The sequence below is a fragment of the Notamacropus eugenii genome, chromosome 3 (assembly GCF_028372415.1).
Source record: "Notamacropus eugenii isolate mMacEug1 chromosome 3, mMacEug1.pri_v2, whole genome shotgun sequence".
In the NCBI taxonomy this organism is placed as follows: domain Eukaryota; kingdom Metazoa; phylum Chordata; class Mammalia; order Diprotodontia; family Macropodidae; genus Notamacropus; species Notamacropus eugenii.
In genome coordinates this window covers 302395991-302954502 of record NC_092874.1, presented here as the reverse complement: position 1 = coordinate 302954502, position 558512 = coordinate 302395991, and the positions used below count along the sequence as shown (strand labels likewise).

Below are 558512 nucleotides of genomic sequence, written 5' to 3'. Positions count from 1 at the left end.
CAGGTCTGACATTCCCTGTTCTGATGGCCCTTCAGTTCAGTTCTTTACTATTCTAAGGATCCTCCCAGTTTCTGACCTTTACTGCTCTAAAGACCTTCCCAGCTGTGACATCCCCTATTCTAAGGCTCTCTAAACTAAGACATCCCCTATTCTAAGGACACTTCCATCCCTGACATTCCATGTCCAGGCACTCAGAGAACTGAAGGGAAGACCCAGAAACTAAGATAAGTATCAGGAAGTATCATCTGATTGAGATAGCCTGGACCATGGAGCTGGGGGTGGCAGGGGCAGCTAGGTGACACAGTAGTTAGGACCCTAGACTTGGACTTAGCAAGACCTAAGTTCAAATCCTCACTCAGACACGTATCAGCTATGTGACCTTGGACAAGTCACTTAACCTCTGTTGCAGCTTCCTCATCTGTAAAATGGGGATTATAATAGCACTTACCTCCCAGGGTTGTTGTGAGAATCAAATGAGGCACCATGTGTAAAACCTTCTGCCAAACTTCAAGCATCATGTAAACAGTACCCATTATTATTTCGTATCTGGTAAAATTTGAACGCTGATCTTCCTTTCTCCAAGCCCAGTGAGCTACACCATGCTGTCTCTCCTATTCTCCACCCTATGCCTGGGGTAAGCTGTTCTCTGATGGTGGCTTCTAGGAAAGGGGGTTCCTTCAGGAAGAGGCTAGACCTTGCTATCCTGGGAATGTCATGGCAAGACTCCAGGGGGAGCCTAGCTATCCACAGGGTGGCAGATGCCTCCCCTGGAACTTCAGTGAAGACTCTCAATACTGTATTCTGTTACCTCCCACTCCCCCAGCCAAGCCTCCTCCACTGCAGCCTCTTCCTTCGACCAATACCTAGACGACCATCGACAAAGCACCTTACTCACATCACTTATCAGGAGACTGGGAGGTCCCTGAGGGCAGGTGCTGTCTAACTCTCATCTTGGTACCCCCAGTACCCAGTACAGTGCCTGGCCTACTGAAGGCTCTTAGCAAATGCCTCTGGATTGATTGCTCAAAGAGATGGGGATCAGAGCATTCAGTGACCACCACCACCATCATAGATCAGTTAATCAATAAGCATTTATTAAGCACTATCCATGAGCCAGGAACCAAAGTGAGGCTAAAAATGCAAAGAATAAAACAGCCCCTGCTTTGGAGAAGTTTACATTCTAACGGGAGAAGTATACGCCTATGCAGAAATGGACAGAAATACCAATCGGTCCAAGATTGTCAATTGCTTTAGGGAGCACTAGCAGCTGGGGGAAGGATCCAGGTAGAAGGGGCTGCTTGAAATGCATCATGAAGACAGAGAAGGTGGAGGAATTCAGGACAACCAGGCACAGAGGAGAGAGATGGAGGGAAGAATGGAGGAAGCCAGTCTGCCTGGATCCCAGAGTATGGGAGGGGGGAAGGTGTGCATTCCAAGCTTCTTGCCACTTTCTGGTCCTCTACCCCAGCCACCCCAAGAAGGCTGGGAAGTTTCTCCCAAGAGATAAGACAAAGGCAAGGGAAGGAAATCTGAACCTATGGATGGAGTTGTGCTACGCTGAGTGGCCAAGCAGAGAGGGGGTGGAAATGGGAGCAAACCCATGTGTGGAACACTTTCTGACACACATACCCACTGGAGAAGTAATGGATAAACAAGGCAGCTTTCTGGAATGTTGAGATTTTCACATCCAAGGATACAGATTGGGAGGGAAATGTACTAAAAAGTTGTTTGAAAAAGTAAGAAAATGAAAACATTAAGATAGAGAAATGTATGTTTGTGTCCTTCTTTACTTCCCTCTCTGCTGATTCAATCCAGAGTATTTATTAAGCAACTACTGTATTCAGGGCCCTGTGCCACGGATTGGGGATGCCAGGAAGCAAGGGAAGCCACCCCTGACCATTCTTACATTCTACTAGGTGAGACATTTTGCATGAAGGTAAGGACATAGAAGGTACTTGGAAGAAAGAATGGATGCTAACAATGGAAGGTGGGAGGAATCAGAGAAGGCTTCATGGTGGAGGATGCTTCCCATAAAGATTCAAAGTGAAGGTGAGGAGGGAACAGCTTCTCAGCAAGGGGACAGCTTGTGTAAATGCATGGAGTCAGGGGTGCCATGTTGAATTTGGGGAATAGCTAGTAGGCCAGTGTAAGAGGACATAGTGTTTGAGTTATTGAAAAGAGGTATCCAGAAAGCAGTAGGCCAATTCAGGGCTGGAGATTTGGAGGAGGATCAGGAATGAACCTATGCATTTGGGAATCACCTAGGAATAGAAAACAGCTGAACCTACAGGAGCCAATGAAAACACAAAGGGAGAGAGTGTAGAGGGAGGAGAGGAGAGGGCCCAAGGTAGGATTCTTGAGGGGCACCCATGGGTAGCAGCCCATAGATGCTTTCTTAGAATTATGCTTTTAAATGCATACAATGCACAGGAGAACAAAGGAAAGCAATAAGACAGAAATAATGATCCAAAAAAAATTTTTAATTTTTCCTTGTTCCTTGAAGTTGGGATTCCAGCTCTTGCCCCCCTGCCATTTGCTAGGCTGTCCCCCATGTCTGGGACTCCCTCCCTCCTCACCTCCCTCCCTCCTCACCTCCCTTTCTTAGAATCTGTAGTTCTCTCCAGGTTCAGCTCAAGAACCATCTCCTGTAGAAGCCTTGACTAGGCTCAGCCTCCTCAAACCTTGTATTTACTCTTCTGTTTAGCTGCTAGAACATAAGCTCCATGAGGGGAGGGCAGGGACTATTCTTTTTTGACCTTGTATCACAAGCATCTAACAAGTGCCTGGTAAACAGTGGACACTTAATAAATGCTTATTGTATTGGACTAGGAGTAGAGGGTAAAGATGTGGAAGGCATTCTAGACCTAGGGAACAATGTAAACAAAGGGAAGGGGTCCTTTTGGCTGGAGTCCATCAGTGTACTAAGGCTAACAGCCAGGTGGATACCAGCTTGTCCAAGACTTTGAAAACAAAGCTTGTTTGATCTTGACTTTGTGTGCTTAAGGGCACACTGTAGAATACCCATCCTCAAAGAGATTATATCGAGAACCCCAGGATCTCCGTGTGGAAGGGACCTTAAACAGTGTCCGGTCTGAAAAAGCCATCTAGACCATCATTCAGTTTTGCATTAAGAAGTCCAGTGAGGGGGAGGCTGAGGTGGCCCCCAACACTTTGGGACAGCTCCGATGACAAGGAAGTTTGCCCTTACACCAAGACTGCCACTTCTGTCCCTCATTCCCAAGTGTGGTCCCTGAGGCTAGGCAGCACAGTCTGATTTCCATTAACCAGACAGCACTTTGGATCTTCACTCCCCCATGTCTGCTCTCCTCCAGTCCTTAAATATTGGAAAACAGGCATAGAAGGGACAAAGCTCTCCTGGGCACAAAGCTCATCAATAAAGGACACACCGTATGAGGGCACCACAGAAGGAAAGGATGAGCTTGAGAAGAGGCGGGGTTAAAGATGAGAAGCTTTCAACAGGGCTTGAAGAGAAGGAAATAAGACTCTAGTGTTTGCTCTGACAGCGACAGGGCATTTGCTTTGCTCCCCAACAGTGATAATCCCAGATGGTTTAGAAGAGAGAGCTTGTGATATATGTGAGTGAGCAGATCTTAGGAAACATAGAAAACATCTGCTGGGGATGAATGACAATCAATGCCTGCAAGGGGGCTGATCTCGGGAGAGCCAAGCACCCTCCTGGCCACCCCAAGACAAGCAGGGCATTTTGCAATGAGCACCCTGGGGTTACCACAAACCCTGCAAGGAAGAGATGCTATCACATCCCCAGGGATAAAGGAGGGAGTGGGCTATCCAATTTTATTCACTTATTCAGCTCCTGGTCTGCCATATTTCTTCTCATTCCCTCCTAATTTCATGTCAGTCCAAGAGGCCCAGGATCATGCCTCTCTTCTTTTTATTTCTCATGCAGATTCAAGTTCATTCATTCCACAGCCAAAGGAAAGAAAGAGAAAGAAAGGAGCAATCAGCCTTGGGCGGTGACTTAATAGTGGTCATTGGGCCTTTATTAGAATAAATAACATGTTGTAACACTTCATGCTATTAATATTTCCACCAAGCACTTCCTGGAGACTCAGAGCTTGGAAAGTCCATTCTTTGACAGGGCAGCCTTGCCAGTATCTGCTGTTAGGCCTTCCTTGGCCAGCCCTGCCCAATGGCTGACAAATATATCCAGTGTTTTGTCTGCCATTCTTTAGTATCTGGAAAAGGAGGCAGTTAGATGGTGCAGTGGATACAGCACTGAGCTTAGAATGAGAAAGACTCTTCTTCCTGAGTTTAAATCCAGGCTCAGCCACTGGAGAAGGAAAGGGCAAACCACTGTAATATTTTCTGCCAAGAAAACCCTGAGTAGGTCAGGAAGAGTAGGACATAACTAAACAACACTGTCCACAGTAAACTTGATGTTTCTAAAGGAAAGTAGAAAAAATTAAAATACTTTTGGCACCCCAAACACTAAATTTCTTTATAGAAGGAACAGAAAAGAATCTCAAAGAGCTTGTTTTTGTCACATCACAAGCATCCAGGACATCAGGGCATGGAGAGGTCTAGTATAGAGCTCCTTGCAGTACTGTTGGTTATCAGGAGTCAGAAGCTGTTGGCAGACTCCATCCATCCAGCAGGAGTCAGACAAGTCTGACATAGAAGGTTGCTATGAACAAGTCTTTTTCAGATTATCAGGCATCTAGCAAAAGAAAAAAGTATATTCTCTAGCTTTGCTAGTCTGAGGAAACCCAGCATGCCCACACCCAGGCACAAACAGAAGAGTACAACTTTCCCAGAGGAAATTGGGATGGGGTGGGGAGGGGGGAGAGAGAGGCATTTTGTGTTTTGATTTTGGTTTAATAATAGTCCAAGGTGGGGTGTGGTCAAACCTGTATCTAGGTCAAGACAGCTTTTCCGGAGTCACTAAATGCATATTATGAACTGAAAGGTGAGGGGGCAGAGCTGAGAGCCACATTGGGGGTCAAGAAGGTCTTGGTTTAAATGTCACCTCACTTTTTAGTGATCTAGGCAGAAGGAAGGAGGGAAGGAAGAATGGATGGAGGGGAGGAAGGAAAACAGGAAGGGAGGGAGAGGAGAGAAAAAGGGAGGGAGAGAGGAAGGGAGGGAGGGAAGGAGGAAGTGTTTTTCAAGTAACCTCTTTACATCCTTCCCTTTCCTGAATGGATTAACAAAAAATCATTTATTAAGTGCTTATGAGGTGCTTAAGAACATCTTGCCTCAGAGCAATAGAGAATAGTTCACTCAGATCCCACCTCAAACACCCCTAACCTTCTTCTCCATATGATGATGGGATGCTAGGTGACAAACTCCCTGTTTTATTCAGCAGCTATAAAAGGGGACTCTCCTTTGCTTCAGAGTAAGCAGGACACCAAAAAGCCCATATCTCACCTTAATAGTGGTGTTCCCAGATTTCTACATAGTCACCAAAGGCTAGTTACAAGAGAAGGGCAGGACGAATTATATTCAAAGTTTAAAAAAAAGTTTTAACCGGAGTTCTTCATTTTATCTGCTACAGCTGTGACTGAATGCCAGAATCTCAGAACTAGAAAGAACCTGCCTGGGTAAGGAGGGAAGCTCAACATTATTCAGGTAGGAGAGTCCCCCACCCTCCCTGGAAACTTTTGCAATGCTGGACAGCTCCAACCTTTCTGAAGGTGGTCCTTCATGGAGGCTACATGGACTTCCCCAGTAATTTGCTCCTCTCAGTCCTTCCTCTTCCTACAGCAACCAGCTAGAACATAGCCAAGTGCCATGTTTATAATTAATTTTCTTTTGGCCATCAAAGGACCCATCTGATGATTCAACATGACACAGAGGCTCCCAAAGTTTATGGCGATAGATGAATGTTCTGGTGGGTCATGCTCCAAGCTACAGACCCTTCAGATGTGGGCTGGGCAATGTACTGAATGTCTTTGGTCTGAGGATCAGCTTCCCTGGGCACAAGATGTCTCATCATCAGAGCTAGCCACCACTGAGGACTAGCCACCACTGAGGACTTTTCAGGTCATGCTTAGTCATGAAATAGTGAACCCACAGGGACTGGCATCTCACTAGTGGAGGAAGGACAAGCACAATGGAAATCACTGGTCCCTGAAGTCAAAGGGATAACATCACAGTATTATTGGGAAGGAAACTCTCCATTAGTCTTAAACTGCTGGATAAGTACGAGCTACTTTCAGAATAATAAATTGTAAATTTAATAGCTTCATTGAGCTGGAACCTTACACTGGAAACAGAAGATTAAAATTGAGAGCAGAACACTGGAGGATGAGAGACATGTGAGGTTTTCATCATTCTTTACAAGGAAAGGTTGGGACTACAGAAGAGAAGGCAAGTGATGGGTGGTGAACAGAATAAGAAATGGAAAGGATATTAGAGAAATTCTAATCACAGGATCATTGACATAGACTAGATGGGGCCTCAAAAGCCATTCCTCTGCCCATTTTGCAGAAAAGGAAAATGAGGCCCAGGTAAATGGAGTGCAGGAATTTGAACTCAGGTCCTCTGCCTCTGCTTCTAGATCCAATGATCTTCCCACCAGATCTCTTTTCAAGTTAACTCCTTTCATATTAAAGATGAAGAAACTAAGGTTCTGAGAGATGATGGGATTTTTACGAGGTCATCCTGCTAGCAAATGACAGGGCTGAGACTCCAAGACAGCTAAGCCAGTTGTCTTGACTCTAAGTCCAGTGGCCTGAAGGTTAGAGATTGCTGAAGAGGATGAAGATTTTTTGGTTTGGTTGGCTTGCTAGTTTCCTCTTCTGGAAAGGGCAAGGGGTTGGACAAGATGACTTCTGACCTCCTTCCCAGCTCCAGATCTAAGCCCACGATCAAGGAACAGTGGACTCATGTGGTCAGGGACCGACACCTACCCAAAACCAGTTGTTTGTCTTCCTAGCTTCAGTGAGAAGGCTTTGAACAAAAAAGGGAGGTCAAGGGGCAGGGACCCTCTAGAGTCTAGAAAGAGCTCTGGATCAGGGGTTGGACAATCAGGGCTTTCAGTCTGGCTCAATTACCTATTACTTATGAGGCCCTGGTTCCAATTCCTAGTCCACCAAAGGAGCTGGTTTGGGGTCCTTTTCAGCTCATAAATCCCAGGATGTGCTAAGGAGCCCAGAGGAAACTGTAGGTCTAGTTACTAAGGCAACACTCATGCCTGAGAGAAGAAAGAATGGCAGCAGAGAAGCCTCCAGGGGATTCCAAGGAAGAAACTTCAGGGTGCAGTGCTAGGCAAACTGAAGGGCATGAGAAGGTATAGAGCAGGGTGGGAAGCATCTCCAAGAAGCAGATGAAGGCTACCTTGGGAGCAGCATTTGGAACTCATCAAGCAACACTCCCCTATGCGTTAGATATTTAATCAGAACTTGAGGAGGGGTAAAACATGAACTCTACTACCCTGGGGAGGGGGACTCCACCATCTGGAGGGGTGGGGCACCACCAGCTCGGAGCAAAGCCCAGCCTTTCTGAGAGTGCCAAGCACACGATCAGAGCTGCTGGCTCCGCCGGGGACATGCTTCTCCACCGAGTGCTAGACATACTGCCTCGCAATTGTTTTCATGCCTTTAATTTTAAAAGCAAAGACAAAGAGCAGGGTCTTTAGGTAAGTGAATTTGTTTTTGCTGGTTATTTAGTCACCTTTTTGGTTGTCATTCACAGGTCAGTACTAACATGGGAGAGGATCCAAAGTTCTTGATGGTGATCTAAGGTTACTTAGACTAGGTATATTGAGACCTGTGACTTGCCAGATTACAGGGCCCTTCCCAGCCCTGCCATTCCCTGTTCAAAGGCCTCTCCCAGCCCTGCCATCCCCTGTTCTAAACTCCCTCCCAGTTCTGGCATCCCATGTTCTCAGGTCCTCTGAGCAGGCCCCAGCAGTCTCTACACTCAGTAAAATGTAGAGCCCTGGGTTTAGTCCCATCCCCTCTCTGACCTCTTTCCCCCCAAGTAAAAGGGCTGGGTTCAGAGAATTGCTCAGGTTCCTTCCGGCTCTGACATTCCACAGGTCCTGTTTCTCAGCTGTCTCGGACTCTCTGGGTACAAATGAAGGACAGATGCCAGCACCAGAGGAGGATTTGGGTCCCTTTCACCCAAGTCCTCACTAGAGGCCAGTGTGAACTGCACCCCCCCCCCCCAGGTCGAGAGAGATTTCAGAGGCTCTGGGGGAGCACTGCAGAGGGCTCAGAATGCTCTGACCTGACGATTCCATCACTGTGGTCTGAGTGTCACAGTGTCCCCCAAGAGAAGCCATTGTGCCAGGCTTAATGATTTCTTAGCTCTGCTGGAACACTGCCTTCCTCACCAGTTGTTCTGACCCAGATGATGAGACAAGGGCAAGGGCAAGTATTTCTGACAACGCCAGCCCTGGCACCCCATGTCCTACAGAAAGCTGATGGAAAGAACCACTGGGCACAGAGGGAGGCAGGAAAAGTCACCTTCTCTCCCTGGGGGCCGAGTGAGGGCATAAAAGGAATTCACATTTGGGCAGAAGGGCCAGGGACCTGGGGCCCTCTGCCACTAATCCCCTAATCTTACAGAGGAGGCAACTGAGGCCTAGAAAAGAGGCAAGGACTGGCCCAAGCTCACACAGGGAGCAAGAGGCTTTAGAACCGGGCTTGCTACCTCCAAAGTCAGGGCTCTATCCATTGGGCTAGCTATCTCCGGTACATTCTTATCATAGCTTTATAACCTTGAGGAAGGGGGCAGAGGGGAGGAGGTCAGAAAGGACATAAAAAGACATGAAGTGTTTCCCATTTGTCTTTGTATCCGCCCCTAGCCGGGTGCCTGGCATGGAGTGGGGGCACAGTTCAGTAAATGCTTGCTGGGAGCAATGTGAATTACAGTAGAACGTAAGCTCCTTGAGACGCAGTGCCTGGCACAGCGGATGACTAAGAAATCTTAGTTAAACTGAATGGGCCTTGAGTGCAGAGACAGTTTCCCTCAGGTCTTTGGGCCCTGCTCAGCACCGCACTCCACACATAGTAGGTGATTACTAAATGTCCGTTGGTGATTCACTGATGTCGCTGACAAAGAAACAGCCTCCGCAGCATGGTAAACTTACCCAGGGTGCCACCCTAAAGGGTACCAGTGGGGCCAAAACTCCCAAGGTCATGCCTGACAGGCAACCCTGCAGCTTGGCTGGAGCAGCCGCCAGATGGCTGGGCCACTCTGACTTTCCATTAATGGGATTCAAGGGTCTAGCCCTATTCCAGCCTACTGGCAGGTCTAGGAAAGGAAATGGACAACTGACATCCCCTCCCCCAATGAGGCTCAGGGAAACAAAGTCATTTTAAAAAATAAAGCCACAGACTCAAGATCGGCCAGAGTGGGACCTGGATTCAAATTCCACCTCTGATTTTCATTATAAATGGATGTTAAGTCACTAAACGTTGCCCAGGCTCCCCATCTGTAAAATGAAGGGGCTCAGGGTGGGGGTCTCTTCCAGCTCTATATCTACTATCAGATCATCCTAAATCTCTTTGACTTTCTGAGTCTGTTTTTTGATTTCCAAAATGAGAGAGCTAGACTAGATGACCCAAGGTCTACTTGCACCCACTTTCATTTGACAGTTGGGGAAACTGAGACCCAGTGGTGGGGAAATGACTTGCCCAAGGTGATGTGGCTGGGAGCAGTCCCTTGCTCTCCTCACTCCCAGGCTGGACAGATCTGTAGCCCATCTGTCACATGCCCCTTTGGCCCCAGGTTATCAGATAATTAGCCAAGAGTAAATAAGCTGGCTTCTCATTATGGGTCTCCTGCAGAAACTCAGCACTCTGGGGTTGTGGTTGATGTCATGTAAAATGGGCAGCCAAACATTCGGATGAGAGAGGAAACATCAAGAGTTTCTTATAAATAGCTTCAGACTTTCTTTGAAAGGAAGGGGAGCCTAGAAAGAAAGAAAATACAAAGCCCATTTTTACTGGAAAGCATAGATTTTAAAGGAACTTCCAGCCTGAAACAGTTGGAAAGTCAGGAGAGCCCATGAGGGCATCTGGACAGACCTCAGGTCACCAGCAACTCCATCCTAGACCAGTCCAGGTGGTCTCTGCTGGGGGTGGGGTTTGAGCTCGGTCTGTCCAAAGAGCAAAGCAGGAGTGGGGATCCTGCGTCCGAGGTGGGGAGCCCCCACCCCCTGGCCCCGGACCCATCATTTCCAGAGGGCTTTGCTCCCTAGCACCAAGGATTCAGAGGAGACAGGCAAACTAGACTAAGGCACAAAGGAGAGACCAAGACCTGGTCTCCCTTCAGGAAGACATCGGGATGAAGGTTTCATCAGGATCACTCGATGTTTTTGTACTTGGTGAACAAGTTGTACAAAACCCGCAGGGTAGACTTGAGATCCAGGTTGACGACATCTGCAGGGGAGGAAAGGCAGCAGCAGTTTAGGGGGTTTGGGGAGAGGAAGAAAGCCCCCCCCATCTCCACCCCAACCCCGTGTGAATAAGACATAGAAATCTCTCATAGCACATGCCCAGACTAATAGACTCAAGGGCAATCATCAATTTAAAAAGCACCTATTAAGTGCACAAAGCACTGAGGAGAAAGGCCTCCATCTCCAGGAGCCTAGTCGGCTCCCTGTCAGGAGCTGGGGGTAGCACACAACCCCTCCCCCTTGGAGCCTCCAGTCTACAGAGGGAAACAACAGCTGATGACTATTTACAAAGCCAGCATGGGGCTCTAGCAACTTCAGAAACAGGGGCTTCTTTTTACCAGGTCCTCCAATGGGAGCGAGAGAAACCAACTGACTGTTCATTGAAAAAAATAAAATGGAGCAGCTCGGGATTCTAAGGGGTAGTGGATGAGGAGGTGCACATTCCAGGCACAAGGGTTACTGGGTGAAGGGCGCAGGGAGTAAATAGCCTACAAGGGTAGGTAGGAGCCCGTGGGCCTTCCTGAACAGATCTGGACTCTAGGATACCTGCCTGGTCAACTGGGCAGGGCAAGGTGGTAGCAGGGGCTTCAGGTGACTGGGAGAATAGCTTATGTGCATTTTCTCGTTTCGTCCCCCAAACCATTTTATAGGGAGAGCGGGGCCAGGGGCTGGCTAGCTCAGCTGCTTCCCCAGATTGGGGAATAACACAGTGCCAGTCCTTCACAAGTCCCTGGCTGCTGGGCCTTCACTGCACTTGGCTATTTTTACTTTCTGGAAATCAATCTCCCTGCTCTGAAATCTCTGCCATATCCATGGGATAACATTTCTATTTAAAGACCATCTGACACCTTCCCAAACCCAGCCGGTCCCATCTAGAATCAGGCTGCCTGACCCTGATCCTTCGCTTTTTAACGGGAATACAGAAAACAAGCACCAGGAGAAAGGGGTGGGAGCAGGAGAGGGAAGGTTTGGGCTTCCTGGCTCTCTAGACCAGCCCTTGCCCCACTTGGAGGATGTCAGCCCTGGATGATGACTAGGAGCTCTCAACTACCCTGACCATAGCAACCACCAAACAGCCTGACCTCAGCCACAACAGATGGTGAGGCTGAGTCAGCCCTGAGGAGCTGCCTCATCTCAGGAGGCAGGAGATACTGAGGCACCTGGCATACAGTAGGTGCTTCAAAGAGGCTTAGTGGAGGGCTCCCATGGAATATGTTCTGCCTGGCCCAAGCGAGTAAAACCAGAAGTAACTGGGAGTGGAAGGGTGGGGGAAAGAACTTCAGAGAAGCAGACATTCACGAAAGGGAAAAAAATCCTGAACAGAGTGTCCAAAGGGATAAGTGGAACAGGCTGCCTCAGGAGGTGGTGAGTTCTCCATCAAGCTAAGGCCAGATGACCACTGTCAGAGTTGGGGAGGTGGGAGAGGGATTCCTAGGCCACAGCTGCACCAGATGCAGTCCCTCTGAAGATCTTTCCAGTTCTGTGATCAGTAATTCATCAGCATCCCAAATTTCCCCTCACTTCTGACTTGACAGGAAAAAACACAGTAACCATAACATTGGTGAGTAAACAGTTACATACAGGCTAATTCTATGACTGGCTGACCTAGACATGCTGAGCTTTAGTCCTTATAAATGCTGAGAAGGGAAAATTGGCATTGATCAGATCACTGACCCAGGGAAGAAATCCAGTTAACTGGGGCTAAGCATATAATCTCTCTCTGTCTCTTTCTGTCAGCAGAATAGCCTTTAAAGGGGTCCTGGTCTGATAGGACCCTCAGAGGCCAAGCCCAAACTCCCTAAGTCCCACATAAGGACATTGTGGCCCAGAGAAGTGGACTGTCACACTGTGTCACCACCAGAAAGTGGGAATTCCATCTGGGCCAGTTTGCAGTTTTCCTGGAGGCCTTGACATCTACTGATCAGCAGTTAAGGAGCAAGGAACAGAGCTGAACTCACAGTCTCTCCATCCAAAACATCTTGGGAGAGGGGAGGGCAGGCTCTGGTCTAAAAGAATGCTGGGATCATCCTTCCTTCAGCCCCTACAGTAAGCATCTTTCTGGGAGAATTCGCCATGTCATGTAAACTTCTGGCAAATCAAAAAGAATTCCATGAGGAAATATTAGAGGTTGTCTGTGGATGACTTCCTTGACACCAGACCATGGTGGAGATGCTGCTGCCTCTAGAAGACTCTGCCAGGGAAGCCCAAGTCCTGGCAGGTCTGACCAGGTTGGAAAGGCCTCCAACATAAGGGACAGACAAGTCAGGTGTCCAAGGAACAGACTGCCAGAAGTGAGAAAAGCTCAGCACCAGACAGCAGCGACCACCTGGAGCTGGGGCCACAGAAATTCACAAAACCAGCTTCTGAGGCATCAGAGGAAACTCACGCTGTGAAGTGTCTCTGGAACCAAATTCTTTTTCATTATTATATATATTATCAATGAGAAATCCCTGTGTCCTTGGGGAAAATCACTTCCCTTCTGTGCCCCTATATCAAGTGAAAAGATGGTTAAACTCAATCTGAAAGTGCCCACTCCTCTAGCCCTGTTCTGAGGCCCCTCCTAGCCCTGACAGTTTCTGCTTCAGGAACCAAACAGCTTTCCCTTAGACTTTTTGTCCACTGGGCTAATTCTTCCTCTGTCTCTTGTCTAATCTCCAGGCCCACCCTCTCACTACCTTCCTTCCCTTTGAATATCATGAAAGACATCTCAAACCAATGTTTCTGCATCCAAGGAAGGGAGAACCTTGCTCTAAGTCGAGAAAGGAGGTAAAGGAAAAATGGCCAAATCTAACACATTTCCCAGTAATCACTCCCAGTACACCTCCCCAACCCCAGAGGGGTGGTCAAACAAGCAAGAAGCCCACGTGTTCGACCCCTATAGATGCCAACTCCAACACCTCAGACGCTTCAGGGTAAAAGTTTTCTGACTCCAGCCTGCAGAGTGAAATCATTCATAGGACACCCCACCCCCGACCCCCATTCCAAGAGGCACTCCCTGCTGGGAATCCAATCAAATCAGCATTTATTAAGTGCCTTCAGAGGGCTAAGCACTGGGGATACAATTATTGTTGTTGTTTTCAAGGAGCTTACAATCCCAAGGTGGGGATGCCAGGGGATACCTGCTGCCTGGGATCATCTCCAGGAGCAGGAAGCAAGCGAGGGGGCAGATGCAGGAGGTGTAGATCAGGGATGTCACGGGGAGGGGCAGGGCCAGGGGGAGGGAGTGGAGGAAGCAAAGTCCCCTCCCCCACCCCAGCCCCCAAACGACTGGGTAGACGTGCTGGAAGCAGGCTACGATGGCCCTTCACATCCGATGGCTCCAGGCTTCAAAAAAAAAAACCCTACCCCCCAACCGTGCCCCAAGACCCCTGCGTTGGGAGTCCGAGGGGGGCAGGGCCTACCCTGACCACTCACTAGCTGTGTGACCTCAGAGAAGTCACTTCACCGGGCAAATAACACCTGCCACCTGTTGTCCTTGAGTTACCAATCAACAAGCATTTATGAAGCATCCTCTGTATACTCGGCATGGGTGAGAAGGGTCAGGGATACAAAGATGAACAGGAAACAGCCCCTCCTCTCAAGAAGTTCCCACTCTCTTAGGGGACACGAAATATACACACACAGAACTCAAGCACAGAATTACTTAAACATCTACCAAGTGCTGGGTAGCAGAAAAAGGGCAACAAGTCCCTGCCAAGAAGCTTATACCCTAGTGGTGGGGCAGGGGAGAGGATGATGCACACACACCACCAGACTATATAAATGCGTTATTATTAATTCTCCACTACTTAATAACTTAGTGTTTTCCTCATTCCGACCCTGTGAAGTCAAACCAAACGACGCTAGAGGAAATGGAGTCAGAGAGCTAGAATGTAGTTGAGCTACAGACTCCAGACTCCCCCCCATTAGAGCTTTGACCCTCTGAAGCATAAAAGTAAGTAAGGCCCTAAGAACTGTCACAGATCTCAAGTTACAAGCGATCTGGGATGCTGTCCGGTTCATCTAGTCTAAACCTCTCATGTTACAGGGGAGAAAAACGTAGCTTAGGAGAATAAGCAAGGGATCTGCCGGAGGACACGGAGGAAGAATTTGCACCCAGAACCTTTGACTCCAGAACTAATGCCTCCGGCACTGTACCACACTGTTCCCTTAGGACTCTTGCAACTCCAAGCTGGGAGTCAGAGGGGACCCAGCAAGTTTGGACTTGTGATCTGGCTGTGATTCTTAGGAGGGTAGGTACCACAAAATCAAAAAGCATACAGGTCTGACTGAGGGAGGACTCCAGGGGCCTCACACAAAGTGGGCTCCTTCTGGAGGTCAGAATAAGAACTGGGTCCCCCCCAAGGCATTTCCTGCCCCCCATATGTCTTGCCCCGCCCTGTAACTAAATTAAACTCTCTCAATAGGAAATAAAGAATGAAGCCTTCTATTCATCACAGCTGCCTTCAGCTGGAGGGACAGACACAGGTGGCTGTCCAAATGAAGTCTCCTGAGTGGTATCACCAAGGCCCAGAAATGCCCAATGTAACAAAAACCGAGTAACCAGAGAGTGGCCAAGCTTCCCCATGGCTATTTCTGAGCACCAGCTGCCAGTTAACCTGGGGCATATTGCTCCCCACGCCCAGCCTAGCCTGGCCCAACTCGTGCACTCACCCAGGAGGGGACCCTGTGCAAGGCTCTGGGGGGAGCCAAAGGACTGTAAAGTCTTCGGCCCTCTCCTCAAGTGACTTAGAATCTAACTCAAGCGCCAAGGGAAACAAGCATTGGAGCTCCGCCCCTTGCTTTAAGTCAGTGTGAGCTTGGACAAGTCCTATGATTTCTCTGGGTCTCAGCTTCCTCAACTATAAGATGATGGGGGTGTGGGTGGGGAACCCACCATTGGAGATTGCTGAGGTTGGAGACGGTCTGAGGGAAGATGCTTTGAGATCATAATCCTGCCTCTGACCCCTTCACTCTGCCCTGCTCCTGGGGTTCCTGGATTCTCTTTCACACCCCTGAAGTCTTCCCACAAAGGAAGGTTTCTGCTGCCCCCTCCCCCTACCAGGGAGCTCCACCATTTTGAGGAAGGGCCCAGGCCAGCCTCACTTTCCCCTTCCAACCCCTCCCCCTACTTTTCCATGCCCCTGAGGCTTCCCCACACACTCCCTTTTCTGGGCGTCTTCCTCCATTAGAATATGAGCTCCTCGAGGGCAGGGGCTTTATTTTTTGCCATTATCTATATTCTCCACAGTTTAGCACAGTGCAGCACTTCATAAGTGTTTAGTGACTCAACTCTCCTCATACATAAAATGGGAGATGAGTGGTCAGTGGCCTCTAAACTACCTTCAGTTCTAAGAACCTACAGTTCTACACACATAATTCTTTTATCTTAAGGTCCTGGCTTTTATGCTTACATGTGATATGTGACGATGGCCAAGTCACTAGGCTGAGTTTCCTGAACTCGATGATCTCTAAGACACTTCCCAGCTCTAAAATCTATGATCCAATGACCCTAGGGTCACCTCACCACTTTGAGCCTCAGTTTCCTGATCTATAAAATGGACTCAGTGACCTCACAGATCCCTTTCAGAACTAGGTCTACAGCCCAGTCCAGAGGTGAATAAGAATCTCCTCCCCTCCCAGTTCCTCAACAGCTTCTCAATAACTGCCCTTTGAAAACAAGTTCATTTACCAAGCCAACTGTGGTACACTCCAAGGCAGCAACAGTCACCACCATTTCATGCTATCAAGGGGAAAAAGCATGGGTTTTTGCTTCCTACCTATCCTAGGTGATGCTAGGTGAGTCACTTCACCTCTCCATGGACTAGGCAGCTCTCCCAGGTGCTCCCCAGAATTGTGGAATTATCTGGACTATCTTGGACTGGGTCCCAAGGAAAAGACTTCCCTCCCATCTTTGCAGAGGTGAGGGGTTATGGGTACAGAATGCTCTATATACTCTCAGACTTGGTGACTGCGTAGAGTAACTTTGCTGACATGTATTTTGTTCCTTTTTTATTACAAGATATGGCTTGCTGAGAGGGAGGAATATTACTCAGAAATGGGAAGGGATGAAAACAAGAGGAATCAATCTTTTGTTTTTTAAGTCTCCTGTAAAAGGAATCTCATACCTTCTGGGCGAGCCTTTGGTTTCTTGAGTCCCCCATCTTGCATGAGTTCAAAAGCGAATGAGACGTTGTGGACCTGCCCCCCACCCCCCCAAAAAAGAGTTAGTTATCATCATTAAAGAGCAGCAATTACCTCTGGAGGACATGGGCCAGAAATAGAATGTAAGCTTCCTTTGGGACAGACCAGTTTAGTTTTTTTTGTCACATTCCTAGCACCTATCAAACAAGCAATCAGCATTTATTAAGCACCAACTAAGCACTAGGAGCTATGTGAAGAGCACACAGTAAGCATTTTATAAAAACTAGGCAGACTGAATCAAATTCCACCCCTTCTCTTTCTTCCCCTCAAGAGAGAATCATGTTGAATATCTGAGGACAAACTGCCGCCATCTTCATCTTCCTCTTCAGAGCCCCAGTCCTCCCTGCCATGTGTCCCATGTCTGCCCTCCAGGACCTTGTTTCTATTTTCAGGAAATTCATCCCCAAGTGGAGCCCAATGGTTGCCTTGCCTTGGGGAGGGGGGGGGGGGGGGGGGGGGGAGGAAGGATCCAATGACTGAGGTAAGCTGGGACAGGACAATGGCTGTCAAGAGGCCTGAGTCCAGTCCCAGCAGAGCCTAAATCTCTGAGTGGAAGGGAGGCACTCTCCCTCCTGGGACATTGTCAGCTGAATTGGCCTAGAAGGGTGTGATGCAGAATGAACAGCAGGGACCCTGCCTCAGACTACTTCATTGCTGAGTGACCTTGGGCAAGTCACTTAATAATTCTAGCTAGCGTTTACAGCACTCTCTGAGGTCTGCAAAGCTCTTTATCTTGCTTGGACATCTCATGCAGAGACCCCCCTTCTGGGGCAGACCCTCCTGCCCTCCCCTCCTCCTCTTCATCCTCTCTGACTTCCCCAAAGACTCGGCTTTTCCTGGCCCCCTCCTATGGCTTGTACTTCCCCACCCCTCACCCCCAGATCCCTCCTTTCCCTCTTTATATCTCCTATGTATTCAGTTGTTTGTGGGGCCTCTTCCTCATTAGACTGTGAGCCCCCGAGGCACGGTCCTGGTTTACACTCTTCTTTGTATGCTGGTGCTTAGTATACAGTGTCTGCCACACAGTAGGTACTAGATAAATGTAACAAAATAGAAGTAAAGATACTTGCAACCCAGAAAGCATACCTCCCTCCTCAATAGGCTTTTTATTCTGGTGAGTCTGGGATTTCTAAAAGTGGGAAACACAAAAGGATTTTAGGGGAGACTTTCCAAGTCCTCTCTTTCAGATAGTTAACATCATCAGGTCCTAAATGTTCTGGTGGACTGTTATTCTGGGGGTATTTACTAAAGCCATGGAGTTGTGACCTGAGGACCTGGGTGCGAATCCAGACTATGCTCCCTATGTGGGTGGGTGACAATCTGTGGACCTCAGTTTCCTCATCTATAAAATGAGGATAATAATAGCACCTACCTCTCAAAGAGAGAGAAATATTAGATGGCTATGCGGTCTGAAGCCTCCAATTACCTAACATTTGGGGCAGAAGTGCTTAAACCTCCCAAATGACCCTTGAGGATTCAAAGAGACCTGACCCAAGACTCAACGGGCTGCCTCTTGGTCAGACAGAAACCAGGGGGGAAACAAACTGGAGAAAAGCCATCAGAGAATTCTGCAGTTGGAAGAGATCTCAACGCTCAGCTATCAAAAACCCTTTGAACCATAATATTTTGCTGAGTTAAATATAAAATGAATCAGAAACTTATGGATAAAAATTTATTCTCAATGCAAAATAATGACAGAAAAGCATTTGAAAAAAAAATCAGTGGTTAGTCAAACCTACAACTTGAGATGTTAGAAAGTCTATGATGGCTGAACTGAACAGAAGGCCACAATTACATGCAGAGGTCAAACTTTCCCATGAGACTTCAGGAAACACAACATGACAAAAGAATCACTGAAAAAGGGGGATTCTCACAGACTGAGTCTGTGCACTGAGGTAGGGGGAGACCTTGCGATTAATTTTGGAGAGGGAGAGGAGGGAAGGAGAAAGAGAAAGAGGGGGAGAGGGAGAAGTAAATGGAGCCAGCCTCAAAGCCAGGAAGACATGGCTTCAAGCTCTGCCTCTTGACACATTTTGGCTGTGTGACCTTAACTCTCAAGTGATCACTTAACTCTAAGCCCCAGACAACTCTCTAAGAGAGGAAATTTGTTGCCACTGGACTACTCAATTTTTATCTCCATGTTCAAAAATACTTATCCATCCCTGACTACTCTAGGAAGTTCAATCCCAAAGAGAACTCATTCTCATTCCCCTTCAACATTCCCCACCCATTTCCTATTACTGTAGAGGTCATCATCATCCTCCCATCTCTCAGGCTCCCAACCTTGGAACCATCCTGGACTCTCTCACACCCCATGTCTAAACTGTTGCCAAAATCTGTCAATTTCACCTCTGCAACATCCCCTGTTGATTTCACCACTGGAGCATGTAGTATTGATTTCACCTTTGCAACATTCATCGCTTTCACCTCTGTAGCATCTTTCCTATATGCCCCCTTCTCCCCTCTGAGGCTGCCCCCACCCTGGTGCAGGTTCTCACCCCCTCATGCCTAGACAATTGCAACAGCCTGTATGTGGGTCTTCCTGCCTCAGGTCACTCCCTACCCTAGTCCACTTTCCATTCAGCCACTAAAGTAATGTTCCTAAAGCTCAGGTCTGACCATGTCACCCCCTATGCAATAAATTCTAGAGGCTTCCTCTTGTCTCCAGGAGCAAATACAAATGCTGTTTGGCATCCAAAGCCCTACGTAACCTGGTCCCTCCTCCCTTTACAGTCTTCTTGCACCTTATTCCTTGTGATACTTAATCTTCAACCCAGTGACGCCGGACTCCTGGGTGGTCCAGGAACAAGACTCTCCATGTCTCTGATTATCCCTCATGCCTGGAATGCTCTTCCTTCTTCTGACTACAGCCCTCCCTAGCTTTCTTTTATAATTCTAATGCCTTCCCTCTGTTAATTATTTCCTACTTATCCTGCATATATCTTACACCATATATATTTGTTTGCATGTTGTTTCTCCCACTGGATTGTAAGCTCCTGAGGGCAGGAACTGTGTTTTCTCTTTGTATCCTCAGGGCTCAGCAAAGTGCCTGGCATAGAATAGGTGCTTAACAAATGTTTGTTGCTTGAGAATAAGTGTCAACCTGCATTGATTAAGGGACTTTCCTCACCTGGAAGCTCCCTACACCAATGAAATCACTAAGAAATCAGATAAGTTCTCTAAGGAAGTTTCATAATTCATATCTTCTGCCTGTCAGACTTTCACCTTCCCTGACTTGCCTCCCTCCCACCTACCCCCTACTGTAAAAGCTCAAATATTCCTAGAACACCCTGTTGGGTCTCCCCCAACACATTCTACCTGTTGTATTATCCTACTTAAATTTATTATACTTAGAGGTGCTTCAGCTATGCAGTGGAGAAAGTGCCAGAGACCCAAATTCAAACTTTGCCTCAGGACACTTATTAGCTGTGAGACCCTGGGCAAGTCACTGAACACTTCTCAGTCTCAGTTTCCTCATCTATAAAACGGAGATAATAATAGTACCTCCCCTCCCGGGGCTATGGCAAGGCGACGTTTGTAACGTCCTTTGTAAACCTTAAAATGCTATTATTATTCTCAAGTAAATTTTGCAGGAGGCAGTTTAGCAAAGTGGGTTGAGACAGCAGGTCTCTAGAACTCTTGATGAAACCCCTGAGCGAGAATGGATGGACTCTGGCTGTGAAGGCCAGTGGACACTGCCACTGCAGGAATTTGTTTTGTTTGATTATACAGGTTTGTAATGGGTTCTGTTTTTCTTGCTTTCTCAGTTGGGGGAAGGGGAAGGGAGAGGGAAAGAAATTGAACCTGAAAATAAAATTAAATTGGCTTTTTTTAAAAAGATGTTTCTGGTACATACTGCCTCTGTGATCCTGGACAATCACTTAAATTTCTCAGGCAATATTCTAAGACTGTAGGTCTAATGAAAGCCTGATTCTAGTCCTTATTCCTACCTAGTTCACTGGCTGCCACTTGACTCTAAGCTCCCTGAGGGCAGGGACCAGGTGACCAGTTCTGTACCCAAGTACCTAACACAGCGTCTTGCAGACAGCAGATGCTCATCAGATGTTTGTCGAGTTAAATTTAGAGCTCTGTTTACTGGCTAGCATCTCAGTCCCTCTCCATGTATATTTTCTTAACAGTTTTACTTAAAACAATCTTCTCTCCAAAACAATGCCTCTGGCACTTGCCCCATGGAAGCGAAGACATGGCAAGAACTCCAAACAACCAAACACATTTTCTTTCTACTTAGAGGAGACATGGGAAGTACAGTTGACAAGACCTGCCAACCTTTCCTGAGGCTGGCAGGGGGCCCCTCCCTGGACTGTGCTGGTTCCCCAGCACCCCGGCTGGGCTAGACCTGCTGCAGACACCCTCAGTTAGCCTCAGCAGACCAGAAGCTGGCCTCAGCAGCCAGTCAGGCATCAGACTGAGACCCATGTGCCAGTTATCACTTGTGTTTGGCTACTAAGACCAACTCCCTGACTCACATCCTCCATCCCCCAATCATCACAGAGATGGATGCCTTTCAGATGACCTTTTGAAGGGCCAAGAATAAAGTATTCAGTGTCCAAAGTCTAAAGGTTAACTCCTGGAAGCACTAGGGACACAATCATAAGATGATGACATGCTCCTGCCATGATCCTTTCCCAAGCCATCACCAAAGCCCACAGCCCTGATGCCCAAACATGCAAGCAGGTACGCATTCTTACCTTCTGTTCGAAATTCTCCGGAGTTAAGTGAAAATTATGTAGAGGAACAAAGTACCCTTCCAGCAGGCCCATGAGCAAAACCAGGTACACGCCATCTGCAAACTGAAGAAAACCAGCATCAGTGATGTTCCTGGATAGGTCCTGCCTCCTGCCCACTCAAGCAGAGAAAAGCCATGTTCACATCTGTAATTCCTATCTCTGGAATCACTCTCTTTCTGCCATGGCCAGAGAGATACCACCTGACCCCAGGGAGGGAGAAGACACCCTTGGCCTCTCATTTTTGAAGCTATAAGAATAATTCCGGGAAAAAAAAAAAGAATAATTCCAGGTGGATGAAGCCTTGTGTCCTCAAGACATGGTCACATACCACACCCAATCCTTAACCCCTGTTTACTGAGCTCTGGGAGGGATCACTCGCCCTTTCTGTAGAGGAAGAAAACAAGGCAAATGAAGGCCAGGGAAACACATAAAACCACAGGATATTGGAAACACTATGGCTCACAGAGGACTGAGTTCAAATCCCATGTCTGATCCTTACTACCTAGGTGACCTGTGTCAACTTAAATCCCTGGCTTCACCCAGCTCCAGGAGAGCCATGATGACTCTCTGAGGTCATCCTGATTCTACCACCTTCTAGCCATGATTTTAGACACATTGCTGGACCTCTGTGTCCTTGTTTGTAAAACTGAAGGAGGCAGGACAAGGGTCCCTTCAAGGTCCAGGCCTGTGATCTTATGATGCTCTTTCACTTCTATCTGTGTGACCTTAGTAAAATCACTTAGCCTCCATGGACCTCAGTTTCCTCTTCTGTAAAATGAGAGGAATAGATAAAATGATCTCTAAGGTCCCTTCCAGTACCCTGTCTCTGTCACTTACCCGTGACTTTAGGAAAGGCCCTTCCCTTCTCTGTGCCTCAGTTTCCTCCTCTGTCAAGGGAGGACACCAACCAGATGGCCTCTAAGGTCCCTTGCATAGGAAATGCCCAACTTCCTCATTTTACAATTCAAATACGTCAGGCCCAGAAAAGGGAAGAGCCTTAGGGCAGGTCCCACAGTCAATGGGCAGGAAAGGCAGGAAAGAGACTTCATGTTTTCTAGACTTTCTAGGTGCCATTTTGAAAGTATAAAGTACAGACCAAGGAAAGAACAATGGAGGTTCTGAGGGTCTAGAAAATAACAGAACAAAGGAGGAAATGAGGATAAGCAGAGACACTCGGAAAGAAGATGCCAGAGACCCCAGAAGTTTGGAAGGAGGGAGCAGCCATGGCTGACTTACAAACAGGCAAGCAGATGGAGCCCTTGGAGAGGAGGGGATGAATTGGCCCATTCCTAGAATGCCAACTCAGAAGGAGGAAGAAGTAGGGAGAAACTGAAAACATATTTGTTTCCCAAAGCAGCTCCACAGAACAGGAGCACCCAATGTCTTACACATGCATCTTTTCTGTTCTTTTTATAATTAATGTTCAGAGAACACCAGACACTCAGTGTCACAGTGGACAGAGCACAGGGCCTGGAGTCAAGAAGACCCAACTGCAAATCCTATCCCAGGCATTTACTAGTGACCCTGGGCAAGTCACTTAACCTATGTCTGTCTCAGTTTCTTGATCTGTAAAAGGGGGATAATACACCTAACTCCCAGGTTGCTGGAAAGATCAAACAAAGTAACATATACAAATAATATACATTGGTGCTTTCCAAACCTCAGTCAGTCAAAGAACACTGACTGAACGCCCAAGAAAGGAAAGACCCTCAACCAAGGAAACTTAATCAGTCAATGACTATTTACCGAGTGCCTGCTATGTGTCAGGCACCGTGTTGCGAAGAGCAACACGCAATCCCTGTCCTCAAGGAGCTTATAATATGATGGGAGAGACAACATATAAACATATATGCAAAGTAGCTCTGCACAGAATAAATAGGAAATCACTAGGCTCTGGAAGTAAGAGAGGTCAGGGAACGCTTCCTGTAAGAGGTGGGATTCAAGGTGGGATTGTAGGTGGGACTTAGAGGAAGTCAGAGTGGAGGAGGGAGGGCATTCCAGGCAGGGGAGATGACCAGAGAAAGGGTCCTGGGTAAGAGATGGGCCAAGTCTAAAGGAGGCCCTGGGATCACTAGATCGAAGGTTATGTGTTAGGGAGGGAGGAGTCAGAAAACTGGAAAGGTAGGAGGGGGGCAGGTTATGAAAGGCTCTGAATGCCAAGTAGATTCTGTATTTGTTACCAGAGACAACAGGGAGATACTGGAATGTACTGAGTAAGGATGACACAGTGGGATGGAGGTTTAAGTCCATTTTTATGTGGTGGGTGTAGTGGGTAAGAGCTCCAAGGACATCCATTAAAACTGCGGTTCTCCACTCACCAGCAATGTAACTTTGAGCCAGTCCCATCACTTGCCTCAGTTTCCTCATCTGTACAAAGAAGAGGCTGGACTCAATGACCTCTAATGTCTGGCTCCAGGCCTCTGAGTCTGTGAATTCTTTTGCTCTCATTGTTGCTAAACTCATTCCCTAAGTCCCTAGAATGACCCTGGGGAAGCAGCTTCTCTTGGAGCCTCATCTGCACCATGAGAGGCCAGCACTTGGTTCTGTCTCCAGAGATGCTTTCCAGCATCTCTCACAAGCCCCAATATTGGCACATTCCATGCCTCCAGACCAACTCCACACTTCAGTTTATCAAGGATGACATGGCACCTCAGCGGAAAGCTTTTTAATAAGCATCAGATTTACTTTTATGAAAAGAGAGAAACAAGAGCCTAGGCATTCATGAATCTGAGGGTGGCTTCCCCAGCTGGGACTCCTCAGCACTTAATTAAGTTCTGGCATATGCAGGCCATAACAGTGGGGGGATCTGTGACCACAGGCTGTTCCAATTAAAAACAGTTCCAATTTCAAAGGATCTCAAAGGTTTCTCCCTCCTTCCAAACAACTCCAAGAGGGCATTATCATTCCCATTTTGCAGATGAGAAAACTGAGGCTCTAAAGCTTATAAAAAGCCTTTAGAAAGGCTTTAGGTAGATCAGATCCCAACCACCACCACTGGGTGAGGCTTGGGACCAGAATGACCTGGATCTGGGCCCTACTTCTGATAGACACTCCAGAGGAGGGACAATGTGGTGCCTGGGGGACGCAGAGTCTAGTCCCTTCATTTTACAGACATTGAGGTCACTGAGGCTCAGAGCTGAGTGAGACTCACCCACCATACCTGCCAGTCTATCCTGTCCCTCAGGATGCCCCAACTCTGGCCCAAATCATGCCTTCTGCTGCACCAAGCAGCCTCCCCACAAGGCCTCAGGTGGCATGCCCAAAGAGTCAGTCTCACCTGGGTCTCCAGCTCTGTCACCTCCAAGTTCAGCTTATTAAGGTGTTTGTTCACGAATGTGATAAGAGACTACAGGGAGAAGAGCACAGAGAGCAAGGGGTTAACGCCCAACAGGGGGAGTTCTGGACACCGAAAAGAAATAAACTCCAAAAATGAAAAGCTAACAGAACAAGCTGATACTTCAATGGGATGGATGCATCCAGCACTAGAGGGTGGGAACTACACGAACATACATTGGCATCCCTTCTGTGATGGGGAGCTCACGGCCACTCAAGATGGCCTGGTCCTTTTTTTTTTTTTTTAAACTATTCTAATCATGATTGTCCTTCTAATGGAGAGAAAACCCACCCCATTCTATGCTGCCTCTGCCCCTTTCATGGTACAGAGAATACATTTGCTGTCTTTTCCATGGCACGGTCCTTTGAATAGGGGAAGACACAGAATGACAAGATTCTGGAGTGAGGCCTGGAAGGGCCACCCAGTCCAGCCACCTCATTTTACAGATGTGCAAACCGAGGCCTAACACAGTCCCCCATTAATAATACGATAAGCACCCGTGAAGGGCAAACCCACACGGTAAAACCCAGGACCCAATAATTAAAACTCTCTGACTCATTAGGAGCCTTCTGGCATCCTGGGGATTTTAGGAGATCCAAGACTCTGCCCCCATGCACTTTAAGGTCCCTGTCTTCCTGCAGACAAGTGTGAATGGATGAAGGCTCTCAGACGAGGGAGAAGCTCCAGCACAGGCCAGAATCACCAGCTGTGCATTTCTCAGAAATGCCTGGCAGTGGATGCCGGGCCCTCCATTCATCCTGTTTCACCTGAATAAAGACATACAGATTAAATGTATTTCTTTGCCCCACCAGGGATGGGTTTCAGTGTCTTTAACAATAAAAGAAGTTTTTTAAAAATTCAGGCCAGTTGCTCCTGGAGGCTGATCAGCTCCTGACACTGCTGACTTCAAGACAAGGAAATTCACAGAGTTTTGGTTTGTTTTTCCCATTTGGGGCCCTGACATCTGCATGAGCTGGTGAGATCCTTCAAGGCCCTTTCTCCTTTGTACGCCTGTCTGGAGGAAAAATGGGCTCAATTTCCTCTCCATCCCCACTGACAGGCAAGCTTGGAGAAAGGGTTTCAGATAGGACTTCAAATGCTCACCAGAAACGGCAAGATCCAACAGGCCTGAGTGCTTTAAAAAAACAAGGGGGATGGGGAAGAGGCTGGAATCTGAATTAGCTTCCCCAGAACAAGGCTGGCTGGGAGGTGCCTGCCAGACTGCAAGGCGTGCAGGCCAGGAAGGTCCCCAGGGAGCAGATAAAGCCGGTTTCCTACGTCACGGCTCCCTTCCTGACTCTACATCTCTGTGTGCGAGGCAGAGACACTCTAGATTTCAAGCACCTGCTGCCTCCTTGGAGACAGGGACATCTTCCTGCCATCAGATCCCAGAGTCAGAGTAGACCCCAACTTACCTTCTTCACCACACTGAGCTTATCAGGGGCATGGTCAAAGAGTGTGTCGAAGGCGTCTCGTTCTGTGGAGCACATGGAAGGGGAGGCGAGTTAGACAATGGAGGGAACTGGCATCTGGACCGAGCTGTAGACAGTCCAGAGAATAGCCTCAATGGGAGGCTGGAAGGGATGTATTCCAGGGCATGTAGGCCCTCTGAAGACAGGAACTTTCATTTCTGTCTTTGTATCCCCACACCAAGCACCGGTCCTGGCATGAGGCTAGGAAAGAGGCTAGACTTGTGCTTTCGTTGGTATAAGGAAATAGGGGGCCATTCCTCAAAGAAGGATATGGAGGAGGAACCTAAGAATCACCAAACCTAGAACTTCTGACCTCCTCCCAGCTGGGGTGTGGGAGGGGAGTGGTGTGAGGGAGTGGAGAAATGCCATCTTTCTGCCCCCGTCTTGTGCTCCCAGTTGGCCACAGAAGGGGTGCGGTGCCCACCCACCAGGCAGACAGCCCAGTTTCCAGGGGTAGCCTAGGGCAGTGGAGGAGGAAGTAACAGGCAACTGTTGCCATGGTGACCCCACATCATGATTCCTCACTCCCCTAAAATGCTCTTCCCTATTCAGAGAAGAGGCCCGTTGCCAGAGGAGTCTCCTGAGACCCCAACCTGGTAACCCAATGGGTTGACCAGGAAGTGGCCAAGAGGGTTCTTAGCCTCTCTCCAGCTCAGTCAGGGACACTGTGGAACCCCAAAAAGAGAAAATTTAGTCCACCATTACAGGAGTGCTCCTGACACCCAACAAGTAGATGCCAGGACCTCAGATCAAGAGGTGGATTTTTATTTTACAAAGGGGAAAACTGAGGGCCAATGATTTGCCCATGGTCACATAAATGGTAAGCACCTGAGACAAGATTTGAACTCAGCTCCTCTGATTCCAGATCTCCCAGTATGTCTGAAAAAGGGTTGCAATTGGCACAGATGGATGGCAGACCCAGCCCAGCCTACAGAACTACTCCCTTCCCCCAGACACAAGGCAGCTGAGGCTTTCACCATTCCCAGAGAGAGTGGAGGGAGACTGGAGACTCTATGGTCCTTGGCACCCAGAGCGCCCCTCCCTGCAACCTAGCGCCACCTCTTCTAATGTTTCTGTGTGTACCTAATTATTGGCACATTGTCCCCTCCATCCCAATGGAAGCCCCTTCAGGCCAGGACCTAATTTCTCCTTTTCTTTGTATTGACAGGACTTAGCCCAGGGTCTGGCACAAAGCAGATATTTAATAAGTGCTGGTTGCTTAAGTGGTCAACACATCTGCGGTTTAAACATTTCTCAGGCATGGTAGGCAACATCAGCGCAGACTGACCCTAAGAGGAGAGTGACTGCCAGAATCTCATTTTTGTGGCTTGTTTAAATCCTTTTTTCTTTTGGGCAATTCTCTGTCTCCACTGTTCCTCCCCCACCCCCCAGCACCTGAGATGTTCTGGAAAGCCCACACCCACCAGACTCCAGCCTCAATCCCCTCTGACTCTGGGGACCCCAGCTCTGATGCCTGCCACTGGACCTGGGGCAAGACTTTCAAGCCCTGGCACCCTGGCCCAAACTGCTAGGGTGACCCAGGCAAAATGGCTGGTCAGGTAAAAACCAACTCTTACTGACAAGTGAGGAAAAGAAGGGAAAAAACATCCCCAGCAGCTGCAAACACCTTCCCTTCCCTTCCTGGAATAACCCATTGCAACCACAGCCCCACCCCTGCCCCTCAATTCCTCATTTCTCTATTGCAGAGAATGGAGGACGACTTCTAAAAATCAGGACCAAACCCAAGAACCCTGGTTTCTAACCAGTTCTATTATACAAAGGAGAAAATCAGTCTCATATTCTAGGGCAGCTCTCTGGCCGATCAGATCACTCAGGGTTTTTTCTGGGTGGCATTCAGGGCCTTTGACCTCTCTAACTGACCCCCCTCTCCTGTACATAGCTTAATTCATCCTCTCCTCTTCTCTAGGCTGCAGTGGAAACCCCAATGAAAGCTGAGATGTCTGCCCCATTTCCCCCTGTCCACTGGGGTTCATTCTCAAGGGCTAAAAATGGCCGTGACATCCCTTTTCCCAGCTCATTGCCAACATTTCACATCGTGAGAGAAAGATAACCCTGAGGACAAGACCACCAGGCTGCCCTCCAGTGGAAGTAAGGCAGGTCCAACGTCCATCAGCTTGGCCAAAGAATGTAATAGTTAGGGGGCACCACAGGGTACAGAGTGCGAAACCTAGAGGCAGGAAGACCTGAATTCAAATCCAGCTTTAGACACTGACTAGGTGGGTCGCCCTAGGCAAGTCGCTTCACCTCTGCCTTGGTTTCCTCATCTGTAAAATGAGGCTTATAACAGCACCTACTTCCCAGGGTTGTTGGGAGAATCAAATGAGAGATCTGTAACGTGTTGACTTAGCACAGTATCTAGGCACTTAGTTGGTACTATATAAATGCTAGTCAATGTCATCAACCTTATCGCTGTGTCATATGTCACGTGCCACTTTCCAGATTTACTTACCAAATCTTCCCATCATCATCCTGCAAATGAAAACAGAAAAGGGGCCTCCATTAGAGCAGGTTCATTTAAGGAGGTAAAGGATTCTTAAAGAGAGAAAAAGCAGAAGCATAAAGGCACATTGATAGATACGGATTGTTTTGTTTAAAGAATAATTCATATAATTAATTGTTCATCACAGTCTTTTATCCCCATCCTGTCCTTCTTACAAAAAGCAGACATTCTTCACCTGTGGCAGAGGATTTTTGATTTTTACATTTTGATAGCTGTATTTCTTATTTTGCTTAATTTATTTAGTATTTTATATTTCCCCAGTTACATGAAAAAAAATTCTTAACATTCATTTGTAAAAGCTTTGAGTTCCAAATTCTCTCCCTTCCTCCCTCCCTAGCCCTCTATTGAGAACCACGCAAGTCAACATAGGTCATATATGTGTAGTTATATAAAACATTTCCGTAATAGTTATTCTGTGAAAGAAAACGGAGACCAAAAAAAAAGTGAAAACACAAGCACCTCAAGAAAAACAAAGGAAGTAAAAAAAGTCTGCTTCAGTCTGCATTCAGATATCATCGGTTCTTTCTCTAGGGATAGATAGCATTTTTTATCATAAATCCTTGAGAGTTGTTTTGGTTTGATAACTGTATTTCAATATAATTGGCTTCCATTGCAGTCCTATGCATTCTATTTTATGCATTTAAAAACCTTGTTTTTGTGGGGGTTTTTTTGGTCTGTTTTCTTTCACAATAAGACTGACAAGGAAATACATTCTGTATAATTGATTGCACAAGTATAACTTATGTCCGATTGCTTACCATCTTGGGGAATGAGAGAGAGAATTTGGAACTCTAAATTAAAAAGAATGAATGTCAAAAATTGTTTTCACATGTAATTGGGGAAAAATATTATTTAAAAACCCTTATTCTGAGAGGGAGTCCCTCAGCTCAGTGCCTGAGGGGCCCAACACGTATAAAGGGTGAAGAAAGCCCTTACAATACAATGTCCTGGTACTTTTTCCTATTCGAACATAAGTTCTCTCAGGGCCTGTTTTATTTTTATCTTGGTATCTCCATCACCTAACAGCACAAAGCCTGGCACCTCATAAGTATTCAGTAAATACTTGCTGATTGAATGACTGATTGGTCTTGTTAACCAATCTTGGTGGACTCTGTTGACTCTGGGAAAGTCACTTCTCCCTGAGTTCATTTCTTAATCTGTGAAATGAGGAGACTGGACCTCAGACTTAGAACCAGAAGGGCCCCAGGCCGCTGGGCTTCCTCCTTCCTCAGAGCCCCATGTGCTCCACACATATTGTATCTCCCCAATACCTAGCACAGGACTCTGCACACAGTTGGGGTTTAATAAATGTTTGCTGGACTAAATAAACAGAAAAGGCACTAATTAAGTACTTACTATATGCCAATAGAGTATGGTATAGTACAGTGTAGGGTTTTGGAGACTTCAAAACTGTCCAGTTTTTCCCAACTGCATTCAAAGGTGTCTGTGTCAACAAAGAAGTTTCCATGTGCCTCCCTCTGACCAAACTATCATGTGTGATTGTTGGGGGTGTAAGCTCAGTTCCATGTGGACAGTCTCGGGCAGGTAAAGGTGAGGACTTCTAAACCTTAGAGTTCTCATGAGGCCCCCCAGGGAACAGCTGGGAATTGAGGTGTGAGACCCGGGCTATCTCGTGAGTCTCTGCCTGCCTGGGATACGTGCTGGGAGAGAGCATCCCCGCCCTTGAGATTGGCCCGGGGTCTGAGCACACCTATTGTTCTCTAACAGGCACGGTATTCAGGTGCAAACTATGCGGCGGGAGAGCTTAAGTAGGGTCAGGAAAGCCTGAAGGCGCTCTTAGCGCTGAGGGGCCCTTAGAGGACAGAAGGCCCTCTCCTTTCTTCTCTCTTCCCTCTCCCCTCTCTCCCTCTTCCACTTCCGCTTCCATTCTTTTACTGTAAGATCTTTGCCTCCTGGGGAGATTCCTCTCTCCTCAGGAAGAATTCCCCCTGCACATGTAACCAAGACCCTGAATAAAGCCTAACCCTTGTTCGACTCTAGAAAGTCTCTTCTCTCATACGTTTATCCGGTTTGGCCAGCCTATGACCTGCGATAGGTAAGGTAAGACTCGGGTAGCCCTTAAGCCTCTAGGCCTGGCATGTGATAATTAAAGGAAGCCAGGTTGGATGATTGCAACACAACCAAAGAATAAGACAAATTAAAGCTTGGTACACAGTAGGCACCTTATAAGTGAAAGATCACTTGATTAAAACTTGTGTCTCCAAAAGCAGGGATCAAAGGCACAAAGCCTTTGGCAATTAAGGCAGTTCTACCATAAACAAATACTGGAGAAAGAAATGTGACTGAAGGAGGCTGAGATCTCAACTGCCTTCCAACAGATTCCACTATTAATGGGAAATGGTCCCACCCTCTTCAGGGGAAGGGTGATGCTGGGGATGCAACGGTCATGAGGACAGGATGAAAAGAGCAAGGACACTCCATCGATATCCTAGAGAGAACAGGGTCAGCACTTACTCAGTGGTGCTGGTCAGCTCCTCCACCACGTGGGCTGAGTGCAACAGGCCTTCCCGCTTCTGAAAGAGCCCAAAGACAGGATGCCAGGAAGTTCAGCGGTGGCTGCCCTGCAGAAGGCCCACCTGGCCACCCCAACAGGCCCCCACCTCCAGTCCAGCACCCTCACATTCCACCCTTCCTCACATCTCATCTCCAGAAGGCCCTGCTTATAGAATTTGGAAGGGGTCCATTTCCCAGTCTCTTATTAAGCAGCCTGAGGTGGGGGTTGGAAAAGGGGGCTGGAAAGGGGATTTGAGAGAGGGGCTCAAGACCCTCCAGGAGGCCCAGTTGTCCTTGTTCACTGACCTCTCCTGGGTCTGTTTATAGGTCAGCCAGGCCCCAGGGTCAGACCCTGAGGGAACAGGACAGGGTATAATTAGACTTTGCAGGGTGGGCCAGATCAGACAGGCAAAGAGGACCAGGAGACTGGGGAGTGGCTGTGCCCAAGTGGGGTGGGATGCTGGGAATCTCAGAGAATCAACACTCACTGAAACCCCAGAGATCCTCTCTGGCTCAGTGACTGGAGATGACAAACAGGCCCAGAGTGGAAGGGACAAGCCCAGGGCCACTCAGTCAGGGCCATAGCCTGGGCTGGAAGGTTCGGGCCCAGTGACTTCCACCACTTCTAGTAAAGCTGCTTGGGGCAGGTCCTGGATGGACTATCTGGGGATACCAGCCCAGAGACAAAAGCATGGCAGGTTCATTTCACAAAGGGGTAAAACTTGGAGCTTTCTTTCTGGCAAGGGCTGATTCAACTTCACCCTAGTGGGTGCCAGGAAGCCCCTTCTAAACCCCAAGAACAAAGAGAGAGAGAGAGAAGGAAAAGCAGCTGAGTAAGACTACCCAGCAGATCAACTCCGTCTAGATTATATGCTGTGCTCCACATACACAGCCCCTCACCTCTACAAAAAAGGGAAGGTGGAGCCTTTGCATCAGTTCTCACTTCCCATGTTCTAACCTCAATGGTTCATGAACTGGCCTCCTCAGTCCTGAGCAGAAGGCAGCCGACTAAATGGGGTCCCACAACCTCTTATATACAGTAGGTGCTCAATAGATGCCTCTTGGCTAAAGTGGAGAAAAACATACCCACACCAAAATACTCACGCTCACATGCAGACACATTTGCACACACACAGATACACTCTCACACCTATACACTCTTACATGCACACATACACTCACACTCACATTTGCATACACTGTCACATGCATACATACACTCAATCATACATACTTTCACATGCACACACATGTGCACATTCACACATGTGTGCACACGCACACACACACACACAACCCTCTATCCTGAGGCCAGGGTTCCCCATTACCTATTTGCTGCTTCATCCAAAGAAGACTCAGCCTGAACCAAAGGGAGTCAAGAAAATCGAGTTTTATTTTGATGTCTCTTCCCCCTGCCTTCAAACTTCTCCACTGAGTGATAAGCACATTTAGGAGCTGAATATTGAATTTTGACGCATTGGCTTTAGAGGGAGATGAATGTGCCTTTTGAAAAAAATCTTGGAAATTAAACCTGAAAGCTCCAGGAGCCTCTGGGCTCGCCTTCCCTCTGAACACACCACTGTTTCTCATTTCCATCACTTACCTCAGCTATAAATTCCACTGAAAAGGAAAAGAGAACAGCATCTCTCAGGAGAAAAAAAGAAAATAAAAAATTGCAGAGCGCCCCACAAGCCCTGAGTCGGGGGGCCTGTCCAAGCTGGGCCCCGTGGGAACACAAAGGAGGGCGAAGGGTGTTACTTACTCTGACAACCACCACTTGAACGGAGACGTGCTCAGGGAGCCGGATAGGGGCTCGGAAGTGCATGGCCAGGGCAACCAGGAGATGGAGGATGGCTATCAGGTTCTTTCCATGGATCGCTACAGAGGGGAGAGGAAAGCAAGGTGCCTTTTGAACGATGTTACATGTGAAGTAAAAACCTAAGCCCTAGAACAAAGACGCAGTTTGGAGGAGAGTGGGAAGCAAGCTACACTAAAAAGAACACTGGGCTTGGATTTGGATCCTGACTCATCTGGGTGAGTCTGAGTAAGACATCTCAACTCTAGACCCCGGGCTCCTCATCTGTGAAATGAAGACATCTGACTGAGAACCCTTCAGATTCTAAATCCATGGCCCTCTGAGCATGAGTCAAGAGAGCTGGGTTCAAGTCCCACCACTACTAACTACCTCCCATGGGGTGATGGGTAAGTTACTGAACCTCTCTGTTCATCAGTTTCTCATTTGTAAACTAGATGAGGCTAGATTTCAATGCTACTCCAAAGGGGAAGGAGGGAAAAGATATGTATACAGGCTGTCCAGATTTCCCAAGCCCAGTGGTTCGAACTCTCGGGCCACTTCCCCCTACTTTGCCTCAGGGAGCCCTAGGCTATGACAGGCAAGCTTGTGCCTTCTCCTGGCTGGAACCAGACCTCCAAGCCACCTCCCACACCTAGCCTCCTTAGATTAGAAACTTCTCCAGGGCAGTGATAGCTTGCTTACTTGCATCTGTGTGCCCAGCCCTTCGTAAGGTGCCCTCCCTTTTCATGATCTTTAAGGGCCTCCCAGATCTAAATTCTATGTCTGCCCAAGAGAGGAGAACTGGGGTCCAGGACATCCCCTCCTCTGCTGCTCATGAATCCAAGCTCCCCACAGCCCAGGAGATGGGTGCCCCCAGACCAGAGAGGGCCAGGCTACGGTCTTCCCCTCACTTCACCAGCCAGGCCAGCCATGGCTCAGATGTCAGGTGGGTTGTTTAGTGAGAAAACATCTGTATTAAGATGAATTATCTCTGCCATCAAAAGACAGACCTACATTATCATTCCCCCACCACAGGTGTTAGCGCATGCTGTGAAGGCAGCCGTAGGACAGGAGGAGGTGAGAGGTGAATTCTGCTTTCAGGTTCGTGCTGACAGGTAATACCTGCTCTGGTTAATTAAGCTTCTATTCCATCTTACTTAGCAGGGAGGCTTGCTGCTGTCAAAAAAGCCCTCCAGATAACACCTAATGGTAATTACTTCCCACTCCCAAGAAGATTCTTGTTGGGAAGGGGGAGAAAGGAGGGGGAGGTCCCCAGGAGGGCCCTGGAATGGAGGGCAGAGCCAGGGCAGGTACAGAGAAGACCAGGAAGTATAGAGGGGAGGGGCAGGTGGGAAGGAAAACTTAGAGCTTCCGCAACTCAGTGATACCAAAGTGCAAGGGGACAGATGAGGGTCAGGGGAGAGGACATGAGCTCCAGAGTGAAAAGACCATCTCTGATGTTTAGTGCCTGGTCTCTGAGCCCTCTGGACCTCCATTCCCTCATACAGGAAACAACAGGCTGATTCTCGGATGCTCGTTGTCTGCATGACCTTGGACATGTCCCTTCCTCTCCCTCAGCATTACAATCCCCCTCTGTAAAATGAGGGAGTTGGACCTCTGAGGTTTCTCCCAACTCCAGAGCCAGAAGCCTAGGGCTGTGATCCCATGGAACTATTCTGTTCTGAATCTTAGAGCTGGAAGGGACTTGTGAGGTCACCTGGCCCACTCCCTAGCATCCCCCAATCTAACCTCTTCCTGTTGATTTAAATCCTGACATTACTCTGTTTAATAGCATAAATACACAAGCTGCTAAAGCCCTACGTGAAAAGCTTTCCAATGGTTGGCTTTGGGGCTTATCCGGACCACTGGTGCTCCTCCAGTTGGGCAGATAATCCACTGTTGACTATCCTGTCTTTGGGGAAGTCAGATTATGTCTAAGGAAAAAGAAATCCCCTCCCTAAAGCATCTTATCTGTCCCCACCCCCAGCCGCCATCTTGACCCACCCCTTCTAAGGGCACAAACAACTCACAGTCCACATTCCATTTGATGGCCCAGCCATGAGGCCGCAGGACTTCGTAAACCGCCTCCAGGATGGTCTGCAGCTTTTGTTTCTGGCCTATTTCTGATTGCGTCACCTCGGCCACGTTCAGTTTGCGGTCTGCTAACTTTTCTGTAGGGAGGACAAAGGATAAGAAGTATTCACAAGCGGGGTGTGGCTGGCTGTATCTGAGAGCCCAGCCATAGCAGGGTGGGGGGGTCTCCCCACAGCTCCCCAGGGCAGAGGAGAGATCTGGAGCCACAGGGAGCTTTCACAGAGTGGCCCACGGCCAGTGACTGATAAATACTTTCTGGTATATTCATCCACCCATTCATTCACTCATTATTCATTTAGACCATCAATGAAGTGAAGCCAATAACCTCTGACTTAAACTTTCCCATCACAAAATGTCAGAGCTGGAAGAGGCTTTAGAGACCATCTGATCCAAGCCCTTCATTTTACAGAGAAAGAAACTGAGGCCAAGGGGGGCAAGCAGCTTGCCAAAATCACAGTCCGAGCTTATGAGAATGTAAGCTTCCTGCTTTGGGTCTTGTATCTGCAGCACTCAATGCCACATGTGGCACACAGTTGGTACTTAATAAGTGTCATTTCATTCATGCATTCAACATTCCTCCTACCATACACTTCCTACCCACCCTCCTTGGAAAACTGCCCCAGTATAGAGGAAGAGGCAGGGAAAAGATTCCAAGAAGGAATAATAAGAATTTGAAATCCAGCATCAGATAAAGGCCATTTAAATAGGAAAGGCTGGAGAGCGTCTGCCAAGGGGTCTCAGAAGGATGAGGATTCTGATAAAGAAAATCAAAATCGGCTTAAAAGCATTTTTTCCCTCTCCCACCCTCCTTCTTCCTCCCACAGCCAGGCAGGAAGAGTGATTAGATCTTCCTGGATACTCCGTGGCTGCTTAATTACCAGGAGTGAGCTATGGGTTGAACAAACACTGTCACATTTGCTTGGTGTTCAATTACCAAAGGCGAGACCCCCGAAGCTGGCTTCGGCTCATTCAATCTCACCGCTTTGTTGAGCAAGCAGAGAGGACAGGACTCAGGCAGAATTACCTGGGAGCCTGTGCACCTGGGACCAGGGGCCCCAAGTCTGTGCCCAGGGCCAGGGGGCAAGAAGAGAAGGGAGGCAGAGGCAGCTTATCGTCATCTCTGTGCATCCCCCCCACCCCCCCAGCCTTGGACTCTTCTGCCTTCAGCTTGGGAAACAGAATAAAAGCTATTTGGAAAAAATTGTTTTCAAAAATGACTGAAATAATAACTTATGGATTATTAATGGCCAATTAAAAACAAAAAAACTGTGTCTGGAATCTCTGTCACTCAACATGCTTCTGGGATGCTTCCCAGAAAGGGAGGGCCACTTAATCTTGCAAAGTGAAACCTGGCTGGTGGGGAAGGGGAGGAGGAGAGAAAGGGATGGAAGATAGCCCCAGAGGATGCACTTCAAAGAAGAACAGAAACACCTTTCTTTTTTCTTTTTGGTTCACACCTGTGATTACTTTGGGGCAGGGAATTCCCAGTAGGAAAACTCCCTCTATCAATGGGGCCACAAGGTGTAGACCCTGAAGGGACCTTAGGTCACTGAGTCCAACCCCCTCATTTTACAGAGGAGACTGAGGCCCTAGGCTCCCCCATGTTGTCACCTCTCCACCTACACAAGTCCTACCTAACCAGAGACGCCCCCCTCCCCCAGTCTTACTTCTCCTAGGAAGCCCATCAGGTCTGCCTCAGAGCACAATGACCAGTCTTGCCCGCCTTGACCACTCATCACTTCTACTGCCTATCACAGACACCAGGCACTGACTGCAAACTGCCTTGGACTCCTAAGTGCCTCTCTGTGTCTACACCTAATCTCCCTGAACAGGTTAGCCTCTTTAGAGAAAGGACTGACATAAAATGGAATGTGTATAGACCATTTATCATTTAACAAGATGGAAGTTTAATTACTATTAGTCAGTCAGTTCACAACCATCTATCCAGGTACCTACTGTGCGCCGGGCATTACACTAAGGGCTGAGAATAACAAATGAAAAAAGAAGAAGAGTCCTCTGCTCTCAAAGAGCTCACAATCCATAGGGAACAACAAGCCAAAACCTATTTACAAATAAGCTAAACACAGGATAAAGTGGTAGAATTAAGGTGGGGCAGGAAAAGCTTCCTGCAAAAGATGGGATTTTCCATGATAGAAATCAGGGAGACCCGGAGGTGAAGACCAGGAGGAAATTCTAGGTATGGGAGAGAGCCAGAGAAGAGGGTCCAGCGTTGGGAGATGGAGGTCTGTGGGGACCGGTCAGAAGGCCGGGATCGCTAGATCACATGCTGGTGTATGAACTGGAGAGTGAGATGCAAGAAACAGAAAAAGCAGGGCTCTGAATGACAAATGGCATTTTGGATTTGCTCCTAGAGGTGGTTGACTGAGGAGCGGGGTGACATGATCAGATCTGCCTTTTAGGAAAATTACGTTAGTGGCTGAATGGAGGATGGGCTGGGGTGGGGCGAGATCTGAGGCAGGCAGACCCACAACAGACAATGGTCCAGGATTGATGGGAGTGGGGGAGTGTCGGAGGAGAGAAACGGGAGTATCTGAGAGAGGCTGCAGAGGTGAAGTCAACAGGCCTTGGTGCCATACTAGATCTGGGGGAACAGACAGAGAAAGTTCAGAGTCCAGGATGACCCCTAGCTGGGACCCTGAAGAACTGGAAGGAGGGTGGAGTCCTCAACAGCCATGTGTGGAAAAGGCAAGAATTTGGGGGGAAAGATAACAAGTTTGGACATGTTGAGGTTAAGATGTCTATGTGATGTCCAATACAAGAGATAGCTGGAGATGCAAGACTGGAGGTCAGGAGAGAGGCTAAGACTGGATAAGTGGATTTGAGGTTCAGAAGCACTGAGAGGATAAAGGGAGCTGATAAGATCACCAAGGGAGAAAGGGAGACCCAGGACTGCGCCTGGAGGGATGCCCAATGTGGCATTACCAGGTGTGAGCTGGAATAAAGATCCAGGGTGAGACTATGGTGTGTTCAGACCAAAAGAGAAGCCAAGAGGGAGCGGGTCACAGAAACGCAGGACAATAGAGCTCCCAGGACCAGCCCTAATAGCCAGGACTCCTGGGGCAAATCAAGAAGCCCCCAAGGGGAAGGTCTGTCACCTGGAGACTGTGGCACGCGCAAGTGCTATGCTGAGCCCCCAGATGGGGCCCTGTTTAGGATGGAGGCGGGTTATTAGGAGCCCAGGGAGGATGCAGGCAACTTAGCTGTTGGCACATACAGACCTGAAGGGACCTGCAATGATTTCAGAGCTCACAAGCCTGGAATGGAAACGAGAAAGTCGCCCAAGTATCCCCAAACCGCCTCTTCTCTCATTGCAATTCCATCAAAGCGAGCAACTAAGTGTGGAACAGGGACAAGGGACACAAAAATTAAAAGAATCAAGTAATGAATAAATGGGGAAAAAAGCATGGACCAAGCAACAAGGGCAGGGATTTCTGGCAATACCCAAAGACAAGCAAATACAAAGGCAGAAGGACTCCCAGTCGAACAGGGAAGGTCTGCAGAGATGGTGAAGGAGAACATATCTGCTCTCAGGAAGCTTCTCATTCAGTGGGGCAGGGGTGGGGTGTAGGGGGAGAAAATCTACAAATAGCCAAGATATGAGCTGAGAGTCCAAGGAAGAGGTCCAGGCCCAACCTAAGGGGGCCTTATCAGGGAAGGCTTCAGGGAGGAGGCAGTGTCTGAGCTGTCTGAAGGAACTGAGAGACAGAGATGGAGGGCAAAGGATGGGAAGTCCTTTTCCAGCCACAAGGGACATTTAGAGGAGATGTGGAAGTGAGGAAAGACAAAATGACCATGGGGACAGTGGGGAGTCCATTTGGGCTGAAATGTGGAGAAGAAGAGACTATAGTTAAGCCTTCTTCCCTCTCTCCCTCCCTTCCTTCTCTCCCTTCCTTTCTCCTTCCTTTTCTTCTCTCCCTTCCTCCTTCCCTTCCTTTTTCCCTTCCCATCTTTCCTTCCACCTTCCCTCCTTTCCCTCTCTTCTTCCTTCCTCTTCCTCTCTTTTTTTGTCTGGGGTGAGTTACTATTGTGCTACTGTTCTCTTATAGTCAAAGATCTATGTACTTTTTATATATGATATCATATCATCTCTTATTATCATAATTTATGGAAACAATGCCATAATCTTCTCTGTGCCTCAGTTTATCCATCTGGAAAATGGGGTGAACTCCCTCTGGAGATACCTGAAGGCAGAAGGCCCTGAGAGGAGGAGGGCCTACTGCTTAGCATACTGCTTTGCTCCTCCCTCTCCATGAGCTGTTCACAAGGAGAGGACTAAGGGCCGAGCATGTGATGCCCAACACACGTGCTGAGATGTGTGAGTGAGAGACAGAAAGAAAGACAGAGACCAAGAGATTTGCTGAGAACCACCCTGTCCAAGGAGAGGGACCATGTCAGAGTGGTCCTGGACTCACTTCCCCTTTCTATGCCTCAGTTTCCTGTTCTGTAAAATGTGAGGTTGGCTTTGACACCTCCAAGTCCCCTCCTAGCTCCATCTGCCTTTTGCCTGGACAGGGCAGGAAGAAGCCCTCAAGGCCAGAATCCACTCTCTCCCACGGGACTTTTCCACCTCTTCTGGCACGCCTTACTCACCCAAAAGCTTCTGCAGCACCTGCCCATCATACAGGTCCTCCTCCAGCTGCTTGATGATGATTCTCTCCTCCACCAGCACATCATTGATCCAGTCAATTAAAACCTAAAAAAGAAAATCAGAAGTTAACAACTCGTCAAGCAAGGTGTGACCTGAACCGGAACCAGCCATTCACTGGATCATGTATCAAGGATGGAGAGACCTTCAGAAACCACACAGCCCCTCTCCCAATTTGAAAAGCCCCCCAAACTAAGAGAGAAAAGCAGAGCTTTTCCTAGCCTGCGTACTCTAGCCTAAGCCCTGGTGCTCCTCAGCAACATGTCCCATGAGACTCTGGTGATGGTCAGCCGCCACCGCCAAAGTGCCCACCTGTCACCACCAAAGTGCCCACCTGCCACCACCAAAGTGCCCACCTGCCACATCGCTGTATGGAGGAGGTGTGAGCAGGCCGGACTCCCCACTAGGAGATACGGCAGAGTATGGAGAAACAGAGGGAGAAGCCCATACTGTTGCAGCATAGGGACCTCTCCAAGGACCCATTAGGAGCCCTCACAGTCCCAGCACACCTGACTCTGCCTCCCCCTGGTGAGATCAGTTGGTGATTTGCCCTCACATGCATTCATCACCATGATCACCATGATCACCATGATCACCATCACCACCATCACCACCAACACCATCACCACCATCACCATGATCACTATCACCACCATCATCACCATCACCACCATCACCACCATCACCACCATCACCACCATCACCATCACTACCATCATCACTATCATCACCATCACCACCATCATCATCACGGCTGGCATTTGTATAACACCTACTATGTGCCAGGCACTGTGCCAAACACTTTACAAATATTATTTCATTTGATCTTCACAGCAACCCGGGAAGGGAGGAGCAATTATTTCCTCTTTTACAGAGGAGGCAACTGAGGCAGAGAGAGGTTGAGTGACGCACAAAGAGGCACACAGTAAGTAAGGACTTGAAGTAGGATCTGAACTCAGGTCTTCCTGACTCCACACCCAGCACAATATCCACAATATCCACTGCGCCCTCAGCTGCTGATGTTTATAAAGCACTTTTCAAACTGCTTTACACAGAATCTCTCCCTAGACATCATCTTTCACTCCCTCCTCCCTTCTCCTTGATCCCATCCCCCCAGACTTCTCCCACAGATCCCTCAGTCATCTCCCTTCTCTCCTGGACCTTCAACCTCTCCCTACTTGTTTTTCTCTACTGCCATCAAATAGATCCAAGGCTCCCTGCCTTAAAAAACCTCCAGTGGCCCTCCAGCTAGTGTCTGATCACCTCCTCCTTCCTCAGCCAAACTCCTAAAAAGAGAGGATACCACCTGCACTTCTACTATTTCCTCTCTCCTCTCCTTAACAAAATTACATTTGTAAAGCAAACAGTAGGCACTTATTAAATGCTTATTTCTTTTCTTCCCTCACAATCTGCCTTCTAACTCATCACTCAACTGAAGCGTCTCCCTCCAAAGTTACCGATGATCTCAACGGCCAAACGCAACGGTCTTGTCTTGGTCTTCATCTTTCCTGACTCTTCTGCTGCTGCCTCTGATGACTGACCACTCCCCTTGGTTCTTCCTGTCCAACCACTCCTCTATCTCCTTGTGCTAGGTCACCAACCATACGACACCCCCTAACTTGAGGTGTGGCCCCAAGGTTCTGTCCTAGGCCCTGTTCTCCTCTCCCCTACAATGCCACGCATCTAATTATCATCTCTAGGCAGATGATGTGTGTGTGTGTGTGTGTGTGTGTGTGTGTGTGTGTGTGTATCCAGTCCCAATCTCTACCCTGAGTTTCAGTCCTAGGTCATCAGCCACCCACTGAACATCTCAAACTGGACGTTCCTAGAGACATCTGACTCACCATGTCCAAAACTGAGATCTTTCTCTTTCCCTCTAGCTCTCCCCCTCTCCAAATTTCCCCAGTTTCTGAGGGTACCACCATCCTCCCACTCACCCAGATTCATAAGCCTGGCATCATCCTCCACCCCTTCCCCTTTCATCTTCACATCTTGTCAGTGGCCAAGTCTTCCACTTCTAGGTCACAAAGACCTCTGGCATCAGACCCTAATCCTCATTGTCCCTCATTAACGCTCATTCAGACCTCTCACCCATTAGCCTCTAAGGGGTCTCCCTATTTCCCATTGTTTTTCACCCTCCTCCATTCTCTGCACAGCTGCTTTTCGTAAAGTATCCATCTAACCACGTCTCCCTCCCCTCCCCAATAAACTCTAGTCCCTACCTATTAACTCAAGAATCTAGAATTGACTCATCTGTTTGGCATTTTTAAAACCTTCCCAACCTGGCCTCTTCCCTCTCCAGTCTCATCATACATTACTGCCTCCCCAGAAACAGAGAAGATGGCAAGATGTCCTAGTTTCCAGATGACTGATTGGGTGGGATGGGATGGAGAAAGGTTATCACCAACTTAGAAGCTCAGAAAAGGCTCTGGAGAAGATGGAGTCTAAAGCCCTGGGCCTGGAAACAAGAAGACATAGGTTCAGCTCTGCTTCAGATACTTTCTAGCTAGGTGAGCTTGGATAAATCATTTCAATTCGCTGTGGCTCACTTTCCTCAGCTGCAGGATAATAGAGCTTGAGACTTAGAAAGTCTCTTCCAGGCCTGCATCTGTGATCCTATTATCCTATAAAATTCTGGAAACTTGGAACATAAAATTGCAGATTCATGGCATAAGGGAAGTTCAAGGAATTATATGCCCCAGTGAATAGAATGCTGCACTTGAAGTCAGGAAGACTTAAGTTCAAATTCTGCCTTAGACACTTACTGTGGGACTCTGGGGTCAGGGAAGTCACTGCACTGCAATCTGCCTCAGTTTTCTCATCTATAAAATGGAGATAATTTATGTAAACTCTATACAAATGCCAGCTCTTTGTTATTACTTGCATTATTATCCTTATAGGCCAAGGTAAGGAAGATAAACAGCAGAGGAAAATTGTGGTAGTTAAGGAAAGGCATTCCCAGATTAATGTCAAGTTGTCACAGAGCCACAATGTGTGACCAGCAGGCCTTGCAATGCTAGGGTATGACACCATTTGAGGGACTAAAGATTTGGGAGAGGCCTGAGAGACCCAGCACTTCACAGAGGAAAAAATTGGGGCCCAGAGAAAAGTGATTTGTCCAAGGTCAGGTGGGAGTAGGCAACGGACCAAGATTCAGATTCAGATCCTGGGACTCAAGTTTCAGCATCCTCAAAACATACCTTTTTGCCCAGAAACTTTTCAAGCAGTTTATTAAGGCCCCAGGCAGAAGCTTTTTTGTTTCTGTCTCCTTACAGCCTGAGGGCGGGCACCTCTCTAGTCCAGGATGTGCTTTGCAAAACAAAAGGTGCCTAATAAATGTTTTCAGGAACTGAATAAGATCATCACCAGCCTATTAATAGAGTCCATGAGAAAAGAGCATTAGCTTCTTATAGAAATCTGTTACATAGAAATCAGACAGTGCTAGATCTCGTGCTTCCCCTATAAAACATCAGCAATGCCTGGATGGGGATGGGCTGTCCCAATTATGTGAGCTACAACCATCCCATTTGGGGCAGGACAGGGGAAGGAGATGGGGAGGACTGGGGATCAGGAGCCCTGGGTTCAAGGACCAAGTGACAATGTCATTGGATTCCTCAAGATCTGTTTCCTCCTATGTACAGTGGAGGGAGAGTGAACTAAGTGGCTGTTAGTATCCCTTCCAGATTCGAAAGAAAAATAAATAAAACCCTAGGATTCGAGGAAATTTTCAAGCAGCAGAGATGTAGACAGAGACATAGAAAAAAAAGGACAGAAAAAGGGAGGGAGAGAGGAAGAGAGGCTGAGCCAGGGCGAGCTAGAGTATGCATGCCTTTAGAAGGAAAGCAGACTCATTCTCACAAAATCAACCACAAGGTAAATCACAGAGACCTCCCAAGTACACAGGAGAGCAGACTAGAGTAAAGACGAAGAAAGCCCGTGGCCAGCTCAGCTCAGGGACAGCGAAGGGCAGGGAGGGACAAACAACACACCTTGTGCTGTCAGGGAGGGAATGTCGCTCCAGCTGGCCACCTGACCTGCAGTGCCCCCCTCAGCACACCCACACACATACGTGTGCACGTACCTGTAAGCGCACACACATACACACATGCTGAATTTAAAATCTGACCTTTCTCTGTGGATATTTTCTAAGTAATAAAAAGTAGATGTCTCTGCCAAGCCTCCTTACAGGGCTTGTCTAGCTGTCTGGGCTCTCAGGTTAATGAGAGAAAAGGGATAGAAAGGGCTGGAGGAAAGAAGGCGAGCCTTGTGGGAAGGGTGGGCCAAGAGAAGAGGAGGAATGAGGCCAAACTGCAGGAGCCACAGGTCACTCCCCCTTCTCCCAATCACAGTAGCCTAGGATTATTAGTTATATGTGCTTAGTAGGTGCTTAATAAATGTTTCAGACTGAATTAGAAGAAGGGCTACAAGCAGAGATTATTAGTCCAAATCTGCCAGGTATCCTGGCTGGATCAGAACAATTTTATTCTTTCAGATAACTCAATGGAACTAGCCTTCATTACAGAGAAAGAAGGCCTCAGTTTCCTCATCTGTAAAATGAGAAGGTTGGACTAGATGGCCCCTAATGTCCCTTCCAGGGTCTATACCTATATCCTAAATCCCCTCCCCTCCCTGGGCCTCAGTTTCCTCCTCTGTAAAATGGAGGGTGTGGCCAGAGGCCCTCCACAGTCCCTTGTAGCTCTGGGTCTCATCCATTCTTCCAATAACCATTTTACATATTACTTTTTGAAAAGAGGACACCAATTATTATTTCGAGACAACTTATTGCTCTCCAGGCAGGCCTCTTCTCTACCTGAAGGATGAAGGAGAATGCCTTATACCTCTATTTCTCACGTCTTTGGCAAAGGCTTCATGTGCTACACATTAAGTGGCTCCTGGGGCCACTTGAACCAGAATAAAACATGATTTTTCCATTAGTCCTTTCTGAATTACAATGGGGTTCCACAGTCTGCCTCCCCCCAGAGCCAGGAGAGTCGTGTTTTAATCATTTTCAAATGCACGCTAAGCATCCCACTTTAGATCCACTAAGGAAGGATACAAGCTTTATCACAATAAATGAGAGACATCTCAATGATTCTTTCTGAAACTCGGGTGGGTGTTGCATCCCTGGTGCCCCCAGGTACAAGAGGCCATGGTTCCTTCCAGAGGCTGCTTCTTTTCCATGCCTTACCGCGCCCAAAATGGAGGAATAGAGAATTATGAAGCCTGTTGGTGGCGGCACTAATTACAGTTCTGGCTGTCCAAGTGCTTATTAAATAGGAAGGCATTTTTCCCATAGATTTTATCTGATCTGAAGAGTGAGAGATGCCCTGCCCCCTCGAAAACAAAAGATATGTCCAATCTATTTTCATTTTAGCCAAACTGCCCCCGGGGATCTTCTACAGAATGCAGATGACTCTCAGAGATACAGGCAGACCTGGGGAAGGGGTAATGTCATCAAAGGGGATCTAACAACTTTTGCTGTCCTTTACTCCACGGAATTCTGAACCCAATATTTCCAAATGCCAGAGTGGCTCTGTCCCTTTGCTGCAGGAAGCAAGAAGACAGCCTTCTCTGGGCCAGAGGATACAGGGGTAGAGAAAAGGGGCAGAGGGAGAGAATTAAATCAGCACAGGTTGGGCCTAAATAGACCACATGAACATTTGGAGGGGAGATGTCTCCAACTTTACACAGCTCACAATACTCACACATGCACAGAGAAACTTTCATATAAATACTATGTGGTTGTGCTGCAGTCGATGCAACATTCCTGCCGGTACCCCTGGGGGGCAGTCACCGCGCTCTATCACACTGGACACTGTGAGGCAGGAGCCGGATCTTCAGGAAGTTTCCTATCTCCCTGGATGGATATTTAAGAGGTGTGCGTGGAAAGGGCCTGAAGGGCTTTGTGGCTGCCTTGTCCCCACACTCTCACTCACGCCCCTTGCACACCCATACACACACACACCCATGAGCACCCATGGAGCACCCACGTGCTGACAGCCTCGGCCTGCCTGTTCTTGAGGATAAACAACCATCAAATGTGACGACACTCTTCAAAGCCAGGGAATCAAACCAGCTCCTTAAAGACTGTGCAAAGCAGCTACAGATGCTTCACAAATAAAAATAAACAGCACATAACAACAAAGTAGGAACGAATCAGGCCTCCCACTCACTTGTCTTTTTAAAGGTCATTGTTCCCCAAAGCAGGGCTGTTGGGGAAAAAAAAACTGGGATTCAAAGTCCAAGGTCCTGAGTTCAAATCCCAGGTCAACCACTTCTTACCTATTCAACTATTTGGCCTCAGTTAAATGTAAAATGAGGGGGTTGGACCAGATGGCTTCGAAAGGCCCTTCAGATCTGACAATTAGACTCTCTAATGCAACAACATTAATTAATTAATTAATATTCTACAGTCTGTAGAGCCAACAGCAGCCCCAGCAGGGAGGCAGGGCAGACATCACTAGCCCCATTTTACAGAAGAAAAAACAAAAATAAGAAGGGAAAGTTTCCAGTGACTTGCCCAGGGTCACACAGCTAAGTGTTTGTGGTGTAAATAACTAAACAATGGAAAACCCTGGACTGGGAATAAGGGAGATTTGAGTTCAAATCCAGTCTCAGACACTTACTAGCTGTGTGACCCTGGGCAAGTCACTTCATCTAGACTGCCTCAGTTTCCCCATCTATAAAATGATGATAAAGGATGATGATAGCACCAACCGCCCAAAGTCACTTCACCTCTAAGTTTACCTCAGTTCTTTTCATCTATAAAATGAGGATTAGGGATGATGATAGCACCCAAGGAGGGTTGTTGTGAGGCTAGAGCAATCTTTGTAAACTGCTTTGCACTACAGAAGTGCTAACAACTGTTATCAATATTATAAATAAGAAGATCCTACAGTCAAAATGCACATGGGCAGCCCCTTCATGCTCCAAGGTCCTGGCCAGCTGAAACTGGATGCTCCAAAGCTGGCAGAACTGCTCTTCCTCCTCCTCTCCCAGGGAGCCTGTGGAGCTGCTGAGGATGAAGTCCAAGATGGCCCAGGTCCTGCCTCCAGGAGCTTATACTCCATCAGAGGAGACACTGATTTCCATGGGCCTCAGTTTCCTTATCTGTAAAATGAGGTGGCTGGGCTAGTCAGCTTCTACCATCCCTTCCAGTGTGCAGGGTGGGATTCCATGTCCCCGTACCTCTCCCTAGCCTCACACTTTTCCTCACCCCTCCAAGAAGCTACTAGGGGCAGAGATCCTCTCATGTTTTCACCTCTCATATCCTGGCACCTATCCCAGAGCTTTGCCAAAGGATCATAGATGCAAAGCTGGAAGGTATCTGTAAAGGCCTTCACAGAGGAGGAGGGAAACTGAGGCCAGGAATTTAAAAGACTAACCAAGACCACCCAGATAAGAAGGGATAGCCCCTTGAGGGGATGGTCAATGCTGTGGGTCATCCAACAATGCAAGTCTCCACCTACCTTGTTCAGTTCTTTGAACTTAGGGTCTTCCCTGGAGGTGGGATCAATCATCGTCCGCTCCTCATTCTCTTCTGCCAGGTTACAAAAGGAACCCACAGTTAGAACCAGCCCCCTTTTCTCCCCACCTGCACCTCCTGCCCCCCAAAAAATGAACAGGAAGCTGAGAAGGCAAGGGAGGCCATGAGGCATGGTCTCAGTGGGGGCATGCGCATAGGCCAGGCATGTGACCACCTGGCTCCAGGCCAATCTGACCCCATCTGCAAAGCGCTCACTTTTCCAAAAAGAGCTAGGCAGTATTTAGCCCTGATGATGATAACAGTAATAGCCTTAAGGTCTACAAAGTGCTTTTACAAACATTATCTTAGTGGATTCTCATAGCAACCCGGAGAGTTAAGTTCTATTATTATACCCCCTTTACAGATGGGGAACCTGAGGCTGAGGGAAATTATGTGAGCATCTGAGACAAAATTTGAACTCAAGATCTTCCTGGAGTCATCCTGGGCCAGCTCTCTGTGCACAGCACCACTCAGTCTTTCAGTGGACAGAGCACTAGGAAAACCTGTGTTCAAGTCTAGCCTCAGACACTTACATGACCATGGGCAAGTCACCTCACCTCTGCTTGCCTCATTTTCCTTGTCTGTAAAATGGGGATAATAACCTCACAGGATTGGTATGTGGATCAAATGAGATAATAATGTAGAGCACCCAGCACATAGTAGGTGCTATATAAATGTTAGCTATGACTCCCCTTTTGTCACCTCTCTGGGCCTCATTTTCTGTAAAATGAAGGGGTTGGACTAAGTGGCTTCTCAGGGTCCTCCCAGAGAGAGAGAGAGGGAAGAGGAGAAATGAGAGAGAGAAACAATGGGGTAGCTGAGAGGCTAATTTTATTTATTAGCTGTAATAAATGAATAAACTTATTTCTAAGAATAAGTGCTCAACTTTGCATAAGGAAGCCCTGAGTTTACAATCTACTTCAGATAGTAAAGTGTAATCACTAGTGTAATCTTGGACAAGTCCCTTATAAGCCTCTCAGATTCAGTTTCCTCAACCATAAAATGGGAGTGATTTGGCTTCTACCTCCTGTTTCCCCCCAAAGGCAGAAAGGTGAGGAACTACTTAGGAAATAGACTCCTATAAAAGGATTTGGGATGAATGCTGGGTCCCAACCCATGCCTCTGTGGACCTCCAGTGGGAAGGGCTCTGCAGGGTCATTTGGGGACCCAGCGCCCACAGGGGTACAGAGACTAAAACCCAAACCATGCTTTCTGGAGAGGCATAGGGCTGTCCCCTCAATCCCAGGCAGCAGCAGGGCCCATGTTGGCACCCATCCAGGGGCCAAGAAGCCGCCTGCATTCCCAGGCTCATTTCCATCCACACAGCTGTGGCTGGACTTGGGGTCATCACAAGACACTGTAGCAGGAGAAAAGTGGGATTTACTCTGAGGACGGTGTTTGGAAACTCATAGGCCACTCCACGAGCTTAAGGTCTCTAGTTCAAGAAACCACAAAAACCTTATTCGTTTTGGGTGAGGGAGAGTAAGAGCCTCTGCCTCAATAGGGTTGAGGGGCTTGGAGTCAGGAAGACCTGAGCACTAACTCTGCCTCAGACACTGGCAAGTCACTGTGACCCTGGACAAGTTACATGCCCTGAGTCTCAGCTTCCACTTTTGTAAAATGGGTTAAGATCCCCCTGGGTTGGGGGGGATGCTCTCTAAACCTGAAGGGCTGTTGCTGTTTGTGCTGATGACAACTGGCTACAAAAAGGCAGTCACCTCCTACAGGAGATGTCCAGGGCCACGAGGAAGCCTGGGAGCACCCTCCCTGACCCAGCGAGGTATCTGGCTAAACAGCATTGGAAAAGGAAGGAGAGAAGAACCAGTAGCAGCCAACCCAAGCAAAGTCTGAGAACAAGGAAGGAAGATTCAGAGCTGTGGCACTGGTCACTCCCTCTCTCTGGGCCTCAGTTTCCCCATCTGTAAAATGAGAGAGATGAACCAGCTGGCTCATGAGGTGGCTCCCAGCTCCAGATCTGGCTGCATGATGATACGCAGCATGAGATATCACAGGATCATTGACTGAGAGTTAGACGGGGCCCCAGAGGCTGCCTGGCCCAATGCCCTCCTCTTCCCCCAAGGAAACTAAAGCTCATGGTCACACAGGGAGGAAGTGTCTGAGGCAGAATCTGAACTCAGGTCTTCCTAACCCTAAAGAAATTCTTTTATTACTCCTCACCTTCTCGAATTTCCACTGTTGTCCCAACCCCACTGCCCTTTGCTTTCTAACTCCCCTTTCTCTGCGGCTCCTCCCATTAAAAGGTAAGCTCCTGAGGGCAGGCAGGTCTGTCTTGTTTGCATTTCTGTCCCCAGCACTCAGCACAGTGACCGTCACAGCCTTAAATCAGTTCTTTCTCTGGTCCCAGTCTCGCCTGTCCCCCACCCTCCAGCCCCTTCCCAGGCACAGAAACATTCCTGGCCAATAAAGAGGCGACAGAAGCGCAGACCGTACCCAGGAGGGTGTCCTCGGGGTGGATGTCCACTGTGGCAGGTGTCATGGGAGAGTTGATGGCATTCTTGCCCTCTTCTTGGAGGTCACTCACTGTCAGGAGAGAAAGACCAGAGAAAAGAGCTGTGAGCCCAAGGACAACATGGCAGACACTCCTGAATGAAATGTGGCTAAAGGAACAAGGGGGAGGGGGGCGGGGAGGCACAGGGAATAGGTCACCCAGGCAGTGGGTGAAGGAAGTGAGAGCAGGACCTCTGGAGGCTGGCCACATCAGATTCCATGGCAGCCACAGCTGCTGGCTTCAAAAGGATGAACTGCGTGGCACTCAAAAATAAATAACATTGGCTGACAATAATTTATAGAGAGCTGCAGATGTGGCGTGGGGACTGGATAGCCAGCCTCATAACCAGGAAGCCCTCTGAGACCTGCCTCTGAGATCCCAAGGAAGCCACTGAGCACTCAGGCCCCTGGTAGCCCTCTGAGTGTAACTGAGGCATGGCTAGAGGGAAAGAGTTTCCTCACTGGCAGATTCCTGTGCTAATGAAGGTCCCAGCCCTGGTTCCATCCCTAACTTACGGATATAAAACTAGTTACAAAGGACACTGCAAACTGTAAACATCTAGCCCCCTTGCCAGTCCTCTCTCTGAGGCAAAAGGCTCTTCTGAGGACAAACGGACAGACCCATCCTAGGTGAGCCAAGGGGAGACGCTGGATTCTTCTTTCTTCAGGGTCCAGCTTGCAGCCCATAGATGCTGGCAGGCCTGAGGCTGAGTCAGGGCTGCAAAGAAACATGGGGAGAGATGCCAAAAGAGGAAGAAACAAGGGCAAGGAAGGAGAGAAGAAGGGAGGTGGGGAGAGGAGGGAACAGAGGGAAGAAGAGGAGAGAGATGGGGAAGGGAAAAGGGGGGGAAAGAGGAGAAAGAGGAGATGGGGGACAGAGAGAGGGAGAGGAAGAAAGAGAGAGGAGGAGGAGGAGGAAGAGAAGGAGAAAGGATCAGGGGAAAAAAGTCATGCCCCTGTTGCCTTACCTCCCTGGGTAGAATGTAGGTGCCTTGTGGGCAGGATAGTTTTCTGTTTTAGCTCTGTATCTCTCAAACTTGATGCCTTACACACCGTAAGCACTTAATAAATGCTTGATAGGTTGAAATCCCAAGCTAGGAGCCAATGACTACCCAAGGTCTTCCCTGTTTTCCCCAGACGCTGGGGCTTCCCCTTCCCTCACAAAGTCTTTTCTCTCTACACGTCTGTGTAAGTGCTGTATCCTCACTGCAAGCCCCTTGACCACAGGGACTTTCACTTTTGTCTTTGTATCTCTAGGAACTAGCAAAGTACTTGGTATACAGTAGGTATTTAATATATACTTATTTAGTTGAATTGTTGAATTTCTTGCCTCATTTTAAATTCCAAATCAAGGTAGAGATTGCAGTTTTTAAAAAAGAATAAGTGGGCCACAGGCTGGATCAGATCCCACCATTGAAAAAAGGCCCTCAGAGGCGAGCGGAGGTCATTCCACGGCAGTGAGAAGGTTTCCTGGAACACAGAACATCAAAGATGACACTGGAATGGCCTGAGAGTTCATCCCTCTAAAAAGAGAAGAGTTCTAGGATGGAAAACTAGATCAGGCTCCTGCCTATCTCCGACTCAGTTTCCTCATCTGTGAAATGAGAATAATATCCACATCTACCTCCTAGGCTGTTGAGCATCAATGAGACAGCCGATGGAAAGCACTTTCCCAACCTCAAGGGCTATATAAACATTAACTATTGATGACTGAGGAGGAGAATGCACGATTACTGCCCATTCAAAGAGCCCAGGCCTTGTCCATGATTATAAATTGGATGTTCTCCCTTCAAAGGATCAGCTTGGCTTTGGAAAAAGAATTCTTTGGACCCTGCATTTCTCTTCCCCAAGAGTTTACGGCCTGCCAGGCCTGTGGGTTTCCACTCAAATCTCAGGAATATTTTGGTTTAAAGGCCCTGGTCCATTTGCCAAAGAGCCTGAGAGTACAGAGCCAGGAAACAGCCATATTCTTGGAGTCACGTCTAACAGTTCTCCAGTCTCAGCAGCTGACAACCTTTCACAGAACCATGCTTGGTCTACACCAGGGGTTACACAAGTTCAAAGACAGATTCTTGGCCCTTCTTTCTTGGGCTACGTGATTCGTGGGGAACACTCGCTTGTTTTGTTTTCCTCGGTTTGGACCATCATTCTTGGGAGGATGCCCATCCACAGCTTATTAAACACGAGCGCCACGTGTGATTGAGCACAACCACCATGTCTACTGATGCCACTTCTGTGGTGTCAAACATTTTGCAGCAGCCTTCAAAGTCTCTGGGACAAGGGAATTGTGGGCTTTAGTCCACAGGTGGGAATTGAGCCCCTAGGTGCTCCTGACCTCTAGGCCTTTTAAGCTGCCACCGTGGCCAGATGACTGAGAATGCAATCCTATATTTATAAAAAGGGACCCCCCCCAAAGAAGGCCCTCATTGAACCTCCTCTCTACAAGCTGGACCCTTGGACAGTGAGTGGTTGTTGCCTTGCACAAGCCCTCAGGCCACAGTCTGCTCTTTATGGGTAGTATCTTAAAACATCTCATTTTAAATGTAGAAGTGAATTGATTTGGGTCTGGTCACACAATGGAGATTGGGATGCCCCACATGGCCTCAGGGCTATCCCCTTACATGCTGCCCTGTCCAATCTTGGCCTTCCTTATGTGCATCGTCACTTAGCTACATCCCCCCAATCCTGGATGACCGGTGCATAATCTGGTCCACAATGCAAGACTTCACCCACACAGTGCCCATGGCCTCTGATTCTACCTCATTAAATTCAGTCTACTGCTCCAGCCTGGGAAGCTACTGCTCCAGCCTGGGGGGGTCTTTCAGAGTTCTGATTCTGTCATTTGGTGAATCAGCCACCGATTCCCACCCCCACCCCCCCCAGATTTGTAGCATCTGCAAATCCCCAAGCTCCTGTCCATCCGCAACCTGGCCAACAGGTTCTTCTGTAGAGAAGAAGGTTGAACCTGGGTGTGTCTCCAAGTTCAAAGTCAAGAATCAAGTGGCCAAACCCCAGGCCACCGAGGAACTCTGAAACTGGTCACAGCCCATCATTCCTGCCTCTCCTCTGGTCATCAGTGAAAATCTGAGGAGTAAGGGAGATCAAGGAAGGTCTAACAGAAGAGGCAGCATCTGAGCTAGGCCCTGAAGGGTATGAAGACTTCCAGTAGGTATCCCTGTGGGAGGCAGAGCTTCAGAGCTGATATCTAGCCATGCCAGGGCTTTTACAGGGGACAAACTAGCAAAAAGAAACCTAGCTGACCCCGGGGGGAACCTTTTGTGCTTTCTGTAAGTAATCCTGTAACAGTTATTCACCACGCATTGTCCAAGCATCAGCTGTGAGCACTGAAGAGAGAGGTCATGGGGCCCAGCTCAGTGAGGGTGGCAAGAGGCAGATCAGGGACTTGAGGCCCAGACAAAAAGAGTCACTTGCTTATGGTCATACCAACAGTAACCATGAGCCCACAACTCCAAATCCAGGGCTCTCCCCACCAAGCCACACTGCCTCTTCCCTCACTCTCCCATACCCTGAGTCTACACATTCTTAAGGATAACAAAGCCCTTAACATATACCTCATTTGACCCCCGCAACAACCCTGGGAGGTAGGCGCCATTATTATCCCCATTTACAGATGAGGAAACTGAGGCAAACAGGGTTGAAGTGAATTGCCCAGGGTCACACAACTAAAGTCTGAAGCAGAATTTGAACTCAGGTCTTCCTGACCCCAGGTCCAGAGCTCTGTCCACTTCACCACCTATCTACCACCAACGTGGCACTTGCTTGAATACCTCCCAATGCCTGGCAACTCACTACCCCACAAAGTCACCGCTTTCTGCTTTCAGAGAGTTTTAATCATTAGAAAGTTCTTCTCTTAATCTGAAATCCCCCTTCAGATGGAGTCTAGAATGTCATCTCCCTGAGAGTAGGGGCCATTTCATCATCTAGCATGGTGCCTGGCATCTAGAAGCTTCTCGACAGATTGCTTTCTCTTCCCAGATGGGTGAAATTCCTTCAGGTCCCACCCTTGACACGTGTACAGGTAACTTGTGTCACCCCAACATCTCCTGCCAAGACTTTCCCTTTCAAGGTCTCATCCCCCCTCTCCTTGATGATGGCTGGCTATCCCAAGAAACAACAGACCCCAGGATGGACTGCAGCCCACTTATACTGGATGTGTTCACAACGTGCCAAGAACACCTACAAAGTGAGACTAGGTTGTGGCAATGTGCACATCTGAGAACAGCCTGTTCCTTCACAGTGCCCCAGGCTACATGGGCTGGCCTGGACCAGGAGGAGACAAGTGGAGAAAGCACATCTCCAGGATGGCTCCAGAATGACAAGTAGGCCATCAGTACAGATGCAGCCACGTGTGGAGAGAGGCCACACTATAGGGGCTGGGTGTGCAGCCAGCCCCAGACTTCTCCAGAAAGGACTGGCTCCTGCCTGGTACAATCACCCAGCTGTCAGCTCCCGGTGCCTGGGGATGGGTCCATCTGATCCCTTATCCCAGGGGGACCTGGGTGTGGTGAACGCCAGCAGCTCTATCCCCCTAAATCAGAGAATGGCCAAGAAAAGCAATTGGTGTCCGTCAGAGAGCTAACAAATCACTCCTGCAAACACAAGACACTGGTTTTTCCCCTTGTCTCTGTGGTAAACAGACAAATGTTAAAAACAGAGAAAAAAATGAGTGCGTAGGACGGATCAAAGAAGAGGTTTCCGTGCTTGCACTGACCACCAGCCAGGCCCCATCAACCCCCCTTCAAAGGCCCAGCCCCAGGGAGGTCCAAGGCAGCCACTGGGAGTCATCTGTTCACTTTTTTTAGACTGTGAGCCAACTAGGTCAGCTTGTCCAATTTGTTTCCTCCCTGGCCTAAATGGGATGGTAAATAAATCTCTGAAAAGTTAGCAATTTATTCTTAGAGGCAAAATAAAGCTCCACATGCCAGCTCCCCCTTTCCTATAGCATTTTAAGGATTACAAAGCACTGTCCTCATAAGAACCCTTTGGGCCCTTTTGGATAAATGGTGGGAGGAGGAAAACCCGAGCTCAGACGGTAAGTGTTTCGTCAAGGTCATCTCCTAGGGCCTGATAAAGAAATGGCGAGGTCGCCTCATCCGACATTCTGCTGAGAAACTCAGGCCCTTCATTTCCAGTCACTGATGGACCCCCTCTCTCTTCTGGCCCTTCCCTGATGTTTATCATCAGTAGAGGACAGGTGCGGACAGGGATGGGGAAGACATTGAGTCAGGTTCAGTTCTGTTCTGGTAGCCTGCACGATTGTGGCATACAGATGGGAGACCTTAGGTGGCACAGTGGATAGAAGACTTGAGTTCAAATTCTGCCTCAGATCCTTGCTGTATGACCAGCCTCAGTTCCCTCGGGTGTAGAATGGAGATAACAACAGGGTTGCTGTGAGTATCAGATGTTAGCAAAGGTCTTTTTAAAGCCCTCTATCATGACTGGTTAAAATTGCTGTCAAAAAGCCTGTGAGGGACACTTTGTCCTATGGAGTCAGACTCTTTCTTCATAATCAATAAATCAAGACAACAACTGAGGGGTGTGTGTGTGTGTGTGTGTGTGTGTGTGTGTGTGTGTGTGTGTGTGTGTGTGTGTGTGTGTGCGTGTGTGTGTGTGTACACAAACGTACGCATAATTACATTTATGCTTATGTTCGTACACACACAAACACATTTTGGACATAGCCAACGTAGACATTTATTTTGCCTGACAAATTTGTCTGTAACGGGGGTTTTGTTTTTCTTGATTTCTCAAGGTGGGGGAGTGAAGGAGGAGGTGCAGGAAAGAGGCAGAAGGGAGAGAATACAGAATTGAAAACAAAACAAAATTTAATTCTTTAGAAAGAATCTACCGGAGCTGCCGTACAACAGAGTTGCCCTAGGAGAAAGAAGAACATGGCCCAGAGGAGAGGCATGGGGTCAGGGTGACCATGCAGAACCAGATGGTGAATGGAGGACTCTGGAGGAGAGTCAAAGTGGCCATCAGCGAAATGCGTAACGGGAAGAAAAGACAGTAAGGGACAACAGGGTGTGAGATGAGATGGAGAATGGGGAGATTTGGGTCAGGGACATCAGCTAGAAGGAAAGAGGTGATGAGGGCCAAAGCTAAGGTCATGTGTGTGAACAGAGAGAAAGCGTAAAGGGACCCAGGGGTCAGCTGGAGAAACCGATTTGCAAGGTCTGAGGCACACTGAGTGGATACCTTGCAGCAGGGCCTGGGAGGGACAGAGATGGGCTGTGATCTGCACAGGAGGACAGGAGGGAACTCTGGGATGGCTGAGATCACAGACCAGATGAACATGGAGAAGAAAATGTACTTAACATGTGTTGGCTATCTATTCTCTGGTCATTCAGAAGCACTTCTGAATGTGGATGAGCCATCATCCTCAGTACACCCAATCATGAGGTTGAAGGACCTGGAGATATTTGAGCCCCGGGAGGAGGAGTAGGAGAGGATATGACATCATTACCACCTGGAAGCCTCATCTGTTGGGCCACAGAGCTCAAGGCCCATGGAACAGTGGGGAGAAGGCCAGTAACAGCAAAGACACTGAAAGGCTAGAGTTCTCCCTAGCCCCACAATCCCTTGCCTTTCTTGTCACTATAGCATCCCTCATATCTGACTCCTCGCCACTCAAGCATCTCCTACCTCACTTCAGGACCTCCTTCTCTCTCCCTATTTTTATCACAACAGCCTCCTTCTAGCTCCCCCAGCCCCACATCCTACCATCCTCTGATCCATCTTACAGATGTCTGTCAAAGTGATTCCCATCAGCCCAACACTCAACCATGGTACCCCTCCTACTCAATCACCTTGGAGTTCCCTGTTGCCTCCAGGATAAAATGTAAATGCCTCTGCTTAGCTTTGAAAGTCCTATATAATCTGATTCCAAATCATCTTTTGACCCTTACTAAACACTGCTCCCCAACCTTCACACCAAGATCCAACTAAACTGACCTCTTCACTAGGACTCACATACCACTCCTCCTCTCTTGCCTCCATACCTCTGCATACTTTGGCCATCCCTCATGCCTGGAATGCCCTCCCTCCTCTTTCTGCCTGATGCCTTTCCCTGCCATTCCCCTTCCAAGCTGCTAATTTCTTCCCTGTCAAGAAACCTTCTTTTTCATTGTCTAATCTATCTTTATATTTATTCACCTTGTATGTGTTTCATACAGACTCCTAAGTATTTGCTGTCTTCCTCACTAAAATATAAACTTCTGGTGGGTTGAGATTGTTCCATTCCCTGTCTCTGTATCCCCAACACGTAGTTCAGGACCTGGGGCAGGATAAATACTTAATGATGCATTGAATACTTATTAACTATTTATTACTATTGTATTGAATACTATTGACTAATTATCGAATACTTGTTGACTATTGACTGACAAGTGACCTGACAAGTGATCAAAGGCTGAGATTTGAACTCAGTTCCTATGACTCCAAGTTAAATACCATTACAAAGTGGTCCCCCACTACCTGGCACAGATCTCGCTGAGGTCTGCAAGCATCTATCAAGGGCATGGATCCAGGGCCCCCAAAGTGCCCATGGGTATCACTGGGGCCAACAGCCCAGGGATGTGCCCTCAGAGAGGTCCTGGATTATCATCACCTGCCTCCCAGCCTCTGCCATCACCTCAGATCAAAGTCTTTCCACACACTCAGTCCATTTACCTGTCAGTGAGAAGCTCCCCATGGCTCCCAGACCCAAGAAATGACACAGGAATGTAGGTAATTTCATTTAAACTGTTCTTCCTGACCCAACAGCTCCCCCCTGGCCCTTTGGACAAGCAGCTGTCGCCCTCCTTCTGAGTACCCATTAATCAATGCATTGCATCTGCCTCTATCATAACAAATTGGCAATTATGTTTAACTTGCTCGGAAGGCAGCACACTTCACCTGGCCCTAATTACTTTCTCTGAAAAAGCAACTTTGGGAGAAAAGACAGGAGAATCAGCAGCAAGCCTCCCGGGGCTGCTGGGTCATCTGAATCCCAGGCAACCACCAAAACAACATGGCGGCAGAAGCCCAGGGGCCAGTTGCTCCAACCCACTCCATCTGCAGATGAGGAAACAGAGGCTCCATGATCTGCAATCCAGTGATTCTGACCAAGAATATGAAGTCTAGAACTGGAAGAGACCTCTGATGGTATCCTGTCCAACAGCCTGATTTTCTTCGGCTGTTGTTGTTTCAGTCATGGCCACCTCTCCATAACCTCATTTGGGGTTTTCTTTGCAGAGATGCTCCAGCTCATTTTACAGATGAAGAAACTGAGGCAAACAGAGTGAAATGACTTGCCCAGGATCACACAGCTAGTGTCCTGACCCCTGACTCTATCTACTGCACTGTCTCTCTTGGGAAACTGAGGCCCAAGGAATAAGGTCACAAAGATAAACCACTAGCCTCATCTGACTAAGAAAACCATTGATTACAAGCTGAGAGGGCCCTTCCAGGTGACATAGGGCCACTGCTTCATTCTGCAAATGGATATACCCCAGAGGTCATCTCCAGGCCCAACTCCCTTATTTTATAGATGGGAAAACTGAGGCCTAGACAGATGAAGGACACATAATCACAAAGTAGTTTAATAAAGAAGCTTCATGGGAGAGGGTGCATCAATACTCCTAATAATTAAAAGCAGGGACGACTCAGTATTACATCCCACATAAGTGGAGCCACAGGGCAGCAGCAAGCTGGGATGAGGACCCTTGCGGTCCTGCAGTAACTGAATCAGCTGCTCATTTCAAGCAAAAGACGCATTTTAATGAAGCCACCGAAGGCAGAGAACATCGGGGAGCAGCGTTAATAGAGACCACACAGAAGAAAGCGGTGCCCAAAGCCAAGGGGGCCGTGCTCCTGCTCCTGGGAGGCAGGACCAATTCGAGGCTGGCTAACGCATCTACAGAAGGGCTGTGTTCCTCTGGCAGAGGAGAAAATCAAAAGATGAAACATTAAATGTTAAAGAATGAAACTGACTTGAGGAGAAGGAGCTGCAGCTGAAATACACAAATCGGATGAGATCATTTCAAGACCTGGGTGTGCACGAAGCCAGGACCGCAGCGCCCCCTGGAGGCTGCTCTCTGCCAAGGGCGTCCCAGGAATCTATACAGCCCAAGCAGCGCAGCAGCCAGGCTTTGAAGGCATTCCCCTGGGGAGACTGGCCCTGCTGGCCAAATACGTATTTGTTATCAGTCTGTCTGTCTGTTTATTGCAGAGCATGTCTGCTCTGATCTAAAAACCACTCCAAAGACCCAGATGATAGCTCTACCTTCTGTTGGAGCAGGGTGGTTATATGAGTTATGGAGAATCGTAATCACAATCCATACCAGCCTGGTGCACATGAACCAGGGGAGGGGAGAGGAGCCAGGGGATCAGGAGGAGGAGACAGAAATCCTGCCTTTGCTGTATCACCTTGGACAAGTCACTCAACCTTTACGAGAGTCAGCTTCCTCAACTATAAAATGAAAGTTGGGTTGTTTGGTCAACAAGGTCCCTTCTAGCTCTAAAGCCATGGTCTTATGGTCCTAAGAAACTGAATGTGGAGAGAAAGCTAAGACAAAGGCCTGCCTCCTAGTGGATCCTCCGTTTCCTCATCTGTAAAATACAAAGAAAAAAAATCTATGGTCTTCAATGGACTTTAAGGTTCCTTCCAAGTCTCAGATCAAGGATCTTAAGTCACTTCTTTATGACCTCAATTTCCTCTTCAGTAAAATGGACTTGTAGGCTAAGTAAGTGTACGGTCCCAGGATCCTGTCACTTCTTTATGGGTTTCAGTTTCCTTCGCCGTAAAATGGACTAGGCAGTCCCTTGAAGGTCTAACTATGACCCCAAACACTTCCTCTTGCTGGGGACCAGAGGTAAGGGAACATCTCCCAGCTGCCCTCCCCTTTGGCTTCCTTTCATCAGAAGAACATGAGGGGCCTGGTTGGGTCTGGTCCCCTGGCTCTGTCCACTACACAGCCATGTCCTTGCTCTGGATTGCTACTCTGCAGCAGCACTCCCTGGGGTCTGGCCCTCTGGCCTCCTACCTCTCTGTTACCCTGGTAACACCAGGGAGCTTTCCAGTTGAAATCCCCAAGGGATTGCTAGCCACTGGCAGCCGTGACAGCCCCCCATCACTATTTCCTTGCCCCACTCCCTTCCGGCCTGCCTCTCCCTTGCTGCAGGAGATTCAGGGACAGAAAGGAAGGAAAGGAAAAGGGCCTGCTCCGAGGCTGGCACAGGAGGGCAGATGGATCGCATGCCTGGTGAAAGCAGCTTAGTGGGAATTATCCTGACCAGGGTTTAACTTCCAAGTGACCATGACACTATTTGCTTTTTCATATTTAATTCTCTGCTTTGCTTTGTCCATTTTCAGAGAGGGGGAAAATCCCTCTTTCTGGTACAGTGGCTCCATCTCCTGTCACTCCATTCCCAATAACTTGGTCAGAAGATCTGGGTTCAAATCCTGCCTCTATCTGTGTGACTTTGGGCAATTCACTTGAATTCCCTGAGCCTCAGTTTCCCACTCCATAAAATGAGGAGGCCAGGCTAGATGGCCTCTGATGGCCCCTTCCAGCCCTAGGCCTAGGATCTTACCTAGATGACCTTAGGCAAGCCATTCTATAGGCCTCAGTTTCTCCCCCTGTAAAATGAGGGGGCTGGGCTAGTCAGCCTCTGAGGCCCTTTTCAGGTCTACATTTATGAGCCTAGACTTTTATTTTGCCTTACATACCACTAACAGTTCTTTTTTTTCTTCATCAGACCTTCCTTGAGATCAAGGGCCAGTTTTGTCTTTCTTTGTAGCTCCAATATTTAGTATGGTGCCTGGCACATAGTAGGTATCTAATAAATACTTGTTAATCAGCTGATCAACAGTGAGAACTATGGGTCCTTATGATGTTGTTTCATTCTCCTACTAAACTGTCCTCCATGACTAGAGGGACTAATTCTTCATTGTCTCAGAACAGGGTTCTGCATACAGAAGGTGCTTACTCTCTAGCTCCTGGCCTTTGAGCTCCCCAAGGACAAGGCTTCTGTCTTATTTAAACTCTTCTATTTCCCCCAGCACACTGTACACACTGTATACCACAGGCAATTAATTAATAAAACCCCTAACTCATTTTTCTCCCCAAATAAAACAGAGTCCAGGGAGATTCTCTGCCATCTTGTTGAGTTTTGGCAGGCATAGCTTTATAATCTGGGCCCCTGGGATTCTTTCCCAACTCCTACATGACCAACAGTTTACTGCTTTGGCTCCCAGGGAGGGAACTTTTCAGTGGGAATAAGTGGTTTCCTTTTGGACAGGTCCTCAGAGAACAGGAAAGACCTAAGCCATCCTGGAAAGAGGAGACTTCAGGCCTGGCTCCATCACACTCTGGCCTAATGGCTCATTTTTCTATTTGTGTTGGTTTTTTGATAGTTTTCTGGCCCTTGAGCTCACTCCTTCCCACAAAGGAATTCCCCAAAACTAAAATTCCAGATCTGTCTGTCCATCAGTCAGTCAATCAACAAGGCCCTGATGGCTGGGTAGAAATACCCCAGAACCACAAATAGTAGAGCCGGGAGGAGCCCCAGAGGTCAGCCAATCCAAACCCTTAACTTTACAGAGGGAGAAACTGAAGCACAGAAGGGTTAAGGGATTTACCCAAGATGACCCAGGTTCTAAGAGTCAGAAGTGATATTTGAACTCAGGGCATCTGACTCCAGAACTAGGGCTCTTTTAAGAGACAAGAGGATGACTGTCATGCTCTCCCAGGAGAAAGGTCTACAAAGCACTTTACGGTTTCTCCCCTTCAGAGCTGGAACAATCTTCTTTCTGTACCCCAGCATTCAGCCCAGGGCTCTGTATACAGTAAGAGCTTAGTGAATGCTTCCTCACTTACTTACTCAAGTGCCCTGGCCATGCTATTCATTCTAATCCAAGGAGGACATGCCTCTGGAGAAAGCCTTTGGCCTCTCTGGGCCTCAGTTTCCTCTTCTGTAAAATGAAGTAACTGTGGTGTCTAGCACTGAACGGTCTTTGTTCTCAAGGGGTCAATGCAGGCCTTGTCCTTATGGTTTTAATGACCCAGTCTAGGGACGTGAGAGCCCCTGTCCTGGGGTAGCACAAACTGGGCCAGGATTGTTTGTCAGAAGGCCAAAGTTAAGAGTCCAGCTCTATACCTCGGTAGCCTTGAGCAACCTTCCTCATCTGAAAAATGAGGCAGCTGGACTCAGTGGTCTCAGAAGTCCTTTCCCCTTCCAAACTGAGAATCCAAGGTCATGCCAATGCCCTATGCCTCAGTTTCCCCATCCATGTAATGGAGGGAAGACAGAGATGGCCTCCAAGGTCCAGCTCCAAGCCTGCGACCCAAGACCCCTTCCAGAAGCCAGCCTGAACCTGCAGATCCCCACAAAGTTTTAGGGAGGCAGAGCCTGCAGGGTGTCAGCTCCAAGCAGACTCTACAAATAGAAGGATAAACAAAAGAACTCACTGGTGATGAGGGAGGCCCCCCGAAGGCCCGGTGCTTGGCGCAGAGAATGAGAGAGGAGTCTGAGTCGGGCTCAGAACCCACAGTGATGCCCAGATGCACAGGGAAGCAGAGCCCCTGCCTCTACCATGACTTGCGATTTTCAAGACACCTTCTTTGGGAACCCTTGAGGAAGGAAGGTCACACAAAACCCAAGCCTGGGAGGACGAGGCTGTTGTATTATGATACAAAATGCCACCCTTATCTTGGCTCCCAGCAACCATCCCCTAGGCCACACACATCCTCCTTTCCCTGCTCACCCCTAAAAGAAGGAAGCCCACAACACAGAAGGAAATGAGGAAGGAAGGGTGGAACCACTCCCTTGGCATGTCTTCAAAACCCCCAGGCCCTGGGCAAAGCCAAGCAGGTGCTGGGGGCCTGGGGCAACCCTTCACCCTCCATTTGGCATGCTCAAAGCCAGGCTCCAGGTAAGCCGAGAGCCTGTAGGATTGAGAATAAATGGGGCACCCTGTGCCCTACGTGGAAGGCGTCTAATAATAATCCTCCTCTACATCTGCTGTGTACAGTACTTCCTCATTTCACAAGTGCCCAAATTCTTCCCTACTCTGTTTCCATGACTTCAGAAATCAAACATTCGAAAAGAGAAAACCTAAAAGAAAGTGGAGAGACTAAGGAGGTTTAAAGATAGATAGTGCATAGTCTTGCCTTTACAGACAGGCAGCCCTCCCAGAAAGAGGGTCTATGATGGTCTGGGAGGCATAGAACAACATCCACAGACCCATTCTAGAAAACAGCATAAATGAAGAAAGGGAGGAAGGGAAAAATAAAGGGAGAGAGGAGAAGGAGGAGGGGAGGAGAGGGAGAAGGAGAGGAAGAGGGATAGGCAGGGGAAAGAGAGAGAGAAGGCCGGAAGACAATGGGAGGGTTGACTTGACTTCTGTGCCTGAAATCATGGGGAGAGACGGAGGGGCTTAGGGTGGTCTGGTGGCAGAGCAGAAGGCCAGATGGTTTGGGCAGAGGATTAGATGGGATAGGAAACTTGGCCGTGTCTGGAGACGCCTAGAGAAAGTCCACATTCACTCGCTTACTAATCAGAAGACTAGTTCCAAAACTGGGTGAATTAATTTACCCAGTAACATCTGTGTAGGATTTCTGGAGGTCCAGTCATAAGATATGGAAATGGAAGGAACCTGAGAAATCACTTTATCTGATGCCTTCAATTTAACAAATGGGGAAACTGAAGACCTATCAGGAATCTAAGCTAAGGGACCATAGAAGTTATCTAGTCTAAGCCCTTATTTTAGAGATGAGAAGTTTGAGGTTCAGAGAAGGGAAGGGACTTCCCCAGAGAGGAAGAAACCAAGCCAGGTAGTATTTGAACAAGGCCCTCTGATTCTTTCCTGAGAGAGAGAAGCAATGTTACCTTCTCTCAGGAGAGAGATTTGCAAATCTCAAGGTGGGTGTTTATTATTATCCCCTTTTACAAATGAAGAAATTGAGGCAGGCAGAGGTAACATGCTACAGTCACACAACTAGTTAATGTCTGATCTAGGATTTGAACAGATATCTTCCTTCCCTACCCAGCTGCCTCTGGAGACCCTAAAAGTCACAGAGGAGCAGCAAAGCTGGGGGAAGGGGAGTGAGGTGGGCTCCAAGTCCCCCCTAATCCAATCTCTTTTCATTGCTTCCCATAGATTGGGGCTTGTCCATTATTTGTTACAGGACTTCTTGGTGGGAGGGCAAAGGAGGGCAAGGAAGTCAAGGTGGGACGGTCAAGTGACAGGGACAGAGGAGTAGCAAGGGTCTGGCCAACACTGGCACAAACACACCCATGTACCCCCTTGGCCTCACCCTGTGACCTCATTCTGGTCACTTGGGAAGATGTAGTTTTAAGCCATTAATTGACAAAAAGGGCTAAGGGCTCCTCTCTCCCCCCTCCCAAAGAGACCAATCAATCAATAAGCATTTACTGAGCACCCACAGTGTGCGGGGCACTGTACTGAGCTCTGAGGATACAAAAAGAGGTAAAAGACAGTCCCTGCACCCAAGGAGCCCACAACCTAATAGGGGAGGCAAAAGGCAAACAATTATGTTCAAAGCAAACCATCTACAGGATAGAGACCATGACCAGAGGGAAGACCCTGGAGTTAAAAGGGGTTCAGAAGGCTTCCTGCAGAAGGGGAGATTTGAGTTGGGACTCAGAGGAAGACAGGGAGGGCAGTAGGAAGAGTGGAGGGGGAAGAACATTCCAGGTCTGGGGGGACTGAGAGAATGCCCAGAGCCAAGAGGTGGAGGCGCTCATTCATGGCACAGTCGAGAGGCTGGGATCCCAAGACTGAAAAGTAACTGGTGGGACACAAGGTATGAGAAGACCAGAGAAGTGGGAGGGGGCCAGTTTCTGGAGGGCTTTTTTGCCAAACATAACATTTTTTATTTGATCCTGGAGGATCTAGAGAGCCACTGAGATAGGGGGTGCCACGGTCAGACCAGGGCTTTAGAAAAATCTCTTTAGTAGCTGAATGGAGGATGTAATGGAAAGGGAGATGTGAGGTAGGAAGACCTCCCAGCGGATACTGTAATAGTTCAGGCATGAGGTGACCAGGGTCTGTACCATGGTTAGAGGAGTGCCAGAGAAGGGGAATATTCTGTGAAGGCAGAAGCACCAGGACGTAGGAATGCCTTTGATATGGAGAATGAAAAAGAGTGAGGAGTCCAGGATGGCACCTATAGTTGGAACCTAGGGGACTAAGAGGATGATAGGAAAGGGGGGGAGGAATTAAAGGGAAAGCTAACGGGTTTAGTTTTAGACACATTGAGCTGAAGATGTCTGCTGGACATCCAGTTTAAAAGGTCTCAAAGGCAGTTGGAGACACAAGATTGGAGATCAGCAGACAGTCTGGGGCAGGCTAAGCATATCAGAAAATAGTTCTCAAAAGAAGAACTATAAATAATTAATAACCACATAAAATGCTCCAAATCATGAATAATAAGAGAAATATACATCAAAACAACCCTGAAGTTTCTCCTCACACTGATGTTTTACCTTAAATTGGCAAAGCTGTCAAAAACCAGTGTTGGTGGGGCTGTGGAAAGATGTGCACATTAGTACACTTCTGGTAGAACTATGTGTTCATACAGCCATTCTGGAAATCTTAAATTATGCAAATAAAGTGACTAAAATGGCTATATGCTTTGATTTGAGGCAGCTAGCTGGCGCCACAACGTATAGAGTTCCTGGCCTAGAATAAGGGAGATATGAGTTCAAATCTAGTCTCAGACGCTTAACAGCTGTATGACCCTGGGCAAGTCATCCAACCACTATCTGCTTCAGTTTCCTCACGTGTAAAATGGCGATCATAACGGCACCTACCCCACAGGGTGGAGGTGAGGTTTAAATGAGATGATGTCTGTAAAAGGTGCCTAGCCCGGTGCTACGTAAATGACTGTTCTCCTCCCACCCTCCCCCATTTAATATATACCAGACACTGTTCTAGGCCCTGAGGACACAAAGACAGAAGTGAAACAGGCCTCGCACCCCTTGGGGAGATGACGTGTACATGTGATACAGAAGAGGCACTGTGGAGGCAGGGAGAGTGAGAAGGGCAGTGTGGAGTTTGGCAGGGACTGTGCCCTTTCAAGTCTCCCTCACCTTTGTTTCCCCTTCATGATACCCATAGCACACACTCAACAAACAGTCTAAGGAACTGGCCATTTCAACAGTAATTCCCTTTCCTAAAGCAGTTTTAGGTTTCTAAATTCCTCACCAGCCCCTTGGAAGCATTTTCTGCTGGTTTTCCAGAGGAGGAGAGACTGAAGACCAAGAAAGCAGAGGGGTGGGCTGGGTTCCATCACTGGACTCTGCCAACTCCCGCTCCAGGCCCTGGGCCTTTCCTGGATCTGGGTCCGGGGAACCTCCATCCTCTTCTAGTCAGGAGGGTCTCCTGTGTGTCCAGCCCTCCCAAAGTTTGTCCTTTTCATCTGTCTTCTCTGCTTGGTTCAGCAAGCTGAGTACAGATCCCAAAGTCCCTCTTTGACTGGACAGCCAAACTCATTTGATCTTTTTTGAATTAAATACAGAAGTTGAGGTCTGCACACTCTGAGAGAGTGCCAAGGCCTTTTGCACTTCTCTAAAAGGGAAATGCTCCCTTACCGTTTCTATGCCAGGAACTTTGGTGCTGACCTTGACCAAGTTTAACATACTTAGCCAAGAGGATGTCCAAGAGGATTCTAGGCCTGGAGCTAGAAGATGCCTCAGAGGCTCAGAACTCTGAGCCCCCTGTTTAACAGCAGAGGAAACTGAGTTACACACACACTAAGTGTCAGTAGTCAGCATTGGGATCCGGTTTCTTCCCACTGCATCAAATCTCCATCAATTTAGTAATTCAGTAACCTCCAACTGTGTGTAATATCCTCTGCCTGGGCTGAGGGAGATACAGTCCAACAGGGAAATGAAACATAGAAACTAGAAACTGGGATGTCCAGTGTGACCTGATAAACAGCAGGAGAGAAGTGGCCAGAGGTGACACTGGCAGACTTCCCAGGGGGACGTTCCTTAGAGCAGGCGTTCCTACAGACCCCTAAGGGTTCCCAGGAGAGATTTCAGGGGTTCTGTCAATTTGGATGGGAAAAAAGGATACATCTTTATTTTTACTAACCTCTCAATGAGACTGAGCATTTCCTTTGATTATTTAAAAACATGGGTCAAAAGAGAGATCCACAGGCTTCACTGGGCTGCCAAAAGGTCTGTGACCCACAAAAAATATCTAGATCAAGAAGAGACCCTCAGAGGCCACTGAGGCTCCAATTCCTTTCTTTTACAAGGAACAAACTGAGGCTGAAAGGTACAACGTGAGTTAGAGTTATGGTCTAGTTAATGACAAAGCCAGGATTTGAACCCAGCTTCTCTGACTCCAGAACTGGAGTTCTTTCTTTTGAATTACATTTTGATTTCTCCAGCACACAAAGCACTGGCCCTGCCATCAGGAAGACACGAGTTCAAACACTCACTCAGACACTCACTATCGGCAGTGGTGGCAAGTCATTTAACCCTTGTCTGCCTCAGTTTCCTTAACTGTAAAATGGGGGTAATAATAGCACTCACCTCCCAGGGTTATTGTAAAGATCAGTGAGGCACAACCTGGCACACAGTAGGAATTTAATAAAAATGAATTTTATTATTTTAATAATCTATTTTTTATTAATGATAATACGATTATCTTAAAATTAATAATAAATTTAATGAAAATTGATAGTGATAATTAATTTTAAAATTCTTTCCTTCCATCCTGCTTCCCTTCCTTCTTACCCTAGATGCATTAATTCTGTTTGTACTTTTCAACTCATATAATCAAAATTACCTATTTCCTCTTTTGTAACTGCTTCTATCTCTATTTGGTTTGGAATTTGTTCCCTATCCTTAGCTGCAAAAGACCTTTATGTAATCTGCTTTTCATTTTTTATTCTGTGATCTTTGAAATTCAGGTCATTTGAATTTATTGTGGAATATGGTAGAAGATATTGGTGTCAGGCTAATTTGTGCCAGAGACTGTTTTCCAATTTTCCCCATAGTTCTTATCAAATAACAAGTTTTTTTCCCAAAGGAATTTATGTTTTCAGCTTTATAGAACATTGGGTTACAGAGTTCAATTCATTCTGATGCTTTTCATCTAGTCTGTTCCATCAACCAAAGGAAAGGCACCCTAGACACCAAATAGTGTTTTTGTGGTAGCAGAGAATCGGGAACAAAATAGAAACCCATCAACTGGGGAATGGAGTAAAGTAACAAACTGTAGCACAAGACCGCGACGGCAGATCTCTGTGCCCTAAGAAACAAAAATACTATGAGTATAGAGAAGCATGAGAAAATGTACTGAACTGATGCAGGCAGGGAAGCAGAGCCCAGAGCTCAAGTGACTGCAACAGTGTAAATGGGCAGGACAACCACAACAAGATGTTCCAACATCAGAAATGGATAAGATTTCATCAATGGAAATAACCTTCAAGGAGCATGATCATCTGCTTTGCTGCTACAACCAAAGAGCACTTGATTTGCAGCCACAATCTCCCCCATGGGGGGACTCCTCCGTTAGAATGGGACCTCCTTGAAGGCAGGCACCATCCAACTTTCCCATTTGTATCCTCCATGCTTAGCACTGAGCTCTGTACACAGTAAGAGTTTAATAAATGCTTATTAATAACAATTAAAACTAAAGGAAGAAAAACTATAATGACCAAACTTGTCCCCAAAGAAGAAGGAGGGAGGGGTGCTAATAATGTCAGTTGTTTCTCATGTGTTCACCAGTTTTGCTGAATTTTTTTCTCTTTTCATTTTAAAAAATGTCTTCGTTATCAGAGTATCTTTCTGGGAAGGGGGACATAAAAGGATACAAGGGAAAACCTAGGCAATGTGAAAACAAAAGATGCTCACAAAAGTCTATGACATAAAAGATAGAAAGTTAATTTATATTTAATGTACTCTGTTTTAAAGATGAAACATGGCGCAGTGGCTAGAAAAGGCAGGAAGGTCAGGGTGAAAATCCTGCCCCTAACATACATTAGCTCTCAGCATTCTAGATGACTCCCTAAGGTGGTTCCATTCAGAAATGGAGCTGACTTGGCATTGATCATGAGTATTTCCTCATCTAGGATTTCCCTCTATTAACAAAATCACAAGCCCAGTTCCCAGCCCAATAGTCTGGGTAAAAATGGGGGAGAGTGTGCTAGAAAGGTTTCCAGAAGCACAGACTCCCAGAACTGGAAGAGACCTCAGAATGGAGCTTCATTGTTGTTTTCAGTTTTGTCTAACTCTCCATGATCCCATTTGGGGTTTTCTTGGCAAAGATACTGGAAAAGTTTGCCATTTTGTTCTCCAGCCCATTTCATAGATAAGGAAAGTAAGGCAAACAGGGTGAAGTGACTTACCCAGGGTCACATAGCTAACAAGTATCTGAGGCTAGATTAGAACTTAGGTTCTCCTAACTCCAGGTTAACTCTCCATCATGCTCCCTCTCCATGGCAGGGGGGATCCCTCACTACTACCACTCTCAAGTGTTACAGAATCACAAACTCTCAGGGCTAAGAGAGACCTCAGAGGTCATATGGCTTAAATTCCTCATCCTACAGTTGAGGAAACTGAGGACTAGAGTTAAGTAACTTGGTAACTTAAGTAATTCTTCCTCCAAATCCAGCTTCTTTTTTGCTGCTCTCTAACTGGAGCCCCAGGTTCCATCCAGCTAAGGCTACGTAAAACAAGAAACTGCTGGTTTTCATATTGAAGGCATTTAATCATCAGAAAAGGTCAAACTGAGAAAGAAATGACCTGCTTGTGATAGGCCATGCATTGTACAAAGGTCTGAGTATACAAATAGAAATTATGGTTGGCATTCTGGTCAGGAGAGTCTATTTAAGAAAGCTAACCAGTACATTTTAGGAAAATTTATTTTGAAATGATTTATATTAAAAAAAGTCAACTCAATTAAAGGAATGACTTGAGCGACTCGGAAAATCCCCTTGGAGAGAGCACCACATTCTCTGCCAATGCCTGACAACCTGAGCCTTCCTGACTCAGGTTCACTTACCCAGCTTCAAGGCTGAGTATCTAGATCTTTTTCAAGAAAAGAAACATTAACAATAACTTCTAAAATATTTCAGGAAAATCCCTTTAGATATAATTTAAAGGAAGAAATAACTCACTCTCTTCTATTTTGGAGAAACATTTTAAGAGAAACAAAACATTTCTATGCTTTTCCACTTTTTTTTCTTTTTTTTTTTAAAGGAAGAGCCCTTACATGAAAGAGTTTTGAACCAAAGAATCCCACACATACAGCATTCAAATGCAAGGCCAGTAGCAGGTGAGAGTTCACAAAGTGAACTGATGTATTAACAGTGCCTCTTAAATGCTACCATTTACGGAACAAGGCCAGATGAAGCACAGAGTAGGTCTACAAGAGACCGCAGAGGCCATGTGCCCATCCTCCTCACTCTGCAGATGAGGAAATAGGCACAAAGAGTTTAAGTGACTCACCCAATCTCACACAGGCAATAAGTAACCAAGGTGGAATTTGGACCCAGACCCTGTAAAACTCCAAAGCCACATATCTTTGATGAAAGGTTCTCTCAAACACTAAAATTAATCAATGAGCAGCTTGGAGAATGTTCTCCTAGCCCCTCCCCGTGAGGAAGTGCTCAGGGCTTGTTAGACCTCAGCGATTATTCACTGCATTTCCCAGTCAGCCCAGGCCTAGACTCCTAAACAATATCTGCAAGCATTGCGCCTTGTCTAGTTCCTCAGCCCATAAATAAATAATATATGTTTATTGATTGACTGACTGTCTCCAAAACTAGGGAAATTAACCCTATGTGTCTATTTTTGGAGCTACAGATTAGGGACTGTTGGCCTGGAGAACACTGGGGGGAATGGAATCACTGTCTTTTAATGTTTGAAGGATTGTTGTCATGGGATCCCTCCCCCTCCTCAAATCAATCCATCAACAAGCATTTAGTAGCACCAGTACTTTGCTAAGTGCTAGGGATACAAAGAAAGGCTAAAACAATCCCTACCCTGCAGGTGCTCATGTTCCACTGGGAAGGAGAAAGGAAAAAGAAGGAAAAAGAGGAGTGACAGAATGAGAAAGAAAGAGAAAAAGAGAAAAAAATTTGCTATATGACTCTGGGAAGGGAAAGAGGGAGGGACACAGAAGGAAACTCAGCAATTAAAAATAAGAAATACCAACAAAAATGTTTTTAAAAAGAGAAAGTGAAAAAGAAGGAGAGAAGGAAAGAAAGGGAAGGAAACATGACTCTGGAAGTGGAACTTATTTGCAGAGGAGAAAAGCAAAGTAATTTCACAAGGGCAGGTCAAGCCTGTGACTCAAGGTAGAACTGTATACAAAGGGCTATAATATAGGGCATACCATTGGACTCAGCACTAGGTCTGTATTCCAAAGAAATTATAAAAAGGAGGAAAGGACCTACATGTACAAATGCCTTTAGAGTGGCTGTTTTTTTGTGGAGGGAAAGAATTGGATTGAGGGGATGCCCATTGACTGAGGAATGGCTCAGTAAGCTGTGGTATAGGATTGTGAGGGAATCTTATTGTGCTATAAGAAATGATGAGCAGGATGCTCTCAGAAAAACCTGGGAAGATTTACCTGAACTGATGCAAAGTGAAGGGAGCAGAACCCAGAAATCATTGTAACAGTATCTGCAATGTTGTACAGTGTTCAGCTGTGAATAACTTAGCTATTCTGAGTGATACAATGATCCAAGACAACTCTGAAGGGCTTCTGATGAAAATGCTCTCTATCCCCAGAGAAAGAACTGGTGAATGCCATTATCGCAGGATTTTTTAACTTTATGTTTCTTGCTTTTCATTGTCTATTGGGTTTTTGTTGGGGGGAGGGTGGCAACATGGTTAATATGGAACTATGTTTTGCATAACTTCGCATGTATAACAATATCATTTAGCTTGCCTTTTAAATAGATGGGGGAGGGGCAGCAAAGAGAAAATGCAGAACTCAATTTTTTTTAATGAATGTTAAAAATAAATTTTAAAAAATTTTAAGTGGTCTGTACTGCAGGTACAAAGCCAAAATCAAAATAGTCATAAAATCAGAGGATTCCTAGATCTAAATCTGCAAGAGACCTCAGAGGAAGTTATCACCCCTTGTTTCAGTTGAAGAAAATGAGATTTAGGGAGACAGGACTTGCTATCATATGGTATCAATTATACTGTCAAAGGGTCAAAACTCTTGAATGAGGAAGGACCTCCAAGGCCACTGAGTTTATTTTACAGATAAGGAAACTGGGAGGAGGGAGGACCAGGGATGATGTGACCTGCCCTAGGTCACACAAGTAATCACACTATCACAGAAGCCCAGACTCAGAGCTGGATAGGACCTTGGAGACTAGCTAGTCCAAGCCCCCCATTTGTATCTATATTATACCCTACACTAAGTTTTACAAAGCGCATTTCTCCCTTTTAGGTCAGGGCCTAAAGCATAATTACGTGTACTTTATAGATCAGGATGTTGAAATTCCAAGATTAAATGACGTGACCAAGGTCACGGAGCTGGAATTCCAACTCCAGCAACTGATTCCAAGCCCAGATCCCAGCTGAGGGAGCCTCTAGGATGCTAAGGCATACAGAGCACCATAAGCTGGTAAATGTGTTATTAGCCCCATTTAAGAGATGAGAAGGTAGAGGTTGAGCAATATATGTTGACATGCCTGAGGTCACACAACCAGTATGTCTTAGCAATGGAAACTGAACCCAGGGTTCTTGTGATGCCAAGTCCAAACACTTAGCTGCTAGTGTCCCCACAATTCCCTCCTTTTATTTGGTGTATAATGCCTTTATATTTATTTATAATATACATTTACTGATGATTTATATAATACACATTTATTTCTATTTATATACATGTTGCATTGCTCGATTGAATATAAGCCCCTTGAGAAAGGGGATTTTTTGATTTTTGTCTCTGTATTATCCCAGGGGCCTATTACAGTTCCTGGCACATAGTAAGTACTTCATGATTTGTTAGGAGATGGACACATCCAAGATGGGACTCAACCTAGTTCTTGGAACTTCAAATTCAGTATGAAAGGAGGCCACCCGCAAATGGGGCACAGACTCCCAAAATGGCATCCGTTGGTACGGAACATCCTGCTCTGCCAGTGGTCTCCCATATGAAGGTCCTCATCCCCTCCCCAAAAAGGAAAGGAAAGCATGTCTCCCTCTCACACGCCCATAATCCATCCTTGTATAGACATGGAAACATACCAGAGTGTACAGCCCACCCGCCCTCCACTCTGCACAGCAGGCATGCCAGCCAAGAGAATGGCACGGCCTATTTAAAATCCGATGACAGCAAGCTCGGCATCTGTTTAATAACAGTTCTTCATGTGCCTGTCAAACATGCTAAGTGAGACGATTTTTTTCTGTTTAAGAAAAGAGGCTGAGATAGAAGCGTCCCCAACCACCCAGACAGGAATCATAATAGCACTCATTTACATCCAACACCCACGTTCTGCGACACCGGACACCACCTATTCTCCCCACTTGCCCAATATAAATGGGAGATCAGGCAGGCTAATTAAATTTCCCAGGCTGACATAAATTAATGACAATTTTTAAAGGTAATAGAAGTTACATTTTTTGTTACGTATTATTATCTAACATGGTGCTATACATTATTATAGAAATATAAGGTGGTATTCACATTATAACCAAATAATCGATCAGAAGCCAGGGCAAGCAGAGGGACCTATCGTGTTCACAGTCAGAGTCAATCACAGGCACGGTGGTTTATAACTTTTTAAAGGAAAAGCACTAACATTCTTCCACTTCTCTCTACCTTCAAACAGTCCAAAAGACAAGGACAGAAGCCAGTTCTGGTCCCTCTTCGGACTTAAAGGCAGATCGAGAGCACAACCTTCATGTCGGACGGCCCCAGCACTTTGTCTCAGGACCCAGGGGGGAAGTTCACTATCTCACCGACAGAGGGGAAGTTTCATTGTCCCCATTTTACTGGCAGTGAGGCAGCATGTGAGTATGAATTCAGGTCTTCCCTAACTCCAAGGCCAGGACTCCTCCCATAGCACAGTTGTGAAGAACCGTTAAGATGCCTCTCAGGCCAACACTGCATTTCTGAGAGCAATCACAATAATTTATGAAGGGCCTACTACGTGCTAGACATTTGGGTACAAAGACAATAAAAGAAACTCCTGCCTTCATGGCATTTACAGACTGCTGGGGGAGACATACATAAATATCTACATAAGAAATCATCGAAGTGGCTCACCTTACTCCTCCACCCTCCTGTCCCTAACTCTTCTACTCTCCACCCTCCCCAAGCTCTTCCATCACCCCATCCCTCATCATTCCACCCCCAGGCAAATGTCAGCCCACCAAGGGCCAGCTCCCCTTTCGATTCCATGAGGGAAAATTTCCTTCATGTCTTTAGCCTTCATCTTAACACAGTGATGCATCACCTCTCTGTTACCTGCCTCCTTCTGTTACTTCACCAACTGGGTTAAGTGAAGTCACTTGGCATGGCACCAACCTCCTCCCTATACCAGCAATGGAGGTGGGGAACCTGCAGCTTCAAAGTCACATGTGGCCCTCTAGATCCTCAAGTACATCCCTTTGACTGAATTCAGACTTTACAGAACAGATCCCCTTCATAAAAGGATCTGTTCTGTAAAACTTGGACTCAGGCAAAAGGCTGTACCCAAAGACCTAGAAAGTCACACGTGGCCTCAAGGTTACAGGTTCTCCACCCCTCTAGAGAAGAAGTGATGAGGGTCTTAAACAGGGCAGCACTATGAACAGAGGAAACAGGATGGAGGGAAGATATGTGGAGGGAGAAACAGCATGATCCAGCAAGTGACCAGGCACATGGGGTGAAGCACAGGGAGGAGTCAAAGATGACTGAGGTTGTCAATTTGAGTAAGTGGAAAGATGGCGGTCCTCTCAACAGAAATAGGAAAATTAAGAAGAGGAGAATTCTGGGGGGAAAGGGGTTCTGTTTTGGACATTTTGAATTTGAAATGTCTCTGGGACATCCACTAGGCAGCTGGAGTTGTAGAAATGAAGCTTGGGAGCTCCTGGGACAGGATCAGAGATCTGAGCACCATCACCATGGAGGTGGTCTTAAAGATGGGTGCTGTTGGGGCCACCAAGTGACCATGTGGAGAGAGAACAGCCCAGGAAGGCATATGAGGAAGCAAACGTCATTAAGCAGGTCAAAGGCACTGCGCTAGGACAGGGGAGGGCTGAAGATGATAATAGCAATCCCCGATCTCACAGAACTTACATTACAATGAGGCTGAAGAGGACAAGAAGTACCCAAGATAACTTTTAAACAAGAGAGAGTGAGAAGAGCAAAAGTAGAGAGATTCAGGTCAAATACTAGGAAAAATACAAAGGGAGAAAGTCACCATCACACGTACATGGAATAGTCCACGAATTCTAAATCACTGCATGCTTCTTGACTTAGAGATGCCCAAGAGAAAAATGGGTTGTTTCAGAAAGCAGTGAGATCCCTTCATTGAGCAGGTTTGAACCCAGGCTGGATGACTCTTTCTTGAGTAGCTATACTGCAGGTAGAGTTGGATAAAATCCAGATGGCCCCAGAGATAGTTTCCAATTCACCAATTTTATGGGTGACCTAGAGATCCCAGGAGTTGTCTTGGTCTCTTCACTCCAAAATGGTAACAACAGCCTAGAAAAATTCCCTAACCTCTCCTAAGTAGACGTAAAAGTCCCAGAAAATCAGGCTCCCTATGGAGGGAGAGAAAACAAACTCCCTTCCCCCTGCATGTAAGTCTTTTTGAAAGCACCATTTACAATCTAAAATCACTTTGTTCACTTGGGAACATAAATATGTGTTATGTATAACCTGAAGGGCTCATAAAATTACCATGTTTGCTAAGTCAAAAATATAGCCTATTCAGATAACTACAAATTTGCTCATTAAATTTACTTATGAGTGTTTTTAATTTCTGTTACAATGCGTTCGGAATCCAGCCTCTCTTACTTTTTGCCTATTTATAAATGGGTGAAAATCTGAAAAACCATCAAAGTGACTGAGAAACAAAAGAGAATGAACATTAGTCCCCCAAACACTTTCTGTAGCAACCTCCAGGATGTGGGTTCATAGCCTGGGCCCATAGAGAGATTTCAATAGGAGACAATTTGGATAGATTATATGTTTCAATATAATATATATAATATATATATACATATATATAGTGTATATGTCAATATAATTGGTTTTCTTTGTTATCCTACATGTTTTATTTTATGAATTTCAAAGCCTGATTCTGAGAAGGGGGCCCGAGGCTACACCAAAGAGCCCAAGTTTAAGATCCCAGCTTAGGATCTATGCTTCTCTTTTCATCAAGAATACTTGAAAGTGGGGGCGGAGCCAAGATGGCGGAGTAGAAAGACGCACATACACATAGCTCCGAACCCACAACCCACAGAACGGCTAGAGGGGACCAACTCACGGTGAATTCTGCACCCAGAGGCCACGGAATATTGGAGCGAGGGAGATTTCTGTTCCGGAGAGACCTGCAACCTCTCGCAGGGGGTCCTTCGCGCTGCAGACTGGGCGCCGGGACTGGGAGCAGAGGGCAGCCCTTCAGCGGCCGCGACACCGTGAGGAAAAGATCCGAGCGGGCTACGGGGATGGGATCTCCAGTGGCCACATGGGTCCCTCCACCCACAGAGGGACCTGCAAACCTCTAGCAAAAGATCCGTCGCACTGCAGACGCGGAGCCCAGCCCAGACCTGCGGCTCCGAGACGTACAGATCCGAGCAGGCTTCAGGGACGGGATCTCCAGCGGCGGCACAAGCCCCTCCACCCACAGGTGACGGGGGTCGGTGAGAGAGTCTCTTTGGCGGGTCGAGAGGGGAGTGGGGTGCCCCCATGGCTTGGGCCCCCCCGGGAGATAGAAGTTGAGAGGCGGCTGCAGACAGGGGCTCCCCAAGCGGGCGGGAGCCTGGATCCATTGTGGAAGGTCTGTACATAAACCCCCTGAGGGAACTGAGCCTGAGAGGTGGCCCTGCCCCGACCTGACCATCTGAACTTAATTCTCACACTGAATAGCAGCCCTGCCCCCACCAAAAGCCCTAAGGCGGGAAGCAGCATTTGAATCTCAGTCCCCAAAAGCTGGCTGGGAGGACCAGGAGGTGAGGTGGGTGTGAGGAGAATATTCAGAGGTCAAGTCACTGGCTGGGGAGAATGCCCAGAAAAGGGAAAAGAAATAAAACTATTGAAGGCTACTTTCTTGGAGAACAGACATTTCCTCCCTTCCTTTCTGATGAGGAAGAACAATGCTTACCATCAGGCAAAGACACAGAAATCAAGGATTCTGTGTCCCAGCCCACCCAATGGGCTCAGGCCATGGAAGAGCTCAAAAAGAATTTTGAAAATCAAGTTAGAGAGGTGGAGGAAAAACTGGGAAGAGAAATGAGAGGGATGAAAGAGAAGCATGAAAAGCAGATCAGCTCCCTGCTAAAGGAGAACCAAAAAAATGTTGAAGAAGAATACTTGAAAGTCCTCTATTTCATTGAAAGACCATTTTTTCCCTTGAAGTATTATACTCAGGTTTGCTAGGTAGGTGATTCTTGGTTTTAATCCCAGTTCTTTTGACTTCTGGAATATCATATTCCAAGCCCTTCAATCCCTTAATGTAGAAGCTGCCAGATCCTGTGTTATCCTGATTGTATTTCCACAATACTCAAATTGTTTCTTTCTAGCCACTTGCAATATTTTCTCCTTGACCTGGGAACTCTGAAATTTGGCCACAATATTCCTAGGAGTTTCTGTTTTTGGGTCTCTTTCAGGAGGTGATCAGTGGATTCTTTCAATATTTATTTTGCTCTCTGGTTCTAGAATATCAGGGCAATTTTCCTTGATAATTTCATGAAAGATGATGTCTAGGCTCTCTTTTTAATCATGGCTTTCAGGTAGTCCTATAATTTTCAAATTGTCTCTCCTGGATCTATTTTCCTGGCCAGTTGTTTTTCCAATGATATATTTCACATTATCTGCTATTTTTTCATTCTTTTGGTTTTGTTTTGTAATTTCTTGGTTTATCAAATAGTCATTAGCTTCCCTCAGCTTCACTCTCATTTTTAAAGAACTATTTTCTTCAGTGAGTTTTTGAACTTCACTTTCCATTTGGCTAGTTCTGCTTTTTAAAGCCTTCTTCTCCTCATTGGCTTTTTGGACCTCTTTTTCCAATTGAATTAGCCTATTTTTAAAGGTGCTATTTTCTTCAGCATTTTTTTAAGGCTCCTCTAGCAAGCTGTTGACTCACTTTTCAAGCTTCTCCATGGCCTGAACCCACTGCATATTCATTTTGCAGGTACTAGATGCAGAAGCCTTGACTTCCTCTGACAGTATGCACTGTTCTTCCTCATCCAAAAGGATGGAAGGAAATACCTGTTCACCAAGAAAGTAACCTTCTATGGGTTTATTTTTTTCCCTTTTTTGGGCATTTTCCTAGTCAGTTACTTGACTTCTGAATCCTTTGTCAAGAGGAGGGTCCTAGCGCTCCTCTTTACTACAGGACCATGCTCAGGGCTGAGATTCAGATCAGTTGCTCAATTTCACTTTAGGCAGGGGCAGGGCCACCTCTCAGGGCTGAGGTTCAGATCAGCTGCTTAATTTCCCCCAGGGGCTTTAGGGGCAGTGCTTCACAGATGGATGCAGCTTCCCCTGCTGCCACCTGGGGCCTATGCTCGGGGAGACTCTGCTCCCCTCTGGCCCGGCTGGGAAAGCCCTCTCACTGACCTTTGAAGCTTTCTTTGGCACTTGTGGGTTGAGGGATCTGAGACCCTCCCTCCTGGGGATTCTGCCCTGGAAGCCTGTTCCAGTCCTGTTCCTACCAGTGCTCGGGCCAGGGCTGGGCTCACTCCATTCAGTATCCCGTGGAATAGACCTTTCCTGTCAGCCTTCCAGGCTACCTTGGGCTGGGAATCTCTTTCACTCTGTCATTCTGTGGCTTCTGCTGCTCTAGAATTTGTTGAGAGTCACTTTTTTACAGGTATTTTATGGGCTGTGGGGGAAGAGCTAGAGAATGTGCGTCTTTCTACTCTGCCACCTTGGCTCCACCCCAGGATCTGTGCTTCTCAACTACCCAACCAACATTTCCTAAGTGCCTCAGGCAGTTAAATAATCATTTATTAAGCACCTGCTGTGTGTCAAGCACTGTGGTTGGCCCCAGGGGTACAAACACAGTGAATGAAATCATCCCTTCTCTCAAGAAGCTCACATTCCATCTGAACCATAGGATTTTAGAAACTCAAAAGTCAAAGCAGACTTCAGGACCTAATCACTAGGTACCAGGCCATGGTGCCCAGGTTCTGGGCAGCCCATGAAGACCTGGGTTCTGTCATGTGCTCCCTGGGTAAGCACAGACAGGTTGTTTTCAGGTATTTCTGGTGAGAAAGTTTGCCACAGAAACACTAGATGTGACAAACCTAGGAAGCTAAATACATTTGAGCCACTTAACAAGGCTAAAAAATGTGTCTGCATTCTAATTTGGGAGAAAAGACAAGTGCTCCTGGGGCTGGGGGAACAGTTATCCCATGAAACTCACTCTTATTTGGAAAGGGCAAAGGAAGGGTAGACACAAGCACACGCAAAGAGTTATTGTAGAAATGAAATTGTCAACAGGGAAATGGGTGAGGAGAGAGGGAGGAATTTCAGGAGAAGAAAATAGGGAGAGATGGTCAATAGCAACTTCAATTACAGAGAGATGATCATAAAGGGGAGAGGGAGGAAGGGAAAAATAGGAAGGAGGAAAGGAAGGAAGGAAGGAAGGAAGGAAGGAAGGAAGGAAGGAAGGAAGGAAGGAAGGACGGACTCCTGAGTCTGGTCTGGATGAAGAGAGATGCAGAGGAGAAATATTAGATCATACCAATTATAATTTACTAGTATTTTATCACATTCCATTTTTTTCCTCTAAGTTATTTTCTCTGCAAAGGAGGTGGGAAAGGGGATGGGTGGGGAGACAGTATGGAGGTGTGGTATGCCAAATGAGAAAACAGTATAATAGGATATGACTCAGGGAAATAACACCTAACAAATCCAACTGTGAATGTGAAAGAAATTAACTAACCCATAAAATGTAGGAAAGCTGCAGGACAGATCAGAAAGCAGAGGACAATGATTTGGTGTTCACAAGAAATATATATGGAAAAGAAAAATTCACAGAATTAAAATAAGGAGCTAAAGTAGAATCTGTTATGCCTTAGTTAAATTTAAAAAACACACAAAGCAGAAGTGACCATGAAGATCTCTGATTTAGGGTTGGAAGGAGCCTTAGAAACCATGGGACCCGATTCCCTTACTTTACAGTTAAAAAACTAAAACAGTGAGAGGTGAAATATCTTACCCAGGGTCAGTTTCTGAAGCAGAATTTGAACTCAGGTCTTTGATTCCAGGTCCAGTGCCATGTCCACTGCACCATGACACCTCCCTTGGTACTTCATAAACCATTCAAATTTATGGTGGAGGCGCTCTTTCTGACTCTCATATGCAATATTCCATTCAATTAAACAAACATTTATTAAGTGACTACTATATGCAGGGTACTGTGCTCAGCTAACACTTTTTGAGTATCTTCAATGACAGGAAACCCAAACCTCACAATTCAATTTAATTCAATAAACATTTATTAAGTGTCTACTATGTGCCAGGATTTCCTTGCCCAGATTAAGGCTAATCTCTCTTCTCTCCTAATCTCTCCCAACATGCCAGGTCTGGTCATACACCATGGTCTGGCTCCAGACCTCTCACCATGCTGGGCACTCTCCTCTTAATGAGTTCCACATGGGCAAGGTCTCTTTTAAAACCCAGTGTCCAGAAATGAATGCAACACCCCAACTCTGTCCAGAGAACCACAGGACTCTCTCACCCTCCTTTCTCTGGATGTCCCTTCCTGAAAAATGCCCATGCACCCAGCCTGGGTATTTTCATCATGAATGTGGTGACTTCACAGAAGTAGGGGCTCTTCAGACCATCATAGAAGCTGTAAGGATGATCAGAAGCCACCAACCCAACCCCCTCATTTTAAAGGATGAGATGTAACTTCCCCAAGGTCACATAGGTACTCAGCGTGTGTGTGGGGAGGGGAAGAGATGTGAAGGGTCAGCAGAGGATAAGGTCCTTGGGGGCAAGGACTGTTTTACACCTCTTTTTGTATCCCCAGAGTTCAGCATGGTGCCTGGTACACTGTAGGTGCTGAATAAATGTTTACTGACTGACTGAGAAGCTTGGGGAAGGGAAGGGACTTGTCCACACCAGGACCCACAAACAGATCTAAAGTCAGGTCTCTCTGCCTTTCAGTCCAACTCACTACCCACTAAGGTGCATGGCCTCACTCATTCTAACTGTACCAGCAATAGTATCTTGCACACATGACCCGGGCAAGTGGGCTCACTGACTAGGCAGCCAAACAGGGACTTTGAGTTCATTTCTATTCCTGGTCTGTTCCTTCATTTTCTTGGCTGACTGGCAAATGGGACACATTCTCCTCACCAAGCAAAAGGCCAGACCTCGGTTCCTTGGCTACAAGGACAACCATATAGCACATGCTTGCACTCCAAAATGGAAAATCAAATGTCTTCTTGTTTTTCCTCTCCCTGAAGTTTAGCGCCAGCTATTAACAGGGCACTGAATGCACTTTAAGACTCCCATCTGCTTGTCTCTCCTCCCTTCTAACAGACCCACTCCCCAAGATCCTCTCCCAGTAGATCTCTGCCAGGTTTTGTTACAAACCAGAAATACTAGAAGGGCAGGCTCCTCCACCTATATAAGGCTGAAGAACGCCTGTTCCCACTCAGTGATTAATTTTCCCCCAGCGCCTATAAACAGGCCATAACTATGGGGCAGGCAGCCTCCCTGGCTAAGATGAGGTCATGGGGCAAGGTAGGGCCTTGCTTTCCTCTCTGCACAGGAGCTAAAAATAAATGCGAGTGTGTGTGTGTGTGTGTGTGTGTGTGTGTGTGTGTGTATGTATGTGTGTCTGTGTGTCTGTGTGTATACACACATAGTTATATTTTTATTTCACAACTGGGACTCTGCAGACAAAAGGTTCATGGCTTTGTGATTCTATGACACCTGCCAGAGGAGACCTTTTTCACCAACTGACAACGGGATTTTTTTCAAGAGCAGAATAGCGACGCTGTCACCAGACACAGATGAGATCCTTCTTGGCTCTTATTGACCACAGAAGGATTTCCAACATGGCAGCCAGGGGAGGCCAAAGCTCCAGCTCGGAGACACCAATGACAGGCTTCCCACTGCCTGGAGCATTCTCAGTCTCAGCTAAAATACCACTTTCTCCCCCTACATCTCCAAGGTCACTGCCAAGTAAACCTGTCTCCATCCTGTTCAGAACTGCGGTCTCCCCCATTACACTGGGAGTTCCCCAAGGGCAAGGACTGACTTTTGCTCTTCTTTCTTTCCCAATATGCTAAGTAGGGTTTAGGACAGTGCCTTGAATTGAGAGGATGATTAATAAATGCTTTTTGACATCCTCCCAATCAGGGTGAAGACTGGGCAGACATTCATTATTAATCACCTCCTATGTAAGAGGAAAGAAAACTGAGCCTCAGAATGGGTAATTGGATTGTCTGGGGTCTCACTTCTCAGCCAGAGACAAAAAGCCAGAACTGGTTTCTTCCTCAGTGAAATAAAGGGATGCTGGATGTTCATCTAAGGCAGCTCCAGATCTCGGAGTCTGAGATCCTTTGACCAGAGAGAGAATCATTTAACTAGAACCGAAGAGAACCTCGGAGGTGAGAACCCTTCATTTTACAGATGAGGAAACTGAAGCCCAGGAAGAGGAAGAAATTTTGCCCAAGGTCATACATAATGACCTAATGATAATGAATGACAATGGGGTGAATTTATATAGCACTTTAAGATTTACAAAGCACTTGACAAATATCTCGTTTGATCCCCTACAACACCCCTGGGAGGGAACTGCCTTATTATTATTTTTTACACTTTACAAGAGAAATTGAGGCAAAGAAAAGCTGTACGTGGGGATCAGGCAGGATTCACACTCCAAGACTAGGACACCCAATCCAACCTCTTTCCACAAATCCATGTCAAGCAGAGAAGCCATGCTCAGGCTGGAATGTGCTCTCAGATACAAGCAGACACAAACTCCAGGGGTTTCTGGAGCAAGAGGGCGGGCACTCCGATCTGCCATTAGGAAGATGATTGGATCACACAGAGACAGTCTCAGAGGCAAAGCAGGAAAGGACTTGGGAGATCATTTAGTCTTATTCTGTCACTTTACAGATAAGGAAACAGAGGCTCAAGGTCAAGTGATTTGCCGGAAGTCATAGTTGAACCTCGGTCCTTTGATTTTAGTGATTATTTTGGCAATAAGAGAACCGGTGGGAGACCTAGACGAAGAAATGGCAGTGACCTGTCCAAAGTCACAAGGCCAGGTAGTGGCACTGTTAGGACTAGAACCCAGGTCTCCAGACACCACCACACCACCTCCCTGCTCTGTTTAAATGTGGTTCATGCTGTACTCAAGCCGGAGAGATTAAACAATGATAAAAAGAAGTGCCGTTTATGGAGGGATGGGGAATCACCCTTCAGAGGGACATTCATCTCCTTCATTACTGTTCTAATTTTGTATTACTTGTAAACAGGCCCATTTATAAATATTTACGCACAGCTGTGTTAATAAAGGCTTCTACTTCCATTATATAAAAAAAGAAAAAGTCTGGGCTAGCAATGGTAGGGGGAGTAAGGCAGAGACCAGTGTGGACCTGAAGTCCTAATGGTCAGTAATTCAATGGTCAAGCTAAGGAGCAATGAAAAGGGATGGAGTGGAAGGGGAGAGTCATGAGAGGCTATGGGCGTCATGTACAGGACAGCAAGTTGACCCCGAGCGACGACAGCCCTCTAGCACAAGCACACTCCTGTACTATCGTTCAGTCCATGGACAACTGAGGGGGGCAGGCAGCCTCTGGGTCTTCTTCAATTTGGAAGCAAATTCAGCTTCAAGCTGCCCTCTGCAGCCCTGGGGAGCTTAATTAGGAGGAGTCTGGAAAACCACTGGCCAGCTGTTTGGCTTCCCTGAACCCTCAAATGACTTCCAAGGCCAGAGAGGGCACCTCTTCAGAGCAGTAAAGTAGCCACTGGAGTTTCATTTCCAGGTCAGGCCTTGCAATTTTCAAGGCCTCCAGAGTCCCAGCAAGCCTCCTCTGAAAAGAACTCTCAAAATTTTCCCACCTGGGCAACACCAAAGAGAAAATAAAACTAATAAATGGTGGATGGAGAAACACATGGAAGAAAATTGTTCTCAGGGCTTTTTGTCTCTGGACAAAGATGACTGACTTCTGAATGAGTTATGGACTATACACCATTGCTTTGCTGACCAAGTCTGCCTCAGAGGATTCCCCACTTCCTGACTTCCTTCAAGCTTCAGCTCAGACAGGCCCCTCCTCCAGGAGTTATTACAGAACTCTCTCCCCTTTCTTCCTTCACATTATCTCACGTGTGTTCTGACAGAATGGAAGCATCATGAGGGCAGCCCCAAATCTTTGCTTACCCATTGAGCACAGTGTTCAGCACATAGTAGGCATTTAATAAATACTTGCTTATTATCTATTTGCACTTGTATCCAATCAATAGAACATAAGTTCCCACCACCTGGCATAGCATCTGACACATTTATTATTGAGAATGAATGTACTATTTCACTGGGGTATGAAACTCTCTGCACTCTGATCAAGGAGATGGCCCACCGCTACACAAGGCTGAGGGCAGGGCCTATCTCAACTGCCTCTCATTGTACTTGGCACACACTGAGAGCTTTTCTAAGTAAATGCTTTTTTGTTCATTCACCTGTCTTAACAGAAGGCATGAATGACTGAACATTTATTAAGCACTCACTATGTGCCAAATACTGGAGAAAGACACAGGAAAACCAAGACATTCCCTGCTCTGGGGGCACTCACATCTAGTTAGGGAAGACCATGTTCAGGGAAGTTGGCTGCAGGGTGGATGGCAAGTGCCCAAAGTCCTGACGGTGAGGCAGCAGTCAGACGGCAGGGCCAGCACTCTGGGGGCACACAATAAGACAAGATGGTCCTCCTCTCACCACTGGCCGGCCCAATTGGGGTCAAAGAGGTTCTCTTGGGGTCTTGCCACTACAAATGGAGTAGCTAAAAAGGTGGCCTTGGAGTAGTCCTGAGTTCAAGATCGCCCTGACACAGACTGTAGATGACTCAAAGGTAAGTTCCCTGGCGTTAACAGCGGCGTTAACACAAGAGAAATCAGGGAGCTGGAAGGGGTTTGGGTATGCGAGAGGGTGCAACCAGCCCTGTTGGGTCATACAGATTATGGATACTTCAAGAAAGTAGACTGTCCTTGGACTGGGAATAAAGAGCTAGAAATTCCAGGAAGAGGTCTGGGAATCATCTGCAGCCAAGGGGCGCCACAGTGCACAGAGCACCCGGTCTGGAGTCAAGCAGACTCCAATCTCAAATCTCAAATCCAATCTCAGACATTTACTAGGGGAGTGCCCCTGGAGTGATTAAAAACAGTCCCTCCCTCCAAGGGTTGTTTTGAGGATAAACTGGGATATTTGTAAAGCACTTTGCAAACCCTCAAGTGCTACGTAAATGTTAGCTATTTTTCTGCAGTGACATACACTAAGATCACTCAGGGTCAAGAATATGGAGAAAGTACAGTGTCTAAGCCACAACTTTGGAGTTCCACCACATTTAAGGGGTGGGAGAATGAGGAAGAGGCAGAAAGAACTGGGAACAGAGAGGAGAGTTCAGACAAGGAGGAGAGTGACGAGGACACATGCATCTGAGAAGTGGGCCCTCAATGTAACCTGCCAGGCTTAGACGAGAAGGAAAACGGAGATAGAATCGAATAGTGATGGGGTCAAATGGCAATGAGATTGGCTAGCTTCACTGTCTCAGGCTTATTTTGTCTTCTCAGGCCACTGTATGTCATGCACAGACCCCTCTGGCAGGCTGGTAAAACCTACTAGGATGCCCTTAGCAGAATCATGTTCTCGTTTTAAAATCCTAATGGACAGAAATGCTCCATTTCAATGAGAGGTTGGTGAAAATCAAGAGGTCATTTTTTTCCCATCCAAGTTCACAGATGCCCCTCCACTGGAATGTATCCAAAGACTCATGGGAGGTCTGTGGACCCAGGTTAAGAACCCACGGTGTGACGCTGGAATTTGGCAACACAAGAAACATTCTACCTCTCTGATTCCCCTCCTCTGTGCTTATGGAGAGGGGCAGGAGCTGGTCTGGTATCACTATAGGGAACTCCCAGGTAAGGAAACTGCCTCCACCAATGCCCACATTCTCTGTAACTTAACGTCTTAGAGAATGCCTGGAGCCCAGAGAAGGGTCAGGTGACTTGCCCAACGTCACACAGCCAGCCCTCAGTGGGATTTGGGCCTTGGCACTCTTACAGCCTGCCTCTCTGTGACCTTCCTGCCAGAAGGATCACAGACTCAGAGCTCAAAGGGGCCTCAGACACCATTTCATTTTACAGAAGGGGAAACTGAGGCCCAGGGACATGAAGTGACCTGCTCAGGGTCACAAAAACCCTCAGCCTGTTGACTCTGAAGCCAGGTCTCTTTCTAGTACACTGTCCTGTCTCTCCATCCATCCAATGGATAAATATCCTTTCTCCCACGATCCCTATTAAAGGAGGTGATTGGAAGTTTCATTTGGAGAAAGCTAGTGACCAATGGGTCAAGTATCCAGCAATGCTCTCAGGCTGGCCACAGTTTGACCATGGGATCAAAGGAAATCATCTCATTTCTGTCTCATTTTTCACAATATCTAAAGTTTAAAATAAAAAAAGGAAAGGGAAAAAAAAGGCTGGGGGTGGGGGTGGAATGAGGTTCTCTTGCCCCCTCTGGTGGTCACCCTCTTCAAACAGGCTCCTGAGAGGGGTGGCAATAGAAGGCAGGGCATTTAAACTCTAGGGAACACACCACGAATTCCCCTTGATGCTCCCATCACACTCACCTCTGCTGTCCCAGCAAACCCAAATGTTAAAGGCAGCAACCATGGTCATCTTGCATGACCCTTTCAGTGTGCAGCCTCCAAGTAAGGGTCCCCCTCTGGGCCTCAGGAGAGGGCTGAGCTGGAGCTGCCCAGAAGGGCCCTTCTGGTTCTAAACTCATGATCCTGAACCAGGACTGACTTTTCTGGTATAACTGGCCCTAGGAAACTCTCTGTGAACCAATTTAAATGGACAGAAACTAAAACCACAGCCATTATCATACACGTACATGTCCGTGACATCACAGACTGAGCCCTTCCCTGACAGCTGCCCCATAAGGAGAGGGGCATCTCTCCATTTACACACCAGGAAACTAAGGCACAGGAAGGGATACGAGTCCCCACTGGGATCCCAAGCAGGGTTTCTGATCCCAGGTCTTCCCATCATCCTAAGTAAGCTCAGTCTTCACACAGACACACAATGGAATGCTGTGTACAGGGCACAAAAAGTAGACCAGCTATGAGGAGTGACATATATCCTCACCGGGGAGAGACAAGTTACAGAGAGACCATAAGGGCTTGAAACTAGAACAGCCAACAAGCCGGCCATTTTGGCTGGAGCATGGTGTGCTGGGTCATTAGCCTGGGAGGACAGGCTCCTCTTTGCTAAGCACTTTAAATGCCAAAAAAAAGGCACATCTCCTATTGGTCATGGGGAGCCGCTGAGCTCCCTGTGTGGGGCATGACCTGATCAGTCAGACCTGTGCTTCAGAACTATAGGTGTAGAGGCAGAGAGGCCGATCAGGAGGCTTCGGCCAGAGGCCAGGCAAGAAGTGCTTTTCAGAGACCTAGATAATAGTCCAATGATTCCTATTTTTAATGAAAAATTAGGGTAAGCAGATACCACTTAATTACAGCACAAACGGCCATGTTTCGTGAGTCTGGCCAAGTTAAGTCTGCCTCAGAAGGGACAATAAAGCTTTATTTTATGCCGATTCTCAAGGCTCATGAATGGACTTGCCTGGCCAAATCTAAAAGAGGCTTTCTTTCCCAGCCTGCCCTGGGGGCTGCCGCACAGCTGCAGAGAGAGACACACAGGCCTCCTCTATCTATCACTGAGCTCCCCAGGAAGGAAGCGACTTCCCTTCAATTATCGGCATCATCAGCCCAAGAGAGCAATGGGGCCCCAGCTCTGGCTCCCCAGTCTGGCCTAAGATCAGGGTCCTGTACCACCCCAGGCCTAGGCTTGGAAAACAGAACTGAGGCAACGGAAGAGAATCTCAAAGGGAAACCCTTCATCCATCAGCAATCATCTATCACACACAGTCTGTGCTAAGTACCCCCAAACACAAAGACAGACTCTGACCTCGAGGGGCTCATGCTCTATCAGCAGAAAGAATCCTGGGTTTGAAGTCAAATGGAGCTGGGGGAAAATTCCACCTTTTGTCATAACCTGGGTGACTTCCAACTCTCTGGGCCTCATTTTCCTCATCTGTTAAAATGAGGTAATGGGATGGGGCAGAAAATGGAAAATACCAAATTCTCCAGAATGACTAGGTAGGACATTGTCAGTGCTCAAATAAAAATAGATAAATGACAGACAGATGGACAGATGAATGGATGGACCGGGGCGGGGGGGAGAGGGAGAGGGAGAGGGAGAGGGAGAGGGAGAGAGAGAGAGAGAGAGAGAGAGAGAGAGAGAGAGAGAGAGAGAGAGAGAGAGAGAGAGAGAGAGAGAAAGGTGAATGGAATGAATGATTAAATAAGGGAGGGTTTATGAAACTTGAGAGGTCCAAGTTTCCAGACCACTGCCCAAAGGAAAGCCACTATCATCCATCCATCCCCAAGGCTCATTACATACCTGCTCAGCCAAGAGAAGGTGATAGAAGGACAAGTGCAAAACAACCCCTGCCCTGAAGGACCTTACATCCTGATGGGAAACACAGACCCCTACAACATATGCGAACTATAATCATGGTAAATCCAAGGTAACGGGGAGTGTGGGTGAAGGGGAGGGCAGCTGGCAAGGACAGGAGAAGGTGGGAGGGAGTGAGGGATTCTCAGTGGCTGGGGGAGGAAGGACAGTGCATCAGGCCTGATCCTACAACCCCAAATCACTTCAGCATTCTTTCCTCCATAAAAAGAGAAGGTTGGCCTTGTAGGGGCCTGCGATGGCCCTTTGAGGAAACTGAGGGGACTTCATCTTTCACCACCCACGTTCCTACTATCAGCAGTTGGGGAGGTGGGGGTGGGGAAGGATGAATCAGAAACACCCAATAATAATAAGCCTGGAAAATCTATTATGACGAAGACCAGAGACAACACTGTACTTTGGTCTTGATTAAACCCATCAGACTTCTCAAAAAGAGTGGAGATTCTGGGGACCTTTCACCAGAAGAATTTGAGGCAATCAGCAGTAGGGAAGGGTGATGAAAACACTGGGGAGACAGGAGCCTGCAAGGAAATGAAGCCTAACCCAAAACAAACCAGCTGGGTACAATGGTGCGAGAACCGCCTTGCGCACGGCTCCAAGGAAATATTAAATCATTAAACTCTCATTACCCTAATAAGATGTTTTCTAGGCAAATTGAACACAGACCACTTTTCCCTTAAGAAAGCACAAAGAATCATGAAGGGGAAATGCAAATAGCAGCGGGGAGAGAAGTGTAACTGACAAATATCCGTGGGTATCTCCTCCCATGGCTCTGGTGGTTTTTTAGCCAAATCGCTTAATACAAATTGTAAGAGTCAGCAGGTTTTACTGGCAAGAGTCAGGAAGGAGAGACCCAGGTCCAAATCTGGTATTTACTTAGCTGTGTGACCATGGAACAGGTCACTTCCTTCTCTGAGTCTCAGTTTTTCCATATGTAAAATGGGGAGATTAATATCTATTGTACCTCTCCTCACCACCCTGAATAAAGTAAAAGGGATATGATCCTAGATTTAGAGATGGGAGGGTCCTCAGGGGTGTCACCTAGTCCCAACCTCTCATTCTACAAAGGAGGAAAACTGAGGCCAGGGAAGTGAAGTGACTTACCCAGAGTCACACTACTTTACCACACCCAGAAGCACAGTCTCCTCCCCAAAGCTATGGACAAAAATTGGTCATCAAATCCTAATTTTCTGGGAAAATGAATCTTTGATTTCTTCTGGATTGCCATGGCCAAAGGATTCTTTAGCGACCAGCAAAGGAGTGACAAGTTCATCTCCCACATGACTTGGAGGGACCTTGGACAGCAGGCACAGTTTCAGCAGAACTCACTCTGCTCCACCAGTACCCTTTGTCCAGTCAACTGGCATTTATTAAGCACCTACTGTGTGCCAACCACTGCTCTTCACACATGACGTTCCATCTCCCACCTCCGGGACTTTGCCCAGGCTGTGCCCTGTGCCTAGAATGCTTTCCTTCTTCATTCTACCTTTTAGAATCCCAAGTTTCCTACAAGTCTCTGCTCACTTTCTTCAGGAGGTCTATCTTGACTCCCTCCAACTGCTGGCACCTCCCCCTAAAATTCATCTTCTATTTTGGGTGTGCAATTATTCATGCAACTATAGCTGCCTCAATTCAAATGCAAGTTCCTTGAGGATGGGGACTATTTTGCTTTGACTTAGCATCCCCAGCACCTCAGCACAGTGCTGGGCACCAAACACATGCTTCTTGATCCCCTTAACTAGTTTCACCTTACATCCAAACTAAAAAATATACCACCATTTCCTGGGATACTTGAGTCACTCCTGGGACAAAGGAAGAAGCAGCAGAAACATCCAATAGCCAGAATGATGTAAGGAAAAAATTTACAACTCGGACTAATGTGATGATGAACAGGCAGACTAACCAGTACCTCAAAGGCCCCTGTGCAGGAGGGCAAATGAGCAGAGGTGTATTAGAACCAGCTCTTACCAGCCTGAGCTAACTGTTCAATTTTCAGTGGCAGCATTGACATCTTGGAAATTGCAAACCCCACAAATCAGGGTTTGATTTATTGTTTTGATTGTCTAGACTTTGGAAAGTGATAGAAAACATTAATGATGCAAATTAAAGTCAAATAGAATAAAACAGAATTTTTTACCTGGAGAGCCAGTTGTTAAACATTTATCAGCACACGGCTGAAAGGAGATGTGCTTTTCTGGACACAGCCAGAGAAGGAGTTTGTTTGCTTAATAACATATATTTATTACAATATGTTTGTTTGTCTTTTCAATAATGAAGAGGGAGATGGAGAGAGAATGGTCTATAGTTGATGCTGAGGTTTCAACCCAGGGACACTAAAAACTGTTGGGGTTTTACGATGTGTTGTGGTGGAACCGTCTCAAGGAATTCGGTCAGAATATCTCTAATCCATGCATAGGCATTTAGACACCTCTCATGAAGTGGGCTACGTTCCAAGAGGAACCACCAACTTCAGAGGAAGCAAGATGGATTTTTATAGGGTAAAGATGGGATTACATAACAGAAATTTACATCGAACGGAGGAATATGATTAATACTAAAAAGGCAGGAGGAGTTTATTACAGGATTAGGTAATGGAGGAGGGGTTCCATCTATGGTTCAGTGGTTAATTATTCTGGCAATGCTGCCCTCCAATGGGCTAGCTATTGTGGTCCTGTCTGATCAAGACAGTTAGGTACTGTGGTCCTGTCTTGGGCTAGATGAATGATTTGATTGTGACTGAATACAAGAACACACCTATTCAAATATGTGGGAATGGGCCTGGGGGCAGTAGCTAGGAAGAGGCAGTGTCTGGGTTCCCATCATGTGGACACACCTGCTGTTTCTGTGGGAACTAAGAGTTCAGGGACATACCTGCTGTTGTGGTGAGCCGAGGAGAGGCAGGGAGGTAGGCACAGTAATGAAGTTATAATGTTAGGGCTGGGGGCAACTCCATTAGGATCCCATCAGTCAACTCAAATGTCTCCCACCTAACTATCACAAACACTTTCTTTTTTAATTTAATTTCTCCCAATTAGCAAAAATCACCATCTTTCTCTCTCACTAAATAAAAGAAAAAAAATCCCATTATAAACTCATGGAGTCAAGCAAACCCGTGCATTGGCCGCATTCAGAAAATGGCACTCTAGTAGGCGTGGGAATATGAGAAGTACATTTCACCACAAGCCCCTGGAATCCTGGTTGACATTGTGTTGACCTGAATTCCTAAGTCTTTCAGAGTTATCTGTCTTTGCAACATTGTTGTCTTTGTATCTTCCACTGGACCAGAAGAATCGGGCTCTACTCACTCTCCTACACATCAGTTCAGACAAGTCTTCCCAGGTTTCTCCATCTCCTTCATCACTTCTCATAACAATTCCATCACATACGTGAACATACTTTGTTCAATCATGTCCTGATTGAAGGGCACCCCCTTCGTTTCCAATGTTTTCATACCATAAAAAGAACTGTTACTAATATTTCCATACGTATGACTCCCTTTCTTCTTTCTTGGATCTCTTTGCGGCCCAGATCTATACAGCTAAGGGGAACAGCTGACAGATTGTGGACATCAGAGTCGGGAAGATCTGAGTTCAGATGCTCAAATACTTACTAGCAGGGTAACCCTGGGCAAGTCACAACTTCTGCGTGCCTCAATTTCCTCACCTGTAAAATGGGGATGATAAGGGTGCTGTGACTATACAATGAGTGAATACACATAAAGGCCTTTGTAGACCTTAAAGTGTTGCTGTATGAATAGCCACTATTAGTGGTATTACTGGGTCAAAGGGTCGGCACAGTTTTACAGTCAGAAAGCACCAGACAGGGCGAGCACCAAACATTCAACAACCCATCAGAAATGTGACTGCATTTTAACGGACGTAAAATATCTCAACACCAGCGTCCGTTGGTGCCATCTCCAAACCATCTCTCTGTGAGCAGCTAGACCATCAATGTATAAGAGCAAAGGTCAAAATCAACACCAAGCTGGAAGGAAAAGACAAAGAGGAGATGAGATGACACCAACTGCAGCGATAACGCACCATCCTGAGCTGTCCACATTAAAAAATGAAGAATGGACAAACGAGCCCGTCAGATCAGCCACCCTTTCACCCAAGCCTTCACCACAAAGAAGCCAAAGAGCCCTCAGGCAGCAACAGCCACCCTCGGGCCATACCGCAAGGCCACACGGCCAAGGGAGATACCAATTTAGATTGTAAATTCATTATGGGGGAAGAAAAAAACTAGGTGAAAGCACCATATCCTGACAAAGTTGGTACCTGAAGAACAGAGAGGAAAATAAACCCCCCTCCTTTCTTTGTCAAGGCATAAGACTGTGGGTATGGAACACAAAATGTACTCTCAGACTTGGCCAATGCACTGCTTAATTTTCTTAAGCTCCCCTTTTCTTCTTTGTTAGAAGGGATAATTCACTGGGGAAAGGAAAGGGAGAGGGAATGTATTTGGAAAAATGATGGTGTAACAATATGATATTTTTTTCATTTGTTTAAACATTACAGAAAAAGATGTTGGAATATCACATTCGCACCTCCCAAAACAGTGAGGAGTCATGGAAAGGAAAGGACATTTGTAGGAAGTTCAGGGCAAGACCCCACTAGGCCATATCTTCCCATAAACAAAACATAACCTATTTTTCTCCTCACTGACAGTGGAATGCTCACTTTTAGACTGTACCCTGCGGTCGCTTCTGAGTTACATGAGGAAACAGAAATGGCTCACCAAGACAAAGGCAGGAAGGGCAGCTGGGACGGGGCTGGGATGGGCCAAGGACACAGCAAAGAGGCTGCCAAGCTAGAAGGGACAACTTTGCAAGCACCAAAGGATCAATTTTCAAGAATCTGATGGAAATAAAAACACCAAACAACTAGGGAGTGGGGGGACAGGGGGAAGGGTTGGGGTACAAAACTCGGATGGTTTTATTATCCCAAAGTAGCAGGCAAAGGATATTACGAACTGAGGATCCACAGGCCTGCTTTCTTATCTGCAAAAAATCTTAATGAAAATTATGTAATCAAAAGAGATAATCAGGGAAATTGTGTTATGCAAGGGGCAGTAGGTGATTCAGTGGATAGAGCACAGGGTCAGGAGTCAGGAAGACCCAGGTTCAAATCCAGCCTCAGACACTTCCTGGCTGTGTGACCCTGGGCAAGTCACTTCACCCTGTTTGCCTCAGTTTCCTCATCTACAAAAGGAGCTGGAGAAGGACATGGCAAACCACGCTGGTACCCCTGCCAAGAGAAAACAGGGTCATAAAGTCAGACACAACTGTACAGCAACATGTGTCCAGCGCATCTTTGATGAAAATGAGAAGGGAGCAGACAGGCTTTTTCACATATTTTCTGGCAGAAACAGGAAAAACATTTGACCCAACAACCAAATAGAAGCTTAAAGTCTTTCCTCCAACAAAGTGTGCCCATGCATGTGCTAAGATCATATAAATGCCGCAGAGAGATGCCAAGATTTCAATAAATGGCTATTCCATTATCCCTCAATTATCCATGCTCATCGATCAAAAGGCATGGATTAAACATCTGATATGGGAAGCCAAGACAGAAATCAAAGTCCCTGCCTTCATGAGGCTTCTTCTATTGGGGAAAGCCTACAACATCAGACAAAGTCTCACTCCAAGAGAGGGGTCCTTGGCTGACCGTGACCCCTGTTGGGAGCCTCCTGAGCAGAGCCAAGCGGAAGAGGGCCTCCATAGAACAGATGAGGTGTCTGAGTCCTGCTGGAGAGCTGGCAGGAACTGCAGAGGCCACTGGACCCAACCACTTCAGCCCAAAAGGGTAAAGGACTTGCCCAAAGTCACCCAGAGTGTAAAGCGCAGAGGCCAGTCATGGACTTTAAAGGTATCAGTACTGAAAGCACTGAAAACTCTGGAACTGTACTTCTTTAATGACTCACAACTTAAAATCTGTACAGGATCTCAAAAAAAAAATTTAGTTCATTAGGAACACAGAACCACAAGAATCACGGACCTGGAGCAAGGAGGGACCTCAGAGGTCCAACCCTCTTATTTTACAGAGAAGGAAACTGAGGCCCAAGGAAATAAAGTAATTTGCTGAAGGTCACAACAGTAATGTCAAAGACACTAGAGTTGAACTCAGAACCTCTAACTTCTGAGCACGTTCTTTCCATTGTACTAGGTGAATATTTTCTTGCTGGAAGAGAGAAAAACTATAAAAATTTTTTAAATGTAAAACAAGACCCAAGGAAAACTGTGGAGACTACAGAGCCCCAGGGGTTGATGGGAGAGGCCTGGGTCTCACTCAGGTCCCAGCGAGGCTGCTAGAGCCTGGGGCCAGAGATAAAGGAGTCACAAGCTTCTCCCAGCCCCAGGCACAGAGCACTAGGCTGCTCCAAAAGATAAGACGGCAACCACAGAAGCTGCAGCAATTTTCCAGTCTTCCTTTGGAGGCATCAGAAAACCCGAGTTCAAATCTAGCTTCAGGAACTTATCAGCTGAATAACCCTGGTCAAGTTACTTCACTGCTGCTTGCCTCAATTTCCCCAATTGTAAAATAGGGATAATAAAAGCATCTACCTCCCAGAGCTGTTGTGAGGATCAAAAAAGATATTCCCCAAGTGCTTAGCACGGTTCCTGACCCATAGCAGCTATGTTTCCTTCATAGTAGTAAAAATCCCTTTAGTTAAGGCCCACTCAGCACTGCAGCAATGTCCTGCACATTCAAATCTGTGTGGAAGCACGTGTACACGCGTGCATGCACACGCATGCACGCACACACACACACACACACTCTCCTCTCCCTCATTCTAGACCAGAGTAGTATGGTATGGGACTTTACATTTGCCCTTCTTAAATCCAATCTTATTAAATTAGCCTTTCATGCCAGGACGCTGAAATTTGATTCTGTTGTCCAGCATTTTTGAAGCCATCCCTCAAAACTCTGTTTCACAGGCAAAGATTATCAGCATGCCTTCACTGGGGTCACTACTGGGATCTCAGTGTTGGACAGAGCCAGGAAATACTCCACACCAAGGAAACGAGGGGAAGGGAATGACACCAGTTCTGAATCTTCCCAACCACAAGTCATCCAGCCTTCATCACTTCATATGGTCCATAAAGGAGAGACTGAAAACAGAACTGAAGATTTGGATGGGACCTCAGAGAGCCAACAGACCAACTAGCTCCCAGACCCAACTAGATCCCCCAGGGCATACCCTCTCTCCATGAAGGGCCATCTGGCCTTTGAGGCCTACTTGAATAAAAGGGAAGACTGTACTTCCACAGGCAGCGAATCGTCCATGTAAACAGCTCTCCTTGTTAGGGAGTTTTGGGGCTCTCCCAGCCAAGGAAAACAGGCCTAAGCCCTCCACCACCTGCCTGTCAAATGCCTTTCTTTTTTAAGCATTAATGAAGCCTTTTGTTTTTACCCATGACATTCATCTCTAAATAGAGCCCTGCCCAACCCAACAAGTCTTCTCTTGTACCAAGACTTTAAAAAAAGAGGGGGGAAAACCACAAACACAAAGAAGCTGAAGCTGAATAACTACAATGGCCAAGACTGGCCCCTAAGAATAGCCTAGAAAACATGCCTCCCTCCCTTCTTGGCAGAGATGGGGGATTACAGGTGTGGAACGGCCCAAACATTGCCAGATTTCGTTGGTGAATTGGATGGTTTTGCACCTTGGCTTGTCTGTTGTTTTTTTTCAATTCTCTTTTTTATTCTATGTTAGGAAGCAAGGTTCCCAGATCGAAGGGGGTGGGGGGAAGGGAGGGAGTAAATAACAACATCTGATTCAACACACATAGCCTAGAGCCAGGAAGACCCAAATTCAAATGTGACTTCAAACACTTATGAACTGTGTGACCCTGGGCAAATCTGCCTTGGTTTCCTCCATTATCAAGTGGCAATGATAACAGCACCAACCTCACAAAGTTGTTGTGAAGATCAAACAAGATATTATTTGTAAAAAACACTCAATATAGTGCCTGGCACATAGTACGTGACATTATAAATGACTATTCCCTTGCCCTAAACAGTTTTGCAGTGTATAACCTAAATTAAAATGGCTTCCAGTCATTATGGGAAAAGTTAAGAATCTGCAAAGTGTTACTTCTGAAAATCTAAGGATTTCTAGGATTTATGAACAACTAATACAGCCATGTGATTGAACAATGATTTCCAAGGATAAAATAGCCAGGTTAACTGAAAAGTGTCCTGGCTTGGGAATTAAGAGAAATAGGCCCTAATCCATGCTCTTTGACTAAGTAAATCACTAAGGCAAATCAATCTTTGCTCAAATGGGGATTATAATTTCTTTGGTGCCTACCTCACAGGTTGTAGTGAGGAGCACAGAATATAGAAGATATATACCACACTAAAAAGAAACCCCCTTAGAAGTCCAGTGATAGGGCGGAGTAGAAAGACGCACATACACATAGCTCCGAACCCACAACCCATAGAATGGCTACAGGGAAGTAACTCACGGCGAATTCCGCACCCAGAGGCCACGGAACATTGGAGCGAGGGAGATTTCTGTTCCAGAGAGACCTGCAAACCTCTCGCGGGGGGGTCCTTCGCGCTGCGGACTGGGCGCCGGGACTGGGAGCTGAGTGCAGCCCTGCCGCGGCCGCGGCACCAAGAGGAAAAGATCCGAGCAGGCTTCACAGACAGGATCTCCAGCGGCCACGCGGGTCCCTCCACCCACAGAGGGATCTGCAAACCTCTCGCAAAAGGTCCTTCGCGCTGTAGACACAAAGCCCAGCCCAGACCTGCTGCGGCCACGGCTGCGGCACCGAGAGAAACAGATCCGAGCAGGCTTCAGGGACGGGATCTCCAGCGGCCGCACAAGTCCCTCCACCCACAGGTGACAGGGGTGGGTGAGAGAGTCTCTTTGGCGGGTCGAGAGGGGAGTGGGGTGCCCCCATAATACAGGCCCCCCCCCGGGAGGTAGAAGCTGAGAGGCGGCTGCAGACAGGGGCTCCCCAAGCGGGCGGGAGCCTGAATCCATTGCGGAAGGTCTGTGCATAAACCCCCTGAGGGAACTGAGCCTGAGAGGTGGCCCTGCCCCGATCTCAGCACCAGATCATAATCTCATACTGAATAGCAGCCCTGCCCCCGCCAAAAGCCCTGAGGCTGGAAGCAGCATTTGAATCTCAGACCACAAACACGGGCTGGGAGGATCAGGAGGTGAGGTGGGTGTGAGGAAAATATTCAGAGGTCAAGTCACTGGCTGGGAAAATGCCCAGAAAAGGGAAAAGAAATAAGACTATAGAAGGTTACTTTCTTGGCGAACAGGCATTTCCTCCCTTCCTTTCTGATGAGGAAGAACAATGCTTACCATCAGGCAAAGACACAGAAATCAAGGCTTCTGTGTCCCAGCCCACCCAATGGGCTCAGGCCATGGAAGAGCTCAAAAAGAATTTTGAAAATCAAGTTAGAGAGGTGGAGGAAAAGCTGGGAAGAGAAATGAGAGACATGAAGTCAAAGCATGAACAGCAGATCAGATCCCTGCTAAGGGAGACCCAAAAAAATGTTGAAGAAATTAACACCTTGAAAACTAGCCTAACTCAATTGGCAAAACAGGTTCAAAAAGCCAATGAGGAGAAGAATGCTTTCAAAAGCAGAATTAGCCAAATGGAAAAGGAGATTCAAAAGCTCACTGAAGAAAATAGTTCTTTCAAAATTAGAATGGCACAGATGGAGGCTAATGACTTTATGCAAAACCAAGAAATCACAGAACAAAGAGAGAAGAATGGAAAAATGGAAGATAATGTGAAATATCTCATTGGAAAAACAACAGACCTGGAAAATAGATCCAGGAGAGACAATTTAAAAATTATGGGACTACCTGAAAGCCATGATCAAAAGAAGAGCCTAGACATCATCTTTCATGAAATTATCAAGGAAAACTGCCCTGAGATTCTAGAACCAGAGGGCAAAATAAATATTCAAGGAATCCACAGAACACCGCCTGAAAGAGATCCAAAAAGAGAAACTCCTAGGAACATTGTGGCCAAATTCCAGAGTTCCCAGGTCAAGGAGAAAATACTGCAGGCAGCTAGAAAGAAACAATTCAAGTATTGTGGAAATACAATCAGGATAACACAAGATCTAGCAGCCTCTACATTAAGGGATCGAAGGGCATGGAACAGTATATTCCAGAAGTCAAAGGAACTAGGACTAAAACCAAGAATCACCTACCCAGCAAAACTGACTATAATACTTCAGGGGAAAAAATGGTCTTTCAATGAAATAGAGGATTTTCAAGTATTCTTGATGAAAAGACCAGAGCTGAAAAGAAAATTTGACTTTCAAACACAAGAATGAAGAGAACCATGAAAAGGTGAACAGCAAAGTGAAGTCATAAGGGACTTACTAAAGCTGAACTGTTTACATTCCTACATGGAAAGACAATATTTGTAACTCTTGAAACATTTCAGTATCTGGGTACTGGGTGGGATTACACATGCACACACGCTCACATACATAGAGACAGAGTGCACAGAGTGAATTGAATAGGATGGGATCATATCTTTAAAACAAAATGAAATCAAGCAGTGAGAGAGAAATATATTGGGAGGAGAAAGGGAGAAATTGAATGGGGCAGGTTATCTCTCATGAAAGAGGCAATCAAAAGACTCATTAGTGGAGGGATAAAGAGGGGAGGTGAGAGAAAAACATGAAGTCTACTCTCATCACATTCCACTAAAGAAAAGAATAAAGTGCACACTCATTTTGGTAGGAAAACCTATCTCACAATACAGGAAAGTGGGGGATAAGGGGACAAGCAGGGAGGGGGGGATGATAGAAGGGAGGGCATGAGGAGGAGAGTGCAATTCGAGGTCGACACTCATGGGGAGGGATAGGATCAAAAGAGAATAGAAGTAATGGGGGACAGGATAGGATGGAGGGAAATATAGTTAGTCCTATACAACACAACTATTATGGAAGTCATTTGCAAAACTACACAGATATGGCCTATATTGAATTGCTTGCCTTCCAAAGGGAAGGGGTGGGGAGGGAGGGAGGAAGAGAAGTTGGAACTCAAAGTGTTAGGATCAACTGTCGAGTAATGTTCTTGCCACTAGGAAATAAGAAAAACAGGTAAAGGGGTATAGAAAGCTATCTGCCCCTACAGGACAAAAGAGAAGATGGAGACAAGGGCAGAGAGGGATGATAGAAGAGAGAGCAGATTGGTCATAGGGGCAATTAGAATGCTTGGTGTTTGGGGGGGGAGGGGATAAAAGGGGAGAAAATTTGTAACCCAAAATTTTGTGAAAATGAATGTTAAAAGTTAAATAAATAAATTTAATAATAATAAAAAAAAAAATAAAAAATAAAAAAAAAAAAAAAAGAAGTCCAGTGATACCAGCAAGGTGGAACTGGGGCTGTTTGTATCTAAAACTCAATGCTAACAATATAAGCAAAGGTGAAACGCTAAAAGCTTCCCCAGTAAATAACAGGAGTAAAGGAAAGATGCTCCCTTTCCCTGGTATACTTTGACATAACTCTAGGAATGTTAGAAATAGCACTGAGATTATGGGCATAAAAATGGGCAAAGAAGAAACAAAAGTATTTCTATTTGCTGATGACATGGTATCCCTAGAAAACCATATGGAATCAGCAAAGAAGCAAATTGAGAAAATAGATACCCTCTAAAGTAACAGTACAGCCCATAAACAAAAATCAACAGTATTTCTCGGTAACCATCACAAAATCCAAGAGGAAAGAACAGGAATAACTAGACAAGGCATAACATAAAAGCACTGGGTGTCTTCCTTTGCCCCTCTGCTCATCTCTCTGTACAAGCTTTCCCTCAGCGAAGCCCATGTGATTCAGCCATGGCAGACAATGGAACTCCTCCAAATAATGGGGAAAAGGGCATCTGAGGATATAACAAAGGTACCAGTGCTGTGTGAGGTCTGAGACAGCAACGATTATTTCTGATGAGGATCACAGCAATAGAATCAGAATTAAGCAATTAACAAGTATTTAGTAAGAGACTCCTATATGCCAGGAGAAGAAACAAAACTATGCAGAAAATATCCCACACTAATAATCATACCAAATCCCTGTGTAGACAAAGGCTACTACTACTAAAACAAGCCTCGATTCATTAATGAGTATTACTCATTTTGTCGGGGGCTTTGAAGGCCTGTCTTCTTGAAAGGCACATTTTTCAGGGAGGCTTATGTGGATCGGTGGAACAAATTAGGAGAAACGCTGGCTAGAAAGAAAATAATGGGAAAAATAATGAAAGGAAGTTAGACTAAGCCACACCAAGCAAGGCTTGAAATCAAAGTCACTTCCTCTTAACCAGAGAAGGAAAAAGAGAAGTGATTTCCAAGCCCACCTCCCCCAGGGCTGCATGGGGAAGAGCATAGGATTCAGTCTGCAATGAAACACAATTTTGCCTTTTTTAAAAACTGTCCATTGAAAGAGAAACAGTCAAACAAATTGCTATCTTTGTGTTTATTCAAAAATGACTCTAAACAATGAGAAAAAGTCAAACAGCACCAAGGCTCCTAGTTAAGAAGTAAAATAAATTCCAAGAAACTGAAGAGGTTTATTTTCAGTGAAGGGTATGTACAGGATCCTAGATTTAGGGCAGGAAGGGATCTTACAGGCCATCCAGTTTAAACATTTCAATTTTACAGGCTAAGAAACTGAGAGAGAAACGAGTAACAGAGAGAGGAGGAGGGAGACAGAAAGAAACAGACAGACGGGAGAGGAAGAGAGAGAGAGAGAGAGGAGAGAGGGAGAGAGAGACAGAGAGACAGAGAGAGAGAAACAGAGAGAAAGAGAGAGAGGAGAGGGAGAGGGAGAGGGAGAGAGAGGTAATCTATCCAAGCAGACTGCCCCTGGACATGGACCATGAGCTGGTTCAGACAAGCAGAGTGTCTTGTTACAACCCTGGAAGGCCTAATAGCCATGGCTTACTCCCACTGGGTACTATATGAGTTCATACAGATACTGTAGGCTCCTGTTGATGGTGTACATGCTTGCAGAAGGGTGCAGCTCAGCTCAGGTTTATGGGATATGCTACTTTTCCTATGGTACTTTCATTAAATAATTTTGCTGGATGCAGGGGGTAGAGAAACACCCTTGCAGCACTTCAGAAATTCCAGCTGTGATCATTATTCTTTGATAATACATTCCCAACAAAAAGTCATCATTTAGCTACCTGTGGAACAGGAAAGTAAAGAAAAACATATCCCTCCACCCAAAAAACCACCTTTGATTTTTACTTAAAATGTTCAATCCAACTTCTGAAATCAAGGTCCCTATCCCACCCCACCCCCCAATGGCTGTCCTTGGGATCTGCACCACATTGGTGGGAGGGAGCTGGAAGGACCCCAGAATTCTACCCAAGGCACTGACCAATCCTAACCTCAGGTAACAGAGAAGTGACAGACCAGAGGCCCAGAAGAATCCACGCAAAATATTTGACTCCATGTTTGTTAAAAGGGGATGATGCCTACTGGGGAGGGGGGAGGAGACGCTAGTGAATAGTGACAGACATGGAAAAAAGCATTAATAAAACATTTTTTAATGTAAAAAAGAAAAAATGTATGTAGAAGGAGATAGAAATAGAGCAACTCCATTTTCTGAGTCATTTTCAGTCATCTCATGGCCCCATTTGGGGTTTTGCATGGCAGAGATACTGGAGTGGTTTGCCATGTTCTTCTCCAGCTCCTTTTATAGATGAGGAAACTGAGGCAAAACAGGGTGAAATCACTTGCCCAAGGTCACACAGCTAGGAAGTGTTTGGATTTGAACTTAGCAAGATGATTCTTTCTGACTCCAGGCTCGGAGCTCTATGCACTATAATGCCTCCCAGATGCCCACAATGGCGGGCAGTTCTGTTACTGTTTGGTTAAACCCAATATAAATGTCATTTTTAAAGTATACATAAAAAAAGAGGTTCAGTTTCTCCCCCAATCTTCATCCCAGTTATTTTACATCCTGAATATGAGCTAGATAATTTCATTTAATCATGGTTTTTAAAAGCAGGCAGGTCCAGGAGACCTGCGGCCCAGAAGCTCCAGGCTCCATCACTAACTCATGACTCTCCCTTCCCCAGGGCCATAGCTCATTTCCTCCCCAGAAGTGAGCCATACCACCCCTAACTGTGAACAATAGTGGGGACAGGGAAGGGGGAAGGGGCTTGTTAAGAGAAGCAGAGTTTTAATCTCCAACTAAATCTTCAATTAGAGATTAAGAGGACTCCAAAGAAGAAAGTCAACACCTGGAGTCCCAGCCCCTTTCAAAGGCAGGCTGGTGGTTTCCTGTCTTCTGGCCAAGCAGCCCTTCTCTAGCTAGTCTCAAGCTGTGGGAGCACTTCACATGTCCCTGATATATCCCACCCAGGGACCCGGATATTTGAGGTCGTCACTCTTCAATGATGGAGTGAAAAAGTATTCATTAAGTGCTTACTGTGTGCCCAGTAGTGACCAAAGCTGTGAGAATGAATGAATGAATGAATTGGATGCGTTAAGTGCTTACTTTGTGCCAATCATTTTGCTGCAAGCTGGGGATCACATACAAAAATGAGTCAGATAAACTCATTCTAAGACAAGGAGAGGCACAGAGAGGAGCTGGAGCCAGAGAAGATCTTTGGTTTGGGAAGTCACAGAGCCTGCCTCCTCCCCATCCCCTGGTAACTTCAGGGCCTTCTCTTGGTTAATCATCTCCTGTTTAGCCAGTATAGAGTTTGCTTTGGACAGATTTGTTTGTAGGGGGTCATCTCCAGTCTTCCTGATCTATATCTAGCCACCACACCCAGATGGCTCTAGAGGAATGAGTGAGTGCAACTGCCCTCCCTCACTTAAATCCAATTCACTTGCAAGTCATGGCATCACTTTCCTGATGTCACAGTCCTCTTCCTTGACTCTCACCAGTCAATCAGTCTACATTGATTAAGCACCTACTGTGTTCCAGGCACTGTGCTAAGGGCTGGGGATACAAAAGGAGACAAAAGAAAGAAGGACAAACAACAATTTCTTTGTAGTCTCCTCATTAGCTTGGAAGCCCCTTGAGGGCAAGTTCTTTGTTTGCCTCTTTTCGTATCCCCAGTCCTTAGCACAGTGCCTGGAACACAGTAGCTGCTTAATCAATGTAGACTGATTGACTGACTGGTGAGAGTCAAGGATGAGCCCTTTCTAGAAGCAACAGTGGTGGAGATTTGAACACAGATTCTAGAGAAACAAGCAGAAGGAAGGCTCTCACTTGTACAGCGGCCCAAAATGTTTTCCCCTATGAGCCAGTCTATCTGGTTTAGTGAAGAGAGAACACTCACTTGCTCACTAGCCCCACAGGTGGAACCCGATTCAACCTGTGCCTTTGACATTGACTTTATGTGACCCTGGGAAAGTCATTTCATCTCTTGGAGTCTCAGTTTTCCCATCTGTGAAATGGGGATAACAGTACATACACTACCCACCTCCTAATACAGCAGAAAGCTGTATACCTGAAAGTGCTACAGAAAGGAGAGTTATGATGAAGGAGGCCAGAGGACAGGTAGAGTGCTGGACTAGGACACAAGAGGATGTGGGATGGACTTTCACCTCCAAGGAAGTTTCTTAATCTCTTAGAGACTCAGTTTCCCCATCTGTAACAGGGGGATAAGGGCAACTAGGTGGTCCAGTAAATAGAATACACTAGGCCTGGAGTCAGGAAAACCTGAGTTCAAATCCAGCCTCAGACATTTATTAGCTGTGTGACCCTGGGTAAGTCACTTCACCTTGTTGGCCTCAGTTTGCTCATCTGTAAAATGAGCTGGAGAAAGAAATGGCAAACCACTCATATCTTTGCCAGGAAAACCCCAAATGGGGTCACAAAGAATCAGACATGACAGAAATGACTGAACAAAATGGGGATAATAATATCTTACAGGATTGCTATGTAAAGCACTTTGCAAACCTTACTGTGCTATCTCTATCTATGTGTGCACATATATAATACGTAATATAATGCGATAATAAATACACATACATAGATCAAGTTAAATTATAGCTGTGATTTCACTGACAAGTAGAGTTCCTGGGGAGGAAGATTCCCACTGATGAAGATCAGCACGACTTATAATTTTAGGAAGTGGCCTCAGATACTGGGGGATTAAATGGTCCCACCGACAGTCCTAACTGGATTTGAACCCACCTCTCAAAACGCAGTACAGCACAGTGGGAAAATCACTGGCTTTGGAGTCAGAGTGACCTCTGAGGTTTGCTGCCTGTGTGACTGTGGGCTAGTCACATCATTCTCAGCTTCAGCTTCCCTAGCTGTACAACAAAGGCGTTGGATTAGATGGCCCCCTGAGGACCTTTCCACCTCTAGGTCAACAAATCTCAGTCTTCTTGACTCTAAAACCATTCTCTACCCAGTCCGAAGCAAGGTCTCTGACTATGTAAATAAATATCAGATACAAATAGGCACACAAAAGTGTGTGTGGGTAATTTGATCTGTGGCACACATTATCCCTGGGCTTTCAGTACAGAAGAGAACAGAGGAGATTCCACAGGAGACACAGACAGGCAGGACAGCTTTGAAATTAACACGCTGACTATGTCCTAGTCTGTAAAAAGAAACACAAACCATCTTTACTGGATACAAGGCTTCATGTATCTTCCTCCTCTTTGACAACAAAGGACGAACACGCAGTGTGTGTGTGTGTGTAAGTAAAATTTAATGTTCAATATTTGCAAAATACAGAAGAAAAATAATATGCGTATATATATCTATATATGTGTATACACACATACATACACAAATAAATGTGTACAGATAGATGATAATCATGTACCTGAGTTTGTTTAGTCATTTTCTGGCCAATAGGTCCTGACTGTTTATCGGAGATTTTTCACATACACACATTTATATGTATGTGAATATATATGTACACAATATTTATAAAATAATTTATCAAACAATCAATACAAACATGTTTATAAAACAATAATACGTAACATGTTTATAAAATCTATGATATGCATGTTATATGTTTATATACATTTTTGTGAAAAGTCTCTGAGAAACAGAATCAGGGTCCATTGACTAGAAAATGGCTAAACAAACTCAGGTACATGATTATAATGAGATATTTCTGGGCTGTAAGAAATTACTAATATAAAGAATTTAGAGAAGCCTGGGAAGATTTCCATGAACTAACACAAAGTCAAGTCAGTAGACTCAGGACAATACTATCCACAAGGACTACACCATTATCAATGGAAAGAACCAACCACAATAAAACAACTTAAACCAAATGCTATGAAATTATAATAACCAACCTCAGCCTCAGAGAAGAAGTCCACTAGGAACCTCCCTCCTTGCTTTGTCAAAATGCCAGACTATGGGTGAAGGACACTGTAGATACCAGTTTTTTCAATATTTTGGTTAGCTTTGCTGAAAACTTCTTTTCCCCTTTTTAAAAATTCTTTATTATAAGGGATGGCTCTACTGAGAGAGGCAGGTGATGCAAAAATAAAAAAAATACAATTTTATTAAAAAGAAAATGTTTCAGAGCTTCAAAGAACTATGTTACATGTACTTTAAATATTCCTTTCCATTTTTCCCAATGGTCACATTTTGTCACAGTTCCCTTTTCTAAAACAAGGATGCCACATGATGGAAAAATATTTCAGTTAGTCATGATGTGATTCACAATTATACAGCCCTTCCTGTTCACTATTCGGCACCAAAGCTTTTTAATCTCCTTTCTTGCAGCTTCTAAAATTCCTGCTCAAGGAAACCAGAATCAGCCTTGGCTAAATCTTTCCTCAACATCCTATTTCAGTGAAAGATCTGTTTCTAAGATTTACAGACTGACACTAGCTTGTTAATTACTTCTGGATAACTGCAGTCTGCTGTTCGGTATCTCATTTTGGCCACCCTCCACTCCCATCCCCTGCCCCCTCTTCTAAGTATCTTATCCACATGTGGTGCTTCCAAAGATAACCGCTCTCTCCTAGAGTTCCTACTGACTCCCTACTGAGAGCAGGGCTGAGTAACTGGCACTGACGGAAAGTCTTCTCTCAATCACTTTTCCCCTAGATAAAAACATTTTCTTGCCTCCAGTGACAAAGAAATGCTACTTCTAACACATGTGGAGGTCAGGACAGGGGTGTCCTCTGATGGGTGCCAAGGTGAGGGACTGTCACACCCAACTGGGCCAACGCTGTAACCTGGAAACACCAATTAACTAGGCAGGCACCCCAAGAAAGTCTAATACAGAAGGAGAAACCCACATGTGTGCAAACATAGAGTAGGTTTTTGCTTTGCGGCAAAGGGGGTGACCATCAATTGGGACTGACTGAAAAACATAATATGTATGTAACAGAATATGCTACTCCACAGAAATAATGGAGGGTATAGCTTCAGAGAATAATGACGACAATGATGATGATAGATACGTAGTACTTGTGCAATGCTTTGAGGTTTGCCAAGTACTGCACATACATTACTTCACTTGGTCCTTATAACAACCCTTGGAGGTCAAATACTAATTTTATCCCTGTTTAACAAATGATGAAAGTGAGACTCAGTGACAGGTCCAGTATCTTGCCAAGGTCACACTGTTGGAAAGCTCTGAGGTAGAATCTGAATTCAGGTCTTCCTGACCTAGGTCCTAAATTCCATCTACTGCCCCACAGAGCAGCCTAAATTCTGGAAGACTTGTACGAACACAGCAATGGGAAGGAAAACGCTCTGAAATGAAACGCTAATCGACACCAGGAGATCATAATTTTAGACATGAAGTCGCGCAAAATCTTACTCCTCTGTGATCCAGCAGCAATGGTCCATGTGCGGGTCCTCCAACACGACATTCCAAATCCATCTCCCACCTCCATGTCTTTGCTCTGGCAGTGTCCCATGCCCGGAATGCTCTCCCTCCTCCCTCAGTCTTCTGGCTTTCTTCAAGACAGTTCAAATCCCACCTCTGGCCCTTAGCAGATAATGTCTCTCTTTTCTGATCATCTCCCACTTACTCTGTATAGATTTTTGTATGTACCTAATTACTTACATGCTATCTCCCCATTGGAAGGTATGCACCTTGAGGGCAGAGACTTGTTTGTAGTGGGTTTGAGTTTTTTTTCTCTCTCTTTTTTTTTTTGGCCTTTTTGTATACTCAGCACTTAGCACAGGGCCTGGCACACAGGAATTGAACCAGTGTTTATTGCCAGACTCTTTTAGTGCCTGATTATTTAGAGCAGGTAAAGTGGGTTTTCCTATGATTTTTCTGCCTCTGTATGCTAACAAAGGGTGGCCCTAAGGAATTACTGAGAGGCAAAATCCAGAATGGAAGGACGCAATGTCTGGCTGGACCAAAAGGACGGCTTGGATCAGTGCTGCCCCCTCCCCAGAGAGGGTAGCCAGGGTAGACAAAACCAAGGTCAAGGCCCTCGGGTAACAGGGTTAGTAGTAAGAGTTACTGGGGGTCATTTATTTGTTCAGTATAAGGTACTGAATAGTCAGGAACCCATAAAGACCCCTTGGCTTCCAGGAGATTCCAAAGGAAGCTTATCCAGGAGAGACACACAAACAGCCAACTGACCAACAAGCCTGAATTTCTGGCTGGACGCCCCACTGCTTTCACCCCTCACACTGGACTCAGACTCCCAAGGCCACGAACCATCTGGGCCCTGGCAGGTATAGACGGCAGGTCAGGAGAGAGAGGAACAGGACTTGAGGCTCTCACCCTTCCCCGGCCTCTAACTCCAGGCCTTGGACAAATGGCCTCACCTGAAATGGTTCATTGTCCTCATCTGAAAAATGGGTATAGACAGTAATCCAGGCCACAGGAAACTGTCACCACCAGTGAAAGGATGAGGTAAGTCAGGGTCTAGCTAAGCTGACTGTAAGCCTCCCCAGGTCATGTCCCATCTCTGCATCCTCAGGTAAGTGAACAGGGATTTTCCACACAGTAGGTACTTAATAATTGCTTCTTGCAGCAGTATTGAAAGGCAGCGCCTCGCCTCAGGGCCAGGACTTGGGCTGCCCCAAGGTGGCTCATTATCTACTCCGTGGGTGTCCCGCAACGTGGAGGGGGGCCCCAAGAAGCGTGTGCAAGGAGATAAGGGGAGCGCCCCAGGCCCTCCCCCCTCTCCCCACTAGTTTGTGAAATGCTTTTCTCAAGGAGCGGGGTGTGGAACTGGCTGGGAAAGGGGAGAAGGGGGAGGGGAGCAAAGGAGGGGTGGGGGCGGGGTTGGGGGAAGCAGGAGGGAAGGAAAGAAGGGGAGAGGAAGGCAGGAATGACAGATGGAGGGGGAGGGGAGCTGGGGGAGGGCAATAAGGTGGGAAGGACGGGGGGAAGGGCGCCTCACCCCCGGCCAGGGCCAGGGGCCTGGGACCCTCCCTCGCTCACTCACCCTCCTTGGCTCTCTTCTTCCGGCCCAGCGTGCCTCCGAGCTTGCCCAGGAAGGACTCGTCCTTCTTGGCCCGGGGCGGCCGCAGCGGCGGCCCCGGGGAGCGGAGCGGGGCGGCGGGCAGCGTGGACATGGGGGCGGCGGGGGCACCGGCGGGGGGACGTGCGCGCGGCTGCCCGGGAACGGGGAGCGCGTGTGCTAGCGGCCCGGAGCGGAGTGGGGGGCGGTGGGGAAGCGTGAGCCCTGTCCGGTGGCGCCCCGCCCCTGCCTCCGGGCCCCGCCCCGGCCCCGCCCCCGCCCCGCCCCGCCCCCGGCCAGCCCGCTAACCCTGGCTGACCTTGACCTCGGGGCGCGAGGCGCCCACCCCGCCCTGACGAGGCCAGCAGCTGGTATGGGCGTGGCCCCCAAGCACGCGCTCGCGGCTGGACTGTAGGATCCCACGTGCACTCGCCCTCACTCTACAGAGGCCCAGCTCAAGCGAGTGAGCATTTATTGAGCTCCTACTGTGTCCCGCGCCGTGGACCTGAGCGGGGAGATGCGCAAGGAGTCCAGAAACAGCCCCTGCCATCCCAGAATCTAGTCTGTCCTCCGGGGAAGGGCTGGTGCGTGGACGAGTCAGCGCAAACCGTGTACAAAGCGGGGCCGAAGCCCAAGGCCACCGAGATCACTGGCCCCACAATCGATGCCCAGAGGGAACCTTTCAGAGGCTGCTTCCAGTCTTCCGCAGCCGGGCTGGTGGGGGCCGGACGAGGGGACTGTCTGACCTGCACCGTCCAGGCTGGCTTCAGCGCCCAGAGGGCAGTTGGAACGGACAACGGCTCACAGTGACCACCCGTCCCGGATCAGAAGAGACTGCCCAAAAGGGCCCGAGCGCCCGGAAACTGCCAACCTACCCCTGTGCCCCTCTGGTGGCCAGCCCTAAGATTCAACCAAGTGGCTTCACTTCCACTTCTGCCTGCAGCAGAGACCCAGTGTGGCCGCCCCTCACCAACGCCTGCCTCCATATTCTGGCTGAAAACGAATTACAACCATCCAGGGGTCTCCCAGGAAGATCTGTTCCCATCTGTCCTCCAGGTTTGACCCAAGCATCCCAGGAGTTCTCCCCAGGGCAAGGTCCTGACGGAGCAAGAGAAGTGGGTGCAGGGTCAGCTCAGCTCCGATATGACCAACACGCTCACACGAGCGTCCAGATCAAAGGAAATGCCTGCGCACCCACGCGGGTGACCCAGAAATCAGAGTCCGGCCATGTTCTGGAGCACCGTTCTGGGTCCTGGAGTGGCCCTGTGGGCTGCAGGATTTCCCCAAACACTTGAAGTCTAGGTAACCACAAGTGTGAACCGCAAGAGGAAGGTAAAATCTGAAAGTCAGTGAGGTTAAACCACCAGCGACCCGAACAGCTACCCCCAGACAGGGTCAAATTGGTCTTTTTTCTAAAATGGGTTAGTCCTTTAATTTTTTTTATTCCAAAAATTTAATAAATGCACAAAATTTTTTTTTTAAAGATCATACATAAAATCCCTAAGGGATGGGGGACCTGCGGTTTTATCTGACTAGGGAGTTCCCAAAATAAGAAATTCCCTTCACCAGTACAAACGATTAGCTGTTGCTAAATTTATGGTCTTATAATAGGGTGGGGAACCTTAGGCTTTGAGGACACATGTGGCTTTCTAGGTCCTCGGGTGCAGCCTTTTGACTGAGTCCAAATTTTACAAAACAAATCCTTTTATGAAGGGGATTTGTTCTGTGAAGTTTGGATTCGGTCAAAGCGCTGCACTTGAGGACCTACAAGGCCACACGTGGCCTCCAGGCCACATCTTCCCCACCCCTGTCTTAGAAATTGCCTGGACCTCTAAGAGGTTCAATGTGTTGGGCTCATGGGTCACACTGCTAAAGCAGCAAGGGTCATGGGCAGAATTTGAATACAAGTCCTTGAGTCTTAAATTGCCTAGACTATTGCTGAGAGGCAGAGGGACTTTCTAAGCCCACAGAGCCAGCATCTGTCAGGGGTGGTCCTGACCAAGGATACCTCTCTTTCCACTGCCTCCTATCTTTCTCACAAAACCATAGACTCCATTCTGTACAGTCTGTGTTAAAAATGCATGTATAGCAAAGGCTGTCCTCACATGTAGCCTGGAGTAGGGGGACTTGAAAGGGTAGAACACATCTCTAGCCAATTCTCCTCCAAAAGAGATTTTCTTTGTGCCAATGGGAAAGCAGGAGGTTGGGGGGGCTAGAATTTTGGCCCCTCTGCTCTCCTTAGACAGAGATGCTAGTGGGCTACCATTATATCTATCTGCCAGTGAGGCTGAGGAAATGGAACACAGTCTCAAAAGATCCAAGATCTAGACCTCTTTTTACAGACGAGGAAACTGCCTCTGCTGAGATTCTGCAAATATGCTTGTTGCGAGACAACAAGCATTTATTAAGCTTTTACTGTATGCCAGGCACTGGGCTGAGTGCTGGGAATACACAAAAAGCCAAAAACATGGTCCCTGCCTTCACTGTAATAGGAGGAATGACATCCAAATAACTATGTACAACCAGACTGTGAGGGGCGTCAGTTGTCTCATCTGTAAAATCGGGATGGTAACAGCAACCAACTCTTAGGGTTGTCGTAAGCATCAAATAAGAACATTTGTAGAATTATTTAGTACAATGTCTGGCACATACATATGTGTATCTATCTATATATGTGTATGTATGTATCTGTCTATATAAATATATATGTGTGTGTATTATCTGTGTGCATGTATATCCTAAAAAACTGGGCTAATAACAGCCCACACCTCCCAGGATTGCAATGAGATGCTCATTGTAAGGAGTTCAGCTTAGTTCTTGGCACACAGTAGGTGCTATATAAAGATTGGTTCTCATTATTATTATTGAATGCACTGGGGTGGGGCAGTGGGGGGTGGGCAGGAAGGACACGCATAACTTTAATACAAAATGGGTCTCACAAGAGGGCTATGGGCAAATATACAAGGTAATGACCACACTGGGAGAAGAGGGTGGTTTATGCGCTTCTCCCTGAAAGTCTCCTCTTCATGTGAGCAAATCACAGGCTGTTTTAATATTATTAATATTATTTCTAAGTCACTTTACAATTCACAAAATACCTTCCTCACAACTAACAGCCCTAAGTAAGAGGTAATGCATTGATCATTATGTCCTTTGTGCAGATGGAGAAACTAAGGCTCAGAGAGATCTGCCCCAGGGTCACCCAGCCAGTCAGTGGCAGAATTCGGCTCCATGCCTTGCACCTGGACTCTCTAACTGACATGATTCAGCAAATGTCGAAACCAGGCATGTAGGGTGATACCCAGCCTTCTTCTGGGTTTTGCTTTTGCATGGTGGGGAAATGAAACTATCTCTTTATTTTGGGACTTCTAGGTATTTTGTAGATGAGGATGGCTATTTTCAGAAGTGGAGGGCCAAGTGCTTTGATTGGGAGGAGCTGGGAGGGTCAAATTTAGGGGTTTGGGAGGAAAAAGCAAACAGGAGAGCCCACGGGGAGCCAGAAGGGCACAGGGTCTTTGGATCACTTATCTAGAAGCAACCTCACACATCACCAAGTCCAACATCCTCATTTTCCTGAGGAGGAAACTGAGGCTCAGGGAGGATGTGTGACTCACCGAGCTGCTTAGAGAGATGCAGGATTCCTGGCTCAGTAAGAAGGCAGATGAAATTCAGTTTTATGCTGATAGTAACAATCCAAAATGCTTTTATGATTCCCTGAAAGCTATTTATGGACCAAAAGCCTATGGTGCATCACAACTACTCAGTGCTGATGGAGCCACATTGATTAGTGATAAGGAAATGATCCTAGAGAGATGGGCTGAACACTTCCATAGTGTTCTCAATAGACCATCATCAATCGATGCTGAGGCCATTGACCATTTACCCCAGGTTGAAGTCAGTTCCTCCTTAGCTGAACTTCCAACTGAAGAAGAGGTTTTGAGGGCCATTAGGCTCCTTTCATGTGGCAAAGCACCTGGTGCTCATTCCGTTGCAGCTGAGATTTCCAAGGTAGGGGGACCATTGTTCATACAAAAGCTGACTGAAATTTTCCAAGTTATATGACAAGAGGTAGTTATCCCCCAGGAGTTCAAGGATGCCTCCATTTTCCATCTCTGTGAAGGTAAAGGGAATACATTGTCCTGCAATGATCACAGGGGGTCTCTCTCTTAGTCATTGCTGGCAAAATTCTTGCTAGAATCCTCCTTAATAGGCTGATCCTTCATCTGGAAGATGGTTATATACCTGAGAGCCAGTGTGGCTTCAGAAGGGGTCAAGGAACAGTCAATATGGTGTTTGCTGCCCAACAACTCCAGCAGAAATGCCAGGGGCAGAGCAGAGGCCTGTACACAATGTTTGTAGATCTGACCAAGGCCTTTGACACTGTTAGACGTAAGGGCTTATGGAAAAGTATGTCAACATTAGACTGCTCGCAGAAGTTCATCAATATTGTACGTCAATTTCATGATGGCATGTTTGCCCAGGTTCTAGATAATGAACAATGCTCTCATGCCTTCCCAGTCACCAATAAAGTGAAACAGGACTGTGAGCTTACTGCCGTGCTTTTTAGCATGATGTTTTCAGCCATGTTGTCAAATACTTTCAACGAGGATGAACATGGCATCAAGGTCAACTACCCTACTGATGGCAAGGTCTTCAATTTGAAAAAGCTACAAGCCAAGAGGAGGTAGTGTTGGTGCATGATTTTCTGTTTGCAGATGATTGTGCACTCAGTGTAACCTCTGAAGCTGAGACACAACAAAATATGGATCAAATTCTCTGCTGCCTGTGCTAATTTTGACCTAACAACACCAAGAAAACACAGGTGCTCCATCAGTCACCACCACACCATCCATACACGGAACCATTGATTACTACAAATGGAGAAGTTTTGAATGCTGTGGATAAGTTCACTTACCTTGGTAATGTACTTTCCAGGGATGTACACATTGACAATAAGGTTGATGCACACATTGCCAGAGCTAGTTCAATGTTTGGGAGGCTCCAAAGAAGAGTTTGGGAGAGAAGAGGTATTAGACTGACTACCAAACTGAAGGTCTACAGACCCATTGTGTTGACCTCATTGTTGTATGCCTGTGAAACATGGACAGTCCACCAGCACCATGCCAGGAAACTGAATCACTTCCATTTGAACTGTCTTAGGAAGATTCTGAGAGTCACCTGGCAGGATAAGGTACCAGACACTGAAGTCCTTGCTTGAGCTGAACTGCCAAGTATTTAAACTATGCTTCAGAGAGCACAACTTGGATGGCTTGGCCACATTGTTCAAATGCTAAATATATGCTTGCCAAAAAGACTATTTTATGGAGAACTCACATGGGGTAGGCAGTCACATAGTGGTCAGAACAAGTGATACAAGGACACTCTCAAGGTCTCTCTCAAGAACTTTGGATTTGACTGTGCAACATGGAAGACACTGGCACAGGACTACTCAGCATGGCATGCCCACGTTATAAAGGGTGCTGTGCTCTATGAGCAAAGCAGAATTGAGGCAGCACAAAGGAAACATAGGATGCTCAAATTTGGAGTAACCCTTCCAAATATTCACATGGCCTCTCTGTGCCCAACCTGTAGTAGAATGTTCCAAGCTTGTATTGGTCTGATCAACCACAGTTGAACACACTGAAATTTCACTTTATCACGGTGAAATCATTTTGGTCCTCTTTGAAAATGAAGGACAACAACCAATCAACCAACCAACCAACAGTGACCACCAAAGCCAACATTCTTCCCACCATTCCCTGCTTTCCTGGGACACCTGGGAATGAGAAACAGGATAGTGGTAAGGGAGGAGTATCCATTCATCCTCCTCTGAATTCTGCTAAGGGAATCCATGATAATCCAGCCAGTCAGCCTGCCAAGGCCTTTTACCAAATCAGCTGCCGTGTCCCAGTGAGATGAGTGCCAAGGGACCATGCAAATGGGGCAGGAGAACAGAGGGTCAAAAGGAGAAGTTAGAGGTCAGGGTGGACTTGGTCTGCCACTGAACAGTGGCCTGACCTGGAGCAAAGCACTTCTCTCTGGATCTCAGTTTCTTCATCTGCAAAATGAGGGATGTGACAAAGCAGAGATCAGGTAGCCCCAGAGAGGGAAACAGAAGCAGGGCCCCAGGAAAGGATAATCAATCAATCAAACCTTCATTAAGCACCTCCTATGGGCCAGGTGCTGTGCTAAGAGAGTGGCTGTGTCAGGAAGGCCACCAAGCTCTAAAGAAGGCCCAGGCCCAGCAGAGACTCAGGGATTCACTTCTGCCCAAGAAACACCCAAATTTGCAAGCCATGGGCTGCCCTGAGAAATGCAAAATCACAGGCAGCTTCCATGCCCAGGCTCTGGGAGTCCAGATAACGGAGCTCCGTGTCCCACCATCAGGGCTACCATCAGAACTTCGGCTGCTGAGGGCTCAGAGAGCTCTGCTATCCATTAGGGAGGCAGGTGGGCCACCTTCAGAGTCAAGAAGGCCTGAATTCAAAACTACTTCTGGCAGGTAGCACCTGTATGATCCTGAGTAAGTCACTTCCCCTCTGTATCAGTTTCCTCATCTGTAAAATAAGGATAACAGAGCCTAGTCACCAGGGTGGTTGTGAGGATGAAATGAGATAACATGTGTAAAGTACTTTGAGAACCTCAAAGCCTCTATAAAGGCTGTCATTATTATGTATTTTCATAGTTCATCCCCTGGAGTTGGAGATTCTCAGATACTTTAAAGTCTTCAAGTGAAATGTCTGTTGTCAGAGCTCTGCCTTTTATTTGTGAGGTCCTAAGTCACTCTGGAATCTCCACCCAGATCCAGGAGGCAGACTGGGGAGAGACTGCACTATTATTATCAGCCTTCTGTGTGGTGGGTTTTTTTTTCCTCCAAAAGAATTAAGAATTCAATTAAATTAAGAATTAAATAATTCCTCCCTCAGAATCAAGGAAGACTAAATCAAATTTCCAATTCCTCAGAGGAAATAAAATAGGGATGACAACATACTTTTCCAAAATGATTTTATACTTGTTGTAGAAGGGGGTTTCTGCTCCAAGGTGGTTTAGTACAGCACATAGCAAGCACTCAATATGTGCTTTTGCATTCACTCATTGCCATGGATTGAATTTAATATTCTCTAAGAATGACATCTGAGGTTCTGTGATTCTGGAGGAAAGTCTTCCTCACTCCCTTCCCTAAAGACTGCCCCGGAAACAGTTCAAGAACCTAATGTAGCCTTTTCTTGATAACTCAGGATGGGCGAATCTTCCCCTCCTCTGACCATTTTCATGCCTTTGTATTACATATGTGACTATCTCTTCTGCTAGATGGTAATCTCCTCAGGTAAGGGACCTTTCTTGTCTTTGTGTCTCCTTCAGCATCCATACAGCAAGTGCTTAAGAAATGCCTGAATGAGTCAGTCATTCCAATAATCGCTCACATAAACATAGCAGCTCAAGGTTTCCAAAATTCTACTCACAACCATTCTACGAGCTCTTTAGATACATGTGTGATTATTCAAAATATAGGCTCCTAGAGGGCAGACTGTTAGATCTTTGTCTTTTTATCCATAGAATTTGTCACTGTGTCTGACACATAGTAGGCACTTAATAAATGCTTATTGATTGATCCTTATGTTATAGAGGATGAAACTGATGCATAGAGAGGTTAAGAAGCTTCTCTCTGGTCCCACAGCCTCTAAGCATTGGACCTAGAACTCAGTAGAGGTCTGGTCTTCTCGTTCCAAGGTCACCATCCTTTCTACCCCACCAGTATCATTTCTAGACTAATTCAAAATACATTTTAATTAGAAAGAGAGAGGCAATTGGACAAGCTAATCCATCAGCGATGCAAGATGGCATGCATAGATCAAATTTTCTTTTGTTGAGGTCTGCAATATGTACATTAGAATGTAACAAGCTCACTGACAATACACTCCTCATACTACTCATCTGGAACATAGGAGGGTGTAAGTAAACAATGCTACAGCATCAGTGAAGAACTGAAACATGGAGTCAGTCAGTGATTTGCCTCATCTAAGTAGACGACTTTTTTAATGAACAAATTTTAAATCTGTAACGATATAAATAAGGTAAAAACATGGTACTCAAAAAGTCAAACTAGGAAAAAAATTAAGTAGTACAACCCTTGTGTGGAAGGAAGTGCAGAGTATTGCTATCCCCATTTTACAGATAAGGAAACTGAGTCCCAGTGCCATAAAATGTCGTGCTCAAGGTGACAAAGGCAAGGGCTTCTGGTGCCAAGTTCAATGGATTGATTCTGTGGTTCTGCAATGTCGACGCTATTTTAGGACAGAACTTATCAGCTTCAGCGTTGCAGTGGTGTTTTTTTTTTTTTCTCAAATACATTTGGAGGGCATCACCCCATCCTTACCCACATCCAGGTAGCAGGAAGCTATTACCGAATCTTTCAAGCCTCCTCAGAAATGAGGCCAGACTCACTGGCGTCTTACCGCTCCTACAACAATCTAATTCTTATCAATTATAGCAGATAATAAACATGACTAATTAAGGAAAGAAACAAAACATTTGAAAAAATTAATGTTGTTGTGTATTGTGTTTGGAAATCCTAGCTTCAGATACTTAGAGAGGATTTTTTTTAAAACTGAAATTTCAGTGCATAGATTTTGGTCTTTGCTCTTCAAATTTGTCCCATGCTCCAAATATTTCTTTAAACCAGCAGCTGGTGTCTGCAGCCAGGCGCCAGCCCTTGACGTTGGCATTTTTCTCAGTCCTCAGTGTTCTGCCCACTTCTGCTCTATGGATCAGAGGATCAGAGAGGCCTTATTAAAACCACCAACTTAAGGCTGATGGTGTCAAGGGTTACTATTCCCTTACAAGTCCGGCATCAGCCAGTCACCTACAGCGAACCAGCAGCCCTATTGTTGAGACTTCCAGGCAGCAAGAAGAATTCTCTTTATACTTTAGCACCTGCCGATCATTTTGAGCTCTATGGGCATTTCAAATAGAGACTTTCCAACTTTTCTAATGACATTTCATTTCACTTTTAAAATGAAAGAACCAACATTATGGGATAATCCAAGAGAGGAAAAAAAAGATTGTAACTATTCACTTCCCCCTCACAGGATAAACTCATCATGCTCTGGTGGAAAGAGTCAGAGGATCTGGGTTCAAATGCTGACTCTGCCCCTTTCAGCCTGTGGGACTTTAGGAAAGTCATTTTAACTTTCCTCTGCCTCAGTTTCCTCATCTGTAAAATGAGGGAGTTGGATAAGATGCCCTCTGAGGTCCCTTCTAGCTCCAGATCTGTGGCCTTAAGAATGTAGGGGTGGACAAGAGAAACAGGGTGACCTGGATTAGCTTCAGCCTCCTCTGACCAGTGGTGGACTTCCCATAAAGGTCAGTGAAGAAAGGTTCGAGTCCACCAAAGCCAAGTGATGAAAATGATGCTTATGGATGCTGATTCCCCTTGAAGGTCCAAGAATGGAAGCTGGTAATGTGCCTGATGTTTTCTGCTGTTCTCAGGTGCAAGCATGTTTTCTACAAAAGGTCAGGATGGTAGGTGTGTGTGTGTGTGTGTGTGTGTGTGTGTGTGTGTGTGTGTGTGTGTGTGTGTGTGTGTGTGTGTGTGTGTGTGTGTGTGTGTGTTTGAATGGTGCAAAGAGGTTGGAGGAGGTTCCTTATAAGGAAGGCAGGATGATTGAGTTAAATTTAATTCAATCAACATTGATTAAGCACTCACTAGAAGCCAAGCACTGCCTAAGTGCTGGGGATACACAAAGAAGCAAAAGACAGCAAATGCCTTCAGAGAGCTCATGGCCCCACTGGGCAGGTGACATGCAAACACCTACGTACAAACAAAATACCCACAGGATCACCTAGAAAGAATCGGCCGAAGGCAAAGGAGAAGCCTCAAACGTCACTCCTCCCTCCTGAGGGAGGGTCAGGAGACCTGAGCAGTCAGAGATCAGGGAATCATCAGTCACAGAACAAGGATTGACTATGGACTCTGAGGTTCGCTGGCCAAATTCCACAGGACTTTTGTGGCGAATAGAGAGGCCAGACCCAGCCGGATTCATGAGGCGGCTGGTAAATCAGTCAGGAACAGAAATGGCAGACCACATCTGACAGGCTGATCCTATCTGCCCCCCATCCAGTGGATCCAAGTGAAAGGGAACAAAGAGGGACAGATGTGGCAGGCCAATGACAATATCAATGAATTGAGAACAAACACCTCCAAACAGAAAAGATCCTCCAATATTTTTAAAATATAGAAAAGCATCAAGTAGATTGCTGGGCTTGGATTTGGGAAGGCCTGGGTTCAAATACTGCCTCTAACACTTAGAGAGTTATGTGACCCCAGACCAGGTACATCTTCTCTGTGTCTCTGGCAGCTCCCAAGGAACTATCTATTTATTAAGTTGTAAGTGGGTTTGATTCCATTTAACAGAACAAACATTTACTAAGCACCAGCACTAGGCAAGAGGCCAAGGATAGACAAACGAAAATGAAAGCCTCCCTTCCCTCAGGGTGCTTACATTCGATGTTCTAGGGACCTTTCTCTCTAACAGTCAGAGACACTAGGGAATTAGGGTGTTTCTCTTCCTTCCTGTTCTGGATGCCCTGGTTCTTACTGTACAAAAGCTTTGGATCTTTATTTTTTCTCTCCTAATTTCTTCAAGTTATAGCTTTTTGAGAACTCTTCACGGTGAGGATGGCATATAAGATGACATTTCCTTATTCTCTAGTTTTCACATGGTGTGATTTTTTAAAAATGTTTAAATCACTGAAACATTTGGAATTTACTTTGGCCTGGGGAATAATATGCTTGTCTCTTACCATTTCTTTTTTTTTTTTTAACAAAACTGCTATCTATCTTTTCAACAAGTTCTCTTGATAATAAAGATTTTCTCCTGTGTCTTATGATCCTAGTTTTATTGAGAAATATATCTGTTGATATATTTTTTTCCGTTTTTTATCCAGTGTGAAACAATTTGACAATTATCAATTCATATTATGAACAGAGATCTAGGAATACATGTTTCCTTTACTTTTTATTTCTTCCCACAATTGCCCTAACCTTAATTCTATCCTTGAGCTTTTCTTCTTCCTTATGAATTATATAATTACTTTGTCTAATTCTATAAAGTATGCTGTTGCCATTTTGACCTGTAGTTTTCAATGCTCCCTTTTATGTATTAGCTCAACCTAGCCATGAACACTACCTGCCTAATTATTTTTTATTTGATTTCTGTAAATGTTGTTTTATAGTTGAATTTAAATGTCCTGTGTGTGGTGTGCTAATTAGCTAATGCACTTCATTATTTTTTAAATAGTATTTCTCTTTTTATCTCTTTTTCTGATTTTGATTGATGAGCTAGATCATTTTATGAGCTTATCTTTTATCCTGCCCTTTTTCTGAAATTGTTCGTTAGCTCAATATTTTTGTTGATCTCCATTTTTCTAAATAACTCATCTCAATCTTCAAACAAAGACATTTTGACCTCTTCCTTACCGGTCTTTATTTCTTATATCTCTTTTTCTTGTCTTACTGTAACAGCTAATACTTCTAGCACCAGATGAATAACAATGATAGATTCTTAGGATCATAGATTTAGAAATGAAAGAAAGAGACGGGAAAAGTCCATCAGGTCCCATCCCTTTATTTTACAGGTGAGGACTCGTAGCCCAAAGAGGTTGAGTAACTTGTCCAGAGTCACCTTGGTCACAACTAACAGAACTGAAGTTCAAACCAAGTTTCTCCATTTTTCCACTGTAGAATATGCTTCTCTTTTCCCAAGAGTGAACAGCCTTACTTAATGCCCTGATCTATGCACACAAAGTCCCAAAGTTTCCCTATTATTTGTGTCAAAGTTCTAAGGGCTGAGATGCAGGGTAAGTGCTTGGTGACACTTGTCCATGCCTCCTTGGCATTTTCCCAGGGTCTGGACACATCCTCCCCAAACCTCAAAAGATTCAACAATTCCCTTTTAATGACCATGTGATTTTTTACACACTCAAAAACAGCACAAGAAAGTCAAATAAACAATGAAAACAATGTTTCAAACAGCAGGATACACGCATGATACAATAATATTGTGGCCTGAGTTGATCTTGCCTCCCCACCCACTCACCCACCCCTTCAACCAACATTGGGTACAAAAGACAAAAGGAGACAAAAGGAAGAGAGATTGAATATATGTTTAAAGTTAGCGGAAGTTTCCCCAGCCCAGTTCTCTAAGGGAAGAAGGAAGGAAGGAAGAAAGAAGATGGGGGTGGCGGGTGAGGAGGCAGGGAGATGGAATTCTGCTGAATCTCTCTTAAAATTATTTTTAAATTTTTGAATTTACACACCCAAAAACGAGCATTTCTGAATACACAAATAGTATCCTATGTGAAACCATGAATCTCCATTTCAAGTTTCTTTGCTTTTTTTTTTTTAAAGGCTTATGTAGTCAGTTCTACATGTTACTTTCAAAGCTCTCCTGCTTGTCTGTTCTTCCTTCTCATTGCCTTCTTCTGTTCATTTTTAGAAAGGTTTTGATACAATTCTGCTCAGTCTCCTTAATGTTGTCATTAGCTTAGCCCTGAGTTACTTACTAGTCCACATTCTCTGTCCCCTCCTGCTGTCCCCAATCTCATATAGTCTGTTCCTCTGCCATCTCTGTAAACAGCTCAGTTCCCATGGTCATCCATCCCATGTTGCAGTCACAGAGAGTGGGCAAAAGAAAGTGAAGATCTCAAACTCTGGGAAATATCCACAGTGGTTCTTCCCAGATGTCAGTCTCTAGGACCCCTTTCCCTCATTCTTCCAGGTTATATTTGTTAGGCTCAATGTTTCCCAGAGACTGGGAAACAAAAACCAGGGGTCACCTCCTCACCCCAAGGAGGGATGGTGCATCAGAATGGCATAAGTGTTGGTATGCTGGCCCCAACAGAAGAATCATGGGGAAGGATCAAAGCAATGTCATCTTTGCCTCAGTTAGCAAATGCTGCCCGTCTCTTAAGCCTCAGGTAACGTTGCATGGAATCTCTGTCCCAAATCTTATCCTGCTCCTCCCCTCCTTGGGACCCTCTCAAATCCCTGTGAGAGTTTTTCTTGCCTTGAGTAACATTTCAATAAATACCTTTTCCAGTTTTATTCCTTACCCCTTGAATCAATTTCCTCTCTCCCCCAACACCATATAATTCCAGGTCACAACATCCCTTCAGCCAACTGTTGATTTGCATATCAAATGTTCCCTGCTAGCCTCTCCTCTCCTGTACCAGAAGACAGACTTCCTTGACAAGAAAAGGTCTTCAGCCAATTTCTTTTCCATATCTTCCTGCATAAGGGTGTGGAAACATGAAAAAAATCAAAGACAGATCTTTCATCTTCAAATATTATCCCTCATTTCCCTGGCCAAAAGATTCTAGAATGTGGCTTGATATCCTTTCATTTTATATAAATTAAGTTCCATTTTTCTCTCTTTTTTTTTTTCACGATGGGTGAATAATCCCACATGATTTGAAGTGGGATCCTTGATAAATCAGTGATATTCTTCCTCAGAGCTGCTTATAAAAATCTTCCCTTTATCCAAATCTACAGGGGAGCTGAAGCTGATGTTTCTCATTAAAGAGTCCTGGTAAATTTTGTTGATCTCAATGCCATCCCTCAATCTTAACAGTCTTGGGAAATTTTTTTGAGTTCCTAAATGCATTGCTTAGAAGATATCCTATTTTACCTTTTGGGGGAAATCTGGAGACTTGTAAATTGTCCTTCTGAACTGTCCTGTAAAATGTCAGACCTTTTACCAGTGAAGTTGTCTTTTGATCTTATCTTGTGGCATGTTCCCACATTTCTATCTTTTTGTCCTCTATCCTGGGAATCGAGTTTCGCCTTCACTGGGTGCTATTATGCAAACTTTCTAGGGCTTTCTCCATGTTATTATTTTCTTGTGAGCCATTAGCATTGTTCCATTTACTGATGGGCTCTTACAGACAGCAGACATTTCTCTACTTAGGCCAAATCCTCCTTTATTTCTTTTAAAGGGTTTTACCCCAAGTTCATGGGTCTTGTACGAGAGCCTGATTCATCTTTAGATCCATTGTTGAAGGAAGCATACTATTTTCTCTTTCTGGGACTTGTCTTTAGGGTCTTTTCATCTATGTTCTTTTATTGAACCGGAGTTTTTCTCTGCTTATTCATTCCTTTGTCCTTTCTTTTTCTTCTTTTTTTTAATCCTAGAGTTATCCAGTTAGGTGGTGCAGTAGACAGAGCATCAGGCCTGAATTCAAATGCAGCCTCAGACCCTTACTGTGTGACCCTGGGCAAATCACTTAAACCCATTTGCCTCAGTTTCCTCATCTATAAAGTGAGCTGGAGAAGGAAATGGCAAACCACTTCAGTATCTCTGCAGAGAAAAAGCCATTGGGGTCAAGGAGAGTTGGACATGACAACAGAGATGATTTTGCTTTGAGAAACAGTTCTCAAACTCTTTGGTTTCATAACCTCATGCCTTACTGAGGTTCTCAAAAAACTTTGTTCTATCAATAGCTATGTTAAAAATTAAAATGTCTTTGTACTGTTAAGAAAGTAAATTTGACCTTAGGGACTCCTTGAAAGATTTTCCAGGACCCTGAAGAATCCCTATACCCCACCCTGAGGTGTGGCTTTGGGGTCCCTAAACAACTCTCCCTTCTTTGCTTTCTTTCCAGTATTTATTTATTTGGATTTAGGAATACTTTCTTTTTATTAATGTGTCTGTTGAGAAGTTGACCTTGTTTGTCACCTCTCACTCCATCATCTTGTCAGAACTCCCATTTCTCTTTGTCTTTCTGTCCATTTGCATAGAGCACAACCTTGCATGCCATAGAGGTGTGATAAATCTCTTGTTCTGGGACTGAATGTTCCTCAGGCACCCATAATGCAAGCTAGCTTTCTTAAAAACCTCAGTCTCAGGAGCATTTTATCTCTCTTGAGTCCAAGAGAGAAACAACATGAGCTACACAAGGAAAATTATTGTTCTCATTTCACAAATGAGAAAGTTGGGCAAAGTAAAAGCGGTTGTAACCTTCTAGGCAGAAGCTGAGCTGTCTGATGACTTTTCCCTATGAAGCAATTTTTAAAACTTCCAACCCATTGTCTGGAAAATTTGGCTGGGACATTAAAAAAAAAAAAGGCTGAGCTCCAGTCTCCCTTCATATGGAACTTTGATACACTGAGTTAATCCCACTTGGTTATCAAATTTGCATAATAATAAATTAATATCTTAATACGGTATTTTAAAGTTTATGAATAACTTAAGATGCTTTATCTCCCTGTGATCATGGGCAGAACACTTCTATCTGTCTGTCCCTCAGTTTCCTCATCTTATCAATTAAAGGAGTTGTCTCAATGGCCTCTAAGGCCTCCTTCCTCCTGTAGATCTATGATCCTAGTTCCAAAGAAACCTATGAAGACTTGTATGAACTGATGGAGAGTGAGCTGAGTAGAATCAGGGGCTCAAAAATAATAGCTAATATGTGTCAGAAGTGGAATTCAGACGCAGGTCTTTATGTTTTGGGGTGGACTTGAGTACAGAATTAGACAAGAGTTAGATTTGTTATTTTGAACATGTCTAATGGAGGAATTTGTTTCACTTGACTATACAAATTTGTAATAAGGTATTTATTTTTCTTACTTTATCATTTGGTGGGTTGGTGAGGAAAGAGAAAGAAAAAGTGAATCTTCATGAAGATAAAATAAAATTTAATTTTAAAAAGTCTGTCTTCTTGACTCCATGTTCCATATTCCATCCACTAAGCCATGCTTCCTCTTTCAAAAAGTACTAGAATAGAGGGGCAGAGCAAAGATGGCAGAGTAAAAGCTGAGATTGTTATAGCTCTCCCCCCAAACCCAAGCCAAATACTGTAAAAAAAAAAAAATTGATTCTAAACAAATTCTGGAGCTGCAGAACCCACAGAATGACAGTGAAGCAAATCTCCAGCCCAAGACAGCCTAGAAGGCCAATGGGAAGCATCTATCACAGCTCAGGTTATGCTGGCACAGACAGGGCCAGAGTAGGACTGGGGGGACTGAATCTCTGGCACCTGTGGCTGCTTCCACACTTGTCAACCTCAAAACACCAAGGAACAAATTGGAAGGTCAGGGAAAAAAACCTGTTGGACCTGGGTGAGAGAGTGGAGTGGTCCAGCCCTAGCCCTAAGGTGGTGGAGGAGGTGGAGCAACCTGTGGCAGCTGCTGTTTCTGGAGCTCCAGGTCCACAGATTGTGGGGGGAGCAAGTGACTGACAGTACATTCCTCCACCCCTACTCTCCCACTGGAAGCAGAGAACTACTTTGACAAAAAACTCAAAAGACAAGTCAATGGCTGGGGAAATGGGCAAACACTGGAAAAAGAATAAGACTATAGAATCTTCTTTTGGTGACAAGGAAGACCAAAGTATACAAATAGAAGACAACAAAGTCAAAGCTTCTCCATCCAAAATCTCCAAGAAAAATGTGAATTGTTCTCAGGCCATGGAAGATCTAAACAAGGGATTTTGAAAATTAAGTAAGAGAAGTAGAGGAAAAATTGGGAAGAGAAATGAGAGTGATGCAAGAAAATCATGAAAAATGAATCAACTGCTCGCTAAAGGGGACCAAAAAAAATACTGAAGAAAATAACACCTTGAAAAATAGACTAACTCAAATGGCAAAAGAGAATCAAAAAGCCAATGAGGAGAAGAATGCTTTAAAAAGCAAAACTGGCCAAATGGAAGAGTAGATTCAAAAGCTCACTGAAGAAAAATAGTTCTTTAAAAATGAGAATGGAGCAGATGGTATTAATGACTCTATGAGAAACCAAGAAATTACAAAACAAAATCAAAAGAATGAAAAAATTGAAGACAATGTGAAATATCTCATTGGAAAAACAACTGACCTGGAAAATAGATCCAGGAGAGACAATTTAAAAATTATGGGACTACCTGAAAGCCATGATCAAAAGAAGAGCCTAGACATCATCTTTCATGAAATTATCAAGGAAAATTGCCCTGATATTCTAGAACCAGAGGGTAAAATAAATATTGAAAGAATCCACTGATCACCTCCTGAAAGAGATCCAAAAAGAAAAACTCCTAGGAATATTGTAGCCCAATTTCAGAGTTCCCAGGTCAAGCAGAAAATATTGCAAGCATCTAAGAAGAAACGATTCGAGTACTGAGGAAATACAAACTGCATAACACAAGATCTAGCAGCTTCTACATTAAGGGATTGAAGGGCTTGGAATATTATATTCCAGAAATCAAAGGAATTAGGATTAAAACCAAGAATCACCTACCTGGCAAAACTGAGTATAATACTTCAGGGGAAAAAATGGTCATTCGACTAAATAAAGAACTTTCAAACATTCTTGATGAAAAGACCAGAGCTGAATAGAAAATCTGACTTTCAAAGACAAGAGTCAAGGGAAGCATGAACAGGTAAATAGGAAAGAGAAATCCTAAGGGACTTACTAAAGTCTACATTCTTACGTGGAAAGTTTACATTCCTACTTGGAAAGATCATATTTTTAACTCTTGAAACTTTTCTCAGTACTTGAGTAGTTGAAGGGATTATACACATATATATATAGACAGAGGGCACAGGGCAAGTTGAATAGGAAGGGATGACATCTAAAAGAATAAAATTAAGGGATGAAAGAGAAACATATTGGGATGAGAAAGGGAGAAATTGAATGGTGCAAACTATCTCTCATAAAAGAGGCAAGAAAAAGCTTTTTCAATGGAGGGGAAAGAGAGGAGGTAAGAGGGAAAAACTGAAGCTGACTCTTATCACATTTGGCTTAAGGAGGGAATAACATACACTCAATTTAGAAGAAAATCTATCTTACACTACAGGAAAGTAGGGGAGAAGGGGAAAAGTGGGGTGGGGGGATGATGGAAGGGAGGGCAAATAGGAGGAGGGAGTAATTAGAAGTAAATACTTTTGGGGAGGGACAAGGTCAAAAGAGAGAATAGAATAAATGGGGGGGCAGTATAGGATGGAGAGAAATATAGTTATTATTACAAACATGACTATTGTGGAAATCTTTTGCATAACTACACATATATAGCCCACATTGAATTACTTGCCTTTTCAACAGGGGTAGGTGAGGAGGGAGGAAGGGGGAGAAGTTGGAACTCAAAATTTTACAAACAAATGTTAAAAAAAATTTACATGCAACTGGGAAATAAGGCATATAGGGAATGGGGTATAGAAATCTATCTTGCCCTATAAGAAAATAGAGGGGATGAAGATAAGAGAAGGGAGGATGGTAGAAGGGAGGGCAGATTGGGGGAAGAGGTAATTGAAATGTATGCTGTCTTGGGGTGGGGGAGGGGAGAGATGGGGGTAAAATTTGGAAATCAAAATCTTGTGGAAGTGTCTGTTGAAAACTAAAAACTAATTAATTAATTTCTAAAAGGTGCTAGAATAATCTGAATAGAAGTCCTCTGAAGTTTTGAAACTAATGGATTGAATTCAGTATCTACTTTTCAAAAAACAAAAGGTGTGTGCAAGAGAGATTTGTGGTTTCAGATTCAGCTCTCTCCTGATCTTCACATATGGAAGTACTCATGTTTATTGATATTGGCCAAGTTGGTTGGTGGGTTCTTGTCCTTCATTCTCGAAGAGGACCACAATGACATCACTATGCTAGAGTCAAGTTACTGTATGTCCAACTGTGTTGCTGATCAGATCAATATGAGATAGGAATGTTCTACCACAGGTTGGACACTAAGAGTGCATGTGAACATTTGGGGTGGATTCTCTTAGTCAAGTATAGAATTAAAAAAAATTAAAAGCACCTGAACTTTCTGGGCCTCAGTATCCTCATCTGTAAAATCAGGGGATGGAATTCTTCATTCCTCTTCATGGCCTCTTATCTCTATATGTATGATTCTGGAATCATGGAACTCAGGTTCTTTGGCTTTAAATCTAGGATTCTCTCCTTGCCCTTATGGGGCCTCTCATAGACCAATAGGATAAGTCATATATGCAGATACTCAATATTTTATGCAATTAAAAACAGCTCACAATTATATAGCATTTTAAAGATCACCACACAATAACCCTATAACAACTCTGTGATGTAGGCAGCATAATTATTATCTCTATTTTTAAAATAAGGTAACTAACTAGGACGAAGAGAGGACATCTGACTAGCTTAGAGTGACAATGAATATTTATACACACACTCACACATACCTAGCTATCTCTAATTATCTATTATACATATATATACATACATATATATAGAACCTGCTTAGAATGTCAATATACATATATATTCAATCTGTTATTCTAAGTAAGTATATATACATGTATGTATATGTGTGTGTATGTTTGTGTTAAAATAGATAGTTTTAGATAGTTAAGATTCAAACTCAGATCTTCCAGTTCTAAGCCTGGTGCTCTTCTGATTGGTCCATAGAAGTTTCTTCAGTCGTCCTGATCCATACCTGGCCATTAGACCCAGATGGCTCCAGAGGAGACAGTGAGGCTGGTGACCTAGCACCTCCCTCCCTCCCTCCAATCCGATTCACTTGCACATCATGGCATCATCTTCCTGATGTCAGGGTCTTCTTCAAAGAAGGACAAACTACAACAAAAGTCTCTCCACAATAGTCATGGGGGCAATCTGCTGAGCTCCTCTCACAGCATTCTCTGGTTAAGTGAGTGTGCTTCAGGCTGAGCTGAAGTCTCCTGGCCACTGCAGGGGACACACATACTTCAGGGCTAAAGGATTTGCACTGAGACGATGAAGCAGCCCTTTATTGGCCACTGAGTGGGAAGAGTGGTCATTCAGGATGCTTTAATTCCTGCTGGTACAGTCTTCTCTGCTTTGCCCCTGCTCTCTGGAGACCATGGGGCCTTTTCATCTGACTTGCACCTGAAATCTTCCCCAGGGGCTCTCTCCCACACTGGAATGTAAGCTTCTGCCTTGCTTTTTGATTTGTATCTTCCAAAGCTCAGTATGCCTCCTAAATGCTACATTCATTCATTCTCCCGAATGTGTGACTTAGAATTCTCCCTAGGCCTATCCACAACTTCTTCTTTGCCTTCCTACCCTAGGAGACTAAGCAGTGTGTCTGGATCTCAAGTCCTTGGCTGCCTCTTCTACTCTGTGTTCCTTTTCCTGAGAGTAGGTGAGTGACCAGCAGCCCTAAGACAGATATTCCTGTTGTGTTAGAGGGTCTCTCTGTCAGCACCAACTTCAGTGTGGACAGTGCTTTCTGCAGCCACTAAGACATTTCTCAGAAGAGAAGCTGACCAGAGGCAGGAGGCTGAGTCTAAGCCCTCAGCTAGCTTGTCAGAAGGCATGGACTTGGAGGGAATTATCTGAACAGTGCAGAGTCAAGGTGAAGGCAAAATACATGTTCAACAATCCTACTAAAAGTTCCTGTTTTTACTGTTTTTAAATGTTAACTTCCCAGAATAGTATAAAAGGGATAACTGCTTCATGTGTTAAGCATTTATCAACATGCAGTTAGGTGTCTTTTATGTTTCCAGCATTTCTTTTGTAATTGACCAAATAAATAGATCTATACCTGATCGACCTTGTACATGGAGCACTTCTTCTAGGGAGTCCTTAGGCATGAGCCAAACCCAAGTTTTAAGTGATTTTCCCAGGGCTTTTAGGGTTTAGGGGTAAAGAGACAAAGCATTTGACTCCTCTTTTGAGCTCCAGCTGTCCTAGGGCTGAATCTGGTTTGCATGAGTCCACAGCGAGGGGCCCTTTAGTGAGATAAGGTGGGTGTCCAACTCCAATGGGCCCAGAAGGGATCCCTTATTACAAAACGAAGTGCTACAGGGAAGGTCCTTACCAACAGGAGGGAATCAGGGAAATCTGACCTATGTGATGATGGTCCAGGAACATCTTGTTCTTCCTAGGACTAGCTTTTCTTGTCAGAGGCTGTCTTTGCTCTAGACAGGGTCTTTTCTGCCCCGCTTCTTTCCTGGAATCTCCCCTCTTATTCTCCCCTTCTCCCCCAAGAATCTGGCTGGACACTCCCATGCTCCATGCAAGTTTCCTAAATGTCATCTCCCAAACTGAGAGTTTAGAGATGCAGAATCAATCAGACTCAGCCGAGGAAGTCACCTCCCCAGACAACCCACACCAAACCAGGAGGCGTCCTTATCTGCTTCCTCTGTTCATACTTGGTCATTATTCACATCCGGGTTGATCCCATTGGTAGAGCAGAAGCTCCTGGAGGGCAGAGATTATGTCATGTTTGTCTTGTGTCTAATAAACGTTTGACAGTTAATGAACTGAATTGGCAAGAGCCTGCAGACACTCAGGTCCAGGTTGGGTCTCACAGATTTCTGGGTCCTCCTCCACCCTTGCCATGGCTTAGAGACTGTCTCACCCAGGGCCTGGATTCCTCCTCAGGTTTAGTTGTGAATGTCTTACCTTCTCCCCCCCCCCCCCCCCATGGCCCACTCACTCTTCCCAATCCTTCCCCTCCTCCTCCTCCTGAGCATCTCAAGTGTAGGACCTTCCATCTTGTAAGTAAAAATAAACCCAGCAAAAGCCTACTGCTTGGAGCATATTGGCCAGCTTGCTTTCACTGTGGAAATCTTGAATTCCCCAAACAGCAATGGACTGGTACAAACTGGCATTGGAGCTGGGTTTTAAGAGACAGTTAGGAATTCAAATGGTAAACGGAGGAGGGAGGATATTTCTGGCCTGGATGGCACAGTAAACATGAGCAGAGAAGCAGGAGACTGCCATATACACCAGCTAAAGCACAGGCTGCATAGAGAGGAGTCAGAGAAGATAAGCCTCTCTCTTTCCCTCCCTCCTTCTCTCTTTCTCTCTCTCTCTCTCTCTCTCTCTCTCTCTCTCTCTCTCTCTTATATATATATATATATATATATATATGTATGTATGTATGTATATGTGTGTGTGTATACATATATATACACATATATACCCTATAAAAATACAAGATAAAACTGATGGGTCTTTTACCAGACCAATCAGGCGTTCAGACTATCTAATTCCAGAGTGAGCAGAATTCCTCCACATACATGGAGCAAAGCTTCCCACACCACTCTGTGGAGAAAGGACACCCCGAAGTGTGAGCATGAACAAAGAAATGGTCATTCCTGGGGCCACACCCCACTTGGGTTCCCTCGGCCCCTCTGACACAGCTGCTGTTTCTCCCTACAGAGCTGCGGGTGGCAGCAGCTGGCCAGGCAATGCCCATCCAAACGCAGGCTGCAGGACCATCCTCCTGAGCTCTTTCTGGTGGCTCTCTGCTGCCATCTTCTGGTCTCAGCTACCCCTCTTCTTGTGGCCATTGTCCACACTCTCCAACTCCCTCCTCCCCCCAAACTCCACTGAGATCGTTTCCAGGGAAACCTGGATTCCACTCCTGGCTCTCCTGTCAGGCCAGGTAAGGGTTTTGCCTCCTCTGTCAGGGAGTTATGTATCCAGACCACTACCCCCTGCAGGCTCCCCTCTCTCCCCTTTCCATCACCTCCATTAGAATGAAAGGTCTTTGAGGGATTGTCATACTGGCTTTTATTTATACCCGCAGCCCTTTAATACAGGGCCTAAATTAAATATCTTTTGTCTGACTGGTCTGGTAATAGACTGTTCTTTGTGAACTGTAGTTTTGTATAAATGCAGACCAAAGAACACAGTAAGAGCTTAATAAATGTACACTCTCTTTCTCCATCCATCTTCTATCTATACTCATCTCTCTCCATTTCTATTCATCTTTCCCTCTCTCTCCATCCATTAACGTCCCTCTTTTCTCTGTCTATCCACTCATCTCTTTCCATTTCTGTCTATTCATCATTCTATACATCTCTGCCTACTTATCTATCTATTCATATCTCCCTCTCTGTCTCTGTCTGTCTCTGTCTCTGTCTGTCTCTCCCCATCTAGCTAGCTGTCATCTGTCTATACTGCCCCCCCTCTCAAAGTGGAGGGTTTATCTGTTCTTTCACTCAGAGCCCCAGGGGCCACCTCAGCCCTTTCTGGTTCAACGTCAGGTTGAAAAGTGGCCATCCAAAGAAGCCTTTAGACATCATCTGTCCTTTTGAACCCTTTACTTGTCTTTCTATGACCATAGTCCACTCTCTAACTTGGGGTTAGAAAATTCCTTTCAGACAACTAACACAATAGTTTATGAGTTCTTAGAGCTTTAAGATAGTTAACCTAATGATTAGTCTAGGGTCTGTTTAGGTGGGGAAGAGGCTTTCCATCTCATCACTTTGTCCATCTCAGTTGCTTTCGTGTATTGAGTGCTGTCCCATGTCCGTATCTGTGAATATGTGTGAACAGAGCTAAAAAACCAACAGGACCTAAGGACAAAGGTTTAAAGGGTGCTTGCAGGAGGTGGCCAGTCTGCACCTCTCAGCATGTGCAGAGGATTCTATGTATTACAAACAATTCCCTATAGAATTATAGCCTTTTCATGGTATATTTTTTTTAAAAATCCCTTTCAGATTCTTTCCATTCTCCATTTTACCAATGGTGGTCAATGCAAATGACACACTGGGAGCAAAGCAGGAAGGACCCGCTGGTGCTGATGATTTGTGGGCTACTTCCTTGAAAGCCACTAAGTTGCTGCTGTCCCTATGTTAACTCTAAGTGGCACTTGGGCTAGGCTATTCCCCCTTTCCCCAGAATTTTCCTATCCTCACAATTGTGTTGGCGGTAGTCAACAGAAAACCAATGGTGAAGAGAAAATAGAGCACATCAACGAGGTGTCCACTGAGTCCAGGGGGGTGGGGGGGTGGGATGGGCAGGAGGAGGGGGGGATAAAAAGAGACCTAAGTCATACTCCTCTGCCCTTTGAAGCATCTAAAGAAGCCCCTGAACATTCCTGAGCATGGTGGTGATTTCTTTAAAATAACGTGGAAGGATCATTCTACAGGCTGCTGGGATGGATAAAGCAAGGACCTGGCCAGAGGAAGATGCCTTCAATGCATCTAGGCAAGTCATTTCACCTCAGTGCCCCAAAGGGCTCCCCAAGACTATGTGTTCCGGAACAGATGACCAATTCCAATGGAAAGAGCTTTGTCCCGTAGAATCCCTGGGCCAATCTTTTTTCTTGAATGAGTGACTGTGAATAGCAAGGATTGGGGAGTGGGGTTGAGATCAGAGGGAAGGGAACTGATGAAGTTGCCTGGGGAGATGCCTTAAAGGATAAGGGTCCCGGACTGTGGAAATAGCAAGAAAAGACTATTCTGAGTCACGTCTGGTCTGCCGCATGGCTGCCCCATCTCGCTTTGGATGGTGGATGTGCCCCAGAACCATGCTTCAGAGGTGTCTGCTTTTACCAGACTTCACATTATTTCAGGGAAAGCCACCACTGTTGGATTTCTAAGTTTCCCTCCCATATAAAATGGCTCATCAGCTAAAATCTGTACATACCCCGTGCCCATCTCATTATGCTTTCATATTTCCAGTTCCCGTCCTTCCATTGTAGTATTTCAGGGAAATTAAGTCTAAATGAACTGTAATTTCTGAGTATGATAATGAGACTGAAGCAATTGTAGGTCTCTGATTCAATATCAGGAGGACACCGTGGAGCACAGGGATGGATGGCTCCTGGCCAGGTGTTATTTCAACCATGAGAAATCAGAAGATTTTAATCAGTCAGCACATCCATATAATGACAAATCTCTAGTAGAAGCTACGAGAGAAGAGTGCAAGTGAGGCTGTCATTTGAGAAGCGGCGGAGACGGGAGGACGGACGGACGTGCTTTCTGGACAAAAGCGACGTCTCTTCCTCTGCTGGGAGGAGGCCAAGTCTTCTCGCTCGAAAGACCTGGCTTTGCAAAGCTGGCTCAGCATGCAGCCCACAAAGCTGGTCATTTACTTGTGTGAAAAGTGTCGCTTGTTCGACCCCAGTTCAGGGGCTGCCCCACATTCCCTGTAATTGCAAAAATAGGATCGATTCATGGCAAACGATTTTTTAGTGTGTGCTCAATTCAGCAAAGAGCTGTCTGCACAAGATGCTGGGGGAAATCCAAGGCTTAGATGAGACAGGGTCTGTGCTGAGAGACAGACAGACGGGGAATGGGTGTGGGGGGAGCCAGAGGAAAGAGGGAAAGGGAAAGACAGACAGATGGGGGGAGGCTCAGGAAGGAAGCCAGAGGAGGGAGGGGGAGAGAAAGAGACAGACAGACAGACAGAGGCAGACAGAAGAAGAGGGAGGAACTCAGAGAAGGGAGAGAGATAGAAACAGAGACAGAAATAGAGACAGACTGACAGAGTGAACATGATACAGTGGAAGGACGTTCGTTTTGACATTGGTTCAAATTCCAGTTTCTACCTGTGTGATCTTGGACAAGTCACTCGCCTTACTCCATGGGTTTCAGTTACTTCATCTGACAAATGGAGGGGCTGGACTAGATGGTCTCTCAGGTCTCTTCCAATTCTGGATCTATGATTGGTTGCAGAGCTGTGATTTCTTTAACATAGGAGGTCTAGCAACCCTTCTGCAACGTATATGGTCTCCGAGAGTTGCCTCAGGCACTAAGAGGGAATAAGGTCTTGCCCACGGTCACACAGCCCTGTGCCAATGGCAGGACTTGGACTCAGCTCTTTCTCATTCTGAGGAAGCTTTCCATACACTGCACCCCTCTTCTGCTCCACAACATGACACAGACATAGCCAACTGCATTACACAATATCACACAGTAATTGCACTGTGCTGGTACAAAGGGCTGCATGGAATCTGAAGAGAGCTCAGGATCTATGGACTTGGGAGAAGTCACATGCACAGAGATGCTGATTCAACCCTTCAAGGCTGGTCTGATTCTGAGGAGGTGAGAGGAGGGTCCAGAATGGAGGAGATGCCCCAAGCTCCGGGGGCAAAAGATGGATGCAGACCCAGCACAGGAGACAAAGGGGGAGCACTCAGATGAGTGGGAGAAGAGTCAGGAAAGAGGATGTCATAGGGGAGAAAGTTCTGAGGGAAGGGTCTGGCAAGGGGGTTCAAAGGCACCAAGTGGAGGGACTGGATGCGGGCTGATCCAAAGCGCCTGGCCTTGGCAGGTCAGAGATGGACCAGCATGCCAAGGAGGTCAGTGATCCTGGAGCCCAGAGCAGAGGAATAGGAGTGAGTGAAGTGTAAGAAGACTGGTAAGGGAGGATGCATCCAGCTTTGAAAGGGCTTTGACTACCAAGGAGAGGATTTTCTATTTCATTGAGGCTAGAAGCATCCCAGTCCTAACAATGCCCAGAATCGTTTCTCAGGCCCTTGGGGACAAACCCAACGTGATAGGGCAGAAGTTGGTTCTCTAACACTGTGGCCTTCTCTTTGCCTGTCCCTATACCAAGGATAATTCCACCGTTGGCTTCCTTTGACACATCAGAGGCTCCTTCCTGCGGCCTCTCCAGCACATCCAGAGAGTTCAGAACTAAGTTTTAAAAGGAACCAATGTGATCAATATGAACAATGGGAAAGTACCACCCTTGCCACACTGAGGCTGAAGAAGCAATGGTGATCAGTCACCAATAATCTGAACACTGATTACGCTCCAGGTGCCTCAGCTACAAGGAGCTTATCTTTCATTGAGAAAGAAAATGTGTACCCATATAGCCAAATGCAAAATCAGAACAAGGTACCTGGGGGGCAGCAGGAGAGGCAAGCGTTGCGGAAGCCTGAGTACACTGGGCATCAAGCAGATGTGTGACATCCCCAATGCAGGCATTCCCTCCCACGAGCCAGATTGCAGCCCACCCTGGGGGATTCCTGTCCATAATCTCCTATACATAAGTAAACAAGAGTAACCATTGAATATGATGAGTGCTCATGGGGCATCATGGGGTGGTGAACAGAGAGCCAGCCTTGGAGTCAGAAGGGCACGTCCCTGTTCAGTGCCCGGGGAAGCAGAGTGGGTGCCGATCTCCATCGGTGGAGGGAGTCTCCTCAGTTGGAGCTCCCTGTATCAGTGACAGCTTTGGCCTCAGCTATCCCATGAGGATGGCCAGAGAGAGACATGACCTTAGCTCTGGAAGAATTGGCTGTTTTCAAACAGGGGGACCAGAGAAGAGGGGAAATCTGGAAAGAATCTGGAAGGGTGCACAGCAGACAGAGTTGGTTTGGAGGCAGAGAGAGGGAATCTACATACAGGGAATGTCATGAGCAAAGAGGTGGAGGTGGAGAAGTAAGAGATTTGTTCATCTAATAGTCACTAATCTGGTTTGACTGGAACTCAGATTTGAGAAGGGGCTATTTTAGGAGATGGGCGCTAGGTGGTGCTAGGTGGTGCTGGGCCCAAAGCAGGAAAGACATGAGTTCATGATGCTGTATAACCCTGGGCAAGTCACTTCACCCTGTGTGCCTCAGTTTCCTCTTCTGTAAAATGAGCCAGAGAAGGAAATGGCAAATCACTCCAGTAACTGCCAAGAAACCCCCGATGGGGTCACGGAGAGTCAGAACCGGCTGAAACACTGAACAAGAATATCTTATGAGATAAAGCCAGAAGGAAAGCTCAGAGGAAAGCAAGAGGATGGAAGCATCTGGATCCTGGGCCCTGAGGAGTTTGACTTCTATCCAGAATACAGAGCCAGGAGAGCTGGGGAAGGTGATACTGGGTGGAAGGGTCAGATGTGGTCCCTTCATGAGCCAGATCTGTGGGGCATTAATGGGGGGGAGGGAGTGGGGCGAGACAGGAAGCTCTTAGAGCATGCAGGGGAGAGGATGGATGCCAGTTATAGGACATCCTTCTTAGTGACAGACAGCGTGGTGACCACCGGACCTGGAGGCAGGGAGATGGGGTGACAGTTCCTCCTCAGACACTTTCTAGCTGGGTGACCCTGGGCAAGTCTTTTGGCCGCTCTGTGCCTTGGTTTCCACATCTGTAAAAGAAGGGAGTTGCATTTAACAGCCTCTAAATCCTTTTGAGATCTAAAATCTATGATCCTATGATCCTTGGTCTGCCTCTGTTTCTTCATCTGTAAAATGGGGATAAAAAAAGTGCCTACCTCGTAAGGTTGTTGTGAGGATGAAATCAGATGTCTGTTAAAGCCTGTTAAAGTCACCCCCATTTTAAAGATAGAAAACTGATGCTCAGACCTGAGGTCATATAATCAGTAAGGACCTGAGACAGGATTTGAACTCAGATCTCCCTGCCTTCAAGTCCTGTGCTCTGCTCACTGTTGCCTCTCAAAAGTGCCTGAAATCCTATGGTCCTACCTGCTTTGTTTCCAGGGACTCATCAAAACTGCTTTGCCAGAAGTCTATCGATTTTTTTCTGTTCTGCTCCCCAGAATAACCCTTCACTTTCCCCAACCTCTGACCATTTTCTTCAGTTTTCAGAAGGAAAAGGGGGAAGTGAGCACACACATGCCCCTCCTGTGGCCACTGTAGATGGCTGGGCCCAACCTGCTTTCCGGAAAGAACGGGGCTTCAACCTAGAGAGACCCCACCCCACAAAACTGAATGTTTGCACGCTGAATCGCTCCCTGGATTCCTGCGTTAGCCCAGGACAGATGCGGGGAAAGTTTGCCCTGTTCAGATTCAACAGCCAGTCCTGAATTCATGGTGTTTGAAAATGAGCTGCGGTTACTTGGAGACTTTGTTTTCCAGAGGAGAGGAACCCAGGGTTCTGAACTGCTCCAGTGCTGAACTGAGGAAATGTCTATTCATGGTGTGTCTGCCTCCCCTGGCACCCTCCTCTGCAGCAACTGCTTTAACCACAGCCAAGGCTGAGGCATGGATCCTCAGAGTGGGTTGGCCGGTCTGACCCCATAACCCTGGGCAGGCTCGTGTAGAGGAGGATGTTCAGTGAGCTAGGCTGGGGAATGGCTGCCATCCCCAAAGAGGCTATGTGGCCAGAACCGTGCTGTCCTCAGACTGAGTTCCCGTCTCCCCTGGGTATCTGTGGGCAGATCTCTTCCCCTATCTATCAGCTCGCTGGGACACTGAGTAATCACATAGGTAGAGGACAGGGAGAGATGGAGCTACAGGTGAGAAGGAGCTGAAAGTGCCCTGGATGTCATTAATGTGTGAGAGCTCAGGACGTGTTCTGGGCAAAGGGTCAGGGCTGTTGTGCCTCTCTGGGCTTTCCTTCCTTCCACCTTGGAGGCAGGAGTACGCTCGTTCAGCTGTCCCCGAGAGGGGTAGAGTGCAGAGAGCTGGCCTCGAGGCCCAGAAGACCTGAGTTCAAGTCCCTTCTCTGACTGTGTGACCCTGGACAAGTCCCAACCTCTCAGGAGGTTTAGGTAACTAAGGTAAGCAGTGTGCTGACTTGCACCGGTGGAGGGAAAAAGTTTCACCTGAGAGTTTCCTAAACCAGTGAAATCACAGGTCCTATGGCCATCCTAATCCCCTTTTACTCGCAATCCCTACCACAGACTAGGCCTATAATACAGACTCTCAATTAAAAATCACCACCATAATCATCTCACTTTTATATACTACCTTAGTCACAAGGCATGGGGCAGCTAGGTGCAGCAGTGGAGCACTGACCCTGGAGCTGGGAGGATCTGAGTTCAAATCCCGCCTCAAACACATGACACTTACTAGCTGTGTGAGCCTGGGCAAGTCAGTTAACCCCTATTGCCTCACCACTCTCCCCTGCAAAAAAAGTTACAAGGCATGTTTCTCCCAGGAACAGGTCTAGAACACATGCCCAGAAATTGAATTAAGGACAGGGGACCAAGGGAGAATACCAAACTTTGAGTTAGTTCTGCTGGAAAGTATTAGACCTGCCAAAGCTCAAAATGAGATGGTGCTGGTGAGGAAAACTACAGGAATAAAGGGGTAAAATGAGGAAGGGAGAAATTCCAAATGAAATCGGAGCCAAGAAGAGCCAAGGAAAGGATGAGATTTGTGTTTGAAGTGAATGATAATGGGAGACAAAGCCGAGTGCTGCTCAATTATCACTGCCTTTTTCTTTTCTACTACCAAGAATCAATCAACAAGCATTTTTTAAGTGCCTATTAAGAACAAAACAATCTCTGCTCACTATGAAGAAGGCGATACTTAGCAAGTGCTTTGTACAGGGAAGGGCACCAGCTCCAAACAGACAAGGGAGGAGAGGGTGAGAAGGCACACCTCGCTGTCCTCCCTGCGTGCCAACTGATCCCTAAGTTGGCTGGTGACCACACAGCACTGCTGAGGGGAGTGATGGGTTGGATTCCTGGGTGGCCACAGGTTTTCTTGGAAGGACCATGGGACAGACATAGCAGAACTAAGAAGGTGAGGTCTTTGTTATTGATTCCTAGCAAAATTCTAGAATGTATGACTAACAGTGTCTTGAGCTTTGAGAAGAGAAGGGATGCTCACTAAGAGCCATTGGCTAACTAACTCCATAGCCTTTTCTGATAGGTTTATTACTCTGGTTTATCAAGGACAAAAGGGTTCTAGATCTAAGATCCTAGACCCAGAGGCCACCTGGGGGAACCTTGTTAACCTCGCATGACTAAATGAGATGCCTATGTACAAGGTGCTTTGTAAGCCTTGAAAATACTGAAGGAAAGTTCATTGTTTTCTGCCTACTTGAATTTTTAGCAAAGCACTGACAGTCTTTCTCGCTGTATATGAAATGTGCAGAGATGGATTAGTGCAATTAGATGAGCTCAGAAAAGGCAGAATGCCCAAACCTAAAGAACAACCATTAATGTGAGAATGTTAGCCTGGAAGGCGGGCAGCAAAGTACTGTACTTTTGTTTTTGGGCATTTTTTAATTAATTGATTTTGGTGAAGGTCTGGTAGCTGATTTATGGGAGGGAGAGCTAAGTGGATAAATGACAGTCAGGATAGCAGACATCACTTTCCTGTATTAGAATGCTGATGGTTCCACGCACCTCATAAATGGAAAATGTGTCTTCTAAAACACTACGTACAAATCACAAGCTACCAGGATTGTGCCAGGTGCTTGGGATACATCAACCAACAAGCACTCATGAAATGACTAGTGTCTGGAGCACTATATTAGGCACTAGTGAAACAAAGTGGAATAGCCCCTGCCCTGAGGAGCTAACATTCCATCTTCTCCAAGAGGTCTTTTCTCCTGATAGCCCTAATTGCTGCTGCCTTCTCTCTCTATAAAGTATACTGTGTAGGCGATTTTACTTATCAGATACATTGCTTCCTCTCAGTAAAAGATATGCTCACTATAGGCAGGTAGTTTCATTTTTGTCTCTCTGTCCCCAGCACCGGGCCGTGTCTTGCACATAGTAGGTGTTTGATAGATACTGGTCGAGTTGAATCTCAACAGGTTTGAATGATGGGATAAAACTTAGAAGATTAAAATAGGATGACATGGCCACCGAGAAAAGCTAACGTGATCTTAGCCTATATGAAGTAAGGGATAATGTCCACAATGGAACTGGTGGCAGCGGGGTCCGACAGCCTAGTCAGGGATGCCATGTTTGAACGACGTGGACAAACTGGAGTGAGTCCAGAGAGAGGGATGAGGATGGAGGGGACTGGAATTCAGGTATCTAAGATCAGCTGAAGAAAAGACTTCGGGGGAATACAACGGCTGTTTTTAAGAATCCAAAGGATTGCTATGTAGAAGAACAGATGTGTTCTGCTTGGACCCAAAAGATAAAATTAGAAGAAATGGAGGGAGCTGCAAAATGGCAGATTTTAGCTCACTGTATGAAAAACCTTCTTATAATAAGAGCTTTCTCCAAACGGAATGGGACACCTTGGGAAAGGAGTTCCTCCTCACACACAGCAGGTCTTGGAGCAGAGCCTGGAGCGCCCTTTGTCAAGGACATTAGAGAAAGCATTCCTGCCCTTTCATCCAACTCAGCTGGGTGACCTCAGAGGTGCCTTTTAATTCTGAGCATCTGTGACTCGCTCAAGGCTGTAAAGTAAGCAGCTGAACAGAAACCCAAATCCACTTTTCCTGCCTCCAAGACCAGGGTACTTTCTGCTGTCCCTCAAAAACTAAGAAATGGTAATCCAGAAATAAAAGTAACTGGAAAATAGCACACTGTCCAGTCTGCGTGGGCACACGAGGGTCTATCATCACACAAGGTCTCCTCTTAAGTACTTCAAACAATAGGGCACCGCTTTTAATACCCCTTAAAACCTGCGAATTCTGTCTCCCTCCCCTGGTAAAAAGTGCAGCCTCCATGCATCTCAGTGCCTTTTCCTGTGGCCCTCTCTTCAAGGTGAGCATTCTGGAGAGAAACCTTTCTGGACTTATCTAAGCTGTCCCAGAGGAGCCCCCCACCAAGTCCATCCCTCCTCTGCCTCAGGAGGACCTACCTAACTGCTACCCCAGTGAGGTACAGTGGCTACTATTTTAAGGAAATCACAGCAAAAGTATAACTGTAGGAGGATTATTTTTTAAAATTTATTAATGTAATTTCCTGTAAAGTTTGCAGTTAAATAATCACACAAAGATTTAGGCTGTAAGAAAAGAGTGGATAGCATTGGGTGATTCATTCCAAAGCTTTTGTGGGTGGCTGTAACAGGATCAGGTTTTTCTTCAAAATTACAGAAATCTTATCCCAGCTCCAAACTGAACACCATCACATATCCTGAAATGAAAAACACATGTCAGACATGAGGTGTCAGCACAAAAGGGCTACAATCAGCATTCCTAACCATGAACCTCTGCTCAGAAAACATGCCAATGAGAAGCCTAGGAGACAATAGAAGTCTACAGATCTTGAAATTGTTTTTAACAGTAACAGAAGTGGCTTCCAATAGAATCTGTAGCTTAAATGTGATCTCCAAACCATTTGTACTTTACAAAGCTCAGCATCCAGTGCAGAGAGTACCTCCATTATTTGAGGACGATGTCCATCAGAAGTTATTCTAGGAAAAAGACAGCAGGGGCAGTCAGTGAGATCTGGATTCTGGCCTCAGCAAGAGTGCCAAGGTGACCAGCTGTGCTCTGACGATACTCTCTCCTGAGAATCTTGCCTCATACATAGGTCACTGAAAAAGCTGAGGCCATCTGCCAAGAGCTCTTTCTTCTCCCCTCTTCCTTATCTCCCATGGGTCAGATGCAATCCACAACTATCTCCTCCTCTGCCCCTCTATCACACAAAGAGGCCTTTCCCCTGCCAAGGATAAGTTCCTCTATCTGTTCTGGCAATCTCATTCCACCTCATCTCCTCCAACAGACCATCCCCTCTCCTCACTCACTGGCTGCTTCCTATTGCTGACAAATAATCATCCCAGTTCTCGCCCATCTCCAGCTACCATCCTGCCTCTCTCTTCCCTTTGTGACTGGTCTCCTTGAGAAGGCCTTCCAGTCTGGCTTCTGATTTCCTCATTCCACTGAACCTGCTCTCTCCAAAGAAACATGTGCTCTCTTCATGGGCAGATCCAACGGTCTTTCCTTCCTCCGCCCCCTTGACCTCTCTGCAACCTCTGATGCTGTGTACGACCCTCCTCTCCAGGTTCCCATGACTGCTCACTCCTGGTGCTCCTCCTACCCGGCTGACTACTTCTCAGTCTCTCGACCCAAGTCATGGAGCATTCCCCAAGGCTTCACTCTCTTATCTTCTTCCTCTGCACTCATGTTACTGTTGATTTCTTTAGCTCTGCAGATGTTTCTCAAATCTATTTGTCCAGCCCCAACCTCTTTCCTGACTTTAGGTCTTGTGTCTCCAACCATCTTTCAGACATCTCCCTCTGGATAGCCTACAGACACCTTAAGCTCAATGAGTCCAGAACTGACCTCAGGATCTTTCCCCCAAACCCTCCCACACTCCTTATCATTGTAAAGTGCGACACCATTTCCCAGGACCCCAGTCAACCAACCCAGGAGTCACCCTGGCCTCCTCTCTCTCACCTCCAGATCCCATATGGTGCCAAGGTCTGTCAATTTTACCTCTGCAACATCTCTTGAACACACTCCCTCCTCTTCTCTGACTGCCCCCATCACCTCACACCTGGGTTACTGCAATAGCTGTAGGGGAGTCTGCTGCCTCAAGACTCTCGCTGCTCCAGTCCCTAAAGTGACTGTGGAGGTCTGACTAGGTGAGGCCCCTCCAATACAATATTTACATAGTGCCCACTATGTGGAGTCACTTTGCTGAGCATTCTACAAAGATAACATGTTTGAGCCTCACAACAAACCTGGAGGTAGCTGTTCCTGTTATTCCCACTTGACAGTTGAGGAAACTAAGGCAGACAGAAGTCAAAGTGACTTGCCCAAGGGCATGCAGTTAATAAGCATCTGAAGCTGGATTTGAACTCAGGTCTTCTTGGCTGCCCCAAGTCAACTCCCACGGCTCCTAATCACCTCCAGGATCAAACATCAAACCCTCTGTTTGGCACAGTCCTACATGACCTGGCCCCCGCTGCAGTTCCGTCTTCCAACATGTTACACACCCTCTGCCACGTCCTCTGTGACCCAGTGACACTGCTCCCCTTGTTTTCCCTCAAACAGGATGTGCCATCTCCCAGTTCAGGGCATTTTTAAGAGCTATCCTCCAGGCCTAGAATTCTCTCACTCATCTCCACCCCCTGGCTTCCCTCAAGCCCCAGAGAAGGTTCCATCTTCTGCAAAAAGGCCTTCCTCATCCCCCATTATGCTGGTACCTTCCCTCTGAGATAAGCCCCAATCTGTCCTGGCTCTAGCTTGTCTGTACCCTGCTTGTCTCCCACTTTGGACGGGAAGCTCCCGGAGAGCCCGATTGTCTTTCACCTTTCTTCATAGCCTCAGAACTTAGCACAGGGCCTGGCACACAGCAGGAGGTTAATAAATACTGGCAGACTCGACCTGATGAACCCTAAGCTCCTTGGTTTCTCAGATTTGCTTCTTCATCATCTATGCAGGCAATGAAGTTTCTCTCTCGCTCCCAGGGCTTGTCAGGAAATCCAAAAGTAAGTCACCGCTTACGAGGGGGTTGCAAGGACCTCCCTCAGGTTCCACCACCTCCTGGTGCAGACAGCTTCCTTACCAGCACTTGAAAATGGCAAAAAACTCCACCAATATGGCAGTAGAGAAATCTCCCTGCCCTGGCCCTTCAGACCTTAGATATAAATATAAAGACTTGGATGTAGGTTTTTGCCTCCAGGTTTACAAGTCTTTCAGAAGTACAAACAATAGACTTGGAAGGAGAGGTGAATTTTCTCTGGCCCCCAATCCTTTTGGATCCTTTCCTCCACACCCTCCCCAGCTCAGGGCAGATGTACTGGCAGCCAGCGCCTGGTGAAGGACAGAGGGGCAGCCCACGTGTACTAGGGCAGGTTCTGAAAAGTCAAAGACAAATAGTCTGGTTTCCCTTCAAAGATCAACCACTTTGTGATCAACACACTCTCTAGGACATGCCTTTAATTTCGCTGGTGACAGACGGCAAGATGTAAAGCAATTTAAAGAGCAATTTGGCACCAACATTATCTGATGAAAAGGAGATCCAGGCCAGTTCAGCATAGCAGCTCAAGTCAGGTTACAGAATTCAGAAAAGACTGGCCCCAAGTGGCCTCGAAGAAAACTACAGAGAGAAGCCACTCAACAAGAAAATAGAGATGTCCATCAGCTAATCAGCTACAAGATTGTAGGGATGGAGAGAACAGATCAAATCAATCCTAGTCTCATAGACCAGGACACTGAATCACAGCCAAAAGACCTGCCCAAGGGTACGCAAGGTCTCAGTCTCCCAAGAGCTGGATGATCTAATTATGCTTCCTCAAAATCCAGAATGGCCTCCATGCTACTTCCTCAAGGTTTGCTGAATGTTTGTTGACTGTGAATCTACCTGAAGTTAACATGGGAGCCCTCATTCAGGGACCATACCTGCCACCTTAACATGAATCTCGCAGACAAATCAGGAGGAGGGAAGTGAATGGCTCTCTACAGCCACAAGTGAGACCAGCAACCCCCATGGTCCTCATCTGGGCTCTAGAGTCTTTATGAGCCAACAGCGCAAACCTCTTCATCTTAAAGTGGAAGTTGCCCCAGAACCATGGCAGTCCAGTCCCTTCTCAGAGCTATGGGGCCATGTGTGCACAGGGTTTGGTAGGAAAACCTGGAAGACCAAGCTGAGTCCATTGGTATGTGCTGGGAGAGGAGAATAAACAGCACATCTCAAACCAAGAAGGTCACACGTGTATCTGCTTAGAATCATTTGTGTTGAAAATGCATTTACGCAGACAAGCAGAATGAGCCAATTATAGCAAAATTATTTGAAGTACCCCAGCACCAGTTTAGGGGCCTGGCCCTGCTGGCTGACTTTCCTAGCGGGAGCAGTGCTCATCGCTCACTGGTCCCAGAGCCGGCTCCCAAAGGCGACACTGAGATGATTCACGCTGTGTGTACCACCATGCAGGCCCTCCTGGGGAGGACACAGCTCCCAGCCAGCCTACCTGTCACCCCTCTGCACTCCCATGGGGATGCAGTAATTCAGCTCCAGTCGAGCAATGTTGCCCAGTCTGAGGACGATTCCAGCACCATATGACCAACGGATACATTCAGCCAGCTTACGAAGATGAGCTCTGGGACCTTCCCCTGAAAAAGGGAAAGAATTTGTTACTCAGGGCAGACAGGAGAGCAGGGAGGAAGGCCTACTGCAGAGCTGACGTCAAGCTTGGCCTTACACACTTAGATGCTGTGAGACCCAATCTGCCTCGGTTTCCTCATCTGTAAAATGGGAATAACCATGGCTTCTCTCCCCCAGGGTTGTTGACAATTACATGGAATATTTGTAAAGGACTTGGCACAGTGTTTGGCATGTAGGAAGCCCTCTGTAAATGCTAGTTATTATTCTAGTCATTATTTACAGAAATAATACTCAACCAGCTGCCAACCAAATGCCACCATTCCTGCTTCCAGCCTAACCCCCACAGCCATCAGTGAAGGGAGAAACCACAGAGAAGGGGCCCACCTCCTCACGACTCCCAGTAACAAGTGCCAACCAATTGCCATACCGGGGCAGGCAGAGCTGCCTAGGTCGAGCAGCCAGGCCCCTGAGAGACAGATGGGGCTGCCTGAGCCAGGCACATCACGCCCCCAGCTGCCCTCAGCCCTGGGCGCTTTGATGCTGACTCTAAGGGCCCCCCTCCTCTGCAATGTCTCCTCACTCACCATGGGAACCCTCAAGAGCAAGGGCTGCCTTGTCTGACTTTTCTACTGTATCTTCAGCACTTGGCACAGGACTCTGCACATAGTCAGTGCCTCATAAATGTTCCCTCTATCTTTCTTCTCTCCCTCCCTCTCTCTCCCTCCTTCCTTCCTTGTCTACAGGGACCTTACCACTTAATAGGGGAGAAAAGGAAAGTACAGAAATGACCTCATAACGTGTGGCACATTCTCCCAGAAAGTTTGACTTTACCATAGTTTAGGTTGCAAAGGTTTCCCGCATTGAGGAAGAAATGGGTCCTGAAGAGATCTCCAAAGCCGCCCTGACCCGGTCGGAAGGGCAGTGGCGTGTAGAGGTGCAGGCCGGTTGCCCAGTAGGATTCCCCTCCCAGGTAGTCACCTAGATGGGGGCACACACACAGGACACATGTAGGGGGGCAGGAGGGGAACAGGACGAGCAGACCCTGAGCTAGGGTCCCACTCTCACCCCTGAGAAGTGGAGACTCCTGAGGTCACAACCCAAAGCTGGATTGCAGGTCACCTCATTGTCCTCCCTTGCAGTCTGGAGTCAGCTGGCCACCCCCTGACCACTTCCATGTCTCCCACTGTCCGGAGGACTGATTTCAAAGGAAGAGCCCTCTCTCCCTGTAACCTCCACCTATCACTTCCTGTCCCGTCTCTGGACACCATGGGATTTCAAGTCCATGGGGGAGCATAATGGATTCTTATCAAAGAGGTCAGCCAGGGACCCCTCTCCCAGATGGGAGCCCTGACTGTGGGAGCCTCTGCACTGAGGTCCTGGGCTACCTGAGATACTCTTTCCTCGTGGGAGTCAAGACAGCAAATGCCAGTGAGAAAATGCACATGGTCTGGATTGAGAGGAGGGCCAAGGGAGAGAAAGAAAGAGAGGGAGAGGTGGAGGAGAGGGAGGGAAGGAGAGAAGAGCAAAGGAGGGGGAAGGGAGAGAGAAAAAATGAAAGAGGAAGAGAGAGGGAGGGAGGGAAGGAAAGAGTGTGTGTATATTTGGGAGTGCATTTTGGCCTGACCCATGTCTCCTGATGAAATCCCCTGTCCTGAGGCAGACAGCGGCTATTCAGCTACTTGGAGCCTGGGGCTGCCTCACTTGCTCAGGGTCATGCAGGCTGTATGTCTCCGGGAGGGACACAGACTATATCCAGGGCTCATCACTGACCACTCAGTGGACCCTATCAACCATCCCACGGTGCTGGTGGTCACCATCATGGACCATCACCATCACCATCACCAGGAACCCAAAAAGACCCAGGGTTGGTGTGAGGAGGTGGCCACGGGTCATGTGTCACCAACAATGGTGTGCATGTAAGAAGAGGCTGAAAAGAGGCATTGCTTTATCCCAAAGATGCCAACCTCATGAAAAGGAGGCCCAAGAGCTGGACAGGTGGGCCAATCAGGGTGCCCTTGGGGCAAGTAGGCCCTCATGGACCCCCAAAGGCTGGATGAGAACACTAGACCTGAGAAGGAGAGGGGGCCACTGACAGGGGAGTCTAGGCCAAGGGGAGACAAGGAAGGCAAAAGCGGAAGTCAGGGAAACAGAGACAAAGAGTCAGATCCAGAACCACGGTCACTCTCCTCATCGATGTGAGTGCTGAAGAAAAGTGGGGGTGCCTTCCAGTCACTTTCCGAAAAAAAATCCAGTCTGGACCTGACACTGATCTATCAAACGTGGAACAGACAAGGAGAGAGGCTGTGAAGGCCCCAACAGGGCAAGAAGGGCCCAGACTCACCTTCGCTCTGGGGTCCAATGCTGTACATGCTGAAGCCCCGAACACTTGTGGGACCACCGAGATAGAACCTGAAATGACAATGACCCCGCCCCTCAGTGAAACACAGGAGCCCCATGACCCCCAGTCAGCCAGTGGACACAAGAGCAGCCTGGCTTTGAGTGGCTTGGAAGTAGAAGTCCTGGGTTCAGATCCTGCCTCTGACCTCAATGCCTATATGGCTCCAGACTAGTCACTAGGAACAATAAAGAAGGGGTGCCCTAGACTGGGGCACTGGCACAGGGAATCCCAATGACATAATAGGGTCTATCCCCACCCCTGAGGGTCTACAACTGAACCATCACATACATTCCCAGCACAGCTGGCCTTGGGTGGAATGGGAGGGGTTAACTCTCAGCCTGTTATATTCTGGGTATGGGAGGACATGCGGTAAGTGTGGGGAGCACAGACATTGGGCCTGCTCTGCCCCCACGTCCCCTCTTCGGCCTCTCCCTGAAGCCAATCCCGGCTCTTCCTGCCCCGTGTTCAAAAGGCTACAAATGTGGAACATGCCCTAGGGTGCACAGGGAACAGAGGTGCTTTCTCAGAACTTTGTGACCAGATGGAAACTCTCCCCACTCACCTTCCAAGATGGTTAAAAGCTGCCAGGAATAGAACCCTCCACCAAGAGCCAAGGCTGAGCCGCCACCCCTCTGCCTCACAGAGGAGACAGCAGGGGTGCAGAGAGGGGCCGCAGTCACATGACCAGGCCCCCAGGCTTCTGGCAGCTCCCTCAGTCATAAGTCTGCCCTAAGGTTCTACGTCAATCAAGCATGTGGCCCGAGTCAGCTCAGCCGTTTACATGGACATGGGGCTTAGCTGGATAGGGTGGGGAGGCAGCGTGTAGACTGGCCAGACCAATGAGGGCTCAGCTCCTAGTGAGGCTCTGGAGAGAAACCCCTGCTTTCCTTCCTCTGTTGGAGTTGAGGTCTGGGTGGTTGTGAGGAACGTATCTCAGAGCCAGTGGTGAACAGCTTTGCCAAAGTTCCTCACCCTGACAACAGTGAGCACAGCCCCAAATTCGGGGCCATGTGAGACGCTGCCACGGTCTGACACCTAACAGACTCAAAGTGAGGCTACACAGGACATTTGTCTCCATCCTTAAAGAGCCCCAAATTTTCTAAATAAGAGCTTTTGAAAACCACCATCAAACTGTCATTACAATAACCAGGCATGGCCTGGAGGAGAAAGGATGGCAGGAGCCAAAAGGAACCCTTTCAATCAACAGATGAGGAAACCAAGGCACAGAGAAGGAAACGACTCGTGCAAGGTCAGCCAGACAGCAAGGGTCCGAGCAGGGGGAGAGCCTGGCTTCTCAGACAACCCTGCTTCCCCAACTGTGGAGCTTGGCTCCCCATAAAGGGACAGTGATGCAAATACTGAGATGATGGTGGCAGACTCACCTATCAGCAATGCTTGATGGCTTCTCCCCAATTGGCACCAACATCCCACCCCAGAGGGAGGCCGACAAAACCTAGAGAGAGAGAGAGAGAAGAAGGGAGGGAGAGAGAGAGAGGGAGGGAGAGAGGGAGGGGGGAGGGGGGAGAGGGAGAGAGGGAGAGAAAGGTGTAAGGGCAGCTCCATCAAGCCCCTCTGTGTCAGCCTGAGCACCATGGGAGTGTACAGGAGACATGCTGTGAAAGGGTTGTGATGGGCAGCCCAATGGAGAGTCCTGACCCCGGCCTCCTTCAGAACAAGAACTTGGACAAAGAAGGAAATCTCTGCTCCTGCCCACATCCCATACCCTGCAGAGTGCAGCCCATCCAAAGGCATTCCCATGGGGCAGTCCATGCTGGGACAGGCTCAGGGGCTGCCTAGTTTCCTCATCCATAAGATGGGGAGAAGATACATAAGTACAAGCCATCTGTACACAACCACTTGATTACTAGAGCATGGTTTAGAAATCCCACAAACGCAAATGGTCACTGGTGCCCTGAGGATTCAACAGCCTCTTCAGAGCCATATCTCCCTGGGGTTTTCAGACCCCATCTCCTCCATGGCCCCGAATGCCCTGGGCTGATGTCTTCCTGCCCATTCCACCTGGCCAGCTCAGCATCCTGATGGCACTTTTCACAGTAAGCTCTGGAGCACCCCAAGGAGGTAGAGACAGGGCACAGACCTCAACTCCAACACAGGAAGGAAATTCATGAACTGGGCTGAGGGCCTGGGCTGCGATATTTAGAAGTATTGGTATTTAAAAGCCAAACAAGGGTCCTATAAGCCTTTAGAGTAAGTTGTGCCTCACACAGCCAGAGCATTTTGGGACACACTGATGCCTCAACACACACAGAGGGTAGTCAAGATGATGGATATTTAACAAAAGAGAATCACTAGACCCTAAGCTTTAGTCAAAGGGCCTCAATTATAACACTGCTTGGGGGTCAGGAGAGGGCTCCAGGAAGGCTGGACAACTCCAGCTGCAGCCCTGGGCACTCACCCAAACCGTGATCCTCAGCATCCTCCTCCCTCAAGGAGGATAAATGATACATGCTGTATCAAGGACGTCCAAGGACATCTGCAGAGGTCACAACCACACTTTAGAGCCCACATTTTCCTAAAGGTGGGGTCTGCAATGCCTCAGAGAGAGACATGTAAAGCTAGGCTGGACTGTGGGGCCTGGCCTTGGAAGCCTGGGGGCTGAGTGCAGGGTCACTTCCACACCGTGCTTAGGCACCAGAACACAGGGGGTGGTAACTGCACTTTCATATACATATGCACACACGCGCACACACACACACACACACACACATCTGGGCTGCAGCCTTAGGGCACGCCCTCACTTTCTGTGAGGGGGAAGGCTAACAACAGAAGGTGCATCTGGGGCTCAGGCACACTGAGCAAGAGAAGCGAATCTAACCAAGAGGAGTCCAGAGGCATCTTCAGCCTTGGTTAAAATGAACTGAAATGACCCAACACCTGGGTTTTCACATAAGGATCTGCTGACCCTTGGGAGGTTCTGGACATGGCCCTTCTGCTGGGGACCAATGCTGACTCACTGTATCCATGAGGAGCTGTTGATTCAGCTGAAGTTCAACATCTTCTTTGAGGAAGCTCACGTCCCCGCCCGTGTAGCCAGCCAGCTCCTATTTCACAAAGGAGAGCAGAGCAGAGCCCGTGCTGGTCAGGCAGGTGGGTTGGCCATGGGGTCCGAATCTCGGGGTCTTGGGCTCCCTAAGTAAGAGAAGCCTAGAACCCATAGATGGAATGGTGCACCGGGGGAGTGAATCACCTTATGGGAGTACCTAAGAAATGTGCTTGTGACCATGCAGACTGTCTGCTAGACCTCCGTCACAGCTGGCATCACCGAGCTGAATGCTCCCCTCTCCCATGGTAGACAGGACCCCCTGTTCTAGAGTCATATCAAGAGCAGGCCCCAAGTCTAGGATGGTTTCAAAACACAAAATTAAATGAAATGTGGCATTTTAGAAATGCTTTCATTGGGCTCACTCTCCTGTCAAACCCCTGGGAGATTCCCCCAAGTCATGAAGCACTAGTGAAGTGGACACTACCTGGTTCACTTTCAACAGAGCGCCTTTCTTTGGCAAGATGGAGGAGTTCCGAGAATCAATGATCATTGCGTGCTGAAAGAAATGAGAATGAGGTCTATAGGGACTACCCAGGAGCCTCCTTAGTGGGGCCCCCAACTGGCTTCCTGGTTCCAGCAGGAAACACCATCAAGTAGGGGTAGGGAACCAGTGGTCATCCTCCCTGCCCTTCTCAAACCCCCTCCTCCCCCCAGGCCTTCCAACCCCATCCTATCCCTCCTTGCCCTGTGTGGGTGACACCAGGTTCAGTGCCCAGGGGTCCCCGAGCCCAAGCACATCCTGTGCCTTCTCTGGGGATGATTCTAAGGTTGGGCAATCAGTGCCCCTAATCCATTTTCTTCTCCCCAAAAAATGACTCAAGACTCAGGGTATGTCATCTTCCTGTGCTCCTGGAGAAGATCCACGCAAAAAGGTAAAGGAAGAGGAGCCTCAAAGGCACATGGCTGCTGCCAGGAGTCTCCCTCCCCCCAGAAAAGTCCGTACCGAGAGAGATGATTTGAGAGAGTGTCCACTTTCCTTGCGAACGGCAAACGATGCTGTTCTTGCAAGGCAGCCCAGCTCTCGCCACACCGCCTCCCACTTCAGGGTGTGGCTCGTCTTCCATATGGGGAACTACAAAGAAGAAAAGGCCCCACTGGAGCTTGCGCTTTGCGTTCTCTCACAGATGGAGGGCAGGTGGCTCAGCGAGCATGCAGACAAGGGCAGCAATGGTCACTCTCAGGCTGGAGGGCCTTGGAGACAATCACTGTGAGGGATCAACTCCCTGCTTTACAGGTGAGGAAACTGAGGCCCAGACACTTGGACAAAGTCACACAGTACCAGAACTGAGAATCAAGGATGGCCGAGTTCACCTGTCACACCTTTATCTGCCCTGTGGGTGGGACAGCACTCCCCACGAGTTGTGCCTGCCTCTCTCATACATATACACACACAATCATATAACCACACACTCTCACTTTCACTATACACACATACATGTTTAGACACACACTAACATATACACTGATACAATTACACCTTAACCACACTCACACAGACATGCACACTCATATACATACGCACACTCTCACCACAGATCCTCACCCATACAAACACATACACACACACACATACACACTCTCTCTCTCTCTCTCTCTCTCTCTCTCTCTCTCTCTCTCTCACCTGCGGGAAACACACTGCAGGCTAAGCTTGCTGTGGGACTCTGCACGAATCTCTGCACCTCCTTTTATAAACCTCAATTTTCTCACAAGCAGCTCAGAGGTGCAGTGGATAGAACACGGCCTATGGTGAGGAAGATTCCTCTTCTTGAGTTCAAATTGAGTTTCAGACACTTACTGCCTGTGTGACCATGGGCAAGTCACTTGACCACTGCCTGCCTCAGTCTCCCCAACTGCAAAATGGGAAAGATAACAGCCCCTCCCTCCCAGGATGGTCTGAGAACATAATGACCAAGTGCTTAGTGTGGTGCCTGGCACACAACAGGCATTCTCTAACTGCCTGCTCCCTTCTCTTTTTCTCTCTGTCTATAAAACGAGAGGCTCACTAAAGCTAAGACATCTGCAAACAGGACTGAGGCTTGCACAAAGCAGCCTCCTGATCTAACGCACCTGTCAGTGAGCCCAGTACTCAGTGGGCCCGTGTGTTCTGCACAAGCCTGTCTAGAAAGCCTGGACTTCATTCCTAAGCTGAGACTATGCAGGTTTCCCCAGAAGCTGTGCTCCAGAGGCTGGGGTCAGAGGGGCTGAACTGTGGAGGAGAGGCCAGGACAGGGAAGGCTGAGCTCAATGAATCCTCAATTAAATAAGCTCAATAAATCTGACCTGGCAGCTCCTCTGTCAGGAGCTCTGAATTCTAAGGGGTCTCAGAAGTCAACTGGTTCTCCTTCCTCCCTTTCTACACTTGAGGAAACTGAGTCCCAGGGAAGCCAAGTGAGCCCCTGAAGGTCACCAGGACCAGCAGCAGAGCAGGACTTGGACCAGACTGGAGGGAGGGCCTGCCCCACACAACTCCCCACTCTGCCCCTCGAGTCTTTTCTAGCAAAGGAGAGAAGAGGGGTACCAGAAGGTTTTCCAAGGACAGAACTAGTTGGATTCTGCCTGTGGGCCAGGGAAAGAAGAGCAGGCAGACAGCGGGACTCAAGGTAAAGGCATGGGGAAGGTGCTTAGAGAGACCCCAGGCCCCAGGGGCAGCAGCATTGTTCCTGAGCCACCTCCATGACAGCCTGAAGTTGCAAGAACCTAACATGCAGGGCAAGAGTAAGAGGAGGAGAGAGCCCAGGCTTCAGAGCCACAGACATTATTGATTAGTGTGGCCTGCTCACCGCCCTCAGGTGCCCAGCCACAGGCACAGAGCATCAGCTGGGCACCATGCTCTTCCCCCACTGCCCACCCTGGCACCTCTTCACAAAGCTGTCCCCAAGGTGCTACTCACGCTGTACTCGGCGGACACACCTCGGTCTGTCTCACGAAGGGAGCTCCATGGGAACTGGCCAGTGACTTTATACAGGTTCAGAGAGAAGCTAGAAGAGGAAGGGGTGGTGGGCAGAGCTGGTGAGCCTTGCAATCAAGTCCAACTCTCACCCCCACCTCCGGCCCAACAGGGCAGTGAGACTTACTTCCTGTCGAAGTTTCCAGGCTGTGGCTTGAAGAAGGAGAGGCCATAAGAAGTTTCCTTTGTTCCATAGGAGAACTGAAAAGTCACCTTCTCTGCACGGCCAAAAATATTGGGAAGCTTGAGACCAAGAACCTAGGGCAGAGAGAGAAGCTTGAGGTTCAGACCGGCCCAAGGGACCCTAGGAGTTGCTTGAGAGGGTCCTGCCTGGGAGGTCCCGCACCCCAGCCCTGTAAAACACAAGGAGCAGACCCCAGGCCCTGAAACACTTTGGGTGACCCTGGCACTCAAATGCTCTCCTGACTTCACTCAGGCCAAGCTCAGCAAAAGGGGATTCACTGTGAACTGGTCAAAACTGGTACGGCCACCAAGCAGAGACACCGGAATCCCTGGCAGAGGCCAAGACAGTTTATGGGATCCATGCTAGGCAGAGCCTCGATCAACTCCTTGGGAAAGTCTGAGCCACAACTACTCCCAGAACAATAAATTAACTCACTGCCAGGGAGGGGAGGACTGCATGGCCCTGCTAGTTTCAGCCTGAGGGAGTGAGGCCCCTGCCTCTCTGGTGGAGCAAGAGGGCCAGACTAGACCCCTCTAAGGGGTCTTTCCCACATTCCAAAGCTTTTTCTGCAGGATGAATCCCAAGATCGGCCCCCACACCTCCAGCGGCCACCTGAAGCCCCTCAACTGCATGTCTATATTGTGGCTTTATTATTTGCCTTCAAAGATTAAGAAGTCACAAACTAGTGAAAAAAATCACATTTCAAAGCCAAAAAGTTCTATCACTTTTTGGCTAAGTGGCTTTGGGGATTATTTGTCCCTTTAAATAAAGCAGAAAATCCATAGTACGTTGGATCAGTCTTCTGAAATGTCAGACCATGCCCAAAAGGGGTCAATCTATCATTCAGAAGTGTAGAGCAGAACAATCCTTTTCTGTCCTTAAAACCCAAGTTCACACACACTCTTCCACATGCATCCATTCAAAAGTCCCAAGAACAGAGGAATGGAACAACATGCACATCCTTAGACTCAGTCAGCATGTGGATATAGTTGGCTGGACTGGGAATGCTGCTGATGGCGACATCCGTAGAGAAGGGAAAAAGGCAAAACTGCTAAAACACACGCATGCCTAGAGAACAAATCCCCAAGGCAGATACAGACACAGAACAATGAGGGAGCTAATGGGCTGAATTTGTTATCGATTGAGGGACCAGAAGAGATGTGCTCTAAATACTAACGAGCTACAGTCTCCCAGCCGATCCTCTATATCAGAATACCAAGAGGAAATCCCTAATAAAATAACTCCACTTTGGGTGAGTGTTGGGGCAGGCCCAGAGGATGAAGGACAAAGGGGGCTCTTGCCCCTGCTTCTCCGAGAGAAGGGACCACAGGAGCCACAAGCTGCGTGCCTGTGGGCCATCATTGTGGACAGTTTGTTACAGGGGAGGGCTGCATTTGGGAAAGGGCAGTGATGTGACAGGCTGAAGGCTTTGTAAAGAGCAGGCAAATCTAACTCTAGGGGCAGGAACTCCCAGTACCAGGAGGCTCTTAACAAGCACAACAGCTGGGGGTGGGAGCAGGCAAAGAATTCTTGAAGTCACAGAGGGTGACTCTGGGTGGGGCAGAAGACAAGCAGGGGGTCCTAGGATCCCAGATCTTGGAGCTGCTAGACCTTGGCTGGTGCCCCATTCCCTCATTTTCCAAGGAGAGAACCTGAGCCAGAAAAAGGGCAGTGCCCAGCCGGGTGGCAGAGACACTGGGCCCCAGTTGATCTCTGCTGCCGCCCTCGTACCCTCCCTCACCTGGACCAGGAGGGGACAGACGAGGCCTCTCTCTCAGGCCTCTCTATGCCCCGACATTCTATGATCTCATTCTGTTCAGCAGGACAAGGGGAAAGCCCATGAAATGAGGAAAACAGAATTCCTTGCACGATGTTTTTGGAAATGAGAAGAGAAGTGAGCGTACCATGCTGCCTTCGTTGTTGCCCACCATAGTGTTGTAGCTGCCTGTCAATCGCCTCAGTTCAGTGACCTCAAAGGTGATGTCCAAGCCATTGGGGAGGGCATCGTCGCCTATTCAAGGCAGAAACGAGCACATGAAGACCAGGAAGGACAAGCAAGGACAGCTCTATGGCCACACAAGGAAAAGCAAAAGGAGATGGGAGCGAAAATGGCTCATCTAGAAAAACCTAGTAAATGTCCAGAGATGCACATGCCCACTCAGAGCATGCCCCTCCACATGGAGGAAAACCACTTGTTTTCTGAGTATTGCCACCTAAAAGACTGTTCTAACCATTTTAGCAGGTTGGCATCATCCCCATTTCACAGACAAGGAAATGGAAGCCCAGAATGGCTGAGGGACTTGCCCAGGATCCCTGAAGGAATTAAGAGCAAAGCTGAACAAGGACCTGGGTCTTCCCACTCTGGGGCCAGGGCTCTCTGCATCACAGCCCAGCCTCCCATGGCTCAAGGTTCCCCTCAAATTGATCAGATCCGGGGAGGAAGGCAGGGGCAGAGCACTGGAGAAGGGGCACTACTTAGTGAGCTCAGAGCAATCACACAGTCTGTGATGACCTCTCCCCAATCATCTAGGGTCTCAAGAGCCTGGCATCTTCTCCTTCTTCATCTGAATGGGTGTGGTGTTCAAGAATGCAAGTGTGTGCAGAGACCTGACTAGCTGAAAGGCTGAGGCTCACATACCTTGGCACGTGTCAATGAGAACATCGACCTGCCTAAAGATGCCGAGGCGCAGCAGCTTCTCACGGGCTTCGTGAGACTTCCTCATCACCTGCCAAAGTAAGAAAGGTAACCTTAGAATTCACTGCGGAGGAGACGATGCCTAAAATGCAAGAGCTAATTGTTTTTAAAGTAACAACAGAAAATGCCTATTTCCAAGACCCTGCTACAATCAAGCGTTTGTGACACAGAGAGGGTTTCACATATAACATCTCAGCAGGAGAGACATGGCAGTCGCCCACGTGGCGGTGTCTAAGAGCGCTCACGTCAATGAGGTTCTTAGCCCTGAAGACATCTCCGATTTCATAAATGATGATGTCATCTTTGGTCCTTCCCAGGCCATCAAAATGGATGTGCTGGACCACCACCTGAGCAGAGAGAGGGGAGCGGTCAGTTGGTCAGTCAGCAAACCTTTGGTAAACGCCTCTGGAGATGTCACCAAGAGCCAGAGCACAGCCCCAGGGGTTCGGTGTATCTCCCCTGAACTCTAATCTCATGTGTGTCACATGCCAAATTGGAGACACTCTTCAAAACCAGCCAACCCCCAGCTCAGAGCTCTCCAGGATGACCTGCGAAAACTCCAAAGCAGCAGCTCTGATCTTGAAGCTCAAAGGCCACCAGCCCCATTCTCTTCCCTCTCTGCCCATCACCCTCCTTAATGTAACTCTGTGCATGTCACAAAAGATTCCACTGATCGTTCTCTTTCCCCAAATAACATTTTTTTCATGTGAGATTCTCAGCTTTTCTCCTTTACAAATCATTTCCCACTGACCTCAACCCCAACAACAAACCTTTTCTCATAACAAAGAAAAGCGGGGTGTGGTCTTGGGTGCCTCCCTTCCCCGTTCTGGGCCTCGGTTTCCCTACTATGCTCACATCTCAGAAGGACTGAAGAGAGCCCTTTGGGACAGGCAGCACTAAACACAAGGGTACTGGATGCTCCCAAGTCTGTTCTTGGGGAGGGATCTGCGGAGGGGGCTCCAGGAAAACACTTACATCTTTGTTTTCCAGGACCTCCTGCTTGATTTCAGGTTCGACCTCCACAAATTCAGCCTCCTCTCCCAAACCTCCAAAGTCAGGTCCACTGACCGGAAGAGGCTCCAAGCTCTGAAGGGGAAAAAAAAAAAAAATCACAGCTGGTCACATGACCAAAAACAGCCAACAAGGACGCACCTCCACTGCCCAAGGCCCCAGTGTTGGCCCAACACCAGCAGTCAGGGTTGGGTCTATTATATGGGAACCACAGCCTGGGGGTCCTGCTGGAGGTTCAGGGGAAGGATCCCAGATGGTCCCCATCCCAATCTAAGCTGGCCCCCCAGCTATGACACAGAGGTGGGGCCTTTGATAACATGGGCAGAGATTCTTTTTTTATTTCAAAACCAAATTAGTTTTATTAGCCCTTATTACCAAAAATCAGAATAAATTATAAATAAATAGCACAGTGGTATCCTTGGAAAACTTTGATTTCAAAAAGTTTGTGAAATACCAGCCTAGGTAAATAAAGGTAAAGATATATATACAGAACTCTCTAAAATCAAGAAATCATGTAAATTACACAAGGCTAGACTGGTTTTCTATACACTTATATCCCAAATTATCACACAATTATATTCGGGTTGGATGCCATTTTGGCTCTCTGGATCTCATGGTCATAGGTCAGTAATGGGTAATAAGCCAAATGGTACAGGCAGGTAAAAATGTAAAGAGAGGAGGCGATGTCTTATTCTTGTTTAAAATCCTCCATGTTTTCACTTCTTTGTGTTTAGAAATTATGACTGAGATAAGATGGGCCAGAATTTTCCTTCCCTCTGTGTTTACTCATTTTCTGCATAAGGAGGAGCAGAGAAAAACAAGAGGAGGAGGAGGAATGGGGAGGAGTGAGGATGCCTAGTGGAGACCTTGGGCCCAGGCTGTCTGGAGCAGCCTGTCCCATCTCCTCATCCCCAACATCAAGATCCTGTCTGTTCCAATCCAATCAGTCAGCTCTGGTAAAACCTGCCCCAATCACCACCCTGGTCAGGCCGTGCCACATGCCAGGCACTGGGCTAAGTACCAGGGGCACATGGAAAGGCAAACACAAACCCAACACTGGCCCAGCTCTCTGGGAGTTTCCAGTCTGCCAGAAGAGACACATGCCAACAGCGACATGCAAACCAGACAGATCCCAGGACAACCTGGGGCATCTCAGGGGAAGGGACTGTGGTATTGAGAAAGGCTTCTTATAGAAGGTGGGATTTCAGCCAAGCACATTGGGGAGCAGCCAGGGAAAAGGTCAGGAGCCAATGTGGTGGGTGCAGCACAGCCAGGAGGCCTGGGTCAGTGGCCACCAGAGTACTTGGGGTCAGCATGGCATAAGAAAAATGGAAAGGCAGGAAAGGGTAGGCTGATGATGTTCCTCTCCCTCCAGTGTGTCTGCCATACCTCTCCCTCCATCCCTGCTGTGTCTGTGACTACCCCTCCTATCCTCCTAGCTCTAGGGGGACAGATACAGTGGTTGCCTCCAACTGGCACATGCCCTGGGCCTCAGTTTCTTCTCCCAGTCCTAGACCTAGGACCACATGCATAAATGGTCCTGCTTCCATCATACATTTCAAGTCCCCTCATTTGTCAAATGGAGAGGGGACTGTAGTGCCTGTCTGAGAGAGCTGCACATGAGAATCAAAAGGATGAATGAAAAAGCGTGCGAGGAGAGTTTTAGGAAGACATGGAACGGTCATCAGGGTGAAAACTCCCTGTGTGGAAATTTTTTTTATGAATGTAGACTGCCAAATCTTGTGCAATTTATAAAATATAATCTTCAATTCCTCCTTAATAGCTGACTGCTTCCCTTTTGGCTAGAAACATATCCATAAGAACTGGGGAACAAATTTTAAACCTAGTTTCTCTGATAAAGGCTCACTTCTCAATTATATAAGGAGTTTGGCCAAATTTATAAAAAGGCCACTTCCCCAATAAATGATCAAAGGTTATGAGCAGGCAGGTTTCAGATGAAGAAATCAAAGCTATCAATGGTTACAGGAAAAAAAGGCTCTAAATCACTCTTGGTCAAAGAAATGCAAACTAAAACAATTCTGAGTTACCACCTCCCACCGATCAGATTGGCTAACAGGACAGAAAAGGAAAGGCAAAAGTCGGAGAGGATGCAGAAAAGCAGGGACACTAAAGCCCTGTTGGTGGTATTGTGAAACTGGTCTAACAATTCTGGAAAATAATTTGGAACTCTGCCCAAAGGGCTATAAAACTGCATACCCTTTGACCCAGCAATACCATGGCTAGATTTGTACCCCAAAGAGAAGACTTTCTGCTCCATAAAGCTACAATTTCCCATGTCAATCACCTTCCCAAGACATCTTCCTATCAGCCCTAGACAAACCCTTTAATGCCAGCCCTAGGCTCCAGCCAGGCTTCTCAATGGCCACCAGAAAACCCTCTTCCTCCCTTTTCTGTTCCGGACCTAGAAGCCATAAGCTGTCACTGCTCCTGGACAGGGTGTGTCAACCTGCTCTTAGGAAAAGGCAAACCCTCCCATCAGTCACCACTTGGTCATCAGGTGGGTAGAAAGTAAATTTCTTAAGGCACGCCGGCCTTCCCTTCACAATGTTTGGCACACACTGGTAGGTGGTAAACAGAGGCTTTCCACACGTTCTTTCCCCTCCTCTCGCTGGACCCCTCCCTTGTGCAGACAGGATAAAACATGAGCACCTGTGGTCACCAGGGAGGGCACAGCAAACCTGCGGTTTTCTGGGCACCTCGGCCGCTCCTGCCACGGGGGAGGGGGCCTGTGCTGTTAGGCCCCCCCCCCACATTCCTGGGGCAGGACCAGGGGGTCACGTCTGCTCCCGTCCTGTATTCTGCGGCCCCCAGGCCTGGGGCTCGGTCTCGGGATCCCTCGGCAGAAGGGCTGCAGAGACCACGTGAGCCAACAGCACCATGGCACGTCCGAGGGGACCGAGGTGCCAAATAAGCCGGGCTGGCCCTCTCCGGGCCGCTCGCTCCTTCAGGGATCACCGGGTGCAGGGCCTCTGGACGGCTGCCCTCCGGGCCAGCGGTGACCCGGGCTGGCCCTCTCCGGGCCCTGGCTCGCTCCTTCAGGGATCACCGGGTGCAGGGCCTCTGGACGGCTGCCCTCCGGGCCAGCGGTGACCCGGGCAGGCCCTCCCTGTATTGCCGCAGCAGGAACGAGGGTGTGACCGCACGGCTGGAAAGCTCCTCCTCCGCGGCCACATCCGGGCACCAGTCGGTGCCGTGGCCGGGGATGACCTCCGGCCCCCCTCCAAGGACGGGTGCAGGGGACCGGGCTCCAGGACCTCGCACGCGCAGAGGCAGCCGGCCGGCCGCGGACACCCGCTAGCTGGGTGAGCCTGGGCCCGTCACTGCCCCCGGCCGCACCGTAATTCGCTGGGGAAGGAAGGGGCAAAGGCCTCCGGGTGTCCGGCCCCCCGGGGCAGCAGTTCGGTCCGAGGGGGTCACAAAGAGCTCGGACCGATCGCTCTGTCCGTCCGACGGATTGATCGAGCCCAGAGGCGGGCCTCAGTTTCCCGGACGGGACCAGTCCCCTCCCCCTCCGGTTTACATAAATAGGAGCATAAATCGTGTCTCCAACTTAAACACGCCCACGTGGTGCGCGCAAATACACACAAGACCCTGAAATTAAGGGGTTCGGCGGGTAGAGGGGAGCCCTCGCAAACCTCAGTTTCCCCCTGTGAAACCAGGTCCCGTCCCCAACTTTAATGCTCATCGTGGGAACGGTGACACGTTAACAAGAACCAGAGATTCTCCGCCTCGCAGGGCCTCGGTTTCCCCTCCGGTAAAGCCGAACTCTGAGGGTCCCGCCCTCCCCCTCCCCCCGGGCGGCCCCGCCTTACCCGCGCGTGCACGGTGCCCATGGCGCCTCCCGAGGAAGGGGCGCAGGTGGCCCCGCGGCGCACGGAGGAGACCCGGAGGGCGGCGGCCTCTACTTAGAGCGGCGCGCGCAGCCCCGACCAGGAACGCTGGTGGCGGCCATGACACTCATCCTAGCCCCGCCTCCGACGCCAGCGCCGCTGGCGCCCATTGGCCCGCGCCTCCGTGCCCCGGAAGTCCTCGGGGAAGCCGGAGCTACACGCATGCGCAAGGCCCCGGAAGTGATCGGGGCTGACGAGAGGAGGCCGAAGGGCGACTGGCAAGGCCGAGGTCGAGGTCCAGCTAGAGCGGGGCGGGCCTAGAGGGTGGGAGCCGAACAGCCTCGGCCTTGAGGTTTCTGTTTTTGTGTGTGCACTGGCGAGAAAACTGAGGCGAGGAACCCCTCGGTTTACAGAGGGGGAGACTGAGGAACCGCGAGGGCACGTGACTTAGGATCCGACATCTAGCCCGCCCCCCTTTTAAAAAGTCACGTGGTTTCGGAAGTGCGCCCATTCTCGGGGGAGGGGGAGCGGGAGCGGCAGCGAGGGCGGCCCCGGTGGGTGGGATTTGAACTCAGCTCCTCGGACCCCCGGACTGAGAGCTTTGGAGCTGAGCAGGCCCTGGGCTCTAGTGGTGAATAATAATATCCAGCACTTTGGAGAGCCTGGCCCCACTTAAGGGCTGGATTTGCACCCAAGCCCAGCGCTCCCCAGACAAAGGGGGTTAAGTCACACAGCTGCTGAGTGTCCCAGTCCGGATTTGCACCCCGCGCCCCCCCCTCCGCCCTTCCTTGGCTGGTTCACACTGTCACGGGACTCCTCCGGACCCTAGCAGAGAACGTGGGACCCCCTGCTCCTGGCCGCCCTTCTGGTGGCTTAGGTACTTAAGTGAGAAAGCAGGAAAGAAGCTCCCTCCTGCCCCGGGCAGCCCCAGGCGGGCCGAGGTGGAGGCAGGAAGGCGGTGCTGCTGCTCCTGGGCTTGACCCCGCCTCCCGGGCTCCGCCTCCTCTTAGGAAGCAGGAGTGTCCTCCATCTTGAATCCAAGACCAGACCCGCACCCGGGCATGCGTTAGAATTCCAAGAATAATGACCAAAGTGGCGGTTATGAAGTTATTCTAGTAATAATCATTAGTAATGCTCCTTACGCACTGAAATTCAGCCTTACTTTAGAGACAAGGTAGACCTCGGGATCCTTGTTGGGTCCCACTTCTCATGGTTCCTTTTGAGATTTTCCTGGCAAAGAGACTGGTTTCTCCAGGTCATTTTATAGCTGAGGGAATGGAGGCAGACAGGGTGAGGTGACCTGCTCAGGGTGGCACAGCTGGGTTTGAATTCAGGTCCTCCTGATGCCAGGCCCAGGGTTCTGTTCACTGCACCGCTCAGCTGCCCTCTTTTAAAACAAATACTCCTTTACTCTGTCTCAGGCAGTGGAAGTGAGCGATCAACTTTATTAGCCCCCCAAAGGGCGTAGCAAGGTATTCAACACCTTAGAGAACATCCAGATGTGTTCTGCCCGCTGCACCCAGGGCCATCTCCAGTCGTCCTGTGCTGTATCTGGGCTCCAGAGGAGGAAGTGAGGCTGGTGACTTGGACAGCCCTGCCTCACTCAGAGCCAGTCCACTTGCATGTCATAACATCACCTCCCTGATGTCAGGATCCTCTTTGAGAACAAAGGGAAACAACAGCTCTCGAGGACGTATCGGTCTAATCCACAGACGTCGTTCATCTATGAGACAGCAAGGCACTGTGCTTGTGCAGGCTGAGGCCCGGGGCTCAGATCCTGCCGCTTGTCCTTACCATCTGTATAACCTAAGCCAAGCAACCTCCCTGTGTCTCTTTTCTCCAAAGGGAAGAGGACTCCGTGTGTATCCAGGAGCCTTTGACTTTTCCAGGGTTCATCTCCATCTGGAAGATGAAGGTGGTGGCATTAGAGGCTCTCTGCAGCCTGGAGAGGATCAGTCTGAAATCTTAGTCATGCTTATTTCTGAAGTGAAACATCTGGATTCACAGTACGCCTGTTCTTAACCCCTCTCTAACTCCCGTTCACCCTTCTGTAGTTTAGCTCCCACTGTTTGCCTCTTCTCCTCTCTCCTCAGATTCTAAGCTCCATGGGGCCAGGCCCTGTGTCTCAGTTGCTTCATCAGGGATTATTAGAGTGAAAATAAGATGTAATGTTGAAGTGGGTATCACAATAATGCAACCACAGAGGCAGAGGAATCTGACCTACAAGGTGCCAGGAAAATAAAACTGGGACAGCCTGCAGATGGCCTGGGGCTCAGGGCGGCTGAGCAGAGTTGGCACCAGAGCTGACGTGTTAAGAAGAAAGATTGTTAAGGTGTGGGAAAACAGGGCTCATGCCACCAGGATTCAGTGCCAGGTTATTAAAGACTCTGCTTAGACTTACCAATATTGATGCAAATAAAACTATTGGACTTAAAAAATTTTTTTAAAAAAACTTACAGACATTTATACACATAAATACAGACCGCATAAACATTAAAAGACCTTATATCTTTCTGAATCTCTTTCCTTTTATCAAGCATTTTATTGAAGTGGTCAAAGTTCCTCCAAAAGAGAGATGAAAATATTCTTGGTGCCCGATGATATCACATCAGCCAGTGAGATGGTTGTCTGCTAGGTCCATGACCTTTTCCTTTTCTGAAGCATCATTCCCTACCCTATTTACTCAACCAGCTCCAACACTTGACTTAGGAAAGGAAGAGCAGTAATATTTTGTTTCCTTTAAAATTGACTGAAATTTTTAAAGTCTGTTTTACATTATTTTTAAAAGTAAATTGGAAGATTCAGTACAGAGGCCACAATTCGGTACAGTTATTGTGTCTATTTGGGCCATTATAAACCAAGTTTGAAAAGTAACTCTCAAATTTTATAAAGGATTTTATGTCCTTAGAAAAATGTTTCTAAATTTCTCTTCTGAAGTGACTTATAAACACTTTTCTATTGGAGGAGAGGTTAGAACTTTTTTCTGCCACTGTCATGTTATCATTTGAGAAAAACGTGAGGTTGGGTCTACTTAAAAGTAGAGTGTCTTTCATTGCTGGCTTCAGCCTCCTGAGTGAGGCCAGGCTGCTAGAGACAGGTGAGTTTGCTCTTTCTTCATAAACACAGGCGTTGGTTCCTGAAAAGCAAAAACAACTCCTTTTCTTCTTAGATTGTGATGGAAAGGAATATCTGGGGTAAAATCACTTGGATTTGAATTCTGGAAGCATAGGTTCATTTCCAGACTTCACAATGACTTGAGGAGCTTTGGGAAAGGCCTTCATTTCCTCACCTGTCAAATGAAAGAAAGGTGTAGATAAATCAGAGAGTCAACTTTTTTGGTGTCATGGACCCCTTTGGTGTCCAGCAGTTGCTGGAACCTGTGGACCTCCCTCTCGGAACTTTGTTTGTAAGTGCATAAAATAAAATGCATGGGATTACCAAGGAAACCAATGACAGAAATAGTTATCAAAATATTTAAAAATAAAATCATGGACCCCAGGTTGATCTCTAAGTCCCTTGATCCTTCCTCACTCCAAATCCCATGTACCTACTATATTACCCTGTATACACTGAACATCCAATAAATGTTGACTGAAAGAGTAATGGGTCCCCTGTCTTGAATGCAGCTAAATAATCTACTTACTTGGATACCAGAAGAAGACACTCTCATTCTAGACCAAACATTTTATAGGCAGCACACTGCAGCCATTCATCAGGCATATCTGGAAACCATTTCACTAGCCTGAAAAAAAAGAAAGAAACAAGCACACCTACCACTTCAGCGTAATGACAAACACACCTAAGTATCAGGGCTGGGCCCAGGGAAAGCTTAGCATCAGATGCTCCCATTTTACAAAACTGCTCTCCTTGGCATGCCAGTTTGCCTTGACTTGGATACGTCATCATGAGGGCTTCAGGCCTCTGAACACATCCCATATGTCTCACGATGGTACCCTAGTGCCTTGTCCAGAGTCTGGGTGTCAACAGGACCGACATTGGTGGGTCTGGATCAAGTTTCCCTGGTGTTTTTAATGGAGGACTGTAGCCAAATTTGAGACCATGGAAGGTGAATTTGTGATTTGATAACAAAAAGGCTTAGGCAAGATTGGGGGAAAAATTCATTCTGTAAAGATGAGCATTTCAATGGAACTTTTAAAAAAAGTTTGATTGTTTTCATGCTGTCATGAAAAAGGATGCAACTCAGAAAGATTGTGTCCTATGTAAATTCTGATATAAATGGAAAGACATTACAAACACATGCTTGATCAGCTTAACTAAGATTAACTTACGTTAATTATTAATTATTTTATTAATTAATGTAAGATTAACTTACGGTTAACAATAAATGTGAGGAAGGGTAGGTGGTGGTTTTTTTGGATTTTTTTTTTTTTGGTTAAGGAATATGTGACCATGAAACATTGTATTTTAGTCACATACTAAAAGGCTTTCTCCATAGAAAACCAAGCTGTCATGCTCTGAAGCTGTTTAGAAAAATCAAAGACTTCAATCATCAATCGATCAACAAGCATTAATTCAGTTTGTACTATATTAGCCAACATCTGGGCTTGTTGTCCTGCAATATGCTGTTCACTTTGTGACCCTGACTTAATTTCTCTGATTCTCACTTCTGTGGTTTTGCTTCTTAAAGAAAGTTATGTTGATGTTCTCTCTTTACTCACAACATCATTCTTACTTCCCAACAATTCTCCCCCCTCAGTAGTAAGAAATGTGAAGCCAAGGAACACGTTGGTCATGTTTGAATGGCTTGCTCCCCACAACCATCTCCCGCTTTTTACCTGTGGGCAGAAGGAACATTTCACCATCATGTTCTGGCAAGAACTCACCTCTTGACTTTCATCTTACGATACCTGCCCTACTTAGCTCACAGCACTGAAGAAAATGCTTTGGAAACTTCACAGAACTTGCAAAAGTTAAATAGCATCATTAATAATACTTCATATCTTGCAGTTGGGAAACCATCAGGAAGACAATTTATACAATAACACCATAAAAACGAACAACACAGACGTTCTTAAGAACCTTGATCAACATGATGACCAACGATGATTCTAGAGAACAGGTGGCTGGCTACATCCCAACAGAAGGCATGGATTCAGGGTGCAGAAGATTGGCAAAGATGACAAAAGACAGGAATAGTCAGTGTTGGAGAAAGGAAATCTTATGGAAAGAGACACTCGAATGCACTTGTGAAATGGCACAACCATTTTGGAACACAATTTGGAATTGTGCAAATCAAGTCTATACCCTTTGACCCAGAGATTCTGTTACTAGACATGTACCCCAAAGCAGTCACTGATGAAGAGAAAAGCCCTCTATTTATTGCAGCAGTTTTTGTGGTAGTAAAGAACTGGAAACAAAGTAGATGCCCATCAATTAAGGAATGGTTAAAAAAATTGACACAAGAATATAAGTAAAATATTACTGTCCTGTAAGAAGTAATGAGGCATTCAGAGAAACACAGGAAAACTTAAGTGAACAGATAGTGAAATAAAGTCAGCAGAACCAAGAAAACCATGCCTATAACAATGGAAATGGAATGATGAGAATGAAGGCTGCAAAATAACAAGCAAGCTTGACCCCAAAGAATGGGACATAAGACGGTATGTCCTCCCGTTCTGTTATGATGCAATATACGTTGCATTTGCAGTCAGATGTTTTCAGCGCATTTATCCATTTTGCTGATTCTCCTTTTTTTTTTTTAAAAAAAAATTCTCTGTTCCATAGGATAGCTCTTGGAAAGATGAAGAAGAGATAGGGAGGGGAATTTGAGCCATACAAAAGCAATCAATAAAGAAATTTAAAGAGAGGTTAATAACTTTAGGGAGCTTCACTTATTTTGGAAGTCAGATTGTAAAGGGCTGAGGACAGAGTAGGAGGAGAAGAAGGGAAAGCAACAAGTTTGGGCAGTTCTATTTTCTTTAGGAGTTAGCCAAGGAAACAATGAGAGATATAAGATGCTAGCTTGAGGGAATGGTGATGTCAGGTAAATTGTTTGGGTTTTTTGTTTTGTTTTGATTTTTTCACATAGGACAGATTTGAGCATGTTTGAACTAGGGAAGGACCCAGTTGCTCAGAAGATGGAATATTTGGGAGAGAGAAGATCCCTGAGGATGCAATCTGCTAGAAAAGATGGGGAGGGAGAGACGGGCTCAAGGGCACAGACAGGGGCTGGCCAGCTAAGGGAGAGAGAACAAAGGAAGGTATGAAAGGCTGAGACCAGAAGGCCCAGAATAGCTCTGAGAGAATGAATCCATTAGGGAGGAATAAAAAGATTGTCTTGTGGTCCTGAGAGTCTTGTTGAAATGACATAAGATGTTTATATCATACCCAGTGATCATAGTTCTTTGGCTTCCTTTCACAAACCTTGCCCGAGGAGCAGATGGTGAGAGTCATCCATGGCTGGGGTTTGGCAAGAGATAAGATACAGAGATAGGGATTTGAGAAATGAGGCCAAATGGAGGCAAACTGGTTAACTACAGGGTGGAGAAAGTGAAACCAGAACAGAGTGGTAGCTTGAGAAAGGACTGAGGGATGAGGGGGGAGAGTAACATTAGGAAAGGTGAGCCAAAGTGATAGGAAGTAATGACCAAGTAGAAGAATGTCAGAGTTTTTGATTAAGGAACTAAGAAGCATCACCATCCCCAGATGTGGGAGTTTGGAGAAGACTGAGGAATGGGGGTTCAGGGAACATCCGTGTGAATGCTGAACTCCACTAGCATAAGGGCAGGTGTTGGTGAGGAGAGAAGACAGTGGGCAGAGTGCTGAGCTCCTCAAGGAAACAGGGGGATTGAGTTGGGACACAACAACTGCAGTGCTGGCAAATGATGATAGTGCATCAGGAGAGGTTGCTGAGAGACGAGGCAGAGGGGCAGTCTGTGAACCTCCTAGATTCTGGTGCCCCCCATCCCCACCCAAGTTCAGTGTGTGGTTTTGTTTTATTTAGTTAGGGGTACTGGCAGGGAAGGAAAGAAGAGAAGTTGCCTACCACCAGGATATTGGAGAGGATGCCCAGAATGCCATATGGTTGGGGGAGGCCAGGGCTTAGTGAAAGTAATCAGTTTGGGGATTTGTTGTCTTTGTATCTCAGTCTTGGTACCTAGTGGTGCTTAATCAGTGTTTATTGGATTGAATTGATTTCAGGATTGTATATTGACAAAGCCCACTGGCCCAGAATCTGGCACTAGCTAGGCCTTAAAGAGGCCTCACTTTCCTTATCAGCAAAATGGAATTACAATATCTTTTTTCCCTGTTTTTTATATATTTTTTCCATTAAAAATCTATTTTATCTCTGTCCCACCTCTCCCCCAGATACCCACTGGAATAAAAGAAACAAAAAGGGAATTCTTGTAACAAATATGAATAGTCAAACTAAACAGATTCTTGCATTGGCCAAAGTCCAAAGAAACATATCTCATTCTGTACCTCACGTCTATCAGCTCTCTGCTGGGAGAATTGTATCATATCTGTTGTCCCTCCCAACCCTGAAAATTTCTAGGATCACACAAAAAGAGACAACACTACTAAAGATGAAGTGAATAAAAGTGAATTCCATTAAATAAGTTTCTGAAGGGATAATATTTTTAAGAAAGAATCATCTCGCTCTACTAAATTACCTTAAGGTAATTGAAAGCATTATTCATTGTGCAGCTTTGGAACTACATGTGACTGGGACATAATTTTAAGGATAGGAAAGCAGCTTTAATGGATACTCCTCTAAATAAAGATAATAAAGATACTCCTCTATTAAATAAAGATATTCCTCTAAATAAAAAGTCTTTGGAAGTAAAATAAAGGAAAACTTCATTGTCATTTTAATTCCTGGAAGAAGACTCACCTGTGTACAATGGAAATGACAGATTCCACAGGCAGTGTACATGGAAGCATCATGAAGGACATTATCCGAACAGGTAAGCAGTTGAGGATCTTGGCCAAGTGTCCACCCTGTTCTTTCGTTGAGTTTTGCAGAGCTGAAAAATAAAAATATTTTTGTCTGACACTATCTCACCGTGTGGCCCTGGGTGAATCATATTACTCCACCTGTTTGCTTTTCTCTATGCAAAATTAGGGAGGTTGGACCAGATTCAGTGCTTGGGGCTGGGAAAGGAACAAAGTTTATATAAATGTGGGTCCTTCCCTTAAGACTCTGGCAGGGTATGTGCCACATACATAGATAACTATAATACAATGATATTATGATAGCATGGGCTGGGTGCAAAACAGAAGGCTTTGGGGAGATTAAGGCATGTGTCCTGAAGTAGATGGTACCCAACTTGCATTTTAACGGATGGGTAAGTGAAGAGAGGAGGAGGACATTCCAAGTATTGTGTGCCCAATTGGGAGCGGTCCTTAGCTCAGTGATGGGAATATAGAAGGTGCTTAATAAGTGCTTGTTCTGAGACAAGGCTGGAACAAAGACCCTGAATGTCACCCAAAGGGGGTTGAACCCCAGACTCTCAAGAAGAACACAACATGGGACAGAAACTGGTGATCTGAGTATCAGTGGGACAAGGGATCAACATGGTCTCTGAAAATTGCTCCAAGTACTGATTCTCCAAGAGTGTAAGAGCCAAGGTACTCTAGGGTGCCACGTTTTCTGTTTTAGGATCTGTTTACTCCAGCCCCTACTGTCTTAATATGACCTGTGTATAAATGGGCACCGAGAAGTTCTTTTGCCATCTGTTCTTAACACCTTCCCAGGCAGTTCTTGAAGGACCTTCAAGCTGGATGTTTCCAATGCCGGTATTTTCAGAGCCAGGCCTCTTCACAAGGATCCCCTCTTTTAATGAAGCCCTTTCTGCCCCCTTAGCAGTGAACTTGCACTGGACCCTGTATGTGAAAAAGGAAACTTTTCTGCTTTGTATGATGGTGGTGATGCATGTGCTGTCTTCCTCTCTTCCCCTATTGCCTACCCCACAGTAATGCCCCACATTGGTGAGCTCTGGCTGCATGCTGCTCAAATCAGATGCTCAGGAAGTATCATCAGTCTAGTCTGCTGTCCAATCTTGTAAGCAATCCTATGAGCCACATCAGCACAAAGCCCATGGTCATTCTCCAAGAAGTAACACCACTGGATTTCATCCTTTTGAAGCAAGCACTGTATGAACAAGCTAAATGAATATATTTGGTCAAGAGATGTCTAAGTAGTTTAAAGATTAAAGGTGGAGGAAAGGACACTGTGAGATTCCTGAACATCTTGAAAATGGCAAGATGGCAAGGAGAGCCGAGGACCAAGCCAGCTGGAAACATGGAGAACAGGAAGAAGGCGTTTTGCACAGAAACATCGGCAAACCAAAGAGTGCTGGTGGTCACCATTACCCAAGACTACAAGACTCAGGACAAAGAGGGATAGACTGCAGGGATAAATTCTGAATAAGCCATTCCCCCATCTTGTCCTTCCCTTTACTCTTGCATGCCCCACAACCTGAACAAAGTCACAACATGGAGGTTCTGTGTGGTGATGAGCCTTTCAGCTCTTGGCTGGCTCAGAGGGGCATGAATGGCACATAGAATGCCCCCCTGGGCTTGGCTTCAGGAATTCAGGATCACCTCCACCTCACAAAGAGGTTCCAAACTTTAAAAGAAGAAACTGGCCTTTCTGCAGCACTCTATGGTGTGCAAAGTACTTTGTGGGTATTACCTCATTTGATCATTAAAGGACCCTATAGGCAGCACCTTGGGGATTATTATAATCTCCATTTAACCTGCTGCCCTTCTCCCTTTGGGGTCATTGTGAGGAAATTGGGCAACCTTAAAGAGACACACAATCTGAGTTATTGTGTTCATTTGCCACTCTGGAAAGAGCCAAGAACTGGAGTTGAAGTCAGGAGATCTACATTTGAAATCTAGTTCTGTGACTTGCTACTTGTGGGACCTTTGAAAAGGCCTCCGTTTTCTCATCTATGTAATGGAAGCATAATCCTTGACCACCTGAGCCTCTACTGCAGGAAAGAAATGCTTATTGCCCAGAAGGCTCATCTAAGCAGACTGTCACAACAGAGAGAATGAAGGCCCTTTGAGCACCTTCTCTACTAACATGTCAGTACCTAAATAAAATTCAGGTGAGACAATTTTCAAAATTTCCTCATCCCATGGAATTATGCTGAGTCGTAGATGGTCAATAAGCTCACTGCCCTCTGGTGTGATCTCATTATTACTCTTCCTCAAACGAGGTTTGGGGGGATTCTCATTGTCACAGCAGTATGAAGTGATCTCTGGTTCTTCCTCTTCCAAAGGCACATTCAGACAAGGAGGCGATGGGTCACAGATTCCTAGGGTGAGTAAGAGGACAGGAGAAAGAAAGGTCACATCTAATTTTGGACATAGCAGTCAGTCCATAATTGGCTCAAGGGGATCATGGTGTACACACAGTGAATGACAGACACTGAGCGCACTACCAGCAGCATAATCCCATTAGGTAGAAGGAAGCGCCAAGTTAGATATTCAAGAGCTGCCTGCCCCTGAGCGGAAAGTCCTCAACAAGAACCTGTTCCAGCTGCTGCTGACCTTGGAGAGGTAGCTGTTCTGGGAGTCAGGCTTCCTGCTCTGATACTTCCTGACCAGCTGAATGACTGATTCCTTTCATTGTTCTGAGTCTTGGTTTTCTCTGAGGACCATAACACCTCATACAGCCCAGGGCAGAGAGGGAAGGTGTGTGGGGCCATACTGGGCCAGCACAGTGTGGGAGGGTCGAAGGACGTTGGAATTAGTCCTAGTTTCGCCACTAACTGGTTGTGTGTGAAATCAAATAAGCTTTTTAATTCTTTGCTCCAGTTTCCTTTTCTATAAAATGAAGATGGTGGACAAACCTTTTCTCAAGTTTTTTGGTCTCAGGGCCCTCTTAAAAACTGAGGACTCAGAAGAGAGCTTTTGTTTATATGACCTATAGCTATTAATATTTACCACATTAGAAATTATAATGTCTTAGTATCATTATGAAGATAGCTTTGACCTCAAGGTCCTCCTGAAAGGCTCTCAGGGACTCCCAGAGGTAACAGGACCACTTTGAAAAATACTGGACCAGAACAACTCTAATTAGTTCTGTCATTCTATGACTCTAAATGAGATCAAGAAAAGTCAAGGAGCTAGTGTTACTCTCTTTTACTAGAAGGCAAAAAGTAAATTTGTCCTTGTTTCTGCCTTCAAGCAAATGCCTTGGCTCTTTCTGGCCTGCTGCTGAGAATAGCTTGCGATAGGAGATCTGTATTCCAATTCTGAGTGCCCTGAGAGAGGCACAGGGTAAGTTGATAGCCCTACCGACCTCTTCCTTGATCAGTCTTTAGTGTTATCCTTAGTTCTAGATACCACAATGTGGGAAGGACACAAAACTATAGTAGAACCAATGGAAGATAAACAAGCCTGGAGAACTGTGCCTTCCAATGATCAACAGAAGGAACTAGGAATGCTTCATCTGGAGAGGAGAATGCTTGGGGGAATGCAGGACAGCAGCTGTCAAGTATCTGAAAGGCTGTGATACAGAAGAGAGGAATTAGGCTTGTTCTGCTGGGCCCACAGGACAGAATTCTGAACATCAGAAGGGCAAATGTTCCTTCACAAAAGGATAAACTTGGCAAAAATTAGAGCCTTTGGAAGGCAGATGAATGGGCTGCCTCAGGAGGCAGGAAGTTCTCCATCTCCAGAGAATTTCACACAGTATCTAGGTCCTTCCACTGAGGTTAGACCCGTCAGCCCTGGAGTCTTCTTCCAATTCTGATTCTGGGAAAGTCTTTCACCTTGACCTAAGATGATTTAAGAGAATCAATAATGTCATCAAAACATGCAGGTGTTTACCTGACAACCCAACTACAACTTGGCTCTATGTCAACAGTGTTTAAATTCAACTCTACCAACCCAGCATAAGAAGAATAACAAGAGGAGGCACAATTCAGACACCTGGCATGGGAAGGGATGGACAGAAGGGGCCGAACAACTAGGACTAAAGTTGGGTCTTCAGAAGCAGCAAGTCAAATGGCCTGTCCCATGAAGATGCCCATCTCTTAGACCTTCATAATAAATGGCACAAGCTACAGAGCAAACTACTACCTGTTTAAGGCCCATGTGCCAGAGTTAATGTTACTAATACTAAAGTCATATGAGCAATTCAGAGTCCGCTGTTCTGAAATGATTATGTGCTTCCTTCACTTTTTAAATACTAGTCAGGGGCGGAGCCAAGATGGCGGAGTAGACAGATGCACATACACATAGCTCTGAACCCACAGCCCATAGAACATCTGTAAAAAGAACAGCGAATTCTGGAGCAGCAGAGGCCACAGAACAGTGGAGCGAAGGAGATTTCTGTTCCAGAGAGCCCTGCAAACATCTTGCAAAAGGTCCGTGGCGCTGCAGATGTGGAGCAAGCACAGCCCTGCTTCGGCCATGCGGCGCCGAGAGGAACAGATCCAAGCGGGCTTCAGGGACGGAATCTCCAGTGGCTGCGCAGGTCCCTCCACCCACAGGTGACGGGGATCAGTGAGAGGGTCTCTTTGGCGGGTTGAGAGGGGAGTGAGGTGCCCCCATAACTCAGGCCCCCTCAGGAGGCAGCAGTGGAGGCGGGAGCAGACCAGGGCTCCCAGAGCAGGCAGGAGCTGGGATCCATTGTTGAAGGTCTCTGCATAAACCCCCTGAGGGAACTGAGCCCGGGAGGCAGCCCTGCCCCTACCTGAGCAGCTGAACTTAATCTCACACTGAATAGCAGCCCCACCCCTGCCCAAAGCCCTGAGGCTGGGAAGCAGCATTTGAATCTCAGACCCCAAGCTCTGGCTGGGAGGATCTGGAGGCAAAGTGGGTGTGAAGAGAATATTCAGAAGGCAAGTCACTGGTTGGGAAAATGCCCAGAAAAGGGAAAAGAAATAAGACTATAGAAGGTTACTTTCTTGGTGAACAGGCATTTCCTCCCTTCCTTTCTGATGAGAAAGAACAATGCTTACCATCAGGGAAAGACACAGAAGTCAAGGCTTCTGTATCCCAGCCCACTCAATGGACTCAGGCCATGGAAGAGCTCAAAAAGAATTTTGAAAATCAAGTTAGAGAGGTGGAGGAAAAGCTGGGAAGAGAAATGAGAGACATGCAGTCAAAGCATGAACAGCAGGTCAGCACCCTGCTAAAGGAGACCCCAAAAAATGCTGAAGAAAATAACACCCTGAAAAATAGGCTAACTCAATTGGCAAAAGAGGTTCAAAAAGCCAATGAGGAGAAGAATGCTTTCAAAAGCAGAATTAGCCAAATGGAAAAGGAGATTCAAAAGCTCACTGAAGAAAATAGTTCTTTCAAAATTAGAATGGAACAGATGGAGGCTAATGACTTTATGAGAAACCAAGAAATCACAAAACAAAACCAAAAGAATGGAAAAATGGAAGATAATGTGAAATATCTCATTGGAAAAACAACTGACCTGGAAAATAGATCCAGGAGAGACAATTTAAAAATTATGGGACTACCTGAAAGCCATGATCAAAAAAAGAGCCTAGACATCATCTTTCATGAAATTATCAAGGAAAACTGCCCTGAGATTCTAGAACCAGAGGGCAAAATAAATATTCAAGGAATCCACAGAACACCGCTTGAAAGAGATCCAAAAAGAGAAACTCCTAGGAACATTGTGGCCAAATTCCAGAGTTCCCAGGTCAAGGAGAAAATATTGCAAGCAGCTAGAAAGAAACAATTCAAGTATTGTGGAAATACAATCAGGATAACACAAGATCTAGCAGCTTCTACATTAAGGGATCAAAGGGCGTGGAATAGGATATTCCAGAAGTCAAAGGAACTAGGACTAAAACCAAGAATCACCTACCCAGAAAAACTGAGTATAATACTTCAGGGGAAAAATTGGTCTTTCAATGAAATAGAAGACTTTCAAGCATTCTTGATGAAAAGACCAGAGCTGAAAAGAAAATTTGACTTTCAAACACAAGAATGAAGAGAAGCATGAAAAGGTGAACAGCAAAGAGAAGTCATAAGGGACTTACCAAAGTTGAACTGTTTATATTCCTACATGGAAAGACAATATTTGTAACTCTTGAAACTTTTCAGTATCTGGGTACTGGGTGGGATTTCACACACACACATGCACACGCACATGCATACACGCATAGAGACAGAATGCACAGAGTGAATTGAAGAGGATGAGATCATATCTTTAAAAAATGAAATCAAGCAGTAAGAGAGAAATAAATTGGGAGGAGAAAGGGAGAAATGGAATGGGGCAAAGTATCTCTCATAAAAGAGGCAAGCAAAAGACTTATTAGTGGAGGGATAAAGAGGGGAGGTGTGAGAAAAACATGAAGTTTACTCTCATCACATTCCACTAAAGGAAAGAATAAAATGCACACTCATTTTGGTATGAAAACCTATCTTACAATACAGGAAAGTGGGGGATAAGGGGATAAGCAGGGTGGGGGGGATGATGGAAGGGAGGGCATGGGGAGGATGGAGCAATTTGAGGTCAACACTCATGGGGAGGGACAGGATCAAAAGAGAGAATAGAAGTAATGGGGGACAAGATAGGATGGAGGGAAATATAGTTAGTCTTACACAACACAACTATTATGGAAGTCATTTGCAAAACTACACAGATATGGCCTATATTGAATTGCTCACCTTCCAAAGGGAAGGGGTGGGGAGGGAGGGAGGTAAAGAAGTTGGAACTCAAAGTGTTAGGATCAACTGTCGAGTAATGTTCTTGCCACTAGGAAATAAGAAATACAGGTAAAGGGTATAGAAAGCTATCTGGCCCTACAGGACAAAAGAGAAGATGGAAACAAGGACAGAGAGGGATGATAGAAGAGAGAGCAGATTGGTGATAGGGGCAATTAGAATGCTCAGTGTTTTGGGGGGGAGGGGTCAAAAGGGGAGAAAATTTGGAACCCAAAATTTTGTGAAAATGAATGTTAAAAGTTAAATAAATAAATAAATTATCAATCAATCAATCAATACTAATCAATGCAGTCACAAAAATGTCAGATTCTCAGGGTCTTTTGCAATGGTTCTTCACCTTGATTATATCATGGCCCCCTTCTCAGAAGAATGCTTTTTTAAACATATAATTGGAGGAAATGCTAAAGTTCAGTTTGAGGTTAGTGAAAGCAAAGATGCATTTTTCCCACTCAAGGTAAAGGACCCCTTCTAATCTATTCATGGATCCTCTGAGCGTGGATCCCCAGTTAAAATTTCCCTTAGAAACCATCTCATTTAGTCTAACCCAATTCTGAATTGGAGTCCCCTCTACAACATGCTCAACAGACAGCCATCCGGCCTAGAAGTATTCTATTGAAGGGAGACCTCAAAGTCATCCATTCTCCAAGGACAACCCCAATTATTATCAGTTTTCTTTTTCTCATACCAAGCCCGAACCTGCCACTTCCACTCAGTGCTCCTACTTCTGCTCTACTTAGGTCATCTCAGAGACTATATGGATACTACCAAATTACTGACATACCCTTTTCTTCCAAGAATCTAAGCGCGTCCAAATACCCCCGAAGAGAGATCTCTCCAAGTACCTATAAACAAGACAGATGAGTAAGCCACAGGAAGGAAAATGGTAACACCAGGACAGATGGAACCCTGTTCCCAGAAGGCTTTAGCAGGGCTCTATAGTCTGGAGCATTACCCCCAAGATACTCTCAGGTACTCAACTAGCCTAACTGAACAAAGCAACCCAAGCCAGGCTCCCACACATTTCAGTGTACACCGAAGTGAGAACCCAAGAGTTTTGTAGAATGTTTTCCTGTGGATTTTGTGGTTATTTGACAAAGATTTATTTCATAAATGGGGACATACAGTTGGCTTTCTATAACGTTAGCCCCATGAAAAGACTGTCAAGTCACCTAGAGGATCGCAAAGGCTTACATGTTTACTGATTTCTATTGGGTGATTTGTTATCACTGTTACTGGTGTTTGAAGGAGAGGAAGAGGCATTCTGTGCTGGTCTGGTGCTATGATTTCAATGGCATGGAAAGCTCTCTCCACTGATACATATGAATAATTAGTTTGCCACTTCTAGCCTCCAAGAGCTGCCTTAGTCTCACTGACTTGCCCAGGGTCACACAGCCAGGAAGTATTAGAGGCAAGACTTGATTCATAGCATTGCACACCTTCAGCTCTGGAGGAAAAAGTGCTCTGGCTAAGAGGTAGAGGTTGCCTGAGCAGAGACGGAAGCTGAGGTTGCTGATGTTCACATGCAGGAAGTTGGTCGACTTGACTTTGGGGCAGATGTCATGCTCCCCGTAGAAAGGAGAAACGGTAATGGTGGTGCTGGCGTCGATGAAAGGCACATTGTTACTGGCTCCTCCATCCATGTATCGCTGTGGGAAGGAACATCATAAGAGGCATTTACATGATTCTTCCCAGTTTGTGAAGCACATTCCCTAGGGTGATCTCTGCAAACACACTGTCACACACTGGGACAGACCCCTGGCTTGATGCTTGTCTTATGTCAATAGGCTCCACTGAAGCAGAAGTCAGTGTGACGTTTGATCATCTGCACATAAGCCAGTCCCAAGGTGGATCTATGTGAAAGAAGCCACTTGTGAGAATGACCAGTAGTAGCCAGCCATGCACCCCCTCCCATCCCCCTTCCCCAGGAAGAAAGACTTTCCATTTTTACTTGCTTTTCACTTCATTTTTAAGATTCAGCATCTTATCATTCTAAACCACCCAATGACATGGGTCATGGGCATTGCTACAGCACACATTTTGGTGATAATTTCTTCACCATCAGACTCCTGCTGAACACATCTGCCAGAACTTGAGCTCCAGCAGCTGCACGTTCTGGAATCCAGGGTCACTTCCATTTCACCAGGAGTCAGCCCATGAGTTAGGAAAACCTGACTTGAAGACCCAGCTCTGACCCATACAGGCTCAGTGAGCCTGGACACATCCTTTAACCTCTTGGGGTCTGCCCCAGGCCACTCTCAGGACAAGTGACAGAGCAGGCATCAACTGGCTTTGATAGATCCCATAGAGGAGGGTAGCCAGGGCTTCTCTCCACTACCCTGGTGAAACTCCATGGCCAGTCCGTGGGGACCAAGGAAAGACAGGCAGTTTTTTCTCAAAATCTGGACATAGTTTTCACTTGGGAAAACTTTTTTTTTCTCCTTCTTTACCTATACTTTTCCTGACTTTTTCCAAGTAAGAGTATACACTTCCAAAGTAATTTGGCCACTATTGTGCTTAAAGCCTCCATGTGGACTCTGATTATGGTCTCGTCTCACATTTCTCTCTCCCCCTCCCTCATGTCTCTCTGGCTCTGTCTCTTCTCTCTGTGTGTATTTATAAACAAATGGGTGGAAATTCAATATTGAATATACATACTGGTTTCAGTAATCAGAATCTCCTGATCTTGAGTCTAAAACCCAAAGATATGAGGTTTCTGAAGATCAGTTTGTAGAAAAAAAAAGAAAAAAAACATAAGGGAGGAGAGAGGGAAGGGGGGAGAAAGAGAGGGAAAGAGGGACAGGAAGACAGAGAGAGGGAGGAGAAGGAGAGAGAGGGGAAGAGAGAGAGAGACAGAGAGAGGAGGGAGGGAGAGAAGAGAGAGAGAGATCCCAGAAATCAGAGCTTTCCTGCCATCTGGAGACCCAGCAAGAGGTCCATGGAAGCATGAATAACTCCAATGCCCTCCATGCCCTCTCCCCATGTGCCGACAGTCATCTCCCTATTCTTGGAAGGACCCTGTTGTGTGCCCACCTTGGCATTAGATTATGTTCTATCTAGTATTTCTTGCTAATTGTTTCACACATATTGTTATCATTAGCTCAACAAGTCTGGTGGTTGCTCAGTCCATCTTATCTTTCAATTATATCTGACCCTTCATGACCCCATTTGGCATTTTCTTGGCCAAGACACTAGAGTGGTTGGCCTTTTTCTTCTCCAACTCAATACATCTATACTTCTCCTGCATTCCCCATAAAACTCAGCTTAGGACTGAGTACACAGGAGGTGTTCAGCATAGAAATAGGTCATGTGGTAGAGTAGACTCAGCGAAAGTCACCTAGTCAGATAGACTGAGGCCTCAGAGAGGGCCTCAGTTTCTCAGTCTGTAAAATGGGGATAAAATATCTCATACTGTCTACCTCACCAGGTTGCTGTGTGGAAAGTGCTTCAGAGTATAAAGGCATGATATAAACGAATATTATCTCCTTGTTGAACATCAGGAACATTAGAAACTACTGGATCCTTTGTACCCATACCTTTCATGGAATATTTGTTGATTTCTGTACTGTGTGTCCACTTTTGTCTTTACATCCTGACTCCCAGCACAGTGCCTTTGCATGCATTAAGAGCTTAACGAATGCTTTCTAAATGTCCATGTTTGGGGCTTATCCCCCTTCCAAACTGAAGCTTCTTGATGGCCTACAATTTTGTATCTCTCCTACCACCTTGCACAGTGCTCTGTATGGAGTAGGTTAAAAAATGTATCTCATATGGTATTATTAGACTGTGGTTGTAAGCTCTGGATGCCGAAAGAACAGAGTTCAAATCCAACCCCAGACACTTACTAGCAGGGCGATCCTAGGCAAGTCAGTTAAGGTCTGCCTCTGCCACCTTGGCTGAAAAATGGACATAAACAATAGCACCTACCTCTCAGGTAGCAGTGAGGATCAAATGAGATATTTGTAAAGTACTTTGCAAACCTTGAACCATGCTACAGCAACAATCTTGTTACATCAAACATCTTGTTCTCAAAGCCAGTGGTTGGAAGAAGGGTTACCAGGGTAACCAAGACAATGAGGGCTGCAGTCACCCACAAGGGACAACCAGGTGTGTATGCTGGGGAAGTGGGGGTGGGCAGCTGTCCAACCCGTGTGCTCCACTCACTTCAGCTCAACTCACACTAAGGCTGTAACACAGGCAGGAATGATTGTCTCTCACTCACAGCCCTGGGGACCCAACTGTGACCCCCCCAGCTTCCTTGGCACATGCTGCCTCTCCTCATACAATGTCAGCTCCCTGGGGATAGTGCCTCGATTTCCTCACCTTGGTGGTTGTTGTTACCATCTGTCCTCTGTTTTCAAAGGGCACCATGATGATGCCATGACTTGTAGGTGAATTGGATTTAAGTGAGGAAGGGCTGTACAGAGTCACCAGCCTCACTTTCTCCTCCAGAGCCATCTGGGTCCAGTGGCCAGATATAGATCAGGGAGACTGGAGATGTCCATCTCCAGGGTCAACAGGTAGTAAAATAGAGCTGGGATTCAAAGCCAGGTCCTCAGATCCCAAATTGGCTTCTCTTCCTACTATATCCCTCTGCCACCTGTGTTGTACCATGGAGGTGGGAATCTATCTACTTTGCCTACACATAAGCAAGGCTCCGGATAGAGGACAGAAGTTCTTAATGTTTTCCCTTGGTGTGGGAAACAAGGAAATTCTGTTTTCCACAGTTCTAGGTGATAAGGGTTGGACAGGTTAGAGGTAAGAAACTAATGTACAGCCTCAAGGAACTGTGTGAGGAAAAGGTTGTCAGAGAGGAGAACATGGAGTCACATGGCCAGGGGATGGTATCATGGGAGATTCAAAGTTCAGAAAACAGTATAAGAAGCCCCATATCTCTGAACCTGTTGTAGTCATCCTGTAACCTTACTGGGGAGGATACCCGGCTATTCAGGGAGAATGGACGTAAAGATTAATAAAAGCTTTTCTGATTTCACAACAGGTAGTGTTCTTTGCTTAAGGTGAGCATGCTTCTTATTTTGGGGGGCTTGTTAGACGGGCTCACTGAAAGGTCCTTAAACACAGTCTGAAGCTTCTCTCTCCAGGCCCCAGCTCATTCAGCGCACAGATTTTTGGGGGGACCTGGGAAGGAGGGGCTGCCTGTTTGGAATGTTTTTTGGGGGGAAGAAGACGTCACCCTTTTCTGGGCTGAGAGGCACCTAGCATAAAAAATTATTCAGAGCTGATGAGATTTCCCCTGAAAATGCTTAGCTCTTTCTTATTCTGTAAAGGATTCTTAGTATTCAGCCCCCAAGCCAGGACTTACCACACCTCTGAAAGTTGGGGGAATTAAGCCACCGTAGAATGGAATGAAAGAGGAACAAACCAAGGCCTGTAGAGAACAGGAGAAAATGAAATCACAGGTAAGGGGCAGCATCCAGTCTTAAGAGCCACAAGCCATTTTTGTAGCACCATTCCTAGGGACTGGGACAACTAAGGCTAAGTCTACACAAGCAACCACTTCCAAAAGGTTTACTCCAGGGTATCAAGCTTCCACCTTCCTTGCACATAGAAAGCCTTCAGTAGCAGCCTCAGATTGCTAAAATCACTGGCCTCCCTCACCCTCTCCTTCTCAGCATGGTACAGGCCAAGGCCTTAGTGGAGCCGAGGCATATCTGATTGATTGGCTGGCTGAGGCACGGATGATTGATTTGATAAGATGCTAAAGACAAGGAGAGGGGAACAGGCTATTTCATTGAGTCAGCTGCTTTAATTACCAAATAGTGATTTGCCAATTTCCTCTGGGAAATGTTTTGTTTTGTTTTTAAGAGAGAAAAGAAACCAAAATGGTTTGACTGTTAAAATAGAGCTTCCCATCCTATTAACACGCACCTATCTGCTAACTCATTTGGCCATGTATTGAGCAGAGTTTATGAAAAATTAGCCAGAATTAAAATGGCAATGAATGGAAAAGAAAAAAAACTAGCTTAGCATCTTCTGAAACAAGCATCCAATATGGTACCTTGTGTGTCATAGAAGCCTAATGAATGTTAAATGACTTAGATGGAAGCCATTGATGAAGATATTCCTCTTCCCTCACTGGAGATCTGGGGGACCATGGGTGGGGAACACTGTGTATGGAACTAAGATCAGACTTAGCTAATGTGTGGTTAGGTAAGAAAGATCCAGGATAGGCAATGCACTCTATCTCCCCATTATAATAGTTAAAAAGCCTTGTGGACCAAGGGGATCTTTCTCTTAATCACTTAATCTCCTAATGAGTCCTAGGCAGACTGAAAATCAGGATCAGGTGATTTCTTGCTTCTCCTTCTTCAGGTGTGACACAAGGTATATTTAAGAGAAAGAGCACACGGACCCCCCACGGGCGGACGACTATTTGACAAAAACCAGCTACACATACACATGCAAACAAAACACTTACGTCAACAATCTCTTCCTTGGAATCAAAATCTGACACCAACACATTTTTCCGATCAGACACTCTGGTGAGTGAGATGACTAGTTTGCCAGACAGCAGCTTGTGAGCATTTGACGGGAGGGCCTTGTTTAGACCATTCCGGATATAGTCAGACAAATTAAAGGAAGGATGAAGAACACCAAAGTTGTGCTTTCTGGTACTTCTGACAAGGTCCATGAGAAGTTGCATCCGATGTTCTGGGGGGTGATGGGGGGTAGAAGGAATTCTATTTTTACAAATTAGAGGATTTGGTTGAGGCTATCTTGTTAGGTAATGAGCTCCCCATCAGTAGGGGAATACCAAGTAAAGGCTTGCTGACATAACGTTAGCAGTATTGCAGAGGGTTTTGTATTTCAGGTCAGGGTTAGCCAAGGTGACCTTCAAGGTCCCTTCTGACTCATGAGATAGTAGGATTTGAAGACATGTCCTAGTTGTGATTATGGAATCTGCAGCTTGTAGACCCTCTAGGAGGTCCCTAGTATATCTAGAAGGAAATATAAACTTGTGTGTTCTGCATTTAAAGTCCTTTCCAGCCAGGACCCAACTTGTTTCTAGCCTTATTACCCATTCCTCTTATCCATAAACTCTTGGATTCTTCTCCCTTTTCCTCCCACATGACAATCTTTCCTTCTCAGGGCATTGGCACTGTCTGTACCCTGTGTCTGGAATACCTCCCTCCTCATTTCTGCCTCTGATTCCCTATAATTCTTCAAGCAATTCCTACCTTGAAGGATGACTTCCTGTGTGACCTTGGGCAACAAAGGGACAAGGCTCTTCCTTGGGCCTCAGTTTCCTCATTTGTAAAGTGAGGGGGTCTCTGAAGTCTCCTCCAGCTCTCTATCTGTGACCAGAGTACTGAACTAGACCCAGGTTCTAATCCTAGTATCCTCACTTTGTGGCCTAAAAAATACTACTTTTTAAAAGAAGATCTTAGACTATGTGATCTCTAAAGGTCCTTCCAGCACCAGAATTATTTCCCCCCCATTTAATAATATTTTATTTCTTTTCAATTACATGTAAAGATTGTTTTCAATATTCACTTTTATAAGATTTTGAGTCCCAAATTTTTGTCTCCTTCCCTCTCTCCCATCCCCTCTCCCCAAGACAGCAAGCAATCTAATATAGGCTATCAATAATAACTGTTGCTGTTTCTCTCCCAGCTTGATTTAATTACTTTTCTTTGCCTCATTAAAGGGGCCATCCTCTGACTACTTCTTAAACAGGCCTGTTCACTGAATGGGTGTTACCTCACCCTAAGTGAGTACCGAATAGGCCTTGGCCTAAAGGGGCCAAAGTCTCCCATTGCATCCTTGGCCATCTCCAGTCATCCTGATGAATATCTGATCACTGAATCCAGAGGAGAAGTGAGGCTGGTGACCTGCACAGCCCTCCCTCACTCAAAACACAGTCAAGTGCAAGACCATGATGGCATGGTCTTCTTCGGCAATGAAGGATGAACACAACAACATGTACAATCATATTAAACATATTTCCACATTAGTCATGTTGTGAAAGAAGAATCAGAATAAAAGGGAAAAATCACAAGAAAGGAAAAATGGATCTGCATTCAGACTCCCGGGTTCTTTCTCTGAATGTGGACAGCATTGTCTTAGATGACAGCATTTCTGAGAGGAGCTAAATCTATCAAAGTTGGTCATTGAACAATGTCAGCGCCAGAATTCTAAGGGAGTGTCCGAATTGGTCTACTGACGACCTGCTGCAGAAAAGCAGAAGCCAGCTAGGAGGGTCTTTTAGATAGAAATTCCTGTCTCTTTAGGGTAGGTAGAAACTAAGTCTGTTGTCTTGTCTCATGTAATCTCTCATTCTACATAAACTTTGAAAATGTTGGCAAGGTCTGTCCACCCAGCCTGTATTTGCATTAACCATTATTTGAAATCCAGATTAGCCTCAACCCAAAGATGATGTTGCTCCCCAGAACAGAAGGAGGCCAATTTCCTGAGACTGAGAGGGGCCCCAAGACTTGTGAGAGGATGAATTCGATGGGGAAAAACTGGTTGGGTAACTAACTCTGGGGCACTTTGGCCAACTGGAGCCTTAAAACTAGGCCATACTCCAATGCCCTTTGCTCCTCTTCTGCCACTGGGGAAGGCAGCTGGGCAAACAGCCAGGGTAACCCTATTTGCCTATTCTCCACCTCCTGGTCAGCTCAGGGCTTCTGCCCAATTGCAAGCCTGTCAGGAGAGCTGCTCTGCAAGGCCCCCTTCCACCTCATGCCCTCCTGGAAGTCATCCCTAGAGCAAAGTGTAACTCTCTGAGCCAGATAATGAAGGGCAAAGGCACTGATAAAAGGGCATTATCTAATATGCTGGAGGACCTTTGGGAGGCCCAGCTCCATGTAAAGGAGAGATTCTCAGACTCCCTGCATGACCTTCTAAACCAGACAGGCCCTAGTTGGTGCTCCCACAATAGTCTGGCCCTGGGTAGGATGAAGAAAAGGAACCTCAAAGGACAAGGAATTTAAATATCTCTGCTAGTCCCAATGATGACTCCAAGCTTTGTTCTATGATCTCATCTGACTCCGTGTTCCCACTCTCCAATGGCTTCTCCAAGAGACCTTCAACAAGCATTATTAAGTGCCTACTGTTTGCCAAAGTAATATTCTTAAAGCACGGGTAGGATATGCCCCTTTGTGCTCCAAAAGCTTCTGACTCTAGGATAAAGTGCAGTTTGCCATTTAAAGTCATTCACAAAGAGCTCTACATATCCATCCAAGCTGTCTCATTCCTGCCCCTCCTTGCACCGGATTCCAGCCAAAATGAACAATGTGTCTCCAGACACAGAACTGATGAGCTCAGAGTGCAAGCATGCTTTTTCTCTATTTTTCTTGGTTTTTTTCTTTTGCAGAACATGCCTAATGGAGAAATGTTTTGCATGACTTCACATGTATAATGGATATTGTATTTCTTGCTTTCTCAACGGATGGGGTGGCAGAGAATTTAGAATTGAAAATTTTTTAAAATTGAAATAAAAAAATTTAATGGAAAATATTCTATCTCCAATCAGCAGGCCTTTATCCAAAGTGTCTGGAATGCACTCTTTCCTCATTTCCGCCTCTTAGAATTCCTAGCTATATTCAAAGCTCAGATCAATGACAAAATTAAAAAATATTTATCATGTATTAAATGCCTCCTATACACCAGGCACTATGTTAAGTCTTTACAAACATTGTCCCATTTGATCCTCACAGCAACCCTGGAAGATTGGAGTGATTACTATCCCCATTTTACAGACAAAGCAACTGAAGAAGACATTGGTCAAGTGACTTGCCCTGGGTCACACAACTAATAAATGTCTGAGGCTACATCTGAACTCAGGTCTTCTTGACCCCAGGCCCAGGGCTCTCCCTACTCTGCCAACTATCTGCCTCTAGAAATGAAGGGAACATTTTATTTAAAATTTGAATTCTAGTTTTATTTGGAATCTAAAGTAAAGGAAAATGATTCCCAGCTTACTTTTTAAATATATGAATATGATGTACTGGAAAGAACATATTGAAAGTCAGGAGACCCGGGTTTTGAACTTAGTTTCTATCATTCTGTGAACTTGGGCAGTCACATCCAACTCTGAGCCTCAGTTTCCTTCTTGTGAAATGAGGAAATTGATCTAGATGGTCCCGGAGGGGACATTTCAAAGAAAACTGAGAAGACTTATATGTGACCTGACATAGAGGGGAGGCAGCAGAAGCAGGAGAACAATTTATACAGTGACCACAATCTCATAAGGGCAATTCTGAAAAACTTAGGAGCAGTGATCAGTGTAATGACCAGTGGTCATCATGAAGTGTCACGATGGAACCTGCTGCCCACCTGCTGCCTGAGAAGTGAGGGATTCTGGGAGCAGATTGAGAATGAGGCCAATGACGGAATTTGTTCTGCTTGACCTTGTATTGACCTTGCTCTTTCTAGTTCAGTGAGGGTGGGAGTGGGAAGGAGACAAGATAAATTGCTGTGAATTGAATTAAAATATAATTGTACAAAACTCAGCTCCAATGCCACCTCCAAGACCTCAGGCCTTTCCTGGTACCACTCCCCTTAATACTTTCTCTATTCAAGGTGACCCAAGATTTTGGGGAAATCCTATATCTTTTACTTATCCATCTGGGTAGAGTAGAAGCTTCGTGAGGATAGGCATTATTTCACTTTTGTCTCTGTATCCTGACATAGTACCTGGCACCAAACAGGTAATTAGAACATTTAAACTATCCCTAAAGCTCTTTATAAACAGTAAAGTGCTATAGAAAGTCAGCTATTAACCAAACTTGTCAGGAAGACAAGGAGGAACCCAAGTGGTCAGCTGAAGTCTCCCCTCCCCACAGCAGCAGACCCCAATCCCCAGAACCAGCATGGTCTCCTCAGAATGGTCACAACTGTCAAAACACTCTGAAGGGAAGGCTTTAACAGAACCTGGCTTCTGGGCTGCAGGATCTGAGAGCTGTTCACAGACTTATTTCCCTGCTCTCTCCACCACCTCATTCAACCTCCTTGCCACCAGACCTCAGTGTAGGGATGGCACATTCACCCATGAGGCTTGATGGACGCCTGTACCTCCCTTCCTTGGTGACCCAGACCTTGTGACCTCATTATAGGCAATCCTCTGCCTACCCTTTACAAAGCATTTTCCTACCAAAAAGCCAGTCAGTGTCCAGCCCAGTGTTGTTCCCCATTTTACAGATGCAGAATCACCAGCCTCAGAGGCCCCATGCCAGGTCTAGCCTCTGCTAGAGCTGGAGCCCTCTTCACAACTTATCAGCCCTGGGCTCGACCATCCAGCCTGTGCCTTAAGACCTCTGGGCAGGGAACCTCCCACTATCGGGAGCCCCCCCCTAGTCTCACATGGAGCCATTCATAGCCCTCCATTTGTTGAGTTTTTCCTAAATTTGCTTCTTGACTCACATCTGTGGTTTCTGCCCACCAGAGCAAGCCTGATCCCACTTCCATATGATAACCTCGAGAGTACTTCAAAGACAACTAGCATGCTGCCTCCAGTCTGCCTTCCCTGTTCCAGGCTGAGCCTCCCTGAACCATTCAGCCTGTCCTTAGGCTGGAACTCAAAGTTCTCAACCACTTCAGGTACTCCCTGGCTTATCCAAGCCCTTCCTAACCTGTGCAGCCCAGGGCTGAACAGACACTCCTGGTGTGGTCTGAGGGCAGGATAGAGGATCCCCTCTTCCCTCCTTAGGACAGCTTTATGTTGCATTATCTCTAGCCCCCCTCATTTTATGGTGGTGAAAACTGAGGCTGAGGGGTTGAGTGACTTACCCAAAGTTGCCGGGTCTGTTTTATGACCTAAGACTTTTTCCAGCTGCTCCATCACACTCTAGACTCACAAGGAATTGCGGTTTATCAAAACCTCAGTCTTTTTCAAACACCTACCTGACCATACCACCTCACTTGCTAGGAGGGATCTTGAATTTTTGGAAAGCAAACAACTTTGCATTGCACTCTAGGACATCCCGCACTGTTTAATGGACCCCATAAAGAGCTGCTAGAAGGTACCATAGTGCACAGAACACTAGAAAGACTCATCTTCCTGAGTTCAAATCTGGTCTCAGACATTTACTAAGCTGTGGGGTCACTTCACCCTGTTTGTCTCAGTTTCCTCATCTGTAAAATGAGCAGGAGATGGAAATGGCAAGCCATGCCAGTATCTTTGCAAGAAAACCCCAAATGGGATCATGCAGAGTTGGACACAACTGTCAAGCTTTTCTGGATCCCCTTTATTCCATCCATGTGGTTCTCCCTCCAGCATCCTCCTTCCCAGGTTTAAAACAGATTTAGGAGGAGGCAAGAAGGATTCACCCAGCCAGAGTTCGCCAGCAAAGGGCTGCTCTCAGACAAGGACCTGCCAGGAAAACAACTGGAAGGTGGAACCTGGTCCCCATCATTTACATTTAAGTCTTCGCTGAACTCCCCCCTGCACCCCACCCCACCCCCAACAAATAAATAAATAAAAGGCTTGCCTTTAAGACCCAAGATTAAGCATCTCAGCAGGCAAAGGATTCTAAGGCATCTGAAGGACCCAGACAATCTCCAATTAGGAAATGCTCATCACAGAATTCCAGAGCAAGGAGTGCCCACAGAAATGATTTAGTCCAAACCTGTCACTTTAGAGAGGGTGGTAAACAAACTTGGAAAGGGGAACGATCTCTCTGTTTCCCAGGTTGTCCACACTCCGAAGTGCCCCTTACATTGTAAAGTCCTAGAGGGCAGGGGCTGTCTTTGGCCTTTCTTTGTGGCACTGTGCCTGGCACATAGAAAGCGTTTAATCAATGTTTACGGCCTGCCTGCCTCGGCTGCCGCGCCCGTCCCCCCAAGATTACCTTGGTGCCTAGGGTGAGCCAGTAAGACCCGGGCTCAGTTCTGCTCCTAACACTGGCTGGCTGGTTGACCTCGGCAAGTTCCTTAACTCTGTGCTCTGGACAAACACTCTAAGAACCCATGGGGCATTCAGTGAGTCACCTGTAGAGGTAGAGGTAGGGCTAGCCTACTCAGCTGGAAGATGCCTCTCCAAATAGTTCAGTCCCACTGCCCTAGTGTGTCTGCCAGCCCTGCATCAAGCCTGGCAACTCTCCTTCCTTTTCAGAAAGGGGTAGGTGAGAGGGGAGAGCCAGAGCCAGAAACGGAGAGGAAACGGAGAACGAAAAAGAAAGGGGGGAAAAGGGAGCGAGAAGCAAGTAACTGGCCAGCCAGCTGTTCCAGAGGTTTTGGGCAGAAAAGCCCGGGCTCCTATCTGTTTCTGTCTCCCCCTCCTGGTTCCGGGGACGTGGGTGGGTGGGCCCTGCCCGTGCCTGGATTCAGAGGCTGGTATTGGGGAATCCTCAGGCCAAGAGGGCTAGCCTGTTCTCGTCCCAGGGCAGTGCCTGCGGACCCCAAGCTCCAGCCCCAGGACTGCTGGCCCTCGGAGAGCGGGCGGGGGAGACGGCGGGGGGGGGGGGGGGTGTCCTCACGCACCGAGTGAGAGCCCACATAAGAAGGTGACACAGTGCAGAGCCCCGGCCGAGGAGCCCAGCATCTTGGGGGCGTCGCGTAGCAATTGCGGGGCGCGCTCACTCAGGCACTGGGTCACCCCAATGTAGTAAAAGCCCATGAAGCCGCAGCCAGAGAAGGACAGGCTCCAGCCTCGCATCTGCTCTGCCATGTCTGTCGATCTTACTGCAAAGTACCAGACGGCTGCACCAGCGTACTTAGCAGCGCGGAGAATAGAAAGAAGTAGGTTCTGAAGTCAGCTTCAAGTGCAGCACCCGGCTCGGGACTAGCCTAGGTCTGTAGGAGTCGCTCGTGACGTCGGCCTTCCAAGCAGCCAATCGGCACCCCCCGGGCATCTCCTCCAGCTCCCAGGAGCGGACGAATAAGTAAATGAGGTTTGACAGCTGCCCAATGAGGGGGCTGGGAGCTTCCGGTGTTCGGGCTAGGTGTCCCACCGAAGGATGTCGGCCGGGGTGGGGTCGGGGCAGACCCAGAGAAACTCTGCCCAGCACCAAGAGAGGGATTCACGCTGTGGCTGCCGCCGCCTCGGGCAACAGAGCAAACCACAACCATTTAGGGATAAGCTTGGAGCACTTAAGGACCTTGAGGTTCAGAAAGATCAGGGGGGAAGGGGGGACGGTAATCTGCCGAGATCCTCCAGGGGAGCCGCCTTCCTCCTAGGCATTTGGTTTTGCGGGACCTTGGTGGAGCTGGGGCGGGGAGTGGCGGGGTGGGTCGTTAGAACAGGGGATGTAGGAGCTGGGAGAGGTTTTAGAACCTGGAAGGTCAGAGTTGGGAGGGATGTTGGAAATCATTTGTTCAGCTGTCTGTTTTTCAGTTCAGCTCAGTTCAATTCAAAAAACCCTTCTCAAGTGACCCAGAAATAGACGGGAACTTACCCAGAGCCATGTTAGTGGTCAGGGGAGACGAATTCTGGACCCTAGACTCCAGGGCAGCTGGATCTTCTCAGCTTCGCTTCAGCCATTTCCAGTCATTCACTCAAGTCTTATTTAAGGTCCCCCACTGTGCTGGTGCTAGAATCCAAAGACAAAACCAAGAAAATGCTCCCTACACAAGGGGCTTGTAGCCTATCCAGGAAAGACAATACGCTTGCGGAAAGCATGCAAAACCAAGGCGGGTTTTGGAGGAAGACCCTGCGGCAGGGGAGTGGAGCGGGAAAAGTCTCTTGTAGAAAGTGCTACATCAGCTAAGCATGATGCGAACTAGGGGTTTCGAGAGCTTGGAGGTGAGCAGGTGAAGCCTTCCAGGAGTGAGGATCGTCGAGGCAAAGGCAGAGCAGGGGATGCCGAGTCCTATGCACGAAAAACAACCAGAAGACACTCTAGTCTAGACCACAGTATTGGTGGAAGGGATGTGCTAAAATACTAGAAAAGTCGTTTAGGACCAAGTTACAGAGGATCTTAGATGCTGAACAGAGGAATTTATATTTGATCATCTAGGTCGTAGGGAGCCATTGGGGTTGACAGGTCAGAGAGAAGGGAGACGCATTAAGAGGTGACAGCAATGGTGGAGGGGAAAAGAGCCGAAAGAGGGAGGTGACTGAGTGGAGAAAAGGGGATAGGCAGGCATGAAAGGGGCTAAAAATGACCAGAGTTGGCAACTGAGTGAAGAGAAGGGGGAGGGAATGGAAACAATCAGGGATGGCCTGAGGACCCTAGAGGAGCTGCAGAAGGGATAGGGGGGAGGGGGAAAGATAAGGAATTCTTCTACTGCTCTGCTCTCTCTTCTGTCATTCCCTTCCTCTTCCCCGCTTTGCTTAATCTCCTCTCCTACTTCCTTGTCAGGTGGAGGGAAATACACAGTTAATGTGTTCGTCTTTCTTGCCGAAGAAGACCATGCCATCAGAGAAATGATGACATGACTTGCATTTGACTTTGTTTTGAGTGAGGGAAGGCTGTGCTGGTCACCAGCCTCACTTCTCCTCCAGAGCCATCTGAATACAGTGACCAGATATTCATCAGGATGACTGGAGATGATCCAGGATGAGGCAATTGGGGATAAATGACTTGCCCAAGGTCACACAGCTAGTGTGTCAAGTGTCTGAGGTGAGATTTGAACTCAGGTCCTCCTGACTCCTGCACTGGGGCTCTATCCACTGCACTACCTAGCTGCCCCAACACAGTTAATAATCATAACTATAAATGTGAATGAGATGAATAAAGCGTAAGTGGATAGCAGAGTGAATCAAAAACCAGAGTACTATAAGAAGTTGTTTACAAGAAACACACTTGAAGCAGAGGGGTACACGCAGAGTAAAGGTAAGCGGCTGGAGCAGAATCTAATATGCTTTAGCTGAAGTAAAAAAAAAAAAAAAGCAGGGGTAACGATTCTGATCTCAGATGAAACAAAAGCAAAAAGAGACCTAATTAAAAGAGATAAGGAAAGAAACTACAATCTTGCTAAAAGGTTCCATAGACAAAGCAGTAACATCAGTACTAACCATATATGCACCAAGTGATTTTTAAAGGAGAAGTTAGGTGAATTGATCAAACAAGAGAGAGAGCATTATGAAATATAAAATAGATAATTTTGATTACATTAAATTAAATTGCACAAACAAAACCAATGCAACCAAGATTAGAAGGAAAGCAGAAAGCTGGGAAACAATCTTTACTCAAGGCCTCATTTCTCAGATATTTAGAGAACTGCGTCAAATTTGTAAGAATTGGGGATGAGAATTCCCCAATAAGAAATGGGGAGTATAAGCCATTCCCCAAAGGAGAAATGGCCAAAGGAGATGAACAGATAGTCTTTAGATGAAGAAATCAAATCTCATATAGGCATAGGAGGAAGTGCTTTAAATCACTTTTGACTAGAGAAATGTAAACTAAAACAACTCTGGGATACCACTTCACACTTATCAGATTGGCTAATATGACAAAAAAGGAAAATGACAAATGTTGGAGAGGATATGGGAAAAGTGGGTTGCTAATGCACTGTTGGTGTAGTTATAAACTGATCCAACCATTCTGGAGAGCAATTTGGAACTATACCCAAAAGGCAACAAAACTGTACATACTCTTTGATCCAGCAATACCACTTCTAAGTCTGTATCCCAAAGAGATCATAAAAAAGGGAAAAGCACTCACATGTGCAAAAGTATTTATAGCAGCCCTTGTTGTGGTGGCAAAATATTGAAAATTGAGAGGATGCCCATTCATTGGGGAGTGGCTGAACAAACTGTGGCAAACAGTCATACTATTGTGCAATATGAAAAGATATGCAGGCAGATTTCAGAAAAACCTGGAAACATTTGAATGAACTGATACAAAGTGAAATGATCAGAACCAGGAAAACATTGTATATGGTGTCAGCAACATTGTGTGATCATCAGCTATGAATGATTCAGCTCTTCTCAGCTACACAATGATCTAAGACAAGCACAAAGGACTCATGAAGAAAAATGCTATCCATAACCAGATAAAGAACTCATGGACGTGTAATTGAGGGGAAAATGCTATTAAAAATCCAGGCTTGGGAGTCAGAAGATTTTAATCCATATTCTGTTGCTAGCTCAAAGTAGGACTCTACTAGGTAGCATTTCTTTGCTTTGTAAGCTTTGTAAGGTTTCTCAGTGTTACCTCATTTCATCCTACCAACAATCCCGTGATGCTGGGGTTATTGTTATCCTCTACTAGCAGTGAGAAAACTGAGACTTAGAGACCCTCAGTGCCTCACCCAAGATCACATGCAGTATGTGGGTTGGCATTCTTTCCACTAACAGGATTCTGCAAATGACCGCACCTCCTTTGCTCTCCGTGTCTTCATGAGTAAAATGGGGACAGTAATGTTTGTCCACTTCTGAAAGTTGTCAGAATCCTGGAATTTTTTGAGGAGAGAGGAGGAATACGGTCAGATCTGTGATTTAATGTTGCTTTGGTAAATAGTGAGAATTTAATGCTTGTTGGAAGTCTCTAGAGGATCCAGTTAAGGGAGGAAGGGGACACTGGATTATTCACACTTTGAAGGGAAGGAGATAGTTTTAGCAGGTGAAAGGTAGAGTCATCAAATATATGGCCTATATCACTCCCTGGTGTGGCCCAAAAGAAATTAAAATGTAACTGGGAAACATTTGACAAAATAAATAAAAATACAGGGGAATATAGGTAATGTTGATATGTGGCTTTTAAAATCAATACATGGCCCACAGGGGTCCTTATGTATGGGTTTTTTGTCATTCACTCATGTCTGACTCTTCATGACCCTTTAGAGGGTTTTCTTGGCAGAGATCCCAGAGTGGTTTGGCATTTCCTTCTCCAGCTCATTCTCAGGTCAGGTTTGAACTCAAGATTAGTCTTCCTGACACCAGGCTGGGCACTCTATGCACTATGGCACCCTCTAGCTTCCCTTATGTATGGTTTAATGGTGTCCTTTTCTTTTTGATTTTTGACATCACTGATTCAAGGGATGAGACCTCACTACTGCCAGGGACTACTGTTTGGCTGTGGATTATCTCTACCACATAGACCAGTTGGAAGGGAAAGTCTGGGGCTCAAAAGTCCTGAGTGTTCCACCAAGAATCCATAGCCAGGGATGTGGCTGCAGCAGTGTCCTTCCTGGAGGCACTAGGTGGTTCCCTTCCCTTTGCCCACTTGTCCTTGATCCCATTGGTACCTCACTCTCCCAGCAGATCTGAGAGAGCTCCCATCTTCCAGGTGATAGGAAGAGACTAAGAGGTGGGTCAGAGGTGGGACCTTCCAGAAGGCCCCATTTCTAGCTCAGCATTCTTTTCCACTGCCTGGTCTGAAAAGGCCTTAGTTATGAGGGTAAGAGATGTACATTATAGTGATGCATCATACTTATTTGAGCCCAGCAAAGTGCTCAATCTTCTCACTTGTGAAATTGGGTTAATAATCTTTGCAATACCTGAGTCTCACTATGGGGTTGGTATTTAAAGAGGAATGTGCTCTATCTACTTTGAAGAGTGATAGAAATAGAGGTCATTTATTTTGTTGTTATCTTTACTTTCTTATTTTTTTTACTTTTAATTTATTTATTTAACTTTTAACATTCATTTTAACAAAATTTTGGGTTCCAAATTTTCTCCCCTTTTGTCCCCTCCCCCAAACACCAAGCATTCTAATTGCCCCTATGACCAATCTACTCTCTCTTCTATCATCCCTCTCTGCCCTTGTCTCCAACTTCTCTTTTGTCCTGTAGGGTCAGATAACTTTCTATACCCCTTTACCTGTATTTCTTATTTCCTAGTGGCAAGAACAGTACTCGACAGTCGTTCCTAAAACTTTGAGTTCCAACTTCTTTACCTCCCTCCCTCCCCACCCCTTCCCTTTGGAAGGCAAGCAATTCAATATAGGCCAAATCTGTGTAGTTTTGCAAATGACTTCCATAATAGTTGTGTTGTATAAGACTAACTATATTTCCCTCCATTCTATCCTGTCCCCCATTACTTCTATTCTCTCTTTTGATCCTGTCCCTCCCCATGAGTGTTGACCTCAAATTGCTCCATCCTCCCCATGCCCTCCCTTCCATCATCCCCCCCACCCTGCGTATCCCCTTATCCTCCACTTTCCTGTATTGTAAGATAGGTTTTCATACCAAAATGAGTGTGCATTTTATTCTTTCCTTTAGTGGAATGTGATGAGAGTAAACTTCATGTTTTTCTCACACCTCCCCTCTTTATCCCTCCACTAATAAGTCTTTTGCTTGCCTCTTTTATGAGAGATACTTTGCCCCATTCCATTTCTCCCTTTCTCCTCCCAATTTATTTCTCTCTCACTGCTTGATTTCATTTTTTAAAGATATGATCCCATCCTCTTCAACTCACTCTGTGCATTCTGTCTCTATGTGTGTGTGTGTGTGCGTGTGCATGTGTGTGTGTGTAATCCCACCCAGTACCCAGATACTGAAAAGTTTCAAGAGTTACAAATATTGTCTTTCCATGTAGGAATGTAAACAGTTCAACTTTAGTAAGTCCCTTATGACTTCTCTTTGCTGTTCACCTTTTCATGCTTCTCTTCATTCTTGTGTTTGAAAGTCAAATTTTCTTTTCAGCTCTGGTCTTTTCATCAAGAATGCTTGAAAGTCCTCTATTTCATTGAAAGACCAATTTTTCCCCTGAAGTATTATACTCAGTTTTGCTGGGTAGGTGATTCTTGGTTTTAGTCCTAGTTCCTTTGACTTCTGGAATATCCTATTCCACGCCCTTCGATCCCTTAATGTAGAAGCTGCTAGATCTTGTGTTATCCTGATTGTATTTCCACAATACTTGAATTGTTTCTTTCTAGCTGCTTGCAACATTTTCTCCTTGACCTGGGAACTCTGGAATTTGGCCACAATGTTGCTAGGAGTTTCTCTTTTTGGATCTCTTTCAAGCGGTGTTCTGTGGATTCCTTGAATATTTATTTTGCCCTCTGGTTCTAGAATCTCAGGGCAGTTTTCCTTGATAATTTCATGAAAGATGATGTCTAGGCTCTTTTTTTGATCATGGCTTTCAGGTAGTCCCATAATTTTTAAATTGTCTCTCCTGGATCTATTTTCCAGGTCAGTTGTTTTTCCAATGAGATATTTCACATTATCTTCCATTTTTCCATTCTTTTGGTTTTGTTTTGTGATTTCTTGGTTTCTCATAAAGTCATTAGCCTCCATCTGTTCCATTCTAATTTTGAAAGAACTATTTTCTTCAGTGAGCTTTTGAATCTCCTTTTCCATTTGGCTAATTCTGCTTTTGAGAGCATTCTTCTCCTCATTGGCTTCTTGAACCTCCTTTGCCAATTGAGTTAGCCTATTTTTCAGGGTGTTATTTTCTTCAGCATTTTTTGGGGTCTCCTTTAGCAGGGTGCTGATCTGCCATTCATACTTTGCTTGCATGTCTTTGATTGCTCTTTCCAGTTTTTCCTCCAGTCCTCTAACATAATTTTCAAAATTTTCTGAGCCCTTTTTGAGCTTTTCCCAGGTCTGATCCCATTGAGTGGGCTGGGATACAGAAGCCCTAACTTCCGTGTCTTTCCCTGATGGTGAGCACCGCTCTTCTTCATCAGAAAGGAGGGGAGGAGAAACCTGTTCACCAAGAAAGTAACCTTCTATAGTCTTGGTTTTTTTCCATTTTCTGGGCATTTTCCCAGCTACTGACTTGACCTCTGAATATTCTCCTCACACCCACCTCACCTCCAGATCCTCCCAGCCAGCGCTTGGGGTCTGAGATTCAAATGCTGCTTCCCAGCCTCAGGGCTTTGGGCGGGGGCAGGGCTGCTGTTCAGTGTGAGATTAAGTTCAGCTGCTCAGGTAGGGGCAGGGCTGCCTCCCGGGCTCAGTTCCCTCAGGGGGTTTATGCAGAGATCTTCAACAATGGATCCCAGCTCCTGCCTGCTCTGGGAGCCCTGGTCTGCTCCCGCCTCCACTGCTGCCTCCTGAGGGGGCCTGAGTTATGGGGGCACCCCACTCCCCTCTCGACCCACCAAAGAGACCCTCTCACCGACCCCCATCACCTGTGGGTGGAGGGACCTGAGTGGCCGCTGGAGATTCCATCCTTGAAGCCTGCTGGGATCTGCTCCTCTTGGTGCCTGGGCTGCGGGAGGGCTGGGCTAGGCTCTGCATCCACAGCAAGACGGACCTTTTGCGAGAGGTTTGCAGGTCCCTCTGGAACAGAAATCTCCTTCGCTCCACTGTTCTGTGGCCTCTGCTGCTCCAGAATTTGCCATGAGTTACTTTTTACAGATGTTCTATGGGTTGTGGGTTTGGAGCTATGTGTATGTGTGTCTTTCTACTCCCCCATCTTGGCTCTGTCCCCTATCTTTACTTTCTCAGGGCAACAATGGTTACACCTGCCAGAAATTCCAATAACCGAACCCCATAGTCAGACCTTTGACCCTCCCTCTGGGGGAGCATCAAGCATCTCATACTCTCACCTTGATCTGAACTGAATGTTGAGTTTGGGGTGGAGATGGGGGAAAAGTATGTGAAGTACAGCTTTGACCCCCAGTGGTCTCAGGGTCTGGGGGATAGCTGAGGTAGCGCTAGTGTCCAGGGCTGGCATGGAGATGTGGTTAGGGCACAGTTCCCCTCAGCAGCCAAGGTGAGTCAGAACTTGTTGAACTGGACTGAAGTGAAGTGAGCTCAAATCTGCTGATCCTGAATCCAACATATTCTTTTAGGGGTCTACAGAGACCATACATTCCGCTGGACAGAGAAGGGTAGTGATAGGAACCTGAAAGAAAATTGCCAAATGATCACAGTTCCTGGGCTACTCTCTGACAAGTAGAAGGTAGCCCCTTGAGACCCAACACTGTCTCCCTCCTAACAAAGATGGGGCAGCTGAGCTGAGGGGGTGGGGTCAGTAAAACTTCATCATCTGGAGACACCCATCCCCAACACAGTCTCAGCCTCCCTCAAGGGGCTACCTCCTACTCCAAGGTAGGGAGCAGGGAGCAGCTGAGATCTGTTTCCTTGTTGATGATAGCTGTCTGACTTGGAAGGAGGACAGAAAGGGGAGTGAGGCCTCCAGGAGAGGGCCTGAGCTGTATGGCTGCAGGCATCTGGGGTTTCTGAGTAGCCATCCCCCTAGAAGTTTCTGTGTTTCCTCCTGAGTTGTGGATGCCCCTGGGAAAGTTTTGTGTGGCAATGTCATAGGACCTGCTGGGACACAGAGAATGTGGAACAAGGGTTCAGGCCATGAGGACTGTGGATCTGAGTTTCTGCTTTTATCAGTCCTGCTACAATTTCCTTATCTGCGAACTAGAGATAGGACTATTCATTCTGGCTGTTAGATTATAAAATTATTGTATTGGCTTGGAAGTCAGACTTAGGTTCGAATCCTGAGTCTGACCCTTTTCTATCTGAATGACCTTGGGAAGTCTTGTCTCCTGCGCTTTGTTTTCTCCTCTTTGGAAGGGACATGTACCAGATGGCTCTAAGACCATGATCTCTGACCCAACAGCATGCGACTGTTGAGCTCTTCGGATCATAACGTGTTCTAGAAATGTGAGGGATTCTTACTGGATAATGGAAGTGTTAAGCTGTTAGGAGACAGGCTGTTTTCCAGAGCTAAGGCCCAGCAACCATGCTGTGCCCCTGAGCTTGGAACTCCCCCTCTAGATGATCTCCCACTCTGGCAAAACCACATCATCATGGTATTGCTTTGACCATCACCAGGAGTTCTCTGAACTTGGACAAACACTGGACAAGTATTCCGTGTTCCAGTCATGAAACCCTGTTATGAATCAAACTTCTCACAGTGTTGCTGTTTCCCCCGCTGTCAGGGCTACATCTCTCCCAAACAACCATTGGTACAGGTATTGAGATCTCCCATCTGGCCTCGGGTTCCCCCTACTAAGGGTACACGTGTCTCGGCACACGTGTCTAGATCCCTCCTTGCTTGCAAGCTACTTCCCTCACTTTGAAATTAAACTTCTCTTTGATTCCTTACTTCTCTGTCTCTAACCTGCTCTGTTGGGCTCTGGCTACCCACAGGTTAGAGGTCAGTTAGGTCCAGTTGATGGATACAATGTGGCATAATGGATAGAGAAGCAGCCTTAAAGCTCAGAAGACCTGGGTTCAAATCTTATAGCCTTAGATAAGTCACTGACTCCTCTCAGTGCTCTGAGACTACAAATTACAGAGAAAACACATTCCTGTATTGGTAGACTGTAATCCCAAATCCAGTCCCTATCCTATATTATTGGATAAAGTCTAAACTCACTTAGGAGGCTGTAACATCTCACTAAATTGGCCATCTTTTCAGAGTTGGCACCCAAATATTCAATTTGAGGTGAATGCCTCCTGTGACCCCCTGCACAAACAAAAAGAGGTGTGGTCTCAATAATCAATAGGGTTGGGGAACTCAGGGAATTGAGTCAAGTCCTGAAGGACAGTCTCTTTTGGGTCATTATCTCTCCAGTTCCTTTTGTGTCTCTCTGGTCCCTCAAATTGGCCAGAAGCTGTTTCCTGGTCAGTCCTTACTATCAGTTGTCTCTGTGACTTTGTAAGTCTGGATGTCCTAGTCTGTACCATGTTCTCATGTTCAACTGGACAAATTTCCTAATTTCCACTCAAGGTCAGAGACTCCATTTTGTCTTTATCCCCAACACAGAGTCTGATAAAATCCCCAATCCCTTCCTGGATTTGGTTGAAATGAAAGCAGGTTGAGCCTGCTTCCTCTGCAGTAGGAAGGGGATCAGTCACCTTTGTCTGACCTACCTCACAGAGCTTTGAGGAAACCAGCAGAAGGAGCAGGAAGGCATGTCAGAGCAGCTAGGGGCGATGCTGAATCTAGAGAGAGCCTTGGGGTGGGGGCTGGGTGATGGCTGCTTTCAAGTATTTCAAGGGTTGTCTTGTGCAAGACTCACTGGCCTTGCTCTGTTTGGACCGAGAGGCTATAACTAGGAGGGATGGATGGTGCTTGCAGAAAGGTGGTGGTGGTTGTTGTCCTTCATCTTCAAAGAGGACCAAAATGACATCACCATCGTAAAGTGAAATTTCAGTGTGTCCGACTGTGGCTGATCAGACCAATATGAGCTCAGAATGCTCTACCACAGACTGGGCACAGATAGTCCATGTGAATATTTGGGGTGGTTACTCCAAATTTGAGCATCCTATGTTTCTTTTGTGCTGTCTCAATTTTGCTTTGCTCATAGAGCACAGCACCCTTTCTGATGTGGGCACACCATGCTGAGCGGTCCTGTGCCAGTGTCTTCCATGTTGCACAGTCAAATCCAAAGTTCTTGAGAGAGACCTTGAGAGTGTTCTTGTATCGTTTCTTCTGGCCACCATGTGATCGCCTGCCCCATGCAAGTTCTCCATAAAATAGTCTTTTTGGAAAGCATACATTTTGCATTCGAACAACATGGCCAGCCCATTGGAGCTGCACTCTCTGAAGCATGGTTTGAATACTTGGCAGTTCAGCTCGAGCAAGGACTTCAGTGTCTGGTACCTTATCCTGCCAGGTGATCCTCAGAATCTTCCTAAGACAGTTCAAATGGAAATGATTCAGTTTCCTGGCATGGCGCTGGTAGACTGTCCATGTTTCACAGGCATACAGCAATGAGGTCAGCACAACGGCTCTGTAGACCTTCAGTTTGGTAGTCAGTCTAATACCTCTTCTCTCCCAAACTTTTCTTTGGAGCCTCCCAGACGTTGAGCTAGCTCTGACAATGCGTGCCAACCTTGTTGTCAATGTGTACATCTCTGGAAAATACACTACCAAGGTAAGTGAACTTATCCTGCTGGCACCACAGCCCACTCACTCCTGGAAAGGTTTTCTGCCACTATCCTTGGTCACACATGAGTGGGGCCAGTAGGAGCATAGGATCCCAGAATCCCCCAGCTAGCAGGGACCTCTAAGTATGAGTTGGTCCCACACTAGAATAAAAATCTCCTTTTAAGCATCCTGACAGTTGTCAACCAATCTTTGCATAAAGATTTTCAAGGAAACCTTACCTCCTAGTAACTCCCTCTCCACTGTTCCCAGCTCTGCTCTGTGGGGCTAAGCCCTCTTCCACCCTGAAGTCCCTCAAATTACTTGATGACAACTCCCAGGTTCCCCAGAGTCTAATCTCCTTCAGGCTTAGTATATTCACCTCTTTCCATTGCTCCTAATTTATGCAGGATCAGTCAGATAGGAGAGAAACCAGGACCAAGGTGTTTCATGAAAACCTGGGAAGGAGAGGGATCTAATGAGAAGACTGTCTAACTAGGGGATCGGAGAGTAATTTGAAGTGAGAGATGAGATCTGACCCAGACAGCAAAGGATTGAGAAATGAACAAGGGGAAGAGTTGGAGAAACTGGGGAATATTCACTGCTTTTCTGGAGTTTGGCTATGGAAGAGAGGTGTAAGAATCCAGTTTGGATGTGCTGGGGGTTAGGGAAAGTGTTTTCTCTGACAGACTTTAGAGAGAAGGGAGGATGGTTGACCTATCCCACGCCTGGCACAGAGCTGGAACACAGGGATGGGGGCTGGGGCTTCTGCCTAGAACAGCGATAGGTGAAGAAACTTGTAAGATTTGAGCCAAGGTCTACCTGGCTTCAAGGCTGGATCTCCTCATCCCTTGTGGCAAATTTGATTCAAGGTATTGGTGAAGGGTTAATTTGGTTCTTTTGTTGTTGTTCAGTCATTTCAGACTCTTCATCACCCTATTTGGGGTTTTCTTGGCAAAGACCCTGGAGTGGTTTGGCATATTCTTCTCCAGCTAATTTTATAGATGAGGAAACTGAGGCAAACACCGTGAAATGACTCACCCAGGGTCACACAGCTAGAAAGTGTCTGAGGCAGGATTTGAACCCAGGAAGACCCAGCACCCTCTCTTCAGAAGGACCAACAAACTCCCCTTTCAATCATTTGAGGTTAGGTGAGAATTGAGACAAAAGGAGAAAGCCTCGGGATTCACCTAAACAAAAAAATCAGTAAAGCTCCTCCAAACTTTTGAAAAATGATTAGTATAGAAATACAAAATGTAAACATTGTAGAAAACATTTACTATTTATCTGCATTTTAAGTCATCAGAGCTAAACAATGAGCCTAATGAAATATGGATTGTGAGCTTTCGTTGTCCATTTGGTAAAAGCCTGATGTGATTTGGGTTTAAAGGCCTGGTCTAGCTCACCCTTTTAACACACACTGGGCTAGTCCAGAGAAACTGAAATAACTAGGGAGCTACCAGACTGAAAGTAATTTGTCCCATCTTTTGAGGGGGGCAATCCTTTCCAGGTTCCATCATATCTTGTAATATTGAGTGACCAAAAATTATATTCCGACAGACTGAGCTCCCCCATGTAACAGAATGGAGCCCCATATGTGAAAAGAGACCTTCCAGAGGCACCTACCTCTGGGTTGGCCCAAGGGAGGCAGAGTGGACTCATTGTTCTCCAAAGGAAACATTCATTCCTGCCAGGAGGTGAGGTATCCCTGAGCCACTCTGATCTCCTCAGAGAGAGAGGGGATACCAGGCTAGAAATATATCTATCTGCTCCTTTAAATGCCTAGGGGACATGATCAGGTTCAAGCTAACTTCTGATCATTTTGTCATTTTGGGATGAAAGGGGACCCCAAGCTCTATCTTGAAAGCTTGACCCCTTTGCCATCTGATACTAGGTCTACAATGAACACCCAGCAAATCACAAAGAAAACCCATTTATCCAAATCTTAGCAAAATAGAAGTCCAAACGTCTCTATAAGAGAACATATACCAGACAATACAGAGTAAAGGAGCTTGGGAGCTTGGGAGCCAGGAAAGGGGTCCGAAGTCTTCCCCAAGGGCAAATTCCTCACACTTTCCAGTGTAGTAAACTGGAGATAGAGATGTGGTGGACACTGCCTGCTGCTCCTCTCACATCTTCCCATAGTCTCAATCTCCCTTCTTTGATCCAGGAACACTAATCTGCTGGCCGTTCCCAGAATAAGACACTCCATGTCTCTGGGCATTCTCTCTGGCTGTCCCCCTTGCCTGGAATTCTCTCCCTCCTAATCTCTGCCTTCTGATCTCCCTGGCTTCCTTTAAGTCCCAACTAAAACCTTCCCTAACCTTTCGTCATTCTAATGTCTTCCTTCTATTATTTCCTGTTTATTCTGTCTATAACTTGCCTTGTATGTATTTGTTTACATGTTATCTCTACTATTGCGAAATTTAGAGAATCCACCTCAAATTCACATGGACTGTATGTGCCCAACCTGTAGTAGAACATTCCAAGCTTGTGTTGGGCTGATCAGCCACAGCAGGACACACTGAAACTTGACTCTAGCACAGTGAGGTCATTTTGATCCTCTTAGAGAAGGAAGGACAAGAACTCATCCACCAACCAACCAACCTCTCCCATTATAGTAAGCCCCTTGAGGGTAGGGACTGTTTTATTTTCATCTTTTTTTTTGTATCCCCGGAACTTAGCACAGTGTTTGGCACAAAGTAGGCACTTCATACATAGGGCAGCGAGATGGTGCAGTGGATGGAGTACTGGGCCTGGGGTCCCTTACTTTGGGACAGTAGTGACATGAACATTTTCTCCACCTTGGAAGCCTAGAAATCAATAAAACAATCAATCATTGTGGATTTGTAGTGTTGGCCCATTCCCGAGGTGGGAATGTTCACATTGCAACTTTTTGTAAACTGTCTCAGCACAGTTGATAACGAATTCATTGTCACTGCCAGCCCACAGTATGGGAGAGAGGGGAGAGGGGAGGGAAATGTGGTCTGGCAACATCCTTGAACATGCAGGGGGTTCACTGTTCCTTCACCTCCTGGATCCTTGAGTTCAGCCCTCTGACTCAGTATTGTTACATTAAAGATAACATTAGTGACTTCATTTTGATTTTGTCCACCATTTTGTGAAATCAAGTTTCAACTTCTTGTAGGTTGATCATGGGAAGGTCACAACACTTCTGCCCCCAACTCAGAGTCACCCTACCACCCCCACAGCCCCCCAAGAAACCAGGTGTCTCAATCTTTACATCCTGTTATTCATGTTTTTCACTACTTCCAAAGTGTATATTAACTGTGTAGAAAGCGGTGGTCAACATCTTTGGCTAAGAGCCCTAGACCCAGTTTGTCTCTGATACCACATTCATTGCTAAATCAATTGTTGTCTGGATGCAACTCCTCAGTTTCTTTATTCCACCATCACAGTACGAAATCAATCAATCAATAAACATTTGTTAAGCACCTATATGCTATGAACCATGTTAAACCTTGAAAGGGACACTTTAAACCACTGAGTCCAATCCTCCATTTTATAGACATGGACACTGAGGCCTTGGAAGGGGAAGGGATTTGCCTCCTGATGGAGTCAATGAATAAGTTCAAAAGGAGAATCCAAAAGCCCTCCATGGGTGACATCTCCATGGCTGCCAACCTTGTCAGAGGCACTGACCAGGTCATATATTGATTTTGTGGCAGGTTCTAGGTTAGAAGCTAGGCCTCCTGACTCCCAGTCCAGAGAAGTGACCAAGGGCATTGGCTTGCAGGTAAGGGGAGGGGATAAATTCCAAGCATTAGGGATGATCTACTAGAAAGAAGGGATGAGACAAAGTTTAGTTGGAAAAAGGGGCAGGTGGCAGCCCTGCCTCACCTGACTGCCCTGCCCCGCAAAGGACCTCCAGAGTCAGGTTTGGATTCACTTCCATAACTGAGCTTTGGGCACACGCTCACATACCTGACCACTGTGATCAGAGAATGGTCATTTTACCAGCTGAAGGTTGGTTTGTTGGGACATTAGTGAAGAAAACATGCTTCCCAAATGTCAGTGGGTAATACAGGAAGCTGCTGTTGTTACTATCCCTATTTCCATATGGGGTTACTTGGGGGGAGGGGGAGCACCTTACCTTCAGGCACACAACTCTTGAGGATCCCAGCTTTCTCCCAGCTCTAAACCCAGAGATCTTTGTAGGTCCTCGCTTATCTTCTCCCACAGTGTTTGAATCTCTCCTACGCACTTACCAGAAATGTGTGGAGGTACTAAGTTTGGTCTGTAAATCTGGTAAACTCTCTGAGGGCAAGGATGGGGTTGTACCTACGCCAGAACAGTGCATAGAGGACTATCTCTCTGGGCGGTGGCTTCACTGATGTCACTTACACTGAACCCATCATCCCACACAGCCCACACACACACCCTGAAGACAAGGAGTGACCCCCTTCAGTGTTCTGGGCCTCCCACAGCCCCAGGTTCCCAGCTGGGATTCTAATCTTAATCATAAATGCCTCTGACATCAACCCTGACCCTAAATACACACAACAAACCCCTTCCAGCCTACCTAGGGACAGCTCTGGGGACCAGGACTCAAGTCTCTTCTTCAGTAGGGTCTCACCTTCCTGTAGCTTCCTCCTCCTTCTTCCCTCATAAAAAAGTTTTTTTTTCCTTTGGAGAAAGTGGGGTTTGTGGGCCAAGAGCTCTCTCTCTCTTCTTCTGTAGGCAAACTCAGAGCAGATGAGCAGGTTTCAGATGCCTAGTGGAGATGAGAAAATGCATTTATTAATGTACATGACCAGCACTGTGCTGAACACTTTACAATATCTCCTTTGGTCCTTACAACAGCCCTGGCAGGGAGGGAGAGGCTACTGTTCTCTTCATTTTACAAGTGGGGAAACTGAGGCTGATAGCAGTTTCCTGACTCCCAGGGCTCTGCCCACTCCTCTCAGAATGAGAACCAGTGCCCTCTCCTGTTCTCTGAGCTCTGTGACCAGGAGGACTTGTGGGCATGGGGAACTGCAAGGCCTGAGAGCTGGCCTTGTGGTCCCATGATACAATTCTTGGGGTCCTAGGCCACAGGGGTCAGCAGCCTAGGTGGGTGTCTCCTTGGTCTCTTGCTTGTGACTCCTTTTGGATTTCTTCCTGGGCGGCCATGGAGGGGCGGCAGACAGGGACTGCAGCTGGGAAGGGAGCCCAAGGCCAAGAGCACTCCCGGCCCTGGGTCAGCATCTGGTACCAGAGATCCAGGCGGGGCCAGTGGGGGTAGGAGGAAGCTGTGGGAGGCTCAGTGTGGACTGGGTCACCCAAGGCCACCTGCAGAGCCCCCTCACTGGGGAAATCCTGGCTCAGACTGTTCCCATCATAGATGTCTGCCAGAGTCTTGGGGATTTGCCCCATATGGTGGGAAAGGCCTTGCTCCTTCTCCTCTTCCCCAGGGGATGGCATACACCCTGAGGAGCTATGGTTGGAGCCTGTTGCCTCAAAGGAGTGCAGGCAGTGGGGAATAAGCCTCATCAGTATATGTGTGTGTATGTACATATGTAGTGTATATATGTATGTACATAGGTGTACACGTACAGAAGGTAAAGTACAGTAAGGAAGGTAGGATCCTAGAAGGTTTCCTATCAGGATCAAATATTAAATATTGTTTGACTTTTAAAAGTCTTCTTAATCTGGTTCCTTCCCATCTTCCCAGGCTTCTTGCACGCCTCTGCAATCCCTTGACCCAGGCCTGCTGGCTGTCACAAGATACTTCACCTCTCAACTCCAGGTGTTTTCTTGGATGTGTCCCACACCTGGAATGCTCTTCCTCATCATTTCTGCTTCCTGCCACTCTTGGCTTCTTTCAAAACCCAACTAAAGTCTCACCTTCTGCTAGCTATTAATTTGGGCAGCCAGGTACTCCAGGTGGTAGGTTAAGTCTTGAGCTCGTGAAGTGAAGAAATCCTGCCCAGAGGATGTTTGAAATATAAGGTGTGGCTAAAACTAAGGGGTGACTCAGAGAGAATGGACAGGATAAGTGCTTTCATCCTTGACTCAGGGCTCAGAAAGGGAAAGGTCACAGTGTCAGAGGGCCCAAGTGAGGCAATGCAACATGGGGAAAAGACCACAGGCCTTGGAGACTGAGCAGCTCTCACCTTAACTTGCTGTGTGACCATCAGCAAGTGATTTCACTTCCCTAAGACTCGGCTTCTATCTCTCTCTCTCTCTCTGTCTATCTGTGTGTGTGTGTCTATGTACATATATGTATATGTATGTATACATACACACAAGAATGTATGCACATCTGTAAAATGAAACTAATTATACTCAGCACATTATATATATTATACACACACATATATATATTACACATCTCTCTCTACAAATATATATACTTATATAACATGTATATATTACAGAGAGAAGGAGGGAGAGGGGGAGAGAGCGCTGAGTATAATTAGTTCCATTTTGCAGAAGTGTATATGAATTCTTGTATAATATATACTCGTCTTCCCTTTAGAATATAGTTCTTTGAGAACAGAGATTGTTTCACTCTTTGTACTAATATTCTCAGTGCCTGGAACAGCACAAGACTCATAGTAGGTACTTAATGTTTGTTGATTGATTGATTGCCCCATCACAATTTAAGAACAGGGTTCTAAATAAATACTGCCTGGACCTCCAAACCATAGAGAATGAAATACTTTCCCAATACAGAGGGTCCTAGTGATAGGGACAGAACCATGTGAGGGCTGCTCAGGGGCCATCTGCTCCTGAGTCTAGAGAGGATGGGTTCACATCCCAACACTCTCTCTCTTATGAAAAGCAGCCGTTTATCCACCTCTGCCATGAGCCTTAGGACATTAATCATCAAAGAATAATAAGCAGCAAAGGACATTTCCCAGGACCATTTCTAGGGGAACCCTTTAGAAAAAGAGAAAAACGAGACAGCAGTGAGAACAGGGTGAAGGCCAGGGTTAGGATCTAAGCCTGTGTTGTCATAGATAGAGGGCATCCCAGATGAGGAAATCCCCTCTACCGGTACAGGTTGACCTCTTCATTTGCAACTTCAGAAAAGTTGCTTAGAGCTTTAGAAAGTTGCTTAGAGCCTGGATCAGTGAGTGGACCACCCAAGGGTCACAAAACCAGGAAGTATTAGAAGTGGGACTCAAATTTAAGTCTTCTTGACTCGAAGGCCAGCTGCCTCACCAGTGAAAATCCTAGTACCAGATTCTATGATGGTTCACCACAAATAGCAATCCCTTGGGTAGTTACTGTTATACCCATTTTTGGGAGGAGTAAACTGAGGCCCAGAGAGAAGAAAGAGCCTCCTCAGGATCATGCACGCAGTGAGTGGCTGAGCTAGGTGTTTTCCTTAGGTCTCCCAGATTCTAGTCCAGTCAAAGCTGGAAAGAACCTTAGAAACCACCTTGTCTTTTATGTGTGTGTCACAGACACTTGAGGCAGTGAGTCTGATGAAACCCAGGGTTTCTAAGGGTTTTAAAAGCATGAAATTAAATACATAGGATAACAAAGGAAACCAATTATATTGAAGTAGCATTATTAAAATACCAAAACAAACTCATGGACCTCCTTAAATCTACACAAGTCTATCTATACCTTGGGGGGTCCTTGGACACCAGTTAGGAACTTCTGCTCTAGTCCAACCCAGACTTGGACAAATACCCCGAATGAGTAGTCTTCCAAACTTTGCTTGAAGGCTTCCAGGATGATGATCTGAGCCTGCCTTTCTACTTTGAGACTCCTCTAACTAGCAGAAAGCTTTTTACTTGTCTTGAGACAAAGTTTTCTCTTGGCTCCTAGTTTCACCTTCTGGGGTCCCTGCCATGTATAAATGTGATTCCTCTTCCCCAAGACAGATCTTTAAATCCTGGAAGTTATCTCTTATTCCCATCCCATCTAGTCCAGGGCTCTCCCAGTGATAAACATTATCCTTCATGATCATTTGGCTTTCTCGTGTTCACAGGACTGAAGTTGTGTCCCCCAAGCTTGGGCCCTGCTGGGTTGCTTTACTCCATCAGCTGTGGCTCATTTTCCAGCCCACACTTGCCCAAACACAGAGATCTAGTTGAGTGTAGGCATAATGGAATCCAGTTACAGGTCAGGGACTGGTGGGTGTAAAAAGAAGGGCACTGGGCTTACTAGATGTGGTACCCTGGGCAAGTCACTTCTCCATCTGTGTCTTAGTTTCTTCATCTGTAAAATGGAGGTGATAATCCTTTCTCAACCTCATGGGGTGGTTGTACAGCAAATGCTTTGTAAATTAATCAATTGACAAGCAATTATCAAGCATTTTCTACGTGCTACATACCATAAAGATTTAATTCCAAACCAATCAGAGCATAAAGGAGATTAATCATAAAAGGCAAGCCAGATGCTTTTGTTTAAATAAAATGAAAATCTTTGAGATCATAAGCCGTAGAGATGCTGCAGACTGACAATATCAGAGAAAGCTTCTCAATGGACACTCTCTCCACAAATGAAATTATAGGGATAGTTAAAAAAAAAGTTGAGAGCTTTTACACAGCTAAAACCAGTAGAGAGAATATAAATAAAATGGGAAAACATTTATACTAATAAATGGTCTCCGTTAGAACAAATAAAAAAGAGATAAACACAATGATCACATCTGATCATGTCTGGGGCTGCATTTTGCCCCACTAGTCCCTCCCTCTTGGCAGTGAGGAGGAAAGGAGGTCTGTTTCATTAGGTGTTCGCTAGGACCACCAGGGGCTTTGCAGTTACTCAGAGTTCAGTTCTTTCTTGACTAGAGGTTCTGTAAGTGGGATCTGTGAACTTGTTTCTGAAAAAATTGTTTTTCCTTCCTTTCCTTTCTTTTTCTTCCCTTCCCCTTTTCCTTTCCTTCCCTTTTCTTTTCCCTATTTCCTTTCCTTTTTCCTTCTTGTCCATTTTTCTTGTCTTTTCCTTTCTTTATTTTTAAAACTAGTTTTTATTTGATGTCCTCATTTGTAGTCTTTGTGAAATTCTTCTCATTTCAGTCATTTTGCTCTGCATCAGTTCACAGAAGTCTTCCTGTGTTTCTTTGAATTCCTCATATTTGTAATTTCTTACTACGCGTCAATATTCCATTACCTTCATATAATATAAGCTCCCTGAGGGCAGGGGCTATTCATTTTCCTCTTTGTATTCACAGCACCTTGACCAATGTCTGGAATAGAGTAGCACTTAATAAATGCTTATAAATTGGCTAATTGACATAATAGGCTTGTTTCTTTTTTCAGCCACTTCCCAACTGATTTCCTAATCGGTGCTTCCACAAAGATTTCTGTAATGACTACGTTGGAATATTTGACTCTGTTTCTGTCTTTGGTGTCCTTTGGCATCTTCCTGTAACCAAGGCATGGGATCACTGAATCAAAAGCAGTGTGTGTGTGTGTGTGTGTGTGTGTGTGTGTGTGTGTGTACATTCTCAATTAATCTAAATGAGAAATTATGAAATAGGTAGTGTCAGGTAACATGGTGTAGTAGAAAGACTTGGGTTCAAATTTTGCCTCTGACACTTGCCAAATGAGTGACCATGGGCAAGTTACTAGACTGCTCTGAGCCTCAGTTTCCCTTTCTGTCAAATCAGGATCATAATACCCACTGTACTTGTCTCACTGGATTTTTATGAGGACTTGGTAAGACAATGAATGTAAAGTGCTATAGAAATGGCAGCTATTTCTATTCTCCTTTGATTCTATGGGGAAACTGGCTCAAAGAGGGACACATCCAATGTCATAGAGTTGGTCTGTGGTAGAGCATGAAATTTATTCCAGAACTTCTGACCCTATAACCAGGATACTGTCCACCCTACCAGTATAACTATGTATATTATCTGGTAAATAAAGGGAATGGACAAGGTTGAAGTGCTTCTCAGCTCTGACTTTGTGACTTGATCCGCATAAGTTACATCTCACCCCTCACGTACTTAGCCTAGAAGGAAGCATCTACATGTCTAAGATGTTTGAACCCTGAGCAGAGGAAGTAAAGAAATATTGCCTGGAGGCTTGTATAACAATGACAGGTGACTAACAGTGAAAAGAGTGGAGATGCCGAGCAACGTGCCTCCTCATCCCTGACCTGTAGCTCAGAAAGGGCAGAGCTGGAAAGGATGACAGAGATAAGGACATCAGAGCCCTGTTTCTATCAAGTATTCAGAGTTGTAGGGAGGTCACATGTAGCTGGTACAGAGTAAGTGCTTCTTGGCTAGGTGCCTTCTTATTTGGTACACAGAAAGTGCTTAATCACTGCTTGTTTTTGGCTAGATGGCCTCTGAGGTCCTTTTGAGCTGTAGTTCTAGGATCATGTTATCACTTATAGTGTTTTCCTTACAATTTGGAGATTCAGATGAGAAAATGTATGTAAGCAATGGCAGATTTAAAACCATGGAAACAGTTGATTTTGACAGCACAGCTCTAGAGCTGGAAGGCCTCTCAGAAGCCATCTAGTTCAACCCCCACATTTTTACAGTTTGGGAACCTAAGGTAAAAGAAGCTGAAATTCTTTGCCCAATTTCACACAGATAGTAGGTGGCAGAGCTGGCAAAAGAACCCAAACTTCAAATCCAGTGTTCTTTTGAGTGTAGGGTGGAAATAGGTGTTCTATATTTGCCTCATTTTGTACACTGAGTACCTATCTACTTCCTCCCAAATACGAGCCACCACCTAATCTCTAAGTAATTTGTTTCTAGGGCACTGAGTTTGGGAGTTTAACAAGCCAGAGTGTGAGTAAAGTTTGCTTAACTCTCTTGTTAGATGTCAGATTCTCCCAGCACTAAACCTGTTCTGGAATAAATGTGTGGGTCCAAGTAGAGGGGCCCTTTGTCTTTGTAAAGACAAAGAAGGGAGTGGGCATGGGGTCCAACCCTTTGGTGCTTTAGAGGCTATCAATGTTATGTAATGCCAGTGGTGATGGGAAAATCCTAGAATCACAGTTTGAGAGCTGAAAAAGATTTTGCAGAATGTCTATTCCATCTCCAGCTGGTGAGAGGGGAGGAAACTGAGGCTGAGAGATTCTCGGTGACTTGCATGCAGTTGCACAGAGATAGAGATGAGGGGAACTTTCAGATCCAGGGCTCTTTCCTGTGCTCTACTTGGCTTTTCTCAGAACTACTCAATTTCCTGAAATAATAGCACTTAGTATTTATTTAACACCTTATAGTAGACAAGGTGCTCTTGCATATATTTTCTTAGTTGATTCTTACCACCACCCTTTGTGGTAGGTGCTGCTATTATTACCCCCATTTTACAGATGGAGAACCTGAATCTCACAGAGGTTAAGCAATTTGGCCATTGTCATATAGCTAGTAAGTGTCTAAGATGGAGTTTGAACCTGCCTCTTCTTTTCCTGGTCCATGAGGACCAGGTAGTTCAGCTGGACAAGGTGTGTAAAAGAGAAGTCATCAGTACCTTGGAGAGTAGTGCAAGAAGCAAGGTCTTCAGTCTCTTGGGAATGAGTCTCACCAAAATCGTTCACTTCAACAAGTCTTTATTAAGTACCTACCATATACCAGGTAGGTGTAGCTAAATAACCCAGTGTCTGAAGTCGGGAAGACTCATTTTCCTGAATTCAGATCTGGCCTCAGACACTGGTTGTGTGACCCTGGAAAAGTCACTTAACCCTGTTTGCCTTAGTTTCCTCATCTCTAAAATAAGCTGGAGAAGGAAATGGCAGACTGCTGTAGTATCTTTGCCAAGAAAACCCTAAATAGGGTCATGAAGAGTTAGATATACGAGGTGATCTCCAAGTTTACCTCTATCTCTGGGTCTGTCTCTTCTTTTCTTCCCTATTTATTGTCTCTTTCTCCACAGTGCCTGGCACACAGCAGGTGCTTAATGAAAGCTTGCTTATTGATTGGTTGATTGACTCCCATGCTTAGAAATCATCAAATCACCCAAGACTTCATGTGAAAACTAAAGCAGGGATTGGGACAAGAGCTTCCTCTCTCTTTGTGTCCTAATGGAAAAGAATTGCTCTCATTTCAGAGCTGGTCTGTTCGGTATTGCTTAAGTGGCTGCAGTTTTATTAGAGGATTCTCTAAATGGGCTTGGATTCTGTCCTATAAAACTCTATTATGTCAGGCTGATTTTACTTAGCTCTTAATGATGGCATCTGTTTTATTCTACAAGCCCAGCACCCTCTCAACCATACCATGTGAGAGGGTTAGCCCCACTGTGCTCTGTCAGAACATGTTTCAACAGTTGGTAGATTCATCTTAATGCTTTGTTTGGAGGTTTGAATCCTTGGTAATCCAGCTGCCACAAAGTATACCTGGGAAACATCTTCAATATTTCTTTTTTTTCTTATAATTAATTTGTTTTCAGTTTTCAACAATCACTTCCTTAAGTTTTAAATTTTCTCCCTTTCCTTTCCCTCTCCCTCCCCACAATGGCATGTAATCTTGTATGGGTTCTACATATACATTCTTATTAAACACATTTTCACATTAGTCATGTTGCATAGAAGAATTAAAATGAATGGGAGAAACCATGAGAAAACCAAACCAAGACAAAACATACCACAAGAGAGAATAGTTTGCTTCATTCTGTATTCCTATACCATGGTTCTTTCTCTGGATTGCTTGCATCTGCTAAGTCCACCAGAAACAGTCCTTGAACACTGTGGTTGTTACTCTGTTCTCCCGGTTCTGCTCATTTTCCTCAGCATCAGTTCATACAAGTCTTTCCAGATTTTTCTGAAGTCCACTTGTTCATCATTTCCTATAGAACAATAGTATTCCATTGCATTCACATACCACAACTTGTTCAGCCACTCCCCTATTGATGGGCATCCCCTCAATTTCTAGTTCTTGGCCACCACAAAAAAAGGTGCTATAAATATTTTTGTACATGTACATCCTTTCCCTTTTTTTATGATTTCTTTGGGATACAGCCCTAGAAGCGATATTGCTGAGTCAAAGGGTATGCACATTTTTGTAACCTTTTGGGCTTTTGTAGTTCCTTTGGGCATGCTCTCCAGAATGGGTTGGATCAGCTCACAGCTCCACTAACAATGAATTAGTGTTCCAACTCTCCCACCTCTTCTCCAACATTTATCATCTTCCTGTTTTGTCACATAAGCCAATCTGATAGGTGTGATGTGGTACCTCAGAGTTGTTTTGATTTGCATCTCTAATCAACAGTGATTTAGAACACTTTTTCATATGACTATATGTAGCTTTAATTTCTTCCTCTGAAAACTGTCTTTTCATATCCTTTGACCATTTATCAATTGGAGAATGACTTGTACTCTTGTAAATTTGACTCAGTTCTCTACATAGTTTAATAATGAGGCTTTTTCACAGACACTGGCTGTAAAAATTCTTTCCCGGTTTTTTGCTTCCCTCCTACTCTTGGTTGCATTGGCTTTGTTTATGCAAAAGCTTTTCAATTTGATGTAATCAAAATTATCCATTTTGTATTTCATGATATTCTCTGTCTCTTGTTTGGTCATAAATTCCCCCATTCTCCATAAATCTGACACATGAACTATTCCTTGCTCCCCTAATTTGTATATAGTATCAGCCTTTATACCTAGATTGTGTACCCATTAGGATTTTATTCTGGTGTATGGTGCCAAGTGTTGGTCTCTGCCCAGTTTCAGCAACACTATTTTCCAAAAAAGTGAGTTCTTATCCTAGAAGCTGGGATCCTTGGGTTTATCAAAAAGCAAATTGCTATATTCACTGAATACTGTGTCTTGAATACCTAACCTATTCCACTGGTCTACCCCTCTATTTCTTAGCCAGTACCAAGTGGTTTTGATGATTGCTGCTTTATAATACAATTTGAGATCTGGTAGGGCTAGGCCACCTTCCCTAACATTTCTTTTCATTAATTCCCTTGATATTCTGGACCTTTTGTTCTTCCAAATGAATTTTGATATTATTTTTCTAATTCTAGAAAATATTTTTTTGGTAGTTTGATTGGTATGGCACTGAATAAATAAATTAGGTAGAATTGTCAATATTTTTACCTTGTTACCTACTTACCTTGTTGTTTCAGTCCCTTCCACAGACCCCAGCTCCTCTGGTTTAGGAGATAGGGCACAGGCTTATAACCTTTGAGCTGAAAGGGACTTTGGAGGCCAGCTAGTCAAACTCCATCACTTTACAGCTGAGGAAACTGAGGCACAGGGAGGTTAATTGGATTTACCAAGGTTATAAGGCAGTATAGAACAAAGGGCAGGATTTGAACCTGGGACCTGGGATTCCAAAGTCAGCCTTTTCTCCATTGTATTGTGGTACTTACAGTTTTGTGAGTTGCTTTGGGAAGTGATTTGATTCATCAGCAGTACTCTGGAGATGAGCATCCCTGTATTTGCTGACAGAGCATCGGAAGACAAAGTCTAGATCTGAAGACAGAGGAATTGGATTCACATCTCATTTTGTTACTTACTATTTGTTTGGCTTTGGGCAAATAATTTAACTTCTCTCTGCCTCAGTCATTTGTAAAATCCAGAGACTAGAATTTATTATTGTTAACATTTATTAAAAATAAACAGTTATTAAGCACCTACTATGTTCCAGTCACTGTACTAAGCTCTGGGGATACAAAGCAAGGCAAAAACCCCAAAGCCCAGATGATCCTTGCCTTCTAAAAGCCCACAACTTACTAGAGGAGACAGTGTGCAAAGAGCTACGTATAAACAGGTTAGACTCAAGTTAATATGGAGACACCCTCAAAGGGAAGGCATGAAGACTGAGCAGGATTAGATGAATCTTCTTGCTGAAAGTGGGAGGAAGCCAGAGCAGCTTGGAGGTAGAGAAGATGAGGGAGACAGCACCGAGTTTAGGAGTAGCCAGGGAAAATGGTGGCGTAGGAAGATGTACTGTCTTGTCGGAGCAGGGAGGCCAGTGGAGGACATGGAGGGGAGTAAGATGGAGAAGACTGGGAAGGGGGAGGGACCCAACTACGAAGGACTGTAAGTGCCAGAGGATCCTATCTTTGATCCTGGAGGTGAGAGGGATTCAATGGAGATGGTCAGATCCACACTTTAGGAAGGTCAGTTTGGCAGCTGAGTGGAGGGAGCACTGGAAAGGGAGAGAGTTGAGGCACTTTGAGAACACCTCCTCTAGATTATGAGCAAAATGTGTGAAAGGAACAGCCCAGTGAGGGGGAACAAACATGACCCAGAGTTTAATCTTTCTTCCCTGTGTGGATCACTCAACCTCTCTGAGGCTCATCTGTAAAAAGGAGGGAGGTCAAGGATGAGAGAGCAGAGTTTGAAGCCAAATGACCTGGATTCAATTCTGGGCCTGTCACTGGCTGTTTCTGTGACTTCAGGAAAGTCCATTTACCTGTTTGGGCTTCATTTTTCTTTTCTGTAGAATGAGGTATTTGGACTAGATGATCTCTAAGGGCCTGTCCAGCTCTAAATCTATGCTCCTATTGTAAAAGATTGATACAGATCAATACAGTATTGTCTTCATTTTACAGATGAAGAAATTGAGGTGAAAGACCCAGATCTCTTGACACACAGTTCATTTTTCTTTTTGCCCCAAGTAGGGGAGTGATGTAATCAGAGTTGTTCATCAGAAAGATGGGTCAGGCAGCATGTGTAGGGCAGAAAGGAGTGGGAGAAATTAGAGACAGGGAGACAAATTAGGTGACTGATTCAGCTCCTGAGGCATGAGGTGATGAGGACCTGAACAAAGGGAGTGGGAGAGGAGTCATGACAGAATTTCAGAACTGGGAGGGGCATTGGAAACTAGTCGGTCCCATCCATGAGTACACAAGAATCCTCTTTACCCTGCATCCAACCAATGGCAGTCTATCCCTTGCTTGAAGACACTAAGGGGACTCAGATGGTCCTAACAATTAGAGTTATCCAAAAGTAAAATGGACTGTCTTGGGAGGCAATAGACTTCCCTGGAAGTCTTCAAGCAAATGTTAGCAGGTTCCTTACACCACAGAGAGGATTGGATGTAAGGCTGACATCTTGGGATCAGAGCACAAAGAACTTCAAATGCCTGGCAAAACCATTTAGATTGCTCTGGGTTGTGTTTTTGCATCCTTTTTGCATTTTTTTGCAGTTCATGGCTGCCTATGCAGTTGATGGAGGCATGGCTGCCTCCGACTACTAAATTACTAAATAGTAATTGTTTCTCTTTTACCCAGGAACCTTGAGGGTCTTCCCCTCCAAGTTTGATTTTTTTTTAATTAAAAGGGCCATCCCTTGAGCAACTACTTAAAGAGGCTTATTCATTGCATGAGTGTATCTCACTCAATGTGAGAACATGATGAGAGCTTAGCCTGAAAGGGTCTCACATTGCATCCTGGGCCATCTTCAGTCATCCTGATGAATATCAAGCCCCTGGACCCAGATGGCTCCAGAGAAAAAAGTGAGGTTGATGACCTTGCACAACTCTCCCTCACTCAAATCAAAGTCAACTGCAAGTCATGTCATCATCTGGATGTCATGTTCCTCTTTGAGAAAGAAGGGCAAACACAACAACAATACATTCCAGTGGAGTTGTATTCCCTTTCTATGTTGTATATATTTTATACCGTCTATCTTTGTTCATGTTTGTGTGTACTTAAGTTTATAAACAAAAAAAGAAAATTTAAATGAATGTTTAAGTGCTTGGTAAACCCTAAAAACCACTTCCAGCTGGATTTGTTTGCAGTAGATGCTGCTAACTGTCTCCTGAATAGGGCACGGTGTGAGGAGTGAGGAGGAGAGGTTATGAAGAAAATTTGTACAACCAAGGAAGGCAGTTTGGTAAGGACTCAGGAAGCAGAGGCTCATCCCTTGAGATGAATAGCTCAGTGGGTGAGAGGGCAGAATTAAGGAAGCCAAAGTGCAGGCTGCTTTATAGAGGGATGGGTTCTAGTCAGGAAAGCAGGAGCCTTGGGTCTGACTTCCTGAGTGACCATGGGCAAATCACTTCCTTTTTCGGCCCCTCAGTTTTTTCCTCTATCAAATGACAGTGACTAGATCTGCCCTCCTTTTCTCATGGGGTGCTGGTGAGAATCGAGTGAGATTGTGGGTGGAAATCAAAGATTCAGAATCCAGAGTCGGGAGGCACCATGTGCTGAGATGCTCAAGGGCAGCCCCGTACCTGAAGGAGAACTCCCTGACAAGTCAGTATTCAGTCTTTACTTGAAAATTTGTCACAATAGCAACTGACTACCTTGTGAGGAAGCCCATTGCCCAACTCAGAAACATGGGCCATTTTAACCACTCCTTATCTGGGCTAATTAGCAGCCTTCTCATTGTTCCAAAGCCTCAATGAAGTCTTCAACCTTAGTCCTGCTGCCTTTTTTCCCCAGATGTTGTAGAGAGAGAGGAGAGAGATGGACTAGCTAGGTGACTATAGCAAGTTCCTTCCCCTCCCTAGGTTTAGTTTCCTTACCTGTGAAGTGGGAGTAATTGTACTTGTCCCCCACCTTGGGATCATCTGGAGGAAAGTGACCTGTAAATTGTAAGGCACCAGAAAATTAAATACCCAGTTACTTCTACTCTCTGTGGTCAAAAGGGACTCCAGGTGAAAGAGTATGGAGGGTTCATGGCTCATCAGCTGGAAGGGAGCTTTCCCTCTTGGAAGGCACCGTGCGGGTGGCCCTCGGCCTGTGTCATAGTTCCTTCTTCCCCAGTATCTCACCCCCTCCTTTTAGATGTTTGGAAGCTCCTGGGAGGGAAATCCAATGCTTTTCACCTTAGTAGTCCCCGGTACTCTCAGGGCCCTCTCTATAAAGTTGCCCCTTAGTAAATATTTAAGCGAACCCACGAGTTAGTGAACGAACAAAGGGACGCTCACGTGAGGGGATGAATCAGCGAGCAAATGAATGAGAAAATGAGCGAAGGCAAGTGTGAACAAATGAGGGAATGGATGAGTGCGCTCAGTGAACGCATGATGAAGGGATGCCCAGGCCCTATCGAGGGCGGCCGTGCCATCTTTTAACAGTGTAGTTCTGACACGTTTTCCTGGCCCGCAGAGCTGCTCCTGTTCCACCTTGGGCAGTCACCTCGCCTCTCGTGGCCCGGAGCTGGGTGATCTCCAGGGCACATCTGTTTCTCCAGCTCTAAATCTCGGATCCTGAGGAAGCGGTGAGTGGCTCCTGTCCCCTGCACTGCAGAGGACCTGACCTCCAGGATGCCTGCGTGGACGCGGCTCTGGGAGATCTGGAACAGCACTGATGATCCCGCTGACCTGGAAAGGCGGGAGCCAGTCGCTGGCTAAGAGCCTGCAGGGGGTCGGAACCTGCGTGGGCGCTGGACCCCAGGTCGATGACGGGGAGGGTGCAGGGCGCAGCCGCTGGGATTGGCTGGGCCGGCGATGACGTCACGGACTTGGAGGTAATACTAAGTTGGCTCGGTACCCGAGGCTGCACTCTGGCCCGCTGTGCCCTGCGGATGCCCGCAGTTGCCTCCAGCTCAGCGCCGCTTGCTCCCTGAGGCTCTGGAGGCGGAAGGCGGATTCAGGGCTGCTTCCAGGCCAGGTCCGCAGACATGCACGAGCAGGAGGAAAGTTGGGATGTGTCCTTTGCAGGCTCGGGATTCATGGGGCTCTACCACGTGGGCGTGATCGCCTGCCTGAGAGAGCGCGCCCCCCATCTCCTGAACGGGACCGGCCGCTTCTACGGTTCCTCGGTGGGCACGCTCTGCTGCCTCGCGGTCCTCACCAACAAGTCCATGGGTGCGTGGCTACTGCGGGGGCAGGCCGGGGCCCGGGGCCGCAGCCAAACTCCGGGGCAACACGGAGTTCCATAGGGTCCCTGGATTCCGACTGTGCCACTCCCGGGCTGTGTGTCCTGGGGCAAATCACCTCGCTTCTTTTAATAAGAGAAGGGAGCAGATGAGCCCCGAGGCCACTTCTCAGTTTGTGGGTGGGCGGGCGAGGGCTGGGGATCTAGAGGCAAAAGCTTTGGGTTTGATTCCACGGTGATCTTGGGCAACTTCCAGCTCCCAAGCTTCGGATACCTGCCCTTTCCCGGGCCAGGTGTCTTTGAAGTGTTTTCAGCATCAGGAAAGCATAAATCTTAAAAGTCCGCAGGAAAATGGGGGAAGGGGGGAAGGAAGAGGGGAGGGTAGGCTAGAGGCTCTCAATGGGGAGATAGTTCCCCGAGAAAAAGATTGCAGAGACTGGAGAGAGCATCCAAGGGCATTCCCACCTCCCTCACCTGAGAGAAAGGTAACCTGAAGCCCTGAGAGATGGCGGGTCGTGAAAAGTTTGGGCCAGAGCCTGACTCTTCCCTTTTGAGAGTTCGTGGGGGAGAAGGCAAAGCGGTAGAGAAGCTTCCTGTGAACTTGACCCCCACCAGGTTTAGTCCAGCTTAGTCTAAACACAGGTGGAAGAACCGCTAAAAAGCCAGATAGATCCTTATGGGAATTCTTTTCCTGGACCTGAGACTTGCTTGGCCCAGCAAACTGGAGGGGTGTTGTTTGGAGGAGGATGGAAAGAGATCAAGCCATAAGGAGGAAAGATTTCCCTTGGAAAAGAGATCTGGGGGTCACAGCAGCTGCCTTTAAATTGTCTCCATTGTCTTGTGGAAGATAGATCAGACTAGTTCTTTTTTGCCTCAGAGGGCAGAACTAAGAGGAGTGTGTGTGTGTGTGTGTGTGTGTGTGTGTGTGTGTGTGTGTGTGTGTGTAAGTTGCAAAGGCAGATTCCTAACAATCTTCCTAAACTAAGACTTCCTGATAGTCAGAACTGACTAACATGGGATGGTTGACTTGGAAGGTAGTGAGTTCCCTGTCACTGGAGATCTTCAATCAAAGGCTGAGTGCGTCCTTGTAGATGTTGTGGGAAGAGGGATTCCTATTCAGCTGGGAATTAGACTAGGTGATCTTTGTGGTCCCTCTAAGCTCCAAGAATCTGTGAGGCTATGGAGAAGAGAGCTTTAAGACAGAAAAGAAAGAAGCTCATTGACTCACATAGCTGTCATGCTTTGCAAAGTACATTCCTCATAACAGGCCTCCCCATAACAGGTTCCAACCACATTCCACATAATAGGGCAGATAATGCAAAGATTGTTGAGCCCATTGTGTAAATGATGAAACTGAGAGCCAACGAGGGGAAGCAAGTTGTTCCCAGTGACACTATTAGTAAGTGCCAGAGCCAGGACCCAAATGTAGGCCTCTTGGATCAAAATATGAGGCCCAGCTCCCTCCTCTGTGCTAACGTTCAGTCCTATAGGTAACCGAGAATGGAAAATGCTGCTAAACACTTTCTATGCTTCCCCCAATCTGAGATTTCATCAGTTTGGGAATGTCAGTGAGAGAGCTACAGAAGCAACTCATCTGTAACTTAGAGACTTAACTTAGAGTTAAGTGACTTTCCTAGGATGACACAACTATGTGTTACAGGTGAGACTTGAACCTAGGCCTTTATTCTGAGACCAGCTTGCCATCCATTAGGCCACACTGTCTTTTCCTCTTCTCTCTTATTTTTGGAAGTTGATGAACATTTGGTAAACTCTTACTATGTGCCAGTTACTACACCAAGTACTGGGGTTACAAAGAAGAGCAAAAACACAGTTGGTGCTCTCAAGTAGCTCACAATATAATGAGGGAGACAACAGGAAAATTACTATGCAGTATAAAAATATGTAGTATATATGGAAGGTACTATCAGTGGGAAGGGATATCGGGAGCCAGGAGGATGAGGGGGCCAGAAAGGCTTTGCACAGAAGATGGATTTTGGCAGTGTTTGAAGGAAGCTGAGGATTCTAAGAGGTCCTCCAAACTATTGTTAATGAACCTTCCTTTCATTCTACATGTGGTCACCTTTATTTAATCGTGTCTTGCCCATTCTGGGATGGGACTGGCCTGGACCTGTGTTTTTATTAGTATAGGGATAGGCTGTGCATGTGGATCTCTTGAGTTTGGGAGTTCTGAGCTACAGGAGGGCTAAAGCTGATCAGGTGTGAAGTTGTGTGTGTGTGTGTGCAGGAGTAGGGTTAGACCTGGGGGCAGGGGGTACAGCACCACATCACACTGCCTAAGGATAGAACAGCTGACCCAGTCTGTGAGTAGCCAGTGCACTTCCAATCTGGGTGAGAGAAACTCAGTGTGGAAAGGGAAGAGAAGGGAAAGGAGAGGAAGGGAAGGGACTCTCAGAGAAGGGGGTTGTAACTCCTCACCTCTTCACCCCATCCCACCTCCCCTCCCAAGCCTAAGGGGGCAGTCTTGAGGGAAGGGCCTGTCTGCTGTTCTCTTCTAGACTTCTGCTGTTCCAACGTCATGGACATAGTCAAGGAAGTCCAGAAGAAAAGCATTGGCATCTTTCATCCCTCCTATGACATCCTGGACTTTGTGAAACGGCGCCTTCAGAAGTACCTTCCCGACAACACTCATGAACTGGCCTCCCAGAGGATGGGTGTCTCCCTCACTCGGTGGCCAGATGGGGAAAACGTGATTATCACTCACTTTGCCACCAGAGATGAGCTCATCCAGGTGGGTCCTGGGGCTGAGTCAGGCTTGAGCATCCCCAACAAAGAGAATTGCAGATTGGGCAGTCCCTGAGGGTAGCCAGGCAGCACTGGCTTTAGGTCAGGAGATCTGCTACTGACCAGAGCTGTGTGACTTTGAGTAGGCCGCAGCATCCTCCTGTGAAGGAGTCAGGCCAAGCAATATGGCTTTAAAACCTTGGACTTCCCTGTGACCTTGAAAGTAGAGCATGGAGGGTGGCAGGATAGTTTTCAGATAGGGGTGAACATCCCTGGAATCTCTGCCATCTCTGTGTCCTTGCACTGGAAGGATTTTCCCAGCCTGCTTTAGGGAAAATGTCAGGTCTGACTAGGAGACAGAATATGTCTATCTTAGAGCATTGGTGTCAGGCTCAAATAGAAACTGTACAGGATGCCTGTGGGGACATGGTGACTTAGAAAACCACCCATTAGCATTATCTGTGTTTACTGTCTGGTTCAGGTCACAGTTGGGAATGCTGCAGTTGTCTGAGGCCCAGACATCATGTTTGCCCTTCTGTCATAGAGGTGTTCCTGCCTTGGGCTGGGGAGTTAGACAAAATGACCACCAAGGACCCTTTAAATCTATTAAATTCAGTTCAACACCTTATTCATTACATGCCTACTGTGTGCAGAGTGCATGCTAGGTAGACATCAGGAAGAGTAAGATGACTAATACACAGACTCTCCCCTCAAGGAAAACAGGCTCCCCAGTAACTGATCCAAGAGAAAGTCAGTTAGAGGAGTCCTGCTAGGAGGAGCTCAGGAGGGAGCCATCACTTTCACGTAGACAGTGCGGCCTCCAGGAAGGTATCCTGAGGACCTGGCCCCTGAGTTGGCCTTTAAGAGAAAGAAGTGACTTCAGCCCAGATGGGTGAGCAGAGATGGCAGGGTTTGCTTTGACTGGTCCAGACAAGGTGTGAAGGCAGGAACCAGGTAGTAGAGCACTTTGATTGGCAGGCTTCGGATTTCTTCTTTTCTTCTAGACACAATGGGGTAGGGAATGATGTGGTTGGAGCTGAGATTTTGCAGATGTGTGGGAGGGGGACAGACTGGAAGAAGGAAGAGCAGGTAGGAGCTATTGTAATAATCCAAGTGGGAGGTGATGGAGACTGGCTATTGTTTGAGTGTGAAGGAGAGGACAGATATAAATATTGCCCATGGAGGGTGGGGAGGACTTGGCAACAGGACAGAGAAGGTGAGACGGGAGAACAAAAGCTGACTTTGAGTCTGTGAGCCAGAGTGACTGGGGGAACAGTGGTAGCACCAGAGCAGAGAAGGGAGGGGAAGGAAGTTCAATTTGGGGGGTGCTGAATTTGAAGAGTGAGTGAGGACAAGCAGGGGTGGTCAGAGGTGTGGGAGTGTAGCTCAGAGAGACCAGGAATGGCTCTCGAGATGTGAGAGTGTTTGGCAGAGAGATCGCTGAACCCATGAGGGTGAGGGAGACTGTCGAGTGTAGTGAGCAAGCAGCTAACAAAGGAGACAGAGAGAGAACATTCAGGTCAGTAGGAGGAGATCAAAGCGTGTGGAGGAGGTGACCTACTGTGTGGAGTGTGGTCAAGAACCAAGGCAGAGAGAAGAGCACTGGACTGAGCACCAAGGAAGTCCTTGGTGATGTGGACAGAGAGAGCCATGTTGGTGGGATGGGCAGGCCAGAAACCAGGGGCCAGGAGGCTGGAGTGAGTGGCAAGGGAGGAGGCCACCAGTGTAGACAGCTCTTTTTAGTCTAGTATTGAGGGGCACAAAGGCTAGAGTACAATAGGGGGTAACAGAATCGAGGGAAAGTTGTTTGAGTCTGAGGCAGACCATAGCAATTTTGGAGGTAGAGGGGAAGGAGATGGAGAACTTGAGGACTGAGTAATAATTTATCATTCAGGCAGAAAAACTGTTTTCTTTAGCTGGTGGGAAATGGCTTTCTAAAAGTGGAGGAAAAGCTGGCTCTCTCTGGAAGATCCAGAGCTAGGAAAGGACCTTAGATGTCATTTGAATCAAATCCTTAAACTTTTCTTTAGTAGAGGAAAATGAGGTATATTCAAGGAAAGAGATTGGCTAAAGGTGATAGCAAAATAGGTAACAGGGCTGAAAATCAATCAATCTGTCAATGAAATGACAAAGAGTCTACAAGAGTCCTGCTTGGAGCCAGGAACATGGTATACAAAAGTGAGCTTTCATTCTATCTAGGGAGACATATTCCTAATATATATAAAATACCCACGTGGGGCATTGGAGCTTCCTACCCTCTGATGCAATCAATCTGGCCACCAACCCACCGATCAATCACCAAGCTTTTGTGAGGCACTGCCAAACACAGCTCTTGGCACTGGAGACACGGGAGATGGAAGTGAGAACAACCCCTGCCTTAGAGGAGCCTATATACTTTTTTTAAAAAATTATTTTATTTTCAATTCTCAGAACAAAGCAAACATCCCTATAACCTAGTTCAGTAAGAAAGAGAATCGCCAGTCCTCCATGTACAACTTACTCTTTCCTCCAAGTATACCATAAAGGGGTCACCTAGATATCTTTTGTAAAGTCTGGGAGGGATCATGAGGTGGCCCAGTTTCTCTTTGGCTTCTCCTTGACTCAATGGAACCCTTGCCTTTCTTCTTCTTCTCCTCAGGCGGTCCTCTGTAGCATCTATTTGCCCTTCTACTGTGGTGTCATCCCTCCCAAATTTCAGGGAAAGGTAAGTTGGCACGAGCTTTTCCTACATCCTGGAAGAGCTCTGGGAAAAGATGGGAGGGACCAAGCAGCAACTGCACTGGACTTGGGTTCAGAAAACCTGGCTTCAGGGGCTGCTTCTCACTCTTGCTCTTTGTGTGACTCTGGGCAAATCACTTCACCTCTCTGGGTCTCCCTTTATCTCTCAGGAAAATGAGGGGATTAGAATAACGGTCCCTGAGTGAGTGAGGTCTCTTCAAGCTTTAAATCTATAGACTGGCTAGCTAAGTGACTTTGGACAATAATAACTAACATTTATAGCATGCTTTAAAGATTGCAAAGCCTTCTACAGTCAGTAGGATCCTCGCAGCAACCCTGGAAGGCGGGCACTACTCTTCTCCCCATTTTGTAGATAAGGAAACAGGCTGAGAGAGAAGTGAATGAAGCAGAATTTGAATTCGGGGTCTTCCCGGCTGCACTCTTCCTGCTTCCCCATTTCTGGGCCTCAGTTTCCCCATTTGTAAAATGTGGTTGGATTAGATCATCCCTAAGATACTTCTCTGTGAATATGGTTAGAAAGAGGCACACAGCACATTCTTGTCCTCAATAAGCTTGGAAGCAACTTCAGGAGAAAGAATCCTGGAAGGAAATCATTTATTATTCTGCATTTATCTATCTGGGTGCATGCTATGCTGGGGCCGCTAGATGGCACTAGAGTGCATAGAGCTCAGCATCTGGAGTCAGACTTAGCTTCCTGAGTTAAAATCCAGTCTCAGAAACTTCCGAGCTGTGTGACCCTGGGCAAGTCACTTCACCCTGTTTGCCTCAGTTTCCTCATCTGTAAAATGAGCTGGAGAAGGAAATAGCAAACCACTCCTGTATCTCTGCCAAGAAAACCCCCAATGGGGCCGTGGAGAGTCAGACAAGACTGAAATGACTCAACAACCACAACTATAAATATATTATTTCCCTCAGAGAAGGTAAGGGATCGCCTTGATTTTGCCTTTTTGGCCTCAGTGCTGAGCACAGCACCTAGCACCAAGTAGGTATTTAATATATATTTGTTGATGAATGGATAAACAAATAAGTGTGTAATGGAAAGAGTACAGATCTTCACTCAGGTTTCCTGGCTGTTGACCTTGGGCAAGATCCTTCCCTCCTCTGCACCTCAGTTTGCTTATCTGTCAACTGGGGCTAATAATGCTTGCGTTACTGACCTCCTAGAGTTGTTCTGAGGACAGTGCATGGTCAGTCTTGAATCACTGCAGAAATGGCAGCTGTTGGTGTCATTCCAACAAGCAGAGGGTGGAAGGGAGGCATGCCAAGAAGGGGGAAAGGGTGGACCTGTCTGTGGGTGTTTGCCCTTCAATCTGACCATTTCTCTTGCTGTCACTCAGCGCTATGTGGATGGAGCTCTGAGTAACAATGTACCCTTCGTCAACTTGAAGAGGACCATCACCATCTCCCCTTTCTATGGGACCGTGGACATCTGCCCAGAAAGCACTTCTGCCAGCTTCCATGAGCTGAACGTCTTTAATGCCAGCTTCCAGGTGTGCACCAGGAACTTCCATTTTGGAATGATGAGTCTCATCCCTCCAGAGCCTGAGGTACAGTAGCTCCCTTCTGCCTGACTCACCCTTGGCCTGTGCTCGTTGTCTGTGAGGGAGCACCTGGAGTTGGAGAACTCTGTCTGATGTCGGCAGCAGGAATTCAACGCTAGCACTGAGCATCTGTGTGACCTTGGCCAGATTACTTTCCCACTCTTGATCTCAATTTTCCTCTTGTTAAATGAGCAGTTTAGAAAATGTGTGCAAAAATGCTTTACATATGTTAATTTGATCTTCGTGGGCAGGTAGGTGGTGCAATGGATAGAGTACCAGTGCAGGAGTCAGGAGGATCTGAGTTCAAATCTCACCTCAGACACTTGATACTCACTAGCTGTGTGACCTTAGGCAAGTCACTTAACCCCAATTGCCTCATCCTGGGTCATCTCCAGTCATCCTGATGAATATCTGGTCACTGGATTCAGATGGCTCTGGAGGAGAAGTGAGGCTGGTGACCTGCACAGCCCTCCCTCACTCAAAACAAAGTCAAGTGCAGGTCATGTCATCATTTCTCTGATGGCATGGTCTTCTTTGGGCAATGACAGACAAACACACTCATTTGATCTCCACAACAGCCCTGTGAAATCAGTGCTCCTCTTCTCCCCATTTAGCAGATAAGCAAACTGAGGCAAATAGCATTGAAGTGTCTTGATCATGGTCTCACAACTAGTAAGTGTCTGAAGGAGGATTTGAACTCAGGCCCTCTGGACTCCACCTTGAAGTCATTGAGGTGCCTTCATGGGGTTGAACTGGATTCTCTCTAATTCAGTTCTATCTTTAAATCCATGATCCCATGACTTCTCTGGGCCTCAGTTTCTTCATCAGTAAGATGAGCTGGTATGGTGGATGGTCCCCACCAGATGGCACTTTTCCGGAGGGGGTGAAGAAAAGCCTAATGTGAGCTAGGCAGTCAACCAAAAGGGACTAGGCTGCTGCAGGAGGTAGTGAGCTCCACATCACTGCGGGTCTTCAAGGAGACCCTGGGCGGCCACATTTCAAGAAAGCAGGGAGTCTGGTCCAGGGGAAGGTGTGACCAGAGCCCTCTGAGGCCCCTGAGAGTCTGGGAATCTCATTGAGTCTGCTGGGTGCTATTGGACCATCAGACAATATTGAAATCCTTGCCATGTCCATCATCACAGAGCTTTTTTCTCCAGCAAGTCCATCAAGCAGGCAGTGCAAGGATTATTACTGGCACAGTGCTTGGCACATGGCAGTCATAATAAATGACTTTTCATTCATCCACACCCATTTAACAGATCAGGAAACTGAGGCTGAGAGGGGACATGGACATATAGTTGGTTAGTGGTAGGCCTCAGACTGGACTTTCAGGATTCTCTTTCCACTGTGCCAGGTGGTCTCTGTCAGCCTGGTGGCCATCACCCTGGCAAAAAAGCAACATCCAGCTTTGCATCATTTCAGGAAAAGCTGAGTGAGACATAAGGCAGGGCAGAGAGCTGGAGACAGTCTGTGCTAAAGGGAGATAATGGAACAATGAGATTGGGCAAAGAGAGTACCTGTCTGAGCCAGGCTATGCTGATGGGCAGGCTGCAAACACAGGGACCACGGTCATTGAAGGGGCACCATCTGTACACCTAGGGTGGGTCAGGAAAGGTTTATGGCAGCCAGGGGAACCCCAGCTGGGCCTGGAAGGACAGGGCACAAGGGAGTCTGGACGGGGGGGAGGCTGCAGGCTGCTGGGTTCAGAGGATTCTCCTGGTCTGGCAATGGAGACCACTCCTAAGAGGAATTCTCAGTATGCCTCGGCTGCTTTGGAAAGTCTGCTCCACGTAGATGGGGACTCCCATCAGAGCTAAAGAACAGTGTGTGTGTGTGTGTGTGTGTGTGTGTGTGTGTGTGTGTGTGTGTGTGTGTGTGTGTAAACACACGCACAGGAGACTTGGATGGATCTCCAAACCTTGACCTTGGCCAGGTGGTGCTCACAACTCAAGGTTCCTCCACTTTGGGTTCAACCCCTGAACATATTCCCAGGCTGGAGTGATATGGGCAGGCTGGAGGAAGTTGCTAAGAGCTTGTGTCCATGGGAACTCCATTGAGCATGAACTGCAGTAGAAGATCTTCAAGCCAGGGCCACCTCTTCTCTTGCATTTCCCATGACCTCATCCTAGGACTGGGTGCAGAGTCAGGATTTCTTGGGCTGGTATCAGCACACTCAGGAAGGGACAAGGGCTGTGTGTGGGGTGGAGTGGGGAGAGGTACAGGGCATTTAGAGTGGAAAGATGTTTCTCTTTGTGTCTGGGCCATGCCTACAAGGGGATCCTGGATGTCTTCTGTGTTTGCAGGTGATAGCAGATGTTTGCAGACAAGGCTATTTAGATGCTCTGAGGTTCCTGGAAAGAAGAGGTATGTCTTAGCCGTTGGGGATCTCGGTTACCAGCAGAGGCAATGTCACGTAAGGGAAAGATGTGTTCAGGGCAGTACAAAGGAGGCTCTGGAGGTAGATGCTTGGGTTTAAATCCCTCCGTGATGCCTCCTGCCTGGGTGGTCTTGGGTCAGTCACCCCAATCCTCAGTTTTCTCACGCGTAAAATGATGGCATTGGACTAGAGCTTTTCCACTTACAGGGTGACCCTGAGCAAGAGACTTCATCACTAATCCTGGATTCTCCCCTCTTATAACTCACACATTACTGACCTCACAGAGATGTTATGAAGAAAGTACAAAGTGCTATGTGGATGTGTGCTCTTGTTATCAGTCTTTCACTAACATCTTCCTTCAATAGAGATGCACCTTAGGTACCAGGAGACTATGCTGCTAAGGCCCAAGCTCCAACCACTTCTGCTCTGGGCTTGGAAAGGGATACACGTATCTATTGTTCAAGGTCCAGTCTGGCCAAGTGTGAAGTGACCACAAGGGAACCAATTTTTCCAACAACAGCAATTCATGAAGAAAATTTATTAAAGTAAGAGGAGGGGATGGGGTGCTGCAGTCTGTGTTAATGGAGAGAGGACTTAGTGGTAACCTCATAGATATTTATAATATGGAAGTCTTTTTTTCCTTAAAATTAACAACATCTGGATGGGAAGTATTCCTCCAGATCCAGTATATTCTAGAGATGGATAGTTCCTACCAGTCCTGTTGACCTTTGGTCAACTTTTTGGATAGCCATTCTGTAAGGTGGGAGTCAGGAAACTCTTAATAATCAGAGCTGTCCCAAAGTGGGATGGGCTGCCATGAGAAGATATGGGTCCCTTCTCCATGGAGGTCTTCAAGCAGACGTTGGATGACTACTTGACAGGAAAAACACAGATGAGATTATTTTTCAACTGCGGGCTGGACAAGATGGCTTCTGATGTTTCTTTCATTTCTGAGATTCTGTGACTCCAAGAACTGGTTTTGGGTCTCATCCCTGAGAGTCAGTTATCCAGGCTACCTGAAGACCTCTAATGAGGCCAGAAATGCAAGCTTCATCCTGGGTCCTCTGGAATTGTGCTTAATCATAATATTGATCAAAGTTTCTAAGTCTTTCAAAGTTGTTTGTCTTTACAATACTGTTATGGTGTAGTTCCTTACCTCAACCTGCATCAGTTCATACAATTCTTCCAAAGTTTGAAAACGTTTTCCACTTTGTGCCACCTGGTAATTCCAGTCTTGATTGCCCTGGGCTAGAATCTTCTTTGTCATAACAATGGCCACCCTTTCTGTGATGCATCAGGGTCTATAGAGCTCTCTCTCACAGCCTCCCTGTGAGGTAGGGGGAGTAAGGACGATGAGTCCCACTTTATAGGTGAGGAAACTGAGGCCCAGAGAGTCATACAGCTTAGTAAATGAGGTGCCAGGACTTGGACCCAGGATGTCTAATGTCAAGTCCAACTCTCCCTTTGCTTTTCCACAGTCGGAAGATGGCCCCCAAGATGGAAGGGTTTTTGGTGACATTGAACTAGTCCCTTCCCCTCTCCAGACCTCAGTTTTATTCTCCATAAAATGAAGAGGTTGGATTAGGCAGCTTAGACTTACTTTCAGCTTGAAATCTCTGATCCCAAATCACAGCCTCTCTGAACCTTGGTTTCCTAATTTATAAAACAAGGACAGCAATTCCTGAACTGCCAGCTTCACAGAGGTTTGTGAAGTGATTTATGAATCTTAAAAATGCAAAGGAGAGAACAGGTTCTACTCCCTGCCTTGGCACTCTGCTGTGCCCACTCACATCTCTATACATGTGTGGGTATGCACATATGTGATGCCAACACCACAATGTTCTGTTCAGGCTGGGGGGTTGGTCTGGTTTATGGCATTTTTCTTTCACAGTGACTGGCATATCATTTTTCATCTTTTCTCCTTCCTCAGGTATTATAAAGGAGGGAGTCATCCTAAGCCTTGTCAGTGGGGTGACCTCATCACCTAGCTCCATAATTTGTCCAGTCAGCAGTAACCAAGGAAGAAATGGTGGCTGTGAGGAAGAGGGAAAGTCAGGAGGACTACATATGAACTGGAGAGTGCCCAAGCTGTTGGTCAGAAACGTAGAAAAATTTGAACTCCTGTCTCCAGAACTTGAAGCAGGTAATGCTAATTCATCCATCCATCCATCCATTCATCCATCCATCCATCCATCCATCCATCCATCCATCCATCCATCTGGAATGCATCAATCAATCAATAAGCATTTATAGGGAGCAGATAAGTGTCACAGTGGATAGAGAGCCATCCCTGGAGTCAGGAAGACTCATCTATCTGAGTTCAAATCTGGATTCAGTCACTTACTAGCTGTGTGTGACCTTGGGCAAGTCACTTAACCCTGTTTGTCTCAATTTCCTCATCTACAAAATGACCTGGAGGAGGAAATGGTCAATCACTGTGGTATCTTTGACAAGAAAACACCAAATGGTTCCATGAAGAGTCAGACGTGACGGAAATGAAAGAACAATAGTGACAATGAACGTAGAGTATGTATCAGGCACTGAGATGGGCTCTAGGGATAGAAGTAGAATGAAATAGTCTGGACTCAGAGGAGCTTTAGGGACCTTTTCTGGTCTCAAGGCTCTGTGAACTGTGCAGGGTGCTGTGGGGCCATAGAGGAAGACAAGACCTTCCTTCCCCTCCAGGGGCTTTTCTTCTACTTGAAACACTCTTGTCTCTCTGCTTTCCCCTACCTTTCTAACTACTCCTACCTGGTCTTCCTCTCTCCCCTGCTTCCTCAATGGGAGTTTTGTCCTTGGGTATTGTTTTTGACTCATGAGAAACCCTGGGATCCCAAACCACTGAACATCTTCCCCTGGAGGGTTTGGAGCCACCTCCAATTCGATCCAGAGTACCCTGGAGCTTGCCTGTGCTCCTCCTCACTGTGGGAGACAGAGTTCTCCTCATACCGCCTTCCTTCCTTGTCCTTGATTCTACTTTCCAAGTCTCTCCCATATTTATTTCCTTTCTCCACCCCAACTGACAGCACCATCCATCTGACCTCATTGCTTCTTATCAGGATCATTACATTAGCCTATTGATTCATCTCCATATTGACAGTCTCTACTCTCCAACCTGTACAACGTATGCTGCCCAAGGAACCATCCAAATACAGAGGTTTGATCAAAACTCTCTAGTGATTCCCTGTGGCTGGAGGATAGACTTGAAATCCTCAGACTCCCAGGCTTTCCATAATTCAGCCCCACCAGGATGTCCCATATCTCTTCCTCTTTCCTGCTTTGTGTTCTTTGTTTCAGCCAAACTGGATTATTCACTTTTCTTGGAGCTTATTTTCCTGCCACATTATTTTTTTGGGGGGGGGGGCGGGAACTAGACCTGTGATTTCAATGGCAGAGGATAGGGAAATATTCCCCTTCCAATGTCTCTTGTTCTGTCTTAAGAGAGTTAGCTGAGATGCCACTGTGAAGGGTAGGGAACTTGCCAAGGGCCATACAGCCTTTGGTGTCAGAGGTGGGACTTTAACCCAGACCTCTCTCCACTGCGTTCTGCCTCAGACAACTTCCTAGCTGCTGACCTTAGGTAAATCACTTGCCCTTGCTGGCCTTATTTGTTAAAAGAGAAGGTTGGATACCAGTTCCTTTCCAGCCCTAAGACCAGGATCCTGTGATCATTCCATCCATTTGCCACCTGTTGAAATCCTGGGTGTGCTTTGAATCCCGGTTCAGATCTTCTACTTGTGACCTTTGTGACCCTGAATAAGATGCTTCCCTCCCCCTGTTCCCACCAGATTCATTTGCTTTATCTCTTCTTGCATCTCTCCTATGGCCTTATCTCATGCCTCTTGTTATGATTATACTAATTCATCACATTCCTATTGATAATAGCTGGTGGTAGAGGAGGCCCTGGGCTCTCCAAAGGTTGGCCACCTATATTCTCATTTGGTAGCTTCTCCTTACCAGGCTAGGCCCAGTGACGGTCAGAGGGCCAGCTAGCTGTCTGGGGATCCAGTTTGACTAAGCTTAGCTGTTGAGGCTCATCTCATAGGGAAATTCATTTTTTACTCACAGAAACTCTTGAAGACCATGGTCAGGGTCAGGGAGAAGAGGAACCTCATGAAAGAGGAATGGGGACTCCTTCCAGCTGCAGAGCCCCCCAGAGTAACAATATAATGACTTATCATCAGAGTTCCCTTTCCATGATAATCATGGCTGACATTTGTGCCTTTATTTTGGAGGCCCCATGATGCAGCGGAGGAGCCCTGGATTTAGAATCAGTGGCCCTGGGTCTGAATTTCAGATCTTCTACTTGTGACCTTTGTGACCCTGAATAAGATGCTTCAGTGCCCTAGGCCTCTGTAGAATAAATGGGTTGTGTGGAATGGCACCTGAAGGTCCCTGTTGGCTTGAAATCTGGGATACTGTGTCTAGGTAGGCACAACAAACATTATTATCTCTGTTTTACAGAAAAGACAATGGAGGCTCAGAACAGTTACCTGATTTGTTCACCAAGGCTGACCTGGCCAGTCTTGGGATCCAAAGATCTCAGTTTGAGTCTTGATTCTGAAATTTAACTAGCAGTGTGACCTTCAGCATAGTCATTGGCCTCTCTGGGTCTCAATTTCCTTCTTTATAAAATGGAGGGTGATGATTGACCCTGTATTTCCTTCCTTCCAGATGTTTGTGGGTAAAGTGCTTTGTAAACCTTAAACTGCTAGAAAAATGGGCAAACATCTTTAGTCAAAATTGAAGTTTAGGGAGCTGACAAAGAAGGGCTCCTTGGCCACTAAGTCCCCTTAACTAGACCTAACTAGACTCATGCCTGGTGTGCAGCTCCCAGACAGTGACTGAAGCATTGGGAGATGTTTGGAAGGGAGTGCCAGAGCTCTGTTGAGCCCTGATAAATGGGTCTCTTGAGTCACAAGGAGCCCCCAACTCATGGCTTGTTTTTTTAGACTCCTTTGGAGACTGGGGAGAGGATGAGGATGAGCCCAGTCTGTAGACAATCCAAAAATGGCTGTGAGCTTGGGCACTCATGAGTGAAGTAGTTTTGTTTTGAATGATCATTGGAGTGTTAGTCTCAGGTCTGCTCACTTACTACCAAACTTAGTGACTGTCTTAGGCAAGTCCCTTCTCTCTGGGCCACAGAAAAAAGAGCAAGTTAGATGAGATCATCTCTAGGTCCTCTCCTAGTCCTGATATCTTTGTATTCCAATGTTTCTCCCAGTCATGGCCTTCCCTATTCTATAGATTTGTCCCAGCTTTGAGGTTCTAGGCTTCTCAATTGAATGCCCTTCCATGTTGTTGTAGCCTTGCAGAAGTCATGTGAAAAACCCAATGGATTCTTTGCCCGATTTTCCCGATCAATACCTGGCCAAGTGATGACCTACGCACTCCTGCCCTGTACACTGCCTTTGGAATATGTATACTTTAAGACTAAGAGGTGAGTAAGATCTTGTCCCTAGCAAGAGACACAGTGAGGAGGGGACTGGACACTTTGATACTGAATAAATTTAAACTTTAGGGACATGGGTAATACCACTGTTATTATTAAAATAATTCCTATTTTGATCACATCTTAAGGTTTGTAATAGGAGAAGAATGGAAGACGTTGGGTTACAGGGTGAGCCTAGCAGAGGCTAGGTACCAGACCTTGGCAGTGGATCAAGGCAGCTTAGGTTTGGTGGCTCCAAGGAGTCTCCACAGTGGAGTAGTGGGCAGTACAAAATGGATGCTGAAGACTCAGTGCTGAGGATCAGCTGATTGGGGCCAAGGGAGATCAAAGTGTCAAGAAAGTCTAGAAGTTACAACCAGAAAGGGACATTAGGAAACAGACCCTTGCACTGTAAAACAGCATGATTTGAAGTGACCCTAGAACAGAGAACATTAGTATGTAGAACATAGACAACACCAGAACGGAACTTAGAACAGGGAATGGCAGCACTGGGAGGGGTCTTTCAGTTCTTGTCCAAGCATCTTTTTTAACAAATGAGAGAACTGAGGCCCAAGAAGGGAGGTAACTTTACTTGCTCATGGTTTAAGTCCTTCCTTCTCCCTAAGGTTCTCCTGTCGTTGTGAGCCCTGGGGAGGTGGGCTGTGCTGTTAAGTCTTCACAGATCTATAGGCACTTCAGTGTCATTCCACTCTTTCTCTAGGATCTAAGCTTTCTTTGTCTTCCTCACATTCCGTTAGCCTTGATTCATCAGTGTCTTCCCAGTCTCCCCAAGGTGTCTGGTGGGAGCTCCTTTCTCTCAGCCCTGAGCTCAGATCTACTAACATCCCCTTTGTTGTAATCTTGACCCAAATACCATTTTCTCCTTTAATTCATAGCATCATAAATTTAAATCTGGAAGGGACCTTATATGGCATTCTATCTGACCCATGTCATTTTACATAGGAGAAAACAGGCTGAGGGGTAGGAGTAACTTGCCCAAGGTCATACAGCTTGTAAGTGTCTGAAGCAGAACCAGGCTTGATGTTTTATCCACTGCTCCCTCTCGTTGCTGCTAACTCCCAATCCCTTCCTCCTTATCTTTTGCAGGATAATAACATGGATTCCAGAGGCCCCGGAAGATATCCGATGGATGCATGATGAACTAAAGAAGTTTGGTGGTTTTGTCTTCTCTGAAGTGAAAGACAGACTTCTAGGGTCAGCTAGGTAAGTGGGAGTGGGAAGTGGAGTCCACCAGACCAAGGATATGATGGAGTCAGGCCCCGAGTCATCACTGACTCCCTAGGGGACTCTTTTCATCCTTCTCTTGCTATACTCAGACCACCCCAATGAAAAACAAAATAAAACGTTCTCTTTTCTCTCAGCCTGCCATTTTCCACCATCTGTTCTAGCTCTCCCATCTCTTTGGGGATCTAGAGTTGACATCTTGTCATACCCTGTCAATTTACCAAAGAGTAAACTGAGGCCCTGAGAGGGGAAGTGACCTGCTAAGGATCATACAAAAAGTCAGTAGCGGCTTCTCTTACTCAAATTACTTCCATTCATCTTTCCTTCACACTATACCACAACATCTTTGTTCTTTCAGATTTTTCTCATGAGGGACATGATTTCAAATTTCCTCACCCATATCTGCCCAACACTGCTGGTGCATTCTGGGAATTCCATTGTTAGGACATTGACTGAATTTTATACTTGATGCCAAGGGCCCCCAAAACACCTCCCCACCTCCCCAAACTGTCTTCTTTCTTCCCAGGGAACCAAGAGGGGACCTGGAGCCCAGGTTTATCCATCCAGAGCTGGAAGAGACCTCAGAGATCAGGTAATCAAACCCTCAACCTGAACAGGAATCATGTCTACATTAGCATAGGGTCTGGCACATAGTAGGTGTTTAATAAATACTTATTGATTGATTGACTGATAGATCCTAAAGAAGAAGTTACCAGCCTCTGGTCAGAGACCTCTGTTAATGGAAAAGAAGTTCACACCACCTCTCTAGGCAGACCCATCTACTTTAGAACAACTTTGATTCCTAGGAGATTTTTCTTTATATGGACCCCCAAATCTATCTCCCTTTAATCTGCAGTTTTTTATCTAAATTCTGCCTTCTCTGGCCCAGAAAAATAAGCAAGAGCTTGAAAGGAGGGCATTTCCTCATTTTACAAATGGGGAAACTGAGGCACAGAGATGTTAAGAGATTCGCCCAAGGTCACAGTGAATAAAATAGCTGGGTGGTTCAGTGGTTATATTTCTGGCCTTGAAGTCAGGAAAACCTGAGTTCAAATCCTGCCTTAAACACTTACTAGCTGTGTGGCCCTGGGCAAGAAGTTAACATTTCTGTGCATCAGTTTCCTCATCTACAAAATGGGGAGAATAAACACCTACCTCATAGAGGTGTTGTGAGGAAGAAATAAGATATTTGCAAACCTTAAGTCACTACATCAATGCTACCAATTAATTAGAAGTAGCAGAGCCAAGGACACTGACCTGGTTTGTCTGACTTTGTGTTCAGGGCTTTCTTCTATTCCCCTGCCCACTCCCTTTAGTCCCCCTTGCCTCCAGGATAGCCCTTCAGACAACAGAAGATGAGTAACCCCGAGGGCAGGAGGCTTAGGAGGGTCACTGCACAGGTCTTCCAGGGTCTGAAGGGCTTCCTTGTGGGAGGTTGGATTTACTCCCACAAGGCAGACTGGGAAGCAATGATGGTGGTGGAGGGTGGAGAGGGAGAGGAAGTCACTGAAAAGCAGAATTTGGCTCAGTATGCAGGCAAATGGTGAGCCACCTTCACTGAAAGTCTTCAAATGACAAAAGCTTCAAAGGGGATTACTGCTCAGGTTTGGGGAGGACTGTCTGCTCTCCAGAGTCCTTTCAAACACTATGAATCTGTGATTCTATTTACACAGAGCCCGATAGACTGAAACTGATGGACCCAATGGCCCTTCCTCTTTCCAGGTTGCAGAATCTCTCTTCCTCTGTTTCTTCCAGCATGACGCAGCCACTCCCTCCCCAGCCAGCCTCGTGGAATCCTGACCACTCTAAGATGCACATTTCCTTGCCACCCCAATCTCTGAGGGCCTGAGCTGGCTGATATGGTGGCAGGGCCTTTGGAGTCATTGGCCTTCCTTCCTTACCAGCTTCTCCAGCCTTGGCCAGAGAACACACAGACTGGGGAGTGCCTGTCAGCCAGCCTTGGCTCCTGAGGCTGTTGTCTATCTGGGCAGTGGGCACAGTTCTCTAATTGTGCAATGCCCTGGAGTATGCCTTCTGTTTTTTGGGTTTTCTGGGCCTAGGTCTACCCTGGTAAAGGTTCCATAGTTCTTGGGGGCTGAAGTGGACCTGCTCTGGTGCCTGGCACATAGGAAGTGCTTAATAAACCTGTGTATGTTGATTGATGATTCAGTCTTGTTCTGACCCCTTATCTTTCACTGCTCATGTCACCTCTCTGTTCACGTTTCCAGACAGTTTGGGCCCATATGGTAAATTTCGCTCCTCTTTGCCTGGCATTCAAGAGCATTCAAGACCCTCTGCTATTGGACTGGACCTGATCTTTCCAGATTTATCTTATGTGATGACTAGCCAGACCCTGCCCAGTCCAAGCAAAATGGAATGTCTCAATTTTCCCACATATGTCTTGTGCTTTTCTAGCTACCTGCCTTTATTTACACTGTCTCCTATTCCCAGTGTGCCAGCCCCTACCTTCTGCTCTTTAAAACCAAACTCAGATGTTATTTCCTCCATGAAATCTTTCATGATTCCTCCCTGCCAAGTTAGGAAAAATCTTTCCCTTCAGAACTCATGGAACATTTTCTTTGTACCTCTTTCATGAGAATAATCTTCATAGGCCTAGAGGCCTTCCTTGAGGAATGCCTTAGAAGGGGGGAGCGGGCAGGTTTCCTAAATACTGTTCTGTAGGTGACCACATCTTTGCCACCATAAATTGTCTGAAAGGTAGAGAGCATCCAAGATTCCACTGGGCTTACATTAATGACTAGAAAATCCTAACTCTCAGTAAAGTGAATGCCACCACTAATGCCCTCCTCTCAACAAGGCAGTTCCCGGGCATGTGTTCAAATTGGACAAGATTCACAGAATGATTTAACAACAGAGACAACATTGTTTGTGCCTCTGAGGGTTACTATCAAGTGCCTCATAAAACTGATAGATAGACTCACTAAAGACATATGGCGCCATCATGGAGGTCTAAGGCCATCCAGGTTGAAGATGGATGAAGTTCCTCAGATATTCCTGTTCATAGATAAAAACATGCTGTTAGGAGCAAAACCAAACCCACTGCTGAGAGACCCCAAAATGAGATCTATTAACACTCAAAATAATTTGGTCTGATGATTCACATGGAAACAACCAAGTGGATGAAAGCTGTTTGTTGCCCAGACTGTCAGATGCAGTTGGATGGTCAGCCTGTACAGTTGGCTCATGATTATGTGTGTCTTGGACAGACATCATAAATGGACAATGAGCTTGGCCTCCTAGACTTCAACTAGGGAGGATGAGGGAAGGATGGAGAGATCTCATGGTCCCTTTAATGACTTAAAACTTCTTCCTGAAACCAAAGTCTGTCTTTACACCACTGATGTTGTATGACTTTGAATCATAGGATCTTATATCTGTAAGTGGAAGGAACGTTAGAGGCTGTCTAGTTCAAACCCTTCACTTTACAGATGAGGAAACTGAGACCCAGAGAGGTGACTCTAGGTTCAATGCTTTTTTGACCATGCTATCGTGGAATATCTCCAGAGCTATAACTAGGCTGAAGTGACTGGGGCTTTGCTCCAGGGCTGTGAGTTATGGGATACTACTCTCTCTTAAGAACGAAAGTTGAAGATCAGCCAAAGATAAATGGAGAGTGTGGTGGGCATTAGCAAGTGGCAACACATTACAAAGAATTGCATAGTAGAAGTAGTGGAGAGGATGCCATCAGGGAAATGTATAACTGAGAAAAAGGATAGACTGGCCATAATTGATGGGGAGCCAATGTGCCCCACTGGCATCCATGCAATGTCAGAAGATGTAGGAGACCTCTAGCAAGCAAGATAGACTGCTGGGGCAGATCTATGGGGGGCTATAAGCAGGAGTCAGACAGGATGGGCAGGCCCAGATGGACTTGAATAAATGAATGTCCCTATCAGTGAAATCACAGATCCAGTGATGTATTTAAGATAGCTTCTCATTTTTATTTTTCTTTCTAAGCAAGTGATTTCCTAATCAGCTGATTAGCCAGTAGCTTCCTGTTTGCTGGATTATAGTCAATCTGATTTCCATGTGTGTGTTTGTGTGTGATATTTGGTCCTGACTCTTTTCCTAAAGAAAGTATCCATGAGATAAAGATTCCTTCTGGTTTCATTAGAGTGAGAACATCCAATGAAACCAAATTAGTTCCTCCAAGAGTTTCTTGACTCATTGACCACAGAGATCTCACCCTCCAGGTCTGGATTTGGTAGCAAGAGGCAACTTGAGTAGCTCTGAGCAATTTCCCTGGTGGATCCAGGTGCTTGATTTCTCCTCTTCACTTGTGAGCTCCAGCCTTGCAGGGTTATGTACACTGATGGAAAGCCCCAATGTGCTGTCAGGGCATTGAAACCATGGACCACAATTAATGCCGTTTGGATGATAGACTTATAATCCAAAGTTGGGAACAGATAATACTGCCTTTATCTCAATTGTGGATAAAAAAGAAATTTCTATTTATCGAAGAAATGGAATTATAATGTATTGTTATTACTATATTCATTTTACAAATGAGGGAAATTGAAGGTCAGACAGGTTTGTTGCCTTGTTCAAGGTCACACCTACTAAGAGATAGATGTGTTCTGGCTCCTGGACTAATGTCCATTCTTATGGGAAACAATATAGATGTAGCTGTTTATTTATTTCTGCAACAGAAAGCAATGCAATTAAGATAAATAGAAATTTCATAAATTGGGAAATATTTTTTATTTTATTATAGATAAAAACTTGGCTTTTAAAATATACAAGGAAATCATATAATTCAAGAAAAACATTAATAATGACTAAATGCTTAAAGGATATGAACCAACATTTTTTGGAGGGGGAAAAACAAATTTCAAACCGTTGAAAGGCTGTTCGATCTCCATAATAATCCAAGAAATGTAATTGACAATAAACAACTCCGAAGTATGACCTTGCACTCACAAAATAGGCCTAAATTAGAATTTGAAATGTCAGAGCTGAGAGAGGCCTTAGAACACGTTATCTTGGAGCTGGGAGGGGACTCAGAACAGGGGATGTCAGAGCTGGGAGGGGCCCTAGAACAGGGGATGTCAGAGCTGGGAGGGGCCCTAGAACAGGGGATGTCAGAGCTGGGAGGGGCCCTAGAACAGGGGATGTCAGAGCTGGGAGGGGCCCTAGAACAGGGGATGTCAGAGCTGGGAGGGGCCCTAGAACAGGGGATGTCAGAGCTGGGAGGGGCCCTAGAACAGGGGTGGCAGAGCTGGGAGGGGTCTTAGAGATTACATATTCTGATCTCATATTACTGAAGAAATTAATGCCCAGGCAGAGGAAAGAGCTTGCCTCTGGAGCAGAAAAACTTGACTTCTGTCCTCTCTAAGTGCTAGCAGGCCCTGTGCCAACTACTGGGGCCATGACAAGCCCTACCCTCAAGCTGCTCCCATGGAGGGAGCTGATAGACCAGGGGTTAAGCAGAGGGCTCATGGGGCATGACAGCAAAGTCCAGATGGGCCAGGGATATCAGCAAGAAGGCCAAGAGTCCAGGCCTCCTGATACCCAGTCCAGTGACTGCTGCAAAGACCAAATTTTCCCTCTGGTGTCCATTTTCACTTGCTTGCCACGCTCTGCATCAGGTCACTACAAGAGAGACCCAAACCCTCACCAATTACAGGAATGTGACAGGCACCCTATTCTGCCTTTGCCCCCAGGAATCCAGTTTTCACATTTTCTTCCTTTTCATGCTCTGTTTTCCTCAAGTCCTTCTGCTGAGCCTTTACCACCCCTTCATAGATGAATGGGAACTGAATCACAGGCTGTGGCCAGGAAAAGAAGCTGGAAACATTCAGCTGAGGTAGTTTAATAAATAAAAGCCAAATCTATTGGATTTCCCTTGTAATCAGCACGCTTCCTGACAAAGGGAGGGAATAAGAGGCTTGTCCTGCTGTGTGTGTCTGCTTTTATGGAAACCCAAGGTTGCAAGGGTCAAATTGAAGGAAAGGGAGGCTATTTATTAATTAATTCATTTATTTGACTTTTTTATTTAATAAATTCATTCATTCATGATTTCTCCCATTTTTCCCTTCCTTTTCTCCATACATGCTCATCCGCTGAACAATTAATTCATTGAGGAAAGAAGGTCCTGCATAGTCCTGGAGGTCTATAGTAACAGTCACCAGGATTGGGACTGGATGATAAATTTAGATAACATGAAATGTCAATGGAGAAAATATTGCTTAGTGAAAGTGATTGAGGTAGGGAAGCAATGGGGGAAAAGGAGTATTCTGACTAGGAAGTCAGTGGTGGTAAGAGATGAAGTGTAGCTAGTACTAGAAAAGATGCCAAGGGAAGCAGGATCATCAGAGAGATCTATACTTCAGTGTAGTCTAGAAGACTGAAGAAGTAAGAAAGAAAGATGAAAACAAGTTTGCTATTTATGCAACAGGCATTCCAGAGGGCACAGTGGATGGAGTTAGTACTTCTAGAGTGGGAAATGAGGAAGGCAGTAAGATTGTAGTAGATAAACCTGATGGAACATTAAGTGTTGGATCAGGAAATGGTGTTTATACACAATAGTTTTCAGTTCCAGATCACTGAGATGGGAAAGAATGTGGATCCCTTGAGATCCAATATAAGAGACTGTCCAAAAGTGGGATAAGCTTCATTGGGAAGTAATAGCTGTTCCTGAACTAGAGACATTTGTTAAAAATAAACCTCTTTTTTTTGTGGTCCTGAGGTAGGCAAACGTCAGCAACAAACATGAATATTTACATACACAATGAAGAACAGAAAATGAACATGCATGAAGCCACGATTTTCTATTACGTACAGTTTGTTCTGGTGCTGTTGCTGTTCAGTTGTTTCAATTGCGTCTGACCCTTCATGACCCCATTTGGAGTTTTCTTGGCAGAGATACTGGAGTGGTTTGCCACTTATTTCCTTCTCCAGCTCACTCTACACATGAGGAACTAAAGCAAGCAAGGCTAAGAGATTTGCCCAGGGTCACACAGCTAGTAAGTGTCTGAGGCTGGATTTGAACTCAGAGATGAATCTTTCAGACTTCAGGCCTGATACTCTATCCACTGCACAACTAATTGTCCTTTCTTTGCTATTAGGGGCTTTCAAGCAGCAGATGAATTGTTACCAGACAGAGAAGTTATTGAGGGAATGCCTGGTTTGGCTTAAGTTGGACCTTAAGAGGTCCTTCCCATTTCTGAGCTTCTAAATCTGTGAGCTGGTTCAGTCTGTAGTATTGTTCACATTTCTAATGAATAATGTTAGTTAGCAATGCACATGGTTTGAAACAGCTTGGAATCATTGAAAGCAAGATTTACCAATTCAAACCAGACTAATCTCTTCCTCTCATTCAATTCTGAGTCCTTTTAAAATACGTTTACTGATGGACCAGTGTTTGGGCTAGGTGTCCCTCCAATTGCACTGCATTATCTAATCCATCCACTTGGTTTTTATATGTAGTGTGTGGTACTGAATTTTTCTGAGTGGCCATAGATTTCCTTTAGGAGTCTCTGAAGCATTCTAAGTCTCCACAAAATCAATGCAGTGTTACCTGCAAAACAGGACCTTTCAATCTACAGGGAATCCCTCCTCCATTTGGACTCATAATAGAATATCCTCTATATCAGATGAACATTTTTAGAAAATTTATATCTTCAAGATCAATGTTTTATCCACTAAAGGCCCTCCCACTTCTTACATTCTCTGTTCTAGGAAACTTCTCAGCTCTATGTTCTATAGACATTCTATGTTCTAAGGTCCCTTCTAGTTCTGATATTCCCTGTTCTAAGCTCCTTTCCAGATCACTCATTTTTCTGTTTTAAAGTCCCTCCCAGCTCTGACATTCCCATTCCAAGGTACATCTCAAGTCTTAATTTCTTTTAGGAGGGTCTCTCCCAATTATGACATTCCATAGTATAAAGTTCATCTCATCTGTGACATTCCATGTGCTAAATGCCCTCTATTCTGACAGTGTAGGTTCTAAGGGCCCCCAACAAAATATTTTCTACTTTTTAAGGCACTTCCCAGCCCCGACATCCTGCGCCTAACTACTATTGGTGCTGTTGTTATCTTGGGTTGTCTGAAACTAGGGAGAGTCTCCTTTGCTAGACTGTAATCTCCAAGAGGTGTGACCACCTCTCTTATAAAAACTTATTTTCACAGCACAGAGCTCTGAACACAACAGTCATCATCAGTGTTTATCGAATGGGACGCACTTGACCTCTGGTCCTGATGCGGGAGAGAAAGAGAAGGCTGATGGGAGTGCTCGAGGCTCTCCTCACCTGCGTGACTGTGAGTCAGACCCTTTCCACTTTGGGGGCCTCAGTTTCCTTATGGGGTTGACTAGATGATATCGAACATTTCATCCGGCTCTAATTCCTGCAATCTTGAGATCCAGAACAGGGTGGCAGGTTCAGGGTTAAGGGAAGGCGGGGCTCAGGGATGGGGTGGTTCCGGGGGCTGGGGCGGAGGAGGAGCCACGGGTGCATTACGTCACCTTCTCCTGAGCCCTGGTGCTGCGGGTGCAGGCTCCTCTCTGGGGCGCGGTGCTGTGTGTGTGTGTCTGTCTGTGTGTGTATGTCTGTGTGTGTGTGAGCGTCGTGGGGGGAAAAACCCGGCCAGCCCAGAGAGCTTCACTTGGTCCTCTGCCCCCGCATCCCCAGAGGAGGGGCCTCTGGCCAGCGAGCTCAGTCCCTCTGCGTGTCTGTCCATCTGTCCCCCGGAGCATCTAGACTTCGCTGGGGGAGGAAGCACGGGGGAGGGAGGGAGGGAGGGAGGGAAGGGGCTTGGGGACCAGCTGAGCATCCAGTCAGGGCTCCAACCAGCCGCAGGAGGCGGCGGCACGAGGAAAAGCTGGGGCCGAGGACCCAGGACCAAGGACAGCGGCATCCTCTGGCTCAGAGCAGCATCCTTCCCTTCATCCATCTGCAGGAGGGAGCGGCTGGGCCCCAGGGAGAGAGGAGCAGGGACCACATACGTACCAAGGACCTAGGACCAAGGACAGCGGCTTCCTCGGCCCCAGCACAGCCTCCTTCCTTCTATCTATCTCAGTTGAAGGAGAAGGGGAATCAGGAGAGTTAAGGGCCAGGGGCCACAAGCCAGGGCCAGCAACATCCTTCCAACTGAAGCTGCGGGAGCGGCGGTGAGGTAGGGAGTCAGGATGGCAGAGAGCGAGGCGGAGACCCCGAGCACCCCCGGCGAGTTCGAGAGCAAATACTTTGAACACCACGGTGTCCGACTGCCGCCTTTCTGCAGGGGGAAGATGGAGGAGATTGCCAATTTCCCAGTGAGGGACAGCGACGTCTGGATCGTGACCTACCCCAAGTCAGGTGGGAGCTTCACGCCTTCCCTCATCCAACCTCTGTGGGGTCATTTCTATTAAGAAGGGTCCCCTTCCCCCACTTCTCTCCCACATCTTCCTTCTTCGGACAGGGTGGGTGGGGCTGTGGGAGGACTTCGCTGCACCCAGCCTGGGGTGGGGCCAGAGGGGGATGGGGGATGGTTTGGGAGCTTGGGTGGGAGTGGGGAAGGGCAGCAGGTGGGAGAGAAGCTTACCTCCTGGCTCTCAAAGAAGTAGGTTCAAGGATTTCAAATAGAAAGGAATGTTAGGGGCCATCTGGTCCAATTCCTTGTTCTGCAAGGAAATTGGGGGTACTGAGTTCCAATTGGCCTAAGGGGTTGACCTAAGGTCACACAGGAACTAAGGGACTGAGCCAGGATTTGAACATACATCTTTTGACTCCAAATTCCAAGTTCTTCCCATGGCCAGGCTGTTTGTGGGAAGGAGTGGGGAGTGGTGTGTGTGTGTGTGTGTATGTGTGTGTGTAAAATTGAGGTGGAAGAGATATACATTTAACAGGTGCCTCTGACTACCCAAGACACTGGCAGGCCCTGGGCTTTCTTGCACTTTAGTTCAGGTCTTCCAAAAGCATAAATCCAGGCTGATCTGCGAAGGATTGGGTAGATACTTCAAATGCTGTGCAACAAAATCTCACTTGTTTAAAATGAGGGGACTGAGCTCCACTGTCTTGTAGGTCCCTTTCCAATTGCTCCGTTCTGTGAATGATAGGTTGGAAGTCAGGAGATCTGGGTTTTGGTTATGCTTTTGTTGTTAACTTGCTGTGTGACTTTGGGTGAGTCACTGCCCTTCTCCGGGTCCATTTATCCACCTGAAAAACTAATGTGTTGTAGCCGATGATCTCTAATGTCTCTTCCTTTCCTCACATTTTATTTGTAGGAAGGTCCTCAGCTCCACCTGGCAGGTTAAAAATTGGTTGGGATTTACTATTATGCCTTGTGTGGTTCAGCAATTTGAAAATTGTGTGTCAAATGAAGCCACCTAGGTAGGTCCAGGACTCTCTTCAACTGGTGCCTTCCTGGAATTTGGAAAGAATGAAGTATGATTCCCTCAACCCTTCTCAGAATTGAGGGGTCCAGTTCCATCCTTGATTTATTGGGTGACCTTGGGCAACTCACTTCAGCTCTCTTTCTACTTCACCTCCAACTGTACTGGAGAGGGGAGAGCTACTTGTTTGCAAATAGCTATGGGAATCTTCTGAGGAAAGGTCTAGTTAGAAATATGATAGAATCATCCATCTTCATCAGCCACTATATTCAAAGTGCTTACTGTGTGAGTTTTGTTCTGGTGAGTAGAAGGAAAATAAACAATAGGGAGGCATAGTGGGAAAGGACTTGGGGTCTAGGCTACATGACACCAGGATCTCAGTTTCTCTTTCTGTAAAATGAGCTATCTATACTATCTAATATTTCATTCAGACTACATGATTCTATGAAATATAAGATCTGGTTTCTGCCCTCAAAGGGCTTATAATGTAGTTGGGCAAAAAGAAGATATAGCATGAGAATAACAGATATGGAAAAGGATCCCAGGAGACCATGGGGGCTGCCTCTTCTATCTTGAGGTAGGTGAAAGGCAACATTATGCCAGGAAGCACTCTGTGACTTCCCCTCCAATGTCACCCGGTACTGGGTTTGCCCCTGTCCAATGTACTGATGTGGACAAGAAGTGCATTATAGTTATTGGGTGGAAGTCCTATCCTCCTACTCAACCATGAGCTTCACCAACGGCACGGAACCTATATCCTCTACATTGCATTTTCCCTAGCCTCTACACCTATAGGGCTCTGCACAGCACAGCACAGCGCACAGTAGGTGCTTAATGCTGATTTCCAGAATGAATAGTCCAAGGATGTCCCATGGGTGTTGTCCTGGACCCTTTCCCCCTGCCCTAAATTGCTCCAGATAATTCTACTTGTGAATTTTTTTTGTTGTCTGTTTTTTTAAAAAAATATTCTCCTTGATGATCACCAAGGACCAAAGTTCCATGTCCTTCCTACAGAGCAAGTGTTGAGCATGCACAATTCATCTGGTGGTTCTATAATGGGGCTCCACATAAGTCTTAAGCTTTCTTTCAATGAGTGGATTTTAAATAATTATTGTTTTTTTCCTTCCAAGGCTTCACCACCTTCCAAGAAAGTTAAACATACTTAAGGGGGCACAGATGTTTGGGTGTTTTGAATATCAACTTCTTTTGATTCTTTACTGTTTCTGTTATTTCATCCATGTGGGCATTTGCTTCAGTGATACAGACCACCCCTATCCAAGCCTGCCAATATTGTGTTTTGGTGATATCCTCCTGAAAATCCTATGGAGGGGGAGGGAAAAGGTCACCCAATAGACTGAGGAGGGCTCTTCTTCTAGTTTTAACCTTATTTTGGTCAAGGACTCTTTGGGAGAAACTTCTTAGGACAATGTTTTAAAAGAATTGAAGAGAATGCTCAATTTCAGTTAGAGCTTAATGAAAATAAAAATGTCATTTTTTTCCCACCCAACTTCAGGAACCCTATGAAATAAACTGATTTCTTACTTGTTAAATTTTATATATTTTTTATTAAATTCTTTAAATATTTCCTAATTACAAGAAACATCTTCTAAACAATTCTTTAAAAATTTTCACTTCCAAATTCTTTCCCTCCCTCCAACTCCACCCTCTTCCTTGGGAAGGCAAGCAATTTGACATTGATTATACATGTGAAGTTGTGCAAAACATATTTCCACATTAGCCATTTTGGAAAAAACTAAAACGAAAACGAAAAAGTATTAAAAAGTGCTTCAGTTTGCATTCAGAGTTCATCAGTTCTCTCTCAGGAGATGGATGGCATTTATCATCATGGGATCTTTGAAATTGTATCATTGTCTTCATCAGAGGAACTAAGTTTTTCACAGTTGATCTTCCCTACATTATCAATGTTTTCCTGGTTCTGATCACTTTCTTTTCCTTTTTGTTGTTGTTTAGTCATGTTCAACTCTTTGTGACCCCACTTGGGGTTTTCTTGGCAAGAACACTGGAGTGGTTTGCCATTTCCTTCTTCAGCTCATTTTACAGGTGAGGAAACTGAGACAAACAGGGTTAAGTGAATTGCTCAGGATCATATAGTTAGTGTCTGAGACTGGATTTGAACTCAGGTCTTCCTCACTCCAGGACCATGCTGTATCCACCGTTCCACCTAGTAAACCTCTCACTTATTTTCCATGACTTCATATAAGTCTTCCCAGGTTTCTCTGAGAGCCCCTTGCTCATCTTTTCTCGTATCACAATCATATACCACAACTTGTTCAGCCATTCCCCAATTGATGAGCATCCCTTCTATTTCCAATTCTTTGCTACCACAAAAAGTTGCTATCAAAATTTTTGTATATATGGATCTCCCTTTTTTTAAAAAAATCTTTTTGGAATTTAGACCTAGTAGTGGTATTTTGAGGTCAAGGGTATACACAATTTTATAGCTCTTTGGGTATAGTTCCAAATTGTTCTCCAGAATGACTGGACTAGTTCACAACTCCATCAACACTGCATTAGTGTCCCTCTTTTTCCAAATCCCCTCCCTGCCATCTTCCTTTTCTGTCATGTTTGTCATTCTGGTAGGTGCAAGATGGTGCCTCAGAGTAGTTTCAATTTGCATTTTTCTAAGCAATAGTGATTTAGAGTATTTTTTTTTTAATATGACTTGATAGCTTTGATTTTTTTTTATCTGAAATCTGCCTTGTTATATCCTTTGATCATTTATCAATCAGGGAATGACTCTTTTTTTTTTTTTTTTTTTTTTTTTACAAATTTGGCTCAGTTCCCCAGGTATTTGAGAAATGAGCTTTTATCAGAGAAACTTCCTGTAAAAATTTTCCCCCCAGTTTCCTTCTGGATTTTTTTTCTTCTAATTTTGGCTGCATTAGGTTTGTTTGTATAAAAGCCTTTTAATTTCACGTAATCAAAATCATCTGTTTTATTTCCTGTGACCCTCTTTATCTCATGTTTCATCATAAACTCTTTCCTTATCTACAGATCTGAAAGGTACATTTCCCCATGCTTCCCCAATTTACTTATGCTATCACCCTTTATGTCTAAATTATTTATCCAGCCTGACCTTATCTTGGTATGAGATGTGACCGACTCCCTGTTAAGAAGCCCTGTTCTATCTATGGTCAACTGATTGGCTGTCACTCACCATTGTCATCACTGTGCCTGTCTCTCCTAGCATGGCTCATTTTCCTGCCTTTCTTTTGCCTCTTCTGGCTGATATATTCTGATTTGCTGCTTACAATCTGCTGTAGGCTGGACAACTAAGAGCATCAAACTTGTTCCAAAAACGTGTAGGGTAAGATTAAATAGGCTTTGTGCTACATCATGAAGGTTTCTTCTTTGATTATGATGCATACACTTTAGTCAATGGACTTGGTGACCATGAGTTTCCAACTCCACTGTCCTTGAGCTACCCTGATCCCAAGCTAGAAGCAATCAACTTCCTTCTATCCATTTTCAAAACCCTTGGTTCTTATCTATCTTCTGGTACTTATTCTAACTGGTACTATAGTTCTTTCCCTCACCATACAGTCAACTCCTTGAGGGCAGGGGTCACATTTAACCTTGTGACTTGTTGCCAGAAGAACCAAGTGGCTCTGTCTTTGTTCATACTGGAGTCTCATAGACTTCAGTTCATATAGTGAGCCAGAGGTGGGGGTGTGTTGGTAAATAATTTAACAACGGGCTCTCTGAAAAGCATGACACACTTTTCAGTTTAATTAGCATTAATAACATCTCCATCACTTTATTAAGTTTAGACAATCAACCAGCAAAACAGCAAAGCAAGCCTTGATTTGTAGCCTTGTCTGGAAATTTAACAATTTTGCTTTTTCAAGCTAGCTCCATCGCATCTGTGGAGAGAAGGAACATGGCCCAGAGAAATCAGTCAAGGAGTGTCAACCAGTTTTCTAGGCTGGTTCTAGAACAGACAAGATGTTCAGACCCTGCCATTCAAGACTGTGGCACCAAGCAGGCCCAATGAGCCATAGCTAGTGCTAATAAGCATTTTTGAGAGAAGTCATGGCATAATAGAAGGATCATTGACTTAGTCAGGAGGTACTTTCATCTCAATCCTGCTTCTGATTGTTCCCAGTTGGGTGACTCTGGACTAGTCCCCTTACTTTGGGGAGCTTATATTTGCTTCTAAGTCTGGTAAGTAGAATAGTACTTATAGGACCTACCTCCTAAGATTGCTGTGGGGGAAAGTCCTTTGTAAACTGTGAAGCCCTGGAGAAATACAAGTTATTAAGTTAAATATTTCTTTTTATTAAATTAAATTAAATTTATTTTTTTAATGTTCTACAATCACTACCATAAAATTTAGATTTTAACTCCCCACACCTACCCCCCACCACCCCTCTCCCTCCCCAAGATGGCATACAATTCTATATAGGATCTACATATACTTTCCTATTGAATATGTTTTCACTAGAGTCATACTATGTAGATGAACTAAAATAAATGGAAGAAATCATATAGCAAATAAAAACATAATACACAAATGCACCCACACAAACATAATCTGCTACATTCTGCGAATGAATCCCATAGTTCTTTCTCTGGTGTAGAAGGCATTTTGCCTTAGAAAATCATTGGGATTTTTTTTTTAAGTTCTTGCGTTATTACAAAGTTCCAAGTCTACCAGAAAAAACTTTCGCACACTGTGGTTGTTGCTGTGCACAGAGTTCTCCTGGTTCTGCTCCTTTCACTCAGCATCAGATCATATAAGTCCTTCCAGGCCTCTCTGAAGTCTTCTTGTTCATCATTTCTTATGGAGCAATAGTACTCCATTACATTCATATACCATAATTTATCCAGTCATTCCCCAATTGATGGGCATCCCCTTGACTTCCAGTTTTTGTCAACTACAAAGAATGCTGCTATAAATATTTTTGTACATGTGGGACCCTTTCCCATTTTTATGATCTCTTGGGGATACAGTCCTAGTAGCAATATTGCTGGGTCAAAGGGTATGCACATTTTTGTAACCCTTTGGGCATAGTTCCAAACAGCTCTCCAGAATGGTTGGATGAGCTCCCAGCTCCACCAACAATGAATTAGTGTTCCAACTCTCCCACATCCTCTCCAACATTTATCATTTTCTTGTTCTGTCATGTTTGCCAATCTTATAGGTGTGATGTGTACCTCAGCGTTGTTTTGATTTGCATCTCTCTAATCAAAAGTGATTTAGAGCATTTTTTCATATGATTATAGATATCTTTAATTTCTTCCTCTGAAAATTTCCTGTTCATAACCTTTGACCATTTATCAATTGGGAAATGACTTGTATGGTTATACATTTGAATCAGTTCTCTATATATTCTAGAAATGAGGCCTTTATCCCAGAGATTAACTGTAAAAATTCTTTCCCAGTTTACTACATCCCTCCGAATTTTGGTTGCATTGGGTTTGGTTGTGCAAAAACTTTTCAGTTTAATGTAATCAAAATTATCCATCTTGCATTTCATAATGCTTTCTATCTCTTCTTTATTAAAAAATTCTTCCCTTCTCCATGAATCTGATAAATACACTATTCCTTGCTCCTCCAGTTTGTCTATGGTATCAATCTTTATACCTAGATCATGGACCCATTTGGATTTTATTCTTATGTATGGTGTCAGGCATGGGTCTATGCCTAGTTTCCACCACAGTATTACCCAGTTTTCCCAGCAATTTTTGTTGAACAGTGAGTTCTTATCCCAGAAGCTGGGGTCCTTGGGTTTATCAAACAGGAGGTTACTATATTACTTGCCTATTGTGTCTTGAGTGCCAAGTGTATTCTACTTGTCTACCTTTATGTATCTTAGCCAATACCAAGTGGTTCTGATAATTGTTGCTGTATAGTACAATTTGAGATCTGGTAGCGCTAGGCCACCTTCCCTAGCATTTCTTTTCATTCGTCCCTTTGATATTCTGGACCTTTTGTTCTTCCAGATGAATTTTGATATTATTTTATCCGGCTCTAGAAAATAATTATCTGATAATTTAATTGGTATAGCACTAAATAAGTAAATTAATTTAGGTAGAATTGTCATTTTTATTATATTAGCTCGGCCTACCCATGAGCAACTGATGTTTTTCCACTTACTTAAATCTGACTTTATTTGTGCAAGAAGTGTCTTGTAATTGTGTTCATATAGTCCCTGGGTTTATTTAGGCAGGTAAACTCCTAAGTATTTTATAGTGTCTACCCTAGCTTTAAATGGGATTTCTCTTTCTATCTCTTGCTGTTGGACTTTGTTGCTAATATATAGGAATGCAGAAGATTTGTGCAGGATTATTTTGTAACCTGCAACTTTGCCAAAGTTGTTTATTATTTCAAGTAGTTATTTACTTGAGTCTCTGGGATTCTCTAAGTAGATCATCATATCATCTGCAGAGTGATAACTTAGTTTCTTCTTTGCCTGTGCTTATTCCATCAATTTCTTTATCTTGTCTAATTGGTACAGCTAACATTTCTAGTACCATATTGAATACTAGTGGTGATAATGGACATCCTTGTTTCACCCCTGATCTTACTGAAAATTCATCTAGCTTATCCCCATTGCATATAATGCTTGCTGAAGGTTTTAGGTAGACACTGCTTATTATTTTATGGAAAGTTCCCTTTATTCCTATGTTCTCTAGTGTTTTTAATAGGAATGGGTGTTGTATTTTGTTGAAAGCTTTTTCTGCATCTATTGAGATAATCATGTGGTTTTTGTTAGTTTTGTTGTTGATATGATCGATAATGTTAATAGTTTTCCTAGTATTGAACCAGTCCTGCATTCCTGATATGAATCCTACCTGATCATAATGTACTATTCTCATGATAAGATGCTGTATTCATTTTGCTAAAATCTTATTTAAAATTTCTGCATCTATATTCATTAGAGAAATTGGTTTATAATTTTCTTTCTCTCTTTTGTCTCTTCCTGGTTTAGGTATCAAAATCATATTTGTATCATAGAAAGAATTTGGGAGGACTCCTTCTTCCCCAATTTTCAAAAATAGTCTATGTAGTATTGGAATTAACTGTTCTTTAAATGTTTGATAGAACTCACTTGTGAATCCATCTGGCCCTGAAGATTTTTTCCTAGGGAGTTCAGTGATGGCTTGTTCAATTTCTTTTTCTGAGATGGGGTTGTTTAAGTATTCATAAGTTAAATACTTCTTTAAAGACAAGGATGTATAAAATATCCTTCTTCTCCAGCAGCATGTTACCTAGTTAGGAAGACATATTGAGTAATAACCTTTGAAAGGATATCCAACAGATATTATCATGTCCATTTCACAGATGGAGAAAGTAGGAACCAGAGAAGTCACATACACAAAGTTATACATAGCTAGTAAGTGTGAGACACAAGATTTGAATTCAGCTCATGTGACCTCCAGACCAATGCTTTTTTTATTTTTCAACATTCACTTTTATAAGATTTTGAGTTCCAATTTTTTCCCCTCCTTCCCCAAGACGGTATGCAATCGCCAGTGCTATTTGGATCATGGGCCTCAAAGGCCTTTGAAATCAAAGAATCCCAAATCTGGAAGGGTCTTTGAAAACCCATTCAGCCACTCTCCTACCTTAATGCTGCTTGTCCCTAAGTCATCCCACATGATTGGGAATCTGCTGAAAGAAACAGCCTGTGGATACGGAGGGGTAGCATTCACAGATCTTCACGATGGTCTCCTTCAGATGGAAACCAAGCTTTTTCCTTCTGCAGATAGGGACTGAGGGCAGGAATACAGTAATGAGAGCGCAGCATTCTACTTCTGATTATAATCTACATTAATGACTAGAAATGACATCCTAATCCCCTCACCAGCCACGCTCCCATCTCTGTCTGTGCATCATTTAGAGCCCAGCTGCTGTGAGCACATATTCATGGGGATGACACACATATACCTCGAGGGATCAGCACTTTATTCATTTATTCTCTCTTCCATACATTCAACAAACATTCATTAGTCACTTACTGTGTGCCAGGGACTGCATTAGTCATTAAAGTGGGAATGTGAAGATGAAAAGGCATCAGTCCCAGCCTCCAAGGAGCTCAGTTCTCCTTGGGTGGGCACAGTATGTACACAGAAAAGCAAATACAAAGTATCTGATTATATTACTTTGACATATGGAAACCCATTTACACAAGGTCTCTCATTTGTTCTTCCCAGTAACCCAAAAGGGATGCACTAATCTTATACCCATTTTACTTATGCAGAACTGAGGCAAAGCAACTTGCCCAGATCTGCAGTTAGTAAGGCTAGATTAGAACTCACCTTCCTGATTCCAGACCAAGTGCCACTAAACTGCCTCTATTTACCAAGTAATTGGAGGAGGAGGAGGATGGCACTAGCAACTAGAAGGAACAGGAAAGGCCCTGAAAGAAGTGAGTATGGAGGGCACTCCATACCTTGTGGGGGGCGGGGAATGGGGAACCTGGGCAAAGGCAGGGAGATAGGAGACGAACTATGCCAGGTACGTTAAGAAGGTCAGTTTTCCTGAAGAAGAATGTACAAGGGGATGGAGTCAGATTGTGGGGGGCATCAAAGCAGGCGAAGTCTTGGGAGCTGAGGCCTATGGGCAGGGGTTGCAGCTGCTGCTCCTTCCTGTGAAGGGTGGGGCACCCACTTAGGTGCCAACCAGACTTATAGGAGACCTTTTGGTGGACTCCATTGTGCTGATTGCCTCAAGGCCTGAAGTCCTCCAGAGCCTCCAAAATGAGATCTATAATCTCTCAAAAGGGCTGGGGAACCTCCAGACTCGAGGTCACATGTGGTCCTGTAGGGCCTCAGGTGCAGCCTTTTGACTAAATCCAAACTTCACAGAACAAAGTTATGAAAGATCTTTTTAAAAAACATTTTTATTTTGTTAAATATTTGTTACATTAAACTTTTTAACATTCATTTTAAAAAATTCTGAGTTCTAAATTTTCTCCCTCTTTCCCATCCCTCTCTTACTTGAGAAAGCAAGGAATACAATATTGATTATACATGTAAAATCATGCAAAGCACACTTCCATGTCAGCCATGTTGCAAAAGGAAACACACAAAAAAAACCCAAGGAAAAAAAGCAGAAGAAATCATGCTTCAATGTGCATTCAGAGCTCCTCAGTTCTCCCTGGCGGTTCATAGCATTCTTCATTATTAGTCCTTCAGAACTGTCTTGGATCATTGCCTGGGTCAGAGTAGCTAAGTCTTTCACAGCTCATCATTGTTTCTGTTATTGTGTATGGTGTTCTCCTGGTTCTGCTCATTTCATTTTGCATCCGTTCATGTAGAGATGGTTTATTATGAAACCATTCTGCTTGTCATTTCAAGAGTATTCCGTTACAATCATATAGCACAACTTGTCCAGCCATTCCCCAGTCAATGGGCATCTGTTCAATTTCCAATTTTTTGCCACCACAAAAAGAGTTATCAATATTTTTGTACATATAGATCCTTTTCCCTTTTCTTTGATTTCTTTGGGATACAGACCTAGCATTAGTGGTATTGCTGGGTTAAGGAGCACTCACAGTTTTACAGCCCGATGGGCGTAGTTCCAGATTGTTCTCCAGAATGGTTGAATCAGTGTACAACTCCACCAAGGGTGCATTAATGTCCCAGCTTTTCCACTTCTGGTCCATCATTTGTCATTTTCCTTTTCTGTCATGTTAGCCAATTTGATAGGTATGAGGTGTTGCCTCAAGGTTGTTTTAATTTGCATTTCTCTAATCAACAGTAATTTAGAGCTTACTTTTCTCTGGATTGCCAAATCCAATGGCTTTTTCTAAGTCCTCATTCTTCTCGACCTCATTGTGGCCTCTGACACAGTCACTTTCTCCTCCTTGACAGTCTCTGCTCTCTCTCCTGGATCTCCTTCTCCCTATGGACCAGCTTCCTCTCAGTTTCCTTTGCTGAATTTTCCTCCAAATCATGCCCTCTTACCATAGGTGTCCCTCAGGTTTCTGTCCTGGGTCTTCTCTTCTCTCTCCATACTACACTTAGTGATCTCATGAACTCCCATGGATTTAATTACCATCTCTGCTGATAATTCTCAAATCTATTTATCCTGCCTCACTCCAAACTCTCTGCTGACCTTCATTCTCTTCTCCAGCTGCCTTTCAGATACAACACACACTCTTCTCTCCACTTCCACTGCTCTGGTACAAACCCCCTTCACTTCATGCCTGTATTATTGGAATAGGCTGTTGAGAGGTGGGATCTGACTGCCTCAAGTCTCTCCCGGATCTGGTCCATCTTTCATTCCCAACTCCTCTTAATTCTAGTACCTTCCCTCTCAGCTATTTCCTATTTGTTCTGTGTATAGCCTGTCTGTATGTATTTATTTGCTTATTATTAATATCCCTATAAAATTGGGAACTCCTTGAGAGCAGGGTCTGTCTTCTGCCTCTCAATGTATCCCCAGAGCTTGGCACAGTGCGTGGTACATAGTAGGAGTTTAATAAGTGTTTATTGACTGACCATATATCTTGGATTATATACATAGCTGTTTTCCTAAATAGAGTGTAAGCTCCTTTAGGGCTGGGACTGAGTGTTTTTTTAAATTCTTTGTGTCTCCCGGGCTCAGCCCACAGCTTGGCACAAAACAAGCACTTAATAAATGCTTGTGGATTGACTGAGTAGATGAATGGAGATTGCAACGAATCTGTGCCTGCCCATCCTGTGAGACTTGATCATGTCCTCCCATAACTTCACCATGAGGGTCCCCCAAGGCTGGAGACCTTTCTTCATTTTTCTTGGTGTCACAAGCGTACCGCAGAGCACTTGGATTCCCCTGGTCATCCCTTGCCCTTGTTACATGACCAGTCTTTTTTCTCTTCCCATCATACATTTCCCTGATAGCATCCTTTTAGCCTGTTCTTTGGAGTTCCTGACTGGTCATTTGTTTCAGCTTCTTCACTCCCTCTGCCCTTGGTGTGACCCTCTTTTTCATTTCTTTGGAGACTGTTGCATCCCATGTCTCATTAACAGACAGAAACACTAGGAAAATGCTGGTGTGAGCAAGATAAGCTCTTGCATCCAGGTGTTTAAAAGATGGGCTTTTGTGGCAGTGGTCAGTCTGGGTTATGGACAGTGATTTCCTAAATGGGATCCATCCTAGTCATCTCCTCCCATTCAGTCCCGGGCTCAGCTGGGTAACCATTTACAGGGGTCAGCTATGTTATTCAAGAGGGGATGTAGCTTAATGTATTGGAAAGAGCCTTGCACTGGCCACTGGGAAGCTTGGGTTAGAATCTCTGTTCTAACAACAGCTGAGATTCTAATGGTGGAATTTCCAGCTCCAGAAAGGGAGAGCTTTTTTGGGGACTGCTACTGCAGTCCATATTAGTCTCTCCCTCTTTGAAGTCCTTCAGCACTCAGGGTCTAGAGCATACTTGCTGAGTGTTCTATAGATCCTTCCCCATTAATAATAATCATTAACATCTCAGGTTTATAAAGCTCTTCAACGTCTTCAGATCCTTTTAAGTACATATACCTGATCTTTACAACAACCTTGTGGGTTAGGTGCTGTTATTATCACTCTCATTTTACAGATGAGGAAACTGAGGCTGTAAACAGTTACATGACTTACCTAGAAGCAGTCAAAAAGAATTTATTAAGTACCTACTATATTGCAAACACTGTGCCAAGCACAGGGTATACAAAAAGAGGCATAAGTGCTTGTCCTCAAGGATTTTACAATCTAATGGGGAAAACAATAAATGAACAAATGTATGCAAAAAAGGATAAATAATAAATCATTAAAAGAGGGAAAGCACTAGAATGAAAAGACATTGAGTTAGGTACATCTAAGTGTCTGTAACAAGATCTGAAAGTAGATCCTTCCAACCCCAAGTCCAGGGCTCTATCCACTAGACTGTCTTTATTCACTTTAAAGGCCAGATTCTCTACATGCTCCCATCTTAGAGATGAGACTGTACTAATTGCACCAAGCCGAGGAATCAATCAACATTTATGAAGTCCCAATGGCTAGACGGGCACTAGGGATACAACCTTCCTGTTTGCAAGACACGAGAGTAACCCTTTCAAAGCGGGGTTTTGTGAGTGAGCCCTGAATCCCACAAGGGAAGCGTGAGTATCAGACAGGGACTTCAAGCTTGCCTCTCGGAAAGGGGGGATGGGCAGGAGAGGGTGGCAACCAGCCAACAGAGTCCCTAACAATGGGTCCTTAGGCAATCCTTTGTTTGTGAAGGAACTGGATCCCTCCTTTTTCTTAAAGTCGTGGGCTGTCTGACCTGGGAGGAGCCTTAGGGATCCTTCCATTTAATTTCCTCTTCTTCCAGAGCTCAGAGATGAGTGGGGACTTGTCCCAATCCACAGGCTTAGTGCTAGAAACCCTTATCTCCAGACTCCAAGTCCTTCCCTCTTCCTAAGAGGGGCTATTTTCTAAATCATCAGCCTCATCTCAAGAAAAGAAAGAACTGAAATTCTAGAATCAATTCAGACTTTTTTTCCCATTCAGCATCTCTGGTAGAACATTTGCCCAGGGCAGGGTGTGGGCATGGGGCAGATTTTGTGAAGCAGGTCAAATGACTGAATGCCCAGAATATAAAAGACTGGATTTCCATAGGGTCAGGAGGAACAGGTTGTGTGGAGAATCCCAGCTGTTCCTTTTCCTCCTTGTACACTCCTCCCTGCTGAGGAAATTGTGCAAAGTACAGCTTAATCTAAACTGCCATGGCTGTCTTGGATCTGGGAGGTTCACTCTCAAATTCTGGAGCCATATGAGGCTTTTCAAATTTCATGGTTTTGTGTTTTACCTCATCCTCCCCACCCCAATTAAAAACATATTGATGAGCTCCCAGGGAAAGGGCTGAACATGTAATGTTACATAGAAACAAACTGAGAATACATTAAATATTATTTTATCATAATATTACTATTAATCACTTGAAAAATCTTCAACTTCATTAATAGTCAAAGAGATGCAAATTAAAATAACTTTAAGGTTCTACATCACACCCATTAAATGGACAAAAATAATTAAATGTAAAAGAATTTAATGCTGGCTGGATTGTAGAGGAATGGACACGCTTGTTCATTGATGGTGGAACTGCAAATTCACAGGACCTTTCTAGGCAACATTTGGCCAGAACACAAAGTTACAAAAGGAGTCAAATCCTTTGTCTCAATGATTCTGTTCTTGGGAATAAACCCAGAGAGTGTTATTAAAAACGATAATAGAAACCAGCTTTGCTCAGAGATTTTGCATCATTTTTCAGCGGACAACATTCTATGTCCTTGCACAAAATATTCACTAGGAGAGTGCAGAAATGCATTGCATACTTATGTACAGAATATGATGATGCAGTGAAGGTTGGTAAGTCATGCAGAATGAAAAGTCAGCCCCAGAAGAGGGGAATGCATGCTAAGATCATCCAATGGAAAGGGATGAGAATGAAGAGACTCTTGTTTTTATGTCACCCACAGTTCCCTCTCTATCTCCTTCCTGGAGTGCTGGCCTTTATAGTGAAGAATAAAAGTGAGGAAGAAACATCAGTCCAGCAAGACTAACACATCCACTGTGTCTGATGCTGTATTCAGTGTCCCATACCTGAGCTCCCCCACTTCTGCAAAACATTTCTTTTGGGGGAAGGGGTAAAGTCATTGTAAGGTGTTTTATCTCCAGAGTTCCAATGCCTTCTAGCCTTCAGATCTGTTAGATTCCAGGGGTTTTTGTCTTGGAGTTCCACATACTAACAACCCATGTGACCTTGGGCAAATCACTTATCCTCCAAGGCCCTCAGTTTCCTTATCTGTAAAATGAGGACATGCAATTGATTGGTTTCAAAAGTCTCTCACAGTGGGGTTAGAATCTGGGGTTAGAACCCAGATCAGGGGTTCTAACCTTTGTTTGTGGCATGGGCCCCTTTGGAAGTCTGCTAAAGCCTATGAAACCTTTCTCAAAATTGTGTTTTTAAATGCACAAAATAAAATACATAGGATTACAAAGAAAACCATAGGCTGAAATAGGCTGAAATACTGTTATCAAAATACTTTAAAATCATGAACCCCAGTTTAATAATAATAGATAGAATTTAAGTGGTGCTTTAAGGTTTGCAAACATCTCATTTTGCCCTCACAAAAACCCTAGGACATAGGTATAATTTGTATCCCCATTTTACAGATGAGAAAAGTGAGGCATGCAGTGCTTAAGTGATTTGCCCAGGGTAACCCAGATAGTAAATGTCTGGGGCTAGATTTGAACTTGTCTTCTTAATTCCAGGTCTGATGCTCCATCCACTACCACTTGGCTACCCTAGGGTGGAAACCCCTTCTCTAGATGTCTGATGATGCAACCCTGTGGATTCCTGATAGCCCCAGAATTCTGATGAACTCCACTGCTTTGTCCCAGAGTTAGACCCAAAGTTCCAAATGTCGCCTTCCCTAGAATCTTGATGGCTTCCCATCTTGCATTCCAGTGGGGTTTGGATAGAGCCTACCATTGGAGTGGAGACTGGAACCTCCAACATCCTTAATGCCTAATCTCTAGCTATTGATTTTTGGCCTTTGTGGGGCTCAGCAAGGCTGCTCCCCTATCTCACTGCCATCTGACTGAAGCATGTTTGGCTCCTCTTATCTACCCAGCAAGGTGGCTCCTAGCACGACCGCCCTCCTGCGCTTCTATTTTTAAACCCAGCCTTCTCTCAATATCAAATTGGATTTGCTGTGGCAATTAGACTGCCTTGCATCTGCAGAGTCACAATTATGAAAGTCAAGCCCCCTCTCTGGGGTTGGGCTGCTCCTTAATGAGAAGGAGGGTGTGAACAGGGAGTGGAGGAGGTGCCTTCCCTCTCAGCCACCTGTCCTTGTTCAGACCTTTGGTTTGACCTGGGGCCTCCTCCTTTTCCAACCCTGTTCATTCAGGGGCCTAAATAGACTCTCATCTTCCTGCTGAGTCCAGGAAGGCATTAAGCCATTCAGAGAAGGGACCATAAATCTTTCAGGTTCACTGGAACTCTAGCAGTCTGAAAGGGGTCTCGCTCATGAGGAGGCTGTGCAGGAAAGAAGGCTTGCCCAAACGTGTGCCTGAGCAGGAATCCCCTTGGCAGACTCAAGTGATCATTCAGACAGACTGTCTCAAGATCCCCATGGATCTCATTTCAAATTCTAGCTCTTCCTCTTGCTGCTTAAGTGACATCTTCTATTTGACCCTTTGTAACCTAGCCCAGACAGCCCTTTCCAACCTTGTTAAATGCTACTTCCCTTACTACAACTACAAATGTGTGATCTGGTCAAACTGGCTTTTCTCTTGTTCCTCATACATGTTCCATCTCCCACTTCCACACATTTGCACTGGCTCTCCCCTTCGCCAGGAATGCACTCTCTCATTGCCCCTACCTCTTAGAATCCCATTTCCTTCAAAAACAGTTTAAGCCCCACATTGTACATAGCCATCCCTGATTGCCCTAACTGCTAGAACTAGAACTACCTTTTAAAAAGTCGCCCAGCTCCTTTTTATAGACCTAAACACGGACATGTTTATTCCCCTGAAAGACCTTTGACTCCTAGAGGTAAAGACTGTTTCATTCTTATCTTTGTACCCTGGTTCATATGGCTGGCACAAAATAGGTGCTTAATAAACACCTGTTGGTCAGCTGACTGGTTGGCCTCAGGGAAGTCCCTGAGCTTCCTCTGGAGAGTGAAGGAATCAGAGCCAAGGATCTCTAAGGCTCCTTCCAGCTAGAAATTGGATGATTTCCTCAGTTGTCTGGGTGCTCTCCACTCCTGTGATGACTGTTTTTATTCAGTACACGCAGTGTGCAGAGGCATTTCTCCCAGTAAGCTCCTTGAGGGCAGGGACTTTCGTCGCTGTCTTTGTATCTCGCTTCACAAATGTTTGTTAGACCAATGAAATTAAAATGGAAGGTTCTCTGTTGAACAGCTCCCTCCCCTCGGACACTTTGTATGGATTCACTGCTGAAGGCAGGTTGTTTTTCCTCATTTCCCTGCACAACATTTGCATGTCACAGGTGCTTCCTGTATGATCTGTACCCTGACCAAGCTGCCCTTCTGACTCCTCCTCACCCAGGCACATGATGTCCCAATAGAACATAAGCTGCTTGAAGGCAGAGATGATTTCTGTCTTTGCACTTCCAGTGCATTGCACTGTAGCAGAACCTCAACGTCCATAGTGATGGAGAGATTACTGAATTTTATATGAACTATCCAGAGACAGGGCCATGGGGGCTTTAAATTCAATTTGGCAAAGCACAGCACCCTTTGCATGGCAGCTTCTGGACCCACAACTGTTCTCCCCTTTAGTCAAGAGAGGGGTGGCAAACCTTTTTTGGACTGACAAGATCAGCTCAGCCACACAGCAAAGGTTAGAACCACCAAATCTCAAGCCAGGGAGGATCTTGAGGACATCCTAGTCCAGGCCTTGCCTGAGCAGAAATCCCTTTGCAGCATTCCAAAAGAGTGGTCATCAGCTGACCAGTCAACAATGCACCTACTTTGTGCCAGGCAATTTGTTGGGCAATGGAGATACAAAGACAAAGGAGAAATGGCTCCTGTCCTCAAGGACCTTACATTCTACTGAGGGAGTCCACACACTCATGAATACATGAATATGTGTACAAACATGCATATACATGCACATGCATGTAATATAGACGTGAGTGTATACACAGAATCGCCACAAGGTAATTGGGGGAGGGGCTGAGGAGAGGCTTTATCTATGTCAAAGGTGGCACTTGAGCTAAGTTTTGGAGAAAATTAGGGATTCTATGAGGAGACAGGGCATGACAACATGAGGGCAAGACAGTTCAAAGACACAGGAACAAGAGTTGGGATGCTATGTAAAAAGAACAGTGAGAAGACTGGTTTACTAGGCCCTAGTACATGAAGAAGAGTATGTGGAATGAGTCTGGAAATACAATTTGGGGCCAGGTTGTGAGAGCTTTAAATTCTAAGCAAAGGGGTTTATTTGTATTTGAGCCTAGAGGTAATAGCGAACCATTGGAGTTTATAGAGTGTGGAGTGGGGGAAGATGACACAGTTAGGAAAATCACTTTGGAGGAAACTGAAATATATTTTAACAATCCCTTTGGTTTCTGTGTGGCAGTTGTAACCTGAATACCCATGGGGACTCAGATGGCTCTTGTTGCAGAAATCAATCAGAGAGGCTAGTGGACCCCTCCTAGCCTATGGTTCACATTTTCCCTACCTGTGCTTACTAGGATGATGCCAACTGTCTTGGGGACCCACATAATCGTAGACCCTAGAGTCCCAGAGCTGGGAGGGATGTTGGAGGTCATCAACCCTGGAAGGGACAAGACCAAGGCAAAAAACGTGTTATGTGGTCAGGAGTAGCCATCAGGCCAAGGGAGTAAGTAGGGCAAGATTTGGGGGTGGCCACAACCCAGATAGAAAATCCTTGCCAAGTGTCTTGGTAGTGGTTAGATTCCAAAGTGAAATGAACTTTGGCCCCACAGGCAGGAAGCAGCCCTGGCATGGTAGTTCTGATCTGTGGGGATGGTGGCATCTGCTCAGATACAAGCAAAAGAGCTCACCAGTGTTATCTCTGGGCTTCCGCTTCCTGAGTCTCAGAGATGCTTCTAATTTATCCTTGGGCCCATCAGGAAGTAACTGAGAATACACAACCACTCAGGTGCCTTTGCTTCCTCCATAACTACAGCCACACTTCAGGGATCCACCCTTGGATGCAGAGGAGTGGGGATGAGTGTTTTCACCTCCCAGGTTTCACAAGGCATGAGTTAAGTCAGGCCAAAGCCTGCATGTGAATCCTGGACCTGACCTTTCTCTAGTTGTGTGACCTATAAACCTCGATTTCCTCATCTATAAAATTAGGGCTCCTTGTTCCTGCATGACCTTTCCTACCAGGATATTAGGAGAAAAATATTTTGCAAAACAAATTCCTTTTGTATATGGTTTGGATCAGATGGTCTCTGAGGTCCCCTCCAACTCTACAATTTTGTGAATTTATTAGTACTGTGAAATCAGCCTGGAAAGAAAGGGTAGCAGTCAATTGTGGAGGTGTTTAAATGACCAACAGAGCTGTTGGTAACAAATCTTAGAGGTAATGGACAGTGGCTGAAACTTCCTCATGGTGGCCTGTGCTTTAGAGGTATCAGTGTGGCAGCATGTGAAGGAAGAGTGGAAGAGGGGAGGTGGACTGACCAATTAGGATTCTATTGAAGTAATTCATGTGGCACTGAACTAGGATGGTGGCCCTGTGAGTGACGAGAAGGGGATGGATGTGAGAGAGGTTGTAGTCATCAAGATTTGGGAATTGAGGGTGAGGGAGAGTGACGAGCTAGGGATGACTTCAAGGTTTTGACCTTGGGTTACTGGACGGTGCCATCCCAGAAATGGGAGAATATAGAGGGGGTGGGGAGTGAAAGGGGCAAAATGACATGGAGTTTGATGGAGATAATGAGAATGACATAAAGTACTTTTGGCTCAGACTCTAGAAGTTCTTGAACTGGAATATTGTGGAATGACTTCACAACAAGTAGATGAGCCAAGCCTTGAAAGGTAGGTAGGACTTAGGTCCAAACGAGAGGGGTGGGCATTCCAGGCTGGAATGATTCAGAAAACTGGTTCTCCTCCAACCTTCAAGGGCAGAAATAGAAGCAAAAAGAGGCAGTGACATGTGGTGGGAAAAGCTCTGAACTTGGAGTCACAGGACCTGAGTTTGAATCCTGACTTGGCTCCTTACCATCTGTAACAAGTTATTTCCCCCTCTGAACATCGGCTTCCTCATTTATAAAATGAGGAGATTGGACCACCTGAATTCTAAGCTCCCTCCTAGCTCCAGAGTGGAAGATTGGGGCTCAGGAACTGGAATTACTTCCTCCAAATAAGAGCTCTCCCCAAATAAAATGGTCTCCCCTAGGAGGTCAAGCAGAGGCTGGATGCTCCCTTCTTAGGCGAGTGGGCACAGGGCTCCTGTCCAGCCTATACTCAAACCCAATCCAAGTCCAGGAGCAAGCTGCCCAGCAGACAGATCATTCTGTGAGAAAGACACTTTGGTGGTTCAGGGTCTGCACAGGCTGCAGGGGGAGGGAGGGAGGTGGTTCTGGGTGCATAGAGCATTTCTATCCCACCCGCCTCCCAGGACTCCGAAGGGAATGCCCTGCAGAGGGGCTGGGAGCCCAAACCACTAGTTCAGGATTCTACAGGAAAGCGCTAGTCTTTCCTAGGAGGACACTCCCAGGAGCCCCAACAAGGGGAAGCCTCAGTGTAAGTGTTTGAGGACTGAGGTGTTCTGTGAAGATGAGGCTGCCATGAGTATGCCTCACATAACACACATGATCTCATCAGATCCTCAAAACCTCAGGGGAAGGGGCTGGAGATAAAAAAAATCTCCATTTTATTAGGTGAGGAAATAGAGGAGAAGCAAGGATTGTTTTGTCCAATCAGTCTTCATGGATTTGAGCACCTGTGATATGGAGGACTATGCTGGGTATGGGGGCTAGAAAGACAAAAATCAAAGAAGGAATATAGTTTTTGTGAAATGTCATTGATCAGGGAACTTGAGGGCCTAAGTCTTCGGAACAAGGGTCTGGATGCCACTCAACACACAGAAGAATCCGTCTTCACTCTCTTCTGCAGACATGCATCCCTCTTGGTGGCTGAAGGTCTGCCATCGATGGGCCTGCTTTGAGTGTCCATTAAGGAGAGGTGATGTGCACACTGGGCTTTTATGGGTTTCTTCAGAGTTATTTTTGGTTTCCTCCCAACGGATTCCCAGGCTTGCTTGAGCCATCCTGGGAGTGGAGCTTCTGGCACAATGAGAAAGTCATGGAATTGTAGGGTCTTGGATTTGAGAGGGACTTCTGAGGTCAGAAGGGTCATGGGGTGAGCTAAGAGGGATTCTGGACATCACTTCACCTTCTAGAGGCAGAAGCTAAGTGAAGAGCTCTGTGCAAGGTCACCCAGTGAGCTAGTGGGGAGCAGGGCCTGAAGGTCAGGTTTGCTCACTCCCCAGGAGGACTCACTTTTCACTATGCTGCTTTGGGGGGGCAACCTTTAGCCTGGATTTCCAAAGGTGGCATTTGATATAATTCCAAGTGGACCTCAAGTAGCTGAGGTACAGGGCATTTAAGGAGCTAGGGAGAACAAGAACTGCATTTACCATATGACTTTGCCCTGGCTCAGAAGCAAACTCCAAGGTCTTTCCTGAGCAAGAAGGTAGAAAAAAGGCCTGTTTTTCCATCTTCTGAGCATCTTCCAAGAACCTTGCAAATGTCAGTCTCATTCTTGTGCTTGTTAGCCACGCCCCATCCCACAACTTTCTTCTCACTTCCTTATTTCTGCCGAGAGGACTCCTATCCTTATAGGGTCACAGCCTTGGGGTCATCCTGGAATCTTCCTCCCCTTCATCACCCATAGTCAAATGGTTGTAAGTCAGTGTTGGTTCTGCTTTCACAGCATCTCTCACCTATGTCCCCTTCTCTCTACTCGCAGCATAATCACCCTGGGGCAGGCCCTCATCCGCTCTTGTCTGGACTGGGGCAATAGCTTTCTGACTGGTTTCCTTGCCTCATCTCTCCTCTCCCCAACCCATCTTTCACACTAATAACAAAGTGAAATTATTTTGGAAAAAGGATTTGTATTAACTTTTCTACATCATCCATATTACTCAATATATCCTTTCCCCCTCCCCTGACCAGAAAGTCATCCCTTACAGAAAAGAATAAAAGATGATTTTTAAGTACAGCTCAGCAAAACTAACCAATGTATCCCAAAAGTCTGACCTGATATGCAGTGGTCCATACCTGCAGTTCCCCCTATTTCCAAACACACAGGGGAAGTGCCTTCTCGTATCTCTTCTTTGGGGTCAAACCCAGTCTTTGTGTAGGTTGGCTTCCTGGTTCTGGTCCCTTCACTTTGAATCAGTTCATATATGTTTTCCCATCCATCATGTCCATTGCTTCTCATGGCACAGTAACGTTTCACTGCATTTGTGCATCCCATGATCAATGGGCACCTACTCTGTCCTAGGTCAAAGGCACGGTCTGAAGGTGGAGGCCTGATCTTTCCACTTTTCTGCTCCAAAAGCTTCAGGAGCTCCCTGTTTCCTCTTGAACTCTTCTTTGGTATTTAAAGCCTTTTATAATCTCTCCAGGCTACTTCTAGTCCCCAAAGACATAGGCCAGGCTATTTCCCTCTGCACTCTGCAGTTCAGCCAGACTGGCCCCGCTATGCTTTCTTGCACACAATGCTCCATCTCCATCTCCATCTCCCTGGGTTTACATGGTTCTACCTTACACCTGGCATCCTGGAGCCCCTAATCTCCTCCTAATCTCAGTTTAAGGGTCCCTCTTAGGAGGCCTTTCCCATATCCATCCTTTCCCTTTACTTTCTCCTTTCACTCATCCTCCAACATTCCAGTTTTTTAAAGAAGTTTATCAGTAAAAAGTAGGATGGAAGAGCATCCAGAAAGTCTAGAAGGATCAAGGAAACGGACTGAGGAGACCTGAGTGTGTTTTCAGGCTCACAGGAAGGATCAAGCCGCAGAGAGAGGGTGGGGGAGAGACTGCCGTACTTTGATTATGGAGAAGGAAAGAGGCAGCAGTGGGATCGTGGGTGTCATAGAGAAGGGCCTCAGTGACCAGAGAGATGGGGACAATGGGTGATGCTGCTGCTGCTACAAGGGCTTGAGGAACAGAGGAGGGTAGCTGAGCAGGCTCCTGGCATGAAGTGGATTTTGGAACCTGTGTTCCAGTTATGAGTCCCATCAAGGAGTGTCAGTCATGCTCCAAATCTTTGTGAAACAGGAGGACAGAATGCCCTGCTCTAAGCATGCAGGCTTGTAATTATTTTTCCGAGGACACTGAAATGTGACCTCTTGGATGGGCTCCAGCCCCAAAATAACTTCCTTAACAGCAGAGCCCCTTAGTGCTTCGGTTTTTTGTGTGCAGCAGTTGCCAGAGCAGTGTCCAAGAGGATGGCTTCCTCCCTGCCAGTCACCTCATCAGCCCCTTTGGCCACTCTTTCCACCCAGCACAGGGCACTGGGCATAGCAGGTGCTCGCTGTTAACTGTACAGTATTCTGTCCTCTGATTGTATCGTGAGCTTGAAGCAGAATACAGTTACCAAACTTGACAAGAAGAGTCTTTCCCTACTCTAGAGTTTTAGAGGCAGTTTGGTATGATGAAGATGACATTAGAGTTGGAATAAAGTGGCCCTGGGTTCAAATCTTGCCTCAGACACCAGCCTTGTTAGCTGCAGCATATTAAGGAACCTCTCTGAGCCTCAGCTTTCTTATATGTCAAACGGAAGGTTGGATTCTATGACTTCCAAGGTCCCATCAGATTCTAAATCTATGATCCGGGTCCTAGTTTCAGTTTCCCATTTCTTCAATGTCTGACCTTTTACAATTTTATTCAATAAGATTTTAATAAGCACTGCCTTTGTGCAGGAAGTGGTAATACAAAGACAAAACTGAAATAGTCCCTGCCCTCAAGGAGCTTACCTTAGGAATCTCATTTGAGATTTGAGGGTTAGCTAGTAGCACAGTAGCTAGAGTGCTGGGCCTGGAGTCAGGAAGTCCTGAGTTCAAATCTGACCTCAGACACTTACTAGCTGTGTGACCCTAGGAGTCATTTAACCCTGTTTGCCTCAGTTTCCTCAATTGTAAAATGGGAATAATAACAGAGTTGTTGTGAGGATCAGATGAGACATTTGTGAGGAGTGCTTAGCACAGATAATATGTACTTTAGAAATGCTTATTCCGTTTTTCTCCCGCCTAATTCCAATGAACCCTTAGTTCTTTGTCCCTTTCTGGGAGCTTGACCCATGTTTGGGGCTGGGATATTTACCCTATCCCATTAAAGAATTCCAGCTCGATCCTCATGCAGACTCAGTTTGGTCCTTGGAGAGACTGGTCCCATAGTAAGGAGTTAAATTCCTTCTTTCTTTCTCCTTTTGGCTCTTTAAATCCTCATGACAAAGGGCATGGGATTGGGCAAAGTCCTTTCAAGAAAATTTAGTCTGGCTTAAGTTTAGGGCTTCCCCAAAAGGGAGTAGGACGGCACTCAATGTACAGCACAAATTAGGCATAGGACAGCTATTTACTTTCTTCATACACACACCACACCCCATACACATACACACCCCACACACATACACACACCACACCTCACACACATACACACCCCATACACATACACACCCCACACACATACATACACCACACCACACACACATACACACCCCACACACATACACATCCCACACACCTCACATATACCACACACATACCACACTATACCACACACACATACACACCCCACACACATACCACACTACACTACACACACATACACACCACACACACACATACACACACCACATCACACACACATACACACCTCACACACATACACACACCACACCACACACACATGCACACCACACACACATACACATACCACACCACACACACATACACACCCCACACACCTCACATACACCACACACATACACACCCCACACCACACACACATACACACACCACATCACACACACATACACACCCCACACACATACACACACCACACCACACACACATACACACCACACACACCTCACATACACCACACACATACACACCCCACACCACATACACATACACACCATACATACACACACATACACACACACATACATACACCACACCACACACACATACACACCCCACACACCTCACATACACCACACACATACACACCCCACACCACATACACATCACACCATACATACATACACACACATACATACACCATACCACACACACATACACACCCCCCACACCTCACATATACCACACACACACACCACACCACACCACACACACGTACACACCCCACACACCTCTACTACACCACACACATACACACACCTTACATACACCACCCACACTCGCTCCTCATACATGCCCATTGGACTGAGCTCTTCACCTCAGTCTTCTTTGAGAAATGTGATTGTGGCAAGACGCCCCTCTCCTGGTACAGCTGGTGCTGGAGGAGGCTGCCAAGCCTCAGACTCCCAAAGCTGCCTTCTAGGAAGGAAACCTCCCTTTCAGGCCCAGTGGCAGCTCCCTTCTACTCAGGGAAACGCAAGGGAAAAGGCAGCCACGGCCTGGGGGGACAGCTGGGCTCGCTTAGAAGGGTCCATGCTCCAGCTCCTTGGGGGGAACAGCTGTGAGGGGAGAGGACTCCCCTTCCCACCCTAAGAATATGTTCTAGAGAGAGAAGGTTCTAGGCCACATATTTTGGAGAGAGGAAGAAGAGGGTGGGAGAGGAAGCTGTCTTTCCCTTTTAAGTCTGCTCAGTGGGACACTTGTGGTAATGCCACTGGAAACCTTGGCACATGAGGCTCAGCCTGGAGAAGAGGAGACTCAGGGTGGGCCATGATGCTGTGCTGAAATAAATGAAGGGCTGTCACAAGACAAAGCCTGATGATGTGTACTGTGAGTTTTCAGAGAGAATGGCTTATCTTGACCTAAGTGGAAGTAAGGAGGAAGAAGACTGTAGCCTAAAGTCATTGACTGTCCCAATGATCAGAGCTGTGCAGTGACCAGTTAGCTGCCTCTTGAGTAATGAATGTTCTCCCAGACCCTGGAGGGCTCAGTGAAGAGGCTGGATGGTCACCAGATGAAGATGTGACAGAAGAGACCTTGTATGGGGGAGGGTTTGGCCCAGATGACTTCTAAGGCCTCTTCTAATGCTTCCATGATCCCATGGCTTGGGGAGAAAGGCCCCCAGGCGATCCTGTCTCCTTACCAGCTCAGACAGAAAGTGCTGAAGCAGTAGATTTCCTTGTACTAAAGGAGCTTCGTTTCCCCCACGACTTTTTCTGGCTTTAATATTTCATAAAGATGAGATACAGCGTGGCCAAGGTCCATAAGAGAATTTTAGTATTCAAAAATATTCCTCTGGCTCATTGGCCTGTAGGGGAGAGAGTTAGCACTAAAAATAAAGTAGGTAACAGGGCCAGAGTATGGAAAGGACCTTTGTGAGAATGCCATTTCTATAAGGGCAGACTCCCCCGAATTTTAAGAAATTTACTTTAAAAAAATGTTTCCTCAACCCCACCCAGTGCCATGACTAACCCTGGCAGGCTCTAATCAGACTTAGAATTTGCTGGGGTCTCAGAGGCCAACTTAGAGATGAGGAGACCAAGGCCCAGGGAAGTGAGGTGAAGGTCATATAGGTAATAAATGGAGAAGCCTGAATTTAGACACAGGTCCTCAGATTCCAAATCTGGTGCTCCTTGTCTCCCCAACAAAGGCAGCCAACTCAAAGTGGAAGGGGTTACTTTGCTAGGCAGTGAGTTCCCTGTGACTGGAGGTGTCCAAGAACAACTGGGTGGCCACTTGTCAGTGAGCATGAGCATGGGCCATCCCAAGCTCTATGAACATCAGTGTCAAGGAGGTTGTAGAGGAACACCTTCTCAGGTAAGAGTTGGAATGGCTGAATTTTGAGGTCCTGATGATTTTAGGATTCCCTGGGCTGGAAGAGATGGGGTGGTGGAGATTAAGATAGGCCTCATAGAACGGTTAGGATTTAGACAGAAAACAAGATGGGAGAGGAAAACCTAATTCTGATCAGGGCCCTATCACAGAGCTGGAAGGAGGCTGTCAGACTGGGAAAGGGCAGACTGGGAAAGAAGGGTCCTGGCCTGACAGGGGTGCAGAAGTGAAGGCTGTGCCCTGGGAAGGTGCAGGAGAGCTGTTGGGGCTGGTCTGTGGAAAGCTCCACCACCAGAGTGAAGAGTGTGGGTCTGACTCGCCTTCTGTCTCTAATGAGAAGAAACAAAGATGTCAGAGCTGCTGTTCAGAAGGGAAGGGAGTGGTTCAGATGAAAAACATCATTGCCAAGCAGTCCCAAGGGCAGGATATGCCAGATGCAGTCTCACTGTGCTGCCCTCACGGGCTCTTGGCTGGGGGGAGAGTGGGCACTGGGGTGGCTCCAGATGTGCTGTAACATTCACACTCTAGCCTCAGGGCTCAAACGTGCACAAATTGTCACACAAATTGCTAACCTAGTACACACAGGCGATTGTCCCAGCATCTATGGGAGGAGATAAGAAGATGCTCTGGACCAAGGAAGTGAGGGTATTTTCTGAACAGGCTAATGAGGGAGAGGAATGAAGGGCAGGTACCCCCTGCTGGGCCACACACACAAACGTCTGGGGGGAGGGAGAGGATAGCACTCACTTTCCAGCTTTATCAGTCTCTGTCTACATATATCTTGGGGGCCTGGGGTCCACTCAGTCAAATCAGTTTTCTCTGGCTCATCTGTCAAACAAACAAAAGGTGAAGACATGAGGTACCTGCTTCACAGGATTGTTGTGTGACTCAAATGAGATACCATGGGTGACAGGCAATGTAATCTGTAAAGTCCTGGCCAAATGAGAGCTGCCCTTGGGCTACCTGTAACACAGGCATGTTGGGGTGGCTCATTCCTTTTCTTTTCCAGGCACGGGATTACTCCAGGAAGTGGTGTACTTGGTGAGTCAGGGGGCTGACCCAGATGAAATTGGCTTAATGAACATCGATGAGCAGCTTCCTGTCTTGGAGTACCCTCAGCCAGGGCTGGACATCATCAAGGTGACTGGCCGTTCTCTGTCTGCAACCCTGTCTTAGTTACAATCTGCTTCAGTTCAATGGATACCAGCCATGGGGGCCCCTGCTGGGTTTATACCAAATGTCAGGATGCAGCAGAGAGTGTCAGATTTGGAGTTAAGAGGGCTCTGGGCGGCCATGCTGCCTCTGCCACTCACTACTGTGTGACGTGGAGAAGTTAGTGAACTCTGAGCCTCAGTTTTCTCATCTGTAACATGGGAGTGATGACACTTGTAGCACGGACCTGGGAATGAGGGCTGTTGTGAGGATACAGTAAAAGGCTCAATGTAAAGCACTCGGTAAATCTTGAAGTCAAATAAAAATGCCAAGTCATTATCATTAGTCTCTGACATCATGGAATTCACAGCCTAGCAGGGATATTAGAGATAAGCATAAGTAATTATAATGAAATAGAAAATAAAATAATAGTATGTTTTATAAAATTTTATAAATATTGAAATTAATTTGTATGCCTATAAGACACAGTCTTATAAATATTTCATAAAATGATGTAATAAATAAAGCTCCCTAAGAGTTAGAGCTGTCTTCAAGGGGCGTGGACCATGGGGAAGAGTGGCCAGGTGAGCAGGGCTTGGACCAGGGGCCACTGACTCACTTCCAGTCTTCAAATCGGTGATTCTGTGAAATGTCCAGTGTCTCCTAGTAGAGTTTACATCCATCAGTCTCCCAAGAGCTAGGACTATGTTGGTACGTAGTAAGGGCTTAACAAATGCTTGTTGAGTTGGACTGACCCACATAAAGAAGGTGCAAGAGAGGTGCTCAGTGAAGTCCCATCCATATTGTAGCTTACAGTTGAAAAATTTAAACTGGTGATATATAAATCAATCAACAAACATCTATTAAGCACCCACTGTTTGCCAAGCAATGCACGAGGTACCTGGAACACAAAAACAAAAATCAGAGGGTGAAATTGGGCACTTGAATAGCATGTACACAATGCATATGAATAAGTACAAGTCAGCAAGGGGCCCTCAGGCTGCCTAGAGCATGGGACCTGGAGTCAGGAAAACCGGAATTCAAATCCTGCCTCTGACACTTTCCAGCAAGCCACTTAACCACCACCTGCCTCAGCTTCCTCATCTGTAAAATGGAGATAATAACAGCACCTCCCTCCAAGGGCTGCAAGTGAGGTCTTGGTAAAGTCCTTAGCAAGCCTTCAAGGGCTGTAGAAATGCCGTTGTTGTTGCGTTGCTTGTTACTCGTTGCATTCCTTACACTCCCTCCCTTGCAGAGCTGTTCAAGGCAAGCTCTTTGTAAACCCTGAAATACTGCAAGCATGATTATACCCATTTACCAGATCAGCAAATTGAGGCTCAGAGAGGTGATAGGACATTAGTCTTAGAGGTCATTGAGTATTTCTTGAGTCCTTAGGAGCCATTGAGTATTTTGCAGAAGGGGAAACGGCGAATATTTGCTTCCTACTTTACAGGGTTGTTGTGGCTTCTAAAGCTGTGAGCTATTATTAATAATTATTCTTACTATCCATTTTCTCTTGAAGGAGCTCACATCCCCTCGACTCATCAAAAGCCACCTCCCCTACCGCTTCCTGCCTTCAGACCTCCACAATGGGGACTCCAAGGTAACAGCCCCACAAGTGCTTCCTTAACTGCTAGGGCCAGCCTGTAGGAGGTCAGGGAGAACCTAACAATGTGTCTTCCTGTTGGCAGGTGATCTACATGGCTCGCAACCCCAAAGACCTGGTGGTGTCTTACTACCAGTTCCACCGCTCTCTGAGGACCATGAGCTACAGGGGAACATTCCAAGAATTCTGCCGAAGGTTCATGAATGATAAATGTAAGAATGCACCACTTTGTGGGATGGATTAATGTTTTCCTTAAGCATTCTATTGTCCATCAGGTGAATCCCAACTTCAAGTCTTTAGAGACAGAATGTGAGTAGGACAAGGACATAGGAGAGGACTGAGGAAAGAAAGAGCATTTCCAATCAGGAGAATCAGATCATAGAGGACCTCTTAGATGAAGTGACATTTGAGCCTGGCTTTGCAGAATGCAGAAAATTCAAGGAGGCAGAAATGGGATTTGGAAGAGGGTTGCAAACACCAGGAAAATCATTAGTGAAAGCAAAGGGCTTGGAGAGGGAGGGGTATACCCAGGGGTTGGTGAAAGACACAGGGTGAGGACCCAGGGGAGAAGATGGGGAAGGTAGAACACCAGTGGGTGGTAAGCCTGGAATTCTGTTATTCATGTCACACAGTGTTCATGTCATATAACTCAAATCAAATAAGCTACCTGGAATCTCTACATGGCCTTTTGTGTCATGTGAATGAGACTAAAAACATTATGGAACCCCAAACTTGAAATAAGCATTGTTAACCACCTCTTTCATTCACCTGCATCAAGGTGAGCTTTCTAGCTTTACACCACCAGCTGGACATGTCTACTTGGACGTCCTGAAGACTTCTCAAACTCAGCACAGTCACATCAGGACTCACTAGGCTTCTCCCAAGCCAATCCCTCTTTCAAATCTCCATGCTTCTGTTAAGGGTATCCCCATCTCCCAAGGGACTGAGATTTGCCCTTGAGTTATTCTTGATTCCCTCCTCTTTTTCACTCTCTATATCACAACAGTGGCCAGGTCTTATCAATTCTGTTTCCATGGCATCCCATATCTATAGCCTTCTCTTTACTCACATGACCACCACACCACTCCAGGCACTCATCATTTCTAGCCTGTCTTATGACCACAGCCAGCTACAAACTTCCTTCACCATTGATCCTCCACAGTCAACAAGTAGTGTTACTAAGACATAGACCTGAGCAGATCATTCTCCTACTGAAAATCTCAATAGTGCAGAGATCTGAGTGGTGGGTTTGAAGTCAGAAAGACCTGAGATGAAGTCTTGCTTCAGGCACTTATTAGCTGTGTGATCCTGAGCAAGTCACTTTCATCTTTTAGCTTTACTTTCTCTTTTGTAAAATGGGGAAAACAAAGCACCTACTTCCTAGAGCTGTAAGGATCAAATGAGATAATATACATAAAGTTCTTTGCAAATGTTAAACTGTTACATAAATGTGATGGTGATGATTAGTGATAATAATAAAAACTCTTCAGTGGCTTCCTATTTTTTCTAGCATAAAGTAAAAACTGGCACTTAATGATCTCCCACCTACCTTTCCAGGCACCTTTCCTAGAATTTCCCTCCAAGCCCTCTGTGTACCAGGTAATTTGACCCAGTAATTATTTCCTAAGTTTTATAGGCCATTTCCCATCTGCACACCTGGGGCCCCCAGGTCCTAGAATTCCTGGCTTCTTCCAGATACCATCTCTTACAAGAAGTCTTCCCTCTCCCCTCCTCCATGAGGATCAGTGCTCTCCCTCTCCTGAAATGACTGTGTATTTGCTTATCTGTGCACATTTTATATTCCTAAAGGAGGAACTCATTAAGGGCATGTTGTTTTGGTCTTTGTATCCCTAGCTTCTAGCATGGTGCTTAGAATAAAATAGTTGCTTAATATATGTTTGCTAAAATTGAAGCCCCTTACCATTTTTCTACTTCAGTTACCTCACCTGAAAAATATGAATATTGTTGCATTACCTACAGGGCTGTGGTAAAGAAAAACACTTTTAAAACCTTAGAGGATGTGTATTATTTTCATTTGTTCTCACTTAAGCTAGTATAACAGCTAACTTTGCTGCCTGTAGGCAGTTGCTTCTCCAAACTCAAGTAATTTTCCTAGGTTACCACTGACCAACGCTATTCCCAAACCTCCTCACTGCCTACTAAATAATAGGAACTCTCAGCTCCTCCATTCAAGGAAGCCGTTCCCAAGATGATTCCTTTTTAAAAATTTAATTTTATTTCCAGTTCCAAATTCTCTCCCTTCCTCTTCCCCTCCTCCACCAACTGAGAAGGCAAGAAAAACAAAGTCTATTACAAATATGGATAGTTATGTAAAACATTATTATATTAGCCATATTTTAAAAAAAGAAAATATGCTCCATTCTGCTCTCTGAGTCCATCAGCTCTCTCTCTTTCTCTCTGGAGGTGGATGGAATGTTTCATTACGAGTCCTTTGGAATTGTGGTTGGTCATCATGTTAATCAGAATTCTTAAGTCTTTCAGAGTTGATCATCCTGACAATATTGTTGCTATGGTACAAACTATTCTGGTTCTGTTCATTTCACTTTGTATCAAAAAGTCTTCCTAGGGCTTTCTAAAACCATCTCCTCCATAATTTCTTCCAGCACAATAGTATTTCATCACAATTATATGTCACAACTTGTTTAGCCAGTCCCCAACTGATTTTTGTACATAGGGGTCCTTTTCCTATTTTTTGCATCTTGTTGGGGTATAGATCTAATATTAGTAGTATTACTTGGTCAAAGGTCATCACATTTTAATAGTTTGTTGAGTCTAGTTCAAAACTGATTAGGTCAGTTCACAGTTCCCCACATTTCCAGAATTTGTCATTTTGCTTTATGTCAACTTAGTCAATCTGATAGGTTGAGGTGGTACCTCAAAGTTTTTTAAATTTGTATTTCTCTACTTATTAGTAATTTAGAACTTTTTTTCATATGGTTACTGATAGCTTGGATTTCTCCCTCACATCCCTTGACCATTTATCAATTAGGGAATGGCTTTTATTCTTGTAAATGTGGCTCAGTTCCCCATATATCTTAGAAATGACATCTTTATTAGAGAAACTTGTTGCAAATATTTTACCTCAATTTCCTGCTTCTCTTCTAATTTTATCTGCATTGGTTTTGTTCGTGCAAAATCTTTTAAATTTTATGTAACCAAAGTTGTCCATTTTATCTGCGGTGACCCTCTCTATCTATTGTTTGGTCATGAACCTTATATGGACAAGGTTATCCATAGATCTACAGACAGGTAATTTCTCCCATATTTCTCTAATTTCTTTATGATATCACCCTTTATGTCTAGATCATGTATTCATTGAAATGATGGTCTACCCTAGTTTCTGTTTTCTAGTTATCCCAAGTTTTTGTCAAATAATGAGTTCTTGCCCTAGTAGCTGGGATTTTTGGGTTTCTTAAAACTAGCTTATTGTACTGCTTTGCTTCTACATATTGTATATCTAATGTATTCCACTGATCAACTTTTCCTTTTCTGAGCTAGTGATTACAACTCTGTAGTATAGTTTTAGATCAGATACCGCTAGGTACCCTTCTCTCTCTCTCTCTCTCTCTCTCTCTCTCTCTCTCTCTCTCTCTCTCTCTCTCTCTCTCTCTCTCTCCATTGATGCTCTTGATATTCTTGGGCTTTTTTCCCCTCTCTAGGTGATTTTCTTTCTAGTTCTATGAAGTAGTCCTTTGGTGGTTTGACTGATATGAAACTTAATACATAAAATTGATTTATGTAGGATTGTCATTTTTATTAAATTGCCTCAGTCCATCCATGACTAATTAATTTCTCCAATTATTTAGATCTGCCTTTATTTGTATAAAGAATGTTTTATAATTGTGTTTATAAAGTTCCTGCATGTGGTTTGGCAGGTAGACTCCCAAGTATACTCCCAAGTATACTGTCTAAGTTATTTTAAATGGGATTTTTCTTTCTATGTCTTCCTGCAGATTTTTGTTGGTAATATGCAGAAATGGTGATAATTTATATCAATTTATTTTTATATCTTGCAGCTTTCCTGAAGCTGTTTATTTTTTGGTTTGTCTTCTAGGGTTTCTAGAACCCTAGAACCCTAGCTTCTCTAGGGTTTTATAAACATATCATCATATCATCTACAAAAAAGTGAGTTTTGTTTCTTTTTCACCTATTCTTATTTCTTTAATTTCTTTTTCTTTTCTTATTGTTATATCTAGCATTTCTAGTACAATACTGAATAGTAATGGTGATAATCCATGTTTCACTCCTGATCTTATTGGCTTTGAGATAATGTTTGATCTTGATTTTAGAAAAATGCTACTTATCACTATAAGAAAAGCTCCATTTATTCCTATGCTTTCTAGTTTCTTTCTTTTGTTTTCAAATAGGAGTAGGTATTGTATTTTCCCAAAATCTTTTTTTAGTCTAATAAAATAATCACATGATTTTTGTTGTTTTTGTTGTTGATGTGGTCAATTATGCATATAATTTTTCTAATATTGAATCATGTCTGCAGCCTTGGCATAAATCCAGCCTGATTATGACTTTTTTGTGATGTTTTGCTTGTATTTTATTCAATTTTTTTTTTGCACTAATATATACTGGGGAAACTAGCCTAGAACTTTCTCCCTCTGTTTTGATCCTCCTTGGTTTAGGTATGAAGACTATTTTTGTGTCATAGAAGAAATTTGGTTAGGTTCTCTTCTTTAGTTACTTTTCAGACAGTTTATTAAGTACTGAAATTAATTGTTCTTTAAATATTTGATAAAATGAATTTGGAATCCATCTGGTACTATTTTTTCCCCATGGGAGTTAATTTATAACTTGTTCAATTTATTTTTCTAAGACAGTGCTATTTAAGTGTCCTATTTCTTATTCTGTTAACTTGGTAACTAATATTTTTGTAAATATTTTCGGGGCAGTTAAGTGGTGCAGTGGAATCAGGAAGATCTGAATTCAAATAGGACTTTAGACACTTAGCAGCTATGTGACCCTGGGCAAATCACTTAACTCCTATTTGCCTCAATTCTTCATTTGTAAAATGAGGACATGCTGAGAAAGGACATGAAAAATCATTCCAGTATCTTTGCCAAGAAGACCCCATGCCAAGGACCAAATCCATGGGGTCACATAGAGTTAGATGTGACTGGATGACAACAACAGCAAAAACAACAAATATTCCTATATTTAATTTAGATTATCAGGTTCACTGGCACATAGTTGGATAAAATAGCTCTTAATAATTGCTATTATTTCTTCATTGATTGAAAATTCACCTTTTAATTTTTGGTATTGGTAACTGCGTTTTCTTTTTTAATATAACTAGTGGCTTATCTATTTGTTGTTGCTTTAAAAACAACTCAGTTTTTATATTTATTATATTTTTTAGTTAATCTCTCCTTTGAGTCTCAGGATTTATATTTTAGGTTTTAATTTTGGGGGGAAGTTTTATTTTTTAAATTGCAAGCCCAATTTGTTGATTTGTTCTTTTTCTTTTCGATTGATTTAAATGTTTACAGATGCAAAATTTCCCTTAAATAGTAAATTGTTATTGTCTCACTGTTGTCATTATTTTTAATGAAACTATTGAGTTTCTATGATTTTTCTTTGATCTACCCATTCTTTAGGATTGATTTATTTAGTTTCCAATTAATTTTTAATTTTTATTTCAAAGGCCTTTATTAAAAATAAGTCATTGCATTATGGTCAGAAAAGGATGAACTTAATATTTCTGGTTTTCAGCATTTGTTTGTGAGGATTTTTTGATCAATTTTTGTGATTTTCCATGTATAGCTAAGAAATAAGTATACTCCTTTCTATTCCCATTCAATATTCTCCAAAGGTTGATCATGTCTAATTTTTCTAAAATTTCATTCATTTCTTTAACTTCTTTCTTGTCTATTTTACAATTAATCTAGTTCTGAGAGGGGCAATTTGATTTGAACCCCACTATTTAGTTTTACTATATCCTCCTGTAACTCATTTAACATTTCCTTTAAAAATCTAGATGCTATACCATTTGGTGCATATATGTTTAGTATTGACATTAATTTATTATCTATAATGTCTTTCAGCAAAGTACAGTTTCCATGTTTATCTCTTATAATTAGATCTTTTTTGCTTTTGCTTTTCCTGAGATTATGATTGCTATCCTTGCTTTCTTTTAACCAGCTGAAACATAATAGATTCTGCTCCAATCTCTTATTTTAACTGTGTGAATTTTGCTGTTTCAAGTGTGTTTCTTACAAATAACAGCGCTGGATTCTGAATTCCAGTCCATTCCATCATCCTTTTCCATTTTGTGAGTGAATTCATCCCATTCACATTCACAACTATGATAGCTAATGGTGTATTTCCCTCCATCTTATTTTGTTACACTTTTCCTTCTCTTTTTTTCCCTGTCTCCTCTTTTTATCTGTTTTGCTTCTATCTACTACTTCCCTTAATCTACCTTCCTCTTATTCCCTCTCTCTTCCTTCCCTTAACCCTTTTCTCTCCTACTTCCTTGTTGGATAAGATAAATTTCTCTACCCAACTGTGTGTACATGTGTATTCTTCCCTTCTTTGACCAGTTCAGATGACAGCAAGGTTCAAGAGTTGCCCACTCCCCCAGTTATCCCTTCCTTATATTAACATTTTCTTGCATACCCTATTTCTATAAGATAATTTTCCCATTCTTCCTTTCTCTTCCCTCTTTTCTGGGTGCATTTCTCCACCCCACCCTTCCAATGTTCTTTTAAGATCATCCAAACACAATAGAATCACACCCAGGCCACACGCCTAGCTTCCCTGTAAGTCCCCTGATGATAATGAAGTTCTGAGATGTTACATTATCTCCCCATATAAGAATGTAGCATTAGTCTCTTACAGTTTCTTACTTGTGTTTACCTTTTTATACTTCTCTTGAGTCCTGGGTTTGAATTTCCCATTTTCTACACAGTTCTGATCTTTTTGTCAGGAATACTTAGAAGTTCTCTTTCATTAAAGATCCATTCCCTCCTCACCCCCACACCCCCTATAGGATAATACTCTGTTTTGAGGGTGAGTTGCTCTTGGTTGTGAGCCGATATCCCCTTCAGAACTGAACTCAATGCTCCAGAAGCACAGGCAGCCCACATTCCTGGAAGCAAGGCCTCTCTTAAGATCCCAGTAGTTGTTGTTGACCTCTGCATCACACTCTCCATTCATACGAAGCTTGCAGTCTCCCTGCCTCTCTCCTCATCCTTTGGCAGAGGGATGGAACCTCAGTGCTTTAGGGAAATAAAGAATCAGCTTTGGCCACACCTGGGCCTACATGGATGTTAAAGAAGCCATAAGAATGTGATTTGATTTCAGGGTCTCTGAAAGACCCTGCTGTCCAACTATATATATATCTCCACACTCAACTGGTCATGTTGCCTAAAATTCCCACCCTAAGTTTTTTTGGGGGGAGGCAGGGCTAAGAAACTGAAGGCCTGTTATGAAAATGCGCATGTGTTATTTGGGAGGGGTCTATATTGATTAGCCCTTCCCCACAAGTTGATCAGATTTCCCCTCCTCTTCTGACCCAGCAGAGAGGAGACCATTGAGAGAAGGGAATGTAGGAGAGGTCAATGCAGCTAGGTGGGCAGGAGGAAGAGAAGGCGATCAGAATAGACTGAGAAGACAGAATGCTGCCAGGGAAGACAGCAATGAGGATATGGGGTAGGGGAGAGGTTGGGAAGGCTCATCAGGAGACCCTTGAGATAGGGGAAAAGGAGTTCAATGGGTTATCAGACCTGAGAGTATCGAATGCCAGAGTTTGGAGACCTAAGAACCAAGAAGATCAGATGCAGAAGAATCTCATCAACCCTCTCCTCCTACCCCTCTGACAGATAGAGAAGTTGAGGCCCAGAGAAATGAAGTGTCTTGCCCAAGGTCAGAAGGAGTATACAGCAGAGCCAGGATCTGGACCCAGATCCTCTGTCACTTTCCATGATATCACATTCAAGATTCCTTTTAGAAAAAGTGTTAACAAACAGGAGAACGTTGAGAGGAGGACCACCAAGATGGTGGAGGCTCTTAAGACTGTGTAGTATGAAGATCACTGAAACTTAGCTTGCAGAAAAGGAGACTGATGGAAGTGGATGCATGAGTGGGGGCTGTAAGACAGCTCAAGATCTGTTGTTGAAGAGACTTGGGTTCATTGTTGTCATCATTGTCATCATCACATCATCATTTTCACAGTCATGATCGGGTTTAAGCTCTTTGACCTCAGAGGGCAAGGTTAGCTGTAATGGACTATGTCAGTCCTGTCTATCTATCTCAGGAAGAATAATTCAAGGCCTCCCAAAGAGGAAGGGGCTATCTTCAAGCACACATGCCAGGGAAGCTATTTTTCAGGTGTTAGCTGTGCTCTAGGGTCATTTTGCCTCATATCTGGGGGCCTCGGCAATGGGACAGAGGTTTCCTCTGCCCCAAGCCTGTTGTGGACAAGCCTGTTCCCTGTTCTTTTTGCAGTAGGATACGGTTCATGGTTTGAGCATGTCCAGGAATTCTGGGACCATCATATGGATTCAAATGTGCTTTTCCTCAAGTATGAAGACATGCACCGGGTGAGTGGGGTCTTGAAGGCACTGACTGTTCCCCTCAGGTAATGTTCTTAGCATGCCCCACCTCCTCAATGTGTTCACTTTAAAATAGGAAAGGGTCCCTTATGGCTGAGGCACCTTCAGAGGTGAAGGAACACCTTCAGGAAAATGAATGTGTGAAGATTTTCAAAGTATGAAGAATTAAACTAACTCTTCTATTCCTCAGCACACATGAAATCTGCTTTTGGATGGGTGTGCATATGAGAGAGAGACATACTGAGAGGCAGAGACATGGTCAGAGACAGAGGGAGAGTGAAAAACAGAGACGGAAAGAGTGACAAAGGGAGAGTGAGAAAGAGAGAGAAGAATATTTGCTAAATTATGGGAGCAATTCTGTCTCACTGATGTGAAAAGATTCAGAAATTGTCATGTCGAAAGTGGAAGAGGGCTGAGAGTTCATCCGGCTTAGCACCATCATTTTACAGAGGAGGAAACTAAGGTCTAAGAAGGCACTTCAGGCCTCCTGACCCCCAGCCCAGTTCCTTTCACACTAGTCTTGTTTATATACACATGTGTGCATGTGCACATCGTCTTTGTCTCTCACACACATCAACAAACACAAGTGCTTTCACATGTTATTGTACTATTTCACATACATAGATACAAATACTTTCCTCCCTCAGTTGCATACATACATACCCATGCATACTCTCTGCTCTCATGGGCACAAACCCACTCACCCACCCAAAAGAAGTTTGTTCGCTCCTGTAGAATGGACAAGTTGGATTGATACTTTCTACTTTCTATATGGTGCTGGATCTGCAGATCAAGAAGCCCTGCTCTCAGTTTCTTTACTCTCTTGACCAGTTACTTAACCATTATTCTCTTGGCCTTACGTGGGCCAAGGCCTCAGCCTCTGGTCTCCCTCTTTGGCCCTTTCTAGAAGTGACCAGGAGTTGGAGTTGTGGCTTTACTACTTGTACTTAAGACTTCTGGCCAGTCACATTCCTCTCTGGGCCTCAAGTGTAAAATGAGGGGGTGGGATTAGAGATGATTTTTAAGGGATTTTCTGGTTTCCAATTTTATAATTCATTTTGAGAGAAAGTAGCTGAGGCCTAGAGAAGGAAATGACTTGCTCACAGTAACACTGCTATTTAAATGTCAGAACTAGTGTTCAAACTCAGGTCCACTCATGACAGTCCAGGATTCCTTTCAATCTAACACTCCATTCAATGGCTCCAACTGTGTAAGTGTTAATTCCCCACAAAAACTATGAGCAACTTAAGGGTGAAGATTTTGTCTTGTCCTTTTCCCGTCTCCCCCACAGCAGCTAGCATGAAACTGATCACCTATAGGGGCTCACAAGAGACTGAAAAGATGGGCATTCAGAACCTCATAGAATTAGCTTTGCAGAGTGATGGGAGAAGGGAGCTGAGGGTCAGGAGATCCGAACTGGAGGTCCAGCTCTTCTGTCTACCCCTGTGACTTTGAGCAGCTGATTTCCCCTCTTGAGGCCTTAGTTTCCTCATGTAAAAGGAGGGGTTGAAGTAGGTGGTTTCTTAGGTCTCCTCAGCTCCAGATGCCATAGCTACAAATAGATAAACTGCCAGCACCTGTCAGTTTATGAAGTCTTACCTCTTCCCCCTTTGGTGATTTAAAATGTGTAATCCTCATGCCTCCTGGGTTCTAGGACTGCCAGCAAATCCCTGCCACATGAGATGAAACTGGTCCCCAGCCCTAGCTTGCTGCATTCTCAGCTCTGGTTCAGCTCCTCACTTCATCCTCCTTGGTCCCATATGGGACTTGGCCTATGTTCACCTCTGCAAGGGCAAGGTGGGGGTAGGAGGGACCCCCGTACCCTCCAACCCACACATAGCCCTCATGTTTCCTGTGTTTCTCCCCCAGGACCTGGCAACAATGGTGGAGCAGCTAGTGAGATTCCTGGGTGTGTCTTATGACAAGGCCCAGCTAGAGTCCATGGTGGAGCATTGCCATCAGCTCATTGATCAGTGCTGCAATGCGGAGGCCCTTCCTGTTGGGCGCGGTACGTTCTTTCCTTCCTTCTCTCACCCCATTTTCAGCAAGTCATCTACCATTTGCTACACCCTTGCTGTGTGCATAGCCTGTGCTGGGCACTGAGGCAGATCCAAGAGAAACTGCCATCATGGTAATAAGATATAAATGCAGATAATGGCAATGCGCACTGTATTACCTGCTGAATGAGTTATGTGAGGATCGTGTGAGGGGGAGGCTGGGCAAGGGGAGGTCAGCACTCACAGAGGGAATCAAAGATGGTGTACTGAAGGAGCTGGTTTCTTGGGTCTCACACTGTGGCCACCATCAACTCTTGCCTAGATACTTGCAATAGTTAATTCATTGATCTTCTTACCTCAAATCTCTCCTCACTCCAATCCATCCTTCAATGAGATGCTGAAATGATTTTCCTAAAGCACTAGGGTGACCCTGTCTGTCATTCCCCTACTCAGTAAGCATCAATAGCACTTTGATAACTCAATTGTAAAGGATCAGTTGTAAAGTCCTCTGTTTGGCATTAGATTTCCCTCACCATATTGCCTGAACCTACCTTTCCAGTCTCATTACATGCCTGAACACTAAGGGACAGAAGGCCCCACTGGCCTTCCTGTTGTTTCTCACTTGCCATACTCCATCTCCCACCTCCTCATTTTTCCATTACTCTGCCTGGGCCATGCCTCATACCTGGAACACTCTTCCTTCTTACTGCCAAAAGTTAGAATTCCTAACTTCTTTCCAAGCTCAGCTAAGGAGCCCCCTTCCTTATGGGTGGGTCCGAGACAACTGACTCAAATAAAAATCAGAGATGTCTCAAGGTAGAAGCAAAGCAGCAAGATTTTATTACGATCTCGCAAGAAAGGGCATCTCCTCTCTGACAGGTAGTCAGGACAATGAAGCAATTACAGAAGGCAAAAATAGAGATTATATAGCCCTAACACAGTTCCCACCCCTGCACTGGCCTTTTACTCCCATTGGCTGGGAGGCAGGCTCACAATCTGAACATGACAGTCTACCCTGTGAATAACCAATAGGCATTATGTTGATGTGGATGTTGATGTGGCAACCCAAGGGGGGGCTATGTTATGCTATGATATGGCAACCCAAGGTGGGTTGTGTTATGTTGATGTGGCACATGATTTCTGGGAAACTGAAACTTAGGCCCAACCATCTAATAAAAGCCTTTTGTTAAGTCTTCCCTCACTTCATTCCATTCACTCAGAAGGCCTTTCTTGACTCCACCCTGGTTGTATTTACTCTCCCACCCACTAAAATGGATCTTTATTTATTCTGTATCTAGGCTGTATACACTTATTTGAGCACATGCTGTTTTCCTACAGGAGGATGTAGGCTCCTTTTTTGAGGAGGTGGGATCTCTAAGACCAAGCATAGGACCTGGCCCATAATAGGCATATGATAAATGTTTGTTGAACTGAAGTAAATCTGCAGTCCCTTCTAGCTTCAAACTCTGTGACCACTTATTCCTAGGTTTTTCATATGCCAACAACCAGTTACTTTTAGGCTTCTGCATTCAAATAGGTAGAATCACAGCATCTCAGAGTTGGCTTGGATTTCGGAGGCTTCCCATTCACTCCTATTCTTTCTACAACATCCCCCTGAGTACCAGTGCAGCTTAAGCCTGAAAAATCAACTAACCAATTAACCAAACAGTGTCTCCTGGGTGCCTGGTAGAGATGGCCAATAGTAAAACAACTAGCATTTCTAGAGGGCTTTACAACTTGTGGAGTGGCTCACATATATAGTCTTATTAACAGAGCTACAGGTAGGTCTTATCACCATTTTATAGATAAGGAAGTGCATGCATAAAAGGATTAATTAAATTTGCCCATCATCATTCAGGCAGTGTGCATCAGAGATGGAATTCAACACCAGGTTTCTCCTGCCTCCCAATCCAATATTCTTCTCATTATCCCATGCTGTGTGAAAGGTCTGCTGTCCACTCCATTTGGGAATAGCTCTAATGGTTAGGAAGTATTGACTTGGGCTAAGCCAAAATGTCCTTAGCTTTACATGGCTCCTGGTGCTGCCCTCAGGGACCAAGTCAAACAAGATTATTCTTTCTGCCCTTTGCTAACCCTTCCAATACTTGAAACCTGCCTCCACATTTCCCCCAAAGATAGTCTTTTATCAGTTTCTTCCATCGATCATCACATAAAATGGTTTCCTGTTATCACCCCACCCTGGCGACTCTCCTCACCATGCTCTGTCCCACTTGTCAACATCCCTCCCAAAATGTTTCACACAAAGTTAAACCCAGTATTCCCAATGAATTCTGACCATAGTAGGGGACTATTGCTTCTCCCTGAATTTGGACACAATAATTGATGAGCTGAGGCCAACCATGGAGCAGCCCGCCAGGTCCTAGCTATTTCTGAGGGCTAACCAGTTGTCTGGCTGAAAAACATCAATGTAACTTTGAGCTACATTGTTAGTGATTGAGTGGTAAGGTATAGGCACCCCTTTTATAAGCTAGTGTGAACAGTCCATTGGCAATCATATGGATTTGGTGATCTATGGAGACAGTCACAGTAAATAGTCTACTGTGGGAAAAGTCCACTCTGAGGTCAGATTTGGTCATCTGCACAATCCAACAATCTGGGTGACTGCTGTCTTATGTTATCTCCTGTTGAGTAGACCAAGCCTCTGAGTGTTCCTTCCTTGCCTTTCTTATTGTTAGCTGGAGTAAAGACGGGATAAGGCAATCCAGTCTTACCAGATTTCCTGCCCAGTATGGACATTTTCCTTAGCTATGAACAAAGTGGTGAAGGTGAGGTTTGTTCTGAGAACCACCCCAGTCAAAGCAGGCTGAGAAGGTTCCCTTGCTATTAGCCCTCCAGGAAAGAGGTTTTTCTTTTTAGTACACCACAAGCAAAAAAGGGCAGCTCATTCCCTACATCGCTCTACGATTGAAATCATTTTACAAAGGATGAAACTGAGGCACAGAATGCTTAATCAGACTTATCCATGAGAGCACAGATAGTAGCAGCTGAGGTGGGATCCTTTGTTACTTACTTGGTAGTTGCAAGTCAGATTGCAATAGACAAATTGTTTCAAATTCACTTGGGCTTTGGTCAATCTGCCAGTGAACAGCGCCCATGTCAGAACAGTGGATGTCTGTTGGGACATACATTCTGGACATTTGAGTCCTACCTTGACAGCCTTATGTCTACAAAGTGGGGTCCATCCCATCTGGGAGGCAGTATGAGACAGTGGAAAATACTAAGCCTGAAATCACAGGACCTGGCTTTGCCTCTTATTACTTGTGTCACCTTGGGCAGCTCACTGCCCTCTCTAGGCCTCAGTTTCCTCCTCTGCAAAATGAAGGGGTTGGACTAGTCTAAATGCCCTTCCAGCTCTACCTCTAGGATCCTAGTAAGATTATCCTAGTGAAGGAAATTAACAGGAAATGGTCCATATCATTATGGAGAAGGTCACCATGGAAGAGGGAGTAGCCTTCTCCTGCTTGGCCCCAAGGGGCAAGATTATCTGACAGTAGCAGAGACTGCTCTAGGAGGTAACCAATCAATCAATGAACAAATAAACAAGCATTTACTAAGTGACTACTCTATGCACTGTGAGGAGTGAACCCATCTTCATCTGTGGTCTTCAAAAGAGACTGGATGATGATTGGTTCCTGTTTGGGTCTGGGTTAGGCTGGATGACCTTGGAGGTGGTCCCCACCAGCACTGATATGCTATGATCCTGTACTCAGATATGTTTGGGGTCAAGTCCTATTTCCCCAAACCCAACAACCTCAGTCAGTGAAAGTCCAGTCACTGAAACATGGTTGTCCTATAAATTATCTGCTGACTCCATCACCAACCCACCATGCGCTAAAGTGGAATTTGAAGTCTAGTGTTTTCATTGTTCAGGGTTCCCAGAGTCCTTGTGGTTTAGGGTTTAATGCAGCAGGCATGTAGAAATCAAATGACATCTCTTCTGCTTTTCATTTTAGGAAGAGTTGGCCTGTGGAAGGACATCTTCACTGTATCCATGAATGAGAAGTTTGATCTGGTATACAAACAGAAGATGGGAAAGTGTGATCTTGTCTTTGACTTTTATTTATAAAACAGATAGAGAAGAAACTCAAATTACAAAAAACTTTGCATGCTTGCAGCACCCATGTCCTGTACAACTAGCTAGAAGCCCTTGATGCGTTCCCTTATGACTTGCTGGACAAACACTGGTAGCTCTGTGTAAAACAACTGGAAAAAGTCAACAGCTAAGTAACTGTAGGCCACGTAATTACTTTCAGTCCCAAATAGCCGTCTAACCTGTAATGTTTGAAGTCCCTTATCTACTTGTATGAACATAAGCCGTTACAAAAACATGCAGCTGTGATGGACTGTATTATATATAAGTACAAAGTATGTAACATATATGCAATTAGAATGTATACCCTTTCTGCCCCATCTTGATTATTTATTGTATTTTATAGAGCTTTTCACCGAGACTCTGAATAAACATAGTAAACCAAATAAATGTTCATTTCAGAGGGGAATCAGTGACAAGCCCAAATGGAATTCTAGAATGAACTCAGGGGTTAACTGTTGTATTTATTTTTGTAGTTTTATCATAAAGGGCACAATTATCTGGTTCTTAGATGAGCAATGGCTCCAAGATGGAGGGTGCGAATGGGGTGAGAGTCTGGAATAGGGCTCTTTAATTTTTCTAGGGCTCAGTCTTTGGTGTCTCTTCTGAAATGTAGACAGATCCTTTTTCCCATAGTTCCTTGATCTTGTGGAAGCATGGCATTACTAAAAACAATACCAGAGGGGCAGTTAACTCTCTAAGAATGATGTTACAAAGCAAACAGCCAGCAGGCTGGTGGTTAAAAGTGCTTATACACCAGGGCTGGCTCGAATCACTCCTAACTATCACAAGTGATCCCAGGGAGGGCTTGTGTGAAGCGATGATGAGGTTGAGTTATAATGCATTAAGTCCATCAGCACAAGATGTGTTGGCTGAGGCTGCCTCCTTAGGGGATGGCCTCTGGGTTTTCCAGATGGGGGAGTGTTTTCTGCATGGTTTTCTTGGGGTGGACTCAGAGGCTTGGGAAGGTTGTTAGGAGAACTTCAGTGAGGGTGGCTTGGCAAGGGGAATCCAGCACATGGGCATGTAACACAGTTTGAAGTCTTGCCATGGAAGATGACATTTACAGTGATAGAAAACATTAGCCATAAATTGCAAATGGAAATCATTTTACTCCATAGATGCCTCTTCTGTTCCCTGAGACAGCAGTCGACTGAGCCTGGCAAGCAGACTGCCCACTATGAGACTTCTAAAATAGTCTTGCTTTTTCCATAGTGTTTGTGTTGTTCTGTCTGTTCTTGAGTCCTCGGCTGCAGGAGAAACATTTTGCAAGCTTGACTGCGAACTTCACTCAGACCAGTTCTTGCTCCTGTTTACATGAGCCCTGAACCTCATGGTATCTGAAGAGAAAAGGTGATATCATCCTTGCCTTCCCAGCAGCCCCTAAGCACAGAGAACCCAGAGGGTAAGGAAAGAGACTCTCAAGAGCATCAGAGAAAAGCCTGGGGAAAAGGAGAGCCAGCAGGGTGGTGGGAGGGGATGTGGGCAGCTGCCGTCTGGTTCTGAATCACTTTCTGGATGGGAGCTGTGAGAAGGCCTGTCTCTTCTAAGATGAACCAGAAGCTGAAAGGCAGGACTTACCCAGGTTCTAGGACTAGTAGGGCAGATACCACCCCAAAGGGCTCAGTCTGTGCTGCTTTATTTGAAACATAGGTGTAGACATGGGATTTATACTTTTATTCCTTTTTAAATAATAAAAAAAGAAAAAGCTGTTTGGAGAGCAGGTGGCCAATAGCGTGGCCTGGCACCTTCTCTTGTCTAGCTGTGTGGGAGGCTGCTTTCCATGAAATTTCATTTCTATTTTTCTATTTTTCTTATTGTATCGACCTTAAGCACTGCATGTCCTTTCTGTGCTGGCTCGCTTGCTTCTCTAATAAAGATGTGTTCCGTGCCTGGGCTCCTTTCGGATGCCGCCATCTTCACAGTTTATGTTTTCTTTTTCACAAAGGGCTGCAGACAGTCCAGGGATTTTCACTGGGGCAGAAACTGTTGCCCCATAAGGGGACGTGACTCACCCATCATCCTCTGCTGGTGAGATCACAGCCAGGACTTGGAGGCAAGGCTTGAAGGAACGCTGAGAGAAGGTTTCCTGTCTAGAGCCTTCAGCATTTAAGACTTCTCCTTTCCATTCTTTTTCCACTGACATGCTCCCAACTCAACTCATCCCCTGCAGGTCACTATAGGGACCATCACACATGAGCACCCCCTTATCCCCACCTCTACCCCATCTTCCTCTGTCTAGGTGAGACCCCTGTCAGATCTAGCTTTCCTCACAGTCACATTAAAGCCAAATTCCTTTGCAAAAGTGGAGTTTCCAGTCAATGAGTTACCTACGACTTACATACTGGCTACATTTCCTGCTATGCATTGGGCAGCTTTGCAGTAAAATTCTACTATTTCCTGTATTCCATTAAAAATTCTTGGGTGCCTGTTGAATGACCAGAATGACCAGATGGTTGTAATCCCATCGTGCATGTGCTCCAGAGAAGCTTATGGTGTTTGTGGTCTGCTTATGTACATACATATCTCCCCAGATGGAATGCATCATAGTATTGTATGATAAACTTAGAGCCAGAGGGGACCTCTGAGGCCACTGAGTCGAAATTATTCATGTTGCCCAGAAGAAACTGAGACTCAGAAAGGAAAAGTGACTTGCTCAGGGTCACACAGCTAGTAAGTGTTAGAGGTAGGTTTTGAATGCAAGTTTTCTTGACTTCAAACAAATGCCTGCTCTGCTACAACAAAGCAGGGATTGTTTCTTTTTTGTCTTTATTTCTCCAGAGCTGAGCAAAGTACCTTGTACACAGGTGGCAATTAATAAATGCTCATTTGCTTGATCTGAAGAATAAAAAGATAGGAAACTACTTGGAAAGCCTTGATGTACATTTAGACTTCAAATTATACTATAGAGAATAAAATAAAAATATTATAAATTAATACAAAATTTTACAAGATAATATCTAGTGCTGGTTAAAAACTATAAAAGTAGATCAGTGAGACAGAGAAGGCAGAAATCACTGAACTCTCTAGGACAATGTTGCTTAAATCCAAGAGCCTAAATTCCTCAGGGAGGAGCTAATTTGATAAAAATTACTGGGAAAGATAGAAAGCAGTTGGGCAGAAATTAAGTATAAGCCAACATTCAACACCATATTGTACAATTAGCACAAAATGACCTGACAGAAAAGAATCAGATCAGGTACTTTCAAATCTAATAGCCCGGGAGGTGAGTTCTAGAAGTGGTCATAAAGAAGAGAGAAAATATATAATTTTGACTTATCTGTAATTGAAAAGCTTTTGCACAAATAAGATTAAACAATTAGGGTAGTAAGGGAAAGCAGTCAAGTGGGGAAAATCTTTCAAAAGGATCTGCTATCCAAGCTACACAGGGAGCTAACACAAGTATAAGTTTCAAGGACTCATTGATTAGAGGTCAAATGATATAAACAAACACTTCTCAAAGAAGAATTGCAAACTATTAAGAGATTTATGAAAGACTACTCAAATCACTACAAATAAGAGAAATACAAGCCAAAACAACCCTGAGGTTCTGGGAGGACAGGCTGGATTGCCTTTGAGAAACCACTAAGCTCCTGCTGAAACAAAGGACTAACTTCTGAACTTTCTTATCTCTACACAATTTTTATCGGAGTATTCTACACATGTATGGAGAACAACATGGACAAGGGAACAGGAACACTTCTGTTACTCAGCAAGAGTCCCCAGTAGCCAGTATCTCGACTAGCCTCCCCTCCAAGGTGCAGGTCAAAATTAAACAAGATCCATTGAAAGATAAAGCAAGATAAACCTTGTTCAATGATCCTCTATTATTACGGGAACCGTAATACAGGAAAATGTAAGCTCACCAAAAGGGTTTGCCACTGTCCTGTAGCTGATCCAGAACAGTCAGGGCAAAAAGGGATTCCTTATAGACCTGTTGGCAGATGGGGATGGCATTGTGCTGATCGCATCAATCCTTGGAATCCTACAGAAACTTTTAAATAAGATCCCTAAGCATTCACATGAATTTGGCTCATGATAAGCATTTGCAAAAACAACAGCATGAAGATAATTACAGTCTATGCAGCAACATCTGTGGTAGAGTATAAGGAAATGATAGCATCCTTCCAATCTAATCAAGATATCTTGTGATACTTGGTGACTTCAGGGAAAACTTTTCAGTCTGAGGCTTGTCCACCTTTCTGCTCTTATTACACATCACACTCCTTCACACACTTTGGTGTTCAGCCAAACTGATCTACTGGCTGTTCTTCGTATATATGTGTCTCTGTATAAGCTATGCCCCATAACTGGAATGTAGTTCTTTACCTCTGACATTTAGAATGCCTAAGCTTTCTTAAAAGTCCACCTAAAATATGTTTATTAGATTGTATGCCATCTTGGGGTGGGGAGGGAGAAAAATTTAGAACTCAAAATCTTATAAAAGTGAATATTGAAGACTAAAAATAAATGCATTTAATATAAAAAGTCCATCTGAAATGCCAACTCCTACATTAGGTCTTTTATGATTTATTTCCTTTGTATATATTTTATGCATTTAAATGTCTATATTTGTTTCCCTTATAAAATGTAAGTCCCTTGAGAATAAGGATTCTTTTTGTCTATGTCTCATGCATCAGAGGCAGCTAGGTGGTGCATTGGATAGAACACCAGTGCAGGAGTCAGAAGGACCTGAGTTCAAATCTCACCTCGGACACTTGACACTCTCTAGCTGTGTGACCTTGGGCAAGTCACTTAATCCCAATTGCCTCATCCTGGGTCATCTCCAGTCATTCTGATGAATATCTGGTCACTGGATTCAGATGGCTCTGGAGGAGTGAGGCTGGTGACCTGCACAGCCCTCCCTCACTCAAAACAGAGTCAAGTGCAAGTCATGTCATTATTTCTCTGATGGCGTGGTCTTCTTTGGCAATGAAGGACGAACACACAAAGATGTGCACAGGAGAGGATGGTGAAAAACACAATGTTCAGGGCTAAGAAATGAGAGTGGCCAGAAGATTGGGGACCACACAGAAACCTCACACAGGGATGGCATGATTAGTTTCCTTCAAAACCATCAGGAGGTGGTGGATATTAAGGGGTACACAATAAGGGCTGAGTATGTGATGTCACTGGTATATAGTGGGGTAAAACTCGCTCTGGGTGTGATAGGGGTGCTTCCAAGTCAGGGATCGGCACCCTGGCCTGCTTCAGACCGGCTACAGTAAAAGAAAGGACCATGAGTGCCTGAGATAGATACAAAGTATCACGAGGCCCCGCCCCCACGCCCGTATCATCTCTAAGGCTCCGCCTTTTTCTTTTTCCCTCACTCCCACCCATCACAGAGGCCCCGCCCCTCACTTCACACCTCATCTCTAAGGTCCCGCCTTTCTCTTCTCCCCTCAGAGAGGCCCCGCCCCTTACTCCTACCCCTCAGAGAGGCCCCGCCCCTCTCCCTCTTAGGCCCCACCCCCACACCGCATCATCTCTAAGGCTCTGCCTTTCTCTTCTCCCCTCTCCGAGGCCCCGCCTCTCATTCATCCTCTCTCTGCTGCCCCGTCCCTCCGTGTTGCTCCCTAGACCCTTCAGACGAGCGCACCCCGCTGCCTCTCCTCCTCTAACAGTCCCTGGGAGTGCGCAGGCCACGGGCCCAGCCTGGGCTCACACGAGCCGTCCTGAGCCAGACAACCCGCCCTTCATCTCGGCGCCGCGCCCTGCGATTGGCTCGCTGACGGAGCTAACGTGCCCGGATTGGATGGAGTCGCAGCGGGGACTCCAGAAGTCCCGCCCCTAGCCTGTGAGGTGCGAAGAGAGGCCTGTGTGAGTACTTGGAGAGCTGGAGTCAGGCGGAGCCTCGAGGGGCGGGAGGCGGGGAGGGCGCCCCTCACCGCGACAGTGCCTCCACCCAAGGTCCTCGCTTCTCCGGGCCTCATCCGAACACCGGGAGAAATCTTCCCGCCCCCCAAAACCTAGCGAGGGAAACGTGCTGCTTGTGGGCGGGGCCTGACTGTCCCCCTCCCCTTCCCCCCTCCGTCCCAAGCTGGAGGGGGGCTTCCGGTGTGGACATCGCCTCCTCTGAGGCGGGTCAGCACCTCCTTCCCACCTGAGGGGACCCAGGGAGGTTCAGGGACCTGCCCAGCGCCCCCACCCCCCCAGCCTGGGCTTGAACCCAGGCCCGTGTGAGCTATGCCTGCCGTGGTGGAAGTGGCTGAGAAAGAAGGGGGTCGTGCTCCTTCTTAGGAAGTGATTGCCGGGGAACTGACGGTCTGGGTCTGGAAAGGCTGGAGGGTTTGGCCTGGGTCATCCTTACAGCCCCTCCCCCTCATCATCATCGCCATCATCAGTTATCAATATGAGCAGTCATTGTGATCAGCCATCACCATCAATCAGGTCCTCAGCTCCTGGCTGCTTGTGGAGGTGAAAGCAGCCCCGGAGCCTTCCCCACAGTGACTGGCCCTCTTGAGGACTACCTGTGTGGTCAACCATGGAGCAAGAGGGAGGGGAGAGAACCAGAGGGAGCCCCACCCCCACCCCCACCTTGGGATTTGTGGAAGGATGGACAAGGATTGCTCAGGAGGAGAAGGAATGGGAAGGGTTGTGATCAGCTTCGGTGAATGGAAAGAATCTACCAGCGACCCCTGGGGCGTCTGATTATCAGGGTAGGTGGAATAGTCAGCGTGGATGGCATCTGTGGCCTTGTGGAATGCTTCCAATGCACCTCATGTGTTCTTATACTGTGCATTAACGGGAATGTGGATTTGGAGCCTTGAGTCAAGCTGTGTGACCCTGGGCAGGCAGTTCACCTCTCAGCCTTGGTGTCCTTACCTTTCAAATGCAGGGCTAGATGGGACGATCTCTAAGGCTCCTTTGGGTTCTAGAGCTAGAATCCTGTGATCACTGATTATCTCATGAATCTCTCAACCGCTGTCAGGTAACACTGGCAGTAGTCTGTTCTGTTTAAAGATAAGAAAATTTGAGCATCCCGAGGTTGTGACTAGCCCAAGGGCACAGTTATATGTTCAGGTCTTCTGACTTCTTGGTTGGTGCTGGTTCCCACTGTATGGCACTGCTGTCATCTTCCCAGGCCTACAAAGCCCTGTTTTTGCCCTCACAGAGTACGCTTGCGGGGAAACTGAAGGACTCTTTAGTGAAGGTTTTGTTCACTGAAACTGTCTTTGCTGTTTGGGCTTTAGCTCTTTTAGCTATCATGACAAATATTAAGATAACTCAAATGAATTTGGATTTATATTTAGAATTAATGTTTTATTAAGCAATTATTTTCTTATTAAATATGTAATATCATGTTAAAATTTCCTAGATATCACCTTTGACACCATCACCCTCCATCTTGTATTGTACAATGTTATACTTGTCTACGAGTGAATAAAATAGAGATCAGGAAAACCTGGGTTTAAGTCCTGCCTCTGACACATATGAGCTGTGTGACCTTGGGGAGGTCACTTACCCTTTCAGTGCCCAAGGCAGCTCTTTAAGATCATAAGTTTCAGAGCAGGTAGTTGCATCGGTGGAGGAAGTTTTCTCTGGTGGAATTCCCTATAAAAATGAAATCATAGGCAGGTCAAAAAAATGTACAGGCCATATCCCTTATATTAGATGGCAGACTTATTGTGGACAAGAACCAAGTTTTATTTCATCCTTGTATCCCTAGGGCCAGATGCATTATAAATATTTATTTGAACTGACTTGCCTAGAAAGTGAGGTTTCTATTATGTATGCATCTGGACCAAAATGTGCTTTGGAGGAACACATGGCCCGTTTTATAATGAAATTTAGCAAGAAAAAGGATTTTTTGTGCAGAAATCTGATTTCCGGGATAATTATCTTAGGATATGTGGATGCCATAAATGAGAAGTGTCCTTGTTATCTGATATCCCACTTTCTTGTAGTTCCTCAGCTTCTGCTGCCCTCCTCTCTAACAATACCTGCAGTTTATAATGCACATGTTTGGGAAGTCAGAGCTGTTTGCATGTTGTATCCTCCATCAAAATGTTGGCTTCTCCACAGTGCCTGTCATATAGAAGGCTTTAATAGCTATTTGCTGATTGATTGATTCATTTGGTGATTGAGATAGAGGGAGAGTTAAGGTTGATGAACTGGGAGGCAGGGGTATTAAAGAGATGTTCACTGGGCGTACTGGAGCACCTGGATTTGAGTGCTAAACTAGATGCTGAACTCCTCAGGAAAGGAGAAATCGGAGGGCCTGCCTTCATACGCCCACTCTGCTACTTACTCCTTGTGTGACTTTGGACAAGTTACCTTAATTCTTTGCATATCAGTTTCTTCATCTAAAAAAGAAGAGGGTAAAACTAGATGACATCTAAGACCCTCTTCAATTCTAATTCCTATGATTCTATGACCTGAAGTCCTGTAGATGATTGTGACAAGAATGTTAATGGAGTGATCTAGATCAGAGGTGTCAGATTTGCAGCCAGGAGTCAATGCTGTCCAAATCAGATTAAAATGCACTTGGGAAGTGTTTAACAAAATGAATTAAAATGCAGCATTAAAAGTTGGCTTCTTGGGGGGTTGTTTTTATGATCTTTTGGATTCTCAGTGATTCATGTGGTGCCTTATAGAGTCTCAGAAGTAAAATAGAGGAATGATACAGGTCCATTCCAGGTTTATTTTATTAAAGTGTTTTTCAGAAAAGTTTAATTACATGATTTACATACATCTTTGACATAGAAAATGAAGCTTTTGATATATTTAGGCAAAACAGTCAGAAGATACAGTGCCTTTTCTGCATTTGGTACTGTCAGGTGCTTATGGTGTTGGTACATCTCAGGCTCTGGCATTTTAGCTCCCCTCAAAAACTATGGTTATCTGCAAGCATTGCTCAGTCTGAAGATGGGCAGACTTATATGGACATCACCTTCTGGGTATAGTTTACAAAGTTAATAAGGTTTAGAGTCACCAACAACAGTTAGGTGATACTGGAATCATAGAGCCACAGGAGTCAGAGTTAGGAGAGACCTTTGAGATCGTCTTATTCAACCCTAACCTTTTACAGAGAGCTTGATTTTGAGACCCAGAAAGGGAAAGTAGTTTATTCTAGATCATCTAAGAAGTAAATCGAAGATTCAAATCTAGGTCTTCTGACTCCCAGTCCGTTGCCCTTTCCATTATACTATTATATTCTGTTGCCCCTGCCCAAGTTCTTCCACGTTCTTAGTGAGTCCTGAATTGTCTTCATACCCTGGGTCCAATAGACAGGAGCCAGACTGTGGACTACAGTACTTTCTCTAATGGGTATGCCACACAAAAATGCTTGTCTGTTTCTTTCAGTGGTGAGAAGGATGGGACTTCTTGTGCTTCCCAAGACCTTTTTTTTTCACTTGCATCCTATTGCTAAACTCTGTAAGCACAGCTGATGCCATAATGCATTTCCTGGGATTCATTGGATGTGGCAAGTCCTGCCATGTTGGTCAGTCTTAGATGGTAAGATGAATGATCCAGGCCTTGGTTTCCCTTTTTGGGGATACTGTGGGAAGCAGCTGCTCCCAGCTGTCACCCCAGCGAACTCTGCCCAACAACCCAACCAGAGTGAGCATGGGAACCTGAGTTCTCACTGGAGGTACTGGTCTGCTAGGTGCCACTGGTCTCATTGCTCTGCTTGGCCAGCATTGATGGCAGTAATGGTGGAGAACCATTCTGTCACCATCGGACCCACTCCTTTCTGCTTTTGGATAGGGATTCTCTGTGCTGAGGGTTGTTAGTGTATGGGCACATACACCCCTTCTGCCCCCCAAATTCCTCCCTAGGTGCTAAGAAAAGGAAATTTCTAATAGACAAGATCTTATGGGCCATGCAGCCCTTATTGACTTTTTCTAAGATTTATTTCTGTCAACCCTGGAACATTTTTTCAGGATTAAAAAAATTGAAAAGCAATATTTTAAAAAACTGTAAATAAAAAGAAACCATCATAGGCAGAGGAATGAAAGACCCAAAGCAAGAAGGAGCAACTTTCTCAGGCATTTAAGAGAAAAAATATGGTTCGTGTTTCTCTTCAGGATGTGTCTTCATACGGCACATATTTACAGAACTAGAGGAAGACCTTCTGCACCTTAGGTGGTTCCTCTGGGAGATTTACAGAAAAATGTGGAAGAGAATGCATGAGTGAATGGCAGTCTACGTCAGCTATGAGATCATGGATCTGATGAAGTATGGAAAGAAATGAGTCCATTTTTCTCAGTAATTTGTAACTTTTTGGATCTGAATTTCATTCAGAGTGTGTTGAAGACACATTGTAAATGGAATCTCCTTGTGGCTACACCACTGACCAGCCTGAATACAATGCAGGATTGAGTGTGACTACCAGCATTTCGGTCCACCTTCCCAAATCTATAGAGTGTTTTCTTGGAGGTCACTGCTCTTGGATTTCAATGGAAAGAAGTCACCGTGGCTTAACCTTCCCTTCGCTCTCCAAGAACCAGCCTTTGAGAACGTGCCAAGGAGAGACCCTTGTTCATTCATTACTGTGTGCTGCATGTGAAGTTCAGATATTAAAAATGGAATGGTGATACGGAATCCATTTGTGAACTGTTGGACGCATGCCCTCAGATGGAGTATATGCAAACAGTACACTCAAGAATGGAGTCTCTTAATGGCTCTTCTTCCTATACATGGTTTTCATAGGAAAGGTTTTCTGAACACATTTTATCCTAACTCCATGAAGCAGTGGAAAGTGGTAATATAACCTGCCAGGCCTAGAGGCCTGAGGGCTACCCGAGTCTTACCTTACCTGTCCCAGGTCTTCGGTTGGCCAAACCGGATAAACGTATGAGAGAAGAGACTTTCTGGAGTCGAACAAGGGTTAGGCTTTATTCAGGGTCCTGGTTACATGTGCAGGGGGAGCTCTTCCTTAGGAGGGAGAGAGAAATCTCCCAAGGAGGCAAAGATCTTACGGTAAGAGATTGGAAGTAGAAGTGTAAGTGGGGAGAGAGGGGGAGGGGAGAGAGAAGAGAGGAAAAACGGAGCCTTCTGTCCTGTCAGGGCCCCTCAGCGCTAAGAGAGCCTTCAGGCTTTCCTGATCCTAATTAAGCTCTCCGGCCACATAGTTTGCACCTGAATACCGTGCCTGTTAGATAACAATAGGTGTGCCCAGATCCGGGACAGTCTCGAGGGGGATGCTCCTCCCATCATGTTTCTCACGGGAAGAGGCGGAAATACACGAGATTGCTCGGTCTCACTCCTCGATTCCCTGGTGTTTTATGGGGGGCCTCATGAGAACTCTAAGATTTAGAAGTTCCCACCTTTACCTGCCGGAGACTGTCCACATGGAATTGAGCTTCCATCCCCAGCAATAACCCACAAGTAAAATTATTTCTTCCACTAATGAGCCCCAGTGGGGACAAAAGCCCTTATTTTCAAGATCTTACAATAGTTTTTGACCCCAGAAATCAAACTAATCATGTTTTGGGTCAATTTGGGTCAAACATGACTTCCTTATTTGCCATTTTATTTATTTCCACAGAGCTTTTAGATGGTTTTGTGAGAGAAATATTTAGTGGGGAAAGCATACTGTAAAATTTAGAGTACTATAAAAATGTGAAGCTATAATGGTAAATAATGTCCCCCACATAAGTTAATTTGTTGGGGGTGAGTTTTAGGATATAATTTTATTATGGTGGCTAAATTTTTTCCCGGAGGAATACATCTCTAATTTTCTAATTAGGATCAGTGGTAAGGAGAAGATTTGATATACATAAATCGGATTTATAGATCATCTATGGTTAATCTGTCCTAAGACACTCTTATGGCTAGTTTGAGAGAATACCACATTGAGTTTGGCTTTTGATCTGTGTCTAAAGGAGTGTTCCTTCCCCCAGTGGAATGGGGCAGATAAGAACAATGGCTATGAAGGTAGCTGAAGCAGGCACTGAGGAGTTCTTAGAGCTTGGTCCGAGATCAGAAACGCCAAGGTCACTCAATTGCCTCCTGGACCATCACCAGTCATTTCGATTTTGTCTTGCCACTGGACTTCAATGACTCTGGAAGAGAGAATGAGGCTGACGACTTTGCACAACTCTGCCTCACCTAAGTCCAATTCACATACAAGTCAAGAGATCTCCCATCATCTACTATTTTGTGATGTCATTGGCCCTCTTCAAAAATGAAAGAGGAACAGTAGTAACAAGGGGGATCTCTGCTGGTCAGCAGAGCTGGGGAAGAGTGAGCCTGTAAGAAGGCACTGACTGTTAGGGCATCTGGTTCCAAGCTTCTCATTTATAAGGAGTGTTTTCAAAGGAATGTGTCCAGATAGATAAGTGACAGTTGGTGGGCTGGGGGATTGTGTGATCCCCACAGGAAGGGCTCAGATCTTATACTTGTTAGCATCCCCCTAACATTGGATAGAGGATGAGTGATTATTGATTTATTGATAAGTGTTTTTTTTGGGGGGTGGTGCTGGTTTGGGGTCCCTAGGTCTTTTTTTTTTTTTTTTTTTGCTAATAGACAAGGAGAACATAGAGCTTTCTTTTTATCCAGCTCAGTCACCTGTTTGTGGATAGATTTTTCCTTTAGTTCCATGGATGCGACAGCTTTCTTTTGCTTTTGTTTCTAAGGTTTGTCTCCTCAGTCAGAGAGCTGTTATGTCTCTGCAATAGCATACCACTGGCAGCGGAGTGAGAGTCAGACACAGAGCTAGGAGTTAAGTCTTGATTCTTAAGGAACTGCGTTGTCTTCCACATCATGTGGATGCTAGAGAAGAATTCTTGCTCTCGTTGGTCTAGATGGCTTCCAAGGTCCTTTCCACCTCCATGATTCGTAACCTGAAGATCCAGGAAGCTTCTGCTTTAGCCAGTCTGGCACTTCGTTATCTTGGTGTTGAAAAGGTACCTAACATAGGTTCATAGAAGTGAAAGGTAGAAGGGGCCTCTGAGAAGATCTGTTTCAACTGCTTGAGTTTACAGACCAGGAAGACAAGAATAAGAGAGAGGAAGTGACATGCCTGGTGTCCTACTTGTAGTAGCAGAGCCAGAATTCAAAGCTAGCCAGTCTGACAGAAGCTCCAAGCAGTGTGGAAGGCAACTTGAGTGGGTGTCCAGGAATGTTATAATAGTTTCTTGTATTTCCATTAATGTTTTCTATTTCTCATTTGTTTTTATGTCTAGTATCTCATTTGATTCTTTTAACAACACTGTGAAGTCAGAAGGCACTTTGTAGATAAGTAGACTGAAGCTCAGAGGAGTCTTGGATTGATTATGGACAGGGTCAAATAGCAATCTAATAGTGGAGACTTGAAGGCAGGCTTCCTTACTCCAGTCCAGGAGGGCTCTCTGTCTCTCTCTTTTTTTAACCACAGCACTGGGGAATCCTCAGTGCATATAAAATAGTAGACCATTCCAGTGGAATTTGTGGCAGGCTCTAAGCAGCTGTACTTTTTCCTAAAATGTTAATGTACTCTGAGCTATGGAAAAGTAAATTGAACGTAGTCAGATTTCCCAGGAGAGCCCTGACCTTTCGTCAGTGTTAGGCCTTGGTTGTCTCTGACCCATTTGAGTGTTATAAGGGATTAACAAGAGAGAATGCTCCAGGGGATGTCACAGGCCTTGGTTACCTGTGGCTAAAGTAGAGAGAACCAGTGGTAGGAGGGAGAGTTGGGTGGAATTTGCAGAGGGCTAGATTTTGACTCAAAGAAGGGAAATATCCCCTTTAACCACAAGAGCTCTACCAAAGCGGAAGGGTCTCCCTTAAGCTCTAGAGAGTTCCCTACCTACCAGATGCCTTCTGGTAGAAGCTGTCAAAGAGTCTTGAGAGGGAAATCCTCTGTTGCATGGGTTAGACTTCTCAAGCCCCTTCCAACTCTGAGATTCTGTGATTCCCACCATTTAAGGGAAAGCAAGATTTTTTGGTGGGATGGTGGCAGTGACCTAGAGTAATGATCTTAATTTTCAGCATGATATTGGCTTTTAGAGATCTTGCTAAGGTAAAAGACATAGGGAGGGAGAGTAAGTCTGTTGCCTCAGAGAAGATGCCACCTTGGACACCCATTTATCTTCCTTAGGAAATAAAGCCCCACTGTGATTATATTTCATGGCTAAGATGGAAGATGAAAAGAAAAAAGATGTTTTGGAACATGAACCCTGCAAACACCATTTAGGAATGGATGGGAAATAGTGGATTTTGCATCTTTAACATTCCTTGACTGTTAGAGTTGCCTGGGACTTTCGAAATCCTGTGGTTCAACCTCGTTTTGCAGAGGAAGAAACTGAGACCTGGTCATATTATGTGGCTTCCAAAAGCTAATAAATACCCTCTTAGCTAAAGATGCAGAGCTTTCCCTCCATACCTGCCTTTGGAATGGCAGAGAAGGTAGTGGGCACAGCTGCCTCATTTTATGGAGGAGGAGTCCGAGGCCAGACCTATTTGAGATCCTGCAGTAAGTTCATGGCCCAGCAGAGTGAATTCCTGACTTTCATTCCTGGTCACAGCTCATGCAAAAGAGGAGGGAGTCCAGGGCAGCACCTGGTTGTAGCTGTGTTTTAAAAATAAGGACATGAACAAAAGATGTAGACAGTTAAACAGATATGTGGTCAGCTATAATGGTTTATGCCACCAAGAAGTGTTGAAAAATGCCTAGATTTAGGTTTTGGATGAAGTCAAGAACCACCAGATCATCTAGTTTCCGTTGTTCTCAATCAACACAGTTCAATTGAGTTCATTTCAATTCAGTGATTATTTCTTGAGGTCATTTAGCTAACCAATTACACCTAGAGACTATTTTCCCTTGGTTTTGTAAACTGAACAAATAGGAAACCTCAGGATACTGAGAGAAGGTTTCAGAGTCAGGGCGCCTGGATTCAAATGTAGGCTCTTGTTAATTAGCATCTCTATAACTGGTCAAGTCACTTCCCTTCTCTGGCTTCCTTTGTAGAATAAGGGTCTGTACTAGACCCTTGTGGTTCCTCCCAGCTTTAAAGCCTATGGTCTTATGAAGAATCCTGCCAGATGTTATTCACAGTCTGAATCTTAGCAATAATTGGCATAATCTGGGTTATAAAATGCAGCAAGTTTCATATCCTTTACTGTGTACCCACAAGCACTTCTTTTTCATGGTGACACTTTTTATGTCACCAGCCTCTGCATTGGCCTAGGCATCTCTCTGCTAAGAAGCTTCCCTGAGCCCAGTCATTCCAAATTAGCTTCGAATGTTTCTGTCACTGGCCTAGGAGAAAATTGTGATGCGATCGATAGCAAATGAGGAGTCTGAGGTGGAAGGGACCATGTGATGCAGAATGTTACAGCTGGAAGGGAACTGAAAACACCAAATATGTCAGCTGGAATTGGCTAGAGAAGATGGAATCTTGAGTTAGAAGAAATCTTGGAGATCAGTTAGTCTAACCCCTTCCCTTGACAGAGGAGGGTACTTGAGTGAGTCAGAGATCACTTTAAAATTCTCTCCTTCCCTCCACAATTTTCAAGTTATCCATGAAAGTCTTCCCTTCCATGGTGCCTCATGATGCCTTATAACCCAGTTGTCTTGAAGTCCATGCCTTTGGAGCACAAGCTCTGGAAAGTTTGCCCTATCAAGCTGGGCAGGCTTCAAGTATGGGCCTGGGGTTACACTGGTATATTGGAGTGCAGAGGGGTGCACCATAGCGATGCCACTCATGGTCACATCTCATGAAGATTCTACTCCAGCTTGAAGCACCCCTATCAATGAACTAATGAATCTTTGAAATCCTAAAGGATGTAATTTAAAAAAATAAACCAACAGTGGTATAATTATATTCTGTACTCAGTAGCAATTGATCAGTCCATTTACCTGAAGGCATTTCTGGTAATGAGAGACATCCAGCCCTAGAAGGGTGGGCTGCCTCACAATGGAAGGACCAGAACTCTTAACCATCCTTAGTGTGTTCTTAGGATGGGATTGCCCAAGGTCTCTTCCAGTTCTAAAATTAGTGATTCTATGTGCAGAGACAATTGAACTTGAGTAGGACATGATTTAATTTTAATAATTTAATTTTAATTCAATAACCAAAGGTAAGACCCTTTGACATGTGAATCTTTTTAAGGAAAAAACATTTTAGATGAAGGCCACATTGTATATTGGAAAAAACTCCGGGATCTAGAGATTTGGGTTGAAGTCCTGGCTTGTTCACTAACTCTCTGTGTGACCTTGGGTGAAGCCCCTTCCATCCTATGTACCTCAGTTTCCTTGCCTGTAAATAAAGAGGAAGGAAATAAGCATTTATATAGTGGCTACTGTGTGCCAGCTACTGTGTATGTAAATGGATATTTGATTAGGTATCCTTAAAAATCTCTTTTAGCTCCTATATTTTAGGATATTTTGTTTTAAAGGGTTGCCTCTTTAACCAGGGATCTTCGTATGGAACATCAGTCAGTAATGTCAGTAACACACCAAACTTCCCTATAACATCCTGAAGGCATAATTATGCAGGGCCACAGTCTTATAATTCATCACTAAATCTCCTTGAACAAGTTTTGAGGCTGACCAGCTCAATACCAACAGGTGAATTCTTACATATTTCTCTGGTGACTCAGTGTAGGCATTTAGAAGTTTGACAGTAGTGGTGTTCCAAATGTCTTGTGTTTTCCCTTTTAGAGGCACTGTAGTGGAAAGAGGAAGTGTGCTGGTCTTGGCTATGAGAGGCCTAGGTTTGAATCCAAGCCCAGAGACTAATTTACTCTGAAGGATAAAGGCCTTTTCCCCACATGATCTCAATCTTTTCCTCTGTAATATAAGAGGAGTCACCTATAGCAGAACCGTCAAGCAGCAGGCCAGGGAATGCGGCCAGAACCTGATAAAAATGTAATTGAGAAATACTTAGCAAAATAAATAACAATTCAGTAGAGCGAATGGTAACATGTAGCTTCCTTCCTAAGTCAGTCTGCAGCCCTCAGGGACCCTTCAGGAGAGGCCGCTGACCTAGAGCATCTCTCAGCTTCCTCTGAACTCTCTTGTTCCCAAGAGGCTAAGGAGTGACTTCATCTCTCGGAACCAGTTTCTTCCTCCATGAAGCAGTGGTGGTGGTAGGTGTAATCCTTGCTCTTCCTTAAAGCATATAGAAATGGGAGTTCATTTAATTTTACCAAGTAACTTAACATTGAAAAGACTGAGGAAAAATTATATTTCCCCAAACTCAGTAGACTATTTTTTAGGGATGAAGGCCAAGTTGCACGGCCTTGGAGCAGGGATTTAATCATTTTAAGAAAGCTAAAAAAAAGGGTGTGTCTGTATATTGTATTTGGGAGAAGAGATGTCTGCATAATTAATATTTACAGTCACTGAAGGTAGTGTTTCTAATGTACCCAGAAATAGAAGTATATATATTTTTATATTTATATATATATATATATATATATATATATATATATATATATATATATATATATAGCAATTAAGATGCTCTTTGTGGTGAGGGAAACATTTGTTGCCCCTTTCCCCTCCACAACTTTTGATCCATTGTATTTTAAAGTCCTGCAGAGTCCAAACAGCAGACAAACATGGTCATTGTGTCCATAGGTTGGATGTGGAAATGAGATCTCAAGAAAAATAGAAGACAGCAGATAAAACCTGTACATGTGGACCTTAATTTTTGGTAAAATGTGAAACAAGTTCTACATCAGTATTCCTTGGTCTTTTCTTGTTTGGTTTCTACTATACCCAAGTCGCTAGGAAACTAAGGGGAGAAATGTCACAATTTAATTCCTTTCCCCCTGAAAATTTCAAATACAGAGTTCAGGTGCAATTCAGATTCCAAATGCTGTTTCTTCCCACTGGACTTCTTCCCCTCCCACAGTGTATTGGCATCAGATGATCAGGGTTAAAGACTTTCTCCTTGGCTCAGAAGAAAGGTACTGCATGGCTTCCTAGAAAATAAAGAGGTTTGGGGCAAAGAAGAGTTTTTCCAACCAGACATTTTCAGATTGCTGAAAATGGGTACTGCTGGTGCAGCCATGCATCAGTGTCTTCATCTGGGCGTGCCCATGACTCCTCACATTCTCTTCCAGGTAAAAATAGCCACCCTTATGGGTTTTTAATGAATATAAAATGTTAGCAAGATTCTTCAATGTGGTAGTGAATTCGAGAATTCTGGAAGAGGTTTTCAGTCAGCAAATGTTTCTACTGTGGAGGGAAATAAAATATTTGACACAAATGCAAAACAAAAAAAAATCTCTTCCCAACCAACTGGACCAAAAATATCCCTAACCATCCCCCAGTTGCATAGCTCTAGGAATTTATTTGTATGGTCGCAGAAATCTGGAAACTTTGGACCGTAGTAGCTTGATAAATGATCTCGGGAACATCTCCTTGGACTCTTGTGCTGTATACTTGAAATAGTTTTGAGGATGTGCCAACACATCAAAGAGGGCTTTAATTAACTTCTTGTCCTGTGGAAGAAGAGATAAAAGGGCATGAGGAATGTGGTTATTTTTCATGGAATACTCTGAGCATGACTTTTTAACAGCTTCTTAGTTTCCATCTGAGCTTTAACCAATGATAACAACAACAGTATTACAGGGCTGGCATCTCCTCCCTGGTCCTCTCCCAAAAGTGACTCCAGAGACTAGATGTTATCCCATTCTATATCATGTAGTCTATCCATGATAGTGAATAAACATGGTTAATTGCTGCACCCTGGAGAAGAAAAATGGAAGAAACCAAATCAGAGACAGAGAAGTAATGGCACTCACAGAAAAAAGAATGATGGTGGAGATTTTACCTGTATCTTGCACTGGGGAGACAGCACCCAAAGAGGGAGGACACTAGAGATGCATCATTGCCTTTTCTGAGGAATTAATGGACTACTGGCAAAAGCCATGAAGGATACAGAAATAGCTGAAAAGAAAGAGAGAAAAAAGACAACTCCACGCCCTTTGGTAGAGACAGGACTTTTGGAAGCACCCTTATTTGCATAAAGATGATAGCCATTGGAGTTGTTCAGATGAACCAGGGAGAGAGTATAGAGAGAGAAGGTAAGAGGTTTCAGGACACAGACAGGGAAACCCGAACTAGGGGAGGAGGAGAGAGATGGATGACAGATCCAGTAAAGGAGATTGAGGAATGGCCAGATTGGTAGGAAGATAACCAGGAAAGCAGAGAGTATGAAGGAGGAGGGAGGAGGAAGAGGAGAAGGAGGTGGTGGCCAACAGTAACACAGGCTGCAGTGGTCAAAGTAGATGAGAACTGAGAAAGACTATTGGATTTAGTACTTAAGGGATCATTAATACCCCTGAAGAGAGTAGTTTTACTCAACTCTGGAAGTCAGAAATCAGATTGCAAGGGATTGAGAAGTATGTGGGTATTGAGAGAGCACCTAGCAGATATTTTGGAGTTTGACAGTGAAAGGAGAGAAACACAGTGATAGCTTAGGGTGTCAGGGTCAAATGATGCATTTTTAAAGGATGGAGTAGATCTGACCATGATTCTGGGCAGTAGGGAAGGAACCTGTAGAAAGATGAGAGAAGGGAAATGATCAGAGGTGGGTGGGGGATCTCCTAGAAGGAGACAAGGTGGGTTGGATTGAGGGCAGTAATAGAAGAGTTGGCCTTAATTCTTCAGACTGGAACAAAGTACATGAATTAAAAGTCATTCATTTAAAAAGTAAATCAATGAAAAAGAAGGGGTTTGAGATTTGGAATAGGGGAGATGGAGTTGCTCAGGTGTGTGTGGCCTTAATGTTTTTAGTATAGTTGTAGGTGTCATCTGGAATGGAGGGATGTGGAGAGTAGCACTGAAATATATTCTGGAAGGTCAAGGTTGAGGTGAACCCTGAGGCTGAGGGCATGTGTATGAGAAAGTCAATCAACCAGAATTTAAGAGCCTACTTTGTGCTGGGCATTGTGCTGGGTGATGAGATAGAAAGACAAAATGGAAACAGTTGCTGTCATCCAAGAGTTTACATTCTATCAGTGGAGATAACATATATATACATACATGTGTATATATATATGTATATATACATATATGTATATATGTATATGTATACATATATGTGTGTATATATATATATATATATATATAAAACTTACTTATGAAGTAAGGAAGACTCATTTTTCCGAGTTTAAATCTGGACTCAGATACTTCCTAGCTGTGTGGCCCTAGGCAAGTCACTAAACCCTGTTTGCTTCATTTTTCTCATCTGTAAAGTGAGCTGGAGAAGGAAATGGAAAACCATTCTAGTATCCTTGCCAATAAAATCCCAAATGGGGTCATGAAGAGTCAGACATAATTGCAACAACTGAACAACAAAATTTAGAAGAGGGCTTGGGAAGTTAACAGCTAGCTAAGATGGTTAATGAAACTGGAATTTGGATTTCAGAGCCACACCTTAAACCATAGGAAGGATAAGCTAAGTTACCAGGAGCTAGTAGAAGTACTGGTCAAGATGCCTATAAACTCAAAATGAATGTGGTGGGAGAAAACTGTGCACATGGATCTGTAGAGCTTGGAACTGTAGAAAGTACCAGGTGAAACCCAAGGAGAAAAGACCAGGAATTCATGGGAGAAAATATCCACAAAGAGCCATGAAGTTCATGGACTTTAACTTCTGTGCATAAATGTACAAAGCATAAGCAATATGGAAGGTGAAGGGTGCAAACTGGGCCTCATGGGTGTGTCTGAGGCTCAGCTGAGACTCATGGAAGCATTCACTTTACTCAAAAGGAGCAATAAAAAGTAAAGTAAAAGGGGCTGGGGGCTACACAGAGGCAGGTCAGGGTGGACATAAGGAACAAACTTGGTCATGAGTAGAGCTGTTCTAATGGGATACGGGCTGTACATAAGGACCACTTGTTGGCAGGATTGAAAAGAGGATGCTTAGTCAGGTCTGGGTCAAACTGATTGGCCACTAATGTCCCTTCCAGTTCTTCGGTTGTGTAGATCGAGCTCTTTATTTGGGTATCATGGCGGGCAGAGTCATTTTTCCATCCTTTGCTCTTCACTGGTTTGTGAGGTAATACTGTTCATAATTTCCAATTCAACAGTCATTTATTACTACCTACTATGTGTAAGCCACTGTGCTGTGTATTATGGGGACAGAATGACAAATATAATACAGCCTCTGCTCTCAAGGAGCTCACCTATTAAGGGAACATAACATGCATGGATAAGCATAATATAAGGAGGGGGGAGCAAAGGAGTTGATGGAGGAAATCAGATAAATTGCTTTAGCATAATCTGAGGAAAGAGAGAACACTCTAAGCTGGAGATGTCATGAATGAGGGAGTATATAAATTGAGCTTTTAAGGAAGATAAAGATTCTAAAAAGTGCTCATGAAGAGGGCATGCATGGCAGGCATGGGAGGCAGCTTGTCCTGATGTCCTGGGGCAGGAAATAGGATAGTTAGATCTGATGGCATTTGAGGAGCAGCAGCCAGGAATCCAGTTGGACTGTAACACTGAATGCTGGGAGAGGAGTAATGTGGAATAAAAGTAAGGAGGTGGGTTGGATCTAGGTTATAGAAAGGCTTAAATGCAAGGCTGACAAGTCCATATTGTCTCCAGGGGACAACAGGGAGGTCCAGGGTGTTATGTTTTGCATGTGTTGAGCTTGAGATGCCTGTGGGACTGAAGGTTTTTGTGTGAGAGAATAATATGGTCCATCCAGCACCTTAGGTCATCCAGTATTGATCAAGCAGCTACTCTTTGCAAGGTGCTGGGCACACAGAGGCATGGCCCTAACCCTCAAGAAATATTCTATTATACTAGGAAGAATTTTTTGACAGACGTGTGAAATCTGGATTGAAAGGAGGGGGGGAGGGCGGTAAGGAAACTAATCAGAATGCTCTTGCAATAATCTAGGCTGGAAGTGAGGAAGTTTTGAACTAGCCGTCGGGACAGTGCAAATGGAAAGAAGGGGACAGACTCAAGAGGTGTTGCAGGGGTCAGGCTATAAGATTTTGCAGTTGTTTGGCTGTGAGGGAAGGGTCAAAGAGAACTCCAAAGTTTCAGACCTGGGTGAGTATGAGGATGATGCTTGCCTCAAGAGAAATCCAGAAGATTGGGAGAAAGGCAGGATATTGATGAGTTACATTGTGGACATGTTAAAATTTGATATGTTGATAAGGACATCTGGGTGGAAATGTTAAGGCAGAAAGTTGAAGCTTCAGGACTGGAGTCTGGGAGAAATATCAGAAATATTTAGAGATTTGGAAGTCATCTATGTAGAGATGAAAATTGAATCTATTAGATTCAGATGAAATACAGATGAAATCAGACAGAGAAAGAGAGACAGAGAGACAATCAGTGACAGACACAGAGAGAAGAGAGCACAACAAGACCCTAGGAAGAAAATCAGATTTAAGGAATGGAGGTAAATAGCACCTTCTGTTCCTTAAATCCCAATCCATATTTTCTAACATTCCACCCCCCTGCATTTTCTGTGCCCAGCTCTCACTGAAGTCATCCAATATCTGGGTATATTTTGACTTGGTTTGGAGGATTTTGTGAAATCCTTTGTGGCATTTTCTCTACTTGTTCATCTTTCATAGAAGGTGTTGCTGTACATTCCCTGTTTATCTCCAGGTTGCTTGTGTTCACTATGTGCTTGCACAACAAGGCTGACTAGGGATGACTAGAGATCCCAGAAAAGAAAGATGATTCTTGTTCCCTTTGGGCCTACATTGAAATCAGCTCCACTGATGTTTTCTTTCCATCTTCTGAGAATCTTTGAGCTGTCCTTCCATTTCAACGGAAACTTCTTGGTCTTTTGGTTTTATTCATAGTGAATAATGTCAATATGGATGTGGTGCGGTTCCTCCAATGTGTCCCAATTCACTGGTCATTGGACAAAGACTTCACATTTGAAGCCCCAATAGTTAAACAAACATTTATAGGCAGTCTAAAAACAGTGTGATTCTCAGTCAAAGGATCATTTAAAAATTGCTAATGAGTCATCTTAGCCAGAATAATTCATTACTTAGTGAATGGCTTATTGGTGATGAATTACTCTTTACTTAGCTGAGTTGGTGCTTAGACAGCAGATAGTGTCTGTAGGGATTTAGCCAAAGCCCTTCCAGTTTGCCAAAACCAGGGCTTGCATTCCACCAGCACAGCCTTTGAGCAACTGGGTCACTTCTATGCCATTATGAGTCATCAGAAGAAGACTTTTGTGGAAGGTGGTTTGTCATCACTTAAGGGACATGGAAAATGGGATTTTCTAACTTTAAAAATATGTGCATTAATAATAAATCATATTAAAAAGTCTCTTCCATTTTGCTTCCTATAATCTAGCACCCTAAATGGTTGCATTTCTTGCCTTCATCTTTGGCTTTGCTTTTCTTTATCCAGTCCAACTCATCCATTATCTAAATGAAGAAATTGAGGACCAGTGAGGGCAATGGGCTTGCCTGAGGCCCCAGAGTGAGGCAGTGATAAACCTGGGACCAGAACTCTGGCCTCTGCTCCAAGGCTAATAGTTTTTCAACTCTGGTTGCTGTTTTCTAGGGCTGCTGCTTTTCTAGGACTGAAGACTCGCAAAGCACCAGAGCTAGAAGAGATTGGAAGTCTTCAAGTTCAACCTCTAATCCCATCTACACTGTCCATAGTAAAGAGCATCCAACCTTCACTTAAACGTCTCCAGCGATGGGGAATTTACCACTGTACTTAGCTCATAATTGCTTGGTGCCTGATTTCTGAAACCCCCTGAATTAACCAGGTCCTTCTATTTCTTCTTTCCTCAAATCTAGCTTTTGAGTCAATAGCATCTCATAGTGCTTCTGGTCACTAAAACTCATCATTGCCGACAGTGCAGTTTTGTTTATTTGTTGTTTTTTTTTTTAAAGAAGAAAGGAGTTCTAGGTTCAGGGTTCAAAATCCATGTCTAAAGGATTTCTTGTACACAAATCACTTAGTTGGACTAGATGACTCTAAGCAAAGATCTTTCCATTTTCAACACTGTAAAATTATTATAAGACCTCTTTCAAGGGGATATGAACATGGTTGTGAATTACTGTGGACTGTTAATGATTCTAATAGTGAAGTGAAATTCTGTTAAATGATATTGTATCAAATATTGCAGTATTACAAAAAATTCCCTGGATTTGAAGGCAAATGGTCTGGGTTAAAATACCTTCCCTCTTTGGGCATATTAGTCCTCATCTGTAAAATGAGAGAGTTGGACTAGGTTATCCCTTTCACCTCTAGACCTAAAATTGAAATGGAGAATTGGATTGTGGGAAAATGACAAAAACAGCAGGAGAGAGGAGGGCCTGAGAGTGTGGATGGAAAATTGTTAGAAATTAGAGCTGTGGAAGAAAAGAAAATAATTGTTGGAGAACACAGCATAATCAAGGATAGATATATATGGGTACCTGTGCTCACAAATAAATAAAAAAATATATAAGATACAAGAAGAGAAAGAACTTGGGAGCAAAACATCCCTAGCAGAGGTAAACTGGCTAGCTAATAAGAGAAAACACTGATATGAGGCAAAGTCAAATGCAAGATGTCCCAAAAGTCTTAGTGCAGTCTTAAGCTTTAATAACTATTAAGTTAATATATTAATATAAGTATTTTATAATAACATGTTAGTATAATTACATTGGTATAACAGCTATTACTATTATATTAACAGTTATTAAAACTTAAGACTGAACTTAAGTTCATGTTAAGTCTCATGTAAGTCTCTACTCATGTAAGTCTCATGTAAGTCTACACTCATGTAAGTTTCTTTGACCTTGTGTAAACTCTCTCTTCGCTGAAGGCGCTGCCAGGGTTTGGACCCTAATCAGTCTCCTCAAGTTATGGTGACTATACAATTCAAATGCAATTCCAAATTCCACTTCATATAATTAATTGTATAAGAAATTTCTACTGTGTGCAGAGCCTTGTTCTGGAAATTTGTCTAAACAAATTGTAGATAAGGCAGTTGGGTCACATAATGGAGAGTCATGTCAACAAGCAATGACTGGCCTTGAATAGAGTCTTGTACCTGGAACTGGAAAGACTGATTCAGATCCTGCCTCTGACACTTAGTAGCTGTAAGATCATTCAACCTCCCTGTCTCAGACCATCTAGAAAACAGGGATAAGACCATCTTCCCACAAAAGATACTGGCATTGTTGAGGGATATTGAGATAATGGTTGTCAAAGGTTTTGCAGACCTTAAAACACCACATAAATCTTAGCTATAATAATGCTGATCTCAATAAAGTAGGACACAGGTTCCTTCCCTTAGGAAGCCAAGGCATATGCAGATAAATAATAATCTCACACAGGAGGTTTCAAGTGCTGGCTAAGATCTGAGGTCTTCAAAGTGATAAGAATGGCTTCATGACAAGGCTGACTTCCAGCTGATCAGCAGACCAAGTGTGTGTGTGACATGTCCAGCATAGGAATCTGTCTGAGCAAAGTCATGGTAGTACAACACAGGGTGTGTTTGGGGGACACGGAGTTATTCAGTTTAGCTGGAGCATAGAGAGGAATACAGTCAGAGAAGACTCCCAGGGAAAGATGTTGTGGAGGATCTTGGATGGCAAAGATCATTGAACAAGGAGTTGGAGTTTTCCTTGGTAGGCAATAGGGAGCCACTGAGGAATTTTGGGTGGCAGAGTGACAGGACCAGATAGATGTATAAAGAAGATTATTCTGGTAGTTGAATGACATTGGTTGGAGTGGGGATGAGGGTAGAGGCAGGAGGAATGGGAAGGAGACTGTTATCTTAGTCTAAGTAGGTGGTAATAAGCCCTGACTAGTCTGGTGTCTGGGAGTACAGCATAGGACACAGATGTAAGAGTGATTATGGAGTGATTATTGCTAGGTCTTCTATAGTTTAAAAAACTATGTTTAAAACTGCCCTAGGACTTTTAGGACACTCAGTGTAAAAGACTCAGGGCAATGTACGTGAGGTATCCCATCAAATCTCCCCTTTTTCTCCCTTGTTATCTCTGCTAGGACTGCTTTTGTAGTGTGGGATAGGAGCTGTCCAGGTTGTCAGGGGAGACCTGGGATTAGGACTTGTCTCTGACAGTCACTGGTTGTGTGACCGTGACCAAAACATGTCATTTCTCTGGGCCTCCTATCTTTCTCTGGAAAATGGGGGAAGATAAGTGTACTACTCACTTTGCAAGGCTATGGTAGTGAGCAAATAAATGTGTGTAAAGTGTCTTTGCAAACCTTCTAGCACTATCTTATGATCACCATTCTCTGCTGTGATGCCTGTCACCCTGGGTAATTTCAAAGTTAACGTGACAATATAAATCTAAACTCTATGGACAGATATCCCCTGAGGAATAAATCTGCATATAAAGGTGACACTTTAGGGATTCATCAGTCCTTGAAAAATGGAAATTCTGAGTCAGCCACTTATCCTCGGTCTTAGTGCCTCTGTTCTTACACCACTTACATGCCATGGTCTGTTACTGTGTTCATGCCCCACAGGAGTTTAAGCAAAACACTCACTTTTAAGATTTCTTGATGATTTTCTGATGCATACAACCTTCCATCTCGAACTATATCTTCTATTAACTGTTGATAATCCTCTGTGAAATGAAGGCAGAGAAGAAGAAAAGTGATTTGAGACCATGAGCTTTAAATTGCTTCCTTCCTTCTGTCCCTCCCAGCCAAGAAGTTACCAGATCAGCATTTGGCCACTACAGAGGCTCAGGTAGACCTGGATCTTCCTCTCTCTGTTCTCAGCACAGAAATGTGCTTTGAGCCCACAGCCTGACCCACAGAGGTCAGGTCCTGTGTCCCTGGCACTTAGGAAAGTGCTTTGCCCGCAGTAACTATTGGATTGGTCATAAAGATGGGAAATGATTCCAGCCTTACCATCGTAGGTCACATAGGGCACTTGGAATCCTTTGCCGCTGTTTCCTTCATTTGATTTAAACTGAATCCAGAGCTTCCGAGACCTGGACGTGAAGGCTATGGGCCTCTCATAGGTCTGGCATGTTTCATAAGTGGTGATGGATGTGGGGGAGGCTGCAAAGTAGACATCACCATGTTGGAGGCCGTCCTTCATTTTTATCCCTGGGGCCTGCCTGATATTGTTATGACAGTCATTTGGATTTAAGGTGAAGATCATAGTGCTTCCCAGTGGGAGGGGGTATAGACATCCTGGGAAGGGAGGGTCTTTCCTTTTTCCACCACTTTCTACTCAGCTACAAGAGCTCAAAACTGGGAGGTGTTGTTTGGGGCTCTTCTCTTTCTGTTTCCAGTCCATACTCAAGGCCTGTTGCTTTTTATCTCTGCATCATCTCTTGCATCCATCTTCTCTGTATTCACACATTCCTGCCCTTGAATTCATGGGCACATTGATACTCTACGAGATGAGCATAATTGGTTCCTGATTGGACTTGCGGTCTACATGCTCTCCTGCCTTCAGGCTAGTCTCCTTACTGCAGCCAGTGCATAGGGCTGGCCATTTCTTTCCCCTACTAAAGAAATCTTGAAGTAGTTACAGTGCCTAGCATTGGAAAGCCCTCCATTTGCTGACTCTCTCCTTTTCCATCCTTTCCAGTTTTACATTCCTGCCCCCCAGCCTGTGCCCCATACGTGCAGTACTCTCTGCTTAACTCTGCTTCTTACATCTTCCTTTTCCTTCACAGGCTTAGCTCAGGTGCCATCTCCCTCATGAGCCCTTCTCAGGCCTGCTCTTGCCCTCATTCCCAGGTGAAAGAGATTTCTCCCTCCCTTGGTTTTCCTATGGGACTTTGTCTAGACCTTTCCTTTTGCTCCCTGTATGCTAACTTGTAGCACTCTTATTTGTGTATGTCAGGTCATAATTCCTCCTCCCTCTCTGGGAGAAGGTGAGCCCTTTGAGGTCAAGACTGGTGCCTTATGTAAAAACCACCTAACCAGAAGGTCATTTTTACAAATATCTGTTTATTCTCATTCATTCCAACAGCAATGTTGGGGGGGCAGAGATGGTGGTGCAGAGCAGAGATTGTTATTTTCATTTCCTGGCTAAGACACTGAGGAAGAAGATGAGAGGAATTGCCCAGAATCATGCTGGTCTTGACTGTTGAGCCAGGCCTTGGGCCCAGGGACATTCTCACTGAAGGCCAGGGCTCCTGCCAAGGGGCAACTGTGCTCTTGAGAGACAATAACAGTGATGAAAATGCCTTCAAAAGTGTGTGTAGGTGTGGTTAGTACTCTGAGAGGAGCCTGGTCTAGGGAAGGCTTTTAGAAAGAAACATGTGAGTGTGTGATGTGAACATCTCCCTCTGTCACTGTAAGAATGAGAAGGTTGTACTAGGTGACTTCTAGGGTCCTCTGCCACACTTGACACTACGTTATTCTTTTATGGCGTGATGAGGATATAGGGACTTTAATTGGCCTCAAGAGCTTAGTGGCACAGTACTGGACTTTTGTGAAAATGCGAGTTTAATGGCAAGAACCCTTGATGGGAGTTGAGAGACTCAGGCTGATTCCAGCTCTGACACATTAACTATGTCACTTTGGGGAAGTCACTTCCCTTCCCTAAGCCTCATTTCCTAATTTCCTCATTTGAAAAATGCAGATGTAATGGAATGTAATACTTTACATTTAATTCATTATTAACAGACATATCCTTTGACTTAAAAGTCCCCATAGTTTCTCACCAGCCACGTACCACTTTTTCTCATCACTAAGACATCACCACACTCGTCTTCGATGGGCAGGAATATCTCTGGCACCACAATGAGAATTCTCCTCTTAGGTGGAGGGTTGATGTTCCATATGCATTCCACGTTGGCTGGGTAGTCACCAGGGTAATTGGGAGACTCAATGTAGCCAGTATAATCTCCCAGTTCTCCTCCACAGTGCTGGTCTGTGGAAAAATCAATACCGTCTTGAGGACAGGGTCCTTGCCTTATTCATCTTTGTACCAGTCTAGTCCTTATGTACTCTTAATGTTTGTGGGATGAAGGAAACCAGAATTGGGGACTGGGCCTACTCCTGGCCACATGTGAACTACAAAACACTCAGGTTTCATTGGTTCTGACAGTGAGAACTGATGGCCTTCTGAACGCCATCTTTGTATCCTCCCCTCATCTGTAAGAGAAGATGGTGAGGACAGAATTGCTGTCTTCAAGTGTCTGAATGGCTGTTAGGCTGCTTGGCCCTGGGGGACAGAACCAGAATTAGGAGGTAGAAATGACAAAGTCACAAATTCAGGCTCCCCTAGGGAGCCACCTCTTACATACTCAGCTATCCCAAAGTGAGACTGATTCTTTAGGGAGCTAATAGGTTTCCTGTTGCAGGAGATTATCAGAGGGAGGCTTTCAATCCTTTGATCCTAAGGTCAAGGCCAGATTTTTCAATACAGGTTCAGTCTAGTTAGGTGAACAGTGATGAATGTCCAGTGGGTTAAACCCAAACTGTGCCACAAACCTAGCTGGACACTTCATAATAAATTGCTGATAAACATCAGTCTTCAGTTCTTTCTCTAACCCTGAGGTCTGACATCTGACAACAGAGGATGTTCAGGCTGTAACTCTTAGGCCTTGGTCTGGGAGTGCTATTTCATAGGTTCCTCAGAACTTGGATGGAGCCTTCCTGTCTGGAGGTTCTAGATAGGCCCCAAGTCCTTCCAGGTGTCCAGGGGGCCCAGGAAGGTTGTATAGAAGACAGCTTTTCTCTCACCCAGCTCACCACTATGACAGAAGTGCTGTGTGTGACAACAGGGGCATGAGGGGCTGCAAAACAAGGCCTCAAAAAGAAGTCTAGGAGCGCTCCCCACTGGGCTTACTCCCAGCCACCTTCCATGTTGGCATGATCACTTCTGGGCTATACAAAAGGCCCCCCCCCCGACTTAGAACCAGGAGGGACATCAGAACTCACAAAGGCCATTCCTCTCCACCTTTTTGTCATACCCTGAACTACCCTCAGTGTTGCACACAGTGTTGTTCCTCCTCAGGAGCTACCAACTACTGTGGTGGGGGACTGGCTTGCCCAAAGTCATATGGTCACGAAATAGCAGATTTGGGTTTGCAACCCAGGTTCTCCAACTATACATCCTGTCAACTACATCATGTCACCTCTTGAAAAGAAGTTTTATCCTGGAATTATCTCAGGAACAATAGCTAGCTTTTACCTAGCATTTATACAGAGCTTTGCCCTTTATTTACAAAGAGGATCTCATTTGATCCTCATAATAACCCTAGGAGGGAGGTTCTGTTATGATCTGCATTTTAAAAATGAGGAAACTAAGGCACACAGAAGTCAAGTGACTTACCCAGGGTCACACAGTAAGTATCTGAGGCTGGATTTGAACTCAGGGCTTCCTGATCCCAGATCCAGTGCTCTATCCACTGGGCCATCTAGCTGCTTGTGATAGACCCCAGGCCTCTAGGTGATATGTGTGCCTGCCATCCTAAACCCCATTCTTCTTTTGAGAAATGGAGACAATGATGCCTGACCTACTTTTCTCATAGTTATGGAGCGGGTCAAAGAAGAGATGAAGGAGCCATGTAGAGACAAATGGTTGTCTTCATCATTGCTTAGCAATGCATAATCACAATTATTATTTTTAAAACGAATGGAATCCCAGACTCCTTGGGGCTATGCTTGTGGCCATCACCCCAGCAGAAGAACTGACTTACTTTTACAATGAGTGACATTGGTAGAGCCATCAAAATCGGTGCTTGTGTTACCAGGGCAGGTTATACAGTAGTTCTGACCGAATTCTGGTTGGTAGGTGCCAATGGGACACCGGATGCAGCGATGGGTTGAGGAGTTGTAGTAGTGTCCAGGAGAACAGTGGACTGTGGAGAGGCATGAGATAAACTGTGACTACCTATCATCATTATCATGCCACGTGCCACATTCCATGACTCTCTTTACAGCATTGCCAGGAGCCACTTTTCACAGAACTGTGACCTTCATGATTAATATTTCAAAATACTCAAGTTGCTGAGATTGGATCAGCTGTAGAGACTGCTTCTGTCCTAAGCTTGTAAATCAGTAAAAATTTCCTATTTCTTTCTAAGCCTACCTAAACCTTACTTGGTCTTAAAAACCCAGGTAATGCCCAGTTCCTTTATGAAGTCTGCCTTGGTTCCTCCTCCCTTTACTGATTCTCTCCTTCCTCTGTTAATCTTGGGCAGATTGCCCCATCCTCTGTCCTAAGTATAACTGGAAGATAAACAACGGCTCCACCATGGAACCCTCACGGACCCTAGCTTGAGAGCTAGAAGGCTGACTGTAGAGGTTGTCTAGACCAGCTTCCCCATGCTACAGATGAGAAACCTGAGGCCCATAGAGGTGACAGGACCTGGCTTACTCAGTTCTCTCTTTTGTGGTAGAGAGAGAGACAGAACAGTTAAGTCAAGAAGAAAGAAGGGTTCATCTCAGTGAGGGGGCCTGCTTGTGTTGGTCTGGGTCTACAGGTTCCATCTCATGTGTATATGTCTTTATGTTTGTGATTGTATTTATGTGTGTGCGCACATGTACATGCACATGTATATATGTATCTATGTGTGTCTGCATACATGTGAACACAAATGTGTATGTATGCTTGTGCTGTGTGTCTTTAGGCATATGTGTGTGGGTCTGTGTGTATGTGTGCATGACTAAAGATGGAAATCAGATGTAAAACAAGAAATGAAACCTTAGGGAGAGTGTTCGCAGGAGCTGGAAGGAACTGCTTTTCATTTAGTCCTTAGTACCCAGGACAGTTCCTTACACATAGCAAGCTTAACTTAATAAATGCTTGTTGTCTCACACCTGTTTGTACTATTATAGTATGACAGCACTTGAAATGCTTATTCTAACTTGCCAAGTCTGTGTGTGGAAGCTCTGGACCTCATCTCTGGTTCATGGCCCCAGCTGCATCATTCCACTTCCAAACATACTGCTAAACATTAGAGGGAGGAATGGGTGTGAAGAGAGTACATTTACCTTTTGTCTCACAGTCTTGGAATGAAACGGCTCCTTCATACTTGGTCACCAGCCCCCCTCCGCAGGGGAAGCACAGGGTGCGTCCTGGCTCTGGCTGGTATGTGCCCAGAGGGCATGGCCTGCAAGGTTTGAAGCCATCGGATGAGTAGAAGCCGGGAGAACACTGTCCTGAAAAATTAAAAGTCATCTCTTATGGGAGGAAACTGGTCCAGTAGGGACCAGTGGCCTGGGGACAGCTTCTGAAATGACAGAGCCACCAGCAGACCAACTACATCTATGTTTTAGCTCTTCCTCCAGCCCACAAGAAGGAAAAGTCCCAAAGGCACTTCTGGCAAATTCTGGAGAGGGGACAGTCTCTAAACCTGGACTATTAGACATGACTCTAAAACCAAACATTTGGGGAATTCAAAGTTGAGAACAGAGAGGTCACTTTTGACTAGCTCTGACAGAGCTACTGACTGGACCTATACACTCATCCCATTTTTTTAATAGAAGAATTTGATAGAAATTCATTGAAGTTGATCTAGAAAGGACCCTACAAGTTATGTAGTATAAACTTATTTTACAGAAACTAAGATTCAGAGCCTGGGGTTACATGGCTAGTGGGCCAAAGAACTCTCCTTTGGAGGGACTTGCTCTTTCCATTAGATCATGAATTTCTTAGTTTCCCCAATAGCTATGACTGTGCATTGGGATGCTGCTTCCTTTGTGGCTGGGCCTAGATTAGAAAGCAGACTGGTCTGGTGCAGGCTTGGGATGAACTTTACATGGTATTGCATGAGGGCCTGGGCTAAGGGAAATAGATGCTTTTATGTCAGTTGCACAGAATCCTCTCCCAATCTTTCCTTTGGTTGGTGGCTTGCCCCGAGTTGATGTCATTCCAATGGGTAGAATGACTCAAGTAGCGTGGACATAATTGCGAGTGCCTCTGTTTCCCAAGACAAAACAGTGGTGGACTGAGGCAACATGCCCACTCCTTTAGAAATCAAATTTCACTTGCCTCCACATTCGGACACATTCCGGGCTCCTGCTAGGCCTTGGCCATCATTACTTGGACAAGGCTCACAGGTGAGCTGACCTTCTGTATCTTGATATGTTCCTGGCAGGCAAGGAAGGCACTCACTGTGCTCTCCACTGTAATAGGTGCCTGGTCCACAGGTCACTGAAAAACCAAAGCAGAAGCCAACAGTGAGGACATTTTTGAATTTGCTTCTAGACCAGAAAGACCTCAAACCTGGATTTCTTCAAGGCTTCAGTCTGCCTTGTTCTCCTTTCACTTCCTACCAAAGAACAGGGACACCTCTTACTTATCTTCTCCCTCAGATAGGATCACAGGTCTCCATCTGGAAGAGACCTTAAAGGCCATCTAGTCCAGCTCTTATTTTACCGATGAAGAAACTGATGATTAGAGAGGTGAAGTGATTTGCTGAATTTGTAGGTCTAATCCCACCTATTCCATAGAAGTATCGTTAGTGCCACTAGAGGGAATGAATAAGAGGGAACCAAATTCTTTGAAGTGAGGCAGGAGGTCTGACCAATCATAAATTCTTGTCCATTCCCACAAGAAGAAGTGCATGGGAGTGTCTATAATTTAGCCTGTGTACTTCTGCCACCTGTTCAGTGCTGTCTTTGGCTTCCTAGATAAATCACAGGTCATAGAATATTAAAGCTGGGAGGGACCTGAGATCATTTAGACTAACTCCCTTCCCTTTATTTTTTAGAAGAGGAAACTAAGTTTCAGAGAAGTGTCTTTCCCAAGGTCACACTGGCAAAAGGTCTTACCTGAGGAATTCTCTACTCCAGCCTTGCTCACTTCTTGGCTATTGAGCCTACCTTAAAGGGGAGTGGGGAGAATTAGAACCTGTGGGTGATTTCCAGGCATTGCTGGGCAGTTACATCCTTTTCATCTTCTCAGACCTTTGAAATCTGGCTTCTGTCACTTGGCAGAAATTGCTCTCTTCAGAGTTACTGTTGACTTTTGAATTGTCAAGTCTTCTCACCTTTTTTCTTGACTTTTCGGCGGCATTTGACTTTGTTGACTGCCCTCTTCTCCTGGATCCTCTCTCCTCTTTGGGATTTGGTGACACCACTTTTTCTTGGTTCTCTTTATACCTCTCTGACCACTTCTTCTCAGACTCCTTTGTTAGATCCTCATCCACATCACACCCCCTAACCCCCTAAGGTCTTGTTCTGGGCCCCCTTTTCTTCTCTTTATATACTGTGTTCAGAAGTTCTGGGTCATTTTCTTGTATTATTTGTTGATTTATAGTGTTGAGATTTTTGGAGTTGTGTTCTTTTGGAAGATCTATGATGCTTAAGGTGTCTATGCAACTTGTCTTCCAGATCAATATGTTTTACTTGTATAAAAATCATGTTTTTCTTTTAACATTATTGTTTTTTATATGCATTTCCAATCAGTTTTTCTCTTTTTTGTTTCTTTGGTACTATTTACCAGTAGATAGAATGCTAGGTCTAGAATCTAGAAGACTCCTTTTCCTGAATTCTAATCTATTCTCAGATACTTACTTGTATGTGACCCTGGGCAAGACACTTAATCCTATATGCCTCAGTTCCTCATCTGTAAAATGGGTTGGAAAAGGAAATGGCAAAGCACTCTAGTATCTTTGCCAAGAAAACTCCAAATGGAGTCACAAAGAGTTAAACACAACTGAAAAATAACTCAACAACAAATTCAAATGTTCATTTTGACAGTTATTTCTGTTGTACAGACCACACATTCTGCTTTCATGATTCTTATTTCCCTCTTGAACTTTCAGGAACATCCTGCTATATTCCATGATATTGTGGAAATCCATAAGATTATCTGCCTCTTCTGATGTTGATTCATTTTCCTTTGTCTCACAATATTTGTTCAGAGATGTTTGGACTCATTTAGCTGATCTGGAGGCTATATTCCCTAGTGTTATGAATGTATCTTCCCTTTTATTAATATCTCCCTTGCCTGTGCTCTAGGCTTTAAGCTTAGTTTTCTTTCTCTTGAGGTCTTGGTAACTTCAGTCTTTTTATCATCTCTTCCCCTTTATCACTCACTTTCTGACTCTTGCCCCTTTAATGGTGGTTTCCCTGAGGGCTGGACTTCAAAGCTGTACCAGCTTTCTCCCACACTGGGAAATTTACTTTTCATTGGTCTCAGTCTGTGCCCCAAGTGACCTTTTTTGGTGGGGCACATATCTGGCCCCAGCTGGATGCTTTCTTTCTGGCCTGGCGGGGCCACATACCCATAGTGGCATCCTGCATCTCTATCCTTTAGTTCTCTGGCTGAATAGTGTTTCAGCATGGTGTGCAAACTGCTGTCTTTCCTATATATTAGTCTCAAGGCAGGGGGATGCAACAGATGTGGGTTCTGGTGCAAGCCATGGGGCTTGCTATAGGGGCCATAGGGGATGCCATAGGGATCTTCTCTGCTACTAGTTTATTGAGTTGTGACCTCATTAGGGTTATTGGTCTCAGACTGTGGGGATGGCTGTTCTTTGTCTCTTATAAATACTTTTTTATTGTTGCATGACCTGTAAGTATCTGTACTTTCTCACATGGTGGTGACCTCATTAGCTCCCATGAATGGCCAATGACTGCCAAAATTTATATACCCAGCTTTAGTCTCCTGAGGTCCAGTCCTCTACCATCGTCTACTTATTGGACATTTCACAATGGATCTCCAATAGGCACCTTAGACTCAGCTTGTCATTAACTTTCCCTCAGACCCTCCCCTCTTCTGAACTTCCCTATTTCTGTCTAGGTTACCACCATCCTTCTAGTCATCTTTGGCTCCTTGCTTTCCCTCGCCCCCCTGTCAATCTTGTCCTTGTTACCTCCATAACCTCTCTTCCTTCTCTCCACTCACATAATTACCCCCTTAGATCCAGCTCATCACCTCAAGCCTGAACCACTGTAATACAGGGGTTATTGAACCCCTGACTTTAGTCCTCTTCTCTGCTACACCCCTTGCTCCACACCCTGCCTGAGTGATGGTCCCAAAGCTCAATGGACTTCTGCAGCTTCCTGGTACCTCCAGGATCAGATACAAAGCTGGCTCCGATCTACCTTCCCAGGTTCATTATACATGACTCTCCATCACACACTCTGTGGTGTGGTCACACTGGTCTTCTTAATGCTCCACATGTACAGCCCTCTCCCTCCCCATCCCCCTGCCTGACGTACATCTCCTCCTCTTGGTCTTTGGTTTCATATACAACTCAGCCCAAGAGCAATCTTTTACTTGAGGCTTTTTCTCATTGCGCCATGTGCCCTTCTCCTAGTCTCTGTGCCTGCCCCACTCTGTGTACATACACATACATGTACACATGCATATACACACATACATACATGTATGTATATGTGTGTGTACATGTACACACACATATATAAAAATCTATCTGCACATGTATATGTGGTCTCCCCTACACGATGTAGACTCCGTGAGAGCAGGGACTGTTTCCCTTTTGTATTTATAGCCCTAGGACCTGACCCAGTGCCAGGCAGGCACATAGTAGGTAGTGAGCAAATACTCCTTGACTGATTGACTTACCACACTTCCCATCTTGAAGGATCAGGCCAGGGCTACATGCCTCCTGCCCTTCAGGAGTTTTAGCTGGTTTCTGGGCCACTTCATACTCTGTACCCGAAAACTGAAGGTAAAATTGCTGTTTGTTGATAGATTTCCGCAGTGTTTTGATGGCAGCCTGCAACTTCTGCTCTAGCTTTTTCCGGACACAATCCGTGTTACAGGTTTCTGAGTAAGAGATGAACAGGAAGAGTTTTTAATAGCCATTCACATTTCTATAATGATTTATGGTGGGCAAAGGACTTTCCTTACAACAGCCTTTGGGAAGTGGCTAGAGTAAGGATTATAATCCCTCTTTTACAGATGAAGAAATTGCTGAGAGCTTCAATGATTTGTCCAGAGGAACTTGAGGCCTCCATTCCAGACTTTGGACCACTTCTGGACCAGATTTTTTCTACTTAAATTCCACAGTCACCTGTTTAGCATCCCAGACAGAAGTGAGACTTCCTGGTGGGGTGGGTGACACCTTGGCTTGGAGTTAGGAGGTCTGCGTTTGTGGCAGGCTCAGCCGTGGGAGGAATCCCTGCCTGGTGACGCACCCTCTTTTCACCTTAGCTGACTCAAGTGTAAACTAGGGGTAAATAGAGCATTTAGTCACAGGGCTGTTGTAAGGATCAAGTGAAAGGAATGGCAGCTGCTCAGAAGACCTTAAAGGGACCCAAGAATGGCAGTTGCTGTTATCCCTTGGGATTTCACTGGTATCGTGGATTTCTGATGAGGAAACCTGCTTCTCCTAATAAGATCTATGCCTCCCCTGCGACTCAGAGTTTGTGAGGGTCTTCTGAGGTGTGGAGAGGCTGAACTCTTTCCTCAGGGTGGGCCTGGAGCCATCATCTCTGGCTCTCAGGCCAATGCCTCCGCTGCCTGATCTATCCTTTCTTGTCACTGTTGTTATTAAGGGCTCCTTTGGGACCCCTGTTCAAGCATGTCACCATCCCACAGAGAAGGGACACTTCCTAGTTTCTACCTTGAATCCTTATGGCTAAAATGTGTGTTGTATGTATATGTACACATATATGAATGTGTGTATTTGTGTGTATATATGTAACATAACATGCAGTGTGTGTTATGCACACACATATATACCTATATTCTTGTTATAAAATTATTACATAAAATGATAAAAGTCTGTAAGATGACCTTTCACAAACCTGAGACCTCGTCAGACTTCATCTCTACCTCAAACTCGGCAGTGATATGGGACACTTCCTTGGAAGGAGACTTGCGGCCCCGTCGCTTCTTCTTGGAGGAATCACACTGGAGGTTCACAAAAGTCACTTGGCAGTTGTCTGTAAAAGGGAATTGATCACCTTGGCATAACAGAGGTGACACGAGAAAGAGACAAGGAGCATAGGGTAGGCAGGAGTGGGACAGTGTCCTCCATGCATGGTGCTGGGCATGAAGGGGAACTCAGGACAGCTCGGCTGAATGGGTGGATGTCCCATTAACCTGAGGCCTACATGGAGGAGGCCCTCAGGAAAAGTCAGCCAAAGGATGGACGTACCAATGATTTTACAGTGACCTCAATGAATGGTGCTGGGCATGAAGGGGGCCCTCAGGAAAGGTCAGCTGAATGGATGGATGTCCCATTAACAAGAGGCCTACATGGAGGAGGCTGTAAGTGATGACTTCAGTTATTAAGTGCCTCCTGTGTGTGGGTAGTGGGTGTACAGAGCTGACAAATGATACCGCCCCTTCCCTCAAGGTGCTCACAATCTAATAGACAACTGCAGCATAAGCTGGGACAGGGTTAAGGCCACAGGAAACATCAGAGTGGCATCCTTTACCACTGGACACTGGCAGCAACTTGGAAATGCCAGCAAAGTTAAGGGCCATGCAGCCACCCCAGGTCCTCCTAGCTTGGAGGCCAGCTCTGTCCACTGTGCCACTGTAGCTTTCAAGAAACATCACATAATATGTAATGAAAATTAAGCTGTCACCTCAACAACTGTAATATTTTTGTGATGGGGAAGTGTTGCAATAAAGAGCAACTCAGGTACCAAAAGCTCAGAGGATATAAGCTAAGAGGCCTAAGAGAATATCGAGTCCCACTCTTTGCTTTACAGGTGAAGGAAGGCCCAGATAAGGTCAGTGACTTGTCTAAGGTCACACAACCAGTGAGGAGCAAAGGCAGTATTGAAACACATGCCCCTTGCTCCAAACCCAGGGCTCTTTCTGCTCATGTAACAATATTTAAAATTTGTACAACACTTGGTAGTTGGCAAAGATCGTTATAGCCATGATCTTGCTTGGTCCTCCTAATAACTCTAGGTAGTACATCTCACATGTCTTTGATAGAGGTTGAGACTGTGATTTGCCCAATGGCACATGGCAGAGGGAGAGCCCAGGTATAAAGCTAGCCTAGAGCCAGATCCACTGCTTTTCCCACTATTTCATAGCAGCAGTGACTGAGGTAGTGGATGGAGAAGAGCATCCAGCATCTGGATCTGAGGCCTGAAGTCTGTCAGACACTGTGACCCTGGGCAAGTCACAGTTTGCCGTTTGCCTCAGCTCTCTCAACTATAAAATTGGACAGTAACAGTACTGACCTTCCAGAGTTGCTACAAGGATAAATGAGATAATATTGGTGAAGAAACACTTAGCCCAGTGCCTGCTACATAGTAGATACTCTAGAAATACTCCTTCTCTGCCCTTGCACCTGATGTGGGGTGCAGAAAAAGGAGAGTTGGAATTACAGTTGGTCACTATATCCTCAGCACTGTTTGGGGTAGAAAGTGACCAACATTGGGGCCACCTAAGGGTGGCTGTGGCCCAGGGGCAGGGGAGGGTCACTTATTCAGCCATACCAGCTTAGTGGCAATGGCCTTGAAAGACCCTTGGCTCCTTTGACTCTGGCCATACAGAAATGGCCTCCTTCGATGGTGCAGGGACTAGGAGTCAGGCGATCTGACCTAATACCTTGTCTCCCTGCTTTTTTTGGCTGCTTGCACAGTTTGACCCATCACCACCACACCCTGAACTTCTGATTCTTTCTGGGAACACAAGATTTGATACATGTCCCCCCCTCCCCTTAGATTGGGAGTCTTTTGAAAGGTCTGTGTCACATATGCCTTTGCTTTTTCACTGCCTTCCTAGCAAGAGGCCTTACACACAGTAGGCCCTTAGTATGTGCTTGTTTGTCCCTTGATGCCTATTGCCTTCCCTCCTGCTGTCCCTACTTCCTATCCAGAGAGGGGCTCATCAGACCCTCTTAGAGAAGGACCCTCTTCCTCTCCAAGTCATTACAATTCTCTGCCCACTGGCTCTCATGGGAATGGATGACAGGCGCCAGCCTCTGAAGTGGGCAGGCCACTTACCTAGTAGAGCTTGCTTTCCCACCTCCTTCACCTTATCTTTGCTGCGTCGCCGCAGGTGACATTTAGCATCTCTGATTTTGAAGCGGGCTTTCTGCTTGATGGGGGGAACCAGAGAATCTGCAAAAAAGTCAAAACAGAGGACTCTTCAGGCACAACTGCTGGAGTGCCCAGCTGAGGGAGCACCTCAGGGTGGGGACATAATGTTATCCATGTCCTCCCGTGCTCTACCACCCGACTGACAGTGCCTTGTGACCTTTGACCTTTTAGGTGACTGGAAAGAATAAAGAAAGGCTCAAAAGGTGTCAAGAATGTGGTTACTAATGACCCTGTCCATGGCACAGAGTGCTCCTAGGCCAAACTCTTCAGTTTTCTAAGCCCTCAGGCCCTTCGCATCACAGAAGAGCAGCTGACTTTTCTAGGACTTTGCACACTTAGTATCACAAAGACAGGCAGGGAAAGCCAGCCAAGAACAAGAGCTTTTAGCAGCCATGCTGGGTCCACTGCAGAGACCTGTCATCTGGCCCACTGTTTCCTGCCTTTCAGTAAAGTCGTTTTTAGGACATTCCAATCAGCTTTTTTGCACAGAAGCCAATCACCTTCATTCTCTCACATTTGATCTCTTGCCTCCAGGAAACCCCAGTGGGATAGAGAGAGCTGTTCCTCCTAAGGTTGTTGTTGATACCTGCTGCCTTTCTTTGCTTACTTTGTAGCCAAGTGCAGGCCTTATTGTGGTAACTAGTCAGGATGAGTGCATCTCTTGACACGCCACCCTGGGTGGGTTTTGTTATCCAGGAGCACAAACTGTGTTGTTGTCTCCCTTAACTAAAATGTGAACTCCCTGAGAAGAGGGTCTCTCTTCCTTTTCTTTTTGTATCCTTGGCACTTAGCTCCGTGCTTGGCACTTACTGCTTTACTCTCCATTCTATTTCCTTATTTCTCTTGATGAAATAATAAACCAGAAGAGGTTTCAGTGACTTTCAGATCTAAAGGACTTTGGCTAAAGCAACAAGGGGCCCTGACTTATTAAGGGCAGAACCAGGAGCCACTCCCATTATGTTTTTAGAGCTGGGTGCATGGTAGGCCCATGATTCCTATTCACTGATTGAATTATTCAAAGAGGACAGTTCCTGGAGGAGCCTGTGAAACTTTTTTTTTTTTTTTTTTTACCATTTTTAGCCCTGTAGGATGGCTCTCCAGCTGGCAGAGGGAATGAACAAAGGGAAGATGCCTTCAGCCATTCAGCTGCCACTAGTTGGTCTGGACATTGCCAAAGCTTTTTCATCCAGGCCTATTTCTCCCTAGTCTTCCTTTTGCCAGGGATGTAGGTTAGAACAAAGAACCACAGAATGTTGAAACTAGAATGGTCCTCTGAAGATCATCTGGTATAATTTCCTTTTCTTTGAAATAAGGAAACTGAGTTCCATAGAAGCCACATCACTTGCCAAAGGTATGCAAAATGACTTGAATGAGTAGGCTTTATTATCCTCCCTATATACATGTAAGGAGCTCTGGGAAACAAAATCACGGGATCATAAGTTTGGGACCGGAAAGGGCCTTAGAGATCATCTTGTCCAGCCCCTTCCTTTTAAAGATGAGAAAACTGAGGCAGGCAGAGGTGAAGTGACTTGTCCAGGGTCACACAGCTAATAAATGTCAGAAGCAGGATTTGAACCCAGTCCTTGTTGCCTCTAGACCCAGCACTCTGTCTGTCATGCTGAATTGCCTTTCCTGACAACTGTATTCTCAAAGGATCACAGATTCAAGAAAAAAATCTTTTGTTTTGTTGGAGACAAATGACAACTGCTCTGCAATCTTAGAGTTTCTTGGGGGCACTTAGAGTTTCTAAGGACTTTCTTGGAGTCTGTGCCAGAGGTGGGGCTTGAGCCCAGGTTCTCAAACTTGAAGGAATCTCTCTGTCTACTCTACCTGCTGCTAATGAGAATTGGAGTATTCTGGAATCTTGCCCAGAAGCTTAGAACCATACACTCTTAGTGTCTGGGAATCTTGGGGCTCCCTAGGTAAAGAAGAGAGCTGCTCGGTGGCACAGTGCACAGAGTACCAACCCTGGAGTAAGGAGGACCAAAATTCAAATCTGGCCTCAGACACTTAGTTACTGTGTGACCTCAGGCAAGTCACTGAACCCTGCTTGCCTCAGTTTCCTCATCTGTAAAGTGAGCTGGACAAGGAAATAGCAAATCACTGCAGTATCTCTGCCAAGAAAACTCCACAAAAGGCATCACAAAGAGTCAGACACGACTGAAAGTGACCGAACAACAACAGATAAAGAAACCCCTTTCCCCCTGTTGGACCAGCTGCTCCTCAGCGCTCAGTCATCATCTGTGTCTTCCAGGCCTTGAGCATCTTCCCTAGGCTGGCACAGTGTGAGGCACCGGCAGTGCTAGGTAAAGGCACTACCTGTGCAGCTGGGGACCGTCGAGTTGCGTTTCTGCTGAGACTTGCCCTGCTGTCCTGGGATGCCACAGCTCAGTGAGTAGCTGTTCTCTGAATCTGGGAGGTGGAGAAAGAGCAAAGACATTGTGGGTCTGGAAAAAGGGGATGTGTCCCCTCCCTCAAAGTCCCTTGGATTAGCCTGGTGCCTCCCATTTAAACTGGGAGTTATCTGAGAATGAAAGGATAATAATAATGACACCCAGTAATCTGGGGGACGACTGGCCAAAGAGGACTTAATCTGGGTGCACGTGCATCTGCGTGCGCTTATCTGCATGTGTGTTGGCATTTCTGTGATTTCACTGACCTAGGCATGGCCTGGAAAGAAAGCTCCCCTCCCCTCCGCTGTGCACATTCTAGTCTAGCAGAGCTGCTGCCCAGGGGAGGGGTTATGGGGGAAGACATTCAGTGCCTTGTCCAGGGCCCCATAGTCAGGATGGGTCGGAGGGGAGCCTGGAGCCCAGCTTTGCTGACTGACCACCACACCACACTGACCAATGGTGCAGTAAGGAGGATTCACGCTAGTAACAGAATGACTCACCTTTTGACAGCTCTTTAGAGTGACAGCTCTAATTTCTCTCGCACTTCAAACTCCATAAATCACTTCTCTAGCACCAGCCCTTTGGGGTTGGTCACACGAGTATTTTTATCTCCATTTTACAAGTGAGAAAATGGAGGCTCAGTGCGCTGCCCGGGGTCACACAGTCCATGGGCAGTGGAGCTGGGGTCATATTCAGGCCTCTCTGATCCCAGTCTGGTGCTCTTTCCACTGGGACTCCCAGCCTTTTTCATGACAATAAGAATGATCCTGTTTCTCTTCAAAGCCCTTTCATTGCCTGATCATTCAGATACCTTTGTGAAGTATTTTATTATATAATGGAAGGACAGCTAAATTTGTGGTCAGAAGAGACCTGGGCCAAATCAAAGCCACTTAGGGATTCTGTTACCCTAGGCAAGTTACTATTGATGTCTCTATTGATGTCTACTCACCTGCAAAAGGAGGGACAACACTATTTGTGTACCTCTAGTCCCCCCTCCACTTGTGATGATCAAATTAGATAATATATAAGAAATGCTTTAGAACTCCTAGAAGTACCCTATCAACTGAGCCTCAGTCTACTCACCTGCAAAAGGAGGGACAACACTATTTGTGTACCTCTAGTCCCCCCTCCACTGTTGTGATGATCAAATTAGATAATATATAAGAAATGCTTTAGAACTCCTAGAAGTGCCCTATCAATGTAAGCTATCAACCCCATTTCACAGAGGGGGCAGCTGAGGCCCAGGGAGATAAAATAGCTCACAAAAGATACCTAGGTGATTAGGGCCTGGCTGAGACTCAAACTTTGGCTTCCACTTTTCACTCTCCTGTCTAATCCAATCTAACTAGCATTTATTAAACACCTACTACTCATTGACAATGCAAAAAAAAAAAAAATTCTTCTGGGAGCTTACATTCCCCTGGGGGATATAACACGCACACCGTCTAGTATAAACATGATAATGTGAGGACAGTGAAAGCAGTAATAACTCTGGGGATCAGAAAGGGTGAAGGAGGCCAGTGATTCTACCTCTTGTTTCTTATGTTTGACTAGAAAAGTGAGAAAGCCTCTGGTTCAAGCCAAAGGAGAGGAATCCATCTCTCTCCTCCCTTTGGGATGGGCATTGTCACTGCTGGAGTTACCTGGAATAAAGTGCGTGTTGGATGGGCAGGCCAGGAAGCAGGTCTCCAGGCCCCCAGTCCTGCTGCAGGCCAGCTGGATTCGGGGGGCTGCTTTGGCACCAGGAAGGCATTTCACTGTCTCTGAGGAGGAAGACATAAGTGGTCACTCTCGGGGTTGAGGGCATTCTCACACAAGGATCAGGAATGTGAAAGGGGCTGGGGGTGGAGAAGGGATTTCTCAGAGCCAGGATACCATATCAAGTCACTTCACTTCAACAAGGATGTTTTGACTGCCAACTCAATGCAGGGTCCTTAAGGAGACAGGCCACAACTTCCAGCTATAGTTAGAAGGCACTATAGCAATACCCCTGTCCAACCTTCTCAGAACATGATCTTTGGATGCATTGGGAGGGGCATAGAGTGAAGGGGGCAGAGGCCTCCTGGTCAGATCGCTTCTGGGGTGTTGTGTTTTGTTCAGTACGTCACTTCTGTAGAAGGACATTAACACTGCCACTTATCTAGAATGGGAGTCCCAGGATCAGCCGATCAACAAGCATTGAAGCCTAGTGATGGAGACCAGGGAAAGGACTGGAAACATGGTATACAGGGATTGCCTGAAGGAACTGGGGATGAATGACCTGGAGAAGAGATGTAGGAGAACCCTGGGTGCAGCTTTTCACTATTTCTAAAGGGGCTGTCATGGGGGGAAGGCATTGGATATGTTTGTTGTCTGGCCTGGCAGAGCCAGAAGCAAAGGTTGGCAGCTTTGGAGGTAGATTTCACTAAGTGTGACCATGAGAACTATTCCAGGAGGGCTGAACTGTTGCTGGAGGTGGTGGTCTCTTCAAGTGGAGTCTCTGTGACCCCATTGTCAGCGTTATTATGGAGAAGAGTCTTGCTTAAGATTACATTGGACTAGATGGCCTTGGAGGCTACTTACAACCCTGAGATCAGAAAAACATTTAAGAGCTGAGATTCTGTGAGAAAACAGAGGGTCCAAGAGAGGAAATAGCTTGTTGAAGATCTTACTGCAAATTATGGCAGGCCTGGGACCCATGTGAAGGGTCTTTTTTCCTACTTCCCGTAGGGCTGCTCTCTTCTGGGAGGAAGGGTCTTTTCCACCAGGCCACTTAACCTTTGAAATCCAGAGTTGGACAGTGGGGAAGGTCCTGGCTCTGGGGTCACAGGATCTCGGCTTGAGTATACACTCTGCCACTTACTCCCAGCATAATCCTGGACCAGTCATTTTCCCTTCTTGGACTTTTTAAAATGTAAAATTAGAATGTTGGGTTAAGTGACTCTTGTGAGGTGTCTTTAAGCTCTGAATCTATAATCTGTAACCCTGCACAGGTGAAACCCTGTAACCACCAGCTCTGGTGGCATTGTTTTCACTCCTTCTACCATGTTGATAATGTGATAATTCTCATCCCCTTCTGTTAGTGCTGAGGCCCCACCACTGGTGATGGGGAAGCAGTTGGGACTTACTCACCAACACAATCCTTCTTGTTCCAATGTAGCTTCCTCCCAGCAGGACAGGCACACTCATAGCTGCCCATTGTGTTGAGGCATCCATAGTCACAGCTTCCATTGTTGATGCTGCACTCATCGACATCTGGAAGTACAGAGGGACAGGTCAGTGCTGGTGAGGTCAGAGGAAAGGCGGCCTTTCTTACTGAGATGTAAACCTCAACAGATAAAGTGGAAAGAACATTTTCTGGGAAGGTCCACCACTGGGAAAAGAGAAGACAAACACTCAGAAATGGACTCATATGGACAGACAGCCAATTGGAGGCATGGGGTGGAGTAAAAGGGGTGAACTGGACTTGGGGACAGGAGACCGGGAGTCAAGATCTCAAGGCTTTGCCTTTACTTGTGTGTGTCCCTGGTAGCAAGTCCTTGGATGGAGTGTAAGATCCTAGAGTGCAGGACCCTTTTCTTTGTGTGCTCAAAGTCTAGCCTGGCACATAGTAGGTGCTTAGTTAAGTACTTGTTGAATGCTTAATTGTTGCTCACTAGCTCTGGAACCTTGAATATACACTCTGCCACTTACTCCCAGCATAATCCTGGACCAGTCATTTTCCCTTCTTGGACTTTTTAAAATGTAAAATTAGGTTGGGTTAAATGACTCTTGTGAGGTGTCTTTAAGCTCTAAATCTATGATCTCATGATCCTGTAACCCTGCACAGGTGAAACCCTGTAACCACCAACTCTGGTGGCATTGTTTCCACTCCTTCTACCATGTTGATAATGTGATAATTCTTATCCCCTTCTGTTAGTGCTGAGGCACTCACCCCCTCTCTGTCCCTTAGTTTTTTATCTGTGAAAAGAGGAAGATATCACTAGGACTAGCTATGTCCCAAGGCTGTGGGCATTGTGACAACCAGTGGAGATCATGTGTACAAAGTGTCTTACAAATCCCACTGTGCAGCACCATGTCAGCAGTTAGCCTTCTTCAGAGAGATGTGGTCAGACACATGGAGACATGCTTATAGGTCTCACCTCTCAGATTACCCTCCAGCTTTACAGGTTTATTTCATCTGACACCCTTTCATAGAATCTACATTCCAGTAGAACTGGCCAATGAGCTTTCCCTCCAACTTGATGGTCCTTCTCGTGTGTCTCTGCCTCTGTCAGGCTATCCCTCACCCCTCACATTCTAGATTCTTAGAATACTTTCCCTCCCTCAAGGCCCATCTCTGGCTAAAATAAAGCCTTTCCAGAACCCTTCGTTAGTTAGTGTCTCTCAAATTACATTGGATTGAATTGACCCAAGTGCACATCGTTCCTGCACTCCCACCCCAATGGACTGGAAGGTTTTTGAAAGCCAGTATTATATCATTTTGGTCTTTGTATACTTAGGGCTGAGTGCAGTACCTTGTATACAACAGGCATTTAGTATTTCTTGAAGAATGGAACAGACCCAGCCATAAATACTTCTAGGCACACAAAGTCACTCTGATAACAGACACACAGACAAATGTAGCAGCATAACAGTCTGACTGTCACACCTACAGCCAGACATACAATCACACCCATAGTCAGAGAGGTACACAGTATAATCAGACGCAACATAACACATACTCACAAAATGGCAAGTAGATCACAGAATTTTAGAGCTAGGAGAGACCTTAGAAAAGATAGAGTTCAGGCCCCCACGAGGAAATAGGCCCTGAGAGAAGTGACTTGACCAACTTGGCACCGTGAGGTCAAGTCAAGGACTCCAGCTCCATCTATTATGTACAACTGCCTGAGCCTTCAAAGCTTAGGGATGTCTCCCCCTCCCCAACCTCAGGGCTTTGCCCCAGGGAGACGATTTGGGAGTGCCTGAGGTGCACCTTCATCAAGTACAGACTTCTTGACTTTTTTTAGTGCTCACCTTCATTCTCCAAATCCCTTCCTGCTTCCCCATTCTGGCTTCAACCAGCACAACTGCATGGTAGGCAGACTCCCTGCCCCGTCCGCCTATCCCCTCCCCAACCCCAGTTGATTTACCCAAAGATGCCAGAATTCTTAGGTACAGTTCTGGTACGCTTCTTCCCAATGCCTAGCTTCTCGTAATAAATCATGTTCTATTATAATGATAAACTGATTCAAGCCCAATTATGTCTTTATACTTTTAAATTACACTTCAGGGTGGGCAACCTATGGCCTTGAGGCCACATGTGGCTCTCCAAGTCCTCAAGTATGGCCCTTTGACTGAATCCAAACTTCACAGAACACATGTGACCTTGAGGCTGCAGGTTCCCTATCCCTGGCTGTAGTCTGTGGTGTAATTTTTCCTCTCTTTTTTGTGCTTATAACTACTCCTTTCAAGCTTTAAGAGAGATGCCCCTGGTTAGAGTAAAATTAGTTTGGGTGAACAAGCTCATTTTCACTCTTCCTATGTTGGAGCCATCATGAAAGGTGGAATGAATAATGGGATCTTGGAGACTGACTACAAGTCTCAGCTCTGAACTAAGATCTTAGTCTCTTAAAGCTCTCCTTCTTGGGCCTCAGTTTCCCCATCTATAACACTAAGACGGTGGCACTTAGATGATCTCTAAATTCTTTTCCGATACTTGTGAGTGAGTGTTGCAGGGGAAAGAACATTGGATTGAAAGTCACAGAATCACAGGATCCCATAGTTGAAAACAACTTTCTTGTTTCACTCATATCTGAATAGAATTCCACTCCATGACTTACTGACCAGTAGCCAGCCAGCTTCTGTTTGAAGACCTCTGGTGATGGAGAACTGACAGGCCATTTCACTTTGGGACAGCTCTCATCAGTGCATCAGGATCCCATCTGGCCTGCTGCATCTCTGCTCTGTACCCTTACTGCTCTGTCATCCCTCCAAAGACAACAGGTGGTTCAGATAACAGGTGACATCTAACCTCCACCCTGAGTAGGTCTTCTCTTCTCTAGTCTGAACAGCCCCAGTTCTTCCTTCATCTGGACTCATGTGTCTTGCTCTCTAATCTCACTCACCACCCTGGTCATCCCCATCCAGACAGCTTTTCTATGCCTTTCCTAAAATATGGTACCTAGAATTAGACACAATCTTCCACATGTCTTCTGACAGGGCAAAGCCAGTCAGTCAAGAAACATTTATGAAGCACCTACTATATGCCAGGGGTATTCACAGTTGGTAGAATTGTCACCTTTCTGGTGCTAGGCACACTTGGGGGATGGTGCTTTGGGGAGGGTTGAGGGTTTCTGGGTAGACCATATGTGCATATGAGCATCAGATCTTCTTTTGGTAACTGCTGGTTGGAATCCCTTTGCCTGCTTCCCCTTCCTCTTGCCATTGCCTCCTCCATTTACCCCTCTCACGCCTCTTCCCCTCTCCCCTGTGTCACACTGAGGGCCGAACTTCTCTGACTGTTCTCTAGAGACAGCTTTGATCTATGTTCTTATCCACTTGGGGCTGTATTTTTTTTCCTTATTTCCTTTTTTGCTTATTATCTGGTCACAGAGTGCAGCTCTAGCCAAAGTCCGTAGGAAGAGGCTCGCCAGCTCATGGGTTTGCCTCTTTCCTAGACACCCAGTTAGATGGAGGAAGTAGGAGAGGATCCGTTCTTGGAGGCTAAAGGGAGCCTGGGTTCGGCCACTGGTCAGCTTTTCATTTCAGTGCCCAAGAGCCCTCGCTTAGACAGGATAGCAGAGACATAGAAACAGATAATGATAGGGCTGACAGGGCTCAGGAAGAAGAGACTCCTGAGGCTTTCCTCAGTTTGCCCTGACCCAAGGGAGCCGCAGATACAGGGAGACCCCTGGGGTTTCCCATTCCTGGAACATCCCTCCCAGAGGGATGAGTGTGAGGGTGGGGCAGCAGTGAAAGCTGGATGGTGTGATGACCGAGAGGTAAAGGTATGGGGTAATTGAGATCAGTTTAGGTGGATTCCACCTAAACAAACAAACAAAGGAGCCTGCTCCAGGGCTGGCTTTAGGTAGTAGAAAGAGTTCTAGACCTTTAGGCACTATGTGATTGTGAGAAGGTTGTTTAACCCTTGTGGGGCTCAAACTTCCTCATCCATAAAGTGGGGATTAAGATGTTTGCTCAACTTACTTTAGGAGATTGTTAGGAGGAAGACATTTTGTAAATCTTAAAGTGCTATTTAAATGAGAGATACTATTATTGTTGTTACTGTAATTAGAGCTGGCCTCTCTGCCCACCTCCCTTTCACTTACCTTCGGGTCTATGTTCTCTACAAGGGGTACTTTCATTACTCTTGCAACCATCTCAGAAAAGTGATCCCTGGCACAGGCACCATACTAAGGCCTCTGTTACGACTTAATGGATTTGTATATTAACAGGAAATAGATTTCTAAATCCCCAATAGAAGCTCTAATGGTGGATTTTCAGATCTTGTTGGCCAGTGAGGGAGTTGGTTTGGGTCTAGGAACCTTCCCTGAGCCTTTCAAATCCAGTTTCCATCTACTTTGGGGTCTTCCCTGCCCCTCTTGCCTGCTTCCCTTGATTCCTTGACTGACATTACTATGCAGGAAACATTGAAATAAAACTGTGAATTGTTAGAATGGAAAGGGGCCCTTAGAACACAGAACACGGAACAGGAGAGCCAGAAAGGGTTTTAGAACCAACAGTATTGGAGCTGGAAGGACACTTAGGGACTGTTTGGTCTAATCTCTTCATCTGACTTCTCATTGTTAAAATTTGTTCTCTGATTATTCAATTGCAGTTTGATTTTTTTATCCCTTGAGGCTGGTGCTTTTGCCCAGGTGGCTAGCCCGCTTCCAAAAGGCTCAGACACCCCTTCTCCAGGACCCCCCAACCCCCCCCACCCCCCATTGCTAAAGAAGAAATGACTCCAAACCTCCACAGTGGGTCAGGCCGTACAGAGTGTAGCCCCGATGGCACAGGCACTCAAAGCTGCCCGGCGAGTTAATGCAGGTGTGGTCGCAGGTTCTCTCGAAGGAACACTCGTCTATGTCTGGGGCAGTGGGGGAGAGGAGAAAGGACTGGTCAGGACATTAGAATTATCATTAGAGTTGGGCAGACATGCAGACCCCCTGCCTGAAGAAGTGCCCCAGGATGAGGCACGCTGGGGCAGCCCTGAACCTTGCTGGACAGCTCCCTTAGGCATCTTTGTCCTTCTGTGGGCGAAGTGCTTCCTTCTAGCATTTCTTCATTCGTCTAATCCTCCTCCGTAACACAACTCATCATCAGATCTCTGAGGAGGATGGGACTTGAATTCAACTGGTGTACCTGAGCAGCAGGCCCCTCATGGTGAATAAGCCACCAACCAACAGCCATTTATTAAACATCTACTGTATGAAAGTCATTGTGCCAAGTTCTGAGGATTCCAATGCAAAGGTTAAAAATTCTGCCCTCATGCAGCTCATGTTCGAATTGGTGAGAAATCACGTGGCTATATGAGCACACACAGAATATGTACAAGACAAATACAGAATAACTTGGGGGACACTTGGAGCTGGGGAGAGCAGGAAAAACTTCGTGGTAGGGCTGGAGCTGAGTTTTTAACGAAGTGAGGACTTTCAAGAGGCAGAAATAAGGAGGAAGAGCCTTCAGGCATGAGGAGCGGTCTGTGCAAAGGCCTGAGGACAGGAAATGGCAGGTTGTATTGGAGGCCAATAGGGCAAGACTCCAATTTGTGGTGGGGGAAATGTGTAAGAAGATGGAAAGTGTAGGAAGGGTATGGCTGTGGACAGTTTTAAATGTCATGTGGAAGAGCTTATATTTGATTCCGGAGGTAATGGGGAGCCGCTGGGGTTTATTGGGTGGGGGACGAATGGCCAGACTTGCACTTTATGGAAATCCCTTTGGCAGCAGTAAGGACAGTCAAGTGGAGAAGTGAAAGTGACCAGCCAGCAAGATACCATCTAAACCCTGCTTGAAGGATTCCAGCGACAGAGAGATTAGTACCTTCATTAACAATCCACTCCATTGCTGAGCATCTCTTATTGGGGAAATCAGCTGAAATCAGACTTCTTCACATCCCACCCTCCACACTTACCTATACCTAATAGACACCTAAAGGGGGTTGAATTAACCAGAATTGTGCCAGATGTTCAGGAATTCAGCCAGTAGGTGTCAGTGCAGACTGTACAATCAGGCTACTTGTCCAAATTTGGATTTGGGATTGTCCAGATTTTAGACTATTTATGATATACACAATCATATATTTGGAACGGCAGAAGCCTTCATATACTTACAGAACTGGAAAGTTGGAAGGGGGCCATCTATTTTAATTCATGCACTAACGGAACCCCACTTGAATACACCTGAGAAATGGATTGGCCCCAGCTCACCTCATTCTACCCCCACACCACCCCCAACTTTTGTCATTTGCCAATTTGAGTATGCCATCTTTATCTTTATCTAAGTCATTCATAAAAATGTCATACAGCAGCCTGGGGCTAATCCTCGGTCCCTACCCTGGAGACTCTTGCTGCATAGACATCAGATCATTACCAGCTGATTTCTGATTCTGGTCATCCTACCAGCTCTGACTCTATCTGAGTGTGTTGCCACCTGGGGCCACTAATCTGTATAGAAGGATCCCTGTGGTAGGTGCTACTCTGGGCTTAGTGGTAGAATGTCATATTACCTAGATTTTGTCATATTTTTATTTATTTTGTTAAGTATTTCTCGGTTTGATTAAATTCCCAGTTTGTGAAGTATTTCCCAGTTTAATCTGGGTTGGGTTATCCTCTGGAACGTTGCAGGTTGTGGGTGTTTGATCCATCTGATCTGTATCTCCCCATCTTCTCCACGAGAATAGAATAACATATTTTATTAAAAGTTTTGCTCATATCTAAGCAAATTATATCTCTGGCTATGTATATTATATAAATATGCCTCTATCATCTATCTAGTCTTCTCTCTGTCTATTCGTCTATCTATCTCTTAATCTATAGAGAAAATTGGAAATGCTCAAGGGGCAGTGCCTTGCCCAGAGTTGCCAGGTGGCGAGTGGAACACTTTCCTTGTAGGATACCAAATGTCATTAGTTTTAAAGGCCCTCGTGCAGTAAGTGCCAGCTTACTGTGGGGATTTCTGAGTTCTGAGCCATGATCTCTGGGTCTCTGTTTCCCCAACTGTAAAAAGAAAGGGTCGAACTAGATGGTGTTTCCGAGCCCTTTCGCCTCTAAATGCCTTTGATTCTATGAAAATCTGAAGATGATTGTGGGAGCAATGTCTAGGGATTGATTTGAGAAAAAAGCCGTCCTCGTGAGCTCATCTGCGTCTGCTGCCACTAGGGGGTGCTCGTAAACCATCAGTGCCAGTTTCACCTGTCCCGAGGTAGCTAAATTCTTAGTACTCAAGGCTGGAAGGCATCTTGAGCTGACTGAGGCTAACAACCCCTTTATGTTAAAGAGGAGGAGAATGAGATGTCAGAAAATAGCAGCAGGGCAGGAGCCTGGGCTTCCACCGGAGAACAACTATAGGGAGAGGAGGTCAATCCAGTGAGTGGCCAAGCAGAACCTTTCTTGTGGGTAGGCCTGTGAGTTAGGCACTCGCCAGTGCCCACCATGAAGGAGCTTTGAGACTTCTGGGAGCTGTGGGCAGGGGAAGAGATAGTACACAGAAAAGTAGGGGAGGGCTCTAGACTAGTGGCTCTAGGGCAGTCTGAAGAGGAGAGATCACTTTCAGCTGGGAGGATCAGACAAGACTTTATGGAGAAGGTGATACTCAGGCACTTACATTCAGTTCAATTCAGTAATGCTTATTAAGTGCTTATACTTCACAGAGCTTTGTAGCAGTCACTGAGTGAACTGCAGAATTTAGGTAAGATCCTGTTCTTGCCTTCAAGGAAGTTATAGGCTGGGAAGAAGGTTGGAAAATCTTAAAAAGCAAAAAGACTCAAGGAAGGAAGAATCCAGGAAGAATTCAAGGAGGAACATCAGAAGTGGACCTTGAAGGAAGAGAAAGATTTGAATGGGTGGAGGAGATAAAGAGCAAAGGGAAGGAGCGGGGAGGAGGGCTGTAGTCATGTGTATAACTAGGAGACGGCAGAATGGATTCAGGAAATAGCCAAGAGTCTAGTTTTGCTAGAACATAAGAGCAGGTGATGGGATAACAGAAAATGAGACAGGAAAGGTAGGAGGGATCGACATTAGAATGCCAAGAAGGATGGGGAACAGCTAATAGCCCCCAGTCTTTAACAGGCTAACATCTTGGAACTGTTGGCTGATGGCCCTTTCTAACCCCAGAGCCAGAATCTCCTGCTACTCTTGGAGATGGTGAAAACATTTCTTTCCATTAATTCATTAGAGATTACAGTTGGGTTTTTCCAAAGGCAAATAAAGGTAAACCAAAAGCATCAGGATAATGTAAAACATGAAGCTGATGGATTTCTAGAGCTTGAGAGTCTTCCCAGAATCCTAGAATGTCTTTAGAAGCCAACCTTCAGAGTCATCTAGTGCAAGCTATACTTGAAGAAGAATGTGCTCTGTAACAAACCTGACAAATATGCCCCTCCTTAATTGGGTTATACTTTAGGAAGGACATGGGTAAAGTGGATGGCCACCAGGGAAGGCTAGCCAGGATGGGCCAGGCCTCAAGCAGGGCTCCAGCTTGAGGAAATAATTGGAGGAATTGGAAATGTTAAGCCTGGAGGTCTGCAAGCAGGGATGTGGGAGGAGAAATTCAAACTTAGGTACAACTTGGACTAGATTCCCTGCCCCTGCCCCCCAATCCAGTCCTTTTGCCTCTAAGGCACCATGATTTTGTATACTTGGTGTTTTCTTCCTCTTAGCATTTTTGTAAGGACCAAATGGTATGAAAAGAAATTTGTAAAATGTCTGAGTTGTTGTTCCTGGGACAGCAAGAGTGAATGAGGGTCTCATGGCAAACTTCAGACCTTCAGCTAGCAAGTAAAGTCCCTGAACTGTGAATCACTTAATTACCACAGAGCTGAATGACAAGGACTTCTAAGGATAATCTTATGCTTACTGCCATAAAGAAACTGGATCAGGAACGATGCCAAGAGCAGACATACTGCTGCACTTCAAGGTTTGCCAAAAGCTTTTTACATCCTGTCTGTCCTGGTCCTTGCCCCAAACACCCTGTGAAGTGAGTGCTACAACACCCAACATTTCCCATCACTGCTCTCACCATCAGCTTCTTAAATGTAAAATGGGGAGAATACCTGTGTCATATTCACAGAATTGAATCCTGGAAGGGATCTTTGACATTGCCTTGTCCAGCTCTCTCACTTTGGAGGTGAGAAACTGAGTCTCAGTGAAAGTCAGAGACTGATCCCAGGTCACAGAAACAGGAAGCAATAGAAATGCTGTAAAACCAAAGCCCCTTCCCAACCAGGCTGCCATCCACAACTATGGGGTTCCCACCCCTCCTCCAAGGTGCCAGTTGTGAGGAGTGGTATAACTAAACTGCTAATACTGTGGTCTGTGTCTTGGACCAGGACTCAAGAAGCCTGAGTCTGATTCTACTGCTCACTCAGTTTGTGACTTTGGTCAAGTCCTTTCCTTTTGTCTTGGTCTCAGTTTTGTCCTCTGAAATAAGGGGTTAGATTAGGTAATTTCTAAGGTTCCAGCTTGGTCTAAATCTTATGGCCTCTGAGGTCTCTTCTCTCTGATTCATTACCAAGCAGAGCCCTGCCCCAACAGCGGAGCTTGACTTAATTTCCCTCTTTACTACTGTCTGACACAGGGGAGTATGTGAGTCACGAGTACAGCTAAAAGAAGGAAGGTTTTAGAAAGAATTACCTTGACAGGTCCGTTCATCTGTCAGTAGCTTATAGCCTTTCTGGCAGCTACATTCAAAGCTGCCCACTGTGTTCCTACAGAAATGGTCACAGCCTCCACTGTTCACCAAGCACTCGTCGATGTCTACAGAGAGCAAAGAGAAAAAACACACACAGATGAAATGTGCCTCCCCTCCCCACTCCTCACCCTGAGGTCAGCACCAGCCCTCCAGCTTCGAATTCTAGTCACCAAGATCATCAAGTATAATCCCTTCGTTTCACAGATGACAAAGCTGAGTTCCAGTGGTGCTGACCAGAACCCACACTTTGCTGCCCTCTGCACTTTCTCCAGAATGCACAGCAACTTGGATTCCAGTTAGTGGTGTGCTTTGCTTTGTGAGGCAAGGTAGTGGTGTAGGCACATTGGTCTGAGGTTCCAGAGACCTGGGGTCTAGGTTTAGCTCTTCCATTTCACAGTGATGGGACCAGGGGGTGAAGAACTCTGTCTAAACTAGAAATGGCAAATGTTTGCAGGAGCCCATGCTTTGCCACCCCTTGGCAGCTCCAGGAAACATGGCACAGTTCCAGTTAGTATTCTGAATTACCAGAAGTAAATGTTGAGGGGGACTGACCTTTCTCATCATGTCAGCACTCGAGGCCTACCTAGTTTTCTAGGGGAGTCTCCTCTGAGCTGTACTCTGAGAGCTGAGGCTGAGTGGAAGTCAGCCCCTGTCCATCTTATAGCCTCCTCCTTTCTGGGGCTTGTCTTTGTGTTGGGTGTGTTTGTTGGAGGGGGATGGCTCCAAATCACAGAATGTCATAGCTGGAAGGAATTAGAGACCATCTTATCCAAACCCTGATTATACAGAGTAAGAGACTGCAGTTCAGAGAGTGGAAGTGATCTGGTTACAGCTATTCAGCCGAGATGTAGCAAAGCAGAAAACCTGAGATGTTTAGCTCTCACAGAGTCAGTCAACTTTGTCCTTGACAATACCTTCTGAACCTTTTTCTATTCTTTTAGGTGTTTCTGCATCAGAGGTTGAGGAACTCTGACACTGTAGAAGCAATTTAGATAAAAATTTATTTCTTAATTTGTTCATCAAATTGTTATCTAATGAGAGTATGTGCATAGTGTATTCTCAGCCTATACTACATGTATAGTTAGCCTCTTCACCAAATATCTCCAGAGAGCAACAAGATGAGAAGGGGTGTGGTGGAGAGCTATTGGTCCTGGAATCAGAAAACCCAAGCTTCAGTATAGTGTCTGACACCAGCTTTGTGACTTTAGTCCCAATGCAGAGTGCAGCCTAGGAGAACCTTCACCCTTTGTGGCTGCCAGGTGACTCTAGACATGAACAGCTCTTTGTCATGTATCAAATTATGTCTCATTTAGCATTTATATGCAAGGTAGTGTGATAAAGACATATGGGCAGTCTAAAATGATCCCTACCCTCAAGAATCTTATGGCATAAGGAGAAAAGAGACATCCTGAAAAGGAGGCTAATAGAGGGTTTTATAATAAGGACCAAAGAAATGGGATAGAAAATAAAAGCCAGAGGGGAAGTAAGTGGTTGGGAGAGAAAGAGAAGGAGTTAGGGAAGATAAAGAGGTAAAGAGAGAGAGACTCAGGGATATGGAGACAGAGAGATAAAGAGAAATAGAGACAGAAAGAGACAGATATAGAGGCTGAGATAAAGAGACAGAGACAGAGAGACAGACAGACAGACAGACCAATCTGTATGTTTAGGGGAGGCTTCATGGGCTGAATTCCCATTCCTCTTTTAAAGTCCAAATCAAAGGCTGTTATCCAGAAGGCCTTCTCCAGCACCTCCATCACCAGGTCATTAATGACCTCTCGCCTGAGATTTCACAAGGCACGTTGCATGTCTTAGTGTACTGATACCGTGAATTATAACTCAGAATTAGGGTTAGGGTACTGAACTAGTCCTTGAACTCTATGTCATCAACAGTGCTCTGTAGAGATTATGTGTGTGTGTTCGTCCTTCATTGCCAAAGAAGACCATGCCATCAGAGAAATGATGACATGACTTGCACTTGACTTTGTTTTGAGTGAGGGAGGGCTGTGCAGGTCACCAGCCTCACTTCTCCTCCAAAGCCATCTGAGTCCAGTGACCAGATATTCATTAGGATGACTGGAGATGACCCAGGATGAGGCAATTGGGGTTAAGTGATTTGCCCAAGGTCACACAGCTAGTGAGTGTCAAGTGTCTGAGGTGAGATTTGAACTCAGGTCCTCCTGATTCCTGCACTGGTGCTCTATCCACTGCACCACCTAGCTGCCCCTCTGCATATAGTAGACACTTAGTACAAGTTATGGCTCACACTTTGCTCTTCTTCCAGCTAATCCCCATCTAACTTCTCCCCCACCTCTGATTTTGACCTGAATCATGTTTTGGTGCCACAGCTTTCCCCCTCATCCATCACCTCTCACTGGGTAATCTGCCCAGGGTCACACAGCTCATGAGGACTGGAGGTAGGGTTCAAACCCAGATTTTCCTGGCCCTAGGTTCCTTACTTTAGCCAGCAGCCCCACCATCTCTGGTTGAGGATTTTGAAGAGGGGGATTTCTGTTCAGTTTGGGCCAGAGGACCCTTCTAACTCTGAGTTTGTGAACCTTCATTTTCTCATTTGTAGAATAATAATCCCAGAGTTACTTGTTTTACAGGATCGCTGGGAGGATCCAATAAGATGATAATGAAGCGATTTAGAACCATAAAGTGTTGTATAAGCTGCTATTATCTTTCCTGCTATGGTTGGTTACATTTTTGTTTCTGCTCTGTAGTCAGCAAGGTCTTCTTAGGCAAACACTGTAGGATGTCTGTGTTGGGACTTCTTCTGAAACTTGGACCTTCTGAAAAGTACAGGATGCAACCACTAACTGTGAAAACATTTGGAGCAAGCCAGAGCCTGAACCACCTTCCTCTGTTTCTTTCCATTGGCTATGGCAGCACTGACAAGGAGGAGAAAAATAATTTCCCTCAGTGGAGAAGACAGAGAATGGGGCATTTTACAGGAAAACACTCAGCCCCCAGCCTTTTCAGGCTACAATTGGTTTGTGTAAATTCCATCCTCTCCCCACCTTTCCCAACTATTTTTCTTTCCATGGTTATAAATATTATTCTATAGGAGGCATGTAAAATAACAAATTATTCTTTTTGGAGGAAAAGGAGGAGGGAAGGTGGGGGGAAAGGAAGGTGCCCCAGATCCCATTTACATGATTTAACCATAGGATTTCATAGCTGGAAGGAATGAACCTTAGGGATCATCTTATCCAAGTCTCTCATTTTACAAGGGAGGAAACTAAGGCCCAGAGTTCCCTGGTGACTTGACCATAGTCATACGCATAATAATAGACCTGAGACTAGCACCCAAGTCTTAGGATTCCAGATCTAGTTCTCATGTTATTGCAGATTCTCCAACCTCTGTGCCCAGGACTGTCCCAAAGCAGAGCCCTGAAAGAGGCCATTTGTTATAGTCTCACAGTTGTAGGGACCTCAGAGATCACCTAGTTGAGCCCGTCTTTGAGCAAGGATTGCCTCTACATCATCCCTCAGTTGTCTCTGGGGAGATCTCATTCTACTTTTGTATAGCTTTTATTTTTAGGAAGTTATTCCTTAAATTTAGCCAGCATCTGCCACTCTGAAATGTTCTTCCATCGCTCTTAATTCTGTAGTGTGAGATCAGGCAGATTAAGTCCAGTCGCTCTCCCAGAAGAGATCCCTTCAGGTCACTGAAGACAGTGAGCATCTCTCCAAAGCTTTTCTTCTTCTTTAGGTAGTCCTTGCCTGGTGGAGTGTTCCTTCTTCTGCCATCCTGATGCTTTGCCTCTGAATGGTCTGTGTCCAGTGGGATCATCATCTGGGATTGTTGTCATGGATCACTGGAGGCTGGGAGTCAGGAACTGGGGCTTTGTCACAGATGCACTTTAGGATGACGGATCCAAAATGTTAGCACTGGACTGAAGCAGGGGTCTCTTCTATGTCCTTGTCAAGTCTTCATGCATCCAGTCTCTGAGTGAATACCATTGATGTAGCTCTTAAACAAAGCCCTTCAGATGCAAGTAGTGGACATTTCGTTCTCCTTGTTTCATATAGTTGAGGCCCAGTAAGAGAGTGTGTTTGCCAGTGTCTCATAGATGGTTGGAGCCAGGACCTGAGCTAAGGTCTCTTGGTTCCACCGTATGCAGCCGGCTTCATGGAGCGCATTCTCTTACGAGGCAGATAGTTCCATTGTTAGACGGCTCTAATCGGCCAAAATCTGACTCTTAGAAACTTGGAGAGCTGTCAGGGTCCTCACATGGCATCTCGTAGCAGAGGCAGGAATAGGCTCCTCCCCAGCATTCTGGACAAATGCTTGGTCTCCAGCTTGTACTTCTGCACCATGTGAAGTAGGCAATGTGACTATCACAACCCCATGTTCTAGGTTAGAGACATGAAGGGATTTGCTCACAGTTATGCAACTAATGAATCTCAGCTGAGCCTTGAATCTAAGTTCTGTATTCTTGTAGACCAGAGCTCTTTCCACTAAAATAAGCAGTGTTTGAACAGCTCGAAATCTTCTAGGGAGTGGCAGGGAATCAATCTACTTTTGAAGCAGCTCATTTAACTGTTTGATAGCTCTAAAGAGGTAGCTGGGGGTACTAGAGTGCACAGAGTACTGGGCCTAGAATGAGAAAAACCTGAGTTCAAATCCAGCCTCAAACACTTACTAGCTGTGTGACTGTGGGCTTGAACTCTATTTGCCTCAGTTCCCTCCACTGTACACCAGAAGTAACAGTGAGATCTACCTTAGAGGGTTGTTGTGAGAATAAAATGAGATGACAGTTGTAAAATGCTTAGCACAGTACCTGCTACACATCAGGTGTCATATAAATGCTTATTCTTTTCTTTTCCTAATTATTAGGAAATCTTTCCTTATATTGAGCCCAAACTGACCTCTTTATAACTTAAAGAGAATCATGGACTCCTGAAGTCTCAGACTGTAAAGAGCTCTTGGAGGTCATGTCATCCAACACCTCTGCCAACTGAAGGAATCCCTTGTAGAATGCCCTGGGCCCTGATGCCACTTATAGAATGGGTGGAGAAAAGAGTAGGAATGGGACAATCTTCCCTCCCAAGCTGTGGTGAAGATAGACCTAGGTTAGGTTGTCCAATTCCCTGAGCACCCTTCTTTTGACAACCTGAAGCAGTTTTAGTTTGGCTGGTATAAATCAGGCAAGGAGCACAGAGCTGAATCTGACTTCTCAGCTTCATCACCACTTGCTTCCAGTCTTGGTACATACTATGTGGAGGAAACATTTGGGCTCAAGCCAGAGCCCAAAGACACTCCTGTGAAAAGCTTCCCCCTCTCAGGAGAAGTTGTCACTGGGGTGTAGTGGAAAGGACCCCTGGCCACGAACATAGACAAGTCCTTCTACTGGAATCCTTGGGAGCTGGGTGACCCCGGACAAAGCACTTTCACCCTTGGAGCTTCAGTTACACCATTTTTTAAATGAGAGGATTGGATAAGATGGTCTCTAAGACCCCTTTCTGGTCTGCTATTGCTGATTCTGAAACCTAAGACTGACATTAAGCACCATTATTTCAGGCCTCTGAGACTCAATCATCCACCCTGACAGCCATTGGATCAACTCATGCTAAATGCTCCCTGTATGTCCAGTAGTCCACTGTCAATACCATGCCTAGCATGGAGTAAGCACTTAATACATGCATTTCATTCATTTGCGCACTCATTCAAATAACATCCTATCTCTTCAGACACTAAATCACTGCTAACTCAGCATCCTTCCTATTCATTGCAGCTAGGATAACAAGAGGAGGTATCCATTGGAAGAAGAAAATATTTGCATCAAATATCCCACGAAAGTCTGATCACCAAGATATTTAGGTAATTAATACATATATGAAGTCAAGAGTATTTTCCAATGGACAAATGGCCAAAGGATATGAACAAACAGGTCTCAAAAGGATTACAAACTATTAACAAACCATAGAAAATATTGCTCCAAATCACTAATAATAAGAGAAATACATGTGAAAGCAACTCTTAGGCTTTACCTTGGAGCTCCTAGGCAAATTGGCAAACATGCCAAACGATGGAAATAATCAATGTTGGAGGGTCCACAGACAGGAACACTAACATACTGTTGGTGCAACTGTAATTTGGTATAACCTTCTGGAAAGCAATTTAGAATTGTGTTAGAAACTGACTCAAATGTCCGTGTTTGATCCAGAGATCCTACTGCTAGGCATATACTCCAAGGAGTTCAAAGACAGAAATAAAAATCCCACATGTAGCAAAATGCTAGTGCTTTTTGTTGTAGAAAATAACTGGAAACCAAGCAAATGTTCATTTATTGGGAATGACTGTGCCAATTGTGGAACATGGATGTATTGGGGCATTACTGCAGCATAAGAACAAATGGATTTAAGGGATCCAGAGAAGCCTTGGGAGGGAGGAGAATCAGGAAAACAGCAGAGATACTGATTACAGCAATGTCAGTTGGAAGAACTAAAAACCAAAGGGGAATGTGGTGTTTGTTATAATGACCAGGATCGGTCCTGGGGGAAAGCTGAGAAAATGTATGTTCTCCTGTCCCTTTGCAGAAGTAGGGGAAACGTGGACATGAAATCTTCTGTAGATGTCATTTAGTGTGCTGGACTGCTTTGTTCCCTTTCTCATTTTAGTCTTTGTTATAAAAAAATGAGAGGGTTAGATGAATGAGATGTTTTCTCCTCTCTCTCTCCTCTCTCTGTCTCTCCTCTGTCTCTCCTCTCTCTCTCCTCTCTCCTCTCTTCTGTCTCTCTCTCTCCTCTCTCCTCTCTCTCTCCTCTCTCTCTCCTCTCTTTCTCTCTCCTCTCCCCCTCTCTCCTCTCTTTCTCTCTCCTCTCCCTCTCTCTCCTCTCTCCTCTCTCTCTCCTCTCTTTCTCTCTCCTCTCCCTCTTTCTCCTCTCTCCTCTCCCCCACTCCCCCTCTCCCCCCCCCCTCTCTCTGTCTCAATTGTGTAACCCTCTAAGAAGCTTACTAGAGATCTCTCTTTTGGGCCCTCCCACTTTTTTCTTCAAACTTTTGTACCTCTCTTTAAGCCTGGGAACCAGAAGAAAACCTTCACGACAAATGTGCATAGTCCAACAGAACAAATTCCCACATTGACCATGTCCAAAAAAAAAGATCTCATCTTGTATTTGGAGTTTACTTCTCTGAGAAAGTGGGTGACATGTTTTGCCCTCCAGGATTCTGGATTTGTGGTTTTCCTAACATAGATCATAGGTCTAACATCTCCAAGTTGTTTTTTCTCCACAATATTCCTGCCTTTCTGTAGGTTGTTTTCCTAGTCCTGTTCACACTCCTCTGCATCAGTTCATAGAGCTCTTCCCAGTCTCCTCTCACTCTGCCCATTTCATATCTGATTGCACAACAAGATTTCATTCTATCCCTATTCATGCTAGTTTAGCCATCTCCTAATAGGTAGGCAGCCCTTTAGGTTCTACAGTTTTTTATTTTTGTTTTTGACTGCAAAGAAAAGAACTTATACATTCTTTCTTTCTCTCTCTCTCTCTCTCTCTCTCTCTCTCTCTCTCTCTCTCTCTCCATATATCTATATATATTTATGGAATCCAGTCTTCCTGAGTCATATGGAAATTCTCTGTCCCTCTATACCCACACTACTTCTTACTACTCTTATCATCATGATGGTTTCTGCTGCTGCTGCTGCTACTACCACTAAGCCATTTTGAGTTTTGTTATCATTATCCTTAGAAATCTTAATGATTTGCACTTGAGAAATAGCATAAAAGACATCTGTGTTAATAATAACTGACATGCAGATAATTATTTACATAGAGTAGCAAGTAGCAGGAGTGGCCATGAACCCACATCTTCGTGACTCCAAGTCCCCTGAGCTATCTCATTACTCAGTCATGCTGCCTCATTGTTGAGAATGAGAAAAGTGGGGGGGGGACCTCTTTCCCATAGCAAGAGTGAAGGATGACAACAGATGGACAGACTAAGGCTTTCTAGTACCAGTGAAATATTAAGAGAACAGGAGAAAGGTCTCCAGTGCATTGGGTTGATCTTTTTGAGGGAACTGATGGAAAGACACATGGGCAAATTACACAAGCCAAGAAGACATAGAGAGGTTTTGATCAGCATTCCATGAGGGCTTGCTCACACCAATGAGATTATTGATCCACTGAAATATCATGGAATAAGAAAGAAAAGCCAGGATGGTTTTATAAGGGGACTGGTAGGTTCTCAGGTGTTATTAATGGGTGGCCTAGTTTTAGGAAATTTGTTCACTGTATATCCAGGTTTGGCAGATTAGCATCTGTGGCTCAGGCTTAATTAGGAAATTGCAAAGATAAAAGAAGGAAGATGTCAGAGAAGGACACTATAAGGACATGCCTCCACCTGCCTGAGCCTAGGTCTGCTCCAAGAACACCTAGCAAAGCTAAGTACTTTGGATAGCCAAGGGACCTTAGAAACAGGAGATTGGAGGACTCATTCTCTCTATACTCACCTGCCAAACTCTTCTGGAGGTTGGGTGAAAGAATGAAATGGTCCAGTGGGACTGTCCCTCCCATTACCTTTGAGGTGGCTCCCAGAACTAATCCGACTAATGCTCCTCTCATTTGGCAGGTGTGACCTGTCTCTGGGACTCTGATTCACCCCTTTCCAGTTCATTTTTCACACAGTTACTAAGTCAGCAAAGATTTAAGTCCCAATTTGTGCCAGGCAGAGTGCTAAGAACTGGGGATGCAAAGAAAGATTAAAAACAATTCCTGCCCCTGGGAGATCGAAATCTAACAAAAGAGACAGCATGCAAAAAACTACACAAAACAAGATACAGGACAAGTAGGAGATTGTCACAGAGAAATGTACTGACAAGACCAAGAAAGGCTGCCTGCCCAAAGTGGGGTTTTCATTGAGACTTGAAGGAAGCCAAGGAAGCCAGAGAGGAAATTGAGGAAGGAAAGAATTTCCCCTGAAATTTACTTCTATTAGCTACAAACAAAAATAGACAAACCCCAAACTCTAGAATTTGTCCTTCTCTCTGTGTCTCCCTTCTCCCTGTCCCTCTTTCTCTGTCTCTCTCTTTGACTCTCCCTCCAACCCGACTCTCTCCCTCTTCTCTTTCTGTCTCGCTAAAGTCTTCTTCTGATCTTACATATTGTCCTGGCAATGACTGACCTTGGCATTTTGAAAGTTCTGCCAGTTCCTGCCAAGCTAGAGAGTCCTTGAGTGCAGACCTGGGGGTAGATTGTAGATGATTATTCCAGCCAAGTACAGAAGGGCTCCCCACTGGATGACTGGTCATTAAGTATTGCACTCCTTGGTCATGGAAACCCACGAACAGATAAAAATACCTAGCCCTGAGTGGTCACCATGAATGAATGTCACCTTTTATGTCTGTGGTGATAATAGTGGAGTATCAGGAAGGGGACAAAGGAGTTCAAACATCCCATATCTTGTACACAATCTACAAACACTAACAACGCTTGGTAGCTGTCATGTTTGATCCTTGTTCAGGGATGTAATTAATGTACTTCTGGTGGAGCTGAAGCCTTGACTATCTCACTGTAAATGATGGGAAAACCCAGAGGCATTGTAGCTAAGTGGGAGGACCATACTCAGGTTGGCAGAGCAGGGAATAAAGAGGCTGGAACAATCTGTGTCATTTGCCCAGATGACAAAAGCACAGTTTTGTGGTGCAGTCTGTCATCTGACTTCCCTAATGATGGTACCTGCAGCTTATAGCTCAGCACTCAGAGAATGGATTGAAGCAGCAGGGGAATCCCCAACAAGAAGGCAGCCAGGGTATACACTGACACACAGTGAATTCAATGCAAAATTGGCCATGCAAGAGGATGAATCATAGGGTTGCCAATTTGGGCCTGCAAGGGGTTCACCCCTTTTCAATAGAGGAGGAAACTGAGGCACAGAGAGGCAAAGTGACTTGCTCACAGTCACTCAGGCAGCATGCATCCAATGTGGATTTGAATCCAGAACCTTTGCCTTCAGAGCCGCAGCTCTTTCCACTGTAAAAGTGGAAAAGTGGTTTGGTGTCAGGAAATGGAAGTGGCCAAGGCTGCCAGCCACGAAGACTGTCCCAAAAAAGAGCATTAAAAGGAACTAAGCTTGGTGAGTACCAAACATCCCCACACAACATCTTGTTTGTGGCACAGCCAGGGGGCCAATGTCACTGCATTGAGGAATACATATTGGAGGTGTAAGAAGACTGGAAAAGGAGGAGGAGACCAGGCTAAATCTAAACTCTCTCTCCTTTTCCTCAACCTCTTCTCCAGGTCTTCTGCTTTATGAGAGTCCCACTAATTTCTAGCATGGTAAGATCATTGCTAATAAGTCAGAAAGACACCTTGCCAAGTCCAGTTACAAAGGCAGGGGGTTTATGGTCTGGGTTTTCTGATCTGAGGGTGTTAACCCGATTCCCACAGATTATGTGAGCGCTGACATTGGGTCAGCAGTTCAGTGAATCTCTTTTTGCTTTACCTGGGAGTCCCAGGGATTATGAAAGTTCCCAAGAGACCAAAATCTTCCCATCATTCCTCATCAGCCTGGGAAACCTATGCAGAACCATCAGTGCTCAGTATTGGAGAATCCTGGATGTGGCTGACTGGGTAGCCATGGCAATGAGACAGCCCCATAGAAGTATGTTTGCGTAAACTCCAGCCAATTCTCAGAACCCAAATGGAGCAGGGTATGGGCTTAGCCCAGCGGCAGAAGGTTAAGAAGCACTCTTACTGGGTAGGGCAGTTAATAAAATGCCTATGTTTGGAAGGCAGAAGGTACCAAGGTGGGGGCAAGGAGGGGAGGAAAGGCAGAAGAGGGCAAGGGGTGGTGGGCAGAGCAATCTTCTTGTTGTCTCTTGCCTTCTGACAAGGTGATAGCCTGCTGCAGGGGAAGGTGAGAGATGCAGAGAGGAAGGCTGCATTCCCTTCCTGGTTCCAGCACTTGCCAACTGATGACCTCTCTGAGCCTGTTTCCTCATCTGTGAAATTAACATAATAACTCCAGCCTTACAGGGAGGGCGTTAGAAGAGGAATGCTTTGTAAATCTGAAATCTTTGGAAATGAGAACTCTTCTTATTAACATGACTCAGCAGTGTGCCTGAGTTTTAAACAAACATGCCGGTGTGCTCATCCAGCTTATTCCCCAAACTTGGGTCTCAATGATTTCCCAAAATCAGATCCACTCCTTGAGGAGGAAGATTTGTTTCCAGGGTTGAGATTCCCCAAACTTGTCATTCAAAGCCCTCCATATTCTGGGTCTTGCTAGCTTTTCCAGCCTTATTTCATAGTGCTCTCTAGGACATCATGAACTATTGAAATAGGATCATTATTGTTCTTCAATCTTGTTCCATCATCTCCAGCTTCTGTCCATTCACAAAGACCATCCTCATACCTGATCTCCACATCCACTTCATCTCTACCTGTAAAAATCTCTTTTCTCCTTTGGGATTCTGTTCAACTGTCCCCTTCTCCATGAAGGCTTTCCCGACCTTCCAAACTGAAAGTGTGCTCTCCTTCCCCAGATTTTACCAGAGTACTTTGTCTGGATCCCTTTTTGCCCAGGTCCATTCTACCTTCATGATACTTAATCTCTGTATGTACCCTATCCCCCATTAAACTGTGATCTCCAGAGATGAGAGGCTTTTTCATCTTTGTAGTTCTCCCAACCATAAGTACATGTTTAATAAATGTTCCTGGAATTGAACAGAAGGAAATGAGCCAGTGTCTGAAGACAGTTTCCAAAGCAAAATTCCCTAATGGACTCAGCAGTTGTTCATTTGAAGGGGCCACAGTCATTGGGATAAAAAACCCAATCCCTCCCTGTCTACCCCACTATCTCTTGCTTTGAAGTCACCCCTAATATGTTGGTCCTATTTACTCTTTGCTGTGGGGATGGAGAGGGGAGGATTGGAATTTCCCTACTGATAGCTAACAAAGGTCATTTTGAGAAGGGCCATGAACTATCTACACGGAGCAGAAAATCATCCTTCTGCCATTGTTGGTGACCTGCCTGAAATTATAACCATACGGGGCTTTTATGTAACATTTAAAAGTTTTTCAAGCCCTTTACCTGACCTTGTTTGAGCCTCCCAACAGCCCTTTGAGCTTGTGATTGCTAGAATTGTAAGCCTTGTTTTACAGATGGAGTTAAGGCTCATAAGAGGATACTGAGCTAATTGGAGTCCAGAGGTGGACTTCAAACTCCAAATGATTCCAGGCCCGTACTCTTTCTGCTGTGCCGAATTGCCTCTCTCTGATAGTGGTCAGGGAGCCAAGCTTAGCTTCAGAGTCTGGAGTCTGTTCTTAAAAGTGTAAGAGAGCCATTGTGCTGCATCAGTCCAGAACTGACACCGTCCTTGGCCTGTATCAGGCAAGCTGCTGCTCTAAAGAGCTGCAGAGAGGCGTCCACATGGGGAGAGTGCCAGCTGTCAACATGACTTTGTTAGAGGTCTGGTATGTGCCAGGCTCTGTGAGTGACAAAGAAAAGAAAGTCACTGATGGTACCTACCACCAACTGAGCTCCTTGACTGACAGGCTCATTCAATGAGAATGACTCTATTTGGAGTTAAATGTTACAAAATGGAAAGATTCAGCCAAAGTTACAGTCATTTGGAGAAAAGGTTGATATTTAGTTTAATCTTTTTGTCCTCTTTGGATGAATGAGTATATACTTGTCTGTTCATATGTCTGATCCTGCCAGTAGAATATCTTTGTATCTTCAGCACTGGGTGTAGTCAACACAGACCATAGTAGGATCATGGTGCTAGTTGGATGGGGTTCTATTTCCTTTTATCATGCCCATGCATGTTGTAATTACTCTTGGGCTAAGACAACCCTCAAGGGGGCAATCTGCAATTTGCCCTGAAGAATTAAAAAATGGAACACGTGTGGCTCTGGCTTTACAAGGTGAGTTGGGAGGGCTGTCAAGAGAGGAGGGTGAGGCTGAGGTTAATGAGGGTCAACAGGAGGAGTCTATGAAAGCCGGGGGAGGTGGGACCAGCTTGGAATCGAGCAGAGATCTGGCATCTGTTAAAGACACTAAGAAAGGATAACTGAAGAGGAGGAATAAAAGGAAGTGAGCCTTATTATACAACCTTCTCTAATGGGGGAAAAGAAAAGAAAAGAGCCTTGGTGGAGAGGCAGTGGAGGGACATGAGAGGCTTCACACCAAGAAGAAGAAACCTTCCATTGGGGATATTGTGACCACTGGGCAAGTCAAGTCATTTAATTTGGAGCCTCAAGTAACATTGGAGTTGTTGTTGAATCTCTTCAGTCATGTCTAACTTCTCATGACCCCATTTGGGGTTTTCTTGGGAAAGATACTGGAGTGGTTTGAACAGGTGTCAGTCTGCACAGAGACTTTTCTTCCCAGGACTTTCTGAGGCTGATGAAGTGTGTGACACTTCCCATCCCCCAACCTACTTCCAAGTGTGGTGTAGAAAAAATGCTTGGCTTTGGAGTTCAAAGACCTGAGTTCTATTTCTAACCATGTCATTTACTGGCTGTGAGATAAGATACTTCCCTTATTGATAAAATGAAGAGGATCAGGAGGCCTCTGATGTACCTTCCAGCTCTATATCTTACCATCTCTCTTCTATCTAGAACCCTAAGCACCACTCAGATCCCATCACCATTCTTTTCTTCACTCTAATTCTTATTCTGAATGCTGACCCTCATGTGTCACAGCATCCTAAGTGTCTTCTGACTCATCAAAACACAAGATCAATTCAGGCTCAGTGTATTTGTGGTATTTTAATTCTTTGAAAGTATTCACCTATCTATGGTATAGGTGGTAACTACGAATAAGAATATTTGGCTGACCAGGATACCACTATTCCCCAAGTGTTTCTGGAAAACATCTGTTTGCATGTGTGGGTATGTGTATATATACATGTATCTGCATGATTTAATCATCTGTACCTATGAGTTGATTTACATGGCAGGGTATACTCTTCATTTATTTGGATCCACACCTTTTAGTTGGGTCTCACAAGTTGCTGGGGCCAAAAAGTCCTCCTTTCCAGGTGACCCAACCTGATAATGGCTTTTCGCTGCACTTAGCTAGCTAGGCCTGTCCTCAGATAGAAAGCACACACTCCATACTCCAGTCTCTTTTAGCTTAGCATAATATTCTGATGGCAGAACCTTTAAAAACCCAGGATAATCTATCCAGTGCAGCCCTTTGACTGAATCCAAACTTCATACAACAAATGTGGCCCTTTAGGACCTCAAGTGCTGCCCTCTGACTGAATCCAGACTTCACATGACAAATCATTTTGTGACAGGGATTTGTTCTGTGAAGTTTGGATTCAGTCAAAGGGCCACATTTGAGGACCTAGAGGGCTACATGTGGCCTCAAGGCCACAGGTTCCCCACCCCTGAATGCTATGGGAAGTCATAAGACTTGAGTGGAGTTCTGTGGAGACATGAAGGTATATGTGTATGATAAATTCAAGATGAAACAAGAACATTTTAGGGAAAGAGTAAAGGAATTTTTTGCAACATGGGAAAGTTCCCTGCTCCTAGCAAGTAGAAGGTTAGCTAGGATTGGCGTAAACTTTTTATCTGGAGATGGGTTATGCATACATGCATTCATTTATCCAGTTAATAGCAAATGGAATGCAAGGCATTTCAGGAGACATGCTAGAGGTCATTTTAACAAGATCTGGTGCTCTAAATCTCTCAGGCTGACTTATTTTTTTTCTATATGCTTTCTCTTAGTGATCTCATCAACTCCAACAGACTCAGTTATCCCAAATCTATATATCCAGTTTGAATCTCTTCTCTAAGATTCAGTCCTCCAGGACATCGGCTCCCGGATGGCCTCCTGAGACCCCAAATTCAGCATGTCCAAATCAGAGCTCACTTTGCACCTGTCCCTTCTCTTGCTTTCTCTCTTTCTGTGAAAAGCATCACTGAATTCCCAGGGATCATCTAGAGTTGTTTTTAGCTCTTTCCTGGCTTCCTCTGCCACCCCAGGGTCAAGGATGAGTTCTACCTCCACAGGTAGATTCCCTACCCCCACCTTCATGTTCCCCCCATTTCAGTTCAAGCCTTCATCACCTGTCACTGAATTTATGGCAATACCCTCTTCACTCGATGAGCAAACATATATTAAGCACCTACTATAATTAGCAAGCTGTTTAAGAAACAAATCAAATGGCTCTCCCTTAAACAATGAATAAACATAGGCATAGATACAAAATACAGAATGTCCCAAAAGGCTTGGTGCAGTTTTATGCTTAAGATTTAAAATTGCACTGAGACTTTTGGGACAGCCTCTGAATACAAAGAACACAAGGTACAGAGGAATTGAGGGAGGGAAGGTCAGGAAAGACCATGTGAAGGAGAGAACTCTTGAGCTGAGCTTTGAAAGACCATCGGGATTCTAAGAGGCTGAAATGAGGAGAGAGTGTCTTCCAGGCATGGGAAAGAATTTGTGTTGATGCGCAGAGATGGAATGTCATGTATGAGGGACTGTCTGGATTGTAGTGACCTGGCTGGTAGGAGGCAAGCATCACCTTAGGAAGGGCTCAAAATGCCAAACAGACGAATTTGTATTTAACCCTAGAGACAAGAGGGACTAGAACTGCTGGAGCAGGGGAGTGACCTGGTTGGACACGTGCTTGGGAAAGTCATTTCAGCCACTCTGCATGATCCAGAGAGGAGAGGGTTTGGAGGCTGTTGCAATATTTCAAATTGAAGGGATGACGGGAGGTAGGATTGGTGACACTTGCCAGCTAAATTTGATCCAAACTAAAGCATTGGGCTGGGTGATGAGGATGCAAAACTGAGAAAAGTCCTTGCCCTCCAGGACCCTGCCTTCTATAAGCAGAGAAGAGTCTGTATGTGAATGTGCATATCTACATCTATGTGTTCATTGGAGGAGGAAGGAGAAATCCTGAGAATGGAGGAGATCAGGACTCAGTATGTGAGCTAGAAGCTGGTAAGGGACCTTGGAGCACAGAATGTCAAAACAGGGAAGAATCTTAGAATCAAAAATGTGAGAATTAGAATAGATCCTAGAGCATGGATAGTTAGAACTTGAAGATATCTTTGGATCTAAAGCATGTAGTAGCTAGAAGGAAGCTTAAGATGGAGAATATCGGAGCTGGGTAAAGACTTTGGAATTTGGGATATAGAAGGGAGAAGTGAAAGAGACCTTGGAGAAACTAGGCCAATCCCCTGGTCTGACAGAGGCAGAAACTGGGACCCAGAAAGGGGAAGGGATTTTTCTAGAGTTCATGCAGCTAGGATCTGGGCTTCAGCTGGAGCCCAGGTCTCCTGACTGCCCAGTGCTCTCTCCAGCATACTGCAGTGATTCCTCTCCTCTCGTCAATGGCACTGATCCAAACCAAGGGTTGAATCAAACATTTGGGATTAGTTAAGGAGTGCTGAATTTCCAACCTTTTCATCATTCTCAAGAGGGTCAATTAAGCAGAAAACAACACTCTTTGGACATCAAAAACTCTCCCTAAAGAACAGAAAGACTCCAGGATTAAAGAGTTGTACAACAAGATTCCCATTTAACAATAAAGGTGGAATGCTTAGGGCAAATCCTGTTTGGGATGTGCTAAAGTTCCCTCTGGCTCCCCTCAGATGATATGGGTAAAACAAATCCCCGACAATTTGGCTCATATACTTTGCCCTCAGTTTTTCATCCTCGGCATTGCAAAACACCTGTCATCTCTCCTCTTTGGAAACACTCCCCAGCCTGACCTCACCAGCTCCTTGTTCCGAAACACTGATTTCATTCTCTAAGAGTTGTTCAGTAAGTTTCAGTCATGTCTGACTCTTTGTGACTCTATTTAAGGTTTTCTTGGTAGAGGTACTGGAGTGGTTTGCCATTTCCTTCTCCAGATCATTTACAGATGAGGAAACTGAGGCAAATAAAGTGAAGTGACTTGTCCAGGGTCACACAGGTAGTAAGTGTCTGAAGTTGGATTTGAACTCAGGTCTTCCTGACTCCAGGTCTGGTGCTCTATCCATTGTTGTACCTAGTTGCCCTCCCTAAGAGTAGAACCTTTAGAATGAGAGGTTTTGATGACTTTTCCGTTGAGATTTGGAAACATTTCTGGATTTAAAATCAGAATACTAGGCTTACCAATGCTTTTGTGATTATTATTCTGAATCCAAAGAGACTTTTACACTTGGCAATGGCTTTATTATCTTCAAATTTCCATCTCATTCATTCTCTATGTTGCCTTGGATAAGTCTCATAGCACTGAGGAAGGAGCATTGGGCTATCCTGAGTTCCTGGTCTCCAGTTCAAGGGCTTCAATGTCTTCTCTGTGGAAATGGTTCTCAGCTCTGTTTGTCCAGCCCTAACAGCTCTGCTGACCTCCAGTCTTGATTGATTCGCAGTCTGTTTGGTAATATCCCACAGACATCTTGACTCAACAGGTTCAAAACATTATCTTTCTACCCGAACTTCCTCTCTTCCCAGCTTTACTGTTCCTGCGAAGGGTATTGCTTTCCCTCCAGTCACCCAAACTCACTGTCTTCCTGGCATCCTTCCGGTGCCTTGCCTCTGAGGTCCCCACACCTTTACACTGTTTATGGAATCTACGTATGTGGTTGTATGAGTTCTCTCTCTTCCTTTGGAGTTTGATCTCTCTGAGGGCAAGGACCATGCTTGTGCCTTCATCTGTATCCTGAGTGCTTAGCACAGGGCCCGGCACATAGTAAGCACTCAATAAAGGTTTGTTGACAGATTGACCAGTTCCATCACTGAATGACCTTGGGCAAGGTAGAAAAACTAAGCCTTAATTCGTCATCTGTGAAGTGGGGACAGTAATAATTGTACTGCTTACTTCACTGGGTTACTCTGAGTAAGGATTACATAAGATGATGGATGCAAAAGGGTCTTGTAACCAAAAGTCCTTCTGCAGGCGCCTACTTGCTTAATGTTATTAGTGGCTTCTATGAAAATAAGATGTTAGGCAAAACATTATGAGGTGGGGGAACAGCTCGATCCTTAGGAACAGCACCATAATTTGGCAGTTGAAAATTGAGGGAGTTGTGTTCTGAGTGTTTAGTAGCTAAAACTCTACCAAAGACAAGTCAAATATCTAAATTCTCTAATAAGGATTGCTCTGCCTTCTTCAGTCTCAACTTGGAAGTAAAAGGGGGCAGGGACAAGAAGTTGGGGAAGAGGAAACTGGAAGAAGAAGAGGAGAGTAAGAGAGAGGGGGAGAGGGAGATAGAGACAGAGAGAGAGAGACAGAGAGACAGAGAAAGAGAGAGACAGAGACAGAGAGAGATACAGAGAGAGACACAGAGAGAGACACAGAGAGAGAGAGAGAGAGACAGAGAGAGAGACAGAGAGAGGAGAGAAATGAATTTCTGAAATAATGTCAAAGATTTCCACCCTGGCAAATCTGTCCTATGAGTGGCTGCAGATAAGCAGGCTGAAAGTTTAGAAACTGAATTAGGTTATCTCTAAGGTCCCTATCTTAGGGCAGCTAGGTGGCACAGGGGCTAGAGTGCCAAGCCTGGAGTAAGGAAGACCTGAGTACAAATCTGGCCTCAGACACGTACTAGTTGTGTGACCCTGGGCAAGCCACTTCACCCTGTTTGCCTCAGTTTCTCATCTATAAAATGAACTGGAGAAGGAAATGGCAAACTGCTCCAGTGTCTGACAAGAAAACTCCCAGTGGGGTCACAGAGAGTCAGACACAATGGCTAAACAACAACAAAGGTAGCAGTCCTCTGCCATTCTGTGTTCTTAGGTCTTTTTTATGGTCTAAGTACTTCCCAATTCAGAGAGTCTGTGTGCTGAGGTCCCCTGCTCTCCTCTGTCTTTTAGTCTTTTTGTCCTTCTCTAATCCACTCTCCTCTCTCCCTCTGGAAGCACTTCTAAGCTGTGACACCTTGGCAAATCACTGAGCCTCAGTTTCCTCATTTGTAAAATGAGGGAGGTTAGATTAGATGGCCTCTAAGATCCCTGCTGATGCTAGGTCTGTGATCCTGTGATCTCACTGGGAACTGTAGGTGATGAAAAAGAAGAGACAAACTTTAAAAATATATATTGGAAGCTACTTAGAAATGACTATTATTATCATTGTACAATAATAACTCATGTTTATATTGTCCTTTATAATCCCTTTTTAGGTGATACAAATCTGACCATTCCTTGTTACATATGAGAAATGGAAGCTCAGACTTGGTCATCATAATGCAGCTAATAAATGCTAGAGTCCACATTTGAACACAGGTGTTCCAACCCCATGCTTGGCTTGCTTCCTATTACACCAGGTCTGTTTGCCCTGTGCTCCTCATAGGCAGAGGGCAAGAGAAGGAAATTTAGAGCCAGAAATGAGCTGCAGGGCCATCTAGCCTAAGGCCTTCATTTTCTAGAAGAAGGAATTGGCAGGGTAGGGGGTCGCTGCCCTGTGAACATGCCTGGCTCATGATCAATGCCTAACAAATACCGGATGATTGATTGATTCCACTCCTGTATTGCTCCAGCTCCAAATCCAACTGAGACTTTCCTATTTTTTTTTTTTTTACTAACTGAAATGGTGCATATACCGTCTCCACCGCAAGGAAAAACCAAACCACCTGATTCCCTTATTTCTCCAATTAGAAGGAGACAAGAACTATCCTCCCTGCTCATTTTCCAGCTCCATAGATACCCAGACCATCCCATTCCTTCCTTTCTTCACTCAGACTGATTCATGGACCATCTTCCTTTCTTACTTCTTCAACAAAATGATCATAGACCAGAGATGTATTCAGGCCTTTCCAGATTGCATGGTGACTCGCCTTCTCACAGTACTGTGGCACATTACCAGGCCACTGGAACCTCTTCACCCTAGAAGCTCTCTCCACCCCTCAACTACTTCTCACATTGAAAGTCCCCTCTGCTCCCCTGAGGCCTCACCCTCTGATTGGCTGGCTCCTCCCAGAACCTCCAGTTTGAAGTGGAGGAGGCCCAGGCCAAAGATATCTCCATTCCTCTTGAGCTGCACTGCTGACCAATGAATTTCCACACCTAGTGCTTTCTCTACCTTCCCCTTCCCCTCCCTCACCCCACCCCCAACCCTTCAGTTCCCTTCTAAGTGTTGTCTTCTCCATTAGTTGTAATCTCCTTGAGGGCAAGACTACCTTTATGCTTCTCTTTGTATTTCCAGGGTTTAGTCCAGTGTCTGGCACACAGGGGCACTTACTAAATTCTTGTTGACTAACTGACCACTATGCTTCCTTACTTCTTTCACTTTTATGATTCAGTCACCTTATTTATATTTCCAACTGAAACTCAAACTGAAATAATGTCACAGCAATTCCTCCTGTCCTCCCCTTCTTTGGTTGGAAGATGAGGGGATTAAAATGGATCCCAAGACAGTTCCTGAGTGACTACGGCTTACCTTTGCACGTTTTCCCATCGGGCTGCAGGGTAAACCCTACTGGGCAGCTGCATCGGACTCCTGTGGCTGTATCCTTGCAGGTACGGTCACAGCCTCCATTGTTGACAGCACAAGTTTCTGTGGAAGCAGAGCAAAGAGAATGCTCAGTCTCCTATATCACGCTGGCTGCTTCAGAATCACAGAATCTTAGCCTTAGAAGGCATGTCCAAGAGCCTCTGACCCAGCAAGATTCTTCTCTGCTGGTCAGCCAGGCTTGGCTTAAGGACTTCGGGCCTACATCCCAAAGCAGCTATGACAGGAAACTCAACTAGCCACACAGAAGAGTGTGCTTGCTAGCCCAGGGGCATGTGGCCCAAAGGCCAAATTTCCAGACCCTTTCCTTGTGAGACCATAGGGTCAGAGTCAAGATGGCCTTCCTAAAAACTCTTCTAGAGTCTGGGAACAAATCACAGCTTTGGATTTCTAACAAGGAGAGGTCAGGAGGGAATTTGGGGGCAAAGAAAATTACTTGAAGCCATGAAAGAGTTAATGGGAAATGAGCTCCATATATCACTTTGACAAGAGTCTACAGGCCTGATCTTTTCTCACTGAGCTACAAGCAAAAGGCATCTGGGTTTTGTCCACTTCAAGCTTTTCTGCAAATTGAAAGGAGCTGGAAGTAGGTGGGGGAGGGCAAAATCGAGGTCACTGAACCCCGTTCTGGGCTGTGATACTGAAATTTCCCAGGGCCTGCCACAAAGGGAGTAGCTGATACGGGCATCCATTTGGCCTGGGGCCGCAGGCCAGGGATGACCCAGCCTCCCAATGGGGGAGAGAGCTCCTTGCCCCCCAAAGAAACCTTCATCTCCTTTCCCCACCTCCTCTTCTCCTCTGGATGGTGCTATTATGGCTAATTAGGTGTGTACATTCCCCAGGCATATCAAAAACAGACTGTAACTAAATAGATGGCTTTTTCCCCTTTGATCCTCTGTTGAGCAGAGTGGTGAGGATGCCAATGGGATTTATTTTTAGTTTTTTCTCTTTTGTTTTGTTTTGTTGCAGGAAGCTCCACACATTTATCTGTTAAGCAGCTGCCAGTGGCCACAGCAGATCTGCCTCTACCTGGGGATCTGTGACAGTGTCATGAAGCCCCCAGAAACTGGACCTTAAAATAACTGCTGGCTCGTTCAGATTTCCACATGCATCAGAACAGACGAGAGGGCTCAGATAGGACAGTAAGGTTGGGTGTGTCCCCAACGGGCTTTATCCTGCACTCTCCATTTCTGTGGGAGTTCTAGAGCCATGGCCAGGAACATGGAGGGAGAGAAGAACTTGACCCTTAAGAGACAGCTTTTAGGACAAGATTTCTCCATCTAGTGAACCCACCCACCCACCACCTATCACATGTTAGAGTAGAAAGAGCGCAGCAGAAGAGCTAGACTTTAATCTTGGTTCTGCTGTTCATTCTCTGGGCACCTGAGCAAGCCCCTAGCTCTCGATCCTGCACTGTTCGTGTGATGGGGATGGTGCTTACACTGTCCCACCTCAGAGTCATTGTGAAGAGAAGCCTGTACAGGATGGATTCACTCCTCTTCCTCCTCAGTCATGGGCCCTCAAAGGCCACTTCTTCCACTTGCACTAAGAACTTTTGTCACCACTGAGTAAGCGTGGCCAAGTTACTTCACCCTCCTCTGCCCAAGTGTCCCCATCTGTAGAATGACTAGATGACTTGGCTCTTCAGCCTTCCTTCTTATGGCTACTTGGCTCACTGTCTTCTCTGTGTCCTTCCAGCCCTCCAGATCTCTGCCCCCATCTCAGAAGACCTGCTCACTTGCACTTTACCCCTAGGTGGCAAGTCCCAGAGCAAATGCTGCCTCTTCCAGGAAGCCCTCCTGAATGACCTTCCCCTACAGGCTTCACTTTGCCTTTTTTCTAGTGTTCCTAACAGGAGTATTCTCAGTCTCCTTGTCAGTGTTTGTGGCTTAGCTACCGTCAGTCTGGAAGGTCTGTGACAATAGCTGTGTCTTGCCAGATTTCCCTTCTCTCCCCAGCATACGGCTTTGTGCAAAGTAGGTGCTTGTATTTGTCTGGTATGGTGGGAACAGTGTTGGCTTGGGACTAAATGGACCTGGATTTGACCCACCCCACCCCTCACTTACCTCCCGTATGATCCTGGCCATGTCATTTACCCAGGCTCAGACTCATTATCTGTACAATGAGAGGGTTCAACTTGATGGCTTTTTCAGCCCCTTCCAAGCCTCTCTGTGTGGGAGCCTATGATCCCTCTGCTCAGAGGTGCCCCTTCCCTGAATTCTCAACTCAATTGAACAAATAATAAGCATCTGTGGGTCCTGTGGGTCTAAGGTTCTGAGGTTACAAAGATAAAACACTAAACAGTTCCTACCCTGGAGGAGCTTACACTCTGTGGGAGAAAGGACACATGTACAGTATACATGAATGAAACCTAGTGATTTCCTTCCAAGAGCAGGAGCCAGGGGGACAGTCAGAATAGACTCTTAAGTCCTTCCTGTAGACTTCCATGGTCATTTCTGCTTGAGTTCAGAGTTTATAAAGGATACCCATAAATCAGGGAGTGTCCAAAGCAGGGCAGCCATTTTTGTCACCATTTCACAGAAGGATCAGCTGATGGAAGTGGGAAGGTTTGGCCCCGAGGAGAGAAGATGGAGAGGGAGAGGACACTTGTCTTTGGGTATTTCAGTCATACAGCAGGGGAATGAGCCTTGCTCTATTTGAGCCCAGAAGGGAGAACCAGGAGCCATGGAGGGCAGAAGAGGAGAGGTGAAACCTGGGGGGAAGGAGAGAGTTACCAAGGGGCCTGATGTGGGGAGAGGCTTCCAGGGGTCAGAGCTGGCCAAGGTGGGATGATCTGCTTGTGGAGGTGGGGCCCCTCTCCTGGGGGTCTTCCAGCACCATCTGGGTGATGACAGGAAGTCCCCAAACACTATTCTCTTGTCTCAAACAGATTTGTGTCCTTGACTTCCCTGCCCATGGCTTCTCGGGAATATTTTATTCCTTTTGCTATGCTCATCACTCTTGGGCCAAATGGAATAATCTAATCCCAATGACGGCTCCTCAAATTCTTGTGCAACCCCTTCCAACTTTGGGGTTCTCTGTCGGTCCCCCCAGTCTGATCCCCAGCTCACTCTGTTGCTGCATTAGGGACTTTGTATTCATCAGTTAGAAGTACAGTCACAATTGCTCCCAGCTTCCCGTTAGCAAGATTCCCAAGATGTAGGGCTCTTTGTCTTTACTTGCATTCAGATTTATTCACACAGACTTATTCACTCCAGGCTCTTTGAGGCCGAGGCACAATTCAGATTTCCCAGACACAGACACACGTCTAGGAGAAGAAGCAGGCTGAGTCTCTTGCAGTATCTGTTCATGGAGAGGTACTGGCAGGGAGAGTTGGGGCAGCCCTTTTCTTGGAGCTTTCCTCAGTCTCCTTTTCTAAGCCTCCCCGAGGATGGAGGGCCCTTTTCCTTTCCTGCCAAAGCCTGGTCCTGTTTTCTCTTTCTCCTTTTGTTGGCCCCTGGGCTGTCAATTCCTGTTAGCTCAGCTCTCCTTACTGGGCCCTCAGAATCTGTCCCTGCATCTGAGACAGCTCCTCATTTTATATATGCTTCTCAGAGTGTGACCCAATCCATGACTCAATTGAAACAGACTTCCCACCATACCTAACTGAAATATTTCTGATTCATTCAAGGCAGTGTCCATGTTTTACTCTTCCCTAGTTCTGGTTGATGGATTCAATCAAAATATAGTTCTTATGTAACAAAGGCAATTTCTTTTAGATGGGGTGGGTTAATCAATGGACTCTACCTTCACACTTAAACACAACTATTGCATCCCTGGATCTTCTTTCCCAGGAAGAAGGGTCCTCCCTGCATTGGAAGGACCTTCCCAAGAGTCTCAGAGTGCTATTCATTCCATCCTATCCTATGTTATAATTAGTGGTGTTTGTGTCTTCTCCGTTACTCGACTGGCAGTTAACATGTGGGCTGACTCATGTCTCTGTGACTTTGGATCTGCAGGAAAATCTTGCTAGGGCATTGTTTCCCATCTATAACATGAGAAGGCTGGAAGAGGTGATCGTTCAAGTTCCTTCCAGTTCTAAATCTAAACTTTTTGTTGAGCACAATGCTGGGCACAGACAAGCATGTAGTAAATGTTTGATGAATATAGAATGAATGCCTGAATGGGAAGGTCTGCTCCAAATCAAGCATCCATGATCCACAGAAATAGGCCTGAAAAATCTTTCACATGAAGAGACTCCCTTGGGAGCTCTGAAGATCAAAGCGATGTTCCCTTAATCCCCACCTCTTCCAGGTGTAAGTCATTAAGATTCCAAACCCAGAAAACGTGTCTCCAACACACCCTTGGCTTGGGCTGGTCCAGGGCCTTTCATCTGCCACTTCCAGACTGACAGTGTTGGCACGAGGGCCTGTTTTGTTCTGTGGCTAGATTTGGAGGAAGAGGCCCCGGGCCCAGATTCTGCCTTGTCTCTTGGCTCTATGTACAAACTGAAGGGAAGCCAGGCCTGCTCTGGGCTTCAGGTTGGCTTTGATTCCCATGAAGGTCCTTACCTTCTCTAAGTGAGGATTACATGACACAACGCATGTAAAACACCTCACAAACCTTCAAATGACGTGAGAATGCCATTACTGTTATGGTTGTTAATGTTCCATATCAGCTGCAGATGGGAACTGATGGCCAGCCAAGGCAGCCTCAGCCTTGCCAACACCCAACAACATAGAACAGATAAACTCCCCCAGGCCCTCATAGCATCCCTTCTTTTCCACGGGCCTCAGTTTCCACACCCACAAAAGGAGGGGACTGGAATCGATGATTCCCAAGGTCTAAAATGCTATGAGCCTTCCAATCATCTGATCAGAAATAATCCATCAGCTAACATGTATTTAATGTGTGATATGCACATTAGCATGCGCTGTATGCATTGGAGATCCAGAAATGTCAAGGTCTCTGTTCCTGAGGAATTTACCTCCATTCAGGAAGATAACAGCTCCCCAAAGACATACACTTAACATCATTGCAGGAGATCTGGGCAGAGGAATGCTGTGCCCAAGAAAGGCTGACTCAGTTTCCCTTCTATAGGCAGCTGGGGGTGCCATAGTGCATGGTATGTGTGGCCTGGAGTCAGGACCCCAGCCTTAGACACTAGTTGGATGACCCTGTGCAAGTCACTTAACCCTGTTTGCCTCAGTCTCCTTGCCTGTAAAATGAGGATCATATCACATCTCCCTCCCAGGGTAGTTGTAAGGATCATAGGACAGAGTGTTTGTAGAGTGGTTCACACAGGGCCTGGCCCAGAGCACGTGCTGAATAAAAGCTGATTTCCTTCCTTGAGGGTACATGACTTCAGGGTCTCTGAAAAGCTACTTTCCCATCTGCAGTTTTTCCTCCACTCATCCAGTGGATGAAGCTTGAAATTCTGCTCAGTCATTTGATCATTAAGCATTTACTAAATGCCATGTTTGGTGCTGAGGCTTAAAGTGCTACCATTGGCCATCAGTCCTTCAGTGTAGGGTTCTAGTTCTAGGGTTCTAGTAAGAAATCTCCCCCAGGGAAGGCTTGTGCTGGGAGTCCTTGCTGACAGGTCAGTGTGCATGTGACTCTAAGAGCCAAGCAGGAGTGATAGGAGGGCAAAGGGACAGTCTAGAGAGGAGGACCCTGGAGGGCCCAGGACCAGGTAAACTGAAGAACTGCTGAAGGGGTGGGGGATGTTAGCCTCCAGAAGAGCCATGGGCAGTGGGTTCTAGTGTGGTCTCTGGCTGTCTAGAAGATCTCTTTTTCCATTCTGCCTTTATCTTGGTGCCTGAGATGACTCACTCCCAGTTTATCCTGTCTAGATATAATTTGTAGTTGGCTATTTGTGTGGCATCTCTTCCATCAGAGTGCAAATTCCTTATTTGTATCCCCGGTGCTCTACCCAGTGCCTGGTGCACAGTAGGCACTTAATCAATGCTATTTAACTGATTGCCTGAAGGACTGTCATGTTTAAGAGAGCACAGACTTATTCTGAGTGGGAAACACCAGGACCAAGGAGATGGAAGTTTGATGGGAACCGCTTTTGGCTCTGGTGTTGTGTAGAGACAACTGGTGGCATATGGGGAGGTCACTGGTGGCGTATGGAGACAACTGGTAGCATATGGAGAGCAATGGAGCCATCTAACAATGGGATGAGCTGCTATAGGAGAAGCAGGGGCTCCCCCCATCAGCAGTGGCCCTTCACTATCTTCCAGGTACCCATTTGTAGGGGAAGGTATAGATGTCCTTCCCACTAGAGGAGAGAGTTTGGCTTCATTGACTGCAAGAGCTCCTTTCTCCAGCAGCTCTGGCCCTCTGGGATTCCAGGGTAGTTGGGGATATTTGTAAGAGGGCCAGGGCGTTGTGGGGAGAACAAGATTTGTCTCCATACTCTCTTCACCGTCCAGGCTTGAGAAGCACCTGGGAAGGGACAAGTGACTTACTGAATCCCATGGCCATTGCTCCAAAGAGGGGTTAGGCTGCACCTAGACTATGGAGAGTCACCGGTGAAGAGGGAGCACTGGGCCTGCATTCAGATCTGAAACTTGCCATGTGACCCTGGTCAAGTTGCTCAACACTTTGAGTCTCAGCTTATCATCAGTAAAGTCACTTATGTTTGTGGCTCTCAGCAGTACTGACCTCATGGGCTGCTGTGAGGCACCAGTGCAGAGTGACAGGAGTAGCATTTGGTCAGCTTAAAAGCCTTGTGGGGCAGGGGATGGAGGCTGAGGAGCTGGGTTCAAGTTCAGCCTCTTGGAGATACTGCCTGTGTGACCTTGGGCAAGTCTCTTCACCTCCCTGAGCCTTAGTTTCCTGATCTGTAAAATGAGGGGGTCCCCCCAGTCTGAGGTCTAGGACTCTGTATAAATCAATGTCAATCATCACTATTATCTTTCTCATCTCTTTCAATGGGGTTCAGACAGACACAGTTTTGGGGCCAGCTGCTCCCCTGCTTTGTTCATGTTTGCTGTTATATGGCTGGATGAACCACACAGGATGGATAAGAGAAGTATTGACTAAAACTCTCAGGAGGTGGGCTCAGAGCTGGCCCCCTGCTCTGACTCCTGTCTGGCAGCCACATGACTGGGATCTTTTCTGCTCCATCTCTGTGCTGGGAAAGATTTTCTTCTAGGTAGCTTAGAGGGGATCAATATTTGATAGAATAACGTCCATGAAAAACATTGTTTTTCAGTTTTTATGGATCAAAATTCTGTCCAGGTGTTCGGGACAACCGATGGCCTGGTTAGTTTATTTGCTGAGTTTCTCTGGGATGTTTGACGTCACTATTCTTTTTCATTTTATTATTGGGGGGTGGCATACTGTTTCAATGTATGTATTACTATTGCTATGACAACTGCTACCATTCAAAGTGTTCTCCTAAAAGAACCTTGTGGTCAGTAGTTTGAGAATTTTTAGTTCCTTTTAACAGATGAAGAAATTGAATTGGAGTGATTTTCCCCCTGATCATCAGGGTCAAGGTCAGCATTTCATTCTACTACTGCTGATAAGAAAATTGATAAGAAGTACAATAACTCAAACTTCTTTAGTGCTATTTGGTTCGGTGAAACAACATAACTCCGAACTGCCCTATGAAGTGTGTTAATTGAAATACTGTTGTTGTGTCCACTTTATAGATGATATAACTGAGGCTGAGAAGGCCACCCTGTGAAGTCAGAGGTCTTGGGGGTTTGAATCCTGCCTCTCTTGCTCTGTGTATGACCCTGGGCAAACTCTTGGACTGCCCCGGTCCTGAGCTGCTTCTCTGTAAAATAAGGGGCTTGAGGAAGAGTCACTCTCCAAGGTCCCTCCCTGCATGAGCCATGCCTTACATCCTCATCCAAAGTGGAGGTCACTCAGTGAGTCCATGTGGGGCTCTCTCTCTGCTACAGGCCAGCCTCGCAAACAAAGAGCCCTGGCTCCACATCTCCCAGAGCAGGGTGGGGTAGGGATGGGATGGGGGAGTCTGAAGCACCACATGACTTGAGCTAGAGCCATTTTTCTCATCTGACTGAGTGGCTTTAGGTCAGCCATCATTTTACAGAGCTGAAGGAGGAAAGGGGGCCAAAAGCTACTACCTAAGACAATGAAGACAACTCTATTTATCATCCCATCTTACAAGAATTCTTGGAATGCTCTCTCCCCACCTTTGGGGGTAAAACAGGACAGTGGCCTCTGATAGGAGGAATGAGGGGGCTGTGTTGTCGGGACATTGGACCTGGAGTCAGAGGATGCTATTCACATCCTGACTCTGCCACTTACGACATGTGTGTTCTCTGCTAAATTCTTGAATCTCCCTGAACATCAATGATATTTGTACCATCTAATGTAATCTAATCTCATGAGTAGTATAGTGTTCAAAATATGCATTGTAAATAAAATGCCTATAAATGTAAGCTCTTATTATTACTGTTACGGATATAATTGCTGAAGAAGTTATGGAATTATGAAGTTAGAAGGGACTTCCAAAGTTATACAGCCCAGACTTAAACTAAAGAAGAATTCCCCTCTCCAGTAACTGTTAACAAGTGGTCATCCTGCCTCTGCTTGAAGCCCACAGTGAGAGGGAACCTTCCAGGGCTCCACTTTGAGGCACTTTCATATTCAGGACTTTTCATTTTTGTTCTTGTTCAGTCATTTCAGTCGTGTCTAACTCTTCAGGACCCCATTTGGGGTTTTCTTGGTCAAGATACAGGAGTGGTTTGTCATTTCCTTCTCCAGTTAATTTTTATAGATGAGGAAACTGAGGCAAACAGGATGAAGTAACTTGACCACAGCTAGTAAGTTTCTGAGGCTGGATTGAAACTCAGGTCTTCCTGACTCCAGGTCTGGTGCTCTATCTACTGTGCCCTAGTACTGTATAATAGTATACATATATACAGATATAAAAGAAAGAAAAAGGGTTCAGAACCATTTCTTTCATATTCCTGTGGATTTCACTGAGGAGCTTTTGTAGCATTCCTGGGTTTGATACAATTAATAATGTCTTATGAAAATAGGAACATTTGCAGAAATTCCCATGGATAAAGAGAAGCCTTTCATGATCCTCCTGGATAGAGATGTCTTCCCTGATGCCAGTGGAGAGAGAGGTGCCTTCCGTGATGCCAGTGAAAGAGAGAGATACCTTCCTTGTCCCTCATGAACGGAGAGAGGGACCTTCCTTGTCCCTCATGAATGGAGAGAGGGACCTTCCTTGTCCCTCATGAATGGAGAGAGGGACCTTCCTTGTCCCTCATGAATGGAGAGTGGGACCTTCCTTGTCCCTCATGAATGGAGAGAGGGACCTTCCTTGTCCCTCATGAATGGAGAGAGGGACCTTCCTTGACCCCCACAGATACAGAAGCCTGCTTTGATTAGACACAGAACATCTTCTGTGATGTCAAACACCTCTGACATTTCTCTTGCTCACCCCTGTTCTCTTTTTCTCATTCACAGTCCTATTTTCCAACATAATTTTCTTGCTCATGCTACGCACCTGCCTTTGCCTTGATAATGCCGAATCTCTTGGCTTAGAGGACCCAGACAGGTTCTGCATTGCATCTCTCTAGTTCATCATCCTCTGTGTCACTATTCGGGCAGAAGCTGTAGTTGTCTTCAAGGTGGGGATTTCCCTAAACTCATTGTGAGCCCTACAAAGTGGGCTAGCCTGGTGACCCTTCGACCCATCTTCCTTGTTGCCTTTGGATACATGATGAAACCAGTTCCTTGACTCTGCTCTGAGGAGAATCAGGGACCATCCTGCCTTTGATTTATCCCTTATAAACATCTTTGGGTTGCATGGACAGGGAGAATGACACTATGGTGTCTGTTCTAGGTCTGCATCTCCTTGGTTGTACAAAGACTGCACCTTGAGGACCAAGCATTCAATCTGTTTGGGGTTGTCTGGGAGCCCTCTGTCATTTGGAGCTCCCATTTCCTTCTTTTATATGTCACCATCATTGTAGAAGCAGCAGGACTGGGGGCTGTGTCATACTTTCACCTGTTTCATGGGTCACCAAGACCAAAAAACTCACCACCTCCTGGCCAAGATACTGATGATGAGCTTTGCTATACCTGGCCAGTCAATCATGGGGTCTATCCTTCTCTGGTCTGCATGTATTTAGAAGGGATCTATATCCTCTCTCCCTGCTTGATGGGTCTTACTAAAGTTTGTTCTGTGTCAAGCAGAACCTTCAAGAACTTGGATCACCCTGAGACCCTGAGTACATGTTGAAGGACTTGAATGTGGATTCTGGGTATTTAGATAATCTGTTAGCGAAACCTGAAAACCACCGTGGCATTATGGCCAGAGTGCTAAGCTGGGAGTCAGGAGGAATAGGCTTCAAGGCTTTGAAACATAGACAGCATTAGATAAACGCTCACTGGATCGAATGGGGAATGAGCTAACTTGAGGATCAGGGACTTTACACTGGATAATAGGGAGTCACTGTGGTGATGGGATCTGAGATTTAGAAACACCATTCTACAAGTGTGGCAAGTATTTAAATAAAATTTAGGTAGTGACCGAGTGTGAGGAGACACTCACAACCATGGACTTTCTAAAGTGGAAGAGATCTCCAGTTATTCCAACCTGAACAAAACCTCCACCATCACGCACCTGATGGACAGTCCTCTGGCCACTCTTGAGACCCTCTTACCTCAAGGCTTTCAGGACTTAACAAAGAGACTGAATACACCCCAACCTCTGGGATTGAACTCACCACTCCAGGTGGCTTCTATTGGACAACTTTCTACTTGTTCCAAACGGTCCCCCCTCCACCAAAAAATTAGGCTCTCTCCTAACAAATTACTAACATTAATAAGTAAAAAGCACTTGTCAAGGTGTACAGGTTTTCATGTTACCAGCCTGAGACGGTGAAAACAATAAAGTCTCTGAGAAGTTTTCCTGGTTCTGTTTCTGCCATTTTGAAGTCAAAGAGGTCGAAGGGCTCAAACCTGCCAAATAATGAGGGCGAGGGAGAGGAAGGAGTGAAGGAAGACTAAAGTGGCAAATTGGGTGCTGAGTGGGAAGCTGGTGCAGCAACCGAAGAAAGAAGTTGGAAAGAGAGGAAGGAATGGAGTTATCCAAAATGCCAAGGGCCTTGGGTCTGCTAGCTGCTAGTGCCCCATCTCCCTGGAGCACCCAAGAGACCCTTGAGGCTGCTGGGTCTTGGCAAAGAAGTTGTTTTTTCTCTTCCTTTACTAACCACTAAGTCTTTGATTTGTGGTAGCTGCCAGTGGGTTATAGACCACAGGATACAGGACAGATTTAGAATTGGAAGGGACCTTAGGGATCATCTAGTCTAACCTTTCGTTTTATAGATGGGAAAACTGAGGACCAGAGAGGTGGATATTTCCCTCAGTTCACACAGGTGATCAGTGACAAAGCTGGGATCTGAACCCTGCTCTTCCAGCCTGGCAGACAGGTGCTCTTTTCAGCCTTCCTTGATGACTACCACACTCCCTTGGCACCACACTTGACGTATTCTAGTCAGTATTTAGGAGGTGGCCTTAGGTGGGGGTGTTTTCCTGGTATGAGTCCCATTTCTTCTGGTCTTAAAGACTATAGTAGCAAGGAACAGTGCCAAGTGCTCTGGTTGGCATGTGTTTGCAGAGTGCAGGTTAGACTTTAGCTGACTTCCGCCTACCTCCTCAAGCCATCCCATCTCACAATACAAGCCAAATATTCTAAGACATGAAACGGTCAGATTTAGCCCTTTCCAAAGGAACTCAAACATGCAGTCTACCTCCCTAGAATCCACTTTGTAATACAGAGGTAAGTGTGATCGTGCATGATGACCAAAGATTGGAGGGAGGATGATGGGAGAGAGAGAGGGAATGAGGAGCAAGTACTAGGAGAAGGGAAGGAAATTTCCGCTGATCTTCAAGGCCCAGTTCAAAGGTTTATCTCCTACAGAAAGGTTTTCCTTAACAACTCAGTTCAATAAGTACCTACCAGGTCCCTCCTGTGTGCCAGGCACTGTGCTAAAATGAAATAGTTCCTGCCCTCAAGGAGCCTAGATGATATGAACTTCTTTGGACCATATTCTTTTGAATTTCTATCATCCTTCTAGCCTGTATCCCACATTTCAGCCTGGAATTAGAAACTCTGTCTGCAATTGTTTGCTCATTTTTTCATATCCACTCTCTCCAAGGGTCCCCTCTTTTCTCCTCCCCTTATTCCCACCATGTGTGGATAGCCCCTAAGGCTCTGTCCAGGCTCGTCTTTTCTTTCTTTGCATTCCCAATGAGCTTATCGACTCTCACAAGTTCACCCTTGCCAGCTTTCTGATCCCTAATATCCAGACCCTGTCACTGTCCTGAATTCCACATCTTACATCAGTGCCATCTCTAATTGGATTTCCTGTAGCAGCTCAAACTTAGCAGGACCAAGATTCATCATCTTTCCCCCAGCAAACTCCCTCCTCTCTTTCCCACTTCTTTTTCCTGGTGCTGTACCAGCTTCCCGCTCAGCACCAGTTTGTCACTTCAGTCCTCTTTGACTCCCCCCTCTCCCTCACCCTCATCGGTTGTCAGGTTTGAGCCATTCTACTTCTATAAGGTCCCCTTCTTTACTTCTGTGGTCTCCATCTGAGTAGAGGCCCTGGACTATTGCAATAGTGTCATTGGTCTCCCTGACTCAGTCTCTCCCCTCTCCATTCTTACACCTCTAGCTTCCATAGATAGGTTTGGTATTGATTTTTCAATATACATGTTGACTCCCACCACCCCACCTTGCCCACCTTGACCCCTGAGCGCATGCTCCTTAAGTATATAGATGTTTTTTGTCTTTATATCCTGGGTCCTTGCACAGCGCGAGGAACTGAGCAGAAGCTAAATAAAGTGTTGTTAAATTGACTTTTCAAGGGCTCATTTTTCTCTTTTGGAAAAGGAGAGGGGATGATATCATCTGTGTCTACACTTTCTGAACCTGTTATTGTGAATTATCTCTGCAAGATCTACCACAAGTGTCATCCAGTCTCTACCCTGTGTTCTAGTAAAGACCTCTACTTATAGAGAACTTGGTAGCCTTTGAGGTAGAGCTTTCTACTTGGGCATAGTTCTCATCATTAGGAAGACTTTCCTTACAAGCCTCTCTTCCATTTCCTCTCATTGCTCCTAATTCTCCTTTCTGGGCAAGCCTTTCTCTTTGCCCTGAATGTCCTTCAGATACCTGAAGGTCATGTCTATTTCCTGAGCTAAGTACTCTAAGGTCTTGGCACTATTCCTCATCTTGTATGTGGTGGCTTTGAGCCTCACCTCTGGCCCACTCACCCTCTAGCTTATCAATATCTCTTAGAAATTGTGGTGCCAAGAACTGATCCCATTCCTCTAGACGTGGCCTAAGCAAGGCAGAAGACAGTGGAAACATCACTGCCTGTCCTCTGGATGCTGTGCTTTTGTTTACATTATCTAAAATAAGATAAAATCACACAGTTAATAAGTGGCAAGGATGAATACATTGTGTGACTGTGGATGAGTCACTGCCTCCCTTTGGCCTCAATCTCCTCAACTGTAAAATGAAGAAGGTTGGAGAGATGGTCTGCAAAGTCCCCTCCAACATGGACATTCAGATTCTATATCGATCCACTACACTTGCCCCTTTGGATTACAGTGATTAGCCTCTCATAAAGAAGAGATGACTGGTTCAAGGTGAATTGAAAGTTGTCGTATAGTACTGATAAAGTAAAGGCCCTCACCGCCATCCTCCTCTGATGCCACCTGCTGCTTCAGCAATGAGCCCACAAAGCTGGAAAAGTTTTGAGTATTGGCCTGGGAATGGATCGTGGGCCTGCTGCCTGAGGACTAGTCTTGCTAAGTCCAGTGATGCTCAGGACCAGGGGATGAATCTTTTGCTTCTCTAAGTATCTCTTAGGCCACAGAGAGGGTCTCAGTCTGTAGCCATGGAGGGACTACCAGTGACTTCACAGATCCTCTATATACTGAAGTAAGGCATCAGTGAATTTCTCTTTGAAGTCATTTTGGAATTTTAATCGTCCATTTGGGGAAAAATAGTAAGAGTTCTACTACATTTACAAAGTCAAGAGAGTATCACTGGGAAACCACACTGCCCTTATACAAACAACCCAAGATAGGGAGGAGGTAGGGAGAGGAACCATGGAGACTTGCAGGGATCTACATTCTAGTCCTGGCTTCAGCACTTCCAGTGTGCATCATTTTGGACAAGTGATTTCCCCTCTCTGTGGGCCATCTTTACCCTCTGTAGAAGAGGATGATAATACATGTAGCAGCTATTTGACAGGGTTGTTAGGAGGGTTAAATGAGATAATGAACAGAATGTGTTTTAAGTTGGCAGCTATCATTAGCACTGGGCTCCCAGACTCAATCTAGAGTCCAGCCCGAAGCCAAGAAGGTTGGATGAAGATAAATACATCTACAGAGACGAAGATGGCTCCGGGGCTTTGGTGAACTCTAATATCAAAAAGCAATGGACTGTGCATCAGGAGACTTGGCCTTTAGGCCCAACTGTCACCTTGTTCTCACTTTAATGGGTGATTGTCCCTCTGGGCTACACAAAGGGCAGTTGGCCTCCTTGGCCCCGTCCACCTCCACAAGGTTATGCTCCTTCCTTTCAAGCCCATGGTACCCCCTGCACAAAAACCTTCAGCACCTTGGAGTTGCCTGTCGATGAAAGCCTGAACCCCTCCACCTGTCCTTACATGCCCACCTACCTCTGCCACCAGCTTATCTTTCTACCCTTCTCTCTCACTCTTCCTCTTCACTTGTCCTTCATCTCAAGCTCCCTGGTACATTTGCTGTTCTGACATGCTCTCCCTCTGATCTGCCTTGGTCTGTGTTACTCCTTGTACCCTTGATGCTTTTCCCTTTCATCTCTGCCCACTGAAACCTTCACAGTCCTTCAAGACCCAGCTCAAGTCTAGGGATTAGACTAGTGAAGAACAGAATATTGGAGCAGACAGGGGCCCCTGATTCTACCTCATTCCATGTCCCCCATCTACAGTAGAGGAGGTTCTGGGCCCAGCCAAGGCAAACGTCTTGTCCAGTGCCTCACAGACTACTCTGGAACAAGCTGGATCTGGTATACCTCAAAGCCATTCTGCACGTGCTTCCAGACACCTCTTCCTAAGAGGTTGTCGCATTGTGTCCTTCCCCTTTCACAACTCATGACACTTCTCCATCTGATAACCACTTGAGTTTAGACTCTTTCCCCTGACTTTTGAGACCCCCAAGAAGACCTCATCTTATTTATCTAGTAATATTTTCAGCCATTCTATATAATAATAATATCTTGAGGTTTTAAAGCTGGAAGGGATCTTGGAAATCATGTGTTCCAAAGCCCTCCAAGTTTTACAGATGAGAAGTTAGGTGACTGCCCAAGCTCACGCACAGAATAGAACCTTCATTCAAAGTTGGGCACTTCCCCATAGTAAATCGAATCCATGCTCCAATTTAGACTGACTTTGGGCATACTACATATTTACTCCTGCCTCAGTGCCTTTGCTTATGCTGATTTCCCTTGCCTGGGATGTCTTCTCTGATCATCTCTCCTTGTGCCATCTAATCCTTTCTAAAGTTCTTTTCTCAAGGGTCGCTTTCATGAAATTTCTTTTAATTCCCACAACAGTGATCCCAGAATATCACTGTCAAATGAAATCTCCTTAGAAGCCAAGACTGTTTGATTTGTGTCTTGGCACTCTCAGCTTCCAGTGTTGTGCCTGACAGAGAAGAAATGTTTAATAAATACGCATCTGAGCCATGAAATTGAAGACTGAAGTCGCCATTGAGCTCAATCTCACCTCAACAAAGCTCTCCTTCGCATGCTAACCAGGAGCTTGTATTCAACCTGGACCCCATGCCTCTGTCTCTAGTTCTAGGTGAATGAGGCTGCCGAATGTGCTCTCCCTCCCTCATTTCGTTCTACCATGTATCAAACATAGCCCAGGAAGAGAGGGACCTTTCCTTCTGCAACCCATGTGGCCAGGGCTCTCATGTGGATTGCAAACCCCTGTCTCCAATTCCACAAGTCTTAAGCACTTGCTGTATAAGAAAGATATTCAGCTCTGAGTGGTAGGGAATACCAAAACCAGACAACCCTCAATGCCAGTCTCTTCATTCTGGGAGCTTGGAGACCAATACTCCAGAGAAGACAGGGAGGCAGAGGGATAAAGGGCTACTCCCTTGTCTCAGGTCTCCGAGCAAAGGATGACGACCACTGAGTTACCAGGCATACCAACAGGGATTCCTGTTCAGGTCAAGGTTGGACTAGATGCCTCCCTTATTTCCCTTTGATTCTACAATTCTGGGATTTGAAGGGGGCTGGGTTCTAAAGTTCTGTTTTGACCAGTAAGGTCATTTTGTAGATAGACTGAAATGTACTTCATGTTTAAACTCAAGAAGTCTTTTCCTGGGTGGCCCAAGACATTACTGCTTTCTCTTTCATCAAGCTCCTTAATCAATCAATCATAGAACTTTGGAGCTGAAAGGGAACCTTTGAGATGGTCTGATCCAACCCATTTGGAAATATAGCATCAGGGACAGAGCCCTTGTTTTCAGTTCAGAAGACCTGATTTTGAGCCTTTGACCTGCCCGATTCTACTTAAGGGATCCTGAACAAGTCTTTCCCCTGAAGTTGTATGTAATCTCTAAGATGCCTGAGAGTGCCTACCATTCTTCAAGTCCTGATTTTTCAGATTAAGGCCTTTTAATAAGGAAACCTTCCCCGTTTTCTTCTATCAGATGGTATGTCCCCTGCATCTGAACTCGTTTTACTTAAGCAAATGCTTATTAAGTGATTCTGTGTCTGTCTAGCGCATTTGTGATGCTTTGACTTATAGTTATTTCTGTCCATGTCATTCCTTACTTAGATTGTGAGTTCCTTAAAAAAGATACAAAGTCTTAATCACATCATGCTTCTGGGGATGCTTAAGGTAGTATCTTATATCTAGTAGCCACACAGCAAATGTTCGCTTGCTGGACGGACAGTTGGATGGATCACTGAGCAAATGGGATGAACGACATGATCATTTTAAGTACCATGGGCTTTTAGACAATGAAAAAATGATTGTTCTGGTATGTGGACCTGCCGGGGGGCTTTTCCATCCACTTGGGGAAACAAAGATCAGAAACATGCTGCTTAGCCATCTGATCTGGAGTGTTAGGGTTTGCTGCTGGCCCTCAGTGTGACTTTGCTAGGTCAGTGACATTAGTAAGGCATTAACTGCAAACATTTCATTATAGGCAGACATCACTGGGCATTCATTAGCTCTAGCTTATGGGTGGCAGGGCAGGAAGGGGAGCACAGGAATATATTTGAGGTAGGTGAAAATTGTACAAGGAAAATTTTAAAAAGAAATAAAAGAAAAAGATGAGCTCAGCCCATGAGTAAAACTCCACATACATACTCTTTCCTCACCTTCATTTTTCTCTTTCTTTCTCCCCTCCCTCCTCTTTCTTACCTTCCTTCTCTCTTTCTTTTTCTTTTCCTCTCTCATCTCTCCCTTCTCCTTCCCTCTCCTCTCCTCTTTTCTCTCTCCCTTTCTCTCTCTCCTTCTCCCTCTCCCTTCTCCTTTCCTCTCTTCTCTCTCTCTCTTTTTCTCTTTCACACAGCACACACACACAAATACATGATCATGTGCACACACACACATATGGAGAAAAGTGGCAGCACAACAAAGGAAGTGGAAGAAAAGTGTTACCCATGAGGAGGCGCCGTTTCACCCGCTTGTCCACATCAGCTACTGACGTGGTATTGAACTCAGTACTCTCAATTGCAGCCTCATCCTTCTCTAAAACACAAGTAAGGGACAAATACGGAGCAGTTGGTTAATGAGAAGCCCAGTTTTCCACTGCCTAAGACAGTTTCTTGGTCTTGACCAACCAAAACCAAGAAGTCAGTCGTGAGAGTGCTCAACCCCTGCAAGGGGGCAAATCCCCTTTGAGATTGTTGTAAAGGCTGAAGGGAAGTGGAAGTGAAGGGGAAGGAAGAAAGGATGAGAAACGAAAGCACAAACTGAGAGACAGGCACACATGAACAAGCCCAAGTGGGATAGGTCCCAAGTGCTCCAGAGAGATATTAATGCAACAGGAATTCAACAGGCCTTTGGAGGAAACCAGTGTGGACAGAAAATAAGGATTCACCCTGGCCAGGGCCAAGGTCTGGAAGTCGTTGGCACAGGACCAGGAGAGACAGAGCAGAGGATCCGGTGATGGGAGGGCATGGGTCTGGTACACAATGACATAAGATTGTGTCAAACTAGCATGCAAATTAAACAAACAAAACACACATACAAAAAACAATTCTCTTGCTCTCTCTGTCTCTCTCGCACATTCACACACACGCACACTTGCGCGCGCACACACATACACACACAACCAAAACCAATACCAATTTGGGCAGTGCTGGTTGCCTGGTTGTCTCTAGGACACTACGAGCTACACACTCAAGGGGAGACAAGGGAAGACTTAGTGGTTTAGTGATTTTAGGAGCATGCGGCAGTAAGTGAGGAGCTGAAAGAGAAAGTCATTCCTTGACAGGATGGGGTCTTGGAGGAGGATGGAGAAGCTTCCCAGAGGATTATGGGTAAGGTTAGTTGGGCTGCCATCCTTTGCTAGATTAGAAATACATTCCCAGGGTAGGAAAGAAGGGGGAAAAAAGGATGATCAGTAAGCAAAAGAAATGGAAAGGCTTCTCATCCAGGCAAACCCAGAGGGAAGCAACAGCTGGGTAAATAAAGTGATTTGAGGGAAGCTTAGGGAAGGGGGGGCAGGGAAAGTTACTTTAAAAACAAATCTAAGTGGGGACTTTCACATGCAGCAAACATTTAAAAAAGAAGAATAAAAGGAAAAAGGAGAATGAAAAGAGAAGGGGGGCTGGATAAGTCAGCTGAACAAAGACAAAATGGGTTAGACAAAAGCCGGAGTATTCCTCTGGCACTGAAGATGTTTGCGTTCTCGCAGCGATGCCCAGAATCCGCACCGCTGAAGACAGCAAACAGTGAGGGTGCGGAGATGGAGAGAGGAGGCTGGGGGGGGGGGGGGGGGGGCGGGAGCGGGTAGGTGGAGATCGGTGGCAACACTACATTGCGGTGGGTCAGTTGGAATGAGAGGGTTGGAAACGGGTTCTAGATGGGATCAGGCTGCAATAGAGGCTCGACACTTGTTTGTTTTGTTTTGTTTTGTTTTTGGCTCTTGAAAATTATTAACGTACGTCAGTTCTCAGACAAGACAGGCAATCAGGAACCATCACCAGAAAGCAGGGATAATGAAGTAAAAGTATTCTCTAAGAAGGCACTACACAGAAGGGCAGGCTGAGGAGGGGTCTTAGGAGTGGGAGTGGGGACAGCGGTGGGGGGTGGGGAGCAGCATGAGCAGCACTGTGGGCTTTCCATCACTGCACTAAAGGTTGTAATGTGGCGTCAGCCTCTTCCCCTTCCACGGCATGCATGTGCCGACAGGAGGGCTACCTAGGTTTGCCATGCCTCCCCCAAGAGAGAACGCAGAGGCCTTTGGGCTATCCCCAAACCTTCCTGTCAGACATGCTTTGGGAATCTCTTTTTTCAGTTACTAAAGAGCACCCCCAGTAGACAGCCTAGAGTTCCAGATAAGAACTGGCACCTCTTTCCCCCATCAAACCGAACTTAGTTTTGGTTCTCTAATGTTAAAGAGGAAGAGAGAGAGAGGAGGTTTTGGAACTGTAATTAAGCTTTGAAAATCTTGTTTTTCATATTTTAAAAAAATCCATTATTTTCAAATAAAAGAGGTTTAGTCATTATGAAACCAGTAAGAATATTCAGACTACTGGCTCAGGAATGTGCATCAGGAGGAAAGAGATTACAGACTGGAAAAATAAAAAATAAAAAGCAATTTTATGCAAGAAATTCAGCATTATGCAAATGAAACCTCTTTTGTAGAAGCAAATTCACATGATTGAAAATCCATGAGGGGAAGGGAGGGGAAGGGTAGCATCACATTCTCTTTATTGGTTGGGAAATGAGAAACAATCTCAATGCCCCCTTTTCTTCCCTCTCCCAGCCAAATACCTGGCTGACATCATCAGTAGGCTTTCTCCCATTTCTTTGATAAAGTTTACCTTCTGACTGATACCTTGGAAAACACCCCAGGCATTAGGCTGGCCAATTTAAAAATAGACTAGTTTCATTTTTGTCTTCTCAAATGGATTGGTTGCTAAAAGGATCTCTTTCCAAATTTCCCAAGATGAATGAGGAACACAAAGCCAGTTACAAGTGACATCTTTAGAAACATCATGCAAACCACTTTCATCATTTTGGACTGTGATCAATGTCTAGGACATTCATTATTGGGCTCCTGGCTATTTAAAGATTATAGCGACATGTAACATGACACAAACGAGCAGATCCTGAGAATGGATCTAGCCACACACTTACGGAATTAAAATGCCCAATGAATTCTTTGCTTCAGGCTGTTAAGTGACATTAATAAAGGCAGTATGGAATGGTTCCCACCCCTGGTAATGTGGGTATGTGCCACCAAACATAATAACCAAGCACTTATCTAGCTATTTCCCTTTGAAAATTTGGTATCAACTAATGGCTACCGGCACACTCGATTTGACTGAAGTGATTTGGATCTCACTAGGGTGTAAAGGGGTTGTTTTCTCCAATTAGTAGCAATGTAACAATATTGGCTTCAAGTGGTATTCTACTTACCAATGCATGTCCGGCCATCGGAGTGGAGGGCATACTTCTGATGACAGCCACACACAGGCCCCGTATCAGTGTCATCACAGGTGTGCTGGCAGCCTCCGTTTCCATAGTTACAGGTTACTAGTTATACCCAAAATGTACGTGTGTATATAAACAGAATCATAACAAAAACGATTAGTGTGTGTTTTTGTTTGTTTGTCTTGTGTTCTTCTTATTAATATCATTACTTTATGGTCTTTCAAAGCAAAAGATAATTAACATTGTGAAGATTTATTCTTGATTAGATTAACATCACCATCTTTTTTCATTTCCCTGACCTCTTGTCAGGTGTATATTAAAGAAAATCTATGGGACTCTTCTTTCATTAAGAAATTGGGATGGGACATGACTGAATAACTTTAGCTTGCCCCACACTTCTTAAAATCTTTGAAAATATTCCTTCCTCATTAGGGGGAAAAACAACTCTTGCCATCACTAGAATGTGTTGGAAGGAAAGGAATGAATGGCTTGCCAGTGAGAGTTAGATGTCCTAATTCATAGTGAGAATTGTCTTCTTTCCTGATGACCTTTTTCTGTGTTTGAAGAAGAACAGATCTAAGTTATAACAACCCGAATATTAGTTCTGAAATCTAGTGCAGCTGAAGGCAATTCCACCTAGAGCTCTGGAATGTTCTTATAATATGTCATGCGTAAGACACGTGTCATAGGACACGTTATGCATGGACTGAAATATACCAAGAAATAGACAGTAAATGTCTGTTAATTTGGACTAGCCATGGGTAGAGGACACAGGCAGTGTGAGATAGTGAAAGGTTTCCCTTCTGCTTTGTTCTTAAAGACATGCATTTTTATATATATTGAATTCCAAAGAAAGAGACAAAAGTAAGCATCTATAGTTAAGTACAACTAGGATAAAAGAATGCTTTCTAGCAGAGTTTCTTAAGGGATCAACTTTAATAGACTGATAATAATTATTTGAAATTAGCCTATGGCTCATTTGCTTGAGGCAAATGCTTGAGTGACTTTAGGATGCTTCAAAATACTTTGTCTTCGCAAGTAACTTAAATCCTCCATCTTCCCTCCTCCACTTTCGACTGACATTTTGCCTTTAGTTTTGATTTGTTTGACCAGCCGTTTCCTGGGTAGCAAGGTGACCCTAGTCCCTACCCAAATTATCATCATTCTAGATTATTGGCATTTGAATTGACCAAGTTTTATCCGATAAATCCGCTAACTTTTTTTTAACAACTCAGAAAGAATAATTTAGGGAATTTTAGATCAGAATTTTGGTGGACATTATTTCCACTGACTGAAAAAAAAATGAATGAAATTGCACATTTCAGTTAGGAAAAAAAATCATGAGTGTCCAAGTCTATCATAATGCTCAAGGGTAAGTTTCATAAGTAAGAAAAAATGGCTCAGAAAGGAGGGATTACTTCTACTTTACTCTTCCATGCTTCCCTGAAGTATGTACAACACCCCAGTTGTGCCATTAATGTGACTTGTCATGGGCTCCAGCTCCTGTATGGAGTAGGCCAGTTCCAGGCTTTGCCTCCCCTCTGGGATAGCCAAAATCACAGGGCATGGTTCTTCTGTCCTAGAGAACCAATTTCCAAGGCCAGACTCTTTGAAAGGTAAATAGGAAACCAACCCAAAGGCTGGAGAGTTATTGTTTGAACAGCCAAGGCCTTGGTTCTTTCCATTCGTTGCCTGTCTGTCCACTTTCAGCACCTGGTGGTCTGGGATCACCTTTCTCTTGTCTCCTACATAGCTGCATTCTTCACTAGGAAGTGGTCTGGCTCCTGGGGGCTTCAAAAATCCTCAGGTGAGGGGAGTAGACCCAGGGACAGGGACACCATTGTTGGCTTGCCACTATGTAGAGGCCCAGGAAAAATCCAAGTACCTTTGGCATCATTTAGGGCTCTGAACAGAAATGCTGCCAATGGGGCTTTCAGTGTCTCTTATCTTTCCCATATGTACACATGTATAGCAAGGGAATGCAGATTTGCAGAAAGAACTAACTTAACTAAGGACTATTGACTTGTTTTTGCAACAGAGTTTCACCTTCAAATGTCCCCTCTCCCCTGCCCCCCCATGGAAACTAAGCTTTATATTAAATGCCTACTATGTGCTCGCTTTCTAGTGCTATGCCTGCTGTTTCCTTTGCAGTGACATCCCTGTGTCTATGTTGTTTCCCTCAATAGAATGAAAGCTCTGAGAGTAGAGACTTTTTTTTTGTCTTTGACTTCTCGTGCCTAGCACAATGCCTGCCACATAGTAGGCACTTAATACTTGCTTGTTGAATTGGACTAACTTAATTGGGTGGTTCCACACCTGGCCAGGCCCCTCCCCCCTCACCAGGGAGGCTGCTCTTCCTACATGTCTGAGGAACTTTTCTCCCACATTGCTTTGCTCTGCAGGATGCTGGGGTTCGTACCACAGATGCTAGCGATGTTCTTACTGAACTTCTTTGAAATTAGAGCTATTATAATTCAGGCACTACCTTACACTGTGTTCTCCTCAGGAGCCACAAAGGGCCCCTAAAGGGTTACCAACTAGAAGCCAGGGTACTCAGTCTTTGAGGGACAAAGAGGTAGTAGCTATTGAGGAAGAAACCTCTCATGAGACATCAACCTTTCTTAGTTTTTTAGGCACATGAAGGTAACATATAAATGTGGGGAGAGCCTGAACTTTCTGGGCTGAGGCCTCTTTGTGACACAGTAGTGAGATTCTGAGGAGCCTGGTTACTTGGGCAGCTTACTTACCCATCTGTTTTTGTGTTCCCATTTATTGTGTATGTATCTGGGGAGAGTCTTATGCAGCCACTCAGCTATGCTGAGCACGCAGCCATCTTTTAGGTACAGAGAAAATCAAAGGGATAGGCAGCATTGTTTCTCTGTTCCAAGGTCAATGGTAGCTTCATCCCTGATACTGCCTTCTAAACCCTTCCCTCTTTTGCCCCACCCTCTTTGTTTGGGTTGTCAGTCACCTCTGTAAGTCAGTAATTTTAGGCTCCAGACTGATTAGCTAAATGTGAGGGCCAGTAGATCATAGGAGGTATGCATGGACATCACACAGACACTGATGTGCACCTGCCAACTGCTGTCACTAGTGGATTCATTACTGATGAGACCTCCAGAGAAATGGCATAGCTACAGAAGCCTCTGCTTCTCCAAATTTAGCCAGTACTTTACCAGCAAAGGGCCAATTCAGGCTCAGCATGCTTAAGGGCAGGTGGAGGGGGGTGGGTAGAATACCTTCATTTGCACTGGAATTTAATTAATGTGCGTTATAAATAATTGAGAAAACATATCCTTAGATTCTCATAGCTTCAGGCTAATGGAGACAAAGACAGGCTGCAAATGTGAAGTCTTGTCTTCTGGACCCAACTTTGGCCTGTGAAATATCTGAGAGGCCTCTAATGATCTCAAGAGATGATGGGAAATTCTGCTTGTCCCTATTTTTATAACTCATTTCAGTTAATTGCAACTAGGGAAAAATGAGCACGTGTGATTGAGCCCTTTTAATGTGGGGAAAAACAAGCAGGATAGGCTTGCTGGAATTCCAGAAAGGTTGAGGAACACTCTTTGGGATGTGCCTGAAAAATGCAGGCATCAACCCATCATAGGAAACTATGACTTGTGTTTATTCTTTGGTTTTCCATAGGATTCTTCCCAGCCAAATGGCTTTACTAGGAGAATAAAAACTTCATTTAAAGACTGTCCAGAGCCAAAATGACTTGTGTGTAGGCTTATGCCTCACTCCTTCTGCTCCACAGAGTCCCTGTTCAATGATTTTTCTTAGATATTTTGTTTCTCTTTGTTTTCAAACAGCAAAGGAAAGTTAAGTGGTGCCATGTTTCTTGGGAAAGAACCATCTATAGCTGGAGGGCTGGCCAGTAAATTGAATGGTGGCCAGAAGAGCAAGCATCCACTTTACAAAATACATTTTCAAAGGTGGAAGATAAATTGAATGAGGATGAATAATTTACAACTCTTTACAGAAGTATGACAGTGTTTACTTATAATTTTGTCTCTTTTTTTGAATTTGCAAAGGACAAATGTTTTCCTGTGTTAAATTATAGGTATGTGTCAAGGAAAGTAGTGCAGCTGAGCTATGGGGGATGGGAAGGTAATGGCTATGGCCAAGATTTCTCTCTGTCCTGCTGGGGCTACGTGCAGCTAGTACACAAAACAAGAAGCAGGGCTTTTCCTTCTAATGTTTGCAAACCAGATAGCACCACAGTTTCAGTAGAGAAAATTGTACATTGGAGGAGAGAGAAAGGAGTCAAATTACTGCAGAACATGGTGTCTGCAGGCGCCCAATGGCCCCCTAACACCGTGAGCATTCCTCTGGGGAACTTTTGATGGTAGGCTATGCTGCCAAGTTCCTCAAGGTCTGGGACCAGGATGGCAACAAAAGAATTTATCAGTGGTGAATCTCTGTCACAAGATTAACAACAGACCGTCTGAACCATTTCCTTTTCCTTATAGTATATCTGTGGCAGAGATGTAGGGATGGGGGAGGGGAGGGACCTAGGCAATAAGATAGATGGGAAGGGTAACCCATCTTAAGAAGATGGAATGACTTCAAGCCAGCATATCCCATCAGCCAAGAAGAGGCTCCCACAAGTGAATGGAGCTGGAAGATAGTACTTCCTGATAATGTCTTTTTGTCAAATTCTTGTTCATGGATAAAGCTCTTTGGTAGATGGGTGCTGAGCAAGAAACATAACTACTCCTTATTGCTGTATATTCTTCAGGTTGGCCATCTTCAATGAGATACTATTCCAGGACTTTGTCATGTTAAAGGTAGCCCTGGGATCTAGAAGTCGATTCCAGGGAAACCTAAGTTCTGATGGGTTATTTCAGGCTGGAAGGAGTTTGGAAACTTGTCTAGCAGTGATGAACTGTGGGCCTGCCCCACTGGCCAAGTGTAGCTAAGTTCAGAGAGGCATAGCTCACTATACTGGACTCAGGATGCCACAACTCTCAAAGGCCATCTACAGACAGTGTATTGGGATAAATTGTGATCTAAGGTCATGAGGGCAGGACCTACAGTGAGGAAATCATGGGGCCTGGAACATCCTGCACCTCAAGGTCTAAGAAAAGAAGCTGGATCTAGCAGCCTCTCCAGCCAGGTATCTGGAGGCAGAGTTTGGGATGAGAATTTCAGATGCATATAAAGGTCAATTGAATGGGTATCCTCAGGCTTGTGAATTCCCCCTTGCTCTCAAACCCAAACAGGGACTGTGAAACCCCATGTTAAAAGATGAGATCACTTCAGTGTGGTAAGCTCTGTGCCATGCTCAGCCTGTTCGTTTTACTCAAGGGTTTCCTGGTCCATGCTCCAATACTGTTTATTCCCAAGGACCAGTAAGAACTCTGGAGACATAAATGACAAGGCCTGGTCAAACCATTGCTGCTTTATGCTCCTTGCTTTCCACATCTTCCTGTTGACATATGTGTCCCTCACCCTTTTCTTTCATCCTGGCTCTACATGCAGAGATATCAGCTCATCTGAGCCCCAGGTTTCACTCTCCTGTGGGAATTCCATTTATAAAGGAAAACATTAGCCCAGGGTCATTTCCTGCTTTGGGAGGATTTGGGTGCAGATTCTATGTGTAGAAAAGAGATACTACCAAAGTTCACTCTGTTGCACTGTATTCCTGCTCCCAAGGAAATGGGGAAGTTGACCATCAAAACAGTAGGAACCAAAGACTTTATGGACTGGATCTTGGAACATATGCCTAGCCCATGTGTTATCAGGCTACAAGTCACCCCTACCCCAAGGCTAGATGGCGATCTTGGTCTCTGGAAAACAATAGCAGCATGAACAAAGCAACACAGAAATACTTTTCTTTGGCAAAGCAGACAGGTTGGGGGGCATATGACACATCAGTCTCCATCTACCTACGTGTGCAGTCCCTCTGGTTTTTGGCAAGTTCAAAGCCAGGCCTACATTCACAGGCAACCCCACCTTTGGGCGTCTCCCGGCAGATATGTGCGCACCCATGATCTTTGTTCATACAGTTCATACCCTCTGAAAAGAGAGAGAGAGGGAGAGAGAGAGAGGGAGGGGGGAGGAGAGAAAAACAAAATTGGGCTGAAAAGATGTTGCCAATTAAATTTAATCAATGACATGGCTTTATTATTCTACCATCTGCAGAAGTCCTCCCCCTTGCCCCCTACCCTCCTGCCTTCCAGTATTGATAGTGTCTCTGTTAATGGATAAACTGTTATCACAACTGGAACTCAGAGTCAATCTGGCTTCTGTCAGTGAAACTGTGGTCAGTGAAACCCACTGAGATCCATGATCGTGTCTTTTTGGTCCGATGCATTATGTCCATGGGCCTCCTTTTGGAAAATTGTGTTTATGTCCATAATTTAAACTTTTGGGGACAGAATGTAAGAGCAGCCAAGTATAATATGAGGTGTTTCAAAAGTTAGGAGTTATTAGATTTTAGCCCATTGACCATGCACATCTAAGTCATTGGAAGAATGGCTGGTGGGCCTCCTCTCTGTAGATGTCAGGTGCTGAGAGAAACTGCCCTCTCCTCCATGCCAGGGGACAAGGGTATTCTTCTTGGCATGGTGACCAGTTGGCAGGGGGCCACACCCATTGTAGTGCTTCCTGGGTCTAACATCTTCTAAGTTCACTGCTGTTCAGCACCAAGGGCAGCTGCTACTCAGGCTTCCGAAAGTCTGGGGCTGTGCTTGCCTTGGTCAAAGGGATTTTCTAGCTCTCCTGTGCTGCACATTGACCTTATTACAATCTCAGCTTCTGCTCTGGGTCCAGTTCTTGTTCTGCCTGATTAGGGTTCCATTTCTAGTTGGATCTTGCCTTTCTGCTAGTCATGACTGTTTCTGGCTAACAGAACTCATGTGAAGCTATGATGGTGCAAAGATCCCTGAGCTCTCATTATCAGGAGGAGCATGTCATGCCTGTCACCAGCTTGCTGTAGAACCTCAGCCTCTGGAGAGCTTGAGTTTTCTTATCTTTAAAACAAGAAGAGTGGGTTAGATCTCTTTAAGTCTCCTTAGAGCTCTGCAAATTTGACTGCTTGGCTCCTTTCTTGTCCTCCTGCTCCTTGTATTTCTTGCTCTGTGGTTCTGGCTACCTCCTCCTTGTTAATATACTGTTATCAACTATGAACTCCTTCCTAGGTTCTAGTATCTTTGCTGCAGTGTGTTGTCTACACCTTGATGATGGCTTCACACTTTACTGGGTCTCCAATTCTCCCAAAACTTGCTCCCAATTCTATATATATCCTGTAGTTCAGTTTAACCCTTGAAGGAAGTTTGGGATGCTATGTCATGCAATCAGAGGACCTGGGGTAAATCTATCTGAATTTACAACTTACTTCCTGTATCACTTAAACCCTTGGGGGCTCGTGTTCCCTATCTGTAAAATGACAGTATTGGGTCAGCTAATCTCAAAGGTTCCGTCCAGCCTTAAACCTATGATCATAAGTGTTGACATTCACTCAGAATATGCATAATTCTTGGAACTCAGCTAATGAATTTGGTACCTGAGCAGGAAAACAGGAATTATAATGGGAAGTCATTTAACCGCCCTGGGCTACAGTGGAGGGAGGGGAAGGGGAGGAGTAGGCCATTAATCTCTAAGGGTTTTGTAGCTTTATGTCCAGTCTCTTAAACCGAAGTCGTGGCCCTGGGGGAAGAAGGCCAGTCCTGACTGCATGCCCAACTCTCTCAATGGAGCAATGATACAATTGGTGTTCTGCTATGTGAACGTGGCTCCTCTGCAGCAGCGCTGACTTTCCTACACCACCCTGGAATCTTCCCTCTGTGGAGTGGCTTGGGAGGCCTGAGTAAAACCAGGTTAAGGAGGGAGATCTTGCTTTCCTTTTTCCTTCAAGGGAAAGAAGCCTTCCAGACATAAGTGGAGCATGGCGTGTGTGCATGTGGAGGGCGAGGTGGGGAACGCTGGGAGGCAGAGGACCTGGGTTTGACCCCTGGTTCTGCCCCTTGCTCTCTGTTGTCCTGGGCAAGTCTTTCCCTCACTCTGGTCCTCTTTTCTCCACAGTAAAATGATGGCACTGCCTTGTATGATCATCCACTGTTTTGGATTCTCTGGTTCTAGCTCCCCTCCTGTTTCATGAATAATGAGGTATAATCCTGATCAATACCAAGTGGCCAGAACTGTTTTTTGAGCCTGGCTGGAGTTTACAGCCCAGTCTGCAGCGGTTTGAGGATTTTCTATGCCAGTAAGTTCTCCATTTTAGGTTTTTGAGCTAGGACGCTTTCCTACCTCTGCTGGGAAGAGGCTTCCTTTCGCCCTGTTGAGCAACTAGCTTGAACGTCAGTTCTAACACTGTGGATCTCTACCACTGCTTGTCCCAAAGAGGAGAACCAGCATAACAAGGGTCAAGGATCAACAATACAGTGAGGGAAAGCTTCCTAATCAAAGCAGCCTCACCATGGAAGCCTTGTAAGAGGGGGTGTTCAACAGAAGTTGAGCAGACACCTGCTAGAGACTCTGGAGAAGAGTCATTCATTGAGTGGCAGTCTTGAGTAGATAGTAGAAAAAGGCCCTCAGAAGCCATCTAGCTCACCCTCTACTTGAGCAGGAATGTACCTGAGAGTCTCTCCAAAAAGTGATCACACAGCTAGCTTTCACTTGAAGACTGCTAGTGAAGGGGTCCACTACCTCCTACTTTGGAAAGGTTCTATTGGCCATCCAAAGGTGACGGGCATTTTCACAATCTTACCAAATAGAAGGATGTTTTCCCTTACATTGAGATTAAATGTGCCTCTGCAAGTTCTACGCATTTGTTCCCAATTCTGTCTTTTGGGAACAGGCAGAATCTTGCCTTCACGTGGCAGTCCCTTAAATGTTTGAGAAGACAGTGGCCATCATGTTTCCCCTAAGCCTTCTGGTCCTGAGGCCAAGCATCCCCAGCTCCTGCAAGTGATTGTTACCCCTTGTCATATTTCCCTCTTTCTGGCAATGGTCTCAATATTCTTCCAGGTTCCTATGACTTCAGCCTTCTTCTCAACTCCTGACTCTCCCTTAGCCAACAAATGCAATGACTTGCCAAGTCCTTAAGTTTCCAGTTCCACATTTCTCACCACTGTCCCCTTAGCACTACTCACCCAACAACCACCTTGCTTCCTCATCACCTCTTGCCTAGACTGTTGCACCAGTTTCTTAATTTGTCTCTTGATCTCAACTTTCTCTTCATTCCAAACTCTTCCACGAAGCTGACAAGTGATGTCCTTGAGGCAGAGATCTGACCATCTTGTTCCTCTACTCATGAATGTCAACAGCTCATTATTGCTCCTAGAACAAAATCTAAACTGTGGCTTTGAGAGCACCTTCTAACCTGGCCTCAGCCTGATCTCTCCTGTCATTTTATACTTGACCCCCCTTCCTGTACTCTGTGGTCCAGCCAAATTGACCTCTTTTCTGTGTTCCTGACATATGGTACTCCATCTTTTCTTTCCATCCTTTTGCACTGGCTAGTCCTCATGCCTGGTACTGGTCCTCTCCTCACCTCCCCTCCACCTCATAGACGTCCTTCAAGGCTCAGCCTTTCCTGATCACCCTGACTGCTAGGGTCATCTTTCTCAGTTTTCATAATATAGTTATAGGTGAACATGTTGTCTTCCTGGGCAGAATGATAACTCCTTGACAGCGGTGACTGCTTCTGTTTTTGTCTTTGCATTCCTTTCATCTCACACTGTGACTGGCACATACCTGCTAATTGTGTGGTGATGCTAGTACTTCCACTATTCTGCTTGCCCATGTCTGGATGCTCTGAGGCAGCTTGTTGCTCTACTTCTCCAAGATGAAAATAGTATTCTGGTCAGATAACATCTGCCCAGAGTTGGAGTATTACTGTCTGGACAGTTTCCTGGGCACCTTGACTTTCTTAATGTAGCCTCAGATAACATTAGCTCTTTTGGTTGCTGTGTCATACAGTTGACCTGTGACCTACCCTTCAACTTTGAGCCTTCAGGATTCTATGACTGTTTCAGATAACCATTCCTATTTTTTACTTCCCCAAATGTGGGCCTAGCCTCTTAGTCCATGGCTTTCAGCCAAGCAGGTCACCAACATAAATTGCTCAATAGTTCCAACCGGTTACACAAATGTTAGATTTCCAAAATGACTTACTTACCTTCCTGGTTTGGCCATCGTATATCCCTTGTACAGACTAAAACAGCCAAGCTTATGGCCAAAATTGGAGCAAGATGCCTTTGAGTGCTTCCTTACCAATTCTGCAGGGCATTAGTCAAAGGAAGGAGCACTTTAGGAGGACGGATGAATGCAGGGTGAGCTAAACCAAGCCACACCATTGTCAGGGAGACTGGGCAGGGGAGCTGGCGTGAATATAAAGCTGAGTTCTCCTCAGCCCTCCAGGCACCAGAAGAAGGGATGGTTCCAAATGAATATCTCAAGGTGCATTTTTAAGAGACTAGCCTTTGGGGAATGTTATTTGAATGCTAGTGTACATATGCCACACTAATAGAAAATTGATGGGAAGAAACTTGATCTCCCAGACTTGCCTACTGCTCTTTGCTCTGATTTCACAATCAGTTCCAGATATGACCTTTCCTTATAGATGAGAAGGGATCTTTTGACACTGAGCACTGGAGGTCACAAGGCAAATGAGAGATCAGAAACAACCCTCAGGATCTGTGATCCATGTGGGCTTTCAGTGGTGAGGAGCATTTGGCTGGGCAGGGTGAAGTGCATGTCATGGGAGGAGACAACATTCAGTTCTATTCAGTTCAGTCCACTCCACTTCAGGGGGATGAAGAAATGTAACCAAGTCAGGGAGACCAAAAGAGATCTTTGGGCATCTGGGATTGAATTTAGAGAAGACAGATAGTATTTTCAAGCATTTAGTAGGATGGGTACAATAAAGCTGGCATTCATTTGACTGTAATTAGTTTAGACAGGACCCTACCAGATGACAAGCTAGGGTGCCCTGTCCACTTCACTGGCCTCTCTTCCTACCACCCACCCCCATCATATACAGAGACCTTGTCTGTGGCAGCTTCCCACTGGTGTCCCTGACATGTTTGCCCTTAACCCCTCCTCACACAAATGGTGATCTCCTGCCTTCCCTTGAACCTGGGGTATACTTGGTATGGTTTGTGGTACTTGGCCCAGTATAAGCCTTACTAGTTAGGGTTCTGGTGTGGTATCCTGAAAGGGGCACAGACTTTGGAGTTGGAGACTCTGAGTTTGATTCCTGGTTTTACAAGTTACCTACCCATGTAAATCCTCTCTTTCTGGGTTTTAGTTTCCTCATTTGAAATAATCATTGCTAACATTTAGGTATACGGCACTTTGAAGTTTACTAAACTTATATGATTCCCTATACAATCTCATTTGACAAACCTTCGAGGTAAGAAGTACAGGCGTCATCCCCCCCATTTTAGAACTGAGTCCACTGACTGCTCAGTGATCTGTTTCTGGCCATTCTAACAGGAGGTGGCAGAGGCTGGATTTTAACCTAGGATTTGTCAGTCAATTGGTCCATAAGGCTGAAGGTCTGGAACCATTTGCATATGATCCCTGAACTAAATGAACCTCAGTTCTGACTCTCCCTCCTAAGATCTTGTGAGGATCTAAACTCACCCTCACTGAAGGGAAGACACCTTATTATCTTGACTCCAAAAAGAAAAAGGCAGTTAGGTGGTGGAATTAGAATGAGCACCCTTTCCTGAGGCAGAGAGGGAGACCTGACAAGGCAGGGAGGAAAGCATCCATTCCCTGGAGAAATGATCAATTGATCTACTGGGCAAATCATCAGCTGCCTTCAATTTAGAAAGTGCTGTGCCAGGTCTCAGGGCAAAATCAAAGATAAAGGGGACCTAGGCCCTCCTCTGGAAGGACTTCCAATCCAAAGCTTGGAGCTGTGGAATTCGACCTATGCAGCAGAGAGAATGTGACCATTTAGTACAAGGGGGAAGGGCCAACAGAGCTCCTGTGTCTACAGCAAATTAAGGATTGGCAAAGCACCTTCATCACAACAGTCCTTGAAGCGGGGAGGGACATTATCATTGTTATCCCACATCACGGATAAGGAAACTGAGTCTTAGAGAAGTCCATGCTTGGGAGGCACAGGAGAGCCCAAGAAGGACCGACTCCCCTGCATGCTCATAATTTCTTTTTTTTTTTTAACTTTAGATTGCAATTTTAATAAAACACTTAACAGATTGGAAATAAGTGTTCCTGGATTTTAAGATCTTCTCCTTTTCCCTATTCATCCCCTTCTCCTCTTTAAATTTTACCCTTTTATTTTTTGTTACTAATAAACAAGACAATAATATTTTCAAGCAACCCCATCCAACATTGTTCCTTGGCGAACACATGTCAACAAGTAATACTAAGAGGTATGCTCAGAACTTCTCTAGGAAACTTTTATCCTGTCAGGGCTGCAAGAAACACTAAGGACAGGCCATGGGTTTGCCATACCCTGGCCTCAGTCCTAGGAGGGCTCTCACCGAAGGTCTTTGAGCCAAGGCTGGATGACTTATGGGGAAAGTTGTAGAGGGAGGCTCTTCCCATTTGGACCATCTGGCCATCAAGGTCCAACATCCAAGATCCTGTGTTCCAGCAGCTCATACTAATGAAGGTCATTCTCCTAGCAACAATAACAGCTGATATTTATATAGTGCTTAAGGTTTGCCAAGTACTTTACATAGGCCATGGGATCTTAGGTCAGAGGCTGGAAGGGGTCAGGGAGCTTCCTCACTTTACAGGCCCAGAGAGAGGGGCTAGTCTGGCTCTGAGCAAGGGTTCAACCAGTTCTTCCTTACTCCCAATGCAGCTCATCATCCAGGCCACCATCCACACAGCCACCATGTGAGGGAGGTATTATGGGTCTTATTTCCATTTGAAAGATGAAGAGATTGAAGTTGAGATGAGTGTCTGAGGTGGGATTTGAGCCAAGGCCTTCCTGTCTCCAAGTCTAGGTCCTGACTCTGCCAACTACTCATCCTCACAAACGACAGTTCTCCAGGGACCCACCTGGCAGGTGAATACAAACACAGATAGGTGCATAACAAGCTCTACCCTGGGATCGGGACCCCCTAGTTTTGCCACAAACAAATCTCCCCTGGCTTTCTCCCGCCTTCCACCACCACAGCCCATGTCTGGACTTTCTGTTGCTTTGATAAGGTGCCTCATGGCAGCCTCAGGGGGATGAAGGCTCTTAGCAGCAATGCCTTACTTCTCTGCCCTCACAGATCTATTACTCTGGCTGCCTGGCAAGATGGATTTCATGGAAGATTTCTGAAAAAATTCAGAGATGAGGTGAGGAAGAAGTCTGTAACACCAGGATAATATTCATTCAAACCTAAAAGAATATTTTGCAGCTAAATAAAATATTTGCCCCTTTTCCCCAACAAGGCACCTGGGCAGTGATTTGTGTTCACATTCTTTGCCCAGGACAGCATCCAAATTGAGCAAATACATCTTCTGAAAAGGTGTTTCCTGGCTTATCTTAGTCTAAACCCATTTATTACCTGGGCCTCCCTACTTAAAGGGCCAGGACTGTTTTTACACCCCAGGTGAATCCATTTGGGATATTCAGGTGTTTGGAGGGCAGTGTGTCTGAAAGCAAACCCTGGCTCAGTGGCAGAAGATCTGGGGTGGGGGTAATTCAGAGAATGCTGCATGGAGCCATAGAATGTGGGTTTGAGACCTGACTGCCTCCTCACTTCACTTAGTATAATGGAAAGGATGCTGATATTTGGCTCCAATCCTGCCTTTTCCATTTATTACCTTACCTCTTGGGCAGGTTACTTCCCTGGGGGCACCTTCTTCATCTGTTAAATAAACCAGTTAGAATAGACAGTGCCTGGTTCCTTCTAGGCCTAATTGCTGTGGATGTCTCTGACTTCAGTTTCCTTATCTATTCAATGAGAGCTTTGGAGTGGTTTTCCTCCAGCTGTGAATCATGTCTTAGTCTGGACTTATTCAGGAACATGCTCTCGGACCTTGGGCAAACATCCTCCCTTTTCTGGGCCTCCTGGAAAATGGAAAGATCCCACTAGATGTTCCCTGTGCTTCTTGCCAGTGCAGATAACCCCAGCTATAAGAATTAGGAAAGGTGAAAGATATTTGACTTATAAATCAAAAAATTTCCTAAAAAGTGGCACATGGTTCTGGGAAGGAAATGTGATCTTCAGATGGATTGGAGACCACAGCAGAAGCATTTTGTTCCCTTACAAACCCCATGGGCAGGAGCCCAGGCCAAAGGAACGTGTCTGGCTATAAGCAGCTGTAAGGATAGAACACCAGGAGCCTGGGGGTACAAGTAGGGGTGAGGTCATGAATTGCAGCCCCTGGAATTGGCCCCACAGGCCTCTGGTGGTTCCCCTCCTCCTCCTTCCCTTTTGGGCAGAGCAAGCCACGAGGGCCGGGGAGGTTTGAGGGGCAGTTTCTCCTCCCAAGCCCCCAGAAATCGATGGCTGAATGGGCAGAGAGAGGGAGGGAGGGAGGGAGGCAGACTCTGCCTTTGGCTGTGGTCGCTGGTAGAGTCCAGGCCAGAGGCTTGAAATGGAAATTCATAATGACAACCAACTGGCCAAATGTCCCAGACTCTGGAGAAGGGAGTTTCAGATTTGTGGTAGTGGGTGAGCGACCCTGGACCCCGAGGCAGAGAACTGGAGTTTGAGGACTGGTTCTAGTCCTTCCTAACAATGTGATCTGGAACATGGGACAGTGGAAAAGGGGCAGCTGTGGAGTCAGAACCCAGGAATTTGCTGATCCTCCCTGGGCCCCACTTCCTTTATATGCTAAAAAAACGAAACAGAAAACCAAGCAGTCTGGAGAGATGCCATCTGAAGACCACCAGCAGCTCCTGGGACACCGAGGTCAGAAGGGGTCCCTGTTCTCAAGGAGTTGACATTGAAACTGGTGACTAAACACAAGATCAGATTAGAAGAATGGTCTTACCCTTTACAATAAAAGGGAAATTTGGAATAGAGAAGGAATTTTCTTTTGGGGAAGGGAGGAGGGTGAAGGTGCTTATGTACCTTTTACGTCTAAATCTTGTACCCATTTTGACCTTATCTTGTTGACAGTGTAAGATGGTGTAAGGTGTAAGGTGCCTAGCGTCACCCATACTATATTAGTTTTTGTGAAATATTGAATTCTTATCTCAGAAGTTGGAGTCATTTGATTTATTGAGCAATAGATTGCTATATTCATTAACTACTGTGTCTTGAGTACCTAACCTATTTACTGGCCCACGCCTCTATTTCTTACCCAGTACCAAGTTGTTGATTTCTGCTTTATAATACAATTTTGAGATCTGGTATAGCTAGGCCACCTTCACTAGCATTTCTTTTAATCCTCTTGATATTCTGAACCTTTTGTTCTTACAGAAGAATTTTGCTCTTTTTTCTAGCTCTATAAAATTTTTGGTAGTTTTGATTGGTATGGCACTGAGCAAATTAGGCAGAATTTTCATTTTTATTATATTAACTTAGCCTACCTGTGAGGTACTGATATTTTCCCCATTGTTTAGATCTGACTCTTGGTGGCAGGTAGATTTCCTAATATTATATATTGTCTACAGTTATTTTAAATGGAATTTCTCCTTTTATCTTTTGCTACTGGGCTTTTGTCAGTAATATATAAAAATGCTAATGAGTTAGGTGGCTTTAGTTTATAATACTGAATAACGGTGGTGATATGGACACCCTTGTTTCACCCCTGATCCTACAGGGAATGTGTCAACCTTATCCCCATTACATATAGTGCTTGCTGATGATTTTAGATAGATGTTACTCAATGGGTTACCTCCCTCGAAGTGAATATCTGAAAAGGCCAAGTGTCCCCGCTGCCTCTTGGGCCATCTCCAGTCAGCCTGATGAATATCTGGTCTCTGAATCCAGATGGCTCAGGAGGAGAAAGTGAGGCTGGTGACTTTGTTTAGTCCAGTTCAAGTCATGTCATCATTTCTGTGATGTCATGGTCTTCTTCAAGAATGAGGGCTGAACATAACAGCAACCACAACTTGAGAAGAGGGAGGGCTTGGGAGAGGCTGCACCTCAAAGAAAGAGGAGAATGGGGGCAGGGGTCATCACTCCCTCTCTCGGGGTGCATTCGGTGACCCAAGGTTTCCTCCTTTAAATTAGGGCTCAGAATCCCTGCTGTAACTACTTCCCAGGGTTGTTGCAAGGAACGGGAAACATAATGGGTGAGGAAGCAAGTTGTGAAAGTACCTCTTAGGCTTTAGTAAAGCATTAACCCAATCACTGATGGGCCTGGGCTACGGGCTGCTGCAGGGACACCTCCCTTCAGGCTAACCTCCATCTTCACTTCAGCCTTTTAGGTCCGGATTTGCCTCACTCTGAACCCTGCTACCACATTGTCCTACAGGACCAGTGGGATTGGACATCATCCATTGTAAAGCCTCCCTGAGGCCCAGACAGGAGAAGGATTCAGCTCCTCTTCTAAGAAGCAGAAGTCATGGGGTGACCGTGTACTGCTTCACATTTTTATTAGTTAGTTGGCTTATGAAATAAATGACATGCCTTATCAAGTTGGCATATGGCCTTAAGCTGAGGCATACTTGTTGTGTTGGATGACAGAGTCAGGATCCAAACAGTTATTGACAAGCTAGAATGACAGGCTGAATCCATATGGGGATGGATGTGGGTAGAAGGGAGAGGTCAGGGTAAATTTTTAAAAAATGAAAATATGACCCTGGGTGAGTATTTGAAGGATGGTGATACCTCTAGCTAGAATAGGGTGGTTTGAAGAACAGGTGAGATGATAAAGATGCAAAAACTAAGGGAATGACCAGTGTACATCCAGCAAGTAGTTGATGTCATGGTGCTAGAATTCAGGATGGATTATAGATGTGGCAGTTATCTACAGAGATATAGGAATATAACATACGGGTCTTGACAAGATTATGGAAAGGGATAGAGAACAAGACAGAGACAGAATGAGAGAGAGGGAAAAAGGAGAGAGGAAAAGGGAAGGGGAAGGAGAGAGATAAGGGAAAGAAAGGGAAAGGAAGAGAGAATGAGAAGAGAGAAAGATGAAGGAGAGTGATAGGAGGGAGACAAATAGACAGACAGACAGACAGATGCCTAGATGCCTAGACTGAGCCTTTCAATTCAACCTAACAAGCATTTTTAAAGCTTTTTGAGTATATGATAATAAGGCAGCGAGGTGGTGCAGTGGATACAGCACCAGTCCTAGAACTGGGAAGATTCATTTTCTTGAGGTCAAATCTGGCATTAGATGTCTGACTAGCTGTGTAACCCTGGGCAAGTCACTTTACCCAGTTTGCCTCAGTTTCCTCATCTGTAAAATGAGCTGGAGAAGGAAATGGTAAACACTCCAGTGTCTCTGCCAAGAAAACCCCCTGTGGGGTCATGGAGAGTCAGACACAACAGAGTGCATTGTAAAATACAAGGCTAAGTGCTCGGGATCTGTTCAAACATCAGAGCCAAAGAGTCCTTCCCTTAAGTAATTTATATTCTACAGATGGACACCCACACTTTTAGGGCAGAAGGGGGCTAAAAGAACCAGTCAAAGGAAATGAGGCAAAAAGGAATTATACATGTATGAGGACCAGGACAGAACTTGAGGGGGGAAATAGTTCTTATGAGGTGGGGTAACAAATAGCGTGAAAAACCTTGGTGTGGTCAAGCAGGTTGAGGACTGAGAACATGCCCCTGGATCAGGCCACAACACTACTGGTGCTTATCTTAGCAAGATCAGTGAAGGTCAAAGAGGAGGCCATAGATGGCAGAACTGGAAGGGATGAAGAATGAGGACTGTTTGGGGTGAAGAATCAAGAGCAGCAAAAGTCCATCATTCTTTCCAGGAATCTGGCTGCAAAGAGGAGTTGGGCTCTAGGATGACAGCCTAAGAGGATGACTATCAGGATCTTCAAGAATGTTTGCACATAGTAGAAAGCTAAGAATGAAGATAAGAGATCATTGGAGAAAACTCTGGGAGGAGAGAGGAGAGGTTTAGGCGGAGAGCCTAAGTAGCCCTGCTGAGAGAAAGGTCATCAACAAACTTCCAGGATGCTGGGACAAAGAAGGAGAAGATTGGTGAAATGTCGAAGGAAAGCAGACGCTGGCCTAGTGGCCTCTGAGTCTGTCTAGGAAGAATAAGAGATTGCTGGGCAGCAGGGAGAGCTAGGGAGGGATACATTCAGTTCTGACCCAATCCTTTGAAAAGGGCATCGGCAAATTAGTGCACATGTTCACAAGAGACTAGTCAGGCTGAGCAGGCCACAGGAGGGCCATTTAGTCTGGCATGACGTGCTAGCTGTCTTTAAGTAGGCCAGGAGTATGAGGGAGGCAGAGTGATGTTAAGAAACAAAACAGCCACAAATTCTTCATAACAATTAGAGCTATCCAGAAATAGAACAGCAAAATGAGTGCCCTGTCAAGTTAGGGCAGAGCTATCGTAGAGAGCATTCCTGTTCAGGCAAAGTTAGAGTAGACACCTTCTGAAGACAGTGCTTTGGTTTTCTGGACTCCTAAAGCCTAGTTCAGGGCTCATCCAGCTGCATCTCAACATGTCCCTTTTGTGACCCCAAGAAGGGCTAGACCAGCTCTATTAGGAAAGAGATCTCATTTCATGCAGTGACCCTCAGGGGTGCTTTAGGTTGGCTTCCAGGCATATTCTGGATAACTTCAGAGAAAAACATTATTTTTTTTCCCTCTGGCCCTAAAACAGTTCCCTTTGTGTTTGAGCTGAAAAGTTTCAGCCAAACCTCAGCAGGCTGTGACTGTGGAAGATGTGATTTCCCTCTCTCTGCCTCCAGGCTTGGCTATGTAAATTGCCTCCCTTCTGCTCTGGGGATGGATGAGCTGCTTTCTGCTAATTTCCCCCTTAGTAGACGATTCATCTAACTCAGATTCAGCACAATTCGTATGCTGATCCATGACAAGATCCAAGCAACTGCTGCTGCCGCCTCACCTCTTCCCCTGGGGCATCATGTCCATGGCCCAACTGCCCCTCCCCCCCCAAACACGCTCTGCTTCTCCAGGTAATGTGGTCTAGTGGATTTCAAGGCCAGAGATGGAGAGGAAGAGGCTGAGGCCCAGGAATGGGGAGGTTCTCTGGCTCTCAGTCCACTGCACTCAAGACCTGCCTCTAGAGATGAACTTGGGATCAGCCAGGCTTGTCCAAATACTGACTGGGACTTAGGGTTCCAGGAGAGCAGGGCAAGTCCCTAGCACTTAGCACAATATCTAATCTGTGAGAGGCATTTCATAAATACTTGTTGACTAAGTGTGATCATGAGAAAATGAGTTCTAGTTCCCTCATTTGTAAAAAATGGAAAATTGTTTATACTGTTCCTTCCCTGCCCCATCCCCCACCATGATTGTTGTGAAGGAACGTGCTTAATAAACTTTAAGGAACTACAAAGATGGGAGCTTTTATTATTATTCCACTAGATCACCATTCAAGAGCATCCATGAAATTACATGGTCCCAGGGATATGACTGATGGCTTTCTCCCCAGTGCTGCATGTGTTCTGGGACCCACTCTATTATTACCAGGTAGACCACATTCCTTATTGTGGTTTAATTTGGAAGTCTAGAACTTGTATTTGGAGCAAGACCAGAGGAACAAAGATTTGGACTCCTAAAACTTGAAGCACTGTGGTCAATGGTGAAGCCCAAAGAAGGACAAGACAAGGTTGTCACACTGAATTGTAGTAGCAACTGACACGGTAATCACTTAGGGAAGGATGGTTATAGAGTGAACTGGGGAGGCGGAGCCAAGATGGCAGAGTAGAAAGATGCACCTACTGTAGCTCTCCCCTCATAGCCCATAAAATACCTGTAAAAATGATTCTAAACAAATTCTAGAGCAGCAGAAGCCACAAAACAACAGAGTGAAAGAGATTTCCAGCCCAAGACAGCCTGGAAGGCCGACAGGAAAGGTCTATTGCACCAAGCTTGGAGCGGAGCACAGCTTAGCCTTGGCTGCACAGAACAGCAGGGACAGGATTGGAGCAGGCCTCAGGGGGTGAAACCACAACAACTGTGGTTCCCAGATTGCTCAACCCACAAATGCCAGAGACAGCTTCAAAAGTCAGTGAGAAAGTGCTTTCACCTGGGTGAGAAGGGACTGTGGTCTGGCCTCACTGGCAGCAGCCTTTGCAGTGGCAACATCCATTTTTGGAGCCCTCAGCCCAAAGACCCTGGGGGAATCAAGCAGCTGATCTGGATTTCAGCCCTGAGTGGTGGTCCTGGGGTGAGGAGGAACACTGGCTAGTGGAGCTGGTGGAGGCTCTGGACAGAGAATCCTACTCGCAGATCCTGGGCAGAACAGAGTGCTTATGGTTGCTCACAGACAAAAGCGCAGGCCAGGAGAGGAGTAAACTCCTCTCCCTTGATTGTGTGACTGTGGAGGAACTGAGAACTTACAGGTCCCCACAGTATACCCTCCTCTTGACAAAGGACTCAAAAGTCAAGTAACTGGCTGGGAAAATGCCCCATAAAGGGGATAAAAATAAGACTATAGAAGGTTCTTGTGTTCATCCTTTGTTGCCAAAGAAGACCATGACATCAGATGAATGATGACATGACTTACACTTGACTTTGTTTTGAGTGAGGGAGGGCTGTGCAGGTCACCAGCCTCACTTCTCCTCCAGAGTCATCTGAATCCAGTGACCTGATATTCCTCAGGATGAGGAGATGACCCAGGATGCTCTGGAAGACCTTGGACCCTTTAGACCAAGGTCTTTGCAGGTACTCACTTAGGGTGAGGCAACATCCATTCATTGAATAGGCCTGTTTATAATGAAGTCATGAAAAAGAAAGGCATCAGGCTGGGAGGGAAACAGCAACAGTTAGTATTGATAATTGTTCTAAAGCTAGAAGGGTCCAGAGGAGTCTTTATGCAGGGGCCCATTGGAGTCCCAGTTTCAGAGTGCAGTAGGTTTAAGGTTTTGAGAGAGGACAGGAGAGGAGAGGAGAGGAGAGGAGAGGAAAAGAAAGGAAAGGATTACTTTCTTAGTGAACAGGTATTTTCTTCCATCCTTTTTGGATGAGGAAGAACAATGCATGCCATCAGAGAAAGAACTAAAAGTAAAGGCTTCTGCATCCAAAATCTCCAAAAAAATATGCAGTAGTCTCAGACCATGGAAGAGAGTGAGCTGGCCTGAGAGCCAGTATTGTGCAATTCTCTGCAAATGGTGCCTTGAACCAGCCCAGTATCTAATAATACAAATACTAGATGTTTGGGAATGGCCTGAAATGCTGATGTTTTCCAAATGAGTCAGGGACTTACCCAAGGTCAAAAATCCTGGATTAAAATCTCACTATTCAAAGCCCCCATTTAATATTGGTTCCACTAACTAGTCCTGACTCCATCATTATTAAGGGAAAAAAACCCCAACCTCCAAACCCTGTGTTCTTTTTGGTCCTGGGGAGGAATGCTTCTCAATTCTTGACCTGTCAGCACATGATAATTCATCCTGAGTCTGTACTTGACTGGATCCAATTTTAACCAAGTTAACAAGTCATCTCCTTAGTGCTCTTCTCCTAACACACACTCCCATTACTGAGGAAGCTCTTGGCTCTTAGGTTTCCTTGTTTTCTCAGCAGCACTAGACATAATACCTTTCTTCTCCCCTCTCTCTGTTGTCACAGCACCATTTTAAGGAAGTCTGTTCTACAAAATCCAATTTATAAGACCTGTAAGTCAGGAGATGATGATTCAGATTACAAAAACAATCCTTGTTTTACCAAAGAATTCATTCCCGGAATAGGAAACATTCACATCGATCTCACAGCACCCTATTGAAATAGCATTTTACACTTGATGGAAAGGTTCAGGAAAGGACAGAGATGCTTACAGTTGTAAAATCACAGAATGAAGATTGCTAGAAGGTGCCTTAGCACACGTAACAAAGGATGTTATGGCTGGGAAGTACTCTGGAATGTCAAATATCCATTGGCAACCCTGGGAGCTCCAGGATCTCAGAGCTAAGGAAAGCCTTTGCTAGCACTTGGTCTGGCTTCATCATAAATGAGAATACTAATGCTCAGAGATGTTGGCCAAGGTCTCTTAGATACAAGTGGTCAGTGCTCAAGGTGTGTGACCTCAAGTTCAGCGTTCTAGAGGTGCACCAGGCATGCTAGAGCCAGGGGCTTCTCTTAACTTTCAGGTACCAGAGACCCTTGTCCCTTGCCCTAAGCCCCGCTCTTCAGCCGATGTGCTCCACTATCTCATGTCTGCCTTCTCTGAACTCTGGTTCATTATGCTCCTGACTTGACCCTCCTCTAGTCTCAAGGTTCAGCCCACACAGCTGTTCCTTAACATCCTTGAACAGTCAGTGCATGGTGGAGAGGAACCGGACTGGGAGCCTGAGGATCCAGCTGTGTATTGTTCCTATCCCTTTTCCAGGCCTCTCTTTCATCCTGGAATCATGATGGATCTGGAGCTGGACAGGATCTTAGAGGCAATGGGGTCCTGGCTCTGGAACTAAAGTGAATCCTTTGAATTCTACCCCTGATATTTGGTGGGCTAAGTTACTTAGCTTCTCTTGGTCTCAGTTTCCTTCTTTGTAAAATGAGGTGGGGGGGCTGAACTGGATGACCCATTCCAAGTCCCGTGATCCCCTGGGGGACCAATGTAGAATGAAATGAAGCCAATGCCATCTCTGAAATGATAATGTGTCAACATGACACCTTGCCTGGAATTCCTCAAGTCCCGATTGCAGATCACTTTGTCTGAGCAATCCACTTCAGGACAATTCTCTTTGATCCAGCTGTGAGAAGAGGGGCTTCTAGGAGCCAGAGGTCCTAGTCCCTCCCCCTGCCCCACAAAGTTCAGAAGTTCACCAAGCTCCAGTGACTTTCTGTGACTCCTCAGTTCAGACTCCTCTGCTTTCAGTTAGAACCCTTCACAACCTGGTTCTAATTTAAGTTTCTGGCCTTGATCCCCATTACTTCCCCTCATGAATTCTGCAGTCCAGAGAAACTGGTCTTGCTGCTCTCTGGTGTGACCCTCCAGCTCTCCTCCCTGAGCCTGCCTAAGTTTGGCCCAGGCAGGGAGGCCCTACCTTTACTCTGAGAAACCTGTCCGGGCTGGCACCTTCCCCCTCCTATGATTCTTTTTCTCTCATGTCCATGTTGTCTCCCAGATAGACCACTAGCTCCTGTTTAATCCTTAGCTTTGGATATCCAGTGGCCCTGGCTGCAGCATGCCATGTGCACCTCCAGATACCTAGCCAGCAGCTGGCACACACTAGGTGTCTATGAAGCGATTATTGATCAAAAGAGGCTTTAGAATCGAACTCCAGCCTGAGAAGGCATCATTCCTTCACCTTGACTGTCTCTGGCTGCTGGCCATGCAGGTGGCCCCAGGCCCTCCCTCGGGACTGCTATTTGTTTTTCCTGAGGTTTGTGTCTAGAAGTTTTAGGGATTTATGAGAATGGGATTAGGGGGCAAGTGAAAGGTCACAGGGCAGGAGTCAAGTGAATGGCTGAAGAGGAAAGAGACTGCCCCCCGAAGAGCCTTTTGTCCTATTGTTTGAATACCTAGTTTCCAATCAGGGCCCACAGTCAGCCTGAGGCCCCTTTTTTCTGTGACCCAGGAGTGAGCACTGTCCCTTTTCAGAGGAAATGTGTGCCATGAATGCAAACACACATAAACTGTGTCATGTGCCATGGCAGAATGCAATCTTGGGGACACTCTGTTTGACACACCAGAGACTTGGTAAGCCAGAAGCTGAAGAGAGCAGGAGTGAAGGAGGAGGCTGCTGGGGGAGGGGGCCGTGAATAAAAAGCTGGACCTGGAGTCAGGAAGACCTGGGTGGGAATCCCCTCAGAGATGCTGACAGCTAGGTGACAATGGGCAAGTCACGTACCCTCTCTCTACCTCAGTTTCCTCAACTGGAAAATAGGGAAAGCAGCAGCACCTGACTCCCAGGATTAAATTGTGAGGATTCAATGAGGTAATAATTGTGAACAGCTTAGCACTGTGCCTGGAACATAGTAGGCACTTCACGGTGTTCTTGTCATTACTAATAATGGTAGTCAAGTGCTTTGTGTATAAATTTTAGCTCTGATTATTGTTGGTATTGCCGTTAGATAAATAAATAGCACATCCACCAAGTGTTTATTCTGTGCCAGGTGCTGTGCTAAATTCTGGGGATAAAAATGCAAAAAATGCATGCAAAAAGACTCCCTAATCTCAAGGAATGTCTATTTTAGAAAGGGAAGGTAACATTTAAGGGGAACTAAAGTGGGAGGAGGAAAGATGGAGAGGAAGGGGAGAAATCTTGAGAATGAGTTGAACCAGGAGTGAAGTGAGTAAGGCCAGAGCCCTCAGGAAAGGGTGTTTGGAGCAAAGGAATTGCCAGTGAGGGTGGCTGGATCTGCGGAAAGAAGTTTGTCTAGAGTGGGAAGATGGCTGTGTGGAGGACATAGAGTAGAAGTTCAGTCACTGAGCAGAACAGGGATTAAAGAGTGGCTTGGACCCCTCAGGAAATGGCAGGCTGGCCAGTCATGCACTTAATGCTGCATGATCAAGTGAGGTCCTTTCCCACTGTGATCCTGGGCAGGATATAAGCTCCTTGATGGCACAGACAGTTGTCATTTTTAGCTTTGTGTCTCCAGTGCCTGGCACTTTAAAAACAGGGAGCATTTACAAAGTGAGTTAAAGTTTGCAGAGTTCATTTTATTTGTTAAGTTAAAATTTTAAAATGGGCTTATAAATTCATGGATAGAGGAAGATACTGGTGGGGCCATCCCTTTGCCAATGCTGGGCAGTACGCCTGGTACCTTGGAGTGTCTGGGGCGCCTGCAGGTGAAATGTTCTGACTGGGGCCCCAGAGCCAGGATGCCTGAGAATTGGGACTTAAACTCAGGGGTCCCTGGCTTAAAAACCTGCTCTCTCTGCTGCCCCTAGAGGTGGTCATCGGCTCGGTCCTAGGATCATAGATACGGGGTTGGATGGGACCTTATACACCATCCAGACCAATCCCTTCATATAGAGGTAAGGAAATGGGCCCAGAGAAGTTAATAACTTTTCCAGGATCATATAGAAAGTAAGAGGCAGAACTATTTTAATAAGTGATTATTGATCTGAATTGTGGCTCGGTTTCCTCTATAAAATGGGATAATAATTTCCATTCAGATTCCTCACATATCTGTGGTGAACATCTAAGGAGATTTGGGGTGTGAAAATGCTTCATAAGGCTGTTGCCATATTCAGGAGTTTACCCTTCTACTTCAGCAGCAGTCTCAGGTAACTCCTGGTTGGCCATACTGCTTCAGCTGGTCAGGTTGGGCTCAACACTGCCCATTTGGAGCCTGGTTGACCTGGGTGGGAGCACATCAGAGTCAGCCTTCATTCCTCCTGGCCTAGCATGGGCCTCAACTCCATTTTAACAGCACTTAAGATCAGAGGATCAGAGACTGAGCTGGAAGGGACCTCGAGGGCCATCTAACCCAGTGCCCTCCTCAGATGGAGGAATCAGAGGCCCAGACTGGGCAATGAATTGACCAAGACCACACAGGGAGAAAAATGACAGATGGAGATTTGAATCCAGATTCTCTGCCTCCAAATCAAGGGCTCTTTCTACTGGACCACTTTGCCTGTCTTCATGAAGTTCTTGCTGCATGCACACCTTGTGCTCAGCACTGACAATACAGGCAAAATAACAAGCACCCCCTGCCCTCAGGGAACTTAGACTCTGCCAATAGATACCAGGTGAACACAGACAGACACAGACAAGGTGGGTCTGGGAAGATGCCAAAAATAATTGGACTGAGGAGCCCAGAGAGCTTTCTCTGCCTAAATAAGTGGACTGACTTTCTAGGCCTCGTACCAATCCGCCCCAATGAATGGGACACTAAATGGAGGAAGTGGCTCCCATCCAGGGACGTCCAAACCTCTCATTACTATAATGACCAAACTTTGCAAAGGCCACTCCCCAGAACAAGCCTGCGAACTAGTCCAGACAGACATTGCTGACCCCATTTCACAGGCCAGGAAACCACAACTCATTCCATACTCATTAGCCTCAGTTTTCTATAAAATTGACTCTCATATTCCTTCTAGTTCTAGAGCCCCTTGAGATTTTAGTGTGATAGTTTGGGAGAAAGGGCAATTGGACCAAGAATGTGAGCCCAGGTGCTCCTTGTGCTTTGGCCACCTCCTCTTTGAGGCCTTTCCCCAGCTGCCCCGGCTGCTGTCTCCCGCCCTGGAAGTGACTGGCATCTATTTGTTAGCACAGTCAGGATTTGCTCCTCCAGGACAACATCAGCTCTTTGGGGTAGGGTTTGTGGTGTCGGTCTTTGTGTCTCCGTCAGCTGTCCTGGTGCTTGACCTCTTGGAGGCACTGGATAGCTGCTTGTTGCCTCAATGCTGATCTGTAAGGCCATTGCAGCTCAAATATTCTGTGGCCCCCAGGGACACCTTGAGTTCAGCTCCTGGATAATGATCAGTCTCAGAGGTGACATTCCCTGCACTATTCATTATCTACATGCAAAAAGAAATGGGCTGTAGTTTCAAAGAGCTGCAGAAAAATTCCCAACATAAGCCCTGATGGCAAAGCTCTGCTCATTCTAACTTGGGTCTATCCCAAGAATGATCAAATGTCCACAGGTAGGTAGGTAGCATCTCCATGTGAAGAAACTGAGGCCTAGAGGTCACTGGCTTGTACATGACCACTCAGCTAGCAAATGCTGGACTCTGGCCTTGAACTTCTGTCATTTCTAGCATGTCACATTTTCTCTTGCCATCCGAATCTTACTGGAAAATTGGCATAAAGTACAACTGCTCCTTTTCCTCTAGCTGGGTGTCTCCCCACCCTAGAGGGGGCCCCTCTGTCCCTTACCTTCTCATCATACAGGGGAAGATGGTATAGATGGGCTGTGATCTGCCAGGGGAAGTGACCACATTGATGACAGTATAGATTTCACTGGGCTAAGAGTCAGGAAGCCTAAACCAAGATTCACTGGGCAAAGGACTAGCCTTCTTGGAGGCTCTGTCTTCTCATCTTTAAAGTGGGAATGATAAAAATGCTCGTTACCTTCCTCACCACTTGTCCTGAGCTCTCTAGGAATATATGTAGGCCATTATGTTAGTTCCCCTTGTTTTCACTTCCATTTTCTCCTCTTACTTATCTGGGGGCTGGATGGTCTCTGGGGTACCTTTCACTTTGGATGTGAGAGCTTTTCTGCAGGCTCAAGTTTTAATATCATCCTCAAGCACTAAATCTGTAAAGATATTGAGTATCTGAGCTTAGCACTAACAGCACTGTCGAAAAAGTGCCTCCACCTCCTTGGGCCCTAGTTCTCTGCCAAGTAAGGGGCTTCTCGGAGATGATTGCTGAGTTCCCTTTCAGCTTTGATTTCAGCATCTGGGAAGCCCCATAAGTCCAAGCCACAGAGTACACAGGAAAGACTATTATAATTTATCAAGAAGGTCTCTGACCCAGGGGAGGGAAGGATCTAGATTAGTTGGATAATTTGAACTTTTGATTTTCATAAGGAAGAAAAAATCAACACCTAGGGCTATCAGAGATGGGTAGTACTACCAAATAATAGCACCAATCACCAGCATTTACGTGATACTTTAAGGTGTGCAAAACTCTTTTACATCTGTTACCAACAACTCTGGGACGTGGGTACTGCTATAATTCTTACTTTACAAATGAGGGGACTGAGGTCAAGACAGACACACTTGCCCAGGTCACACGGCTAGTAAGTGTCTGGTTCAGGTTTTGAACTCATCTTTCTGACTCCAAGTTAGGATGGTCTTATTGACCCATCTGCTGCCTCAGTGAATGGATTTCTTCATTTGGTATTAATTCCTTGTCACACTGGAACTTCAGATAGAAACTCGATGACCATCAGCAAGTATTTATTAAATAACTACCATGTGCCAGGCACAGTAAGGGATGTTGGGGAAACAAAAATGACTCTGCCCCTTTGCTCTCTAGAAGACACCAGGAACAGATGGATGTAGAAGAAATACAGTAGTTAAGGGAAGAAGGAACTTAGAGCTTGGATTAGAGATCTTAGGTGATCCAGGCCTCAAAGGATGGGGACGATTTTGACAGTTCAAGAGATGGGAATATAGGGCATAGAGATAAGAGATGAGGCATCATTCCAAGCACCTTCTCAGTGGACCCTCACAAGAACCTGAGAGGGGGGGCACTACAGCTCCCATTAGACCCATTTTATACTAGAAGAAACTGACTCAGGGAGGTTGTAAGAATGACTCCCCCCTTGCATACCTGGGAACTGTGTGAGGAGTCACTCTGCAACTCTGAGGAAAGCTCCTGTTTCTCAGTGTACAAAAGACTCCTCTATGTGAGAAAATGGTAACTAGACTCGTTTCCAAATCCCCATGTGCTCTTCAATGGGGTCCCTGCCAAGAAGGCCTCCTGACCTTCCCTTCCCTAGAAGCAGTACCTCCTTAAAATGATGGCATTGGGTTGCTAAATGTTAGGTTTTCAGGGCAGGGCAGGACCTAAGATAATCTGCTTTGTGAGCTGCTCTGGAAAGGTCGGAGCCAGCAGACTGGGGACTCTGGACCACTGTAGATTGGCTTACAGTCCTTTATGTCCCAGATCTCAGTCATGACATCATGCCATGACTCCTCATCCCCGCCATCTTTGACCCTATATGGGAAAATTATACTGATGGTAAGACTCAGGAATGAAGAAATGTTAGTCCCTGGGGACCCGACTCGGAGGGGATCATGTAGTGGAAGGGCACTGGGCCTGGAAAAACCTAGGTTCATGTCTCACGTGCCCAGCTTAGCAGCTATACAATCTTAAGTGTGTTGATTGATCTCTCTTGGGGCCTCAGTTTTTTTGCAGAATGAGGGAGTCAGACCAGATGACCTCCAGGTTCTCTATCTCTAAAATTGTGTGATTCTATGAAATTGACATCCTTTTTAAACAAAGGAACAACTGCTTCCCCTCCACCATGTTCAAGAACTTCCAGTGAGTCCCCCACTGAGCACTCCAGCAATGGAGCTCCTCTGCCTGATCTTCATGGCTTGCCCAAATCTGGAAAAGACAGCCAAGCTGACCTAGCTCATGCCCTTCTGTTGTGAGGAGTGGTCCAATTATTGCCAACAGATAGAAGAAGGATATTTATAGTAGGCATTCACTGTTGCTGAAATATATATCTCCCCAATCCCTTCACTTCCCTTCCTGCACTCAACTTCCCCTTGCAGAGGTCCAGCCAGGGAAATGACTGAAGAGAGGAGCAGAAATGTGTATTGAAGGGATCAAAGCATTCTTGGCTATGGAGGGTAATGAAATTCTCTCCCTGGGAGGATGGGGAGTGGTCAGAGGGAGTACATGAGCCTCTGGTCTCCCAGCTTCTCTGAGTCTGGAAAGGTAGACAGCTTCCCATTCCCTGCCAGGGCTCTTGTCGAGGGAATTGTGAGATGTAGAATGAAAGCACCTTTGGCATTGGTGCTCCAGGTCCCAGCAGAACACTGGGTTTACACTGTGTTCAATAAATGCTTGTTGGATTGAAATGAATTGATTTCCTATTCTGGGACCTGTTGGCCTAAGTGGCCTCTGAGCTGCCTTCCAGTGTTGGCCTTCTGTGATAGGAACAATAAGAATACTTTCCATCTGGCTAAAAGGAGACATCAAGCTTAATCAGGCCCTGCCTCTTCCATGATTTCATTTGATCCAAACAGCAGCCGTCTGAGGGAGGCTGGGCAGGCCTCGTTAGCCCTGCTCAAGCGGAACGTGATGGGAAGGGGAAATTAAGCTCCTCCCAGCCCTGCGTTCTTTCCTTGGCCGTAGCTGCACCTCTACCCCACAGATGGTGACGTCCCCTTCCAGGAGCCTAACTCCAGACTCTCAGTCTGGAAGAATGCTCTGAGGCCCTGATCCAGCCTGTTGGAGAGATGAGAGCAGTGCCTTTGGAAAGCCAGATAGTTTACATCTGCTCCCCAAGTCGTCAGTGGTCGCTGCTTTGGGCAGTGTAAGAAAGAACTAGTGTTCAGGAGATTCAGGTTATTTTCCTGGCTCTGTGTCAATTCAGTTCCACCAAGCACTTTGGAGTGCCTACTATGTATGAGTCACAGGGACAGTCACTGGAAATGCTGTCAGTGCTCAGCCTCTGCACAGAAAATATCAGACTAGATGATATGCAGGTGCCCTGCATATCATCTAGTCTGATATCCAGCTCCAACACTCTTGGTTCTAATAGTCCGTGTTCTATGTTCCAAGGTCCCTTCCAGCACTGATATTTTATTTGTAGGCAGGTATGCTTATGATAAGCATTTATGAAGTCCCTACTCTGTGCTAGGTACTATGCCAAGCCCTGGCATTATGAGAAAAGGTGAAAAAACATTCTCTATTCTCAGGGAGCCCCCAGTCTAGTGGGGGAGACAATATGGAAACAAGTACACACAGACAAGCTAGAGATGACTGGATACACTGGAGATAATCAGTGCTAAGGAGATGGGGAGATGCTTCCTGCAGAAGGGAAGCCTGCAGAGGGAAAGAAGTGCAGGCATGAGGACAGCCAGTGACCATTTCCCCTCTCCAGAGACTGATCCCAGACCACAAGGGCTGAGGGTTGGTTGTGAGGCAGAAGGAGACTGCCCTGGAGGGGAAGGGCAGGTGAGGAAGGACTTTGAACACCAGAGGACTGAAATGGAGAATTTGCTCTTTGACCCTAGAGGTGATCTGCAGCCCCTGGTGTCACTGAGTTGGAAGTCAGACTGTGCATTAGGGAGCTCAGTCTGACAGCCCAGTGGAGGCTAGACTGGCATGGGGAGAACCTTGTAGGTGATACAGGAATTTTGGGGGGATGTTAAGGAATTCAGTTTGGGGAATGTTGGGTGTAGGATGGCTACAGGACATCCAGTTTGAGATGTCCAACAGGCAGATGGAGATTTGAGACTGATGGTCAGGAGAGAAGTTAGGACTGGATCAGAATCATCAGCATAGAAATGATAAGACATCCAAGTGAAATAGTATAAAGGGAGAAGAGAAGTCAGTCCAGGACCGAGCCCTGTGGGATGCCCCAGGTGGTGGCATCACCTGGATGAAGATCCAACAAAGGAGACTGACATGGGCAGAGAGATAGGAGAACTGAAAACCCAGAAAAGAGAAAGGTGAACAGTGTCAAAGGCTGCAGGAAGGTGGAGAGGGCCAGTGAGAATGGAGAAAATGTGGTTTGAAGGGAAGTGCTTTTTAAATGCTGTTACAGCTTTCTGACTAATGGCAGCATTGGAAGGAAGGAAGGCAAGAAAAAAGGAAGGAAGGAAGGAAGGAGGCACCTGTTCCAGGTGCTAATTACTGAATACACAAAGACAAAAACAGAGACTGTACCACCCCAAAGAATTTGCATTTTAACGGGCGAGATTGTACTTGTAGTGAGATGTGGCCAGGAAAGGGTGTGTGGGTCTAGGAAGTCCCAGGGATGGTGAGTGGAGCCATAGCAACTGAATGAATGATATGCCTTGTCTGGAAACCATGTCAGTGGTGATTCGATGGCAGTTCTCAGAGTAAGGCTTGGCAAGATGATGGGGGGAGGGGGAAGCAGAACATCATTAGCCTAGGGGAAAGAGTTTTTGCCCTGGTTTGCCATTAGCAAAACTATTCTTGAACAGGACCAGCTCCAGCTGGCCCCTTTGCCTGCAGCACAAGAGAAGACAAGAAAGGTTGGGTTCCCAGACAAGCTGTATATGGGATATTTCAGCCTTCCTGTGACCGTTACCATGAAGAGACTACACTGCCTTTGGTTTCCCCATTCCCCTTTAGCCATGACCCCAGGCTCTTGGATCCCATCTCCAAGACTTGGCCCTGCTGATGCAGGCTTCAAGATCACAGAGGAGAAAAGACTTGCCTAGGGTCTCACAGCTCCTATGGGGTGGAGCCCAGATGCACTGACAGGTCATTCTGAACTTGGGCTTTTCAATGTGGTTCTTCAAAAGGCTTACATGCCAGGGGCTCAGAAATATGCATGAAGGCAGAATGTGGGACATTCCAGATATGGCATAATGCATGGTGAGCTGGACTTGGAATCAGGAATCTCCTGGCTTTGGCACTTTCTTGCCACCTGTACATACTTAGGCAGATCAGTTAACTACTCTGGGCCTCAGTTTCCTCATTTTTAAATAAGGGAGTTGGTCTAGCTGACTGCTCTAAGTCTGGAATCTTGCAGTCAGAGAGAATAATTGCTGTAATCTAGGCATTAAGTAGTGGGAACAGGAAGGGCTGGGTAGCTGCTGCTGATAGCCACAAGGCCACCAACTTATCTCCCCTTTATCTAGTCCAGAAAAACTGGGAGAGTCTAGAATTCTGATCTGGTGGTCTGGCCTTGTACTGTGGAGGATGGGTTCACGAGAAGGACCTAGAGAACCTGGTGAGAGACTTGTTGGTCACAGAGAAGTATGTCCCTCTTGCTGTGTGTGTCCCTGCTTGTGAATGTGGCCATCCTTTGAGGTTTCCATCCTTCAGAGGAGGCAGTGAAGGCTCTCTGGAGATCTCAGTGGCCCAGTAAACTCATGGGGGAGATATCAGAGTCCACAAAGTGAATATGATCCTGAAGCCTGCATCAAAAAGAGGTATAATCTGCAGACTGAGGGTTGTGATCATTATGCTCTGTGTTCTGCCCTGCTTAGACCAGGCTGCGGTGCTTTAGGAAGGGCAGTGTTAACCTGGGGCAGGGGTCACTAGGATACTTGAGGCCTTGAGATCGTGTCAAGCAAGGAAGGGTTGAAGGAACTGAGTTTATGAGGCCTAGAGGTGGTGGAGACATGAAGGTGTTTTCATATGTTTGAAGGCCTGGCATGGGGAGGAGAAACCAAACTTTTTTCCACAGGGACTGCTCCTTTTTCTGGCATTCAAGGCTCTCCACACTCTGGCACCAGTAGACCTCACTAGTCTTACAACAGCTCTTTCCATCTACGTCTACAAACTTGATGATTCTCAGTCCCAGGATCACAGATGCAGAGTTGGATGGAATTTGAAAGGCCATTGCATTCAGCCTGACCATTTTACAGCTGGGGAACTGAGGCCAAAAGAGAAGAGTCTGGCCCAAGTGCATCCAGGGCCCAAGTGGCAGATCTGGGAAACTTCAAATGCAGCCCACTTTCCCTTGCTTTGGTGAAGCTGAAGGCGTCAACCTATTTATCAGGACCGGAACGTCCTTCCTTCCTTCTCCAGTTTACTTTTAAAGCCAAACTCAGATGGTTTCTTCTCTATGAAGCCTGCGCCGATCTCCCGTCCCAAATCAGTAAAGACCTTCCTTCTCACATACCCCCACACACTTCATGCTTCTCATCTGTCCTGATTCAGGATTCTTTTGTACAAGTCATTGGGGTCCTTTCTCTTTACTAAGCCATGACTTCATGAATAAACTCTCCCTCCCTCTGGACTGCATACATCAAGTGCTTAAGAAATGTATATTAAATGAATAAATGAAGAGGGCTACATCTGGAGGTGGAAGGGCTGAGCTTTGGCCCATGTTCTAACGTTTCTTAGCTCTGACTTTCAGCTGGTCATCTCCCCTTGTCTAGGCTTTGGTTTGTTCTTCTTTAAAATGAGGACATTCATCTGAATCAGGGCTCTTGACCTTTTGTTTTTTGTCATTGGCCCTTTTTCCAGTCTCATGAAATGGAATCAGTCTTTAAATAGTTGAAGGAAATGCTCAATTCCAGTTGGAGATCAGTGAAAGTGAAGGCGGATTTACTTTTCATTCCAAGTTCATGGAGCCCCTGAAATCTATGTCTGTGGACCCTAGGTTAAGAAAGCCTGGTCTGAGAGATGTCCAAGGTCCCGTTCTGTTTCTTCAGTCTAAAAGTCTGAGCTCTCCCAGGGACTTTTTCACACTTGAACTTCATTTCCCTGCATCATATTATTGTTAATGAGGGCCAGCACTGCGTCAGGGCTAAGCTTTCAACCTTATCCTAAGTACAGATCAGCTGTGATCCAGCAGGGACTCCCAGTGCCAGGCCCAGGGCCTTGGGGCCCCTCCAAAATCCTTGTCTGTAACATGATGACTGGGCTACATGAACTAGAAGATTTAGTCAGCCTCTAAGATCCCTCTTTCTAAATGTTTGTTGATTTAAATCAAGTTTTATCAATGAGGAAGCTGAGTCTTGGGGGGGAGGCCATCCATCTAACAGTGGCAGAGGTTCCTGCTTCTGTGGCTCATTGCTTCCCCTAATGCACCTTGGCTATGCTTCAGGTATTAGCCATGGATGACATCCGCCATTTGTCTCCAGGCCTGTCTGCCAGCGACCTGGCTCCTGGTAGGCTCTTCTTCCTCCCTTCTACCTCTTGGAACCCCAAGACCCCTTTGAGGATCTTTCACAAGAGACCTTTCCTGATTCTTCTGTTTGTCTGTGCTCTGCCCCCTCCAAAATACTTTATACTTATTTGGTATTTCTGGGTGAAGACCAACATTCTGGGTTCTTGGCTACCAAAAACCTTGACCCTAATTTGTTGTGCCACTACTCGCACTGCTAAATAAATCATCTGTTCAACTTAACATTGCATACTGTTCCCCTCCCCCACCCCCATCTCCTCCCACCCTCACCCCATCCCTCTACCTCTGATGGTGTAAATCCTTGAGAGCAAAGACTCTCATTTTGTCTCCGTAATTCCGGTGCCTGGCACATAGGAATGTAACAAAGGCTTATTGACTTGACTTGAAGGTTTACAAAGGTTTACAAGGCTGAGATCCCAACCCATGTCTTCTGAGTCCAGATTCCATATTCTTTCCATGACTTCCCAGAGGAAGCTAGTGGCTTGTTTGAAGATGCCCTTCCTTGGCAGCACATGTTGGTATGACCAGAGACTTAGAAGGAATGGCCTTTTGGGGGATCAGATACTTGGAGGGTTTCCTCCAGCCAGTGAGGCTGAACCCCTCTGTCTTTTCCAAGGACCACAGAAAGTGGTCCATTTTGACACCTGCCTATTTTTAAATCCAGAGACAGAGCTGCTCTTCAGGGCCTGGTGGTGGATGGGGCTCGTTGGCCCAGAGTTCTGTCCAGCTGAGCCCACATCCCTGTCTGGGGAGAGGACAGCCTGGGCAGCCTGAGAATCCGTGTGATGGCTTGAATCCACCCACCCTTGTTGGCTCAGTGACGTTGGAGCTGTTCTCTCGTCCCTGCCTGGGGCCCAGCGTTCATGCGTACTTCTACCATGAAGTGTCCCTGGCTTATTTCTCTCTTCCTGTGGCTTCAGAAAATTTCATCGTCCACCCAAGCCCAGATAGAATCAGAGATTTCTGCAAGCTGAACGACCCAGCTTATTTTTCTACTCACATACATTCTGGTCCAGTCACTGGCCGCCGCCTCAGTTTCCTGATCTGTAAAATTATGGGAATTGGACTTGGTAATTATTCCTTGCTAGCTCTAATGTTCTATGTTGGGTGGGGTAGCTCAGTAAAGAGGAAATGATATTGGACTTGTCATCAGGAGAGAGCTGGCTTTCTAACTTAAATTCTACCTCTAAGGAGTCATAGAACTGTGGGCAGATCATTTCTCTTTCTGGTCCTCAGTTTCCTGCTCTGTAAAATGATGGAATTAGACTAAGGTTCCCTCCAGCATGGAGGAGCTATAATTCTAGGTCTGGCCGCATTTACCTTTCCAGCCTTTTTAGGTCATACTCCCTTTCTCAGACTATTCCTCACACTTGACACAGCCCCTCCAACTGCCAACTCCAAGCATTTATTCTGGGTGTGCCCCATGCCTAGTGTGCTGTCCCTCCTCCCTGCTGCTTCTTGGCATCCCTAGTTTCCTTCAAGGCTCAGTTCCAGGGCCACCTTAGACAGAAAGCCCTCCCCAGCTATGAGCATTTGTGACCTTTTATTCCTTTGATACTTATTTGTGAGGCAGCACCATATAGTTGTTCCAGCCTCATCCAAATCCTCTGTCTACCCTTCCCTAGCTGCATATCATCTCTCTGATAACATCTGAGCTCTTTACACCTGGGGCTGTTGTTACTGCTCTGTGGGTTCCCAATGTCCCTGAGGTATAATTAGACACTTAAGCTCCTGTTGATTGATTTGATATTTAGGAGACAATCTTAGAAGGTTGAGTTCTTGGTCCTTCTTTTCAGACCCTGGATGCTGTGCATCTTCCATGAGGTCAGAGATAATCCCAGAGGGGAGGCTGATTCTGCAAAAGTGATGAAGGCCAAAACAGGACTATTTAGACACTACGCTACTGGATGACAACTTGACCCAGTGGGAACTAGGTCTTACTCAATCTTAGATCAAGGCAGCCCGGTGCAGTAAAAGAGCTCTGGCTTTAAAGCCATGTCCTGTCCCTTTCTACCTGAGTGACTTTCTGTCAGACACTTTTCCTTGGGGTCTGGGGGTGTTCATCTATCAAAAACTTAGATTGGATCATGCCTCCGGCTCCTTCAAACTGAATTCTTTGTTCCAGTTCAACCTGTGTCTGAACTGAAGGGTCTTGCACCATCTTCGAGGCCTCATTGGTTGGCCTCTATACCTGACACTCTCTAGCATTGGAGCCAACCTGGCCCAGTTTGGCAAAGCTCAAATTGTCAGGAAATGTTCCCTTGTCTCCACAGTTTCTTCCAGTGATGTTCATTGGGTTCTGCCAGGTGATGTGAATTGCATTCAGTAGTGATGCTTCTCCTCCCTCCCTGCACCTCTTCCTGTCAGTATCCAGGGCTGTTTCCCTTCAGAGATGACTCCAGCATTCTGTATGGAGCAGGGGCTTTACACATGGAGGCTTGTCTTGTTCAATGGGATCAAATGCAGAAAGTAAAAATGTTTTGAAAAGTTGTAAAGAGTAAACGACCCAGCCCTGCTTTTTGCCAATTCAGACTTCTCCAATTCACTCCCTTATCCCAGTCCTCACAGCATTTCTGCCTGCCTTTCTTTCCCAGGAATCATCTCCCATTTATCAGTCACCAATTCTGTGATCAATCATTGCTAAGCCTGGAAATAAAATTTCAAAATGAAACATCCCCTCCTCTCAAAGAGTTTTTAAAGTGTGTAGATGTGAGAGTTTCTATACATGAAACACATTATTTTCAGCAACCAAGAGCAGAGAGAACATGTCCAGGAGGAGAGGGAATAAACAGTGAGAGATGTCACAGAGAAGTCAAGAAGGATGAGGATTGAGAAGAGAGGGCTGTAACCTGGCAAAGTGAAAGGATGGTGGTACCATGGAGGGAAATGGGGATGTTCAGAAAAGGGTGTGTGTGTGTGGGGGGAAGACAGAATAACCTGAGACCCACAGCTCACATCCCATCCATGCCAGCTCACACAGACTTACTCACGCTTTCCCACCTAAAACTGAAAAAGTAAAGAGGGCAAGGGAGGTCTTCCTCACAAGCCACTGCCCTGGAACACAGAGCCCATAGGCTGAGGGGCACTTGTGATGAACAGAGCTGATCTAGGGACCAGGGTGCGGGGACATTCTGCTTGTGGGGAGGGGGGGTTCTTGTACATCTGCTTTGGTTTCCTAGGTCTGAATTAAGTTATAACAGCCCCTAGGAGGAACAGGAAGAGTGGAAGATACTTAAATGATGGTGTGTGAAGGGGGTGAGGGATTGTATCATATCAGAGACAGGCACGCGACTGCATCATGGGGAAGGTGGGATGCAACCCATCTTCCCAACTCCTTCTGTTGAGGTTCCGAGAGGGGAAGGGCAAGTCTTGTCACCCAAAGGCCAGTCAGTCGTCATCTGAATAGGCTCATCCCCAGTCTAGCCAAAGAGGGGTGGAAATTCTCCAAGATTGTCTTCTAGATCATAAAGTGATCATGATGCCCCTGAATGCTTGAAGTAACCACATCCAACACCAGGAGGCGCCATACTGCAATGGAAAGACAGCTGGACTCTATGTAAAAGTCCTGCCTTGGAGCTGTAGATCTGGTCCTTCCTCTTTGTGGAGGACGATAGCAAACGGTGTGCCCGTGTCCTTCATCGAGCCCCTGCCCTCTCTGAGCCTCAAGGGCTCTTAAACATGTTTGTGCATAGTCTTTGTCATTACATCACTGTCCACCCAGAGAGCATTGACCTCCATCCACTGAACCCACACATCAGCCAAGCCTGGTCACTTATTCAGAGTCCTGAGACTGCCAGCTCCCACCTCTGCAAAGAAGAGAGGGAAGTTGAGCCTTAATCCCTTAATGGCATAATGGAGATGATTATCCTTGTACACTCTCACATGGTCTTTAGAAGGAAATTGGAAGGAGCCATTAGTATTATATCATCCTCTATTGAAGCTGCTGTTTTGGATCCTAATAGTGGCCCTAAGTAATGAGAAAGAGAAAAGATCATGATTTTGTTTTTACTGATATGAAAATTAAAACTCCACATGGAATGGGAATTAGGGGAAGCAGGCTCTCATCCCACCTTGAAGACTTCCTAAGCTGTGTGACATTGGCAAGTCATTTCCTTCTCCATGGCCTCTGTTTTCCTTTTTGGAAACTGGGGAAACTCAACTTGATAGCTTCTGATGTCCCTTCTTGCTCCCAGTCTACAATCATAAGACTTGGCCAAGGTTACAGAGCGCGTACATGGAAGGAAGGTCCTTTGACTCCAAATCCTGCATGCTGGCTATGCTCCCTGGTCTTACTAAGCACCCATCGTGTTTGACATCCTGGAGAAGCTCCAAGACAGTGAAGCATTGGAAAGTGGCTGGATCAAGGCTGCACTCTAGTCACTCTGCCCTGCCCTGCCCCAAGACCCTCCTTAAAGCTCAATTTGGACCTAAGTGTTGGGGAGGTTTTGAGTAACCCTAACGGGAGGAAGAGAAAAGAGCCATAGAAAAGCCAAGCTTGGAGGTAGGAAGGCCATGTCATGTGTACCCAGGGCAGGGAGCTGCCATCAAGTCAATGCAATTTAGGAAGCAGCATTAAATGTGTACTGAGTGTCTGGAACTGCACCACACGAGGTTCTAGGGATGCAAAGACAAACTTTGGCCCCCACTTTGGCCAGATTAATCTTCCAGAGGCATAGATGTGCCTTGGCTGCATCGTTCCTTTACTCAGCACCCTTCAGACTCCCTCAAGATATACTTGACTCTAGCATAGTGATCATTTTGGTCTTCTTTGAGAACATAGGATAACAACCAACCAGATTTTTATTGAGGTGCTCCTGAGAAGTAGCTGGTGGCATTACTGATAGAGTGAGAGAGCACTAGGCCAGGAGTCAGGAAGAGCTGAGCTCAGGTCTGGCCTTGGATACTTACTCGCTGGGTAACCCTCAGAAAATCACTTTCTCTCTGTCTGCCTCAGCTTTCTCAACTGCAAAATGGGGATAATAATAGCACTCCCATGGCAGGGTTGCTGTGAGCATCAAAGGAGATAATCTTTGTAAAATATCTTGTACAGTGCTCGGCACATAGTAGGTGCTTACTGAATATGCATTCCTCTTCCTCTTCCCACTGGACCTACCACAGTGCCAGAGAATTGAGGGATTCAGAAGAAATGGGAGATGCTGTTTGTGCCCTCAAGGAACCTCCAGTGTCTTTTCTGGGGAAGGCAAACCTTGTGCAGACAAGGCAGTAAGAAATAAAACAAGGAGAATGAAAACAGAGCCTCAGGCCCTAAAGTAAACAGAACCTAGTATTACAGGGGCCAGGGAGTGGTCAGGACCAGGAGAGGGCACAGGGCTTCATGGAGGAGGCAGAGGAATCCAAAGACTGGGTGTTTGGAAATGGCTGCATGACCCTGAGCAAGCCACTTGTCTCTGGGGCTTGGTTTTCATATCCGTAAAATAGGGTTGATGATCCCTGACCCGCCTACTTCACTGGAACCTTGTGAGGGTCAAATGAGAAAATGGTGTAAATGCTCCATAAATCTAGTCTAATTCTATAAGCATTTATTAATCACCCCCTACATTCCAGGCACTATGCTAGATACCCAGGCAAAACCAAAAGACAGTCCCTGCCTTCTGTAGCTCACGTCTCCTGTGCCAATACAACATCTACTCAGATAAATCCATCCAGGATCATTTAAGGAGAGACAGAGCCCCAGCTACTACTGGTAGGATCAGGAAAATCTTCCTGTTGGAGGTAGCTGACCCTTGATGAAAGCTAAGGCCTCAGAGAGGAGGAGGAAGTACATTCCAAGTACATGAGCCCTTTTAGACAAAGGCAGAGATGGGGAGGTGTGTGAGGGATAGCGAACTGGCTGGGATGGCTAGAACAGAGAGCATGAAGGAGACTCAGGCCAGGTGTCCGAGCCAGCTTGGGAAGGGCTCATCACACCAAGCAAGAAGAGGTTCTAGAATTAGAATTCATTGCCTGGAAAGTGAAGGGGTTGGAGTGGCTCTTCCCAATTCGAAGATTCTCTGTTCCTCACTCTGTCTGTAGCTGTTTCCTTACAGTGCTGACATCTTATATTCTGCGCTTTATGTTCTAAGATCCTCCTGAGCTCTGATATTCAGTTTATGGCTAGGTATCTATGCAGAGCAATGGTGGCCATGACTATTTAATCCCTGAAAGTCCTTCAGCAGGGGACCCTCCATGCACACCCCCATCTCTGAGCCTAGAGGATATGACCCACTTTTATTCCCCCTAGAATCAGAGTAGCACTCAGCCATCCTTCCTAGGCTAGTTTTCTTTCAAGCAGAGTGAATCTGGATGCTTTTCCAAAGTGCCATCACACACATTCCATGTCAAGGATGCCCCAGTCCTTTCTGCACCAAACCGGTCTGCAAATCCCCTCCACAGCAGCCTGCAAGGGGGCACTCACAAAGAGACCTGATGTGTTTGTGCTAGAGAGAGGGGCCCTCCCCCTGCCCCTGCTTCCACTCCCCCCTCCATCCCCATGTAACAATGCCCCATTGGGCTCGTCTGAAGGTGTTGCTATGGTGATGCGCCAATAACATTATCTTCTGCATCTGTGTCCTTTAAACACCCAGGGAATGGATAGAACATGCATTGGTAAATGCTGGAGAAAACCTCCAGCCCTCAACAATCCCCCCCTTTTCCAGGCCCCTCCTCTCCACACCCAGAGCTGAGGGAGGTTTTTTCTTCCACCTCATCAACAGAAAATGATGAAGCCCCAAGGAGGCTATTAGTGACAAAACCCTTTCTTGTCCCCCACTTTCCATGAATAATTACCACTCTTCAGGCCCGACTCTGAGCCCAGCAAAAGACCCCTTTGCAGGCTTTGGATGGTTAAACAAACATTTGCCTACACAAGCATTTCCCCTTTTTCATGCGCTTTTCAAGGATAAGGGGGGGACCCAAGGGGGAGAGGGAGACTGGGGAAACTCCCAACGAAGACACCCCAGAGCCATCTGCTTCCTCTTCTGGAAATCCCTGGAGTTCAAGGGAAAGGCGCACACATACATGTTTGGAGGAAATGTGTGGGGCTTCCTTTGTCCCAAGAAATTCTAGTGGTTTCTGTATTCTCAGATGATTGCTAAAAGTAATGACCACCAACATAATCATAATATAATGGCTGCTGTCCAAGGACCAGCCTGACTAAATCTGGAACAGTCCATGACCATAAGGATGGAGACTCATTGGTGAACAAATATTCATGGCTGCGAGTTACCTCAGAAATCATCCAGTTCCCATCTTTCCCTTTTTGACAAATAAAAAACCCAAACTCGAAGCTCTGAGTGAGTAACAAGGCCGGGACTCCAACCCAGCTCCTTAATCCCAGTGCTGTGTTTTCCCCTGCATCCCTGCTCTTCCTCCCCTGATGAACAAGTATTTACTGAACATAATGCAGGCAGTGGGGGAGACAAAGAGGACTGAGTTGTATTCCTTGTCCTCAGTGTAATTCAGCAAGCATTTATTTTAGTATTTTCCATGTACCAGACCTTTAACCAATAACCGAAAGAGAGAGAACAAAAAAGCATCTGGAGTAGGATACAAATGAATAGTCTCACCCTTATGCATCTTACATGCATTGGAATGGGGGAACAGCTGGGACACAGAGAAGCAGGTGCACAGTAATTTGGGGGCTCCTGGGGCTTCCTGGGCAGGAAAGCCACCTGGTTTGACTTGTGCTTTCTATGGGAGAGGAGAGAGATGGGAGGCTGGGAACCCAGTGAGAAAATTATTACAATAGTTCAGGTGAGAGGTAAGGAGGGAGAGCATCCCCTGCTCTGGACACTCTGTAGCTTGTCAAGGTCCTTCCTAAAACCAGAGATGGCCAGAAGTGAGCACCCTCCTCCAAACACATGGAGTTTTCCCTCATTCAGGCCACTCTGCCTCTCCAACCACTTTTGTTCTAGGACATAACTTCTCACTGCCTTTACCCATTCATCCACAACTTTCCATTAAGAGATGAAAGCCCAGGGGTGATGTTTAGGTTTCAAACCTAGGTCACTGGAAGGATGGAAGAGCCCTCAGTATTAAGAGAGAAACTAGGAGAAGGTGAGACTTCCCTGGATTTCTTTACCTCCAAACCCTCATCATTCTGCAAGATGAAATCCACTCTGAAACTCCTTCCTTAGCACCCCCTGCCCCCATCCTCCCCCTCCCTCTACTGGAGAGGGCAGAGGATGGATCTTGGAGGACTTGTCCTCCATGTAAGTATGGCCCCCAGGACATTCTCCATCTCATTGCCCACCTGTCTACTTTCCTGGATTTCATCAGCTCCAGCAACTTCATCATTTTGAAAGATTCTATCAACTCGGGGGAGGAGCCAAGATGGCGGAGTAGAAAGACGCACATATGCTAGCTCCGAACCCACAGCCCATAAAATACCTGTAAAGAAGAACTCCCAACAAATTCTGGAGCAGCAGAAGCCACAGAACAATGGAGCAGATGAGATTTCTGTTCCAGAGAGCCCTGAAAACCTGACACGAAAGGTCCATCGTGCACTGGACCAGAGCGGAGCCCAGCCCTACCTTGGTCGCGGGGCACCCAGAGGAGCAGATCCCAGTGGGCTTCAGGGACGGGATCTCCAGCCGCCACGTGGGTCCCTCCACCCACAGGTGGCGAGGGTCAGTGAGAGAGTCTTTCTGGGTGGCTGATGGGGGAGTGGGGTGTCTCCATGGCTCGGGCCCCCTCGGGAGGCAGCAGCAGGGGCGGTGGCGGACAGGGGCTCCCCAAGCAGGCAGGAGCCCGGATTCATTGTTGAAGGCCTCAGCATAAACCCCAGGAGGGAACTGAGCCTGTGAGGCGGCCCTGAGCAGCTGAACTTAATCTCCCACTGAATAGCAGCCCTGTCCCTGACCAAAGCCCTGAGGCTGGGAAGCAGCATTTGAATCTCAGACCCCAAGCACTGGTTGGGCGGATCTGGAGGCGAAGTGGGGGTGGAAAGAAAACTCAGAAGTCAAGTCACTGGCTGGGAAAATGCCCAGAAAAGGGGAAAAAATAAGACTATAGAAGGTTACTTTCTTGGTGAACAGATATTTCCTCCCTTCCTTTCTGATGAGGAAGAACAATGCTTACAATCAGGGAAAGACACAGAAGTCAAGGCTTCTGTATCCCAAACATCCAGAATAAATATTCCATGGGCTCAAGCCATGGAAGAGCTCAAAAAGGATTTTGAAAATCAAGTTAGAGAGGTGGAGGAAAAACTGGGAAGAGAAATGAGAGAGATGCAAGAAAAGCATGAAAAGCAGATCAACACCTTGCTAAAGGAGACCCAAAAAACTGCTGAAGAAAATAACACCTTGAAAAATAGGCTAACTCAATTGGCAAAAGAGGTTCAAAAAGCCAATGAGGAGAAGAATGCTTTCAAAAGCAGAATTAACCAAATAGAAAAGGAGGTTCAAAAGCTCACTGAAGAAAATAGTTCTTTCAAAATTAGAATGGAACAGATGGAGGCTAATGACTTTATGAGAAACCAAGAAATCACAAAACAAAACCAAAAGAATGAAAAAATGGAAGATAATGTGAAATATCTCACTGGAAAAACAACTGACCTGGAAAATAGATCCAGGAGAGACAATTTAAAAATTATGGGCCTACCTGAAAGCCATGATCAAAAAAAGAGCCTAGACATCATCTTTCATGAAATTATCAAGGAAAACTGCCCTGAGATTCTAGAACCAGAGGGCAAAATAAGTATTCAAGGAATCCACCTATCACCTCCTGAAAGAGATCCAAAAAGAGAAACTCCTAGGAACATTGTGGCCAAATTCCAGATTTCCCAGGTCAAGGAGAAAATATTGCAAGCAGCTAGAAAGAAACAATTCAAGTACTGTGGAAATACAATCAGGATAACACAAGATCTAGCAGCTTCTACATTAAGGGATCGAAGGGCATGGAATAGGATATTCCAGAAGTCAAAGGAACTAGGACTAAAACCAAGAATCACCTACCCAGCAACACTGAGTATAATACTTCAGGGGAAAAAAATGGTCTTTCAATGAAATTGGGGACTTTCAAGCATTCTTGATGAAAAGACCAGAGCTGAAAAGAAAATTTGATTTTCAAACACAAGAATCAAGAGAAGCATGAAAAGGTAAACAGCAAAGAGAAGTCATAAGGGACTTACTAAAGTTGAACTGTTTACATTCCTAAATGGAAAGACAATATTTGTAACTCTTGAAACTTTTCAGTATCTGGGTAGTGGGTGGGATTACACACACACACACACACACACACACACACACACACACACACACACACACATGCACACACACACGCACACACACACAGAGCACAGAGTGAATGGAATGGGATGGGATCATATTTTGGTATGAAAACCTATCTTACAATACAGGAAAGTGGGGGAGAAGGGGATAAGCAGGGTGGGGGGGATGATGGAAGGGAGGGCAATGGGAGGAGGGAGCAATTAGAAGTCAACACTCTTGGGGAGGGACAGGATCAAAAGAGAGAATAGAAGCAATGGGGGGCAGGATAGGATGGAGGGAAATATAGTTAGTCTTACACAACACGACTATTATGGAAGTCATTTGCAAAAGTACACAGATATGGCCTATATTGAATTGCTTGCCTTCCAAAGAGAATGGGTGGGGAGGGAGGGATGAAGAGAAGTTGGAACTCAAAGTTTTGGGAACAACTGTCAAGTACTGTTCTTGCTACTAGGAAATAAGAAATACAGGTAAAGGGGTATAGAAAGTTATCTGGCCCTACAGGACAAAAGAGAAGATGGGGACAAGGGAAGGGAGGCATGATAGAAGAGAGGGCAGATTGGTGATAGGGGCAATTAGAATGCTTGGTGTTTTGGGGTGGGGGGAGGGGACAAATAGGGAGAAAATTTGGAATCCAAAATTTTGTGAAAATGAATGTTACAAGTTAAATAAATAAATTAAAAATAAAAAAAAAAAAGATTCTATCAACTCAGAAAGTCTCACCTCCAAAGCTCCCACCCCTTGGCTGGAGCACTTCATCCTGCCCCCCTCCCTTTATGTGTGGTCTCCCCCATCAGACCAGGAGCTCCACGAGGGCAGGGACTGTCTTGTGCCTTTCTTTGTACCTCCCTCCTGCCCCACCCCTGAACTTAGCACAGGGCCTGGCACACAGTAGGTATTTAATATCTGTTTATTGACTCGACTCTGGGCCAGAGTTAATCAGTTCTGATGCTTGTTTGAGATGCTTGTGGGAAATCCAGGTAATACGTTCAGCAGCAGTTGGAAATGTCTTGAGAGCTCAGGAGAGAAGTGAGAATTAGATCACAGATGTGCGAATCATTAGCAAAGAGGTGGTAATTGGACCCTTGGGAACTGATGAAAAAGTGCAGGAGAGAGGGGAGAGGGCCCAGCATGGGCCCGAGGCCCAGAGCTTGTGGCCTCATGGAAAAGCTATGGAGAGGATGGTCTATTCTTTGTGATATCAGCCCGAGGAGGAGGCCCTGCCCTGCCTGAAGCACCAGAATTCAGGGAAATATTCTGTAGCCCCCAAACCCTTCCCACACTCAGCTCTTAACTTTAGACTTCTCTTTGCCTGAAATTGCAACCTCTACCTCCTCATCTGTGGAAACCAAGGCCAGCCTTCGAGCCCCCTCAAACACCTCCTCTTCCGGCGAGAAGTGGGCGAGTGCTGGAAGGAGTGCTGGACTGGGGGTACCCTGGCTCTGATGCAGACAGTCTGTGCTACCCTGGCCAAGTAAGGCCTCTCTAACCTGCTATCTCCTCCTCTGGAAATTGCGGGGGTACAAATCCCTGTGTTGTCAACCTCCAAGGCTTGTGGTAAGAAACTGTGGGAAGGTGAATTATGATGATGACTTCAGGACTTTATCCCCTTTCCTTAAAAGAAGGACCAGAAACAAGCATAGTTTGTCTTTGTTTTCCAAAAAAAGCCACTTGCAAGTGCTTAAGGAGGATTCTGTGAAATGAACTGATTCAAGAACTTCATTTTCCCTGTAATGCTGTGAAAAGTAAAGCATTTGTAGTCACAAGATCTGGGTTCAAATCCCATCTGCTTTGCTTGGACAAGTCCCCTCCCATCTCTGGGCTTCAGGACAAAGTACCTCTTAGATCATAGAACATTTTCTGAATATGAGATGTTCTATGACAGTTCTGACATTCCCTGTTCTAAGCTCCCTCTTACCTCTGACATCCCCTGTTCTAAGGCCCCGTCCCAGTTCTAACCACTCTGATCACCTCCGTGAAATGGGAATCCCCTCACAGAGCTGTAAGGACCATGTGAATGAAGTGTGGAACGTAAAGTATTCTGTAAACACTGACATATGTGCTGTCTAATCTCATCATGATGATTTGTTCATGGGTTGAATAGATTAAAAATGATCTTGACTTAAAAGACAGCCTCATGCCCTCCAGTTCTCCCAGTGGCATCCTTAGCATTTATTCTGTCTCCAGAATGAGGAGGGCTGGGCTGGGCAAGGCTGGGCCAGGCAGGGCTGGGCTGGACAGGGTGAGGCCAGCTGTGGGTTTGGTTTCCAGGGGCAAGTCCCCCGACGCCCTCACATGCTACGGCACCGAGGCCTACCCAGATGAAGACGGCCTTTGGGCTCCAGAAGCATGGACTAATTACATGCTGAGGGCATTCACACTGGGAAGCAGAGCCCAGAGATACACTTAGGATGATGAAGGAAACTTCCTCGGAACAGGCCAGACACTTGCTTAGCATCTCCCTCCCCCGTACTCCCCCTCCAAATTAAATACATTCTGGGCTCTTAGGTCTGAGTGCAGGCGCCAGCCAGACGGACTATCCTGGAGACCAAATACATGGATTTGCTAAGAGCAGAAGCCAGTGGAGGCCTGGCCACTGACTCACTGGGCTACAGACTGGCCCTGGCCCTGCAAGGCTGTGAGTGCGGCTCCAACAAAGCCTAGATTGCAAAGCCGTGAGTGCTAGTTTCCCCGTTTGGCTAAACTGAATAATGGACATTTTTCTAGACCCCTCCCAACATTTCACTGGATGCATCTGAGGAGAGAGAGAACACTACCAAGGGACAAGAAGATTCAGGAAGGTCTCCAGGTGGAAAGTGCTTGGGGATCCTGGGAGGATGTCAGGGGCCAGGACTCTCAGACAAGCCAGTCCACCCCCCCACTGAAGTGGCTGGGCGGTGGTGGTCAGCTGAGCTGGAGCTGGCCTGTGGTGATGCAGGAGGAGTCATGAGAAACAGGTACATTCTAGAACACAGGAGGATGAAGGAAGACCTGGATTTCATGCTAACATTGCTCCCTGGGAGCTGAGTGACCTGGATGGAAACGCTGTCTTGGAGCCTCCAGCTTCCTATTTGTAAAAAGGGAACCATAATACCTTTCCCCCCTACATCACTGTTATGTCATGGGGATAGGGCACTCTCAGAATGGGTAACTCCCTCTGTCAGTGTGGGTCAGGGTCTCAGCTCACTGCTTGGGGCCCTAGAGGTTCAGGGCTAGGAGGCTCAGAGATGGGACTTGAACCCAGAGCTTGGCTTTGAGACTGACTCCTTGTCCACTATGTAGCACTGCTTCTTACAGAGTAAGGCAAAGGTAAAATAGGAACTTTTCTTTAAGACACTTTGTCAGTTGTCTGGCAGCATGCAAACATTCAGGAAGACCCACGCAGGCCCACCCCAGTCCTCCTCTATAGTGACAGGAGCAGACTGACCTTTCCCTGGCATTTTAAGGCTGCAGAAGCTCTCCTCTGGGCTCACAAGCATCTGTGAGGCCTTGGCCACAACTGTCCCCATTTCACAGATGAGGAGCTAAAGTTCAGTGACCACCTCAGGGCAACAGAGTTAGCCTGGGGTCTCCTGAGTCTTCCCAATACACCCCAGAGGGTGCTTGGTTTGGAGGGATGAGGCCTGAACTGGGTGTCAGGAGGTCTAGATCTATACCTGGCTTAGTATCAATTCACCATGACCTGGAGCAAGTCATATCCCCTCTGGGAGTCTCAGTTTTCCCACTTCTTGTGTTTGTCCCTCATTTTCAAAAAGGACCATTGACATCACAGGGTTTCCATGAGTAAAGGGAAGCGTTAAACTTTAGGTTCATAATAATGGTTGCCTCACTTTTCTATAGAGCTTTGATGGTTTACAAAATGTTCTCCCCACAACATCCTTATAAGTTCAGCAGGCCACATGTTATCATCCCCATTCTATAGATAAAAAACTGAGGCTGGACCGGGGAAGTGAGCTAGCTCCTCAGGCTCCCACAAGTTGGAAGCATAGATGTGGATTCGAACACAGCTCTTCTGGCCCCAAGCCCAGCACTCTGTGCCTTCAGTGACACTTTTCTGATGTCCTCTGGTATCCATTCTGCAATGTCCTGGGCTCCCCAGCCTCTACCCAAGCCTGACTCTGCATGTGTCTCCCAGGATCCTCCATGTCCAGGGTCACCCTCACTCCAGAACCTCCCTTGGCCTGGATTTTGCCAATTTTGATGCTGCCATATTTCTCAAGGCAATCACTAGGTGTCACCATCACCAAGTGAAATTTTTGCTTCAGAAACTGAAAATTCTACTCTTCCTCCAACCCAATATTTCCACCTTATTGGTTAAGATATTCTGCAGCATGGCGGTTCAAAGGTGAAACTTTGTCTTCTTGTTCTTCCTCCCTGGCCCCTGTTGTCTGGCACCCCCTGACCTTTCTCTAGATGTCCCACATGTTCCTGCCCAGAATGTTTGTGCCCCACACTCTGGAGCTCCCAGGGATTTGGTCCCACTTTCTTTATGCTCAGGAGTCCCTCCCTTTTGCCTTTGAAAGCTATACTCCAGGTCATCCTCTCTGAGAAGCACAACCTTTACTCCCATGGCATTGAATCTCACACCTGTCTTGTGGCCACCCTGTGTCCTGTTGGGTTATCATTGATGTCCACTCACGCACTAGACTCCCAACTCTAGGAGGGCAAGAGCTATATCTATCTCTTACTTTCCCCAGTCATCCTCCTCGTCATCACTATTAAACCAAAGTCAACCACAGTGCACCTGGCTGGTCTAGGGTGGTGGGCTCCCCATGCATCACCTCTTGACGATATGGTTCTCCCTTACCTGCTGCACAGAGTGGTTGAACTGAGGCATCTTGGGCCCTTCTAGACCACATGTCTCAACTTCCTACCTCGTCCTCCCTTCAGTCATTAGGCCTTGTGGCCAGTTCCCTCTCCCCATGACATTGTTCCTGGGCATTGGCTTCTCTCTGTAATCTCAGGGCCCAACATTCACATCCTCTCAAAGTCATTGCATTTCAACCACAAGAATGACAATAACGATTTCCATATATGACTTTAAGATCGACAGAGAGTTTTCCATCATGATTTCCTCTAAACCTGACTACCAGGTGAAGGATGAATGACAGACAGTATGACCGCTTTTTACAGATGAGCACAGAGACACTTTCTCTGCATGAGGCCCTTAATTCAACATGGGATACAATGATAAAAATGGAGTAATCCCTGCCCTCAAATAGCTTCTATTCTACTTAGGAATCGTAGGGAATATGTACCTAGATAAATGGAATTCAAGGTAAGTTCAGATCAAGTCCCATCTGAAAATCTGCAGACTGAGAGTCTGCTTTGAACTGAGAGGATCAGCTTCAGGAGAAGGCGGTATCTAAGTGACCATTAAGGAACGTAATTGTGAATGACAGGAGCACATTTAGCATTAGAATCGGAGGGTCAGGGTTAGGTGGAGGAGGCGCTGGAGAGAACATCTGCACCAACCCCTCATTTGGCAGATGAGGAAACAAAGGCTTGCCCAAGGTCACACAGACAGAAAGTCGCAGAAGCAGGAAGTGAGTTCAAGTTCTCTGATTAAAAACCCATTGGTCTTTTAGTTTTAAGGGTTTCTTTTTTAACTTTCTATTATTTATTATTTTTAGCATTCTTTTCCTTTTAAATTTTGAGTTTTTTAAAATTCTAAAATTTTGAGTTCTTGATCCTCTCTTTCTTCCACCTCCCCCACTAAGAAGGCAAATAGTAGGATGTCAATTTTACGTGTGAAATCATGCAACACGTATTTCCATATTAACCATATCACAAAAAAAGAAAAGCGAGAAAATGATTTGCACTCATTTCTCCCTCTGGAGATGGGGAGCATTTGTACATCATGAGTCCTTTGGCACTGTCTTGGATCACTGTGCTGAGCAGAGTAGGCAAGTCTTTCACAGCTGGTCATCATTAGGCATTGCTGTTCCTGTGCACGATGATTTCTTGGATCTTCTCACTTTGGTCTTTTAGTTTTAATTAAAAAGCCTCTGCTCTGTATCATATATTGGGGAGGGGGAGACAAGCCACAAATGAACAAGATAGCCACTCACAATATGAGCTGAGCACAGAGGATTTGGGCAAAACCTCAGCAATCACACAAGATGGAGTCCAGGGTCACTGGACTCCACCTATTTTAAAATTGTTGCACTGGAAGATAAATCAGTGGTTCTCTATTTCGGTCATGCCCAGCAAGTATCTTTCCTAACAATAGCTAATCCTAGCAGTTCTCGAGTGTTTAAGGCTTGAAGTGTGCTTTACAAATGCTACATTTGAGCCCCACGGAGGGAAAGGGGAGTGCTATTATCATCCCCATCTTCCAGATGAGGTGCTGAAGCACAGAGGGGTTAAGTGACTTGTTCAGGGATGCTAGTCATTATCCGAAGCTGGATTTGCACTTCAGATCTTCCTGACTTGAGAGTCAGTAGTCTATCACTGCATATACTACTCGGTTCCATTTTCAGATACTCCAGTTTTTCCTTCTGTCAAACCTAAATGTGCCTTTCTGCTACTTCTGAATCCCCATCAGTGCTGCTAGTTACATCCTCTGGACCAAGCAGATCACTCTTCTCCACGTGAAGTGCTTTGAAATTGGAAGGCAGTTCTCAGGTCCCTCCTAAGGCTCCTCTTCCCTGAGCTAAATAAATTTTCCAAGGTCCGTCAGAGCATCCTTTCAGACCCTGCCAGCAGCCCATCTGCCCTCCTCTGTCTCTCACTCATCTTTTCAGTGCCCTTTCTCAAACACAGCATCAGGACTCCACCCGTACTCCAGATAATGCCTGACCAGCCAGAGTCCAATAGCCCTCCCATTTTCCCAGTCCTGGGCACTGCACCTGTCTTCATGTTGCCCACGAATGATCACCAGAATAGAAATGTGGAGGGAAAGAGTACAAGGTGATCTCAGGGCTTACATTGTTTGAAAGAATTAAGAAGGCAGGTGATTTTTCTGAAGTCTCATTAACACAAAAAGCCAAGCAGAAGCATGTTTAACTTGGCCTTTCTGGTTGTAATCCAACATTATCAGAATCCACAGGTACCCAATGGCCTACCCTCCTCATCAGCATAGGATCCCACAGTAGATACCAGGGCTAGAAAGGATCTTAAGAAATTTTAGACATGGAAGGAACGTTTAACAGAATGCTGACGCTAGAAGGAGCCTTAGAACCCAGAACCTCAGAACTGGAGAGGACTGACAGATGGTCAGTCAGCTCTGGAGGACATTTTTTGTCTTTGCATTTACAGTGCATATGGCAGTGCCTGGTACACAGCAGGAGTCTATTAAATGCTCAGTTGGTTAACTGATTAATGATTAACTTTAGAGGTCTGATCCAACCCCAATATGTTACAAGTAAGGCACTTGAGGGCCTGGAAGGGAAGGGAATTTGTTCTACATTGCACAATGCTCTAATTGGAGAGGAAACTAGAAGCTGAGTTTCCTAATGCTAGGTCCACAGTTCTAGAATTTCTGTGTTTAGTGTGTGGTTTTGTGCACCTGCTGGTTCTGCCTAGGGAACGGTGAAGACACAGCAGTGCATGGGTGGCCCAGGAAAGGGGAGGCAGTGCCAACTGGCCGCCCTCTCAACAAACAGGCCATTTTTAGTTTCAGACTGGCTGTCTAGTCATTCCACTGTTGGCTTGACCTTAAAGAGGTCAAATCTGGCCTCAGACATTTATGAGTTGTATGACTCTGGGCAACTCACTGAACCCTGTTTGCCTCAGTTTCCTCACCTACAAAATGAGTTGGAGAAGGAAATGGCAAGCCCCTCCAGTATCTTTATCAAGAAAACCCCAAAGGAGGCTCTGGAGAGTTGGACACAACTGAAAAATGACCAAATAACAAGAAGACAATTGCTCCTATTTCTGCTAGACTAAAAAATTGACATTGTGCAGTAGATGCTGAAAGAATTATTATCTCCATTCTACAGAGGAGGAAAGTGAGGCTTAGAATGGAAAAGTGATTTGTCTAAAGTCACGCTTTGTTTTTTGCTTAGTCTGCTTTTTAAAAAAAATAGTATTTTTTCCCAGTTACATGTGAAGAAAATTTTTACCATTCACTTTAACAAGATTTTGAGTTCCAAATTTTTCTCTCTGCCTGTCTCACCTCCCCTCTTCCTAAAATGTTAGGTAATTTAATGTAGGTTATACATGTGCTATTATGTAAAACATTTCCATTAGTCACCGTTTTCAAAGAAGAACAAACCAAAAGGAAAAAAACACAAAAAAGAATAAAGTAGGTGAAAAAAGTATGATTCAATGTGCATTCAGATCTATCAGTTCTTTATCTGAATGTGGACAGCATTTTCCTTCATGAGTCCTTTGTACTTGTCCAGGATCATTGTGTTGAGGAGAAGAACTGAGTCATTCATAGTTGACCATCACACGGTGCTGCTGGTACTGTGTACAATGTTTTCCTGGTTCTGATCATTTCATTTTGCATCAGTTCATGCAGGCCTTTCCAGGTTTTTCTGAAATCTGTTCATCAATTCTTATTGCACAATAGTACTATATTACATTCATATACCACAGTTGTTTAGCCATTCCCCCATTGATGGGCATCCCCTCAATTTTCAATATTTTGCCACCACAACAAGAGTTTCTATAAATATTTTTGCACATGTAGGTCCTTTTCCTTTTTTTATGATATATTTGGGATAAAAACCTAGTAGCGGTATTGCTAGATCAAAGAGTATGTGCAATTTCATTGCATTTTGGGCATAGTTCCAAATTGTTCTCCAGAATGGTTGGATCAGTTCACAACTTCGCATTAGTGTTCCAGTTTTCCCACCTCCTCTCCAACATTTATGATTTTTGTTTTTTGCCATATCAGCCAATCTGATAGGTGTGACGTGGTACCTCAGAGTTGTTTTAATTTGCATTCTTTAATCAAAAGTGATTTAGAGCACTTTTTCATATGCCTTTAGATAGCTTTGGTTTCTTCATCTGAAAACTGTCTGTTCATATTCTTTGACTATTTATCAATTGGGGAATTTAATGCAGTTCTCTAAATATTTGCAAAATGAGGCCTTTATCAGAGACGCTTGCTGTAAAGATTGTTTCCCAGCTTTTTGCTTTCCTTCTAATCTTGACTGCATTGGTTTTGTTTATACAAAAGCTTTTTAATTTAATAAAATCCAAATGATCTGTTTTACATTTTAGAATGCTCTTTATCTCCTGCTTGGCGATGAACTTGTAACTCACTTAACTTCCCTTCAAGAGTTGGGATGCTATACCATTTGATGCACACATGTTTAGTATTGATATTACTTCATTGTCTGTGGTACCTTTTAGGAAGATGTAGTTTTCTTCTTTCTCTCTTTTAATTGGGTCTCTTTTTGCTTTTGCTTAATCTGATATCAGGATTGCTATCCTTGTTTATTTGTTTTTTTTTTTACTTCAGCTGAAGCATAATAGATTCTGCTTCAGTCCCTTACATTTACTCTGTGTATCTCTCTGCTTCAAGTGTGTTTCTTGTCAACAACATATTGTAGGATTCTGTTTTTTGATCCACTCAGCTATCTGCTTCTGTTTTAGAGAAGAGTTCATCCCATTCACATTTACAGTTATGATTACTATGTATTTCCCCCATCCTATTTTTCCTCCTGTTTGTCCTCTCTCCCCTTTCATTCTTTCCCTCCTCAACAGTGTTTTGTTTCTGTCTACTGCTTCCCTCAGTCTACCCTCTCTTATGTCAGTCCCCACCACCACCACTTTTACTTACTCTCCTCCCCTCCTACTTTCCTGTCAGATAAGGTAGTTTTCTATATTCAATTGATTGTGCATATTATTCCCTCTTTGATGAGAGTAAGGTTCAAGCAATGTCCATTACCCACCCTCCTATCCTTTCCTCCACTGTAATAGGTTTTTTGTGCCTCTGTGCATAAACTATTTTACCCCATTTGACCTCTCCTTTCCTTCTGTACCCAGTGTACTCCTCTTTCTCAATCATTAACTACTTTTTATATAATTTCCTCAAGTCTACCTTATGTCTGCACCCTCTGTCTTTATATATTCCTTTTAGCTGTACTATTAGTGGTACAATTTTTAAGAATTACAAGTATCATCTTCCTATGTAGGTATGCAAATAGTTCAGCTTCATTGAATTCTTTATGTTTTCTTTTTCCTTTTCCCTCTTGTAGGCTTTTCTTGGATCTTGATACTGGAGATAACTTTTTTTCTATTTCTGGTCTTATCCTTATGAAAGCTTGAAATCCTTCTATTTCATTGAATGACCATTTTTTTCCCTTAAAGTATTATGCTTAATTTCACAGGGTAGGTGATTCTTGGTTGTAGACTTAGTTCCTTTGCCATCTGGAATATCATGTTCCATGACCTCTGATCCTTTAATGTTGCAGCTGCTAAATCCTGTATAATCCTGATATTAGCTCCTAGATATTTGAGTTGTTTCTTTCTGGCCAGTTGGAATATTTTTTCCTTGACCTTACAGTGTGGCTGTAAAGTTCCTTGGAGTTTTTATTTTGCGATCTCTCTCCTGAGGTAATCAATGGATTCATTCAATGCCCTATTTTTCCTCTGGTTCCAGGATATCAGGGCAGTTTTCCTTGATAATTTCTTGAAATATGCTGTTCAGTTGCTCCTTTAGATTATGGCTTTCAGGCAGTCCAGCGATTCTGACATTGTCTGTCCTGAAGCTACTTACCAGATCAGTTATTTTTCCAGTGAGATATTTTACATTTTCTTCTATTTTTTCATTCTTTTGAATTTGATTGATTCTTGATGTCTCCTTAGCTTTTACTTGCCTGATTTTAACTTTTAAGGAGTTGTTTTCCTCAGTTAGCTTTTGTACTTTCTTTTCCACTTGGCCAATTCTGCTGTTTTAGCAGTTGTTTTCTTTTACCAAGCTGTTGACTCTTTTTTCATAATTCTCTTACATCACTCTCATTTTTCCCCCATTTTTTCCTCTACCTTACTTATATGATTTTTAAGCTCCTTTTTGAGCTCTTCCATGAGTTCTTTCAGGGCTTGAAACCATTTCCTGTTTTTCTTTGGGGTTTTGCCCATAGGCTTTTTGACATTGATGACTTGGCAAAAAGAATAAGATTGTCCTATTCTAGTGGAAAACAGCATGCTGTAATGAAAAGTCTTGGAGAAATATAAAAAAATTAAATGATAAAAAAAAGAAAAGTCTTGGATTCAGAAGACTTTCATTCTGACTAGTTGTACGAGTCACTTCGCACCTTTGAGGCCCAGTTCCCTTATCTGTTATTAGGAAAATGCTTTGTAAACTTTTACTATGTGATTGAATTGGGAGCTGTTAGTGTAAGTATGAGCTTTGAATTCAGATTGTTCTCTATCAGGTGATGACCAGCTTTGGTTCCTCCTTTGTGCCAGGCTCTGTGCTTATAACTGTTGGAGAACTAAGAAGTAAGGGAGGATCTCTGCCCTCAAGGAGCAGTCTAGTGGTGAGAAAGTTGAATGACCAGATTTATTTTTGCATATTTGGTAAATGTTCATGTTTTCTTCTAGAGAATGCAAGCTCCTTGGGGGCAGAGACTGTTTCACTTTTGTAGTTGTCAGTGAGCCAGTCAACAGACACTTATTAAGGGCTTCCTGTGTGCTGGTGCCAAGGGTACAAAGATGGACAAAAACATGGGCCCTGCCCTCAGGGAGCTCATAGTCTGATGGGGGAGACAACATGTAAATAGCTATGTGCACACAAGATGCATGCACATAGTGTACATGATATGTGTGCATAATATACACATAATATATGCACATGCTATACACTGTGTGTGTATGAAATGGAAGGCAGTACCAGAAGGAAGGCCATTACAGGGGAAAAGGAAGAAGGAAAGAGGAAGAGAGACCAGGAATGACCCCATCATCTAGGACCATGTTCTAGACATAGTAAATTCTTAAGAAATGTTGATTGGTTGATTAGGGGAGACCTTGGGATTCAGATCATAGGACCCAGAATGACTGAGCTAGGAGGAGCCTTAGAGACTATGTGGCCCAACTGCTCACTTTATAGAGACAAAGAATGAGGCCCAGAGAAGAACAGGACGTTGTTCTAGATTAGATTCAGTTAGTGGTGGAGCCAGTCTAGCACCCAGGACTTCACATGATCATACAGGGACAAAGATTCTTCTTTGGATTAGTGACTTCTTTCAGAACTGGGTCAGCATGGGAGGAGGAGACAAAAGTTCTTTTATATACCAGGGAATTCCTGAGTGGCTTTCTAGAGCGTGACTTTAATTTGTAAACTTTAAAGTGCTATATAAATGTCCTCATAGTAGTGTCTTCCTTACCTGTCCGTGTACACTGGTTGGATTGGCATTTGTACGCTTCTCACGTTCCCAGGTAGAAAATGCAAGGTCACCTGAGATGAGATCACAGAATCTCAGAGCTGGAAGGAAGTTCAGAGGTCCTACCTAAACCTGGGATGGTGACCACCAGTTCTCTATCTTTGTATCATTGTGGTCCCCCTCCTTCGGATGCTCTCTAGCTTATCAAGATTCTTCCTAAAACGAGGTGGCCAGAAGTGAGGGCCCTCCTTGTGACACATGAAGACTACTTTCTCCCTCACTTGGGACATTTGGCCTCTCCAGCCACTTTCTTTCTAGGACATAATTTCTCACTGCTTTTACCTATTCATTCACTACTTTCCATTAAGAGATGAAGGCCCTGGCAATTTACAGCTTGAGCTTCATCCACTTTAAGATGGGCTTCAGCACTGCCCTACATTTTGGCATGGGAACCATCCAGGGAATCTCATACAATCATTATAGGCAATGAGGATCCTGCAGAAAGGTCACCCCCAAGAACTACCTAACGTACCTGGTGGAATTATATAGAACACCAATACTAGCAATCGTTCCACTGCCCCATGCATCCTTGAGAACAAGAGCCCCAATGTCTTTAGAGCTTTAAGAGAGACAAGACACTTGGCTCACAGTGAGGTAGGGACTACAAAGATTACCATTCCCATTTTCAGATGTGGAAGGTTGTAATGAAGCGAAATGAAGTGTTCAAGGTCACCCAGCTAGTTAAACATTAGAGCCAAGGTTTGAATGTAGGTGCTCTGATTTCCAGTCCAGCATGGTTTTTTCTGGGCCACAGCATAAAGTATCATGTGATGTCTAAGGAAGGAAAGATCCTTTCTGACTGGAGGATCATGGGAGGAGGAGGAGGAGGAGGCTCTGAGCCAGGCTTGAGGAAACTATAGAGGGCGTCCAGTCATGGATAGGTAGTTGTCTGATCCAAGACAAGGAGACAGCAAAGCATAGGGGGCTCTATGTGGGAGAGTGAGCCAGTCTACTCATGGACAAGCTGGCCCGAATCTTTGCTGCAGCAAAGCAAACCCGTTTCTGCAGCAGCACCTTTGTCTTCAGTTCAAAGTCTCAGATTCATCCTCGACCCTCCTGTGGGTCTCATCCATCACACTCAGTTGTTGCCAACCAGGCTAATTCTTCCTCTGAAGTATTTCTCACATGCATTTCTCCCTCTTTCTTCATTCGTGTGGACACCACCCTATTTCAAACCCTCATCTCTTGTTGCCTGGACTACCATGAAGGGATCCTAACTGTCTTCTCCATAGCTGCTGCCAGTCTTCCTCGAGCAGACGCTTGACCGTGTCATTCCTCAAATCAAAACCCCTCATAGCCTGAGGATAAAATACTCCCTAGGGTGTATTCCGGGCTCCCTGTAGCCTGTCCCCACCTGATCTTTCCAGCCTCATTTCACATTTCTGCCCTTTCCAGATGGGCTCCCAGTTGTTCCCTGCTCTCTGCCTGCCTAATTTACCTCCCTAGAGCTCGTCCTTCATTCCTGGAGTTCACTCCCTCATCTCTACCAGTCAACATCCTCCTCCTCCTCATCTCTTCCTGCTTTCCAGTTCTTACTCTGCCTTGAGTTACTCTGCACTTGTTTTGTATTTCCTTGTGTGTTTTTGTTATATATTCCAGAAAAATGTCGACTCTTTGAAGACAAGGGCCATTTAATTGTGATCTTTGTGTCCCTGGTCCCAAGCCCAGTATCTGCCACACTGGAAGGGCTGGAGAAACGCCTGTTGAAATGAAGGCCCAGCTCAGATACTGCAGCCTCCTGGAAGCCTTCTGGGATCTCTCCTCAGAGTCTCTGAATGTACGTGGAGAGGATTTATCCAGTAGTCCTCACATCATATCTCTTACTTTGGAAGCTCTGTGACAGTTAGGGCTGGCTTGTTTTTCATCTTAACTCCTCAGTGCCTAGAACTGGGTCTTGCCAGAGTGATCACTTAACAAGGCCTCTAGGAATAGATCTATCGCATTCCAAGAATGTGGCCACATTTGGTTTTAAAAAAGGAAGCACCAAGTCTAGGGAAGGCGGGGAGCAGAAGTCTTGCTTTCCCCTCTCTCTGGAATGCAAGCCAAAGCATATTTGAGACCCTCACCCCCTCCCAATGTTCCAATAGAGTGAACTCAGCTCACAGAGAAAATCTCTCCCGGCCCAGGTTCATAAATTAGCCAGGTGGGAGTCTCCAGCCCACTAAAAAGACTAGCCATTCAATAGGAAATTTCACCAATCAATTAATTCACATTTATTAAGCACTTATTGTATGCTCGGCACTGGGCTCAGTATCTGGAGATGGAGGTGATGGAGCCTTGTGTTGGAGGAATAGCACAGGTGGTGTCACAGAGGGGAGTGCGGAGAGGTGGGAGGGGGCTGTTCTGAAGGGCTTTGAATGCTGAGAGGATGACTTTGTATTTGATCCTGGCAGCGACAGGGAGCCTCTGGATGTAGAAAGGTGACTTGGTCACACCTACACTTTAGGAAGATGGTGGCAGAATGAAGGATGGACTGGAGGACAGAGGAACTCAAGGCAGGCAGGCCCCCCAGCAGCTATGAAAACCATCCAGACAATGAAGTGATAAGGGACCATATCCGAGGTGAGCAGCAGGGTCTAAGAAGGGATCTCTCAATTTCATCTCATCCCAAAGTGAGGCAGCTGAGGCCAAGTAAGGCTAGGCCCTGCTCATGACCCCATGGTGACCTAATTGGGAACTAGGATCCGGATAAGAGCATCACTAGGAGGCAAAGGAATGTAAAGACTGTGGGTCCAGCTCTGAGCTCTCCTGCTTCTTCCTGGGGTAGTCTTGGGCAAGTCAGTCCCATCTCTGGGGTCATATCTCCCTGTTCTATCATGAAGGTCTGGGGCGAGATGGTCCCTAAGGTCCCTTGCCATTCCAGCAGTATGGTCACTGGCTCCTTCAAACTCGGATATTCTGTGCCTTGGTTTCTGTTGTCCCTCTTGGTTCCTGACATCCTTAGTCCTGTCTTCTAAGATCCCTCAGTCCTAAAGACCCTCTTAGCTCTCATAGTCTGTGATGCCATGAAAGGCAGAAGGGTGAGCCATCTCTTCCTCACAAAGGAGAAAACTGTCTGCTTGGTTTAGCCTGGGCAAAGCAGCCTCCTTTGGAGCCAGCCCTCTTCTGTGGAAAAAGCCCAAACAGGACACCTGGGGACGCTTCTGGCGTGGGCTGGAAGGCCGCAGGGTGACCAACCCCATTAATTTGCTTCTGTGGTGACAGCGACATGGCTTCAGTCAGTAAATACTATGGGGGCTGACCGGCGATTATAGCTCCCAGAGTTGAGTTGACAATTACATGCTTTGTTTTGTTTTGTTTTTTTCCAGGGAGACCAGGCATCTTCCCAGTGGCTGGAAGGATGAAACAGTCCTGGGTTTGAAAGGCATTTATCTATTATTTATGCCACATGCAGTGTGACTCCTGTGGTCATCAGTTACCATATGTGTAGGGCCTGAGTCCCCCTGGGGGTCCCAATTGTCACCACCCCTTTTGCCTCTGACTCCTTCCTCTGGGCTGAGGCTAGAGATCGGAATGGCTGCTGCCCTGTTGGGTGAAACTCATTGGAGCGGGGATGGCCTAGGTCAGCAGAGCTGCAAAATCCTTCCTATGAAGAGAGCTTTCCCCAAGAGAGAAAGATCACAAGCAAAGAGTACGGACTACTCATTGTAGGGAGCGTTTTTCAATAATAATTTGCTTCCTGTAGTTCTTTAAAGTCTGCAAAATACTTTCTTCACAACAACTCTTCTAGGCAAGGAACATAACTGATTTTATCCCCATTTCCCAAAGGAGGAGACTGAGGCTTCCCATTAATCATCTCATGAGTGTTGGTCTGGGAGGCAAACGTAGACCCCAGGACAGGGGATAAGAGAAGGTGCTCTCTTGCCTCAACCCATGCCTCTGTCATTATGGTCCTAGCCTCTCTGGGCAGAGCCTCAATTTCTCCATTTATAAGATGCAAATAATAATAGTTCCTAGCTCACAAAGCTACCACAATGAAATGAATAATCTCTGTAGGGTACTTTGCAAACCTCAACATTTCAAATAAATATAAACCCTCATCATCATCATCATCATCATCATCACCATTATTTCAGCATTCACGATAACAAAGCCCCTTAGAGTCACAGTCATAGCATCATGGATTTTCTGAGCTGGAAGAATTGTTAGTGACCTTCTGGCCCAAGGGTCTGCCAATATAGCATAAACAGCACAAAGGCCAAATGGGGCCAAGCCATTGGCTCCCTATGACTGGCCAGCAAAGACAGGATTATACATTTTTAAATAAAGTTGTGTTGTATCTAAAAATATAGAAAACATCCTTGGCTCAGGCCACACAGAATCAGGTGGCTGACTAGACTTGGCCCTTGGGCACAGTTTGCCGCCTGCCCCCCACCCCCAAGCTCAGAGGAAGTGCTTCAACAATTGTCCCAGAGAAGTTAGTAGGAGAGGACAGCCTCATAGGTGTCACACTTGGTGTTTAACTAGACAGCCTCTGAGGTCCATGTTAGTTCCGATGAGCTGTGATCAGTCCCAGGTCCATTGGTGGTCGAATCACAGACTAGAGCTCTGCTGTAGCAAGGTCATCCTGACTCCTCCCATCTGATCTTCCTATTGCTTTTGTGAGGGCCACAGTCAAAGAATGATCCCCATTGGATAGACTCAGGAGGGCAAAGAGATTTGCCAGGGCAGGTGGCAGATGTGGGCTCACACTTGGCTTCCCTGATTGAGAGTCAGGATCATAAGATTCGTTCATTCATTCATTCATTCATTCATTTGGCAAACACTTACTGAGTGCCTGTTACACACATAGCAGGCTCGGTGCTGGGCACTGGGCACTGGGCACTGGGCAAACAGAGGGAATAAACAAAGCAGTCTCTTCCCTCCAGGACCTTATACCTTACACTCCTTCAGGAATATTAACATATACCAATATTAGTAAGTAGGAAACACACACTGATTACAAACAACGTAGTTTGTCAGAGCAGAACACCAGCAGCTGGGGAAGGGAGTCAGTAAAAGCCTCTCCTCTCAAAGGTTCCTCTTAGCCCTTAGTTTTCCAGGATGCAACTGGTCAAACCAGATAGAAGTTGTGGTTTTGGTCCTTAAACCATCCAATTTGCTTCACAAAAAGAAAAAAAACCATACTCCTGGTCCTGGATGGCAGCCCTAATTTCTTTCAGACGCTCTCCATGGGTGGATGAGGGTGGGGGTGGCTTAGGGTCTATGCAGCCCTTCTACTGGAGAAACAATTCTAGCCTGTTAGATCATAACTTTGGCTGGAAGGGACTTTGGAGACCACTGAGTCAAACGTCCTCACTTCACAGAATAGTGATTGTCTCCTTTATTATCTCCTGAGGGCCTGGCACACAGTAAGAGCTTGTCTGCTTGTAAACTGATCCATATCCTATTGAAATGCAAATTTGCAAAGCTCTTTGGATGACCCCAAACTTCCAAGACCCATCTTTTCAAATATCAACATTGCGCCAGTGTTGGCAAATGACTGTGAGGCCAGTAATGTAACAGTCTTCAGAGAATTAAAAATTCCCATTACTCAGTGGCCAATGGAAGGGTGCCTGGTGGGCAAGAGCAGACTGTAACATAGAACTAATGAGGAGTTGTGAAGAGACACACAAGTACAAGTTGTTATTAAGAAAATGTATGATAGAAAGAAGAAATTGCCTGAGCATGTGGTGAGGGCAAGGGATAAGAGGTAGACAGCCTGAAGGCTCCACAGTGCCCTCATAGAAGGCCTCCAGCACTGACTACTGGGCCCCTGTAGTAAAATACGGGGAGAGAATGGACACACACAGATGGGCACCATATGACAGGCATAAAGAGGCTGCAATCTGTATCACTGGAGAAACTTCCAAACAGGCGATGTCCCCAACCCCTGGAAGATTGAGATTCAGGGCCAGCTTCCTAACAGTTAGGCATCCCCCAAAGTGCCCAGTTGCCCCCAGGAGGCAGAGAGGGTTCCCCCTCCTTAGAGGCTTTCTCAAAGGCTTGTTGGTCATATATAGTATAGTGGGGACTCCTCTCGGGTATGGAGTGGATTGCATAATAATTGAAGTTGCTTCCAACTCCAGCACTTACATGTGATTCAATCATTATGACAAGTCCAGAATTCTTTTCTCTTACCATGTCATATTTTATTTTGGTACTTTACTTCACACCTAGGAGTTTTTGTTTCCTTTAATCCTTGCTCTAATTATTGTAGAATGATGGGACAGACATAGGAAGTCATCAGTTTATGAACTTTTTTTCTTAATATGTTTTTAAGTGTCTTTTAAGAGAAGCAGAGGTGAGTAGATTATGTCTGACATCCTGACTTCTCAGCCACATCTGATGAAATCCTCCCCACTGGGCTGCCCTCACAGGCACTCTTCATGGTAGCTACTTAAGGTATAAGCCCAGAACCCAGGGAGCTTAAACCCACATTCTTTACCCTACCACAGTTTAAGAAAAAAGAAAGAAAAGTGCCACAGAAGGATAGCTCTCTAACTGGGAGAAACAGAAGCTAGAGTTTGTTTAGAGAGGAGGATCTAATTTTGACATTATTGTCTGTATTCAGCTCTTTAGAACCATTAGCATGTCATCAGTTCACTTTGATTATCCATAGATTCTGAGTTGGCAGAAATTTCAGAAGTCCTCCAATTGAGCAGCTAGGTGATTCCGTGCACAGAGGACAGGGCCTCTTCATGGGTTCAAATCTAGCCTCAGACACTGCCTAGCTGTGTGACCCTGGACAAGTTGTTGAACCCTCTTTACCTCAGTTTCCTCATCTGTAAAATGAGCTGGAGAAGGAAATAACAAACCACTCCAGTAAACCCCAAAGAGAGTCACAAAGAGTCGGACATGACTGAAAAATGACCACACAGAGGAACTCCAACATTTCCTTATTGTGTGGGGGAGGAGAGCTTGTGACTTCCCCACATTACACAGGGAGTCAGTTACAAAACAAGGATTCAACCCTAAATACTCTTTCTATGACACCTCTCTGATGTACAGTCTCTAGACACCTGACTGAGTGGTCTCCTGAATGCCTGGCTGTAACTGTCCTCGGTATTGTGAGATCTCCAAGGGCAGTTTCTATATTAAAGAGATAGATCACTCCTCAGGTCCTATATTCATAAAAGATCGCATTTCTAAGGCTCTTTAGAGGTTTCTAATCCTTTGACCCACATTAGCTCATGTGATCCTTACCACACCACCACCTTGTGAGGTATAGTCACCCTCAGCCGATAGAAGAAGGAACTGAGGCACCAGATGCCACAGAGCTCAGAGCTCAAAGGAACCCAGAAAATGTCCAGTTCACACTCCTTGTTTTACAGGTGAGGTAACTAAAGCCCAGAATGGGCCCATCCCCTGCCAGAGCTCATGCCAAAAAATGGCAGAACCCCAGCCAGGCCCAGTTTTCATGCCACCGCAATGAGCATCCCTTCAAAGCTGGGATGTGCCTCCAAGAGAAAGAAATGATCAGTGAGGCTGCATCCAGGGAAAGGAGCAGACTTCTACCCTATGACCAAATCTGCCACAACCAACTTAGGGAGCAGCCCCCAAAGTCTCTCTATGACCCTGTTGGCTGCTTCCTGCCCAGTGGACAAAATCATTGAAGGGGCGTGATCCCCAATCATCACAGTTGTTTATGGGGTGGAATAATAATAAAAAATAATCAACCCCATTTTATGGACCATGTGTGGGAGTCTATTCAGCAAGAAATGGTCCTGCCGCAGTGGGACGCATTCTGCTTTATGAGCACATAAATCTTTTTCATTAAAAACCAAAAGCTATTTATCCTGCGGACTACCTGTGCTGGCTTTGAGCCTGAGGGGCCAGCCAAAAAACCTGCCAAGACCACAGGCAAAAGCTAGGCCTCCAGGGAGCCAACCTTACCACAAGGAGGGGCTTTCAAAAGCAGACCTTTGAAGCCAGCTCAGGAGACTCTTTTTTTTTTTTCTTTTTGAAGACAGGCAAAAAACCCCAAAGCCCAATCCCTGTCAGAGATCTCTTCATGGAAACTTTCTCCTCTCTAGGCTTCTGTAATGCTGCTCTTTTCTGATTCTCCTCATCCAGGTCCCACCCACTAACCTCAGGATGCCCCCCAAGCCTCTGCTTGGGACTCGTCCGTCTTCACTCTAGACTCTCTCACATGGTGAGCTCATCCACTCCCATGGCTTGTTGTATCAGCTCTGTACAGATGATTCCCAGACCTACGTATCTAGCCCTGTTTTCTTTTCCGAGTTCCAGGTATGAATTGCCAACTGCCTTTTGGATGTCTTGTGCTGGATGTCCCATAGGCATCTTAGTCTGTCTAAGGCAATACTCATTAGCTCCCCCCTACCCCCAACTCTCCCTGTTTCACATCTCTCTGGTATGATCAAGGACACCATAATCCTTTGGGTCACCCAGGCCCACAACTCAGTGTCATCTTCCACTGTTGATTCTCATTGCTCCTTCATTTTCAGTCCATTTCCAAATTGTGTGGGTTCTGTGTGGCTTGTCAGTGTTCTTTATCTCCCCTCAGACAGCCATCCTTCCAGTTCAGGCCCTTCTCAGCTTTCACCTGGACTACTGCAATGACCCCCTAACTGGTCAGTCAGACTCAGTGGGGCCTCTTCATACTTGAGCCTCAGGACATTTCTAATGTGAGGTCCACCAGCTCCCTATTCTCTCCAGAATCAAATATAAGATCCTCCCTTTGGCTTTGAACCCAGCACCTTCTTACCTGTCTTGCCTGCTTATGTTGAGGCCTTGCACTGGTAGTCACTCATCCCCAGAATGCTCTGCCCCCTCCCCTCTGCCTCTGAGTTTTCCTGGCTTATTGAAGATGTCCTTCAAATCCTGCCTTCTATAGGAGATGAGTGCCTTCCCCTCAAAGTTTGCCTTCCATCTGCCCTGTATGGATCCTACATGTGGCCAGTCACTTTCACCACTTATCTCCCCTATTAGAATATGAACTCCCTGAGGGAAGAGACTTGGCCTTTGACTTTCTGTCAAAGCCTGACACATAGTAAGTAATTATTAAATGTTTCTTGACAACCAACAACCAAACAGGAGATCAGAGAACCTCTGTCAGAGTCAGATGCACATAGAAATGTAGAATGTCAAATCTGGAAAAGGCTTGAGAGCATTTCATGTTAGATCAAGGAGAGACTTTGGAATGTGGACTGTCAGAGTTGGGAGAGACCTCAGAGTAGGTCTGAACCAGAAGGGGCTGTAGAATGCTCAGGGGTAGGGGCTGTGGGACTTTCAGAACATCCACTCCAACTCCTCCTTTTAGAAAGGAGGAAACAGGGCCCAGGGACTTGCCCAAGGTCACACAGCACTCTTGTCCTTGGCAAGCGGAGGCATGTTGTGGGTCCAGAAGCACGGGTTTGGCCAATGCTCAATCCGGGTCCTGCTCTGAGAGAACCTTGTTCTCTTAGCGTGATACAATGGGAGACATTGACAGGGGGGTACATTTATAGAATTCTAAGCAAATATTTGTGTTCACTGGGGCTAAGGAGTTGGCCATCCAGGAAACTGTAGCTCTCTCTGTGTCCCCAGGCTCATTTCCATTCAGGCAGCCAGTGTGGAAGCTTCCCAACACTTTGGCCTGTGGGTTTTTCAACTCTGCTCCAATGGGACTCTCTCCCGAGAGGCAAAGGAGAATGCCCTCTTTGTGTCTCCCTTGCCACTGTGGGCACTTCCCAGTCAGCACTGCTGATTGGATGGATCCTGTACCCTGTGGTTGGAGCACGCAGACACTCGTTGTCTGGGCCCTGATCTCATAGTGCCCAAGTCACTCCAGGAAGTTGGCCCATTGTAGCTGACTCAGGCCAAGGCAGTGAAGGGTTGTTATCCCTTTGGCTATTTCAGCATGTTTAGGTCATAGAATCATAGACTTGCTGACTGAGAGAAGAAGAATTATTGTAGATTGAGTGCTAGGTTTGGAGTTAGAAGAGTGGGGTTCAAATCTTTCCTCTCCTACTTGTTATCTGACTTCAGACAAGTCCCCTCAACAATGTCTGTCACTTCAGTCAAATGGAAGGGTTGTCATAGATCTTTTCTGCACACCTGTACAGTTCTGCGATTCTCTGTATTAAAGAACATCCCATCCCTCACCTTCTCTGACTTTATGGTCAGATATCTACGAATGGGAACATTTACTGCCACAAAGTCTGGAGGAACTAACACTCTCAGCCTTTTCTCTGAATCCCTCATAGTTGCTACACGTTTCTGTCCTTCAGATTTCTTCCTAGCATCTAATTCTACTCCTGGCACATCTATACTCCAAAACCTTTGGTGGATCCAAATTGCCTGTGAATTAAAGGATAAGGTCCTAATTCTGACATTCATTTTTTCAGTCTCACCCAAACCCAACTTTCCAGATATATCCCATAATTCTCCCTTCCACATCCTCCTCTTTTCAGTCAAAGCATCTCATGCTCTCATCTGCCCGCATGTGCTTTGGCGGCTTTGCTCATACTATTCCTTAGACCTGGAACAATCTCCCTGCCCTTATCTCCAACTCCAAGTTCCTTCTTTCCCTCGTGGCCCAGGTGTTCCATCACATTTCCCTTGGCTCCTTGATTCTTTCCTCAAAGATAAAAGGAACGGTTTCCTCCTCAGATTTCTCTCTCATTTTTGTCTGCCCTTTTGCTTTGCCGACATCGTATTCTTCTTTGAGCCATCATCACTTGGGCACATGTTATTCTCCCCATGTTGGACTCTGCCTTGCCCCTGCTACTGTCACTACAGAAATGGCTGACAGCATCTGTCCTTTGGACCACACTTGAAGTCTTCCTAGCACAGTCGAACCTGCCAGAAATGCTATAAAGGATTTCCTCCAGGAAATATATGATTGCACAAGAAATCGTGGCCAATCACATTAGGGTCTGAATGTTGCTCTGTTCTGCATCAGAAGACCTCACGGAGGACCTCCAGCACGTTGGTTCAATTCCCTGGGGAGAAATAATGAAAGGACGCAGGGGGAGAAGGCGAGAATGGCCAGAGCACCCACATCAATGAGAAAGAGACGCCATCCTTTGTGGGGATCCTGTAAATAAAGGGCTTTGTGCATGCTGTGTGCATGCAAGGCCTTTACATCGTTAACAAAAATAACAACCAAGTCCCATGAAGCAGATGTCACAGACTTACAGGCAAAGGCATCTTCCTCTGTGAAAAGAGATTAGTCCTCTTTGTAATTGGTCTCAGGGGTGCTCCCTGCAAAGTCCATTCCATGAGCCCAAGTCCTAGAATCATGGATTCTGTTACTCTGCATGAGGGAGGGAGGGAGCTAGTGAAGGAGCGTGTGTGCTACTGCTTTGGGATTCAGCTGACTGGAATCAAATCTAGACCCTGATATTTTCTCTCTCTCTCTCTCTCTCTCTCTCTCTCTCTCTCTCTCTCTCTCTCTCTCTCCATCCATCCTTGATCTCTTTAAGTCCTAATTTATACATCCATGAAATGGAGATAATTTAGCACCACCTCCCTCCCAGGGTTATTTTGAGAAAGGTGCTTTGTAAACCTTAATGCACTAGGAAAACTAGAGCAATGAAATGTTTAAAAAAAAAAAACACAAGTAGTTCAGACTGGAAATTCTCTAGGAGATCAGACAGTGGGGACTTCAGTAAGAGATGTGTTGTCTGAGATGAGGAGTGGGACATCCTTCTCTGTCCTGCCACCCTTTCCTAGGATAGCAATGGGTGTCGTTGCTCCGAAATAGGTCTCACTTTATTTTCTGGAAGCTGAGACCAAAACAGAAGCCAATCTGTGGGACCTGCTGGGCCTCTGGACTGCCTCTCTCTAGGGCTTTCTCCACTATGAAGTGCAGGCCTCAAAGGAGGAATGGTACAATGGGCAAGAGTGACTTAGACACAGGCTTCAGCTCATTAAGCAGAAGAACTTCAGAATAAGAGAATGTGAGCTCCCTGAGGCCAAGGACTTTCCTTTTTGATTTGTATGCTGGGTGCCTAGCCCAGTGCCTGACACATAGTAGATGATTAATAAACACTATTAGATGAATGAATGAATGAACTAGGAAAAATGGGGGAATGAATGAAAGAAAGGCAGATTTCCACTCAACGACAAGGACAACCTCCTCTCCCGCAAGCCCCCAAATGGGCAGGGAGCTCCACATCATGAGTATCCCCAAAGCAAAGGCCACAACCGCTCATGGGACAATGCTGAAGGGAAGATTAATTCTTGGGGTGGCAGGCTGGAGGGTTGGGCAAGAGAGTAGGAATGTATCCCTCCAGCTCAGGAAGGTGAGGTTCCATTGTACTAACTAACCCTGACCAATCACAGGCACAGTGCTGAAAGTTAAACAAGAGATGCCTTGGGGCCCTGAAGGCTTTATAATCCCATCACATGAAAAAGCTGCAGTGTGGGCTTCCTCCTGGGTAATGTAGTCTAGGAAAGACAGGACATGCCAGGAGGAGCCCAGAGGAGGGCCATGGGCAGGAAGGGCCTTAGTCCATGTCCTGTAAACATCAGGGAAAGGAACTGAAGATTTTTACCAGAAAGTAGCATCTTCTAAGAGAAAAATGTAGGCTTCTTGTCAGAAAAACTTTCCTAGCGATTAAAATTGTGCAGAAGGGAAACGTGATGCCTCCAGGATTAGTAAATGCATTGCTCCACTCTGAAGGTCTTCCCAGAGCTTGTCACCAGTGGCGTAGTAGGGACTTCTGGGTGTGGGATGGACTACATGATCTTGGAGGGCCTTTCTAATGTGGATATTTTGTGATTCTGTAGTGAACTCTGGGGATTCATGAAGGCTTCTTTGGCTAAGATCCCTCCTGGTGAAAGTGACCTTCCCCTTCCCTCAGAGATGTCCTAGCAGACTCCTAGACTGCTCCCAGGGTGCCCAGCCCCTGGGGACTCGTCGTCTGCCACATGAGAGTGTCGGGACCTTGACAGCAGGGTCTAGGGAAGAGCAGCAGAGTCTGGTGGAAATCACACTCAGTTTGGTATCACCACTTATAAGTGAAGTCTCAGTCAATGACCAAGCATTTATTAAGTGCCTATTATGTGCCAGTCATTGCTGAATTTTAGGAATACAGAGAGAGGTGAAAGATAGTCCCTATTCTCAGGAAGTCACAGTCTAATAGGAGAGGTGTGGTGGCAAAGAGTTCAGTCTAGAAAGTGTACATTGGCAGTTACCTGGGGGAGGCCCAAGGAGGGCCAAGAAAGGTTTCCTTTAGAAAGGAGTATTTTAGCTGGGACCTGAAGAAAGCCAGGGAGGCCGGGAGGCAGAGACAAGGAAGGAGAGCATTCCAGAGCTAGAGTAGAGCCTGGGGAAAGGCCCCAAGTTGGGTGATAAGGTCTCTAGCTTGTGAGGCATCAAGGTGGTCTGGTGCATTGAGTGCTGGGCTGGGAGGCAGCAACTGAGTTTGCATCCTGTCAAAGACACTGAGCAGCTCTATGAGTAGCATCTACCTCACAGAGTTGTGAGACTTAGATGAGATAACCTGAGTAAACTGCTTTGCAAATCTTAAAGTGGAATAAAAACGTTGTTATCATTGTTGGCCAGTCACTTTATCTTTCTGCCGCTCAGTTTTCTTAGCTCTAAAATGGGGATAATAGTACCATTACTATTACTGTCATCAGTACCCAATAGAGGACTCCAAAGAATCAACATCTGCAAAGTTTTGTAAACCTGAAAAGCACTGAGCATGTGCCTGGGAAACCTTGGCTTGGCCCTCACCAAGCGAGGACCCTACCCACAGAAGAGGCCTAGTGTGGGCTGGGATGTGGCTCGAGAAGGTCCGGAGAGCCCACAGGAGGAAGTTCCCCTCGTGACCCTTCTGAGTCCTCTGCCTCTATGATGTCATCCCCCTCTCTCTGAATGACTGTGCCAGCATCCCAAGATATGACTTTTCCCTTCCTCCCCTTCACTCTCACAAGAACCTGGGACATTCCTTAGTTCAGGGTGTGGCATGTATCTCAAAGAAGGGGCCAGAGCAGAGGAGAAGAGACCCTGAGTTTGGAGGCAGGGCCCCAGATTCCAAGCCCTCCCTGACACTCTATGGCCTTGGGCCATCCCTTCCGCTGGAGGAATGGACATGAAACTGCTTTGTAATCATAAAGTGCTTTAATACAGGAGCTAATGATAATGATGATTAGAATTGATATGCCTGAGCTCACAGGCTTTTAGCTCTGACTTCATCAAGGTGACCAGGAAACAGTGAATTTCCCTGAAGGGGGAGAGAGGATTTCTAAGCTCCCTTCCCTCCCTGCTTCCATGATTGTGTGATCCCTCCCATGTGCTACCCCTACAGAAGTGCTTTCAAAGGTCCCCAGTACTAGGCTGCTAGCTGGAAAATCTGGGTTGAAGTTCCAGTTTTGTCGCTTGTTAGCTGTGAGATCTGCTCAGGCCACTTCCACTCTTGGGGCCTCGGTTTGTCAGTGAAGGGAGTGGGTCAGGAAGCCTCAGAGGAGACTGAGGACTGTCCTCATGGTCCTGAAGGCTGGAGAGGATTAGCTGCTCTGCTGAGATCCAGAAGGCAGGGATGAGAAGCAGACCCACCTTGATGTGAGCAAAAGCTTCCTAACGATCCGACCCCCCAAAGCTGAGAAAAGTTTCATGAAAGTGGCACTTCCTGCTCCCCCTCCTCCTCTCCTTTCTCCTCCTCCCCGCTTGGCCAGTGTCAGGGACTCTGACCCTTGAGGTCCCTTAGTCCCAATCGGTGCAGGGCTTCCTCAAAGTCACCCTGGGGAGTGGGCAGGTGAGAATGCATCACTATCCCTATTCTACAGAATGGGAAGCTGAGGAAGGCCAGAGCTGGCAGGCACCTCTCTTAAAGTCTCACTGTTATGAAGAGTGCCAGCCTAGGCACTTGTGGTGGCTATTGTTTTCCCTTCGTTTTCAGACACCCCCTCCCCACACCCACACCCCCCCCACACCCACATACACACAGCAGCAGCAGCAGCAGCATTCCTACACCAGAGGCAGCCTGGTAGAGAGGCTGGGGGCTAGCCTTGGAGGCAGGAGAGACCTGAGGTAAGGTCCAGCACCGACACACACCAGCTGATTGACCCCAGGCACGTGCCTTCACCTCTCAGTACCCCCAGCTACTCCCTAAGACTCTGAAGGTAGAGTGGAGATGCTACTGAGTCTTCAGGAGAGCATGTTTCCTCATGGGGCTTTCTTACAATCTGCAAATCTGGACAAATAAAAGTCACTACTTCCCAGGGTTCTTTGAGGGTCTATTGGGATAATGTCTGTAGAGGACCTAACCTCAGAGTGCTTCAGAATGGCAGCAAGGATGACTGATCCTGGGCCTTGTCCAAGTTGTGCAGTGAGGAGACAGCAGAGCTGGGACCTTCCAGAGGCCTTCTCCATGAGGGGTTGATTTCCACTGGACAAGTCAGTTCTTTGGGGAGCCCCTTTGCCTCCCCATCCTTGGCCAGGTCTCTCAGAAGTGCAGGCTCATATAGGACCAGCTGCTGCCCAAGCCTGGGTCTAACGAGCTGGAGAATCCTCAGCCTGGCCCGGCCCCTGCTTTCCACTGAAGCCTCAGCCAGAACACAGGCCACCTTGTTTGAAGTCAGACCCTCCTCTGAAGTATTCCTCATCTAAGTGAGAATTCCAGATCCTCCCCAAGGAGTCAGCTCTCCAAGTGACTCACTGAGAGCCTGGCTCTAGTTTAGAGCTCTGAGCTGGACTCAAGAAACTGACTTCATTAGAGGTGTGATCAAAGCCAGACCTCACCTCTCTTCTGGGTTATAGCCCTGAGTATACAGCATTAGCAAGTGACAATCTGTGGAAAGACTGATGGCCTTGGAGCCAGGAGTCCGGCATGCAGACATAGCCCAGTGCAATGCTTAACCCTCATCACGCTCTCTAAGGGCATCTCAGAGAGTCTGATGGGCAGTAGCAGAACCTCACAGCTGACAGGTATTTCAGAGGGAGCCCCCTCTGGCCCTGTCTGAACAGAAAGCCCCTCATAGCATCTCTGTCTAGTGGTGACGTAGCATGGCCCTGGAAAGGGGAACCCAGCACTGCTGGGAGTGGCCTGCTCCACTTCTGAATGCTCCCTACTATAGGGAAGGGGCAGAGAGGGGAAGCAGGGCAGTGGGAGGTAACCATTTGTATGTACCTGCCATGTTCCAAGCTCTCTGCTAAGTACTTTACAAATACTATCTCTCATTTGCTCCTCACAGAAACCCCAGTTTGTAGTGGAGGAAACTGAAACAGAGAGAGATTAAGTGACTTGCCCAGGGTCACCCAGCTTTAAGTGTCTGAGGTCAGATTTGAATTCAGGGCATCCTGATTCCAGGCCCAGCCCTTGATTTGCCCCCTACATCAATCAATCAAAAACCACTTATTAAGTACCCGCTGTTTCAGCTAAGTGCTGGGGATACCAAAAGAGGCTAAAGACAGTCCCTGCTCTCAAGGAACTCATGATCTAATGTGTGTGGAGGGGAGGGGGACAACATGCAAATAGATATCCAAACAAGCAACACACAGGATAAATAGGAAATAATTAAGAAAGAGAAGGCATTGAGTTTAGGAGGGGTTGAGAAGGCTTCCAGTAAAAGGTGGGACTTTAGTTGGGGCTTAGGTTGAGGAGGGAGATTGTTCCAGCCATGGGGGATGGCCAAAGGAAATGCCCAGAGCTAAGGGATGGATAGTCTTGTTCATGGAACAGCCAGGAGGGGAGAGTATGTGTTGGGATATAAGATGTAAGAAGACTGGGAGGGTAGGAGGGGGCTACCCCATGAAAGGCTTTGAATGCTCAAGAGAAGGGCTTGAATTTGATCCTGGAGGTGATAGAAAGCCACTGGAGGTTATTGAGTAGGGGGTGACATGACCAGACCTTTGTTTTAGGAAAATCACTCTAGTGGCTGAATGGAGGATGGATAGGAATGGGAGAGACTTGAGGCAGGAAGGTGTGCTATTGTAAAAGTCCAGAGGTGAGGTGATGAGGGGTAGTCTCAGAAGAGAGAAGAGGGAGAATTGGAGAGATGTTGCAAAGATGAAATTAGCAGGTCTTGGATGCTGGGGCTGGTGCAGTGAGAGACAATGAGGAATCCAGGCAGACTTCTGGGTTGGGAGCTTGAAGGACCAGGAAGATGGTGGTGCTCTCTCCATTAACAGGGGAGAAATAATGAGCTCCATTTTGTACATATTGAATTTAAGATGTTGGACATCCCATTCGAGGTGTCAGAAAGGTAGCTGGAGATGTAAGATTGGAGGTCAGCAGAGAGTTCAGGGAAGGATGATTTGAGAATCATCAGCATAGAAACAGTCATTAAATCCAGGGGGGTTGATGAGATGACCAAGTGAAGTAGTCTAGAGGGAGAAGCGAGGAGGGCCCAGGACAGAATCCTGGGGGATACCTCTGGTCAGAAGGCATGATCTGGAGGAGAGTCCAGCAAAGGAAGCAGAGGAGAGATCAGGGAGGTAGGGGGAGAACCAGGAGACCTGAGGTGTGGGGCGGGGGTGGATCCTGAAGAGAGAAGAGAGTATTGGGGAGGAGTGACCAACAGTGTCCAAGGCTTCCGAGAAGTCAAGGAGAGTGAGAACCAAGGAAAGGCCACAGGACTTGGCAACTAAGAAATCACTGATCACTTTAAGGAGAATGTGTTCATGGAATGGTGAGGTAGGAAGCCAGATTGTAAGGGGTTAAGAAGAGACTGAGAAGAGAGAAAATGGAGGCCCCTCTTATAGATGACATTTCAAGGACTTTAGCTCCCTACATAGAGCCAGACTGGGCTTTTCCCCTTGGCCTCTAATTCTGCCCTCTCAGGCCAAGAAGAATTTAGGGTTCCCCTGACTCTTCTGTGGTCCAGCTAGCCATTTTCCTCCCCAATAGGGCGCTAAGCTGAATCTGCTAGACACATCACCACCTCTTAAATCCTCTCATCCATGTCCACCAGATTGGCTAGGAAAAGTCATAGAATGGGCTATAACACCCACAGAGCAGCCTGAGATGGACAAGATGATCAACAGGGCTAATGCCTGGCAGCAAACAATATCAGGTCAAGTGTCATAACAGAGACTGCTAGGTAGCATATTGAGACAATACTGGACTTGAGCCCCAACTCACTAGCTGTGTGACCCTGGACAAGTCACTTAATCTCTATCTGCCTCAACTTTCTTCTCTCTAAACAGGAATAATAATGGCACCTATATCATGGGATTTGAGGATCAAATGAAAGAACACAGAGCATCCCAAAAATCTCGGTGCAATCTTAAGCTACTAAAGCACTAAGACTTTTGGGACACCTTGTATATGGTGTTTTGCAAACCTTAAAATACTAAACAAATGTCTGCTATTATATCATTGGATAACAATAAGAGGAAAGTGCCAGAAGCAGGAGGCATGTGCATGGTTTTAAATTTGAAAGTCCGCAACATGGGACCAGTAAAATGCAAGGATTTAAGCATCAGTCCAAGGAACTAAATTTCCAAGTCAGTTTAAACTCAAACAAATATTGAATTTTCCCATTTTACTCACTCTTTGGAAAGTATTAGTATTTGGGACTGACCCTGCTTCCCTTCTTCTTTCCTTCCTTCCTTCCTTCTTTCCTTCCTTCCTTCCTTCCCTTCTTTCTTTCTTTCTTTTTTCTTTTTTTTTGATAAAATGCTGGGCATGGAGTCAGGAAGACCTGAATTCAAATCCAGCCTCAGACACTTTATATCTGTGTGACCCTGGGCAAGTCACTTAATCTCTAACTGTTTCACTATTCTTATCTGAAAAATGGAGATAAAAATGGCACTTGTCTCCTAGGACTACTGTGAGGATCAAATGAGATAAAAATTGTGACTTACTGGCACACTACCTGGCACATAGGAATGCTATATAAACCTTAGCTATTATTGGTAAACACTCACAAAGTCGAACATTTCCATATACAAAGAGCCGTAAAGGAGAACTGTATCGAAATCACAAATATTGGTTACATGTGCTTTGTGTTTTTAAAAGTATATAACAAATTCAACGTTAGTTTCAGAGTTCTCCTTGTCTGTCTCTCTCTTTTGTATATTAAAAATGCTTCAGCGACCCACTTTTTCTTCCTTTTTGGTATCACTGTCACTTCCATTTCTTTACAAAGTCCCCTAAACATTTTTAAACCCCTTGCTTCTACTCTCTTCTAGCAAATAAGCAGAGTCAGACAAAACAAATCTGCACACTGACTGGCTCTAGAAATGGACGTCCCCTTCTCTGCCCTCCTCTCTCACCTCTGGATCACGGGCAGCACACTGCTTCACCTTGGTCCTTTGGAGTCACAGTTGTTCATGTCATTGGTCAGTGCGCTTGCATCTGCTGAAGCCGTTTTTCTTTACAATGTTGTAGCTTTTCAATAAATGATTCTCCTGATCCTGCTTATTACTTCATACCAGTCTTTTCAAGTTTCTCTGAATCCATCCCTTTCATCGTTTCTTATGGCACCATCATATCTGATTATATTAATAGACTGTTCCTCTACTGATAAGCACCCACTTTATTTCCAGTTCTTTGTCAGGACAGAAAGCACTGCTATCAATGTTGTTGTACATATGGGTCTTTTCCTCATTTCTTTTATGCATCTGGTCTCATTGGGTCAAAAGGAATACACAGCTTTAGTGGCCTTTGGTGTAGAATCCCAAATTACTCTCCACACCTCTATTCTGTAACATATTAGTGTGCCTGGCTTCCTCCATCCTAACTGATAACTATCATTTTCCTTGTTATGAGGGTGAAGTATAATCTCAGAGTTATAACTTGAATTTTTTGCTATTATGACTAATTTGGAGCATCTTTTAACATGTTTATTGATAGTTTGGATTTCTTCCCTTGAAAAATGCCTATTCGTATAGGCACCTGCCTTTTGGGGAATGGCTCTTATTCTTACATATTTGAATCATTCTTTTCTGTATCTTGATAGCAGACCTTTACCAGAGAAACTTAATGCAAAGATTTTTTTTATCCCAGTTAACTGTTATCTCTCCAAGTTTAACTGTATTATGTCTTGCTTGTTCCAAAGATTTTAGTGTTATGTAATTAAAGCGATCCCATTTATTTCCTGCGATCCTTTGCATCCCTTGTTTTGCCAAGAATGTTTCCCCTCTTCATGACTATGAAGGTGTTCGGTCTTCTGCTCAACTGATTTATTTAGGTGTCCTTTTACATCTAGGGCTTGCATCTGTTTGGAGACAGTTCTGGCACATGGTTTAGGAGCTAATTCTGGCAAACAGTTTTCTAGCTTGCCTGGCTGTTTTTCTTGACTACTTGGCACAGCAGATGGGGCCTTTGACTTTATTGAACACTATGCTACTGTGTTCATTTGCTATATCCCCTCCATGCTCTTGGTCCTGTTTGGTCCTGACCTCCTTTAGCTGTCTTAGAGTCCTTTCTCTAATTTCCTCCCCTGAAAGGTCTCTTCCAGATCTCTATGACTATGATCAGGTGGTGGGGCTGGCATTTAAACTCAGGTCTTCTCACTTGTTAAACTCCAAAGTTCTTTTGCCTATACCCCATGGCCTTAAACAAAACCTCCAAAACACTAGTTCACATTTCTGTGGCTGTCTGAAGCTTACCTAGTGCTCAGCTCACAGCCATCCTACACAGGGTGCCCCATTTCACAGCTGAGGGGCTGAAATGTGAAATGCCTTGCTCAGAGTCATAGAGAGGTGAGCCCCCAAGCTGACACTTGAACCCAGGCCACCATCTCTTAATTCCTTTGGGACATATTCTGTACAAATGTCATTAATCCCACTTTTCCCATGACGGTATGAGGTTTATGGCGGTGGGAACAGCTGCCAGAGCATCACAAAGCCAGAAAAGAGTGGCACTCCCACATGAATCTAGGTCTTTCATCTTTCTGTTCAGAGCACATCCTGATATGCCATCCCCATCTTTTTTGGGGGTGTTCCATTGAAGAACTAATAATGATGGTTTCTCTGGGTCTGGGGTCAGCACAAAGATATGTCTTCTCTGAAGCAGTCTTTGCCAACTCCTAGCTCCTTCTGGCCTATGAGGCCTTCCTCTCCCCACAATGTAACTGAAATTGATCCATCACTTCCACTTTCCAGGCCTAAAACAGGTCCAACTCTACATTTCAGTTAGGGCTTTGAACAAATATATTTGGGGGACCATCCTTGTCTGGTTCCATACCTCTCCATTTCATTTTATTCCATTCCATACTCTTCAGAGTCACAGAAGGACCATTTAATAACCATTGTAGATAGTGGCATTCTTCACATGATAAGAAGAGCCCTCAATAACAATGAGGTCAGCCACTTAGGGACAGGACATTTCTTATTTATCAAATGCTTACTCTTCAAAATCTGCTTCAGGGAAGAAAGATGACTCCTTGTTTCCCATATCTGACCAGGAGCATGAAGTACAGCCACCTCTTTGGTTCTCAGGACTATACCCCACTGGAGTCCTAGAAGCAGCCGGGGAAGGCCCTCACAGGTCATCTAGTTCTTATTCTTAGAATAGAAAATGCAAACTGCAGGAGGTTGGGTGACTTCCGAAGGGTCTCAAAGAGCCAGGACCCCATTGCTGCTCCTCTGACTCCAAATCTCTCTCTCTCTCCACCATTATTCTGTAGAATGGCATGGAATGTAGAGGGAAGAGCAGGTCAGTTTTCTGGGAACAGGAACAGCCAAGACCAGGGATTTGAGAATGGTATGCATGTCAAGAGGTCTGGGTCAGACCAGGTTATCCACTGGCCCTAGGGTAGGGGATTCATTGTTAAAGGAGGCAGGGCACTGCACATCTAAAGTCTAGAAACCTGTTCTCCTAGTGACTCATAGGACATTTGGAAAAGTCTCTTGCCTTGCCCTACATGTACTCTGCAGTGCAGAGACAATCCTTCTTGCTATGGAGGCACTCCATCTCCCAACTTGGTGCATTTTCACTGGCTATGCCTTTGCCAAAGTCCCACCTTCTGTAAGAAGTCTTTTCCATCCATCTTCATGCTAGGGACCTCCCTCTAAGATCATCTCTAATTCATCTTGTATTTCTCTCATTTATACATAATTGTTTGCATGTCTCTTCCTCATTACCATGGTGAGCTCACCGAGGGAGACTGCTTTTGTCTTTCTTTGTATCCCTGGTCCTTAGCACAATGCCTGCCATTGAACAGATGTTTAGCGACAGCTTGAATTGCTCTCTGAACGTCCTTTTATTCCCACTATAACACAGGGGAACTGGACTGACTGGTCTCAAAGAGTCATTCAGGTTCTTATATCTTATGAAGTCGATGCTCTCTTTCCTGTGAGAGAACCTTCAGACACCGACCGGCTTCCTCGCCCTGTTCTCTAAGCTTCAGGTTAGGAATTCCTGGTTTTTCCAGCCATTCCTTGTATGACCTTCAGCACCTTCACAAGCCTTTTCTAAGTCTATTGATCCTAGTGACCCTCTCCCTATGCAGGCTCTTGTCCGTTAATGTCATAAGTATTGAGATTTCCGAGAAATATGAATACAAAGATGATAGAATTGTAGATTCTCATAGTTGAAAAGACATCAGAGGTCAACTAGTCCAGTTTCCCCTGCATAAGAATCAGCCTCACAGTCTGTTTAACTAACACCTTCGGTGAGGAAGAGCTCATTAAATCGGACAGGCAGTCTAGAACTCCATTTCTGGACAACATTCGCTGTTGGGAAATATTTCCACTTACTGGATTAAAGTCTGCCTCTCTGTAACTTCTCTCCATTTTTGGTACCTCTCTCTGGGGTCAAGCAAAACAAGTAGGATCCCTCTTCCTCATGGAAGCCTGTCAGCTATTCTAAGACAGCAACATTCTATCAGGCTTGTCATTGGACCCAAGACAGAGTTGTCACTGGGCCTGCACCATACGCCTGGCCAGGCTCATGGCCATCCCAAGAGCAGATGGAGGAGAAGGTCCGGGGCATTTGGACTCAAAACGCCAATTATGCAAGTGAAGAAGGGTCAAGTCATGGTTAGAAGACATGTCCAGATTAAGAAGATCTGAGAGGCTGAGTGAATTGCAAGCTCAGGAGAAGTCAATAATATGTTTAACCAGAAAAAATAAAATAAAAGGAAAAATATAAAACCTGGTTGAGAGAGTCCAGACCAGGCTGCTGGCTTTTTCCCTGCTCAGAGCAAGCCTGGAGTATTATGGGTGGGCACCACAATGTAGGAAGGTCATTGATAAACTGGAGTGTATATGGAGGAAGCTGCCCAAGATGGTGAGGGGAAATGAAGACCATGCTGGGTATGTTCAGTCTAGAGTAGAGAAGATTGGTGGAGTGCAAGGAGATTGTGATCATCAAGTATCCAAAGGGTTGGTCCAGGGAAGAGGGATCACACTTGTTTGGCTTGGTCCCAAAAGGCAGAACTAGGCAGATTTGTACCCTGTGAAGGGAAGAATTTCCTTACAATGAGACCCATCTGACAGGAAGCTGCCTTGGAAGGTAGAGAGTTCTTCATCCCTGGAAGTGTTCAAGCTCAGATAGGCTCTCAGACAAGATTTTTACCAGTACTAAGACTAGGATTATGAAGTTGTCATTAGGGGTTAGAAAATCCCATGGTTTGCCTTTTCAATCCACAAGCGTACAAGACAAGAAATCCATTCCTTGGCTCCATTTGCCCCAGCTCAAAGTTCATCTTTTGTTTTATTTCTGCTAATAAGGATGCAGTGTAGGCCCAGGGGACGTTTGGGAGTGCTCTATCCTCAGAATTTAGAGAAACTAGTCCCACTAGCCTAGTATATATTGTGAACGTTTAGCCACTGGGGCTCAAAGGTCACTTCTTTTGAAATTATAGCCTGCCTGAGGAGCTGTTTATCACTTGCCAGGGCCAGAGAGGCCTGGGCGCAGAAGCTGAGTAGCTGCATTTGTCTTGGGGCCAAAACTATAAAGGAGAAATGAAGCCGTCCAAATGGAGCAGGACAATCAATCACAGAGCACAACAAGGCCTTTTTTTTTTTTAAAGTCAGCTTAAATTCTCTGCATGTGTGGTAAAGTTAAGTAACTGCTTTCATCCTGTAAAGTCATTGTGGTAAAATGAAAAGAGCTCTAGACTGGGAGTCAGGAGAACTGGGTTCTCCTGGGTGATGGATTTTGGGCAAAACATTAATTAACCTTTTCTGAATCTGTTTCCTTATTTGGAAAATAGGGAGGGGGGGCTGGACTTCGTAGCTTCATTTATGCTTTAATATTCCCTGTTCTAAGACCCCTTCCATCTCTGAAACTCTGGGTTCGAGAGCCTCTCCCAACTCTGACATTCTGGGTTCTAAGGTCCCCCCCCATCCCTGACATTCCCTGTTCTAAGGCCCCTCTGATATTACATGATTCTGGGTGGATTTCTGGACACCTTAGGAACCAACTGCTGTTTCCAAACACTGGACAGTCTATTGTGTTCCCTCCTTCTGTAGCAGTGCTGGAGAGGGGCCCAGACTCATTGATTTTCTCCATTTCTTCAGCTTAGTGACACCCACCAGAGAAACAGCAGTAAGTGCTTTCAGATGTTTCAAAGGCTGCTCTCCTCCACACCCGGCTCTCCCACTTCTGCTCAATCTCATCAGAAGAAGGACAAGAAGAATTCAATTAGCAGCCCTGACCCCAGGGAGGTTACGTCCCAGCACTCAGTGTTTGGAGCCACTATCAGACCCCTTTTCAGAGCTAAACAAGCCTCTCTCATCAAGATAGGGTAACAAACGAACAGCAAAATCAGTCTTTGGCAAACCCATGAGTTCTTCTGGGTAATGATCCCTAGGAGACATTAATAAGCTATCAGGGGAGGGGCAGCTTTTGCACATGAACTGTATTATAAAACCTTCACTCTAAAGCTGTCTCCTCATGAGGTGACTAGTGGTACAGTCCACAGAGTGCCAGGCCAGGAATCAGGAAGACTCATCTTCGTGAGTTCAAATCTGACCTCAGATATTTTCTATTTGGGTGATTCTGGACCAGTCACTTACCCCTGTTTGCCTCAGTTTCCTCATCTGTAAAATGAACTGGAGAAGGAAATGGCCAACCATTCCAGTATCTTTGCCAACAAAACCCCAAATGGGTCATGACTAAACAAGTTGTCTTCTCAACTTCAGTCTCCCCTCCCCCAGTCCATTCTGGAGGCCCTACCAGAATCCTGGTTATCCTTAATGCCTGGTTCAGATCCCACTACTCCTCAAAGTATGTCAGCAGCTCCTCATTTTCCACCCAGATAAAGGACAAACTCCTGGCAATAAAGACCCTCTATATACACCAAATGATCTTTTGTCATTTCTCTCACTGTTCTCTTCCACATATGCTAAGCTTTAGCCAAACTGGTCTGCTCTCTGCCCTCCATTCCTAGACATCTACCCCGCTTTCCCACCACTTTGTTCATGCAGTACCCTATGCCCAAATGTCCTCCTCTTCCTCAGTCTTCTTTCTGGAACCCTCATCTGTGGGATGCTTGTAAACAGCTAAGCCATCCTTTAAGACCTGTGTCAAATTTCCACCTCTTCTACAAAGCCTTTCTGGACCCTCAGAGAGAAAGGATTTTTCCTGGTTCTGAACTCAATACTTTGTGCCTCTCTGGTACATATTTCATGTCTCATTCTGCATTATAGTTGCCTGTGTTTGCTTCATATCCTGCTATCAGAGTAAACATGATGGCACCTATAGTACATACTTAGATGTTAGATAAATGTTGGTTGGATATATGAATGACAGAGAGAAAAAAAGGAGGGAAATACTCATCCTTCAGTCAATCAGCAAGCATTTACTAACCACCTTCCAGGGGCCAGGCACTGGGCAGAGGCATTATGGCATGCCAGTACAATAAAGGGAATAATCCCCCTCTCAAAGAGCTTTCGTTGGAAAAGGGGGCTACAAAGACAAACTAAGCAGAACTGGAATAAATACGATGTCATTACACACCAAAACAGGTTGGGGGGGGGGGGGTGAAGCATGGAGGGTAGGGGAGAAGCAAGCAAGCAAGGCCTCAAGGATGAGTATAAGACCTACTATGTGTTGAGTTGCCGGGCTAAGTGCTGGGGGAGAGCAGTACAAAGACAAATGCAAAACACTCCCTATCCACAAGAAGCTGACTTGCTAATGGAGAAAACATGTATTTATATGGGAATATAAAAGCTACAAGGTCTATACCAGATAACCTTGGAGAAGATATTAGATACCAGCCACAGGAAGGTCTAAGGAAGGCCTTTTGAGAAAGATGGTGTCTTAGCTGAGTTTTGAATGAAACCAGGTATTCTGAGAGGAAAAGGGGAAGAGGGAGACAATTCCAGGCCAGAGCAAAGGAAGAGTGATGGGAATGGGAATGAGCAGGCCAGTGGGGATAGACTGTACATGTATGGAAAGGAGTCTTGTATAAAAGACCAGGGAGGGGGCCATGAAGAGCTCTGAACTTCAGTTATGTCTGATCTTCTAGGTAACAGCTAGTGGAGTTTATTGACTCTAGTGGGGTCGCTATCGTCTACCTTGCACTTAGGGAAAATTATGTTGGCAGCTTCTGGAGAATGGATTAGAATGGTAAGAAATCGAGGCAGGTGGTCTGGGTGAAAGCTGTCCTCAGCTGGGCCTGCACTGGGATGGTGTCTGTAGGGGGCCCTGGAGAGGTCTGACATGAATCTGGTATCCGGCACCCGTGGCTGGTGATCTGCTTGGTTAAGTAGATGAATTCACTTGAGTTAAGAGGCAAGCAGGTTGACTGTCACACAATTCTCTTTCAGATAAGGCTATTTTACTTTGATAAAGATGTTTGGACTCTTTAACCTAAAGTTTAGAGGTAGAAAATGGTGAGAATTTCAGGCTTGGTGGCAGGAACTATGGTGGAGAAGCTATTTCTGGAGGCAATGTATAGGGGTAGTATGGTGTAATGGGGAAACTGTGGGGCTTGTAGTTAGAAGAGCCAGGTTCCCTACTGGCTTCAGCCATTGATTAGCTGCAGGCTGGGGGCTTCTGGACTTTGGACAAATCACTGCCCTTCTGGTCCCTTTCTGCAAAGGGAGGAGGCAAAGTGAAGCAGATGAGGCACTGGGCTTGGAGGCAGGAAGTGCTGGGTTCAGATCCTACCTCTGACAGCTTACTATGTGATAGGGGGCAAGTCACTGTATCTTTCTGGTTCTCAACTTCCTCATTATAAAATGAGTGGGTTGGACTCAGTGGCTCTGAAATCTGTCCTCTTATGATTCTTTGATTCTCTAGGCATCAATTTGCTCATCTATAAAATGGGGATAAGAATTCTCACATTGCTCAGGTCCAAGGACTTTATTGTGCAGATTAGGAGATGTGCTTTGTAAACCCCAAAGAGTTTTATAATCATCGGTTACTCTCATTACTGTGGTGCCAAGGGCCTTGCCCAGGCTCCCTGTTCATAAGGAACAGCTAGGACTGAACACAGCACCTTTACAGACAGCCACACGTATCATTTGCTCCTTATCTTTGTGCTTGGCTCAACTCCAAAAGCAGATCTTACCCCCACAAATGTGATGCCTCACATGCATCTGTCAGCCTTCTCCACCCCTGCCTATGGCTGCCAAATGGGGCTACTCTTGCCATAAACATCCTCTTCCTCTTTTCTTCATCAATCTGCTCTGGCCCCATGAAATCCAGTCTAGGTCTGGAACATCGTACTGGCCTTCCCTCGGCTCCCTCTTGGACAGTGCCAAGGCCTTCCCTTATAGTGGGGGAACTTTTATAATGTGCAACTGAGATCCGGATGGCACTGGCAGCTCAGTCAAGTGGTTTCCATTAAGGCCCCCGCCACCATTCGCCAAATAGGCCCAGAATGGGAACAATTTATCTGGAGTGAAATGACTGGCAGGCCTTGGAGATAATGACCTTTAAGTACACCATTCCCAGGAAAGGCTCTGTCTCTACCCAGGCCAAGGAATTGGGTTTCTCAGCTTTGGATTCAGCTGGAAAAAGGAAAAGGGGGGGCCACAGTATGAGGTTCCCAGAAATTTGATTTCAAGCAAATCTCTTTCATTTCTGAACTTTTCTAAACAAACCCTTAGAAACTTAGAACTAGCTTTAGTGGTGCTAATGGAGTGATTTCTGCCACATTAACAAAGTTGATTAATTTTAAGTAGATTATTGTGGCCCTATGGCCAGGTGAACACTGGGTTTGGGATGAGGAGAACTGGCTTTGATATATCCTTGGCTGTCTTAGGCCAGGCCCTTCCCCCTCAGCTTCTCATACTGGTCAAATGAGGAGGCTGGACCAGACGTCCACACAATCTCCTTATGCTAAGATTCTTATAATCTTCTTCATCGTCATCATTTTTAATGACTGTAACGATCTGACTTTTTCTATAGCATTTTAAAATTTGTGAAATATTTTATAGATCTCATCTCATTTGATCCTCAGCTCCCTGTGAGGTAGCTGCTACAGGAATTATTACCCCCATTTTACAGATGTGGGAACTGAGATTCACTGAAACTAAATGACTTGCTCAGGCCAGAATTGGAACATTGGATCTTTGGCGTGCCTTCCATCTCTAAGAGTGCACAGTCCATGATTGGTGAGTGGCCACCCAGCCAGTGAAAAGCAGTCTCTGGCCATGGACTGGAAGGATTTCCTTTTGGGAGAAGAGTCAATGTCCCAAAGTCAATGCTAAGATGCTACAGCATTTCTGAGCCTAGAAGACAAAGGGAATAGGGTCCCTGCCCAGAGAGCTTTGGGGACAGACCATCCTAAGTCACTCTCAAACAAGTATTATAGACTTGCCCCTCTACCCCCTTCATACATTCACCCATTAGAGTCAGTTAAGCACTGAGCCCAAAGTCAGGAAGACCTGAGTTCAGATTAGACTCAGACACTTACTGGCTGGGTGACAGTCACTTAACCTCTGTCTCCCTCAGTTTCCTCAATTGTAAAATGGGGATCATAATAGCATCTCTCTCCCAGGGATGTTATGAGGATCAAATGAGCTATTAGTAAAGTACCTTAGCAGAGTGCCTGGCACATAGGCACCTAATACATTTTTATTTCCTTCCTTCCCATTTTATTCTACCTTAGATAAGGGGGCAGCTAGGTGGTGCAGTGGATAGAGCACCAGTGCAGGACTCAGGAGGGCCTGAGTTCAAATCTCACCTCAGACACCTGACACTCACTAGCTGCATGACCTTGTGCAAGTCACTTAACCCCAATTGCCTCATCCTGGGTCATCTCCAGTCATCCTGATGAATATCTGGTCACTGGATTCAAACAAAGACATGTAAGTCATGTCATCATTTCTCTGATGGCATGGTCTTCTTTGGCAATGAAGGACGAACACATACCTTAGATAATGCAATGGTCGTTGTCCTGCTATGACCTTCAAACGTAGATCTCTAGTCTCGAGCCTCAGACCTACACTTCCATCTGGTCTGCCCATAACATGTCTATCTCCATCTGGGCATCCTATTCAGCCTGCCTCAAACTCATTCCCCTCAACGTACTCCTTCCTCTGACTTTCCTCATTCTTCTCAAGGTAACAGCATTCACCTGAATTTCATGATCATAACCTTGAGGCTAGCTTCCCTTTTGCTTACCTCCAAAATTTAATGTCATAAGTCAATCAATCATCAAGGGTTACTTATCATTAGCAGGTTGATGGTAGGAGGGTTGACTTGCTTGTTCACAGCCAAAAAATATTTTGGCTTGAGAATCCAAACCAAAGAAGATACTGTGATCTGTATGGGTAGAGGAAGCAGCCAGATGGACAAAATCAGAGACCCCTCAAATCCTGAAGTCTTTGCATCTTCTTGTCTAGCTGCCAGCACTGGGGTCTGTTCATGGTTAGATATTTAATAAATGTTTTTGGATTAGACTTGATAGGATTAAACCCTGCCCACAGAGAGTGACTTTAACACATTAGATATCTCCTGGGCACCTACTGTGCATGGGACCCTGTACCAGGCACTGAGGAAGCAAAAGAGCATCTGACATGGTCCCTGCCACCAAGGATCCTACAGTCCATCTGAGGAGAAGGAGCAAAACAGATACATGTAAACACAACTCACAGTGTGAGGCAAGGTGCTAAGGACCAATGAACAGTGCAGGCATCAGCGGAGGGAGGGAAGGAGGGAGAGGGAGAGGGCACCAAAAGCTGGGCCGGTCAGAGAAGGCTTCATAGAGCAGGCTTTATACAAACTGGACTCCATGTCTGTGCTGTCAGCACATGAGAGGATCTCCAAGTTGGGAAAGGCTGTGGAGGTTACCTCTTCTAACACTCTCATTGAACAGAAAGGGAACTGAGGCAAAAGAGGAGGATTTGTCCTAATCTTCCAAGTCCTCATTCTTTGCTCTTTCCATTCCGGGAGGCTTCCCAGGATCTGAGGATTCTGCCAGGATTTGTTCTTGTCCCATGGCCCTTCCACTGGGACCTAAGTCTAGGTCAAGAACACAGCCAACCATGAGTTCAATGACCAAGGATTGTCTGAATCAGAGCATGTGTGCTCTTGGGTCAGTCCCAGGAGCCCTCCAACCCTGAGAACTAACAGGGGCAAGTTGTCCTCTAACACTTCCCTAAAATATTTAGCCTTCCTTTCTGTTGACTCCTCTCCTGCCTTTTGGGGCGCATGAGTACCAGGTGCCTAGGAAACTGCTCCAAGGAGATCAGAGAAACAAAGCACATCCAGAACCACTTTTAAAAACCAGTCAGAGGTAAAAGCCCCTCTTCCCTCTTTTACTTTGGATTGGACAGAGTAAATGTCATAGGATAAATAGGCATGATTGGTCATGATCTTCATCAAAGGTCTCATTACTTTCTTTTCCCCCAAGCCATGTCTTCCAGCTTCCCTGTCACTGTTGAGGGCACCATTATACTTGAGCTATTTGGATTCCCAACCTCCTGGTCATCTTTGCTAACTCTCCCTTTACCCCACCATCAATCGCCAAATCTTGTTGCTCTCTCCACAACACCCATTGTACCTATTCCTTTCTCTCCACCGACAATGGTGTCCTCCCCTACTCTCATGCCAGTCAGGGCCAGGGGCACGTCCATACAGGGCTTCAGTCAGTCCAGGATGCACACCCAGCTACAAACCCCAACAAGATAACTTGTTTAGGAGAGAAAGTTTCATTTGGTTTTCTCCCCGAATTCCCTCCAGAGCCCTAAAGAGTAAAGCATGGGACAGAGGCATTTCCCCACCAGGGCTGTGCACCCTGAGGCCAGCTCCCTCCCTGAGCTCTCAAGGTCCTCTACCAGCACTTCTCCAAAGAAGCTTTCTGCCACCAGTAAACCCAGGTACAGGGGAAGGGGACAGCAGACAAAGATGGCAGACTCAGACTGGATTCAATGCCCCCTCACTTTCTGTTTCTTGTCTCACATCCCCCACATCCCCAGTCTTAAGATTTGAAGGAGAGACAATGAGGAGGTGCAGGAGGTAGCTTTCCTCCTGGGCACTTACCATTGGAGCGGTGAATGCAGGTGTGTTGGTTATCACTCAGGAAAAAGCCCTCTCGGCACTGGCACTCATAGCTGCCCATAGTGTTCACACAGATCTGCTGGCACCCGCCATTGTTATCCAAGCATTCATCCACATCTAAGCCCAAGAAAAGAAGACAAAAAGAAGTAAAACCTTGACCCCCTTGAGACATATGAGCTATGCAGAAAATCATAGGTTTCAGAGCTCCAAGGGAGCTTCGAGGTGATTCAGCCCAGCCCTTTCATTTTATAATCAAAGAGAGAGGCCCAGGGCAGGAGGGGGTGACTTACCCAAGGGTACACAAAGGACAGAGCTAGGATTTGAAGTCAGGCCCTCTGATCTTTGTCAGTGGAAGGAGCATCTACACTCCAGAAACCAAGGAGTCTGGAAGTAACAATCCCTTACTTGGGGCCATAGTTCATGGCCAATACATGAGCGTTGAATGACTAAATTTATTTGTATTAGTGCTTTACCATCTTTACATCTGTAGTTTGATCTGAGCCTCAGAATTACCCCATGAAATAACTGAGGCATAAATGAGTCCGCCCTTAAGTTAGTCACATGGGCTATCCTGATAGCCCTGAAAGGGATTGGAATGCCTGAGCTGAGAGGGCCCTTTTGGCTCCAAGATCCAGTCCCTGGGATTCCTGAGTTCTGCTCTAAACCCAAAGTGGGAGGTTGGCATAGGTCAATTGCCAAGCCCTTCTAGCACATAGACCTCATGGACCTGAGATCTTGTGACCTCCATGCTCTCTTCTAACTCTGATTGATTTGACAGTAGGTCATCATCTGAGTTTTACAGAATTCATATCACTGGCCCTGTAACCCAATTAGTCAGTGACAGAACCAAGTTTAGAAGCCAGGTCTTCTATCCCCTAGTGCAGGATATTAGGTCAAACAGTCCACTGACAAGGATTAATAAAACACTTTCTTTGTACCAGGGACTGTGCTAGGTACTGAGGATATAAATACAAAGAATGAGATGTTCTTTACTGACAAAGAACTGACAATCTAATGAGAGAGACCACAAGTATATAAGCATAAATACAAAATGAATAATAACAAATGCATACAAAGTGATAAAATACAAAATAGTCAGAGAGGGAGTTGAGGAGACCAAGAAAGACTTGCATTTGGTCAAAATTATAATAGCAACTAAGAGTCAGACAGAGCCACAAGGAGAGGGAGGGAGACAGAGAGACAAAGCAAGAGGGAAGAGGAAAGGAAAAGAGAGGAAGAGAGAGAGGTGGGGGCTACTGTGGTGCACCGGGTAGAGGGACCAACTTGATAGTTAGGAAGACCTGGGTTCAAGTCCTGCATTGGACACATCCCAGCTGTTGGATCCTAGATAAGTCCCAAGTCACCTCAAAATTTCCCCCGGCAATGAAATTTGGGATCAAGAGCCCACCAAGAGGTGAGTATGGAGCTTCAAGCTCATAGAGCCTGTTCACATCCATTCTTACAGCAGCCTACCAATGGAAGTAAAGCATGTGTTATTGTCCTCATTCCTCAGGCAATGAAACTGAGACCATCGGAGTTATTCATTGATTCAGGAGCTCTAAACCAGCAGAACCATGTGGGATAGAAGCCATGACTTTGGACTCTCTCCAGGTCATGTTCTTCTACCCATGCTGTCTCCCATTAACATGAGGACATATTTGTGAGTTTGGGGTGGAGGGGAAGAGGGAAGGAGCCCTGGTCTCAGAGCTAGAAGACTTGGGTCTGCATTTCCATTCTGCCACATTCTGCCAACAACTCACATTGGGAGGGTACTCCAAGGTCTGCAAAGCACTTTCTTCCCACCCAAACTGAGAGGCAGAAAGACTGAACCTTGTTCCTCCTATCAGGAGGTCAAGAGAATAAGGAATTTACCCAGGATGGCAGAGCTGGCAAAGATGTGAGCTGAGAATTTAAACCCAGGTCTTCCTGACTCCATGTTCAGCACTATCCACAGTGCCAAACTGTTTCTCACATAATATAGCACAGTGTGGAGGTCAAGAATACCTTAGTTCATAGCCCACCTGTGACACTGACCAGCTTTGTGAACTTGGGCAAGTCACTTCACCTCTGTCTGCCTCAGTTTCCCCATCTGTGAAGTCAGGGGAATAATTTCTGCAGGCTTTATATCACAGAATTATTGTGAGGCTTAAAAGAAATGATGGATATAAGGCATTAGTCAAACCTTAAATTACTAAAGAAATTTATCCTACTGTTACTAATTTTTAAAAATCTAGATGGACCTATGATTTCTTCAGCATTAGATACCTCTAGTGAGAAAGCCACTGTAACTTATTCAGATCAGAAACTGTTTCACAATTTGTGGTCTTGGAGAATAGTTGTGAAATGCTGAAAAGTCAGGTAATTTGCTCAGGCTCACAGAGACAATATGTGTCAGGAGGTGGAATTTGAACTCAGGTCTTCCTGATTCCAAGGCCAACTCTTTATCTACTACACTATGCTGTTGTTCAGTTGTTTCAGTCATTTCTTACACTTTATGGCCTCATTTGGGGTTTTCTTGGCAAAGATACTGAATTGGTTTGCCATTTTCTTCTCCAGCTCATTTTACAGATGAGGTAACTGAGATAAATAGGGTTAAGGGACTTGTCCAGGGTTACACAGCTAGTGTCAGAGGCCAGAATTGAACTCAGGAAGATGAGTCTTCCTGACTCCAAGTCCAGTGGTCTATCCACTGTGCTACCTAACTGCCCCAATATTATACCATACTGTGTTGTATTACTGTTACTATCATTATCATCACCACCACCACCACTATCACCATTATGATCATCACCATGACCATCATCATAATCACCACCATCACCATCACCATGATCATCACTACCATCCTCATCATCATCACTACCATCATCACCATCACCATCCTAATCACCATCACCATCACCATCATCATCGCTATCATAATCATCACCACCATCACCATCTTGTATAGAAACATCTCATAAAAGGTGCTGTCCTGCTGTTATTCCTTATGTTTAATGTTCTATGGAATTTTTTCACAAGAGATAAAATAAGTGCCTTTTGTAGTTGAATAAAAATATAAGATGTAAGAGCATCTTCTTTACACTCAGTGAAAATATCCTCAGTGCAACACCTGTTATACAACAGACAGGACACCAGGGATGATGTATGTGCCCTTCATCTTGTTACCACATGGTTTTGATCTCCTCCACCAGATCTTTGAAATTCTTTAAAAACTTTTCCTTCCATGTAGCTTGGATGTAATGGGCTATTGGCATCTATCAAAACCATTGTTATTAAATTTTTATAAATCAATGTTATACTTAGGAGATTATGGGCAACAACTCTGACTGTAATAATGGTCCACTTGTAATATAGTTCATTGGTTGTGTGTGATTGGTATCTATAGTAAGGAATTGTTATCTTTAAGGCCATGAGAAATAGCTATCTTCTGATATATAATATCATGTCTGATATATAATAACCATGTCTTGTTAAGTATTTGGTAGGTGCTAAATTTACTCCTCCATTCAGATGTTGGCACCATCCCATCCATTTCTGTGGATAATCTTCATTGATCACTGAGTGTAGGCTCTATAAGGATAGCTCTTCTTTAGTTCATGGTATCAATGACCTGGTCCTGAGGTACCCATATGAACCCCTTTGTTTCCCCAAAGAAATCTGCCCAACTCAGACATGGGTTTCTTGATTCTTTTTGGACATCGGGTTGCCAAGTCCATGCACACATTATCTGTGGAGGCCTTTTGGATTCCATTCTTGGCCTTCAGCACATTCAGTTACATTTGACAAACCTAGCATCTTATGATAAGTCTCGGCTATTGCTCACTGGAGTGACGTCTGCTTATTCCAAAAGTTTTTGACCTGTTTATCACATGCTCGAAGTCAGCCTTTCAATCCTTTTCCTTCTTTTTGTCATGGAATTGTTCATCTTTCTTCAGCTGCCTTGGGGTGATGATATCTATCTTTTGTTAATACTGTAAAGATTTTTGTTAGGGTACTTTCCAAATCTGCCATGTTCCATGTTGCATTTCAGAAAGCATGTATCATCATGTACATGTTAATCATAATAATTATACAAATTAGCATTAATTTTAAGGTTTCAAAGTGCTTTACATTTGATCCTCAGAACAAGCCTGTGAGCTAAGTGCTATTCTTATTATCCCCATTTTACAAATGGGGAAGCTAAAGGTGAGGAAGATTAAATGACTTAGCCAGCATCAGTGCCAGAGGCAAGATTTGAAGTCAACACGTCTTGATTCCAAGCCCAGCATCCTTTCTGCTGCACAGTCTCACTGCCTGAGTCAACTGCTTTGACTTTAAAATACCCATAAGTCTCTGAATGAATGTGGTCATAGGCTCCTCTATGATATCTTTATGATTTATATGTTTATCTTTATGATTTCTTTATGATTTATGGGTCTTGACCAAGGTATTTGGAAGTATTGCCTTCATCTTTTGGTTCAAAGTGAAACTATCAGTCTCTAACTTTGCATTACATATGTTAGAAAATTTGCACTTCGGGAGTTCAAATGATACTTTTATATCATTGGGAAAAGATTCTACAAGTTAAAGGAATTATTTGTTTTCTAGGGAAGCCATATAGCTTAATGTCACCTGTTTATATACATTAAGTTATTAATAAAATATTTTGGATCAATTTATTCTTTAATTTAGAAACCATAGTTCTATTTAAGAGAGATCATAATATTTTTAAGGTGAGGTAGAACTCTAATCAGCTTAAACAATATTATTAAATTCCGCTTGGTATATAATTGTTCTTGACATTATTTTGTGCGTGGCATATTTTAAATAAAGAATAGTTTTCCATGGGGACATCAAATACTCTAGCATTCTTATTACACTTGAGTTCATTTTGTGTACTTGCAGTTTGTGAGGAAGGCATGAGTGCTGAAATGAGTCAAAGGCTTTGCAATAATCAACAAAAGAAGTCTCTATGTTGTGGTGCATTCAGTAATTACTGAAGCAACAATAAGTTGCTCTTTTTCCCTGTGGGACGTTTTAGCAAATCCTTTTTATTTCTTAGTCAAATATTTGGGTTTTAAAAAAATGTTTAGACCAAAGGGGGGTAGAGCCAAGATGGCAGAGTAGAAAGATGTACATATTCTAGCTCTTTTCCCCCGACCCATAAAATACCTGTAAAAAATGACTCTCAACAAATTCTAGAGCAGCAGAAGCTGCAGAACAACAGAGTAAAAGAGATTTCCAGCCAAAGGTAACCTGGAAGGCTGACAGGAAAGGTTTATTTCATGAGATGTGGAGCAGAGCCCAGCCCTGGCTGTGGCATTGGGAGGAACAGGACCAGAACAGGCCTCGGGGGCAGAATTTCCAGCAGTAGTGGAGGGTCTCAGATCCCTCAACCCTCAAGCACCAAAGAAAGCTTCAAAGGTCAGTGAGAGGGCTTTCTCAGCTGGACAAGGGGGAACAGGGTCCCCCCCAGCACTGGTCCCAGGCAGTGGTGGTAGTGGCAGTGGCGGCAGCAGTGGTGGTAGCAGCTGCAGCATTCATTTGTGAAGCACTCCACCTAGAGCCCCTTGGAGGAATTGAGCAGCTGATCTGAATTTCAGCCCTGAGCACAGTCCTGGGGTGAGGAGGAGCACTAGGACCCTCTTCTTGACAAGGGATTCAAAAGTCAAGTAACTGGCTGGGAAAATGCCCCAAAAAAGGAAAAAAAAAATAAGACCATAGAAGGTTACTTTCTTGGTGAATATATATTTCCTTTTGAATGAGGAAGAACAATGCATACTGACAGAAGAAGTCAAGGCTTCTGCATCCAGTACCTCCAAAATAAACATGCAATGGTCTCAGGCCATGGAAAGGCTTGAAGAGCGAGTCAACAGCTTGCTAAGGGAGACCCAAACAAATGCTGAAGAAAATAACATCTTTAAAAATAGGCTAACTCAATTGGAAAAAGAGGTCCAAAAAGGCAATGAGGAGAAGGCTTTAAAAAGCAGAATTAGCCAAATGAAAAGGAGGTTCAAAAGCTCACTGAAGAAAATAGTTCTTTCAAAATGAGAGTGGAGTAGATGGAAGCTAATGACTTTATGAAAAACCAAGAAATTACAAAACAAAACCAAAAGAATGGAAAAATAGAAAATAATGTGAAATATCTCATCAGAAAAACAACTGACCTGGAAAATAGATCCAGGAGAGATAATTTAAAAATTATGGGACTACTTGAAAATCATGATCAAAAAAAAGAGCCTAGACATCATCTTTCATGAAATTATCATGGAAAACTGCCCTGATGTTCTAGAACCAGAGGGCAAAATAAATATTGAAAGAATCCACCTATCACCTCCTGAAAGAGACCTGAAGAGAGAAACTCATAGGAATATTGTGGCCAAATTTCAGAGTCCCCAGGTCAAGGAGAAAATATGGCAAGCAGCTAGAAAGAAACAATTCAATATTGAGGAAATACAATCAGGATAACACAGGTTATGGCAGATTCTACATTAAGGGACTGAAGGGCTTGGAATAGGATATTCTAGAAGTCAAAGGAACTAGGACTAAAACCAAGAATCACCTACCCAGCAAAACTGAGTATAATACTTCAGGGGGAAAAATGGTCATTCAATGCAATAGAGGACTTTCAAGCATTCTTGATGAAAACAGCAGAACTGAATAGAAAATTTGACTTTCAAACACAAGAATCAAGAGAAGCGTGAAAAGGTAAACAGCAAAGAGAAATCAGAAAGGACTTTCTAAAGCTGAACTGTTTACATTCCGACATGGAAAGATAATATTTGTAACTCTTGAGACTTTTCTCAGTAGGGAAGGTAGGTGGAGGGATTATACACACACACACACACACACACACACTCACATCTAGATAGAGAGCACAAGTTGAGTTGAATCAGAAGGGATGATATCTGTGAAAAATAAAATTAAGGGGTGAGAGAGGAATATAATGGGAGGAGAAAGGGAGAAATGGAATGGGGCAAATTATCACTCACAAAAGAGATAAGAAAAATCTTTTTCAATGGAGGAGAAAAGGAAGGAGGTGAGAGGGGAAAAGTGAAGCTTACTCTCTTCATATATGGCTGAAGGAGGAAAGAACATGTTCACTAAATCTGGTATGAAAATCTATCTTACACTACAGGACAGTAGGGGAAAAGGGGATAAACCAGGGGTGAAGGGGATGATAGAAGGGAAAGCAGTGGGAGGAGGGAGTAACTAGAAGTAAACACTTTTGGTAAGGGACAAGATCAAGTGAGAGAATAGAATCAAGGGGGGATAGGGTAGGATGGAGGGAAATATAGTTTTTGTTCTGTCTTAGTTATAGTTCTGTCTTACCCCTTGCTGATTTCATAACTTGTAAAGTTTTTGATCAGTGTTGAATTATTTATTTTGTTATCTGTGGTGCTTTGACCCCTTATGTCACCTTGGCCTTTGGCCTTCAATTGTGGATTTAGGGAAACTTAAATTTTTGATATGCTTTAATTTCCTTGATTGTTTTACATGCCTCTTTTCTGTTGCCTTTAATTGGCCAATATGGTATTCATGTTTTCTACTGAGTGTATCAGCTAGGCCTAATGTCATCAGTGGATCTCTCAAGTCATTCCTTGATCGTTCCACCTCTTCTCCTACTGTTCTTATCATGGCAGCAGCTTCCATATGTGCTGTACTTATTCTGGCCTGATGCAGTTTTTTTCTTTCTGTCAAATATTATGGACAGTGTGTTCATTCTTGATGGTTATTGCAGATATCAGCTTTTAAATGACTATTTTATTATAATTTTGTCTGCTAGTTTGATTCGTGCAATCAAATTCTAAAAGAACTTTTTGGAATTCCAGTCTAAGTATGTGCATCTCTTCTTTAGAATTATTTGAGAATTTTTTTCATCATTTGTTGTTGCTATTATTCTCATCCCTTTTTTGATGGAGTTCAGATAGAAATGATCCAGGGCTAAATCACTGTTCTGCAATTATCTTTTTAAATTTCTTGTTCTGAACACGGTTGCACCAGTGGACAAAATGACTACATTTTTTAATTCAATAAGAGCACTGGGTTGTGAATCCCTCTCTTCCTTAGGCTGGCTGGCAGGTCTTCAGGATGACTTCAGGAGTGCCGAATGAGGGGCAGCAGCGAAATGGACCTCAGCTGGTTATTGCTTTGGCTCTGTCTCTTTGGAAAGCATTTCATTCCATGTGATTTGGAGATTAGGAGTACTTGGGTTGGCAACATGGCTGTTAAAAACCACATTCTTTGAGGTTTTGATGGATCAGTGCTAGGTAGTACCACAATGGGTTCAAACTATCTTCCTGGAAAATGTCATATTGTATATGAACTGTTCTTGGCACTATTTTGTTGGGGGCATTTTTTAAATAAAGTTTTTCATGTGGACATCGGATATTCTAGTTTCCTCACTATAATCAGGTACAGTTCATATTCCCCAAAGTCTTAGCGAAATTTTATATTAAAGCTATTAAAGTTTACAGCTGCACTAAGACTTTGGGGACACCTGGTTTTGTCCATCTGTGAATATACCTGGCATGCCAACCAGAACCCAGGGCTTTGCAATGACTCGATACAGCAGCGGACATGACTTTTAGGCCTCAGTTCAGGAATGAGGAAATCAAAGATGTTACTCTTTTTACTTTCAGTACATCAGTTTTTGCTCCTTAGCCAACAGACTTCTTGTCTTCTTTAAAGTGGTTATTGGTTCTTTACAACTTTTCAACAAGTTGTTGTTATTATTACTGCCAAAGAACCTTGGGCAACTTAGGTCTCCTCTCAGAGCCTTCATTTCATCCTTCATAAGATGGAAGAGGAGGGGAATTCGACTGTCTCTATCCCAGGTTCTGAGTTTAAATCCTATAATCCTGTAAAATGCATGATTGATTTTAGTTGCAGCTCTGACTCATTATTCAACCTTAGGGAAGTCTCTTCTGCCCTCTGGGTCTCTTATTTCCTGGCTTGTGAAATGAGGACATGGTTCTGAATAATCCTAGACCCCCCTGAGCTCCAGGATAATGCCCCTCATGCTGGCTCTGCCTTTAGAGCTGCTGCCACATGGTTTCCAACACATGAAGGGAGGAGGTTTTTGAAAAGGTTAGAGTCCCAGGCCCTGTCGCACCCCCCACCCCCAGCCCATATTGCCTGGGGTAGGCAGTGTGGGCTCTGCCATGCTCCCTCTGAGCCTCCACAGACAGAGTGCTGAGGTGGAAATGCAGAGGCAGTAGACACAAAGGGTGTTATTGGTGGATCCCTGGGCTCAGAGAACACATCGTGTTTCAATTAGAGCCCTCGTATCCTTCTCTCTTCCCCGCCTCCTTTCTCTGGCTAGCATTTGCTTAATGCCATTTAATGAAAGGAGGGCTTCTTCAGTCCCACTGTTCCATGTCTGTGCTGTCATTTGAACAGGCAGCCTGACCACAAAGCACTCTCTGCTTCTGCCCCCCACCCCATGCCCCCATGCCGTTAAACATTTTATGAAGTTCTTTTTCACAGAGGTATGTATTTCACCCCTGGAACCCAGCAGGCATTACAAAGGTTGAAGGAACTAGGCCAGGCTTTAAGACCCACTTTCAACCTGCCAGGGTCCCAGAAAGGTGTCTGCAGTGCTCAGAGCCGGTCCCGAGCCAGGCTGTCGCTAGGTCACCAGCACAGATGTCCTCTGTTACTTCACAGAAGGACGGTGAGTTAGCAAACAGCAGATACAGGCCAGGAGCCAGGGCACTGTCCTCGTTAATGCTGTCACTTAAGGGAAGGTAGATTGGGTAGGGGATATTAAAGGTCACTGAGTCTAACCTTCAAGGCTCTTGAAGGGGCAGTAACTTCTCCAAGGCCACGCAGGTAATAAATTCCAAAGGCAGGATCTGACTCCCAAACCACTGGGCTTCCCATTGTCTGGTGCTCCCAGCACTGTTCAATGCATGGGGTGTACAGTCTATTTCATTGCACTGTGAGCAGGGGCCTCCAAGGTTGGCAGCGGCTTCTTCTGCCGAATTGGCATTTCTCAAACACCATTTCATGGATGGCAAGTGCTTCCTCTTCAGCTCTTCAGCTTTTCAGCTCCTCACTTTGATAGATGTATTTCAACGGAATTGATTTCCTTTGTAATCCTGTGCATTTTATCTTATGCACTTAAAACAAGGTCCTGAGAAGAAGCCCATTGGCTTTCCCAGACTGCTGGCCCAAGGGATTCAGAAAACACCAAAAGGTAAGGACCCCTGGTTGTTTGCATTCTTTCCCTCTTAAAACCATTTAGGATTTGCTTCTCCCCCCATGTTAGGCTTTTGTTTTGAGTGAATTATGAAATAATACAGGATTCCCCCCCCCCCCCCGCCAAATCAGCCTGTTATTCAAGGCCAGTCATCCTTTCACAGTGCAATGGAATAGACTATAGCAGTTTTTGTGGAGCTCAGTAGTCATTGCAAATCGCTCTTCGAGACACAGTGGCTCCTACATCTCAGTAGACAGACTATGACTAAAACTGTAATTGTCCCAACAACATTTTTATATCTGTGCAGAGGAGGTGTTGACTTGCATAGAAGAGGGAATTTCCGCACTTAGGAGTTCCCTATGTTAACCATTGAAATCTGTCAATCACTAAATAAACATTTATTAGTCACCTACTGTATGCCAGGCACTCTGCTAAAATACTGGGGATATAGAGAAAGGCAAAAGAGTCTCTGATCTCTAAAGCACCAGTGATAGAGTCAGGAGGACCTGAGTTCAAGTTCAGGGCCTCAGACACTTAATAACTGTGTGACCCTGGGCAAGTCACTTAACCCCCACTGCCTCTAAAAAAGTCTCTTTCTCAAAGAGTTCACAATCTAATTAGAGAAACTACTTACAAACCACTATGTACAAACCAACTCTGGCCAGGATAAATTGGAGATAGTCAGCAGAGGAAAGGCTTCCTGTACATTGTAGGATTTAATCTGGGACTTGACAGAAGCCAGGGAAGCCAGGAGGCAGAAATGAGGAGGAAGCGCGTTCCCAGCAATGGCACAATGAGGGAAAGTTCCCTGAGTCTGGAGATGTAGAATCCTGTCTGAAAGACAGCAAAGAGGCCAGTGTCACAGGGACACAGACAACATGGCTTAATGGTGGTTTAAGAAGACTGGAGGGTAGGGAGGGGGAATGTGCAGGTTTTGAAGGGCTTTAAATGCCAAAGGAATTTCTGTTTGGACCTGAGGTGATAGGGAGCTGTGGGTGTTTCCTATGTTTTAGGAAGATCATTTTGACACCTGGGTAAAAGATGACTAGGGTGGGGAATCAGGAAGAGAGGAGGGTTTGGGGGGAAGATCATGAGTTCAGTTTGGGACACACTGAGTTTAAGATCTCAGTTTGAGATATCCAATAGGCACTTGGAGATGGGGGACTGGGATCAGCAGAGAGGTTAGGACTAATTAAACACATATGAGGACCATAAGCATAGAGATGGTAATTGAATCCATGGGAGTTGATGAAATCTCCAAGTAAAACAGCATAGAGGCCAAGATGGTGGTATAGAAAGATACACATACGCTAGCTCCGAAACCCGCAGCTCATAAAATACCTGTAAAGAAGAACTCCCAACAAATTCTGGAGCAGCAGAAGCCAAAGAACAATGGAGCCGAGGAGATTTCTGTTCCAGAGAGCCCTGAAAAACTGACCCGAAAGGTCCATCGTGCACCCAGACCTGGAGCAGAGCCCAGCCCTGCCTTGGCAGCGCGGCACTGAGAGGAGCAGATCCGAACAGGCTTCAGGGATGGGATCTCCAGCGGCTGCGCGGGTCCCTCCACCCACAGGCCCCAAAGGTCAGTGAGAGAGTCTTTTTGGCTCTCTGAGAAGGGAATGGGGGGTCCCCATAACTCAGGCCCCCTCAGGGGGCAGCAGCGGAGGCGGCAGCAGACCAGGGCTCTCAAAGCAGGCAGGAGCTCGGATCCATGGTTGAAGGTCTCCACATAAACCCCCTGATGGAACTAAGCCCCGTGAGGTGGCCCTGCCCCCACCTGAGCACCTGAACTTAATCTCACACTGAATAGCAGCCCCACCCCCACCCAAAGCCCTAAGGCTGGGAATCAGCATTTGAATCTCAGACCCCAAGCACTGGCTGGGAGGATCTGGAGGCGAGGTGGGGGTGGAGAGGACACTCAGAAGTCAAGTCACTGGCTGGGAAAATGCCCAGAAAAGGGGAAAAAAATAAGACTATAGAAGGTTACTTTCTTGGTGATCAGGCATTTCCTCCCTTCCTTTCTGATGAGGAAGAACAATGCTTACCATCAGGGAAAGACATAGAAATCAAGGCTTCTGTATCCCAGCCCATCCAATGGGCTCAGGCCACAGAAGAGCTCAAAAAGGACTTTGAAAATCAAGTTAGAGAGGTGGAGGAAAAACTGGGAAGAGAAATGAGAGAGATGCAAGAAAAGCATGAAAAGCAGATCAACACCCTGCTAAAGGAGACCCAAAAAAATGCTGAAGAAAATAACACCTTGAAAAATAGGCTAACTCAACTGACAAAAGAGGTTCAAAAAGCCAGTGAGGAGAAGAATGCTTTCAAAAGCAGAATTAGCCAAATGGAAAAGGAGATTCAAAAGCTCACTGAAGAAAATAGTTCTTTCAAAATTAGAATGGAACAGATGGAGGCTAATGACTTTATGAGAAACCAAGAAATCACAAAACAAAACCAAAAGAATGAAAAAATGGAAGATAATGTGAAGTATCTCACTGGAAAAACAACTGACCTGGAAAATAGATCCAGGAGAGACAATTTAAAAATTATGGGCCTACCTGAAAGCCATGATCAAAAAAAGAGCCTAGACATCATCTTTCATGAAATTATCAAGGAAAACTGCCCTGAGATTCTAGAACCAGAGGGCAAAATAAGTATTCAAGGAATCCACCTATCACCTCCTGAAAGAGATCCAAAAAGAGAAACTCCTAGGAACATTGTGGCCAAATTCCAGAGTTCCCTGGTCAAGGAGAAAATATTGCAAGCAGCTAGAAAGAAACAATTCAAGTATTGTGGAAATACAGCAGGATAACACAAGACCTAGCAGCTTCTACATTAAGGGATCGAAGGGCGTGGAATAGGATATTCCAGAAGTCAAAGGAACTAGGACTAAAACCAAGAATCACCAACCCAGCAAAACTGAGTATAAAACCTCAGGGGGAAAAATGGTCTTTCAATGAAATTGGGGACTTTCAAGCATTCTTGATGAAAAGACCAGAGCTGAAAAGAAAATTTGATTTTCAAACACAAGAATCAAGAGAAGCATGAAAAGGTAAACAGCAAAGAGAAGTCACAAGGGACTTACTAAAGTTGAACTGTTTACATTCCTAAATGGAAAGACAATATTTGTAACTCTTGAAACATTTCAGTATCTGGGTAGTGGGTGGGATTACACACACACACACACACATACACACAGAGACAGAGAGCACAGAGTGAATTGAATAGGATGGGATCATATCTTTAAAAAATGAAATTAAGTGGTGAGAGAGAAATATATCAGGAGGAGAAAGGGAGAAACAGAATGGGGCAAATTATCTCTCATAAAAGAGGCAAGCAAAAGACTTTAGTGGAGGGAGAAAGAGGGGAGGTGAGAGAAAAACATGAAGTTTACTCTCATCACATTCCACTAAAGGAAGGAATAAAATGCACACTCATTTTGGTATGAATACCTATCTTACAATACAGGAAAGTGGGGGATAAGGGGATAAGCAGGGTGGGGGGGATGATGGAAGGGAGGGCAATGGGAGGAGGGAGCAATTTGAAGTCAACACTCTGGGGGAGGAACAGGATCCAATGAGAGAATAGAAGCAATGGGGGGCAGGATAGGATGGAGGGAAATATAGTTAGTCTTACACAACACGACTATTATGGAAGTCATTTGCAAAACTACACAGATATGGCCTATATTGAATTGCTTGTCTTCCCAAAGGGAATGGGTGGGGAGGGAGGGATGAAGAGAAGTTGGAACTCAAAGTTTTAGGAACAACTGTCAAGTTCTGTTCTCGCTACTAGGAAATAAGAAATACAGGTAATGGGGTATAGAAAGTTATCTGGCCCTACAGGACAAAAGAGAAGATGGGGACAAGGGAAGGGAGGGATGATAGAAGAGAGGGCAGATTGGTGATAGGGGCAATTAGAATGCTCGGTGTTTTGGTGTGGGGGAGGGGACAAATGGGGAGAAAATTTGGAATCCAAAATTTTGTGAAAATGAATGTTAAAAGTTAAATAAATAAATTTTTAAAAAACAGCATAGAGAGAGAAGAGATGAGAAGATAGCCCAGGACAGAGCTCTGTGAGACTCTCATCTTCGATGAGCGTGACCTTGATGGAGATCCAGCAAAGGAGACTGAGAAGGTGTGGTTGGTTGGATAGGAAGACATCGAAGGGAAAGAGGTGTTACCAAAATGGAGAAGATAAAATACAGGAGAAGAGGGTGATCTACAGTGTCAAAGACTGAAGAGAGGTCAAGGAGGATGAGAATTGAGAGACGGTCATTGGTTTGGCAACTAAGAGATCACTGATAAATTCGGAAACAGTGGCTTAGGTGGGATGATAAAGCAAGAATCCAGGCTGTGAAAGTGAAGAAGACAAGAGAGCAGAAAAGTGGAAGTATCTGTTGTAGACAGCCTCATCAAGGAGTCTAGCCACAAATGGGAGGAGGGATGTAGCATGTTGGCTGTCAGGGATGGACGGACCAAAGACTGGGGGAGACAGTTGTAGGCAGTGGGGAAGCCATTAGTAGACTACTCCAGTCCTAAATTCCAGTTCTTAACCTGTATTCACTTTTGTATGTGAGTTCCCTGTATGTTGTATGCTTGTATGTAAGTTCTCTAAGGGCAGGGGTTGTTTGGTTTTTGTACTGGTATCCTCAGTGCCTAGCGCAGTTCTTGGAACACAGTAGGTACTTAATATTTGTTGATTTGAATGACCAGTCTCCAACACTTTTAGTACCAAAGATGGTGGTATAGTGGAAAGACTGCTGGAGCTGGGGTCAGCAGAAATTTGCACTGAAATCCTATTTCTGGCACTAGCTAGGTGACCCGAGGCAAACACTTCACCTGGAGAATCAGAGACTTAGAGCCAAGGTTCCTACCATAGAGGCCATCAAGTTCAGACTCCTTGCTTTACAGATCAGGAACCTAATGCTGAGATTGGTTCAGCTCAGAGTCTTATATCCAGGAGCGTCTGAGGTCTTCCTGGTTCTAAGCCCTGTGCTCTGTCCTTTGAACCACCTTTCTCTGCAAAATGCTTGTGAGACTTGCAAACAGCTACTTCACAGAGCAGTTGGGAAGTTGGAAGGGCAGGACTGTAAAATGCCCTCTAGTCCTCAAAGTACTGGAGAAATGTGAGCTCTGGCTTCTTCTGAGACCTAAGAATCTTCACAAAAACTCTGAGTTGCCTTTTTCCCTTCCTTGTTCTCTGGTCTTGCTCTTTCCATGCATGACTCCCTCCTAGTATCTGTGTTTCAGGGGCCTCTGCTCCTTATTATCCTTGATGCTTTTTCACCAAGCTGTGCCTCTTCATTGCAGGGATTTCCACACATCTTAGAAGAGATTCCATTTGGTGAAAGGTCCAGGAAAGAGAGTAGGTGAAACAGTAGTGCAGAGGATTTGAAGCCAAAGAGGTTATAGGAAAAGTTATTACAGCATTAAAACCTTATTCTTTATATTGGTGGTTGCTTTGATATGTGTGAATATCAGTTGCACAGGGATGGCTGGATATCCCTTTTTGAGATGTTTTAGAAAGGATTTGTGTGTTGGGAGGGTTCTGGCCTAGACCTAACGTCTCGCCCAACACTGAGATTCCAGGATTCTGTGTCTCTTCGTCTATATACTGTGAGTCATGCTAAAGCTGTAGCAGCAGACAGATCCCAGGCAGATAATTTCACTGCTTTTCCAGTCTTCACGAGAGTGGAAACTCTGCCATACAACCATTCTGCCTCATCAGTTAGCTTAGTTATTAGGATTGAGATTGGCTAGTCTTGACATTCCTAAAAGATTGATGAACTGAATTTGTTGAATTAGGCAAAATGTCAACTTTAGCCTTATCATGGTGAAGTGAAATGATTGAGACAGCTAAGTGGTATAAGCATAGAGCCCTGGGCTTGGAGTGAGGAAGACCTGAGTTCAAATTCAGCCTCAGACACTAGCTGTGTGATCCTGGACAAGTCATTTAACCCCTATTTGCCTCAGTTCCTCATCTGTAAAATGGGGTGTACACTGGAGAATTGGTAAGCCATTCCAGTATTTTTGCCAAGAAAACCCCAAACAAAAACTCAACGAATTGTACACAACTGAAAATGACTGAACAACAAAGCATTACTAAACGATTTTGTTGACTTAGTCAAAGTTTCAACTTTAGTTTTATCATGATGTAGTGAAATGATTGGGGCGGCTAGATGGTACAGTGGATAGAGCATGGAGTCAAGAAACACACTGGAGAAGGAATTGGCAGGCTACTCCAGTATCTTTGCCAAGAAAACCCCAAATGGGGTCATGAAGAGTTGGACCTGACAGAAACAACTGAACGACAAAACCTTTATGAATGTGAGCTCTTTTCATGACTGTGCTGCTCCACTTCATGACACAAAATGGGCACTTAATAATGCTTGCTGACTGACTGAGGGATACCCTATTCTCCATGAGCTTACAAAGCAAGAAGGAGGGAGAAGGAGCCACATACTCAGTGATAAAGGGGAGAACGACAAGGACAATGAGAGATCCAGGCAATGTTAAATTAAAAAATTTAAGGAGGGAAAGATTGGCTTTCACCTGGAAGGAGAGGGAGGGATGAGGCAAGGTTGTATGAAGGAGAGCTTGAGTTCCTTCCACTAAACATAAATTGAGCCCCTGCAAGGTGAAAGCTGGTTCTACACTCTGGAAACCGTGACATCCAATCCCACCTTCAGCATTTCTAGGCCAGTCATTTCATCTCTCAATGTCCCAAGCTGCTTCCTAAGATTTTCCATTGTTTTCAGTAGTGCTGCTGATCTGTATTGGTGGAGGGAATTCATACCCTGGGAATGGAATTTGCTACAGTGATGAAATCATACGAAGAACATGTGCAAAGCATTAAATTGAGCCTAGAAGGGAGAGATGTTACCAGGTGGAGGAGGGGGAGCACAAAGGATCTGGATGAAAGGGAGGGCTGGATCTTATCTGTTTTCTCCAATACTAAGCATAGAACTCAACACATAGTATGCTCTTAATAAGTCATTGTTGTTGAACCAGGGCCCAAATGCCATTGTTTGAAAACTGGGCACCAGCCCACCTTCTGCAAATTCCATCATTGATTTCTAACTTATCTCTCCCAAATTTGAAATAGATTTAAGTAGAAATAAAAAGAAAATCAATACGCATCACACACCCACAACATCAGTTTCTTGCAGGACCAATGCCTGGCCTTCCAAGTGTTAGTGTTTACATTAGCACAGAACAACTCGACCCATCGCTTTCCAGTTCAGATGAATAATTTGAAACAAATGCAAGGTCTTGTAAACATTATTTTTTAGGCTCCCAAACAGCAAATCCCCAAGATTTCCCACTTGCATTATGGGACCATGCCTTTCTGCGCCCCTTCCCCACCAGCAGGGAGGGTCATCCGTTCAGCTGCTCTGGGGCAGACTAATTTGGCTGGGGACAGAAAAGATCTTAGGATATTTTTGACTCTATTCAGTTTACAATCATGAACTTAAGAGCTGGGAGGGAGTTTGAAGATTGTTGAATCTGACTCTTAGTAAGAAGGAACCTGGGCTTCAGTGGGGGAGTCGCTGGCCCAAGGTCAGCGTCTAAAGGGCCTTGGGTAAATTGTTTTGCCTCTGAGCCTCAATTTCCTCATGTTTAAAATAAGAAGTGTGGACTAAGTCGTCTCTAAGGGTCCTCCATCACAAGGCTCTCGAATTTCAGGGTGTTTTTTGTCCGTAACCAAGAAAGAAAACTTTTAAGTGCTGAGTTAACTCTCCTGATGCATTCAAACTAGACAAAGGAAGCAATCTGAAAATAGACCAAAGAAGACTATAATCGGTAGATTAACCAGATAGAAGACTGGTGCCCTGCTGTTAGAAGCTGGATCTCCCTGTTTTTAAAGTGGGGCAGGCATTTATGAAGTGGTTACTATGTGCCAGGCCCTGGGCTGAGCACAGAATACAGATACAAGCAAAAAAAAGTGTCTGCCCTCAAGAAGCTTATATTCTAAGAAGGGACCTGAAAAGTTGGAGGAGGAATAGTGGTCTAGATACCATCAGGGGCTGGGGCAAGGCAGCTGGGAGGAGGATGAAGCACTGCACAATGGAAGCCTCAGGAGACCCTCCCTAGGGGGAGAAGGAAGAAGGGGGCTGGCCTAACCAAGGGATGTTTTGGGGCCTGGAGACTGGCACAGCTAAATAAAGGGAGGCTTGTGGCTAGAAGCTTGACCCAGACAAGGTGAATGATTTAGCCTCAGTGAATGGTAAAAACCACCTGGTGAAGTCAGACATGGCCCACGTCAGTGAAGGCCTCCCAATTCCAAGTCATTCGATGTTCACAAGCACTGCTCCCAAAGTGCTTCCTCAGTCAGAGCCCCTCTGGCTCCCCCATGGCCTCCTAAGTGTCCTGGGGTTCTTTGGGCATGTGGTGACCCACGGACTCCCACTTTCTTTCACCTCATAGTTAGTGTGAAGGAAGCTGCTCTTCCTGGCCTTATCTACTGGTACTGGGATTTCTATATAGAAATGCTGGTGCTTTTGGAGATTTATTTTCTTTCCTTACTATTTTACTGAAGCTATCAACCATTCAGCTAGGTGGCTCAGTGGATAGAGTGCTGGGTCATGGAGTTCAGAATCCCTGAGTTCTAATCCTGTCCTCGTCATTTATGATGTGACCCTGAGCAAGTCATTTCACCTCTGTCTGCTTCAGTTTCTTCAACTAGAAAGTGAAGATCATAATCACACACCCCTCCCAAGGTCGTTGTGAGAATCAAATGAGAGAAATTTGTAAAGTATAGTGCCTGGTACAGAGTAGGCAATTAATAAAGCCGCATTCCCTTCACACACACCCCCCCCCAATATTTCTGTGCAATGCCTATTTTCTTCAGTTTTCTAAGGAAACCATTGTGTATCTGCAAATAGGGATAAGATTGTTATCTCTTTGCCAGTTTATGCACAATATTCTCCCGGTTGTAAGTGTCCTTCTCCTTCCAAATGGTTTTCTCTTCACTCTGTATACATGGCAGACAGATTTATTTCTCTGTATGTTTCCTCCCATAGAATGGGCACTGGCAGGGAACATTTCCTTTTTGCCTTTACATGCCAAGTACTCAGTGCAGAGCCTGGCACACAGTAGGCACCTAAGAAATACTTCTAGATTAAGCTAACTTTCAATAATATTGGTGAAAATCCAAGAAGAAAATGTGTGCAAAACACTTTTTAACATATTGAACTATATAAATGTTTACTATTGTTGTTGCAAAAAACAATAGCATTTCTATAGGACTTTGAAAGCCCTTTACGTGCATGATCTCCTTTGATCATCACAATAGCCCTATGAGGTAGGTAGGATTGCTATTCGTATCCCACTTTACAGATGATAAAACTGAGGCTCAAAAGACCAAAATCATTTAAGATGACCCAGTCATGAAATAGCAGAAATGGAATGAAAGAAGTCAGTGGTAGATTTTTACATCATTTGCTATTTGTTGAGGCCTACGTTGGCCTCTCTGTGGAACAAGGTCCTTACAACAGGGCTTAGGGTATATGGGAGATGTTGAGGGTTGGGAGAGACAAGGTCCCTCTGGACATTAAATACATATAACCTGTGGGATCTTGTGCCAGACGCTGCCCTTCTCAGGCTCTCATTTTCAACTTTAATAAAATGCGTTCATTCATTCCACAAATATCTATTCAGTGCCAACTGTGTGCCAGGAACTGGGAGAAAGGATACAACGGTAACATGACACACTCCTTGGCCTTGTGGAATCCCATTCTATTACAGAAGACACTATGTGCACAGATACATAACTACCAATCACACACACAAATTACTAGAAAGACTACTAGCCGCTGGGGGCATCAACAGCAGCCTTGGGTAGGAGGAAGAACTGTAGGAAGCTGTGAAGGAAGCTAAGGATGCCAGGAGAGGGAGGGCATTCTATGCATGGGAAAAGGCATGGAGGTGGGAGATGAAGTCTCACATATAACCAAGAATCCAGTCTGGCAGGAGCATGAAGTATGTGAAGGAGAGACTGAAAGAGAGATTAGAGCCAGGCCCGGAGAGGTGTCAGACTGCAAATGGAAGAGTTTGTATTTGGTCCTAGAGGCTACAGAAAGTCACAGGCAGTTCTGGAATAAGGTAGTAAGTGATAATGGGTCATTTGGTCCGATTTGTGCTTCTTGGGGGTGTTGTAGCAGTGATGATAACACTGAGTATAAAGTAGGACCTTAAAGATGCTTCTAGCTCAGAGATTCCTTGGTTCTAGGATCTAGAACATCTTGAACCCCCTCCCAGGAATCTGGAATGTGATTGGCGCATATGTTCCCTGCCAGGGTGCCTGGACACCCTGTGTGACTCCTGTCCAGGTTCTAAGGGAACCACAGGGAGTCTGCCCTGAATGCTGGCATCCTTCCTTCATTTCTCCCCATCTCATGAGTGTCCTTGGGCTGGGCTGTAGTTATCCCTCATTCTTGTCATGTGACCGGCCCATCTGCTTTTTTGCTCATACATTTTCATCATTTGAAAACTTCCTCTTCCTATTCCTTAGCCACTTACATGCCAAGGAATGGCTCCCAGATTTATCCCATCCACTCCCTGCAAACCCTGGACATCAGAGATTTGCTACAAACACTTCCCCCCACCCCCACCCCTGCTAACTCTGCCTCTTATAATTCTGGGTTCCTTTGGCCTGTACAAAAGCATTTCCACTTCATGTCATTGAAATTATCTTTTCTGTCTTCTCTGCCAGCCTCTCTCTCTGGTGATGAGTGATGAGTTCTCCTCCAGCCAGTCATGAAAGGTCACTCCTTTGCCTCATCTATTTTCCAGAAAACATCCCTTGTTTGTCACACATGGCAGCCATGATGTCTGTCTCCCCACAGCCCCCCACACCACTGAGGGGATGCCCAGCCTCTTGTTCCAGGGAGGAGCTGCATAAGTCCCCAAAGGGAGCCCAGACCACTTCCCTCTTTCTGTTGAATTCTAGATCCAAACTGTTGTCTGTTTTTACAGTCTGTCCCAGAGTGTGGGTGCCGGTTAAGCACTCTCGAAGTCCTTGTCAACAAACCTTCCTCATCCACTGGGCTTTTCCTTTGTGGATGGGCTGGGCCACACTGGTCTGAGCATGAGGCTGCTCTTTCAGGAGGTTCTGCAATGTTCCAGGATTTATTGCAACCACTGTGATGCCATCTGAAAACAGAAATGCCTGGAAGACCTCACCATCCACAGGCAAGGCTTTCTTAATTGCTGGATATCCTCCGCAGTAGTGGTGAATGCCTCTGGTGATCATACAGCTGGTGGATGCCTTCTCCAGTCATTGTGATCAGGTCTATGTTGTGGCCAACCCACTCTGGGTAAACTCGCATGCTTGAGCTATGCTGTTCATGTTGCAAGTACCGACCCTCCCTATGGCTCCAGTTTCTAAGATTCTCTGATTGTGGAATCTGATGAGCAAGAAGCCAGCTCGCAGCCAAGAGGCCTGAAAACAAGGAGGAAGGGAAGCCAAGGAGCTGGACACTCCACAGACCTGACAACAGACTTGGCTGCTGCCCCCCCGCACATGACTGCTGGGGCTGATCGCTTCCCGCCCCATCATGTCAGGAGCTGCGCCTGACGCCGGCCAGTCCCACAGCAGCACTGCATTTTGTACATCACAGGGCCTGATCTCCTTTCTATCCAGGAGGGAGCCATCTGCAACTGGAAAAAGCAGAGATTTTTAAGGCCCCCGACCCCAGGACATCTACAAAGTTCAGTGCAGGCACAGATAGTGAGTGAGTGCTAGGATCTTTGGAAAGAAAGATGCGCCCAAAGCAGGAGACAGTAACACGTATGGAACCCAGGGAGGCAGGATGCAAGGGGAAGGACAGAAGAGAACAAGCTTCCATCCCAATCAATCCCAATCAGCATGACCCTGTGCAAGTCTCTTCCCTTCTCAGACTTAAGTTCCCTCCTCTCTAAAATGAGGGTGTTGAACTAAATGACCTTGAATGTCCTTTCCACCACTAAATGGATGATCTGGGGATTTATTTCCAGAATCCAGCATGGCCTGGAAGGATTGTCACCCAGCACACCAGAGGTTTGGACACATAAAAGCCACAAGTCCCCATCAGTGGAAGAGAGATAAATAATTCCTACTTTGCTAGTTTGGTGGGAGGACCTAAGGAAAGAATGGAAGCAAAAGCTCTTTGTAAACAAAAACGCTTGGTAACGTGTAAAATACTTGGTAAGACGTGAAAGCTTTGTTGGAAGGGTGTTGTAAAATGAAACACTTTATCATTTGTAAAGCACTTTCTAAAACACAAAATGGTTCAATACTCTGCTGTAGATCGTAAAATGTCTTGAAAACTATAAGGCACTTTGGAACCTGCCAAAGACTTCATAAACCACACAGCATCACACATATGGGACACTGTCACCTTCGATGGCTGGCTGATCCAGGTGGAGACTGAGGCAAAAGGCATTGTGTGGAAATGTAGGATCAGAGGATGAGGAAAAGCCAGACCATCCCTCATGCTAGTTTGCATTGCCTAACCACAGATGAGTTAGGTGGAAGTTGGGAGGGAAGACAGACAGCCTTTGACTTCTTTGGGGACCCTCCACCCAGGGCCCTATCAGTGTTGCCCGCTGGATGCAGGCTGGTTGGCCTCCTGGCCCTCCTACTGCTTGGCACGAGCAAGTTTCTCCCTCCCTAAGCCAAGGAGTGGCTTAGGGAGAAAAGCTTCTTGGACATCAAACAGCTCTGGCAAAATTGCATCTGATGAGTTAAGTGTAAATAAATGAGAAACAGATGGACCCAATCTCTTATAAAATACACATGAGCTTTAAGGCTTCAGGGACTCTGCACTTGGCAAAGCTCACATTGGGTTTGGCCAGGTCCAAAATGCTCAAGGGATTGTCTGTGGGGGCCAAGTATGTGGCCCATCCTCCACCCCCAAGCACTGGCCTTAGCTGCTCCTCCAGGACTCACTGACCCTCCAGATGGACTAGGCTAGGATCATGGGACTGACTCCAAGACAGGTGGCTGCAGGGGCCTCCAGGTGCTGAGGAGAGCCTGTCCTGGGTGGGATGCATGGGGTAGCTCTCAGCTTCTCTGTCCTGCTCTTGTTTGGAGGACCCAGGGAATCGCTTCAGCCCAGAGGGTAGTGGAAAGAACTGCATTAGAAAGGCTAGGTCCTTGTACTGACACTTCTAGGCCTTTCTCCTTCAGTACATGGCCATCATTTCCTTGGCTGACCTAATCTGGCCCCTGAAGGCAACTTGCTGAGGGAGCCTCTTCAGCCTTGGCCCTGATGATCCTATCCCGACACATACTCACAAACACAGTCTTCCCCAAGCCTTTACAGCTAGGTAGGATTTCCTAGAGCTTGGGGCCCTTGGTAGAGCCTTTCAAGAATCCAAGGTTAGCCCACACCCCCAGGGTTCACCTCACAGGCCTAGTGGTTGCGAATACCAACCTCCTTTGGTGCTGCTGGGAGTCCTCCCCTCCTGAGAGAGCCCATACTCTTGCCTGCTTGTGAGCCACAACAGAATGATCACAGTCCCTTCCATGTCCAGAATGTTTTACACTTTCTAAAGCACTTTCACACACACTGACCAAAGGAGGGAGGCTGAACAGTATTGTGATTTCCCTTTGACAAATGAGAACTAGGTTAGAAGGGTAGTGATTTGCCCAGGGTCACACAGAGAATGTCAGAACCAGGACCTTAGTTTTTTTAGGATTAGCCCTGGTGCTGCCCAAGAGTAGGGCATGGAGGCTGGGGAGTTTGGCCTTGCTCATCCTAAGTCTCCAAGGTCTGCCAGCAGGAATCCCTTTCCCTAGGGAATGTGATATGGGCTGATCTTCCAGGAATAGGGAGGTGAGAGCCTTCCTGTTCTCTGTCCCAACAGACCCACTATCCTGGGCACCACAGTTGAAAAAACATATTGATAAGCTGGCAAGTGTCCAGAGGAGGATAACCAAGATGGTAGGTTAATCAATCCACAAGCATTTATGAAGGACTTACTGTACGCCTAGTACTGCACTAAGGGCCGGGGAAAGACCTTGCTTCTGTCATAGGAAGGATCGCTTGAAGAAACTGGGTATGTTTAGTTGGGAAAAGAGAAGACTTGTTGGTGGGTGGGGCAGGGAAACATGTTCCCTGTCTCCAAGTACTTGAAGGGTCCTCGGATGAAAGAAGGATCTGCCTGGCTTTGATGGCAGATGAGCAGTAAGGATAAGTTGCAAAGAGACAAATTGATACCTGATGTCAGGAAATTCTTCTTAACAATTCAAGCTGTCCAACATGAAAAAGGGTGGCTCAAGAGGCAGTGGGCTCTCCTCCCTGAAGGTCTTCAAGCAAAGGCCTGTCAACCCTCAGGCCACCATGTTGGTTACAAGGGCTTGACCAGGCCTGCTATCCAGTTTTCTGGTCCTGCTACTAAGACCTCAGTGTTGTGCCAAGTACTGGGTGACTAGACCAGGGATGGGACCTGGGATGAACTTCCAGGGAGTATCTTCCTCTGTCTGAGGAGATGAGGCCCTCCTTGGCCATTTCTAATCTTTAAGAGTTGCCTAGAGCACAATTATCAAACTCACAGCCTACAGCCTCAAACTGCCTGCTGTGGGAACCAGATTAGAATGTAATTGGGAAATGTTTAACAAAATAAATAAAAATATAGTACTGCAGAGATAATGTCAATGTGTAGTTTTCTGGGTCAATGTGCAGCTCCAGGGATCTATGTCTGTTAGAGTCTGAAACCACTGGCCTAGAGGACCAAGATATTAAGTCATTGTTAGGATCATAGGCCAGTAAAGTCTAAGGCAGGACTTGAATCCAGGTTCTAAGGCCAGCTCTCTCTTCACATTGACATGCAGTTTCTACAATGCCAAGTGCCCCAGGAGAAGTTGGGAGGTGAAGGAGATAAAAACATGACCAACTCAGTGGTCCCTTGATCAAGAAGTTGCAGGCTACCTGGACATCAAACAGACCCCAAAATAACTATAATATGAGAAAAGGGTAGATAAATGCCCAAGAGAACCTATACTGATAAAATGTGGGAATTGGGAAGGAGGAGAGTTTCCTGGCAGAGAGACCAGAGTGGGATGATGAAAATAGACCAATGGGGGTGGCAGAAGGGTCCAAAAGGGAACGTAATAAACACAGCCCAGGAGAGGGTGATGTGATTGAGGATTGACGAAGAGTCCAGTGTAGCTCAGGCAAAGGGGACAGAACAGGGGATATTGGGCTGTGGGTTTGGAAATAGATCCTAGAGCTTGATGTGCATGACCAGGAAGGCTACACCACAACAGCTGGGCCTTCTTCATCAATGCTCAGGATTGGGAGAAACTTCAGAGGGCATCTAGTCCAGCTCTTACAAGAACAAGAGTCTTCTCCATAATATACACCCTAAGTGGCCATTTAGCCTCTGCTTGAACATTTCCATTGATGGGGAACTCATTACCTCTCAAGGGAGTCCATACCCTTTCTGAGCAGTTTTGATTAGCACAATTATTTTTCATTATTTTAAGTCTTACTCTGCTTGCCTGCCCTAGTTTTGTCCTCCACGGAAAAGAATAAAACCATAAATTCGGAATTTGATTTGCTAAGCAAAGACCTTTCCACCCAACTCAAGAATACAAAACCTGCGTATGGAGAGGAGGTAGATTTAGGTGGGGGGAAGGGTTAGAGAGGGATTGGATGTGTTTGCTACCTTGTGTGTTTGATGGGTCATGTCTTCTAGGAGGAATCTGGGTGTTCTGCTTGGCCCCCGAGGCCAAAACAAGGAAGAGAGGGTGGAATTTATGGAGATTCAGCTTGATAGAAAGAGTAACTTTCTAATAGAGTTCTCTAGAAATGAAACAGACTGGGGGTAGGGGGAACTGGCATGTTTCCATTATTAGATGGCTTCAAGGAAGAGAACCACTGGCCAGGAATGTGGCATAGAATGAATTCTTTTTTCTAGCATGGGCTAGACTAAATAATCACTGACCTCCCATCTAGTTCTCAGATTTTGTGGCACTTGATAGGATAGGAAGGGGCAGCAGCATCCGTGGGAAACCAGAGGAAACTGCAGAGAAGACAGCTTCTGAGTCCTCTTGTTTCTCAGCAGTCAGCTTGACTTTTCTTGGACGGGCCTGTGGCTCCACCAGTGAAGTTTCATAGGCAGGTCCCTAGCTTGTCCTCAGCCAACCAGACTCCACCAGGACCAAGAGCAGGGAGAAGAGAGGTCAGTGGCTACTTCAGCTCTGCAGGAGAAAGACCCCATCACTTTCTTCTCTTCTCTTCCTCTGTCACAGATTGTAAATAGAAATACCTCTTTCAAACATCAGAAGTGATTTATCCCCATGGTGGCTTCCAGGCGGCTGACAAGGAGGAATTGATGGGAAAGGCAAACAAGCAATTTCACTTAAGTTGAGATGAATCATAGACGTAGAGAGGCAAGTGAGGAAATGAAATGCCACCCAGGACCTGCCCAGGAGCCACAAGGCACATCCTCTCTCCAAATCTCTACTTTTTCCCATGTAAAATAGGGAAGGACAGCATGATGCTTGCACTAGCTACCTTACAGGGCTGTTGTGAGGAAAATACTTTGTAAACGTGAAAATACTAGAGAAATGTGAACTGTAGCTGTAATTCCAATCAAATAATGGAGGTGAATTTAGATGAGGCACTGTACCCTTCAATCCAATTCAGCAAATGTTTATTAAGTACCTACTGTATGCAGGGCCCTGTTCTGGGATATAAGGTTGAAAATACTCTTAAGGATCTTACATTTGACAGGGGACACATCCCACGAAGCTTCAGTGTGAAAATTGAGACCATGGTGCTGTCCTTTGTTAGCACTGCAGGTCACAAGCCTTCAATGCCCATCCTTCTATCTCAGGCAATCCACTGCATGTGCTGGGGACCTTCTACATCTTGTGGGGGTGAGCAGTGGAGCATACCCTGAGTTACCCTTCCCCTGCCCCAGCTGTCCCTGAGTGACAACATTTAATGCTCCCTACTTCCTGAAGTCCTTCCTCATCTGGTTAGTGGTACTCTCTCCTTCCTCTGATGACCTTGTCTTCACTTATCTGAGGTGGATGGGGATGGATAGGTAGGTAAGTAAAGACAAGGTGGAGAGAGAGAGTTCAACAGGAGGAAGGTGAGACAGGATGCCCTTTGGAGGTAGGATCTGTGCCCAAGCTTGAAGGAAGAGAAGGAGGCTGAAAGGTGGAGGTGATGACAGAGAATATTCTAGGCAGGAAACGTAGACTGTGGGAAGAGCCAGGGGCCAGATATGCAATACTGGGCTCTGGAGAACAAAGAGGCCAGTTGGACTGGACCATGGAGTGGTCCAGTCCAACATCAAGCCCTCTTCTTTCAAATGGGGAAAGTGCCCCCTGCCCTGATACAGAGAAGAGTGTCTGCAAAAATGGTTTGCAAAGCAGAAAGCATTCTATCTGTGCAGCTGTTACTATTACAGTTAGCCATTGGGAAGGGCATCAGTTCAACCACATTCAGCTTTGGTTCAGTCTCCTCTTTGGAGACATTCATTGCTTCCCAGGGTGCCCTGGCACAAGCCCTTCCTTCTCAGCTGGGCTTCCTCCTCTAGAGAATGAAGAGACTGGACCAGATGATCCACCTCAAAGGTCCTTCAACCCTAAGTGCATAATTAATTCTTTGATTCCAGAACTCTGGGTGCCACTGGGAATACAAAGACAAAGTGAACAGGAGCCAGAAGTGAGAGAGAGAGACCCTCCCTTCCCTCATAAAGGGCATCCTGACAGAGGTTTGGAGGAGGCATTCATGGTTTCAGAGGCAAGGGGAGGGTTATGGGGGTGATGCAAGAGTGTGAGGAGATGATTACTAGAGGAAGAAAAAGAAAGAAACAAATTAGATGAAACCAAAGCAAGAAGAGATTTTAAATTAAGGGGAAAATTTGCTGTAATTCCTTCGGAGCACCCTGAGAAATGCAACAGGGCTCCACCTGGTTCTGATTACTTTAAGGACAAGAATATGGGGAAATGACTGGTTCTCCAGCTTTCTAAGAACCCAGGCCCAGTACACCCAGATAACATAATTATTCTGCGAGGGTCCTTCCTAATTAGAATCATTTCTTACCAACTGGAGCATCCTGGGTGTACAAGTGTTCCTTCGTTCCCTTGGAGCTCCCCTCTCAGCTAAGAAGCTGCATAGCCTAGCCTGGGGCCTGTTCTCTGCAAAAAGTCACCTCCCCTCCTAAAGTGCCAAGCCAGTCACCAATATTGCTGTCGCCAAGCCAGTCATCAATATTGCTGTCACCAAGTCTTGGCTCATTCCATTCCCAAAATTCTTGCCTCAGCCATGTTCGAACTTCTACCCTAGCTCATGTTCAAGCCTCATCTCCTCTTACCTGAACCTACTTTCATTGCCTCCTGTTTGGTCTCCCTGTTTCCATGCTCTCCTCCCTTCCCATGGTCCACACAAGTCTACTCTTCTCTAGACCAGTCAGATCCAAGAAGGGGCAAAGTTGGATCACAAGACCCCCAATAAAAATGCTGGAAGCACTGTTGGAGAGGGAACACCAGAATGGATGAACACTTGTCAAGAATGTTGTAGAAGTGTCTTCAACAGTGGGGAGGGCTTGGAAGTCAGAATCTAGGTGGCCATTTCTTAGGTCTCCCTGTTTGGACTGCTGTGTAGTACTCCTACCCGGACTACCTGGATCTAGTCCTTTCCTTCTCCAATACATCACCACACAGCCTACAATTGATATTTCAAGAGGACAGAGCCTGCCACATCATTTCTATTTCCCTAAAGAAGGTTCCCCCTTGCCTCTTGGATGACATTAGGCATATAATGCACTTCACAATCTGGTTCTGATTTCTGTTTCCAGACTGATTTCAGATCACTCCTACCATATACTCTGCAATCCAGCCAAATTTCCCTCCTCCCCTTCTCTACCCACCCCCTTCTGCTCCCCCTCCCCCACAGATGACCTTCTATCTCCTTTCTTCACTCCTCTGCACATTCTGTCCTCTGGGGTCCCCTGGACTGCCCTCTGTCCTCTGACACACTCAGCTCCCTTTAAGGCTCATCTCCCACAAGAGGCCAATCCTGATTCTGCCTTACTCCCATCTTAAAACAGGTTGTGGCTACCAGGGCACCCCTTGAGATTTCTTGTAGGATGATAAGTAAACAAATCATGAGAGGCAGGGAGTACGATGGAAGGAACTGAGTTTAGGTCCAGAAACTTGGGTTCAAATCTATCTTGTATTCAACAACTTTACTTGTAAATGTTCTTGCTGCCTCCCCACCTAGAGTATGACCTTTCTGTGAACAAGGGTTGTTTTATCTATTTTATTCTCTACATGGGGCCATGTGGGCAGAGGGAAGAGCTGTGAGCAAAACCTGTAGAGGAGGTAGAAATGGTATACTTCAACAGCTGTGTCAGTGGGAGAGGGAAGAGGTAAGGATAACACCATGACTGCAAAAGGAAGAGGCCCAGAGTGGGAGTCTGGGCAGGGTTGCCATCATGATTCTGTTATAAAAGTAACTTCCCCACACTGAGCCTGTCTTGTGTGAAATGAGGATCATGACCCCTTCACTCTGCACAAGGTTGTGGGAAGGGACATCAACTAAGCAATCCCTTTGTGCCAGACACAGCACTGGGTGTAAAGTAAGAAATGAAACCATCTGTCTTCTCTGAATGAGGGATGACAACATGTGGACAGAGAAGTCAGTACCAAATACAAAGTCAATACCAAGGAATTTGGGGGAGTTGGGAGCGAGGGAGTAAAACACTAATGCTGGAGGATCTAGGAAGTCCCCTTGTAGAGCTGAGTCTTGAAAAGAACTTGAGGTTCCAAATGGTGATGATATGGAGGCAGAGTGTGCCGAGCACGGGGTACAGACCATGCAGAGGCCCAGAAATGGGAGGGAATGGAACAACCAAGCTAACAACAGCAAAGGCCCAGTACTTTGGCCATAGTTAGCCTGGAGTGACTAACTGGGGCCTGAGGGGGAGGGGCTTTAAATATCAAAGACTGTAGAGGAGCCCAAATTTTATCCTAGAAGCAAGAAAGGGCATTGGAGCTTTGTAAACTGTGAAGTGCTATACAAACCAATTCCTCAAATTACAGGCATCAAAGGAAATACAGAAATAATATCTGCAATTGATGAGGGTGGGGGTCTGCCTTAAGGATGTGTACCATCTCACAAAGCTGCTGGAGCCCCCACCCTGTGAGTGAAACAATCCAGAAATATTCGTTTCCACCAACCACAAGCTCTTCACCGAGGATAAGTTTTAACTGAGTACTCATTTTCAGCTCAGAAATGAAGAGCCCATTTTCCACACTGGGTAGATGTGAAACCAACAATTTCACTTGAGCACTGGCTTCTCTGCCAGGTGGAATAGATGGCATTAACTGCGAAGTCATTGGCCTTGCTCAGCTCCTGGAGATCCTGGCACTCAGACCTCGAAGGGCCTTCCAGGGTGCACAGTCTGGCTCCCTCTTTGTACAGAGGAGACTGAGGTCTAGAGTGGTGAGGGAACTCGTTCCATGCCACACAGCCAGAACTCATTGATTTTTAGAGGGAAAGAGGACTTCCCCCAAATAAATCAGGGAATGGAAGGGGCTTTGGACACCCCTTCAAACGCTTTGCTAAAGAAAGCGGGCATTAGGAAAATAACATTCCTCTTCCCCTTCTCAGATCTAAGAAGATAATATTTATAGATATTTTCTCACCAAATGAGACATTTGCATGGTTTTTTTAAGAGCACTTACATCATATGGTAGGCACTTTATAAAATGGTTCTTCCCTATGCTCTCCCTGGCTCCAGCTTCTCCTTCCTTGGGAAGCTATGTAGATACTGATAACAACTGCCTAAAGAAAAGCCTGGAGACAGTGTTTTCCAGTTGTGGGGGGCCTTGAAGGATGGCCTTAGGAACACTTCGGAGGAAGATAAGAAAGGGGAGATCCCAGCTTCCTGTCCTGCCCACCATTCTTTTGCAACCCAGCAGCTCCCATCTTGTATAGAGCTTTCTAGTTCACAAAGCATTTCCCCAGCATAGCCCTCATGATCCCCCTCATGAAAATGGGACTCCAAGAGATGAGCTGACCAGCTTCAGGTCACAGTGCTAATGTCCGCCAGAGCCAGCATTCATGGGATCCCCTTCTTTTACTGAGGCCTGAGGTGACTGGCCCATGGTCACACAGGCAGGGAGTAAGCAAATAGCAGCCTTCTCTAAACTCAGGTTTTTCAAGTCCATTAAGCCTTGCATGACACTTTTTAGGAGGTAAAGGCAGAATGATTGTTGCCTTCACTTTATAGCTGAAGATACTGAGGCTCAGAAGGGGCAGTGACTTATCCATGGGGGAACATCTGGTAAACACTAAAGCTGCAGTCCAAGCCTTGGTCTCCAGGACTCCAGGCTCCTCCTATTGAGCCACACTACCTCCCCAACATAAAAGTGATGTCATCACTTTTGTGGGCATATGGGAAGTCAGACTTGCAAGCCCCTCAGAGCCGTCCCTTGGCCAATCCAGCCCATCTAAGGGCTAAGGGCCAGTGGGGAAGGCCTGGTGCCACCGTTCTTCAAAGGGTGGGGCATCAGGATAACCAGCCCTGCTTTCCACCATTCATTCCCTTTAACAGACATTGACTGTTTTGCTGTGTGCAGACTCCTATGCTAAATCTAGATAAGACACAGTCTCGCCCTCATGAATGGGGGGGATGAGATACCAACATGGATGACTTTAATGTATGATGTGTAATGTCATCACGTAAGTCATTCTCCTGTGAACTGTGAACCTAAAGGTAGCAGAGAGGGGCAAAGAGACATCAGCATGAGTCCTGGAGGGCAGGTGGCTAGCAGCAAGGCATCAGGGAGGGCTTCCTGGAGGGGATGGCATGTGAGCAGAGTTATTCAACAAGGGGATGGGGAGGAGGGAACTCCCAAGCAGAGAGAGCAGCATGCGTCAGGCCTGGAGTCAGGAACATGTTGGACCCATTAGAGAGAAGACATCGATTCCTTAGCAGCACACATAGGAGCGCTAGGAACAATGGAGGATCCTTGGTATTATGATTTTTCACCAGTGCCTGGATCTCTGTGAACCAGAAAGATTTGTTTTGTGATGTTGTTGTGGGTCTGAGAGATCTTGGAGAAGTCACCCAACCTCCCAACCTCATCTGTGCCATAATGAATGGTATTGTATTCTATGTGTTGTATTCTAGCTCTGCCTATGAATCTACAAACCTGTATGTTACTGCAGTTCATGGAGAAAGGTCTGTTGAATGAATGGATGAATAACTGACAAGCAGTCTCAAGAAAGACAACCCAGTGTAGTAGAAATAGCATAAAACTTGAAGTCAAGAGGAGCCTGGCTTTAAATCAGATTCTCCATGTGAGTAAATCATGTCTTCCTGAGTTTCAGTCTATTCATCTGTAAAATGGAGCTAATAAGACTGGTCCGTCCCTCTCAGGATGTTGTGTGGATCAAATGAGAAAATGGCAGACTAGAGCTTTGCAAACTTTCAGCTATTTAGAATGACCAGCTCTTGCTACCATTTTCCTCCTAAAGATCTGAGATCTGAGGATTCTGGGAGGGAGGCTGCCTTGTCCCATATCCATTAAGCCCTGGTAGGCTTTCGGGGGGACATCCTAGGCCCAGCTTTGGGGCAGGCTGGGATGAGGATTAGTGGAAGGGTAGGCAGCAAGCCCAGCTGGGAAAAGAGGAATGTCCTGCCAGTCCCTAGCATCATTCAGCCCTCAGATGTCAACACTGCCGCTTGGGCTCATAAACAGCTGGGCACTGACAGCTGTCCTTTGTGACCCCAGACTAGGCACTTCCAAAGCAAACAGGCCTGCTGACTCAGACGATATCTGTCACCCCATCTCCAGCCCTGGTTTCCCTTAAAACTTCCCTGTGTGGGACACTCCACCCACTTTGTTGTTTTTCTTTTAATAATAAAAAAAACCCTTTTACCAGATACATATTTTCCTTGTCGTTCTAAAAATTATGACCTTGCCTCTGCAGGACAACCCTAAAGCCCTGAATGAAGGTGTCTCACTGTCCTTTCTTCCTCTGCCCCTCCTACTCCAAATAATCATCCATATTTTTCCTCCATGTTTACTAACACAGCTGAATCTGCCTGGGCAAATAGTGAGATATTTATTTTCCCCTCATCACTGAATCATAGCTTTTCATCAGGCCACACTCTGTCGGGGTCCTATTGGGACACGTCCAGGGGCGTGGCCAAACAGGAGCATCCAGGGGCATGGTCCAGTGGGTGTTCTGACTCCAAGTCTGGCACTCTCTTCAAGACACCACCCAAACTGGGGATCACTTTCTCTCTCCCTATTTCCCCCAAGGGAGGAGCAAGACCAGGATGGAGAAGGGACCAGAGCCCAGGCCACATGAGGACCAGTTGAAGGAAGCAGGGACGTTTGGCCTGCAGAAAAGAAGTCTTAGCACTGAGACATGTCAGCTCTCTCCCAGCATTTGTTGAAGAGGAATTAGCTTTATTTTGTGTAGCCAGAGGGCAGCATGAGTGATAGGGAGAAGTCATAAGGAAGTAGATTTTAGCTTCTTCATGTAAGGAATCACTGGACAGCTAGTGGCACAGTGGATAGAGCACCTGGCCTTCAGTCAGGAAGACCTGAGTTCATATCTGACCTCAGACTAAGCAAGCCACTTAATCCTGTTTGCCTCAGTTTCCTCATCTGAAAAATAAGCAGGAGAAGGAAATAGCAAACCTCTCCAAAATCTCTGCCAAGAAAACCCCAAATGGGGTCATAAAGAATCGATCAAGACTCAAACGACTGACTGAACATCAACAAGGAATACCTTCCTAACAACAAACATTGTCAAAATATGGCCACTCCAGAAGTAGTGAACTCCCCATTCCTGAGGATGCTTCAGAGGAGGCTGGCTGACCACCTGTCAGGGAGGTCCTAAAGGGGATTCCTACTCAGACAGGCCTTTCTAGTTCAGAGATTCTATTATGCAAGAGGTGACAAGGTGATGCAGCCACCTACACAGCTTCTTGAGGGCCCCATCCTGCTCTGAGCCAGCATGTGCACATCAGCAGGGCAGAATCCTTGGTGGTTGTCCTTGTCTGTCTTCTAGTATTGAACCAGAAAAGAGGTGGCAGAGGAGATTTGGTTCCTGGCACCACTTCTTCTCTATCACTGGCTGGCTGAGCTGTCAGTCCACGTAGGATGGCCAGCACATAGATAATAGTCAATTAAAACTATAGCCTAGGCAGCCAGATTTCTCCTACATTGGTGGGAAGACAGGATGGTTTCTTTCCCCAACAGCTGTATGGGCTCCATGGCTACTTGTGGCACCCCACTGGTACAGAATGGTATGTTTGGCTTTATGGAGTAGCTTGCTCTCTGTTCTTCCCAATTTATCTCCATCCTACCTGCCCTCAACTCCCCATCACACTCTCTGCACTGACGCCATACTGAAATAACAATGTTACTGGTGTTATGTTGATTTTTGTTATTAATATCACTTGTCCCTGAAGTCTTTTTATGGTGTTCATCTGAAGGTTGAGGCCGCCCTGAGTTTCCAATGGCTTTGACAGTGGACCAGTAGGTATGGCAGGCCCTGCCAACCAATGATGGATTGACTAGGGGCCATCCTTGGGCCAGCCTCAAATGAGGCTTATTTGAGCCTAGTTACAGGTCAGCTCATTTTCTAACCAAGGAAATTCTTGTTAATCATAGAGAGAGTTATGGGGGGACTGTGCTCTGCATCATGGCAGCAGAAGTAGGGATGAGCTAATCCCCACCCTGGTAAGATCATGGGTCCTTGAAGTAGAGAAGGTAATAATAACTCATACTGATAACATAGTTTATAATTTAGGAAGCATATTTTCCAATCTAATAATCCTAAGCTCACCTGCCTATATGTGTTGGTGGTGTGCTGCAAGACTGGAAGGTGGTCTTCATTACAATCCATCCCTTTCTTCAAGGCCCAGCCCAAGGGCCACCTCTTGCAGGAAGCTTTCCTTGATACACACCTTCTCACTGTCCCCCAGCTGAAAGTGATCCTCCTCAATTTCCATGGAGCACCTGGGGCATCTTGTTTGAATCTCCACCATCCTTTAACTTGTATCACAGTTATTGGTGTATGGGTCCAACCTCCCTCAGCTAGGACATTGTTCATTTTTGTACCCCCAGAGCTGTGCACCAGATCTTAATCAATGGCTAAGGAACTGGCCTGCTCCTATCAGCAGGAAATGAACCAAACAAGATGTGCAGGCAATCAGGCACCCAGACCAAGGATAGCTCTTGGGAAAAGCAGCACCCAGGGGAAGCAGGAATAACTGTGAGCTCACCTGAAGCGGAGAAAGAGGAGACTTGCATTCTAATTTGGACCCCCATGAGCTCAATGGGTTGGACCTTAAAGGTTCAACTGGACTCTGAAAAGGTTGGACTGGACAACCCTTCCAACTCTAACAATCAGAGTTTTTTTAAATGGTCCTTGACACCTGCAGGAGGGAAAATGCACCAACAAGGCATCCTACTAACACTGCTCACATCACTTATGCCTCGGCTACATGCCAATGGAAGAATTCCTCTTTAATCCTTGAACTCCCAGTGAGATATGCCAGAAGTCCGAGTTCTACCCAGATGGCTTTAATTAGCAAGCTAATTAGTAAGTGAGATTGGAGTGTGGTTTCTCAGGGATATTCTGAAAAAACCTGGTGCCAGGGGCACTAGAGAAGTGGGAAGCCTTCTTCCCTGGTCTGCCCATCTTCATCAGATAAAGATGTCAAGAAATAGCTGCTTTTTCCTTCCTCTCTTCACTTTCTCCATGAGTGTGTGTGTGGTGGATAGCGTTGGGCGTAGAATCAGGAAGACCTGGGTTCAGATCCTGCTTAGTAGCTGTGTGACCATGGGCAAATCACTTCATCTCTGTCTCGGTTTCCTGAGATCTGTAAAATGGGGATAACAACACCTGCCTCCCAGGATCATTGTAAGGACTGAATCAGACATTTGTAAAGTCCTCATCACAGGGCCTGGCACACAGTAGGTGCTTAATAAGTGCTCATTCCCTTCCATCCTCCTATATGCATGATCCTATAAGTCTGCTCCCACCCCAAAGAATTTCCCTTTGTTCACAATTCTGGGATGATTTCTAAGACAGAAGCCCAAGATGGTGCTGCTGCATGAAGGGTAGGGGGGGGGGGGGGAACAGTGATATGGCTTCTTCATTACTCTAGCGCTCTGTGGGTATCTTTCCCATGGCACAGATCCCAGCCCATCCAGACCTCTTTGTTTGTTTCACCCAAACCCCATCCTCCAATGAGCTCTCCCCCAAAAGAGGGGAGTCAAGGTAAGCAGGGGTTGGATGTTCTCTAGTCTGGCCAGGTGAGGCACACAAGGACACCTTTTCAGGCTGGGGTTGGACTAGGATACCTTCTGAAGAACCTTCTATTCAGTGTCTGGAATTCTGGTACAAAACATCAGCTGGAGCTCACTCATTTGAGGTGAGGTAGAGCTCACCTCACCTCTCATTTGCCGCCACCCCCCCAAACACCTCCTCTGATAAACACTAAAAAGATCCAAGATCAGGCGTCTGTAGATTTGGTTGGTGAAGGCTGAGGCCCAGCTCCCTTTTTTCATTTTTATCCTAGGGAGTCAAGGGATTGGTTCTCTGGAACCAGATCGGAATTCTGCGGGTTTGTAAAGGTTGTGGTCCACTCCACATTCTGCTACCAGAACAGCCAGGTCTGAGGTGCAGAAGCATCCATCATCCCTTCCTCTCCCCAGAGCCTAAGGCCAAGCTTCCCTCCCCACTGCTCCAGCACAAAATGTTCTAAGATGTGCTCAGTGCAATGAAAGCTGGTGTTGGCCACATGTTGGTTTGAAGAAGGCACCACACATACCCCCCAAGGAAGTCAGAGACAGGTAGGAAGTTCCCATTCATACCAACATTGTCGGGGCTCCTTTTGTGATAGCAAAGAACTGGAAACAAAGTGGGTGCCCGTCATTGGGGGAATGGCGAAACAAACTACAGTATAAAATGCTGCTGTGCCATAAGAAATGACAGAGATAGAGTCAGAAACATCTGAAGACTTAAATGAATCAATGAAAAATCAGAAAAACAGTATGCACAATAACTGACGTTATAACTGAAAGAAGGAAAAAGAAACGATATGGTGTAATTATAATAATTATAATGATGAAACTTGACCCTAGAGAAGAGTTCAGAAAAATGCACCTCTCTCTATTTCAGAGATGGGGGACTAGGGGTGAAGAAAGGGGGAAATGCTATCAAACACAGTTAATGTGTTGGTAAATTTATTTAGCTTTTTCCTCTTTCTTTTTACAACTCTTTTTAAGAGATTACCTATTGGGTAGAGAAAGAGGAAGAATCTATTTGGACGTGAAAATGTAAAAACAAAAGACATAAAAGTGAGATAATTTTCAAGTATCATACTGTGGTGTAGATGAAAGGCTATGCTACAGACAAAAGCCTATAAGCCACAATTCCAGTGGACTGCTTGTGTCCCCTACTGGGGTCTGCATTTTCTTGTATGAGGGTAGGAATTGGAGAGGAAAGAAAAACTGTGAGACAGTCTCTAAAATCATTGAAGAAGAAGGAGAGTGTCTGAGAGGTCTGTAAACAAGAATCACCAAAAACTAGATTAGGTGATAAATCTGGACTAAATAAAGCTCAGAGGAGCGGAACTTGCCAAGTATTGGTGGCAAGAGGAGAGCCATGGGGCAATGGTGAGCATGAAGTCATCATCCACACGACCACCAGTGTGCGTGAGTGCAGCCAGTGTGGGAAGTTCTGTCATCAGAAAGAAGCCAGAAGATGGAGAGATGGAGAAATGAAAAGGCTTAGGGGAAAGCTAGCTTGATTCTATGCAGGACACTGTGCTAGCACCTACAGATACAAAGACCAAAACAAAGAACAAGCCCTACCTTCCAGAAGCTCGTATTCTGTTGAGGGACATGACATGGTAACAGATAACTAAACAGAAGATAAATTTGTGGTGAAGAGGAAATAGTCATGATTAGGGGACTGAGAAAAGGCTTCCTGCAGCCTTGAGGAGAGCTGGGGACACTTACAGAGGGAGGGCATTCCCAGCATGTGGGACATGCAGTTCAAAGACACAGAGTCAGGAAATGGAATCCTGAGTCTATGATGGCAAATGAATTCTCCATTTGTACAGAGATATTTCCATCTTGTCTCCCTCATGAGAGTGGGCACTGTCTTTTGCCTTTATTTCTCCAGCACATAGGACAGGGAGGCACAGGGGTAAGAAGGACAGAAATGGAGTCAGAGAACCTGAATTTGAATTCCACTTCCACTTCCAAAGGGGCTGTGGGCAATATGCTTCCCTGGTCTAGGCTTCAGTTTCCTTCTCTATAAAAGGAGTTGTACTAGATGACCTCCAAGGTCCTTTCCAGCTCTCAAATGTTATGTTCTAAGTTAATTCCAGCTTAGAGATTCTATGTTCCAAGTCCCTTCTAAGTTTTGACATTTTAGAATAGCTAGGACCAAATGTCCCATTGATTCACAGTTATTATTCTTAAAGGTTCAGAGTCCTTATTTTACAGAAGAATCCAAAGCCCAAGAAAGTTAATCAACCTGCCTAGATCTGCAGTGAGTAGCGACAGATCCCAGAATCCTAAGTTTATGTTTAGATGGGATTTTAGAAGTCACCTAGTCCAACCCCTTTCATTTAACACATAAGGAAACTAAGGTCTAATGAAGGGAAGGGACTAGCCCAAGGTCACTCAGAAGTCAAGTGACAGAGTCTTGATTGGAATCTGGGTCAGTAACCCAGCAAGCATTTATCAGACGCTTCCTTTGTGCCCTGGTGCCGAGCTCTGGAGATACAAAGACAACATTTATTAAATATTTACTATGTGCAGCACACCATGCTAAGCCCTGTTGAGAAGAACGTCCCTACCCTCAAAGAGCTTATGTTCTATCAAGGGAGACAACTTATACATATAAAGATGAATAAAAATAAATCCAAAATAAACACATAACTGAGGTGGAGGAGGGGCTGGCCGCAGTGAGAATGAGGACCTAAGAGAGGGCTGGCTTCCAGGAACAGGAAAGTGGGAGATCTGCTGTCCTCACCCTTTGTCAGACCTCATTTGGGGAATGGCTGAGCTCCGTGTGCTCAGTGTGAGGACCCTGAGTGGCTAGAGAGCATCCTGAGAGGACCACCAGGACGGGGAAGCACCACAAGTCCCTGTCATATAAGGATTAGATGGAGCAACTGGGAGTGGCTAGATTGGAGAAGCCAAGGTGGAGGAGTCAAGATGCAAAGCCAGGTAGTCTTGGCTAGGAAAGCAGCTAGATGATGCAGCAGAGAGAGTGCTGATCCTGGGGTCAGGAAGACCTGAATTCAAATCTGGCCTCAGACATTTACCAGCTTTGTGACCCTGGGCAAGGGTCACAAACCTCTTAACCTCTGTTTGCCTCAGTTTCCTCATCTGTAAAATACAGATAATTATAACTCCTACCTACCAGACCTGTTGTGAGGCTGAAATGAGATAACATTTGTCAAGGGCTTAGTGCAGTACCTGGCACCTAATAAATAAATGTATGTTTCCTTGTTTCCTTCCTTCCTTCCTTCCTTCCTTCCTTCCTTCAGTCAAGCTCATTCTGGCACATCTTTGCCAAGACAATTCATTACTTTGAGACTACTCCTTCATCTCTGCCAACATGTTGTTTGTCCTTCATTTTCAAAGAGGATCAGTGACATCACGATGTAGGGGTCAGGGTTCATTGTGTTCAGTTGTGGCTGATCAGTCCAATAGGAGTTCAGAAGGCTCTACCACAGGTTGGGCACAAGTAGTCCAAAATAATAAATATTGCCAAAAGAATTCATTGCTTGAGGATCAATCCTCCATGGCAAGCAACTCACAAAGCCAGGCTGGCCCTGGAGTGACAGATGGGCAGGCCCCTGTGTGATGCCTTTCCAGCATGGTGGGAGCTGCTGGTCCCTGCCCTTTGCTAGCATGAGCTCTGAGAGCCTGGGGTCACCTGCACAGCCCAATGAGGAACCAAAGGAGAAAGCCATCAGTGGGAGGAATGAGGCTGATAAATAAGAAAACAGGAAGGAATCTTTCAAGTGCCTGGTAAAAGCGCTGGGTGTTTACAGAGCACATGACCGCAGTGGACTGTTTAGTTCCACATTAAAAATGTTCCATGTTTCTCCTTCCTTCCAAAGGGAACCAATCTGAACTGTCTAAGTATAAAGAAAAATAAACATGGGCAATTGCAGCCTTCATTCAGGGGGCTTGGCAAACAGCACGTTGCCTCCAGCTGTCCCCGGAGAGCCACAGAGATCTGCTTCAAAAGCAAGGCAGAGGGCAGTGGGCTCTTTAATCATGACCATGATGATGCAATCTTAAATTAATTAGTACTGCAACTGGTTGACATTCAGCATCTGGGGAGTAGGGGGAGCAGTGTCCTCACACTTTTCAAAGTCTGGCCTCTTCCCCAACCCAGCGTTAGAGCACGAAGAGCAAGGGACCAGAGAGTCCCACTGCCCAGCGCTGGTTAGACCCCCACTCTGGTTTTCCATCCAGGGGGCAGAGACTCTCAGAGCTACAAAGAGCCACTGTAACCTGGCCTTTGCAGTCTTCTTATACCTTACATTCTTCTCCCTCTTCCTTCCCCATTCCAAACACCATTCCTGCTAGAACGAGACACTCCATCTCCTGACCGCGGGCATTTTCCCTGGCTGCACCCGCTGCTGGGAATGCCCTTCCTCCTCATTTCAGCCTCCTAGTTTTCACAGCTTCCTTCAAATCCAAGCTAAAATCCCACCTTCTATAGGAAACCTTTCCCAAACCACCTTGTTTTTATCCTCTCCAATTTACCTCATTTCTGTCTTGCTTGTACATAACTGTTTGCATGTTCTCTCCCGCATTGGACCAAGAGCTCTTTGTGGACAGTGACTGTCTTTTGTATCCTTTCTTTGCATCTTTGTATCCCCAGCACTTAGCATGGTGCCTGATACACAGTAGGCACTTAATGTTATTACTGACAGGCACACAATTTTCACTTAATCTATGCTTTTTACTGACAAGAAAAGGACTAAAGGTCATACTTTATAAGAATCAGTTAAGGAACTAAGAGTATTTAACCAGAAGAGAAGCCATGGGGAGAAGCTAACTGCTGTTTTCTGCTGCCTCACCTTCTCACGTGTCCTCTTGGCACAGCCTCTAGGAACACAGAAGCTCCTTGAAGACAGGAGATAGTTTTCCCTTTGTACTTATATCCCCAGGGCTTAGCTCAGGGTTTCCTGGCACATAGTTAAGCACAGAATGTTTTTCTATCTGTAGAGCTGTCCTAGAAGAGGCAGCTAGGTGGTGCTGCAGTGAACAGAGCCCTAGGCTTGGAGTCAGGAAGACCTGGTTCAAATCCAGCCTCAGACACTGTGCCTAGCACTTCACAATGTTAGTGATTATTAGCTGTTATTAGTGGCTCCTGAGGGAGGGAGTAAAAGCAGTGGGTGGGAGTGGCAGAGAAGATGGCTTCTGCTCAGCAGCAGAAGAGCCTGGCCAAGGAGAGCTGTTTCAGCATGCGCTGAGTCCATCACCGGTGCTATCCAAGCAGAGGCTGGGGTCAACGTTAGATTGGACAGATGCTGAGGCCCCTTCTGACTTGGCATGTCTGTGATTCTGCAGTTACAGGGGAAGGGAAGAAACTCAAAGCTCACGGGCAGATGTGAGCCAGTTCCCCTTCCTCTTCCTCCTGGTACCCACCAAATCGTCAGGCCAGAAAGTCCAGGAAAGGGGGAACAAGAGAGCTGGCTCCAAGGACTGGCAGGGCCACCCCGGGACAGACCCAGGAGCAATAGAGAGAGCCCATGAAAGAGCTGATGGAGGGGAAGAAAGGAATTCTAACAATTGGAACTGTACAGAAATAGATGCTGCCACTAGGATGTCACCCGGGCATCCCGAACTCCACACATTCAGAATGGAGCTCATCCTTCTCCCTACTCTCACACATTTTCTAACTTCTCTGTAGCTGTTAAGGCCACAACATCCTCTCAGTCACTCACATTCACAGTCTCTGAGACTTCTTTGACTCCCTACTCTCACTGCCCCCTCACCTCCACATCCTCACTATATCCAATCAGTTGTCCAGTTGGACTGACTCTCTCTCCACAACATCTCTCAGTCTGTCTCCTCTACACTAATGTGACTCTGTCCTTGGTCCAGATGTTATCACCTCCCCCCTGGGCTATCAAAGTGTTTCCTAAATGATTTCCCAGCCTTCATTCTCTCTCCTCTTCAATCCTTCCATGAAGCCACCAAAGCAACATCCCTAAAACTCAACTCTGTCACTCCCAGGTCCCTTATTGCTTCTAGAATCCAATGCAAACTCTGCCATTTCACACCCCAGCCTATCCTTCCCGGCTGATTGTGGATGAATAACTTTCATACACTCATGTTCTGGCCAAATCAACCTCCATTGTTTCTCATCCTCAACATTCTATCTTCATTCTCTGTGCGCTTGACAGACTGTCCCCCAGATCTAGAATGTGCCTTACTCCCCTCCCCTCCAGACACAGAATCTCTAGCTGCCTTCTATGCCAATTGTGTCAAATGTAAATCCATGAAATGATACATATGGATCCCTGCTGACAGCATTGTGACTGAGAAAACCATATATTCACATCGTCAAATTTTTATTGTATTTTTATTTATTTCATTAAATCTTTTCCTATTGCATTTTAATATGATCCAACTGCTGGTGGGCCCATCTTTGACCCCTCTGTTCTACCTGAAACTCTTCCTGACCCCCAACCCACCTCAATTTCCTCATAAATATATATTTGGTCTGTATTTCCCATTTGTATATCTGTGTTGATGCTGTTTCGTGTCACAGAAATGAGATTTCTCAAGCACAGGGACTGTTTTTTGCTTTATTTGGTCTTTGCATGCCCAGAGCCCAGGACAGTGCCTGACACATGGTAGGTGCTTTACAAATGTTGGGGATGGCTTGGTTGCTCAGTTAGACCTCACTGGAGGTCCCTCAGCAGACCTGGGGAATTGAAGAGATTTTTATCCCAGTTGGACTCTGGCCACTGAGGCGGCTCTTGATCTTAGTTGCTTTGTTCCTGTGATCTCACGAATTCCTTCCAAGAAAAAGGCAGCTCTTGATAGCTGGCACACTAGGATTAGCCCTCTAACTCTGAACTCCTTCCCTGCAGCAGGCAGGAAGCCCCACGTGGAGAAGGGAACGGGAAGGAGAAGGTGAAAAGATAAGAAGGCATTTGGCCTCGGGCAGTTTTGAGCAGTTCCTCCACTGACTAGACTCGGACTGATTGAGAAGCAGGGCCCCGACAGGCAATGGGATGGTGGGGCTGCCCGGGCTGAGTGTTCTGCTGGCTTTCCAGCTATTTGGGTAGAGCTTAGAGAGGATTAGCCAAGTGACTATCACCCAAGCACAGAATACTCAGAGTTATCCTGCTTGTATACAAAGGCAGGCTGATGGGCCAGGACTGGCTGGGCTCTGGGCCTCCAAGGTTGCTGTCAGCATTGACAGGCCAGGCTTGGTTCTCCCCCAGTCTTAGCACCTTCCTCCAGTCAATCACATTCACCCAGCACTTGCCATCCATCATCCAGTTTGATCCTTGAATGAGTCACTTCCTCGAGGTTACTACTCTTTTTAATTTATTGATGGCTTGTATTTTACATCCCTATTTTACATCCTTTTCCTTCCCCCTCTCAGAGTCATCCCATCTAACAAATAACATTTCTCTAAAGTCAAAAAAATAAAAAGAGAAAAAAATCAACACAACCAAACAACACACTGGAAAAGTCTGAAAATGTGCACCGTGCAGCTGTTCTCTCCTCCCACCTTCATGAAGGATGGGTTGGGCATGGTGAGGATATTCATTCTTCTGGAAAGTGAGGGACTATGGCCCCTTCAAGCCCCAAATCTATCCCCCTTTTAACCAAGGTGAGTACAAAAGTCAGCTTTAAAGGGTGATTTGCTAGCAGTAATGCCAATTGGCCAGCCTTTCCTGGCTCCCCCAGCTGCTAGGGTCTTACTCCTGAGCTTACACAGTGTCTATGTTGTCTATTTTATGTGCGTGCCTATTTCTCTCAGGGATCAAATGTAATACCCTGGAGGGAACATGCTCTTCCACTTTTGTCTTTGGCTTCCCACTACTCGATACAGATTAGGTCCTTTAGAAATGCACTTTGCTGGCTGGTTGGTTGATTGGGCTAAGCGTCCAAAATGCATTGGAAAAGGGGAGTCATCAGACTTGACTCACATCCGGGGTCTGCTACTTGCTTCCTGTGTGTCTTGGGGCGAGACTCTTGCTCTCTTGGGGCCTCATTTCCTCAGCTCTAAAATGATGAGTTTGGGCCAGATGGGTCCTCTCATGGTCTAAGATTCTCTACTCTTTTTAAAACCCTTCCAGCATTAAGCCATGGTGATTCTGTTTATGATTCTGTCAGGATAAGATGGGATCACAGCCACTTTGATCCCCTACTCTCAGAGCCTCTATGTCTACGAGAGAGATATGACACCCCAGAACCCCATCATTGCCTGACCAATGTTAGGCAGAGCAATAGGATGGAGCTTGGACCCTGGGGTGCAGTTTGAGCCCTGGTGCCACAGCTAGCCAAGACCCATGACAGAGCAAATCAGAGTGAGGGGGCCCTTCAGCATGCTGGGGGTGAGGAGGGTGAGGAAGGGCCTTCTCAATCCATGAATGACAAGAGCTGAGTATAAGACCTCATCTGGACCAGTGACCTCAGGGGCCCAGGCGCTTTGAGAGGAAGGGAAAAACTGCACCTACCAAGGTGCAAAAACAGTCTCATTGTTTCAGGCTAAACAAGAATCACTCGTCTTGTCTAGTGACCTCTGTTACTCCCACTCATTTTTGGCTGAAAAACCAGCCCATTCCCCACAGGGTCATTTTCAGTTCTATTTGAGAAATCCCCCCAATAAAAATGTCAAATGGAGAGGGATTCTGGCTCCCCCCAGGAAGAATTTGGCCCCTTTCCAGGACAAATTCTTCAGCCAGAGATTGCCCCAAGAAAATGCCATTTGCTTTATTAGAGTAAAAGAGGGAAAGTGGAAAAAATAACCTTTAAGCTATTGGCCTCATCTCACCAAATGAATCTGGAAATACTTTTCAGGCTGAACCACTTATTGAAAGGATGATGAGCATTTTGGTGACCAGTCATCAGCAGTCAGATCCAGCTGAGGCTCTCAAGAACAGTTTCCATCAGCATGGACCTAAGGGGTCCAAAAATATGGACACTAGACATGGGTCTCATGAATTCTGGTTGGGGGGTAGTGCCATGACAGGAAGATAATAGTGGCTAATAGTGGGGAATTGTGGGGGAATAGTGAAGACATGAGGAGACCTTTGGTGGAAAGAGGATTTTGAGTCAAAGACCCAGGTCCCCATCCTAGCTCAGTCACTTGGGTAACCTGAGACAAGTCACTGACTTTCTGGGCCTCAGTCCCCTTATCTGTAAAGAGGAGAGAGGAAAACTGGAATAAAGAACTTCTAAGGTCCCTACAGAATTAGAACCACAAGTGGTTGGAAATGGAAGCATCATTAAAGATTATTTCCTCATCTATATCTATTGCAATGATTCTCTCCTCAAGGCCCAACCTTGGGCCAAATCCCATCTCTTGGGCCAGAAACCTTCCCTGACCCCCTCCTCTTCCTAAATAAGACTATTCCCTCCCTCCCCCAATGTCCCCAGGGCATTTGTTCCTAGCTCACTAGACTTTGCATCACCTTTTTCTATGTGCATGATGTAGGCTCCTTGAGGGCAAGAACTGAGCTTTGTTTCATCTTTGTACCCCAAACAACTGACAGAGTCTTGCCTATAACAGAGGTTTGTGGACCTGAATTGGGGGAGCATGTCCAGCCCTCTCATTTCATAGAGGACCACAGTGAAACAAAGGGGGAGGACCTTGCCTAAAGTCACCCAGCTGCTGATAGAACCTCATCTTGGATTTCCTGAATCTTTTGATTCCAACTCTATATGATCTTCATCATTCTCCCTTTTCTAGGGCCACTAAATGACATTTGCTTCTAGAGTGAAAATACCTGTCACCTTGTGACACAGCAGCTTAGTGACAGTGTGCCTTGAGGGCCTCCCTGGTGCCGGGCATAGGGAAAGAATCTCATAGATGCTCTTGTACATCATGGGAAAGAGAAACGAGCAAGGGGCGAGAGTCAGAAGGCTTCTAGTTTCCCTTCAATGAAGCCTAACTGCATCTCTCTGCCCACTCCATTTCTGCCCTCTGAAAAAGAAGAAAGCAGATCCCTCCTTATTTGATGGCTATAGAGTCATCCTGATGTCCTCTTGTCTCTGGTTCTCTCATATGATTCCCATGAAGCCAAAAGACCTTCCCCATCCTAAGTGTCCTCGTCTGCACCCTTGAGAGTTTATCTGCATCCTTCCTAAAAGGCAGCACCCAGAACTGAACCTAGTACTCTAGATATGGCATGACCAGGGCAGGTGAGGACAGGAAGACCTGGAAGCTCTGACTTCCTTAATATCACCTAAGATTGTGTGGCTTTTCTTGGCTGCCACATTGCCCTCAGGAACAACTTATAACTACTCAAACGGAGAGTGAATGATCAACTAGCCAGGCCTCATGGGACACCTCAGTGTGGTAGGTGATTAGAGAAGGGAAACCACCCCCCACTCTAGGGAGCCCAAGTAGGAGGGATGGCAATAGTGAGGCAAGAGATGGTGAAATCTGGTGATGGGCAGAGAAAGCGCATAGAGGAGGGCACCATTTTCCTAAAGAACAAGCCTTGAGCAGTCACTCCTCTGCTCAAGATGCCTCAATGGTTCCCCACTGCCTCTAGGATGAAAATATAGACTTTTAATTTAACACAGAAAGACCTTTACATCCAACATATCTCTCCCAATGACGTATTTCATGGTGTTCTTCATATACTCAATGTTCTAGCAAAATGGAGTTTCCTTGCTGCTCCCATCATCAACATTCCACCCCCTATTCTCAAGGATTATCCCAGGTTGTGCCCCATCCTGGAAGGTACTGCCTCCTTCCTTCTGTTTTGATGTGCATGGATATCCCTTGTGTTGGCTTATCTGCCCATGTCTCCTCTGTAGACGCTAACCTCCCCGAGGGAGGACTGCCTTGATTTGTATCTGTTTTCCTAGCCTAGCACAGTGCTCATTGCATAGCAGTTGGTTAATAAAATCCCATTAAATTGAATTCAATTCCTTTAGCTAACATCTGCCTCCCTGCAATGCCAGGCCTTTGATGGAGATGCTCCCATCAAATTCATGCTTTAGATGACTGACAACAGTCATCCCTGGCCCTCATCTTCTCTCCATGAGACTACACACGTTGGCTCCTTTGCTCAGACTTCATGCTGTGTTGGGGGCTCTCCTCTGCATGCACCCTGCTTCACTGCTGCCCTACCAGGTAGCTGCTCAGCCTTTGCAGTTTCTCCACGGAGAAACCACAACCATTTTTTCCTAAGTTTCTTCAAACCTGGTATGAACATCTGGAGGGATTTCTGAAGGTGATGAATCAGGATAAATTGGTTTGGCTGGAAACAGGATTAAGAGAACCAAAGAGGAGCCACCTTCTGCCTCAAAGAGTATGAGCGGGGATGTGCTGCCAGCCAGAAGCAGCATCTGTCATTCACCAGCCAAGGGCAAGAGTGATGCCCTCCACACACATATACACACATTCTAGATTTTAATATGTTATGATTCAGAATCGACTGTGCCCCCACCTCTGAGACAAATTTGGCTAAATTCATTCTGTTCTTTGGGCTTCCAATGCATGCTTTAGAAAATGAAGTAGTTGGTCTAGAAGATTCTAGGCCCCTCCCAGCTCTGACATCCCTTGTTCTAAGCCCTGGGTCATCTCTGACATTTTATGTCCTAGGTCCCTCATTCTTCTACGTCTCTGTATTCTAATGAGGGCCATCTCCAGCCATTGTGATCTATATCTGGCTCTGGAGGAGAAAGTGAGGCTGGTGGCTGCACAGCCCTCCCTCACTTAAATCCAATCCACCTCATCTCAAGGCATCACCTTCCTGACGTCACAGTCCTCTCCAGAAACAAACAATGACAACAGCACTCTAATGCTGTCACAGACTTGCCAAGGACACGTCCTCACAGTTCATCACGGCACCCATATGATTTGAAATGGCATCTTGTTTTCCCTAGTTTGCTCCCAAGCATTCCCAGTTCACTTTGCCAAACTCCCTGGGGTCCTGGGGCCATGTTTCCTATCAGACTGACGGTGATGCCTTGAGCCTTGGCCAGAGGCTGGTCTGACAAGCCAAGTGTGGGCCTGGCCCAAAGACGCGTCCTCACTTACCCAAGCAGTTGTGACCATCGTGAGCCAGCATGAAGCCATCATAGCAGGTGCATCTGTAGTTTCCCGGGATGTTGATGCACTCGTGGACACAGCCCCCGTTGTAGTAATCATTTTCACATTCATCTATGTCTGCAACACAGAGAACATGGGGGAGAGAAAGAAGGGAGGTGTCAGCAAAGCACTAAGCACAGAGTTCTGCTGACTGCAGACTTGAGCCACGTGTCAAGGGCCACAGGAGAGACAACCAGAACTGGAACTCAGACCCTTGTGAGCTCGGCAACCTTGGGAGTTGACTGTACCTTTGTGTCTCCATCCCTTTCTTTGTAAAATGGGGGAAATCAGTGGTGACAGCTCTGTCAGTCACAAAATACCACAGGTTGTAATTGTTTTTATCATTACCATTGGGGAAAGGGAAGGGAACAGACACTGATTAAGTGTCTACTGTGTGCTAACTGCTTCACAAATGTCTCATTTGATCCATTGTGCAACACAATCAATGAAGGGGACAGCAAGGAAATAAGAGGCACTTCCCAAACACCAGGAGGGTTCCTCTATCCCACCACACCCTGACCCTCCACCATTATAACTTGTATTCAGCTACCAAATGCCCCTCGATATGATAAACACCTTTAGAAATCACTAGCATCGCAGAGTTGGAAGGAAGGGACCTTAGAGGCAAACTTGTCTATTACCTGAGTTGGAATCATTTTTATACCATTCCTAGCTAGTGCTCATCCAGCCTTTGTTTGAAGAGCTCTAAAAGAACCCACTCCCTCCCCAGGTCACCCATTCCCCTTTGGGGCAGCTCACCATGTAAGGAATACTTTGCTGTTGTATTCAGTCATTTCGGTCATGTCCAACTCTTTGTGACCCCATTTGGGGTTTTCTTGGCAAAGATACTACAATTGTTTGACATTTCTTCCTCTAACTCATTTTATAGATGAGGAAACTAAAGCAAACAAAACAGGTTGAAGCAATTTGCCCAGGGTCACTCACAGCTAGTAAGTGTCTGAGACCAGGTGTGAATTCAGGTCTTACTGACTCCAAGTCTGGCTCCACCCATTGTGCCACCTAGCTGCCTCTTACATCAAACCAAAATCTACTTCTCTGTGACTGCTCCCCACATCAACCCTAATTCTGTCCCTAGAGTCATCAAACAATCAGTAAACAAGCATGCATTGATGGGGAAACAGAATGTTATTCTTATGCTCTTCCACTGAGAACAGTCATGTCCTCTCCTTGCTCCTTTACCTCAATTCTGCTCTTCTCCAGGCTAAGCAGTCCTAGTTCCATCATTAAGGCTTCATGTGACACAATTCCTACTCTCTTTGTGGTCCCGTTTACTCCCCTCTGTGGAACTGAGAGCTGAGCACCATGTGATCTGCCCTGGACAGAGGATAGCCCACTAGCTAAGTCTCCCCTTGGCTTACTGGGCTATGTGCCTCTCGGTGGAGACCATGATCACATGAGCTGCCTTGGCTACCCTAACCCACTGCTGACTCATCATCCTGTGAGCATTTCTACCTATCCCAGCGGACTGGGGTCTAAACCTGAATCTGTCTCTTGTCCTTGGATCACCTTGAGGAGCTTCCTTCCTTTCCTCCTTGTTTCCTCATTCTCCTCCTCAGTAAAACAAGGGGAGGGAGGCCTCCATTCTTCCCCATTCCCCTCAAGGAGGATTTGAAAAACCCATTTTCACTGAGATAAATAGGATCATGGAATGTAGTCTGACCTTGGGGTTCTTCTCATGCAATCATTTTACTGAGGAAGATGCCATACAGAGAAGTTTGCCTGAGATGGTGGGGGTAATGAATGACAGAGGAAACTTTTGAAACCAAGTCCTCCTATTCCAAGTCCAGCCTGCTGTCTACAATGGCAAGTGAGTGGGAAGGACATTCTAGGTGGATGTGGCCAGCAGCCCAGTGGAAGGAAAGTGCAGGCACCATTATCACCACAGAATATTTGACATTTCTGTCTCACATTGGCAAGGTCTTTTAAAGCAAGAAATCCCTCTGCATACATTATTCCATTAGCAACTCTTGCACAGTAGCACTCTGAGAGGGTCATCATATGCATGTGATTAAGAGAGGTTGGTTTTTGTAGTAGAAAGCTCACTGCATTGCAAATCGAGAGATCTTGATTCAAGGCCTGTCTTTGCCCAGCTACATGATCCTGAACAATGAGAGTTTGTTTGGTGATTCCTGCCATTATGGATTTGGTTATTTTTTCCTATTCTGTCAGGTTTTTTGTTCTGCTGTGAAGGCCGTAGATTCTGCTTTTATAATTCCTATTTCTTTTTTTAAACCATTCGGGAACATATTACTGTAGTTTCATACTCTCTTGGGAACCCATGAGGTTCTCTGCCTCAAGGAATATTGATTCATTTTCTTTGTCTTGCAATATTTATTCACAGTTGTCTGGACTCTTTTACCTGATCTGAAGGCCATAGTCCTTTCTGTTATAAGTACCTATCTTGTTGGTTTGTGTGCATATTGTCAATGTCTTTAACTGTGTTTCTTTACTCCTGGAATCTTTGGTAGTTTTGGTCTCTTTCTTTCCTTAGAGTCCTCTATCACTCACTTTCTGACTCCTTCCTTTTGATGAGTTTTCCTCAGGGCTGAACCTCAAAGTCATCTTGGTCCCCTCCTGGCCCTGGACAGTTCATGGTTCATTAGCTCAGGTCTCTGCTCCAAGTGACTTCTTGGGGAACACAACTGACTCCAGCTGACTTTCTCTCAGGCTTAGTAGAGTGCCGCTTGCCCCCATACACATCCTACTTGTTCCCTCTTCCCCAGTTCTCTTGCTGAGTTCTGTTGTGGCACAGAGCACTGTTGTGCAAGCTCCTTGCTTTTGGATTTCCAAGTCACTGGCAAGAAGGGTGGTAGGAAGTGTAGAGTTGAGTGCTATTTGCAAGCCTATGGGTTGGCTTGCCAGCCTTGCGTCACTGGGGGAGAGGGTGCTGAGTGAGCATGTAAAGAATAGGGAATATTAACTTTCTCTGTTGCTAGTTCATCTTTTTTTAAAACTTTGTTTGGATTCCTGGTATCTTAGACCAGTGAAACAGCTAAATTTGCTTTATCTATTGAGTATGTTTTCTATTTTGGAAAGGTTTGAGAGTTCTGAGGATCAGAGAAAATCTCTAGGCTTCCATCTTGTTGGTCATGTGACCCTGGAGGAAATGATTTTCCAGATTATTCAAAGAGAGGAATGTTTTCCTCACTAAAAAGATCACAAACTTTTAAAAAAGTGACAAAAAGACACCATAAACCTATTTTCTTATCTGTACAATTATGAAAATGGTTCACAGCCACATAAAGGGTATGCTTGACAAAAACATGAGAAGAAAACAGGCAGGCATTCATTACCAAACCTTCTTGGCAGAATGATCCAACTGATGGAAAGATGCAGAGAATAAAGAACTCCACTATATCTAGTGTTAGTTGACTTTTTAAAAAGTATTTAACTTAATAGAACAAGATGTAGCAGTAAAGTCTTCCCTTGTCCCAATAATAAGACTCCCATGCTTAGAGGAAACATAGCATAGTGGAGTTATAGACTTGGGGTCAGGTAGACCATGGCTCAAATCCTCCCTCAGAAACTCACCAACTGTGTGATGCTGGGCACTTCAGCTTTTGGATGTCTTTTCCATGACATGAAGGGACTGTACTCAGTGATCTCTAAGGTCCTTTCTAGCTCTAAATCTATGATCCCATGTTAATTGATGACTTTATGTTATGAGCATAGAAGATTTCATGACAGAGAAGTAAGTTTGTTTAATTTTGACGTTGTCCAAATGATGACCCATATTTGGATGGTTGAGTCCATTGAGTTATAAATATAGCAATGATGTATATCCCCTCTCCTCGCTCCTTACCCAGTGATGCTATTTGTCTGTGAATCTCAGGAGAATCAGAACTGCAGGGCACAAAGGGAAACAGAGAGATGCCAGTGGGGAGTAGAAAGAATACAGCATGTTACCAAAGATATTTTCAGACACAAGGAAGTGACATAATCATATTATAAAGAAAATATGGGGCCGCAAAAGAAGGTTCTCTGGTCTTCACTAGTCTCATTGCAAGATCAAGGTTTGATGTGTGGACACTCCCTGTGCTTTTTTCATCCCCATGAACCATAGAAAGATGTGGATCTTCTATGTAGGCATTTGTTTTTACAAAAAGGCATCGATTGCTAAGAATTACATGGGGCAGGAAGGTGTACGTGGGGTGTGATCTTCACCAGTATAAGGATGCCCCACTCAGAAGAGATAATGGCTTAACTGAAGTTCTGAAACATATACTTATGATCCTCATTTCAAAGATGAAGATTCTGAGGCACAGAGAGGACAGCGGGGCAAGTGTTGGGTAGATTTCAGAAGGCTTTGGAAACCAGGCTTTGGATTTTGAGGAAGATATGGGCATGGCATAAATACTATCCAGAGGAAGATAAATGCCCATTACTAGCCAGAATCGAACAGGGATCAATGCCTTTGCTGTCAGGATGTGATAAACATCTATTTGATAAATCCTGTATTCTTATGGAGTTATAGGATGTCAGAGATGAGAGGGTCTAAGGAAAAAGTATTTGGGTGAAAGTCAAATCAGGGAGAAATTTAGGGTTAGAAATTTTTATTTTTGTCATTGAAGTATACTGTAGACAACCTGGACAGAAATAAGAAATACATGGGGAAATAGGGTGAGAGATCACAAGACTAGCTGAGAGACATGATGAGAGTGGGGGAGGGAAGACTTAAGTTATCCAGACACGTGTTAGAGCTATTTTTTGCCAATAGCAGTATAGCTAATGACATCTTGGCTTGCTTAGTTCTAATTTCTTCATTCAAAAGGTGAAGGAATAAACAAAGGAAAATCATAATGTGAATATGATGAGGAAGAACTAGTTACAGGAATGGAAGTGACCTTGGGGGAAGCGACCTCCTTATCCTAGAGTCTGTGCTGCAGAAAAGCAAGTCTGGGCCTCGTCTGACTAGTACCCGCTGATGTTAGTGGGGTCAGAGAAGAATGCAGGCAGGATCCATAGTCTAAAGTGCTTCAGAGGGAGTCGGCCCCAAAGGGATGGAAGATGCATGAGAATAAAATTCCCCAGATACAAAGGAAAGCAATGCCAGTGAGGAGAGAGAAGTGGGATGGATCTGAAGATGGGTGGGCAGTCCACCCCCAGGTTAGATGAAAGAAATGTAGAGGAGATGGAAGCAAGATCAGATAACAGGAGAAGAATATAAGAGTGTGGCATGCTCCTATATAAACAGTGTTAATAAATGCTCCTAGCCAGCTAAAGCTGTTTGGTGAAGGAAGCTAAGGATGACCAGTTATATTTTGAGAAAAGAGACCAAAGAAAGGATAGGACTTTTGCTTGAGCTGAATGGGATAAAGATAACTGACATCAAAGACAAAATTGAACTACTCAATGCTTTTCTCCCTCTTTTGTCTTCAAAAGAAAATAACCTTTTCACTGGAAAGGACAGAGCAAAAACAATTCATGTAGCTACTGCCCGAGAACATAAGGAGAAAAAAAAGAGAACGTCTCAATTCTTGGATGAACCCACATCACTTGGCCGAGAGGAATTTACATCCTCGGGTTCTAAAGAACTGTCAGACAAGACAGCTGAACTATGAGCGAGTCTGTGAGATCTAAAAGATCATAGGAAGTGGGAGAGGCATGACAAGACTTGAGGGGAAAATGTCCGGTCCCTTCCAACTCTCCACGTCTGTGATTCTGTAAGCACTTATCAATTATTTTATAGTGGGCATTCCTCCTGTAGGGGTTGGACTACGTCCACCTGATGTGTCCTCTGCCAACTTTTAAATTCTGTGATTCTGTGACCTTAGAACAGAGAATGTCAGAGCCAGAGGGGAGGGTCCCTATACCAGGGAATGTCAGACCTGGGAAAGGCCCCAGAATAGCGAATATCCCCAGAGCTGGAGGGGCCTTGGGCAGAGAGCACCACAAACTCCTTTCCCATGTGTTATATCATGCATGTTAATCTTCACAACACCCTGTGAGGAAGCTTTATTCTTCTCATTTTAGAGACAAGGAAGGTGGAGCATCCACATCTGACCAGTGCTGGCCTGGAGCTATATATCGTCCAGGCCTTATATCTGACCATTCTAAGGAAGGATTTCACCAAATGTTGGGTGCTTTTCCCCTCTTCACCTCCTCCCCACATTAATGCTTCCTGCTCTTGTCTTACTACAAATGGGAAGGAGATGGGGTGAGGGTCCATAAGAAAGAGGCCAAGTGGGAGCCCCAGATTGCCCCATGGGAACAACTCTTTGGGAAGTCTAAGAAGGCCCCAAGCTCTTTGGAGGTTAGAGTCTGATAGAAATCCAGACATGAGGCAAACAAACAGAATACAGCCTTCAAGTATCCACTTTCCTAAGAAAAATAAATCGAGTTCTGTTTGAGGAAATCTTTACAGGGTTCCAGGAAGCAAGAAGTTCAAAGGGAAGCCTTTGGCTGAGCCCATTTATGCCCACCACCTCTGGTCCCCGGCCTCATCCCAACCCTCCTGTTCCTGCCAATCTGAACTCACCACCCATGCCAGTTTACAAGCCTCCCTGCTTGGGGCCATGCCACTGCTCTCTACCAGGCTCAGCTTCTCCAGCTCCTACCCAGCAAGGGCAGCGGAGTGAGGACTGGATGGGGAGTCAGAATATTCTTGAACATGTGAACCCCATTACTCTTTGCCCTTCTTGTTCTCAGTTTCCACAATGAAAGGGTTGGACTGATGCCCTTGAAGTCCCCTTCTAGCTCTCACTCAGCCTGGAAACATCTTAGAGCCTTCTTTGTCCAGTTCAATCCTTAGGGTTTTCTCCTTGAAACTACCAAGAAGATTTCCTACGTGGAATGACAACTCAGCTCAGGCCAAAAGACATTTACGTTGGGCCTGCTGTGTCCAAGGCCCTGCTACCCTGAGACTACCTGACTTCAGAGGCCGGAGGAGTGGGTCTGAAATCTGACTCTATCCCCTCCTCTGTGACCATGAACCAGTTTCTTCCCCTGTGGAGATGAAGAGGAAGGCAACATTACAGAACAGAAGTGCCAGATTCAGAGTCAGAGGAGTTGGGTTTATCGCCTCCGGGATCTTGGGGGCATCAAGGCAAACCTTAGTCTCTGGACTTTGTCCCCTCCTCCCCAGCAGCCTGGCCTGGCCCCTTTCCTGAGCTCTGTCACCCACCCTGCTCTCAGATCCCTTGGCGAATTGCCTTCCCACTAGAAATCCAGAGGGTCAGAATTGTCTTTACACTTATATTTCTATCTCTAGTGCTCGGCACAGCTTGACGTGTAGAAGGTGCTTCTCTGTCTGCACTTCTGAGAATTTAAGCCCCTACTGTGTACCAAACACTGGGGGAGGAGCAGAAAATCAGAGTCTAGAAGAGCCCAGTTAGTGAGACACAGCACACACATGCATGCACATGTACACATGTGCATGTGCACACGTGTGCATGCCCATATGCGTGCACACATGCACACTCCCATGCATACACATATACACACAGATGCGCACACACAAGCACACACTCAGAGAGCACAGAAGACAAGGAACTTGAGTCTGATAATAGTGTGCTTGATAATGCTGTCTGTAGACTCTCAGGGAGGGGGAAGGGAGATATGCCTGTCCAGGCAACCAAAGGCTCCCTGGGAAGAAGTCAGGGGCCTTTGAAACTATAGCTTGAAAGCTTCCACCAGCCCCGTCCACTAAGACACCATCTTTGGCCACCCTTGTCTCAAACAGGAGGACTCTTTCTGCGTTGGGAGCTAAGGCAGTTGGCAAGAGAAAGGATTAAGGAGGCCAGGGTCACCACTGCAAGGTCTGGAAGGGCCTAATCAGCTTAACTTATTCCCTGGCCATCAGCCACACCTCTTCATGACCTCCCTTGGGACAAAAACAGACCTGGGAGAGAAGCGTAACCTGTGCCAGGGGCCTGAAGCACAGCAACATGAGACTAGAGCGCTGGACTCGGAGGTGGGGAGCCAGGGGTCAAATCCCAGCTTGAAGATTTACCACCAAGTGGCATCGGAGTGCTGGGCAAACCACTTCACCTCAGGCTGCCTCAGCTTCTTTGTCTATAAAGTAGGCACAAGAACAGCAGCTCCCTCCCAGAGCTGTTGTGAGGATCCAATGTGATGGTGATGGTCTTAGGATCGTGCCTGACACGTAGTAAGGATGCTAGCAATCACTATTATTATTTGGCTTGTCTGAGTTTCACTTCCCACACTTGTAAAATGAACAAATCTGGACTTCTGCAGATGGTCTTTAAGGCCCCTCCTTGTGCTAAGTCACCCCAGCAGAATGCAGATTCCTTGAGATCATCAGCTGCTTTGCTTTTCTCTTTGCATTGCCAGTGCCATGCATGCAGTAGGTGCTGAATAAATGCTTGTTGAATTGAATGAAATCCTAGTAATTCCCACTTCAACTGATTTTGATAATGAGAGCTCACCTTTAAAATGGTACTTTCCAATTGCAAGACACTTCTGCATATATAATTCCATTTGATACTCAAAACCATCTTGGATACTAATAATATAATACAGTTTTGCAAATGGGGAAACTGAGATTCAGGCAGAATATTGCAACTTAAAGTTGGATTTGAAGTCAGAGGCCCTGAGTTCAAATCCTAGCTCATCCACTAACCTCCATGAAAATTGCCTAGTTACCTAATGTTTCTCTTTGGACCTGGGGGAGAGGGGGGTTGGCCTAGATGAGCATTGCCAAGGTCCTCTCCAGCTCTAAATTCAGAACTGTGCATTGATAGTGCCTCAAGGCTTACAGAGTGACTTCACCCAAGTCAGATGGGTCATCAGTGATAGAACCTGAGAGGTGAGCTCTGGTCTTAGATCAAAAATTCCAGCCCCAATCCATTGCATCCCACTGCCTTTCTGAGTGGTTTGGGACCAAATTTTATTAACTGCTTTTGTCGGGGGAGGGTCAGTTCCAATAGTCAGAGGCAGAAATAAGGGGCCCAGCTCCATCATCTCTCTAGCCCTTTGCAACAGGCATATTGGCTCTGAAAGAAATGTCCTTTCAAAAGAAATAATGCCAGCAAAACTCAGAACAGATTCCACGAAACTACATGGGCCAGACTTCATGTATGAAAAGGCTGATTGTAGAAGAAAAGCATGAAATCTAATGACTCTGGGGAACTGGCAAGAAGGGCCTGAAAATCCTCCTAGAACGTCAGTACTGGGAGAGACCTTAGAACAGACAGTGGAGCTAGCTAAGGGGAACCTGAAACACAGGACTTCAAGAGCTTCCCTATCACCATCAAGTTAGCACTATCTTCCCAGTAACCTGGGCTCATTCTGAATTCCCCATCACCCCATATCCAATCTGTTGCCACGTCTTAGCCATTTGACCTTCAAAAATCTTTCCTCTGACCCTCCTCCTGCAGAACCTTATCACCTCACTCCTGGATCACTGCAATAGCCTGCTGCTTGGTCTCCCCACCTCAGCTTTCTACACACTCCAATCCTGCCTCCACTCACCTGTCAAAGTGTTCTTCTTAAGGTGCAGGTTTGACCATTTCAGTACCCCTCCAACTCAACAAATCCCAGTGATTCCCTATTACCCTCAGGATCAAATTCCTCCTACCTCTCTGAACAGTGGTTCTCTTATCCTTTGCTGGATCCTCCTACAGATCATTCACTCAAGGCTCTGTTCTAGGCCCTCTTCTCTCCTCCCTCTAGACCACTTCTTTTGATGATCTCATCAATGATCATCTCTATGCTGATGATTCTCCAATCTACCTTTCCTGCCCCAACTTTCCTGCTAACATCCAATCTCACATCTGCCACTCAGACATCTTGAAGTGTATGTCCAGCAGACCTCTTCAAATCAACGTGTCCCAAACAGAACTCATGATCTTTCCTTATAAACCTTCCCTGCCTTCTACCTTCCTTAATAATGTAGAGGGCACCACCATCCTCCCATCCTTCAGTATCCCACCCTTGGAGTCATCCTCTACTTCCCACTCTTTCTCACTACCCCTCCCCCCACTATCTAAGTTATTGGCACATAATAAATATTTATTGATTTTAAAAATCCTGATTGGATTTTAAAGCCCTGCACAACATGGCACCTTCTTACCTTTCAAGTCTTCTTGGTACAACTTAGGGACACTCACCTCCTTGGGGTTCTTACACAAGACAATCCATCAAGTCAAGTCAACAAGTAGGTGCTTAGTAAACACTTACTGACTTGACTTAATAGAGCCTGGAATGTCAGAACAGGATGAAGCCTTAGAACACGGACTCTCAAGTCTAGGAGGAGTCTTTGAGATCTTCTAGTACAAGGTCATTTTACATAGGGGACGTAGGGAACCAGTGAGGCACCTTTTTGCCTGCTCCCTCTTCTGACTCTGACTCCTAAAAGTTCACTGCCCAACAGGAGCCATCTTCTTCCCTTCTCTACAGAGGAAACAAGTAACAGACAGAACTGCTCTTTATGGGGTTTTGACAAGGTTACAGAAGCCAAATTTTCCAGATGAAAATGTCAACTGCACAAATACCCAAGCCAGCAGACTAATCAAAGCTCCTGGCCAGGACCAGGACCGACAGTGCTCTTTGGGAACCAGAGGAGGACAGTTGGGGGCTCCATTCAGTCATGCTTCTTTCTGCCTCATAAAATAACGATTTTCCTGTGGTGTTGAGGTTTTTTGACTCTATTGTAAAGAGCCAGTGCTTCTTTTTTTTGTTTGTTTCATTTTAATACTATTTTAGGACATTTTCCTAAGGGCTGCATTTTTTCAACCCCCTGTCTTTTGTGCCATGTTTCCCCCTACAGCCTGCTCCTGCCCTCTCTGAAGGGTCACCTTGCCTCACCTCCAAAGCCAAATTTGGAAGATGATTCAGTTTCACCTGGGAATGGTTCTTGTCAGTAAAGGTGGTTGGGATAAGAAATAGTGGACCCTTCTCTGATCAGCTATCTTTGCCTTAGCTCCCCCTTCACTGACTTGGGAGCTTTTGGCCAAGTCATGGCACCAGTTCCCATTTTTCTGACCCTTTGACTTGTCATCAGGTCCTCCTCTGATACTCCAATGCAGTGGGCAAGGCATGTGAAAACCTTGGCTATTGACGGCTCTCCTATTGGAACCCAAACTCTGGCCAGTCCATGCTATTTAAGCTAAGGAATGCTTAGAATACGGGCTTTTCATACAGGCTGTGTGCCTGTCCTAGGACTCACCAAGCCAAGAGGCCAAGAGAGAACCATGACTGAGCTGTAAGCCACATTCACTCTCAGGACTCCCAAGTTGGTCACTGCTCATAGTGTCTGTTGGTGGAGGGATAAGATCATTGATGAGATGGGAACTAAGAGATCATTTAGTCCAATCCTTGAGTTTTACAGAGATGAAGCCCAGAGATGGGAAGCAAGCGGCCCCAGGCCATAGTAAGTGTCCAAGTGGGATTCCAATTGAAGTCTTCTGACTCCAAAGCCAGTGCTCTATCCATTGCCCCTCATTGTCTCCCAATTAGAGAGGTTTCACATGAATGAAATCAGAGACCACTGGGGTCCAGATCTGGAGCTACAAGGGACCTCAAACATCATCTGGGCAAACAAGCTCAGACTGGGAGGGTGACTTGCTCCTGGGCACACAACTCTCAAGTTTCGAGCTCAAACCCAGGCTTCCTCATCTATGGTCTTTGCTCTTACTACTTTGCCAGGCTATCTTGTGGTTGGAACAAGGGATTTGTTTTGCAAAGACCCAGGGCCTCTGGCATAGAGTCTTTATTACTGAAGGAACCCGCAGTTTGGGCACTAATTATGTCCCTGGAATGAGGCTGGCTCATGGTGGCAGCCTCCTGGGGACGATTACAACCCTTGGTCTCCAAAGGTTCCAAGCTAGGTTTTCTAAAAAAAATACCACCCCAGTAGCCAACTGGCATCACTTCACTTTGTCTTTTCATTGGAGCAGGTGGGAAAAACTGCCAGGCAGCAGGCTAAAGAACAGGGCAAGTGACATGGACAGAGTTCATGTGCATGGGCCTCATTCTAATGGACACTGGTGAGCTCACGTGGACCAAGGTAGGGTGGGGACCCATGTTCTAGATTTCTGGACTGAGGCCTACAGAGCTGCGTTCAGGTCTTGGCTATACTGTTTACTAGGTCTACAATCATGGACAGGTGCCAAGGTCACTGGACCTCAGTTTCTTTACTTGTAAAATGGAGGGGGAGGAGGGAAGGAGACATGAGAGCCATCATCAGAGTTCTTTGTCACATGGAGGAAGGAGAGGCCAGAGCTGACCTGAAGCTAAGTGAACCAAGCGGTGGCCATTGCAAAGGCACATTTGGGATCTATGTTATCTTAACCACATTCAGTAATGTTGAGTAATTAACATCCATGTGGTAATTTCTGCAGAAAAAAAAGATGAAGACTATTGTCTTTGACCACAAGCGGACAGTCTAATGACATTAAATGTCAATAAACCTTTAGTGAGTGCTCACTGCGTAGCAGGTAGATACACAGTGCTAAATGCAGCTACACCAATAACCAGACTACTCACTAGAAAACTGGGTGAACAGGAGAGGTCAGAGAGGCCTGAGACAGTCAAAGAGGGAGAGGTCATTTCCAGTTGGGAGGCTCAGAGAAAGCTGAACAGAACCTGGGGACAAAGGCTTTAGAGGACACCTCATCAGGCAGTGTTCCAAAGTGGTTAGAACAAGTGCCTGGGAGTTGGCAAAACCAGGATTTCCTGGCACATCTTGACTGTGTGACCCTGGGTAAATCACCCTCTCACAGCTCTAAGCAACTCTGGGAGACTTTTAGGTTGCAGAGAAAGTAATGACCTGCCTTGGAAGAGGCCCAGAATTTTGGTGACTGTCCCTGCCTGTCACTCACTCAGAAGCCTGGATTCCCTGACCAGGAAACACCAGGCATATTAGGGGTACCCAGCGGGAAAGTGGTCAGAGTGTAGGAGATGGATTCAGGAAGACTCAAGTACCTCAAATTGTGTGCCCCTTCCAGTGAAGCCAATGCTGTCTGGATCTTACCAGCTTCCAGAACAGGCCAGCGGCAAGCAGTATGCCCATCCTAGAGCCAGCCTGGCTGGGGCAAAGGCTTGTGGCTGACTCAGCTGCAGGGGAAGGAGTTTCTGAGTCTCTAATAACAACCCCAACCACAGCAACATAATCACAATAATAGGTAGCAGTGACACAGGGCCCACGATGTGCCAGACAAATATGATCTCATGCGATCCTCACCATAACCCTGGCAAATTATTGTACTCATTTTACAGAGGAGGAAACTGAGGCAAACAGAAGCTCCAGAGGGCAGGTTAGGATAACACAGCCAGCAAGTGTCTGTGGCTGGATTTGAACTCAGATCTTAACTCCAGGCCCAGTGCACTATCCACTACACCACTTACGTAACCTCTGTGACCTGACCACATGGAAAGTATGCCTCTCAGGGGGAGCTCCATTGGTGTGGGCAGAATTTACCATGACCACAACTTGTCAAAAGTGCTTTTGAATTCTTGTGGCTACTGGGAACATTTTGAATGAAGTTCGTGTGAACGTCCTGTTCCAGGGACCATAATCATTTGTATAAGAGATTTCTGCAATTGGCTCCTGGCTTGCACTACTGAGGGCAAGAGAGAAGTTATCCCCAATGGTCTCAAAGGTCCCTTCCCTTTCTAAACCATTGATCTGATGACCATTTCACAGATGAGGAAAAGGAGGCCCAGAAACTATACCAACTCTAAATCTAAGTCAGACATTCCTAAGTGTCCTGGGTAGGGTTTCAGTCCATTACCACCCCACTCCAAGTTCTTTTTTGTTTTAATCTCATTAAATCATTATGGGTCAATACCCTGATTTTTAGAAGGTTTTTTTTATTGCTCTTATTTTTTACATTATGATCACTTGCAAATACTCTCCTCACCAACATCCAATGAGCAAAGAAACCAGCCATGTAAAACCAAGTGACTTCATCTGAGAGTATATACAGCATTCCACACCACTAGTCCCCCACCACTCCCGTGAAACGAGAATTCTACTTTCTCACCTCCTCTCTAGGGCTAACATCAGTCATTATAACACAGGGTTGTGTTACAGTCACACAACTGGTTTAGCATTTTTTTCCTTTACAATGTTGAGGAAATTGCAGTCATTCTGATTCTCTACACCAGCTTGTTCTGGCATTGAAAGCAAACCAGGAGATTGGGTTGAGCCCATAAACTACTAACAGTCTGTACCAAGGGGTGAGGCAGGGGAGAAACTGGGGATGAGACTTGGGAGTCTGGTGTTGTTCCTTTTCACCTGTGTGATTTTCGATCAGTGACTTCTGTCCTCTTTGGATAATCACTGTGGCCTTCCAAGCTCTCAGGCCCTTGTGCAAAGAGCCCTTGGTCAGCCTGGGCATCTCTTCATTGGCACAGGCCCTTCCTATCTCCCATGGTTGGCATTCCAGACTCCCTCCAGTCTGGTGCCAACCTCTGTGTTTAGCCTTCTTGCCTTTTGCTCCCTCTCTTCCATGTCCCCTGTGCTCCAGACACATGCACCCCTCTGCCCTCTAATTCTACACCCTCCCTGCCTTGGCCTCTGCTTGTTGTCCTCTCTCCCTCCCTCCCTCACCTTCTTCACTTTCTAAAGCCCAATCAAAGTCCACCTCCCCCAGGAAGGCCCCCTAAAATCTGTAGACAACATAGCCACCTGTGCCCTCTGCTTGCCCCTTTCTGATACAATTACCCTCAGACACTGGGTGTAACTCTGTATAATGGATAGAAAAGCAGTCTGAAAACTGGAGAACCATATGGCCACAGGAGGTACCCAGAGTTCTGTAGACAGTAGGTGCTTGGTAAATGTTTAAGTGAGCCTATGCAATGCTGCCAGAATAGGGGCCCTCAAATTATGTGACGTGGGCTGTCCTTGGGCCAGTACAAAGATGCCAAGGCTCGTCTACCCCTCTGGCTTTCATCTCTCTGCCCTCTTTGGTAAAAAGAAAATTCATGGGGTTTCCTGGGGAGAAATGACCTTTCTTTTAATTGGATAATTGGAAGAACTTGAAGGATATCAATCATTCAGCAAACATTTACCAAGCACATTCTGTGTGCAGAGCCCTGTGCCAGACCCTCCAGGGGCACAGACATGAAAAAAGAGCAGATCTTGTCCTCAGGAGCTCCAGATGGGGCTGAGGGACAGCTTCAGGGACATGGGCCGTACACTAATCAGAAGAAGGAAAACTTTTCTTTTACAAAGTAAGCCAGGTCTAATGAGGGAGATGTGCCTGGTAACAGGGAGTGTGAATGGTTGGTCAGGCTGAAATCAGTGAGGGAGTCAGCAAGTTTATAGTGAGCACTCCCTGTGCCCAGCACTGGGAAGACAAAGAAGGCAAAGAATTCATCCTCTGACCTCAAGAAACTTACAGTCTAACTGAGGAGAAAGCACAGAATTGGGTACTTACAAGAGACTCACCAAGTAAAGGGAAGATAAACTGAGGCAGGAAGGCACTAGCAGCTCAGGAAATGGAGAGAAGCCTCTGGCAGAAGGCTGGATTTAAGCAGACTCTCAAAGGGAGGCAAGAGAAGAAGGGGAGGATGGAGGGAGGGACAGAGGAAGGGATGGAGAAAAGGAGGGCGGGAGGGCTTTCCAGGCACAAGGAACAAATGGATGCCATGTATAAGGAGCAGTCGTCAGGCCAGGGCTGCCAACTGCAGAGTATTCAGAGGGGACTCAAGTGCAGAAAGACAGGAAATGTAGAAAAGAGCCAGATGGAGAATGGCTTTGAATGTCAGAGCATTTTCTATTTTATTCTGGAGGTACCAGGCATAGAGCAGCAAAGGTGATATGGTCAGACCATCCCTTCTGCAGGCCCTTGAGGTGGGGAGACCGACCCTGGCAATAGTCCATGCATGAAGTGCTGAGAGCCTGTACCAGGATGGTGGCTGTGTGAGGAAAGAGAAGGGAATATTGAGAAGAGATGTTGTAAAAGTAGAAATGACAAGATTTGGCAACATCTTAGGCATGCAGAGTAGGCAAGACTGGAATCAAGGATGCTGCCAAAGTTGTCAAGACCTGGGGACTGGGAGGATGACAGGACCTTGACAAGAATTAGAAAGTTGGGGAAAGGGGAAGGTTTAGGGGGAAAGAATTAGTGTTGTCTGGGAGTTTGAAATCCCTATGGGAACTCCAATCCAAGATGTTAAAAAAAGCAGTTGATGAAAAGGCTAGGAAGGTTAGAGCTAGATTCATAGATTCAGGAATCACCTTCATGGAGATGATCATTGATCACCTGGGAGCTGCTGGGATCAGGATGTGAGAGCACTATGTATGGAGGATCAGGAGAGCAGAGTGCAATGAGCCTCTTTGGGAGGGAATTTCATCAGGTACAAGCTTGACGGAATGACCTCTGAGGACCCTTCCAACTCTGAAAGTCTGTGATTCTATGGGTGGCGTGTATGCAGCCACCAAAGCTTTCTGAGTGAGGGAGTTACACTGGCACCATGGAAGGAATGATGGATGGGAGGCTGAGGACCTCTTCTTGAACACAGGCTCCTTTACCTCTCTGGGCCTCAGTTTTCTTCATGGGTAAAATGAGAGGGCTGGGACTTGATGCTTCTTATGCTCCTAACTCTAAATCTGTGAGCCTTTGATTTTCTCTGTGAATAAGGATGAGAGCTCTGGCATCTTGAAGTGGGAAGGGCCCAAAACCATGGGAACCAATATAGAGGCTAAAGCAATAGTTTGGGCAAACAGGGATGACCATTCACTAGGGTTGAGGGGTTGGGGGGGGGTGTGCCTGGGAGGATGTCAATCCATCCATTCCAGAGACTGAGGCACAGACTTCTTGTGTCAAGGTCAGCCCAAAGAACCCCGCTTTGAGAACCACTGACCTGTGCCTATGAGCACAGTCATCCCAGCTCTCCTGACAGTGTGGGATCGTCCTGTGAGGAGAGCACCATAAGCATGACCATTTCTGAGGCCCGAGAAGGGGCTGGTTTATCCGTAGTCATGCAGCCAGAGAGCATCAGAGACGAGCCTCAGGCTTTGGGACTGCAAGCCCTGTCCATTTCATCAGGGATAACGGGGAGGCCTCCAGGAGGCAGGAGCCATTTTCAGTAGCTGTCCAAAGTGGCTCTGAGTTTATTTTGTTAGGGATAATGGCCTTCTCTGGGTCACATTCCTCCCATAGAAAAGCAAATACAGAGAACTGTAATAAAAGGCAATTCTAAAGGAAACCTGAAAGTGGCTCCCAATGAAGGAGCCTGGCAGGAAAGCCACAAGAAGCTTTCTGGGCTCTTACCAATGGCTTCTCAAAACCTGTGGAAAACCCTCAATCGGAGGCTAACAACAATGTCCTTTGGTGGACTTAAAAGCATTTTCACAGACTGGATCTCCTGAGTACCGGAGGTACAATTGATGGGGCTGGCATTATTGTCATCCTCATCCTCATCTGAGAGATGAGGAAACAGGCCCAGAAAGGTTGTGACTTACTCCATGATGTTTTTCATAGATTCAGAATTGAAAAGGACATGAAAAGTTATCTTGTTCAGTTCTCTTATTTTGCAGAAAATGAGACTGAATCCCAGATAGTCACAAAACAAGTGTGTGGTATGGCCAGGACTTGAATCCAGGCCTCAAAATCCTGGTTCCAGGTCCCTGTGCCGGGATCCTACATATAGGACCAGAAGAGTCTTAGGGTCTGAGAATGTTCACATAGAAAGAGATATCAGGGCCCTCATTTTATAGACAAGGAAACTGAGGCGTAGAAATGGTGATATCCTTAAGGTCTAAGATCCAGCTGGAGAGAGAGCAGGCATGGTGCAGAGCCTGGCATCCAGGGCTTGGATCTGATGTTCCACAACACCTAATCACTCTCAAGCTCCCTCCTTGAGGGCCATGCTGGAACAAGGACACATTTGCAATGGCAGCGTGGTAGGGGAAGAAGGATGGTAGAATCTCCAGGCTGTAAGGGACCTTGGGCCATCTAGTATAGCCCAGACCTGAGCAGTTCTTGTGCCCTTCTGCCTGAGGAGCTCTGAGGAATCAGGGGAGCCCTGGCATGCTGCAGGCCCCCAGCCCAGGCCTCCCTGGGACTACTCCAACAGAGGAGGGGTCCTTCCAGGTAACCTAAATCTGCCTCCTGGCAGCTTCCCTCCCTCCACTGCTCCAGATTCTGCCCTCTCGGACAAACAGGAAAAGCCTAATCCCTCTTCCCTGTAAAAGGCTTTATTACATTCCTGCTGGGAAGATAAAGTGGGCCCTGCCCTCATGGAGTTTACAAGCTTCCTTCAGAGAACAGAGGAAGAAACTGAAGCTTAGACACACAGTCCCAGAATACTGTTGTTGTGACTCCCTGCCTTGGGACTGTTGGCTGCCCTCCACCCTGCCCCATATACCCAGAAGGCAGGCACCCGGGCTTGCTAGATGGACTGTCACCCAATCCTGTGGCTGAATCTACTCTGGGCTGGAAAGCACTCTAGATTTTAAGGTCGCCAGCCCTTACTTGTCTTCAGCTGAGGTTTTCCTGACATTCTCAAGCTTCTTCCTTGTCTTCGAGGGCCTGTGGGGGAGGAACTAGGGCTGTTTAGCCTGGAAAAGTGTCCACATTAGTGACATGACTTGGGTACCAAAGGGTCACCTCGTGAAAAAGGAGGCCCAGAGGGACACTTGGATCGAATGAGTGGCAGGAGAAGGCTGGGACACAAGGCTGGCCAGGGATAGTGGAAAAGAGATTTTTCTGCTTGGCCCCAAAGGGCAGACCCAGGAGCCATGGGGGAAATAACAGGGAGGCGGATTTTGACTGGCAATGATCTGAACTGTCCAAAAGCACAACAGGCTGCCTTGGAAGGCTGTGAATTCCCTGTCACTGGGGGTATTCATGTCTGGACTATCTATTTGCCAGGGATCATGCTGTGAAGAAAAGAGCATGTAGCTTGATTGATTTGTAGTCAAGGGGACCTGGGTTTAAATTCCAACTCAGCAGCTTCCTAACTGTGTGACTTTGAGAAAGTCACCATACCTCTCTGTGCCTCAGTTACTTCATCTGTAAAAAGGAGGGAGTGGACTAGATCTCTCCCAGCTCCCAATCTAGAGTCTTGTACAGTAGAGGAGATTCCCAATCAAGCAAGGGTAGGACTCAGCGGCCAATGACATTTCTTCCAAGGTTGAGATCTTGTGAAAATTGCCTGGTTTCCTCTTATCCCATCCCCTCTTGCCTCCCTAAACTCTTCCTGGCCTCCCAAGGGGGTAAAATACCTTTACTTTATCAAGAATTAAACTGCAGAGTGCTCTAAATCACAAATGATGAAAATACTTTAATAAGACCTTGGTCCAGCTACACTAACAGTGCTAATTGGTTTCAAGATTTTTTTTTATGTCTGACTAAATGGATTCCTGAGTATGTTATTAGGGGAAGGTTTCTTTCTCCCCACTCCTAATAACAGAGTCCATAATCCGCCCTAATTTAAGTGGCGGACATCCAGTCACAGGGCAGATATTCAAAAAGTAGGAAGTGACTCTTTCACCCACTGTGGATGCTGGGCTTGGAGATGCAACAGGAGAGCCTTTCCAGGCTGGGCCCACAGACCCAAGACAGGATCCTCTTCTCCCCATCTCAGTGACCACACTTTGACACAAGCCACATCCCAGGAGGATCTTCTTGCCGAAAATGAGCATAACAAAAACTTCCCTGAAACCTGGCGAGGAGGATGCAGGCTCCTGACTTCAGACTAAACAACCATTATCAAAAGGGCGGCAGTTATTTAAACAAGGCATTTAAGGCCCGGCCTCAGCCTCTGGCCCTTCATCAGAGGGGCTGTTTCTGATTATCAGCAAGGGCTTTTAATTAAGATTAGTAAGGCCTAATTCCAGCTATAATTTGACTTCTTTCGTTAGCAAATGTCTAGAAAAATGAGGCAATTAAGTTTAAATGAGATGAAGTTTCAATGGCATATGAACTCCCTCCCCCAGCCCCCTTTAATAATAGAATGCATCGAAGCTGACCTGGAGAGGTTAATGCAGACCAGAGCTGGGCAGCCAGCTGGGACAGGAGTGAGACCTGGACTTGTTTGTGGGCAATGGGGAGGGGGAGTGGGGAGAGAGGCTTCCAGCCCTTGGGAAAAACCTGGTGGAAAGAGGAAACATCCCCTGGAGAGAGTCTGGGTATCCCGGGGTTACTGTCATCGAGAGCTTTCATTAGGATTGCTCATTCTTATCAGAGAAGCAATTTGGTAGAGTTAGATAAAGTATGGGTCCTGGAACCAGGGAGCCCCAGGTCTGCCTCTGACACTTTCTAATCTGAGCCTCAAGCAGCTATCTCAGACTCCTCTGAGGTATGGGAGAGCTATCCTCTGCATTGGTACTCACAGATCCTTGGTTTTATCATGGTCACCATCATCGTCACTGGCAATAGCAGCAGCCCCATGGCATAAGGGAAGAGGCCTAGATTTGTGTGGAGTCAGAAGACATCAACCCAAATGGAAAAACGGTCTGGAATGAGGGGATCTGGCTGGCCATGCTGGCTCTGCTCACACAAGCCCCTTCCCCTCCCCAGGCCCATGTTGTCCTCAGTAAATGAGGCTCCCAAAGCAGGGAGGTTACTTACTCTAGAGGAACCCTAACCTCTGCCATTAGCTTAGTGTCAGCTGAACCTGTTTTCTATAAAGTACAAAGAATCACATTTCCATTCCCTCCCTGTGGAACATTTGAGAGGAAAATGCTCAGCCACCTGAAATAGAGAGAGGAAGGAGTCTGCTACTCAAGGAGAAGGCCCTCGTGCCATGCTCCCAGAACTAACATTTCAACAGCATTAGTGCACAAGGCTCAGTAATTTGGAGGAAAAATCATATAGACCAGAAGCTCCCATGGAGGTCTTCCCCCATCACCCCACTTCTGTTCAACTCAGCCCTCTTATGGCCAAGGCACTGTGCTCAGCACTGGAAAAGCAAAGACAGGAAAAGGAAGCCAGCCTTACCCTGAGGGAGCTTACATTGCACAGGAGGGACAGAGCCTAGGCACAGATGATTGAGTACCCAGAAGGTAGAAGGTAATCTAAGGATGTAAAGCTCGAGTGCTCCTGCTCACCTGATCCCGCTCACCCTGCTGAGGAGCCACAGAGACTCTTTCAGAGTGTATGGAGCAGCCTGAAGCTTAAAGACTTTCCCAGAAGCCTATGTTTAGGGAGGGTGCTGGTGGCACCAAGTCTACCTTCAGCATGCAAAAACAGCAGAGTTTAGCCGCTGGTTAGGAAGGGCCATGAGGGATCCTGGAATGCTAAGACTGCTGCTTCCCCCCTCTCACCCCCCACACTGCCCCTTCCAGGGGGAGCTCCTCCGAAGCCCCATCCTTCCCTCCCCCAAAGCACCCACAGCAGCAATCTCCCAGGGTTCTAGGGTACACCCCACTCTCCCCTACCCACTATCCACTTAATTGAAAAGGTGTTCCATAGCATTTGTCCCAGGCTCCAAAACTGCTAGTAATAGCTCTGACCCCACTATGCAGGTGAAGGAACTAGGAGTGTCAAGCCTAGAGAAGAGAAGTCAGGGAGACATGGAAACTGGCTTCCTATAGATGAAGAGAGAACATTACAGGGAAGGAGACAATGTCAGAGAGCCAGATTTCATCTCAGTGCCATTAAAAACTTCCTAGTGATAAAAACTGTCTCTAAAGGTAGTGAGCTCCCTGTCACTGTGGATCTTCCCGAAGTGTGGCAAAAGGACAAGCCAGCTTCTCCAATGTCTTAAAGGGGATCTGTACTTTGTAGGGTCACAGATTGAGGGCTGGAAGGGTTCTTGAGGGGTTCAGCCAAACCTTCCCCCCTTTAATGGATGAAGAGCCTGAAACACATCAGAACAAGCATTGACTTAGTCACAGGCCCACAGCTCTGAGACAGGCTCTGAACCAAGGTCTTCCCAGTGTGAAGCTTAGACATCATCCCATGCTGTCTCCTCCTTCAGGTAGGGGCTATGCTGGTCTGTCTGCTCTCTTCTCACTCAAGGACTTTGTGATTCTGTGAGTGCCAGAGCTAGATGGGAACCTCATGGCCACCTGATCTGATCCCTCAGTTCTACAGAGAAGGAAACCAAAGCCCACAGAGGGAAGTGACATAGTAGCGGTCATAGTAGCTAGCGAGACACAGAGCAGAAACCACACTCCTAGGTTTTAGAGGCAACTTACAGTTTGGAGCCTAGAGAGAGCTTTCAGATAAGCTAGGCTCCTTGTAGAGGAAATGGATACCTCAAGAACTGGAGCCTCAGTTTCTAGTTCATGCTTTGCACCACACAGATTATAAATCTGAATGGAACTCTCCAAGGTCATCTGGATAGTACAGATCAGAATTCCAGCCCTGGCCCTCTCTTTCCATCAGTGGTCACGAGCCTGGAGGCCCAGGCCCCACTGATAGAGCACTGGCATGAGCCAGTCAAGGTCTGAATATTACAACTCACATACAAAAGGCCCTCTTATCATTGGGTGGGGTCTACATGTGGGCAGCAAAGCAAGACAAAGGGGAGGGGGTGAAGAAATAGTGCTACCTAGCAGAACCAGAGGGCAGCTTGGGAAAGCATGGGTCCTGGGCACAGTCACAAAGTGGAGCAGGCATGGATAGGTTTCCCTTGGGTCTCCTGGAGCTGAGTTCCAAGCCTACACTTCAGACACCAGGAGACTGGTGGAAGCTGAGCTGGTTGCCAAACCTGACTGGCATGTTACTTGTCCAGATATCACCCCAATGTTCTTTGGATTTGTTTAGAGAAAATAAACAGGTCAGCCTCTGACAGATACGGCTGTATGGCCCTGAGCAAATCTTATGACCTCTGATTGATTGCTCCTGGACATTCGCTGAGGCTTTGAACAAGACAGACCTACATTAGGGGAGGGAGTTTTCTCTGAGCCAGTAAAATAACATGTCTAGTCTGTAAATGAATACAAAATAATCAGTATCATTATTAATAATGATAACCAACCTTTAGCTAGAATTTTATGGTTTTCAAAACTCTGTCCTATATTATTTCCTTTGATTTTGCATCTCTGTGAAATAGGCAAGACTGGAGTTATTGTCCCCATTTTATTAAAGACAAGACAGACTACAGAGTAGTACCGTGAATTAGCCTAGGTCAGATCAGCTCATAAACGTCAAAGGCCGTCCTTGAATCCAGGTCTCCTGACCTCAGGTCCAGAGCTCCTTCTGCCTCCCCACAGGGTCTCCCTTTCTGATTTAGGGTATATGGTTCTCTCTGAACTGAGTCCCAGCTTCCTGCCTTGCACAAGCCACCTCCCCTGCTCATAGCAGTGAAAAGAAGAAGAGTATGGCTTCCCATAAGTGCCTCCAACTTGTAATCCTGATCATTCAAAGCAGTTTTCTCCTTTGGAGTCTCAGGGCCTCAGGCTAAGAGGTTCAACCACTCAAGTGCCAGGCTCATTTGAGAGATCCCAGAATCTCAGAACTGGAAGCAATCTCAGAAATCACAGTGTGGCCCCTACCTGCAGAGGAAGTCTCACTACATCATGCTGAGAAGTGGCCATCCACCCTTGGCCTGAAGACCTCCAGTGAGGGAGAACTCCCTTCCTCCCATGGCAACAGATTCCCATCTGAACAGCTGTCAGTACTGGGCCTAAAGCTGCCTCTTTACAATGGATTCCCATCCCATCCCCCAAGGGCACCCTCCCCTCTCCTCATTACCCCTAGCTCTGGCCTGTGGGGCCAGAGAGCAAGAGAAGATACATTGAATTTTGAGTCAGGGGACCTGGTTTAAAACCCTAGATCTACTGCTGTGTGGACTGGACAACCTCCCCGACTCTAAAAACTAAAGATAGTTTTCCTATCTTTAAATGAGACAGTTCAGAGATGGCTTCCCAAGTTACATCCAGCTGCACATCTGTGATCCTGGGATCTAAGGAAATTTCATCTCCTCGGACAGCCCTTCAGACTACTTGGAAGAGTAGTCTTACATCTTCTCTTGTCTAGGCTAATTCCCAGCTCCCTTAGCTGCTGATCCTCATATGACGGTCCCAAGGACCTCCTCTGAATACTCTTCTCCACCTCAGTCTCTGCCCACTGAGCTTCACCAGAGTGGGGCCCAAGACCCTCTTTAATCTGGATCCTTCCTCTTAGAACAAGGCTGCCTTCCCTCTTCTACAGACCATGGGGGCATTGGCAGCCAGGGCCTCTTGGGCTTCCCAAAGCCCTACTTTGACTTTGACTCAAGATCTCTGAGGAGAAAGCCTACTGGCTGGTTGTGTTTGAGTTTGAAGTTTCACCTAAATTATCTAGATAACTACCCTAGGGGTTCTGTTCTTTCTATTGGTGTGGAGGAGGCCCCGTGTGATCTAAGGATGATAATAACAAGACCAGATTTCATTTCTCTAGAGTTCTGGGATTTCTAGACATCAGACCATTGATCCTGACAATGCCCCAGGAGGCCCAGAACCTGAGGTTTGGAGCAGGTAGCTCCTTCTATCTCCAAAGAACAATAGTTTGGTAGTTAGAGATTTTAACAGTGAAGGGTGGTTCTAGGGCACTCTGAAAGACCAGGGCCCCCAGGGAGATGACAAGGAAATGATAGTGGGAGAGACATGTTCAGAGCCAGCATCTAGACCCAACTCCCCATGTGACCACAGGCAGGTCACGGATGACAAGACTCAGCGCTATGACAAACTAGGAGAGACCACCAGGTTCAGCTCCCCCATCCAATACCAATGAACACCTAGTCCCACTGAGGCCCAATGACCTTCCCAAGGACACACACCAGAGGCAGAGGCCCATTCCTGCCTGAATTTCCCATTCCCTACCATTCCTGCCTCCCCAAAGCTGTCAGCACAGGGCTGCAGATAGAGGGAGGTCTCAAAGCACAACTGAACTAAAGAAAGAGAGGTCCAGTCCTGGGGAAAGTCAGTGGCCCCCAGACTCCTATCTAGGGGGCAATGGGTGAGCTGAGTCCCAAAGAGACTTGGGAAAGGATGTCCTGAAAGGGTGCCCTGTCTGGCGTATGGCAGAAGGGGGCTGCTGTGCTTAAGTCCCAGGCTAAGCTGAGAAAGCAACACTTTTTCACCCTCCCAGCCCCTTCCTGAGTCACCCTGCCCCCAAGGCCATATTCACTCCAGGTGTCCCCTCGAAGGCCTTCAAGATAAAGGTTTCCAACCCAAAGGAGTTGAGGCCTGGCATTGTTGGAGCTCCCAAATCATCCAGGGCAGACCCAGCCATTGTCTGGTCATGTTCCTTTACTCACATGTCTGCTGGGATGCCCTATTGCTTAGAGGCAAAAGGCCAAACCTATTTGCCTGGGAATCAAGGCCTTCCACAATCTGGCAATGTAGCAACGTACCTATAGCAAAACTGAGATTCAACTTCTGACCATGATTCATGCATTTATTAAGCCAGCTTAGTGTGAAGCAGACCTGAGTTCAAATCCTGCCTTAGACCCTCATGAGTTTTGTGATACTGGGCATGTCCCTGAACCTTTGCCTGCCTTAGTCTTGTCCTCTGTGGAATGGGGATCATAGCAGCACCTTCCTCAAAGAATCGTTGTGAGGAATCCCTGAGTAATGTACTGAAAGCAAGTCTTAAACCTTAAAGCGCTGCCGTGAACCATGAACTGTTATTGTCCTCATGCAGGGGCCCAGCTCTTTGACTACCCAAGCCCCTTCCCACTTTCCATGTTGAAATCCATCTTCATAGATGCGGCCTCCTTCTCTCCTCTCCATGTAAATACCACTCTCTTTCTACCAAGATGTCCTGTGATCACCTGCCTCCCTTGGACTGGTATGGCCCCATTCCCACTCAGACTGTGGAGTCCCACCCAGGCCTGCAATGGGGAGCTCAAGGCCCTCCTTCTCCATGAAGCCCTCCCTCTTCTCCCTAGTCCTTACTCCCTTGTCTCCAGAATCTGGCCCCTCTTCCATGGACTTACTCATAATCTTACAGGATTATTTTATTGGTTTTGATTTGTATTCCCAGGGCTTAAAACAGAACAAGAACTTACAAGTGTTTGTTGATTCATTATTTACTCCTACCTCCCTACCCCCATAGCATGAGACTTAGGAGAGATAATGAAATCTTAAAAATCCTCTCCAATGGTGTGCCGCATGACTGACAAACTCACATAAAGGTCCCTGGCAGATGGACCAATAGAGATAACTGTTAAACATTAAATTCACATCACCAGTGTGAATAAATTTAATAAGAACTAGCATTTATATAGCACCTTAAGGTTTGCAAAATTTTTTTTAACAAATATCTCATTTCTCACAACATCTTGGGGAGGTAGAAGCTATTTTTATGGCCATGTTACAAATGAGAAAACTGAGGCAGACAAAGGTTAATTAAGTGACTTGCCCAGGGTGTCTAGGGCTTATCTGAATTCAGGTCTCCCCAACACCGAGTCCAGTATGTTATCCACCATGCCACCTAGCTGCCCCTAGAAAGGCAGAAAGCCAAAAGGTAACCACTCTAATGAAGGGTAGTCTGAGAAGAGTGTGCCTTATGGAGGGGTTCCCTCTAAATGGAAGGGAGGCATTCCTGTCTGTGGATGACACTGTACTTATTGTATCTAGCCTCAGAGAGGCTTCAGAGACCCTTCAGAGAGATCCAAGGCCACTCAAAAGAGCCTGGCCTAGTCATCCACACACAAAAACGTGGATTAGAAATCCCTAGGTGAGATGAGCAGTCTATTGATGTAGCCCTTCTGAGCACATACCTTGGATAGCAAACTCTGCCACTGAACAGTGAGCCGGCCCCAAACCAAGCAGACAGGATGGCTTTGGGCTGTGGCATCAGTAACACAAAAGAACTCATACTAAACCTATAAATTTCTGTCAGGTGAGCCTCACCTGGTGCCCTCCCATTGGACACAGTTCATCTCTCTCCTCTCTAGGCCTCAGTGTGGTCCTACCTAGATTGAGGGAGTTCCACCACATCCCTCTACAGTCCATTCCAGCTGGGTCATTCTGTGTTCAAGGATCTCTCACAGGCAGCTCTGAAGTGCTATGTTCTAAGGTGCTTCCCAGCTCTGACAATCCATTTTCTCAAATTCCTCCAAGTGAACTTTTCTCAGTGCTGATGTCAGGCCCCCTGGGACTTCAAGAAAAATCAGGATGATAACCAAAGAAAGGCTTTTTTCTTTCCTTTTTGACTTCCCTCCTTCGATCCTGCCAGGGATGAGGATCTGGGTCCCCTGAAGCCACAGGCCAGCAGGGCCACGATCAGAAGAGGCGGGCAGCCTCAGAACTGAAGACAGAAGACAGGGACAAAACCTAGAAACATCATATGGGTCCCTCTGGGCAAACCCCAAAGCAAAGGCCCCCAGGAGTAAGATGTGAATTCAGATTGTTCTGCTGACTTCAGCAGAGAGGCCCTGGCTTTTTCATCCCTGTCCATCATTTCTCTTTTAATGGAGGCTCTGACATAGAAACATATACTTCACCTTGGAAAGTCTCTGAGAGGATGAACACCGAGTCAAGGGCACATGGACATAACTCGAGAGTAGCTGACTTCATTTCCAAATCACCATAAAACAGGCTTCCCTCCCTGGACCAATCTGCTGGAGGCCCAGAGAAATCTTTCTAAATCAGGAGTGTAGGAGGAACAGGATTTATAAATGAACCCAGAGAGACACAGAGTCTTTCTTAAATTAACTTCACAGGATTTAGAGCTGAAAGGCACCCAGAAAGATCATTTTACAGAGAGGGAAACTGAGGCCCACAGAGGGGAGGGCCTTATACAAGGTTTCACACTATCAATCAATCAATATTTATTAAGTGCCTACTAGGTGCCAGAACTAAAATATGAGTCCAAGTGTACTTACTACCTGTGTAACCTATAGCAAATCATTGGCCCTCTAGGGGCCTCAATTTCCTCATCTGTAAAATGAGGGTGCAGGAAGGGAGAGATAATCTCTAAGGTTCCTTCCACCTCTAAATCTTTGATTTCATGATTCTATATATTATATTGGGAAGAGGTAGAGAGAGAATCCTGACTTTTCATTACCTATAGCAGAGTTTTGGCCATTTAAAAATGTGAAAATAGAGCAGAAATTCTTGGATGCGCCAGCTCTCTCACTGGCTGGCTCGGGGATTTTTTGTGGAAGTCATTCCTGTTCTCTCAGTTTCCTCATCTGTTTTGGGAATGCAGGGTAGATTAAATAGTCTCTAAAGACCTTCTAGCACTAATGTTCCATGTTTCTCAGCTCCCTCTATCCCTGACATTCCCTGTTTTAAGGTTCCTCCCAGCTCTGATATTCCAGGTCCTATGTGCTTTCCCTTAGATTGCTCTCCCTTTTACTATCTTAAGGATCACTGGCAAACACCACTTACTTTAAAATCACTTTAAAAGAAAAAAAACAACTTTTTAGACCAAGAAAAGCAAAACCACAGCTTCCACTTTCACCACCTTGAAAAGCAGGCCACTTTTCCCAATGGCCTAGCAGGCCCTGGTGGGAGCAGACCCAAATGGTAATAGCAGTAGTAGCCACAGCAGCATCAGAGGGGAGACTAGGCTGCTGGGCAGTAAATGGGAGGGGGGGATGTTGCCATATTCCAGTCATTTACAAAAGTTCTAATCCAGCAAACAAAGGAAATGGGGGGTAGGTTGGGAGAGGAGAGCTGGGAGAGCCCAGGAAGCTCCAGGGGCATCCTTACCTTCACATTGCCTGCCTTCTCCTTTGTACCCCGGCTTACAGAGGCATTTGTAAGCTTTGGGGGTATTCTGACAGATCGCATCTATGTGGCAGTCATCGGTCCCCTCAGCACACTCGTCTGCATCTGAAGAGAAATGATCAGAGGTGCATGTAAGGAGAAAAGTCAGACAGCTCAGAAGCCAGGCACAGCCCCGGCACCTTGCAACTCTCATATGCCCTCCAGCTTGATCTCGGGGTCTCTCTGTTTCTCTGTGTGTGTGTGTGTGTGTGTGTGTGTGTGTGTGTGTGTATCCATCTGTCTGTCTCTGCCTATGTTTCTGTGGCTTTCTTGCCTGTCTGTTTCCCTCTGTTTCTGTCACTCTGTGTCCCTCTATCTCCCTCTGTCTCCATCTTTCTCTCTGTTTCACTCTTTCTCTTTCTCTCTCTCTCTCTCTCTCTCTCTCTCTCTCTCTCACACACACACACACACACATACACACACATATACATCAAGATTCCTATTAAAAAAGCTCCAAGTACCAACCACTCTCCCCCCTCAGACTCCCAGAGATCTTACCACCTAACTCAAAGATAGGGTTCTGAACCTCAGTTTTCCCATTTGTAAACAAGGAAAGTAGACTAGATCATGCAAGAACTATGCCTCTAAGCATTCTGGGTAAACAGAGTTAATCAATATCCTTCCCCCCCCCTTCCAAGTCCAAACTCATTGGATGGATTCTGAGTCTCCCATAGCCTGAATGTTTAGAGAGGTAGTACTAAGTGCTAAGTGGTCATGGGGACAGGAGACCTAGGATCAGGTGCTGCCTCCTAGCCTTCCTAGTTGGGTAAACCTTAGAAAATGTTTTCCCCTCTTTGAAGGTTAATTTTCCTGTCTGTAAAATCAGAATGATCATATTTATGCTCCCGAGCTCACAGAGGCATATCACAAAGTCAATTAATCAATAGGAATTTATTTAACACCTACTATACACTAGGTATTGTGCTAGAGAAGTGAGTGCTACCAGTGTGCACCCTCCTTTGTTCCATCTCCCTCTCTTCCCTTTCCACATCCTCTGTGACTCCAAGTTGGTTTCTCTATCAAGCCCCAAATTCAGGGGGGTTATGCTGGATTTCCAGGTCTCCTGACTGTCTTATGTATACCTCTCAAATTGGGCTCATCTGCCCAGTGAGATAGTTAGATGGCTAGCTAACAAGCTATCATAGCGCAACTTTATAAGATGGTAAAAAACAATTGACATTCAGATGATTTGGGGTTTACATAGTCAAGGGATCCTAGAACCCTTGGTGTTAAAGTCATTATTAAAATTAAAGCAAGTTGCTTTGTGAGGTAACGATCTCCCTGTCACTAGAGGTGTTCAAATGAAGACTGCATGACTACCTGTTGGGGTGTAGGTTGTAGAAGGAATTTCAGGTTAGGTCTGGATTCAAGTGATCACTTAATAAACATTGATTAAGTTCAAACCACCAGAGAAATGTTGGTCACTTAGGGAGCCTACCTTGGATTGGGAGAGATTGCTACATTTACCTACAAATACAGACAACTTATCTTCTAGGTGATTTGGGGGGAGAAGCCCTAAGCATCTGGAGTGCTTAGAAAAGTGATGGTCAAGATGAGTTCTGAAGGGAACCAGGAATTCTAAGAGGCTAAAGTGAGGAGAGAATGCATTCTCTCCCAAGGGTGGGTAAGGGGGTAAAGGGGTAAAGGACCAAGTTTGGCTAGCTGACCTGTCCAAGTCTGTGGTCACTAGATTTGGAATTAGCAAGGCCTAGCTTCAAATCCCACATCACTAATTAGCTGCAAGTCATACAACCTCTCTGGGCCTTGATTTTACCATTTGTAAAATGAAGGGATTGGATCTGATGGCCTTAGAGTCCCTTCCAGCTTGCAATCATTTTAGATGCCCAAAGACCAACATCCTCTCAGAGGGGTCAAACTCTGATGCTCCATAGTGTTGGCCCACCAAAATAAAAGAAAATACAGTACAATATAGATGATATGAATTGGTGATTTTCTAAGTCAAAATGAAATCTGCAGGGATCCATTTCTATTTGAAATGGACACCGCTACTCTATAGCATCCCTTAACAGGGTTCTAGTTTTGGAAGACTTTTCAATGACAAATTATTACCTAGTGCAAAGATTATTATCCCCATTTTATACATATAAAAACTGAGGCTCAGAGAGAGATCTTAGGATTTAGAACTGGAGGGACCTTAGGGATCATTTAGATTCAATCCCCTTATTTTGTATATGAGTAATCTGAGACCCAGGTCAGTTGAGTGGCCTGCTAAAAGTCACAATACAGGAGTGGTGAATACATACCTGAGTAAGATTTGAACCCAGGGCCTTAACCTCCAAAGTCAATAAGTAATTTTTCACTATATTTCATGGACTTTCCATACAAGGCTGCTTCCCCAAGAAGGTAACAAATCACCCTTTTATTGTGCAAGAGAGGGAGAAGAAAATTCTTTTCTGATCCAGTCTAAGCCCTTTGATCCCAAACTACCCTCACTGACTTTCTACCCTCTAACCATCAGCCACTGAATTTTCTTTGCCTCCTCCCTCCTCTATCTCCTCCCCCCACACACACACACCCAGGGCTGGCTGTTAGGTCAGGGCCTCCCCTCCTCCCCCCATTCTGGGATTTGGTTTCCTTACACAGAAAGCTGATGGGGTTAAAGAGATTACCTGGAAGGTCCTTTCCATTTTGGCCAACCTGTGATTGCCTATGACAATTTCCAAACACTGAAACTCAACTGTCACATAGAGGGCTTGGGGGTGGGGGTTTTTGGGGCACTGCAGACCTGAAAACAGGAATGATCTTCCCTCCTCTCCATCAAATGCTGAGCTAGTCTGAGTTGAGAGTCCAGAAGGAAGCAAAGAGAGCCTGGCCCTATTGGGGAGGGAGAGGGGGGAGGAGGAGGGAGGGTCGGGTCACAGACTGCCCTGGCTGGCCTGGACTGAGACCGTGGGAGCGGCTGGGAGCCCAGCCCTCCCGACCTCCCCCCTCCTACTCACCCCCTCCAGCCTAGAGGCAAGGCAAGGAACTATTGATAGAAAGCCCTAATGTCAATAAGGAAAAGTCAGCCTTCCTGGGAAGCCAGTTTCAATGGATCCTTCCCCAGCCAGGCAGGGGGTGGGGGAGACAGGGAGGCAGACAGAAATTAGGACCCGAATAGCACTGCTGGGTCTGAAGGACATGGTCCCCAACAGGAAAGGGCAATGCCTGGCTTCATATTTAGGCTTCATATTTGAGCAAAAGAGAAAGAGAAACAGACACAGAGAGGTGGATAGGGGCTGACTTTGGATATGGGGGACCGTAGTTCCTCCAAAGAGACAAGGCAAATGCTGGGTGTCATCTTTAAGGGAGGCAGGGGAAGAGAGGTGAGAACTGGAATGCTCTAAGGTGGGGAGACCATTAGCCCAAGACTGAATGTGGGTTAAAATATTGTAGAGATGCATGCAGGCAACACAGACAGAAGACCAATAAGAAATGTCAGGTTAGTGCAGGGATTGATAGTGGTGGGGGGGACCCCTCCTGACATCCAGAGACACCCTCACTTATTTAAGGTGACGTGGATAAACTGAGAAGTGCATTGTTGAACAACTGCTTCCTGAATCACAGTAGCATAGAGCCAGCTAATGGAGCCCCAGATTAATGATCTAATTCTGGAGGGTGACCCCCATTACTGGAGAACTTATTTAGTTAGCATCCCCTCTTCCCAGACTGAGAAAGACAGACATTCAAACAAACACAGACATATGCACATACACGTAAACAGAGATTCAGAAACACTTCCAATTTTTCTACAAGATGTGGGTGCCAGGGGTTAGGGGTGAATTCCAAGGAAAGTCCAACAGGCTGACAACACCTGGAGGTGGGCTCATACAGAAGGGCAGACAAAGGGGTTGTGGGTGGCTGGAGGATGAGCTGGGCAGGAATCTCTCCAGTAAGGACTGGGTCACTCTGGCTGTCCTGGCTCTGCTCCATGACTGGCTCCACACAGGGTTTCAGGGTTACATGCTGGGACGAAGACCCAGTACTGGACCAGAGCACCAGGAGTGTCCTCAGGAGGTTGCCCCTGCAACAAGCCCGCACACTTCTCCCTCTTCCTTCACTCTTTTTTCCTCCTTCCTTCTCTCTTCTTTCCCTTCCTCTTCAGCCCTCCCTTCTTAGAGCCTATTCCTCTTCGATGACCTCCATCTCTATTCTGACCTTTGAACTTGGACATAGTTTCTAAGGTGCCTCTTAACTGAAAGACCCAGTATTTGTTTCCCCCTGGGTTTTCCTGCAGCCCCCATCTACACTGTGTGTGTGTGTGTGTGTGTGTGTGTGTGTGTGTGTGTGTGTATGTGTGTGTGTAAGGGGACAGGGAGGTTCCCAGGTGAGGGAAACATAGATGAGGGTGTGTATGAAAATACGATGCAGGTCATAGAGTTATATGCAAATTCAAGGGCATTGGGAGTGGGGGGAGGATTCCCTGATATTTTTTGGAGAGGGCAGCATGGCTGGATGGGGAAGGAGGGTCTGGGGAGAGCCTAGAGGGAAAAGGGAGTGGGGAGATGGACAGAAAGCAATCCAGTTTAAACTACTCAGTGACCGAACAACTCCTCTCTTTGGAAAGACAGCTGGCTCAGCTGGGGCAAACCTAGGACTTAATCTCCCTTTCCCTCTCACTGGTGGGGGGGGGGGAGGAGAGGGAGAGGAGAGGGAGAGGGAGGGAGGGAGGGAGAGGGGGGGGGAGAGAGAGAGAGAGAGAGAGAGAGAGAGAGAGAGAGAGAGAGAGAGAGAGAGAGACAGAAGAGGGAAGAGAGAATATCTAAGTCACACCTCAGATCGCTTCAATACAGGACTGAATCACTCTTCGAATCCCCACCCCCAGCTGAGTAAAGAGCCATGGAAAGGCAGAGGGAATAGACATACAGATCTAACTAACATGGTGTGACAGGTAAGCGGCAATTCGGAAAGTATAAATATCATATTTAATTGCTCTCCTGCCACTCCCCTGATACCTCTTAAGTATTGGAGAGAAGGGATGAAGAGAGGCAACGACCTAGACAGAAAGGCAAAGAAAGGAGAAAGAGACCAGAGACAGGGAGAGGAGAGGAAGACTTGGGGAAATATAAAGAACATTGAGTGATGGGGAAACGCAAACTCAGAGTAAACGGGATACCGACGCGGCGTCTGTCCCAAGCTCTCCGCATACACACACCTCATAAGGAAGAGAGAAGAGAGGGGGCAGAGGGAGACCGAGCAAGGCAGACAGCGAGACAAGGGAGGCAGAGTGATAGATCAGGACCGATACTTAGATGGACAATTAACTGCGACTGAGCTCATCAGAAACTCGTGCATTCTCTCTCAATCTCTCTCTCTCTCTCTCTCTCTCTCTCTCTCTCTCTCTCTCTCTCTCTCTCTCTCTCTCTCTCTCTCTCACACACACACACACACACACACACACACACACACACACACACACACACACACACACACATTACACACACACACACACACACACACACACACCGCGAGCCAGCGGGGTGCGGGTCTCCAGGTCTCGGCCAGCCGGGGGAGGGAGAGCTGAAGAGCGGCCCCGCCCCGTGCGCCCAGCTCAGTCCGGCCCCCGCCAAGAGGCAACAGCCCCTTCCTGCCTTCACACGCCCGGGAGAGAGAAGTTACTTTGGCAGAACTCAAAGCATCTTTCTTCCCTGCCGGCCCCCGGCCCCTCCCCCCAGGGACTCCCCTCCGACCACCCCCTTTAAAAGGCAAATCCGCAAGTTGGAGCCGGTGCCCCAAGCCCAGCCCAACCAGCCCAGCCCAGCCTTGCCCTGCCTGAGATCGCCAGTGCGCTCTCTCCCCAGTACCTTCTCCAAGCCGCGCTCGGGGATGCGGAGTGAGCGCAAGCTGGGTTGCGCGGAACCTCCTTCCCTGGGGCGGTCCAGGGTCCCGGCACTGCGGGGCAGGGCTGGGCAGGGCAAGGGCACCGAGCGCCAGCCTTCTCGCTTACCTGGGGTCGCGGTGGCTCTGGTCAGGCGACCCGGGGCGCCGAGGACGAGAAGCAGGCACCAGTGCCAGGGCAGGGCTGAAGCCCCCATGCTGAGGCCACGCTCGGCCCGGCCCGGGCAGACGGCTGGACTGGCGGGTGGCCGGGCGCTCTGTGGGTCCGGTCGCGGGGCTGACTCGGGCGCCTTCCCTCGCTGGCTCCCGGCTTCCTTGACTGGAGCTGCCGCTGCCGCTCGAGTTGCCTCCTGCAGCTGCCGCTGCCGCCGCCGCCGCTGCTGCTACAGCTACAGCTGCAGCTACCGCCGCTGCTCTGCCGTCCGCCCGGCCCCGCTGGATCTCTGATAAGGGACTGGGCGCCGCCGGGGGCTGCGGGGAGTCCGCGGTGCTGACGACCTGACAGCCTCCCGCTGATTCGTCCAGGGCCCCCGAGGATGGGCGGGACTGCTCCGGAGGCGGGCCAATCCTCTGTCTGGCTCCGGACAGGGTTTGGAGAGGGGGGAACAAGAGCCGAGGTAGGGTCTGGTTTCGTGTGTGTGTGTGTGTCCGTGTGTGTGTGTGTGTGTCTGTGTGTGTGTGTCTGTGTGCGTGTGTGTGTCTGTGTGTGTGTGTCTGTGTGTGTCTGTGTCTGTGTGTATCTGTGTGTGTGTCTGTGTGTGTGTGTATCTGTGTCTGTGTGTGTGTCTGTGTGTGTGTGTGTATCTGTGTCTGTGTGTGTGTCTGTGTGTGTGTGTCTGTCTGTCTGTGTGTGTGTGTGTCTGTGTGTGTGTGTGTCTGTGTGTGTGTCTGTGTCTGTGTGTGTCTGTGTCTGTGTGTATCTGTGTGTGTGTCTGTGTGTGTCTGTGTGTGTGTGTGTATCTGTGTCTGTGTGTGTGTGTGTGTCTGTGTCTGTGTCTGTGTGTGTGTCTGTGTGTGTGTCTGTGTCTGTGTGTGTGTGTGTGTGTTGAGGGGGAGTGAAGTGGAGATGTGGCTACAGATCTGCTAGTCCTTTGGCAATGCAAACCGGGCGAGGCGGGATTGGAGTCTAAGCAAATCAAAGCTGAAAGGGACCCTGGGGAAAATCTAGTCCAACCCCCTTGTCCTACAGAAAATGAAGAAATGTGGGGCTCTGAGAGGAGACTTGCCTAAGGTCACACAGCCAAGGAACGATTGGGTTTCCCAACTTGGGACCCAGGTTTCCCAGCCTCGGGGCTCTTTCTAGTAACTATGTGATGGGGTTTCTCCACTCTTAGCCTAATCCTTAGAGGTGAACTGTGATGTTGAATTTTGCGTTTGGAATAAAGAGTTTGGCTTCCCGGTCCTCCCTGGCTGGCTGTGGGATCCCTGCCAAGAGCCTTCAATCTCTTTCCTCAGTTTCTTTCTCTGTTAAGCGAGAGCGGGAAACTGGACAGGTTTAAAAGTTTCAGCGGGAGCTTTAGACCCTAATCTAGGCTGATCCCTGACTTCCCTGTGCTTGGCCTTTTTGTTTCCTGCCTTGGGCTCCACTTTGCCTTTTCTCTAACTTCCTCTCCTAGCCAACTTCAAACACTTCCTGGCTGTGTGCCTCAGGGGAAGCTGTGTCACCTCTCTGGGCTTCGCCTCCTCATCTGTAAAATGAGGCTGTCTCTGAGGTCTCTTCCGGTGCGAAATTTCTGGTCCCATCATCCCCCAAGTTCCTGCATCCTTTCCCTTCTTTCCATTCTCAGAAAAACAGCCCCCAGACAAGACGTGGGAAGGGAAGAAGCATTTGTAAAGTGCCTACTGTATCCCACTAAATGCGCTCCAACTGACTTCTCCATTTATTACATGGCACCCTGGACAGAGCCTTGTGTCTAGCATTGTTTACAAGTATATCAACTAAAGTGCTCCCTACCTTGGGGGAGCTTCTGCTTTGTAGGGGTCAGGAAAAGGAGCTGCAACATGTGCACAGATGGATTTGGAGGGGAACGACTTTTCAGGTCTTGATTTTGAGATCAGCTCTCCATCCAATTGGCCACAGGGCCCCTGACGTCATGGGAATTGTAGATTTAGAGCAAGAAGGGATATCAAAGGCCAAGTGTGATCCACCTCTCCGCCCCCCCCAGTTTTACAAAATGAGGAAACTGAGGCCCACAGAGGTGAAAGTGACTAGCTAATAAATGGCAGAGCTTGCCAATTGTCTGACTCCAAAATCCAGTATTCTTCCTTTCACAGCATGCTGCAAGATACAAAATCTCGTATGGTGGCAGCAAAGACTCGATCCAGACCAAGTCCTGCCAGGAATCGGTATGACCGAAGGCAAACCTCCTCTGCCCTTAGTTTCCTCCTCGGTAAAACGAGGGGGAGTTGAAACAGATGCTCTCTACCAGCTATAAATCCAGCGTTCCTATAAGTGCTTGAAAGGATACAGACGTATACTGGAAGTCTACAGGCTGCAGACTCTTGGCCCCAGAATATTTTTCCACTCTTGCCCCATTCCTCTGGCCCAAAGCAAAGATCTTC

The 558512-nt window shown here is 45.7% G+C and overlaps 6 protein-coding genes across 17 annotated transcripts; 2 read left to right on the top strand and 4 right to left on the bottom strand.

The window, feature by feature from the left end:
- Nucleotides 1–9915: 9915 nt before the first annotated feature.
- On the bottom strand, nucleotides 9916–109276 carry PARVB (parvin beta). 4 transcript variants are annotated; one of them, XM_072596379.1, is made up of 13 exons: nucleotides 109039–109276; nucleotides 49694–49783; nucleotides 47187–47257; nucleotides 39663–39765; nucleotides 34988–35128; nucleotides 32925–33040; nucleotides 31124–31182; nucleotides 28598–28617; nucleotides 26071–26132; nucleotides 24599–24667; nucleotides 21283–21384; nucleotides 16498–16570; nucleotides 9916–10373 (listed from the first exon to the last, which is right to left on the bottom strand). In XM_072596379.1, the coding sequence occupies exons 1-13, from the start codon at nucleotides 109166–109168 to the stop codon at nucleotides 10297–10299; spliced, it is 1113 nt and encodes a 370-aa protein (XP_072452480.1). In that variant the 5' UTR covers nucleotides 109169–109276; the 3' UTR covers nucleotides 9916–10296. The 4 variants fall into 4 exon arrangements, with proteins under 4 accessions (XP_072452480.1, XP_072452477.1, XP_072452479.1 ...); XM_072596376.1 differs by lacking the exon at nucleotides 109039–109276 and adding an exon at nucleotides 65985–66087; XM_072596378.1 differs by lacking the exon at nucleotides 109039–109276 and adding an exon at nucleotides 62224–62312.
- Nucleotides 109277–141292: 32016 nt separating this feature from the next.
- Nucleotides 141293–161752, bottom strand: SAMM50 (SAMM50 sorting and assembly machinery component). Its single transcript, XM_072596370.1, has 15 exons — nucleotides 161544–161752; nucleotides 157675–157785; nucleotides 156945–157046; nucleotides 156643–156730; nucleotides 155909–156015; nucleotides 153948–154078; nucleotides 153764–153851; nucleotides 151817–151945; nucleotides 151298–151369; nucleotides 150785–150871; nucleotides 149192–149262; nucleotides 147753–147820; nucleotides 146243–146389; nucleotides 145278–145419; nucleotides 141293–141493 (listed from the first exon to the last, which is right to left on the bottom strand). The coding sequence occupies exons 1-15, from the start codon at nucleotides 161562–161564 to the stop codon at nucleotides 141448–141450; spliced, it is 1410 nt and encodes a 469-aa protein (XP_072452471.1). The 5' UTR covers nucleotides 161565–161752; the 3' UTR covers nucleotides 141293–141447.
- A 2327-nt stretch (nucleotides 161753–164079) lies between these two features.
- On the bottom strand, nucleotides 164080–189960 carry PNPLA3 (patatin like domain 3, 1-acylglycerol-3-phosphate O-acyltransferase). Of its 4 annotated transcripts, none has more exons than XM_072596371.1 (9): nucleotides 189675–189960; nucleotides 182668–182900; nucleotides 181552–181617; nucleotides 177668–177877; nucleotides 177013–177073; nucleotides 171626–171850; nucleotides 169417–169549; nucleotides 165205–165303; nucleotides 164080–164850 (listed from the first exon to the last, which is right to left on the bottom strand). In XM_072596371.1, the coding sequence occupies exons 1-8, from the start codon at nucleotides 189859–189861 to the stop codon at nucleotides 165228–165230; spliced, it is 1191 nt and encodes a 396-aa protein (XP_072452472.1). In that variant the 5' UTR covers nucleotides 189862–189960; the 3' UTR covers nucleotides 164080–164850; nucleotides 165205–165227. The 4 variants fall into 4 exon arrangements, with proteins under 4 accessions (XP_072452472.1, XP_072452475.1, XP_072452476.1 ...); XM_072596374.1 differs by lacking the exon at nucleotides 189675–189960 and adding an exon at nucleotides 189044–189109; XM_072596375.1 differs by lacking the exon at nucleotides 171626–171850 and having other exon boundaries at nucleotides 164761–164850.
- Nucleotides 189961–219102: 29142 nt separating this feature from the next.
- PNPLA5 (patatin like domain 5, triacylglycerol lipase) lies at nucleotides 219103–237734 on the top strand. 2 transcript variants are annotated; one of them, XM_072650435.1, is made up of 10 exons: nucleotides 219103–219484; nucleotides 222011–222243; nucleotides 224875–224940; nucleotides 226313–226522; nucleotides 228820–228880; nucleotides 230824–231036; nucleotides 234201–234333; nucleotides 235432–235548; nucleotides 236096–236161; nucleotides 237243–237734. In XM_072650435.1, the coding sequence occupies exons 1-10, from the start codon at nucleotides 219298–219300 to the stop codon at nucleotides 237250–237252; spliced, it is 1296 nt and encodes a 431-aa protein (XP_072506536.1). In that variant the 5' UTR covers nucleotides 219103–219297; the 3' UTR covers nucleotides 237253–237734. The 2 variants fall into 2 exon arrangements, with proteins under 2 accessions (XP_072506536.1, XP_072506535.1); XM_072650434.1 differs by having other exon boundaries at nucleotides 219176–219484; nucleotides 237292–237734.
- A 6670-nt stretch (nucleotides 237735–244404) lies between these two features.
- On the top strand, nucleotides 244405–289162 carry SULT4A1 (sulfotransferase family 4A member 1). Its single transcript, XM_072596369.1, has 7 exons — nucleotides 244405–244886; nucleotides 272371–272501; nucleotides 274036–274116; nucleotides 274205–274331; nucleotides 282598–282692; nucleotides 284574–284712; nucleotides 288676–289162. The coding sequence occupies exons 1-7, from the start codon at nucleotides 244718–244720 to the stop codon at nucleotides 288786–288788; spliced, it is 855 nt and encodes a 284-aa protein (XP_072452470.1). The 5' UTR covers nucleotides 244405–244717; the 3' UTR covers nucleotides 288789–289162.
- Nucleotides 289163–299632: 10470 nt separating this feature from the next.
- SCUBE1 (signal peptide, CUB domain and EGF like domain containing 1) lies at nucleotides 299633–556390 on the bottom strand. Of its 5 annotated transcripts, XM_072596364.1 has the most exons (23): nucleotides 556060–556390; nucleotides 550056–550178; nucleotides 521474–521602; nucleotides 473007–473141; nucleotides 390832–390957; nucleotides 384919–385035; nucleotides 381928–382017; nucleotides 364229–364345; nucleotides 343832–343954; nucleotides 338953–339069; nucleotides 334128–334250; nucleotides 332660–332779; nucleotides 330943–331035; nucleotides 328528–328644; nucleotides 326362–326499; nucleotides 325175–325378; nucleotides 321629–321790; nucleotides 320629–320796; nucleotides 319332–319493; nucleotides 317360–317557; nucleotides 315574–315726; nucleotides 315205–315284; nucleotides 299633–307193 (listed from the first exon to the last, which is right to left on the bottom strand). In XM_072596364.1, exons 1-23 carry the CDS (start codon nucleotides 556145–556147, stop codon nucleotides 307041–307043), a joined length of 3036 nt encoding a protein of 1011 aa, XP_072452465.1. In that variant the 5' UTR covers nucleotides 556148–556390; the 3' UTR covers nucleotides 299633–307040. The 5 variants fall into 5 exon arrangements, with proteins under 5 accessions (XP_072452465.1, XP_072452466.1, XP_072452467.1 ...); XM_072596365.1 differs by lacking the exon at nucleotides 381928–382017; XM_072596366.1 differs by lacking the exon at nucleotides 390832–390957.
- Between the last annotated feature and the right edge of the window lie 2122 nt (nucleotides 556391–558512).

Bases quoted from the DNA above. Each gene is read 5' to 3' on its own strand.
- SULT4A1 (XM_072596369.1), top strand. From the start codon at position 244,718: ATGGCAGAGAGCGAGGCGGAGACCCCGAGCACCCCCGGCGAGTTCGAG. The intron at 244,887-272,370 runs GTGGGAGCTTCA...TTTCTTTTCCAG, and splicing joins CGTGACCTACCCCAAGTCAG to GCACGGGATTACTCCAGGAA. The intron at 274,117-274,204 runs GTAACAGCCCCA...TCCTGTTGGCAG, and splicing joins TCCACAATGGGGACTCCAAG to GTGATCTACATGGCTCGCAA.
- PARVB (XM_072596379.1), bottom strand. From the start codon at position 109,168: ATGTCCACGCTGCCCGCCGCCCCGCTCCGCTCCCCGGGGCCGCCGCTG. The intron at 28,618-31,123 runs GTAAGTGCTGAC...TTTCATTTGCAG, and splicing joins GAGCTGACCAGCACCACTGA to GATGATGATGGGAAGATTTG. The intron at 10,374-16,497 runs GTATGAGATTCC...CCTCCCCTGCAG, and splicing joins ACCAAAGGCTCGCCCAGAAG to ATGTCGTCAACCTGGATCTC.
- PNPLA3 (XM_072596371.1), bottom strand. From the start codon at position 189,861: ATGGCAGAGCAGATGCGAGGCTGGAGCCTGTCCTTCTCTGGCTGCGGC. The intron at 177,878-181,551 runs GTAAGTCCTGGC...TCCTTCCCACAG, and splicing joins CCCCAACTTTCAGAGGTGTG to CGATACATGGATGGAGGAGC. The intron at 169,550-171,625 runs GTACTGACATGT...TTTATTTTTCAG, and splicing joins CTCACCTGAATTTTATTTAG to CTCTGCAAAACTCAACGAAA.
- SAMM50 (XM_072596370.1), bottom strand. From the start codon at position 161,564: ATGGGCACCGTGCACGCGCGG. The intron at 157,786-161,543 runs GTAAGGCGGGGC...TTTCCCCTTCAG, and splicing joins TGGGCACCGTGCACGCGCGG to AGCTTGGAGCCTCTTCCGGT. The intron at 145,420-146,242 runs GTAAAGTCAAAC...TCCCTTTTTCAG, and splicing joins CCTTTGCAACCTAAACTATG to GGGAAGGTCCCAGAGCTCAT.
- PNPLA5 (XM_072650434.1), top strand. From the start codon at position 219,298: ATGCACGAGCAGGAGGAAAGTTGGGATGTGTCCTTTGCAGGCTCGGGA. The intron at 231,037-234,200 runs GTAATGCTAATT...ATGTTGTTGTAG, and splicing joins GTCTCCAGAACTTGAAGCAG to CCTTGCAGAAGTCATGTGAA. The intron at 234,334-235,431 runs GTGAGTAAGATC...TATCTTTTGCAG, and splicing joins GTATACTTTAAGACTAAGAG to GATAATAACATGGATTCCAG.
- SCUBE1 (XM_072596364.1), bottom strand. From the start codon at position 556,147: ATGGGGGCTTCAGCCCTGCCCTGGCACTGGTGCCTGCTTCTCGTCCTC. The intron at 320,797-321,628 runs GCAAGTGAAATT...TTAATTTTTCAG, and splicing joins GAATGTGTCCGAATGTGGAG to GACAGTGTTCTCCCGGCTTC. The intron at 315,285-315,573 runs GTAAGGCTGGAA...TTCATTTCACAG, and splicing joins GCCCTATGTGACCTACGATG to AGGATTATCAACAGTTAATA.